The following is a 553308-nucleotide window of genomic DNA, read 5'->3' on the forward strand; positions in this document are numbered from 1 at the left end:
TGAGTGCAGCAGAGGGCTCAAAGGGCACATTGTTTTTATTGTTGTTGTTTATAATGGAATGCACATAGCTCAGCTGGAATGAAGTTGCAGCTCTAGTTTGAAAAATGTAAGTGTCTTGTCTTTCAAGGACCATCAGACCTCTTAGTTATACAGTACCACCAAAACCACCTTGTCATTAATTTTGGTTTAGACTGTACTTGCTGAGAAGGATGTGTCCACGAAATTACTGAGGCTGCAGACCTCTCCCTGGAGGTCTCTTGTTGCATCCTGTAAACAGTAGAAAATCAGAATGTCCTGCTGGGAGCATAACAATCCAGTTGTTTTGGGATGCCTCTTCTCTACAACTCAGATGCTGCTAAGACTGAAACAGAATCACCATCTCCTGTTGGGTGGCATATCTTATGATGCATGGGAGATTTTAATAAGTTTTTTCTATGAGTAATATAATCTCCCAGGACTGTGGATACAGGCTTGAGCCATGGAATAAATGTGGCTTTTTGGGCTTGCACTCGTCCTGAGCAACATTCTCCACTCCAAACCGCACCCTGCGCTTGCTGGCGGGAGAGTATAAACAGTCAGCTGGAAACTTCCTCTGGTTTCTTCCCACTTGACTTGGAAATCCCAGGTATGGAGGTACCCAATGGCACCACCAGCAGTGCCCACCATGCAGACCATTTCAGAAAGTCATCATAGTCATAGCTCCAGAGAAACCTGCAAACTGCTGGCTTCCCTGAAGCTGTGCCAGGGAGCCAGGCCCTCCAGGGCTGTGGGGCTGGGCAAACCCAGAAGAGAGACAAACCATACACCATGTCAGCAGAGATGGATCTCTGCCTGCTGGGTGGTTGAAGGACTGCCCAGGCCCCACTCAGAGTCCACATTCTGATCAGTTCCTTTATAAAGTTGTTCTCTTGTTCACCACCCTGCCTCACGTGCATACTCACTCATGTACTTCTTGGAGCGTACAAGACAAATGTATATTGCTTGGTGTTCCCCTTGCTTGTCTTTGCATCGCCCAGCCCCACAATTCCTGTCAATTCCCCTTCACCTGCTGTTTGCCAGAACATTATTAATTTTCCAGAAACAGTATCCCCTAGTGTTTGCCATCCTGTTGTGCACATGAAAAAAAAAAATGTAACCTTTTCTGAAAAAGAAATAAAGAAAGAAAAACAGAAATATGGAAAGAGGGGAGCAAGTGAGGGAGAAAGAAGAAAAGATTAAAAAAAAAATTTTCATTTCCCTCAAAGGCTTTTCTTTTAAAGGTTTTATGAGTTTGCTGACAATGTTAATTTACTGGCATCTCCTTCAACACCCTACCTACTCCACAGAAACTTTAGCCAACTTTTAAAGCCAAACTGAATTCTAGGGAAAACTCACAAGATGCACAGAGAAGTAAATTTCAGCTTGTCAAGTATTACACTGATTAGTGGTAGAGTAAAACAAAATCTCAAAGAACAACCTTCCCTCTCACTTCTTGTTAAAACCCACATCCTCCTGTTTTTCTCTCTCACCACCACCCTCACCTTAAAAATAAAAGCAATAAAAAGGAAAATAGCCCCCTTTCTAACCACTTTGGAGAAAGAAAGTTTTGAAAGCAAAACAATTCCATAAAATGATCCAACTGCAATTCAAAATAAACTGGTCTCACAGAATAAATTTGGTTATAATATTTGGAAAAACCACTGCATACGTTCCTCCCCAAGGTCTGGTAAAGGGCAGCCACAAATTGTCTGATCACAAAGAAGGAATTTCCCCCTCACTGGTTTGTGGCAAGCATACATGAGGCTGAGAAGCTTGTCAAAGAAGACAAGCTGAGCACAACTTCTGCCGAGTGACTGACCCCTTCTCAGTCTCCCCATTAAGTAATAGTAAAAAGGGAGTAAGGAGAGAGGAGGAGACACAACTCCATGCATGAGCTGTGGGGGGAGCCAGCACAGACACAAGATGCTTAAGATCAGCAGTGAGCAGGAGGGAATCCTTAAAAGATGTTTTCAATATATGGCTGATAGAAACAGAAAGCCCAGACATTAGCATGAAGAAGTTTCTCACCCCCTGCATCTCTGAAGAACTAACTCAGCAGAAGAATTCACAATATGAGGCCCCTTTTGTCTGGTCTCAGGTACAGAAGACAATGGATATCTTCAATCCCACTAACAATTCACTTTGTCAAGGGTAGCTCAGGAGCAAATAAGAGACCATCGGTTTCTTACTGAAATAGTTGGTGCTGTCAACATCTATTATCTTTCAGATTCATTCAGCACATGGAAAAATGCAAAAAAAGGAAAAAAAAAAGTTGGCCACCATCCTGCCTTACAGATCTCTGTGCAACCCCAGAAGCCTTCTCCTAGAGCTTGTATAGGATTGACTGATAAAACAGAAATGGAACGAAATGAAGTGAAACAAAAGCTGGGGAGAAGTATCATATGCATCGCATTTGGAATCCTCCACTGTTTTGACTGCTGAATGGGAGGTGCTGTGATTAATCTGTGATTATATGACTCACCATAATTATGTCTTGTTGAAATTGAATTTATTGAAGCATGAATCATTCTACCCAAAGTAGAACCTAATTGCACGATTGCTGTGGCAGCCATTTAGGGTTTAGAAGAGAGGTTGCTATGTTGGGTGAAGACTTCCGCTCAAGTCAAGCAATGAAAAATTCCGTCTTGTGACTTGCAACAAGGGTGAAACTTGTCTGTGAAATGAGAGGTGAAGAACCAATCCTGTGAAGTTCCATTTGAAATGCTGGAAAATTATCAGCCAACCTGATTGTGAAAAGCTTCCTTAGACTGAGAAGGTACATTAAAGATCAGTTTGGGTCTGTGAGCCTTTAGTTTTTGAATGTTGTATCACTCAAGCCAGAGACCTCCCACTGTTTCACTGTTATTTCTGGGCATATGCTCACCAGAACTGGTATATATTCACAATAAACCTGTAATTTCATCAGTAAGACCAGACTAGAGAGAGATGAGCCTGGCACTCCTGCTTTGGATGACACATGCAGGAGGTTGAAGTATGTGGTATGTCTGTGGGGTGTCTCCCAACCAGCAGCTCTGTATAACAGAGAGAAAACTAAGGTCAACTTGGATTTTTTCCCCCGTTTTAAGGAAGAGATCCACATTTTCTATTCAGCTGTTTGAATTTTTGGATGGGAAAGACTTTATTTAAATGGGAATTTTTATGGGTAGACTTTTTGTTCCATTTTTTTTTTACCAAAAAGCCACATTTAATGAAACAGTCTTTGTATTCAGTTTAGAAGGAAAAAAAATTACATTTTCTCCTCTGCTGTAAAATGGACCCTTTTTCCTAACAGACTTTAGTATAATTATTGCTAGCATATATGAAGGAGTATAAACAATGACTCTCCAGAGTAAGGAGTTTTGTACAGTTGTTAAATTTCCTGCTCCATTTTTAAAATTCTTACTGCTGCTGCTACTGCTGCCTATAATACAACAGTAGCAAAGGCCCACAACAGCAGTTAAGGTTGAAAGGGGGATGAAAATTGCAATTAAAAACAAAACCAAAGTTAGGAAATACTTTGCAGTGCATAATGCCCAGCCAGGCAGAAGAATCAGACAGGGTGAAAAGGGTGAAATTTACACTCTTATTTCCCACTTAATGACTAAGTTCTAGGAAAAAGGAAACAATCCTGCCTCATATCATCCAACGTCAGTGCTCTGTGTACTATTGTTTCCCCCCAGTTATATTTAGCCAATAGGAAAGGGGTGCAGGAGTCCCATCTGGTACAACAGAAGATGCCTCTTTGTTGGGATCACATCTGTTTTATGTTCACACTGAATCTTGGAAAGGAGATGTGGAGCCAGAGTATTGGCTTGTTTATTACAAATTTGTTACTTATTTCTAGCAATGCACCATTGAAAGCAAATATTCAGTGTAAAATAGCTGGGCTTTATGGTTGGGAAAAAGAAAATAAATATGACATTTTTTGAGAGATACTAGATGCGTGTGTTTTTGATAGGTGTTGCCTTAGTCATCATGAAGCTCTCCCCTTCAAGAGGAGAAACTGCATAAGGTGTCAGCTTTTCTTTCTATATCCGCCTCTCCAGAGAAGGCTTTTACTGACCCTGTCAAAAAGCTTTCCAATTTTCAGTCTGATACCAGAAACACTGGTTCTTGTGTAGGTCAACCATGATCCCTTTTATTTTTTTTTCAAAGGCTAGACTTGCTTACTTCTATGGCGGTCATTTTATTCTCAGGCTCCTGCAATCTGGTCCATAAAAGATTCCTTTTCATCATGTTTATTTGCAGAGACTTCTTTTGCTTACTCTTTGGGTTTTGTTGTTTTTTTTTTTTTTTTTGTTGTTTTTTTTTTTTTTTGGAATGGAGAGATAGAGTCACTTCTTGTTGTTACATTGCCAAATACACATTTTTCAAAATAAAAGTGAATTGCAGTAGTTGTTCTTTTTGCATGCAGAGGTGAGAAGAGGAAAACTTCTTCCTAGAACTGAAGTGGCACTCAAGCCTTAGTCAATAACTCCATACATTTTCTGAGGTCCATTCATTCATCCATTCATGGCACAAAAAATTATTGAAACTAATCCTGAGTATAGTGCTAGACCAGTCCTGTTGCCACCTTCATGTGTCTATTTCCAGCTTGACATTGCTGAATGCTTAATGTTTAAAGGAAGGCATGCAAAAAACCTTTCTCCAGGATGACTTCTATTCTGGGGTTTGGAAACCAGTCCCTGCAGCCCCCATACATGGAATGGCACACAGTCTCTTCAAAATGGACAGGTGAGACTTGTACAAGGAAGCAACAGAAATAAGTCCCCAAGGCTGGGAAGAACACATGTTCTTTGCCTCGAAGAGACCTTGTTCTTCTTTTTGGTTCTCTGCATCTGCCAAGTGGAGTTAGAGCTGCAGAGAGGGATGCATGAACATGTGTATGGACACACAGCAGTATTGCAGGCCACCGAGTCAAAGAGGCAAAGATGGTAATAAAGCAGAAATTTTAAAGTCATTCTGCTGCTTCATCCCCAAGCAGATTTGGGAATCCCTGCCTTTTCCAGAGTGAGAGGAATGGAAAAAAAACCAGTGATATTTCCAGATCAAGGTAGCTTCAACCATTTTGCCACAGTATTCAGTGATAGGTCTGACACCTTAGCTAAAAACACTAGGGTAAGGGTCTTGTTGTTTTACTAGCACTCTGTTCCTGATCTACACTAAAAGGTCTGAACAGCGCCAGAGCTGTCTTCTCATAGGGCATGAGGCCACTCTTGATTATATGGACAAATGCCATCTGAGCAAGAGCTGTCCGTTGTCTCCACCTACACAAGAGTCAATACGCTGTTCGGCCAAGCAGGTTCCAGTTATTGGCATAACTTTCATCCTTTCTCTCTCTATGATAAAATTTTATCTCTCCTGTGTCCAGAAATAAACTGCTGGGTTTATAGTTCTCAAGTTTCATGCTAGGCAAATGCCACCATTGGTCCCACAGAACAGTTGTCTGTTTGCTGGAATCAGGAAATATGAAACACTTAAATATTTCTTTCTATCTATCTATCTATCTATCTATCTTTCTATCTTTCTATCTATATATATTTGCTGAGAAATTTATAACCAGACATTTTGATGAGTGTTTTGTTGATTTTATCTGCTTTGCCTTCTTCTTTTCCGGTATAATATTTTTTAAAGGAAGAAAAACTCCCTTCAGAAGACGTTTACAAACAGAAAAAAGAAACTTTATTTTCTCCTCAAGCCCCTAGTGTTATTCATCTGAAAGTTGCTACCTTCCTCCCCACCATCTCTGCAGATGTCTTCACCAAATCAAAACTTTTACTCTAGAGTGATTTTCCTGGGAAACAGAGTTTAATGCGATCATGCTGTTTATGTGTCAGCCCGTACAATTTCCAGCTAACAGCTTTGTAACCTGACAGGCAGGAAAGAATGCCTAAAAATATTGTGACTATCATATTTCATCAAAATAAACAAGTGGAGAAAGGAGAAAGACTTTCTTACTCAAGGATCACACCTTTTATTGAACACTAGAGAATCCACATAAGTGAGGGTCTTTGGAATGAGTTTTTGTTTCTTCCTCTACTTATGGAATCACTTTGTCTGTGAGTTGTCACTGCTCCCCCTAATTACAGCCCCCTCCCCTGGGTTGTATCACTTTTTCAACAAGTGTGAAATATTGCCTTGGAACCTATCATCCCACAATTCACCTTGGGCCTGGCCTGGAGGATTGTGCAATTTCTGCAGTCTGCTCCAGTGCAAACAGGAAAGAGAACCCGAGCCCCAGCTTTTACAATGTGCAGCTTGCGTGCAGGAAACGGACCTGCTCGGCAGCATCTCTGGGATGTTTATTGCTCTGCACTCCCGCCAGAGAGGCCGGGGCGGAGGGCTCGGAGCTGTCAGCGTTCATCATGCCTCTGGTGGCCTGTCATCCTGCTGGAGGTCAGCTGGAGCAGGCCAGGAGAGGTTCTGAGGCAGTGCTTGAGGAACAGGGGAAAGGTTTCTTCTTTTTCCAGAGAGGTGATGTGAACAATTGCAATGCTCCAAAACGAATGAGCTCCAAGTTACAAGCCAAATTTACTCACTTGTTTTCAATAGCAACCCTGTGTCAAGTGCTAGTGGCACCGTCATCTGCAGTACAGCTGAGACCATAGGTGAATCCATCTCTGCTCAAGGCATCTCCTTTCTTCACCCACCTATGTTTTCTACCTAGCTGAAGTTTTCTATGTCAGTTTGGTTTTGACACCTTCTGGGAATGGAGTTTCTCTCCCCAGAATACAGATGGAGACTTGGGGAGCTGCGTTGAAATCTTCAGCCTTTTCATTAAATTCATCCCACTTATATCCACACAGGATGAAGCCTCAACCTCCATGTAGTGGTGTTTCTACAGTCATTAGTACTGCACAAATCAATCCTACAGCTCACTAGTGAGTAGCTCATGCCAGCTAAAACAGACAAGCTCTAAAAAAGCTTTTCTCCCACACTTTTTATGTTATCCAAATCCATCAATGAACGATTTTTTTAAATTAATTTTTATATCCATTGACATGTTTCTGTCACAGTTAACGTTACTCAAAGGTGGAAATGCTGTAGTCCCTGTATTTTACTGCAGACAAAGAATTTGCATTCTCTCCTCTAATCTTTCACACCATGAAAACAGATGTGTAGATGTGGCATGATATTTTGGGACTCCTTCTTCCAGCTTTCCAGACTCCGTGCCCTGTCACTACGATGCTGAACTGGGTCACTCCCTCTGCTAAGTCACTTTCTTCCTCTATAGACCTTGGTTTCTCTACCTTTTATAAACTGCTGGGTGAGAAGAAGCTTTGGAGAACATGATATTAATAGCAGCACTAAGATCAGGTGTATGTTAAAATTCAGGAGATTCTTAATCTTGTCTTGGTTAACCTTGTCTTTGTGGTTTGTGGTTTCCACCTACATGTTCTTTTGACCCTTGAGCAGTGCTGGGAGATCTACATGTGCTGGGACAGAAAACTGCCCTCTGCATGCCTTGAGCATGTAATCCAGTCCTGGAGAGCAGAGGGAGCCACCACACATGTTTGTGAAAAGCAAGTGGTCCTATGTGCAGCTGCAGATGTGCTCGTGCATGGGGGCAAGACCTGAAGTCCAGACATCACTGTCCCAGGGCTTTAGGCCACACAGCAGAACTGCATGTCAGCCAGACATGAGAGGCAATGAGCCACCAAGAGGGGTTAGGAAGTGAGGACGTTTAAGACACACAGACCCTCTCCTCAAATGGGCACTGGAGAAGCTAGAGGAGAAGATGCAATCTCTGAAGTGTTGAGCAGTATCAATCCTGGACTCCCAGGACTATGGAAGCATTAGAGCAATTGCTAGAAAAGCAGCAAGCTCTGCTGAAGGGCAATAGAGGGGCAAGGTTTAGTACATGACTGCAAGCTGCTTCATGTCACTGTTTCATTATTACTGAAATCATAGTGTTGGTTCAAGGAATGAACTCAAGAAATCTTCTTCACTTCCCCTCTCCTGCCCCCATTTTATGTAGTGGATGACCAGAAGCAACTGAACAGTAGTCCTGCTTTACTACCACAAGGTATGACATACAGCAGCAAAAGCTTACCTGTGCTGGGGTAAGATGATTTTCCTCTGGTATACAGGAATATCAAAACTTTCTGCAGAAAAATGTCATTTTAGAACAAGGGGGAAAATCCCGTTGGATTTCAGGTGCCTAAACTCCAGCCTAAATGTGTTTTTCCTTACAAGATTTCAAAGAGCTTTATTTCTAAATCTGTATCGTGGTGTGTATCTTTTTGGTACTCTGTAAAGAGCAGGTGCTCATTCTCCCTTTTAGGACTGCAGATTTCCTAGAAAACTACATATCCCCCAAGGCAAACAAAATTTGGAACTTTTTTGACACTTGATGCCACTCCTGTTTGGGTAGTTTAATGGGAGATGTAGTCAATCTCATTACTAGCTTATAGAAGACAACACAGGCTTGGACAACAATTCCCAGGAGGCAACATAATGGTTGGTGAAGGTGAAACTAAGTGCTAAAATTACCTCAGAGGAAGGGATCCTCTGCAGGCTGTCTCAGATATGAAGTGCTTCCATTATTTACATTTTAAATGTCAAAACAAGATGTTTTGACATTTGCTACTAATAAAAAACACTTTTGACATTTTCTGCAGATTAGAAATTCTGGAATTTTTTTCCTTTTTTTTCTTTAACCTCATGTTTGGAACCTAAAACAAATTTTCAAATGTCAGATTTTCCCTTGGGATGGAGATTCATTATTTCTCCTCAATTCTAGTTGTGATGCTTGGAATTACTTCTGAGAGCCAAGGGACCTACAGTCCAAACAGTGAAACAATCTGCACGCTTAGGCAGAGCAGAATTCCCTCCCTTTGTTCTATATTTTGAAATAGTAGTTTTTCTTAATTCTATGCCTCATTTATCTGATATAGTTTAGCAAAGTAGACAATTCCATCTAATAACTTTCTTCTTTACTATAGAGCAATCCCCTTTTTATTTAACCCTGACTAGATCATGTATGTAAATCGCCTAGAAAAGAGAAAAGTGCTGCAGTTGGGACCTGTGGATGATATTTCTCTTTCTACAGTTCAGGCTGAGGTTCTGTACACCCCATGGCCATTTCCTGGACAGCCAACAAAGGTCTAAATTCTTAAGATTGCCAACGTCTTGTCTGGATATCCCACATCCAACCCCAGTAAAAGACCAGGAGTTGACCCTTACTATCTGCCCTGTCAGCAGGAAGTGCATTACACCAGGGAAAAACTGAAAAGCAATGAAAATCTGCTGACTATTGTACAGTAACCAAGACATGAGAAACACACATCTTTTTCCAAAGATTCTGCTAATATAGTCAGGTGTCAAATCCCTGTTAAACAAGGTTTGGATGTGATACTGGAGGCCCAAAGGAGCTTTTATCTTGACCAAACTTTGTGCTTTTAAATAAGAGGAGGGTAGATGAGGGGAGTAGAGCTGGGACAATTTTAAAAAAATGCTGCTGGGGCAATTTAAAAAAAAAAAGTCTATGAATAAAAAGTGGGAAGTGTGTTCCCGTGTGCTAGCAACCAAGGCACTGAGTTGATTGCCTTTGAACTTGGCAATGTAAGGAAGGCATGCCTGAGCCTGTGATCAGACCCATGAGGGACTGCTCGAGTTCATTCATGTGCCTTTGCAAACAGGCCGTTCTGTCAAGTTGTGCCACATAAAGTGCTAGTGCACATAATTAAAGTGTTAGTATTGAACATGAAATAACACAGGCCACTCACCCACCACAAAAAGCTGCTGATACGGAGGACTGCTCTGTCTGATGATGCTAACCAGCGGCAGCTGCTCTAGGAGAAGTGCAAGAAACCTCATGACAAAAGTTATAGGTTATGTGAAGACTTTTTATAGTCAGAATTTCTTGTATCCTACAGTTGTAGGATGTCTTTTATTTTTTGTTTAGAATTAACTCTTGCAATCCCAGATGCTCAAGCTCCTACTGAACATGTCAAAATTTGATTTGATATCAGTGTTCATGTTCACGAATCATGTTCTCTAGAATATATATCCTAAACAGATACCCTAAATAAATCTGGCAAGGCATATATATCCTAAAGAAAAAGTGATGAAAGGTAAAGCAGGTCTGATGGCTTACCAAAGAGTGAGCAAGGAATCATCAGAAAGGATGAGTAAAGAGAAATTGTCACCATCTTCCCTTTACAGAAGAACTGTGGCTTCAAAAAGAATCTGAAGTGATCTCGATGACTACTTGAAAATTTACTAGTGCTAGTGCTGGCTCCAGAGCACATTCCTCACAGGGTGTTAGCATCAAAGGATGCTTTTTGGACTTCCATAGACTGTCAGAAGCTCCTGTCACAGCTTTGCCTACACAGGGGTCTGCAGCATTGTTCAATGCAATTAACTGTGGGGCTGAGTATAAAGCTGATGTTTAAACTAAACTGGACCCCGGTTAGATTATCTCATTTGGTATTAATGTGGTTTCAGTCTGATTTACCTTAATTCACTCTGGGAGCAAAGTTGATCACTTAAATCTTAGGAAAAGAAGTGAATTCAAGATAGAATTTCAATGATCTTAGGGACAAATGAACTTGTCCAAGTTATTTTGAGTTAAATAATCTGCTTGGAAAAAAGCTAATTCAGATCCCTTTTTTTTTTTCTTAAATGTTTCCTTGCAAATAAATCTGTGCAGATAATGGTTTTCTCATCCTGTGAAGCTCCCTGAGACTTCAGAATTTTTTCATGTCCCACCACAGGATAAACCCAAACTCTTTTGTAGTGGTTTTGGTTCATTTAGTTGGGATTTTTGGGGCTTTTGCTCGCTCTTCCCTTCCTCTCTCTGAACAAACAAACAAAAACTATCTCTCTCTGGAAAAGAATTAGCTGACTAAAATAGCAGAGATTGGCTGGGGAAGGAGCCATTGCTCTCATGAAGTCAACACAATCCCAAAACAGTCTTTCAACTTTTTATGCTTATGAATGAGACCCCAAAACATCATCCTCATAGTTGAGACCAGGTCATACCTATTCCAAGACATATATTCCCTACATTAGCAACTATTCTGAACTGAAACAATCTACATTTGATCTGAAATTTCACCATCAAGCTTGGAAACCCACCTTTATTGAATGTTTGGATTTAGTTTATTTTATAATAATGATTTCTTATAGAATATGCAGTGAGAAAGTTGAAACAGAAACATTTTATACTGAAAACCCTTGCAGCCAACAGTCCTGTCTGTCTGCAAGCTATTTTTTCTTGGTCTGTGACCTTTGTGTGCTGCTACTGTCTACCTCATGGGCTGTGCTTACATGTTTGATTTGTATGCCCTTTCTTGTTGGGCAGCCTAAACAATGCCACTCTCTGAGGGGTTTAGAAAATACCATATCCAAGGGGGCTCTACTGTCACACTCTTCAGCTGACCCAGACCTAAACGAAGAATGTAGCAAAAGTCTGAGGAAAATCAAGATAAGGAAGTAAGTCATGATGAGTGAGTCTAGACAAAGGTCATCTAAATTCTTAGGCTTGTTTAAGATTATTTGGCTTAAGACTTGAGTCTCATTCCTACATTGCCACTAATTTCTCCAGGATTGATGCCCACAAAAGCATTTGGGGAATATATTTCTGATAGCAAAGTTCCTGTCAATGTCTATGTCGCCAAAAGAATTAATGCCTAGGATTTACAAGAGTTTTATGACATGAATGAGAAGAAGTAATATGGAGTCTAGTAATCAAAGTTATTTTTTTAACTACAGTGATGAAGGAAAAGAGCTTGAGAACATTTTCATTCAAAACTGGGATCTGCAAGTAACAGTAGCAAAAAGAATATATCCAATATAATTCATGACAACTTATGACAAATTGTTGATATAGCCTGGTGAATGAGGTTGTAGAAACTCCATTTCTCTTCTAAGTATGTGCAAGAAAGCAAAGATGCAAACACACATGTCTAAGAAATGGGTTCTTAATAAGGATGTCCAAGGAGAGCAGCCTGCCAAACCAAAGCCACTTCACTTGCCATAGCCAATAGCTTGAATTCAGTCAGATGAGAACAGTCAACAGGACAGCTCCTTGGGTTTTTGATTTTGAGTTGTTTGGATTTTTATCTAGAGGAATTATTATTACTTCAGCCTCACTACTTTGAACTGGTGGGTCTTTGTCAACAGGATTGAGAAATAACTAATCATTACTCTGAAACTACATCAGTGACAGAGTTACAAATGGTCCCAGTAAAAGAAAACAGTCAGAAATTTGATCATTTAATACTTCACTGGTTTTGAAGAAGACAGCAATGCCTTATATCCAGCAAAATCTGAACACTGTTGATCAGAGCTCTTTTTATGGAGAGACTTTTTATGGAGAGGAGGAGCTTGTGGAACAATGTTATTTTAACAAGGCACCTTAATGCTGTAGTCCTGATCAGGTTCCAGCTCCAGATTTCTGATGGAGTAACACCTGTGTAGTGTATGTTTACACATTATCCCTTGGTAGTCCAGTTTAAAGTCCCTTCTCTGTCCTAAACTTCAGAAATATGGGTCAAAAAAAGACCAAGATTGTTTTGCTAGAGTGGCTTAAGCAAAAACACCAACATCCTCAGTGATAAGCTCTCTTGGCCAAGAACTTTTCAGGGATACAAACACATTTACTTTATGTCACATTGCACCATGTCCTCATTCAGTAATCCTCTAAATTAGCCTATGACTACAACCAGCTGTCTGTTTTTCTCTGGGTTTTCACTGGAAGAGACTTTGGGTCACTGAAAATTCAACCAGAATAGAGTACGAGAGCACCTATACTCAGGGGGCAAACCCAAAGGCTCCCAGCACAGGCTGGGAAAGGGGCAGCTTGTTTGGATAGCTGGGACAGTTGCTTATTTGATGTATTTCCCTCTGTCCATGGTCAGTTTGCAGTGTGCTATAAGACTCTTAGTAAACTTGATGAGGAAGCAGGAATAGCAACAAGATTGAAATTCCCAAGTAGGTCAGGGAGGGTAAAATTTCAATCTGCCTACTTTATTGGAAAACACATGAAGGGACAGGATGATATTCATGACACAGACTTGGAAATTCAGAGCCAAATTAAAAATATTAACAACATAAAGTTTGGGTGGATTTTTTTTGTCCTTTTTTTTTTCTTTTTTTCTTTTTTTTTTTTTTAGGAACATTTGGAGGAAGGACAACAGTTTCTAGGAAGGACAACGTCAAATTAGCCTTGCAATTCCTGGTAATAGGAGTCTGGCAACCCTTCCACAAATTCTAGAGGTTATCTGAATGCTGCCAACAGGAAGGCAGCTATACGTTTGTCTTGCAGCAAGGACAGAAAGAAAAATGAAGCAGGATTATTCTGCTCCTCCCCATAAAACTTGAGCATTCATACTGAAAGTAACTGCAGACAGCCCTGGGACCTGTACAAAAGACTAGCAACTGGCTGTAAGCACCATAACTTAGAGCACATTCCACAGTAAAATGAGGAGAACTTAGGAAAGAGAATAATAGAAAGTGCCTCATCAAGCAAATTCCCAGCACCCAGCTCAGAGAGAGGTGAAAAGTAAAAGAGAGAATGGATTGATGTTTCTGTGGCCAAATGAAGAGAAAACATAAAGGAAGAATAGGAGTGTATAAAAGCAGTTGATGCCTTCCATTAAATCTTGCAATGTTTGCTTGTCAGGAGCAGTTCAGTTCAGCACTGCTGATGTCTGCAATCTTCCCCTTTCTCTTGATGCTTCCTGCTAGGGATGCTCATTGAATGACCTCTTTTGTTTTCCAATGGCTTATGCTTAAGGAGGAAAGCAAACATATCTTCTTAAGTTCTTCTTAAATTCAGTTATTGTGGTGGGGAAGGAAAAAAACAATATTTTGAGCTTTAAGGCAACAGTAGCCTATTTAGTATCCTATTCCAGAAGTGATCCAGAGGAAAACTCTCCTGGGTGTAAAATATTTGCCCAGGTTTACTTACATCGTATCTCAGGTGTTTGCCTGTTCAATATCCAACTGATCTGTGGTGTGCGATCATGAATCTTAACTCTCTGCAATTTCAACTTGTGGAAATTGAAACCCATCATCTGAAAATCTGATACCTTCAGGATCAGCTGAAGCTTCTTGGAAGCCCATACAGGACACAGCTTTAGGGCATCACATCCAAACTTGTCTGGATTTCTTAAAGGAAGGTCTGGATTCAAGTCTGTGGAAGATTGACTGTACCTCATAAGGAGCATGTACTTAAAGATCTCAGAGGCAGCAGTGCCCTGTCAGTGAACATTCACTTCCCCACATGCTACTGAGTTTGAAGAATAAAGATTATTCCCAGATTCTGTGGAAATTCTGCTATGAATCTGGGAAAAGATTCTCAGATCCTGCCTAATCACATAAAAAAAATTCCAAAATTGTGATCACAGTTTTATTAACTGTTCAACAAAATCTGCTTGTCTCTTTGGTTTTTGCTCTCCTGTGAGTGTATATTAACCTGAAGAGCCTAAATTCAATCACCCCTGCTAGGGGATCTCTCTAATAATTACAGTCCTACAAAGGAGACTATCCATTCCTACTGAATGTGTTCCCAAAAGTGTTTTCCCAGCATTATTTGTAGGTCATTTTCTTTACAAAGAAAATCACTGCCGCTTGTTTAACAGGAGAAGGAATAACAGCTCCTTCTTGAAATCCCTTATTTACAAAAGAGCAATTAAGGATATGTCCATATAGCCTACTTGTGCCCTCTCCCTTTACAAGTAAAAGTCACATTTCTATAGGAAAGTTGCAGTACAGACTTTTGGACCCTGCAGTCAGACACCATACAAACAAATAAGAGTTCTCAGCTATCATCACCTCCAGCTAAAATTATAACAACTGAATTATTTCCAATTTACTCAAAGGCAATGTTAGTTGGAAAGATGAAAAGTGTTTATTTTTGTCTTTTGCTTTTTTTTATTTAAGTTTTTTCAAAGAATAAATCTTCATTTGTGGGGGTGGAAATTCCTTCTAGCACTTGGTTTAGTAGACACAACAAAAAAATGTCCACTTTGTCTATTTTTATTTTTTAATAATTAATGTGGTTTGATTGGTCACTTCTCAGAAATGCTTCAGTCTGTTTGATGCTGATGAAATTGTGGTGAAGTTAAAGAAAATAAGAGGTTCAGCACTTACACAAACTGTCCAGTTTCTAAGGCATCTGGTGTTGGTATGAAAATTAAATATGGCTATCATGCACTGCACATAATGGGACCCACTTCTACTGTTGTGAATCCAGATGCTATAAACCAGACACATCCTGGAAGCTGATTAAGCACCACTTGGTGAGCCTAAATCCAATGAAGAAAAGCATGATGTTGTCAGAGTTGGAGCCAGGCATGACTCCTATGGTCATTTTTCAGTTTCTTTTGAGAAAGAACTGATGTTGGGGGTTTTATTGGGCAAAAAAGGACACATCATTGCATAAACATGTGAAAATACATCTTTTTGTGTCATCTATAGCTGAAGAGTGAGTCAAGAAGTCATTGAATAGTGAAAACTTGGGAAAGGTGTATCTAGCATCACCAGGCTGCAAGGTGGTGGGTCTGAGAAACTGGTGTCCAGATGTGAGACGTGAGCCCTGTTCCCATGGGGGTGTGATGCAGCTGTGCACCATTAGCCTTGCCTGGGAATGAGTGCCCAAAGCAGGAACACTTCTATTCCAGAAGCAAAGTCTGGTGGTTGAACACCTCCAGATGGATCATTTGAGTAAATTTCTTCCAGTTGAGACTTGACCTGGGCCAGGTTTTAAGCACATTCTTGCGTAAGCACGGTTTGCAAGCACAAATATGTGGGTTTGGGCACAGTGTGCTCTGCACATGGGTCTTTTCAGGGTAAGGTCTTTGGATTGCTGCATTTCCTTCTAGTGGGCCTGCTGCTTCCCAAGAAGCATTTGCATCTGTGCTACAAACTCTCAGCTAGAGTCCTCTCCTGAAATACTGTGCTTGCTGCAGGGCCAGAGTGTCATCTCAGACAAGAAGCCAACAGCCTGAAGGAATGAGCATTTAGCAAGTCATTTCAGGCTGCTACTCATGATCTCAAAACCTTTTTCTTGAGTTCATAATTTTCCTTAAAAGATAGTCTATAAGAACCTCGTAGTGGCAGTATCCTTTTGTCCCGTTAAGATATCTGGAAAGTCTTCTGCAGTTAAAGTAGGTAGTAAATTGCTGTGATATTCACAGGTAATTTTTCATCAGTAATGTCTTTTTACCTCATCTGTATGTCTCATTTTTTCACCCAGCTGTAATCATATGAGACTCATTTATATTCTTCATTCCCTGGTAGATATGGCACATTTACTCTGAAAAATTTCCTGATTTTCAGACAAGTCCAGGAGTGTCCATCAGATTTCACAAAGGTGCTTTTGGCTTGTCAGGTAAAATCTGTTCTTCCACAGCTTTCTAATTCCATAGATTGATTGTTTCAGTGCAGAAGGGACAACAAAATAAAGAACCAAGCAAACAAAAATAAATGTACTCCCAAACAATCTTCCCAGTGATATTCCTGGACACGAAGAACATCCAGCCCTCTGCTCCTCTAGTGCCTGTCTAAAGCTTCTATAGGCTCAAACACAGTTGGCAGCTTTACTCTGCTGAGGTGACAGCTCAGGGATTTCATGGGCTTCATATTTCTGGTAGCAGTTTCCTGGAGAGTAGACCTGAGCTCCTGAGAGAAATGATTGCACTGTGTGCTTGCTGGGCTGCAGAGAGGGTGTCTAACTGGGGGTGATCCAGGTGTCCATCTGCACTCAGTCTCCCTGCACCATAGGCAGTTGTCTCCCTGGTTTCAGGAGTTGAAAAATCAATGTATCCATGAAGAACACACTGTATACCTACAAGCTAATCAACTTCTGCCACATTTTACAGACAGGTGTTACTGACTCATCTGCATGGCTCACACATAGAGGCCCACGTGGCTCTTGCTTCCCAGACATCCAACATGAGCCATGTGGGATGTCCAACACTGGCTTCACCCACAGCGAGCCCAGCCAGCCACCTGTGTAAAGATAAGCCTCTCTTCTCATAATTCTCAAGGAAATGCCACAAAGGCACTCAAAATATAACTTGGTGTGTGTTCATCTCTCAAGGGACAGGAAGGTAAACAACCACACTGGTTTAGCTGACAAGGAGCAGCTCTGTTACATGAATACAGCACCATTCTGCAGACCAGGAGCTTCCACACATGGATCCTTTCAGGACCACATTGGAGTTAGGCCGGTGTTATGTGTTTGGTACAAACGAAACCAGTCCATGTTCCAAAACCAGTCTGCTTTTATGCTGCCATGGTAAAAAAGGATTGTTTTCTTCCTGCAGCCTGATTCAATTTTAAACCAAATTTTTATTGCTCATATCTGTATAGGCTTCCAGTAAGACTATTCTCATCTGAGCAAAAACTGTTTTGAGGAAGTTTTACCACAAACCCTTAAATACTTTGATATGATAGTGTCCATTGCACTGACAAACTCAAGGCTAAAAATAGAGTTTACAGGCTTAAGTTTGGCATCCAAGCTGACTGCAGTATTGCAAAGCAATTTAAAGTCAGCAAAATAATGTTTAACGTGTCCTGGATCCCAGATCTCCTTGGAGAAGCAAGTTAAAAAAAAAAAATAGGAAAGAAAGCTAAACAACCACAATATCAGGTCAGATGGTAACATGCTGCTGCCAAACCTCATCCATACAAAGTCATTGCAGATGCTTCCTGGTCAGTGACAGTCTAAACAAGCAGTGAAACACAGCTGTCAGCCTGCATGCCGATCCAAAACAGCCTTCTGGAAGGGAAGGTGCATGGTTTCAGAGAAAACTCTGATGAAGTTAGGATCCTGTGGCAATATCAGTCCTATCTGCATTGCTGCTTACAGAGTTTGTAGAGGATTCACATCACCTAGATAGCGGAAAAAGGAGGATTTTATTTCCTGTGATTGAGAGGGCCACTTCTGTCCCTTTTTATTAATTTTTCTCCCAGTGCTTTGCAGCTGAGTTGTAACTAGAGACAGGGTGTGGGACAAGCATACTGGTGGTGTCAGAAGTAGTGAGAATTTCCCCTGGGGTCCAGCAGGTGTGAGGTTCTCATGCCATCCAGATAAATCCTATTGCCAGAGTTGGCTTTTTGAAGGATATTTTTTCCCATTGCTCAGATCTGGCATGGATTATTTTAGAGATATTTTGCTTTTTCCTATGACATAAGGATATAATCTATTCTTCAGGACTCTCATCATAATAAAGTTCTCCCTGAAAGGGAAGGTGCCAGGAGTATACTTTACGCTCTCACCCTGAGTGTATGATGGTCCTCTCATTCCCTCAGAATTTTACAACAAGATCTTAAACTTCAAAAGCACACATGTAGGTTGTGCTGGGAGAAAAGCACCAATTCTGAAGATGCTTTTTGACTACAGGTTTCTGTATGGTGGCTTGAAACTATCAAGATGGGGAGTCTTTTCATCCAATCTGCTTTTTTCTGTCCACAGTTTGTTGTAGTGGCATCATACTATCACTGGAAAGCCGCAGCAAAAATCAGGCTGATGATGTGCAGGAAACTCAGTGACTTTTTTAGAGATTGACTTTGCAGCACTGGCCACTTGCACAAGGCTTCTATTACAACACATGCTGTTTTCGGTTGTTTATGACTTTGCCAAAGCTGAATGTTTGGGTTCAGGTTTTCCATGCTGGATGTATCCCTTCAAGCTGAATTGCTTTTTGTTGCTCTTCTTCCACCTTCCAAACACTTTTCTCATCTAAGTTGACCTGACAAACATCTAAAAGAAGAAAAGCCACAGAGTCCATATTTCTCAGGCCTGGGTCTGAGCAATACTGAGGAGAATGTGTCAATAAGCATTGCTACACAGAAGGAATTAAACCACTTGGAAAATGCCAGGAAGGAAGTTCTCGGAGAAGCCAAGAAGCACAATCAGGTTTCCCCAGCCTACAAACTGTATCCTAAATCTCAAGCTTTTTGTTCTCCTTCTCCCTTGCTGTAGGCCTTGTAGGATTTAAAAATTAGGACGACATGGATGTCAGAGGAGTCAGAAACTCTGGGTCAATTGGGTTAGGGGATCTTTGTTCTGCAAAGAGCTTCCCCTGCAGGACTTGTGTTGGAAATGTCTTGTAATGTATTATTTCTGTACACCAACCCTGTTCTCATGTGCTGCCCCACAGTCATCTGTGGTATCCTCTCTCCCTGCTGAATTTTTCAGAGATGATCCCAGAGCCTGGCCAAACAAACAAACAAACAAACAAGCAAAAAACCAAGGAAACCAATTCTTTCACAGGGAAGACTGATTTGACAGTAGATAGCAGACAAGGACAGAAAAAGGAGGGTGACATGAGGATAACAGGGCACAGCCCAAGACAGCACCTGACCTCTCCATGCAGAGCTCCAAGGTGTCTATCAGTACTGCCTCAAGGTGTCTAACATGTCCCATGAAAACTGATAACATAGGCTCTTTGGTTGCCCTGCTTTCTCTTCTTTTGTGCTCTGAGGATGGCCAGCTGGGACCTGGCCTTACAGCTCTTACTGTGACTTCCTGGGAATGGGGCAGAAAAAACACACCCAGAACTCTTCCCTGCTGGAAGGTCTCAGGGAACTTTGTGGGACCTACAAAAACCCTTTTGTGGTAAAACTGAGGCCCCAGCCACCTGCACATCTAGATGGAGGTCTTTGAGAATGGCTAACCAACTGCTGGAATGAGGTGCCAAAATCCTGGGTGTTTCAGAAGAGAATTCTCCAACATGAGAGGAAAATGCTGCCAACTGAAAGTGTTTCAGATGGGAATGTTGAATTAAGCTGTCTGCTTTCTTTCCTAAATACATAAGATGTGATTTGGCTTAGTTTAGAAATCTGTAATGACCCACCACCCTTTGAAACCAAAGCAGAAGTTTCTTTAGAGGTTTATTCAGAGCAGAAGCCTGATTTTTTTGTGCTCTATGTCACCAATCTCCCCACTGTATCTGACAGACAAAGGTAACTAGATGTCTGTACACAGCTAGCTTTATGCTGGGACATTAATGCTCTGTATAGATTAAATAGGTCTGTTCTAACACACTTCCCACCAAACTATACTCTTCTTGAGGCTGTAGTGCCTTTCTTCTTCCTGCTCTCAAAAGTGATTGTAATTTATACATAGATAAAGGGTAGAGGCAGGAAGCCAGCTCAGTTATTTCAGTCACATTAAATCAACCCTTTTCCTTGGGTCATGTCTTCATTATTATGGTCAAGGAGCCTTGAGGATTCAAGATCCATGCACAAGAGTACCTGAGTACACTGTACAACACTGCACAAAGTGAGGAGGCTTTGTAGGGAACAAGGGATTTGCTTAAGAAACCAGTGCAGATGATGGTCTTACATGAATTGCAGTTTCTGGCTTGTTCCTTTTGCCTGGTACAGCAGGTAAGAGGGGGTGTTGGATACATCTCCCTGTGATCTAGTGCTGATGTGGCATCAGCAGCCATAGGGAAAGCTTCAGCCTGGTTCCTAGTCAGAATCACCCAGCACAAACTGAGGGAGACAGTCATGCTCCAGCCACATGATAATTGAGACTGGAAAGCTCATCCAACTGAAACGGAACTGCTTTTATACTTCCACTAGTTTTCAACCAGATCAGTTCTCTGACCACATTCATCATGAGACCACAGAGATGCCTATGGTGCTATAAGAGCAGAGAAGGGAATGGGAGAAATGTGGGGTAGGTAGATTTACCCCTGAAGATTTATGCTGGCTTTGCTTGCCCTGACTCAGGGTAGTCGTCAGAGACAGACACCTCTCTGTGACATGCTCTTGCTCCAGAACAATACAGTTCTTTGAAAACACATCAATGAGCTCTTGGTTCAAAACTAAGATGATATATAAATCACAATTTTTTTTGGCTTAAAATACAATGCCTTGGGAAAAAAAAAAAAAAAAAAAAAAGAGGTATATTCACTAATCCAGCCAAGAACTGTAATAAACTGTCAACATCAGTCTTGTTCACTTCATTTTGGGGTCTTGCTAGTCCTTACAGAAAGGTTCTTCAGCTGTGATGTCCATGCTGGTGGTCCATGGAGACTTTTCTGTTCCTGTGATTCTGTTTTTTCTATCTGAACCTGATAAACCTCATTAAAAGGAGTCAGATGGAGGATGAAATGTCAGACTTGTCTTCATGAAATATTGTGCTCTGAATTGACCCAACACAAGCCATGTGGGATCTAATGCAGTCATTTAAGAGCATTGCTGAGCCCTGCCTATAAGAGTTTTTGAGAAGTAGATTATATTAGTTGCCACTCAGCACCTTGTGATTGCATTTCCATAGCTTTTGGACCGATTTGGAGTGTGGGCAAAACATGTCCTTCCTGCCTGCTTGCAAATGACTGTGTGGATCCATGTGCATGTATATCTAATCACATAAATGAATTCTCTAGGTGACATGAAAATCCTTGCCCATAGTACAGGAAGGATTTAAGAAGCTGCATAGTCTTTGCCTTCCTGAAGTGCTGGGGCCACTTTGAATATAAATCTGAACATGAGAATATTTCCTGAGGGAAGGCAGGGCCAAGTTGGGGTATTTCGGAGCTACACAAGTAATATAAAACTTCTGGAAAGCCATAAAGATTTACGGACAGGATGTCCTCTGTTCCCAGGTAAAGGAAAACAAGTACTTCCACAAGAAAAGGGGGAGGAAGGAAAAAAAGCATAATTCTTGCTGTAAATTTCACTTTAATTAGGGCTGTGATACAGAGACAGCACATGTAGCAGTTCAGCTTGGTTTTCAGAGTCCCATACCTTGTTTGTTTGATTTTGGTGGGGCTTTTTCCTAAGATGCTGTTCTCTCCTGAGGCACCCATGCCCTAATCATCTCTGTGACATAATGCTTCTATGTTAATCTGTAGTTGCCATCCCACATATTTGTGTCTGCTTCCTGCACTCTGTGCCAAACCTACCTCGGTTTTTCTGCTACGCAGTTTCAGCCTTCACTCAGCTACACCAGTTCTTGCCAGTACAACTTGTCATCAGCTCTAAGGTCAGTTCCTCACTGACATCCCATTCACACGTCATCAGGTAGCCATGGGCTCCAAGCTAAATCCAACCCTTAAAAAGAAAGGGCTTAGCAGTGCTATAAAAATTAGAGTTGCCTTTGTTTGTCTTCATCACCTCCCAGGTGATGCTCTATTGAGAGCAGCAGTTCCTTGTCTGAGACTTGTGCCCATCAGGAGCACTACGTGGCAGGCAGATCTAGTCCAGGAGGCAATCAGCATGGAGTGGAAAGACCATAATGCAGCTGCTGTTGCAAGAGACATCATTTTTGTTCAGGTTTTTTCTTACAGCAGGCTATGTCCATGCAGTGATATTTCATTTACCACTTCTTGATTGCCTTAGGAATGTTTCAGACAGGTGCAGTTGGTTGTCAAAGAAGAAAACAAAGCTATTCCTCCTTGCCAAGGTTTGACTCCATCCCAGCAGATTTGATTGTTCCTCAAAGTGAGTGGCACATTTTGATTGCTTTCACACTAATAAGAGGTTGTGGCCACCCCAAGTTAATTTCTGTCTTGCAGGAGCAGGACAGGGTGCACCAAGAGGAGGCAGTGACACTGAAAAGATAAAGTGTGAGTTTGTGTCACAGGCATCAGACTCTCCAGGATATAGTTTAGAGGTTGAGAGAGTCTACAGTGATGCTTTCTTTCTCTTTGTTCCTTCAGGAGAATGTCTTGGTCAGAACAGACATTCAAATAACTGCAGAGCACCAAAGGGTTCTGAGTACTTTGAGACAGCAAATGGATTGTATGTCCAGAACACTTCTCCTCATGAGGTGGAGGGAGACATTAATTTCACCAAACAGAAGAGAAACCAAGGACTAGGTCATTGATACTTTGGGTACAGATTATGAGATAAAGATTTCTCAAAGTGCTAGTCTTCCATCACCCCAGGACCCACTATTCACAAGTCTCCCTCACCTGGTCAGCAGGGGTCCAACCTCAGATAGTATATGCACAACTCTGGAGAGGTGCAAATTCCTAGTCCCATCACCTCACAGGTCTGGCTGAAACAACTGCTCCAGTTGGAGTGATGGCACAGCTGCTCCTTTCTCTTCCTTCTTCCTTGAGCCCCAGGCAACAGAGACCATGACAGAGTCCCTGAGCTCAAGCCATGAAGAATCTATTTTGCTGCTTATGGATAGTTAACTCTGGCATGGAGAGGCAACTTTTACTCCTTACAGCTTAATCAAACCTCAGATGTGGCATCAGCCCTAAAAAGGAGGCATTTCTTCTCAGGGCTAAAGATTAGAGACTTTGGCTGCATCCTGGCGCAGAGGCAGTCCCTACAGGTGACCTCCTGCCTTGCACCAGCTGGTCTAAACTCACCCATCTCTGCACTCAGACGCTGCACATGGTTTTGTCATGCAGACCTACCCTGTGCAGCCCTTTCCAGATGGACTAGCAGGTCTGAACTTGTGAGTGACCCAATGGTCACATTAGCTAATGCATTGTGCCTTTGCTCATATACCATTGACCAAGTACTTTCACATCAGGTGGAGGATGGAGAGCAAAGAACCTCGTAGTTTCCAGGGTGGCTTGGGAGTGATGCATACCTGGAAAACTGACTTGACAACCACAGAAATTTGAACAAAATATAAGGCCCCAGAACCTGAAGAAGATGGAACCTGGTGAATCAGACTCCTTAGTCCTCCACAGCAGGGGATGGCGTCACTGCTGGTTTACAAGCACTGCTCTCCACCATGCAAGGGGCTGTTGCTTCTGTGTGTTGTTGCCTGTCACTGCTGAGCTCACTGTGGGAGTGTGGCTGTAAACGTGCTGAAAAGCTAGCTTGTACTCAGGAAGCACAGGAATGCCTGCAGAATAAATAACAATGTAAATTAGACAGGATTGGAGTTCACCAGCCCCAGCAGGAGTTATCTCCTTGTCCAAACACTGAGCCAGCAGCTGATGAGCTTCCTTGTGTGCTCAGCAGGGCTCCTGCCAAGCTGAAAAGATTAAGAAGGAAAACTTGCCCCAGCTGAACAAATAGCCCAAAGGTCTGCCTGAGGCTCAGTAGATGATTGGGGTGGCATGGTTAGGCATTAGTTTCTGTAGCCTGAGAGACAGATGCAAGGAGCACCCCATCCAGCAGCAGCTGCCACACTAGCCTGCAGGACCTGCAACAAGCCTGAAATTGTGCCCTCTGGAAAAGATCCTCACTCAACAGGTGAGAGCAAGGTTCAATTCTAATCACACAAATTTAGATACCATGCACTCTTAGTCATGCTCTTCTCTTAACCACAAGAACATACACCTGGGGAAACCAAATGCCTCCTACTTTCTTTGTTCCAGTCCTAGCACAGGAAAACAGCTAGTCTGTAAAAGAGACATCATGTCTTCCAGAAAGTTTGACAGTCCTCCATGTTTCACCACTATTTCTGAGCCCAAGAATCAAGTTCTTCTTGGCTTATCTCCCCTAGGATGGTTGATGGCTCAGCAGGGACTGCAAACCTCTGTCTTACAGCTAGTGAAACATGACTCAAAAACATCTTCTAATTTACAGTCAAGCATTTATGCAAACATAAATCCAGTGTTGATCCATAGGGACCAGAGTAATCATACATTAAGAAAAACAGAGCATTTTAAAACTCCAGTGACAGGTTCAACCCTACCTTCCTTAAATCACCTTCAATGATCTTGACCTCATCTTAGTTCCCAACTGAAATTAAACCTGCTGTCACACTACTTTTCTTGAGTTTCTGCTGCACCTGAACTCATCACCAGAGACTGACAGCAGGGAAGAGAGGGGTTGGAGAACCCAGTGAATATTATCATCATGGGGGGAATTTTTAATATGTTTTCCATCATAGCTACAAATTGAATGATACGGGAACTTTTATGATGCTATCCCTATGGCATCCCAAAGGATGGAAAATAAAACATATTTCTATTAAGCCTCTTGAAAGATAACCATTCATTTTTATCTGCTGGAACCCTACAGATGGGAGACTTGACAACTACTTCACTTTCTGAACACAAGAAGGTTTGTGGGGTGGTCAAACTGAATGTTACTCTAATAACTTAACACCAGGACACCCCAAAACAATGTAGACAGGGTTTGGCATCTCTAGACCTGCAAAGGTCAGTTTTGGCATATCCTGGAGGTAAGCTGTGACTTTAAGAAAAATTTGAGTGATCATTCTCATTTTCTCTGGTAAAGGAAAAAAAAAAGTGACAATCTTTGCTTGACGACATTTGATACAAGCAGATGTGACTTTGCTCTGCTTTCCTCTGTAATTCTTCTTTCACCAGAAACTACTCACCACTCTGTTCTGCTTGTGTTACTCTCTGCCTGCATTCATTCATTAGAGATTAAAATTAGACCTTCCAATGATTCTTCCAAAATCACAGGCTCTGGAGGACTGGTAGGTTTTCCACCAAACACATAGAAACCACAGAGTTTTGTTCATGGGAATGGTAGGTGACAAGAACCCAGTGGAAAATACTGTTGGGTCTCTGGGAAGTCTTTTTGTACTGTTCTCAAGGGACCCAGAGAAATACAAGCTCTAAAGGGAAAGATCTTCATGTGAGAGAAAGTACTGACACAATTGATCTTTCCAGGTGATGTTATGGGAACAAGAAACAAACAGAAGTCTAACTTCCATAAAGCATTTTATGAACCTGGATTCAGCATGTCATCTCTGAGATGCTTCAAAACAGAGGTAGCCAAGTCACGAATGTGGGGATCTCTACCTGGACTGTGGAGTGATATTAACATTTAAAATTTGGTCTTAGATCTAGATTCCTTAGCAAGCACCTCTCTTTTGCTCCTAAATATATGCACAGAATGTCTACAGTATTCTGATCCTAGTATAAGCACCCAGAGTAAGAGAAGGATACTTAGGTCTGTTTTCACATCCCCAGTCTCAAGGAGTTTCCACCAGAGAATCTATAACTCACATTAGCAGTCTTGTTGATAACACTGTCCCTGTGTAAGAAACAGTAAAAAACATGATCCACGGACACCAGGAGATTTACAGATGCAGAACACACAAGCATGATAGTGGGTATGGAGTTGAATACATAGCACCCAAGGACAGAAGGTGATTTAAAGGGACTTATAATTATCCAGGCACTTTTCACAGGGGATGGTTTAGATATATCACCTCTGAAACCTTCAGCAAATCACATAAATAAGGAAGTGACACAAACAAAGGTAAATCAAAAAGTGTTTTAATAATCAGATACTCTGAAAAGGCCTCTGATGTGGCAGAAAGTTTATTGCAAAGTTTAAAAATGTTAACCTGGCAGGGAAGAAAATTGCACTTTTCTCCCACTGCGCAGTTATTTTTCTTTGTCCTGGCATCAGACTAAAAGCTGCATGAATCTTTGGAGGCATCTCACAGTACATGCATGGTTTCTGGACTAGAAATGGTGTAAGTGCATCTTAGACAACAGAAGTGCCCCTTGCTCCACTACAAAGGGTACTAGAGAGAAGTGTGCATGACAGGGAGGCCTTTGGGAAGGAAGGTCACTGTGAGCAGCTCTCCATGTGAAGGTTGTTGAAGCGCTCATGCCTTGCCTGTAACTGTGTTCAGCCTGTATCACTGTTCACAGATAGCTGTCTAATTTGTCATTTTAATCCTTCAGCTGTGGAGATACCTCAAATTACCAGGCAGAGAGTTCAGAGCTTCACTGCCCTTGCTGTCTTCCCAGCACAAAACTGACATTTTCCATGCCTTTTCAAACCTCCAGTCTCTCTTCTTTTGCACCACAGAACCAAGAGCTCTTCAGCATCTTCCCCTACATCCATTCCTCTTTAAAGCACGAAGGTAGAGAGTGGGCTGGACACTAAAGTTTTCAGTCTTTCCTTTAAAGTTTTCTAGATATTTGGTCAGCCTCTTCTTTTTCCTCTGGATCTCACCAGTTTCTTTGTCCCTTTTTTGAAGTGTAAGGGCCCTGTACTTCAGTTCCAACTTCATTGATGCTGAATTAGAGATTACTGTTTTGGACACTTTGCAAGGCAAAGTCCTCCTTTATACACCCATTTTTCAGTGCAACCTGAAACCCTGTTTCCCATTTTTCCCTGTGTCCCATTTTCCACCCCCTCAATCTTTTCACCTCTGGTTTAAAGCAACAGATGAGTTCAGTGGCCCAGTTTTGGCCCTTGTTCTCTGCTGAGACAGACATTTTATACACAAGCTGATGTCTTCCAAAAGCTTTAAGGTTTGCAAGAGTTTCTCCATTCATCCTTCATTGTATACCCACATTTCAAGCTTCTTTTGGTTTGGTATACACCAGTTCTTGAATAGGAAGAGACAGTGGGAAATCATTCCCTATTCATCCTTTCAAAGATATTCATACAGATTTCTACCACACCTTTCCCTGATTGTCTTTTCTTCCTGGCCATCTCATTAGCTTCATAGAGATGGACAGATTGTTTCTTTTAACTTTTTCAAATATCTACTTTTCACATGAACAATTTTCATGATGGACACGTATCCTTCAAAAATGGGCTGAGAACCATCAGCTTTATTGCATATCATTAAATGGCCATTTCAGTCACTACTGAATGTGCTACATTTGAACTCACTCCTTAGACTAGTAAGTGGTTAAACACCTGTAGAATAATGTGGCAGAACTGCTAAGTACCAGTTGTTTTCCATTCCCATCAGTGTGAAAATGCCTGAACTCCTCAAGTGGCCAAAGTTGAGAGTTACCATGCCTCTCCTCAGCTTGGGCAACTCCCTACATCTCTTCTCTTTGCCTGTGGCAAACACACAGTGATTCATTTGAGCTTAGTCTGAAGTGTTAAATTACATTATTCTTCATTTGCCCAGGGATAAATTGACTCAGCATTTAGGCTAAGTATTTACTGTAAGGTTTGCATCCAGACAATTACCTCAGCTTAGCTGATGCTTGGTAACTTGTTAAGCCACAGTATCTTAATTACAAGACCTAAGGCTCTCACAAAACAGATTGGGATTTTGAGATAACTTCTGCTTCTATTTTGAAAAGTTGGAATAAATTCCAGGACAAAACCACTCTAAGACAAAGCTCTGCATTACAATCTCCCATCATGTAGTCAGAAGAGTTTTGTATATACAACAGGAGTTGCAGCCATTTCTTTTCTAATCCAAATGGTCCACCAAATACAGAAATAAGATGAAAAACTACCCTTGGCATAGCTAATTGCAATTAGAGACTTTTGAAAATTCAAGCTCTCATTCCCCACTTCAAACACAATTCAGCAAAGTGTTTAAGCTCTGACTTGAATGGGATGACTTAAGTGATTAGAATTAACCACGTGCTGAAGCATTTTGCTAAACCAGGAACCTGAGGAGAAGAATAATGCCTTAAAACTATGACAGTTCTTCAGCTGAAAGAACACAGAAGACCCTTATTCTGGGTACTAGAATTATATTTCTGACACTTTTTTTTTTTTTAAAAAAAAAAAAACGACTCTTTTAACATGGCTCATGTTGCAGCCTTTGGACAGGGATGAGTCTAGTCTTTTGCAAGCTGCAAAATAACATCTCAAGGAAAATGTCTTCCCTCGGCAGTGAAGAGGTGGGGCATGAGTCTGCAACACTGAGACAGCAACCCTCTAGCTCAGATATTTTTCAGTTTCATTTAATAAGTATTCAAAGGTATTTGCCCAACAAGGAATGCTAATTTTTGTACTTTGAGTATTAGGATAAATTCTAACAGCAGCATAATCTGAGTAATTTCAGCACATGCTCAAGACCAACACAGTACAATTTAGAGTAGTTTTTGGCACAGTATAGCTCTTAATACATCCTCTGTACCAAGATGCATTCCCATATGTTGCCACTGAATTTGTTAATATTGTGTACTTAATGGACAAATATGTTGAATAGTCCTTCAATTATTTTGAATCAGTCCTTGAAACTGGGATGTGATATTTTGGTGGGGTAACATCAGAGAATGTACTTGCTCCTCCCCAGCCATTCACCATGCGTAACATGTACATTCATGATTTTTATGACCTTAGAAATTCTTCTCTTGCTCATTTGCCATGGTAAATGCCAGTCATTTGCCATGGTAAATGTGACTGCAATGCCAAGGAAAGAAACTGTGAAGCCTGCAGTACAAATTCAGTTCTTGTAAATATTCCAGGCATTCATGTTGGGCATCAGCTGTGGTTGAAATATGGGGATTTGGGGGGTTTTCATTTTGCTAGATGATTACTCTGTTTGGGATAATCACTGAAGTATGGCCTTGAAAGAAATGCCTTTACTCTGCTTCTGAGAGAACAACTTTGCCAGTTAAGGTCCACAAGTTTAAGGGTGATATAATGAGTCCTGCTTTTCAGACAGGAAGAGGTAACAGGAGCATTTTCTTCTCAGCCCACTTTCCCGTGCTTTTTGTGCTCTGCAATAGAGGTAAATTGGTTTCCACAGTGCATCTGTTCTAATGTCTCACTGCTACAATCTCTTTTTGGTCCCATTATCAGCAAGTAATTAATTCAGGTCAATAATCCACTCAAAGATCAAAAATAAACTCCAATAGAGGAGAAGACCTTATTTATCCTGTGTCAAGCTTGTAACTGTATTGAGGACCTCATATTTGTCAGCATATTATCCTGACTTGTGCATCAGGCTACTGACAACCAAGGCCATTCTTAGATAAACTGTTCTGCTGTTAAAAAAAAAGTTCAGTTTATATTTTTCTGCAATTTGTCATTCATCTTACAGTAGATTAAGTGAGGTCTTCATTCAGTGGATCAAAGTCTTCTATCAATAAAGCACTTTAGGCAAATAGAGCTGGAAGAAACTCCTAGGTCATCTCCCTACCCTAAAGCAAGACCCACTCTGCTTGTGCCCTTCCTAAGACCTCCTGCAATCTCCCAAGGCCTTGCAAGCTAGAAATCTCATTATGCTTCAGGGAGTTTTACGTGTTTCAACTGCTTTGGTGCTGCAGTGATTCTTCATGGAAGAGCTCCTACCTCAGATGGTGCAGCTGTGCTGTGCTGGGCTTGTGTCCTGGGTGTCAAATGATTCCTGCTTGTCAGTCTTTGCTTGTCCACCTTCTCACAGACACACATCCTCCAGAGCCATTCTCCTAAATGGCACTGACAGACTCCTATGTACAAAATGCTCAAAAACCCTCAACTCATAATCCCCTCTGACAGCAGGTGGGATCCTGGCTCCTCTGGCATGTCCAATGGTTTTGCCCTGGATGTTTCACTTCTTATTCAAACACCTTCATTTCTAAAGGAGCTAAAAATGCCTGGCTCATGCAGCCCTTGCACACGATGTCTGGCAAATGCTGCAGATGAGGATTCTCAGTCTAAAGAAAATGTGGCAATTAACACTACATTAATTAACAGAAGAAAAAGCAAGCTATTTTTGGAAGCAGGGCCTGCCCACTCAAAAGCATTCAGAAGACCCATTGTACCCTTCTGCTAACAAAGCCTCATTAGCCTCCCGGAACAACCAGTCCACAAATGGGGAAAGACGATTTAAAATGGGGCTACATGCTGTGCAGATCCAGATTTTGAGAATCCATTTTCTGGCCTATGTCCCAAAATTCTGTTGGATTGGAAAAGGAAACCCTGGGATGCCAGTAGAAGCAGAAGCTAAAAAGTAGCAGGGACTGCCCGGCTTTTTATAATTCTGCTGTCATGGGATAGAAGAACCAGAGCTCCAGTATGTGCTTGGCTGAGAGATCTAAGTCTGTTTTTGGAAATCCGTACGCATCTCTTTTTGGACAGATAGTGTATCTTTGAAGCACTAAAAAAAAAAGTGCTTACAGAACCTGCTTGCCTAATTTACCAGTGTAAGAAGAGGCAGGGCCCTGCCTGATGTCATTTTTCACATCCAGATAAGAGGACCATACCAGGGCAGCTTTTTAGCTGTCTGTGGTCAGTGGCATGGTGGCCTAGTAAGGAAGCTTCCTTGAGAAAAGAGATAAATTAAGGTAAACCACAGGGAAATCAATTACAGCAGAGAGAGAATTAAACTATATGCAAAAATATGCCCCCAGAAATCCTATGTTCTTCAGTTTGGTCAGATCTGCTTATGAAGCTGATTCAGGTGGCGTTTGAATGATTTAAAGACCTCTGCATAGGCTCACCAGAGATGCAAGTCAGGAGCAACATCAGTGTAATGCTCATGTAGCAGTAACACAAAGCCAGATTGCTGCCATGCACGAGTATCAGAGTGGCTGCCGTCCTCCCAGCCACAGTCTGGGTATTGCTGACTCTGGGAGCAGCTCTGGGGACTTGGAGAAGGAATAAATTAGTGCTCATCATTGAGAACTGGGGAGGAATTTTCCAATGGAAGTGTTTGTTGTCGGAAAATGTGGGTTCATTGACAGCTGCACACGTGGCAAGGGTGGACTGACTTCAGTGACGCTTTTTTTTTAGGACAAGAACAGTTTTCACGTCCAAGCATGGAATTTTTATTCAAAAACAGAGCTGGAAACAGCAGCTCCAGAGTGCCCATTTATCCAGTGATTGCCATGTAAATTCGGAGGTGGAAAGCATGGGTTTAAGTCCCTGTTGCATATGATTTGATTTTTGTGTCCTTACATCTCTAGCAGGTCCCCTCACACTGGAGGTCATTGTCTGGGGAGAAGAACATGATCCCTCTTGCTGGGGAGGGCTGTTTTTGTCTTTGTTTTGATTTGTTTGTTTGTTAAGAATACAGCATTATTTCATGCAGTAAGAGAAAAAGAAAAACAAAGTTCTTGAAATCTCAAGTGATGCCAGAACATATTTTCTACCCAGCTACTTGCCATAAATAAAACTGACATTTTATATCTTGGCCATTACAGCTAAATGACTGCCATGATTATTTTTTTTCTTCTTAATAAAATAGAAGTCATGTTAACAAACACTCGCTACCAGAAAATTTGGTCTTGTTTCAGTTGGTGCAAAATGCAAATAGTGAAAATATCAGTTTAGAAAGACCCATGAGAGGTTTTTTTCTTTCCCTACCAACCTTAATTTTCATTTGGGTGACTCGTCTGCAATCCAGATGGTATCTATGAGGGGGGCAATGGAGACAGACACAATTACTTTTTCTCTTTTTCTTCCAAGAACCACATTGCAAATAAATTTAAAAAGGGGACCACTTAGAGAAAACCTGTTACAGGAGATACCAGTATTAATTCTGCAAAGGTGATTAGCACAGTTCTATATCCATATGGTTCTTTAAATTTTTCTAAGTCCTCGACTGGACATTAAGTGACTGACCAGCTCTTAGAATATTTTTTTTCAGCTGAAACATTTCACTGTGCCCTTTGGCAATAGATTTTTTATGCCGCAATTTTATTTAAAACTTTGCATGAGGAACTTCAAGATTAAGAAAAAAAAGGTTAAAAAGTTTATGTCTCCACCTATAACTGCCTAGTTCTGCACATCTAGAGAGTACCTGGGGATGGGATCTTTTCCTTTCCTGGCACAGATCTGAGTTTGATCCAAAGCTTCCATTGCATTACACATTTTAACGCATTTCTCTGCATTCTCAGACAGTGATTTTTATGAGTAAATAACATTAACAATGAATAGCTCAAAATGTTAAGCTCTTGAACTCAGAATTGGGTTGGGCAGTGAAGAGTGGAGCTCACTGTCTCAGGATGAAAATAACAGGCTTGTATCTGACAGAACCAAGTTAAATTTCTGCCATGGACTTTTTCAGGCTTTGTGATGCCTCTGGAGCTAAGACTGGGCTTTGTACATATATACAAACACACTCAATGGTATGCTGCTTTTAGTAAGACCCTTTTATTTCCTCTGAGTCCTGGACTCTGTTCATGCAGTGACTCATGAGCAAACAGCTTTGCAGAACTTATCCTTTGATTTGTAATGCTCCCTGCTGTGCCTCTGCAAAGTCTTTTATTTCTTTGCAAACTTTGCACAGAACACTTTCATAACTATAATGCTCCAAAAGCTGAAATCAATGAGGACTGTATCCATTACACTAAGGATGCATTTGTCTTGCTATTTTCAACATAGAAAATTGGAAGCTTTAAAGCACTTACCATTGAAGGCAAGAACACATACTACTACTTAGGAGCCCAAATCCTGTTAGCTTTCAGTGGAGTCCAGGTACTAATGTCAGAATCCTAAATACTGCTTTTAGCAGCAGTCTGAGGTGGCTGAGCCTCTTTTTTTAAATCCAAGCTTTCCAGCTATGTTTGTGCTGCCTCCAGTAGAAGTCCTGGAGCTCAGAGCAAACCAAATGCCTTGAGATGGTGACCCTTGCACCTGAGGTGGGACCCCAAGTCCCAGCCAGCTTCATGACCTCAGAAATTAATTTTCCTGAAAATTCTGAATTCAGATCATAAGGCAGACCTGGCTTAGCTTTTTAGCTCATGCTTCTGGCAAGCAAGGGAGTCTGACAAACCCATTTTGGCTTCTGCAGACACAGGCAGGGTGAAGGGGTATGTCTTAGTAACATCAGGTAAGAGTACTAGAAGAAGCTGCCCACAGAGGCTGCAGAGTTTCCTCTGGAAATGTTCAAAACCCACCTGGACATGATCCTATGTAATCTACTGTAAGTGAACCTGCTTTGGCAAGGGAGTTGGAGGAGATGGTCTCCAGACGTCCCTTCCAAACTCACCCATCCTGTGATTCCGCTTGATTATGTGAAGAGGTAGCCTGAGGTGCTTTCCATCATATTCACCCATCTTTTCTCTCCAACTCTCATTTGAGTGGCATTTTCATATCTAACTCCCCCAGCTGCTCTAGACAAACCTGGTAACTGCAAAGAGCACTGGCAACAACATATTTTCTCCCATTCTCCCTAACAATGTCTCAGCAGTTCACAAATGCTGAGAGGTGCAGGCTTTGTAATACCTCTGTGGTGAGCAGGCTTGTGCTACCTGCTTTTATTGACAGATGGAGACGTGAATGGTGTAACCATTCAGCAGAGGTTGTCACAAAAATTTTCAGCTAAGTGACAATGAACATATATTATTTTATATTCCTTTGGAAGCCTCCTTCTCCTTCTTGCCCCAGAGTTGAATGGCTACTAAAATATTAACTGGACAGTGAGAGCTACATGGCTAATTTTGTCTCATTCATCTTTCATTCTCTCTTACAGGACAGTTTATCATGTTGGGGACTTCAAAGGACTGCACCAGATAAGCAGAGGAGAAACACAGATTAGCTGAGGCATCAACAAGCATTGGATGAGGTCAATTAAAAGCCAAATTAAACAACTGGAGCTTTCAACTTCGATCCAGACAGGAAGAAGCAGTCAGTTGCAAGGGTTGGAGATGAAAAGAATTCCAAAGGGCTGATGCAGAACAGGAGCACGGGGGTGGGAAGTGTATGACTAGCCAGGGGCAACATGGCAGTGTGGGGCAGAAGTACCTTCCATCTATTGTCTTCAGACAGGACCAAAGCTCAGACTTATTTGGATCAATGACACCTGTAGGAGCTGAAAGGGAAAAGCCCTGCCCAATTTAAGAACTGTCTTGGTGGCTACAGAAAGGAAGATGAAGCAGAGCCCCTGAGTAAGGGCCGGGGTGAGTGAGGGTGAGGACAAGCTGTGCTGCAGCAGGCAGAGCAGTAGACCAGCAGTGAGAAGAGGCAGATTTTGTGCCAAGTGGATTCTGGGTCACGTAACCCGAGCCAAGCTGCTGAGTCACCCTGCAGAGCCTTCCAAAAGTCACTTTGCCCACCTCCTGCTGCCTCAGTCAAACCCATCTGAAAACAGGGGTCAGGACAGTCAGGAACTGTGCTGTGAAAACAAGGTGCTGGCTGAACATGCCAGAGGTGATCATGAAAAGATCTGAGCCCACAGCAAGACCCTCTGAAACAACAGCAGAGGAGCCCCAAAATGCTGGGATAAAAAGACTGACTTTGTCTCATAGAGGAGTTTTTCCAACACTTTGCATTATTCTTTGCCCATTCAATTCAGTCACTTGGAATACTTACTGTTCTCCAAGGCTCTATTTAAAGTCTGGACAACTAAAGCAAAAGCCATACTTGTAACCAGTGCTAGAGTTTAAGCAGATCATACCCTTCCTCTAGGCTGCCTCAATGCTATTTTTCCTAACATCTCTTGGGTTTACTCCCCTGACCATTAAAAAAAATGTACCTTTATTCAAATAACTGTTCCAAACCACTTTCCAGAGTCATTGTTTTCCCTTAGCCTTTCAGTTCCCAAGTTTGCCTAATACTTGTATCCTTGCCTTCTAAAATGATATCATCTTAATGATCTCAAAATTAGTGTCTTTTGGCTTATGCTTCCATGTGGATCATCTGACTCCATCAACAATCTTCAACCAGTGCAGTATAATCTCAAAGACATTATGTTCCCCCAATTAACAGTGGCAGATTATAGAAGCTAGAGACCAGCTAATGCTCTCTTGACAAGTGAAAAGCTAAAGTGTGTTCCCAGCAATTCTCCATTGTGCTCGGCCAGAAGGTCCTGAGTTTGAAAATAGATATGTGATCGCTTACTAAGATCTAGCAAGAAGAGAGGAGTTGATGAAGGGGCTATAAGACACAAAGATGGCAAGCAGTCATACAACAGAGAGAGGGTTGTTGCATGGTAAGGAATGACAACGGAAATACTGGGCACAAGTCCACAAGGAAAGAGTTTTCATGACTTTTTGTGTCCAGAGACATTACTCTGGCCTGGATCAGAACGTGGTTTACATGAACAGCCTTTTCCCTGCAAAGCAATCCAGTTCCCATGACACACAGCATTTCTTTTTCTCTCAACTTACAGGCATGGCAAAGATAAGACCTCAAAGGCCCCTACAACAACTCCCCTTCAGTATCTCAGTTTATCTTCCTTTTCTTCCCAAGAATCCCAGGACAAGCCTGATGTCAAACTCTTCCCTTGAGGCTGATTTCCATCACTCCCAGAGTTATGTTCAAACACTCATATAGCCTAGTAATTAATACAAACTATCATGAGCTGACATGTACCTCTGTCGGTGTATCAGTATCCTCCATGCCTCCAGAAGATGGATGGATTTAAATATCATCTTTGAAGACAGCTGAAAAAAGTTAACTAGGGATTGACTAACACAGGAAAGCTATTTTTACCAGTCAATTGGTATCTGGTTACCTTGTTACGGGAAGCTTATGCAATGCTAGTAAATTCTTAACTAAGGAGATAGATTGGACACCAAAATTATTTCACTCTGAGAGTGTCTATAGGACTTCAAGAAGAAATATATTTGACAAAAAGAGATTTATTTGCCTTCTGGTGTTGGAGCTGCAAGGGATTTATTTTTTCCTTCAAGGTTTCCTCTGGAGCTATGTGGGCTACCAATAAAAAAATGGAAATTCATTATGAAATACCTGCTTCCAGGAACAACTTACTGAAATAAACTTTCAAATCTCACCATCTTCACCAGTATTTCATATGACCTAGTAGCACCAGCATTTTGGGGCATGCATTTTTAAAAGATTGGTGTTTTAGCATACACATATGCAAAATAAACTTTTCTGGGAAACATCAGCACAGCCAAAATGATCTGAACAGTCCTGGGCTGACCATCCCAGAAAGTGAATAACTTTGCACAGATGGAAAACACCAGGCAAAGCAAGTGGCTATTAATCTTCTGCCTCTCCTCCCTGGAGAACGAGGACAGAAGAGGAGGCACAATTCTAATTTTGTTTTTACCTTTGCAACTCCACTAAGATTGTCCCTGGATCCAAGTAAGGACAGAGTTTGGCCCATTGACTACTGAGCAGGAGTAGGGGCTGATGCAACTGGACCCATGTGCAGAGGCAGCTGGCCAGTAACACAAACTGTCTTGGGAGCCAGGGCACGATTCTGTGAAATGCTTGATCCAGCACAGCAAGATGTTTTCCTTATTTGCAAGCCCTAATATGAGAACAAGGCACATCAAGTATATATAGCTCTGGGGATCTGGATGGAGAACTTTTGTGTCCTCAAAAAAATTATAAATAAATAATTTGCTGGACAAAGGGAGACAGCGCTGCCCAGCTTGGAAGGAATCACTTTTTTTGGAAGGATCAAGGGAGGGCAAATGGCACTAAGCCAGTTCTAAAAATTGATTAGGGGGGCAAAGCATGTGCAGGTTTCCAAGCAATGAGTAAGCACCATGACATCAAGGAAAGGTTTTGTCAGTGGGATGAAGAATTCCCACCAGTGATGTGTCTTGGAGATGCAGAGCCAGACAAATGCAAGAAGCTCCCTGGGGAGAAACTATTGAAACATATCACATACCCTAGACGATGCAGTTCAGACTTCTCTAGAGAGATCGGGCAGATTATTTAATAGGATCACAGATAATGACAGGACTAAAGTCTATCTATTGCCATGTCCCAGTTCAAACAGTCAGCAGCCCCAGAAAGGAGGAAAATGTTAGAATTTACCCTCACGGGATGAAACAAATCCAGATCCTAAGTTAGGTCTTTGTCTGCTCTTTAATAATCAATATTGGCCTGCACTAGGTATCAATGAGTCTAACATCTCTTTCAAAATCATGATAATTCATTCCAGTTACTGTGAAAAAACTTGTATTCAACAGAAAATTCAGAGACTTTCTGTTTTCCCTTTAACCTGGCTAAATGTTCTTGTAGCTACATCCCATGGCAAAGTTACTGAGTTTGCCTATATACTGTTAAATGCACACACACACACGCACACACACATGTATTTACTCTGTCCTGGTCTGAGTTCATGTTGCTACTTAATGTCACTGAAAGGAGTCTGTTCCAGGCTCTTATGCCCTTTGATCTGTGCAGACGTGGAGGCAATGTCAGTCCCATACCCTTCCATGGCAGCAGCTTCCTGCTGGAACAGACTCACCTCCCAGTTTCTGGCCTCCAGCTGCAGGGATCAGTTCTGTTTTCCAAGGAAAGCAGCCCTGCCTGCAGCACCTCGCTAACTGTGCTCCCGTGTGGGCGTGTGGACGTAACTTGAGTCACGCCGCCAGTCAACGCCACCAGGCAGGAGGCACAGGGCTCTTGTAGCGATTATCTTATCTGCTGGAGCTGATGGGTGCTGTTCTTACAAGTGAAGTACCTAATCCTCTTTTCTCTCTCCTAAGCACTGGGCCTCCAGGTAGCCTCAAGCAAGCTCAATCCCTGTATTAATTATTGGTTGCATTTTCTTAGAGCCGTTCTTATTTTCTTTTCTTTTCTTTTTTTTTTAACAGATTCAGTCACTCCTAAGTGAAATTCCATCCGTCACCCTTCCCTCATAACGGGTTCACATCTGTTTCTGTAGTCTTTTAGTATCATAACAAGCTCTGATTTTGCAACAGTAGGCAGATTTGAGGGTTTGAGGGCATTTTTGTCGGGGGGTGCTTGGCAGATTAAATTGAACAAACTGAATAAACCTTCATAATGACATCAGGCTAAAAGTCAAATTCACAGGGAGCAAAGCTCAGCTCCTCACCTCCAATCTTGCATCTCACCTGCATTTACAAGTGCTTTAGATACTTAAATGAACAAGAAATATCAGGTGTGCATCTGGCCCAGAAAACACTTCCCCGATTCCCCTTTGCTGTCCTACTCCCAGCAGCTTCAAAAATGAGATATGTTAAGTGCTGGGGGAGGGTTCACAAACCTGTTAAAGGAGTACCACACCACCTTCCACGGTAGCACAGCACAGGTACAAATGAGAAAGCCACAGGCATTTGCATTTCTTATTTTCCAAATGTAAATCATATCTTTGCAATAAGCCCATGCCCAAACCTATAGCAGTTCCACCAAATCAATGTCTTTTGCTGTGCTTGCCTCTCTGCCTGCACCGTCAGCATACAGGAATCCTCAGCTTTGCACCTTCTCCTGTGTGCTTTTTATCACTTTCCAACCAACCTCAGAGAGGACACACCACTGTGCTCACTATAGTAGGGCCATTTGTTCCAGATTTGGAATGGTTTCTTGCCCAGTTTTCCCTCACTTGCAGATCAGGCAAACAGGGCCACCTTGGCTGTTGCCAGCTGGAGCTGGATTTCCAAGCGTAACCTTCACCTGAAGACTTTGATCAAATCACCTTCTTTCCTCTGCTTCAACGGTAAAGTTGAATTGAAAACACCTTCAATTTGGAGAGGCAACCCCACTTCTTCTCATCTACTTCATGCCTGACACTGACCAGAGCAGAGGAAGTCCAGCTGAGAAGGATCAAGCCTTATTTCTTCCTATCATTTACCCTGAAAAAAGACTTCACTGAATTTGTACTGCCTCCTGCTTCTGCTGTTGAAATGGCCCCAACTTCATCTCCCTCCACTGGCTACCCTCACTCTGAGTCATGGCTCTGCACATCCTGGCCGCTCACACGTCTGCAGGGAGACAAAGGTTAAGTATGACATGAATCTGTCTATCCTCCATCTACAGAAAACTCCTTAGTGCTATAGTGGAGAGGACAAGGAGTGGAAATGTCAATTTTTTACAGCTTTTTACAGCACAAAGTCCAGAATATGTTCTTAGTCATCACCCAAGACTGTTAAGGAGCACAACCTTAACTGATGTCAGAAAATCTGCTGAGACAGGACTTCAAGTCCCAAACACAGATAAGAGCAACACAGGTATGCACTTCCTTAAACAAAACAGAACTCAAGTAATCTCCCTTACCAGAGCTTCATGTCCTTGAGTTTGCCAATTCCATGGCTCAAAACCTCTTCTGTTCTAGTTAACACTTCTCAGTTCCACTAGGACTGTGCTGGTTCTTGAGATGTCAGACCTCAGTATGAGCCCATGTGTGCCTGTGCTTCAGGTTCTAGAGAGCAGTGCTGACACATGTTCTCAGAATATCCTGGCATTGTGCTGAAGCAATGCTAAAGAAAAAAAATCCTCCTCCTCCTCATTTTTGCAGCAGAGATATTGGGTCCCATGCTGTCTATTCTTAATCTGTAGCACCATCTTTTGAGGGCATGCTGTACTCCCAAGCAAAAACACTGAGCTCTCCCCAGAGGATCCCCATGGGCCCTTGCTGGCCACAGTCAAAGCTGGCTGAAAAAAAATTGTGACAGAAGCTGTTTTCCATTGGAAAGGGACATTTTAAGGCAAAATGTTTCTTGAGAACATGTGACACTGAGTAAATTTGTGACTGAAAAATGTCAAGCTGCTACAGCAGCAAGAAAATCTTACTTTGTTCCAAGTTTTTCAGTTTGTTCACTCACAGATTGTTTTTGTCCAGCTTACATTTATATTTGGGCATAAGGTACCATGTGTATTGATACTTTCTATTCCATATTTACATTATTGCATTTAATATTTTAGAATAATGTTTTGGCATTGATAAAATGTGTCATTTTTAGTATTTTCCAGTGGAAATTTTAATTGAGGGGGAATAGAGAAATGTTGGGAATAGAGCATTCTCCATCCCTGTTGTTGATGGCATCATCATCCATACAAAAACAGCTTCACTGTCTGGACCTGTTGCAGTTAATAGCAAAGAATTGCTTTTTGTCACATTTAAGCTCTGAAGGAAGGGAGTGAATGTCTGCGTGCAGTGTGTGCGTCCCTTCACTTCACCCTGGATTTCAATCAAGGCTGAGGGAAGACACAGCAATATGTGCAATGATGTGTTAGTACCTGCGGTGATGACAGAGCTGTGCACTGTTCCATCCATGCAGTGCTCTGGGGTGAAATATTCACACCTGACACATAATGGGGAAACTGAAGCATGGGCGGGGACATGATCCTTCTATAGCTACTCTTCAATATCTTCACTTTTTCCCTTCAGAACTTGATGAAAGGCCATGGAATAAAAGAGGTCTGTTCCAGGGGAGTAATTTCTCATTCCCATTTAGGTAGGCACTGGGTACTGGCTCAGCAATGCTGCTCGGAGCCACCTGCAAGTTGCTAGTCAGGCATGTGGAACGGGTGGTCACCTGCTGAGCTGCAGGAGATGGGCAAGGCCACTGAAACCAGAGCCTGGCATGATGAAAGCTCATGGATGCTGTGGTGAAGATAATAATGGCAGCATCTTCCAAAGGCTAGCCATGTCTAGGAAGAAATATAAGCAAAGAAAAAAGTTTCCACTTTCCCTTTATTTTTATTTCAACCCCTTTTATCTGTCTTGTTTTACAGCTTTACATTGGAAGACAGCCCATTTCCTGGTACGTACAGCAGCTTGACTAAGCATAGCTTGGCAACAGTGCCTGTTGCTTTAGGGAAGAACAGAGCATATTCTCATTGTGCATGTTTTCCCTTGGAAACATTTCATCCTGTCTATATAATTCTATATATGGCTTCCAGCCATGCCACTACAAGCTGCAAAAACACCAGCTCTTATACACTTACAATGTCAGGCCTATTTAATGGCTGGATCAAGGGCCATCAAGAAACTACCTGTGATTCTGTAGATTTTTCTTTCTTGGGCAGATTTGGGAGTTTTTTTGCCCAACACAGAGAAGAGAGCTATTTTGCCTTTTTTGAGGAAATCCTCAAAATCCTTATTTCCCCCATGTTCATTACATGCCTTCTTTGATGCTTTTCACAATGGTAAGTAAATTAATTTCAACTAAATTTCAGTATCGGTAATTTTTGTGGTTTTTCCCTGTTCTATAGAGTTTATTTCATCCATCTCAAACTGATCATGTGGAATGCCTGGGTCCCACTCCCACAATGGGGCTACATGCTTCTCAGGTTGAACAGGGTATGCCTGCACTGAAGGACCAAAATCAGTCCCATTCTTCTGCTAACAAGCTAAATAGAAGTAAAAGGAGAGGAATATCCCTCAGGAAGAGGGATAAGATTCTTTGGAGTCCTATCTCAGTAAAATGAAAAAAAAAAATTACATGTTCAGTTCAGGCCTTGTTTCGTGTCTGCCCTAAATTCATGTCTGTTTTGCTGTTAATAACCATGTCAATGTCAAAACAGGAAACAGAAAGTTTGCAAACTTTCTTAGTGTTGAAGTCATAGCAGCTCTCTCATCCATGTAAGCATTGTTCAGAACAGCTGCACTATTCTAAGTACTATTTCTCTAGTACTATTTTGGCCCACACCATCTGAAGTCACTTACAGAGCTGAGACCTTTTATTTCTGTTCTTTACTGCGTCACACTGAGTGCCCTCAGCTCCCAGCATTAGTAATGGGAACTCCACACTGCTCCAGAGGTGATCTCTGTAGGAGCTGTCAGCATAGGGAACAATCACTGTGTTAGGAGGAAGTTTGCTCCCAAAATGGGCAGGTTCAACTCCACATCTGCCCTTCACACTGCAACCCCTGCTTGACTCATGCCATCCTCAGGCATAACTTCAAGTGTCTGAGACCTCCTCCCTCTGGCCTCTTTTCTGCTGAGTGCTTCAGTTCTGAGGTTAGTCTAATTTTTTGATGTTTCTCAGTTCCTTGACTGATCTGTCTCCCCAAACAGCTTGTGCAGCAAAAGCAAGAGGAAGGGACTCCTTAAACGTTTCCTTGATGTGTTCCCTGCTGTCTCACTGGCAGCTCTGTTGATGCCATACTGTCCTTTAGGATGTATCATTTGGCTGGAGAACACCCTGGGAAAAAGGGACAATTAAAAATAACAATAGCAGCAATGGTAGCAACAGATGGGGCTAGCAACCTTTCTCTGGGTGAATATGAGATCTGCTGCTCTTCTCAGCTGTTTGGGAGGTCATTACTCAGTTACATATCCGGTAATGTTGGTACGTGCTAGATTCCTCTGGTTCTCCTCATGGTTTTGCTTTAGAGTGACAGCAGTGTGCTCAAATGCTCACCAGAGGTTCTGCAGACTCTAAGCTGGAGCAGCCAAAAAATCTGACATCCCAATGTTTGAACCTTGTTCATTTCACACAGCTGTATTCATTTCACAGAGCTGTATGCATCTATACTGCATGATTTCTCATCATTCAGTTTCATGCTGTCTGCAGCCACCAGGAGTCTCTACTTGAAATCCTCTTCACTCCTGGGCATCACTGGTTATCTCAGGGGTGACTCATTATCTGCCTAGATTGGTTACCAGAGGGTGTGAAATCTTTCTGTAGTGGAGTCATGGACTACAAAGCCAAGAAGGAGCATTTTGATGAACCTCAAATAACCTCTGAGCTGTTCATGTATTGAGCTGCAAGTGTTAGCTGGTGACTGTAAGGGTTTTGCATACAGAAATGGATACTTGCATTTTCAGTGCAAGTTTGCACTTGTCTGCCTTCCCTTACTAACACTTTCCATGTTTTCAGAATAAGATGGATTCTAACCATCCTTCTGTGGCACAACAATTATGAAGTAGAAATCATTTTCCCAAAAGGCCATCAAAGACAGTGGTCAAAAAACATTAAAACTGTCATGTACTTTGAATGACTCTGATTCTCGAGACGGACAGGTTAAGCTGATGTTTGCATGGTACTAACTAGTGGAGGACAGGGCTACTATTATCAGCCCCCAGATGTGACATCCACATGCCATCAGGCACCACAGGAAAGCTGCCTTTTCATAAACTGCCTTGCTAGCACAAAGCCAATTCCAAAGTTGTAAGTCCAGATTTCCAGTAAAGAAGACACTTAAATTCAGGGACATCCAGAGACATCTGAGACAGGAAATCATGTGCGAGTCCAGCCTCAAGGGCAAGGTGTTTTTCCTCTGTCCAAGATGAGCCACCTGAACACCTGAGGTCACTACATCAAGCCAGCTTCCCTGAATAGCACAGTCTCTCCATGGCTTGCTGCTCCCTGTCAAACCCAGCCCTTTGAGAGAATAAATGCCTGTTAGAAGACTGAAGGTGCCCTGAACTAAAAGTGTAGTCAATTCCCACACATCTGGATGCCATACTGTGTGACTGAAAATGTTTCTTTTGACCATGATTCATCCTTCTTCATTTTTTCACTCAGTAAGCTTCTGTGAGTGACTCAAATCTGACACCCATGAAAAGCCTTTATTTCTTTATAATTCTGGTCAGACCACTAATTAATTGCTGTGTTTGTTCTTTAATACCTGACCAATTAGCATAAGTAAATAACATGGGTAGAACAAGATGCCATGCAGGGCTAATAAAACTGCTGCAGTGGTTTTAATTGCCAGCTTAAAAACCTGTGAAGTCTTCAATGCAAAAGGAGAAGAAGAAAATAGGCTGAGTGGCTAAATTATAAACTACCTCCATAGGCTTCACTTCCAACTTGTGGACTACTTGTAAAAGGTCTACAAATAATAATATATTTTAAAAACTCCTATATTTTCAGACAACATGAAATCAGGAGGGCTGATGAGTCAACAGAAGTTGAAGACCAGCCTCTAAGCAAGACCTATAGCTGGGTCCAGATCCTCAGTACTGGGATCAATGGATTTCCAGGCAGATTCCTATGTCTGCTGTTCATTTATTTTACTGGCTCACTATATAATATTACAGGGTGGAAAGAGCAGGAATGTCTAGAGAAACCTTAGATGTCACTGTAACAGCCCTGCTACATTTCTAAAGCTGTGTATATGCATTAACACAATATTGCTTTCAAATGGAACCATATCCTGCCTCCTAGCTTGGCTTCTTACCCCAAACTCTGGATCAGTAAGGCAGGTACACGATTTCTGAAATAGGATCTCATACGCCCAAACTGCTTGGCCAAGGAGTAAGGCCTGTTCAAAGGTTTTTATGTAGAAGTGCCCCCAGTGATGGGAAAAGATAGTAAAAGCCCAGAAGCTACCTGGAGAAATTAGAAAAAAGTGTGGGGCTTTCGATGTGTTTATTGAGAGACAGGAAAATGGAGGGGTACAGGTTTGGGTTAAACAAAAGCCTGGCTAAACATGAGGATGATGTTTCTCACAGCAAGAGCTAGGAAGCCACACAGCTCTCCTGAGGAAGCACCATCACTGACTCATTTCAAACTAGTCTGAACAAATTAAAAGAGAAAAGAAAAGCATGCAAGCCTGGCAACAAGATTTGAGCTACAACATTGCTTGATCCAAAAAACTGTTGGCCTTTCTCATTTTGAGTTTTCTTTGATTCTGCAGAAGCTTTTAATAATTTTATGGATTTTTGCATAAAACAGCTACAGTGTCACATAAGGTCTCTATTAGCATCTCCCCCTCTGAAGACATGTCAGCAGTTCTGGTAGGACTGCACTCGAAGGGGTTGGGGCTGCAGGCATTTCATGCACCATGGATATCCTCCATCACCACTCTTGGTGGAAGATGGGTTCAAAGATGAGCTTGGTGGATTTGCTCTTCTTTTAACAAGAGTTGCTTTTCTCTATCAAAAAGCAGGCATAGGTGTCACGGACTGATTCTTCCATAGCTGTCTTCAGCTCAGGCCTTGCAGCTGCTACAATGCCCGGTTTAGGTGTAGAGATACAGTTCTCTTGGCCATAATTTTAAAGACCTCAGAAGTCTCAAAATCTTTAATGGCTGTGCAGCTTACTTTGTGAATGAAATCCACCATTTAGCATGGAAATTCCCAGGTGTGAATCTGTGGTACTTTCCCTACGCTGGGGATTTCTGGAATTTGTAGGGTGCACTGGGGATAGTCTTGTGCTCTTCCCTCAGCGTGTTCTAGCTAGTTAGTTAGTTACCTGCCTACATGGATACTTGTCTGAATATGCATGGAGACCTGGCAACTACAGGAGCTGGCTACCCAAGCAATGCACAGCAGGATTTAGGTGTTTGCAGGGAGAATCTTACAGGCACACTGTCTCCATGCTTATGTGTATAGACCTCATGTGAAAGTTTAACACCAGCTTTGACCCCACAGTTACAGCACACAAGAAAGGCTGTTGGAAGCAGTGGGGCAGTTGCAAGGAACATTTGGTATGAATTTCCCTTGTTTTGCAGTTAATGAATCATTCCTGAGCCTGCCCTTCTACTATTCTCATTTAAGTTTAGACTGTTGGGAAAAAAGCTCTTTAGGAGACAGACCAGTCTCTTTGTATGTATTTAATTTGGTTGGACAGAGACAGAGGGAAGATGGACTGTGTATTAACTGACTACATTCTTATCCTATACAAGTTGAAGCTTGCTCTCCTTGCAGTTTATCCCTAAATTCACAGGCTACTGTGAAGCTATAATGTCACAGGGGTCCCAGAAACTTTTTTCCTTTGCTGTGACTCAAGCATGGCACCTTTGAATGCACCCTGCAAGGAGTTGCAAGAACGGCTTCTGTAACAGGGTACAGTGCACAAGGGCCTTCTCTTTACCCTTTCCTGGAAATTGTTTTCTTCAGCTCTGACCCTTAAGTGCAATGAACCTGATTCAAATAAACTCTCATGGTAAAATTTCTATCTTCTTACTGTCAGTAAAAAAAAAAAAAAAAGAAGAAATGAAAACAACAACAACCACATACATACTCATACCACACACACCCAAAAAAAAAAAAAACAAAACAAAACAAAACAAAAAAAAAAAAAAAAAAAAAAAAAAAAAAAAAAAAAAAAAACACCACACAAGACCCTCCAGAATTCCAAGCTAAGGCATCTGAAAAATAAATTAAGCATTTTAGGCACTTTGGTAGTGGGGTAAGGTGACTGGGTTTTTCCTAGATCTCTGCTGCTGTCTCCCTCTTGGATTGTTGTGATGGGGATCCAGACAACGAAGAGACCTCTGTGATCATTCTAGTAACTTCTGTGTTCTGTAGGGTTAACTCCTCTTGGGTTTAAACAACCCAAATGCAGAGCATCAACAGGACAAGTAATAGTGCCTTTCTGTTAATTGCATTTTTTTTCAGCAAGGAAAAATAGATTCACTGGTTTTTTGTGCAAAAATTGTTTTTTGTCCAAGAACTCAGCTGATGTATATAACTGTGTTTGAAAGCCAGTTGAGGGCACAATCCCACAAACCAGGAATGGGTTAACTTTAGAGAACTATTGAGCTAGGCATGACCATTTATGCTGGCCTTCTTCTAGGAAATTCCCTGCAAGAGAAAATTAGAGGCAGAGGACAGCGTGTAGCCATAATCAAACCTTATTTATTTTGGCACTTTCTCTATCTATCCCATCTCTACCAATCTGACTTGCTCTGCTGTTTTCCTTGGCTGGACCACTATAGTAGTTATTCCATAGATATATGTAATATTTCAACATATACAGCTAGTGCATTTGCTGCTTTGTCCACCCTTTGTGTATCAAAATTCAGGGAATGTTTTTGAATGTGATGAATTTCCAGGTTTGGCTGGAATTCTGTCCCAGGGCTGGGTGGATACCCAGAGAAGTGGTTCTTCTAGATTTTGCACGAGAGAGAAGGGCAGTGTCTTTTCTTTCAGGTCTTAGACATTATCAGTGCACACATCATCATCCCAGTAAGACCGAATTGTCTCCAGCTGAGGTAGCAAAGAACCTCTTTAATTTGTGAAAAAAATGACCCCTAGGCAGAAATCTCACCAAACCAGCTGAGAATAGAATCCAGGGCATGATGGTGGTTTCCTCCCATTAATGAACGAACGTTATATTTGAGTATCTTCATTTTTTTTTTCCAGAAGTGATTGCCAAACCCCATAAATAAACATAGCATTCTGCACACTAAGGAACTGGATTGACGTTCAATGCTATTTCATACCATGTACACTTTAATTAAGACATGATGACCTGGACTCAGTGGGTTGACACGAGGGAGAATTAACTCTCCTTTCTAACAGTTCTGCTGCCAAGGACAAATTCTCTGTTACATTGGTGTGACTCAGTTCAAACAACAAACAGTCTTGCAACTTAAAATCCCTGCAGGCCCTGGTCAAGTCTCCCCAGTTCTTGGATAACTTCCTTTTTTCTCCTTGATGTTTTCCTTAAAGTGAGATATTCTGTTGCTTTGTCCTTATTTTCCAAGTAATGGGTGGGTCCTTATACTCTTGACAATAAAGTTGCCTTCCAAATACTTATCACATCAAATAATGTACTTTTCCATGTTATTAATCCTGGAGAACCTCCATCTTTCCATTTGGTGAATTATGTTGTTTAATATGGACAGATATTTCCAGATTTAATATCCGATTTAATCTCAGATTTCTGAGATTTCACTTTTGTAACATGTATTGAAAATTGTATAAGGAAAAGAAAGAGGGTTAAATCCTGCTTTGTTCACTTTTTGTTGCTAACATTCATGTGGTTCTGCTCAGGTCAGTGGGTGTAACTCAGAGCAGAACTGGACACACTTGAATGAAACTGAGTGGTTTAAACTGGAGATGGATAAAACTCCAGAGGACCTATGCATATAGTCTCCTGAGAGATAGAAATGAAGTTCTTTTGGATTCTGTCTTGATTGATGGACTATCCATTGAGTTCCATCATACAGACTTGCTTAGGTTCATATTGTCATTGTGCTTCAAATGCCTTCAGCACATTATGGAATTTACTGAGCTAAATTAAAAATAAACTTAGTCAGAGCTGATCAAGTTTCTCCACTGTAACTCCATGCTACAGAGGCCTGAGATTGCCTCCACAAATCTCCCAGTTTATCCTGGAATTTGCCTTTGCCTTCCTCTGAGAGGATCAGTAAAGGACTCTGCAGTCCTCTACTGAAAACAACATAAAGTAGGATGAAGTTCAGGGAAAGCAGGGATGAACTTTCGCAGTTGTCCCAGGTTCTAGTACGGCAATAATCAATGAAACCAGAATCTTTTCCCCAGATCTGCAGGCTTTATCATAAAAGTCTTTCTTTGGTTTAAAAAGCATAAACACATGGAGAGAAGATGAAAACTAAATCAGAATGACAACAGGGTCATTGCAATGTGTCCTGTTCCCAGTATTAGGCAGAAGATCCCAAGGGAACATAATCCATTTGGGCACTTGGCTTGCAACACGTCTGCCTCCTTTGGTGAGAGCAAACATGAGCTGCTTTGCTGCAGAAGTTACTGGGGACAATCTGCTGTCTGTAATGGGAGCCTGCCTTCACTGACATGGATGTTTTAATGCTCTTTGAATCCACCTGTGTGGCAATACCACCACTAATAGTATAAGGATGGCATCCACACTTTGCAGCTGGCTCCATGTTTCCTAAGCACTGTTAGTAGTAGTGGACAATTCTGTGTGCAAACGACTTTGAAACCAGGCCTGTTCATAACCTCTGGAATGGGCTAAGAGCTGGGACTGCCCTCTCTGCTGGGATGTGTGAGGGAAGAACTCCCCCACAGCATTACAACAGGTGAATTCCTTGCTCCCAGTCTCTTCTCATCTGCCCAGATCAGAAGCTTTGAAGATACTTTTATTTTGTCCTTATGTTTTAAAGATGTCAACTTTGCAGGGCTTTTTTTTTTTTTTTTTTTTTTTTTTTTTGGCAGGTTTCTTTAAAAAGGCGTATTCCTGAAGCTCCTGTAACCCTTACCTTATCTCTCCAGGCACAGAGAGCTCTTGTACACATGCAGCTTTTCCTCTGCCAGAGAATATTTTCTACGGTTCCGAATACCATGGGAGCTGGCTGCTTCTGAAGGCAAAGGCTGGCTTGAAGTCCTTCCCAAAGGATAAAGTTTGTGCACAATATGATAGCTCCTGCGAGGAGCACCAGTAGCCCTGCACAGCCAGTCTTCTGCTTCACCCAGGTCCCAGGGGGTCGTGACAGCTGATACCATGGAGTCTGCGGAGCTCCAGAAGCTGTGGAGGGAATAAGTTCTGTGGAATGCACTTGTCTCTCTTCTCCATCAATAGCTTCAGACCACACACCGGTCTTCCATGCAGGACAGCTGTAAACACTGCCTACGATAGAGTTCTGGCAAAGGCCAGTCGTCCTCCAGTGAATCCAGATGGGTCTCAGAGGAGAACAGCTGTGTGTGAACAGGAAGGGAGAGCTTCCTCCTGCCTCTTCCAAAACCTACCACTCAACCGCTAAATAAATCAACATCAGCAGTGACTCTTCACAAGGGAGAGTGAGCCAAGCCCAGGCTGGGAGTTTACCTCAGTACATAGCCAAGGGAGAGGAGCTGTCTGCAGCAAACCAAGGCTTCCCCAATGCAAATCTTTAGGGCATCACCAACCCATTTCTGCTGTGTTTTCATAAAGCTTCTTTCCTACTGCTGTTTGTGCCGCTTGAAGCAAAGACAAGGTGCGTATCACCATACGAAACGAGGCATTCAGAGTGTAGAACAGGCATACAAGCTATACAACAACAGGTATACAAGCTACACAACAGCAAAAATATCAAGCAAATGCTTGGAATATTTTGGTTTTGGTAATGCAGGAGGTCTGACCTCTACTGTCACTGTCAAGAGTGGTGGAAGAAAAATCTCTCCTGCCTTTGCACAGAACATGAGGCAAGTGTATAGTGTATAGGTTGCAGGGTTTTGTTGGGTTTTTTGTTGTTTTTTGGTTTGGTTTGGTTTTTTGCAGGATATGTTAAACAAACAAGCAAGAAGCTATGCTATTTTGAATCTACTATTCCCCAAAAAGAAATTTACAATTTGTCATCAGACAACAACTGAAGTGACAAAAAAACCTGGTTTCTCTGGTATCTTCATAGAGCACTATACTGATCTTTCATTATTTTAAAACAGAACTTGAGGTCCTTTTAACAAGAATGTCTTGTGATCAGGACCTCAAGCCTCATATTTAATAATCTCCACCTCCTTTTTTGGGTGTATAATTATAGGTGCTTAGTTCTCACCATCATCATGATGAATATAGTTAAATTACATTAGGTTAAATGGAATTTGATGGGTTTGCTTTGTGTTCTGTATGGCATGACATGGTTAGAATGACAGAGTTCTCTGGATTGGAAGGGAACTGACACAGCTTCTGCTCCAGCTCCTATAGATTGGGGCATTCATACAATGTACCAAGGCAGAATTGTGCAGTGCACAAAGCAAGGATTAAACTAAACCAATGAATAAATCATATTCACTAAGCTGCCTGGAGGTATCCACAGGAAAGGCTGGATGGGACAGCCTGGCCTTCCTAACACTGTATGCAATGGTCACTCTTGTTTGTCTGAAAAAGAGATCAGAACACATTTTTCCAATAAGATATTTTCCTATTGAAAAGCTTCATTTAAAAGAAATGCATTTTCCTAGAAATATGTTGGTTTGGACAGACGCTTGCTTAGAAAGAAGAGTGTGAAACGTGAAACTTTAAAGCCAAGTATTCTCAAAGTAAGTCATTTCAGCATATTTGGGTTGGGGGGGATTACATCTTGAAACAACATTTTCCCCCTCTCTGTCTAGGCCGATTATTAGACATGACGAAGAGCTGAAAATAAACAAAAATAACCCAAAGAAATGTCTTACTTCCTGAAAGAGAACTAGTTTGCTTTGTTCAGAAGAAAGAATTTGTATAGAAGCTTTCAAATGGGTTGTTGTTTGTCCCCCACTCAAAATGCATCTTGGTGTGGGTTCACAAGGTTTAATCCTTGCTTGGAACTTGAGATGCAGAAGCTCAAGAGCCGAGGTTCCCCAGACTGTGTACCTCTCAGTCTTCATTCAAGTAGTGACACTGCAATTTCCAGACTCAAGAGAAGTTATGATGAGGCTTTTTAATCCTCCCTAAATTCTATCATGAGCCAAGATGGTCCACAGGAATATGCTACAGCTGGTATCACACCTGGTTTTGGTTTTCCGGTCAGAAAGTCAGGTTCTCTCATAGCTGGGTGAACTTGGACAAGATCAAAGTATGGCTGGAGCACAGGCTCTGGCTTCTAAGGAGTCCATGTCATACAGCTCTCTGGTACCCTTACTCTAGCAGCTGAATTTCACCCCTGCAGAACAGATTAAGGATTTCAGCAACATACAAACTTAAAATATTCCTTGAATATTTTTGATTTTGAAACTTCACCAAACATCACCATGTCCATCTCCCTGTAGGACCACTCAGCAAAGAGAATTTTAGCCTTTCCTCATTTGTTTAGATAAAAGGGCAATAAAGAGGGAGGAAGAGGTTTGAACTTTTTTGGTTACAGAAAAGCATATTTTTCCAGTCACTCTGAAGCTGTTCTTCTTCATGCATCCAAATAAAATTCACATTCAGGCATGGATTATGTTTGGAAAACTTCAACTGACTATGTAAAAGCTCTGAAACAGAAAAAAAAAATAGAATTAATAAAAGAGAGGTTTAAAGTGAAAACTCCTCTGCAGCCTTCATTATAAAGCACTGCCAGATGCCTCCTCTAAAAGAATTCATACAAGGTATTGCTCATTGGCCCCTCTGAGTCTACAAACATAAATTAGGGTTACTCACACAAGTAAAGCATTGTGGGACCAGACTCTGCTTTTGCCCAAGTGTGAGCATCTGTAAAAAAATCTTTTGGGATAAAAGACATAGAAGAACTATAAGACCCTTATGGTTGTCAAATATAATTTCCTTTACTTGCATTTTTCTCTTACATTTGGGCTCCGACCTCCATCTGTTTATGGAAATATTTAGATCCCTCTGGTGTATTTTTAGCAGAACATTTTGCTTTTGCTGCTGCAATATCATTGCATCATCATTCTTGGGTTGCTCAGCTCAATTCCTTTGCATTTTTTTCTTTTTTTTTTTATCTTAAGCGTCAATTATTCCAGCAGACACACGCACGCAAAGTCAATGCTATGCTGTGTTTACACTCACACAAACATACTGGCAACTTGCACACAAGGACACACACAGACGGCATGGTTTGTTGTGAGGGTTAGTGCTGGGGCTTTTTCAATGCTATTTCCATTTGTGGATCATCCTAATAGAGACATTATGGGATGGTTGCCCTGGGAGCTGAGATTTTAGGCTCTTAGATGTACTTCCCATAAACAGCTGAAGTTTAAGGTACACCAGATTATCACCGTCCTGTGAAATTTTTGCTGTCACATTGTTCAGTCAGCCCTAAATACACATGGTCCTGACACATTCTCTTTATCAGTGTTCAGCCCTGCATGCACATGTGTACAGCAATCACCTTCTCCCCTGACTGCATGCTCTCCTTCATGTGGATATGGACCTTCCTTTGTCCAGCAGTTCACAGTACTCCTTCCCCACCATGCCTGTTATTCTGCCTGCAAACATGTCACAGCTTCAGATCCTTCCAAACTCAGGAGTCACTTGGGTCTAGTTGCTTACAAAGGCAGGAGAGCACCAGCCTGATGGCAGACATTAAGGAGAATATCTGTAGTCTGGAAACTCACCTGAGACCAAACAACTCATTAAATAATCCTCTTTGTCCCTCTCCATCAGATAACACTCACTGGGTTTTACAACATCATTACATCCAGTCTGAGATGACCAGGCAGCCCCCAAACCCTGGAAGAAGTTTTTAGGTGGACCCTGATGAAAGTCTAGGTGAGATCCATAGGGATACAATTAGAGCTGATTTCTGCATGGATGTTTTAGAGACACCAAGAATTATGCCTTCTGGGTGAAAAGCTACCCTTTTTTGTGATAACCTTAGGGAAGTAAATATATGACTTGTCCCTTGGATTCAATTTCATAACCCCGTATTAGGTAACAAGGTGGAAAATAGAATATTACATCATTGGGAGGCTATGTCATTCTTTGGCCTAGCTGTGTTAGTTTTAGGAGAGACAGTGATTTGTGACTCATACATAAATAGACCTGCATTCAGGAGAGGTCAGGCTCTTTTTGCACACCTGAAGAGCCTCTGACTAGGCACTAATGAGCAAACCCATGAAAAGTCATGCCATGCTCAGCATCTGCTCTTCCTAAATGCCTCAAAATTGTGTTGCCATTTGCAAAATTACAAACCACAGTGGTCTATTTATCTTTCTTAGCCTGGACTGAGAGCGTGTGATGCTTGCTCTGGACAAATCCAACAGTTGTGCCTCTCCAAATGCTTTCATCATCATCATTATTTATTATTATTTATCATCCCTGCCATGTGTTATGTTTTTTTCTGTGCACAAAGAACAGGCAGATGTTTTTCATCTGTATGACTCCTTAATTTTAGATCTCAGGGGAAAAAAAGAGAAAGAAAAAATAAATAAAGAAAAAAGAAACCATCAAGAATGAAGAAATGCACAGCATGCCTGGGAGTGGCATTGACCCTCATGTAGAGGTATGTGTATGCATGAGGTCTCTGCAACCAGAGCCAATGGATTTTCCTTTCCTCAGGCTCTTGGCTGACTTGAAGGAAAGGCTCCTGGGACTGCAATGGATGTCTTCACCAGAGCACAGGTCAGAGGGCAAGCTTTACATCATGGGAACAAAGGACCTGTTTAGGAGGTTACTCTGACCCAAAATGTTGGGCTGAACTTGCCCAGACCCAGAGCAGGGTTCAGGTCTGCCTCCCTCCACATAAACCCCTTTTTCATCCCTTTGGCATCTTGCCTCCCTTCAATTTCTCCTCTGTCCATAAACTCCTGAGTCTCCAATGCCTTCTCAGCTTCTTTCCCTAACGAGGCTCAGCTCTTTCTTATTACCTGATGGCTCAGATGAGCAAAGCTTTTGATTTTCTTCTCCCCACCATGCAAGATCCTTGTATCAAGTCTAGTGGCCCAGGACAATCCCAAAGCAGGAGGAGGTGGAGTTGCCCAGCAGTCTCACTCAGCTTTGCAACAGCTGTAGTCAACACTGGCTTTACTGGGAAACTGAAGCTTTGACACTTCAATTAAATGTACATTTTCTTGAAAAATGTCTTCTTTCCACAGGAATTTTGACTTTTTGAAGAAGACCAAGAAAGTTTTGGCATAAACATTTTGGGGTTTTGAGTCTTTTTTAAATTTAAAATTTGCCACAACCAGATTCCAGAGAGAATGGGTTTATTCTGGTTTCCTTCACAGTTTTCTCAGAATCTCACTCTTCCCAGAATCACTCTTCTTTAGAAACTTCAGTGTTGATGTGAGCACATAGCTGTGCCATGCCACCTACCAGCAAGGGAGCAGGCAGGATACCAAACTGGGCTGACAGAAAGGTGAAAGGATTTGTTCAATACTTCAGTTTCCAGAGGAGTCTAGTTGCCCTAGAAAGAAATAAGACAAAAATAATAAAACAATGATGGGAACAGGAGCTATATTAATAATATTGCTTCATAAATACACATGGCCTTTTAGAACCATATTACTAACAGACTATATCAAAGACCTTGCAAGAACAGCTCAGTGCCTCTAGGGTATTTGGAACACAGACCAAGATTTTGCCAATAGAAACTAATGTGATTCTTGAGGTGACACTTTAAATTCAGACATCTGGTGGGTTGTGGGGAACAGGGCACTGTGACTCTGGTATTAATAGCATGTTCCCTCCATTTACTAGTTCAAACAAGTTGCTGTTTTGTTGTTAGCTTCAGAAAGCAACCAGGCTTGTGAAAAATTGAGCTGTTTTCTTTCTGCTTGACATATTGTCGAAGAACTGAACAGACAAAGTAACAAGTTCAGGCACTCTGAAGTGTTTTGGTTAGTGATTATTGCTATGAAGTCCCTGTTTCTTCACCCCCACCACCCTTCTTGCCAAAATGAGAATTTGATGACAAGGTAACTTGACTCTGCCTCGCCCTTAGAAAGATAGAAAGAGTCAAAAATAGCTGTAGGCTTCAGGCTACACAGAAAGCTTGCAAAGAAAATTTACTTGAATGAGTAAAATGAAAATTTGTTACATGGCAGTTCTCAAATACATGGTTGACCTGAAAATCATGAGAAAAAATTGGCTGAGGGTAGGTGCAGTGGGGTGTCAGCAAGAGTTGAATGCTTCCTACTCTGGGTATCTTTTTTAGTGATAAGAAGTCCACCACACTGGGGTGGAATCTCTTTATAATTTTTCTCTCCAGTAAGAATTTGATGAGTATATTTCCAGCCTCGAGAAGTGAGAAGAGAAAGAAAAGCAGATGAAACAGATTTATTAAAGTAAGAAAAAAGGGCTAGGGGGAACATCTCAGTCAAGGTGCAAGTGACAGCAGGACAAGCCAAAAGAGGTGAAGGGGGAAAAAAAAAGCAAAAATTTATTTCAAGAATATTGTCTTTAGTGGGAATTTAAATAGGCCATCAACTATTACATTGATTTACAGGTGTACAGATGTTTGGATTAATTTTCTCCCCAGAAAATTCTGGAGGGAGAGACTGCTCTATTGGCAGAGTTTTCCCTGATTTTAGGTCTATTTTGCCAGCTTTCTGGGAAAGATGAGCCCACAGTCTTCTCAAGGAATTCCTGCCTCATCTCTTACCCTGCCTTCTGGCCAGAGCCTGCTGGTACCATGGTTCCATGCCCAAAGCAGCAAGGATAGCACCAGCCATTCCAGTAACGTTTCCTCTGTGCAGATCCCACATACAACTGAATCACTGCAGCTCATCCCTAGCACCTCTTCACTGAACTGATTTTGGTCTCTATTCTGTTTTCTCTCTGCCTCACCTTCCCCAAAGAGTAGAGACACATCTTCCAGGTTGATCTGATGGAGAAAACCTGTTTGTCACCTGTTGCACCACAGCGACAGGTAAAAGAGCCTCTGATGGACACCCTGAAGACCTTGGTCGCTGGATGTTTCCATTACCTTCTCCTGAAGTGCCTGAAGGCAAGGGTGTTAGAAAATAGAAGAAGGGTTTGTACACTGAACTTGATTTGCACTTGAGCTTGATTTCTTTGCTTTGAGATGCAGTAAGACCATCAATTTACAACAGAAGACAATGTAAATAAAAACAGAATTTGGAAATAAATATACAAATTCCCAGTGTCTACCACTCTGGTCATCTGAGAGAAGCAGCCTCCCAACTCATCCATTTCATTATCCTCACATGCAGCTTGCTTTTAAGCTTCTTCCTGCACAGCACCAAGCTGGACTTTCTTGATGAGGCAGCTGGTGAGCTGTGCCTGCTGCAGATCCAGCAGGTATGAAGCATTTCAAAACCAAATTCACGTGCCCTACCATGCTGCAAACCTTCAAGCCTGCCCTGAGAGATGCTTCAGTCCAAGAGCCAGAGCTTTCTAAAGGTTCTAGGTGAGGTTAGGGATGAGTTAGGGGGAGGTCAATGGCAAATGAAGAGAGCAAAACCCTGGTCATGAATTGAGCATGTTGAAGGCCAGATCTCCACCTTGTAGCTCTGGCTTGGGCAGATGTACGGGGTCAAAAGGCACACCAGTTTTGGGATAAGCAGGGAGCTGATCCTGGAAAGTGGAAAGCTGATATTTCAACAGGTGAGAGATCCTGTCCCACTAAGAAAAAAATTCTTTGCATTCATTATCTGTGAAGCTCTATTCAGCATATAATCTGTCTGCACTCACTTCTATGATTATCCCAACCAATTTAGAGAACTTTTCTTCTCTTCCCATGCTCCCCCCCTTTATATAATCCTGTCTCTTTCTTGATTTTTAGTTCTTTTGGGGCTGCTGCTTCTGACTACCTGTGAGTGGGCTGTGTGGAAAGGGCCAAGGGAACTTCTTTACAGACACAGAAGAGGAAAATAATCACCTTGATATTTTTCTTTCTCCCTTAAAATTGGGAGTATCAGTCCCCACTCCCAGCCTTTCAACATGATGGGTTAACATTGTCCATGAGGGAGAAATTTGTTTATCAGCCTTGTGGAATTTCCCACTTCAGTTTACCTTAGAAAATGTGGGAGGCTAAGAAGGTACAATTCCATCTATTAAATTTTTCCAAGTAATTTCATGATGCTGTTAAACCTTTCCCCACAAATGTATAAACCCAGAGCTGTCAATCCAGATACAGCAAGTCTCTGCATGTATTTACTGCACAGACGGAGACCATATCTTTACAAGAAAATGTCTGCATAAGCAGCTTTGCATTCAGTTACTGCTGGGTAATTTAATTCTTTCCCTCCTGAGATGCATTTTCTCCTCTTTCTACTGCAGTATATAGCCATGTCTGTATGTGTTTATATAGATAAAATTTTATATCTCTCTATCTATCTATCTATCTATCTAGCATAATACATTGCACTGCTTAAGTCACCTAAGGATAACAGGTATTGCAGGTTATGTCTTAATTCTAAGGATGGAGTCCAGGCTTTGATGTTAAAGGTCACAGGTTCATCCCTTTGAGAAGATGATGATAATATGGAGTGGCATATGAAAAAAAATACTCATTTCCTAATGAAGCAAATACAATGAAGTTATAGAACTTAAATTACTTTTCAAGTTTGTTATGCTGCTGGGGATTTTTTTGTGTTTTGTTCTTTCGGTTTGGTTTTAATTTGAGAAAAGTTTTATTTTCTAGAACATAGTTTTATTGACCTTTTTTTTTCATTTTGATAAATACAACTGACGTGAACATGATTGATCTGGGGGAGAGTAGTGATATGGATTTGTCATCCCCCATATTCCCTGACAACAAACCAAAGTATCCCTTAATGGCACAGTTCTGGGTTGAGTTTCAGATGGACTGAAATCCAATCCTGATCTTGCTACTATTTCTGGTGTGAACATGGGTATGCCCTTTCATTTCTCTGTGCATCTTCTTCTCCTGCTGACCCCAGTCTCATCCAGTCTTAGCTGGTCTCCTGTTTTTACAGCAGCTATCAAGAGCAGAGTCCTAATATCACCACTCAAAAGATAAAGATGTTCCCAACAGATGTTGGAGTCTCAGCTGGGATGAATGACAGTAGGGGCTGTTTGAGGAAGTCTGTTTTCTTTGCTCAAACCATTTTTGCCTTTAAGGGAAAATTCAAGGTGTGTCAAAACTCTAAATATGGAGTTGCTCAGATAGACATATCCAAGGCAACTAGATGTTCTTGAGTCATTATCTGATTGGAAATCTATGTTAGGCCAGCAGTTTACTTGGGAATAAATGAAAAATCAGAACTACAAAGGATAGGAAATTCATTCCCATGGAAATCTCAGAATCTCTTTTACTTTGCAAAAATCAAATAATTTTTTCATGTTAGATGACATAAACGTGGATTCCTGAAGGCATTCTGTTTAGAGACATAAGAATAAGAGATTTGGTTTTGGAAACAGAAAACATTTCACATGGAAGTTTCCCAAACAAAATAATTTAAGCAGAGAATAAAAGTATGATGCTCAGTGCTAATAAAACACCAGGTAAGCTAAGAGCATCTCTCTGAATAACTGTTTTATTATAACTCACTGCTACACAGTTAAAGATAAGCCCTTCTTTTCTGGTATATTATCGTCCTTCCCATTCAATGCAGAGATAGTATTGACCCTCAATCCAGCTTTGCTGAAGGAGGTAGGTATGTAGGAGATTGATGTAGCAAAGCAGAAGGAGAAAAAAAGAATTTTTGTAGAGGAAACACCAAAGAAATACCATGCTTCCTGGACCACAGGCAGGGTATGCATTATTTTCCACATCTCAAACAGGGTGGGTTTTGGTTTTTTGGTTTGTTTGGGGATTTTTACCAGATTTGAGAAATAGAATAAGACTAGGAGCAAAATCAAATTTTCCAAAAAGGGAAAAAGATAGAAGTTCTTGACACAAAAAGAAGCTAGTTTGGCAGACTGACGTACCTGAAGACAGGCAGCCTAGGCCAAAGAATGAGAGAGAGAAGTAAAGCCATGCAAAAGCCAGCACATCATCAGAATGCAGCCAGGGATTAGCTCCCAGTGATGTGACTGCCCTCTCTCTGGGTGATGTCATCTCTTTTCCCATCACACATTCTAACAAACAACACTGTGCAAAGGGAGGTTGTCACTTTTTTTCTTCCTATATATATATATTCTTTTTTAATTTCAAAGTTAATTTTGTAATAACAGCAATTAGACTCTCCTGCCAGCCTGCCCCTGGTGGGTGGGGGGGTGACTCCAGTGCTAGTGCAGCAAAAATTTGCTCCTAAAGAACATCATAGCAGGCATGCAAAAATCACCCAGAAACACACAGCCTGTCGTGTCTTATTGCTTAATTATCCATCTTACCTTCTTTCAACCCTCTTCTTATTGTATTTTGTGTGATGCCTGTTTGTTTTACATAATTTTCCCCAACTGCCTTTCCTCCCTGCCTTAAGATTATGAGACTTGAAAACATTTTTCCCTTTCATTCTGCTGTCCTGAGGTGCCTCATCCTCGTTACTGCTGATGATTCCCATGAGGGATTACAAGCTCAACAATCTCTGAGAGGTTTTCCCCACCTTTGAGTTCTTGGGGAACAATTCAACCAGCTATATCATTGCCTTGGTGTTTCACCAAATGTGAATGTGGCCTTTTGGTTTTAGGCCTGTTGACTGTGACCTGGTTCCTAAGAAGACCCTCTCTGAAAGAAAGGGAGATGTATCCACAGAAACTAACACACAGCAGCTGGAAGTACTGTATGAGACTGTTGCTAGGAGTTCCTCACATGAATATTCTGGGGTTGGTTTGACAGGGCATGTGCAAAACTGTACAAAAAACTGCTTAATGTGTATTTTGGTGTGCCTCGAGATCCCTTGAATTAAAAGCTGCTCTGGTTTAAGTTAGTTGCTGAGCTTTTCCAGATCTTGAAATCACAGCCAAGCATCTGAGTGATATAAGAGTGGGGCAGCTCCTGTGCCTTCCATCCGACCACACTGAAACCAAAAAATAAATCTGTTCAGTTTGCATTGTTTTCCTCTCCCAATTTGAAGAGATGTTCTTTACTGAGCGAAATCTGGGCCTCCATATCACATCTAAGCAATACTCTCAAGATAGTTTGAGAGTAGTTTAGAAACCCAAGTCTGATGTTGAAGAGAGGAAAGAGCTGAATATCTCACTGGAAAGCAGCAGTGTTTGCATCTCCCTTGGAAACAGGAACTGGTCTATGAAGTCACAGGAGTTAAACAATCAAAATGGATCCATTTTTTATCCATGTTCCAAACTCCCTTTGGTGCCTTGACTCTCTAATTTCTTAGGCTTGTCTTCAGAACCAAACTAGGATCAGGAATGGCTGGGTGCAACTCCTGAGCAGTTCAGCTGAGGCACTTACACCCAGTAGACTGGAAGGGACTGGTCCAAGGCCGGAAGAGCAAAGGTGCCAAAGGGAGCTGGGGAAAGTCACATTGCTCAGAGATTCCAGTGGAAGCCTCCTAAACAGGCTTCATCATAGGTGAGGAGATTTAGATTGTATTTGACTTTTCCCTTTTTGCTTTATTGGGTTTTTTTTTTGGGGGGGGGGTTGTTTTTTTTTTTAAGATTGATAAAACAAAGAAAATGAAGTAGAGATTTTCTTTTCCACTTAAATGATTTTTTAAGAAGATTTTTACAAAATGAGAGTGAAAATAAATAGGCATTTTTATATTGATGTTTTAAATTCACGGTTAGCCATCTTTAAATTCAGGGTTAGATATGTAAAACTACAGAAAGGTAAATTAACTAATTTATTTTTAAATGAAGACCTATTTCCAAGGCAAATAATGGAAAACATTTATTTTCCAACCTAATGGAATGAAATGATTGGACGGAAAGGGGCTTTGGTATTATTATTGGGTGCTTTTTCCCTGTCTAAATGAACTGCTCAAGGGAAAAGGCATGAATTCATAAAACATTTTGGTACCACTAAATCAGGAGGGGATTTTTTTTTCCCTCCTGGTATAAAAAGCCTTAGATGAAAAATAACACCTAGTTCAGTTTTGGCACCGTGGCTGTCTAGTATTCACTGGGGTTTGTACCTCAGTCAGTACCCACCATGTTTGCCCACACTGAGAGCTGGGAGAGGAAGCCCATAACTCTCCTTGGCATGTCACAGCCCGGCCCCCCTGAAGAGCATGTTTGCTGTCGTGGGAGCAGAACCACGGGGCTGCAGAGACGGCCACCCGCACACAGCCTCTCGTGGCAGAGCCAGCGCGTGGCCAGGCACACGGCAGCTGGGTGGCCAGCCCTGGGTGGGACACGGAGTTCCTGGTGCTCACATCTGCACCCAAGGCAGCGCTTTATGAACAGTGCAGACACAAGCCCAGCCAAGGAACATCACTGGTAATTCCTCCCTCCAACCTACCAACTTTATTTTTTTTCATTAAGATATGCAAGATACGTCAAGGCACGGCTTAGGAAGGGCTTTGAAGAGATCTTTGCTGTTCAAGGCAGGCTGTGGTTTCATTATTTTTATTATTTTGGTAGAATGAGTAACAGGAATAATAGTAGCTGAGGGTTGTTTCTCTTCATTGACTCTGTGTTAGGCTTGGAAGCCATTCGACCAGGACAGTCAAAACACAGACAGGAAATAATCTATGATAATGTCCAACTGGGGTATCAATTACAGTTTTGGAGTTTCATGTTAAAGGGATATTGTCAGATCAAATTTAAACCAAAAGTTGTGGGTTGCGTTTTTCAAATACATAGATATACATATAGATATGTATATATATGAAAGGGAGAAAAGGAGACTGTTGGAAACGTTTCCAATTCTCTTTTCTTTTTAAGTTAAAAAAAAAAATTGTAAAGCAAACAGTCTCCTCCCTGCCACGTGTGAGCCTTGACTGCTGTCCTCAGCTGAGCCAGGCCTTATGAGTTTGCTGGGGCTTTTTTAACATCCTCTCCTAAAAGACTCTGGTAGGTGAAGAGACTCACTCCCCAGAGACTAGAGAAGACACTGGGCTAATCTACCATGTTGGCTTCATGGCCATCTCTGGAACAGGAGTGGGCACATGGCTGCACAGAGCCTTGACAAATGCATTCCTGACCAAGGAATGGTGCATCCAAGCACAGACATTGATGGAGCCTTTCCCCAGTTCTCGAGGGCTGAAAGAGATCTTCCACAATGTAAACCATGGCAGGTTTTCAACCCGGGGATTTCGACCCCACCTTGCTCACCATGGTCAGCCTTTCTTTTGTCCAGGGTGGGAGAAATAGATGGTACTGAAACTGTTCAAAAACAGCTTCTTTCTGGACATCTGCTGTTAAGTCTCTAAATATGAGATAGTAACTGCTGGTTGGTGTTACAAAAAGAATCTGGGTGGTCCCCAGAAAACCATTAAAGATTCGTCCATGTTAGGATCACATAGTTAAAAGAAATATCATACCTTATCATTTTCCTTCTCCCTCTTCCTTTTGTCATCAAGAACTGTCAGAAATAAATAGAAGGAGATATATCCACAAATGATTTTATGAAACCAAACTCCAGCAAACATGTGAGAATAAAATCCTATGTCCAGTTCTGGAGCTGGCACTTAAAAAGAAAACTTGGAGGAAGCTCAAAGAAGAGCTGCCAGAAAGATTTATAGCCTGGCAAACGTGCTTACCAGCAAGAGAGGAAAGGAGAGCCATTTGTGACATGGCATATGGACTAACAGGTTAATAAGTGATCAGGGGAGCCATGGAGTGAAAAACTCTGATATAAAATGGATCTTTGATGTAGCAGCCAGAGGCATGAGAGAATCCACGAGCTGCAACTTGGAAATCAGAAAAACCCACAGAGGAAATATGCCGTGCATTTTTGTGCAGAAGAGTAATGCAGTGCAGGGAGAGCTGCATCCCAAGGGACAGGGTGGATTTGCCATCATTTGGAGCCGTGGGATGACATCCCTGGTCCTGGCCCAAGTGAACATAAAATATTACATCCCATGTTAAGCACAGGGCCAGATAAACTGGTGACAGAGATGTCTTCCAGATCATCAGCCTGAAAAGTCTTCTGGGAAGTAACCATCACTGCCCTGGTGTCCTGGCTATGTGACCTCTGTAGTGCTGGAGCAAAGTTGTTTCCTGCATGTATGGAAGGAAAGGCATTTTCACATATGTGAACAGAAGGAAGGGACTGAGTCCCCCGGTGACGCCTCCATCCATGACAGGTCACAGCTGGATCTTGCCTGCGGTCTGAAGATTCACAAGCATTTGTCAGGCATAGAGGCCAAATGGGAGGCTCTGAGGAGAAAAATTACACGTAAAGCCTTCCTGGTGGCTGCTAAATATGGCTAGCACAAGCTCCTTGGCTCAAAAAGAAGGGGATCTGAGGCATTGTTCAAGTGAGGTCCTGTGCTGGCATGGCAGAAGTCTTTGGCCTCACACAGTGACTTTGCATGGATTTGGGACCCTGCTGAAGGCAATGAGAATCATTTTTCAGCTCCAGGGCATTGATGTACAGAAAGTGGTTAGCAGGCTCAAGGTGAAGGATAGAACAAATGAGGTTTTAAGCATACAGTCACACATATTAAACAAAGATTTCAAGTAGGAAAATGCATCAAAAAATGAGATTTTTCTGTTCTTTCAGTTCTCTGAGAAACTTTTCACTAGTATTTTCATTAGATCTCATTCTTATGAAGATTGTGCTACAAAATAACAGTAGCTAGCAGAGTCTTACCTCTCACACATGTCCATCAAGTTTTGGAAAGGGCTTACCATCTTTAGGAAGCCCTTAGTTTCAGTATGGTAGCAAAACTCGCTCAGCCTTTAAGAACGTGTGAAATTCCAGGGGCATTCCAAAAAAGCTGACTCATGTGGAGCCAGGTTTTGACCCCAGGATATGACTATGGCTGAGGATAAGGGAAAGAATTCTTTATATTGGGGAAATACAAAGGAAAGCAAATTTCGAGATTCAAAAAAGTCTGGAGTTTATTCTGAAACCTATGTATTCTCCCCCATTCCCTTATCACAGGTACTGTTAAAATCTGTGTGACTTCTGCAGGCAAGTCACCCAGCAGAGGCAAAGTGGGAGGTTTTATGTAGATGATGACTGAAACCTAGAACTGCATTCCAGGATCTCAAGATAGGTAACTGGACCAAGACTAGAGACCAGACCCAGCTAGAGTCTAAGGGCAGATGTCATCCATCCTGTATTCTCCTCAGACTTAAGGGCACAACTTCCCAAAGCCACTCACTGCAGCTTTCAAATTCCTGACCTCAAGGCAAAAGACTCCTGTTCCAATGCCTGGCTCTGGAGCTTTCCTGTTCCCAGTGAGGACGCTTTTGTCTAAGCTCTCCTCCTTTCTCTTATGCTCCCTCTCTCCTCAAGCTCTCTTAGGCAGTTCATGTTCCATGTGACTAGAAACTGGAATGATTAAAAAGGGAACCTCTGATTGTAATAAAACAAAAAAGGCAGAGTTTGTTTTGTTTTCCCTGAAAGAAGATCCGGTGGTTGGCTATTCTTTAGAGAGTTGCAATTTGGACAATTTGTCAGTGTGTTCAGGTCAGAGGAAAGCATGTGACAATGGATTCAGAGACCATGACCATGGCTTGGGACAGTGAGGGATACACAGTTGACTGATCCCCACAGCCTATTCTGCTTTTCTCCAGAGACAGTAAACAATCTCCAGTGATAATTAAGCAAGTATCAAAGACACAGTTTAAAGTATTTTACCAATTCTTTTTCCTTATTCTTGATCCTGGTAAAGCTTTATATCAGAGCCCTATGCAGAGGTGCTCATGGTGCTTCACACAGCCTTAAGGACCATCTCCAGAAAATACCCGCTGAACTGAGACATCCCAGACTGACCAACAGAAGGTCACGTTTTAACCCTTTCACCAGAGCCAGAGTGCCTTTAGGATAGTGCCTTTAGTGCCTCTCCTCCAGTTTAACAAATAAAAATCAGGCTACTAGCCTAGGTTGAGCAACCTCTGGAAGCAACTTATCCTACCTGGAGTTCTCTACAGAAAACTAAACGCTGCTTTGCACTGACTTGCTAAAAGAAAGGTGGCATCTAATTTTAGCTGGCTGAGGTGTAAATAATCCCACAATATTCTGATGTATGCAAATACATACATAGATGTGTGTATTATTTGAAGAATGCATCTTCTCTCAGTATCAGGAGAGATGGGCTAAAGTTGTCTGAAATGTAAGTTTGATGATAAATATAATTATAGTACATTTAGGAGATTTTCTGCAGAGCAGAGTTGTGGCCTAAATTTCCAAAATAAGACACCTAACCTGGGGCCCTTACTTCCATATCTAGACATCAGTTTCAAAATGCTGAGAACACCTGGATCTCACAGCAGTCACACAAAAAGAAAGTGAATAGCGCTGCCTATCACAAAAAAGTGAATTAAAGTAATACTTCTTAAACATAGGGACAAATATTAGACAATGTGTCTCCTTTACTTATGATAAGGGAAGGCTCAGACAGAAGAACAGAAGAGTGACAAATTCCATTTTAATGAAAAGAATGTTTTGTTTTCATGGGACATCGGGACTCATTGACACAGGAAGACTGGAATGCCAAGAGCTGAAAATTTAAGCCATTGCCTAGTTGGGAATTTGTCAAGTAGAGAGGGAGGAAAGGGCTAAACAGACCATCCAACAACTCTCTGTTTTGGATTGCATGACCTCCCTTCTGGTGCCAATCATGACTGGAGACAATCTCATGTTCAAATTAATCAGGAGCACCATGTCACACTGATTTCAGCAGGAGGGACCTACAAATGACCTGGCAGACAGACACAGGGCTAAAAGCTCTGAAAGAGGCTCTCCAATGCCCCTGCTTTAACTACCCCATTTTCACACTTTTTTACTTCCACCAGACCCCAAAGCTGAGATCCTGTTCCCAGAGTATGAAGGTGAGTAAAAAATGGCAGTATCTCCCACAGGAAAGCATAGGGGTGGGACACAAACCTGGCATCAATAGAAAGCTTGGCATGGATTTTCGAGGAGCTCCAGAAATGGCAGACATGCTGTCATTGAAAGTAAGAAGAGGAGGGCAGAGCAAAAATATATAGGCTTTATGGGGGATTTGGAAGATTAGAAAAATAAATAAGTAACACAATGGCTGGATATTGACTCAGAGAACACTTGAACTACATTTGACTGGCAAACAGTCCCAGTCTCTATTTGCCAACTGCTTGGAATTGTTTGAGCAATGACCTTGAAAAACATACAGCAGACTCAGACTGGGAAGCCAGAAGGCCGCACCACACTGGTCTGATCCAATCCTCTGCACAACAGAGTCCCTCTAATGTCATCTAGCCTCAACTCTGATAACTTTTTAAGCCAGCAAAAGTGGCTCAGCCACTTTAAGATATTAAACTGGTATAAAGAATTAAGTCGTCCTAAATCTTGAAAGTAGTTTAGCAGATCATGCTGCTTTTAAGACCCTAAATTCTTAAACCACCTTAACTCTGATGGAAGAGCTGAGAGCTTAGCATAACAGAGACGTGCCAACTTAAGAGTTAAACTCTTAAGACACTTTTCACATTATAAGCCAAATTCAGGATCAAGCAATGCCCACATTCTTGGTTGGTGTCAGTTCACATGTTTAGCATCCAACAACTTCACCCCACACCAGGTTGAGAGACTCAGGCCTGAGTGTTTTAACTCATCACCTGCTTTGCCAAATGACTTGACTTATCTTCCAAGAGCTTTTGTTCATATGAGTCAGTTTTAATCTATAAAGTTTATCTTTCTCTGCAGAGGGATTTTTTGCAGTAGAAGAGTACATTGGGTAAGATTCTTTAAGTTCAACTTATGCTGAAATTTTGTAATGATAAATACTAATATAAGAGCATATCCAGACCAGTTGAAAAATCCTAGAAAAGGGTCCTTACTGTAATGAATTTTAAGGAAAGGTTTCTGGTGGGCCTTTGTGACGGGAGCAGTACATATGCAATTAGGTTTAAAAAGTGGGGTAGTTTGGAAATTTTGATTCCTCAACAAACACCAGTCGATCAAATTCACCTTTCAGCAGAAAGTTTTATGTCTGGTCATAAACAACCTTTTCCCTGGATGTACAGGGTTCATATTTATAGCCTCGAAGGTGATCTTTGTTGGGCAAGTGTGGAGACACTCAAAAGAACATAGAATCCATTTTTCATATAGAATTGGGCTGTTTTGGGATGAGAGAAACGTCCTGTGGTTTAGTGGAATAGGACAAAACAGGAACAGGACTAAAACAGTAGCTAACTGTGGTAAAGAAAAAACTGCAATTAACAAAACACTTAATATACAGTGCACAAAAAGTCTTGTGTTGCATTTCTGGTGTCTCTGTGTTGTCTAAAGTGAATGATTTAAAGAATAGGGAGAGGGACTCTCTGAAAGGGTAGTTCAGAGTAGAAGTGTACTCAGACTATATTAAATTGGGGCATGTAAAAGCATGCCCAGACAAATCTGGACTATGTGGTTTGGAGAGAGATTTGTGTGTGCACCAATCCTCACTGCAACTCCACTGCCACCATTTCCACAGGAAGAAAACCAGGCATGTGGGTCAGGAGGGAGCAACAGTTCTCAGCGTGGACATCAAGAAACAAGGACCCCTGTGTGTACTCCTTACACAGAGTGCCCAGAGTATCTCACACACAAACACACACTCTGGGACTGACATCAAGAGCACCCTCTGAAAACGCTTCACTGTTAAATGGTCTTTCAGCTGAACAGCAAATGGAGGCTGATTTTCTACAGGCTGGTACCGAATCCCTCAGATGACACTTGTTGTGGTCATGTACAGAGTGGCTCAGCCCAAGACCATATTTTCAGCTTGTTCCTGCTGCACTGGGGTCAGTGGTGTAGAGGTGATAATCTGTCCATCCATTCCTTTCTGTCCATCACATACTTTGCAGAGCTATTTAAGAAGAAAGTTAAAGCAAGCCACATTTAAAAGCAACTTTGTTTTCTTGAGGTAACAGGTTTGCTCAGTACAAACACTATCTCTTATCTAATAGCCCTAGAAAGGCACGTAGCGTGAAGCTGATACTGTCTTCATGCTTGGCTTACTTTTGCATTTCAGCCCTGAGATATGCAGGCAACCTGCCATCAGCTGTAAAACCACAAACCCCAATCTGTGATGGGGACTGATAAGAGAAAATATATGAAAACAGACTCCTTAGAGCTTGACTCCTTTCCAGCAGACTCCGGACTGAGATCTGGCATTTGAAAGTGATTGTTCATGCATAAGAAGCAGCATTTTTTTAATGTTTCCTTTTTAAGGCTGCAGAAAGGTTAGAAGAAAAGAAAAGTGAGTCAGGGGGAAATCAACATAATGTTGTTAGGCTCTCATCAAGATATTAGGAAGTGCAACATCCAGTAGAACAATGGCTTTGACCTTCGAAGCCCCTGTGATCCCAGGAGCCTTCTCCCCACTTCAAAATGAGAGGAAACATCATGTCAGCAGGTTGATGTGATTCTCAGGGACAGAAAACAGAACACAAAACTGTCACTCTAACAGACTGTTTATCAATCCATCTTTGCCTTGCTTGCTCAGTCTAAGCAGCCACTTGCTGACCCTAAACTTTGGAGTCTACAAGTTTTTTCAGACCTCCTGCTATCAAATAATACTTTTCTTGTTGATTATAGGAATCAGGTAGCATCCCTAGATGATTGCCTGAGATGCTGTTTGTGTTCTAACATTTCAAGACCAAGAGAAAACACCTGGAGTACCTGTAGTGGACATGTGTGTAGTGCTGTGGTAGACATGTGTAATGGTGTGCATGCTCCCAGGCCCAGGGCACAACTGTACCTGCCAGCTTCCTTTGTACTGTTTGTCAAACTCTGCTCTTTCCCACCGGATTTGTGCCTGAAGACAGAGCTGAGGTAATAGAGGAATAGCTCCTCTGGGTCTCTCTGAATCTGAAAGTAGAAAGAGCAGGTACTGTTGCCACCGATGTGTGAAATCTGCTGCCCAGAAGGAAGTCTTTATAGCTGTTACTTATCTTGCTCCATCTCAAAACACCAGATCGCCCTGCAACTTGAGCTAAGAGGGTATTTCAACCACCTGTTTGCAGAACAGAGCCTGAGAAACACTCCCAAGCTGTTGTGCTGCTACCTCCAAGCAAAACCACTCCCACACTCCCCTCTGCCTAATAAACATTTTAAGTCCTTGCATTTTTTTTTCTGAGAGCAAGGCCCAGCTATGGGTGGGGAGTAGATCTTCCACCTCGTTGAACTCATGGCACTAACCTATCCCCATACTTTGCTTCTCCAAAGTTCTTGGGAGAAGCACCCAGATGCAAAACAATTTAAATGGATGAGGAGCCAACAAGTACACTAAATGGCTTATCTGATTCTCTGGGGTGTCCATCTGGAGACAAGAGCCTTTCCCCATCTGCATAATAACAATTAAATCACCTTCTCACCCTCATCCTTCATAAACTATCTAATCCTCCATCCTTCCATCCAGACAAGGGCAGCGATTTTCTCTGGAGCAAAATGATCTTGCCAAGGGAGGGCTGTACCTTATTAGGAACACACCAGCCCCCATGTTTGGTCAAAGGACCACCACCCAAACAAAACCTCCAAGAAGAGCTCTTTCTCCCCCTCAGCAGGTAAAGGAATAAATGAGATATGTTTTGAGAAGGCTCTGAATGCACAAAAAGAATTCTGAAGATTTTGACAATTCTCTGGCAGCTTCAACTACCTGGCACCATTCTGGAACCTCTTTTCTGCACACCCTGGAATCTTGGACTCTTTGGTGCATTTCTTGAGACCAGTGCAGAGGACTGACACATACTCCCATCATGTATTTCTTACAGGTGTTAAGGACATGTTCTTGACCTCCACTGCACTGAGGAGAAGCATTTATTGGCATCCTGGCCCATGTGGCTCTATTTGGTGTGTTCTCTGTTGAGTGTCTCCACTTGCAACAACTCTGAAGAAAGTAAAATGTAAGCAAGAGGACTCAGAGTTAAGGTAAGGAAACCAGAGTCAAGGATAGCACCAATATACAGAGACTAAGAGGGCTTTTTTGTGAGAATGGCAGAAGCTCTCCAGTGCCAGCTATGGACTACTCTCCAACAGGCCATGGGCAATGAAGAAGCCCAAGAAAGAGTCACAAGAAGAGAGCAAACATGTACTGACACTTCCTAGAACACTACCTCAGGCCCCTGATATTTCAGGCTGTGGACTTCCAGAACCACCTTTTTGGTCTTCCTACTGAACAACTCTTGATGGATTCAAGGATCAGTTGAGGAAATTACTGAAGAAAAATCTTTAGCCACATGGTTTTATGTTTTCCTTTTGATTCATATGATGCCCTCAATTGTTCTACCTTTTGAGTGACTCCTCTTTTATATATGGTCCTTGACCCAAATAAGTTGCAGAAGCTCTTTTTAATTAATTTATATGGAATTGTAATCTTTATTTGAATGTGGAAGTTGCAAATAAAGACACGATCTGGACTGATTTCCTCCTGAAAAGCCCAATGTTGCTCAAACATACCTAATCACTTACCTTCATCTAGCCCATATTTTTCTTATTATAATGATCTTCTGTCTTTGATTGTAAAAGACTTTATTTTTGTATCCTGGGGTAGCTAAATGAATTTGAAATGAATATGGATTTCCTGCTGATCTCATTTAGTTTTGGTCTTCACCCTGGAACTGAAAACATCAATGCCAGGGTGTGTTAGAGGTACACTTCTGGAAAGGCAATTATCCTATAAATGCTCAGCTGTAACTTATATAATAATTATTTCTTCAACTGAAGTGCCTTTTGAAGTACTTTCCAAAAACTTACAATAGCCCTAACCCGTAAACATTTTGGTGAGGCAGGGAGACCAAATTCTGCACTCCATCTGAAACCGTTCTGCAAAAACCATGTCTGAAGTGAGCTGGCATTGAGTACAGCTGGATCTCTCACATTAGGTGTTTGGAAATCTGTCCTCAAAGACATATGCCCGGCAATGTTTACTTTTCAAATATTACTTGGAAATTATATGATGGATGACTGATACTTTTTTTTTTCATCCCCTCTTGGCTGAGGGTTTCCCTGGAACTTGAGACATACCTCTGTTGAAAAAATCACTCAACATTTATGAAGAACAAAAGAAAGCAGAAAGTTGTTCAGTGTGCCATGTAGTTTCACCTGAACCCCAGTGGTTTCAAAGTATACAAGACATACCAACCACCTTGTTCAACTTAAAAGCAAATTGCTTGCAAAACTTACACTAATTCTTCTGATGCCAGTCATTTGCATGAACAGGTTGAATAACTTCTCTCTAATACAGTTCTTAGCTGAGGGGAAAAAGGTATGGGCTAAAAATCAGCAGACCAGGAGAAGAGTAATATTTGGTGATGCGGGTAATCTTGGGAGCCTTCCTTCATATTCCCAGACCCCTTCCTCTCTTTCCTTGTGTGAAGCTTCTTTAAGTCAGGGAATTGTTGTGCTCTTACAAAGCCCATGGCATTGGGGAGCCCTCAGCCATCACTGGGATCCTTTGCAGGCACTGACTTAGTTTACAAATGGTGTTAGGCTGCATCATTTGGGTGAGTGACACGGGGGAAGAACAGCCACTGGGGGAGGCTGGGCTGCAGCATGAAGCTGAACAGCTGGAGCAAAGTAGAGTCTGGTGTTTTGGGAAAAGGCCTTTTAAAAGCCAGCATGTGCTTAGGATTCAGAAAACAGTCACTGAGGGGCAAATTCACCCTTGGCAAAACCCCAGCCTGGGGTCACATTGGAGGTAAGCGTGCTTCCCTACTATCAGAGGGATTTGCAAGCAGAAAGAATTTTAACAAGGTCTTCAGACGTGACTAAAGACCCTGTTTGTTTTAGATCAAGCTCACTCCATCCCAGATCCCCGAGTATATCTCTTGTTCATAAAATATCACAAGCTCAGATATGTGTTTGTTTTCAGGGGAGACTCCTCCCCCACATTCAGCCTGGTTCACCTGTTAAAAGCTCATGAGAAATTGTATCCACAGCATTCCTGCTCCTGTAACACAGGCGTGTGGTGAAAGCCAGCAAGCTGTTCCTCCTCAGAGTGTGTGAATATGCTGTCTTTCAATCCTCCCTTCTTCTGAAGCACAATGACTCTTATAGGGCCAGAACTTATGTATCTTGAAAGACCAAAAGAAAAAAAAATGCTTTCAGAGGGTCTTTAAGAAACAAAATAATAACAATGATGATGATCATAATCATGATGATGATGATGATGATGATGGTAATGTAATAATAATAATAATAGCCTTTAGAGTCTGTGCTGTACCCCCCGCAGCTCCTTCTGTTAGAGGGAATCTTATTTCATGGGCTCAAATGAGGAGTCACAACCAATTCAATTACTCGAGGGTAATATCCTTCCTAAAGAAGAGCCCCGCCGCTGTTCCTTTGGAGGGTTCCCCTTTCCTGCTCTAAGCAGCTGTGTTGGTATTTAGACATAGGATACCAGCTCAGACTCTACTTCCAGCACAACCTCTACTTATATCCTGCAGGCTTTATAAGTCCCCAGATGGTCCATAATGCTTGTGTAGCAGTTAGCCAGCCAAACAGTGCTTGCTGCTTATCTGGTGTATAACTCTCTGGAATGCGTGTGTGGGGAGAATGAGAAAAAATGCCAGATCATCTTCCCACAGAACATTTCCTTTCTTGTCCTCAGCCTCCCCTCTCTAAGCCCAGACAGAAACAAAACACCAGCGAGGGAATCGGCCACATTTGCGTTGCAATGGACTTGATCCTCGCGTCTTTTCAGAAGCAGCCTGGTCCTTTGTGGCTGTGAACCTTTGATGCCAGGGCATTTATGCTGATCTCTGAGCGTGTGACAACCCGTTTAGCTCCAGCTTAAATGACAGCACCAGATGGAAGTCAGTAACAAAGCATGTCCAAAGCTAGCCATTTTCAAAATCATGGAAATTCAGACGATTCTGCGGGAAACAAAAGGAGGACAAGAGAGAAAATCTTATAGGGAAGGGTCCACCACACTGTTAACTTTCAGAAATGTTTGTGAGGGTCTTTTACGAGATTACCCTGCAGTCTCAGTTCTAGCTTGGCTCTTCCTTCACCATATGAAGAGCCACACTGGCAGCCCCGACCATCCCTGGTTCACTTCTCAACTCTGGCTAGCAGACATGTCTACAGTGAAGGAAATGTTTTGGGCAATTAATAAATCAGGGATACTTTAAGTGAGTATGAAAATTTCTGAAGGTGTCTCCAGGGCCACTTTACTCTGCTTTCCCAGCAGAAACCTGTGTTTGCTTGTCACATTGTTCTATTCTTGATTTAACATCAGCGTTTGCAAAATTTGGATGGTCCTCATCCTAACACTGTGGGCAAATGAGGCACTAATTTCTCTTGCCAGTGTTGATCTGTTCTGATATTCAGCTACCCTGGAGCAGCGTAAAGAGGCCAGGGGAACACACGGAGACACAGATGGAGGTTTTCATTTCAGATTCACAGCTTCAGAGATTCCACACTTTAATGCAGAAAGGGAAACTTCTGTTTAGTGTGAAAAACAAATTAGTAAATGTTGCTGTTGTTGCTCAGTTTTTTGTTTTCATGAATAACTGCTGAATTCAGAAAGTGTTGGTCTTGAATGTCACTTGTGGCTGGGCAAGTGGAGCAAACAGATCTCACGGGTGGTGGACACCTCAGGAGAGAGAAGAGGTTGCCATAGATCCCAAATTCTTAATGTTTTGTTACACCCCCAAAAAAAAAAAAGAAGCCCGTGTCAACACTTTTTCTCTGGGTTCTAGAAACACTGTGACATTCCCAAGTAGGAACTCTGGGCTCTAAAGAGTATGACAGCAATTAATAAAAACTATAAATGTATTAATACAATTAATAGGACAATAGTGACAAAAAAGCAGTTTCATATTCTCTTGGTGTGACAGTGACAATAAATGCTGTGACACTCCAGTGTATCCAGTCAGTATCCATCTCCAGCCTCATTATCAGGTATTGGATAAATAAATGGAAATATATTCAGCCATGTATTTCTTAATGGGAGTTCCTAAGTTTATTTCTGACTTTATCTTCTGTGATTAAGTACTTACACAAAAGGACTGCATATAAAGGTAAGGTGGAAGAGAAGATGAGTGACATAAAATTCATGGAAAAAATTTCATTCCTTTTTCCCAGAATTTTCAAAGAACTTTATGACAACATTGATATGATATAGAATCATACAGAAGTTGTGGGTCAGCAAAGATACTCAGTCACCTAACTCCCATTTCACTGAGTGCCAGAATGTCCCTGGGGTTTGCATCCCAGAGCCCAATGATGGTGTGTTGGCCACCAAACTCCCTCTGGTGTTGGTTGTTCCCCAAACAACTAGGTTGAATGAGCACACTGAAAAGATATCCCATTGTCTTCCCACTGATTATCCCTTTGATGGTGTTTCCATCTTTTCTTGTAACTTTTCCTTAGTGCCTGCTGAGCATCTGTATATGACCCCTTCCACACTACGTGACCCATAACTGATGTCAGACAACTGACCTAGCCAACGGGTGCTGTCTCCCAGCAACACAACACTCACCTGACAATACAAGTCTTGCACTACCATGCAGGAGTCCTCTTGCCATGTACTGCTGACATGCTTTGGGGGTTGTTAATTACTTCTCCCTTTCCCCTGAAATAATTGCACAGGCTCTAAGCCTCTACCAGGAAATCAGAAGGGGCTGGGAGGCAAAAAAACGTGACATTAAAATTCAGATGCCAAGTTCAGTAGCATGAATGAAAATTATCTTAACTTCTGAGGTCAGGAGGTCACCAGCTGGAAGTGGAAAATCGCCACCAGTAAATTGTTTTGGGTTGGAGTGATGAATGCTAGTTAGTACCAGTGAATTTCAGAAGAATCTCAGCTGTAGGGATACAGGGCATCTTGGAACAAGGCTGAACAATTCCCGACTGTGTTTTCTTTCTTTTTTTATTCTGTCCTGTGCTCTTTCTGCTTCCACAGATTTCTCAGTTGAGGCAGCAAAAGATTAAACCCTTGTGGGAAAGCCTTGTGGCATGTAATAGGGGTGAAAGCAGCAAGATTCCATAGGGATTGAGTGGTGTTCAAGAAAATTGCTTTCAGATCCTATGGATGTCAAGAGAGAGGGAAAGTGCTTCAGTACTTGTGATTTGTGAAGCTGTCTGCAGCACATAGATGCATCCATTGCCCTAGCAGGCTAAAATCACTGCCACTTAGGTCAAACTACAGCCCAGTCCAGCAGCAGGCACCATGTTCCATGTACACTCTGCTTGCCAGAGCCCAAGTTAGGAAGGTGCTGAGTCCATCTTTCTCTTGCAGGTGATAACATGGGCACATTTTGTCTGGGTTCCCCATTGCCTTACCATCATTCCTCCTTCCATTGCTATGAATGTCAGCTTAGAGTCTTGTGGGGTGTAGTCACGGCTTAGCCACTCTCTAGAATAATGGCTTCTTGCTCTGTTCATAAGACATAAAGCAGTGAAGTAAAACAAAATAATAAATATCTATAGGAGTGAATAGATGTGTCCACTCTGGATAGTCCAAAATTCTAGGGTGGGGAAGATTTCAGGTTAAAAGATTGGACCAACCACAAAATGCTCCAGTAATGATACAATTCTCTACAACACTTTATGGGACACTTGAATATAAGCCCCTACTATTAAATCTGGTTTGAGGTTTCCATAAGGGAAAGAGGCCAGCTTGCATTTCAGATGTCATTTCTGTAGGGAAAGCTGGACAAAAAGCAGAAAGTTGGCAGCAAAAAGTACCAGGCTTCTTTCTCCTTCCATCCAACCCTCTCCAACGTCTTTGGCTAATCCCCAAACCATGGCAGGAGCTGAACACTGCTTTTCATTGAGTGACATACCTGGCTCTAGAAGAACACGCCCTTGTGGAATTGGCACCCGGGCAACATTTCCATTCCCTCTGCACAACATTTTTCTTTAATGCCTTCCAAACTAAAACAAAACCAGGAGGATTTGCTACCATGTTCTGCTCATTATATTGGTTTTATGAGGGTGTGGAGTTTTCTTGCACCATGGCAGGATGGATTTGTCCCTGAAACCTAACATCCAGCAAGAAAATATAATATATGGGAAGCTTTTTACTTTTTATTCATCAGGCTTTTTATGGTTTTGGTTTGTTTCTTGAATAATTACCATTTCACCCCAAATCAATCCACAATCATTTCATGTGCTTTTTCAGGAACGTGTTCAGCTTTAGAGCTAGAAAAGAATTGGGGAAATCAGACATCCTGGACTCACTATGTGGAAAATACAAAGGATCATAGCAAACAAGACTGCCAAAGTCTCCAAAAGTCACTGGAAAAAATCATGCCAGTGTAGGATGGTTATACCTGTGCCATTCCAGATTTTATGCCTTATGATTTCAGAAGTTCTGATGGACACATCTGCCCATGTGATGCACACATCGTCCCAAGTCACTAAAGCTGTTTGCTTCAGTTTTAACCCAATGCCTCTCACCCCATCTGCATTGACAGGCAAAGCAGGTTGTTCCTTTTGTGCCTTTTTTTTTTTTTGCAGCTTTGTGTGTGCACAAAGACATCTATCATAGACCCCTTAATTTTCTCTTCTCTAGACTAAACAACTCTACTTCTTTCAATCTTTCTTTCTAAGTCTGATCTTCAATCATTCCTGTTACTTTCCAGCTGGTTTACATCTTTCCTGAAAAGCAGTGACCAAAACTGCACACAGTATTGGGTCCCTACTAATGGCAATAAGAGTGGAAGAATTACTTCATACTTACAGGCAGTTGTCCCACTTATCCATCACAATATGGCGCTTGTCTCTTTCCCAACACCATGATTATGTTGGATTGTGCCCAATATCCAACCTGCTTTAGGCAATGCTCCTCCATCCTCTGGCAACTCAGACAATCATTCTGCTTAAGGACAACATCCTGCATGTTTCTTTCTTGAAATCATCTTATTTTCCTTCTACAACCAGTAACCAGTCCTTACTCAATTCCCTCTAAAGGCAACAGAAAGAATACTCTGTCCTTACACTGCAATGGGTAATGAGGATGTGATCCATCTGCTCTGTAAGCATTCTCTGTAAAAGATTAATTTTACATTCCATACTCATATTGTAGCATTTGCTAATTGGATGTTAGAGGAGCACTTAGAGATGCAGGTAAGAAACCCATGTTTTTGAGCAGGATACACCACTCTGCTGTTGCATGGTATTTCATTTTGTTATCCTTTTCAAGAACTTCTGAAGCCTGGTTCAACCATAGGGAGATTAAGAGCTCATAGGGACATAAATAAATTACTTTCAGATTTTATGGATGACAAGAGGGACTGAAATAGTTCCTTGAGTTATTTGAGGGAATCTCGCTAGTAAACCCATGAAATGTGTATCTCAAAGGACATCTACTGAGACCTTGAATTTTGAAATTAAACTCACAGTTCCACATAGGGATCCTGTTGACTTTGCCACTTCCCACGCTGTGCAAAGGGCTTTGAGATCCCTGGGTAGGAAGTCGATGTGGGAAATCAATAAGTTCTCATTCCTTCAGCTGGCTGAAGGCCTGGACTTCGATTTAAAGGTTTTTATGGTACATATGTTTTTAAGGGGTGGGGCAAGTTATTCCAAGCTCCCACATGAGTAGAAGACAGGAATAAAAGCAAAGCGAGGCAGATGGTTTGTTTCCCTAAGCTGGCATTCCTAACAAACAGCTGTGTTTGCACAAAGCTTCCACAGATAAATGGATGGGGAACAATATAGCTGGGAAAATGTCATATCGGTACTGCCACCTTCCAGCTCCTCCATGGGTTAAAGAGTCCACCATGCTCCATTGCTCCTCCTCCTTCCCTCTCTTCCTAAAAATCTTGTAATGTGTTTCACAGAAAGTACCTTTTCTCTTCCTCTTAGTGTAATATTAATCTTGGGGGGAAGGGAGGAGGGGTTGGGGGAAGGGACACAGTGTTTTGAGGTTCATATTCCCCTTGCAGTTAATCTCTTTAACAAACCCCTTTAACAAACGAAAGGTCTGACAGGAGGCAGAGTCTTTAAAATGAATTAAAATGCATCCAGAAAAGATTAGTAATGAAGCCACTCACCAGACAATGTCCCTTTTCTTCTCCATGTGGACTGCTAGGAAATATCCCGATTACAGAACAAAAGGTTTTACAGTTGAAAATGCTGATCCTTGAAAGATGCACCATGTTCTCCGCTCCTCGACTCCTTGCTCTACACAAGTACATCTGCAACCAAGAGATCCAAGTATAATCTCCTCAGGGGGAGGGTCAGAGGGATTGGATTTAAGTACCATGGAGCTTGCAAACACTCACACACACACTGAGGATAGGTCAGCAGACGGTGATAGAGGGCCCAGCAGTACATGCCAGTATCTACCACCTTGGTGTGGTGAGACACCCACACACACATGCTCCCACTGGGGACCAAAGTTCCAACCAGGTCCAAGGGTTAAAGCTGGACAGTATGGCACAGCAGGAGGCCAGGATGGGGTCAGCAGTGAATGCTGCACACAAGCTGCAGATGGGAATTTTGGGGACATGGAATTATGCAAGCAGGGGAGGAACAAGAGCAGTCACCAGTGCCTTGGTGACAAGTGGGAAATAGGCAGCGGTAATGAGAAACGCAGCTGTAGGGGGAGAAACTAACTGGATTTTGAAAGCAGGTTTTCCTAACTCATACCATGGTCATTCAGTATTTCAAAGGAGGCTATATAGATCCTCTTTGCTTCAAGAAGTCTGTTGTTTAGTTATTCAGCTGCAACTATGCTGTTTTCTGGTCCATCGAGGATAGAGTCCCCAGAGACAAAGCTAAATACCATATGTGACACTGTTAACAGAGACAGGGATATCTGGATGATCTTTTCCTCCATCCGCTGTTGGAGGCAGAGCCATGTGACCAGGTGTAGGAGTGGAGCCTGTGCTCCCAAGTGTAAGTCAGGCAACCTGTGATCCACATGGGCATGTTACCAGCAGCAGCAAGAGAGACAAGTCAAAATCTAGTGGGCTAAAGCTGGTCTGCAGGGCTCAAGCCCTCACAGAAACTGCTGAGAGGTCAGCAAATGAACAGGAGGTTGAAAACAACTCCTCTAAGTGAAAGGTAAAACAATAGGTAAGTAAAACCTGGATGACTGGAGAAAGAAATTAGATTTCAAAATAGCCTAAGCTTTTAAAAACATTATTCTCACTGTTAGGAAGTCCCTCTATCACTGCTATATCTCAGGATTTTTCAAATCTCTTCTGCTTTTCTTTCCAGTGGGAAAAGGATGCAGAAATTCATTTGTCCTTTCTACCCACCAAGCAAAACCACTTTCTGCTTCATAAAGTGGCAAAATAATAATTTTGAAACTCAACAAGAAAAATATGTTTAGTCTTAAAAAGTTGAATTCAGTTGATAGATCCTCAGTTTCCCAACTAGCCTACATATTTGTCTGGAAAATGGCAGCTTCTGTATCTCAGGTCAAGGCTATTGATAAAAAAATATTCCCTCCTGCATCTGGAAACTCAACAAAACTTCCAAGGAAATAAAAAGCTCTAATAAGCTACTCCACTTACATGAATGAAACTCTTGAGTTTTGTCATCTGAGACTATATCCCAAAGTTTGCTGATGACAGAAAAACAATGAGGTAGTGAATTGATGAGGGACCCATTTCACTTGTGGTCTGCTGAGTTACTATATCAAAACATGTCCGGCAGAGTTTAATAGTGTCAGCATTTAATGTTCAGCATAATGTCATTCCTACAGACCAAGACAGACACTGCTCATAGGTAATTAATCTTTTACAAGCAATTTAGCCATCGTAAGCAAAAGTGGATGAAATGTATTAATGGGGGAAAAGGCTGGGGGCAAACTATGCATGGAGAAACATTTCTCTGCATTAGTCCCACAAAATTACAAGTGAGTTACAGCTGATAGATTTAGGACAGTTCCTGTTGAGTAATTGTATTCCATGAGGGTTTTCAATACAATGTGATATTCATTTTCACTTTATACAGTAGAGACAATAATGGCTACAGGTGCACAGGCTGTCTTGCTGGGAGAAATAAAACTGTGATTGTTTAACATCTGACTTTTCTCACACAGTTACAGCCTTCAGATTTGAGCTATATTTTGCACATATCTCAGACTTGGATTGTTCTTTTTTTTTTTTTTTTTTAAATACTCCAAAAGCCTAGCTCTAAAAAATGCAGGCTCTAAAGACCCATTGTCAAATGAAACACATTTCCCCCATTTGATTTGTTTTTTCCTCTCTTGCAATATCAGCTTTCACTACAGAAATGCAGACAACCCCATGTTTGGGTAGAGAAATGAAACCGCCAGCACGCGCAGGAGGCACAGCTGCCAGCCTGGATTCCCAAAACCCAACTCTCAAAACAGGAACTTTCGTGTGCAGTTCTGAAAACCTGGACATCCCTGTAAATGCCTCTCCATGCTGCAGGACTTTATACCATTGTTTTTTTGCTCTGGCATCTCATCACAGCTCCTCTGTGTCCTTCTGGGACTTTTCTGGTCTCTCAGACAAGAATAACAACAACAAACCCAACGAGCCAAGCAAAGAGAGAGCCTGAACTTTCTCCTGGAGAAGACAGTGTGGCTATTCCTGGATTTTGCCTGCCAGCTGCCTCTTGTCTCAGAAATTAACTCTCCTTCCTTTTGCTCCCCAGAGACACACCACGTTTGCTTATGACGTGCAGCTAACCACATCCACCTGCCAGGCTGACTCCACTTCCTTACGAAGGATGCAGCATCTGAGCCGAAGGTGGGATGGGAGGGAAGTCCAGCAGTGTTTAGCAAAAACTTACTGTAGGGTTTTCTCCCTACCAGAAAAGCTGTAGGTTCATTCTGATCAGGAAGTAATTCAGGGCTTTCTTATGTGAAAAAGGTAGATCATTTTATTATGTTTCTATCCAATATTTCATTTCAGGGAGAAAGCTGTTTGCCCCTAAAATTGTTGTGGTTTCCTGCCATGAAACATTGAATTATTTCTTCCTTCATACTTTAGAAAATTAAAACACATATTTAAACACTAACCTTTTTTTCTATTTTGCTGGGGGAAAAAATGTGTGGTAAAAATCAGGTTAAGACGAGCTTCATTTTTTTAAAACAAATAGTTGCACTGTTATGGCAAAATGTTGAGGGGTTTTTTTACTTTTTAAAGAAAAATCTCTCCCTCAAGTCCTTTGATTTAGGGAAATACTGAGTTTCAACAAATTTATCTTTTTTAAGTTAAGTGTCTCCAGGTTAACTCCTCTGGACTTTGCTCTTTTGCACCTCTCCAGGAAGAAAATAAATCCTGTCAGTTTTGCTTCTAGGCTTGTAGGGGCCAGCAATAAAACTTTCCAAACCATCTTGGTGGCCTGGGAACATAAGCCCTCCATCCACCCAGCTGAGCACCCAGAGTGCCCTTTTGACCATTTTCCTCATATTCTTGTAACTCCTGCAACATGCTGCTCACAGCAGTCCTGCAAGGACTGACACTAGTGATGACTTCACGTACAGTTCTCTTCATCACTGTGCCTTAAGGTGCAAATTCCCATCACAGCTTTCCCTGTGGATGAAACAAAGTGTCTTTGTGGTGTGTGAGAAGAGGTATCCTCACGCTCCCTCCCGCACTGCAGTGACAGCTGCCTGGTGTCCAGCTGCCAAGTTTCTTAGAGCTTTTAAGAATATACCGTTTTTGGTAGCTGTGCTTCTCTCACAGATGGGAGGCAAACCAGGACTCAGAAAGTCCTGGGAAATGGCAAGGACACACAGCCATGCACAAACCGAAAGAGCTGGGTAGCACACACTTTGCTTCTTTAGGAAGCAAGGCTTAAAACAGCCAGTAAAACACATGAACCCAGTGTAAATAATGAACAGCATCAACTCGTGATAGCATTTCTGAACCTGCTTTTAGAGCATAATGCTTGGGCCCAGCATTAGCTGAGGGTTTTTTTTGCTCACCTGAAACAATTGTGAACCTTAACACAATTGAACCCATGCACCCTGAGTACAAGGTGTCACCTTCCCCACTCTTGGGAAATGAAGTCCTCCAATGAGCACTGCAGGGATGAAATACAGACCACAGATGTTGAACCAGGAAAAGGTTCAACAAGTCTGCAGAGCTGAAATACAACTTCCAAAACCTGTATCCTTTGGCATTTCAGTCAGTTGTTCCACAAGTCTTTGGGGGGAAAGGACTACTACTTCTTCTCTTCTTCTTCCTCCTCCTTTTGAATTTTGTATTTTTGGACAGTTACTTATTCTGTTTTATCTTTAGTTATTTAGACTCTGTACTTTAACATCTACATGTTTTGGAAGTCATCTCCAAAGTTTAGTTTTGTCCTTGCTCATTGAAATCTGGGAACCTTACGTAGATCCACTGTGCTGCAGGTAAAGAAAGGTACTGGGCTCCTCCAGACCCCATGCATTTCTTTGCTTTAACTCATCTTTATGTTTTAATTCATCTTTTACAGAAAATAATTCTAGTGGACATTGAAAGATACAACCGGGTGTCTGTTGCATGCATCCAGGGCAGGAAAGGCTCCTGAGCAGGTCAGGTGTGTCCACTCACACAATCTAAAAGCACAAGCCATATTGAGAGCAGAGCAAGCTCTGGAGCCCAAGCAAGTCATTAGCAGTCTTTCAACTCACTTTGAAGCAGGTCTCTGAGACCTAGTCTGGTTTATATGATGGAATGTGGAAAAACAACCACTGCAGCTAATAAAAAGAAGGGGAACAAAGCAAAGTTCCTGTGCGCCTGCCAGTTCCTGCTTCCTTTGCCCCTTCTGTGCCTGCAACTGGCCAGACTGCACCCCTTTCCTACTTGACTCCTGTAATTTTCTGACCAATTTAAGCGTGACCTGTAACTTCCCCTTTTACATCACTCATGAATTTGAATGCCTCCTAATTTTAGTTGCACCTTATAAATCCAATGGAAGTGATTGTGTGATCGTAAAACCTTGGACTGGCTCCCAGAGGAGCTACTCCAGTTGTGAGCAATATGCCTGACACCAAAAATTAGTCCCGTTGGAATTAACCCACAGGTGCACACCCTGCACACTGTGTACATGAGGACACACTCACATGCACGCCCACATGAGCAAAAGCTGCAGCAAAAGCTGAAGCTGCAGGTATGAACCACGACTGTGTACATGCAGCTTCCATATCACACACACAGTTTTCAGCCTCTGTCCACTTCACAGCCAGTTCTCTCTAGACAACTTCACATTTTTCAAAATAAAGAGCATTTAAAAGTAGTTCTCCTGAAGGCTCCCCTGAATCAAAAAGACCAGGGCTGAGAGCTGATACAGATCAGAGGAGCAGAGGGAAAAGACGCTGCCTTTCAGCCTCACAGCCTACAACACACATGGAAGCACCAGCAGTCGATGCAGGTAGCTGGAGGCTGGCGTTTATTTTGGCACCTGCCAAGGTGACTTTGTTGTTGGGATCTGGGCTTGGCCAGAAAGCTGTGCTGGTAGGACAGCATCCAGGCCAATGCAATAAGCCATGTCTTGAGGGAAGCCAAAAGAAAAGACAAAAAAGACCACACACAGATCAGGGTTGGAGGCTGGATTTTACAGGAAAATGTGTAGGGGGTTTCTTCCTTTTTCTTTTTCCTTTTTTTTTTTTTTTTTCTTTAAACTACTTTCCTTATTTGTATCCTTCTTGTGAAAATACTTAGGGACCTGGGAAAAGATTTGAATCGTTATGAAAATGTAATTCTATCTCATGATACAGCTGTAGTGAGCCAGGGCAGTTAGGTCTGGGGGAAGTAAGCAAATCAGGCTCTCTGATTAGGAAGCAGGGAGGCCTTTGGTCAATTTAATAAAAATAGACTTGTTATATTTGGAACATATTATCTGAGAACATGTTGTCTCTTTAATGCTGTCTTATATCTGCTTGTCAGGCAGTGGAACACTTCCTGAGAGAAGGGCAGGCTCTCAAGAGGACTCAAAGATGTGGCTGGGAGGGATCTGTGGCTGCTGGGAGCAGAAGGAGCTGTTAAGATGATTTCAGGCTATCACAAAACTTTGTCCAACCTGAGGGGAAAGGGTAACTTCTACACAGTATGAGTTGTCCATACGAATCTCTCTCCCTCCAATGACACAGAGGAAAAAAAAATCCTTTTACTTGTCTCGTCTGTCAGCTAAAAGCAAAGCAAAACACAGCCCATGATATTTACAGGTTAGGTTTTAGACAACTGCCTGGTATGTCTCCTCCCTGGTGAATCACTGCTATTGATTTAATGAGCTATAATGTAGTATACAAACAGCAAAAGTCAGCCCAGATAAAACCATCAAACCACTTGGAAATCCTCAGGTCTTTGCAGTGCTGTTGTCAGCCTGTAACAATGATGAGCAGGTACTCTCTGGCAGTCCAGTTCAAGGGCAAATAAGAAAAGATTTCACAGCAATTAGCAGCTCTTTCTCCTTTCTGTGGAAAGGAGAAACAGACAAGGAGACAGTGAGGCAATGGACTTTTAAATTATTACAGAAAGTTATAATTTCCCTTATTTCTTTATTCAAGAGCCATGTGAAATACTTTGAATGTTATGGGCCCCAGTATGAGAGAAATTGAGAGCAGGTGAAGAGTCAGCAGAGAGCCCCTGAGATGGCCAGAGGGCATGAGCACAATGTACAAGGAAGGGCAGAGGCAGGAGGCTGGGCTTGAGGCCTCCATCTGCTTCAGAGCATAAAAGACAGGCTGGTGAGTATCCTTTAACAGGAGGAAGTTATCTTCCCAAACCCCAAGGTTCCCACAGGATAGATTGTGTTGGGTTCCAGTGTTTGGGGTTGGGTTGTGTTTGGAGAACTTCCAAAAGGAGATTTTTCTATCTGATTCTGGTTTTGTTGTCTCCCGTGGCAGACCCTCAGGGAGTCTGCATCTCCTGTGTCTCAATCTTCTGTTTAGGTAGGAGCCATCTCTCTAGATTTGCCAACCACTCTGATCTCACAAACTACAGCAGGCTTCCTTTCTGCAGTTCCTCACAGAAGCTCCCCTGTGAAAACTTCTTTCATTAGGATAAAACTGATGGACAACTGCAACATTTTCCTTAGAAAATAAAACTAAGATAAATGAGGAAAAACAGTGTCTTTCATCTCATGATAGATAATCTATTCACTGTAAGGAGCTGCTTTACAATCACTATATTTTACAGAGTAGGTGTCCAAAATGGAAAGACTGAGAAACATGATGAATTCTTCATACAGTCATATCTGATAACTGAGGTGTCATGATGAATCTTTCAGTATTTTACTCCTCAGGGTTCCACCACCTTCAGGCACAAACCACAGGATGACTTCTGGAGTCTGGGACTTTCTCTAACCTTCAATAGCAATTGCCTGCTGGATTCTTTATACCATATATGAACAGACAGATAATAAAAAATTTTCCTGCCCTCTCTTTCCTGACTATTTTTACCTGAGTAGTCTGAAACAGTCATTACCTGAAGATAAAAAAAAAAGTTGCTGGTAAAACTGACTGTACGTATTTCCATCTGTTGTTTCTTAAACGTAGATATTCTGTCTGTTTAGGGTTAATTGTACCTTGGCTTTACTTCCCACAGAGGATCCAAAGGAGCTTGACCTTTGGCACCTACACAGGTTTTTTAGTGTTGTTATGTACATGGATTATGCAGTATGTGTGGAAAGGAAGTAGTTGACTGAACCTGGCTTTGGAAGTCATGAACTCCAGAGCATGTACTGGGATCTGAGTAGAGTCTAGGAATTTAGCATTTCCATCTCATTTTGCAACATGAGTGTCACCATTCTGATACAAAACACCTAGAGACTTAATCTACCCTTGGGTGAAATGAATTCTCTCATAACTGTAGTTGAGCCCAAATAATTGTATGCACTGTAGACACTTGACACGGTGGGGTAGATTTAATAAGCCTGAGCTACATAGACCATTCCTGTGGTTTAGCTTTGGAAGCTCTCTATTGAAAACTTAGGAAATGAAGAGTTAAAAAGGAAATCCACATGTGTTTATAGCCAAATGGCCTGTAATGAACGTGTGAAATTAATTACCAAGGAAAGTCATTGGTAAATTATGTTTTAAGCATCAAGGCCAGTCAAAAAAAACAGAATTAATTTGAAAATGAAAGGTACAAATTTCAGGTGGTGAGAGTTACAGGCAGCTGATGGGCTTGTCAGAACCAGCATCCTTCTCCTCTTGAGTGACTCATGGTTTTCACCTCTGTTACCATTTGTATCCTCTCAGAAAGACAGCAGACCACCTATGTGATGCTGAGCTTCCTCTCCATGTGCATAGATGTGCCCATACACTTATAATCAGAAAGTTGTGTGGTCTAGGATTTCAACAGGGAAATAAAAGTTGGATTCAAGATCCTGAGTTTTAACCCCAGTGGTTCCAAAAGGCTCATTGCACCAAACCTGAGAAAGCCACTTGCTTCTAGCTGCAATTAAGGAATATGAGACCTTTGGGGAGCCATGGTTTTTATTGAGTAGATCTTTCTTGTTTCCTCGCTTCTTTCTGAGGAGGGTAATAAATACAAAATGGCCCTATTTAGATGGTCCGTCCTTATGCTTCCATTCATTCACGAGTTTGCTTGCTTTGTCAGCTGTCCCAGGCTGCAAGTAGCCCCATTAAGAAGAGCTTGTTCTTGAAGACCTGAAAATAACCTCAAAACAAAATTTTAGAAGGTTTTAAGAGATGCCCAGAAAAAACTTCTCCCCAAAGATGTGGCCACTGATTCTTGTGAGACAATCCCAAATCTTACAACTACCACAGACATGTATCTTTGCCCTGTCTGCCTGACTCTCTGGAGTCAGTCAGGGCTGCTCACCCAAAGTCCTGAGCTTCCCGTTGTTGCTGATGGCTAAAACCTTGTTCAAGTTCCAAAAGAAGCAGGGTAAGAGACATTTATTGTACTTTTGTGCTAAGGCAGTCTCGTTCCCCTTCAGTGCTTTCTTCAGGCTAATTTTGAATAGCTGAGTAATAAGGAATTTTCATCCCTGTAGATTATAAGGCTGAAGACTGATGGCATCTTCTTGCCCTGGCTAAGCAATGTACTCTTTTTATTCCAAAGTGTCCTTACTCCTGCTTTACATAATTTTCTTTAAACTGATGGTCTCCAGAAATATACAGGTGGTTTCTCTGACTGACATATATTGATGGCTCCCAGGCATGCTGAGGTTCATAGCATGTTAAAGTCATACTGGAGGCAGAGATGGTGCCAGGCTTGTATTTGTGTTGGAAAGGACAATTGTTTCTCAGGGCACTCTTCTGCATCACGCAAAATATTAATTTCTTCAAAACTTCCAGCAATGGAAGGAAGAAAGTTTTTTCCAACTGAAAACACGAAAACTTTCCATTAAATGCCAGATTGTGTGATACAAAGCACTGATGGCCCTCTGGCCACAGCTGCTTCTGTTTAGTCATAGTGTGAGTAAAGAGACACTCAAATAACACATTTGCACTGGAACAGCCCTTGCTGTAGCTTGCATTACTGCAGCTGGACTCACATCAAAACCCAATGCACCGTGTGGAAAGCAATTACCCACTGCAAAATGGTGGAATGAAAAGCACTCTTCAATATCCCCTTTCTTAATGGTGCTGAACCAGATCCGGGAACTCAACAAAATAGTTGAGACTCTCTCTCTCTCTCCCCCTCATCCTCTTTCTTTCCCTCTTTTCCTCTGTTGTTCGAGCTGAATTGCAAAGATCCACCAGGCACACTAAGCTGAGAGCTTTTATCATCCCTTCCAGGTTCTCAACTGGCCTGGCAAGACTTGTGTAACTGCTTGTAAAACTATGAGGATCCTGGTTAGGGGCCACATTGCACTAATTTACAGGACATAAACAGATATTGTGAGACCAGCCATGATATACGAGGAGGATTCAGCTAAGCTTCTTGCACAGACTTCGGAGCCCAGCTGGTGGCCAGACGTAACTTGGACACATTGTTTTGAATCTGGGAAGGGATGAGCCAGGGAGCTGTAAGAGAAAAGGACTGCAGAACCCATGGCAGAAAAAAATCACTATGTGCAGCCTATTACAAGAGTTGAGTGAATAAAATGTTAGAGGTCCCATTTTGCAAAACAGGTGCTTGTTTTAATTCAGCAAAACACATGCTTGAGAAAACAAACCACTGGAGACCAAAATGACAGCCTTCTCATGCAAAGGAAAGAGTTTGCCGAAACAACTTTGTATTTTCAAGTGTGTCCAGTGGTGTGCCTTATTTGGGAGATGCAGCCTGTCGAGTTCAAGTGAAATTAGATCATTGATTTTCTGCTGCAGAAAGCACAGCAAGATTTCCCAGCAGATGGGAGGGTGGTTTGTTTGGGATGGTGGTTTATTTTTATTAGAATTCATATTTTAACTTGCTGTTAAAATGTATGTCAGAATACAATGTCATTTGTCGTACAAGTAATTTATAGCCTCTTTTTTATTTAATCGTTCCTGTTATTTTGTTTCTCACCTATCTATGGGAAAGAACCCCATGTTTGGAATAAAACTTCTCCATTCAGTAGTTTGCAGTCTTCTTTTGCAACCTTTACTACTTCTCTGTCACCTACTAACAGGCTAGAAAGTAAGTGCCTTATGAAAAGTTTACATCTCATTCTAGATGATACATGACCTCAAATGAAATGGTAGTTTCTGCCTCAGAAAGGTTGCTACTTACCCCCACAATAAAAAATGCACTATGGATGAGTACTAACAAAGCAGAGAGGACACAGGATTATTGCCCCATATGGAAAGATATACAGGTCACCCAAATTCAGACATTGCTCCTTGCTGTCTTTCACTGCTGTCATCTCAGCATACACTGTGAAAACATTCAGATTTCCCAGCCCGTGGAAATTGCTGGTCTGCCAGGAGTGTATTGTCTCGATGTAACCCTACCTGAAAGGGCAATGCTTGTAGCACCTCAAATGGTGCGGCACACAAACCCCACAGGTGCCACACAAACCCCAGACTATGTGCCACCCACTACCAGTGATAACTACCAGTGATAACCTGGGGTGGCAATCTGCAAAACATACACATTTTTCCCCACCAGTTCAGCTGTGATAACTGACTGGTGAGTATGAAGAGGATCTGCTTGCTCTGGGCCACTGTGGAGGCAGTAGCTGGTAGACATCAGGGATATGTCCCAACTGAGAAGAGTCTATGTCATTTGTCAGGCAGGGCCATCACCAGTAAAGGCTGGCATTTTAAATGAGTGGGACACAAAGAATACATCTCTGCCCTCAGGGCATTGATACTCAGCAGTTTTGGGGACAGGACATGGAGTAAAGCAGAGAAGCTGTGTCTCGAAAGCTGCCACTGAGAAGCCCTGCTGCAGCAAGCGCACAGGACTCGAGGAGGGTTAGAAGGGCAGTGTGCTGGGAAAGCAGAAGGTGCTAGCGAGAAGAGCAGTGAACAAGCGCGCTAATTGCAAGAGCAGCAAGGAAAATATGACAGGGAAAGGAGTCGAGGCAAAGCCAGAGGGGCCCCAGCAGCCTGCTGCTTGTTCGGGTGCAAATGGTTTCAGCAGAGGCAGCTTGCAGCTGTAGGGAGCAGGTGCAAGGGCAGACGGATGCTGCCCTGAACCTGGGGAGAAAGCTGTAGGCAGGAAGGAAACCAGTTTTCCCAAGCTCCAAACAACAGCACACGAAAGAGGGAAAAGGAAGGAGAGCAGCATTCAGACAGAAGAGCAACAGTTCTGTCACTCTCCACTTCAGGAGCATGATGGGCAGATGAAAGATGAATTTACTTCAGCCAGTCCTGTCAGATGTTTCTGAGCTGTGGGACTTATCAGCTGTCAGACCAGAAAAGAATAAGCTAAACAAAAAGCTTTCACAACCCTCATTCCCAAATCTGTGCGTCATAGTGTGCCACAAAAAAAAAATGATTTCTGGCTTTTTCTTTTTCTTTGTTTTTTCTTTTTGCCCCTTCTTCTCTGCTACTACTAAATAATTTTCCCTTTCTCTCACTGGACAGCTGGATAGAATCCAGATGGCTGCTGTTCCTGTGGCTGCACACTGAATGCAATGAAGGGAGGCTTTTAGATGGCTTTCCAAGTAGCCAAACACAATGGTAGCAAGGGGCAATCTGTGTGGGGGGAGCAGAGAGCTTTCTCTGGACAGAAATGGCAGGGGCAATGACAGTATGGGAACTCAGGGCTTCCTGTCTCTTCATTCTTCCATTATCTACCTCAAAACCTTACGCTTCTCTTCCCTTGTGCCACCTCCTTTCACAGGCCAGCCTGTTCAGATTGGTGCCACCACACAAAGCCCGGATATCTCTGCACAGCAGTCTCCTTGGTGGATTCAGCTGGTGGCTCGTTCTAATTAATTACTTTTGAGCTGGGGTCTGGAGGTAATTGCCAGTCCAGATTCTCTTGACTAGCTCAGATGAATACTCAGTACTGGGCTGGAAGAGAAGGAGGTAAGAGTAGCTCTGCTGTGCCAAACCAACACCTCACTGATGCCCCCGAATTAACAAGTAGATCCACAGAACTCCTTGAGGACACTTCCAATTGAATTATCTGAAGATCCAGTGAATTGTCTTCTCATCTAGAGGCCTAGGCAGTTTGCTGGGGAACAGGACTCACATGAAGTGGTCCTTCCTTGCAAGGTTCACATCTCAGCAGATAAATCTCGCACCTCTGAACCACAGAGGTGCTCATGCTTTTAACTGTTCCTGACTTTTCTGATAGCATTTAAAAATGTGTCTAGATTATTTTCTAAATTATTTCTCTTTTAGTGTCCAAGATGGTCTGAGGAACAGGGCTGGAAAAGACGAAACAGGTTAACAGCTTGAACCAATGGTGAGAGTGGCTCGAGGAGAAAAAACATATTTCATGTTCTTTATCAACCAAGGACAAAGAGATGCTTTCAGAAGATGCTTCCTTCCACTTTGTCATGGCTACATGGATTACTAAGAATCAGCTAACCTACTGTATCAATCTACATCAGCAATCTCAGCTCTAACACAAGGGAATATGGCAGGGCACCATATGTAAAAGAAGGATCCCAGATAAGCTGTGTTACTGTGTTTGGTTTGGGACAACAGAAAATACCCAGGTGGCTCCTTTAGCTCTGCTGATGCCTGGTAAATTGCCATGCTCTTTATCATTTTATGACCACCACACTCACCCTATGGACTTGGTTGACATTTTTTCCTCCTTGTTTTCCTCTGCACTTTGGCTGTGTCTTTGCATCCTGTCCCTGGTTAATTTCTGTCAATTCTTTAAACAGCTGCTGGGTTCTGCTCCAGAGGTGGCTGCATTCCAGCAGTGGGGAATGTGACTCCTGACATATGGGAGAGCTGGTGCCGTGTGTCAGGAGCTGTGAAGCTGAGAGATGTGACACATCCAGGTCAGCTTGTCAGCGCTGTGCAGCCCCAGAAGAGGTCCCAGTTTGGACATCCATTTTATTATCTTCACGTGCTTCAGCTTGGTTTCTAGCAACAGTTTCTTGTGTTCATTTCCCGGCCTTTAACTTGAGTCACACCCTCTGAAAGTCTCAGCAGTTGCTGTACACTGAATAGGCTTCACACATGAAATCCCATGCTGGAAATGACCCTCAGTCATCAACTCCAAGCAGCACCAGAGAACAGAGCTGCTGAGTGTGATCCTGGTGTCAAGTATCCAAGCAGCTGGGATGCTCTTTGTTTTCCCCATGCTGTGTTAGGAAGGGTCATGCTGCATTTGCCATGCTGGGTTGGGTCCCCATTTTCAAAATTTTTTCTGTACTTCTCAGGAATCTCCCTCTGGCTCCCTCAGTTATTGGCAGGCACTTCGCCACATCCCTCTCACTTCTCCCTTGCACTCAGATGGTGCCAATGCTCTCCACAAAGAAGGGCACCTTGACCCCTTCACTGCTGGCCCTTGGGTTCAGCAGGTTCCAGTGTGTCTGAAGTTTCTTCTGCTTTTTTCCCAGGACAGAAAAAGGATGCTGGCTGTGCAAGAAGGTATCTATGGGTTTGCTGTATTCCTTTTTTTCTCTGCTATTTCATAGGCCATCTTCTGAATTCTCATGGATCATCAGTGCTCTGTGAGCCATCAGCTGGGAGAGTCAGAAGTAGAGAATATAATCTATGACTCTGTTGCCCACAACCCACTTCCCTTTGTGCCAGTACGGATGAGCATCAGTATCATGAACTCCAAAACTCCACACCCTGCTCCCAAGCTATGGACAGTGATGCTGCTGGCACGGAGGAACTTCCCACTACGGAGAGGAGGCCGAGAATATGGCAGCAGAGCTGAAGCCACTATATCTAGCAGTGGCTTTTCTTCTCCATACTTACAGCAGGAGAACATGAGTTTGTAGAACTGCATATTTCCAGCTGAGAAGCATCTGCCACAGTCCTTTTCCTTTAGGCAATATACTGCCTCTGCTTTGCCTTCTCTCCAAAAGTTTCCAACAGTTGCTTTCATGGACCTTCTTCTTAGCTCTTTTTCCAATCCTTTCAGGCCAGCTTCACTGATAAAGCTCATCAGTAAAGCCTCAGAGAGCCTCATCTGCTTCTCCCTAGGAGGTGAATGGCCATTTCCATGGATTAATGTCCCCACTCAACTGAAAGATCAGCCTACAATCAGGAGGCTTAGGGCACATTTTTGTAGCAGACTCTCATGAAAGTTATTGGTGGCCTCAATTCAGCTGAGGGGAGAGGAGAAAGAGGGTCGTCAGCTTGGCCTACAGAACAGATCCTACTGCCATTCCCTAGGGCTGGGAACAGACTTTGCCGAGATAATCCCAATGCCAGCACACATAGCAGAGAAACAAGCCTCTACAGTAGGATCAAAGTAGGGTCTAAGCTCTGTGCACCTGGAACATGTTCTAAGCTGCTGAAAGTTCAACAAGGAGCATTTTTCTAGCTGAGAAGGACTGTGATCCCCAAGCACTGGCATTGCAACCCACAGAAATAATGTGGGATGATAATTCAGTCATGTAGAATCAAAGTATAAAATCTTTCTTTCTTTCTTTCTTTCTTTCTTTCTTTCTTTCTTTCTTTCTTTCTTTCTTTCTTTCTTTTTCTTTCTTTCTTTCTTTCTTTCTTTCTTTCTTTCTTTCTTTCTTTCTTTCTTTCTTTCTTTCTGTTTCTCTTTCTTTCTTTCTTTCCTTCATTCTTTTTTTCCTTCATTCTTTCTTTCTTTCTTTCTTTCTTCCTTCCTTCCTTCCTTCCTTCCTTCCTTCCTTCCTTCCTTCCTTCCTCCCTTCCTCCCTCCCTTCCTTTCCTCCCTTCCTTCCTCAACTATACTATTTTCCAAATTACCTACACAAAAGAAATTTTTTGGGAAGCAATTTGGATAGGTTCTATAATGCCTCAGCTTCCCTGGGTGAGAAAAAGTCTTTTCCTGTTTCATAAAGGGATTGAGAAGTCTTGTCTCCATGCAAACAGCGACATACTCAGACAACACTGCTGAGAATCAGAGAGAAATGTTCTGTGTCCAGACACAGCCGTGTCTAAGTGCCTTGGCACAGCATTTTCTTTGGAGCTTAGGACTTTGCCACCCATCATGCAGGGGAATGAACAGAGGGGAAAGAAATTAGCAAGGAACAGAATTCGTAGAGGTATTATGTGAGAGAATAATGAGAAGGAAGAGGCTGTGCTGGTTCAATGGATGAGAGGCTCATGCAGAAATGTTCCAAGGAGTGGCTCTGGCTAGGCCTGGGTCTCCTCTCCCTGCTCTAAAAGTGTACTGGGTTTTAATGGTACTAGTAGGTGGCGGATATGTAAGTGCATATGTAACTCCTGGTTCTGTGCCTGCCTGCTGTACCCTGTCTCATGTTGCCCTATTCCAGCTAAAGAATGAAGTGAAACTTAGGCAACATTTTCATGGAACGCAGGAAGGCAGGAAGGCAGGCAGGCAGGCAGGAAGGAAGGAAGGAAGGAAGGAAGGAAGGAAGGAAGGAAATAAACTTTAAATCCTACTGTGATGTGAAAGTTCAAGAGACCAATTGGAAGTTTCTGCCATCAGGGTTTTGGGGAACTTGAATCATGTCTGGGATTGCTGGAAGGGCTGATGGTTGCATTCAAGGTCGTCATACCTTGCCGTGCTGTCTCAAACACTCTGAGCTGGGAGATTATTAACATCTCCTGAACATTTGTGTATTCATGTACACAAGGAAACACGTAAATTCAAGATGACCACAAAGCCAAACAGAAGCACCCTTGCTACAAAAAGAGATGGGGGGAAAAAATCAGCCAGAATAAGTTGGAAGCTCTTGTGGACTAAAAGGCTGAGCACATGATTTTGCATATGCCAAAAAATAGAGTAGTGGCACTTGTGTCTTATCTTAAAATTCTCTTTACACTACTAGAGTGCATGTGGACGAAACAACTCCATACCACAAACCAGCAACAGAGTTGTTTGTGATATAAACATGATTGGTATTACATTATATATACAGTAGTATTCATACAGCAAGAACAAGGGGCTAAAACTATAAAGGAAAGGTGTAAATTGAAACTACCAGCACAACTACAAGCTGCTGATTTGTGTTCCCTGTAGCAAAGATGAAAACACCACTGCTGATTCACTGCTAAATATGCACAAACCCTTGCCAGAGGTAAAGTTAGTGCTGTAGAACGATGCACCTGTAGTGGTGTCAGTGCTAAACAGCTTTTCTCTCACCCATGAAGGAATATGCTACTTCACACCAAAGGATCAGGAGATTAACTGTGTACTGCCATTGCAGAGTCCATAAGAAAACAATAATCTATAGCACAATGCTGCTCTTGTCCTGGAGCCAAATGGCAGATATTCCTTTGCTTGCCAATGAAATCAATTCTACATCTACAGGACTGCTATCTTGGGCCAGAATGCTCAAGCATGATATTAGATAGCCAGAGATGCTGGGGGGCTTCTTCTTGTACTAAGCCAACACAAGGATATATTGCAGTTTATGCATTATTTTTCCTGGCTTGTCTTTACATTGGCTTATCAAATTGTGAACTTCACCACCTGCCAGGATGGAGATGTTTTCACAGACAGATCATCTAATTTATGTTTCCTAGATTCATGGATTTTAGATCCACTGCAATAAACTATTCCAGTTTCATTAGCAGTACAGACAATAATCAAGAATACCATCAAAAGTAGGACAAGCGCACATGTCCAGAACTGCAAAAGGGCATTACAGAGGTCTAAACAAGGAAGATTAATAGGAGATGATTGTAGCTTGGCCCTCATAATGTAAAGCTGAAAGGAGACAGACTCATAACAAAGAAAAGTAAGCCCTTCATGCAATTCATCATTGAACAGTTCAAGTCTGACACCAGACACAGAGAAAACTAAAAGCTTGCAAGGACTTCATAACTGAATGGATAGATTCATGGAAAAATAATCCATCAAGGATGCCCAGTCACAGATACAGCACCTCCAAGCCACCAGATGCCAGCAGAGTTATCTGTGATGGCTCTTCCCTGCCCAGGCGCCCACTGTGGGCTTCTGTCAGAGAGAGGGTTTGGGAGAGCTGGGATTTTGCGTGGATATGGCTCAGTCTCTTGTGCAGAAACCACTGACAGGCACACTGAATTTTCAGGACCATTACAAGCCTGAGACCAGGCTTTTAATCTGTGCCTACAGGCAGTGGATCTGCCAGCATATTCCAAGGTTGAATCTGGGGCGGGGGCATCATGCATTCCATCAGACCTAATCCCTGCTTCCCACAGAAGTGGCTGAACAGATGTGAAGTGGGCTGATCTGGGATCATTCTCCCAGTCATTCCCAAAACCACACATCAGAGCAATGTGGACACAGCCCTAGGGACTCATGCTCCTCTATTTGAAGTACAAACCCTTCATATCAGTTGCCTTCTAGCCTTGGAAAAATACTTAAGGTGCTTAAGTGTGAAACCAAGCAAGTCTTCCCCTTCGTCCCTGCCCGGAAGCACTGCAGAGGGGTGAAATTTGTTTTTCCGATTAGACTTCACGCAGCACGACCTTTGCCATCTCCAAGCCGGGTCAGGCTGATTAATGGGCTGTCGTCCCAGCACAATGAGGACCAGAAGGGTGTGAGGTTGCTAGGACATTCTCCTAACAGCTTCTGCAGAAGAACCACTCTTGAATTGCTCTGCACCATTAAGCAAAGAACCTGGGGGTCTTTAATTTATCAGGTGGGAAGTGAGGATAATTACTTTTCAAGCAGCCAATATAGCCAATGTGCACTCACAGCGGAAGCAAAGCAGGGAAGTTGGGGGATTCAGACACTGTTTACATTCCGGTGAAACTGGATCTTGGAGCTCTACACCAAAATTGGGAAGGGAGTGTCGAACTGGGATGGAGAGGAGGACAGGCTGTTATATAGAGTGACTGACAGATTAATCTAATAGTCTGGACTCTGAGGCTCCACAGGTGTTCAGACCAGTGATCAGACCAGCCAAATTTGCAGACAATAAATCCCAAACCTGCATGGGGCCATTGTGACTAATTTTGCTAGGGGCAATGTCAGGTGTGTGATAGGATACAAGGACCCCCTCCCCCACAAGGACTGAAAGGATCTAGTGAATATTGAGGCCATTTTAAAAAATTAATTTCTTGCTCCTTTCCAAGCTCCCTCTGGTTTTGATATCATATTTTATTGTCAGGATCTTCAGTCACTACATAAACATAAAGGGAATCAAAGCCCAGTGGGGGACAACACTTTCCCTTCTGAGCAGAGGGCTGGAATTTTTTCCTGTCACAACAGGACGGCAGTTGCTGTTTATTTAACTTTCAGGGGAGGGATAGAAAGCATAAATGTTTTATGGTGGTCTCACCCAAGAAAAGCTTGTCTCATATCTCAGCCTGGGATCCAGGACCTCTCTCTGCTCTTTTCCAAAAGTGGAGCAATGGTTTGACCAGGGACTGGTGTGTGGAACTGAGGTGGGTTAGCTGTATCAAACCTGGGTGATCATTTGGGATGAGCACGGACAGAGTGGGATGATGGATTACTCCCAGGTAACTGTCTGAGAGTCAGTCAGTGAGGCTTGCTGTCATGCTCATGAAGACAACAGCTGGGAACAAAGCAGCTGAAAAAGAGAAAATCTAAATGTGCCTTTAATTCCCTAGGAAAACAGCTCAGGAGCTCACACTTTTAGCAAGCAGGCAGATCTTTGCAGAAAGCACAGGAGGGATGAAGCAAACACAAATCTTTTATCTGAGAGGAAAAGTCACTCAATGCTTGCCATGAATGATGCCACTAAGCCTAGCAACACAGCCTTTCCTCACATCCAGAGCAACCAGAAGACACAGAAGACTCTTGTTTTGAGTCTGTGCGACGTCCCACCCTTGGATAAGGGAAGCTATCACTGAGCATCATTTTCTCTCCTGCTCTGCACCATCCCACAGGAGACATGTAAATATCATACCTCCTTCAGCCTTTAGGTGAAACCAACTCATCAATGATATCTTCATAATATTTAACAGATGCTTGCACCTCCCCTGGGCTCAATAAATACATTCTGGGCTCATCTCCTATCCCTCTTAAAGGCACTAGTTAAAGAATAGAAGGGGGGAAAAAATAACCCCAGGTGCAGAGCAGTGCCCTGTGGAATGAGGCTTAGGTCTCAGAGCCTTCCTCACACTGAAACCCCCCACGAATGAAATATGTCTCACTTGGGGCAGGAGGTAAAGAAATCGTGATCTATCAGCTGCTAAAATGCATCAGCACCAAGCAAGGAAAAGGAGAATCAGGCCCTGGGGGGACAGGCAGGGATCACTCAGCAGCACAGGCAGCAGTGCTACGGCAAAGGCATTTATGGAGACCATCAATCCTCCTGTTTCTAGGGCTGGGCAGCCCATCAACTGGGATTCAGCAAGAGTTTCCACCCCTGCACCACACAGAGCTGGTGCCAAGGACCTGAATTATTATGCTGAGTAGTACAGGGGAAAAGGGCTTTGTCTTCTGGAACATCCAGTGTTGGCTCACCATCAAAAACAGTGTAACAGGGTGGAAGGAGCACAAAAATGGGATGTCCAAGCTTTGCAGCAGCAGGATGGCTGCAGGTGGCTGCAACATATTTGTATCTAAAAACATTACATTTCTCTTTCCAGCTCCCTGGGACAACAGACAGGATGGTCCTTACCCTGGAGTTCCAGCAGAGGTCCACAGGGATCAATCCCATGAATGCCAAGGGATCCCCTAATTCTTATATTTCCCTGGTGTGGTGAAAGGAGCTCTTGATCCATGACAAAGACTGGTCTGCAGGTGGTCCTTTCACCCACTGTCCTGTTTCCCCCATTTTCCATGACTGCCCTGTGCCCTAAGTGTTGTATTGTATTGTATGTGCAATCTTTAGGCAGATGAGGTTTTGCTGTGTGCTCTTCCAATGCCTGGCAGCTAAAGCTGTTCCCCATGCAGAGCACAGAGGCACTGGCTCCTCAGCACTAGAAATAGTAAAATACCACAAGCACTGTGTAGTTTCAGTAAAGAAATGTAACCACACATGAGCAGGGGGAATTCAGCTTTCTGGTAGAAATAAAAGGGTAAAGCAATGCTCTTAAGACTAATGAAATTTTCCTGGCTGTCATCAGGACTGGCTGGAAAAAAAGGGCTTTTCCTGGTCATTTTGCTATTTCCTCTAGCCAGTAATTATTTCCTTCATTTTCTTTAAGCTCTCACACCTTGTCCTAGTAATCTCAGTGGCTGCAAGGATCCCATTCTCTGTATTTATTGGATTAATTTTGACAAGGTCTGTTTAGAGACAGGAAACATCTCTGTACTTTTATATGGGCAAAGTCATATGGGCAAATTGTCAGTTCCTTTGGGAATTCATATGGGCAAAAAGTCAATTCATGGTACAATGGCACTAGACAGGCATCCTTAACTTCCTCAGTTTTTCTTCTTATTTAACAGTAAGCTGCCATATTTTCAGGTGATTAGAAAGACATGTCATTTGTCAGCCTGTGAATTTAACTTAATCACAAATTTACCTGCATCTGACAGAATAGGATCTGGACTTAGGACGTGGAACTTCCAGGGACTGGGCACACATCACAGATCATAATGGTACACAAAGCTTTAGAGATTCAGCTCACTAAATCACCAGTTATCTCCATATTATCTCTGGCATTTACAGATCCTAGCCAGCTGTGAAGAGTGTGGTTGGGCAAGGCTGCAGATAATCTCTCTTGTTTTCTGAATGGATTGGCCACTTGGTCAAGGTAGAAATGAAACCTCCACAAAGGCATTGAGAATGGGCATTAACAGGGCAACATGGCACTTGACAAGTCAGAGAGAAAGACTATTAAAAAAGGCATAAAATGTTTGTAGCCTAGTCAAGAGTTTTGGCTGAGCAGATGGCCTGACTGCAGCTCTACTAAGTCAGTTGAAATGGTTTCATGGCTGTGAACAACCTAAAGGAACTGTTTTCAACACCCACCATGGTACATATGCTTAAATAACACCATTTGACCTGACAACTACACAAACAGAATCCCCTTTAGAGGACTGTCTTGTAGCACCTGTCAAAGATCCTCCTGATCCTCGAACACAAGGTCTGAGTGAAGAGATGGGGAATCTAACACCACACCCACATGCTGTCTAACCCCACAGAGAAAACACAGGCGACGTGAAATCCTTCCCAATCTGTCATCCATAACCAACCTGCCAGAAAGCAGCACATATCTGTAAATACACCGTGGGAAGGAAAATGCATTGTTACTACACATAAAAACATGCTTCCTTCAGGAGAGAGGACTGAAATATGTTCAAAGCTAGTCAGCAGTAAGAGTGTCTCTAAAACATGTAAATCCTAAGAGCCCTCAGTCCTTCCCACTGTAAGTTTTCAGCACAGCTTGAATCAATATTGCCAATGCAAAATCTGTTCTTCAACCACAGCACAATGTTGAGGTGAGCCTATGTTTTGCCTTGCCTTTCTGTAGGGATGGACGTCAATCATCAGATGTTAGGATCGCAGTTTAATTCTCTGGAAGACAGCAATGAGATTCCTGGAAGCAGTCCATTCACGTGGGAGTTTTTCTGCATTTGTCACTGGACAGATATGGACTTTTGCAATAGATTGTATATTTTACAATCTTACCATTCCCTGGGCAAGTGCTGTTCCTGTCAGAGCAGCAGAATTTGATAGTCCTGCTCCGAACCTCTTTCTTTCTGGCTCCAGCAGTTTGAGCAACAAATGCTGAGACGAAGAGTTTGGTTTCTTTCCCTATCTGGGTTCAAGGTCTAGCACAGTGGGGCTTTACTGATCACTAGAGCTTTTAAGTGTTATGTAAATACTGAAATACTTTATCATGTCAGTGATTGCTCTTTGGGATGGTCTAGGTGTTTTCAGGGTGGGTTGCTACTTACAGCTGTGAAGCCTAAAAAGTGTCTACAAGAAAGACGTGAGACTAAGTTTCCAAGTAATTAATTTAAATATAAGAAGTACTGTCAATACATGACCAGAAAAGTTTCAGATGACCAGTCTTAGGTGTCTACTCCTTTTATAAAGCATACAAATACATCATTTAGAGAAAAGAAAGAGGGGATGTGATGTCTAGAATATCTCACAGATCTGTGAAACAAATATATTGGGTGGATAGAGACATGGCAGCAGAATAATTCTTTCCCAGAGAAGATAAATTACTGTCACTGTAAAAAAGGGAAAGATGTGACATCCTGAGATAAGAGAACTTTGCCCATATATTTGGCCTTACTGCAGTGTACTTCAAAAATTGGTATTGTTGATCTGAAAATGCAGGACAGGCAGAGTTCACTGGGGAGACAGCTCATTCATAGCAGAGGATGTTACATTATTTCTCTGCATTAAGCAGTAATGGGAAAAGGACACCCTTAAGGACTGTTTGAAGGCATCCCTATGAAATATGCTAAGGAAGAGATGAAAGAGATAACTCAGTCCAGATCAGAAACACCTCTATCACCAAAGATGTGAGACCAAGCCTGTGAGCTGAGCCTAAGAAGGTGATCTACCCTTCCTTTCTTGAGGCTCCCCACTGCGATAGGAGAAAGATATTTCCTTTTTTTGTCTCTTTGCCTGGTCTATGAATTAAGGCACTGCTCTCCAGGGATATCCATCTGGAATGCATCTGACATATTTCTCCGGTGTTGCATTTGGCTCACGGGAATTGCTGTCCTCCCAAATAAGATCAGGGGTCCATCTACCCCATCTGCCTGTCTTCAAGAACAGACAACACCAGATGCTGGAGGTGAAGCTGGAGGAAACCCCTGTGGTCAGGAGTTATAGGATATCCTACCTAGGGAGACATTTTCCTTCAAAAATCCTATTGCTGAATGTTAGCAAATAGGTGGGAACGTGAGGTTTCTGCCTTCTCTAAGAATATGTGCCTGTGAGCAAACATAAGAAGTTGCTATTTATGGGTTACTCTCCCTCAGCTGAGCTGCTGTAAATAACCGTATATGTCAATGACCTGCTCCTGCTGAGAGAGAAAATGTGTTACCTTAAAACTCAATGAACTCCTAGTTCAACTCCGGCTCTTCCTGAAGAAATAAACAGCAATAAAATAAAAAGAGTTTGGCTCATGTTTGATCCATCTGAACACACCCCACTGTTCCTGAATCAAGTATGCATTGAAGCAAGATCATACTGGAATTGCACAGCAAGTGAAACTGTGAGAGCTGGCTGTGTTAGGTGCAGTGCTTTCACAACAGGGCATAAATTTTCTCTGAAAGAGGACAAAGGGAAGGTAAAAAGAAGTGGAAAAACAAGGTGCTGCTCTTATTTTCTCTAAAGGACCCAGACAGAAAATGCAAGCTCAAAGTCTTGACATGATGTGCTTAGGTTCATATTTTTCTTTTATAGAGGGGGAAAAAAAAATAAAAGCCTTACATTCCACAGCAGCAAGTCAGGACAAAGAGGAGACTGAAACCATGTCTGCAGGAGAAGAAACTGCAAAGATGCAATACAGTTACCAAGAAAGAAAAGGAGCCAGCTCTGTGGGGTGTGAGCTGTACCTCCAGGGCTGACTAATGGGAGACTGAATATAAGCTTCCAATAAAGGCCTGGTCCACGGAGCAATGCAGGTACCTGAACCCAGGAGTTCCCACTTTGTTCCTCACTCTGAAAAGAGTTCCTCACTCTGAAAAGGAGTTTGCTGAAGATAATGTTTAGAAAAGAGAAAGAAAATGCATGTTCTGCAACTCCATGAACTTCTGCACTGGATGATGCAGGAAACATCCCATGATATTCATCAAACTCTGTTTGACTGTTTGCATCTACAATAAGGCATTAGATTCCTGAAATCTTGTCAGCGACAGTGAGAGCAACTGTTGAGATTTTCAGAAGGAGAGAGGTTATATACCTAATGGATGAGAAAGGCTTAGGTCTGATACAGTGCTGTTGGACTTGATCGAGATTATCTACCTTGTGCCAGTTCCTATCAGGCAAAACGAGACACAACTTTCAGCTTTTCAGGCCCCAGCAAGTGTCCTGTCCTTGGCACTGCTGGATGGAGTCAGGCTAGCTTAGCTATCAGGTAAAGAGTAGCTAAGCAGGTCATTTGGCAGACAGGATGACTGATGAATCCTGGGCTCCTATGGCTTTGCACCCTGTGAGTCATCACCCAACCCAAGCAGCCAGTGTTAGAAAAGACTGAGCTTTCCCCAGACATACAAAGTGAAAGAGATTCCCTCTTCAGTCAATTTCTCATCTTGTAATTGATTCAGTACACATGAGATGGTCAAGCATTGGAACAGGCTGTCCAGAGAAGTGGTAGAGTCATCATCCCTGAAGGTATTTAAGAGACATGTAGATGTGGTGCTTGGATATGTGGCTTAGTGGTGAGCATGGCAGTGAATGGTTAACAGTTGGACTTAATGACATTTGAGGTCTTTTCCAACCTTAATGACTATGTCATGAGGGAAGAGACACAAACCCACACAGGGCAGTCTTGCTGCTTTAGGAACCAGGGTGAACAGGATAACAGCCCTCCTTGTAATCACTGCCTCTGAGAAGTCACCCACTCCTGGTCTGCAACCAAGACAGAGACAACTTTGCAAACCCTTGCAAGACAAATTCCTTGGTCTGCCCTTAGGGACTTACAGTCTTGATGCATTTCCAGCCTCTCCCAGCAGCTTGTAAAATTTCAGTGTTATCCTGCCCACTTGAGGAAGAAAACATAAGACAACACAGCAAGGTCGTGAGCAACTCAACCTAACTTTGAAATGAGCCCCACTTTGAGCAGAAGTTTGGACTAGAGATCTTCTTAAGTTCCCTTCTACCTAAACCGTCCCAACACAGATCACGGCCCTCCAAGGGGGCAGCACCACTGGAGATGTGCCACAACGTTCCTCCTGTTGGGATGCAATCAGGCAGTGATAGGATGAACCTCCACAGCAATGCACGTTTGATTGCTGAAAGACAGCTGCCTCCAGCGAAGGTGGAAAAGGGAGTCTCCATTTGTTGGGTTTATTTAATCCTTCCAAAACTTGTGCCAATCAACACAAAAGAGCTTTTCTCAGCAGGAAAGAAAAGAAAAAGAGAAAAAAAAAAGAGAGAGATTAAGAAAGGAAAGAAAGACAGAAAGCAAACTCCTAAGCCCTCATTCAAGAGCCAACCATCCTGTCAGCCTAACACTTGAAGCTCCTGAGGACTACCTTGCACCTCATCTCTCCTCTTGCCTTTCAGATTCTTCAGATTCTGCATTTCTCTTTTTCCCCCTGTCCCATTACAACAGTCTTTGAGCCAGTCCTGGCATCTCTCTCCCTCTTGTGCAATGTTTGCCTACTACATGATCCCCTCCTCAGCAAGAAGTTTCCCCTGCTGTAATGAAAGCTGACAGCAAACAGGGACCAAGGCTCATTTTCTGCAGAAATGCACACACCTCACAGATTCCTACATGCTTCTTGCTGTTGGCCATAATAAATTCTCCTGGCAGTCATAAGTAGAATTAATGCATATTTGAGTCCCCAGCTGGGGGGGCCGATGGCACAGCAGATAAAACAAAAACAACTATTGTATTTCCAAAACAGCACTGGGGGAGATGTCTTTTCATGTGACACCACATTGCAAGAAATCACATGGATTTTCTCTGATGTGAGGCTTCAGGGGATTATTGTGTGAAACAGAGAGGCAATGGCTTTCTACAGCTCTGCATCTGAGTAATTTCCAATTGTCCATGCTCTCACATGTATCATAGGCTAAATCTGGAAAAGTCTGGGCAGGATATGAGACATTCAGGATGGAGGTATTTCCAGGAGGAAATAGGTATCTGAGACCAAATCATTGCAGGATACCACAGCACAGGGCTTTACTAGGTAAGTCCAATGGGGTCCAAGATTGCTTTATGCCTTGTGCACTCATGGCAGAGTTGACCATGAGGCAGGATCTGTGTTCCTCAGCCTTCCCCTTCTCCTTCCAGGCTGGTGAGTGAACCGAGCTCCCACAACACCTTCCTTCCCAAGAGATCCCACAAAACATTTTTGATGGCAACCCTCTCCTCCCTGCTGGATACCAACTATCTCATGCTTGTACAGCTTGGTGGGTGTTTAAACATAGTCTTGACCTTTTAGAGCAGATTAACGAGAGGGGTCAGAAGTATTTCCCCCAGCCAAAGATGCAGGAAGTCTTTGGAAAGAGCAGCATGCAGCTATCCAAGCAGGAGTTAGGTAAAGGCAACAGAAGCCTTTCCTGCAAGACTTTTCTACAGTACTTTTAGGATTGAAAGGAGACTGCGTCCCTTTGCTATGCATTGATGCTTGCCTCTAAGGCAAATATCTGTTTTTCTTTCCCATCCACTGCATGAAGATCTGAGTCTGCACTAAAAGGTCATATCAACACAAACTGTAGAGCCCTTGGAGCTGCAGTGAGATGCTGAACATCCATCTACATGAATTAGATGCAGAAAAACAATTAAGCTCAGAGTTCACAGAATTACCTGCTGTTCACTATCCAGATAAAGACTAAACTACTTTCCTTGAAATCTACCCTGAAAATATTTATGCAGCTTGGGATACTCAGGCCATTCACATTGCCATACAGTGTGATGTATGCCTGTATTGCCATACAGTGTGATGCCTTGGGAGACAGCACCTTCTCTTTTCCAAACCACTGAGCCAGTGATGCACTGACTTACAGAATAGTGCAGCCCAGCAAATCTAGCACTCATCTCCAGCAGGAGAGGTATTAACTTTAAGAGAAGTAATGGCAAAATGCCACCAAATACCCAGGGTCTAAATGAGTTGTACACTAAGCAGACCAAGCGAGAGTCTATCTTTGCACTGAAGGCATTATAACAATACAGAGAGGATAATTTAATTAAAAGATGGTGGCATTTCCCCAAGGGAAATGCCCCACTGTAGAAACAGTGGTGAGAGGAGGTTCTGGATGCACCTTTCCCTCTCCATTAGCTTGAACTCAGAGGTCTCTTTGAACCATACCCATCCTACAGTTCTATAAGGAGTCCACCCTACTGGCTTACGTTAGGCACTTGGTCTGTAGACAGCAGATCCCATGGCTAAGTGACTTTCTTAGGTGCCTGGCTGAATCATGACCTAGATCTCTGCTTTTCACCTCTTTCTAAGTCTATCCATCCCTCTCATCACCTGAGTTTGCCAGTTTGTCACAGTTTCTTGAAAATGAACAAAATTTAGCATTTAAAGCCCTGTCTCGTTAAGCACCACAGCGTCCCCAAAGGATGAAAGTCAGTCCCTCACAAATGCTAGCACCATGGTTAAATGGCTTGCTGAATTTCTGCTAGTTCTGTTTTCATGGCTGACTTCCAACTCCAAAAGCTGAGCTCACATAGGTCTATGTTTCTGCTCACAGTGCCAACACTTCGCCTTTTCCTTTTGTTCAAAACCACTGGAAAAGGAGGACTGTTTCTTCATCGGTTATTTGAAACCTTGGTGATTGTATTTTTCATTTCACAAGAGAATGGAGGGGGTGGAGTTTAGACATTGCCTATAGCAAACTAGCAGTATTTCACTACCTCTGTGATGACAGAGTTTCCAAACCTCCATAATCTGCTCATGAAAGAACACACTGACTGTGAACTTATTTCTTCCAACATCATTTGCTAGCTTTGACCCCAGACCTTCCTCCTGGTTTAGGATATTGGCTGAAATCTTGCTGTTGGGATTAATATCTCTCTCTCTAACTGAACTCTGAAAGGGAAAACAAGGTTTGACTTACAGGGAATTAAGAAAAGTTTGCAAAGCACCCAGAAGACAATCAACGAGCCTTTTCTCTAAGCACAGCAGTGTCACTGAAATAGAGATGTATCATGTGATGACTTGCACTCAAAGGATCAGGAAGCATGAAGCACTTTTTCTGTTGGAATCAGTTTTCCCATCTCTGTATTTTACCGGTTTGTCTGGGAGAGGAGAATAAGAGGCAGAAGTGATGTGTCTGTAGCCATGGAGTGATTCAGTTCCAGATCTAAGACTATGAATGCCCCTTCTTCTCTTAATCTTCTGTCTCAGTCAAGGCCAAACAATGTCCTTTAGGCTGCTGACAGTTCCTCAGCAGCTGAGTTCCAGCTTATTCCTATAGGCTTTTATGGCTACATTTATCATCCTGAGACAATTTAATCTCTAAGTATCATCAAGTTTGGTTTTTTTTTTTGATCTGACAAATCCAGACTGGGTTTTTTTTCTTTTCTTTTTAACAGTCTTTGTGGTTAATCTTTTGCCCACTGCAATGTTGTCGTTCTGCAACAGCAGCAAGTCAGGGAATTCAGCAGCTGACTCTGCAAATATTGTCCTTAATCATTATTTGATGGGTTTTCATCCATAATGACAGCCAAAAAAGCATGAGCAGGGATCCTGTTCCATCACATGCATTACCTTAGTTTGAATGGCTGGATCAAAAAAAAGCTATGCACACATACACACACAAATCCTACAGCAAGGACCTAAGTGGCTGTAAGAGAAAGTCACTTTTTCACAGCAGCCTTCAACCTCAGCAGCCTCAGTCTTATGGCCAGCTAGTCAGCTGAATTCCCTTCTTTTCAATGACCCAATTTACTCCTATCACTTGTGAATCAGAGGCATCCTCCAGGATTTGGCAAGAGAAGGGGTGCAAGATTCTTGGTCCAATCCCATCTGATGAACCCATAGTCCATTCTTCATAAGCCCCAGTCCAGCAAAGCCCTTAAGCACATGCAAAAACCCCCTTGACTTCAGTGGAATTTCTCACTGGCTTAACGCTGAGCATATGGCTGCGTTCATAGCACTGCCTCCGACGGCTCGCCAGCATGCCCAGGACCTGGTAAGCAGCTGACACATTCCACCCAGCAGCAGTGCTCCACTCCGAAAAAGGATTCCTGCATCCAGAGTCTGGGAGACCCTTCAGCACAAGAAAAGCCTAACTGTTAAGTATCTTTATTTATTTCTTGTCTTCGTGCCCAGATCTCAGCAATATATTGCTGCCAGAAAGGTAGGGAGAGGGAGAAAATTCCTGCTTAGTTTGCTTCTTATTTGTGTTTGCTACACTTATTAATCACGGAAACAGGCTTCTAAGAGGAGAGGGAGTATGAGGACCTGAGTAACACACATCCAAGTTGGTCCACTACTTGCAAGGATCATAAGGGTGTTACATGAAGGAGGGAGAAAGAGACTTAACAGCTTGAGGAAAAGATACTGAGTTTTAAAAGAGCTGAGAGCAGGAAGGAAGCTGCCCATAGGAAACTTGTCTGACAGGTGAGAAAATTCTGTCAACAGATGGCAAATCCATGGCCAACTTCATGTCTCCTTGCTCCTTTCTTTTAAGGGCGGCCATGCTTTCTCCACCTGCTTTTCTTCATGCTTTTTCTTTAAGGTCCTTTTGGACCAAAAAAATAACTCTGGGCAGAGATGTTCTCACCTGAAAGAGAGGCTTGTCCTTCTTTCATCTCCCAAGGCTGTGTTGGACATAGCAACACTTTAGAGGCCAGCTACAGAGATGCCTGAGGAAGCATTGTGTGGAAATTTCAAGTAGGACAGGATGGATGGGGTAGGATTCAGAACTTGGTACAGAGAAAAAGACTGAAAAGTTCTTCCAGGAACACTTTATTTAAAACATTGGTCTGTCTACAATTTAAGCCCATGTATGTTCTGTCACTTTTCCAGTTCCATCTCACCAATGCACTTAGAAGGATCTTTAGTAACCCAGACTAACAAGATTTGTTCAAATGTTTCCCATAGGAGAGAGCTGAACCTGGCCAACTTTTATTGATCTTTCACCTGTACCTGTGTCAGAGGACTTAGTAAAATACACTGACTTTGTGTTGCCTTTATTTGTTGACCTCAGTGGATTTCATTGCTACAGCTCTGCTGTCCAAGCCATGTGTGTGCTTTGGCAGAGGGTGAATAATTTCAGAAACGTTGACATTTGCTCCATGTTTCCTTAGCAGGGTTTGGAGTTCAAGGACAATCTTTACTTTTGGAAAGCTGTGGGGAGAAAGCTGTTGACGGAGATATAATGACTCAACAAACAAAAGGCTTGGGCTAGAAACGTGAGGTTTACTGAATTCTTCCCCTTGCTAGAAGGGCTATGGTAATTTTGAATAGGTAAGAAAGCAGGTAAACTTGTACAGCCTATCCCCACCTTCCTTCTATTTGCTTTGCAATATTCAAGCTTTAAGTATTTAAAGAACTTTGTGTAGCAAGAGCAGTCACCAGACATGAGTTTCTCTTAGCCTTTCTGACTTCCCACTGACCAGTTCATCTAGAAATAATTTTTTCTTGTGAAGAAGCATCTGTCATTAGCCAACATAGACAAAGTGGTGACATGAAAATGGGGGAAAACCCCAGTTTGACATTGTGCTTCTACAGACACAGGGAACAGACATATTGAACAAAAAGAACAAGACGAATATAGGAAGCATTCCCTTAATCACAGTTCTTCTAGACAAATAGATACAAGAGATGTCTTTATGTCACGACTTAAGCATCCTTAAGCAGTTGGCACCCTCCTAGAATTGTGGCTCTTATCCATCCATCCATCTGTCCATCCACCAGAAATGCCATACTTTTTTCTCATGCTCTGTATAAGTGGTCCAGAGATCCACTTATTATTTTAAAGGACACTGAACAGGACTGAGCTACTGCTTGGGTAGATATCCATGGGAAATTTGTATTTCAGATCCAATCTCAGAATGCTAAATTAAGACCTTCCAGCTGAAGATTCTGGTATATAAAATTTGACAATACAAAGGAGGTGTTTGCCCTGTGTAGGTTACCGGCTACAGCTCACATGATGGACTGAAAGTTGCTGAGAGAAGGTAGGTGTGACAGTTTCTGCCATAAATGTGTGTCTGACTTGGCAAGAAAATAACTTTTTTTTTCCTGCAGTAAAAGGATATAAAAGAATATTTTGTCATAATCTCTGCACCAGGATGGAAATACATAGAAATAAATCCAAATGGAAATTGCCAGCTGGTCAGAGCTGACAAGGAAAATTTTGGAGGAGAAAAATGGTTGTGTTGGTTTTTCAATTCCTTATTTCTTCAAATCAAAGCAAGTTGAGAGGGTGCAATGGACTAGCGGAAGATTCAAAACTGTAATGTTGGGCTTCGTAAGAATCCCCTTCTCTGGAAGGAATATTTTTATCTCTCCCACTTACAAAATGGATTAACCAGAAGTAGCATAGTGTGCCTCCTGGTAAAAGATCTAAGACAAACATCCTTAGACTTAACGACTTAACCTTAGATTAGTCTCCCAGGAGAGAAAAAAATACCAGTCTCATTTTCTGAAACATTCTAAACCAATCATATAGCTGTGATAATTACTGATTTATCTTTTCTGTGGACAGAGAGAACAGATGACAAGATTTATAGTTTTATTACATCTCCACTTTGATATCTGTAATTTCCTAAACATGGTACTCATGTTAAGTGTTCATCAAAGTAAATAATAATGCATTTTGAAATCATGTAGAAAAATGGAAAAATGTTCCATGACCACAGGTCTTCAGGGGATGGCAGAAAGCAGCTTGCTTTCAAGGGCTAGTTACACATATTACAAGTTCAAATGATGCACAAGAGATTTACTTGGTGACTGCGGATTTTTGTCTTAGCAACTGGTCATGACCAATACTTCAGAATACTCAGAAGTGTTCAGTATGGAGGATTTATTTAAGAATTTCCTAGGCAAGCAAATTCTGTTCCACATATTATGAGTATCTCCAACTGTTTTAGAATACTAACACTTTTTGGCTAGCCTGACATCAGTGTATGGGAAGCCTTATGAATTCTGCAAGTCTGTATTGTAAAACAAAAGAAAAATAAATGAGAAGTGACTATATTTCTCTCCCATTACCATCTAATTTAAAAATTCGCCTTAGAAGGGAGAAGATCCTCTAGGGGCACCAGTCCTTCACCTTTGATTATAGTATGAGGCTAGAGAACAAGAAAAGATTACATCTGCTTAAAGCTCAGGATGAAGTGCTGTGAAACAAATTCCACTTCTAATTTCATCCTATGCTGTACTTCAGCCTTAAATGGATTTAACTGAAGGAAAGTTTTACTTCATGGCCATCAAACATGACTGTCCCTAACCGATTTGAGATCTTTGTGGAGAACCTTTCCAAGAAAGGCTGAGCCTCCACAGCTCTCAGGGAAACCCTCAGCACCTCACCACACCAGCCCCTTCGATATTTGGTGTCCATGCTGCCAGCAGCATTGCATTTCAGTGGCATGTACTTTTCCACAGGGAGAAACACAAGTAGCAGGTGCACACAAAGCTTATTAAACCTGTCTTCAAATCAACACACAGATGCAAAACATGACACAGATTTATTATTTACTAATTATTGTGCATATTCACATAATGGAGGAAACAAAAACCTCTGTTTCTTTGGTGACTGATTAGCCATTAGGAATGAGAAATGTAATCCAGATACTGCCACCAAAGCAAGAAGAGTAAAATTCTGGAACAGATGGCCTGGAAAGTTTGTGAAATCTCCATCACTGGGGGATTTTGAGAGCAGCCCAGGCAAAGGCTACTTTCAGTTGAGCTGCCATTGTCATGGGGAAGGTCAGTGCAGTGAGCTGTCTTTCAGGATCCCTTCCATCTGTTTTCTGTGGCTCCAAAAGTTTCCTGTGCTCTGAAACCCTCGAGATGTATTTGCACACAAGACCTGCCGTGCCCTCAGGTATTCCAGAGGCAAGCAGCACATCAAGTAAATGCTTTCTCAACAGATTGCCTTGTCTGCATCTCTGTGCCAAGCAGCTAGAAACACTGAGGCACCCATGGAATGCTTTAATAAACACCCTAACCCAAATCTGGTTCAAAAGCAGCCTATTTCTCCTGTAGAGCAAGAAGACAGCACAACAGGAGGACACTCTTAGCCCAAGACTGAGCTGCCAGGTCAAGACCTCCCGGGCAGATGTGAAAGAAGAGCAGCTCTCCTGTTGCCCGCACCACTGCTGACAGCATTTCTCCCCAGCAGCCTCCTGCCCTCCCTGCCTCGCCCCATCCATGCAGCCCCTCGAAGTTTCGAGCTCGACCCCAAGCTCCCCACGCAGGCAGGGAGGGGCATGTTCTGAAATGGCTCTTCACCGCTGCCTCCTTCCTCCCGAGGCAGAACTCAGGTCGCAGCAGAGGGGCTGGTAGGGAGGAGAAGGGACGGGACTTACCCAAACTTTTTGTTTTCAGGCAGAGCAAGAGCACCCTCTGCAGCTGATTGCTCAGAGAACAGGCGGGCTGGGAACGGAGGATGATGTGATGCCTCCGGAGAAGGACTCAGACCTGTTAAACAGAGGCACGTGTAGGCTTCCAGATGTCTCCACTGCCAGGGGGCCTGGAGTTCGGGGGAGGGTGACAATCGCTTTGGTTCGTCACAATTCTGACCCGGAGAAGCATCGGTACCAACTTCAAGGGCTGAGAGCAGCCCAGGACTAGTCTGACTGTTCAGGTTCTGGAGTGTTTCCAAAGATAAGTGTTGGAGCATCCCAAGGTGGGCTCTCCTACACCCAGGGTACCAGAAATCACAGAGTTGTCTTGGATGTCATGAGACTTCACGGAAATCCAAAATACAAAATAATGTTTCGTTTGTTTCTTGGACTCGGGGTGCTTTTTTTTACTAACTTGGGCCTTTCTGCCTTGTTGCAGAAATTAGAAGTGCGTTTTCTTTCTCAGAAAATGAAAGCAAAGAATCCTGTCTTATGAAGAGCACATGATTCTCAAAGCTGCAGCTTCATGGTAACAACCAAAAGCTATTAGACTCAGGAATGAGGAACTCAGCTATTTGTCTCCACCGCCACCACTTCCCATCTTCTCTTAGGAATACAGTTTTACATCCTGCTTGCAATAAAGATTAAATTATTTTGTGTTTAGAAAAAAGTCAGAAGTCCCTCCTCCATCTTTTATCTGACCTTACAGAGAGAAATTTCTCCGCTACAGGTTCACAGATCCTCTGTTAATTGTCGATTGAAGAAAATATTGTGAATTTGATAGCCAGGGCCATACTTGATATCTGCAATAGCACAAGGATGTGAGGGAACCTATTGTGATGCAAAATCCAGATCTCTGCTATTGGCAGGTCATCAAATCATATCTTCACCATAAAATTATCCACATCCATCACACAAGAATATCCTAGCTCTGATAAGAGAACCAAGGCTTTTTATGATCCTAGTGTAACCCTTTCTACAGCTTTTCCTGACAACAAGGGAGCATAGGGCAGTTAATAAACAGATTAGGGTCTGGTCTATTAATTAATTATGGGTTAAATACAACCAGAAAAAACCTGTTTAATTGAAAGTGGGGGCCAAGGGAGAGAGTTACATCATTTAATATTTCAGTTTAATGGTGCTGTAGATATGTATAACGCACTACAATAAGTAGCAGAAGATTTCCTTATTTATGTTTAAAATACCTCATAGGATGGATCTGCAAGAAGCTGGTGTTCATTCTCTTGATTCAAATCTTGCTATTAGAGAAGGCTGAAAGTAAAATCTCCTACAGAGCTTAAATCTCCTAGAGAACTTAAATAATGTCTCCTTGGCAAGTATATTTATTGAAATGGCTTGGATTTTTCTGTTGAATTCCAAGAATTAAATTATTTGGGGTCGGTGAGGAAAGAAGACTGAACAACAAGTAGCTTTTGGCTTGGAGCAGAATTGATATGTTTCTCTATTTTTAACAATAAAAGAGGTAAAATGGCACTTTCAAAACTCCAGCTCCTCACTACAAAAGGACCAAAGCCATTTTGACATTGTTCTCAAAGACACTCATTCAAAATCCCAACATCTCCGTGATAGCCACATGTCACTAGAGCATCAAAAAAATCCATGTCCCTTGCCAGCAAACACCAGCATCTCATTGTACTTGGTGACTTGTCTGTGACATGTCTGTGGTGCAGAAGACCCACAGACATGAACAAGCTCTTCCTTGTGAAAATGTGTGTCATCTCATATCTGTTCCTAAGGAGAAAGGAGATTAATGAAATAATAACCAGAAAACCTATTCCTGTGGATTTTTAGAGCTAGAATTTGATCCCTTTTTGCTCTCTCATTGTAATGGACAATTAGAAATAGAAAGACTGTCCCATCTCCTTAGTCAAAAGAAATATAAACTGAATTTTTCTTAGAGCTGGGACCCATTTGGCTTATTTGGAGATCTGAAGCACATGATAATAACTAGAAATGACACAGCTGAACCCAGGGACTCCAACTTTCTAAATTATGGAATCAGACCTGACTCATGAGTTGGCTGGTCTCGTGTCCAAAACTATGAACAACCCTTGCTCTTTCACAGCTGAAAGGATAGGTTGACCCAAAATGGACCAGATTCATTAGGTTCCACTGATTTTCCTCCTGCATATCAGCATTCTCAAACTGCTGGCATGTGTTCTCTCCCAGCTGCAGAACCTCTGCATCTGAGCATGTACTGAAAGGCCCTTATGACTCCTTTTTCACCTCGCCTCTACACACATTTTGCCTTCATGACAGGTCTTGGAAAGAGGGACTGTGCTGCCTGCAGCACATCTGCATTTAAAAGAGACTCCTGTAGTAGTGCTGTGACACATGTGAGCATCTGCAGAATATGGCAACTTCTCTAAATTCTCCTGAGGCCCTCTTCCTGTAGGTGTTCTTGCTGCTCTCCCTCAACAGTCCCCAGAAACGCAGAAATCAATCCAGGAGGAACAGAGAAGATGATTTGGGGGCAGTCTTCTGTTGCTCAGGCAAAAGCACCAGATTTTCTGAAGGGAATGCCTGCTGCTACTGGGAGAGTCAGGAGGCCTCTACCATTTGTGTGCTACAAGAAAAGTGCACTGACTATTTTTTTTTCCAATGCTGCAGAAAGCCTGGAGCTGTTTTGCTCAAGCCAGGTTCATCAGTGCCCTGCTCATCTCTTGCACACACACAGAGCTGCTTGTCCCTAGTTAGTCTGCTACACAACTTAATCCTGAAGTGGGTGCTCTGGTCACAAGCCCAGGCAGGACAAAGCCTCTCATCCCAACAGAAGCAGCCCAGACAATCCAAGCAGAGAAAAGTGCCCCTCAAACCACAGGGATCTGACTGTTCTTTTTATTTAAATTCTGTGTTCTTTCTGCATAATACATAATTTTGCATTTCAAAAGCCAAACCCTAGCCTTTCTTCTTGCAGGTAATTAGCTGGAAAAATACCAATAGGTCCAAGTGTCTTTTTCAAGGTACAAAATGAGTTATGATACTCCTGATCCAGCTCTCTGTAACTCCTCATTAACCTTGACCACTGTACAGGGCAAGTTCTCCTCAATGTGCGCTTTAAATTCCTTATTTGGAAGTCATGCACTGGTGATGTTCTACCTACCCTTAGGTGGAGGAGCAGTTTCAAGGAAAGCCATAGAATCCCATGTCACCATCCTCTAGGCAAGGTGAAACAGCAGTCCCAAGTGCTCACCCACAAAATGTCATCTGCAGACACCAAGCATCCTCCATCTGAGTTTCAGCACTTGCATTCAAAAAGGCCTGAGATTATGGTGCTACCTATGTGGCCTCAAAGGTGGCTGCTGGGAGAACAGAAAGCAGCCTAAAATCATGGGTGGCTATGGTTAAGCAGCAGCTACGTGAGCTTCAGTTGCAGTGAGAGGGGATTATAAACTGAAAAGAAATAGAGCCCTTCCAAAGGGAAAACATTAAATTCCACCCATCTCTAGGCCGTGCCTAATTGACAAGGATAGTTAGGAATAATTACCTTCAATTTTCAAAAGGGAGAAAAACATGTAGATTAAGATTTTTGCCCAAGGGCATTTATATTACATAGTGTTTCAAAGACCAGCATTTTGAATTTGGACTCTAAAGCACTGTTTTCAAAGCTGGGATTTGAAAGGGTTTTCAGGCAAGTATCTTTAGTAAACCAAAGAACATCACAGCCCAGGAAACAAGTCCAGGCTTTCTCACTCATGACAAACAGTACAATCCTTTGGGCCAACCAGATCTTCTCCAAGATGCCTAATGTTGGTCACAATTGAGCAACTAGCATAATTTGGTCTCTACTACAAGTACAGGTGATAAAAAGTAAATAAATTCCCTGTTTTACATTTAAGTAATTCTGATAACTTTGAAGCAATAAGTAGAGCAATTAGATGTGCATTTTGCATGCACACTTCCACGACTGTACTCTTAGAGAAGGTGGTTCCAGGCTGATGCTTGCCAACACTACTGGGCCATAAGTGTTTGAGGAGGATGCAATGTGGCTCAGATTCAGATGATATGTCTAACTTCTATACAGGTGGTTTCTTTTATATGTCCACATCCAAACAGCAGCACTGCCAGCTCACTGCAGGCCCTGCTGTCCAAGAGTTAATGTCACGCAAGGCAAGAGACCTCACTCTCACTCCAAAGCCAACATACATGCTTCAATATTTTGCCCTAATTTCCTTAATCAAACTGGTGATGCATTTGGATATGATTTCTTTACTCTGAAGTCCCTCCTGTCATGGCCACATGCTCCTCATTTTGCATGACATTTTTGCTTGCACAAACAATCCTTTGTACGTGCAAAATCTCACATTTGTGCTTGCCAGTCAAGTAAGCCATTGTCCGCTCAGCCTGTCTTTGTGCCTGCAAAAATTCTAGGGCAAATGCAAAGGCAGAACAGAAGAGCCTTTGGGACTCCCAACTTTCTAACCAGCCAAAGCCAAATGCATTTCTAACTCACAATGACCTCATTGCAGTCAATGCAAACATGCATGCATGCATCCATCCATCCATCCATCCATCCATCCATCCAAGCACAAAGGCTGAAGTCCTGGCCCTCTCCAAGCTGATGGGAGCCCTGTCTCTGATCTCTGGGAGATGCCTAAACTTCCCTTGGGTGGATTTTTGTTTCAAGTCTCCCCTTTAGCAGAAATTATGCTCCTCAGTTGCATATCCTCTGCCCTTGCAGCAGTGGAAGCAGCCACGTGACCCAAGTAATTAAAGCACCGAGTGCTGTGAGCGGCTCACTCCCGCATTCTGTTTGGTCACAAAAGAGCAGTCATGGACCGCTTCGACCGAAAACAGACCTGAACACAGAGACTCCATTGTCCCCAGGCCAGAAGAGATGGCTGCTGGGAAGAGTTTGAAAGGCATAGGTTTCAATATATATGTTGCTTTTCCATGAAACTATATACACTTTTGCAAATTATAAGCCGTTTCCTGTCTATGTTCCAGCACTTTGGGCTCAAATTAAAATCTCCTTAAAATTGGACCAGCAGGAGGGGGAAGAAGGAGGAGGTGTTTGCTGGAGTTCTTGAGCAAATGGGAGGAATTTAAGGTCTTGTCCTCTGTAATTCCTCCCCTATAAAGGAATGTACTTCACCAGGTTGCCACATACTGAAATAAACTTGGCAACAGTGAGAGAAGCAATGTTTTCCTTCAGGTTTTTAATGCTTTTGGCTTGGATTGCATTCTCATTGCTTCTTCCTACTGCATTCTCCTGCCTTTCCATCCAGGTGCCACTTAACACACTGGCCATTTTGCCAAAGGGACACAGCAATAAAAGAAACCATTCCACCAGGCTGTGATGTTTTCCTTCCCCTTTGCCACTGGCGACCAGCAGACCTCCAGGCACCGGCCAAGGGATAGGTAATGTTTTATATGCCCCTTACATAGGTTTGCTTGCATGCCAATTACAGCCTGGCATGCCTCTGCCCCCCCTCCCCCAAGGACTGAGAACATCTGGAAGCATTCACAGTCCAAGCACAATCTGGCTCAAGTCCCAAACTGGAGGGAAAACAAACCAGGGAGCCCGGGAAGTCAGAGCGAGGTTCACTGAGGCACACCAAGGACCTGCTTCTGATGTTTCTTCTCTTCTCTCTGCTGTGTGATGGGAGTGCTGTGAGGTGAAGAGATGCACCTGTATGCTGACTCCACGCTGTGCCTCTTTGGCATCACCAGGGATACTATCATCCATGCAATGGATCTCCTGGACTACCTTCTTTCTGTCTTCAAGAAGGACTGTGTCCTGGTCTCAAACTCCATATTCATATATTTCAAGACTTGGTCTTTTCCAGCCTTCTGAAAATGGTCTCCTGTTTCCCAGGATCAGATATGCCAGTGCATCCTGTGTGCCTTGAGAGAGCACTCAGCCCCACTGCCACTTGGCAAGGCACTTCATCTCCCAGGGAAGGGCTGTTCTCTCTAACACCAGTACTCAGACACGGCCCATTTTCAAGCACCTCTTTCAGCCAGTGGAAATAGTTCAGTACCTGCCAGAGGAAAATTCAGGCCATGCATTTCACACACTGAGTATCCTGAGGCACTGGTCTGCCTTTGCTGACTTTGCTCTGGAGGGATGGGCACCATTTCCCAAACTGATGCAGCAGCAGGCAGAGAGGTCAGTGCCAGCTGGCTGAGACAACACACACCTCAGCATAATCCACCCTACTTCTGAGGTGAGTTTTCTAGGCTATGGTCAGTTCCATGATGGCCTGGGCTCGATTAGTACTGTGCTCCAGATATCCGGTTTAAAAGCTGAAACTCAAAAAAGTGAGGAAATCAAAGAGAATGGCTTGGTGTAGAAGAAAATATGGACTGGCCTTCACAATTTTTTCCTTATAGTTGTGTTCATAATGAAAGCTGATGCCATGGCAGAGGCATGTATGGACCAAATGTGCATGATTTATAACCTAAGTCCTCCATTCAGATTTTCATCCAATATTACAGAAAGCAGGAACAGTCTTTCTAGGTGTATCCTTGGAGGAAAACAGTAGGAAAAAAAAAAAAAAAAAAACTGTGTAGAAAGTTTTGGATTATTTTCTTTGGCTTCTGTTTTGTTCCACATACACATAAAGGCAAAGAGATAAAGACATTAAATAGGCCCTCACTATGTTGGTTTGCTACTCTAATTGAAGTAGCAGAGACCCACAAGGCATGCAGCACAACTGTGGTCTGATCCCACCTCAGCTTTCTGGATTAAGTTCATCAGCAACAGACCATTCCTTCATTTGCAGATGGCTCAGAGTAAAGTACAGATCAGAGGAATAGCAGCAGAATGTATGTCCTCATCTGAGTAGAGAAAGGAGATGGATTTTGCAGTGCCTGATGCCTACAGATCATGCTCCCACAGGGTGCTTGCCTTGCTAACTCCAAGCCTTGAGCAAGATCCTTGGCTTTTCAACATGGTAGGAGCAGCAATCTCTGTTTCTTTTAGTCATGGGTGTCGGGGTGACTCTGCCAGCTCTGTTTGATGTTTGCTAATTTACCCAATTCTCCCCTTGCACACCCTTGTTCACACCTGAATATTGTTCCCTACCCTTTTGACACACCTGAAACTTAGAAGACAGAGAAGATAGTTGCTATCATGAATCCATCCCAAGAGAGAACCAAAGAAATCTGGTGTGGAGAGCTTGTTATACCAAAAATAAATGGGGTAAAAAGTTCTCCACCAGGACACAGATATCCTGGTAGATAAGGACATATCTTCATTTCAGACAACATAAATCAGAATTCAACATTGTTTTCATGTTTAATGGGGTGTATTTCATGGCAATAGATAAGCTTGTATGCTGGGAGACCAAGACAAGTCCTTTTATGAGGTCAGGACAAGTAGGTACAGAACCAGCAAAAGTACCATTTCCCTTCCTGCTCTCTCAACTCACTTCAGCTCTGCTGCTAAGGTCAAACAACACTAAGAATAAAGAAATTCCTTCATTTTTTCCAACTTCAGCTGGAAAACTCTCAGATCTGAACTCAGCTAAGTAAGCCAATTTTTTCAAAGCTTGATTTTATAAAGGAGAAAAACTAATACAGAGAGCACAGTCATACAGAATACATGCTGTCACTCCTCTATACCTTCCGCTAGAGGTGCAGAGTGGATATGCAGAGCTCAAAGGAGGAGCTCTCCTTCCTGCTCATACACATACAATTGTCCTGGCAGGGTACATCTGTCAGCACAGGCCTGCTCTGGCCCCACCTCCATGCTGAAGGCAAAGGAGGTTGTAGCTGCAGCGGGTAATTCCAAGTTACCCAGCCCCTAGCTGCTCCTGGGGCCAAGTTGCTGCTCTGTTCCCCCTGTTAATGATCAGCTCCTTGGGATGTGTGGTGTAGGTTCCCTTGCTTTGCACCTCATTACAACTTGATGTCTTAGTCAGTCCCAAAAGAGTTAATAGATCTGCCCTGCTGCTGTGGCATTTTTCCCTTCATACAAAGCAAAACACAAAAGCCTGTGTTGAGGGGCCTGGTGTATTTGTTAGGGTGCTCAGAAAAGGTACTGACAAAGCATATTTTTGCCTAATGAGGGAAAGAAAGAGAGGGAGAAAAATAAACCCTGGGGAATCCCCATCCATTATAGTTTCATTATCTTTTCCACTCAAAGAAACAAACAAAGTAACTTTGGTATGGCATTTAGGATTTTTCTGATCAGGATGGTTAGATGCTGTCTGAAATCTACGCATCCATGGCTTTTCTTTGGTCTTTTGGCAATGCTTCATATGCCAACCTCAAAGACAACCACAGAAGCTATTAAATGTGCAGTTGAATTTGGTCATGCCCTTCTCCCACTTTCCAAGAGTTCCAGGGTAAAGCCTGGTCTGTGCAGGCCAGAGAAGGCAGAACCTCTAGATGTTCCAGAAGAGGCTGAAGGTGAGAGAGATTTAAGGACCCTGTTACAGGTCCCTGATCACACTAGAATTCCGGAGACCTAACCTTGGCCAGGGCAGGACTGATTACTGTTATATCTGGCAGTGCAAGGTCTGTTAGTGGACGGGGAAAGGAGCATCTCCAGAGATAAGTTTATCCAACCTTTCTTGCTTCATTCCTGAAAAGCAATGAACCCTTCTAGTCTAAAAAAATAAAATAAATCTATTCTCTGTTCACTGCTCCCAAGCTTTCCTATGTTAGGCATCACATGCTATATCCTCTTAATTTTATTTCATAAAACAAGCAAGCAACAAAACACCAGTGGATGCATATATTGACTTTATCTTAATCCTGATTCCCCAGAGTGGCAGGACTCCTGTAATATACCTCTGTTTCCTTATGGAACAGGAACACAACTTGGACATATCAAGTTCCAACCCACAGGGAGGGTTTATGAGCCAGCCATAAGAGCCTGAAACAGGACTCCAAGATGTGTCTTTGAGAATATTGCCACTGAAAGCTCCTCAACTGAAAATGCTTCATATTAAAACCTTAACTGGAACAGCCAAAGGAGAATGCTGGTGTCTGAGTACAGACTGAGGAATCAGCACATTCATTTAAAATTTAGATGCCAGCACTAAGACACACATGGAAACAGGCTCTATCCCTTCTAATATATATGATCATGGGGATCAGGTTCCTTGCAGGACCCAAGCCTCAGACAGACAGGAGATTTAGGCAATGGACGACCTTGAAAATGCCGCAGCATAAATCAACATGGAAATCCAGGAGGGTGGGTCTGTTTTCCCCATATGAATATTTAAAGAACACTCATTTTTTCTAAGTGATAGATGACAAGCAGGTGGCTTGAAAACTGGAAGTATTCTTGCCATTTGTTCTGGGAGATTTCTTCACAGGTTTTGCATTTACTTCTTTATCTACTTATTTATTTATTGGTGGCTTGCCATCTTATTCTCCAAGGCCAGGAGTTGGTTTTGGAAACTTTCCTGGAGAACGGCGCTCCTGCTCTGGGATTGCTTTCTAAGTCTGGTTTTGATTTTAAGCAAGCAAGATCTGATTTCCCTGCTTTGCTCCAAGCTACCTTACAGACCACGCTCTGGACCAGACCCTCGGCACTCACTACACAGTTGGGACTGCACTGATTTTGTTAGTGCATGAATACAGCCAGATCTGATCAGCCCAAAGGACCCAATACCTTTCCTTTGACATTATGCAGTAACAGGTGCCCAGAGAATATAAGGGCCAAGCAAGTGCACAGTGATGCTTCCCTGGAGTGTTCTCCCACTCCCCAGTAAGACAGTAGTTCTGTGTTTAAAAGCCCTTTATTTATCCATGTCAGATTTTTGCCCTTCCTAGCTTCCTGTGGCAAGGAGCTCCTTTGGTTAATTTTTGGGAGTTTATATTTTTCTCCTTGTTTGTTTGTGTTCTTCATGATTTTCCTGCTTTTATAGATATTTATAAAATCTTCTCCTGGCCACCTTGCTTCCCAGCTGAAGAGCTCTAGTCTGTTTATTTCTCTTACAAAAGTTCTTCCCTGCTTCTGACCACCTCTGTCAAAGGGGCGTGAGACACAGGTATGAAATCCCATCAGTCAGTCCCACTACCTGATGGGTCTGGGAGTGGGGCAAGGCTGCTCCTACCACTATTGTGGCAGAGCTTGTACACACACATCTCTATCCAGCACAAACATGTCTACAAAGGGCATCTTTTTTAAAACCTCTGTTGCTTTAAAATACAGATAGGAACTGGAAAGAAAAAACAAGTAATAAATAAGAGGGCAAGACACTTTCCTCAGATAACCTGGTGACTGCAAAGTCCATCTGCAGGATAGGTTAAAGAAACAAATGCCTAAGATATATTATCCAGGCATTAATGGAGACATCCACCCAAGCCATTTCCTGGACCCAAGCACAGACTTAGGAGCAGGCACTGGGAAAGCACTCTCCACTGGACAAAGCAATACTGGGACAGGGCCTACAGAGATACTGGCAGGGAGAAAAAGTTCCTGAGCTTCAGTCTACCCCCGTTTATTTCCTCCCGCTCCTCATTAGCATGAATAATAATGAGGTAACACGAGGAGGGGGCGTTGCTGGCAAAGCTGGTGACAGACCTAGTGAGTCTCTAAGGAGAGGGTATGCAATTATCTGAATGAAGTAAGACTGAAGCCAGAGATAACCAGTACAAATAAATGAGCATAGATGAGATCAGGCTGATGTCATTCACCCCAGGCAAATTTTGGATCTCTCTTCAGGCGGAAGTTTCACTAACCAGCACAGTGGAAATAGGAAATTGAAAACAAGCCTCCGACCCATGAATTTCACCACTGAGTGCTAACACAACTGTCTCTCCAAAGCCAAGGAAGAGGCCAAGTGGGGGAGAAAAGATCAGGTTCCCATTTATCTCAGAACTATCTTCTAGTCCCCAGCAGTGCTTTGACATGGTTGAGTGACTTGCAATGAGTCACTTCCCTTCAGCCTCCCCTTCCAACTTTCCTCCACCTTATGTTAGATGTTGGGCTGGTGGAGGTAAGACACAAACCACTCTCCAGTGGTCAAATCCAACAGTCCAGATATTTGCCAAAGTTCCAGCAATTGTGCTGGCAATTTTTTTGAAGTGTTAAGCACCAATTGACAGCAACGGGAGTCAGACAAACTCAATAACTTTTAAAGCAAAGCCAGAAAAGAAAATTGAGCTACTGCTGCCTTTTTTTTAACCCAGTGGTAGCATATGTATAGAGAGCAGAGCTGCTGACTGGTGTCCCAGTGACTGACATGCAATCGCTTGGTGAAGCCATTGGCCATGGATGCACAAGGGAGCATTCCTGTGCATCGTTTCCTTTGTTTATCTCACCAGCTGTATTTACAGATTTGCAGAATGCTCTCTACAGTTTGCAAATGACTGCCTCATACAGCTCGCTCCATCTTCAAGATTTTTATGATGTGGACCCAATCCAACGTCTAGACCAATAATGACAGCTCACATCTCAGCCAAGCCTTTTCTTAATTGTCCACAGTGCTGGCAAGGAAACATAAACATTCATAGAAACAGCGACATTACTAAAAAGACTTTGACCAGCTGGCATCTTTCCCTGCCAGTCCTGGGGCAGCTTCTTACTGTATATTTCCTAGAGCTCAATCCAGTCTGGTCTTAAAATAGCTCAAATTATGGTGGTTCCCTGAAAAACAGAAAATGTAACAGTCAGAGATTTGCCTTCTGACTCTCTCCATTGGGGTAAAACTTTGTAACTTCTTAACTCACCTGATGACCCCGCAGCTTTTTTGACACAGTGTGACTGGGACAGGGTTTTAGGTTGTCTGTTGGAAAGACTTCTCTCCCACCATCCTTCTTCCACATTGATAGAGCACATCTCACATGCTGGAGCTCCAGAGCTGTGGGGTGCTCCAGTGTAAGCTGCAAAGTGCCTCTGGTCTCATTTAGGATCTAAAGGTTCAACCATGGTGCCAAAATATTGCCCAGCAGATGGCAGCTTATACGGGAGGAAGTTTTGCTGTCCCACCTTGATATATATCTATGCAATCCTTTCCTCAAACTGTATACTGTTCTTCTGGACGCTCAGTATCTCCTGAAGAAGGTTATGTCCTTTGTTTGCAGCACAGATTTCTGTCACTTCTTCCCCCAGCCAGCTGTCTTTCAATTTGGTGATCTTCTCATACTTCCACAGTTTCTCCAGCTCACTTCCAGATTTGTCTGTTCTCCCACTTTGGTTATGTACTGTTGCCAAAAGCATGTGCAAGGCCAAGTGTTGTGGTACAGGTGAGAGTACCATCAGTCCTGACAAATCCTTCCTTACATTTCTCCAAGACTGAGATTCCTGCAAAAACTGTCATGAAACCCTGAGACCATATGGTCTTGTGCCTTTGCATTCATCTCTGTATATCCACCTATTTTTGTCTTGCAGGAGACTGTAAATTTGCTGGCTTACTCTTAATTTTGCAGTTTAAATAGCAACAGGCAAAAGGAGAGAGGAGTAGGGAAGGGAACAAGTCTGGTTCCTCAGTGTTCCCTCCGCATCAATGAATGCTAGTAAGACAAAAACACAAACTGCTCATCTCTCTTGCACTTACAGGGAGAACCCCACCTCACCAGCCCAGACTTGGGTACCCCGTCCCAGCAGGGTCTAAGCTTCACATGAAGTCTGACTCAAGCTATACTTTGTGGCATTAAATGACAGTGAAGTAATGAGCAGGCTTTATGAAAACTCCATGCTGAGAAGGAAGTTTCACCACAGCAACATTATCAGAGATCGCTGACTCAGCTGCTGCAACACCTCATTTTCAATTTCACAAAAGCTGCAGGATCCAGACTCCAATGCTGGAGGGCCTGGGGCTTCAGGATTTTGGTTGGGGCCTATGTCCCCGTGCAAATTACCCATTGAAGACACAAGCAAAGCTGTGGGCTGTCATGCGATATGAAGAATTCTACTGCAGATGGGTTGGGGTTTTTAAATAATATGATACCGTGCAATGAGCAGTTGGGAAACAGAGCTAGAGAGAGTGCCACTCCAAGCCCTGCCCACTGGGAGACAGCAGCAGAGCCAAGAATTAAACCCATGGCTCCCAAGACCCATACTAGCGGCTGAGCCACAGGATCATTCCTCTCCCCTTCCTGCAATTGCCCCAGCTGAGGGCCTGCAAGTTCCCTGCCATACCAGAACCCCACAGGCAAAGTAGACTTCCAAAACATCCCTGCCAGAAAGACTGAAGCAAGGCTGGGCCTTGTCCCTACAGCACAGAATGTGTTCTCACTGCCACCCAAGACAAACTTTCTGTGCCGCGCTTGCTGGCAGGGCCCAAGGAAGCTGCAGTTACTTCAGCCTTCCAAATATCAGATTTCTTTCTCAGATACTAGAAACCCAGGCAATCCAGTTTCCTTCATCCTGTACAAAGATTCTTCCCACACCACTATAAACACAACCATCCCATTTCACCTGAATAGTAAGAGAAGGAGCTTACCAGCCCATCAGGGTGTCAGTGTCAGAGTTCAGGAGGTGCAATGGGAAGCTGAAATGTACAGTGCCCTGGATGGGAAAGCCTCAAGCTGGGCCAGACCAAAAAGAGCTTCCAGCAGCAGTCGCATGTGTTCTCTTTGGTTCCCAACAGCCCTGTTGAAGCACTCAGGTGCAATGGCAAGTACTCATTCTGAGGCTGAACTCAAGTGGAGATGGATTTCAAATGTACCAGTGAGCAATGTCCACTGTGCCCCAATTCATTCAGGAACCCCACAGGAGGGAAAACAAAAAAAAAAAAAAACACCACCATACCACCATGTCTAAATGAATGATGCACAGGAAGACTATTTCCAGATATTTCTGATCTCCTAATCTTCAGTTTGCAAGCAGAGTACTCTATTAATTTCATTTTTATTTGGTGTAATATCAGCAGAATTCCTCCATGTCTCTATTACTCAAAGGATTGTGTCAGCTCTTCTAACCACATCATTGCACTAGGAATGTGTGTTCAGCTGGACATTCACCATAAACTCTGTCTTTTGCATAGTCACCATCTTTGGGAGAAAGCTTTTCCTTTTTTTGCCTTTCCTTTTTGTTCAGAGATAATATGGTCATAGATGCATGCAGCCCTGTTAAAACCCACTTCCATGTGCAACCAAATATCACTGTTCAGCCGGCTATTAGCAGCAAAGGGACTGAGCCAGATGGACACATCACTGCACACTTGTGGTAATGACAACATTGCCCTGGCACACAAATGATAGGGTTTCTAATGTCCTCTGCTTCATCATTCCCTAGAAGTCTAGGTCTTCCAGATTGGAATGCAGTGCTTTAGGCTACTTTGGGCATTGGTACTACAGAAGGAAAATAGATGGGTGTCTAGATGCCTGGAGACTTGCCAAGCCAACAAAAATAGCTGAGCAATACCACAGCTTAAGCAAAGAATGGATAACTCCTAAATTTTTAAGAAAATCTTATATTGCCTGCTAGGTGTTCAAGGACCAGGTAAATGCAGCTTAATGTTGCAACTTTATCAGTGTACCCTACCAAACCTAGCATGGGTCTATATTGCTCCCAAAAAAAATCACTCTCAGGATGGTAGGCCCTCTTGTGACCTGGGTATTGGGACCTGCATCCAGCTTTTGGGTTGTCTGTTAGTTAAACCTAAACAATCTAAACAGAGAAAAGTGAACATGAGATACAGCTTCCTCTCTCATTTGACAATGCTCTTCATCTTGGATAAAAAACATCAAGGCTTCCCAGCTCCATAAATCCTTTCTGTTTGTAAGGACACATTAAATAGATGGTAAACTGCTCTAGGCATTGATTCCAAACAAAAAATCACACATTTGGAGCATTACATCAATTTGGCCCATTGGTCACATGCATTTCCAGACTTTGTTTCTCCTCTCTCCTTTTTGCTTCTTGGGTCATTGCTTACAGAAAAACCCACATTTCCCCCATTCCTCAAAGACTGCAGAGGAAACAAAAGCAAGGACAGAAGTGTTTCTTTCCCAAGCTTAAGGCAGCTCCAGAGTAGTAACATAGAATGGGTAAGTTTGTTCAAGTGGAAGGAAAGAAAGAAAGAAAGATCACAATTGCTCTAGGAAAAACCTGGCATAGCTGTTCTTTGTTTGACACGAGTGTCCAGTCTACCCAGCTTAGGCAGGACTTTCCTGCAGGAATGTTTCCTCGCCTGTTTGCCCACACCATGGGCTGCATTCATAGATCATGGGTCCCCTGCTTATGGGGACACAAGACTGAGGCTTAGCAGGTCCATTCCTCAGTGGGCCACAAACCATTTTGAGGAATGTAAATAAAACCCATTTCCACTTGTAAACTGTAGATATTTCTTTTCAGACCTTCTTTGACTAGTAGATTTACTGCTCCTCAAAGACAAGAGACATATAATCCCCACCACTTCTGACCTGCCCAGTCAGAGCCACAAGGTAGCTCTTTACTCACAGTTTGGTTGGAAGCTTTTGCTGAGAGAAAATTTGAACTCAAAGCGCTGCACCTGCAGAAAAAATACTTGATTTGCTTTGGCATCTTGTTCCATCTGTAAACAGCAAATTACAAACTAGATAAAAAGAACAGTGTCAGTTCTACTCTGTGTATACTCTTGGAAAAATATAACCCATATGTCTCCAACAAGTGCACCTCCATCTAAAGCAGCAGTGACATAGACTGTGAGCAGCTCTAATTCAACCAGAGCCCTTAAAGAAATGCTATGGTAAAAGCAGCTAAGTGGGACAGTCATTCTTAGAGCTAACATCAGGAAATTAAATTTGACACCTCTGTGGATATAAAATGCAAGTTTTAAAAACTGTACACTCAGTTTTGGAATAATGTCATTGGAACTGCAGCAGATTTTCCATCCTTTGAAGTCTTTAGAGGAAGACTGAACCCATATTCAGATCACCTACTCTAGATGCTTCATTTAGTCATTGCACACACTGTGCACTAAAGAAAAAAAAAAGCAAAAAATTCTGGTTGTCTTCTCTCCAGGGCTATAAGATCATTGGATACCTATGCAGTCAGGGAAGAGAGATAGTCATGACATTAGGTCAGTTTCCTGGAACTGCTGGCCTGCATTTTGTTGTGGCAGCCTTTCTCCAAGACAGGTTTTGGCTTTACCTCAAACTGGTGAATTCAACAAATTAATCACTGGAGAAATTTCTACAGGGTTTGGTTTATCTGCCACATGTCAGGATTTATCTTCAAAATTGTCTTTTCCAACCCTCTTACTGTGCAGGGACCACTACTCAAATAGCCTTTGGGAAGAACCAAGGTTCTTGGATAAAGTAGAGATTTTCAACTAGATAAATGGCAATCAGCTAAAAGTTTGTTAGGGGACTTTTTGCTAGAGCAATAGCTTTGGGGGTTTTGTCAGCTAGGACAGAGTAAAGGAGAAAACCAGAAACCAGAACAGTCACTTCCCCCTTCTCTGGGATGAACATATCCAACAGGTCCCTAATTTGTCCCCACTGGTGACCATCCCTCCACTCCATGCATGAACACCATGATAGGAAAAACCCAATCGCCATTTGTATTCAGCAAAGAAGGGGTTAAGCAGGGCCAAGAGCACCTGAAAGTGTAACCAAGAGACTGAAAGTGTAACCTTTGCTTATAAATCATGAGTTCAGACCCAGAACACGCCTTTAATCCTGTAATTACATTCAGAACTCACTGTTTCAGTCAAGGAAATACTAGCTCCTCTCCAAATGGCACTGGGGCTGGCCTTAAATGATATGTTAGTTCCCCGAAATGGCCGCAGAGCTCCCTGCTTCCAGCATCCCATTCCTGGTCCCTGGAACAGGGAGGGGGAGCGCTCGGCCGTGTCACCTTGAGTTCTGCAAGGCTCCACTGTGGGGCTCTGCTTCCCACCAGCAGCTCCCTGAGAGAGGAAAACTGCCCGCAGACATCAGGTTGGCTTTGCCCTTGTGGCTGACAGGAGACCAGATCCTCAGCAGCTTGGGAGCAGTCAGGAGCTCAGCCATGGGCGACGGGGCGGGCATTACTGGTGGAACATGGTGTGCCTTCTTGCAGTTCTCCTCCTTTTGTGGGCACAGCCTATCCCCACCATCCCTCAGGAATAAACAGTGGCCAGGAGCAGAGTGAGGGCAAGCAGGCACCTCCCTTTCCAATTGTAGCTCTTCTTCTGCACCAGCCTCTCCCTACAAGCAGACTGAAGTCTCTCTCTGGCCACTAAATGGCTGCAAGAGGCAACACAGCTCGCCAGACCAGCCTCAGGCTGGTCCCCTGTCAGACTCCTGCCTGTGCCACTCAGGTCTTACTCAGAGATGAAAGGCTGGGAACTTCAAGAGTTTTCCACCACAGCAGAAATGTGGGATGGTCATCTGCCCTTGGGTAACTCTGTAACAGCAACTCATTCAGCCAAGGTTTTCACTTATTCCTAAAGCATTGATAGTATATTTTTTTTTGTGAGCCCCACATCCATTCCTATTCATCTCCTCTCCATATCTGTTTCACACAGAAAATGTGCACCAACAGCTTAATACACATGCTTGGGAAAGATTTTCAGGCTTAATCATAAACCTTCCTCAGATATGTTTTCCTCCAGGCATTTCAGTCTCTCCAGGTAGATCAGCAAGAAAAGAAAAATTATAAAAAAGGGGAATCCTAGTGGCAGTATAGCACCTGACTCCCAGCTGCTCTGCCCTGGGATATTTACTTGAGCAAAATCTTGCTGAATGTTTATCAGAGCTTTCAGTTTCCACTGGGAAATGGAGTTGCTTCTTTCTAGACCCATTAGTCTTAGGACATACCAATGTGCTGTTTCTGAGGCATCTCAACTGGACAAATGAAGCACAGATCTAGTATTTCCAAAGAGTGGCTGGCAAGATCCTACAATGAGCAGATGTTCTGCCAGCACCTCCTGAATTGCTGGAGTTCTTGAAGTTGTAAACAGGGTTATCACATTGCAGTGAACTCCAAGATCTCTCTGGATTGGATCCATTTTCCATCCCCTTCATGGGAGTGATCCAGGAGCTGGATGATTCATTAGCGGCGACTGGCCAGAGCACACAGCATCAGCACATGTCCTGGGTTTTTATGGGAGTAGTTGTGTCAGTAGCAAAGTATTGTCCTCACTGCACAAACGCTGCTGTGAGTTACACCTCGTAGCTGCCTCACTGCTGTCCTTACTGAATTTTCACTTGGAAGATCTTGCCTTCCCCCTAAATTTGCTCTGCTCGGCATCTCAAGGACAGGAAATACCAAAGGCAAAGCTGGACCAACAGGTCATGGTCTGTTAGTGGCACATCAAACAATAGAGTCTCAAATGTCAAATGAAAACACACACCCATGGCTCCCCTTTAAATTGTGTATCCTTCACACTAGGCAAGAAATTCAAATATTTACACCCCTCTGCTAAAAAACCTACATCTGCAGAGATGATGTGGTGACCTGACCATCTGTCTGAGGTCAGATGAAATGCAGAGACTACCACTGTCTTATCCAGGGTCTGTAGGTAAAGTATGTGTTTCATTGTTTGTACCTGTAGGGACACCACAACAGCCTGTCAGCCCAGATGGAGAAGCAAGCTCTGGCTCTTCTGCTCTGGCACTATTAAGGACTGTAAGTAAGGGCAGAGGGTAATACTGGTTGGTGTAGTTGTGTAAAACTGGCTGTTGAAGTCATACTTAGTTTTCAGTGCTGCTATTGAAAGCACTTCTTGCAGTTGAGCCAGTTCATATCAATTTCTTGAGTCCTAACCTCCTACTCAGCAACTAGGAATTCACTCACTTCCTCTTAGAAAGCTTGAGCATAGTAATTCTGCAAGGATCCTGAATTTCTAAATGTGTGATAACCTTGCACCTTTGCTCACAGTCAAGTAATTTCTTGCTCGAAAAGTTTCCTTCAGCTTTTGCAACACATATCCCCAAATACACTCTTATTTTCTCCCTTCTCCATTGCAAAATGTTAGAATCTGGACTAGATGTGTGCCATTCCAGCAACACATGGCTGATAGCTTTTTAGGCTTGGCTCCTTCTCTAGGGGAAGACTGCCCAGATCTGATCTGTCCCACAGTGCTAAGGAGGGATTGTAGCTAAGAAGCATTTTTCAGAGTTACACCCCAACTTTTACAGGCCACAAATAATCAGTCTTGCCTAAAGCACCATAGAAATCTTCAATCTTTTATGCAGGGGATACATGCCACTGAGTTTTACTATTTCTCTGTAATTTCCTCTAAGCCCATATATTCCCAGTGACAGCAAGGCAGATCCATTCAATTTAGTACGGTGAAGGACAGAAAGAACAACAACTTCTTTATTTGAGGGTCTTCCTCCTGTTACTGCTGCTACCACAGAATGCATTTGAGCAGGTTAAACTGACCTCCATTAGCACCCTGTGCTGCTGAGATAATAGCACAGCACCATAACAATTTACATTGTTTAACTTTGGCTGTTGTGGTAAGGCAGGACCATTGTAGAACTGATTTATGGGACCAAATGGATGTGGTGTGGTTGAATTCATCTTCAGAAATCACAGCTTTTCCACAGGACCTCCTCCTCTCCCCTCGAGGTCTGCAGTGAGATTTTAGATAACTCCAGGATGAGAGGAAGTGGACCTCACATTATGGGTTTTTTCTGCCATGCAATCTGGGGCAAGCTGAACCGAGGAAAAGGAGAGCTCAGACTCCATGCACTGACAGGAGTGGAAAATTGGCTGCAGAGCAAGAACTGACAGATAACTCTCAATGGAATTCTTTCTAAGCGGGAAGGAAGTTGCTTATGGAATACCACAAGGATTAGTACTGGGCCTGCACAGTTTTTAATTATTTATATTGTATAAATTAGAGCTGAGGAACAACTGGAGTGGAAAAAAACTCCTTACCTGGCAAGGCAAGTATTCTTCCTCCAAACCAAGCTTTTGCTCTTTCATGCCTACTCTCCATTCTTTCTCCCTTTCAGACCTCTACTCTCCATCATTACCCATCCTTTTTTACCTTCTTTTGCTCCAAGATTGTATGACATGATGCTATGCTCCAATATGGTCTGTAAATATTGCAACTCCACCAGCTTGTGAACTCAAAAGGAGGTACACTCAAGGCTGTGCTGGCATTTTGACTTTTAACCTGCTCATTGCTAACCATTAGTGCTATGCAATTACTTAGAGCCTTGCTGCAGTACGTCGCTGTGCCCTCCTATAACAGGAGAGTTTCTGCCCCCAACATCCAAGGAGCCATGAGCCAGATCTGGGCAGGAACCTCACATTGCTGCTGATTTCTGAGTCCCAAGCTCTGCTCTAGTCACGCATGAGACTGGTACCTGAGCATGACAAAGTCCAGACAGGAGTTTTAGTGACTTGTGGCCTGGACAGCCTAAAGGGCTGTGCCCACCCACTCCAGTGGGCCTGGAACTGGATCTGGGGTCTGCAATATTTGGTGTCCGATCTACCAATGACCAACATTTTGGATGAGTACGATGTCCAGGCTACGTGGGACCAGACCCAGCATGCAGGTTATTTTTAGACTTGCTATGCAAGGAATTTCTGGTGCAGTGACACCTGGGAGGTGACAGAACACAAGCTCACTTCATGCCACCATTATTGCCATAGTGTTGATTCCAAGCTGTGCAGAAGGACATTGCCACATTCAGGGGCCTTTTTATTTCCAGTTCCTCTGAAATGAGGGTGGGGGACCTGTTCTTTAATTAAAAGAAAGAAGTGACAGGGAAGTGGCAGCCCCTTGGCCTTGCAGAGGTGGGACCTGTCCCACTTCAATGGGTCACCTGAATAAATTGAGGCTGAACATGAACCACCTGCAGAACCTGATTTGTACCATTCACTCTCTTCTTTCTCAGATGAGGAACTATCACTATTCAGTGATGAAACCAAGTAAATCTGCAGCTTCACAGGGTAAGCATGCAGTAGGGAGGAAAAGTCAGGAGCTGTGAATTTTGCAGTGAAAAGGAATCATCTGAGCACTTATTTGAGTCATCTTGCACTTTTCCAAGAAAGCCTTTTTTTTTTTTTTTTTTAAGAGCTGAACACATGAGAAGAGGATACACAGCCTCAATTTACAGGCATATGAACTGCTTTCTTCAGATAAGACTAAAGAAATAAATGTTCAGGCTGGGAGTAACTCCATCAGCTCCTACACAGTCACACTAAGACTGAATCTGATTCACAGAGCAGAAGAAAACAAACAAAGTAACTCCAAAAAGGTCAAACAGCCAAAGAAAGGGAGAGGAGTGGAATGGGAAACCCAGTCAGTGGTTTCCTCATGTCCTGAACTTCTCATGGGCCTGAACCCTGAACCCACAACGTAAGCACAGACATTTTTCATTACAACAAAGGTATTTCAAAGCATTGGGAACTTTGGCAGTTAAGCCTAATTCTGCCCATAAAGCCCCCACCAGGAGCCAAAGGGGATCAGTTTCATTGCTAAGGTGGCTAACTAGGATCAGATGAGGACTGAGGTTTGGGGTTGCCTGTCCCTATGCTCTACAGTCACTCATCCAGCAGCAAGGCAGGTAGAAAGTTATGGGATGCAAATGGATGTTCCCTTCAGACTGACTTTTCCCAGGAAAAGCAAATTCATTGAGGCAAAAGCTTTTCTGGCCCCAGCACATTTTCATCCAATGAAATATTGGCACTTCCAGTCACAGGAATGAAGATTTCCATCCCAAACCAATGTGAGATCCTTTCTCTGACAACAGCCAAAACTTAATGCCTCAGAGGAAAGCAATAAACTGCCACAGCACACCGGGCCAATTTTGTGTGGCTAAAAGAAGCAGAAGATTGGGCTATTTCCTTCCTGGCTTCCAGGATGATCTCTTTGCTGATGCCTGAGATCTCATTACTTCCCTCCTTCTCTTGCATGACTGCAAGCACGTCTGCATCTGCACTTCACTGTGTTGCAAGCCACCACGTTTCTGAAATTTCTGGTGTCTGCTCTCCATCCTGCATGCAATGCAATCCCCTGCTGCCATGATCCATTGCACCAGCCAAACCTCTTGTGTAATCATTGAGCTGGGGAAATGCCATGTGTCTATGAGGACACAGATTAAACAAAAATCTCCATGGCTTTGCTCTTCTTGGACAACAACCACATCACCTCCAAGCCCACAGGAGGATTGTACAGTCATCTCAGAGGTTGATGCTCACTTTGTGCCATGCAGTCACAGGCCATAGCCAGGATTTACCTGGTTCTGTCACCCCCTGTTACCAGGACTTCCTAAGAAACATGACTGGTGTGATGCATGTCTGTTCTGCCATGTGTAATTTTTAACCCAGTTGGTTTCTTTCAACCAACTTCCATAATGGGAGCTCAGGGTGATAGCTAAACACTGACATTTGGGATTGTGTGTCTAAAATTGAATCCTACTCTTATAAGAGAAATGTGATTAGCCGCCAGAGCATCTACATAAGATACCAGATGCTCTTTGAAGGGCCTCAGCCATGGGGCAAGTTTCATCAGGAACTTTCTGAGAAAGTAAAATGAGCCAGATGGAAGACAGAGCTTTGCAGGCACTTTGGTACCCATTATCCTGCCCTGTCTCCTTCCAGCACAGAGCAGAGTGACCTCTTAGAAGGAAGAAGGATGAAGCAGAGCAGCGGAAGCAGCAGTAGCACCAGAGCATACTCAAACAGCATGAAAGAAGAGCCATGCATGGGAAGACACAACCTGCCCTCCAGTGGCTCAGCCCCAGGGCTATGTAGAGGAAGGACAGAAAGCCTCCTTACAGTGAAGTCAAGCTGCAGTGGAAAAGCTTTGGCTAGGAAAGGAAAAATCTTTTGTGTGGAGGCTTAATTACACGCATGATGTGTCCTTTCTGAGGAACACTGAAGAGAGCAAAGTGTTTCCATTGAAACAATAACAGAAAGGGAAAGTTTCCATGACCCTGTTCTCAGGATAAACAGAGGGATGGGTGGCAAGGGCTCATAGTCTATTGTTTGCCAACAACTTTGCTTTGTATTTCTGAAACCAACTAATCAAGAACCCAGAGGGCTGCCAGACTGCCTGCAAACCCCACCTTCTCATCCCTCCTATTATACAAAGTGCCTTTTACTTTTAACATTATTCCCTAAATGAACAGGCTTATGCAATCTCACTCATTTTTCCATCTGCTCCTTGCCTTAGCAGCTCTGAAACCCATAGGCCCTTTCCACTGAGTTTGCTCAAAGGGAAAAGATCTCAAAGATAGGAAGCTACTATCAGACATGTGAAAAGGATTTAGAGAGAGGATACAGAATGTATTAGGGATCTGGGTGTATTAGGGATGTCACAGTAGGGTGAGAGATAAACTCAGCCATGTCAATCCCCATAGAGGTGCACCATCATTTACTACACTACATTTATGCTCTCAGGCCAGGCTGCCCAAAGGTCACAGCCTTGATCAAGGATTAGCAAGAGCTAATTATGCACCAAGCCAATATCAAACCCCACTTCCCAGAGCATCTGATGCCTCTGGAATATCCATGGGAACACTAGAAAGCAAGAAAGCTTTGCTGGAGTAAAACAGCTAACAGAACCTCACCAACAGCCACAGGCAGAATGTAAACTCAGTGCCAAAGAAGTCACAGCCTGTGAGACTTCATCTTGAGCATCCTTACTGCTCTGCTAGGGCTGTCTCTGTGTTCCCCACAGGGAACAGAAAGGGACCTATGCCTCCTTACAAAGAGTCTGGCAGGAGCTGGTAAATGCTTTTGGGTGGCTTCACTCTTTGAGAGAGGGTCATGTCCAGCAGAGCAGAATCAAAGGCATTACAAAGCTTTATATGGGTGCTGTGGGGTGTGTCTCTAGTACAAGTCCCTGGAGAAGAGAAGTAAGGATTCTTCACTGAATTTCTGACCTGGCCCCTAGGAAACAGTTCATAGAAATGTTCCTCACAGCCTGGTTTAATGTTCTTGTACCTCAGGGCTGTGTCTGGTGGTCTCTGTCTCTTTGATGAGGTGACAGTTCCCCTCTCTTCCCAGAAGGAAGATATGATTATGCAATGTTTCCATCATCACAGAAGGGGAAAACAAAAAGCTTCCCCATGGATCTATGGCATGGCTGGACTCAGAGCCACTCGGCCAGAGGTTTTACACTGTTAGCAGCAACTTGCCAGCCCCTCCATGCCTCATTTTTCCAGCAGAGCCCTCTGAATCCTATTGCTCCTGCAGCTGCAATGCTCAGATCCCAGAAACACTGGGATTGACACCAGTAGATTTGTTGCAGCCTCCCTCATTTTGCAAGACTGTTTCAGACACTCTTGTTTCCCCGGGGGACATTATTGATGTGCCCAAACAGAATCACCAGCAGAGACCAAGTTTCTCAGGCTGCTACCCCTATTGCAGCAGCAAGAAACTGAATGAACAAGCCTTGGCTTCAGGGAAGGGGCTGAGCCCGTCAGCTCCCTCACACTACCATGGGAGTGCAAAGCTGAGCACCCCTGTCCTTTTCTCCACACCCACGAAGGAGTGGGTGCTGTGGGCATAAAGCATCTTCTGTGGTTCAGAGAAGCCAACTTCCTGGCAAAGGGTACCCCCAGCCAGATGGCATCCCAATGTTTTCCCCACTCCTGCCTCTCTGCCAGCCAGATTCCATCTCTCTAGTTGTCACTTTGTTATGCGTCTTCTCGTTCCCAGCTGTGCTGAGGCTCCTCCATGCACTATCAAGCAGTGGAGCTCACCACAAATTGCTGACTCCCAGTGTCTGCAGAAACATACCCCATCACTGGGGGGTGGGCAAGAAGAGGTCTTTAGCTCTGTGCCAAACACATACACCCTGCAACTCTGGTTGTTTTCCCTACAAGGCTGCCACGGCTCCAAGGAAAGCTCCCTGAACCCACAGAGCAGCTACTGGCTCAGACAACACAGCCCATCTGTGGCTCTGTGCCCCAGCCCCTGCACTCACACACATTTTCCACTTCACACAGATGCTGCTCGGCTAACCAGAGGCCAGGCTGCAAGGGTCAACAAACCTCCAAAGGCAAGGCCAGGAAGGAAGAAGACTCAGGGGCAGGCAGCCCCTCTGGCCTGAGCATCCCTCTTAGCAAGGAGCAGCACTGCCTGACAAGGTGCCTGACAAGCACAGGAGGCACCTCTCACTATCTTCCTGATGGTGCAATTTCAAGAACAAACCTCTATCTGCAGCCACTTCACCTCCCTACTCTTGTTGTAGAGCAATTTTCCATCACCAACAATATTTACATTTCCTTCCCTTCCCTGGGAGAACTTTCAACAACCTGCTGAAACCCATCAGCCCTTTCCTGGAACTTCAGGTACCTGTTGGCCTCACTAAGATGGAGAAGACCAGTTTTTTGCTCCTGTTTCACCAAAGAGCTGTGGAAAGATTCACCGCTTGGAGCTCTGCTCCTCTCTTGTCTCCTCAAAAAATGGCACTGGAATTGAGGCTCAGGACAGAAGCTTCAGCTGGGACCCTTGGAAAGACAAAATAACCATTAGCCTTCAATTAGTGTTATGGAGAAACACTGTGCCCACTATTCTTCCAGAGATTACCTGTGAAGATCTGTGGTGGTCATCCTACTTGACAGACTAAAACTGAGCAGCATCAGTGACTCCAGATCCTCTTCCCTCCTAGGATGGACCAGGTAAAATATCTTGCCTGTGAGTGTGACATGGCTAGGGGAGCTCTCAACAGATCTATGTTTTTAATAGATTAAATGCAAAATCTGGTGTCTCCCCAAAACCACTGAAACCTTTTATATACACATATTGCTGCCAAGTCCAGCCCAGCTGGTAAAGACTAGTGTTAAGCAGCCCTTTACCAGCTGGATTCACACCCCAGCTTTTCCTACCTGCATTGTTGTGTCTTTCACAGTTGTTCATGCTCCAGCATGGCCATTGCTCAGAGTTAAATCAGCAAATCCTGGGATTCTCCAGGTAAGCACCTAACAACTTGGGCTCTGTGCTGAGACTTGAGAAGTGAATATACAGTGACCACCTGAACCACACTCCTTTGTGTGACCAATGTCACATTTGAACTTAAACTCACAAGTAAATAATCCCTTACAGGGATTCTTCTGTGCTTCTTTTGATTTATGTCCTACACAGGATGGGCTTCTTGGTGCCTTCCAGTGCCTACCCACAAGGAATCTTAAGTACAGAACTGCCATGAAAACACAGTGGACTCTGGCGCAAGGGGAAGATTTATTTTGCTGGAGTTGCCTGAGTGAACTACTTCAAATACAGGAAATGCTGTGAATGCCCCCCAGATCTCAATGTCATTTACCAGCATGCCTTCCCCTCCACTCCGAGTGGAAACTGTCCAAGTTTGCAGCTGCTTGAAGGTGACTGGGTAAACATACAAAATACCACTAAAAAAAAAAAAACACTACTAAGCAAATGAAATTTTGAAACATGATGTCATTTAGCCAGCACAGTCACAGTCTCAGTGTAAGCTCCACCAAAGGGAAACCAAGAATCTGCAAAGGAAAGCAGAGCTTGATCTCATCTGCAATTTCACAGAGCCTCTGACATTAGCAGGAAAAATGAAATCCCCAGACAGGTGAGGTGAAAGTCCTGTAATGTTTTGTCCAGTTTTTGCTGAAGCCTCTAAGAGCAGGACAGAAAAAAACCACCATTTTGAGTCCTGACAGCAGACTTTTTTACAAGACAGTGTTTTTTCTTTATTGGACTGAGCACCAGCAATGGGAAACACAATTCATGTTGATCTTTACCAGGAAGGCCACAGAATGAGTGCTTGCCTGGCTGGAGAGCTGACACAGATCATAAAGGTGAACACAGGAACCCACATGCCTCACACTGAGATATGAAGCAGGAGAGTTCTGTTCACCTGGGGGTGTCATCAGGCCATGTTTCCCAATCCCCCCTTCACACATGCTCTCCCTGCTCAGATGAGTGAGGAATTGTACATGGGGTTACCATAACTCGGCTCTCAGAAATGAGATGAGCTACCTGTGTCATCCAGGATCTAGCCTGCTAAACAACAAGTAAAGAAACATGAAACCCACGTTTCTGCCCTGTCCTCACTTGGGCAGGTAACTCACCTTGGTGCCCTCACCTAGGAAGCGCAGATAATCTGCAGCTACATCCCCTTCCTGATGTGCAAACACAGCAAGGGATTTAGATATTCTTTCAGCGATTCATCATGGCTTATCACCATCAAAATGTCTGCCATGTGTCTGTGCTCTCAGACATCCTCTGCAGTATGACCACATGGTGCTGCCCAGGGGATTTAGAGGCACCATTCCAAAGCAAATGCTTGCTTGGCTTCATAACAGTATCTTTGCAAGATAAATCACACCGCTCCCTGCCTTCCCCATCCAAGAGCAGCATTTATAATCAGAGCTTTTATTTTGCAAAGCAGAGCTACACCCTGACCTCAGAGGGAAGGAGGAAGATGCTTTCTCTCTCCTGGAAGGAGGTCTGTTCCCAGTCTCAGTCTGGAATAGCAAGGATGAGTTCAGCAGGGGCAGCATCCATTGCTGAGAGGAACAATCCCTTTGACACAGCTCATTTGAGGTTTGGGGTGAGGAACAGTGGTGGGAAGGAATTAAACACCATAAAAACGTAAAAGGAGTGCTAAAGACACACACTGCCATTTAAATAGGTCGGCATGATTAAAACCTGATGTGTTGTAAGATCTTATGGGCATCTCATTAAAAACCTATTACTTAAAAAACACAGCTTAGATAGGAATGTTGTTAAAGGGCAACTTAAAATAAAACTGACCATCTGGTCCTCATTAGGCAATTGTCTATAACCACCATGTTATTATAAAATCCACTGTGTGCTCCACATCTGCTTATCTCTGCTCTCCCTGCCTGCCCCTAAAAGGGCAACACCAGCTGAGACCCAGAGTCTGGAAGGAGCACGATCTGGGGGAGATGGAGGGGGTCTGTCCTGGTGTAGGATTTCTAGGTGATAGTGATCAGCTCTTCCCACATTACAGGTCTGTCCATGCACTCTTTATTATTTTATTTATCCCCCCGCCTTCTATCCATCCCTGCATGGTATTTCTGTTACAGTATCTACATTTTTTTGTCTCCCAGTGTAAACCACCCAGGTTTCTATCTCACCCCCACCTTCAGCTTTGGCCAGTGCCCACCCATACATAAAGCATACTCATTTAGTGAGCCCCACTAAGAACTCTGGGTTCTTTCACCCCAGCCACAGTGGCATGATCCTATGACCCATGCCCTGTGCTGCAGCCCCACATCACACTGCAAAAGCATGGAGTGGGTCAGCATCAGAAGAGGAAAATGAAAGACAAGAACCCACTTCCAGCTAATGCTAGACTGAGAAGTCCAACATTTCCTGGAGGTGTTGGATTCTGACACGGTGTTTAGAGACCGAGACGAATGCCACCAGATATTACTTGTCCCAAGGCAGGTCTGGTGGCATAACATACCAAAACTTGCACGTAGAACTATCAAGAGTTTTTGTCAAAAATATTACAGGAAATCCTACAAGTATGTTAATATTTTCTATGCAGAAAACAAAAATAATCAAAGCCCCCCCCCCCAAAAAAAACCCCACAACCATATATGACTAGGCTTTGTGCTTGTTAGTGGCAGAGTTTAGGATGAAGGGGCTTTGTAGGGACAGCTGAAGGACTATCTACCCAAGGAAGGTGTCCCCAGAGAAGATTGTCCTCTGGACTATGTCCAGGAGCAGGGCCACACGCTGATCACCAAGTACAACAACCAATTAATCAGTCCTGAGTTCATACAAAGAACTCAGTCAGGAACAATTAATAGGCAAAAGACACATGAGAGGACAGATATGGGATACAAGTTACCTGGAGCACAAGTTCAGTCTGTCCAGAAGGCAGGATCAGAAGCAAAACTACAGCCAAGCACACTCACAACACAGGAAAGAGCTAAATACCCTGGGACAAGCTGGAACTGGGCTCCTGGAGCAGGGCCCGAGGTTGTGGGTGGAGGTCCCAGGAGAAGTTTGGGCAGTTAGTGCCTATTAGTGCATGGAGGGAGCTGCCAGAAGAGCTTCTGTACCAAGGGAGGTCAGAGACAGGGGTATTGTGAGTGGAGGAGGGATTTCGGCAATGGAGTAAAGCACCGAGTCTGCACTGGAACAACTCACAAAATCATTTCATTCATCTCAGCATAATCTCCAAGCCCTCCAGCTAGACCTGTGAGAGACAACCACTTGCCTGACTTGTCATTAATGTACCCTGTCTGATCCTCCCCACAGCACACAGCCAGCATGCTCCTCCATGATGAAGAGTTTCCAAGAAAGATCCAACACCACTGAAATGCTTTTGTCTTGCTTACAGAAGAGAAAAGGAGAAGGATGGAAACAGACACTTGTCAAGTAGGAAATTATTGTAGGAACAACATCCTGACTCCATGCTTTTTTAGAGGGACTGGACACACAAAACGGGTTTTGCTGGAGTTTTCATCTTGCCTCCACAGGGAAGAAGTCAGTTATTTGCAGTTTGCTTCAAGTATTCACCCCGACACAGTGCTCTGTGTTTACCACCTAGGTACACCTCCTGTCCCCAGGCTCTGGAGAGCAGGGTCAGATGCTGTTTCAGGAACACTGGGGCATGTGTGTGTGAGTGTGTTTGTTTGTTTGTTTGTTTGTCATTGGGATGTTGTGAAGGCTGCTTGGTTAGTTTGTTTGTTTCTTAAATCTCCCAGGGGAAGTTTCTGGCAGAAAGCACCTCCTGAGCGAGCTTGGATCAGGGTGTGCTTTGGCTGGGAACTGAGATCTGCATATGAAGAAACAAGAGGTGAAGAGGAGACGCATGAGGCCAGAGGGCTAAGGATTTGGCTTTGCTATATAATGTGCTCATCAGGCAGGGATAAAAACAATCAGAAAATCAGAAAGAAGCTTTGCCCACAACACAGCTCAAACCTCAGCAAAAGCCATTGGAAATATTTTCATTTCAATTTTTTGCCACTGTTGGGCCTCCTTGTGTGTTTTATGTGACAGGCGCTACTCTGGTTCCCATTGAGATCAGTGGGAAGCAGCCTACTCTGGGCTGGAACACTGTGAACCCCCTACTTTGAGAGAGATTGAGAGATGTTAATGCAGCCTAACATCTCAGAGATCTTGGACGTGGTTTTCTCTTGGAGTTGCATCCAAGGCAATTGAAGTTCCCTACAGGAACACCTGTCAGCTAGCCTTACCTCTGCCACTAGTTGGACCATTTCTGTGGGGACTTTACCCACAAAGACACCCACAGAGCTCAAAAATACGCCTGATGGGGAAATCTCCAGACAGAAGGAAGAGCCAGAGGGCTGGCTCATTGCTGTCATAACAGCCAAAGAAACATGCTCTGCGGCTGCTGAGCTATCACAGAGCCATAGGACCTGTGGTAAGCTGCAGTTTTCATGCAGGCTGGGTCTGCAAGCCACCTCAGCTGACCATGTCATTGGTTTCAGAGTAGTTGGACATGTGGAAAATAGAGCTACCTTTCCTGTTCACTGTTTCCCTTGGGATGAACAAATATTGCACTACAAAGAAATCTTTCTAACGAGATGCCAGGTCCCATCTGCTCTGGGAGAAATCACACTCCTGCATTCAAAAAATGCTGATGGAAGTAACAGATGATGTACTGATGATCCTTAGGGCTTTTAGACAGGTTTACTTAGGAAACCAGGCATGTGAGATCACATTGTCTTTTAGTCTGCCAATACATTTGTCTGGGCCCTTCCTAATAGCTTTTTAACTCACAGGTCAGTTTTAAGAAAATATAACAGAGGAGTATAAGTCTCCAAAATAGAAGCTTCCTCTGAGTTTTATGGAAATGATTGACCAAGTGGAAGAAAAAAAGAGAAAAGTATAGGTCTAATAAAAACACCTATTGCTGCATGAGCTCAACTCTTTACAGGGCTTCAGAGGATCCACAGAGATGCTCACCTTAAAGTTGCATTAGAAACAAAGCTTCCTCAGTTTTCCCATTCACACAATGGTTTAGGACAACTTTAGACTTCAAGTTTTCCATAAATGGGTGTCCTTGCCCCCTTTATCATACTATTCAGGCCAGGACAAAATGTCCTGACACAAGCACATATGTTTGTGCTCATTGGTATAGATTGTGTTCTGGATAGTGAGGAAGGACACCAGGAAGTGAATGGAAGCTGCAAACCCCAGTGCCCAAGGCATCAGCATGGTGTCAATTTCTGTAGCTGGTGCTAACACAGGAACACTAAAGCACAGCTCTCCTGGTAGCACCTGGCACCACCACATGTCTGAGGAGGTACCAGAGCACTTATGCCAAACAGAATTCTTTGCTTGTTTTTAAAATGGCCTAAGTCTTCTGCCCTTCCCAACACCCCTCTTTTCACTGGTCACATCACTGGTTTGGAGGACAGGTGTCTGCAGTTTTCACTCCAGAGGCTGATGCAAGAGGAGATCCACCAGAGTTAGCGCGCAGCCGTACTCAGTGAGGATTAATCAGTCCCACCTGCTGCATCCCATCACACACCCGATACTCTTCATGTATTAACGTCTGGAATGCCACCTCTGCTACTTTATCCTGGGCTTCCTTGCCCAGCTATGCCAGGCACAAAAAGCCTTTTCCTTCCCTGATCTCCTTCTGGACCTGGCACAAATATGTGGAAAGAGAGGGGAGGATGGTGAGATATTTGTTTTCTTTTCCCTTTTCTTTGGTTTCTCTTTTTTTTTTTTTTTTTTTTTTTTTTTTTTGTATCATTTAAAGATTTCAGTGGTGAAAGATGCTCTGTCAGCATGTGCTGTCAGTGGTGTAGTGTGGGGTTAGCTGTGAACAGACGGCAAGTTGTGGTCACTGTCCCTGGCCAGCTGGGAATTGCACATCTCCTATCATATTTATTGGTCACATGTATTCTGTCACCTCCCCCTTTCTATTTACCCATTGTCCAGCTGCTGTCTCTCGTCTTTTAGATCTCTGGGACATGGAGATCCAATTAAGATTATTATAGCCATGTATGAGCCTTCAGCTGCCTCCTAACATACATATTTGTAATAGTGTTTATAGGCTCATTTCCATTTAAAGGCATTGTCAAACTTGACTTCTTATGTTGATATACATAAGCAGAAAGTCAGAGATCTACCCAAGATTCAGCAGCCCTAGGAAAATGGATTTTAGGAACTGTAAAGTACAGATTCACACCATAGGGAGTGAGGTACCCTGAGATATTCTGGGCCAATCCAGAGTGTATGATTATGAATGGATCAGCCTGAAGATCCATTTCAGAAAACCCTCTGCACCTTTGTTAAAGTGTTCTTGCAACATTACACCTCAAAACCAGTTAAGCAAATTCCTAGAACAACTCAAAGAAAATACTCATTTAGCCTGTTTTGAAAACTATAAATAAAGTAGAAAAGCATATTGCATATTATTTCCCTTTAGACCCAAACAATTAACAAAATGAAGGATATTTTATGATTGCTTCCATTTGAAAAATTGATTACACAAGTGCAATGCATTCTTGATGATATCTTGTCAACATTTTTTGTCTGAATTATTTTTTTAAGTTCTAGTTTCCTTTAATAGCAGTAGTAACAGTGGCATCCCATTTTATTGCTGAAAATTCCCTAAGTAAGTTCCCTATGTTCTTTTGAATTTTGTTTCTAGAAAACCTTATATCTTTCTTTGCTCATGTTATATCCTCACTGCACAGGTAATTCAGAAGTTGTCTCAGTTTCAGCTTACGTTCTCTATTCCATTTCTACAGGAAAAAAATCCTGGACTTGGGTTTGAACCTGGACAGACTTAGCTGGCTGAGGTATTCATAAGAGCTTTGAAGCAATGGATCTGACAAAATCACAAGGGTGCCGATAGTCCTCTCATCCATGTTTACCCACAGTTGTTCCTGAAGGACAGACAAAATTCGTCTGAAATGAACACAAGCCATGGGCAAAAAGATCAGAGAAGCTGGTAGGGATTCCCCTGCCAATATAGTTATAAAGAAGTACCGGTGATGTGAGCTGCATCTTTCCTTGTGCACAACATACCACCTAAAGCTGGAAGACTTTTCCCCAAAGCAGCCAGTCTTCTGGTATACCCAGGTCCCCTCATGACCAAGAAATGTAGACTGAACCTCTGAGGGCTGAGGGGCAAGACACTTTTACGGGAAGTCTGCAGTCAGGAGATGGTAATAGCTGTCCAAGCAGGTATTCCACTCCATTGCTGGGAAAAAAGTGAACAGAGTGTGATGCTGGATCCAGGGCAATCCAGAGACATCTGGGTTAAAATATACAGAGGTATTTATCTCTGGCTGTCTTCACATCAAGATTTCACATCACCAGTATGACCCAAGGACAGGTGATGCTAAACCTCCAGCACTTCAAATGCCACCTCTGGTAATACATGCAAGAAACAAAGCAGGTGACCTCTAACAGCCACTGGACCACCTCAGCCTAGGTGTGTCTGAGCACTCAGGAGCCATGTGAGCATCTGGAGGAAGAATCTTGCAGCAGAAAGCTGTTTAAGAAAAGTGCAGCAATGAAAAATGCTCAGGTGCATTGCAATCTGAAGGAAGAGTACCTGGAGGAAGAGACAAGCAGTCCTCTTCCACACCACTGAAGTTTAGAAGTTCCTCAGCCTAGACCCAGCTTATTCTTGCAAGCTCACTTTGGACATCGTGTGGGTGCAAGGAGGACAGTATGCATTTGCCCATACATGAGCATACCCTGGAAATTCAGCTGTACAGGAGCAGCCAGAAGTTATCTGTGTCTGTGCTGCTTTTGCTGTGTGCAGACAACCTGCTCACTGAATCCCTGCAGCTTCCTCTCTCCGTCTTGGGAGAGTGGAGGAGGAGGGGGAAATGTTTGTTTCTCCCAGTCATGCTTTGGGAGCTGTATTGTTCCCATGCACAGCGCTCCCCTCCCCCTCTGCCAGCCCCTCCCCGGGGTTGCTCCTGGTGGCCACAATAAGAGGTTAGTCAGCCTATTTCAATTAGTGGCAAACCGTGTGGCGTGACTCCAGGGCCTCCATATGTTCATAAGTATATACAACCACACTTTCCTTGACGCATTCCTCATTCCAGGGAAAGGCCACATCTCCACAGCTTGCTGGCACGAGTCACACAGGCAACTGCAGAGGAGATGGGATAATAAACACACACTCACATATATACACACACATATACGTAGGAAAACTTGGCACCCTCCCGCCCTCTCTCGTGTTGACTGCCACATGGTCCCCATCAATTTTTGTCAGAGCCAGCAAGCCAGCCAACCCCTCACAGATGCTGACAAAGCAATTTCAACAGCTGAGGGACTTCTCTGCTTTCCTCCTCCAACACGTAGGATTTTGGTTGACTTTTTTTTTTTAAAGTCATCTGCTCCTGGGAAACATTCCCCATCCCATGGCAATGCCATCTTCCCGGGTGCTCCTTGGCTAGAGTGCCCCTCTCTGCATCTGAGGGCCAGCAGGTTCCACTTCCCCCTGTGTGGAGATGGGGTCTGAAAGCAAAGAGGTCATAAGAACATGCTACCTCCACTATCTCAAGCATCCCCAGAGGAGAATGAAGATCTCCCAATGCAGTTGCTGCCATTTCCCCCAGTATTGGCTGCAGAAGTGCAGATTCTGTGTACTCCTCCTCCCTGAACACAGCTTCTACCTTCAGGGGGGTTAGAGGGTTAAGGATACATCTCAGTCCAAGAGATCCTCTTGTAAGGAGCTCATTCTTCCATGTCATGTTTTCAGGGCTTTCTGCAGGTGACTGGGAGTTTGTGTCTAGAGTCAAAATCAGGCCTGAATTAATTAAGACCTCCAAAAAGATATTTGACCCATTTCAGCAAATGTGCTAACACTTAATGACACAACACACACTAGCAATGGCCCCTAGGCTTAGGTAAAGGGCGGGAACTGTGCGCAAGAGAAAGGAACACGCAAGTGCCTGGGGGAGGAAACAGAAAGCAGTGCTGGCAGAATGAGGCTTTCAATGTCAGTGAAATCCTGGTCCCACTGAAGCCCTGGCAAAAATCTCTCATGATTGCTTACTTAGATCCTATCCTGGGGGAAGCTCAAGAACATCAGTCTGATGTCATGTAGGCTGGCATTTTCAGTCCCAGGAGAAAAGACATTTTTGTGTCCAGGGCCTAAAGGTTCTCACTTTCACCTGTGCAAATCCCTCATATCTGAATGGTTTTGCCTAGCTCAGTCCTAGCCCGGGTCAGGAGAAGGGTCTGTCTTTGAAATGTGGTTCAGCACAGGGAGAAATCCCCTGGTCAGGCACTGTCATACACCCAGCTCTTCTCAACACAGCTGTGGGGCTGCATTTTGCAGGCAGGAACACACTGCTTGCTCAGATGCCCAGAAACATCTGTGCAGACAATGAGACTGACAGGCACGCGGTGGGATGGGAAACAGAGGGAGAGGACTAAAGGGACTGGGAAATTAAAAGTGAACTGTTTCAGAAAGCAAAGTCCATCAAATCTTTACAACTGGGATGCACATGCAGCTTTGGCAAAACTATCCAGCTTGCACAGGAGCACTCATCTTCCTCCACCCCAGCCTTGTGTCAATAAAGGACAGCACAACTGAAACCTCGCTTCAATGCTTACTGTCAGGTCATGTAAGCCCTTGCCATGCCATCAAAAAAACCACACTGCTCAAGCAGCCCCATGTTTCGGAGCTGAAGGCAGCTGAAACAAGGAGATACTTGAGAAAATAATGAAGTTCAATAGGTGGCTCAAGCCTAGATGGGGTCATGGATAGAGTCAGGGCAATTAGGAGGAAGTGCTCTGACCACAAGCACACACTTCTTGTCACATCCACCAAAAGACACATCTTCTGACATGAACAGGGATGTTATTAGCTGTTCAGACCCTGAAAACCATCCAAAGCTGACGAACGCTTTCCAAACCACTATCCTGGGCACAAGATGCATCATCAGAGGATTTCCCTATTCCCATATTACCGTGCTGCTCATTTCTATGCATTATGGTATTTCTATCCCTCTCTCAGAAACCCTGGGTGCTGACCACAAGTGATGGCAGGAGAAGGGGCAAGGATCTCATGGAGCTTGGAGCTTGACACTACAAGCTTTGGGAATTGGGCTAGGCAGCCTGGTCTCACAGAGCAAAATATCACTGTTTCCAAGGATGCACAAAGTGAAAGATGCTAAGGTGCCGGGATGAGCTGAGGAACTGTAAACCCTTGCAACACTGTGTTTTGTTCAGTGCTCTGTCTGGGACTAGGGTGGGATGTAGAATCTTGCCCATGGCAGGGAGAGGGAGTACAACTGGAAAAGGAGCTGAAGAGTGAAAGCCATGAAGATTGCCACAGGACTTAGGCAGCTTCCCCTAGCTCTATGATGGACTGCCCACCACAACTACAGCTGTCTCATCTAGTCAAAATCAGGTGTATCAACTGTGATTTGAGATGGATGAGCAGGGCAGAGAAATCTGACAAGAATCTGTCTCAGGGAGTCTTGGCAAGTGACCATGAGAAGTACTGTTTCATCTTGCAGCTGGCAATGAGATCGATGCTAGAAGAAACTTATTGCTCCTACCACAGTTCAGGATTTCCAGTCCTCTTCCTGAGCATGGATTCTGCAGTGGAAATGAAAGAGAGAGATCCCACATTAGCCCAAAGAGTCTTCCAAGGAAGATAAAATGATGCTATGACATGGAATCTGTCCCCTGTGTCTCACTTGTGAGATATTCTTTCTCATTCCTATCTGCACATCTGGGAAGACCAGAAAAATAGCACAGGAAAGTAGAGGAAGTTTTAGAGAAAACACAATTGTTCTCAGAGTCAACCTAAATGTGTAGGGAACTCTCTCTGTCCCATATTTCCAAATGACCAGTGACTTCAAGAGCCCGTTGCTGCCTCAATGCCTGGGGTGAATCCCCATTGCTGCTCTGTAGTTTAACAGCAGACACATGGTCCAAGAACACATGGATGTGGGACTTTTATTTCTATTGTTCCAAGTCTTTCTCCAGTCAGAAATACTTTCATCCTACTGGATCACAGCTGACAGCAACAAATATCCTCCCTGTAGATGCAGGGAGGGAGGCAAAACACAAGGAATAATTTGATTTCTGAATTTTCCCAAACTGATCTGAGGCAAATTGTCCCTACATCTACCTAGGTCAGAACTAAACCTCATCATCAGTTTGAAATCTTACTTACTGGCCATGCTTGGGTGGCTGGAGCCATCTGCAGAACAGGGGCATGCAGACAGTTGGAAGGACATCCAAGCAGAGTTCAGGGAGAGATCTTGAGTTTCACTGTTGGTTGAATAAAATGAGTTGATTTTGCCTGTTGTCAGGCAGCAATCACAGCACTGATGAATGACAGAAATAACCAAGTTCCTTCTGCGGCCAAATTCCATGACACCTCCACAAAGCTGACTTACACCATCCATCACGACATCTGCTGATGTCCATGGGAAGGGGAGAGGGTGTAGCTCTCCATCCCACCCTGGGTTATTTTTACAGCTGGGAAAGGAGGTGGTGAACCTGGACAAGAGGGTTGGAGACTTTTCTAAGACAGCTCACAAAAGCTGTGAAACGAGAGCCAGAGTCTAGAAGGCCCCACATCAGCAGCTTCAAATGTGTGACTGGCAATGAACCCAGAAGGGCCATAATCCCCAGAAAGGAATTTCCCTGGTTCTGCCCAAGCAGACAAATAAAATCTCCCAGCAAAGTACTTGTCACCCACTGGTGTAGAAGGTTGAAATTGATTCTTAGAACTCAGAAGCATCTCCAGCCATCCTGGAGGACACAGCTTCAGGCAGTAAAGGCAGGACACTGGGACATAGAGACAGCCTCTGATATGCAAACCTTTTGCCTTCATTGACACAAGACTTCTGGAAAAGACCCAACCAAGCAAAGACAATGGAGCTGCACTGATTTACATCAGATGAAGATGGGTCTCTTGAAAATCAGTTCCAGGTGAGCTGTGTGGAGCTGCCCAGAAGCTGTTTGCCAGTTTCTCTCTCTCTCTCCATTCCGTTGCCAAAATGCATTGAAGTGAAGATTCACAGGCAGCACAGAATGGTTCCCTCAGGAGGAGTCATTCCACACATGCCTTCCCAATAAGCAGAGTGGCAGTTGTTTAGAAACCAAATTGGTCATCGCTGGCAATTGTAGAAACAGACAAAAATAGCAGAAAAAAATTTCACAATTGCCTGCATATTTTTCCCGATTGTTCCACAAAAAAATGTTGGGTTATCCAAAAGAGAAGAATGGCTTAAACAAGCAAAACATCAGTAATCACCTGATTTGCTAAGTGTTTGTAAATAACATAAGCTGGTTTTCTTAGCCAAATGTCATTCCTTTCCACAACCATCACTCCCTTCTCCCAGTTACTCACTGTGACTAATGGGAGGGGAAAGAGATTGTTGTCCTTTTTTCTCCCCAGTGGATTTCAACCAAAAACTTTCATTTTAGTTGGAACACACTCTCCTCGCCTTCTCTTTGCCCCCCCCCCAGGATGGGTGACACCATCCTGTCTGCAGCATGAAATCCTTTGGCTTTGGTCACTTAAACATTCTACAAAAGTAGAAGATAGTATCTAAGTTCCCAGTGGCAAACTGGGAGTGGTGAGACAAGACCTCTAAGTTTGTAACACTTCTCCAAGATGGCCAAGGTTCCTCAGCACATCCTTCATCAAATTCTCAGTTCTGCTAATTAAGCTATCAAATTCGTGTTGGAGGGGACAGTTGTTTATGTTTTGGGGTTTTTTTTTTTCAGGGCTGTAGATCTTGCCAGTAGAGTCTTTAGAATAAGAAAAGAAAAACCCTCTGAATCACTGCCCAGAAACTCAATCCCAAAAGCCTCCTCCCAACCTCTGTTTACAAAATTATAAGCTTTCTTTGTCCTAACCATTTTCCTGTTACAATAATATTCTTCATTTTCTATCTGACTTTTTTTTTGGTGCATGGAAAATGTGATTTCATTGTGAAAGGATTTCTTATGAATCAATACAGCAAAGAAACACAGAGATGTTTGCAGTAAATCACTCTCAAAGTAGAGACACATAGAAAATGAGTTACAAGAAAAAGTAGATAATCCCAAGCCATTTCCAGATGGAAGGAGGTTATATTTTCCATATAGTGTATCTGTTTTTTGTGTCACAAAACATGCTGGTATTTATTTAATGTATTTTTTTCTTTGTACCGTGGAGTTATGATTATATGAAATGAGTTTCCAAAAATGACAAATATTGGCCTGGTTTAGGTAACAAATGGAAGAATTGAGATACTGAGTTCAAACCAGCTAAGGCTCAGCCCCTGTGGAAGTTAAGAGCCAAATCCAGCAGCAGAATGTTGACTTCCATCCCATGAGTTTCCCTCCACTTCTGGGACAGTCATGACAAGGGGAGAGGTCCAGTTTTCCAGTGCTTTGCAGTTTCTTTCACCCACTTCCCTGTGGCTAGCACAGATGACATTTGGAGCTAGGCTGGCTTCTCCCCTTCAGTGAAGTGAACTGTGTCATCACCATCTCTTTGGAGAAGGCTTGGCAGGACTGAATGCCCAGCAATTGGAGAAAGCCTCTGGATTGCTGACTTCTTGGAAGCACTGGACAGGGATCAGCCTGTCTGAGCCATGTATCAAACTGGGTGTTAGGTACCAAGCTATTCTCCTAAAGGACAGACATCTGAGAAGCATTTAGGGAGGGAATCATTGTGGCTGAGGGAGGCTGAGTCACATCCTCCTAGTGGTTCACTCACGCAGTGACCTAAAACTTAGACAGGTAAATAATGGAACTACATCCCCCTTCCAAAAACTCCCTGAGACCTGAAAATCTGGTGAAAAATCCTGGAACTGTAGCTCATCAACACTGCTAGAGTACAACATCCTGCAGGGCCACTGAGAAACCTATGACACTAGTAGATACAACCCCAGACATGCAACCAAACAAGCAGCATATAGAGAAACAAAAGTCAAACCAGATTCTTTAAACTGAGTCTAGCTGTGGGCAGACAGTATAGGAAAGCTCCTGTGCAGACAGTTGGGTGTAAAATGTTCTATAAAGGGGAGAGAGATCTTAAATTTTAAGAACTGGTGAGGAAGATCATTGTGGTGTTCACATAAATAAAGCAGTGTGGGTCTAGGCTGCCTGTGGCAGTAGCCCGTCTCCATCCAGGTTGGAAGGTGGCTGGGTGCTGGCCCAAGAAGTCACTTGCATTCTTGCTGGTGTTTTCTGCCTCACTGTACCTAAATTTCTGGTTCCAACAGAGCAGTGCTGGTCATGTCTCACATGTTATTTAGATAAAGTGCCAAGAAAAAGAGCTGGGGTCACATGAGCCAGCTAGACAGGAGGATGAGGAGGGTAGTATAAAAGATGGTTTCAGGGAGTCGTTGATGTAGCAAAGTCCCCCTCCTTCATTTTCCAGTTAATGCAACATCCACAACAAATCTGTTGCTGGCTGTTCACAGTTTTGTGGAACTGGGTAAGGACTACAAATATTACATATAGGTGCTCCATAGAACTGAGCAAAGGAGGAGCTGGATCTTCATTAGACCCCCTGGCTGTTCCCCTGCTCTGAATTCCTAATCCTAATCGCACTGACAGGAGGTGGGACCCAGAGCCGGTGGGTATAAGAGTTTCATGCTCAGGGAAATGTCCTGAGGGCATGACCAGGTCCTGAGCTCCTGCAGGTCACTGGGCAATGGAGGAGCACACTTTTTCATTAGGTTGGGGGCAACAGTCTGTATTTACGATGGCTGGGCTGCCTCCGAGGCTGCCAGAGCTCTGTGTGACCAGCTGCCTGCTTTTTTTTTTTTTTTTTTTTTTTTTTTTTTTTTTTTTTTTTTTTTTCCTCTCCAGGAAATCTGGCGTTCTGGCTATTCCAGCCTGCTCCTGCCCTTAAAGAGCTGACTTTTTTTTGACTTTTTTTTCTAGTGTGTCAGATAAATACACCAATATATAAGAGGAGCAGCACCAAGCCTGGAAAGCTGGTCCCGGGCCGGAAGAAATGCCTGCAGGAGAGGAAGTGTTTGTCGCATAGACACGCACACACACAAAGCTCCATTAGCCAAGCTGTTTGCAGTCATCTCTGGGTTGCGGCTCCCTTCTCCCGCTTCCAGCGATCCCATCGGTGGGGACCGGCCGACCTCTAGCGGTGTGAGCCCACAGTGCTGGCAAGGAGGAGCGGGGAAGGAGCCTGCGTTCAGAGCACACCCACCACCTTCTGCGCGCATGGGTTCCGTCTCTGAATTGCAAAAATCCTACAGAACTGGAGAAACCAAAAAGGGTGGGAGAGCATCTGGGAGACCAGAGGAAAGCAGCCACAAAAGCTCAGATTTCCAGTATCACCCTGGGACTTGTGTAACCAAACCCTTCAGCATCTCCACCACAGATGTTCCCCAAGGACTAGTGCCTCTGAGAGGACATTTGGTTAAAAAGAGGGTGAGAGAGAGAACAGAAATGGGACAACAGGATGCTGACTTCGCAGGGGCCTTGTGAGACCAGGAGGATTATATTTAGGGTCCCTAAATTCACACCCCTTGCTCTGTACAATAGTTTTTCTTTCCCTCATGCAGCAGTTTCTGACTCGTCTAAGGAGGAGGTGTCTCCCTCGCTCTCAGCAGTGTGAAGAGGAGGGGAGCCAGGAATGAGCACCAGAGCTCTGAGAAACCTCACAGACAAACATTTTCTCCTGTCTGGAAGGTATTTAGGATCTCCCTCTGAGGGGCTGAGGCTGGAGCTGTGGGTCTTTGGGAATGAAGGACAGCCCTTGCTTGGCTGAGGCAGAGAGCAGCCTGAGGGGCAAGGCTGAGGTTTCTCTCACGCGGAAGTGTGAGCTATAAAGACGTGTGAAACCCTATCTCCAGTGCTATCCATATCAAAGATTTCAAGGGGGCTGCTTTAAAATAAGACCTTGGCACAGGTCCCTGCTTCTCCTCACGTCTTACTGAGCAGCACTCTGCCAAAATATCAGCTTGGCTACTCCACATGTCCCAGATATCCCAGGCATGTCCTACAAACCTTTCCGGTGCTCCCAGGGAGATTGCTGCCTCCACAAAAAGCCTCTTCTCACAGCTGTGGAGGGTCCCAGTGGCCCCTGAGCACCGTTTCCCCAGCTGAGGAGCAAGAGGAGAGTCTTCCCTGAAGTGCCAGAAACAAGGGCTGAGAACATACATTAAAAGGTCTCTAAAAACAGCATTAAGCAAATTGTCCACAGGGACTCATTTTTTCCCTCCTACACGGAGTGAGCACAAGTGAGGCATCTCCTAGGGACCCTGAAAAGTACCACAGTAAAACTTTAGAGGGACCATAGATACTTTCCTCAGGTCCTGAGATCAATCCAAGCTGTCTCAAAGGGATAATAACCGTAACGATTTTCTCCCATTCCACCCAGGCTTTCCTCCTTGGTTTTGCCCTTTTCAACCTAGTGCACTTGCAAAATCCAAGCCCAGAGAGGGAGCCCACAAGAGCAGAAGCCTTTCAAGATTACCCCAAGGCTAGTGGCTGAGTGTTTTCCCCCTGCTCTCCCAGCTGGAGGAACAGGCAAGATTGATTCAACAAAGATACCCAGCAGCACTGGAAAAACTGAGATCTCAGCAAAGCCAAAGGCGTTTACTAAGCATCTCCTATTAGGAGAGTGCTCTCACACAGCTGCCCCACAGACAGCCAAGACAACGAGGTGCCTCAGCAATAAACCACTCTTCTCTCCCCCTCAGCCCTCTTGAGTGAGTGCAGTGCATCCCAGTAGAGCTGCGCTATAGCACGGCCGAGGTCGCTGCTGCACTCTGCTTTGATGCAACACAATGTCCCCTCCCACATGCTGTTTTCATTAGAGCCTGGATCTTCTGGCAAGGGCACTGTGCACAGTCATGAGAAGCTGCTCACTGGTGGCTTGTTTTATCCAGTTGTTGGAGGCTTAAAACAATGAGCTTGCAAATATTTCATTCCTCCCCCGCACTCTTGCTTGCTTCTTACTTCCTCTCTTTTACTTCTCTTTTTTTTTTTTTTTTTTTTTTTTTTTGAGGAGAGAGAGGAGATGTACATGGGAGATAGCACTCTATCTTGGGATTAGGAGGGATGAGGGAAAAGAGTTCAGAAGGGTGTTTTCTTTCCTGTTGTGAATACACATGCATGTGAGCACACTTGTGTGGGTGTTTCACACATGCACTCTCCCAGCTGTCCAGCACCATCACAGACTGCATGCGTTTGTTGCCCTGACACAGGCAGGAAAGCTCAGAGCAGGATCCCTTGTCACCACCACTAGAAAGATGCCCCATGCTAAAGCCACGCAGCTGTCACAGTGTCATCAGGACAGAGGCACATTCCTCTGTGCTTTCACTCTGGCAGGCCCAGACATGGAGAGGAGGGAGCCTGGAATCCAGAAGGATAACTCCCATTTTGTGACTGAATGCTCTCTTCCCTGCCTTCCACTGGGAAACTTCTGCTGGGAACAGCTGTCATTAAGACACAGTGATGCCCCAAGCCCCAGGTGATGTGATGTGTGAGAAAGGATTGGTTTTGACTGGAGACAAACTTCATGCCTGTTTCTTCCGGAGCTCTATGTAAGGATGGGAGGTTAAAGCAAAGGAACAGGGCAACTTTGGGGTGGCAGCCAAGAGGCAAGAGAGTGTGACTCACCCTGTGACCATCAAGGCATGAGGAGGCAGAGGACAGTTCCAAGAATATGTGGGTACAGCCAGCTAGAGGCAAGCAACCGTCTGTGAGGTAGCTGGAAGCAGACATGAGGCAGAGCATTAGTGAGGTGGTAAATGAAGAACCACTGAGCATGTTAGAAAAAAACTCTTGCCCTGTGCTGGGGCACAGAGATTGTGAACAAATTGCTTCACATCCCTGCATGACTCTCTATGCTTTCTTTAGCCTGGCTGTAGCATGTTGGGACTGCCTGGACTCTTCTTTGTGACTATTTCATGTCTGCCTAAAACTGCCAGCAGAAAGGGCATCCAAGAAAGGTCAATGACATAAGATCATAGAATCATTTAGGTTGGATCCTAAATGATCCTAAGATCCTAAAATCCTTAGATCACTGAGTCCAATCATTAACCCAGGACTGCCATATCCACCACGTAACCACATCCCTAACTGCCATATCTACACACCTTTTGAATATCTCACTGGATGGTGACTCAGCCACTGCCCTGGGCTGCCTTTCCAATGCCTGACCACCATTTTGGTGAGGAAATTTTCTACAACATCCAATCTAAACTTCCCCTGGGGCAACTAGAGGCCATCTCCTCTTGTCCTATCACATGTAACTGGGGAGGAGATTTCTCCCCACCTGGCTATAGCCTCCTTTCAGGTAGTTGTAGAGAGTGATAAGGTCCTCCCCCAGCCTCCTTTTCTCCAGGCTAAAGACCCCCAGCTCCCTCAGCTGCTCCTCCTAGGACTTGTGCTCCAGACCTTTCACCGGCTTCATTGCCTTTCTCTGGGCATGCCACTGGACATGGTGAGCATCAACTAACCAGGGAGAAGAGACCTGTCTAGTGCTACATTGACTCATCTAAGCTTTTGAATTAGGCTGCCTGCCTGATTTGCTTGGACTACATGGTTCTATCGGAGCCAAGGTTGCATGGTACTGCTATGGGGTGGGAAGAGTTGCTGGCACTGAAGCCCTGCACAGGGACAGTCTTTGGGCTGCACTCTTGTGAAAGGCAAGCAGGCTCAGGCAGAGGCTGTGCAAAGCACACAAGTCTGGGACCAGCAGTGCTGGGAGTGAGTGCTCTGCACCCAGCTCAAAGTGCCCTGACTGCATTTGCATCCTGCAGCCACCGGGCTGGCTCCCAGCCCTTTTATCTCAAAGATGTACAAACCCATCCGCCTCTGAGCATCTCTCCATCTCAGGACATCTCCTTATCTCACCTATACAAACCCACGTGTCCGAGGTTGGTACAGGTGAGATAAGAGCAGAGCAGCAGGAGCACAGCTCAGAGAGGTGTGCTTAGGAGAGGAGCCACAGAAGAAGCTGGCTGCAGGCGAGGAGCCATCACCTCCTGCCCGGCTTTGGGCATGCAGCAGTCCAAGGCCTCCACCACTTGGAGACACTTCCCTGTAGATGGAGCCAGAACCTCACAAAGCAAAAGCACAGCCCAGTCCTACCCATCACCCTTCTCCAATCACGCTGCTCTGAAGATAGACTAGCCCAGCCCCTCTCCTCCCTCTCTTCTTCCCTCCCTCCAACACATCCAGGGTTTTGTTTTCTCTCCCTCTCCAGATCAACCATTCCCGAGTGTCACATTGTCCCTCTTTCTTCCATATTTAACCCAAATTCCTTTCTGTTGTCTTTTCATATCCACAACAACCATGGAGAGTGGGTAATTCCTGCACCACATGTTGATGCCCTTCTCTGAGCAGTAGCATCCTCCTGGGATGATGATGATGATGCCCCCAGAGTCATTTCTGGGCTGTCTTTTCTTACCTCCTTTTCTTATGATGGACTTCTCCAGGCCCTGCTTGTTCGGATGGCAGCCCTCTTCCTGGTCTGGTGCTGCTCAGCCCCCATCTGTGTGGCCATAGGAACACCAGACAGTTGGGCAAGGGGCCCTTTGCCATTCTGTCAGTCGGTCTCAGTGTCCCCATTGCAGTGGCTGAGCCACCCAGAGAAGCAGTAACCCAGCAGCAGCATCCTGGACACCACAGCAGGGTTTGAAGCTCACAAGGAGACATTCCTGCTCCCAAGGGCATAGCATGAGCACAGGTAACACCAGCCCCAGGGTGGCTTTTGCCCACATGAGGTCTGCTCCACCCTTCCCATCCTGTGGAATTTGTCTGGTTCCTGGCCTTTGCCCAGACATGATACTCAGGGAAAGCCATATTGTATCATACTTTCTTGTTTCCCTTGAGGATGCTTCTGAAGGGTACCCAGCACTGCTGAGAAGCCTGGGATAGAATAAAAGAAGTGAAGGGAGAGGAAACCCCTCCGTCCCCACCACCATGAGCCTAGTTTTGCTCCAGATCTGAGTGTCAACCAAAAATCTTAGTCAACCAAAAATAATGGGGGAGCAAACCCACTACCACAGTTTCTCAGCCCAGGGTTTCCTGACTGCCTGGCAGCATATGCATCCTTTTCTCTTGAAATAGCAAGCAGAGAGGAGAGAGAAACTTTGCCACCTTTCACAGCCCCACAAGAAACACTCCCTGGATGGCCCCAGGTCCTCAGAGCTGGGGCTGAAATGAGAAAAACACTGATCTAAGAACCTGAAGGTGAGAACTCGATAGACAAGGAGAGCTGCAACAGGGGCAACATGAAGCCGGTGAGACCTGCCTTTCTTCCCAATGGTCACGCCAGAACCACAAGCCTGGCCTGGGTACAGCAGCAATCTGCAAAGAGAGAGACCCTGAAAAGCCTGTGCTGTCAGAGCTGGCGAGGGGAAATGGGTGGCAGATAAGAACATGTTGAGGAAAAACACAAACCAGAAGTTCCGGAGGAATTTTGGAAAGGAAATGGGGAATTAACTGCAGAAAAGGGGGCGGGGGGGGGGGGAATGAGAGGCAGTTTATGGCTTGCAGCAAATAGCCTGTGTGCGCCACCTCGCCAGGAACTCACTGCCTCTCCTCCCAGGGATACTCGGCAGTGGCCATCTCAGCCAGGCAGAAACAGCAGGAATGGGAAAGTGGCTGGTGCTGGGTCCTGGGGATTCCAGTAGGAATCAGGGAAGAAACAAAACTAAGAGAAGCTGGAAAGAAAATACCATCCCTGCAGTGTCAGAAAGGGAGAAAGGGTGAGGAGGCTGCAGGTCCTGTCTTGCCTGCAGGTAGATGAGGGACAACTGAGGCCAAGGCTGGCAGATGCCAGGTACTTCACAAGGTTCCGTGGTGTAGCCTGGCTTGGAGGGCACTTGGTTGCTTCGGTGCCCACCCACAGCCCCACAGCTATTTCAGAGAAACCATTCCATCTCCGCCCCTTTCTTTTTTTACCTCTCTTGCCTTTGCCTCCCGGCACAAGCCCCACAGCACGGGGTCCCCACTCAAGCACTCCCCGCAATCCGCCCCTCGCCCTGCAGCTATTTTAGAGAAAGGCAGGAGGTATTTTTAGTGCTGCCGGCCCCCAGGAGAAACTCTGAGCCTCTGAGCCACAGCAGTGCTGGCGCCAGAGAAACTGCCGCTGCTCTGGCTGACATTTCTTGTATAATTAAACTCAATCCATCCAGGGGGCTGGGTCTTGGCCACCAACTCAGCAAGGAGGGGAAGGAGAGAAGCCAGAGAGCCAGGGGCTGAGTGCTCTGACAGATGCTGGGAAATGCTCTGCAAATGCTGGTAAAGCCTGGCCTGAGACTTTGGGGGAAGTTTTGCCACGCACAAGGGAGCAGGATGGCTCTGAAAGGCATAGGGAGTGGGATTTAATGGGAGCAGAGCCCAAACTGCCACCTCAGCAAAGGCAAAGACCCCACACAAGCATCATCCTATCCTGTTCCCTTGCGGTAGATGGACCCAAAAGGGTTGCCCGAGGCCGGACAGACAGCACCTAAAGGCAACCTGGGAAAAAGCAACAGGACTTGAAGAGCACCCAGTGGCTGCAGGGCAAGCCAGAGAGATCCCTGCCGGTAAACAAAAGCCCAAGCTGGAGCTGGAGCTGTGTCGGAAGTTTGGAGGCTGTCTGGTTAGCCAGCATCTGGTGAACACAAGCTGCGGCTGGAGGCTGACAAGCAGCAGCACAACCCCTCCTTCTTCCCACACCCACCGCCCGGCGTCTGTCCGGGGGCCCCAGTCTGCCATCGAGGAACGGGGAACGACAGCCCGGAGAAAACAGCAACCACCAGCTTTTCATATGGGTTTGTGTTTTGGTTTTTTTTTCCCCTGTGCAAAAAACCCAGAGCATTTATTCCTGTGGTCCCTTAAATTTCAAGATACACTTCCAGCAATCCAAACACCAAGCTGGCATTCCAAGCAACAGTATATTTTATATAACTGGTTCTTTTTTTGTTGTTTTTACCACTTTATAAAGCAATACAATGAACTGCAAAGAATCCGACATCTGTACAATGGGAAGACAACAGCGGAGTGACATTCACACACGGACATGGTGCGACCGAAGCCATCCTTACACGCACGACAACATTATGGGCATAAAGATACAAAATATAATGTATTTTTTTCCATCTATATAAATACAAAGAAATGGGCGAGTCTAAAAGTTTGAAACTGTTTGTTAACACTGATTAGCAAATAAATCTGTAACATTCCCAAAGTAACAAAGACAACAACAACAACAAAAAAAAAAATCCTACGCATAACACGGCAGCACAGGATCCGCCAACAGAAACGTCATATTGCTTCCTTTTTTCTTTTTTTTTTTCCTTTTTAAGGAAAATAAAAAAAAAAAATAGTAACCCCAAACCAACCTCGCAATTTGCAAAACAAACGAACAAAATGAAACAAGCCCCTGCGGGCTCCTTTGCTGTCTGATCATCCTGCCTGCTCCAATGGGAAGGGTTACCTTTTGTTGATGCTGTTGTCTGGGGTTTTTGGGGCAACTGGTTTCTTTACCTGCCCGACCTGCTGGGTGGGGATTTACTTTGCGCTTTGGTTCAGGCGGTTGAATTCACTGAAAAATCAATGCCCAGAGGCTGGGTTGGGTTTTTCTCCCTACCTGGTTTGTTTTCCATGTGTAATTTGACCAGGAGGCAGCCAGCAAATGTTGCATTCAGAGCAACCCCAAACTCTGCTCAAAACCATGAGTCCTGCTGTCTCCAGTGGTGATGAGGGGCTGGTGAAGACCATGCAATGGTACATCCCATCAGCAGCTCATGACATGGTTCATCTCCCAAAATAGCTCCCAGGGGCAGAGCCAGAGGCAGCCCCATTGAATGGGAACCCCACATTTTGTGCATTGCAGGTGCCACTGAGCAGGACAGACAGCAAATTACCTCCCCAGGAAGCATTTCCCAATAGACAGCAATATCAACAGCAAAGTCAGGACGGGCTTCTCCAAAGAACAAACTGACACAAAAAGGGCACATACAATAAATTTACACACACACAAAAAAAATAATATATATCTATCTATATATATATGGGGGAAAGTGCGTTTTTAAGGATATCTTTGGCAAGAATATATGCAGTTCTTTGTGCAGGAAGGAGGGATGTGTGTGTTTGTGTGTGTGTGTGTGTGTGTGTGTGTGTATGTATGTGAGCAAGAGAGAGATACCATCCGGCTGCTGACAACGGCAGTGTGATTACAACGAAACATATGCTGGACTTAACTCGTGCAAGCTTGAATCTCAAATAGTATGACTGCACTTAAAAAAAAAAAAAAAAAAAGGAAAAAAACCCAAAGAGTATTTTCTGTCCCTTTTGTAAGGAAAAAATATCAACACTAGGTCCCCGCCAGCCCAGGACCTGGGCAATCCTAAATGCCGCTGACGGTCTCTCCCGGGGACAGAAAGGGTTGTTACACCTTAAAACCTTCTTGATAAAAGGAGCTAAAGGGGAAAAAAGTGCCTTTAAAGGGAGCTGATAAACACCCGGCTACATCATTGGAAGGTGATTAGCTGTGTGTTAAAAAAATAATACAATCATCAGATGATTTTGTTAGTGTTTGAGATTTGGATACAGTCTAAATTTTCAGCTAGTGGGTTAGTGGGGAAGCCAGGAGAGGCTCAGGGCCCAAAGCAAGTGTGATGCTATTGGCAGGTATCTGCTGGGGTTGGCTTCCATGCAACATCTCTGGGGTGCTTAGATCTGCTTCATTTGTACGGGGAGAAAAAGAGAAATAGGAGTTCCAAGCACCAGTTTCCAAGGCAGCAGATTAAAATAAAATTACATTATTATAATCTCTTTTCTTAGCAGTGAGAAAACCAAGTCTGAAAAATAGAGGCTTTCAAAAATATATCTTTATATATCTATAAACACAGTGTTTTCTCTGATGGGCGAATGGCAGGGTTGAGGAGATTACGGGTGAGATCGTCTCTTGTCTCGCTTGAATTTCGCAGAAGGAGGGAATCACTTTTTGGAAATATCAAAAATTAAAAGATCTCTGCATCTGTGCGACCAGGGAGCCAGGGAGGGGAAAAGCCCCCTCCCAGAACCTCCTGTCCCACCACCATCCCACAACCAACTCCTCGCTACCCCTCCTTTCACACTTCAGTACATCAGTACAGCCTGTGGCCCTGGCAGCCCTGTCCGGCCGCCCACGCCGCTCACTCCCCCACACACACACACACCCCCACACACACCCCGCACACGAACCGGTCACACGCAGCCACCCCGACACAGGGGCCCCCCGCCTCTTCCCCCATCTGTATTTTGCCTTGCTCCGGATTTTCTTTTAACATGCAGGTGTTTCCCCAGGGCAGGGGAAGGGGGGGATATAGTGGGGGAGATATGATGCGCAGAAAGCGATATGGCAAAAATAAATACTTTTGGAGCGTAAATTTAACCTTTTCCTCCTTAAAATTTCATTAGCTTACAGTATTTTGTCAGTATAGCTTTTATATATAATATAGCTATCAAGGCAAGGGTGGTCCACAGGAGACAAGCTCTCCAGGGGACTGCAGTGCTATGTGTCTTATTTTTGTCCCCTAAAGACTATCTGGGCCACTTTGCATTGAAAACTTTGCCCAAAAAACCTCTCAGGGGGAATATTTGCAGCAGAGGGCTCAGCAATGACCCCACAGCTCCAGCTGGACCATTCCCCCTGCCCTAAACCTGCACATGTGACCGAAACATCCTCTGCCCCCTCCCCAGCACCATAGGGCCAGGACCTCCACCTGCTGCACCCCCACCATGATCTCCCCTGCTGCAGTGGCACAGGGGCCTTCTGCCCCTCTCTCCACACAACCTGCCCTCCTCACCTACCTAAGGGAAAAGCCAAAGCACTGAAATCACTGCAAAACTATGGTGCATTTCAGGGGCACAAGCCTCAAACCAGATGGTTTAGGGGGTACACATGCATTAACCAGGGTGGCTCTCAGAGGACCTGTTACCTCCCCAATGAGCCAAAGCTGCCCAGCCACTGCAGGTCCCTTACTTTTTTTTTTTCCTTCCTTCTTTTTGTTTTTTTAACGTGGCCTCCAAAACAAAAGGAGAAAAAAAGCGCCTGAGTTACTTGTAGTCTTTTGCCTTTCGTGCAACTTGTATGTCCATGCAATTTAAAAACCGCTTGCGTGTCTCCGAAGAGCTAGATAGGGGTAGCCACGGGTCTGCTGCTTTGCACAGGGAACCTACCTGTGCCAGCATCCGCTATTATTATAATCATTATTATTATTACAACTATTCCTTTCCTTTCTGTTTTGCTTTTTTTGTGTTAAGAGAATGTGACAGGCCGCAGGAGAAAACTGTCAAAGAGGACTAGTGATGGGAGGGAAAAGGGGAAGATGGGAGAGGAGGCCACTTTCTGCATCCTCCAGGTTCCTGGGGAGTATCCACCTTTCCCAGGTGCTTGGTGGCAGGAACCCCCACACCTCCTCATAGGCTGTGGGTCATAAGAACCCCTGGGGAAGTGGAGAAACAGCGTGACCCCCCCGCTCCAGGTGGGCTCACAGTGGGCTCACCTGTGACTGGTGCTGGGCTCTGGGTCAGCAAAGGTCAGTCCATGGCCAAGTTCCCCAGGGATTGGAAGGTTCAGGACTAATTTCCCCATGCCCCCAGCAAGTTACCAGGTCATAAGCAGGTTTTAGGGGAAGCACAGGGACCAGTGAGGACCCTCCTCTGCAGCTGGACAAGGGAAGGTTTCTGAGAGCATCTCCTCAGGTGTCCCATAGACCCAGTGCATGCCATTATCTCCTACAGGTTAGTTCAAACGCACAGCAGATGGAGCTGCTGGGATGAAGCTTCTTCTCTTCCATGGGTTTTGCCAGTTGCCTTTTTTTTTTCCAGATGGAAAACACCAGTCCTGGTCCCACATCCAGTCCCAAATGGATGTCACCACTTGAGGCCATGATGCTGAAAGCTGGAAACACACCCCTCACTGCCGCCTTTGCTTTGGTCACCTTCCCTGCAATGGGACATGCATCCTGTCTGGCGTGACTTTGTGGCTCTCTTTCGTAGGTGCGTGGCTTTGGTTCCTCTACGTGTGTGTTTGGCTTGTGTTGAGTTTTTAGGGGTTTTGTTGGTGGTTTTTTGTTGTTTGCTGTTTTCCTCCAAAATTCCAACCCTTTCCCCCCCCCAATTCACTTCCCTCTCCCACAATGCACTTCCTCACACTCCTTCTCGGATCAGCTCCAAGTCCTTCTCCAAAATTCAAGAATCACCCGCAAGTGCCGGCTCATCTCTTCTGGCCAGAGCCAAGCATGACCCTGGAGACAAAGTTGACGATGGCTGCAGCTGGCTGGTCTGGGTCCAGCTCAGCAAAGAGGTGGCAGATGTTGTCTGTGGTGCTCCCTTGCTTCCTGGCCACAAAGCCGAAGAGCCTGTGTGGGGAGAAGGCAAGAGCCTCAAAATTGCTCCTGCACGGATTACCGCCACCCTCTTCCAACATGGTTTTGTCCTACTTCCCCTCTTTAACATCCAGCTCTCACAACACAGAGGGATACATCCCAAACCAGCCTGCATGAAGGCCCATCTCCTCTTCTCCTTGCCACAGTTTCTTTGAAGGCCAAGTTTCAATCATTTCTTGACCCAACCGCCCTTGCTCTGAACATCTCTGCCACCCTTCCCAAGTCCGTCCCAAGGAAGGGACCTTCCAGATGATCACAGCATTGACTTGGTTTAGCCTCTTGAAGCCAGGGGTGAGATGGGCTGGCCATTGGGGTAGACCCTCTAAGAGATTAAGGCCATGCAAGGACACAGTTAGCTGAATGAGACCATCTGGTTATTTCTGTCTGTCTCTCCCCTGATGAATAAAATGTCCCTTTTTTTTTTTTTTTTTTTCATTAGAAAGTGCAAACTCAAGTTATAAATACAGGGGGAACAGAATGTGAGACAGGCCCAGGCTACGGCATTTCTAATTGGGGAGGGGAAATATCCCAGCAGCTGGACATCCTAATAAAAACCCCTTCGCTCACACAATGGCTAAAATTAGTGGGAGCTGGCCCCTGCAAATGGACTCAGCCAACAGCTCTGTGCTCCCATGGGTCAGGATAGGAAGAAAGGGAAGAGATGAACAGTAGCTCACATGCCATCAGCATAACCCCAGCTCTGCTCTATAAGCTGGTTCCCAATGACTCCCCAACTCTCCCAATGCTGGGAGAGTTTCTGGTTTGGTCAGTTCAGCAAGAGTCATGCCTGCTCTGACCAGGAATTTGGGGCTAAAAGATGCATCCAGAGTCCCCAAGACTATGGTCTCATGCTTGGGTGAAACACTCCTGCAGTGAGGAGCTGAGCCCATCTCAAACACAGCCAGGATGTCCTGCACAGGGCATCTCCCAGCCAATGCCCAAACACAGGCAGAAGCCACCTCGACAGCACCTGGGAGGAATCTGCTGGGAAGCACAGAAAGTACTTACTTGGCTGGGCCACTGCCATCAGTTTTAGTCCACCTGCAAGGAGAAGAGAAGGTGTGAGAGATGGTCCCTCTGCACCCCAGAGAGAGACAGGGCCATGATGGGGAACACCACACCAGTGCTGGAAGGCCAGCCTGTCTTTGCACAGGCTTGGCTTTACGGAAAAATGATGCACCTCTCCCTCAGAATAAAGGTGCTTGGAGACACCAAAAAGTCACCAGAAGAAGCTGGCACTGCACCACAGTATCCAAGAGGACCTTGCATTTCTGCTCTCTGCAAGAGCAGAGAAGAGAGCAAGCAAACATCCTGCTCCAAGCATCCCAGGAGGCTAGAGGAGTGAAAGGGCTGGGGGGGTCATGTGCTCCCCCCAGGTCAGGGCACTCACTTTCGTTCCTGGGGGTCCAAGTCACAGAAGGTGACGGTATTGAGGGGGTAGTGTCTTCGGAAGAACAATCTGAAACACAAAGCGGGGAATATCAGGGCCAGGGAAGCTCCACCACTGTCTCACTACAACCCAGCTCCACCAGCCCAGGGGTCATTGCCACAGGTCTCCCATAGGATGTTCCAAGAGTCAAGGACAAAACCCAGCCATGTCCATGACCAGGTTGATGCCATCCCAGGGATATCCTTCACCAACACACTTCCTGAATCACAGTCCTGTTGGTTTTGGGAATGAGCCAACACTGGCTTTTGGCCAGAGAGGTGGCCATGGAGGCTCTTACTTCCTCTGGTTGTCCGTTAAGGTGATGCCTTGTGCAGAGACTTTGAAGTGAACAATGGTAGCTGTGGGTGTGGGGTCAGCCACCAGCGTCTCAGCAACAGCCTTCGAGATGGCCTGGGGGCCCGTCAGAGACTCCATCTCCACTGAGTTGATGAAGAGGACATTGCAGGCTGGAAAGGGAGACAGCAGACATGGAGTCAAGCAGTACTCCAAGCCAAATTCACCCCACAACAACCCCTCTCAACTCACCAGCACCCTGTTTGAGGAGGTCCGTGGCTGAGTTGGTGGCTGACGCAGAGTCTTTCTTTTCCTCCATGGGATCTAGAAGACATGGGATGGTTACTGGTGCTCCCTGCTTGGAAACCTACCCCCTCTCTGCAGGCTGTGAGGACAGATGCAAAGCCTTCTGGTCCTAGTTCTTACCTCTGTCAGGAATGACCAGCTTGCAGGGCAGGGCCAAGGGCGTGATGGAGTGCTGGTACACCAGTGCTGAGAGACAGCCTGGGGAGAGAAGGAAGATGGTCAGCACAGGGCCAGTGTTGCCAGATGAAGAGTTGTTTGCACCTGCTGGGTTAATACAATGATCCTCTTGCAAAATCATTGGGCTATGGAACCACACAATCCAAAGTACGATAACCATTAACCAAGGAAAAGAATAAGAAACTCCAGCTCTCCCTGATTAGGTCACCATTGCTCTGGGTGGAGGGAAGCAGGCTTTTAGGTGAGTTTCTTCACTAATGGTCCTAATGCCATGTGCGGCAATTCCTCTCACTGAAACCACTAAGTAGCCCTCCATAGATAGCTCAGGGAGGGGAGAGAGGTGCCAGGGCCACTTTAGGAACAAAAAATGCAACAAAGGTCTTCATACAGCTCCTCAGACAACATTAGTCATGGAATAAATGGAACAAGGGGAGCCCCTGCCCTCCACCCTCCCAGCAGCATCAGCTGTCCTACATGTGTGTGTAGAAAGGTATGTACCTATGCATACAGGCACGTTTGTGTGCTCTCATGAGTGTGCATGAACACAGAGGCTCCAAATGCCCATAGGATTCAGTTACACAGGGAAAGAGGCAGTAACAGGCTCTCCCAGACAGTTCTGCTTTGACAGTATGGCAAAGGCAAGGCTCTCCCAACCCAACCCCATATGTGGGAAGCACGCTGGGGGCACTTACCAAAATTAGGCTCGTTGGGACATCCTTTTAGTTTCACACCTCGTGAGCTAGTCTCGATGAGGAAGTGCCTCACCAGCTCATTGGTCAAGTCTCCTGGGAAGAGACAAGATGTTTTCACACCAGAGCCACCCTCCTCCTATTACTATGCAGTACCATTAAGGAACCAGTGCTCCAGCTCAAGGGACGGGTCCCTAAATCTACACACACCCTCCTCAAATCTGTCCCTTTGCACATGGTCAACCCCAAGCCAAGCTCCCCCACAGTGCTGGTGGGCTGGAGAGGCTGTATCCATTTTATTACACTAAAGTCCAAGATGTAGGTGATCCTGAGCCCTCCACAGCTCAGGGCAGAGGATGTCTGGTGCTTCCCTGTGCGCTGGGAGGCAGGGATCCTGCCACATCAGCACATACCCAAGGGCATGACTGGCTCAGCAGCCCCAGCTGCCCGGTCACCCTGGCTGAACGATGGAAAGCATCTCAGCGTGGGAAGGAGAAGGGCACACAATACCTTTCTTGTTCTGCTGCATGACCGTGGGAGGCGGAGAAGCAACTTTCATGGCGAGGCCATAGGCTCCCCGGAAGGAGTGGCTGTCTCGGATGATGAAAGCCCCCGGCTCCCTGTCCTTCAGCAGGGCAATGGCTGCAGGAGAGCATGGCAGAGCTCAGAGATGATGCATAGTGAGAACCAGCACACCCTCAAGACACCAGCAGGTGTGGGTTGGGACAGGGTGCCCCAGCTGCACATCTCATAGCCAGGCCTCCTGTTACCAATGTTACCAATGTTACCGCGCCTCCTGCACGTTTTGAGTGGGTTGGCAGGCTCATCTCCTCCCAAATCCACTGTCCTTGTGTGGGCATCTCCAGTTCCCACTCTGCCTATCTCTGAGCAACCAAGTACTGGAGAGCAAGCAGGAGCCAAGGCCCAAATGCTGGGACCATCCCCCTGAAGTCATCCTGCTGCCTCCTTGTTCTCCCCACTCATTTTAGCCATGTTTCCAAGATACCTTTGAGCATTATCAACTCGAGATCCAGGTGTTTTGCACCCTGAACTGCAAACATAGATCCACTGCACACTGCAGGGACTGGAACTCCTCTACCAAGAGGAAGATTTGAAGAGCCCACATCACACAAATCTGCTGCTGAATGGGGCTTCAAGCCCCATCTGCAGCAGCCTGAGCAGTCATTATTCACCTTCACTCTCAACCCAATCCATAAAGGAAATCCTTGTTAATCCCTGTGATCCCAGACACATCCGAACTCCCAACCCCGTAACATTTACTTACCCTGCTCCCTGGAGATGTCTGGTTTGTACCAGTACTTGGAAGTATCCTGCACAAACTTGACATTGGCACGAGTCTCGGGACTGATGTCTGCAGGAAAGGGAAGAAAAGACAAGAAAAAAGTTAAAAGATGCTGTATCTGAAACTCTCCATCCAGCCAAAGCATTAATACGTCCACCTCCTTTCAGATCCAGCACATTGCACTAACCTCAGCCCAGTTCCCCATACCCATACAGGCTGATCACTACCTGGAGCTTATGGGGCTGCTGGGCATCTAAAGCTAAATCCAAGCTCAAGGGCCCTCAAAGGGCTGTGTGTCAGATGAGCCCCTATGGCACACAGCCATAGATGAAATGGGAACTCTTCATTTAAAAGAAGCTGGCCAGGTGGAATAAAAACTGTTGGAGGAAAGAGGTATGTCTGGAGATGCCGGAGAGATCCTGATTTCAGAGGATTTTCACTGCTCTCCAATGTTCAAGATTTGGATCACATTTCATAAAAACAAATTTCTTCCCTTATCTTTGCTCTGTGAAGAAGAACTGGACACCCTAAGCAAAGCAGCTCCAGCCCCAGCCTGACTGTGCCTTGTTCAGTGCCCTCCAGCGGCACAGCCCCAGCGGGAGCTGGTCCTCTGGCTGTGAAGCTGTCATTTACTCAGGCAACATTTACAACCACCTGCTTTCCAAAAACAACCAGGCAAACAACCAAGAGGATTGGATAGCATCTCTGCTGGAGACATGTTATCAGCCCTCAGCAATCTGGTCACCTTCAGAGAGGCAGGGGGTTCACTCCCCTCACCAAGCTGCTTGTTAATTGTTAAGGATTTTAATTGCTCGTGCTTCCTTGCTGGGAAAGGTCCCTGGCCACATGAGTCACAGGGCCAGGACAAGTGCCAGAGTGCCCACAAAGGGCTGCCTGCTCAGCAGAGAAACTGGCCCAGCAGCCGGAGCCACTGCTGCCCCACAGCTTTATTTCCCTGGTCCTATCAGCCCTATCTTGACGTCACCAAGGTGTCTGTAACCAGAGCTGGCAAAAGCGTACCCGGCAGGATGGCACCCAGGGCACGGCACCATTTGAAATGAGGAGTCAGCGCCGCAGCGGGGTCCCAGTGGGGTAAAGCCCTCTGGGAATGGGGCCAAGAGGTCAGTGCATCCCCACAGCAGAGAAAAATTGCCTCCAGGAGCTTTGATCTCCTCATACACATCTCTGGAAGCTGTTTATGCCAGAGATGCTAGTCGGTGTTTTTCCTGTTTGGATTTGTCAGAAAGCGCAGGAAATGGCCCCGGCCCCAGCGGTGCCTTTGGTTTGCGGATGGACAGGAGGGGTAAATCAGGACATGGCTGCAATCCCTTTCCCGATGGCCAGCAAGGAGGAGGAGGGGAGAGCCCTGAGTAAGGCAGGGGGACACGGGGGCCTCCAAGAGCATCCCTTACCTGGCATGGAGAACTTGGAGAAGTCCGGCAGAGTGTGGGAGAAGGCGACGGCGCTCCCACCGCTGGGGCTGGACATGCCACTGGAGAGGGGTGAGGACACCTTGCCGTTGACAGTGGCATAGTTGGGGAGGCTGTTGGAGCGGTCCCCAGCTGACATGCGCCGCTTCTCAGGCAGAGCAGGCTGTGACGTGGGGCTGCCCTGGCGGTAGGCAGCCGAGTCTGGAGAGGAAGAATGTGGCGTGCTCGTGCCGGGGTAGTACGCTGGGGAGACAGGGAAGGACGGCGTGGAGGGAGGCTGGTAGCCAGAGGAGCTGCTCTGCCGAGACAGTGTCAGGTGCCTTTCCTCTGGGCTGGAGTAGCCATACAGGGGGCTGCCAGGGGATGTGGCTGCCGCTGCTTGGTGCCTGGACAGGCTGGGGCTCCCTGGTGGGGCCACCAGGTTGCCATGGGCCACCACAGCATGCCTGCCCAGCCCGGGGCTGCCCGGAACGCCACTCATGCTGGGGTTGATGGCTCTTCGCCCGAAGCCAGGGCTGGGCGGTGTATTCGTAGCCACTGTCCGGTGCAGGCTGCGGGGGCTCCCTGGCAGGGTGTGGACCCCCACCACATTGACCTGTGGCTGTGGCCGAGCTTGGGGTTCTGGCTGGAGGCCAGCTCGGCCATCAGGGTAGTCGGGGCTGCTGTATGCTGAGCCCGGGACCCCTCCTTGGACCATTGCAAATGAAGATGGAGACGAGTTTTGGTAGCTGCTGTGAGCAGAGGGCATCTGTGAGCCAACAGGCGACCGGTACAAGGGCTCAGCTGAGACATGGGGAGGTGTAACCGTGCCATGGGGGCTGCCTTCTGATGGGTAGCTGCGGAGGGAGGCCCTAGGGAGAGACAAAGAAAGGTAGAATTCAGCTCCACTGCTCATTCCTGCTGCTGACTGGTACTGGCACCTTCCTGCATGTGGCACACAGGGAAACTGAGGCACAGAGCCAGTCAGCTACTCGGTTGTTCGGAAGCAACTGTGGGATGGGTCCAGCCAGTTTCATGGAAGCAACTAGAGGCAGCTTTAACTCCACCATGAATCTCAGTTCCATCTCAAAATATGACTCTGGGGAACAGAGCCTTTTTCCAGTTCTGCTCCCAGCAAATACCTGATTTAGTCTGCCCTGCCAGCCCGTGTGGTTGCAGAACACCTCATGGGCAGGGTAGACAGGGGACAGGACAATGGCTCCATCTCACCCCAGAGGACTAATGCTCAGCCTTACCCAGGGCTAGGAGTTTGCACAACCCATCCCTCCTCCCACTCCAGGGGCCAGGTTCCCAGTGAGAGGTTTCTAAAGTCCAGTAACCACCAAGCAACCAGCAGTGACGTGGATTTCTGCTCTCAGGGTGCCAAAGCATACAGCTGGCTGGGATACCCAAACCCTGCACAGAGAGATGCGGGTCTTTGCAAAGGCAGTTTCCATGTGGGAAGAAGTAACATCCCTGAAGATGTTCAAGAAACAACTAAACATGGCACTTAGTGCTCTGATTTACTTGGCTTGGTGGTGTTCAGTCAAAGGTTGGACTCTGTGATGATCTTGGATGTCTTTTCCAACCCTAATGATTCTGTGACTCTGTGACTGTGATTCTAAGCCTGTGCACCTGGCAGGGTTCAGCCCCAGCCCCACCAGTCCCTGGGACCTGCACTCACTGCCTTACCCATCCATGCTGTGAATAGGGCTGCTGGTGGAGACAGGGCTGGGGGCGATGAAGGAGTTGGAGAAAGTGCCATTCCTGGTGGGCACCTCTGGGCCTCCAGGCTGGGCAGCAGGCTGGGCAGCGGGCTGGGCAGCGGGCAGTGTCCCTCCCCTGCCCGTTGTGGCTGTGCGGGCCACTGACTCAACATAGCTCCTGGGCTCTGCAGCAAGAAAGAAGTGAAAACAGATGAGCCTACAGTTTGCATAGGAAGGGGGCCACACCCTTCCCAGGATCCACATTTCACGCCAGTGAAGGTGCCTGAGCTGACCTCCTCCAGCCATGATCCCTTTGCCTGCCACAGCCCCTTTACCCTGCTCTGAGTCAGCGTCCCTCCCACCCAGGATGCCACAGAGAACACGTCCTGCTCCCTGTTCATCCCCAGCCCCTAAAAATAGAGCCAGTGACTGCCCTGCCTGCGCTGACTCACACAGGACTGATGACAATGCCTGTGGTCCCTGCCCTCTGCGGCCCACCTCTGCCAGCCATCTCCAGCAGCAGACCAGAGGGCAACTCCAGCTATTTCCACTGCAGCATCCAACACTTTCACTCCCAGCACAGCTTGAAACCGGAGCCCATGAGCACGACCAAGAAAAGCAATTTTCCTTTAGAGCCGCCAAGCTGTCCCGTGACAGCAGCAGCGGGCTGGGCTGGCCATTACTAGCCGTGGCAGACACCAGACCCTGTCCTCTCTCATACCTTGCCCCCTACCTCCTGTTCCACCCCGACTGGACCCCATCCCTATGACAGTCCCCACAGGCCCCACCAAAAGCTGCACCACAGGAAGGGGCTGCAGGTTCAGTCCCATTCCCCCAAGCCCCAAAGCCATGTCACACCTCAGCCTGCCCTACACAAGATCCAGTGGCATCAAATCCTATGGGCCAGGCAGCCTTGCTGGTCTCTGGCTCCAGGCTGGCCATGCCCAAAGCAGTTCTGCAGTAGTAATTAGCATTACAAACATTATTATTATTATTATTAGTCATAACAGCTGGGCTCTGGCTCAGCCTGCTGGCAAGCTGGCCTGCTCACAGTCAGCAACGCCAATGCACAGCTCCACGTTCAGAGCTGGAGCAGAGACATGCAAGGAAAAAGACTGTCATAGGTCCCACTCCTTCCCCCACAGCATCTCTGTGCCCCATCTGTCTGTGGAGAGGGGAGGAGGAGTCCCTCCCTTGGGCTGATGTCCCCAGCCAACAACCCTAGGAAAGATCTGAGCCAAAACCACACGATGGACCTCTACACAGGTTAGGGACCAGCATCTAAGGCAGGACATCCTGAGTGACAGGAATGAGGCACTACCCAGGGCAGCTGCAAGAAATCCATCGCAGCTTAGGTAATTAAATTAATTTCGCAGCTACTTACTTTTCCCCTTCCCAGCTCCCCAGCCCTGACTAAAATTAGCCAGACAGTACATATGAGTCAGCCTGCAAGAGGTTAAGATCATAGGGCTGTGAAAATGCCAGCCCCTTCTAAAAAGGCAGGAGCAGGAGGCTCAGGGGCTGTGCCACAGTGAGGTGTGTGACCATGGTCACAGGTTCCAGTACATTGATTCAATACAGGACAAGAGAAAAGTTAGGAAGTTTCAGGCAGGATTTTTTGAGGTTGAAAAATCTGATCTTGCCTCCTTGTGTTTTCTTGGAAGGGACTCTGGAGATGGGAAAATGGGTGGGAAAATAGAGAAGCTCTGAGTCACCAAGGAGATGGGCATTTGTTTGGGAATCCCACATCCAAGCAGGGCTGCATACTGGCCAGAAATCCCCAGTGCTGCATCTGTGTCAGGCTGTTTTAAAGCCTCCTCAGAGCTAACAGCCACATCCTGAGCTCCCACACTGCCAAAGCATCTTCCAACCCCATACACAGGGCAGCCATTCCAGCCAGGATCTGCTAAGCAGAGCACAGAGGGGCAGGGACTGCCCCTCCTGGAGTGTGGCTAAGTGCAGAGGGTCCTAAGCCAGCAGTAAGCCAAAACACCAGTCCTTTCTCAGAACTGTAGATTCAATGCCCAAAATTATCATTTTACAGAGGATGAAGCAGGGCAAGAGGCCCACGGCAGCCACTCAGCCTTGCTTGGGGGTCAACCATCATGCAAGGGGACAGAGATGCAGGACAGCTTGAGCTCCTGAGGATTTAGTGGGAAGGAGAGGAGAGGCAATGTTTGAGTCTTCGGAGGCTTAAAGCTGCACAGAAATGGTAAAGCTTGGGGGAACTTATGGGGTAAAAACCTGGTTTTATCCCAGCTTTGCTTCCTTTAATGCATCCAAAAAGTCATCATTGAAAAATCAGTTCTGAAAGTAGAACTTTTTTTTCAAGCAAACACTTTCCCCAGTATCACACAGTGTTCAAGTTTTGGTTGTGTGCATTTTGAGAAACTTCCAAGGAGAAATGCTGATGGCTGCTAGGGCTAGAGGAAGTACCGCACCCACCAAGAAGAGACACTCTTTCCCCAAAACCCATCCTGAACATACAGTTCCTCATCCCAGCTCTAAGGGGGATTTGCTTCCTTTGCTTCCTTAGAGGAGGAAGCAAAACCACCCAACAACCGTTACCTAGCAGGCAGCACTCCAAGGAATCACAGCCACTCCCAAAGCCTCTGTCCCCACACGAGATGTGCCATCCCAGAGCCCACAGTGCCTGCACCATCAGCACAGCCATACTTGAATTGATGCCCAGCTTAGCCCCATCCTTGGCATCCCCAAAGTGGCACAACCCAGAGACAGGAGAGGTGGGGGGGAATTAGGGCAGCTGCCTGACAGGCAGAAGATGTGCACCAACTGCTGGTGCTGCACCACTGCCCAGCCGGCTGTGCTGGCAACACACTGGTGGCCTCTGCGCCTGCTGACCTTTTGTGCTGCACTTTGGTTTATTTTCGCTCTGAATGGCAACAGCAAAGCCAAAAGGGGAGGGAAGGAGACTAAAACTGGGGCTGTTGCTCCCAGATCCCTGCCAGGCTCATCCAAAGCTGGCCGTAGCGTGCCAGCATCCCCAGTGTGCCACCAGTAAGGATGCGACTCACTGACAAAGAGCTCTCAGTCCCCACAGATGACTGCCACACAATGTGACAGACCTTCAGGTCCAGCTTGGACACTGAGAAATCCTACCACGACACAAGGCATGCTGTGCCCCTCCTCTAAAGGGAGCAGCACAGGCAAGACTCGGGCTCCTACATCCCTGAGGGACAGCGCAAGGGAAGGCTGCTGGAGCAGACACCTGGGTCTGCTCTGAGTGACAGTCCCAACAGTGAGGTTGCGTGAGGAAGAGAGCTACAGAGAAAGAAAAGCCTTTCTTACCTTCTTCAGAGTCACCGCCTGCTTCCCCTTCTAGCTCTGAGAGATGGAGGGGCAGGGGAGGGATGGGAGTGGGGAGAGGAGGAATGGAGGTGTGAGACAGAAAGAGAAATCAGAGTTAAGCAGCTCTGCCTTGCTCAGGCAGGAGCACAGACAGCACAAAGGAGAGCCCCACACCTCCCAACACTGGAAGTGCTCCAAACTGAAACCTGGTCTCAGACACCCTCACATCACATCAACATCCCAGAAGTGAGGTCCAGAACACAGGAGGCTGCCTTCAGATGGGAAAGAGGGAACAGTGCAGAAGAGAGTAACCGAAGGGCTGCTCCGAAAAGCCCAGCAAGCACCAAAAAAGCATCAGCTCACCCTTGAGGGCAGAGGGATAAGGGTCTTGCAGTGTGAGCTCAATCAACCTGTGGCCCCCAGGCTCAGATAGCTTTGAGGAGGTTACACTCAGCCCTGAGCTGGCTCAGGAAGGGGCCCTGGGTACTGGGGAACAGTAAGGTCTGTCTTGGCAGGCTACTCCAGGACACATCCCCAGGACAGCAGGGCCTTTGCACTTAAAAGACTGCTGTCCAGGATGGAAAGAGCTCTGGATATTGTTCTGGCTGACAGGCTCAGCTCCGAGAGAGCAAACTGTCTCCAGCTGTCCTAGGGAGGAGAAGGAATGTAGGGGGTGGGAGAGGGAAGAATATGGGGCTGGGAGGAAACAGGGCCACAGGGTTATCTACTAGCCTTCACCGCTGCAGACCCTACTGTGCAGAGCCCACCAGTGAAGCACCAACATCCCCCACGCTTACACAGTCCCAGAGGCCCCACAAAAGGCGACAAGGACCCCCAGGGCCACCTGGCCCCAAAAGGGAGGTGGAAGTGCCTTCTAAAAACTGGGGGCCCTTCCAGGGTATCCCCACAGATGCCCCCACAAAAAAATCTGCCTGCAGTCCCTGTGTCCGCACTCACCTCCCACTGGATGCAGCAGGATCTCAGCCGGGTTGTGGGGTTTCAGCCCCAGTGCTGAGAGCGGGGTCTTGGCCAGGCCAGGGGGAGAACGCACTGTTGGCACAGTGGGTACAAGAATGTTAGTGGAGGGGTGGGAGGTGATGCTTCAGAAAGGCTGGAGGTGCCCAAGGGTTCAGAACCTCGTAGCCCATACCACCCACTGGCTGCAAGGAAGGGCTGCTGAGAACACGAGATGCCCTTGTATGAAGCAACACCTTGCAGAAGGATATTGATCCCCCTCTTCATTTGGGAGAGGACACAGGGTGGGAGGTGACTGGGAACAAACACCCTGCCCCATTGCAAAGCTGGCAGGATGGAGAAAGAGGACAACTCCCATCAGGACAGGCCCAGACCCCATCTCCCAGCACCATCCCCATAAAGCCCCACCATAAAGACATGAAGCCCCTTTCATTTCCCCTATGTGAGCAGCCATCCCAACCCAGCTCTCCCACACCTGAACTCCTTTCTGCCAATCCCCACATCTGGCTGAGCTGGAATCCAGCTGTCCCAGAGCAGCTCATCACCCCCAAAAAGGGGACAGAAGGACTGCCAAAAAACCCCTGCCCTCCAGATCAGCTCAATGGGTGGATGAGGATGTTCACACAGAGGGGTGGCAATGCACATGTGAGTTCTGCACCCCTGTGCCCAGACATACACACCAGGAGGAGCTGCATATGTGTGTATGGTTATGGTATGGATGGCAGTGGAGTTTCACAGGGCAGGGCAGACCACCCCAAGCAGATTGCATCTCCTCTCCCCTCCTACCCACTGGGTTTGCCCCATCTCCTTGATGCTGTATTTTCCCATATTAGGGGAAACCTCAGGGCATCATCTTAAGCAAGAGAGACCAAAGGGCACGAGCTTCCAGCATGTCTGAATGTCTCTGACTGGTGGCACAGGCACAGGGCCTGTGGTGAGGCTGGGAGGCAGTGGGTGGTGGGAGGTCAAGAGGAAAGCCAGACCCTTGCCCTGAGGCCAGGTCCATCCAGCAGCCTGGGGCTGGAGCAGCTGAGCAGCCAAGTTCCTGGGAAACTAAGACAGCAGCACCTTCCCCAGTGGGTATCTGATTCCCTCAAGTCCAGCTGACCCCAAGCCGCAATGTCAGTGCACATCTCAGTTGGCTGATGAGCAGCAAGGTCCTCACAGAGCCAGGAATTCTCGCAGGACCACCATCTCCCAACAGAGGGAAATTGCTCCTGCATCCCTCAGGGCCACTTTGGCAAAGCCTGAAAGCTGCAACTTAAAACTTCCCAGGCTTCCCTGGCTGGTGCTGGATAAGCAGCACTGTCTCGGGGCCACAACCCCAGCCAGGCTGTTCCCGTCACCTCTGCAAGTGACTCATCTCCCAAAGCCACTGACCCGCTGCCAAAGGAGCTGCTGCTGCCCCAGGGCCGAGCTCTCAGTCCCAGGAACAACAGGGCCATTTCCGAGCTGCCAAGCACCCCTGCAATGCTCCCACACTCGTCTCCTCATCCCAAGAGACAAGGCTCAAGTATCAGAGGATTGCAGGGAAGGAAGAGCAACAGTACAGGAGAAAACAACTCCAAGCCCCGCAGGCTGAGCTGTGGGGGGCAGGTGGCTTCACTGCAACCAGAACATGGCACCAGAAGGGGCTGTGCTCAGCCCAAGCATCCCCAACCCTAGAGCATCCCTCAGCCTTCAGCCCACAGAAGTGTTTTAAAGGGGAGAGGGGTCTGTCATCTTTTCAATGGGTTTCCCAGTTGACTGGCTGCTCCACTGCACTGCTCTGGCCCGAGTCATGCTGTGCCGACGCGTGGCTGCTCCTCAGGGCTCGTCGCTCAAGCTGGTCACACAAACCCAGTCCACACAAACCCACCGCGACTGAGACAGGGTAAGTCAGAACAGAGACGCTGCGCTGGAGGAGCAGAGACAAGCTGCATGCAAAGAGCATGCACCCCAGCCTTCTGCCCCTCCTGCCTTTGAAATTGTGAGCAAGAAGTGACATGGTGTGAGTCTGGCCTCCTGATCTTAAGTCCCTCTTGCCTCCCTCCCACTCGCCTGCCACTGCAGCTTTGTTTCTCTTCATGCCATGCCAGTAGGAAAAATGGGGAGATGCAGGATGGGTTGGGGTCATAGCATGCCTCTCTCCTTCTCCTCATCCCACCTTGGGATCCCATCAAAAGAACACCCCAGTGAGTTGAGGGTGGGAAAAAGCCAAGATGAGGGTGCCAAGCATGTGATGCTGAATTAGGTGGGATGCTGATAGCAGCATGGAGTGGCAGGATGTGGAGGAGAAAGGAGGATGGAGAGGAGTGGTTAACATGGCGGTGGGTGTCTGGAACCTGGAGCTGTCTGACCCTTGGCAAATTTCTGGCTTGCCCAGAGCCACCCACCAAGCCCTTCTGCCTCCCAGAGACATGGCACTTACAGGTGTTGGAGTAAGGGGTTTGTGGTGACACAGGGAAGGCTGGGGTAGGGGGAGAAATCTCACCGCCGCTGGAGGGTGGGCTGGTGGGGGAGGCACCCTCCATCTCCTCAAAGGCTTCCTTGTAGCTGTGGAGGTGAGGCTGGGGAGAGCAGGAGAAAGAGTCAGTCCCATCCCTATGATGGGCAAAAACTCTAGGACACCCCAAGGAGAGGGCAGAGGGGGCAAAGGGAAGGGTTTCACCTCCTCCCTGCTAACTACCACCACCACCAAGCCCCTCCCTGGAGGCACGTCTCCCCAGTCAGCCAACCCCCAACCCCAGCACTCCTCTACTTCAGCACACCTCTTTGGGCCTCCCTCCAGGGTTGGCTGCGATGGTGCTGACCACCTCAGGTGAGAGGACGGTGGGGCTGCGGGGCGAGCTGGGCTCTGGTGAGCTCTTCTCATAGTGGCTGTCGCTGGGAGTCCGCTTGCGGGCAGGAACAGCGCTCTCCTCCAGAGACTTCTCCCGGGACTGCACGCCTGCAGGGCAAGTACAGGGTGGTAGAGGGGTGAGGAGCTGCCAGCTGAGATGGGCACCAGCAGGAGATGCTTCAGGCCTGACCTGAGAGGTCTCAGCATCAGCACTCACCTGCATCAAACCCCAAACCAGCATGGGTAGCTGGAGCAGACATACCCTACAACAGTGACCCCAGACCAGGTGATAGAGGAAGGCAGGGTTGTGGCTAGTGGCTGAATTGCTGCACTTGCCCTCCCAAGCACCATTAGATTTTCAGGGACAACAACCTCCAGCAGTGGGTGCAAGGGGCAATAGCATCCTGAGATTAGTCCAGACAGCCCAGTCCTGCAGAGCAGGGTAGCAACAGGGCCTCCCAACAGCATCATAGTGGGAAATGACCAAATCATCCAGCACAAGGACAGCTGTATTCAGCCTGCATCCCTGCACCCACAGCCAGATGTGGCTTCAACCACAGCAGTGGAAAAAGCCTGGTTTTTTGAATCCCCAAGGCAGAGGGAGCACTGGATGAAGAAGAAAGAATGCAACAGAGGAATGGTGCAGGCAACCCTAAAAAAACACTGCTGCTCTGTCCCCAGTGCAAAGCCTCTCTCAAAGGAGAGATCAGCATCTCCCCTCCACCTCCCCCCAAACATCTTTCCCTGATCCCAGCAGTATAAGCCACCAATGTCCACAGGCTGGGGGGAAGAACAGAGTGACCAAGTCATCACAGGAGAATGGTTTCTTGGGCTGTGGAGATCTCCTTGGCTGGGATAAAACCCAGGAACACAATAAAGTTGGCACAGGGCAGGGCAGCTCAATTCTCCCAGGACTTGACAGTGCCCAAACACACTTTCTACCCCATCTCGCCTGGTTAAGAGGTTAATCTGGGCTCATGGACGATGGTGCCGAGTGCACAGCAACCCCACAGAGTACCAGGGGCACAGCTCAGAGCCCCGTGGGACTCACACTCCTACCCGCTAGCAGAGGTGACAACACTGTTCCCTCTACTTTTCCCACAATCGTTGGACACTCATGCTCCCCTTGCTCAGCACATTAGGGAAGAAAAAAGAGAAAAAGGAGGAAAAGGAAAAAAAAAAAAAAGAGAGAAAGGCCAGCATCACGCTCCAGGAAATGCACTTTTCAAACACCAACTCCTTTCCCACGGGCTGACAGAGGAAAACCAGCCATCAGCTGCTTCCCCTCACTCCCGGGGGCTCCGCATGGGACCCACGCCTCGCCTCGCACCCGCTGACCTCCCCTCTTCACTGCTCGGCACACACACCAGAGCTTTCCCGGCCCGGGGCAAGGGCTGGGAGGGCAGGAGGGAAGGAGGTGGCCTGGGCACATTTCTAAATAATCAGCCCAGTGAATGGCAACAACAATAAAATCGCGGATTGGGGGGAGAGGCGGCCAGGCTGCGAGGCGGGGGACTCGAGCCAACGGGGCTGGCTCCAGCCACAGAGGCGGCCTGGAAAATTCCACTAAGAGCAGCTTTGAAACACAACTCCCGATCCCTTCTGCAGGTGCTCACCGGCACGGGAGATGGCCATTAAAAAGACCCGTGGAGAGAACAGGGGGACCGAGAGGGTCCCTGGGAAGCTGTCTTGGAGGTATGGGCAGCATTGCAAAGGGCCATCCCGTATCTTTTGTCCTGCTTTTCACTTTAAGGGACTGAAGCCTACAGTTGTGAGCACAGGGAAAAACAAGATATTGGGGGGGAAAAAAGCAAACTCTCATATTTTCTTTTTTTTCTTCCACTTTGTGCACTATGGGTTCTCCTGAACACTGCAGGAACATCACCAGGAGCATCCCTTGGCCCATTCCAAAGGGAACTGCAGGGCCCGAGCACTTCAGAGAGGCAGGGACTGGCTCCTCGAGCTGTGCACGCCTGCCTTGCTCTGCATTTTTCATTTGGGAAGTGCTAAACGCGGCAGATGGATGGAGCCTGGCTATCAGTGCGCATCACACATCTGCAGCATGGGACTCCCTCCCCTGCTCCATCCCCAGGGCTTCACGTCACCTAACCACAGGGTGCTGGATCTGGCCCATTGGGACACCCAGGAGCTCAGCAAGCTCTGGCTGCTCCACTCCCCAGACATGGAAAACGGCCGGGGCCACAGGGAGGGGAGGGAGGAGAAGGGAAAAAAGGGACTCATTGTTCAGGAGCGGAGAGTGGGAAACTTCACAGGCCGCCCGGAGCAAAGCCTGGAGGAAACCCAGGCTCTGAGCGTGGCTCCCCCGACCCCCTGGGTGATTTATGGGATGGAAACTATGCTTGAAAAACAAACTCTCCTTTCCCCAGCTTGCTTTGCCCCCTCAGCAGACATAAAGCCTCCCTTAGCCATGGTACTGTCACTGGACTCCCAAGGACGCCGCGGCTGGCTGCAGGATGGCAGATTCCTGTTCACAAAGAGGGAGCAGCAGCCTGCACCCCACTCCTCACCCAACACCTGTGGCACTGCCACTCCTCCTGCTGCTCATTTAAGTACCTATTCTAGTACCAACCCATTGCCCTCAACACAGCTCTAAGGCTGGGGAAAGGCAGGGAGCACAACAGCTGGGGAAGGAGGAAACAGGAGCGATGGCAAACCCAGGTAATTTTGCATCTGGGGAGCCAGGTTTTAGGCTAAATCAGGAGGCAGCTGCTTTTAGGCCATGAGATTCTAGAACTACTGCCAGGCGTGAGCCAGGTGATATCCCCACAGTGGACAGGAGAACAAAGAAGTATCCCAAGGCCCTCGGGATGTGGACGGGGACACACAGCACCCAGGGAAGAGAGATGCAAACTCACTCCCTGCCTGCATGAGGAACAGACACTGTCCTGTGCTGCTCCTCATCAGGGCCCAACTCACCACATCCTGGCACAGACTGCTCCCCACATCCCACCTGATTACCCCAAATGGATACAATAAGATACCTTACTCTGTGCTGAGGACTGGGAGGGTTCAAACTTCTTTGGTCCTCTCCTCTTTGGGGAGAAACCCAAGGTGCCAGTGGGGAGAGAAAGGTCACACAGAAAGATGGTGGCTCCCCAGCCCCACTCCATCTCCCACCTACTTGCCCTGTGACAAGTGGGTGCACAACAAGCACCAAGCAGGTCACCAGCACACATCACCCAGGGCAGACCCACCTTCAAGGAGCAAAAGTCACACTGCATAACATCCAGCCTCAGCAGCCCACACCCTCCAGCTGCAGACCAAGACATGGGGATCCCTAAAGTGACGTAGGAGACCCTCCTGGGCTCACAACTGGCTGTATCTGGGTTCTGTGGAGCTGCACCCCAGCCCTTGCTTCCTAAGAGGGTGAGCCATGGTCAGGGCAAAGCTTGGAGGGGATGCAGCAATGATCCAGAATTGGCCCAGCAAGCAGTGCCAGGCTTGGATGAGATGCAAAACCAACCATGGGCAGGGAAGTCTGCACCCAGGGCGAGGGACTCCCCCATCACTGGAGGAGCTCAATGGAAGCCCTGACCATCACTCTGCTGAGAAAATGGATCAATCCTGCATGGAAATGGTCTCCTGAGCCTCCCTCCATCCCACATCCATGCAACATACAGATCACTCAGCATGCATGGAGGAGGAAGGAAGAATGAGAGGGAAGGAGGGATGAAAGGGAAGGAGGAGAGAGAGAAGATGGGGAAAGGAAGGAAGGATGAGAGGGGGGGAGAATGCAAGAGAGGGAAGGAGAAGGATGCATGGGGAAGGTTGGAGAACAAGGAAGGAGGGAAAAGGAAGGAGGTGGAATGAACAAACCAGAGAAGGACCGCTGCTGGTTCAGAGGAGGACGGGGGACTTTGGTGCTCTTGTTGAGTTCCCTGAGCTTGGCGTTGTACTCTGCCAGCATACCAGGACAGGGAGTGCAAGGAGGGTGGGAGGTCACAGAGGACAGACACAGTCCCCCACAGAGAGAGGAAGGGGCAGACAGGACAAATGTCACAAGACACAACAAGGGGGGAGAGAGAGAAAGAAGAGAAAATATTAGCTGGGGTCCAATAGATGAGTCTGGAGTTATTTGGGGTCTGAAGGAGCTCAGTCTCTGCTTGGAGCTGCTTCTCCATCAGCCAATTTGCCGGGCTCCAGGCACCACATAAATCCATATGGGAAATCAATGTGGCTCCCAGTCATATATTGCCCCATCACCATCCTCTCAGGGATGGCACCATGCAGGTCCCCTTCATCACAGAATGCTCAGGGCTGGGACAAGATGGGGTGACCCCAGATGCCTTTGCTAGGAGATGAGAGGGTCTTAAAGGATGACAGGACCACCTCCCCTCTGTGGGGAGATGCTGGGCATGCCAGCACTACTCTGTGCCATCTCTTCCCCTCCATCATCAGTGGGAAAAAGGAATGGGAGAATTCCCCCCACCAAGAATGGAGGAGGTGCGAGATGCTCCTCATCTCTGCGCCAGGACACGCAGGCAATTTATAGCAGCAGGGAATGTAAACAAACATGTCCATACCCCAAGGTCCCACTGGCCGTCCCCTCCCAACGCTGGCTTCAGGACACCTCGTTCCCGCCAGAGGTCAGGCCACCCGCCTGCGCTGCCCCCACCTCAGCACAGAAGGCCCAGCTCCAGCAGAGACAGGTGGCCACAGGCTGGGGACCATCCCCCATATGCCTCTCTCCTCCCTGGGAAACCCAGTGGCTACAAGGGGATGATGGTGACCCCAGCCCAGCCCTGAGGACCTGACTCAAGGTTGGGGGGATGGATGTTTCTGGTAGACACTACCAAAAATCCATTTCCCACACACTGCAAATACTCTTCCTCCTCTCCTTAGAACTGTCTACTTTTCCAGCCCATTTTAATTCTTCATATGGGGCAGCAGGGAAGGGCAGGCATGTGCTGCTTATAATATTAAATCCAGACATACAGCATGGATTGGGCACCCATGTGTCCTTAGGTTTGTTTAAATTCTTTGCAAAAGCCCCATGACCCTTTGTGAATCTGATCTAGTTCACAGAGGTCAGATTCAGACGGATGCAAACTTCCTCCAACAACTCTATGACCCTCCTCAATCCCATTCCTGCCACTTGCACCCCTCCTGCTCCCCACCCTGTGACTCAGTCTCCACTCCTGGGAGGTTGATGCTGTTGGATTTTTCCAGCCAAGCCTTTTCCCCCTCCTTCTAATGCCGGGCGAGTTTCTGGACTGAGCACAGAGTTGGAAGGGACGGAGCTGCCAAGCCCCAGCATCACGAGCTGGCCCACAGCCCCAAACCCTTCCCAAATGTCACTCCACAATTGAACAACTGCAGCTGAAGCAGTGAGAAGGGAGGGCACCAAGCTGCCACAGCGCCATGGCACCTTCTTTCTGGGTGGCTGGGACGCTCTTGTGTCCCCAAAGCCAGAACTGCAGGAGGGCAGGGGATTGGTGGATGCAGCTTGCCCTCCACAGCACAAAGATAATGCCTTCATCCAGCCACAGCACCAACACTCGGCAGTGCACCCAGCCAAGCACCCCACGGCTAGGTCCAGATTCAAACCACCCTGGGCCAAGCTGGGCAGAATTACAGCTGTCAGACAAAAGCCTAGTTCCCAAAAGCCTAGTCCCCACTCCAGCAGCACCCCAGCTGCCCAAGGAGGAGGTCTGAGCACTAAACCCAGCAATCCAGAGGGGAAAGCAGAGACTGAAATCAGGGATGAGCACAGCGACACCAAACACAAGGCAAGTTAAGTTCTCAGCTGGGACTCTACACCAGATCACGCTCCAGGCAGGGAGAACACCATGTCTAAGTAGGGTCTAGGCAGGACAACCTCAGCCAGAGATGGAAACATTCTCCCAAACTCTCCACATTCTCCCCAAAAGAAAGATATTCCCCTGAGATCCAGTGACTGGCCCTGCCACCAGGGACAGACCAGCCCTGTTACCCTAACAGGATGGGGGGGGATTTGACACCCTCAGGCACCCCTTCCCACCTCTGGGCAATGCTGCTGCAGACAGCAAGCTGCAAAGGAGGATCTCAGCAAAGAAGAGCAGCACAGGCTGCTCCCCTGCCCTGGATGTCTCCATGGCAGGTGACTCAATCCCAAACCCAGATCCAGCATGGACAAGGAATCTCCACATCACTTATCCCTAGCTCTACCATGCATGCCACCCCCGTGTGCTCCAGCACCTCGGGACATGCAATCCTCCCCATCCCCACAAGGAACCAAAGGATCCTACCTGCCACCCTGTGCGCCACCAGACCCTCCAGATTCAAGGGCTCTTCTGCTGACCTCGACAGGTCTTCATAGCTCTCCGGTCCCTTCAGGGGCATCTGGTTTTGTGCTGGGACAGTGGGGGAAGGTGGGGAGGAGGTGAGTTGCTGCTGAGATCCCACAGGGCTGTAGCACGAGGTGCTGAGTGGGACAGTGCCCATCTGTGCTCCGGCCGGGGCATGGCTGTAGCTCCTGGGCTCTGGCAGCGGTGCCAGCTGGTAGCTGTATGGTGAATAGGTTTCCCGATAATCATGCACCCCATAGTCCAGCTCTCCAGGAGAATAGGCTTTGCCCCCGGGCTCAGAGACCACGGGGCTCACAGACGTGCCAAATGACCTCGGCTGGGCCACCTGTGGAGTTGGCCGGGCGTAGAGACCAGCAATGGGCTGGGTCGAAAGGGAGGAGGGCAGGGGTCCGGCTGGCTTGTCCTGACGGGAGGTGGCAGGCACACTCTGCGACTTGTGGACAGCAGGTGCGAGGTCCAGCATGAGGACATCCAGTGCTTCAATGGACTGCTCAATCTCCCGGCGAGAGGGCGCCCGGGGGAATTCAGGCATGCTGTGGCTGTGTGGGGGCACCGTCTGCAGCGGGCTGGGCTGGGGGCTGCAGCTAGAGATGCTGGGGCTGTGGCTCTCCATGCCACCCTCCTGCAGTCGGGAAGGTGGCCGGCTTCCTCCTTGCTGCTGCCAGGAATTCAAGCCCCTCTGCACAGCCTCCCGGCTGCTGGTACTGCGAGCCGGGGCCTGGGGCAGCGCCGGGTTCACGTCGTACTTGGCAGTGTCCACTGCCGGGAAGGACCGGGAGCGGTAGGTTCCGGGGTGGTCATAGGCATACAGGTAGGGCTGGGAGCTGGGCAGTGGCTGAGGCTGGAGCCACCCTGGGGCATGGGAGCCCGGTAGGCGCTGTGGGTAGCCAGCCAGGTGCTCCTGAGTGGATGCCGAGGGCCGCAAGGAAGGCAACGTGTCACGGAGGTGGTGGCCCATCAGGGTGTTCTGGTTGTTGTAGGGGTAGCCACCATTGGAGAGCGGCTCGCTATCGTACAGCCCCTCTTTCAGCAGCTTCTCAGCCCCATTGCAGCTCGAGGGGCCATTGGGCAGGGAGGACAGGCTGCCCACCCGGGGTGCCTCCTGGTAGCCGGTCTCACTGGCAGTGGTGGTGCCATCCAAGGAGGAGAGCGTGCCCAGGCTGCCCACACTGTGCCCATCTTGGTTGGGCAGCTCATCATCCAAGATATCCGTCTCCCGCTCAGCCACCAGCGCTGCAGCATTCCCATTGACGTGCACCTGAGCCGGCACCACGTGGCGGCCCGGCATGGTGGGCAGGCGTGCCGGCACAGGGCCGGGCACGTGGTTGTGCATGGGCGGCACACTCTCCAAGCCAAAGCCAACAAGGAGACGATCCAGCTCCTGCTTCTCCTCAGGACTCAGCACCGCCTGGCCACTGGGTGCCCCGGTCACCCCCGGCTCATCGGTCCGGTCGGTCTTGGTGGAGGCGGTGGAGTTGCCCGAGTCGCTGCTCACTGACAGTGTGTGCTCGACGTGGTTGGGTGCTGCCGAAAGCGGGAGTCGGGCAGCGTTGACGGCACCGGTGCTGCCGTGGAGGGAGTCTTTCTTCTTCACTTTAGCGTAGAGGCTCCCATCCAGGGGCCCTTGTGTGTGCCCAACCTCTGCAAGGGGAGAAATGAACACGAGACCCCAGATCAATTGCTGGCTCTCTGCATGGAGCTAATGGGTCCCATTAGCCGGTGATTTCGATTTCTTCCGTGTGCCAGAACACTTAACGACCACCATCGATGTCTCCTCGGCACCCTCCACACTCCCACCGGCGCCACCATGCAGAGACATCGCAGCCAGGTCCTCCCCAACCCCATGCTCCCACAGCCCCCCGATTCGCACGCAAGCACTCCCAGCTCCACTGGGATCCACCAAATATCCCATGCACTGTTTCCAGGCATCATTCCTGGCAATTCTCCTCCATGGCTGGCAAGGGCCGGGGCTACCCACACAGTCAGCGATTGCTGTTCCGCAGGGCTCGTCCAACTTCAAAGGGCCATGTGGCACCAGGGAGGCAAAAAGGGAGGGTGGAGGAGATGCACCACAGGCCGTAGGAGGACGGGTGGAGGCAGTCAGTATGCGGCCTCGTAGCTCTTTGTGTCTCCAGCTGGATGGATGTACTCAGCCCATGGGTGAAGGACAGATGAACCACAGACCCACCTTCCCTCTCCCTGCCCACTCTCCTCCCAGATGATGCATGGATCCAGCCAGAGAGACATCCTTGACTTTTTCTTCCCTGACTACAGACAGGCTCCCACCCTTTCTGTTCTTTCCCTTCCCTCCCTCAGGCCAGGTCAACCTGCCCTAGAGCTTCCACACCGATAGTGCCACTGCTCAATCCTGAGCATGCAGCATCTCCTCCACGGGAAGCTCCTGGCACCATGATTCAAGTACAGTGTGGGCAGCTGGCTCTGCTCCACAGCCCCAAAAGCATGAGGGGCAGCCAGGGCATGGCAGCATCATCACCAATAATCCTGCACTCCAGTTCTGAGCCCCCCAGTTTCCATCACACCCGTCATCACCAACACCACAACCAGCTGCACCCTTTAAACCTTTCCAAGTGGGGCAGACAGATTTTGGGGATAACAGAGGGACCGTGGCCACTGACAGCAATGGGAATAGTTCCCAAGCTACAACCCCCTCTGCCAAAGCAGCACAGACCAGGCTGCAGACTCTTGTTTTTCCAGCTCCCTGACGAGGTTTCCTGGAAGGTCCTGTGAGCAGTGTTAAACACTTTCTTTTGGAGGAAAAAATGACTCTTCCTTGGCGGGGGGCCAGGCAGCTGACTCAGGGACGGAAGACGGCCCTAACACGATAGTGTGAAATCAGAGCGGTCCTATCTGCAAGCAAAACACTTCCGAGCCGGGACAGCTTAACCAGTCCCACGCCGCCGCACCCGCACCCCGGCAGCTCCCACACCAACAACCCTCCTCACCACAAAGCAGAGGAGGGTAATAACACTGAACCCAAGTCCTACAAAGTCAGGGCCCTCTCCTTGTTGCTGATTTTCCACTCCTGAATCCCCACTGGCAGTATCCCAAGGAGGCAGTTGAGCCTCAAAGCCTCCTGTTGGCTTGAAGATGTCTCAGGACCACGCAGCAAGGTCCTCTCTGGGCACTTGGTATGGGAAAGAGTGAGAATTTCTCCCAGAGACTCAGAGTTTCTTCATCCAGCCAGTAAAGCCAGGAGCCAGTAGCATTTGTCTCCACAATACCTCCCATACTGGGGAAAAGGGGAAGAGAGGGAGGGAAGCCCTTTCCATGGAGGGAAAAAGAAAAAAGCAGCATATCCAGGGGCAGTGTCAATGCTGGACAGGCTGCTTGGAGACGGAGGAAAGGCACAGCCCTCCTCTCTGAAGGCAGTGATGGGTGCTGGCTGGTATCAAGAAATAGGGCAAAAGCCAGGATGGGGGCTGGGAGAACAACGACAGAGGAATAGAAAGGAAAAGGGAATAAATAAATACAAATGTAACCACATGCTTCCAAGGGAGAAAATAGACAGGAAAGGCTTTAATTACTCTTTGGGCTGGGTACTGCCCCATGGCTGGGAGACATGTCTCCGGATGGGGCACAATGCAGTTCATGGCAGAGACAGAAAGCCCCCACTGCTATGTCCCACCTTCCCCAGAACCTCTGGGGAGGAAGGGACATATAGGGGCTGGTGGCCACCCCCTCGAGAGCAGAAACAGGGTAGTAAGCAAGGAACAGCCTGTGACAGCTCAGCCATCAGCCAAGCCCTTGTCCTACAATTGCTCTGCCCCACACCTGATTGTTTATCGTGTCCTCAACCCCATGTACCTCCTGGGCTCTGATGCCACGAGACAAATCCTGCTATTCGCTGCCACTCCAAAGCCTCCTCCACTATCCCTGGGCCACACTATCTCCATATGACTGTCTATTGTTTGTCACCTGAGAAGTTGAATATAAAACAAAACAAAACAAAATAAAAATTTTAAAAAAATCTAAGGGATAATGGAATAGAACATCTTAGCCAAACCAGCCACCCTCAAAGCAGCAGGCTCTCAGCAACACATTTACAAAGAGTCTGCAGCTCCCAGCAAGGTCAGATTTCATTCCTGAAGGTCGGAGTAGCTCCTGCCTGGCAGACTGTGCCATCCCATCGTGGGCTGGGTTTGCCCTGGGCTCAGCCCCGGACGCAGCTCTGCCATGGCTCTATCTGCTCCAGCTGTACGGAGGCAGCTGCGGGAAGCACTGAGCCCTGCCTGGTCCCAGCCCTGCTGCCAGGCTCGCTGCCCTAAAGGAGAAATGCTCTGTCCTCTCTCTCCAGCATTCTGTGGCTACACCCAGTAAAAAAACTGGTCCAGGACAAGTGTGACAGTACCAAGGGGCTGAGCTCGCATCCCCAGAATCCCAAATCCTGTCCACAGCTCTGCACCGGCGTGGAAGATAAGGCTGAGGCATCACCGTGTCTCCCCCTGTCGTGCCTCCAGCAGCATCCCACCTGCTGCCTCCACTCCCCACTCAGAGACCTGGCCCCAGTGCATTTGTGGAGCATCAGCCCGCAGGGAAGACCCTGGGGTCCCGGGACCCTTTGCAGGATGTAGGGTGTGAGCAGACTCTCACAGCGAATAGTTTAGCCTCCTTATCTCTGGTTTTATCCTGTAACTAGATATGACGGCACAGAGCAACCCCAGTCCAAGCCGTGGGTCGACACAACCATGAATTCACCACCCAGCCCCCAGATCAAAGAGAAGCAAAGTCAGGACTTACCAAAAGGGACGGGGATTAAATGATCCGAGGCGAAGGGAAGGAGCAGGCAGCGAAATCCCTTTCCTTCACCCCTTCCAGCACCAGAGCCTTCTAGGGGCACCCGGTGTGGTGGCAGCTCCAACGGTGTCCACAGCCAGCCCCGTGTGTCCGTCCAGGACAGGAGCCGACGGCCTGGAGCTGCCTTGGGTTGGCGTTTGTCCCTTTGGCTTTGCTTTCCCTCTCGCGGAGGGAGCTATTCCCTTCCCAGCGCCGTGTCCCGCGGGGCCGCGAGAGGGGTACCCGGACGGCGGCGGGGCGCCGGAAGGGGTGGGATACGGGAACCCGGGACACGGGGAGCTGGAGGAGAGGATGGAGGAGCCGAAGGTGGGAGAGGCCGGAGATGGGATGGAGTGGGATGGAGACGAGGAGGTGCGGCTGTGCTCCCCTCCGCCCCAGACCACACAGGGACCACAGGGAGGAGCGGGAGGGGAAGGGGAGCGGCGCGGGGAGGGCGGCGGGGCCGCCCAAGCTCCAGCCCCAGCCCGAGTTAACCTCAGTGAGGTGCGGAGAGGGTGGGAGCCATGGAGAGAGGACAGCCAGACAGACAGCTTCCAGCTATGAATATTAACTACTTCCTCCACAGGCAGGGCTCCGCCGCGTTAACTGTTTCCTAGGCAGGACAGACAGCCGGACAGCTGGACAGCCTGCCCACCTTGCACCGTCCACTGAGCATCACCCCACTGGGTGACCCCCTCATTTGAGACACCCAGCCCTGCCCAGATCCTGTGTGCATGCGTCACACCTGTCCCCAAAGAGCAGAGACACATTCAGGGTGGAGATGTCCTTCCAAACCACACATGATGCTGAAACCCAGACGGGTCTGCAAATTCAAGTGTCTTGCTGGAGACTTGAGTTTCTCCATCTGAAATAACTACACAGCTAACGAGGGGTGGAAACCAGCCATGGACAAGCCACCGACTCTGCCGACCCATTTTCACACTGCCCTTGCCTGCCCTGCCAGCACCACGAGCGTAGCACGGACATTCCAGCCCTGTTTTCGGGATGTACACACTGCCCTGCTCTGTGACATGAGGTATGGCATGATCCTATCCACTCCAGACTGCTCCACCCCAAGTAAAATCCATGCTGGAATGGTGCTCACAATTTGCTCGTCCAGATGACAGCAAGCCCACCCCACATCCAGGCCCCTGCCTGAACCCATGCTCAGGACTCCACTCCTCAATTGATCCAATACTCTCAGCAAAACGTGAGGCTCCCTCCACTCTAATCCCCCAAACCGCGTGTTTCCCACACCCCCATGGATGACGGCAGGGGATGAGAGCACTGTTTCCAGCCGGCCCCCTGACTCACAACCCTGTTTGCTCCCAGATGATACCACAAGCCAAGCCAGCGTCCTTCCAAAACCTCCGAAGTTTGCTTATTTTTTGTCCCGGCTGTCTCGGCTGCAGGAGGACAGAGACAGAGCTCCCCACTCCTGCCGTGGGACAACCCCAGACCTAAGCACAGAACTGCTACGAGTTTTGACTTCAAGGACAGTTTAAAGGGGGAAGAGAAGGGGCTGAGTTTCTACCAGCTGGTCTCTCTTTCCCTGCATCCCAGCCCTGCCTGGTTCCTGGTCCCAGTGGGAACACACCCCACCCCCCACCCTATATGGCAACCCCAAATACCATGTCAGAGGACAGATTCTGCCCTGGGAATAGCCACACTCCAGCTGCAATGTCTAGCCAAGCCCGTAGATGCCCCAGCATTTCACCCATGGGGAATAATCAGAAGCAAGGGGGACACTCCCTGTGAATTCCCATCCAGCCCATGCAGATCCCCACTGTCCTCCAAAATGCTCACCTCAACATACCCTTACCTTGCAGCAGATGGAGCAGAGAGCAGCGGAGAGGGGCAGAATAAGGAAGGGGAAGTGAATTCCTTCAGCTTTAGTCAGCTGGTGAAGGCAAGAGGAGAGCCAGTGGCCCCCCTCCCCACCGAGCCTGGCCTAGGGACCGATCCAGCCACCGGGGGAGAGCAGCAGCCTGCCAGCAGCTCCAGCAATGGATTTAACAGCTCTGGCCTGGACCATTTGGCTCTACACCTCTGCACAGCCTGGCCTGCCCTCCTGGGCAGCCTCAGCCCCTCCTGATAAGTGGGACAGAATTTTCCCCCACTAGAAAAGGTGTACGCCATGAGATGGTGGCCCTCTTGGGGGACAAAGAGATGACAGCAACCCCATCAAGGGACTTTCTCCTGCATGGAAAAGCACAGGATCATTTGTGGGGCTCCAGGACCCCCTGACCTTTGCCACATGTGATTCAGGCTCTGATGTGACCTCCCCTCCCTGGAAGGGTGGGATGCTCATCCCAGTCCCCACCCCAGCCAGCCCTGCCCTGCGAGTGGGGATGTGTGGAATGACAGGGATGAGCTGCAGGGGAGCCCTATGCCAGAACTATGACTCAGGTGGGGATTTAGCAACTCTCTCAGAGATGTTGGATTTGGCCAGGCCCTGGCCACTCTCTTCCCAGCCTGGTAAAGAGACAGGGCAGGCAGTGCCAGCCCAGGGTGGGTCCAAGTACCAGTGGTTACAAGGAGCTGCTGTACCTATTTCACATTTTCTCACACCACCCCGGGATGGCAGAGCTTGGGGTCCCCCCACAACAGTCACATATCCAGACCTTGAGGACAACCTGTCCACTGACTCCATGCCAGCCACAGCACCCTGTTCTCCATCAGCACTGGTTTTCTCAGCAAAACCAAACCAGGCCATAAATTACCTCTAGACAGAGTTAAAGCATCTGCAGTACCCCAAAATTTCTCTGCAGTGATCTTCCAACCAGCTGCAAGCCCAGCAGTGCCACATCCAGCTGCCGGCCTCCTCCTGCCTCTCTGGAGCCAGCCTGGCACCCCAAGGAGAGCTACCACAGTGCTGGCAACCACAAAAACAGCCAGATGATGAAGCATGCCATCACCTTCAGCCTTCAAACACCCTCAGCCAATCAATGGCCATGGGGACTGCAGCAGGAACCCGCCAAGCAGCCACCACTGACCCCAAAGCCCCTTCAAGGAAGAGGAAGGAGGGCAGGCAGAGCACTTGCCTTCTCCAGGCTGTGCAGACATGGCTGAGGGGCAGAAGGACAGGCTGTGGGGGCATCCCTGCATACACCACTCTCCCTAAGGACCACGGGACAGCCCAAACATGATGGGCAGCAGAAACCCTGCCTGAGTAAAGCAGGAGGGCGAGTTCGCTGATGGGGCCAGCCTGTCCCATGGAAGTGGCTCTCTGAGAGCCTGTTGAATCCAGCTGTGTCCCCTCAGCCAGAGAGCAAAATATGATGGTACAGATCCCCCTCTCATGCCCCCTGCTCTGGAAGAACTTAGTCAACCGATGACCCCACTGCAAATGAGTTTCCCCTTCTCCAAGTCCCCACACATAAGCACAGCAGAGGTGAGGGGAATGCCAGGACAGGCACCATCCCCAGCCACCCACCTGCCCCTCCAGCTCTGGGGTCCCACAGGACCATCCCACCCTGGCAGGCACCCCCCAGCCCTTATGGGTGCTCCATGCTGAGACAAAGCTGCTGGAGAAAGGGCATCCACCTCCACTGAGAGCGGCTGTGGCCAGCAGAGACGCGGCATGGGGAAACCCACCGTTTGGCAGGCGATCCCGATCCCGCTGGCCCAGGCTGCAGCGACCGTCTGTGGGGAGCCTTCACCGGGTGGCAGGACGGACAGTGGCGGGGACAAGGAGCAGCGGCTGATCCCAGCTCAGCGTGGGTCCTGGTGCCAACCTCACCCCCCTCCGCCCCCAGACGCCGCTTGCTCACGCCTGGTGGTGCCAAAAATGTGGCGTGCAATTCCCTGACCAAATAAGGCAAGAACGACCATAAACAGGGACCCCCCCTGCACAACCAGACACCAGAGTCCCCATCCTGGCTTGGGACAGGCTGGAAAAGAGGAAAAGTGACAACAGAGAGGGAAAAAGATGGGAGCCCCTCGAGCCCACTCTGACTCCCACCACCACTGCTCAAAGTGTCCCACGGGACAGCTGGGAAAGACCCCTTATAGATGGGCTTCTTGCAGCTGCTTCTGCTGGCAGGGGTCAGAGGGCAGCCTTCTGCCTGCAGCTTCACCCTTTCACAGTCCCAGCTCATCTCCAAACTGGGGCAGTGTTTACAAATTCAAGGTGCCTTCATTCCCTATTGCCACCCTTCCTGGCACAGATGACAGCTCAGTCAGTGCATGGAGCCCTGACACCTGCCAAGACCCCTAAAGGGGAATGGAGAGGAACCCTGGGGTACTTCTGCAGCCCCAATATTCACCAAGACCCCCACAAAAGTACAGAGGTGAGTCCTGGGGTACCCCTGCAGTCCTGTGAGTGGCTGGGGTGCAGAAGCTTTGGCCCAGGGTCCAGAGGGGAACACATGCAATGAGGCACTCAGGTCTCTGCAGGCAAGAGGGGACTGCCAGGCAGTCTTGCCAGCTTGAGGCTGGACCCACAGCTCCCCAGCCTGCACATAGCCCACAGCTGAGCCTGCACATCACGGGTTGCCTGTTTACTGCCCTGTGCCAAGGAGAGACACTCTCGCCTGTCCCAAGCACCCAGAGCCCCCACCCTCCACTGTGAGCACTGCCATCCACTGCTCCCACTCGAAGCAGCCGGTGACCTTCAGGGACATCAGGGACTGCAGCTGTCCCTGCTCCAGGAACGTCTCTCCAGATCTGGCCAGGAAAGCCCAGGCATCTGCTTGGCCACGGGTGGCCTTGCCTCCAGGACAGGGGCCCATCACCCTTCGACATACAAGTACTGCCCATTCCTGCCAAGTGGGTGACAGCAGTCAACTTGCTGCAATAAAATGGGTGCACAAAGGGCTTATCCCAGCTCTGAGAGATGCAGCAGACCCTCGAAGGCCAGTAAGACATCTTCATCCCTAGGGGTAACTACATCTACATCCTGCCATGCTTGCAGCGTGACGCAGTAGCTGGGATACCTAATGGTCCTGCAGACATGGGGTTTGGATTTCCTAAAGCTCTGGGGCATAAACTAAGGCTGGACTCTGCTTGTGCAAACAGCACGTTGACAGCTAAGTGCTGCAAAGAACCTAAGCTCTCTGGCACTGTGGCAGAAGGCAAAGTCCACGAGATCTTGCTCATCCAACCCATGGCCACATTGCTCCCATCACCAGCCACCTGTCCCCAGCTCTGCTGCCCAGCAGTGTCCCGTGTCCTGGGGTAGTGGATATTTCCATGTGGACACTTTGGCCGACCATCTTGTGAGCCCTAACCTTTCTCCAGGTGCTTGCTGGGCAGGGGTGGCTCAGCCCAGGCCCCCTCTGCACTCTCCTCTCGCTGGATGTTGAAGTTCTCGTAGGAGTCCCACCGGATGAGTGGGTCAGACGTGTTGTAGTCCACAGAAACACTGGGCCCATTCTCCAGATGCTCCATGCCTGGAAGGAGGCAGGATGGTCAGGTAGGATGACAATGGAACCAGCAAGGATGGGACGAGGGAATAGGTAGAGAAAAGTGCATGCAAGGAAAAAAGTGCAGGAGCCATAGGGCAAGGCAGGAGACTCCTGTAGGAAAGGCAGCATCGAGAAATGGATGAGCACAAGATGTACATCAAGACTCACGAACAAGGTGTGCAAGACTGCCTGGGGCTTTTGGGATTGCCTAGAGACCAGCACACAGACTGGCAGTGTGTCCATGGGTCTGGACTTTCTGAGCAAGGGAGTCCTTCATTCCCAAACATTCCTTCCATCTCTCCTGGGCCAGCAAGGGCTTTGGAGAGCAGCCTCCTGGGGAAGAGAGCGAGAAAGATGGGGCTATCCATGGGTGCTCCTAGATCAGCCTTACTGCCTGGATGCCTCACCCTACCCTGGTGACAAAGGGACTGCAATAGGGCAGGTGGAGGTCACAAGGGAGGGAGCAAGGGATACAGCTGAGCAGAAGGAAAGGAGACAGCATCCATCTCCAAACCCCCATGGCAATGAGCCAGCCATACCTTGGATCTTCTCGGGGCCATAGGAAAACACAAACTCCACCTTCCCATACTCAGGGAAGCGGTCATCTGGCAAGGAGAGAGCAGAATAAAGAGATTATTTCCATCCATAGCTCCAGGAGTAGCCAGTCACCCCAAACACGCCTGCAGACCAGCTTAAGGCTAGGAGCTGCTAGGGAATATATATCCCTGCATGGGGCAGTGAATCTTACCCCCCAGAACAATCCGGAGGCAGCCCCTCTGCACCAGTAATGGCTTTGGCACTGAAAGGGATGATGGTGCCACCACTTCCCAAGCAGCACCACACCCTGCAGATGGAGAAGGGGTGCCCTGTTTTGGCGGGGGTGGATCTGGGATGGGTGCCCACGTGTTTCCATGATGATACCAGGGGGCAGGAGGATGAGGTAGTTTGGAGCAGGGAAGTGCCAGGGCGGTTACCTCTGAAGGCCTCATCCAGGTCCTCCTTGCCAAAGACGACATCAAGATCATGCACGGCACACGTGTGGAACTGCACACGGAAAATCACGTCACGGGTAGGGCTGCGAAACTTCTTGTGGTAGCACTTCAGCTGCAGAGGGGAACAGGGATGGGCCATCAGGATAAGCCCCCACATCTGGACAAGGGGGAATCTGGGGGTTCTGAGGCAAGGCAAGCACACAACCCCTGTCTCCTTCCTATGCCAGGAGCTGAGCTGACGATCCTTACCAAGATATCACCCTTCAGCAGCAAGCCAGGCTCAATGGTGATGCAGATGCCCGTCTGGCTGTCTCCTTGCACATTGCTGCAGAGAGGAACAGCAGGAGGATGTGAGCTGTGGTGCAGAGACCCCCCCCCCCCCCCCAAGAAAACTCCTAGCACCACCTCAACCAGCCCTTCCACCCAAATCCAAGCAGAAAAGGTGCAAAGCACAGAGCTTGCCCTCCCTGTGACTGGGGTGGGGGGAGGAGGGGTCCCATCCATCACCTCAAGGGGCACCCATTCCCAGGTGGAAGCAGGATGGGAAAGGGAAACTGAGGCAGAGCTCAGCAAGGCTGCAAAAACTGCTGGATGGGAGGGTTTGCCCAGGTTCCAAGCGCCGAGGCTAGGCTATCAGCCATCCACCCAGCTCAACTGGGGCTTAGGACACAGAGGGAGAAATCTCTGGGAAGACTCTTCTCCCTGCCTCAGTTTCCCTGTGGGAAGCCCCCCCCCTCCCTCCCAGTGCACTGCCGACAGGCTGCCGACGGGCAGTGGCGTCAGCAGCGAGGAACAAGGGAAGAAAGGAGTTGGATTTCACAGGCAAGATAAACCTGGAGTTTATTACAGGCATCCCATAAACAGTCTATTAAAAGCTGAAAGGCAAGGCTGGGATGGCAGTAAATCTCAGCTAATGGGAACCCATGGCTGTACAGAAGTGAGATCCTGGTCCTGGGGGTTGAGATGGGAATATTTTAAAGGTGAAGTGCTCTGTTCCCTCCAGGGAGACCAGGAGCCAGTAGTCCCACCCAGACTGGGATGTGGTGCTGGCAAAGTGTCTTGGAGGCCGGAGAAATCAACTCCTGCTTTCCTTCTGCCAGTGCCTGCTCCCAGGATCAGCATCAAAAAACTTGTGTGGAGATTAAAACAAGGGGAAAATCTTTTTTTTGGAGAAAGAGAGGATATTAGCTCAGCTGGTCAGAGCATGGTGCTAATTACACCAAGGTTGTGGGTTCAATCCCCATATGGGCCATTTACTTCAGAGTTTAACTCAATGATCCTTGTGGGTCCCTTCCAACTAAGAATACTCTGTGATCTGTGCGGACTAATCCAGGCAGGAAGAGCAGTTCTGTAAGCAGGGAGAGAAGAAATGCCTTCATCTCCCAGATGTCCCCATCCCATTCCCCACTCCCTCTGGGGACACCCAGCCCCAGGCTCTGCGCAGCCCCAGGCTCCCTCTGCTGATATGCGGAGTCACTACAGCCCTCTCAGCAGAAGGGTCCAGTATGGCCCAGTACAGCCAGTTACAACCTCCGAAAAAAAGGAACCCTCTTTTTTCCCCTGGTCCCTAAATGGACCAAGCACAGAGTACAAGAGCACAGGGGACTTGTCCTTGATCTCCTCCATCCTCCCCCGCTTGCCATGCCCCCCATGCTGGGCAGGAGGAAAGCCCCATGGAGAGGAGATAGTTACTAGATTCCTGAGGTGTAGACGGGCTGCATGGCCTGGTAGATTTTCAGGAAGGGCCGACAACCTGGAAGACATCAAGGCGGAGAGAAAAGGCACACTGCTGTTAGCCGGCTGGGCGGAGGGGCCAGGGGAGGGATTAGTCACGGGCGGGGGGGGGGGGGGGGGGGGGGGGGGGGAGAAATCCAAACAGGGAGAGAGCCAAAGCAAACAGCCGCTCCCTGCCCCAGGCAGCCCGCACCGACCAAGGGCAACATCTGCAATGGGCAGAAAGGATGCTGTGGATGAGCTGAGAAAGGGCAAAGCCCTCACAGTTTGGGTCCTGTAGGACCTAGGGCAAGTGCTGGGTTGGGATAGGGCTGGGATGATGATCTGGGTGAGGTACCCGCACCAGACAGAGTACTGCATCCCAAACCCCAGTCTGGTGCCATCCTTGGAAAAGCTGTCAGAAAAACACTGTCACCCTGCAGCTCAGGTTAGTGCCCAGCATAGGGAGGGCATCCTCTGAGGGTATCTCTGCCAGAAAAGGGTGGCACCCTGCTATTATGAGTGAACAGTCTCTGAAAGGAAAAGGGAAATTCAAATCGCCAAGGAAATGGTGGAAAATATCCCCCAAGGAGGACAAGCCTGGCCAGGCAGTGTGGGATGGGGGTGTGGGAAGCAGCAGTCTGGGGAAGCAGCTGGGGGCACCTACCGCCTTTCGACTCAAAGTTGGGAATGCCGTGCATGATGACGTGGTGGAGGAAGAGGGGCTTGTTGTTCATCTTGATGCTGCCAGAGAGGAGCCCACTGAAGTAATGGATGTACCTGGAGGGCAGACAGGCAGCTCAGGGGCAGAACCCACAGAGGAACATCCACCTCAGACCCCTGCATCCAACCACCCTATGGGGAAAAACCCAGCCTGCAAAGGCATGCCAGGACCCACCTCTTCTGGGATGGCTGTCCCACTGGCACCACCTTGTCCTCATAGAAGCGCTTCATGGCAAACCTGTCCAGAGCCTGGTCAGCACTGTGGGGATGAAAGGGCAGATGCAGCTGAAGGAAAGTATTGGCACCAGCACCCCAGCACCACTGGCATGGAGGTCACCAGTGAGCCCCATGGCCACTCCAGGATCTCTTGTCTCTCTCACCTGGCTGAGATGTTGCTGTAGTGCATGTAGGCAGCCACTACCACCCCCAACCGGCCACGGTTCCCCTGCAGGCACACAGCAGAAGGGGTGTCACAGGGGCAGAGGGGCCTGTGAGCACCCAGGCACAGACATCCCACAGAGGCACACACTGATCCCTATAAGCATACACCGGCCCACAGATGCCCCAACCCTTATTAGACACACACCAATCTACACATATGTGCTGAGACCTACCCACACCCCAAAGCACAAACCACCGCATTCTCTCCATCTCTCAGCCTCTGAGGCTGCTCAGCCCAATCCCTGCAGCCCCACAGAGCCCCTGTGCCCCCAGCGCTGTGCCCCAGTGACGGGTCCTGCCCACCTTGTTGTGCAGCACCACCACATTGTGTGCCGCTGCGTTCAGCCACGTGTCCATGGCTTTGCAAATGCTGCAGATCTTCTCCAGTGCAGGGGTGTGCATGTCAGGCCATCCAAAATCCAGCACCTGAACAGGGGAACAAACAGACTGGGGTCACAGGCACGCCCATGCGGAGTTCCCTGCCTGCCAGTGGGCAAAGCCCAGGGCACATAGGCACGGTAGGCATTACTGTGTTGCTCTGACATGCAACCTCCCAACCCAAACCCTGCACCCCACTGCCCAGATCCCTGGCCCAGGGAGGCCACTGTGGTCCCAGATCTCAGGCCCCTCATCCCAGGTTACTTGGCTCAGCTTCTGAGGGCTCCCCCATTATCAGAGGGATGAGGACAATGCCTTAGGGAGGTCTCCAGAAGATTCCAAACAGCCAGTTTTGGGCTGAGCAGGGGGAACTGGGAGGGTAATGGGAGTCAAGCTGAAAGACCACAAACACAGTGTGAAGTCTCAGTGTTTTTCTCAGGGTTTTTCCCAGCTAGATAGAATAGAAAAGGTGGCTGTTTTTTCCCATAGACATCTTGTAGCAGGGAACTGGTCCTGCAGACAGGCCTGCCCTGAGGCCCCTGAGACCTCCCTGCTTCTCACAGCTGTGACCCACCTTGGGGTGAAGTTTGTTGACATCACGTCTCCGCTCAGAGAGGTTGAAAAGCTTTAGAGAAGATGAAAAACAGAGTGAGAGGACATCTTCCTTGCTGGCACCTCACCTCTTCCTCACCCCAAAGCCTTCCCAAATCCTGCTATGAGAGGCTTCCCCAGCCACATTACCCTGAGTAACATTTTGCCACATGGCAATACAATGACCAAAAACTCCCAGGAGGTCTGAAAGGGATGGGTAGTCTTCCATGAAGAAAAAAATCTCTCCAGCATAGTGCAAAGACCCTCCCTCAAAAGAGCCCAGACGGAGACCAGGATGCAGTATCCAGCCCCTGCAAGTACCCATCCCCAGCAGCTGAGCACCCCAGTCCCTCCATCAGCCTGACAGGGACCTGGCTGTGCCCCTCACCACATAGTTGTTCCCATGCTTGGACTTGAGCATGTGGGCCACTTCACGGAGGTTGCTGGAGTAACTCTGCTCCTCAGCTGTGCTGGGGTAGGAGACAGCGATGATCCGCTCCGTGATGTACACCAGGTCCAGCTCACAGCTGCTCTCCATGGCTGCAGTCAGGCTCATGCTTCTGGGCAAGGAAGGGGACCACTGTCAAGACACGGCACGGGGAGGGGACACAGGGACCCTTCCCCACCCTGCAAGACAGGCTGGGACACATGGGGACACAGCTGCCTGCAGCCTGTCCCCTGCTCCCAGTCCTCTTGGGGTATCTTGGGGACCCTCGTGGGTCATAACTTCTGTGTCTTCTTCACTGGAGCATCTCCCAGGTATAGCACCTCTGGAGAAGCAGGTCTCAGTGGGAGGGAGCTTCAGGCAGAGCAGAGATAGTCATCAGAAGGGGAAACTGAGGCAAGTACCTGGATGTTTTGCAGCGTGACTGCCCACTCCTGGGGGATTTTGTGGCATCCTAAAGAGCCAGAGAGGAAAAGCAAGTTACTGTCATGACCCAGCCACAGCCAGCACAGGGATCTTGCACACCTGTGTCCAAAGCCCACCAAGCATCCCAATAGCAAAGCAGCTTGACATATCCTACATGCAAAACCCAACTCTCACAACCCCAGTGCTGCTGGGACCAGCTGCCACGGGCACTGTGGGGTTGGTGCCTTGCCAAAGGGTCCTAGAGGACCTTTTGGGAGGATGCTGAGCAGGTGGACACAGTCTAAGGCATGTCACAAGTCCCTCTTGTCTCCGTCAGGCTGGGGGCACACCTGGTGGGACAAAGCTGCTTTGGCCCTGTTTGGAGCAGGGCAGGTTTGCTGCCCAAGCGGCATCAAGGAGCCAGCCAGGCACGACAGTTTGCTTTGGCCCCAGCTCCACCGAGCCAAACGCCTGGAGGAAATGTTTGAGCTCTTGGAGCAGGAAACTTCTATTTATGCATGTTCTCCGACTTCGAAAATTTCATCTGCAGCCGGCTTGCTCTGTGACTTTGTGACCTCGACCGAAAAACAAAGCAGGGTTTCCAAAAAAAGCTGCTGAGGAAAAACACACTTGCACCTCATTAGTTTTAGTATCTCCAGCTAATAAGCAGAAGTCATTTAAAGACTCATCTCATGCAGGCAACACGCCTGGAAGATCAGAAATAAGAGATGCATCCTGCAGCTGATTCCCGGGAAGCCCCATTGGTCCCCAGAGCTGCAAGACAGCTGCTACTCTCCTCAGGGCTGCAGCATCCCACAACCAGCACACCAAAGGGCACATGACGAGGTGGGAGAGCAGTTTCCCTGACATCCTTCACCTGCCACCTTCTGCCCACCCAGCGCACTCCCAGAGCTGCTGCCACGGACAGCCAGCATTACCCTCCACCAGCCTTACATGCCTCTCTCAAGGTCAGATTGCCCTGCAGAGCAGAGCCAGGCTCACCAATTCTGGGGCCTGGGGACAATGTCAACCCTCCCAGCCAAAGCAGTTCCAGAAGGCAGCAGCTTTGCCTCAGTGCCCAGAGGTGCGTGAACAGTGGTGACAATTCCCCTCCAGTTTTTCCTTAGGGTGTCCCAAATTGGCTGCTCACCCCAGAAAACCCCCAGGAATGCTGAGGGCAAATAAGGAGTTAAAAGGCAACAAAAAGAGAGGTAAAACCTTTCCTGGGAGAGCCAAGGTGCATGGAACAAGCCTGAACCTGAATATGGGCTCATCCCTGCATCATCCACCAGTGATCAGGATGGGATCCCCACCATGGCTTGTGCAGTGCCTCAAACATCCATAATGGAGTTCTCTGGGGTCCCACACCCACACCCACCAGCCAGGGGAGCCCCATCAGCTGCAGCAGCTTCCCAAAACAACCTCCTTTCCCAACAGAGAGCTGACATGGGGAAACCAGGAATCATCCCCAGCTCCCACATGGGTAAACTGAGGCACAGGAGGGCAAGCATGATGGGGACACCAGAGCCCCTCTCCCTCCCCATACCTGGATAGCAGTGAGCCCCTTGCTAATCCATTTCCACGCCATGGCAGGTCCACTCCTGGCACCCTCCAGGCCCGGGAGAGCGGGTGCCCACAGCCAGGGCCCTCCAGTGTCCCCTGCCCTGGCGAGAGCCCTTGAGCTCTGCCCTGCTCCCCGGGCTCTGCCATGCTCCCCACCCCCCAGCCGCAGCCGCGCTGCCTCTCTGCCGCCAGCTCCTGCACGAGGAAGAGTCAGCCTGCAATCAGCTGATAGGAGCAAGCACTCCTGTTATTAAACACTCCTGCCCGCTGGGCTGGGAGACCTTGCAAACGTCCCCTATGGAGAGAGACTCCAGCCAAACCAGTATAACCCAGTCCAGCCCAGCACAGGACAGGCTGGTCCCAGTCCTGTTGGGTTGAAGATCCCTCTGCCAACCCCATCAAGAATGTGCCTTCCAGTCCCAAGCTAGCTTGGCAGCACCCAAAACCTGCAGGTCCCTTCTGCTTGGAAAGGGTGGAGAAAGGCACAAGAAAGGCTTCAGAAATATCAAGAAACTTCCCTGAAAGACAGCAAAGCCAGCAAAGGAGGCTTCTAACTGGATTTTTCTGAGGATGCTCTTTCTCAGGGCTGGAAACATGTCCTGGACAACCAAAGAGATTAGGAAAAGACAGCTCTCAGGTGAGGAAGGCTTTCAACCTCTTCCTCATGGGAACCATCATGCCTCCATCCCTTGGGTACCAGTCCCAACACACAGTGAAGCCAGCAAGCTGGCTGCAGGCGGGGGGGAAGCTGTCCACGTTGACTTTGGCAGTGCATTTGTCTACACTGTCTTAGCAATTTCATGTCCACAGATTAAATAACAGATCCCCAGCTCCAAGACAGGAAAGTCAGCTTTGCAGCAAAAGCCTCAGCCCCCAGTATGCTGGGCTCCACCACCACCTCTGCCACCAACCCCAGGCATCTCACTTGGCCTTTGGCATGGCCACCATCACCTTGGCTGGCAGGGAGAGAGGACTTCAGGGTCCCAAGTTTTCCATTGGGAAACTACAGGAGCATTCCAGACTGAGGGATTTTGGCTGCAGGGGGTGCTTGCAGCAATGGCACAGGTACGAGTGACCCCCCAACAAGAGGTCTTGAGGCAGTGATCAGCCTCCATGACTGGTTGCACTTACCAGGACTTCTACCTGCTTGGTGATGCTCTCCCCCAGGGATGGCTGCAGACAGGAGCAAGGAGAGGGTGAGAACAAGGCAAGCAAGAGAGAAGAGGTTGAGAGAGGGACACACACACACACACACACACACAGAGCGAGGCCAGGGTCAAAAGTTCCCCCTGGCTATTTCTGGTGCTTCCTAGGAAATGTACCACGGTTCTGTTCCCTTCCCTGCCTGCCAACCTGTCCTCTCTTCCTAAAGGCTGGGAATCACCCAAAATGCAAGTGCAGAGCTGGGATACTCAGGTACCAAGGATGCTGCCATCCTGCCTCTCAGCCACCACCACTGGCACGGGACCACTGTTGCCAATGGGAAGCATTTGGCTGAACCCTGATCTTGTTCCATGATGGACACCTGGTGCCCCTCACATCTCTAGGATTCCAGATGGATCCTCCATGGTCAGACCCTACAGCTGGGAAGTAAACAACAGGGCAAGCCCAGGGCAGTCCCACACCCAGCCTGGCAACTGGCCACCAGCAGGACCAGCTCCCCAAGATAAGCCTGATCCCACAGGGCCAGTGAAGGACCCCAGTGGGAGCAGAGCCAGGGTCTGAGATGCTCAAAACAGGGGGAAATTTGGTGACATGCCACTGGAGAGAGCTCTGAAAGGAGGCTGGGGACAGGAATTAACTTCCTGGGGTGGGGGAAAGTGCGGGGCAGGGGACCTCAAATATAGGAAGCAGGAGACAGATACCTCTATCTGGGAATGGTGGTTGTGGTGCCTGGGGATGGCACAGAAAAAGCTGGGTGGGTCCCCAGATGGGAGTGTTGGGACCAGGAGGTTGGAAGTCACCCCCAAAACCAGGCTGCTGTACTCTTGGCAGCAGGGCCAGAGCAGGCATTTCCATCCATGAGACAGGGCAAACCCTTTCAATTTCCTCCCAAAGCCACAGTAACGGTCCCAGCTCGAAGCCAACATATTTTTGCTGTTGATAAGTGCCCAAGGAGGTTGGCAGGGGTGGGGGGTGCAGGCAGAGATTAAACCCGGGGCAGATAACTGCCACGGGGCCCCAGGGCAGGCAGCATGTTCCACTCATACCCTATGCCCTCACTCACTTGGGCTCTCACGCTGCTCTCAGAGCTTGCAGGTGGTCATCCCCTACACTCACTTTTCAGGTGAGATCCCTGCCTAGCTATGGGCTGCCCGGCCCAGGGCCCCATGTCGGGCACGGATATTGCGGCACTGCCAGGCTGCCGAGCCTGAGCTGAAACCCTGCCAGGGCCTCCTCTCCCCGGTGCCTGCCCCAGCAAGCCTTGGCACACATCTGGAGCAAAAAGGAAGGGCTGCCGCACTGGCCCCAGGCTATGCCAGTCTCCCTGCTGCCACGTGCCTGCCCTGCCTGCTGCCACAGGCATCACCAGGATGGGGATGGGGCAGGGGAGCTGCTCTGCTGGCGAGATGCTGCCTGGTAGGCACCATTTTGTCATGCTTCCCAAACCTCTTGCTGGGCATGGCACTGCTCCAGGCGACATCCCAGTGCCCTGGTGCCCCCAGAGCCCAGCCATGGCCTGGAGCAGTGTGGCAAAGGACTGTGGCTGTCTGCCCAGTACCCCCACACCTGCCCTCCCCAGGACGGGGTGAACGGAGATGATGCATCCAGCTGTTCTCCTCGTGTCCTGAGAGGACAGGGTGGGAACAGCCTGCGTCGCCCTGGCCCCAGCAGATTATTAAAGGCCCCTAGGACAGACAATAGTACAGGGTGACAATAACAAGAGCTCAAATGCATGGCCTTGGGCGCCCTGAGCCAAAGCCACATCTGGTACAGCCATCTCCGGGTGTGCAAGAAACCGCCCCAGCTCTGGCCAGGGAGGGAAGGCCAGGGGACCCCAGAGCCCTGGATGGTCACGTCCTATCTCCCTGTCCCTCTCAGCAATCCTACAAGCCCCACTTCCTTGAAAGCTCCAGCTCCAGGAATCCCTGGAGTGATGGCTGGGCTGCTCCAACTTTTGCTGCTCAGCTGTGGGATGCCCTTCAGCCAGCAATGGTGGGAGGCACAGCATCAAAATGGGGGTGCCCTTACCCCCTGCTCAGGACCCCTGTGGTTTTGAGGGTGGAAGATTCACGTCCTGAAGCCCTGGGACAGAGAAAGCCCCATACCCAGAGCAGGATGCTCTAGCATCCCCAGAGCCCTGGCTGTCACCCATGGCTCACAGTGGATGTGTCACTTACCAGCTCATAGTTGACAGTGGGGGAGCAGGGGGTCACAGCCTGCAAGGAAGCAGAAGAGAGCCAGGATTAGTCCCTGAACACCCTGTCCAACACAGGGCACAGGAAGAGGCTGGAATGCAGCATTTACCCCCCACCCATGCCACAGGGAATACAGCACCCATCCAAGGACGTGACAGGGGCATCCATAGTGTTGCCACCCCAGGCAGGAGCATAGGCAACATCCCAAAGTCAAGGCTGCTTCCTGGGAGTGGGAGCAGGCTCAGGGCCATGGCAGCTGTGCCATTCATCCTTGGCCAGGGAGCCAGGTCAAGCCCAGCCCCAGCCCCAGCCCGGGTGGGCATGGCGAGCACAGCATGGCACAGCACAGTGCAGGGCGGGCGCCTGATGCCAAGAGCAGCTCCTGGAACAAACCCCAGCCCAGCCTCGTGAGCTCCTGCAGCCGCCAGCTGAACAGCCCGGCTATTGTTACCTTAATTACCAGCGGCAATTACTGACAATTAACCTTGGGTTTTGTGTGCACCCCAGTCGGGGAAGCAGCAGCATGCCAGGGTGGGAGAGGCAGCGCCTCGTTGGTGCTGGGGCAGCGGGCACAGGCACTCCAGCTCTGTGTTGGCCCAGAGATGCCAGCAGTAGTGGGAAGGTGTGATTCAGGGCATTTTGTCCTCTACAAATCCCACCAGGAGCGGTGACCCCCAGTAAGCCATCCCCTGCCCCATCCCAGGATGGAGCCAAGATGGCAAACACCACTCAGGGGCTGGTCCCCTACCATGGCAGCAGGGGACCCACTGCACCCCACTCTGCCTCTCCTGCCCCGGGCCATAAAAAGGATTTGCCCCAAGCAACCCACTTGGAGCACCTATATCCCATCCCATCCTGATCCCCAGAGCACGATGCCCAGCGCCTGCTCCCCTCCCCGGCTGCCAGCCTGTTCCCTTCCCGTCTGTTTTCTTCAGGGGTTCCTCCTCCTCCCGCTCCCTTCCCCTGCTCATTATTATTATGATTTTATTCTAATGCAGAAACGCTTCCATAAAAGGCCCTTTTCCCTGCCCCGCGGCGCTGGCCCCGCGCCAGCCTCCCTGGAATGTTCTCCGGCAGCGAGCCGCTGCTGCGGACCGAGCCGAGGAGGGCTGTGCCGTACCGTGTCCCGCACACTGCCGTGCTCTTCTTTCCCCGGGGATGCTCAACAAGCGCCCCTGACCCCCGCCCAGCCCCAGCCATAGGGCCAGAGATGGGGGGAAATGCGCAGCTCCCCCACAGTGGGACACACTGGTCCCACAGCCAGGTAGGGTCCATGCCCAGTCCTCCTCTGCTGTCCGCATGAGGAAGTTTGCAGGCTACAAATGCACCTCTGTCTGGAAAAGGGGAAAAACTGAGGTGCCTGTGGTTGTATTTCCTTGCCCTTAAGGATTCTCTGATGTGTAATATGGGCTTGTGCTCACCCGGCATCACTCTTCCCATCCACAGGAGACAGCAATTCAGGCGGTATGGCACACTCGCATCCCAGAAAGGCAGTTTTACAAGGACTGCAGGAATGTAAAGCTGTTTCCCTCTCTCAAGTTTGGCTCAAACATGCCCCCAGTTCAAGCAGAAGAAGGAAGACCCTGCCCCAGACAACGGACCCCTCCCTAGGAATGTCCAGCTCCTGCCCTAGAGGTGTACGAGGCCCCTCCTGCCCCACGGGACCAGTGAGAGTATCACTCCATACAGCACTGCAGCGATCCCCAGAACAGCCACCATCTCTGTCCTCAGGGATTCCTGCATCCGTCGGTGCAGGGAGGGGTGCGAAAGGCAGGGGGACCCGCACACCTCTGGTCCAGGCTTTGCTTTGCCGTGGCAGACACAGCGGCCTTTCTTCTCCCCTCACCGGTGTTTGCATTCCTGCCGGCTGGCCCCCGCCGCCGACCCCGCCGCCCAGCAGCCCTGCCCAGGAATGCGAGGAACGAGGCGCAGCAGGGCTGCCGCCCACCCCGCCAGCCCCCCATGGTCCCCCACCCGCCCACCCGGCCCCCCAGGTCGTAGCCCCATCCCTCCCAGCAGCCACATCCCACGAGCTGCTGCCTTGACACCCGCGTTTTGCCAAGCAGAAAAATCACTTTCCCAGCAAATGAGGCTCCATGGCCACGAGTGATAGGAGTCTCTGATGTCTCATAAAGGGTTGGGCACACCCTGCAGCCTTCCGCTGGAAAGCAATGATGGGCTCTCTCGCTCATCACCAGCTGTCACTCTACCTAGAGAAACTCGATACCCTCGACATGTCCAAGCCCAGAAATAAACACCTGGCTGGTAAACCCCTGACAGCCCCTGGCCACACCGCCATAGCACAGAGTAGTTCATGAGATCCCTCTTCCACCTAACCCCTCCAGCTGCAGCCCAGGGACTGACCTCTGCACCACAGATCCCGACAGGACTTCAGCACCATTTCACAAGAACTGAGCGAGGCTGGAGGAATGCAGACATCCACCTCCTATCCAGGGATGAGACACCTCAGAGCCTTCTTCATGCTGCAACCACTGCTCACACCTCCCTACCTCAGCACCTCCTTCCTCTCCCTCCTCCTCCCTCAGTAAAACAACCCTTGCACCCGTGGAAGTGCCCAGGGCCACTGCCAGGTCCTGCTCCAGCAGAGCATCGCCGTGGGTTGTAGCCCCAACCTGCAAGATGCCAGCAGGGCTGGGCAAGAACAAACCTCCATGGAGGGGCCCTGCGATTCAGGAACAGGCTGGATCAGTGCAGTACTGGGCGCACTGGGGTCTCCCCAGCTGGGCTGCTGGAGCCGGGCGAGCACTGGCCCACAGCCCACAGCATGGCCCGTCCGGCCGCCGGTGGGCGATCCAGGCCCATCTCTGACGCATATCCCTTCCTTTGGGTGGCGGTTTTTGTTTTTCCCTTCCCCAGGAGCTCCGATAAACATTCCGGAGCCGGACGATATCCGGGCTGGTGCTGACCCTTACTATGCCAGGAGCAGATGCAGCACTAGCCACCCTAGCCCTCACACAGACCCCTGCACACCAGAGATGCTTCCCATGGCCAGGCACTGAGATGCTGGCAAGCCAGCCCAGCTGGTGTGGTTGGAGCTGGAGACACACTGTCAAAAGGGACACTGACATCCCAGACCCTCCCAAAGCAAGCCAGATTCACGGTCCCACTATTTAGAAAGAATGTGGACCCCAAGAGAGGGCATCAAGGCACCCTACTCCCTCCAGCCCTGTAAGTGATTCCCCTGCCCAAGCCACCCTGTGGTCTGGAAATGCAGTTGTCAAAGAGGAATGTGACTCAGTGGCCACACTGGTGTCCCACAGGACAATGCTTGGGCAGCATAAATGCCTGCTCAGTCCATGTGATCCCACCTCATGGGGTCCCACATTACCCCATGAGGGACCACTTCCTCCAAAGCAAGTTCATCTCAGCTTTGCACCACTTACATCCCAACTGGGCTGTGAATCACTTCCCCAGGCACCCCACAAGTGTCTGCTCACCTCAAGACCCTGCCTCAAGTAAAGGGGATCCCAGGACAGCCACCGGCCACAGCAATTTCCCCAGCCATTCCCAGAGTCTTTCCCCTGCTCACCAGTCCCTCCAGCCCAGCCACAGCCACCAAGCCCTGCCGAGCCCTCTCTTAGCCACAGTGTCGGGCAAAGTGTGAGCTGCCATCAGGCATCTCACAGCAGAAGACACTTTTAGGGGACAGGTTGGCACCACTAAACTGGGGATGCTGGGGAAGGTTTTTCCCTCTCCAGCACCCCTGCTCCCCATTCTAGCTGCAGCATCCTTCTCCCTTGCCAGGCATAAGGGACCGTGGTGTTTGTGTTCTGGTCACCCCTCTGCCCTGCACAGGGGTCAGGTACCCTCTGCCCACACCACGTACTGGCTGCTCCTGCCCTCACATTTTTTGCAGCTCTGGCAAAACTCCTGTTTATGCAACATGTCCCCGGCAGGAGGACGGCATGTTTCCACGCACACCCGCTCCCCCCCCCCACTCCAGCTCCACCCTGCCCAGCACAGCCCCGGTGTGTGAGGCACAGGGCAGCCACAGAGAACCCCAGACCCCTGGCATGGGGGTCCCTGGGAGGAGGCAGCACCCCGTGCACCCCACAGTCCCTCTCTGACCCCACCAGTATCCAGGGGTGCTGCTTTTGGGACTTGTTCTATCGGGTGGGGGTAACTGGCAGATGCGCCGAAGGGCAGGGGAGCGGCTTGGCCAGTGGCTCAGGGTGAGTCACTCTGGGCTGATGCTGGGCCACAGAGGTCCCAACGCTCCCAGGCTTCCTTCCAAGCATCCCCAGCCCACCCTGCAGCTGGGTCAGGGACTGCCACTGTGCCATCCTCGCCATGCCTGGACAGCACCCATGCCAGGGCAGAGGCCATCAAGTCTACCCTGCCCCTGCATTCCCCAGGAGATGCTGGGGGCACCAGGGAGAGTACCACAGGGAAAAGAGCCACTCAGGGATACCCCCCGAACTGGGACAAATGCTATCTCCTGTCTCTCCCCTGGTATGTTGATGAGGAGCCGCCCTGTGGCCCATCCCCGCCAGGAAGGCGGCAGCAGGACCAGGACAGAGGTTACCCGGTACACACAGCCCTGTAAATCGGGGATGAAATGCCACAGGGCACACCAGCCATTCCATCCCACAGAGGCCATGGGGGCCACCACTGGCACCCCATGACACCCTGGGATACACAGCACGCTGGGAGGGTGATGGCCCCCAGCAGCCCATGGCTGGCCTGGCCGGCAGCCCTGGCACAGGGGTATGGGACAGGACAGGAAAAACAATGTACAGAGAAGCTTCAAGGGGTTGCAGTGGAGGCAGCTGCACCAAAATAGCCCTGGTTTCAACCCAAATAAGGGCAGGTCCCGGCTCTGGGGCGGTTTCAGCAGTCAGCCTCAGTGCTGCCAAGGGCAGATGAGGGGAAGGGAGAGAAGGTAGCATCCCTGACCCTGTCTGGGGGGAGAAGGGTGGTTTTGGGGGTCAGGAGGGAGACAGAGATGCCTCCACATGACCAAGACAGAGACTGTCCCTACTTTGCTTGCAGGCACTGGCTCGGCACAGGGCCGGCCACAGGCAGGGATATGCTGTGCTCCAGTGCCTAAAAAGGCAACATCTGGAGGCAGCAGATCTGGATCGAGCCCCACGGGCCAGCACGCGCCTGCCTGGCTCTGGCCCCACAGCCCCAGCCCTGTCCTGCTCTGCCACCAGCACCACAGACATGTGCTGCCACCCCAGTGCGGGGACACCCCTCAGCCCAGGCCCATGGGGACCCCACAACCAGCCTAAGGAAGAGCACGGGATCACTGCCCCGCTCTGCACCAGACTTCCTCAAGAAAAAGTACCAGGATCTCCCCACCCCCCAGAGCCAAACCAGACACCAAGATTGGCCAGGGAGCAGCTTCTGCACCAGGGATAGGCCGGGAGCAGAGGCACACTAGGACTGTCTGGGGCAGACTCTGCTGCAGGGGGTTTCACCAGGACTGGTCCATGAACAGGTTTTCACATTGGATTGGTCAATGCATGGATTCTTGCATGAGATTGGGCAGCAACTGGATTCTCATCTGGGGCTGCTCTGTGCATGGATTCTCACCTGAGATTAGTAAATGCATGGATTCTCACACAGGATTGGCCAGCACATGGATTCTTACACGGGATTAATCTTTCCCCAGACTGTCCCATAGGACTGGTCAAGCCATGGATTCTGACAGGTAATTGGTCAAAGCACCGACTCTCATGCAGGATTGGTCAGAGCAGTGAATCCCACACAGGACTGGCCAGCGCACGGATTCTCACATGGAACTGATCAACAAAGGGATTCTGACATGGAGCACGGGCACTCCTGTGGGAGTGGTCAGCACACCAGCCTGTCAGCAGTCTGTGCCCCACCCTGAGCCCAGTGTGGGATCCTTCCCACAGATCCATTCTGGTGGACCATCAGGCAAACCCCTTTCTGTGCACTCAGACCTCGCTGCACACTTTTGGCAGCCTCCCAGCATCAGGGGCATCTGCCAGTGCCCATGGGTTTGGGACCCACCTCGAGGGGTGTTAAGGTGCTAAGATAAGCCCTGGCTGCCCCAAGGGGTCTTAGCCCCCCAGTACTGAGCCCAGGGGCTCTAATTGGGAGAGTAGGAAAGGCCCAAAGCAGAGGGAGACTGGAGTCAATTTTGTGTCCTCACCCTGCAGGACAGAGCTGAAAGCACTACAGGGGACCTGAAATGCTGAGCAGCACCTCCAAAACCGGTGTCCCCCCAGTCTGTAGTTTTGAGGAGATGAGGGAATAGGAGGGAGAAGTGAAGAAAAAGATAAACTCCCCCTACCCAGAAGCTGTGCTGTGGGGCTGCTTTCTCTCTTGTGTCCCAAAACCCATCAGCAAAGCTCCAGTGCTGATCAGGGTCTGCTGGCACTGTGACCAGATACCCCGGGGACGGGCTGCACAAGGCTAGGAATCAGATAGTGGCAAAGCAAGGAGGGTCGCAGAGGGCATGGGCAAATGGACCCCCCTGCAACTCAGGACCCCAAAGGGCACGGGGGTGAGCACAGCTCCAAGGCCCAGTACCCTGCCCGGGGCCAGCAGGATCACTGGGAAGAGGCTTCGTTAGAGCGGGTGAGAGCTGGAGGCTCGTTTTCTACCGATACATTCTCCCTGTATCAGACTCCAGACAGGACACACGTAGTGTTCCCAGTGCCATCATGCTGTAGGGACAAGAGGTGCCTGCTTGGTTGTCCCACAGAACGCCCAGACTCAAGTGCCATAAGCACCCAGGGGGTGCAGCCGCTGTCACCCCACTGTCCCTGCCAGCTGTCCCCCAGCACACACACTTGGGGTCACCGGTCCCGCACCAGGGCTGACGCCAGCGCAGAGCGGGCTCAGGCGCCCGGGAACGGAGCGCTTCTCTTTTTTTCCTTGTTTTCCCCTTAAACGCAAGCGGGCTGATGCCTCCCTCGCTCGGTCGTTTCCTCTCCCAGCAGCACAGCCCAAAAACATCTGCGCTGGGACCTGCCCTGACGGAGTTAACCCTCTGCGGGCCCGGCGGCGCCGAGGGGCCGGGGATCCCTGCCCGGGGGGGGCGGCGGGGGGGGGCTGGCACCGGCCGGGGCTGCCTCGCCACTCATTAACCCGGAGTTTAACCATTGACGGTCCCGCCGGGGAGGGGGGGTTAACCCGTGGGCTGCCAGGGTGTCCCGGCCGAGGGGCAGCCCCCCACGGTGTCCTCCCCGCGGGGGTGACAGGAGCCCGGCATCGCCCCCTCGGCTGCGGAACGGGAGCGGGGTGCCGGGGGCGGACCCCGCTTTCCCGCGTAGTCCTCGCTCCACGGGGACGTGTCCCTACGCACTTCGTGGAGGCGAGGGGGGGATGCAAACCCCAGTGCCTGTGTCCCCCCCTCCGGAGCACCCTGAGAGTCACCGGCCCCGGCGAGGCGGGAGAGGGGCACGGGGTAAACGGCCCCCGGAGCCGCTCACAGGTCCCTGCCGGCAGCAAGCCGGCCCTCACCCCCTGCCCAAGTCCTCCTCCCTGCGAGCACCGCATCGCCCTCTTCAAGCCCCCCCCCCCCCCCCCCGCACGCTGAGACCCTTTCTGGTGACAGCTGCGGACCCCCCAACACGGGGGGGCAGCACCCCCCTCTCCACGCACCACCCCATCACCGCTCGGATATCACGCGTGGCCCCCGCCCCCTGGAGAGATGACACCCCCACCCCCAGCACCCCCCCTCCCGGGGGGCCTGGGGACCCCTGTGCCCTCACCTCCCGTCCGTACCTGGTTCATGACGCTCCCGAAATCCATCCGGGGTCTCGCCTGCCTACATCCGAGAGGGACGGCACCGCAGCCTCACCTGGCCCGGGGGGCGCGGGGGGCGGCCGGAGGGGCCGCGGGGGGCAGGCGGGAGCCCGGCGTCGCCCGGGCGGGCAGGAGTGAAGGCAGACTGCAGGCAGAGCCCCCCTCCCTCCCCGGGCCAAGCCTGGAGAAGGAAGGAAGGAAGGAGGGAGGGAGGAGGGAGGGGAGGGAAGGAGGGGGAGAGCCGAAGGGTTTCGCTCCCCAGAAGCGGGACCCCGGCGATGGAGGGGCGCGGGGAGGTCCCGCCGGCTCCCCGCTCCCCTCCGCACCCCCGGGGCGGCAGGGGGCTGGGGAGCCCGGGGTGCCGGCCCCGGCCCTGGGGAGGAATGGGGTCCCGGTCGACTTTTTCCACCGCTCCTCTCCCTTCTCTCGCTTCTTCTCCCTCTTTCTTCTCCTCTTCCCTCTCCCCAGCTGCACGGCGCGCTCCAAGTCCGGCCCCGCTCCGCTCCCCTCGCCTCCCCCAAAAACGCCCTTAAAGGCAACCGGGAGCCTGACTCGAGCAGCTGGCCCTGGGGTAGGGGCGCCGGCAGGTGGGCAGCCCCCCCCCCAAAAAAAAAAAAAAAATTACCCCCCCCACACCTCCGCCGCCTCCCCCTTCAAAGCCCCTCGCAGCCGGTGCCGAGGGGCCGCGGGCGGCGGGGTGCAGCGGGGTCGGGGCCTTATCGCCCCGCGTGACGCCACCGGCGTCCCTGTGCCCTTGGCGGGGGGGTGGCAGGGACCGGTGTGTGGGGCCCTGCTTGGGGCCTGCCTGGCACCCCGTGGCACAACTTGGTGCCCCCCTGCCATATGCAGGACCAAGTGCCCAACTAGTGGTCCTTGGGTGTCCCACACCCCCAGCGTTGGAGAGGATGTAAAGATTTATCAGCTTGCCTCTCAACTAAAAATCAAAGCCAAAATGCTGGAAAAGCCCCGTCTGTCCCCGAGTACCTAAAGTCATGCCAGTCCCAGCTTGCCTGTCCCAAACCTGGAGTGTGCCCAGCATCCCCCTGGCCTTCCTCCTGTCTCCCCTCCTCCTCCTTCCTTCTCCTCCTCCTCGGGGGCCTGCATGTCGATGGATGGAGCCCTGGTCTCCCTTGCTGTCCCTGGGGCAACCCAGCCCCAGCCCTGCTGAACAAGCAAGTGCTCAGTGCCAGGAGACCCCACAGCAAAGAGGGGAAGCCCACCAGCAGCAGCCCAGAAAGTGGCGAGCTGGCCAGGGAGGCAGTGAGCCAGGCACCCGGCCCAGTGCTGTTGACATTTTCTCACCCAACGCCTCCCCGTTCCTGTTTGCATTTCCGTCCTGAAGCCATGGGCTCAGCCAAAAGGCTGGAACTGGCTCTGCTGGAGCGGTGCAGGACCCCAACACTCCTCCTACCTCACCACCTCTTCTAAAGTAACCAGGGAGGGGTCTGTGGTAAGGGGTTTTCCCATTGCCCACCTCCAAGTCCCCCTAAGGGACACCACCCCTAGGCGTACACTCCAGTTCAAGGAGATCTTTCTCAGTCCCTCCATGCCTCAGCTTCCACAGCAACCCAACAGTGCCATGGGATGGGAGCACCAAAAGGCACCGTGGACCCTTCCTGCTACCAAGGACAAAGCACCAGAGCCAAACATCTCTGGAGAGCATCTCCTCATCCCCCTCCCAAGCAAACACCAGCCAGCCCTTCTGCCCTCCCCAGCATCCAACAGTCACCACTCTAGGGACAAAACCCCATGGCCAGGATCCATTGACACCCCTAAACAAGTCCCACCATCCCCAGAGCCCACAAAAACCAGGCATCCCAAAAAGATGGGAGTGCTGCAACAGGCATGGAGGGGCAAATAACATCCTGCACCAGCAGTGCACAGCATGGACCCCAGCCCAGCTCCAGCACAGACCCCTGCACAGGCCCCAGAGCTCAAACTCCTCAGGAGGAGGCCACAGGATGGCTCCCAGGCCCTGGGAAACATCAGCAGAGGAAGAGCTGGGGCCAGATGGGAAAGTATCAGCAACTGAATGGGATGGAAATGAGTGGGTGAGCGAAGGGCACTGATAGCACTGCACGTCCCTGTCCTGGTCCCAGGGCAATGACAGGAACTGTCCCCTGGGGACATGACGTGTCCCTTTCACAGGACAGAGAAGTCCTGGCAACATCCTTGAACTACAGCTGGCAAAGTATCTCCCAGAGCCATAGGGTCAAAGTGCCAGTGGGAGCAAGTCCAGCGGTCTGCAGAGTGGCTTCAGTGACTCCCAGCCCTGCCAGACAAACCACCTCTCACATGAAACAGTTCCTCTGTGACCCAAAACAAACACCCTTGACCATCCTTACCCCAGATGTCAGTGGAAGAAAGGAGACCCGGGGACCAGGCACCCAGGTGCGGTTCATCTCCAGAGATTAAAGCACACAGGAGATAAGCCCCAATGCAGGGTCTGTAGAGCCCCTTTTGAACCAGACCTTTCAGCTGTTTTGGGAGCTCTGCCACCTCTTGGAGGGTCCTAGGAGTTCCCAGGGACCCAGCATCCTACCCAGGGCACACATCTGGAGGAGTGGCCATGGGTGGGGGATGCAAATTGGTCTGCCAAGAAAGAAAATCAGTGGGAAATGAGGCAGACCTGGACCATTCTTCCCGCCATAACAGAGCTCTGGGAAGATGGATGCAGCCCTAGGAGCTGCAAGGAGGGAGACTGGTGGTCCCCGCTGCCTCATCTGACACCTCCCAGGCCAGTCCTGGCCAGTGCTCAGCAGTGCAGCGAGCATGAGCAGTCTCAGCATCACCTCTCCCCTGCCCATCCTCTCTGTGCAGCACCCCGAGGGTGCAGAGAAGGGCCCCAAGTCCTCCAAGCAGCCGAGCAGGCCCCCCACTGGAGCTGAGAGGCCGAATATTTGGGCAGTGACGTAAAGAAGGGGAAAAAGGAAAGAGGAAAAAAAAAAAAAAACCTCCAGGACCTGCTGCACAAATAAGACCTGGCACAGCACTGGAACAGGGCTGAGCCCCACAGCCTCCCATCCCTCCACCCCAGCTGGGCCCATGCCAGGGTCAAGGACATATTCCTGCTCTATTCCTTCCCTCCCCCGCCCCCTCTGTTGTGGAGACCAGGGGTGTTGCTAATTACCTGTGTCAAAGCACTGGGGGGATGGCTTTGAACAGGGCCATCAGGACAGGGACATGATGGGCAGCTCCCCTGTGACCAGTAGGTCATCCCCTCGACAGCACGAGGAGGAAGCAGAGTGTCTGGGGCAGAGAGCAGGGACCAGACAGCCACAAGTCCCATAACAAGAGTCTACCACAGCTGGGACATGGATGTCCCCTCCTTGCAGCCCTCGGGGACCTGCAATACACAGCCTGGCCATACCTCCCAACACTATCCGGGCCCCTGGCCATGGCACGGCTGGAGGGTGCCAATCACCAGGAGTCAAGCCTTCCTGGAAGTGTCCAACCACTCCCTGCCTCAGTTTCCCTTCCTAGTTCTGACTTGTTTAACAAGCAGGGTATCCCCAGCACCAGCTGAGGGGTGGCACATCCCCTCACCCCCACCACCACAGCCTGCCATGGGTCCTACAGCCATCCAAGGGCCCATCAACGCCGCACTGGGCACTGGGAGTGATTGCTCTGGCCGGGACATGCCTCGCTGCCCAGCCCTGGCCCTGCTCCAGCGCCTGGTTTAATGATGGACAAACCTGCCCCCCCCGGAGTCCCATCACAGGGGGCACTTGAAAAACAACCCAGGCCTGGCATGAGGCCAGCAGGGGTGGGTGGCAGGGAACTGGGAGCACATGCATGTGACCACCTGCCTGTGTGCGAGCAGGCTCACGCACACAGATGGATGTTCTTGCACACACGTGCATTTCCCTGCAGCTCACGCACTCATGCATGCATCTGTGAGCACACACAGTCACACACACACATGTTCACACACACACATGCCCAGCAACCTGTCATGGCTCCAGTGCACACTTTCAGCTCTCTAGGAAAAGACACTGGGGGAACAACCCCTAGACCCCTTGGCCCCATGCTATGTGATGTGCCTCAGTTTCCCCTCTTGGCACAGCCCAGCACCCCCACTCCCCCAGCACTGCTGGGCCCCTGTGTGGCAGGGGCAAGCAGGGCAGGTTGGAGCCTTGCCAAGCCCAGGGGCTGGCACAGGCGCCATTTCCCAGAACCAAGCACCAGCAATCGCCAGCCGATTCAGCAGCCAACCACCGCAGCGCTCCCTGTCCCCCAGCCAAACCATCCGTCATGGGGCCAGCTCCCACTACGGGAAGCAGCACAGTCCCCCGTCTTTTCTCAGCCTCTCCAACCAGCATCATGGCAAAATCTGGCCACAGTCAGAGCGAAGGCATCCCAGGGGATGAAGACACTCGTAGGATATCCATTGATTTGGGACATGCCTGCATGGCCCCACTGCTCGGAGCGTCCTTGGTCAGAGAGCAGTGTCACCACTGATCCTGGCTGTGCCACTGCCAGCACATGCCACCCACAACACAAGCTCATCCACGCCTGAACGCAGGCACAGAAGTACTGCGCCCCACACCATGTCCCCTGCCTCCTGCTGCCCCCACACAGGGCTTGGTGACTCAGTTTCCCCACTTCACAAAGGAAGATACACCCCCGCAGCTTTGGGCAGGCAGTTTTGGTGCAGGGAAGGAGGGAGGGGTAAGCTGTGTGTGTCACATGCATACCAGTGTCCATCCATCCAACCGCCCCTCTCACAGAGAGGGAGGGAGGTTTGCTAAGCAAGGAAAAAATCCCTGAGCAGAGGCACAGGGCACAAGACGGGCCTTACATGGGCATGGGAACAGTGCTGTGCTTCCCAGCTGATGAGTCTGCAGCTGCCCTGGCCCCTCCACAGCCACCCACGGGCACCAGGCATCCCACCAGCATCACTGCCAGCTCAGGGCAGTGGGTTCCACCACTGTTGCCCCACTTTCTTTCAGGCAGGATGGAAACTTGAGGTATGCAGGTCGCTGCCAGGGCACAGGTCCTGCCCTCCCTGCTACAGCTCTGCCTGCTCACTGCCTTCTCATGGAGGGGGCACTCACTAGCACCCCAAAAGCTGCCAGGTGTCCCCACACACACTCCAGTGCCCCCCTCCCCTTATCTCCATCACACCCACAGTAACCCCTGGCACCCCACACTGATTTCCAGGAGTACAACTCTTTACACCCACCTACACCCCCATCTCTCCCCCCTCCCCTATACCTGGTCCACTTGAGGTTTGTAAGTGGGGGCTTTCCCCCAGCTGGGCCAGGACGCAGCTGGCTGGGAGCTGGCCATGCTAGGGGGCAGAACAAAGAGGTGGAACAAGTCCCAGGGAGGTAAATATGGGGACCAAAGAGCAAACACTTGCAGTAGCATGGTGGGGCAGACTCCAGGGCCAAGAGACACCAGAGCCAGGGGACACCAGGACCTTGGCAGCGTATCCATGGCAGGAAGAGGAAGCACTGCAGGGTGCAGCTGCCAGCACTTTGGAGGTGAGTCCATCTTCCCCCACCAAAGTATCCTGGAGGTGCAGGGGTTAAACATGAGGGACTTCAGGTAAACAAGAGGCCATTTTTGCTCCATGCCAAGCCCCCTCCCCACATGCACCCTCCCCAGAGACCCTACAATAACAAGCCGGCGTGTGAGTCAGCTGGCCATTTGCCCGACCGGAGGAGCCCCTCCCTGGGCGCTGGCCCAAAGGAGCTCTGCGGAAGGCCCCTGGCCCTGGCCCCATGCACGCTCCCCCAGCAGCAAACCCCTCGGCTAGCTGGCCCCACAGAGGGGGCTCCAGCTTCCAGCGAGCGTGGGAAGGGTGATGGAGGCTAATGAAATGCAGCCGGCCACGAGAGCGAGCCACAGGCTGCCCATGCGCACAGCCTATCCAGATGCTGGGAGCCTGGTATGACTCCCCTCTTGGTGTACAACCCCCTGTCAGACATCAGAGAATCCCCACCGGGTTCACACCCAGACACACACACTTCCTGACACTCCCTCCTGCCTGGAAACCACTGGCAGATGCTCCCTGCCACCATTCCACAGGCATCCCCTCACTGCACGCCCCTCCCAGCTCTCCCCACAGCACCCCCGCAAGGACACCTTCTCTGGCCTCAGCCTTCATGGCATCTTTGGCACAGGCTGCCCAGGGTGACACGGGGTCCTGGGGTGGCCCAGAGTCGGCACAAGGTCCTGAGGCTGGCACAGCTCCACTAAGCCTCCCAGCCACCTTCGCCCAGCCCGCTCAAGGCCCAGGGTACCCCACGGCCCCCACTTCCCCCAAGAGCCCAGCCGGGGCCCAGTGCCAGGGCTGCTTCGAGCCCTGCCCTGCATCGCCACCCATACTGTGGCACCCTGCAAAGCCCAGTGTGTGCCTGGCTCCTGGCACAGCACCCCCTTTTCTCTCCCTCCCTGCCCAGCTGGGCACAGGCAATGGGCACGGGAATAGGCATGTCCCAGCCTACGCTGTCTGCCTGGGGCATGCCAGCCTCCTCCCGCCCAGGATGCCAGCCCCAGAGATAGCTGGCAAACACACCTCCCCAGGGATTAAGAACATGAAGCCTCCCCTGACCTGGCAGCACAGTAATGGGCACCATGCCCACCTCCAGATCCTCGGAGAACCTGGGTTGCTGTAGGGTTCCCCTCTGCTGGTGCAGCAGCTGGATAGACAGACACCACTGGGCATCCTCAGTTCCCCTGTCTCCTGCCAGCAAGATCCGCCCCCGGCTGGGCATCGGCAGAGCTGCTCAGCCTGTGTGCACACAGCTGGCAGTGCTTGGCCACGACACATGGCACCCACGTGCAGCAGCACTCACCCTGGCAAAGAGCACCCCACCCCAGGCACGGGGGCACAGATACCTGCTGGTCTGCTCTGAGAAGGGATGCACCCCAAAACCCAGCCTCATACACAGACAAGCACATGCTGTCAGTGACTAGGCACCAGAATGGCACTGTCACCCAATGGTGACACCAGTGCCACCATGACCAGCCCAGAGCTACCAGCCCATTTGGGTGCCCATCCAGTGGGGTCAGCTGGCATGGACCATGGCATCCTCCCTCTGAGTCCCCAGGACCTGCAGGCAGGGTTGGGGACATCTCAGGGCACTGTCCTTACCTTGGCTTGGCACTTGGTGTGGCAGGAGAGCTTGCAGCCTGTGGGAGAGAGAGGGGAGAGAGGGTTACTGGAGGTAGGAAGGGTAGCAGTGCCGGGGGGCACTCTGCAGGCACCCCACATGTAGGGCAGGAAGGGGGGGCACCCGACACTGCAGGGCACAGAGCACCTTGGCACTGGGCACTGGCTGCCAGGACATGCACACGCGTGCAGGGACGCCCACACCTCACATCGGTGCGCGCACATTCTGGCACCAGCACGGCACAGCAGCAGGCACACAAAATGTGGCTCTGGGGCACACATGGTGCCAAGGTGCCAGTGAGTGTGCGTACGTGCAAGCCCCAGTGCCCAGGGTGAACAGTGTGGAGGGACACCATGCACACACAGGTCTCATGGGGCCTCTCACGGACACTGGCACGACTGAGAGCACCACAGGGGTGCTGCCATTACCTGTGCTCCCTCCCTCCTCCCCGTGCACTGCTGTTGCCCATTTTCACCCGTGCCCCACGGAGGGCACGTGCTCATGGACAGTGCAGGCTTTTTTGCCACTGCTGGGGACACACACTTACACAGGGCACTGCTACACTGCCTGAGTAGCCCTGCAAAGACACATGTCCTATTCCCAGGGGACACAAGGGTCTCCACGCAGCACGGCCACAGCCGCACCCCAATCCCTGTTCCCCTTGGGCCTGTTTCCTGCAGCACAGGAAGCCTCATTGTTCCCGTTTCCTCTGTCCACCCCTCGCACGGGGCTCAGCGACACCGCACACGTGCGAGGGCTCGCGGCCCCACCTGTGACCCACTGGGTGCCATGGGCAGCAAGCACGGCTCAGGGGGTGAGCACCCACATGTGTGCACAGACCCCCACCCACGTGCACATACGTGGTGGCCACTGCATACTCGCTGCACATGCATGAAGCTGACACACAGCCACGTACATGTGTGACACCTCAGTGTCTCCATGGGCCACCCTGGCCTCCCAGCCACCTTCCCACCCACAAAGGCACCGCACATACTCTCTCACAGCCACAGGTCTCCCTCTAACACACAGGCACCCATGTGTGCGCAGATTGGCACGGGCACACGTTCCCACATTCAGACCCTTCTGCATGCAGGCATACACACACATCCCCAATGTCCTGACCTCCCTGGCGTGTCCCTGTGCACGTGCGTTCCCACAGCCCCAGCTCACCTCTGCAGGTGCTGCCCTGGCGCGTGATGGCCTGCCGGCAGATCCCACATGCCTTCACCTTCTTGAAGCTCGTCATCTTGAAGGAGTGTGCTGGAGGCGCCTCCAGGTCCTGGGGCTGGGGAGAACATGGGGCTTCATCAGTGGGAACGAGGTGGCACCAAGACCCAGACACTCAACTCTGACCTGCCTGTTTCCCCTGGGCGGTTCATCCTCCACCCATGTCCCCCACACCCCCTCACTTGGGAACTCTGCAGCAGCGGTACAGGCCATGGGCTACAGAATATGGGGTACAGGGCAAGGGATGAGGGGGGTCTGGAGAGGGGATAGGGGCTAGAGGGGAAGGGGGGTGGGGCACTGCCGCCACCCCTTTAAATAGTCTCTGCCGCCCCCTGGCGGTGCGCTCCCCTGTGCAGTGTGTGCGTGCGCACGCATGCACACACTTGTGTGTTCACACATTTGTGCATGTGCACACGTACGTGTGTGTGCGTGTGCGCACAGATTGTGTGCACAGATGTGTATGCGTGCACGTGTGTGCGTCCATGCGGTTTGTGCTGCGTGGGCGGTGTGTGTGCGTGCACATACACAGGCGTGCACAGGTGTGTGCATGTACGTGTGTGAGCACACACACGTGTGTATGCGTGCACAGGTGTGTGCATGTACGTGTGTGAGCACACACACGTGTGTGTGCGTGCACAGGTGTGTGCATGTACGTGTGTGAGCACATTCACGTGTGTGTGCGTGCACAGGTGTGTGCACACTCGTGCCTCCCCGCATGTCAGTACATCTCTGTGTGTCCCTGTGAATATGTGCCCGTGCACAAGCGTCTCTGTGAGCATGTGTGTGTGGGCACCGTTGTGTATGCACATACAGGCGATGCAGATGCTTGAATGCACATATGTGTGTGCAAACTCGTGTGCATGTGAGCACACGTGAATGAGCATAGATAAACGTGTAGATAATACATGCATGTATTTGCATGTGTGTGGGTACACAGATATGTGCACAAAACCCTATGTGCACACCCGAGTACGTGTGAGTGCTGCCAGGAGGGTGCCCATGCTGGGGGTGTCTCGCTGTCATGGTGTGTTTTGGGGTGCATGCCAGGCAGCGTGTGCTGAGGTGTCTCTTGGAGGGGTGTAAAGGGGGCACAGAGTCCCCTGAGCATGAGCAGCCATGCCCACCCTGTTTAGCACAACCCACAGCAAGAGGAAGCTGATGCCACGAGTGTGACCGAGTGCAGGATGGATCCAATCTGTGCAAGCATGTGTGTGTGTTCATGCATGGAGGTTGAGGACAGGGAGGGGTCTTGGCACAGCTGCAGGAAGCCAGCGATCCTCCCAAACTCCCAGCTGACTGTTTCTGGAGGGGGGCAACCCTTGGCAGCACGCCAGCCCTGCCCACCCACCCACTGCCAGATGAAGACGTGAGTCCCTGTAAATCCGCCTTTTCATGCCAAGACTAATGAGATTAAGCAGAGGCCCAGCGGCCCCCCCTTGCCTTGGCGCCCCACTCTCCTCCAGCCCACTGCACCAGAGCCAAAAGGGATGGTGCCAAAGTGTCAGGGGGCCAGGTACCTCCCCACAAAATTCTCTGCCTCAGTTTCCCCAGTGCAGACGGGAGATGGGCCATGCACGTGCACTGCACGCCCATGTCTGTGCAAACACGCCCAGGGCTCTGAGGGTGCTGCGCGTGCAACATGCAGTGCATGTGTCACGGCACTGCATGTACATGCACACCTGCAGGCTCGCATGTCCCCACCAGCCACAGCAGCAGCAGTGGCACGGGCTCATTGTTCCCATACGCAGGTCCAAGTGCCACCATGCACACACTCACACGGGTTTGTTCATGTGCGTGCAAGCCCCTCTTCCCCAGGCACCTGCTCCCACAGGGCCACTCACGGGTGGTCCCTTGGCAGCCCCCAGAGCTGCTGCCACCACACCACACCCACACACGTCTGTGTGCTCAGACGTGGCGTCACCCACCCAGCGGCCGTGGGAAAAGCTCCCCCAGGACAGGGGCTCCCACGCCGCAGTTGCTGGGTGATAGTGAGACCTAATGATGCCATGAGCTCCTTTGCATATGCAAAGCAGCATCATTGCTGTAGGGTGCCACGGGAAGAGGCCTTGCCCTCCGCTCCCAGGGACCCACTGGGATGCCCAGGGATGCTGACACATCTCCCATGCACATACCCCCCACTCTGCCCCAGCCTCCATGGTTTCATTAACAGCAATTATCCTCACCACTGAAAAAACTGGCCCTTTGATTCCCACACCCCAGAGTCTCTTCTGTTTGTCTCATTGCCAACACCATCACTGTGCCAGAGGGGGACCAACCCAGCACCCAGCTTTATGCCCCCCCAGCACCCTGCTGCTGGAGAGGCACTCTGCCCACACAGTGCCACTCTGCCAGCCAGGGAACCAGCCCATCCCACAAAACAATCCAGTCCCTTCTCCATACTGGCAGCATCCCAATTAGCCTCCCTGTTCTCAAGGCTGGAAACTGTTGGGGGAATGCAGGGGCATGGGCTGGAGGGCTTCTTGGGCATGCCACGCGGATACCCACCCATGGGTACCCACCTCCAGGGACCAGCACCCACATGGTGCAGGAGAAGGGGTGCAAAGGCATCCCTAGCCATGCCTCCCCCCCCTCAAACATGCAGACCAAAGGAGGCTGGAAGGGGATCCAGGTGTCCTGGGCTGGAAGAGGCACCAGACAGAGATGCCAAATTAATCAAGAGCTGGGAGACCTGGGTTCATTGCCCAGCACTGCAGAGAGTGCATGGCGAGGGGTGGGGGGGGAACCTGTGACACTCAGTTCCCCTGAGGCTGCAAAGCCAGGGTGGGTGGAGGGCACCGGGACACCTGGGTGCAGTCTTGTAGGCTCAGGTCCACCCAGAGTTTTGCAACTCACTGGGCCCCGGGACCCAGCTTGGTGACCGGGAAGAATGCAGAGTCCCAAACCCTCATAACTAACTGGATCCCCCCAGTTTTCCGAGTTGCCCTTCCCTTCAGTGGAGTAGCAGATCCTCTGCCCCAGGGAATGGTGGAGCCCCCGGCCAGTGACGCAGGCTGGGCGTCGTGGGGGATCAGCCTCCCACCCTCTCCGAGCCCACAACCCTTCCACACACAGATCCTTCTACAGCCCCAGTATGTCCCGCATCCCAGCCCGCTCCCCTCTTCATGTACCCCCAGCCTACTGCCCACCGCCACTTCTCTCTCGGGCCGGGTCCCGCTCCCCTCCCCACAGTCCCCGGGCGCCTCCCGGCCCCGCTCCCGGTCCGGTCCCCCCAGCCCCACGGCGATGTCCGGCCGTCCCTAGCGGTCTCCGCTCTGTCCCCGTTCTCCCAGAGCCGGTCCTGGTACCGGTCCAGCCCCGCCAGTTCCCGCTGCTCCCAGTCAGCCCGTCCCGGTGCAAACGCCCCCGCTCCGTCCCGCTCTCCTCGCATCCAGTCCCATCCACCCGCCCGCTCCCGGGACCAGCCCCGCTCCACGACCCCGGGACCCCGCGGCGCTGCTGTGCTGCTCCCCCCGGTGCGGCTCGTACCCAGAGCAGGCAGGAGAGGCACAGCCCGGTCATGCTGCCCGCGGCGCGTCCCCGGCCGGCCGAGCCCCCCGGCCCCTCGCTCCGCCCGCCCGCCCCACCCCGGCCCCTCGCCGCCCCTCCGGCCGGGGGGAGGAGGGGACCGGCAAACCCCCCCGACCCCGCAGCGCCCCAGTCGAGTTGGCCCGGAGGCGTCTGGGACAACCCCCCCCCCCACCGCCAGCAGAGGGGCTGCGGGGCTGTGGGGGCCCGGAGTGGGGCTGTGCGTGTCCCAGGCCCCCTCTTCCCCACTCACACACATTCGGGATCCATTTCCTCCGCTGACCGGGGGACACCCGCCACCCACGTCACCCTCATCCCTCCTCCGGCCTCGAGCGGGTCCTGCGGCGGGATGCACCCCCCCCATCCCCAGCCGAGTCCCCTGGGTGGTCCCGGGATGGGAGACGGGGAGGGATCAACGGACATCCATGCGCGGAGCTGGGGGGCCTCAGCGAGGGGGGACAACCTCCAGGCGGGACGGAGAGCGGCTTGGCAGCCTGCGGCCTTGACGGGAATGGATTTGGCAGGGGGTGCTCCAGCCCCTCCTGGGGGGCTTGGCCGTGCGACACACGGTTCCCCCTGTCTCCGCCAGTGCTGACTCCGGCTCCAGCCTGGAAACTTGTGCTCAGCTGGCCGTGACCATGAGGGTGTGAGTCAGGGTGCGGGACGTGCCAGGGGGAAGGACACACCGACAGGACGAGCCACGGCTGGCATGGAAACCTGGGCATGGAGAGGACGTGGGCACTGTAATGCCCTCCTCCCCATGCCTTGGTTTCCCATCTATACTCTGCATAAAATCGCCAGCCCAGAAAGGAAGGGCAGGATGGGATGGGGGTGGGGGGAGGCTGCCCTTCTCAGAGACTGAGGTTGCATCTGGCTCCTCCCAAAGTGCAGCATCCCGTCCCCAAAATATCCCTGTCCCATTGTCCTCCACCCCACCACTATGCTGTGCTCACCCGGCCCAGGGTAGTGGTACCCTTGTAGGGATGTGCCAGCTGGGATGGAGGACAACACTTCCCATTTCTCCATGTCAACCAGATCCAGGGGCAGAGGGAGGCTGGGGGGACTGATCCTGCTCACAGCACCAAACAAGCAAAGAGTCATCCCTGCCCACTCCCCTCACATACCCCTCCCCATCATTTCAGCCCTTATTAATCAACCTCGTTACTGCCCACAAATGAAAGCCCCAGTGGAGAGAAGTGTTCACACCCCCCCCCCCCCCATAAATCGCCTCCTCCCATTCACTGCCGTGACAATCCCAGGCTTCTCAGAAGGGCAGGGACAAGGGTCATACAACAGGGACAGGGTGGCCGCAGGGACACAGCCCATCACCATCATTTAAGGCTCATTTTCTCAGCAGGTGGACACGTATGGGGTCACTTAGCACAGGGACTCCCGCACGGGTTCTACTGGTGTAGGCATGTACTCTGAGTGCAGGGCCAGCCTTGGCAGGACTCCTTTGTGTCTTGGGGTCACCACACCCCCAAGGCCCCCACACCCACTTTCCAGCAGAGCTGTCCCCCACACTGCTCTTGGGTGCACAGGGCACACACACACATCACACATGTCCCCCTGTGTACATGCCAGGACACACTCATGTACACCACACACAGCCCATGTCACACATGGTGGGCGGGTCCCACGTGTGTCGGCACAGAAAGGACTGAGACACCCCTCTATAACAGCTCACACCAACATAAAGCTCTGCTGCTACTGCCCCAGCATACACACAGGTGTTAGGAGAAACACACTCCATGGCAGCTCCATAGAGACCTCCTGTGAACCCACACCCATGTGAGCTGCAGTTCACTCTCACCTCAGCCCCACCCGCATGCCCATGAACACACATGCACAAGTACACATGTGCTACAGCCCCCCACGAGTCCGTGTTCTCACACCCACATCAGAAACACACGGACAATGTGGTGGACATAGGACTGCACAACCACCAACCCACGTCTCACCAATGCCAGCCACCCACCCACAGCCCTGACCACTCCCCAGTACTCCCATCAGTTCATGATCCTGCGTCCCCGGCGTGCTCTGGGGTCCCCAAGCAGTCAGAGGCCTCTCCTTCCTCCAGGCTGTGTCCCTGTCCTGGTATATACTGGACTGTCACCAGCCTGCAGTGACTCCCTCAGGCGCTGCCCAGCAGTGGCTTTGGCACCTGCTTTTTTGGCATGGTGCAGCTTAAGTGTCCCATGCCATCCTGCCAGGCAGGGGCAGCTTCCCAAAGACTGAGGAACAAAGTGAGGGTGGCGCAGTGGGAGTCCAGCACCCTCCAACAGCTTCCCCCCTCCCTACCTCAGTTTCCGCAGCCTGGGTGGCAGAGCAGAATGAGTCCCCACACCAGGTGCTGCATGGGCACGGGGATCCCCTGTGGGGCAATCCTTTGGCACATGGATCCCACACATGCCAGGTGCTGACTGGCACAGAGGTGCCCTACACAGAGTGACCCCACAAGGGTCTCTCATGTTGGGCACAGGGAGCACACACTGACTGAGTACTTTATGGGCATGGTGCTTCCCAGTGCCAGGTGTTTACAGGTACAGGGATCCCACACACTGACCACTTTATGGGCATAGGGATTTCACTTTGGGGGTGTTTTATGGGCACTGGGGTCCCCTCATGCAGGGCACAGTGTTCCCATTGTGGGTTCTATAAGGACACAGGGACACCCCCTGCCTGTACAGTCTCTCTGTAAGGACACAGGGATCCCAGCAGATCCCTTAGAATGAAAGGCTGTACAGCAGATCCTCTCCAGTCAGGCACTGCAGGGCTCCTCGGGTGTGGGAAGAGAGGGTCACAGTGAGACGCTGTGGGGGGTGCAAAAGGAGGGACAAAGGACATGCCCTGCACCCTGGCATGCATATGCAGGGTTTAACTCCCAGCTGCCCGGAGCAGGCAGGGCCAGCGGCAGCCCGTACCCCCATTCCCCGCACCCCGGAGCCCCCCCAGCTCCGTGTCCCCCGCAGCCCCTAACCCTAACGCCGTGCCCGGCGATGCCCGCTTACCTCCCGGCGGCGGCGGGCGCGGAGGGGCAGCAGGCAGGACACCAAGGACTTCCCCCAGCCAACCAAGGTGGCAAAGCACCAGCTCAGCCGGGTCATGGTGCCCCTGCCAGGGGCTCACCCTGCGGGGGGAGGCTGCAGGGGCCGACCCCTGCCCAGGGCACGCTCGGACGAGCGGCCGAACCCAGCCGTGCGCCGGCCGCAACAAGCTCCGGTGCCCGGGCAGTGCCCCCGAAGTGCCCAGCCCTGGGCACGGGGCCGTGCGACAATGATGTGCTGGGGGGCTGCGGTCCCACCGGGCCCTGTCCCCCCCGCCGGTTCCCCAGCGTCGCCTGCGCGCTGGCAGCCAGGCAGGGAGCACCGTGCCCGCCCCTGTCCTGCAGTGCTTGGGTGGGAGCCAGCTCCGACACGCTCCCCCTCCTCCCCCTCCTCCTTCTCCTCCTCCTCCTCCTTCTCCTCCTCCCGCACGCGGGGCTCGGGGCTTGGCACCTCCGGCGCTCACCCGCCTGCCCTCCGGGCACGGCATCCACTCGGGTGAATGCCAGACCTTGACAGGGTCCCCCCCTCCAGCGCCGCCAGTTTTGGGGGTGCAGGAGGTCGCACACCGTAGGTTCGATCGCAGCTCAATCCTCGACCCTCGCCCCGACCCTGCCTCAGTTTCCTTACAGTACCGCCTGCCCACCCCTAGCCCTAAATTGCAGTGCCTACACAGGGGCAGGGGGGAGACTTCCTTCCCCCTCTGCCAGTCCTCCTTGCATCCCACCAAGCCTCTCCTCAGGACCCTGAGGACGCAATCAGGGACTCCCCACACAGTCCCCTTCCAGTGGGGTCTCTCCCCAAAGCCTGCCTGATTGATGCACCGTGCTGTGAGCACAGAATTACCATGGGGAACCTCTCCCTGCAGGACAGCTCGAGCCAGCCGTGGGCACCTCCACCTCGCCATGGGGCTTGCACAGGGCAGGGGAACAGAGTAACAGGCTGCAGCCCCCTGGGCACCACACACCCCCCATGCACACATCGAGGTAGTGCCAAGAGGAGCAGGCAGCAGCACCCCTGGATGCTGCCATGATGCCATGCTGGTGCCAGGCAAGGACCCATCCCCACGGGGCAGCTGCTGGTGCCAAGCGTGGGCAGCGGCCATGCCAGGCATGGGCACTAATTGCATTTACCTCGGGAAGCCTCCCAACAAGCAGCAGCATCAGGGTGGGGGGCAGGAAGTTTGGGTGGTCCCCCACACTTCACAGCTGTCCCCCACAGCTCTGTCTGACACCCTGGGGGTGGTAGAGGGCTGGAGGGCAGAGGGGGCCAGTGAGCCTCAGGGAGGTGACATCACTGCTGGCTTCATGGTCCCCCACTCCCATTTAATTAGCAGATGGCCCCCGGCTCCCCCGCTGCCCCCCCACCCCGGCAGGCAGCGCCAGGCCTGTGCGGGGCCATTAGCTTTATTGGCTGCGCTGAACCAGGGCCAGGCCTCATTAATTGAATTGCACCCACGCCAAGGATGGGTAAGAGTCTTCTCTGCCCCCCCCAGCCCCCGGCACCCCCGCCCTGGCCCTTGGCCGGGGCAGGGAGAGGGGACCCAGGCTGCCGCAGTGGCGCGGCGGGCAAGGGCATGTCCCCCCTGCAGGTGTTGGGGTCTTGCCCTTGCAGTGCCTGGCACGGGGCACATGGGTGGGTGCAATGAAGGGCACACACGGTGCCCTCTCAGCCTCGCACCCACACCAGCCACACGTGTACAGCTTGCACCCACACATGCAACCACATAGCTGTGCTCGCACAGCCGGCACACACGTGCAATCACACACACGCCTGCACACACATACACGCACACACGACCCCAGCACAGTGGGCTGATGCTCCACTGCCACCCAACACCCAACACCCTATCCAATATGGGGTGCTGTGCCCCATGGCCACAGTGGCACACACTGCAGGGTGGCACGGGGCAATGGGGTGCTGAGGAGTCTGGGGTCACCCCGAGTACTGCCACTGGTTCCCCTATGCTCCCCAGCTGCACCTACAGGCCAACACCCACCCGGGAGCCAGGAGGGTGCTGGGAGGCCCAGGCTCCCACTCAGCATCACTTCCTACTTTCACTTTGGTGTCGAGTGAGGCCTGGCCGGGGGGACGTGGGTGCCCCCAAAGACATCCAGGTGGCACAGGTAGGGGCAGCGCGCTCTAGAAGGAGGGGCATGGAAGAGGATAGGACATGGGCACCGCTGTGGCCATCCACCAAGATGGTTGTGGGGAACGAGATGGCAGTGGATCTCCCTGCCTGAACGGATGGAAGGGGCTGTCATCACCTTTGACATCCCCCCCACAGGGGTTTTTCAGCCCCCCGTCGAGAAGGAGCCCGCAGGACAGGGCTGACACAGTACAGGGGTCCAGGCACAGTGAATGAGGTGCACCGCTGGGTTGGGGACTCCTTAACAAGAGGGAGCCTTGTCCAGAATGCTCTGGAAAAAGCTTACACACTGGCTCTGGGTATAGTCCCCAAGTGGAGGCCAGATGATTGGGGAGGGTTGTGGTCCTTGCTAGTGGGGGCTGCAGTTCCTGCAGGGGTCTCTGTGCCCAGGGGCTGTTGTGCATGGGGGTGGCCTCTGTGCCAAGGTCTGCTGCTGGCTGCTTCTAGCGGAGGATGGGTCCTAGACTCCCTCCACAAAAACTGCGGGCAGGTTCTTCAGAACATTCCAAATGTCCATTCTTATTGGAGAGCATTAGGGTCCCCCTATGTCTGACACTATCCTTCCTCTGCCCCTGCAAAAGCTGCACAGGGGGACCAGCCTTGCTGACCCTTTTCCCAGAACTGGCACCCCCCAAAACAGAGAGCCAGGTGCTGGGCACTAAGCTGCAGTGCCTGATGTGATGTGGGCCGGGCAGGCTGTGGCTTCTGCAGCCCCACCGACCTCCCACACTTCCTCCTGCCCAAGGTACAAAAGGAGAAGCAGGCAGGCACAGTGTGGGCACAGGGACATGCCAGAGCACCCGCAGCACTCAGCAACTGCCTTGGGGCACCCCACAGCTCCTGGACACAGGTAAGGGGCTTCTCTTCCCAGGGGAAACTGAGGTACAAGTAGGGTGGGCAGATGCAAAGATAGCTCATCACAGTCTCTCAAGAGCACTGGAATGGGAACACAGGCAGCCTGCGTCCTGCTCCCTCACTGTGCCGTAGTGGAGGGCACAGGGCACTCACACGCTTGGGCACATTTGGGCACACCGGTGCACCCACTCCTGGGAGTGCACATGCACCCTGCTGGGACACACCCCCACCCCCAACACATGTGTGCTGCCCCACAACAGCCAGATACCAGCCACAGTGACAAGTCACAGACCTGCCACCTCCGTGGGCTATTTTCCTCACCCTGTTGCCAAGCTGCCACCCACCCCAAAATCACTCCACTGCACTGTGCCCTGTGGCCCCTCACCTCATGCCCGCAGCTCACCCAAACCCCATGCCAGCCATGCAGGCAACATGCTGTGCCAGAGGGTTCTGCCTAGGGAGCTGAGCTTAGGGGGGCTGCATATCAGGGGTGGTGTGCCCCCTCGTTCAACCACCCAGAAGCCCCTATACTCATGATGTGAGTGAGGGAAGCGAGAGCAGAAGCAAAAGCAGCACTTCCCCTGCGCCAAACCCACATCCTGAATCCTGGCGAACAGGGACAGGGATAAGGACAGGCACGCAATAGGGATGTGGTGGGCTCAGCCCCAGAAACTCCCCAAGGAATGGGAGCAGAGGACATACAGGGGCAGGGCACAAGGACAACTAAGAGGGTGCAGCATGGGACACCTTTGTCCACCCCATCTGCTCTGGCCTATGTAGTGGGGGAACATGGGCAGGGTAAGGGGTGCCTAAACCTACCCTCTCCCACCTTAGCAGCAGGCAGCTCTGGGGTAGAGCTGGGGAGGCAGACCCTCTCTCTGGGACAGAGAGTTTGGGGGTGCCAGGGCAGTGCCAGCCTAGAACCTCTCATCACTGCCCCTGCCTCTGCAGATCCCTGTGAACAGCCATGGCAGGGGAAGGGGAGCTCAACCGTGTCATCAAGGACCTGCAGAGTAAGTGTGCCAACCAGTTCCCTGCCAGCATGTTCCCTGGATGGCACATCTCACCCTGGCCATGCCAGAACCCTTCTTGTACCCAAGTCATGGGCAGTGGGGGGTGTCACTGCTAGGGGTGCTCCAGAGAATCCACGTGCCAACTGTGCCACTGCTGCCTGCTCTCATCCTCACTGCCAGCCCCTGGGAATCGGCAGTGCCCAGGAGGTGGCCGTGCTCCTTGCTCCCCCTGCTCCCCTCCTTCATCCCAAGTTCCTCTTTCTCTTTGAAGAAAAGGAGGGGGGGATCTTATAACTCTCTACAGCTATCTGAAATGAGGTTGTATCCAGAAGAGAGTCAGTCTTTTCTCCCCAGTTACAAGGGCTAGGACAAGGGGAAATGGCCTCAAGTTGTGTCAGGAGAGGTTTAGATTAGATATTAGGAAAAATTTCTTCATGGAAATGTTTATCAAGCATTGGAACAGGCTACCCAGGGAAGGAGTGGAGTCACTGCCCATGGAGGTATTTAAAAGACCTGTAGATGTGGCATTTGGTTACATGGTTTAATGGTGGATTTGGAAGTGTTGGGTTAATGGCTGAACTTGATCTTGGAGGTCTTTTCCAACTTAGATTCTATGATTTCATCCACCATGAGAAATCCCTGAGGCCAGGAGTTGTGAGGCAGTTGAGGGAAGAGGGGTAGGATAGGAGAGGGTGCCATGCCAGTCCAGCCCTGCCATCCCACAGAGACCGTGGCTGAGCTGAAATGCAGCTACCAGGAGCAGAACCTGCCAGTGACAGACGGGAGCCGGGAGCTGCACAGCCTCTGTGCCCAGCTAGAGTTCCTCCTCCAGGTACTACTGCTCCTCCATCTCTGCTGCTCCCTGCCTTGTTTCCCCTTAGGCACACATGAGAGCAGAAGGTACCCCGTGTTAACCATTAAGGGGATGGAATAACCCACCCAACATTGTCTGACCCTGGGCATCCCCAGCCACCTATACCAGGCTCTCCCTAGTCCACATGTGTAATTACATGTGCTGCAAAAGGGAAACTGAGGTATGGAGCCAGTGAAGAGAGGGACACCTGGACCAACTGTGCTGGGGGAGCTGGTTGGATTCCAGCCCCACAGGGAATAGGCTGGGTGGAACAGGGGATGCTCCAAAAAAAGAAAGTCCAAGCTTGTACCTCTGTCAGTTTGACCTCAAGGAGAAGAAGAGTTTCTTTGGGCAGCGCAAGGACTATTGGGACTTCTTGTGCCAAGGCCTAGCACGGTGCCGGCAGGAGCATGAAGGCATTCACTTCGTCACCTCCCTGGACAAGGTGGGCATGGGCTGGTGAGCCACCCAGGATCTTGTGCACACACACGAGCTTGCTTGTGGGTGCACATGCACCTCTGCACAGGCACACAGTCGGTTGGGCACCAAGCATTCACCCACTGGTGCTACAAACGGTTTTGTCCCCTCTGGGATCCCCACTGCACCCCAAGCCTAGCCCTGGGGACCCTCTTTCCCTGTATGGGCTGGGAGGGAGGTGTGTGGAGGGGCAGACTGAAGTGACAGGGATGGACAACCCCCTCTCCCCCACAGCTGAAGACCCCTGTGGGCAGAGGCCGAGCCTTTCTGCGATACTGCCTGGTGCACCAGCAGCTGGCAGAGTCCCTGCAGCTCTGCCTCCTCGACCCTGAGAGCCTCTGGTGAGAGCAGGGGCACAGTGAGGGGATGCTCGTGGTGGTGGGGGACATGGCCAGGGTGGGCAGCGCCCTGCAGCACCCAGTCAGCAGAGGTGCTGCAGGCATGTGTACCTGTCCAGGGTATAGAGGGATGCATGAGCTTGTTTTGTGGTTGCAGTGAGTGGTACTACGCCCGTAGCCCCTTCCTGAGCCCCAAACGGCGAGCAGAGATCCTGGGCAGCCTCTATGAGCTGGACTGTGTCACCTTCCACCTGGCTCTGCACAGGAGTGACCTGGACACCGCCTGGCCCATGTTCTCAGAGTGAGCTTGGGGACACTGGGGGCACCAGGGGCATTGGCAGCACTGGGGTGTCAAGGGCATCGGCGGCATCCGGGGCTTAGCATTGCAGAGAAGCATGTGTGCATTGCCCCACTGCCCTAGACCCCACACAGCACTCCAGATGTGCCAGCTCTCCATATATGGCCCCAGGGGGGCACAGTCACTGGCACCAGCATGCACACCATGCCTGTGCCTGCAAACATGTCATATGCATGTGTACACACACACACAAAGAGCCATCATCTGCCAAGTATATCCCTGCTGCAACACCGTGACACTGCGAAATCTGACACGCAGGGACACATGTATGTGTTTGCACACCCTTGCCCTGGGCACACTTGTGGGGGGCATCATGGATGCAGCTGTTTCAGCACACTCACACCTATTCTGCTGCTCACATGCTTGTGTGCATGGACTGTCACAAGCATACATGCTTGGGTTGATGGATGCCACATGTTTTGTGGGTGCTCAGGGTGGTGGCACCAATATTGCTGATCCCCTGCCCTGCTGCCTCTTAAATTCCTAAAGGCTGCTGTGCCCAGCGAGCCTAAATGGAGGGTGGTGATGCCCTGTTCACCTTGGGGGTGATCTAGTAGCCCTGAGCCCTGTGTCCCCTCTAGGCCACTGGTACGGCCCAGCCTGGTGATCAGGAGCAGCCCAGCAAAGACAGCCCTGCAGACAGAGAGGATTGGCACTGTGGCGCACGGATGGTCCGATGGCATTGGCCATCCCACTGTGGCACTCCATGGGGCACCAGTCCATCCATGCCCACCCACTTTGGCTGCCCTGCAGGCAAGGAGTGTGGAAGTGGAAGATATGGAGGGAGATGTAGAGGATGGGGAGGTGAAGAAGGACAAAGAAGAGGAGGATGAAGAGGACATGGAGAAGGATGACAGTAAGGATACAAAGGAGGTGAAGGTGGAGGATGTGAAGGTGGAGGATGTGGAAGTAAATGTGGAGAAGGACATAGAGGATTTGGAAGAGAAGCGTAAAGAGTTGGAGGAGGATGAGAAGGAGATGAAGGATGTGGATGTAGAGGAACTGGAGGATGCACATGGCACTGGCAAAGCAGCCCAGCCTGATGGTTCTAGAGAGCCTGGCATGTCCCCACTGTCCACTGGCACAAGGTGCATGCTGGAGTCCCTGTCACTGGTGCCCAGGCAGCCGGGTGGGACAGAGGAATCCCTGCAGGCACTGGTGTCCCAACTGAGGGTCGAGCTGGGTCAGCGTGAGGCGGCAGCACGGGCGCTGGCAGCACAGCTGGCGCGGGCAGACCTGCGGCACCGGCGGCAGGAGGAGGGCAGTGCCCGGTGGGCCCAGCTGTGGGCACGCGAGGCTGAGGCACTGCGGGAAACCAACACCTTCCTGGAGCGGGCACTGGAGGCAGCAGTGGCAGCGGGGGACCCGGGGGCACTGGCACGGGCACAGGAGGAGGCACGGGGCTGGCAAGAGGTGGCAGAGGAGAGGGGTACCCAGCTGGCCAGGGTGCTGGCAGAGGCGGCAGCGCTGACCGCGCGCCTGCAGGAATGCCAGGAAGCGCTGGTGGCAGCAGGACGGACGGACATGCTGAAGGATGCTGGTACCTCAAAGGAGGTGGCTGCCGTGGAGGAGGTGCTGCGGCAGGCACTGGAGCTCGCCAGTGGTCCCCAGGAGCCCCCACGAGCCCCTCAGGCAGAAGGGGAACCCAGCACGGTCACCAGCATGGCCATGGTATGGGCAAGTCCAAGGGGATCCCGTGGCAGGGTGGAGGTTTGGGGTCCAAGATTGAGCCCCCACTCTCCCCCAGCGCTTGGCCAGCCTGGCTGCCACAGCACAAGAGGAGACCTGGCAGAGCCGGCAACAGCTCCAGGCCCAGCGACAGGAGATGGCACGGCTGCAGGAGGAGCTCAGCAGGTTGGGCAGGGACCCCTACTTCCACCACCCATCACCCCAGAGTGGGATCTCCTATCTCCACCTGCCACATGGTGTCCCCTGGGGCTCCCAGTGATGTCCTGCTTGGACACAGGCGAACAGCAGCTGGGGATTGGCAGAGGGAGGGAGGGAAGGATTTGATGGGGGGAGAACTGGAGGGAGGGGTCAATTTGGGACTAATAGTCGGGTGAAAGGGTAGGTGGGCAGAGAGTTGGAGTGGTTTGGCGTTAGTAGATAGAGGGAGGGAAGGAGGGATCAATTTAGGATGAATGGATGGAGATGGGACGGTGGATGGAGAGACACAGGGATGAATTTGGGGTGGGTCGCCAGAACACCAGGGGTATAGATATGGAGAAGGATGGGTGAACAGTGGGAAAACGGATGGGTGGCAGATGGCAAAGTGGCTGTGAGGATTGGGAGAGAGCTTGAGGATAGATGGGCAACAGCAGAGAAAAGAAGGGAGGGAGGAAAGGAGGGATGGAACGAGAGAGGAACCAGCAGCGGGAGGTTTATCCGCATGCATGGAGGGATGGAGAGACGACCAGCTGAGATACAGGGGGACCATGTTGCCACTGCCCCGCGCCAGGGCCCGGCAGGACGGTGAGCGCTGGGCATCGGCACTGCAGCGGGCGCAGCGGGAAGCCCTGGAGCGGGAGGCCACGCGCGGCGCCGAGCAGGCACGGCAGCAGGAGCTCATCCGCGACATGAAGAAGCGGCTGCTGGAGCTGCTGCGGTGAGAGCCCCGGCGACTCCACGCAAGGGCAAGGGGACCCAAACCCCTTTGCCCAGAGGAGGGCACCAGAGCCCAGGCAAAGCCAGTGCTGACGTCTCCCCTCCCGCAGGGAGAAGGATGCCCTGTGGCAGAAGACAGAGGGCATTGACACCCCGATGCCCAGTCCGGTGCCCCGCGACCCAGGGTTGTGTGCCCGCTGCCACAAAGATTTCCGCCTCCTCTCCCGGCGGTACAACTGCAGGTGGGCTATGAGGGGAATGAGGGGTGGCACTGGCACTGTGCAGGGATGGCTCAGCTCTCACCTCCTTCTCTCTCAGCAGGTTGTGCCAGGGCAAGGTGTGCCACGCGTGCTCCGTGGACATGGGCAAGCACGGCCGCTGCTGCCTTATTTGCTACCAGCAAAGGCACCCACAGGCTACATGAGCGGGGACAGCAGCCCTGGGACCATGTGTGGGACACCTCCTGCCATGGCTGCCTCCTCTTGATCTTACTGTGTACCCAGATGTCCAGGGCCTGCATGCAGGTCCTGCTGCCCAACATTCTGGGTTTGACATGTGTCTTTCTCGCAGCTGGTCCACAAAGAGGAAAACTACTCATTTCTGTTACCCCTGTGTCTTCTGTGTCATCTATCAGTCACTGCCAGATTGACACTGGGGTTGGGTGCAGGGTGGGGAATGCTGGCATGGAGGTCTTCAAGTCCTTCTGGGGGGAAACCATCCCCAGAAAGGGTGTCTGAGCTGCAGCCAGGGTGAGCCATTGCCTGCACCATCCCACAGTAGGGAGAGTAGACAACTCTTGGCCAACAGCTCTGGCTTCCTACCACGCTGCGAGGAACCACTTGTGCAAGAGGTTTCTCAGACACTAAGGTGATGGGCTGTCCTCGCTCAGCACCCCCACTAACTCTGCTCTGCCTTAAGTTCCCAGGGTTCCCACCTGGGTGCTGGGGACCCCCTACCCTCCCATGAGCCAGCATATGGGTGACATCTGCTGATGTCTCTATAGTTATGAACCCCTCGGAACTTGGATCAAGGTCAATAGAGGAGCAATACGGGACTCCAGTGGAGAGATGTGTAGGTGTGCCGGGGCCTTGGCACACAGAGTGGCAGGAGAGTCCCCAGCAGGGTCACAGTCCCTTCTTCAGCTCCTTAACCCCAATCAAGTGTCAGCCCCAGTTGCCCAAGCCAGGGCGGAAACATCCCAGTTGTGTAAGGGACAGGTTCCCTTTGCACAACAATGTTCTGACACCATGGCAGGGGCGGGGGGGGGAGTGGGGATGCCGGTACCCTTCAGGCAGCGGTCAAAGGGCTGGCTCAGTGAGAGGGACTGCTCAGAGATCTTTCAGTGATTTGCTCTGCTGGGTTGAGATTGGGGTTGGGAAGGGAATGACTTTGTCCTCAGGTGGGATAGACTCCACCTAGAGACCATAGAAGTTCCAGGACCTGTCTGGAGAACTGTAGGAAGCAAAACTTGGGCTTGGGTCCCCTGTGGGGATGCACAGGATGCCAAACCCTGTCCTGGAAGAAGGGTTACCCACATTCTGACAGGCTCAGCAGGCAGCACTGTCCCCAGAGAGGTGCCCTGGCCCTGTCCTGCCATGTCCTTTCCGTGGCAAAGAGGAGTCAGACATAGGTGACCAACCCACCAACTCCTTTATTGCTCGATGGTCATTGGGTAAATACACCATCCTCACAGTAGCCTCACAGAATCCACAGGGTCACAGGCTTTGTCCCAAAGAGGGGGGAGGGTGGACACTTGACATCACTCCCCTGGAAATGGGGTCCTACCACTGTGTTACCCAAGCCCTCTTCCAGTTGGGGTCCAGCATCCAGTGGTGGCCCTGCCCATCCCTGTGGCATCACCACCCACATGCCAGGGGGCTGGATGAGGATGCTGAGGTGTGTGGGGTGCTGGGACCTGCTGGTACCCACAAGGGCTGGGTCCCAGAAGGGCTCAGAGGGTGGTGGATGTATTGCCAGAGGTGGAAGCATAGGAGGCGCGGCCATAGCGGGCAACAGCATCCTTGCTGATCAGCCCACGCTGCGCCAGGATCTTGAGGAAGCTGTTGCGAAACTTTTGACCGATGAAGGCGTAGATGATAGGGTTGATGCAGCTGTGAGCAAAGCCCAGGACCTGCGTGACAGAGAGGGTTGTGTCGATGCGGTTCCTCCTCTCACAGGTCTCGGCAATGGCCCGCGTCCTCATGAGGGTGTCGCTCACCAGTGTGATGTTGTAGGGCAGCCAGCAGATGAGGAAGACCAGCACCACAGCAAAGATGACCTTCATGGCCCGCTGCTTCTGAGCATTCTTGGTCTGCAGGAGGGTGTGGATGGTGACACCATAGCAGAAGAGCATCACCAGGAGGGGAAAGACAAAGCCAAATGTCTGCGGCAGGATCCGCAGCACCACCCGCCACTTGGCCGTGTCCTCGCCACTGATGCGCTCATAGCACACGGTGCCATTGTTGGGAGAGCGAAAAGCCTCACGGAAGAGCAGCATGGGCAGGGAGAGCAGTATGGAGAAGACCCAAATGCCCAAGCAGACAAACTTCACCCAGTGCCTCTTCTCAGTAGCAGCCCGTGTGGCATAGACAATGGCCAGGTAGCGGTCCACACTAATGCAGGCCAGCAGAAGGATGCCGCTGTAGAAGTTGGCTTCCTGCAGCACAGAGATGGCTTTGCACATCACAGTGCCAAAGACCCACTCATGGGCTCGGTAGGCTGCCCAAAGCGGCAGGGTCAAAGCGAAGAGCAGGTCTGCCACAGCCAGGTTGAGCAGGTAGACATCGGTGACAGAGCGGCTGGTGTGGCTAGAGGTCACCACCAGCACCACCAGCCCATTCCCCACCACACTGAGGATGAAGACAAGGCAGTAGATCACCACCACCAGGTACTTGTTGAGGGCAGAGCTTTCAGGCCGGCACGGAGAGGATGAGATAGCAGTGTCAGCAGTGTCAGGCATGGCTGTGCTGTAGTCATAGGTGTAGTTGTAAAGGAACAAGATGTTGGAGAAATCTCCACTGTAGGACAAGGACACCATTTTGCCTGTGGAGCACAAAATGGCATGAGCTTGGGGTGGCAGTGTTGTGGACCAGGGTTGACAGCATCTCTGGGTCCTCTGTGATTTCTGTCGGCCCCCAGGTCCTCTCCCAGCCAGTGGGCAGCTGTCCTTCATCACTCCACTGTGATGGAGGAAACAGCATTCACACTGTGCCAGGTAATGGTCAGTACTGCAGGTAGACACTGTTCCTCATATACCCCCTTGTAAAACACCCCCTGCATGCCTCAGTCTCCTGCATTTCACCCCAACCCTGTCCATTTCCTGACTCCTGTGGAAGAAAAGGTTCCCCCATAGACTGATCACCTCTTCGCAGTTTGGGGGACTTCCCCATCAATGTAGTATCACATCCCTCCAGGAGACATCTGGCTCCTCCAGAAACCCTGGGCTACCCTGCTAACTTCAAAAGCCTCTCAGCTCTTTGGGCATGTCAGAGCCCCTCAGGCACCTCCAAAGTTCTTCAAGTACCCCTGCATCCCTCCAGCCTCTCCACCCCCTCAAGTATTGCTGCTGTGATGCCTGGAGTGGAGCTGCCCCTCCTGCCACGTCAGCCAGCAGCAAGGCTGTGGTCATGGTGCCTGGGGCAGGCAGCACTCAAGAAGGTCTGAAAGTGTTTTTGTGCCCTTCTTTCACCTCCTGGTCTTGCTCCTGCGGGAGTGGTTTCAAGCCCCAGGCGGAAAGACATGTCACACTTTGCAGGCAGCTTTGGAAATACTACATCTCTGGTTTTCCTGTTGCTCAGCTGGGCACTGCTGGGTCCCCCGGTCCTTGGCCTCAATGGGGAAATCACAGGTGGCAGTCACTTTTCCTGTCTCCTCACACATAGAAGATGGTGAGCTTGCTCTGTTCCTGCCTCCCCAAACACCACTGGCTTTCAGTCTTCTCCCAGAATGGATCTGGACTCTTGTTTCACTCCAGTTTCACCCCTTGGTCCTATTTCTGAGCCCCCAACTCCTCCAGGGCTTGGAGATGCCAGGACTGCTTTAGTGCTGAGTCCCGCCAGTGCTGGGGCCCCCCAGTTCTGAGCTGGCCCTGTTTGAACCCAAACCATTCCTGGAACCAACTTTTCCCTTTTGCCTGATTTGAATTCCCTGCTGCAGCTGGGCTGGTGTCTCTGCCCAGAAAAATCTCTCCCTGGCTCTACTGTATCCTCTCTTGCAGTGATCCAGGGATGGAAATCCTGGGATGGTGACCCCAGGGTGGTGATGGTGGGATATGGAGACATCAGCATCCCAAAGGAACACAACCAGGCATGCTGCCAGTGCTGATGGGGGAATGTCCTCCCAAGTGGGGCTCCCAGAGGCACGGGGCAGAGCCTGATGCCAGTGCTTCCCCTCCATCTATTTCTGGCTGCTGCCTTCTGCCTCCCCGCTCCAAAATTCTGGTGGTTCCTCTGGAAACGGGTATTCCCCGGGTATAGCACACACAGATAGATACCCCACAGCTGGCCCAGATGAGGGGAACAAGCAGCACTCCATTTCCCCTCCTGACCCTGGCAGGGCTGGGGGGACAGTGGGGTGGCCCTGGGGCTCCCAGTGGGGTGGAAAGAGGGACATGCCATGGGAAGATCCCCCTAGCTCATCACTGTGCAAGGAAATGACAGCAGGTACTTTTTCCCCACGGCACCCAAGGCTGATGTCCCTGGGGATTGCACCCCAGATGAGCCCTCAGTGCAGCCTTGGGTGCTCTCACCCACACCCTCCCTCTACCAAGCGGCCTCTTGGGCAGCTGGAGCAACCCACCCCAGACCCCAGGCTGCTCAACATGTGAAGGGGCTCAGATGAGTGATGTGGGGCTGTCAAAGCCCAAGGAAAGCCACAATCTCCAGTGGTGCACCCCAAGGACTCACTGCTTGCTGCTGTCGCCGTCCCCTCAAATGTGGAGTCTTCTCCTGATCCCCAGTTGTTTCTCAGTGGGAAGCACGCAGGTATGGGTTTGAATGCAGATGTCACCCCCAAAGGGCTCCAGTACAAAGTGTGGTGGATGCAGGGCAGCACCAGACCCAGGGCTCTCACCAGCCAGAGGATCCCTCACCTGCGCCTGCTGCCGTGCCGCCTCCCAGTACCCCTTTCCTCCACCGCCCACTTTATACTGCCCGGGGAGGAAATGTTGCAAAATCTTCTCCAGAATGAAGCGGAAGTGGCAGCCAAAGGGACCCTTCCGTGGTCCCCCCAGATGCCTTTCCCAGTCCAAGGGGAGCCCGCAGACCTCCATCACCCTCTTGTCCCAGGCCACGCTGCACTGGGGGTGCACCCAGGGGTTCATTGTCATCCCTGCGATGATGGACCCCGGGGGTCACCAGCTGGGGGTCTCCAATTTGTCCCCAGGCCCTCAGTGGATGAGGGGATCCCCTTCAAGGCACCCCTGCGTGCTGCAGTCCCTCCAGGAGAGCAGAGGTCTCTGAGGCAATGGTCAGTGGGTGATGGCAATGCAGGGCTGTGCCTCAGTTTCCCCATTGATAGAGCAGTGGGTGGTGTCAGCATTTAGGGGATGCACAGGGGGACTGCAAGGCTGGCTTGCCCTCTGTTGGGGGTTGCTGTGGGGGACCCCCAGAGTAGAGTCCTATGTCCCTCCTGCCCTGACTGTGCCTTGCCAAGCTAAGCCAAGTCAAGCCATGCCATCAATGCCGTCAGACAGAGCCGTGCTCCTGTGCCAGCCCCGCAGACTCAGCGAATGCTGTGGCTCCGAGTACCCCTTTTGCTTTTAGAGGAGAACTGCACACAAGGGCATTCCCCAGGCACCCCCATTACTCTGGGGCACTCACAAACCCTTTGAGCACCCCCATCCTCACAGCTTTCCATGCTTGTCAGTCATAGGGGTACCCCACGTTTTTGGGGCACCTGGTATGTGCCACCATCATATCCCTTGAGTATAGCCACAGACCCGAGGACACTCCTATTCTCTGTGGGACCACCTACCCAGTTTTGGGTAACCCCCAGCTCCAGGGCACCATTACAGCCCCCCTAGGATACTCCCACTCCCTGTGTCACCTCACATTTTTGGGGCCCTGTAGGTCTGAAATTATCCATTCTGCAAGATAACATTTTCGCCTGTAAGCCCCCCCCATATCGCTGGGGCACCAATCCTTACACAGACCCCCATACAATGGGGCACACCTGCTACTTCCCAGAGCGCCCCTATGATCCTAAGGGCACCCCACTGTTTCGGGGTCCTGCAACACTGTGAGTATTCAATTAACGGGGCGGGGGGGGAACCGCACACTCCTGGGGACTTCCAAACGCCAGGCACACCACACAGCCCTGCCTCACCCCGGCCGGCGGTGATGCCCATACCACGAGCACCCTCCGCAGCGCAGCCCTCCGCCCGTGTCCCAGCACACGTGCGCGCCCCCGCTCCCGCCGCACTCGGGGGACACCGCCACACTTCCCGCCCGCCGCGGGGCGGGGCTGCGCCTGACGTCATCGGGGTGGGCGGGGCGAAGGCGGAGCGGGGCGGTGGCGCCGAGCCGGAAGTGACGCGCGGGCGCGAGAGCGGAAGCGGCGGCGCAGGCTCGGGCGGGTCCCCGGTGCGCGCAGCGGGCTCGGCTCCCTCAGAGCCGCTCCCGGCACCGACATGATCCTGCTCGAGGTCAACAACCGCATCATCGAGGAGACCCTCACGCTCAAGTTCGAGGGCGCGGCCGCCGGGTAGGAACGGTGGAGCTGGGGCGGGGCGGGGACGGGTCCGTGGACCGAGGGAGGGGCGAGGGGGCGGTGGCTGGCGGGGCCCGGGCCGTGCCAGGCGCCCGGGCACAGAGTAGAGCCTGGCGGGTGGTGCCGGGGGAGGATGGGGCTGAGAGGGGCGGAAGGTGGGGGCCGGGGAATGGTGACAAGGAAGGATGCGGGGCTGGAGAGCGGCGGGGAGCGGCACTGAGCCGGCGGGTAGTGTGCTGCCGGGCGGCGGCCCGGGAACGAGGAGGGCAGAGCGGGCACGGGGTGGGGGCCTGCAGGATGCAGGGGCTGGGAGGGGGGTGGTCAGGGTGCGGGAACTGAGCTGCGGGCGGCGGGATGGACAGAGCTTGGGCAGAGGGAAAGCCTGGGGAATGAGGGAGCAGAGTGGGACAGGGCAGTGTCGGAGGGGAGAGGGGCTGCATGGGGTCGTTAGTGCCAGAGCAATGGAGAGCCCCGGGGGAGCAGGACGGTTCTGGGAAGGGTACCGGAGATTGCCGTGCTGAGGTGGACGGGAGGTCGGGGTCTGGACGAGGAGGAAGTTGGGAAGGGAGGAAGGTGGACTTGCAGCTTTGGGTAAAGTGGGCTTCATCAGCGTGCTGCCAGCGCTGGTCCAGAATGTGTAGGGGGAGGCGGGGAACAGGAAGCCTGTGTGTGGAGTCATGGCCTCAGCCTTTTGCTTTGGGGTGAAGAGCAAATTCCAGCTTGCTCCCTCTTTGCTTTCTCGAGCAGGAGGGATCCAGGCGCACAGGTCAGCCACGATTGCTGGTGCCAGCCTGGTGGGTGTCCTGGCCTCGGGGGGCGGCCTGGGGTCTAGTTCACGCCCACATCTCTGGCTGGGACATTTCAGTCCATGGGGAGCCAGTGTTTTTTTTTTTACTGCGAGTGTTGCACCAGGGCTGTAAAGATGCTTGTGAGGACACAGCTTAGCTTTGAAGGAAGTCCCTTAAGAATGAATGTCCTTATCTGCAACCGAGTGGCCTGTGGACTCGATGCACTGCCTGCTGACTGAGACACCTTTGTACACAGACGAAGCCTTGAGAGGCAGAGCGCAGTGGTGTTACCTCTGGGGTGGAGCCTGCCCTGGCGCCTCACAAGACAGGCCTCGGGCTGCTTCAGGAAAGGACCCCCCAGACAGGTGCCTTTTTCTGTGTTACTTTTTCTCCAGCGATTTTTGAAGCTCTCGGTCTTTTACGTGCAGAACGTTGTCAGAGGCCACTTACTTTGCTTTCCCCCCACTCTCAGTTGACTTGTTGCTCAGATTCGTGTTTTGTTATGGTGGGGTTTTTTTCCATAAAATAATTACACAGGCTGCTCTGCCTTGGAGGACAGATGAGCTTCTCCCAGATTTTTATTTGTCTTGAGCCCTGATCATTTAATGCAACAAGTTTCCCCAGAGTACAGGCACAGTACTGGGCAGAGAGAGCTCCCAGGTGACCTCTGTGGTATTGCAGCCACATCCATTAGAAAATATGGCATGTACAGAGGTTCACAGTGAGTGTCAGAACTGCTTGTCAGTCACTAGTCTGTGCCAAGGCACTCTTCCTGATGGAGAGAGAAGAACATGCAAGTGTCCCTGTGTTGATCTGATGTGGAGGGGCAGTTTGCAGTTTTAGATGCACCCCAAAACTTTGACTCTGTGAGCAGAGCTGCACTTGCTTGTCCTGCAGCAGCCTGCAGGCCCCTGACATTTCCATTTTGCTGTATGGCAAAGCCACCTTACTTGTGTGTGGGCATGTGTGCCTGACATACTGATTGTTCCTGGATCAATTTGTAGGGTGGCCGATGGTGCTCTGCTTCTGCCTTTTAGTCATCTCTAGCATGTTCTGTTCTTTAGATGGCGTTTCTAGATAAGTTTTGTGCCTTAAATGTGTTGCTGAAGATGAGGAAGACATTTACTTCTGAATTTTCTTCTGTGCTTGTTCTGGGGTCCCCCATCCAGGCGAGTGCAGGGACGTTTCTCCTGGTTTCAGGTCTTCTAAGGAATGAATGTTATGAAACATTTATTGAAGTGATATTTCTTTTTCCTATAGCCACAGCTCTTGGGTTATTCCTGTGGTGCTCAGCCTGGAGACAGGAAGGGATTTCCTGTATTTTGCTATTTTGGTGATGATTTTCCAAGGTGTATCTTGGGGCTGAACACAGGACAGTCAGGGCAAGGTCAAGCCTTGAAGAATTGGGGGACTGGGAGGAGTGAATCTGGACACTGGGGCAGAGTTGGGTTTACATTATTTGCTCTAACCCAGAAGTGCAGCAGATGCGATGCAGGATTTGTCAATAGTGGTTGTTCCAGAGCCAGGTGTGCCTGGTGGCTTCAGTACCAGCCTGGAAATGGGGCAGGGCAGGGTTCATTTCCAAATCCTTTCCCAGATACTTGTCCTGTGACATGGGCTGTATCGCTCCCCTCTACTGCAGTGCAGCCATAGTTTGGCAGGTTCCTGCAGAGCTTTCCTGGGCTATCAGGTGGAGACACTCCACATTTCACCTTGTCATATAGAACGAGGTCACATTTAGAAGATGGAATTCATTAACTGCCATTATTGTCATATATGTCAAAATCTGCTCTGCATGGAGGTCCAGCTGTCCCTGGAGTTCCCAGTGTGAAAGGTACCTCAGCAGGACTGCAGACAGAGATCAGCACTTGAGACAGGGCCTAACCCACCTCTAAGAGTGCTCCCTGAACAAGGTCCTTGGGGCTTGGCAGCATCCACCTGTAAATAGGGTAATTTCAAATTTAATTTGGTTTTGTGGACAGTCCCCATGAAATCTCACCTCCTTGGACAGCCACTGTTGAAACATGATGTTTAGATCAAGGTGGTAACAGATGATGGACTTCAGTGCATCTGATTTTTTTTTTCCTTACTTAGTTCTAGTAATTTCTGTGTTTAAATCTATTCTCTTAAACCAACCACATTTTAAAATAAAAGCCTAAAGTTACCAGAATCTGTTGAAATAACTTGAGTTAGGAATATACTGCTGCAATGTGGGAATATCTGGTCAGTACCTGGAAATAAGTTTATTGAAATGAGGTTGGCTCATGAGCTTTTTTACATGTCAAGAAAAAGCTTCCATAAGCTTTTGACCGATTCATTTGTACATGAGATGTTTCCTGGAAGCTGGTGTCACAGGTGGGTTTTCCCATTTATGATAGAAATATGTGTGAGGAGATGAGCTCTACCAGTTGGAAAATCCTGTTTCTCATCATTGCTTTCCTTTGCTAATCGCACAGGCATAAAAAAAACTCCACAAACACTTTAAGTGTAAAACATTTTAATGATTGTCGTCTGTGTCTGATGAATACTCATTCTGTTTGACACTAACAGATTTGACATCCAGTTTTGTCCTACTCTAATTTAACTGACCCCAGGGTAAGTGTGGCACAGGGCTTTGGTCTTAGGGTTTGGTTTTCCAGTCATACATAGCTTACTCAAAATCTTTAGTAAATTAATCATCTGTCTCAAACTGTTACTTATTATTTACCCACTGTGTAAAAGAACACAAATTTGCATAGCTGGGGTACAGCATGCCTTTTCCTAGGTTGGGGGTGGAGGGAAGAGAATCTCAAATTAAATTGTTGGTTTCTTTACAGCCATTAGTAGGTACAGCTCTGCAGGGCTCCCTGACCATAGGCTGCATAGGAAATCAACTGAAGCTTGGACTTCCCTGATGCTGAGTGGTTCATGTGAGCCAGTAGGAGCTGGGCTGAAGCTGCACCCACCAGTTTTATGGTATTTCCCACCTGCAGTCACTTGATGATTGTGTGCTGCAGAGCTGAGCCGTTCAGACACAGAGGCTGAACCCTGGCTGAAACCAGGCAGTGAGAACTTTGTGTTCATGGTGTGACTTGAAGTGAGCTCATCATGGGGAGACAGGAGTGTCTGGAGGCTGTTGATGTGCTGGGAGGGTAGAGGAGCTTTGAATCCTGCCAGGCACTACTGAGGAACTCTCTTCAGGAGTGGTTGTGGTTATATGTGGCTCCAGTGCTTCAGGGTTGCTCAGAGACCCCACCAAAACCAGATCATTCCTCTGCCACCCCCTTGTTCTTGCTGACACAGACATTTTTGTGGCTTCAAGGGAAACAGGATTGGGGAAGTGACCTAGGTTAAAATTAAACAGGCAAAACTGGGTATTTTTAGCTTAGATGAGTTTCCTCATCCCGTTCATTGTGTCGTGGCTGCTCACCATGGTGCAGCCATGGACAGGGATCAGATCTCCCTCCTTTAGCAGCAGTGGCAGGTGCTGGCTTAGTGTCCTCACAAGCCCAGCCTGGAGCTGCACATCTCTCCAGGCACAACCTCACCTACCTCACCTCTGCCTGACTGCAGAGTGCTCGGGAAATGCTGCTGGCAGAAAGAGCAGGTTTGGGTTTTGCTGGCATGGGCAGTGCTCATGGTAAACCCTGGCTGTCCACATTGACTTGAGAGTGCTGTAGGTGTTGGAGCATAGCTCCTGGGTTGTCACAGCACATCCTGCTTCAGACACCAGGGAAGGTGACTTAGCATTAACAGTGGATTGTGAACCACCTTTATCTGGAAGTAGATAGTGCTCCACTTTTGTGCAACTGCACAGGGAGCAGGAGGGAAGAAAAGCCAGATCTGAAAGGTGTTAGGCTTTCACAAGTGGTTCTGTCATCACTCCAGCCTCAGTTTTCATCTTGGGTTCCTAGGAGGAGCCTGCTCTGTTTTATCTTCAGAGAGTGGTTCTCACTGCAGCCACCAATGCTTGACAGCAGAGAATAGTAGGTGTCCATCACTGTACTAAAGAAACACAGTAAAAGTGTGTGCAAAATTAGGTTCTTACCCAGAGACTTGGCACAACTCTGGATCTCTCTGGTGGGGAACCACAGGCTAGCTGCCTATAGCTGAGGATGCATCAGACAGAGGTCTGGCTGGAAGGTGCCAGCATCCTGCAGGACCATCTGTGCTTTGTCCACTGTGACTCCCACTGCTTTCCTACCCACCCGCTCCTCCAGGCTATTGGGCACACAGCATGAGAAGAGCTTGGGCATGGAGGGGTCGCCTAATCAGGAGGGGAGAATTGGCACGTGTAGGGTGCTGTACACAGCTTGGCACCACCCCCCTGACAGAGCACTCCTGCTTGTGCTCATGGTGGGTGTGCTGCCAGAACTATGGGAGCTCTTTGATTGCATATGCTCCTGCAGCTTATGCAGAGGGGCTTTTGTTAGCTGAGTGGAGCCCGGAAGTGGAGGAACTGTTCAGAGAATTTTAAACATTGCTCATAATTTTTTTTATTGAGGTGACCTTTCTGTAGCGAGAGCCTGCAGTCTGTCACTGAATCTGGCTCACTTTATCCAAATCGTGTGTTGACTCTGGTGATCTGAAAGCTCTGCTCAGAGCTTTAAGCTTTGAAATATCCCTTTTTCCCCCTCTCCTATGGGGCAAGAGATTAGAGTATCTGCATGCTTGCAGCTTTTGAAATAATTGCCATTCTCCATTATTTGGTAGAGGCTTTAACTGTGGTGTGGGGGATGCTTCAGTATGGTTGTCAGCCAAGATCTTAAATTTGTTGTAACATATGGCTAAGAGCCTTTGTGGCCTGAGAATGAAACAGGGAAGTTCTCAGAGTCAAGTGAGGGAGTGCTGTCAGAAAAAAAGATTTGCTATTGCTCTTAAGTGCTTGCTGGTATCTCTCCATGGGCACCTGTGGCTCTTCACGGATGTTCTGCTGGGGTGAAAAATCTGATTTGGAGCTGGCTCTCTATTAGATAGGGCGTAGGAGCCATTTGGAGATGAATAGAAGGAACATAGGCAAGAAGACATAAAAGCTGTCAGGGTCTCTTATTGTTACAAGCAGAGGGCAGATGGGATTTGGTGTGGGTTTGACTTCAGACCTGATAACTGTTATCACAAAACAGACTGCTGCTTGGAACAGCTGCCATTTTAGCGTCGGAGTTCAGGCAGGGGTTTGCAGAAAGGTCTGGTCTGGATTCAGTGTTCAGTGCAGAGAGAAGCCACCTCAGTTATTCCTGGTGTGAGCTGGTTTTATTGTCCATGCAGGGCAGAGGGTAGCAAGCAGGGAAGGTCACTGAGGGATGCTGTGGTTCAGGTAGCATTGGAGGTGAGGAGCTTGCAGGGGTCACAGCAGCTCTCTGCCCCAGGAGTGGACGAGGTGTCCTGTCTGAAATCCTCTGAGTATAGCTAGGCTTAGTCTGTTTCTCAGAGATTTGGATCAGGGGTAGAAGTGAACCCCAAAAGATCTCCTGGCTTCCCAGTTGGAATTTACAGTCCGGTTGGGATTTAGAGTCATTCATCACCAAGCTGCTAAACTGCCAATTCTTGCTATGGGTGTGGAGAGTCTCCTCACGGAGGCGAGGGACGCCAAAGCATGCTAGACCAGACAGAACTCTTTGGGATCGTGCCAGTAACCTGACATTACCTGGTACCCACCCTCAGTGGTGCAGGCCCCATCCCAGGCCTGCTGTGAATTCTCTGCACTGAGCCATCACTGGCACGAGAGCAGGAAGGACAGAACACAGAGAGGACACGTTGTGCCTCCATAGAGCTATTTCCAGTGGTAGAAGACGGGGTTGCTGGAAGGTCAAGGGGAAGTGAACATGTGTGTGTGACCTGCAGCATTGTTGCTCATCCAGAAACTATTGAAGGCTGGAGGTGAGAGCTCCTCTCTATTCTGCCTGAGGACTTCTTGAGGCAGGAACAACAAGCTGGGTAGCAAAAGGAGTGGTTTTTCTGTTGGAGAAAAATTTTGAGTAGCCAGGGTAGTTTTGATGAGGTGAGCCAGAGAAATAAATAGAAGCACTTTAAACACTGTGATTGTAAAGCTCCTGAACTGTGAAAGGCTAAGGGGGCTCACTTTGCTCCCAGCCACACTTCCAATGCTCTTCCCTGTCCTCCCCTGGGCCGGGCCAGGCCAGGCCTGGGTTACTTAAGTGTGTGCCTGGTGAGGCAGAAAACCCACTGTGCTGTAGGTGACAGGGCCAGCGTGGCTGCCAGGAGCTCTGTATGCAGCTCACGTGAGCTCTTGCTTCACTGAGGCTGTGCTGGGAAGTGGTTGAATATTCAGCACCCAAAGTTCTGCCCAGTTACCTTTTTTCCCCTTAAATACTCCCCCTCCTCACCATCCCCGAGTACCGGAACTGAGCCACTTGGGAAATCAGCGTTAAAATAACTTCTCTAAGAAATGACGTTTGCACAATAACAGGCTCAAACCCAGCTGTGTTAGCAGTGAGCTTTTGTGTGCAGAACAAAGGCTCTCGTGCAGAGCCATCAACTGGCTCCTGTACATGGTCTTGGCTCAGCTTCTTCAATTATGTGATGAGTGATCTTCCTGCCATCTCCTGGGTACAGGGCAACCAAATGGGGAATCATCCTTCCTCCAGTGCACTGTCAGCCACTTCCTTGCATTTCTCAGAGGGAGGTGCTGTATTTGGAAGGCTCTGCTGGGAACGGGGGCTCTGGGAGGTGTCAGCTCTGTGTGTGTGGGGAATGGGGTTTGAAAGTGCAATTTTGAGAAGATGGAACAGTGGTTTAAGGATGCATCCTGTTTAATATTCCTAGCTCTCATGTGCCTGGCTGTGCTATCTTTAAAGCTTCCTACATAGGTTTCTTTTTTTATAAAAATTTATACTGTCATCCAAGCTGATTCCCACGTCTGAGTGTGGTGCTCTAAAAGAGGAACACGTCTGCATCAACTGACCGAGTGGGATCTCGGGGATTTTCTTTCATCTCAGCTCTGAGCCATCCTCAGTGAGCAGAAGTGGCTGGACATGACTTGTGGAATTGCTCCTCTTTGCAAGAGCCCAAGCTAAATATGCAGCCAGGGATGTCTGCTGAGCCTGTCTCAGGCCCAGCTGGGGAGGGGAGATGAAAGCAAGAGAGGTCACAGGTAGCTGGCACAGCTTTTAAACGAAAGGACCTGCTTTGGGTGCAATTGCACTGCTTCTTTCAAGTGTGTACTTTTTATCCTCAGCAAGGTGGCACTAAAGACAGAGGCTCCCCAGCCTTCAGACAAAAAAAGGGCCGTTGCCTTTCACAGCTGATCACTTTCAAGAAGCAGGAACACCTCCTCATTTTCACTTGGGTTCTCCATCCTAATTCCTCCCTTTCTGCTGGAGTAAAATGTTGTTGGCCTGGTGAGTGTCTGGTATCAGTACAGTGCAGTGTCTTGGTCTCCCTGTATTGCCCAGCTTGAGTTTTATCACATTTTGGTCATTTCTGCCTTCCAGGAATGAGGCTGGCTGCAGAAAAGCTGATGGAAAAACAATGCTTGCTGCTGAGATAAAATCATTTAAATCGTTACAGAATATTGTCAGGGAAAATAGATATTGAGTCATCACTTCCCCCCACCTTCCTCGGTGTATGTACCACAGTGTAGCCAGTACTCAGCAGCACACAAATGTGTGGAAGAGCAAGTTTTGGCAAAACGGTTGAAGCTGGTCTCTGGGCAGCAGCAGCATAGTTAAGACCACTGACTTTACTCTGGGGAACATATTTCAGTATGTTGGTTCAGACAGGTGGGAATGAACTGTTAGAGACTAGATTTCTGTTAGCAGCAGCATTATTAGCCTGTATTTGAACATCATCTACTTTTGAAAAATAAATGGAGATACGGTGTGAAACAGCAGCAACAGACTGGCTTTTTATCCTGTTCTCATTTTCCATGCCTGCTCTCAGCAGTGGAGATACCTTTGCATCAATTCCCTGTTGGAGAATGACCTATTAATACCAGTCCCCTTGGAGCTGTGAAAGCAGTTATATAGTGCCAATCCCAATGAAATGACCTTCCAGAAGCAGTTACATCTTTCATGGAGTCCTACTCTTTCACAGATCATGAACAAATGTCAAAATAGGGTTTGTCAAGAAGCAGTTTAATCTTCATAGTCACAGTGTAAGATGTGATGTGCCTTTGGCTTGCAAAGGGTTTTGTTGCTGATTGGTGTCCCAGAGACCACTCACGACAGTGTTAGAGCACATCCAGAGCTACAGTTTTTCTGCAGAGGCTGTTGGCAAAATGTTGGGGTGTTTTGGAAGGGGGACAGGATGAAATTAACATGTGGAAAGTTTCCTTCTTTGACCTGCTCCTGATACTGCTAACACTTTCCTAACTTGGAAAAGGGATCTTCTCTGCAAGCAACTTATATCAACGCATTTGTAGAGCTGGTGTTGATGGCGAAGGGGGCACTGTGTCAGGAAGGATTACTCAGCTCCTTCCATGAACTGGTATTGCAGGACCTTACAAAAGATCCTCTGTCCCAAAACCTGTGTCATGGCTGTTCTGTACAGAGTGTGCGCTTGTGAAAACAAAACTTCTTAGTAAGGGGTAACTTTCTTAGGAATTTCTAACTGGAAATCTGTGATGTCAAAATCTATTAATAAACTAGAAATAATAGAAATCTGTGCCAGCTTCAAAGTCTATTTTATGTCATCTGGGGTAAAACTGGTGCTTATAGGAAGGGGGAGAAGTATAAGATCTCTTGTCAGAGGTTACCAGTCGGACAGCAGGAGGTAAAAAGGTTTTGAGGAAGAGCTGCCTGTGAAAAATGAGGTGTTGGAAATTAATCCTCTTTCCTTCACAGCTTGGAAGCTGCTGTTAGAGTTCTCATTTACCTCCTTTGTTTTCTTTGCTTTTTAGAAATAAACCAGAGGCAGTAGAAGTAACATTTGCAGGTAAGCTCTGCAGCTTTCTTGACTTCTCTGAACCAAGGGCTGCCTTGACCAGTCTGCCCACACCACTGGGCAGGGGTGGTGTGGTGACCCTGCAGTATCCCCCAGAGCTGGGGCTTCTTTGGCTGCCCCACTATTTCTCTGTCTGTCTGTCTTCCCTGAGACTTCCCTAGAGCATTGAGCTCATTGGTGGTAGTGCTTTGGTGTGTGCTTGCTACACAGCTCTTCTCTTTTACCTCATCCGTTCTCCAGTCCTGCCCTTGGTGCTACTTGTTATGAGGTCTTTAGCACCATCTGGTTTGGGTTGTTATGAAACTGACTTAGGGTGACAGGCAAAATGGATTCATCACCTGAAGTTTGCTCTTCAGGAGGAGAAATGCCAACAAAGTTCAAGTACTCATTCAGCAACTGAATTTTTGCTTCTGTTATCAGGAATCCATGCAAGCTGCAAAGCTCAGTGGGAAAGTGGAGCTTGCTAGGTAGCTGGAGGGTTGCCTTTCCCTTCCTCCTGCCCTCCCTGCCTGTTCTGCAGTGAAGTGGAAGCTCTCACAGCAGCAGCTGGCAGAGAGGTTTTCTCCTCCAGGCTGCAGCTCTGGCCTGGTGGGCATGTCAGTCACTTTCTGCGCTGGCCATCCATAAGGCTCCTGTCTCTGCATGTTTGTATCCTTGTGCATTGAGCACAAGTGGATTTGCCAGGAATGCTAAATGACACTAGACTAAAGCTTTCTGTGATGGACAGGTGTCAAAATTGTTTCAGCCCTGTGAATGATAGCATGTGTCCTTACATGACATTACCATTTTCCTTAATTGCAGGTTTCCTTCTTGCTGTGCGTGTGAGGGCTGGAGCAAGAGGAGCAGTGTCGCTTTATGCAGTTACTAGAACTTGTAGGGAAAACATTCCTCAGAAATAGGAGATGGTTTCTGTTCCCTCACATTTCTCTTGCTTGCTTCTTAGACTTTGATGGAGTCCTTTACCATATTTCAAACCCCAATGGAGATAAGACAAAAGTGATGGTCAGTATTTCTCTGAAATTCTACAAGGAACTCCAGGAACATGGTGCTGATGAGGTGAGTAAGCATCTCCAGGCCTCCTGCCTACAAATACTGTGTTGGTGGCAATGCCCTCGTGATGTTGATGGATCTAACAACTGACCCTTAGAGAAGCATCTGTGCTCCCATCTCACTAGTCAAAGGAGCAGCTCTGTGCCAACCAGGAGTCCCACTTTGCTGAAAGACAAGGGCAAGTGTGTTCACGCTCTCTCGTGAAAAAGTAATCTTGTATGACCCTGCAGCCTGAAAGGCAGAAGGCACCACTAATTTTGCAAGTTCAAACCGAAGCCTGACCTTGTAGAAATAAGTTTCCCTGACTGATGTGTTGAGCCCACAGGTGAAGGAAGGCATCAAGACAGATCTGTGATGCTTCTCTTCTGACTCCTAACCACACTTGAGAGCAAGTGCTGGGCTCCTGCTGCGCATGCAGACCTTGGTTTACAGATTGGTTCCCTTTCCACTGCTGCTGCGTGAAGTTGCAAGCTCGGTTCCTGTTGACTGGGCCCTGTGGCTGTGGAGGGCCATTTATGGTAGAAAAAAGGAGCCTCTCTGAGCTGTGGTTGGATGGCGAGGCAGGAAGTGTGACTCAGTTCTTGAGTCCGTTTTCAAATCTCCACATGGTAGCGAATGGGGTTCACTCAGGGCTTTTCAGCAGGCTTTTGCCTCTGGGTGTCTGTCCTTGGAAGAAAACAAGGAAACTGCACCATCAGTTTATTATGAGTCTGGTGATAAATGGGTGATTTGAACCCAAAATGAATTCCTGCGAATTGCCATAAGACCCACCTAAATCAGAAAAGATATGAGTGAGGGTCCTGCTTTCCTGGTTCCTGAATGCAGAGCTTTCTAGGTGCAACATTGCCTGCTACTGAAGGTACCACTGCTGGCATGAGGAGTATGTGAAGGAGTCCAAATGGTGGAACCTTCCCAGCATGTGTAGTGAGGTTCAGTGCAGTGTGTGATCCCAAGAGAACTGTGGAGGACAAGTGGCTGACAGCACTGGGCACCAGCAGCCACTGTGGTGGTGAAAGGCAACTTTCTATAAACTTTTAGAGGAAAATAGGATCTATGCAGGACTGGCTTGGAAGTACTGACTAAATAGAAATTACATTTTTCAATCTCCAGTTGTCATAATGTTGCTTTCTGTACTTCCCTGCAGACAATGTTGCTTGTTTCTGCTCTGTCTTTGGTGAAAACCCACTGTGAGGAATGCAGAGTGGGCTTCCTGCTAAGACAGGGCATCTTCCTGCACGGCTGCAGGCAGGCTCTCTGCTGAGAGGAGGTTTTGTCATGCAGAGAGTCTGTGTATCCTTTCCATGTGGTAGTGGGTGTCATCCCAGGAGGGCCAGTTCTGCCCCAGCACTGTTGTGTTCTTCTCTGTGAAATACTGCCTGTTCCCAGCCCCCTCATTGACACAGAGCTATGGCTCAGTTGGAAATTGCCATTGATGTAAAATTCAGCAGTAATTACGTTTGAAGAAAGGTTTTTTCTGTGCTGTAGGCGGTTCTGCTTCTGGGAGGCATCCAAGCCTGCGTGGCAGTCTCCTCTCGATCCCCATCTGTTCGTGCAATAGGCTGAGACAGTGTGTGATCACCAGGCCATGGTGTGCTCTGAACTTGCCGTCCTGTGAGGAGAGGGACCTGGCACGCTTTGCATCTGCCTTTGAATGGAAGGAAAAGTGGTAGCCCTCAGGTCTGTTGTGTCAGGCTCTGCTGATTGCTCTCCTTTGAAGGTATGAGCTATACGGCTTCTTCCCCACACAACTCCGACTAGCAAGAACTTGAAAAAGTTCCAGTTTTGAGTCCTCTCCTGCAGTATGTCCCCTGTCAGTGGAGTTCAGGGAGCCCTCCCTAGAGCAGGAACAGCCAATAGTACTAGAAGCTGATGACTTAATATTTGTCTAAGTTCTCTTAGACTAGGGGAGGCAGGTGTTGTAATTTGATACTTCTAAAAGAAGACCAAATATGGCCTAGACTGTGCAGGAGGAAACAAGTCTTGATAGCTTGTGTGCTCAATGTTTAATTTCTTTTCTAGGTATTGAAGAAAGTCTATGGAAGCTACTTGGTAAATCCTGAATCAGGTAACCCTGCAGTAACATTCACTCTCTGTGTGTTTGTGTGCATGTGTGTATGTGTGTGTGAATGCAATTCCAAAGTTACTTAAGTCACCTGAGAAATGCTCATATGAAAGCTGCACTTGAAGAGCTTGATATCTAAGGCTCTCTATAGAATGAATTGCAATTTGAAATTGCCAATTTAAAAAGTGGCTCAGACACGTCAGGGATGAAGTAGCTTGCAGCACAAGCTGTAATTCTTTATGCAGTCCTCCTCCAGGAAGCCTCTGTTCCTTACGGTTGGGGTCTTTGTTCTTCTCAAAGATGCTTTGTAAGACACAGGAAAACCATGGTTACCTGTGACAACATCTCTTCCTACTCACTGCAAAAACTTGGGAGCAGTTCAGCCAGCACGTGTGTCTGGGAGCTTGGGAAGCAGCCCCAGGAACGTTGCCATGGCCACGCGCCGAGTTCAGGCATGGCTTTTGGCAAGTGCGTGGAGTGGGAAGAACTCACCCCTGGGACTTTTGGGAGGATTTAAGGCAGAAGTGGGACTGTAGATATCTCTTTAAAAAAAAGGTCTCTGCTTTCATTAAGGCCCTATGTAGATTATTAAGCTTAGTGGCTGTCCCTTCCCAGGTTACAATGTCTCTTTGCTGTACGACCTGGAGAACCTTCCTGCAGACAAGGATGCCATTGTGCACCAAGCCGGCATGTTGAAGCGCAACTGCTTTGCTTCAGTCTTTGAGAAGTATTTCAAATTCCAGGAAGAGGGCAAAGAAGGAGAAAAAAGAGCAGTCATCCACTACAGGGATGATGAGACAATGTAAGTGTTCAAACAGCATGGGGGTCATACCGTACTCGGTAGTCTGCTCCTGTGCACAGCTGTAGGTTTTGGTGGAAAGTCAGGAAATCCTCCTGCTCCGTGCTTTGGCCAGGGTAATAAGGGCCTGTTCTAGGCTGCCACAAGTATCCCATGAGGGTAATGCTTATGCCTCGGGCTGCTGGGATGTTACACAAGAGTCTCTGTTAGTGGCATCACTTGTGGCTGCATGCAGAAGAGGAACTGGCCACTCCCAACAGAAATGTGGTGCTCCCTGTAAATATTGTCTCAAGGGAGGGGAAATTTACAGCAGCCAGGCCTGTGAATGGCTGTTGTATCTACTTGACTGTGTCACGCAGTTGCTTCCTCGTCCAGTTGAACTTCTTAGCTCTGGCTCACAGGTGGGTTCTCTCTCTCCCACCTGCAGGTATGTTGAGGCAAAGAAGGACCGTGTCACAGTTGTGTTCAGCACGGTATTTAAGGACGACGATGATGTGGTAATCGGAAAGGTGTTTATGCAGGTATGGAAACTGAATTACAGGGAAGGGGTCTGGTCCTCAATTCAGATGCCTGCTTGCTTGAAGCAGCATTGCCAAATATGCTGCTGAAGTGAGCACAAAGGCAGTTTAACACATGGAAGTGCTTTGCTCTATGCTGCACTGGGATGGAAGAACATGCTAATGGGCACAGACAGTGTATTTTCCTGGCTCTTGCATTGGCATCTGTATCATCAATAGTCTTGCTCGTTTGGACAATCAAGCGTATTATGTGTTACAGATGAGAAACACCACAGTGAATGCTTCAGTCCCCACATTGAGGCCCTGTAATGTGGATAGCTATGGTGTAGGGATCTCCAGCCAGCTGAGGACTTGAGCATGTTGAGGATTAAAGGGAGTAGGAAGGGTGAGACAGGGTCATGCCATGCATGAGGAGGAGCTGAAACTGGTCTTCACCTTGAAGTTTCATCCTGCTAATGCTCAAATGCTGCAGAAACACTCAGCAGCTCAGTGTGACAGCTCTCTGATTTCAACTTTTTAGAGCTATGAATATACTAATTTGTGGGCTTGAACCAATCATAATGCCAGGTTATGGACTGGACTCAGCTGAGTCTGGACTCAGCTACCTTTTCCAATTGCTGTTTAGCTGGGAAGCATTCAGAGACTTGTAGTAAGCACTTTGCATGTCTGTGAACAACTGTGTGCAGCCTGGGGAAAGTGACACATCTGTCTGTGTGCAGCTGGGAAGGCTCAATGCATGCTCATACCTGTGTTCATCTGTGCCACTGGCCCACCTCACTCATCTGCTTAAGCTCCTGGGGAGCCAGCCTCCTGTTTGGGCATGGCCATGGAGCAGGGCCTGCAGGGTGTTCCAGGCAGCTTTAACCTACCTGTTCAAGGGTGCCAGGCCATGCTGCTGACAGGCTCATGGACAGCAAGTTACTGGCCCAGTTTGCTGGAGACCAGTGTACCTGTGTTGGGTGTCATCAGAAGGGGGTGTGTTGCAATGGAAGTATTCACAGCTCTGTTTGCTGTGTTCATTAGCTACAGACATGGCATCTGCTCTGGCTTTGTGGTTTTCTCCCACCAAGCATATCCCTCAGCCTGGAATTTAGCTTTTAAAATGGGAAGGGAAGTATGATGAACAAAATGGGGTTAGTGAGGCTCCTGGGAAGATGGCAGTGCTTCAAGGCAGCAGCTGTCCTGGAGTCTCCATGTCCCGAATTCTTGGTTTTTACAATAGCAAACCCTGCCTCTGCCCAGCCACAGGAATTTCCACTCTGAGTCACACTGGCTCTTTCCCTCCAGCTATTGCTCTTGCATAACACAGCTGGGCATGGTGTCTGCTCATCTAGGCTCTCATGGAGAAAATGTGACCATTAACTAACCAGTGAAGCCATTTGAACCATTTCACCCTCTGGCATAAGCAGACAGAAGTGCAAGCTAAGCATTTCATTAAGGAAAGCCCAGTGATCTACTCTAAAAGGGACATAGATGCCCCTGCCTTTCCCGGGGAAACTGTGCTCAGAGGAGAGGCCAAGGGTAGCTGATAATGTGTAGGTTGGGATGGAGGTCAGTGAGGCAGAGGGAAGACTGCCCTGCCTTGGGGCAGGAGAATGGTCTCTGGACATTCCCAGCCCACACAGAGATGGTCTTTAGAGTTCCTGAAATGCAGAGCCAGTAAATTTCCTGTGAGGTGGGGGTTGTGCTGCTGTCAGAAGTGGGGGAAGGGATCTCCCTGCCTGAAGGTATTGTTTCAAGGTGTAGGGGGAAGCATTAAGAGGAGCAGAGTTCACATACAAGCTTCAAGCCCCTAGATGCATCTTGATGCCTAGGCAGACTCCTGGTGGGAGATGTTTTCTCAAATGGCAGAACCTTTACACTAGGTGTGATGGAGACCTTGCAGCCCTTCCTGAGAATTTCTGTTCCTCAGGGCTGGTGGGCACTGTGCACTTTCACTGGAAGCATTGAAGTTCCAGCAGGAACTGTGCTGTCTCATGTACTTGCTCAGACTGAGGTGTCCCACAAAACACCCATGGCAGGGGTGTGACACACCAAAAGCCACCCCAGCTGAGGGGCTGCACTACGGTCATGTATAAACCCAGGACAGCCATGCATTTTGGGCTGGTTTTGCTGGGAAAAAGGGTTACTTTCAGGGTGTTTGGCCTGATGAACCCAATCCATTCAGGAAAAGCTGGGGCACCTTCTGCTTATTGCCCTTTGGGAGTGAGGAAACCCCATTTGATTTCCCAGCATGTTGCTGAAGGGTCACAGTGGGAATCACCTTCACTTTGTCTTGTTCAGGAGTTCAAGGAGGGTCGCCGGGCCAGTCACACAGCCCCACAGGTGCTCTTCAGCCACAGGGAGCCACCCTTGGAGCTGAAAGACACGGACGCAGCTGTTGGCGATAATATTGGCTACATCACTTTTGGTAAGCAGGCAGCTCTGAGGCTTGGGGATGCTTGGGGAGGAGAGAGGTTCTTGTTGCTGCATGAGAAACAGGAAGGAATTCACCTTCCCTGAGTGTTGGTTCAGGGCTGCAAGGACTCTGGGGTTGCAGTCTGTCTCGTGTGCCCCCTTTGGAGCGTCCCTTTTCTGTATCAGGTCACCTCAGCTCTACTATGGGCAAGAAAACGTGGAAGTGGACAGTGAGTTGTTTAGTGTCCGCCTACAAAATAAGTTCAGTATTTGGAAGCAAAGGGAAGAGTGGTTTTGCTGTGATATTTTGGAAACTGGAGGTTTCTTGTGAAAGTTTTCATGCAACTGTACTTGTAGGTAGTCCAGCTGCAGGGAGCTCTGCAGTGCCTGATCAGCAGAGGCAGTCAGAGAGCAGCAGCAGAGCAGTGCATTCTGCTTCTCCAGCTCTGCCTCTTTGCTCTGGGCCAAACACTGATGAGCCACTTTACCGTGACAGAGGTGCTGGCCAGCAGAACCATGACTTCCCCCTGAGCAGCAGTGTCAAGAAGTCTAAACTTCTTGACACTGCCCTGCTGAAAGGGATAGGTCTCTCTTGAAGATGCTTGGGTGTGTTGTTAGGGTGTCTCAGGCCAGCATTCCTGTAGTTTGGAGCTCAGAGATTGAGCACAGACACGGCAAGGAAAGGTGAAGATAGCATTGCCCTCCTCCTGTGCTGGAAATGGTGCCTTGAGGCCTGGGCATCTGTCAGCTATGGAAAGAAGAGGTCCAGGATTCCACATACTTTTGTTCTTGTTGAGACTAAATTTCCCAGTTATCTGATCTCAGGTGAGATCATCACCCAGACAAAATGTTCTTTCAGCCCTTGGATCTGGGACACCTAACAGAGCACCAGCTTATGGAAAGAGCAAGCTACCTGCTTGTATCCAAGTCGGTCTATGTTACAGGGCTGGCAAGCTGCCAGGGGAAGATCCAGAACCAATTTCAAGACCCCAGGACAGACTGGATCTTGCAATTGGTTGAGCAGCCTGGCCGCTCTAGTCTGCCTCCCAGCTTGCTCCTCCAATTGCATCTCCCAAGCACTGATACAGCAACATGTGGTTTCCTGCAGTGCCATTGTTTCTGGACACCTGGCCTTGCCTGTGTCCCGCAGAGTGCACAGGCTGCTGTGGGAAATGTGGAAAAGTGCTCTTAAACTTTGTATTTAAAATCACAAGTGCTGCTTAATCCTGGTACATGTCAAGAGTAAAGGGCTCTTTATAGAGAGCGAGGCAGGGATTCAATGCAGCACACCCTGAAGGCCTCAGGAGGTACTAATGGTCTGTGTTGGCCTCTTTCAGTGCTGTTCCCCCGTCACACCAATGCTGCAGCCAGAGACAACACCATAAACTTGATCCACACATTCCGGGACTACCTGCACTATCACATCAAGTGCTCGAAGGTATGAGGGCCGGGGCACACAGGGGGCTTCAGCCCATCTAACCTGGGTGCTGAAGGGGAGAAGCAGGGGACAGGGGTGCCCCTTCAGAACTCATTAGGGTCTGCCACTGCCCTCCGCAGTCATGCAGGGGTGGCAAGTGATGCATCATTGCCTTCTCCCTGCTTTTGGACACAAGACTGTTTTCTTTCCATTCTAGCAGTAAAGTAGGATTTTTCCCTTTTGGATCTGGTTTGTTTCCTTTCTGAGAACAGAAATGAGGGTAATTGTTCAGCGTGACCTGGCTTTGATGTGTCCTGAAATCTGAGCTATGAAGAAAGGCTCCTGACATGTCCCCATTTTGTCCTAATGAAACACAGGCCTATATTCACACGCGTATGAGGGCGAAAACGTCAGATTTCCTCAAGGTGCTCAACCGTGCCCGTCCAGACGCAGAGAAGAAAGAAATGAAAACAATCACGTGAGTAGCAAAGCAGGGCATGGCTCTCTGGGCTTCGCTGCCAGCCACGAGCTCAGTCTTGCTCAGTTTGGCATTCTGCAGTCCAGGGCAGGCTGGGGTGCCATGGGGGTGACCCACAGCTTACTGCCTCAGATGTCCTGTGAGGAACTGGCAGGTCCTTCACAAAATGTTCGTACGTGGCCCTGCAAGCCCTGGTGTCTCCATTTCCCCCCTCCAAGTCCTTGGTGGCATTCCTGGAGCTTTTTCCCTGTTATATTAGAGCTGCCTCATCCATCTCTGGAAGCAGCTCCAGCTCACAGGAGAAGAGCCAGGTCCTTCCTTGGGGTTTGTGGGCACTGGACCAAGTCTTGCTGCCCAGTGTCTGCAGCTCCTCAGAGTCACTGGCTGCCCTTGGCCAGCTGATGGCTGGGGCCAGGCTACCATGCTGGCTGGCTCCCTCTTGTGAACAAGCAGTGAAGTGGATGGAGGAGAGCAGTTGCATGAACATGTTTCAATCAGCTCCCTTACCTTCTGCTTATCCCAGAGCCCCTTGGTGTCATTTTTTCTCTGACCTGTCATGTCCCCTTTGCATGCTGCTTTGGGGCAGGAGGGTTGTCCCCTCTGCAAAAGTTAGCCCCTTCCCACAGCCCTGTGACTTGGTTCTGCAGCCACAGACCCTGTGAGCTCCAACCCAGCAGTGCCTGCCTGGCTTTGAGAGCTCTGCTACACATGCCCCACCACAAGCCCCACAGGCCCCTGGGGCTGTGCTGACCCCTCTCTCCGTCTTTTTAGGGGGAAGACGTTCACAACCCGTTAACGCTGAGTCACCGAGGCTGCAGTGGAGGACAAAGGTTGGGGCACTTGCTACCTGATAATCGTAGCTTTTAATGTTGCACCTCTGTGGGCTCATAAGGAATTCAAGCAATCGGGGGTCTGTTTGTACGACAGTTGGGGGAGTAATCTGCAGAAACGAGCTGTGCTTGCGAGGACTCGATCGTTCCAAAAAACAAAACTTTAATTCCAGTTTGATTGACTTAATTTCTTTTCTTTTTTAATTTTTTTTTCTTTTCAAGCTGTTTCGCTTTGCAATATGTTACCAGAAATAAGTTGCAGTATTTCTTATGAGAATAATGCAATATTAACTTGTTTTCTTCTGAGTATTTGAGTTCAAAACTCCTGTATCTGAAGAAATACTGTTGGGGTTCATTAATAAAGAAGATCTTTCTATCTTAAAGGGCTTTGAAGCTTTGGCTTGTCAATGCACGTGACCTTGCCCTGGAAGGGGTGTTTGGTCACAGCCCCAAGGGAGATAATTCCTGTATTGTGGAACATATGCCTTCTAATGAACTTTGGGGTGCAGTACCCAGATCTGGGAATAGCCTGTTCTGTTAAGAAGCTCCTAGACTGTACAGAGCAGGATTCTCCTACCTTCAGCTAGCGACCTGCACCCTTCCCTCCTATCCTGACCCCTGATTCCCCCTAGCAGGGAGAGCTAGGATGGGAGTCTCTGCCACTGATCCTCAGGCCATGGTTGGATGCCAGGGAGATCCCTGAGGAGGGAGCATAGCTCCCCAGATCCTCTTCCCCCCAACAAGCAGAGTAGATGGCATCCAGTTAAGTGAAATAATTTATATAATTAAAGACGTCTTCATACAAAACCCCTGGCTTGGCCCCTAGACGGTGAGGGCAAAGCAGGGCAGGCTGGAAAAATTACAAAGCACGCACTGGAGAAGGGTGGTGAAACCATGTCCCTCATCCCTCTGTACACAAGGCGCAGGGCAGCGCCGGGACGCCGTCCCTTGACGCAGTTCTAGCGATCGGGCCGCTGGACGCAGAACACTTTGGCTTGGTGGTCGCCAGAGGTGGTCACCACAATGGAGGCATCCCTGCAGGGAGACAGGGCTCAGAGGTGGGGCTGGGGGCTTCCAGTATCCCTGACCATCACCCCCAGCCCAGCTCTGAAGTGCTGCACTCCCCCTTGAGACCCTCGAGTCCCAACATGGACCTAGGTTTGTCCCCCACCTTGGGACCAGACCACAAGGGCACTCAAAGAGGCAGCTTGCGATTTGAGCTCCTAGGCTGGAGGCCCCTGCTATCACTGCTCCCTCCACCCAGCAGGGAAGGGGTCTAGGGGTTGCCTGCTCACTTGTTGACAGCAAAGTCGAGGATTTCGGCAGAGTGCCCTCGGTACTCGCTGATCATCTTCCCCGAGCGGGCGTCCCAGAGCCGCACAGCCCCGTCCAGGCTGCAGGTGTACACCACGGCCGAGCTCTCCTCCCACAGCAGCTGCACAATCCCTGACTGGGGCAGGGGAAAACCACAGTGGGGACCTCTTAGCTCCCCCCCTGTACCCCCACCCCCTCATGGTGTCTGCTGTCCTCCCAGGAGAGCCAGACGCCAGGACCAAGCACATCCGCTTTGCAGAGACTGCGGCTGCCCTTTGGGGAAGCCCAAGGCTAAGGGAGAAGTACAAATTGGGAACTGGCCCTTGGGCTTCAAGGGAGATCTCCAAAAGGCCCAAAGCCCACCTCCCAAGCCTGGGCGGGGCAGGGGGGGAGGGCAGTACCTCGTGTTGGCACTTATGCCTCAGGCTCTGTGTGGAGAGGTCGTAAATAGCCAGTGTGCCGTCAAGATAGCCCACAGCAGCCAGTGGCATCCTACAGACAAGGGAATAGGCATTACATGGCACATCGGGAAGCAGGGATGGAAACATAAAGGCTGCAGGTAAAAGGCAAACCCTACGCTGAAGGCTACAATGTAGTGAGGATGAGGGAAAACCTGATGGCTGGAGCCATCAAACAACCCGCTTGGGAAATCCAGCAGTACAACAAGTCAGCAATCATGGTTTGTGAAGATGACAGTGTCCTAGCAGGAAATCAGCTGTCTGGAGAGTAGAGTATCCCAGCCAAGCAGTGGTCAATCAGACTAGCCCAGAATCCCAACAGTTGCAGGGAGGACTGAGCAGCTGGTGACCCTTGGCCTCATACCAAAGGGATCTGGCATCTCCACACCCAGCTGGGGAGTACAGAGGCAAGAGAAATGCAACAGATTGAGTGCAAGGGATGCAAATGAATCTGTATGACAAGCCCTGTAAGATGTAGCACTGAAGAGCGGCTGTCCCAACACTCACACATTACAGAAGCCCAGCGACTCCACTGAGTTGGACTCTGCCTCCTCACCCTCGCTGATGGGTGCCTTGGGGGTCACGCTCTCCATCTTGAACACGCACACCACCTGGGTAGAGGGAGGGTGACTATACCCCGAGGGAAGGAGACCCAGACGCACAAAGGTCCCGTTCGCACTCGATACCGAGTCTGCGCCCTCATTAGAACAAGGCGCGGCCCCAAAGCCTCAATTCCTGGGAGCAAACAAGAAGGAACTTCCTTCCAGGAGCCGGGCGGGACCACCCAGCCCGCGCTCCACCCGCAGCGCGAGGGCGCCGCCTGCCGGCGGCCGGTGGCCGCACACGGCCCCGGATTTGAGGGGCCCCAGCGCTCCTGGCTCTGCCCCCAGCCCAGGACAGGGGACTTGGGGGATCCCCAGCGCTCCTGGCTCTGCCCCCAGCCCAGGACAGGGGACTTGGGGGATCCCCAGCGCTCCTGGCTCTGCCCCCAGCCCAGGACAGGGGACTTGGGGGATCCCCAGCGCTCCTGGCTCTGCCCCCAGCCCAGGACAGGGGACTTGGGGGATCCGCAGCGCTCCTGGCTGTGCCCGGCCCATACAGACGCACCTTGCCCGTGGCAGAGTTGATCAGCTTGGCGTGACAGTCCACAGAGCCCGTCATGATCAAACTGCCATCCTGGTTGCTGGCTACACACGTCAAGGGGTCCTGATGGCCATCCTGGCCTGGGGAGTGAGCAGCAGGTATGAGCTTTATGTGCCCTCCCCACAGAGACCCGGTGAGCCTTGAAACACACCATCCTGCAGCCTCCACCCTGCCTGGCTCTGCCAGCACCCTGGCAAGCAACAGCCACCGCTGGGGAGAGAAACCCTGTGCCAGGCTCCCTCCTGCCCTCACAGGATGCCTCCTGTCCACCCAGGCAGAGGTCAGAGCCCACTGGAAGGGTCTGTCTGCCAGCTAGGGAATAGTCTAGGTGATAAACCTCTTCCTTCTTCCCTACCTTTCAGGACATGCAGCGAGGTTCCCTGCTTTAGGTCCCAGATGCGCATGGTCCCGTCCTCATACCCCACCACTGCTCGCTTCCCTGGGTGAGAGAGAGATAGCAGATAGAGACAGGGCTCCCTATCCCCCTACCTCCCATTCAGCACAGACTGGGAGAAGCAGGAGGGCAGATGGCCCACACAGAGCTGGTGACATTCCACACTCCAGAGAGGCTCCACGCCTCACCATCAGGCAAGATCCTGCCACACGTGGCTGGGCATGCCGGACCCTGAAAAGTCTTGCAGTCCCCACTGGGGATCTTCCACATCCAGGTGTTGCCATCAGCTGTACCAGCCAAAAGTACGTGGGCTTGAGGGTGCCACTCCATCCACTGGGCAGAGAGAGAGAGAACAAAGGCAGTGTCACCAAAGTGCTGCCACCCCACTTGCTGGCTGGGGAGCCCCCACAGCATCACTCACCTCCAAGTCCCCCACCTCAAAGGACCACACTTCCTCCTTGGCATCCACCCGCCACACTTTGATAAGCCCAGACATGTCACCTGTGGCCACGAACACAGAGTCGTGACTGAAGCCAGCACAGGTGACCGAGTCCTTGTGTCCTATAAACATCAGGGGACAGAGACTGCTCAAGGCAAGCTATGGAAGATGGTCAGGAGCACAGCAACAGCTGGAGAAAGATGTGTGCAGATAGACACTGCTGAGAGGGGACACAGCTGTTCACTGCACCTCACCTGAGCACTCAAACAGGAGTTCTCCATCACTCACACGCCACACGAAGGCCTTGTCATCCTCTCCGCCTGTCACTGCCAGCGTGTTGGTCTTGGGGTCAAGGCTCACACAGAAGACAGAATCTTGACAAAAGAGCAAAGAGAGGCTACATGGCTACGGTGCCAATCCCGCCTCACCTGACGTTCCCAGGGGATCCAAACCCCACGCAGCACTGGGTCTGGGTGGGACGTCAGCAAGCTGAACTCTCAACCTAGCCCAGTGGGAATCAATTCTTCACGTGGGAGAGGAGCGGCAGAGGCTTTCTGCTGAGCTTAGAGCCAGCTGCCATGATAGGAGGCCCAAAGGGCTCTTCTACCAGAGCATAAGGCAGAAACAAGCCCAGGGCAGCTCTGAGTCCTGACGGCTGTCCCAAGAAGGCTGGGAGACAGCAGCCTAGCAAGGCACTCTGCACCCCTGGACTCTGGGGCAAGCCAAGATGAGACCAGGTCCCGAGGGGGGTCCCAGCTGCTTCTGCCCGTGCCCAGCACTCACCCGAGTGGAGAGAGAACGTGACCTCACTGTCGTCCTGTGCCTCCATGCCGTCCTCCACCCCCTCGTCATCCTCCGACTCCCAAGCCTCGGCATCGGGCTCTTCTGCCCCCTCGTCCTCAAAGTCCACGTCCTCCATCTCCTCGGCCAGGTCATCTGCAGAGGGCGAAGGTCAGGGCGCGGCTCGCGGCCTGCCGGGTTCGGAGGGACAGCGGGGACCGGGCAGCGGGAGGATGCGCGATGCCGCCGCGGCCACGAGTCCCAGAGCAGGGAAACCGCAGAGGAACGGGACGCGACACGGGGAGAGGCCGCGGGCCGGAGGGATGCACCGGCCGGGCCTGGCACTGGGTGGGGCCGCAGCGCTCCCGGTGCCCCGGCGGGAGGCCGGAGCCCCCGCAGGCCCTGCCCGGTGCGTGGCGCAGGGCGCCCCGTCTCACCCGGCCCGGGCGGGCCCAGCTCCACCACCTCGATGATCTCCTCGTCGCCGTGCAGGTCCAGCGCTCCCGGGCCCTCCCCGGGCTCCATGCCGACCCACCCCGCCGCCGCTTCGGCCGCTTCGGCCGCTTCCGCCGCGCGCCCCGCCCCGCTCAATCGCCGCCCGCCCCAGCCAACCACGGCCCGCGTCCGCGCGCGGAACCCGCCCTTTCCGCCGGCAGGGCGGGCCGGGCCCGCCCTGCGCGGCGCTCTCTGGGAGATGTAGTTTCCTGCGCACAGACCGCGCGGCGCCGCCCGCCGACGGTCCCCGGGTGGCGAGACTGCAGCTCCCGGCATGCAGCGGAGCCGCTGGCGCACACCGGCACCATGGCGGCGGCGCGAGGCGGATTCCGGGGTAACGGCGGGCGGGCGAGCGGGTGGGTGGGTGGGCAGGAGCAGGGGGCAGCCCCGGGGCGGGGGGACCGGGACCGTTCCGCCACCTCTCTCACGGCACTGCTCCGCGGCCTTCGGCACAAGCGCCCCGGGACGCACCCCCGCCCCGCCCCGCCGAGGAGAGGGCTTAGGGCCACGCCCCCGCTGTGTTGGTCACGCCCTCGGCTCAGGCCCCGCCTTCGAGCGCCCCCTGGCGGAAGGGCAGGGCCTATGGCAGGGGAATGGGCATGGACGGGGTGAGGGCAGGGAAGAGAGCCGGGAAGAGGGCAGGAAAAAGAGCCAGGGCCAGGGCAGGAGAAAGGGCGGGGAAGAGGGCAGGAAAAAGAGCCAGGGCAAGGGCAGGAAAAAAGGGCAGGGAAGAGGGCCGGGATAAGGGCAGGGACAGGAGGTTCAGGCAGCCCGGGCTGGGCCCCCCACACTCCACCCCATAGCCGCCCCTCCCTAATGCTTCTCTCCCCGCAGCACTGCTGGTGGCAGTAAGAGCTTCAGCGTGTCCTGCCAAGGCCTGCGGGCAGCCGGATGCCCGGGGCACACGGCTCTTTGGGCAGAGCTGCCCCCGGCCAGCGGGACAACCGGCCAGCCAGGAGCCTGGCAGCGGGGGGCTCCCCGAGGGGGTGGAGTACATCCCCACACGCAAGAAGGGCAAGAACCCCATGAAGCCGGTGGGGGTGGCCTGGTGAGTGGCTCAGCTGGTGGGAGAGGGTCGGCACTGGGAGGCTGCGCTGCTCTGTGGGGCCCGGGGTGGAACAGGGGTCTTGGGGGTCTGTAGGCACTGTCCATGCAGCCCCAGCATGGCACAGCACCCTTGTTTCCCCACCCACTCTCTCCATCTCCTTGACTGCTGGCTGTCCTGCAGGGCCATTGGATTGCCTTCCGGCATCATCCTCTTCCTCCTGGCCAAACGGCAAGTGGACAAAAACCGCCTTGAGCAGCTCAAAATCCGCCGAGCAATGATGGAAGCCAACCAGGGCGAGTATGAGACGGAGCGATACAACAGGATGGTCAGGGGGGCATAGCCACGCTGCCCCCCATGCCCAGGCTGTCACTGCAGCACCTTGGAGGGACTGGCCAAGGTCACACCAGCGCCATGGAATGCATGACAGTGGCATCTGCCCTGCCTGTCCAGACCATGAAGTGGTTGTGGAGCTGAATAGGGACAAATAAAGTGAAACAGCTCAGTGCCACTGTGGTTGCTCCCTCAATGCTCAGCCCCAGGCTCTGCCTGCCTCAGCAGTGGGGGCCCGAGCTGTTCTGCAGCTGGGCTTCTGCCCACAACAGCAGGGGCTACAGGCAGGGGAGGGAGGCCAGGCTTGGAGCAGTTTGACCTTGGTTTTCCCATCCCAAAGCAGTGTTTGTGCTGCACCGGGCCACAGCCTCCACTGAGTCTGCCCACAGGTTTTTTGAGGGAGTTGCCACACAGGTAAGACTGAGACTCTCTGGAAAACTGAAGTGTTTTATTTAGCAAGTGCAACTTTGCCCACATCTGTGGCTGCAGGGCCTCTACAATGTGAGCTCTGCCATGGAGGTCCCAGCTGCCCCCTGCCCACCCCGGGCACAGCCACAAGCTTGGGGAGGGGGCATGGCCAGAGCCACATCTAAGGCACAGAGTGAATGACACCAAATGTTCTCTGGCAAAAAATCTCAACATGATCCCAGTGGCTGCTGCCAGCTCCCTGTGCCCAGGCAGGGCTGTGACATTCCGCTGCCAGCCCAATGCCATTGGCACAGCCTCGGTAAGCGGTGCCAAAGCTGGGCTAAACTGCCTTAATGCTGGCAGCCAGTCCCCCCCACTGCCCTCAGAGGCTTGTTGGGGGATGATCAAGGGAAGCCCTTTCCTTAGCAGCCTACAGGTAGGAATGCCAAAGCATTAAGAGTCACAGTAAGCAGACTATCCTGTACAGAGACCAGAGGAGGGGTGAGGAGCAGCTGGAGAGGGACAGGAAGGGCTAATCCCGGCCCACTATCTGCAGGATGAAGGTGAAGATGTAGATTATGTCAGTGTAGATGGTGAGGGCACCATAGACATACTCCTCGGGGCTCAGTGTGTTCTTCCTGTTTCCCAGCACAAGTTGGGTGTCATAGGCAAGGAACTGCAGGAACAGAGAGTGTCAGGCAAGGACCAAGGGGGAATTCCTCCCTCCCCAGTCCCTGCCCCACGCCCTCTGCCCGCTCCAGCTGTCAACTCACCAGTGTGAATGCGATGGCCCCGATGGCTGCGTACAGCATGTGGAGCCAGGGGACCTGCGCAGGAAGGGAGCACGAGCAGGGTGAGCCGGGGTGCTGGCAGGCAGCAGGCGAGGCAGGGCAGGCTCTGCCCGCACCCGGCTCTTGAGGAGCAGCTGCCGATGCTGACGCACCCTCTCCCTGCAGGCAAGCTGCCTTCCACACCCTGCTTCCCAGCAAAGGGACCACCCAAACGCCCTGCCTGCACCAGCCCTGGGGATAGCCAACCCGGAATACCCGTGGCACCCCACAGCCCCTCCCTCCTTCCCACTCACATATTTGAAGGAGAGGACGATGGCAGTGATGATCCCAGTCACCATGACCACGATGCCCAACACGCAGAACAGCCCCGGACACGATGTAAAATCAACCTGATGGGGACACACACACATATGTCACAGGAGAGCCCAGGGTGTCCCCAGTGACCAGCTCCCCGCACCTGGCCCATAGAGGGCAGGGAAGGGTGCGTCCCTCTCCTTGCCTTGGTCTGGAAGCAGAAGATGGTCACAACGATGGCCACAATGGCGGTGATGAGCATGGCAATCAGGACAGCTTTCGTCTGGTACATGCTGCAGACAAAGAAAGTCACCTCATACTTCAGTATCCTCCTGCCAGAGGGGTGTTGGAGACCCTCCCCCACAGTCCTGATCCTGAACAGGAACTCCGTGGTCCCTGAGCCCAAGGGACCGGAGCATCCCCTGGCTCCTGGCAGCCTCTCAGCCGAGCTGGCTGCATAGTGGAGGACAGGGGGGACCCCAGATTCTATAACCACAGGGTCCCCAGGGCGTACCTGGCAATCGTGCCTGTCATCAGCCCCATGGCCAGTGTCTGTGGGAGAGAAGGGTGAGCTCAGTAGGCTGCCCACCTGCCCATATGTCCTCCTATCCCCCCCAGCACACCCAGGGAGACCCAGGGTGCCATAGGGACACCTCCAGGGCCCCTTGCCAGTCCCAGCCCACTCACAAAGATGCTCAGCAGGATAATATTCCAGGGGAAGCGTCTCCTGAGGACAAAAGAGGAGAGAGGTAAGCTAGTGACAACAACCATGTTGTGTCCCCCTGGCCCCCACCACCCAGGGGCAGCCCCAGGCAGGAACCTATCTTCATGCTCTGGAGACACCCCCCATACCCACACATCCCACCCTGGTGGTCCTAGGGACTCACCGGGGACCCTGGCAGCAGGCCAGCACCAGGTAGGTCACCAGGAACACAGCACTGCAAGGAGAGATAGCAGGTGTGAGCCCCGCAACCCCCCACCAGGATCAGCCCCTGGGCTGGGAGGCTGTGGATGTGGGGCACGAGCTGGGGGGGCGTGAGCCAGCAGAGCCCCTACTCACTATGAGGCGTAGTAGATGGCAACATTCCTCTGGACAAAGGAGCGGACAGGGTGGCTGTGGGACAGGAGGGACAAGGACAAGTGTGAGGGAGAGGAGACAGCAGCTACTATCCCCTCTGGACAGCCCCCGAGGAACTCAAACTCCTCTCTTTTTCAGGACAAAGGTAAGGAGGAACCCTCTACTCACACAAAGGTGAACACAGAGATGATTCCCACCGTCACCAGGAGCTGCAGGGAGATGATGGCATAGACCTGCAAGAGACAGGGGGGTCAGCACTTGGCCCCCCACCTTGACAGGTGCCCCGGCCCCTTGGGACTCACCTTGCGGATGAAGGCGTGCCGGACTTTCCTATCGTCCCAGTCAACTGATTGGAAGGGAGAGCCATCCCCAAGGCCGTTGTCACCTGCGGGGGACACCCCTCAGCACCAGGGTCAGCCATGCAGCCCCTCACAGCACCCCTGTTTCTAGTACCTTCCCCCAAATAAACCAAGGTGCCCCACTTACCAAACCGCATAGGCATGGTGGGCACGGCCATGCCCGGATGAGGGTACCCCCCTGATGCTGGATACCCCCCTGGCTGCGCGTACCCCGCCCCCGCAGGGTACCCCCCAGGCTGCGGGTACCCCCCCGCATAGTGGGGGGGCTGGGGGTACCCCCCAGGGGGCGGGGGGTACAGGGGGTTCTTGTCGTCGTAGAGCGGGGGTGCGCTGGGATGTGACATGCCGGTTCCCTGCGTCTCCCACGGGCACCTGCAGGGGACAGAACACGCGGGGCTTCAGCACAGGTCACCCTCCCCGGGCAGCACCTGTTCTTGGTGAGTGGAGCCACAGGTGCGGGGACAGAGGGCATCGTGCAGCCACAAAGCCTCCCCCTCCCACTTTAATAGTGGCTCCTAATTAGTAAGGACAAGCTGGCCTCAATGCCAGCAGGTCAATAATAGACGAGGGATGTCCCCGCTGTCCCTTGGCTGGGGCCACCCTCATTCCTGCGCCCTGAGTCCCCGGCACCTGCGTCAGCGGTCAGCCGCGGGCAGGGCACAGCCACGCGCTGACTCAAGCTGCGTCGAGGACATGACCTTTTCAGAAGGGATCTGACCTCTCCAGTCTTTGAAGCCCACCCTGAGATTGCCAGGGAGGAAGGAGCAGCACCCCTGGCTGGTCTGTGGCTCCTGGTAGCACCACACTGAGGACAAATGGGATCACTCTGCCAACTGCCTGGGATGGAAACACAGGGTCTGATCCTCATCACAGCCATGCAGATCCCACTGCCCCTCCCATTTCGGGGGTGTCCCCACCCAACAGCTGCATGCGTCACACAGGGGCTCCAGAACTCCTGAGTCCCCTTTCAAGGGGATGTGACACCCACATCACTTCCATAGGAGGTGGACTCTTCCTCGGGGAGTGGAGTTGGGACCCCCCTGGGGCTGAGCTCCTCTCCTCGGCCACACCAGGCCCCCTCACAGAGCCCCTGGCAGCTGTGAGCAGGCAGCCCGGGCTCAGGGCCAGCTGGGCTTGGTCCCAGCAGGAGGAGGAGAAGGAAAGCAGGATCTCCAAGGCCAGGAAAACAACAGCGCTGCCAGTAGAGAGTGCCAGGCCTTTACTCACCTCCCACCCCCTCAGCACTGGCATCCCAGACCCCAGGAAGGTGCCAGGACCCCCCACAACCCTCCTGCCCTCAGCCGTGATGTGATCTTGGGACCATCCCAGGAAAGGAACCAGGATCTGATCCTAACCAGGACCAGGCTAGGAGGGGATTGGGAACTTCCTCCTGAGTGACATCAGTGCTTTCCTCAGCCGGGCTGGACTAGCAGTGATGCCGAGGGCACACCCATGCCAGCCATGCGGGGCTGGAGGGAGCAGTTCCGTGTCTGTCCCTCCACCCCTCCTGCCATCCAACCGTGCCAGCCATGGCAGAGCTGCCACGGTCACACTGCCCTTCGTCATCACGATGACAACAGCACCAAAAATAAACAACCAGTGTGGCAGTGACCATACGGACAGGAAGTTCACTTTCTCCATTGTGGTTTCCCAGAAAGCACAGGGGACCCCCTGGTACCGCCTCATCTGTGGGGCCAGGGGAGGGCCCAAAATAGGACCTTGACCCTAGGGAAGCCTCTGTGACTGACACTCAAGTTACAGGGGGACCAGAGTCCCCAGGAGGGAACCCAAGTGTCTGGGGAAAGCGGGGTGTATTTGGCCAGCACCAGATCAGCAGGGTCCTACCCTGTGCCCATGACCAGCAGCTTGTGACTGCTCCAGCCCCTCCTGTTTCCACCGCATTGGGGTAGCCTTGGGCACAGGGAAGGAACCAGCCTGACGGGTCCCAACAGCTGCCACACCCAGGGAAGCAGGCAGCCGAACCCTCCTAGGTCCATGGCACTGCACGGTCCCAAAACTGAGGTCACCAGTTAGATGGCAGGTGGCAACCCAGGGCCGGCTCAGTGGCATGACACGGTCCCTGGGGACAAGGTGCTACTCTGCACTGGCACCGTGACTCAGCACAGATAAGGCATGTATAGCAGGCACATGGGGCACAGCCAACCACGATCCCTTCCACAATCTCACGGGTAGCACAGGGTTGTGTCCCCACCATCCACCGTGGCACTCCTGCCAGGCTCAGGCCCCTGCTACAAGCTCCACAGGTTCCTGGGGGAAACACAACCACCTTAGGAGGGGATCATGGTTTGGGGCGGGGGACAGAGCTCCCCACACTCAGGCTGCCTGAGAAAGCACCTCACTCTTGAAGAAGTGGGAAGCTCCCACCAGTACAGCACGGGTTAGTACAACACAGCCTAGTATGGCACAGCACAGAGTGGCACAGCCTGGCATGGCATGGCACAGCCTGGTACAGTTCAACAGGGCACAGCTGCCTCCTGCAGCACAGCACGGCTCAGTACAGCACAATCCAACACAGCACAGACACTTGTCCCGGCCCGGCCCGGCCCAGCCCAGGCCAGTCCTGCTCAGCTGACACGAGAGGGTCAGTACAGCCCACCCAGGCCGGATCTCCCTGCTGGCCCACACCGCTCACACGACACAAGTTTGCTGGGGTTCAGCATCACCTTTCCCACATCCTTGCCCCTCTGCAAGCTTTCTCCCGGGGGCACAGACATGGGACAGCGGCGTCCTCCTGTGCCCCGGCACCCCCACACTGCCCAGTGGTGGTTCCCACGTATCCCCATGCTGTCACCCCACACCTTGCCGAGCACAAACCCGTGCCCACCCCTCCTGAGACACCCCAGAGGGTCCGTGACACCCTCCACCGCAGAAGTATCGCTGCCCTCCCACGAACCACCCCGCACCACGCCCCGATTCCCTGCCACGCCATCGCGTGGGGTCCGGAAAACAGCACCAGCGCTAGAGAGGGAACCCGCGCGTAGGGGTCCCGTCCCCCCGCGTCCCTCCGCGCGGGACCGCGCTCCGTCCCCGCTCCTCCCGCCGCCCGACCTCAACCCGACGTGCCCCTACCCACTCCAGTGACGGGGGAGCGGGGTGTCGCAGCGCGTCCCCGCTGTTTAGCGACCGGCCGCCCACCCTCGCCCAGTGCCCGTCGGCCTCCGGGACGCTCGGGAGAGCGCTGGGACAGCCTCTCGCCGCCTGTGGCACCGAAGGGCGCAGGGTCAGGGGGATGGGGGGACGAAGCGGGCGGAGGGGAGTCGAGAGAACGAGGGGGACCGCCGGGGGTCGCAGGCGGGACTCGGGAACGGCGGGGGGCGCGGAGCGGGTTGGGCCACCCTACCTGCTGCGCGCTGCTCCGCCGGGCTGCGGCCGCCACCGGACGGGACGGGTCTGACGGGGCGGGGGCAGCCACCGCCCACCGCGCCCCCCCGCGGCGGCTCCGCGCCCTGCACGCGGGACGGCCGGGACCGGCGGCGGGGTGCGCTCTCCCGCCTGTTGCTCCCCGGGAGGGACCCCGCCGGCCCTTGCCCGTCCCCCCGGGACTTCCTTCCCGCCGGCTCTGACGTCACTCAGGGACCCCCTTCTTCACGCAGTGACGTCAACGGGGGGACACCCCTCGCAGCGGCGGGGGGGAATCCCCTCCTCTCGGCGGGTGACGCGAGCGCTGTGTGTCCCCCGGGCGTGTGTCCCCCCCCGCTCCCGGTGCCGCGGCGGCGGGGCCGGCAGGGGGCGCGACGCGGCGGGCGCGTGACGCCGGTTGGCGGCATGGCCGCGGGGCCCGGCGGGGCGGCGGCGGCGGCAGCGGCCAGGGCGCGCGGGCTCGGGGCCGCTTGCCTGCGCCTCCTCCGCCGCGCCCGCCGCGCCGCCGCCGCGCTCATGGCCTTCGCCGCCCCGCTGCTGTTCCGCCTGGGGTGAGTGAGCGAGCGACAGAGTGAGCGGTCGCCGCTGCGGGACCCCCGCAGGGAGGCAGCCACCGCCGCCCGCCTTTGTGCTGCCGCCGGGAGGGAGGGCCCACCACCCTCCCCTGCTTGTGCGGAGCCGCCCGGGGCGGAACCTGCGGCCGCGCCGGCACGGAGAGACCGGGCTGGGGCCCAGCCCGCTCCGGCCGGGGGAGTGGGGGCGGGCGGCGTCGGCCCGGCCGCCGGGGCCGGGGATCGGACGCCGCCTCCCCCCGCGCGGTGCCGGTCACCCTCCCATGCGGGGCGCCTTCTCTCGGGTGTCACCGCTGACCTGCCCCGGTGCCCCGGCCGTGGTCAGGCTACTCGGCGCTGGCAGGAGCCCTTGCTCGCCGGCTTCGGGCTCCCACCGCCACAGACACAGGGGACCCCCGGCTACTGCAGGGATCGCTCCCGGTGTGCCATCCAGGGTTGCACTCGGCCGGGAATGGGCTTTGCAACCCGGGTCTTTACATGTCCGTCATTGCACCAATCCCCGTCCTGTCCCAAAGCGCTGCTGTACAAACGGGGAGGTCCCTCCGAGCCCCGCAGCCTGATGTCTTTTGCACACCCACATGCACAGGGGCATTTCTTGCCTCCCTTTTCCTCGGCCCATTCTCTTTCCTGATTCCCCGGAGCATGGCAAGCTTGGGCAGCATGTCCGTCCCCATACCCTCCACCCCCACCCCGAGCATGGGGAGGAACAGCCAGCTCCAGCCCCTCCTGGTGAGCATCCCACAGCAATGCCCCCCCAGTCCTTCCTGCTCGAAATTGCAGGAGGGTGCCTGCTCAGGGAACCAGTCCTGCCCTCACTATGCATCTGGGGTGTGGGGTACACACACACACCACCTGTAGCCCTCCCAAATGAGAAAGTGGCCCTGTATGTGTTCCCTGTGGTAGTCACAGCCCCGGCAATAGCCCCCTTCCCAAGTGGGCTCCTTAGAGGAACTGGGGTTTAATTCCTAGGGGTGTCTGCCTTCCCTAGGTACAGCCTGTACGCCCGCACACGCCTGGGCTACCTCTTCTACCAGCGGCAGGTGAAGAAGGCCCGGGAGCGGTATCCACACGGCCACTCCGTGCCCCAGCCCTACTGCTTCGCCGGTGAGTCCTGGCGAGCCCTTCCCACACCACGCTCTGCGGTGTCCCCCAGCACTGGCACTTTGGGCTGGGGAGGGGTTGCCATCACCGAATTGCCCGAAGCATGTTTAACTAAGAATTTGATGTAAGACGTGGGGAGTTTCACCTGGAATCCCCCTTTTCCAGCTGGGGGGATCATGCCTTGATTCTGTCTCTTCCTCCCCAGGAGTGAAAATCCTGCCCATTCCTGTACTCTCCAACAACTACAGCTACCTGGTCATCGACACTGGCTCCAGCCAAGCGGCTGTCATCGACCCCTCTGACCCGCTGGCTGTACAGGTGAGACCCTCACAACCACTCTGACCTGGTGTTTGGCTGTCTCCAGGTGAGGGGGTGGCCTCACTATAATATAGAGATATAAATATCTCTATATTTTGGGGTTAGAGGGGAGCAAATCTGCCCCTAATCTGCAGCCCTTGGTGCCCAAGGCAAGACTGGAGCATGACAGGGGAGCTGGGGGAGACAGGGTTTAGGGGGAAACTGGTACTCGGGTTCTCTGTCCCTCCTAATCTCTCTGTCCATATTTCCTCCCCAGGCTGCCATTGAAGATGAGGGGGTGATGCTGGAGGCCATATTCTGCACACACAAACACTGGTAAGGGGCAAGAGGTGGCCCTGGAAGGGTTGGTAGGTGCTGTGAAGGGAGCCCCACCTGAGGCAGCCCCCAGCCCTGCCCCATTTAGTGGGGGGGGTACATTTAGGGTCTCTGACCTCCCTGTCTTGCAGGGACCACAGCGGAGGGAATGAGGCGCTCTGCCAGAAGCACAACTCCTGCAGGGTGTATGGCAGCGCTCTCGATGCCATCCCACAGCTCACCAAGTAAGTCCTGCACGCCCCTAGCACCCCTGTAAATCTGGGGGGAGCTTAATTCCCAGCCACCACTGTCTGCAGCACTCACCCACCAGTCCATCCCCCCAGTACCATGTTGGGCAGAGACCTGGCATGCTCCTGACACCAGCGTGCGAGAAGGGTTGCCATGGGAGGCGCGCATTTTGAGGTGCTGGGGTTGGGGGGAGCACCCTGACGGTGCCCCCTGCTCCCGGCACAGCCCACTAGCAGACAGGGAGAAGGTGACCGTGGGCTGCCTGACCTTTGAGGCGCTCGCCACACCTGGCCACACTGTGGGCCACATGGTGTATGTGCTGGACGGGGGCCCCTTCGGCAGCCCCCCCTGCCTCTTCTCCGGGGACCTGCTCTTCCTTGCTGGCTGTGGTGAGTGCACCCAACCCCAGGGAGGGGGTTGGGGGATTACCCCATCCTGACATGGGCTTAGGGGTACCCCCCAGACCCCCCTATGACAGGCAGTTGTGTGGGGGTCCAGGCAGGCCATTTGAAGGCTCCCCTGAGACCATGCTCGCCTCCCTGGATGTGGCCATGGGCTTGGGCGAGGACACGCTGCTTTGGCCAGGTGAGTGTCCCCAACAGCAGGGCAGAGCTGCTGGCGTCCCCCTAGTCCCCACTGCCAAGGGGGAGAGCTGGCTGGGGGTGATGCTAAGGGCTGTATATGGGGGTCCACAGGCCACGAATATGCACTGGAGTGCCTGACCTTTGCCAGCCTCCTGGAGCTGGACAATTCCGCACTGGAGCAGAAGCTGCAGTGGGCAGTGCAGCAACGCCAGGAGAAGAGGAGCACGGTGAGGCATGGGGGTCCCTGCATGCAGCACCCCCCATCCCGACCCCTCACGGGGTTCCCTTTGCAGGGATGCTGCACCCCAACACCCTCTTGCATGGTGGGTGCATAGGGGCAGGGGGATCTGGGGGCATTCCCAGCTCCCTGCCAGGGGCACTGCCTCCAGCAGGGGAGCTGAGCAGCTGCCCCCACAGTGCCCCTCCACACTGGGGGAAGAGCAGACCTACAACCCCTTCCTGCGGACCCACCAGCCGGAGCTGCAGGATGCACTGGGACTGTGGCAGGGCAGGGGGGAGGACCTCGATGCCTTTCGTGCCCGTGTCCTCAAGGAGGTGCGGAGGCGCAAGGACCTCTACCAAGCCACCTAGATCTCCCCCCCACTCCCCGGATCCCCCCTTTCCACGGGGCCGGGTGATGGTTGGGCACAGGGAGCCCAAGATTGAGTGGTTTGTTTTGCTGTGAATCTCCCTGCTGGGGTGCAGGGTTGGAGGAGGGGGAAGAGCGGACACCCCCTTAAGTGGGCACCCCGTAAGTGATCCTTGCCTTTGCTCCCTCGAACTTGGGGGTCACCAGCTGTCATATAGAAGCACCTCAATCCTCTCTCGGGGGTTCTGTAGGCCCCCACCTCACTGCTGGGGCTATAGGAATGGCACCAAGGGCTTCTCCTACAATCCCCCCCCACTCCCCCGTTTTTCTGGGAGTCTCCAATTTCCCCTCCACCACCACCACCACCACCACCACCACCACCACCACCACCACCACTCAGCCCCTTCCCCTTAAGCCCCCAGTGTGCATCTCCTTTGTGGGGGCTGGGATGGAGCCAGCAAGGGGAGGCGGGCCGGCAGTACTACCTCCGGGCAAGGGGCTCCTCTCCAGCACCCCATCCTTGACGCCGGAGCCCCCCTGTACGTACACACGCGCACACACACACTGGGACGGGGCCATAGGGTAGCACCGCTGGGGTATGGAGGGTGCTGCTTCGCTGGGGATCGGAGCCACAATCACCCCCAGGTCCCAAATAAAAGACTGGATCGATTTTACACCCGTTCGTCCCTTTCTCTCCTCGCCGCTGGGGACGCCCCGGCGCTAAACCCCGCGGCGGGGCGGGGCGCGGCCCCTTTAAGAGGTGGGGCCAGGGCGTTGCCTGGGAGACGGGAGGCGTCGGGGGACACCGGGGTCGGTCCGGCGGGCGGCGCCCGGGGAGTGGCGGGGCCCGGGGCGAGGACTGGGTGCGAAGTGGCTGGGGGCTGCAGGGCGGGGCGGCTGTCACTGCCGCGCCAGGGTCACGCGTGGGGCGGGTACCGCGGCTCGGGGGAGCCCCGCCGCCCCTCACCTGAGGGTCCGGCAGCAGGAGCCCCCAGGCGAGGCATGGAGCCCCCTCCCGAGAGCCCACAGGACACCCCGAGCATGGCGGACACTGCTGCCGAGTTCCTGAGCCTCATCGGTGCGTGCCTCCTCCAGCCTCCCCCTTGTCCTGCCACACCGTGACCGGTGCAAGGTGGGGGGCACCGGGCCCGGCAGGAGCGGGACGAGGAGTGAGGGATTGAGCGGGATAAATGGCGAGGGACTCGGCCCAGCCGCCGGGGGGGAACGGAGACAGGGAGGGGCACTGGGCAGGGGCGACAGTCACTTCGGGAGGGAGTGACCAGAGTGGCCATCTCCTCGCGGTCCCTCTGTGTTGGGGTCACCATCCCTCTGTGCAGGGCTGAAGGAGCTGGAGTGGTGCCTCTTTGCGGAGACGCTGGCAGTGGTGGCCGTGGGGGCCCCACCGAGGGACAAGGCAGAGGGCCAGTGGTGGATGGCAGCCCAGTGGGCACCCTACCAGCGGGAAGGTGAGCCGGTGCAGAGCTGCATCCTGGTGCAAACCAGGTTCCGAGGCAAGCAGGATGGTGCGCCTGCCTCCAGCACCCTCAAAGGTGAGCCAGGGGTGGCTTCTGGGGGGTTCCTTCCTCCCCAGGGCTGGGACACCCCTGTCCACCAGACCCCAGGGCTGGGAATGGGGACAGTGCCAACGGGATTGGTTGAGCATGGCTTTTCTCTGCCAGCCTATGTGACCTGGCAGCTGGAGACCCTGGAGCAGGAGGAGCAGGAGTGCCTGGAGGTGACTGATATGGTGGTGGCTTGTACCCATCCCTGTGTCCTACCCTCTGCCCTGGGGTGTGCCCTGCAGTGGTGCCCTCCTGAGGGCTGTGCCCCCTGCAAGGCTGCTGTGGGTAGTCTGGTGTCCCTTATCGTGCTTAGACTCCAGCTGTGCCCCACCAGCCTGGTCCCCATCCCCTCCTCTGGGCGGCAGCTGGGGTGGGGAGTTTCCCACAATGCATCTGGTATGGTACTCCGACTGACAGCAGTGCTGGGGTCGCCACCTCAGAGGAGGGGTGCCGTGGCTCTACCCTCCACCCCGTGCCTCCCACCCCTCCCGCAGCTCAGACCACACCCCACAGAGAAGACAACCCGCATCGTGAGCCACGAGCACGGGATGACGGTCACAAAGACGCTGCAGGAGGGAGAGGTGAGGTTGAGGGCAGGGTCACATCCTGGGAGGGGGCAGCACAGCTGGCCTGTCTCACCAGGGGTGCCCAGGCTCTGGGGGTTGCTGTTTCTGGGATGCTGGAGCTGTGCCTGTCCCATGAGGTAGCCAGGTCTCTCTGCAGGCAGAGCCACAGTGCCAGAGCTTCTCATACAGCCGGGCCAAGCTGCGGGCGCGGCTGCTGGAGGGTGCCAGCCTCCTGCTGCTGCGGGTGCTGGCACGCCGGCAGACAATGCCCCCCGACCTTGTCTTCCCAGCCATCAACACCGAGGGCGACCTCTGCACCGCCAGCTATGTGAGCCGCCAGCCAGGAGGGCCTGTGGGATGGGCGTGGTCTGGGTCAGGTTGGGGATACCATGGTGGGATGTGGGAAGTGGGAGTGGGCAGAATGTGGTTGACAGCATGGAGGGACACATGGGGATGGCAGCTGGGGGCAGAGGCGACTCTGAGACAAGGCTGACCCCTGACGTACCGCCCCCAGTCTGCCCTGGGCATCCAGCGGCAGGCAGTGGGCTCAGCAGAGACTGAGGTGTTTGTGATCGAGCGAGCCGTGCACGCCAGCACAGGCGCCCCCGCTGTGTGGCACGGCAGCTTCCTCCCCAACGGGTAAGGGCAGGGCTCTGGTCAGAGGCACCCCAGCCCTGCCAATCTGGTGGGACCCAGCATGGGGAGGTCAAGGGCTCTTCTTCCCCTCTCAGGCGTTTGGCTCAGCTGATGCAGATTGGCTCTCCAGTGCTGATGCTTCTACAGGATGAGTCCATCCTCAGCAAGTCAGGTACTGAGCAGGGGAGGCTTGTGCCTCCCTAGCACAGGCAGCCCTTCCCCGCTGTCTGAAAATCAAGGGGGAACACCCTGCCCTGCCTTTCTGCTGCCAGGTAGGTTTAAACCCCAGCTCCCCTTCCCCAAAGAACCCCTGTACTGGGAGGAGGACATGGAGCTCTACTCCTGTTTCCTGGACAGGAAGGTAAGATGGGTGGACATGGGGACAAGGGGACATGGGGCTGTGCCAGTCTCCAGCAGGGTCTCCCCTGGTGTGCCCAGGAGGCACATTGAGGGGGCAGGCTGACCAACATCCTTCCTCACACTTTCTTAAGTGTGGGAGAGGGCCCAGGCTCCTGTCGCCCTCACCCTGGCACAGTGCCCAGGGGGGAAATGTGTGTTCATGCCCACCCCACCCATCCTGTCACCCCACTGCAGGACGAGCTGCAGCTATCCCACGCTGCCTACCTCCAGCAGCACCCCGAGGTCCGGGCACTGCTGTCCGACTTCCTCCAGGCATTGCTCCTCCAGCAGCCACATGACACCATCTCCTTTGCTGCGGAATTCTTCGCCCACCAGCGGCCCATTGGGAGACCCTTTGGCTCCACTGGAGCTGCCAGCCCCCTCCCCAACTCCCCAGTTGGCCACCCTCCAGCTAACAGCAAATAAAGCAGCCAGCACTGCCTGTCCAGTCTTGTTTCCTTTGGGAAAACTGAGGCTCAGGGAGGGCAGGTGGAGCTGAGCTGTGTGCTGAAGCCCCACCATGCCTTCTGGGTGGGACCCTGTCACTCTCCCAGCTGTTCTAGCCCTTGCTTAGGGGATGGGGGGTGGCTGGGGCATACTGTGGAGTAGGGCCAGGCTCACATCCCTGTGCCTGCCACCACCCCACGTGTTCCTGGGGGACACACCCCTTGCCCATCTCCCTGTGGGACACAGCCTGGCTGGCAGAAGGGTACCCACTTTTGTTGGCACAGCTTGACACTGCAACACTGGCACTCCATCTTTGGCGTGAAGGTCCCTGCACCCAAGGGTGATGTGAGCACCCTGTGCACAGAGCCTGCCTGGCTGGGTGCTTCCCCCAGCAGCTAAGGCTGCATTTTGATCTCCTTATGCAACACGTGCCTGCTTCCTCCTCACTCCCACTTCTATGGCATTTCCCCTACTCCCGTGAGGCCAGCCCTCCCTTCTCGCTCTGTGGGACACTGTCCCCTGTCCCCCCAGTCACCCAAGCAGAACCTTCGGCATGTGATGGACAGTGACAGGCTGGTACTGGTCGTGCTCCCCCCCATGCTCCCACGCCCCAGTGAGGGTGCCTCGTGTTTGCACGTGTGTGAGGCAAAGGGGAGGGAAGGGGCCTCCTGGCACTGGTGGTGGGGGGGGAACCGAGACTGTGTGTGCTCTCAAGGGTAGGGAAGGAGCACTTCCTTCTCCTATCCTCCTCTCCTCCTGAGGAGGGGGAGGGATGACACAACTGCGGGGGAGGCGGGGGGAGGGACTCCTTTAAAAGCTGGGCAGCAGGCGCTGCACTCAGAGCTGAATTCAGAAAGCCTCAGCACTGTGGCTGGATCGGGTCCACACATGGCATTACTGGAGCCAGGTGAGCCTCACAACACTTCTTGGGTCCCCTTGTGTCTCCTTTCATCCCCTAGACCCCCTCCCCTCCACCCTGAGACCCCTGGCTGTGCTCCATCTTTCAGTGGTCATCATCCCCACCAACCTATCCTGGATTCCCCACCTGTCCCATCCTCTGTTCCTTCAAGCCTGGGAATGTGATTCAACCAATTCCCAGGATGTAGGTGGACTGCAAAGAGGGGATCAGGACCAGTACCAGGTTCTTGTCCTCACTCTATGCCCATCCAGCAGCAGGAGCTGGACTAGGGTCCCCTCCTTTCCCTGCTGCCCAGAAATGCACTTGGGTCTTGGACTGGTGAAGACGGAGCTCAGACCAGGGATTTTAGGGACACCTGAGCTGGAGGTGGCATCTGATCCCTTTGGGCAGCCTTTGATAGATACCATATAGCCATCCTCATGCCCCACCCCCGGAAAACTGGTGCTTTTTCCTCATGGGGTTCATTAGGTAGGGTCAGGTGGGACTGAAGGAAGCTGGTACCAGGGCTGCCAGCCCACCAGTGTCCTTGTCCCCCTGGCAGGCTGCCTCCTCCCCTCCTCTTCCTTGTCCCCTCAGGCCTCACCAGGTCCCTGAATGGAGGCCCCATGCCCCCACAGCGCCCTGGCACTCGGGACCAGACCTACCTGGATGAGCTCATCAGCATCCCCAAGGGCAGTGGGGTAGGTGCTGCAAGGCTGTCTCAGGGAGGGCAGGGCAGCGGGACAGTGCTGCAAGGAGCTGGAGGTGGGAAGGCAAAGGGCCACTGTAGTGGGGAATATGTGTCTTGGACATTCCCTGGGGACATGCCTCCAGCACCCCAGACCCATCTCAGGCAAGTCACAGCCCTAGGTTGAGTGTTTCCATACTTAAAATTTTCCAAATGGAGAAACTGAGACAATGGAGCAAGGTGCTACCCAGCCATAAGGATCACGCCCTGCTCACACACCACCTCCTGGGCCACCCGTGGATGAGCCCAGTGGGGCTCCCCAAGGCTGCTTGCACCCCACCAGCCCCCCACCCCTCATCCTTGTTTGGTCTCAGAGCAGTGGAACAGAGAAGGAGAAGGAATGGTATTCCCTAGTCCGGAGGAGTAGCAAAAGCAGGGGGCAGCAGTGGAATCCCATGGAATGCAATTAATAGTGCCTGACAGCCCTGGGACCCCCCTGCACATCACTGTCCATTGGGTCAGACGGGGCTCACTGCCCCTCCAGCACTGCTGCTAACAGGGAGAGGCTGGGGGCAGCAGTTCCCTCTCCAAAACTGTCAGGAAAATGACCTCCACGTGCTGAACACACCCATGCGGGCAGCACTGGGCTAAAGGGGACTGGATGTGCAATTAGGAGACGCTGGTTTTGAACGGGAGCTCCTGGCTCTGACCTGCTGCTTTGTCCCAGCCTGGGTTCAGCTTTAGGAAACTCTGGGCTTTCACCGGTCCCGGCTTCCTCATGAGCATCGCCTACTTGGATCCTGGCAACGTGGAGTCAGACCTGCAGAGCGGGGCGCTGGCGGGATTCAAGGTGAGCCCGGCTCCGGGCTCAGGGAGCAGGCGGGGGTTTCGTAACCTCTCCAGCGCCAACGGCTGCCCATGGCAGCTGGCTTCCCCAGCCCGGGAGCAGGAAGGGCAAGGGGGGCCCTCGGCACAGGGTGAGGACACCCAGGGGTGCCAGGGGGGCACCCCTCTGACTGGGCTGGCAGAGCACCTGCACCCCCTCTCTTCCCTGCAACCCTAGTTGAACTGGGGACCCCCGGGCGGCTGGATCTTGCCCAGTCCCCAGTCCCTGCTGCCTCCCTCCCTCCTGCTCCCCAGCTCCTGTGGGTGCTGCTGTGGGCCACCGTCCTGGGGCTGCTGTGCCAGCGCCTCGCCATCCGTCTAGGCGTGGTGACCGGGAAGGACCTGGGCGAGATTTGCTATCTCTATTACCCCAAGGTGAGCAACCACGGGGAGGCCCCTGGGGGCGACATTCTGGGGCGGATCCTGTGCTTGGGCTGGTGACAGTCCTAGCAGGGACTTGCAGGGCTGGAGAGGAGGAGGAAGATGCTGTGAGAGACCTGCCTCTCTCAGGGGCTCCCCAAAGCCCCCCCCTCCCAAGCCCCGGTGTCCCCCACCTCGTGCCCACGCCCCTGCAGTACAGGGGCCCAGGGTGAGAGGTGGTAAGCAGCTGCTTCAGTGTCCCGGTCTGACCTGGGGACACATGAGAGCGTCTGCGGGAGTGAGCCCAGGCGTCGGGGCGGCAATGCGAAGCGGAGACGCGGGGAAGCCTGTGCGTGTTGGGGCAGAAAGTGGAAGGCTGGAGAGGAGGGATCACATGACAGGGGTTAGGGGTCCCGTCCGAGTGTCAAGATCCTGATGGGGGGAACGAGCAAGGAGATGCTGGCTGAATGACAGGTCCCCAGGTCCCCAAAAGGAGGGTTGGACACATCCCTCTGTCCCGCCTCCCTCAAACCCCCCTATCTAGACAGATGGGCCTATCCTCAGCTCTGGGGCAGGGATGAGGAGGGGTGGAACAGGCTCGGATTTAGCACCCATCTTTCATCCTGAGTTTGTGTTGTGAAAGAAGCTGAGAGGGGGTCTTCCGGGGTTCCCATGCTGCTATAGGTGGCCTGCTTCAGCCTGGAGACAGGGATTTGCTCCCAGGATGCTGTGCTAGTTTGCCCAGAGCTACGCACCACCGTGGGCTCAGGCACCTCATGGTGCCCTGTCCCCTCCAGGTGCCCCGTGTGCTGCTCTGGCTCATGATTGAGATCGCCATCATTGGCTCCGACATGCAGGAGGTGATCGGGACAGCCATTGCTTTCAGCCTACTCTCAGCTGGCCGGTGAGCCTCCCCCCAGGGACCTCCAGCCTCCCCCATGGCCCTACTCCACCGAGGGCCATGTATCTAATCCTGCCCTGGCCATCCTGCAGCATCCCCCTCTGGGGTGGGGTCCTTATCACCATCGTGGACACCCTCTTCTTCCTCTTCCTCGATAAGTACGGTGAGTGCCAGGATGAGGGCTGGGGGTACTGTCACCCAGGCAGCCCTGGTGCCCATGTGGCACCAGTGTCCCCTGCTCTGTTCCACCCCATCTCTTGACCTCTCTAGGACTTCGCAAACTGGAGGCTTTCTTCGGCCTCCTCATCACCATCATGGCCCTGACCTTTGGCTATGAGGTAAGGGGGGAGCTGGGGACAACCCTTTTCCTGCGAGGCTGGCAAGGGACCCCGCCATATAGTGTCCCCACTGCTACCAGCCTGTAGTAGGGGGGTGGCAGCTCACAGTGCCCCTTCTCACTGTTTCCTAGTACGTGGTGGTGAGGCCAAGGCAGGTGGAGGTGCTGAAGGGCATTTTCCTGCCCAGCTGCCCGGGCTGCGGGCGAAAGGAGCTGCTGCAGGCCATGGGCATCATCGGCGCCATCATTATGCCCCATAACATCTTCCTCCACTCCTCCTTGGTCAAGGTGAGACCAAGGCACTGCCATGGGCACTGTTCTGCCAGGGTGCCTCAGGGTACACTTGGTGGGGACCAGATGGTCCTGGCTGTGGGACAGGGGTGCTCACCTGACCCCATGACACCCATGTCACTGGCCATGCCCAGACACGGCTGATCGACCGGTCCAAGAAGGAGGCAGTGCAGGAGGCCAATATGTATTTCCTGACCGAGTCCTGCCTGGCCCTCTTTGTCTCCTTCCTCATCAACCTCTTTGTCATGGCTGTCTTCGGCGAGGCTTTCTACCACCAGCGAAATGAGGACGTGGTGAGCATCACCTCATGGCCACAGGGAGATGACGGCTGTGCCCAGCTGTGGGTGGGACGAGCATCCCCTGGCATATTCTCATTCCCTGAGAGGTGATGTGTGGGAATCCCCTGTGTCTGTGGGAGCTGCTGGGTGGCTGTCACACTCTGCCTTACAGCACAACAAGTGCGTCAACAGCAGCATCAGTCACTATGCCGACATCTTCCCCACCAACAACAAGACGGTGTCTGTGGATATCTACCAGGGGGTGAGTGCCACCAGGCTGTGTCCAGTGAGCATCCCTTCCCATGTGGGGGATATATCACTCTCCCCATCGATCCCTGGGGCTGGGAGCAGTTATAACTCCACTAGAAGGCTGGGAGCTGATGGGAATGCCTGGGGTAGGGGAGACTTTAGGGTGCCCACTGGAGTGTCCTTACACAGGGTGTCATCCTGGGCTGCTATTTCGGGGCAGTGGCACTGTACATCTGGGGCATCGGGATCCTGGCAGCAGGACAGAGCTCCACAATGACTGGGACTTACGCAGGGCAGTTCGTCATGGAGGTGAGAGATAGGGATGCTGGCCCTTGCCCCCACAGGGAGGGGCTGAGAGCAGCAAAATCACAGGTGGGCCTTGGGTAGAGGGGTTCTACAGGCAGCACACTCCCCACAGGAGTATTTGGAAGAGTTAATTGCCCACTATTCCTGCGGGGAGCTGGTGGGTGGCAGCTTGCTAGCACCAGTGTCCCTATTCCCCCGGAGGTGGGATGGAGACAGTGTCCACCCACTGCACCCTGTGGGTGCCCCACGCAATGTTTCCCTAATTAATGAGATCCTCTCTTAACGAGTCGGAGCTGACACCTAGTGGGGCCCGGCAGCCCTGCAAGAGCTCGCTCAGTGCCCTGGCACAAAGGAGGGGGAGATGCCCAGCCAGGGTTTCAGGGCTCGCCCTGACACGGCGCCGCAGGCACAGCGAGGGTGCAGGTTCTGCCGTGTTCCAGGGCTTCCTGCAGCTCCGCTGGTCCCGCTTCACCCGGGTGCTCTTCACCCGCTCCTTTGCCATCCTGCCCACCGTTTTCGTGGCTGCTTTCAAGGATGTCAGCCACCTCACAGGCATGAACGACCTGCTCAACGTCCTGCAGAGCATCCTGGTAAGGGGGTGGGAGGGCGTCACCTGCCCCCCAAACACCCCAGCCTGGCAGCCAAGATGTCCTCATCCCACTCTCCTTTCAGCTGCCTTTTGCCGTCCTGCCTGTCCTCACCTTCACCAGCCTGCACCCGCTCATGCAGGATTTCAGCAACAGCCTGTGAGTGCTAGGGCATGGGGAGCCACACAGGAGGCAGAGTAGGGAGCTCTGGCTGCAGGCACCTTCCCTTTGGCCCATCCTGCCCCCACAAACCCTGCCATGGGGCAATTAGTGTATGGACATTGGAGGGGTATGTTCGTCCCCACCTGCCCAGGGCAGCCAGAGTGGAACAGACCCCATCGCTACCCTCGTCATCCTCCTCCCAATGACACATCTGGTTCCTTGGGGAACCCCTGGATCCTCAGCAACCTCCTGGCACTGCCAGCCCTGGATTCGGAAGGTGGCCAAAATCCACACCTAGAGTCCCACCACGGGGTGAAATATAGCTGTGGGGTGCAGAGATGTCCCAGTTCGGGTCTGATTCACCTACAAACTCAGTTCCCCCAGCCCTCTGTGCCCAGTGGCCCAAAGGATGGGGGCCCTGCCCTGGCACTAATGCCCTCTGCCCTGTTCACAGCCCGGGGAAGGTGCTGATGACCCTCATAACGGGGCTGGTCTGCGCCATCAATGTTTACTTCGTGGTGGACTTTTTGCCAACACTGCATGGCCTGGAGTACCACATTCCCCTGAGCCTGCTACTGGCTGCCTATGTGGCTTTCGTCACCTACCTGGTAGGGCTGGCACCGCGGGATAGGGGCGGGACTGTGTCCCTGGTGGGTGCTCATCGACTTGTCCTCTTTGCCCCTGCAGATCTGGACATGCACTATCGCACACGGAGCTCGGTTCCTGGCCCGGGGCCACCACAGCCGGTTCAATTTTGGTCTCGCCCTCGACCCGACAGAGACACGGTAACAGATCCCATCCCTGCTTGTAATCCCCACGTCCCTGCCCAGCGCGGCCTCCTGGACACGGATTTGCTGCCACTCCGAGTCCGGGCGTGTTTTAGCCAGAGATGCACCCAGCAAGGAAAGGGTTAAACAGACAGGCAGACCTCCCCCCAAGATCTTAGAGCTCAGCGCTTCTTCCCACCCCCAACCCCCGCCAATTCCGGGGTGCTGCCCCAGGCGTGATGTGACGGGAGTGGGATGGCAGCGGGAGACTCCCCCATCCACTGGCACAGACGCTTCGGTGAATGAGCCGCCTCGGAGACTTCCCCTGCTCATTATCGCCAGGAACCGCCGGCTCCCGGGACCGCTAATCACCGCCGGGGACCGCTAATTACCGCCGGGGACCGCTAATTACCGCCGGGGACCGCTAACCACCCCGCACCGCCCGCCGCCAGTGGGGCCAGCCCCGGGACCGGCCCCATCCCCACGGGGGGCTCCGAAACTTGGGGGGAGGAGGATGGCTGATAAACGGCGTGTTTGTAAACCTGGCCTCGGCCTCGCTGCTGCTGCTGCGTGGCCCCGGTGTGGGGCGGGGACCCCCCGAGCCCACCCGTACCCCGGGGACGGCCCCTTTGCCCCGCGCGGGGGAGTGGCCGGGGCTGTCGACGCGTGGCCGTGTCGGCGCGGGGGGCTCAGCGCCAGCTTTTTGCATTCCCCCGGGGGGAGCGGGGCCGTGGGGGGCCCCTCGTGCCCCCTCCGGCCCGGATGCCCCGTTTCCCGCCTGCCGGTACCGCCGGATGCGGATGCGAAGCCGCTCGGGCCCTCCCGGGCCCCGCACCGCGGGTGGGGGGGTCCCAGCGCGCTTCGGCCCCCGCCGCGGTCCGCACTTGCGAGACGCTCCCTGGCTGTTTCAAGGCTCCCCCCTCTCCCCAGGACCCCCCCCCCCCCCAAAATGCCACTTCCCGACCCCCGCCGGCCGGCGGCTGGAGCTGGGATTTTGGGGGCCGCACACCCCTCCCAGCCCGTGCCCCCCGCTCCGGGAAGGGACACCCACCCCCCCCCGCTCCCGGGGGCCGCGCTTGTTTATGTGAAGAATGTCCCCTTCCTTAAAAGGGCGATGGCGGACGGGGTGGGGCGGTGCCTCCCCCCCGCCTCCGCGTTGGCCCGGCCTCTGGCTGCTTGAAGGAGGGGCCAGCGCTGTGGGGCCCACTGGAAGGCGGGGGCTCCCCCTCCGCCGGGGCGCAGCCGGCCCGAGCCACTGGAAGAGCAGCAGGAGACGCCCCTAGCTCGGGGTGCACCTGCCCGGGGGGGAGGTCACCAAGGGACGGGGGGGGCACCGGGATGGTCGTCAGCAGGCAGAAGGCTGGAGGGACTGGGGTTTGCGGGGTTATGCCTGTGGGATTTGCTGTGGTCTAGCTGGAGCCTGCAACCCAGAGCACCCTCAGCGCAGGGACACCTGCCTCCAGCCAACCTTTAGGAGGAAGTGTCCCACTCCAAGACCTCTCTCCCTGTGCTCCCTCGGCCATGGGGCTGCTCTTGGTGGGGCAGAGCTCCCAGGGCCAGCGCTGGGTTAAAGAACAGGGGGAATCATCCAGGACCCCAGTATAAGTGCAGTGGGGTGGGACAGAAGGGTCCCTGAGTGCCCGATGGAGTGTAGCCTGATGCTTTTTTGCCTTGTGCCCGTACCCTGCAGCCCAAACAACCCAGCTGGGCTCTGCCTACTCCTGGCCTGGGCTTGTCCCACAGCCCCAGGTCAGGGCCAGCGTCTCCCTGAGCTCCCCAGCTCAATCTGCCCCCAGGCAGGCAGTGGAACTGGAAGTGGTGCTCCAGCTAGTGCTGCAGGCTTTGGCCTGGAGACTTTTCTAATTGCATTAATTGGAGAACTAACAGGGCCTGTCTGGACTTATCAGGGAGGGAGGAGGAGGAGGAGGGGGATGATGTAGCCAAAGGGACAGGGGTCCTGCAGGGGACAAGTGTGTGGCCTCTGCCGCTGTCCCCACAGAAAGCAGCATCCCCCAGCAGCCCAGCCCAGCCCAGCCAGATGTTGGGGATGAGGCAGACATCCTACCCAGATCCACCTGGGCTAAAGGAGCACAGAGGTCAGCCCAAAATAGAGAGCAGAGGAAGCACAGCCTCTTTCTTCCTTTTCCTCCTGCTGCGCCAGGAGTCGGTGGTGGCTGCCCGATGTGGGAGGCGGCTGCCGTACTGAGGAGGGGCAGCGAAACTGAGGCACGACCGCTGCCTGCCATCAGAACCGGCGGAGGGGGTGGCAGGCTGTAGTCTCCCTGTTCCCAACAGTCCCTGCCACGGCTCCGCGGGGGCACGTGGTGCCAGGATGTTCCGCGTGGAGCAGTGCGGGAACTGCAGGTGGAAATCGGCTTTTGTAGCGCCAGAGCTCCGGCAGCCCCGCAGCATCGCAGTTCCCTGTGGGGGCGCCTCCCAGTCCCGGACCCCATTCCCTAGCGTGCTCCCCTGTGTGCACGTGTCACGTCCCTACTGGGCCAGAAAAGGCGATCTCACCTCCCGAAGTTCCCAAACCGCAGGTGGGAGAGGTGGAAAGATTTCAAATGAGCTCAGATGGGAAATTTCCAACCTGCTGCACCCTCGAGGTAGCGCTGACAGAGCGCACAGCATCTCCTGCCGCCGAGGTGGCGAGGGTGGTGACCGGGACAGGGCACCTCCAGGGCCGGACGCTGCCTGGGCGGGGTTGGGGGGCACGGCGGTGAGAGGCCGCCCCGGCAGAGCCCTGCAGGGGTGGCGAGGGGAGGGGGCTGGAGGAGGCTGCACTCGAGGGGCTTGGGGGGCGGATTTCCGCTGAGGGACTTGTGCCATCCACAAGCTCCCGTCAAGAGTCGCTTTTCAGAAAGTGCCTGGAAACAGCCCCGTTTCCCTGCCGAAGGCAGGAGGGAAGGAATTGTAGGGGGAAATATATGTATTGATAATATAAGACTTACTAATTGCCCAAATAATTGGGAGATTGGAGGAGAAAGAGAGCTAGAAAAAAGCGGCGGGTGTTGGTGCAGCCCCCCAGCACCTGTTGTCCCGCACGGCTGGCCAGGGCAGGCGATGCGGGATGTGCCCTCGGGGGGTAATGGGGACCCCCCACCCTTGAACCGCTCGTTCAGGGTCCCGCTCCAGGGGACACCCAGCATGGCGGGACGTGTACATATGACGGGGGCAGCTGCAGAGGGATCCCCGGGCTGCCAGCTGGATGTGGGGCGACAGCGGGACTGATCCCCCTCTCCATGGTCTCTCACTCGGGGCGGGGGAGTGTGGGACAGACCGGCGGCGTGTCGGGGACCCCTGCACGGCCACCATGAAGCAAGGGGGGTGTCCCTCCCAGGGACCCCCACTCCTCCCGGGCGGCGCGGGTGCCGGGAGGGGGAGGAGGAGGAGGGAGAAGGAGGAGGGCCCCCCCCGCCGTCGTTGCCCTTTTAAGGGGTTCCTTGAAACCGCGCCCGGGATCCATGTTTGCAGCCCCAGCCCGGGCGGAGGAAACTCCATGTTGTAACAAAGTTTCCTCCGCGGCGCCGCTCCCGCGCCCGCCGCCCCGCGCCGCCGCCGGCCCCCGCCCCGCCTCCCCCCCTGGGGGCCGCGCCGGGGGGGGCCGCCCTCTCCCACCCCCCCTCCCCGGCGCCCATGGAGCACCAGTCCATCATCGCCCAGGTTAGCAGGGAGGAGGGGAGCGCCCCGCTTCAGGAGAAAGGTAACGCGGAGGGGGATTTCACTCCCCCTCACCCCCTCCTGTGCGGGAGAGGGGGAGGTCCCCGGGGGGTTGGGGGCCTGCGGGGGCTGCTCCCGGAGGGTGTGATGAGCTGCGCGCCGCCTCAGCCCGCCCCCCTGCATCCCGCCGCCGAGGGCTGGGGAGATGCGCTGGGGCTGCAGCTCGGAGCGAGCGGGGCTGTCTGCACCCGCCCGGGCGCGGGGGGCCGTGGTCCGGGCCCTCGGAGCCCGGCGGTGCCCTGGAAGGCTCGGGGCGTTGCTCGGATTATCTGCGCTGTCTCCTCCGGAGCCGGGCGAGAGGTGCGCGCAGCGCCGGCGGGGAAACTGAGGCAGGAAGGGAGCCGAGCACCCTGCTGCATGCCGGCGTCCCGTTCCCCGCGTCCCCTCCACCCGGCGAAGGGGGTTTCTCGGGGGCCGATGCTCGTCTCCCTGGCCTGGGAAGCTGCCAGGACCAGGAGGAGCAAACGTGGGAACGGGCCCCGTCCTCAGTGGGGGGAGCTCATGCCCTACGGGCTCCCCACTACAGGGCTCGGGGCCCTGGCCCGTCTGAAGGGGGGCACAGCCAGGGCGGGGTGCACCCCGGCCCGGGCTGCGGCAGGACCCGGCCCCGGGAGCGGTGGGGCCGCTGGAGCCGTCGCGCTGCCCCTGGGGCACGGGGTGGGCAGGGGCAACCCCTCTGCCTCAGTTTCCCTTCGCTCCGCCAATGGGGACGGCGGGAACGGCGCCCAAGGGCGGGCGCTTCGTCCTGATTGGCCTCTCGCCTCCGGTGCACTGGAGTCAGCCAATGAGACGAGGGAGTTGTCGGAGGCGGGGAAAAGAACGGGCGTAAGCCCCGCCTCCCTCGGAGAGACCCCGCCCCCATGCCCACCCCCGCCCCCCCGAGTGGGGCTGTGCCCCCCCGGGAGGGACAGCGGGGACCGGCCCCGAACCCACGGCTGCCCCCGCGCTCAGCCCAGCGCCCTGCTGTAGGGTCTCCGGCCACGCAGGGGGGCCCACGGGGGTCACTGGTGGAGTGGGATGTGCCGGGTGAGGGACTGTGGGTGGTCACCAAGCGCTGTCAGCGACGCTGCCCTGGCACCGTTGCTTGGCAGGGCAGGAAGGCCGACCGGATGGGTGTCGAGGTCTGATAAGGGCACGGGGGCTCTGGGACAACAGCCAAACATGGCTCACCTGGCCCCCAGTGCTGTGCTGGGAGTACCCCGGGGTACCCCTCACCCCCCTTCTGCCCTCCCGCAGGTACCCAGACCCCTGCCAAGAAGCCTCGAAGCCGCAGCATTCTCCAGTCCCTCTTCTGCTGCCTGTGCCGCGATGAAGGGGAGCCCTGCACTGGCACCACCGGCGCACCGCTGCTGGTGGAGGAGAACGGGGCACTGCCCAAGGTAACCCCACACCCCCAGCCTGGAACGATGGGCTACCATCCCCTGCGCCTCCCCTGTGTGGCCAGGACCGGGGGGTGAACAGTCACTTCTCCCAGTGCCCCCTCTGGCCACCCTGTGGATACCCTGCTGACCCGTGTCCCCCTGCTGCAGGCTGCTGTCAAGCACCTGCTGCCTGAGATCAAGCCACAGGATGCCAGCAAGCTCTGCGTGGTCATCGACCTGGATGAGACCCTGGTACACAGCTCCTTCAAGGTGGGGGACACCCTGGCCCACCCCACACCTCTCCCCCACATGCTCCCCCACCTGCTCTGCCGCCCTTTTCCCACAAAGTGATGCCCAGCACCCAGCACAGCCTGGCTGGGTCAGTTGGGGTGTCCCTGTGAGGGGGCTGCGGGGCTGGCAGGGGTGCATGGTGAGCATAGAGCAGGCAGCATTTGGGCAGGGGGTGCCTGGAGTGCCCAGTGCTCATCCTGGTGTGCCCTTCCCCAGCCAGTGAACAACGCCGACTTCATCATTCCTGTGGAAATCGATGGCATCATGCACCAGGTAACGACGGGGTGGGTGCCTGGTGGGAGGGGGGCATTGTTCCACTTCCCCGAGGACTGGGAGTCATCCCAGTGCTCTGCACCAAGGGGTAATGGGAGTATCAGGTGCCAGCTTTGGCACATTGCAGGGCAGAGGTGGGTGCCCTTCTCTTTGCAGGGCAGGGAGGTGAGGGGTGCCCTTGCATGCTGCCCTCCTGCAGAGGCCAGCCCCAGTTTCAAGTAATCCAGGATAGGCTGTGGTCTGGGCAGTCAGCCTGTTCTCGGTTACTTGGCTCTGGAGCCGGCCAGACACTTCACCCTGGACATTCCTGTGGGGCTATGGCATCCCCCAGCCCACACAGGCAGCTCCCGAGAGGTGTGGCCAGGGAGCTGCTCGCTGGCTGGGTGTGGGCTCACAGGTGTCCCCTGGGGAGGACATGGGGGTGCTGGGTGAGCCGTGGCCAGCGCCAGCAGCGCGCTGCCCTCTGTCCGTGCCCGCAGGTGTACGTGCTCAAGCGGCCGCACGTGGACGAGTTCCTACAGCGCATGGGCGAGCTCTTCGAGTGTGTGCTCTTCACTGCCAGCCTGGCCAAGGTGGGTGCCCCTGACCTGCCCTGGCATCGCCCAGCCCTTGCCAGACACCCCTAGAGTGGCACAGCTCCCTTGCATGCCCACCTGCAGGCATCACTGGCCTCTTGTCCCCTGTGTGCCCACAGGCAGCACCAGCACTGGGCAGTCTCCCTACCTGCCCCTCCAAGGCACTGCCCAGGGAAACTGAGGCACAGTGAGACCTGGCACCAGTGGAGAGCTGGATGCCATTGTCACTGCATTGGGCAGGGTGGCGTGGTGTGTCATAGTGGTCCCCCTCCTGTTCCCATAGTATGCGGACCCTGTGGCTGATCTGCTGGATAAATGGGGGGCTTTCCGGGCACGGCTTTTCCGGGAATCCTGTGTTTTCCATCGCGGCAACTACGTGAAGGACCTGAGCCGCCTGGGCCGTGACCTGCGCCGAATCATCATCGTGGACAACTCGCCCGCATCCTACATCTTCCACCCTGATAATGCCGTACGTACGCGCAGGGCGAGGCTGTGCGGCGCGTGGAGGTGATGCGGTGGGGGACCCTCTCTCAGCGTTGTCCCCTGTGCCACTCTGTCCCCTGTGCCGCCTGCAGGTGCCGGTGGCCTCCTGGTTTGATAACATGGCGGACACGGAACTGCTGGACCTGCTGCCCTTCTTCGAGAGGCTCAGCAAGGTGGAGGACGTGTATGCAGTGCTCAAGAAGCAGCGGACTAACAGCTAATGGCCCCCCCACCCTCCGGGTGCTGCGAAGGGGCACCACCGGGGGAGCCAGGTGCCTTATTATGGGGGAGGGAGGGTCCCGGTGTGCCCCGCATCATCCTCCCCAGCCCCAGTGGGTGCGGGTGCCCTCCGTGCCTGCTGGTGGTGGGAGATGTGGGTGCCCCTGCCAGGAAGCTGGGTGCCCGCCTTCTCAGAGAAGAGGGGCCATGGGTGACCCACTGCCTTGCTGTGCTGAGGACCTATTGAGGGGGTCCCATCCTCCCCCACTGTCCAACTCCTGCCTCCTTCCCCCCCAACCTGTGTCCCCCCTCCACAAAACGGTTCTCAGGTCCTTTTTCCCCTCTGTCCCCCGACTGGGGGTGGGTGGGGTCAGCAGCTGCTGCTTTCCACTGCCTTTGGGAGGACTGGATCCCTCCATCCTGACTCTGCCTGCTGGGAGGCTGGCAGCCCTTGGCCTCTATCTGCCGAGGCTACAGGACAGGTAACACCTTGTCACCCTCCAAAAACGCAGGGAGTCTTACTGGCCTTGGTGTATAGGGCTGCCACCATACCCTTAACTCTGCCCTGGGTGCAGCTGACCACCTCGTGGGGTGCATGTCCTTGCCTCTCTTCATGCCTGCTGCCCCCACCTAGGGGTTGTGTTTTGCAGGGGCAGCCCAGCCTCAGGGCTGAGCCCCTGGGCACAAATGCCTCCCACGTGCCTTGGGACACGGAGTCTCTGTTCTGCCTTAGCCCTGCAAGGGGTGTGCCTGGGGGGGGCTCTTTACTCGCCCCCTCCAACTTCGGTTTTTTCTCATTTTGGGGGGGAGGTGGCCTCCCCCCCTCTCCAGTTATACTGTGTCACTGGGAGCCACTCTAGTCACCAACAGAAGGGTCCCCTCCCGTGGTGCGGGGGGCACACCCTCCACTCTATCCATCTGCAGCTTCACCAAAGGCTGCTAGTCCTCGGAGAGAGGGACCCCCATACCAGCCTTAATGTGCCCCTCCCAGCCTTGCCCCAGCCCCAGTCCCCCAGCTGGGAGGGGGTGGGGGACACTGCAGCCTCCCCTATAGCCTGGGGTTACCCTGACCCCCGTGAGGTTGGACTTGTGCCAGGGTGTCCCCCAGCTTTGAGGGTCTGGGGGCTCTCAGGGAGGGTTTTTCTGGGGTGCCTGAGCTCAGCCAGGCCTTTTTTAATGTCACAATATGGACAATGCCTCATATCTTTTTAGAGGGAAAAGCAATGGTTTCCCAAAAAATCATGGGTGCCTTTTTACCGCTGTGCCAGCAAAGGGAGTGAGGGAGTGGGGCAGTATTTGGGGGGTGGGTGTGAAGGGTTTTAGCTTTCCGGTGCTGTTCAGCCGGCTCCTGCCGGCACTGCCCTGCTCCCGGGGGTAAGCAGGGGTCCCCCCGCCCCACCCACACCCGCTGCCCTGTGCTGGGGGTTGGTGCAGCACAGCTCCCTGGATCCCTGCCAGCCCCGGGCCTCATCCTGCCCTGCCAGGAGGCTTGAACTCAGCACTTTATATTAGACAAGTCAAAGGGCGCCAGCACAGCCGCTGCCCAGCGAGTGCCTGTGGGTGCTTCGGCATCCGAGGAGTATGGCCCTGCCCTGGGCACCTTTGGGAGGTCTGGGGGATGCAGAGGCAGCATGGGGGGCTGGGGAGGGCTGGGGTACCAGATCCAAGTGCCTTCATGTGATTAAAGCTGTCAAACCATCTTGGAAAGCGTAGTCCTGAGTGTGTGCATGTGTGGGCACGGGTACACATCACATGTGTGTCGCTAGGGCTGCGCACAGTGAGGGGGACACGGAGCCCTGGGATCCCCCGAGTCCCCTGGGAGTGGGGCATGCTGCAGGTCAGTGCCAGAGAAGCACCCTTGGACTGCAGGGTTGAGGTGCCACCCCTTGCCTGGTGCCAAGGGGACACCCTCACACTGGAGGACAGCCCCCCAGGCTGCCCTGGCACCTCCATCCAAACTCCCTCCCCCTCCTCCTGGGAAAAGGCCCCTGGTGCCACAGGGATGAGTATCCTGCCTCTCAAGGAGGGGGTAAATTTACGACATGGGCTCTGCTCCCTTCCCAGCTTTGAGACTTCAGATGTGTTTGCTCCAAATAAGGTGTCAGGCCTTCCCCATATAGACTGGGGGGAACCTGGGGGACAACTTGTGACCCCCTCCCTGCCATCCCGGGCAGTCTGCTGCCAACATGCAGGCACTGGGTTCCTGGGGAGAATGTCTCTTAGCTGCCCCCCTCCCCCATACCCTCATTGGCCCTGTGCCTCCCCTCATTAATGAAATCTCTGTCCTCCCTGATGGCTGCACTAATTACTGAGTTCATTAGTGGCCTGGCTGGGGGGCCCAGAGAGGGGGTGAGCCCGCTGGGGCCTGCGAGGGGTCCCCTACCCCTGTGCCACACTGCCAGGCTCTGCCCTGGGACGCGGCCACTGAGCGGAGGGTGACAGCGGCCACCCGGGTGTTCCACCCCACCCCAAACTCAGCCCCACTGGGGGTTCTGCAGCAGGTAAGGGCTCCACGGGGACACTCGTGTGGGGTGCAGGAGGCAGGAGCTCGATGGCAGGGTTTGGAGGGTTTGGGAGCCAAGGGAGTGGAGGGCAGAGCAGAGCCCACCCCTGTGGCATCAGGACACCCCCTTGTTTGTGGCTGACAGGGCCCCTGCTCTGGTTCAGCCCGTCTCATCACTGTGGGATCCTTGCGGGGGGACCGTCAGGCAGGATTTGGGGCTCGCTGCAGCCCAGCGCAGCCCAGGGTTGCAGGATGCTCGCAGCGCTGCTGGCCAGGACTGCTGGCTCAGCAGGGCAGCCAAGATAAAGCTGCAGCAATCCCGCAGGGCTGGGGAAGACTTCGGAGCAGGACAGGAAGCCCGGGGTCTGCCGGCTGCTGACTCCTGCCCCTCCCACCTTTGTGGATGCCGTGGTCCTTCCCTAAGACCACCTTCAGGACTGGGAGCCACTTCAGTCCCTTCTCTCTGCCAGCATCAAGGGCATCATCAGATAGCAACCCTTGGGACTGGGTTCTGGGGGCATAGGACAGGGCAAAGGGCTTAGCCGTGCCACCACTTCATGTCCTGTCCTGTCTCCCCAGGCCCCAGCCCCATGTCCCATCTCTGTTCCCCCTTTCCATCCCCAAGAGGACCTCGGGGCTGTGGAGACTCCTAAGGCAGGGAGGTAAAGCCAGGAGTGACCAGGGATCTTGGCTTCCAGCTGGGGTGTGAAACAGCCTGGGAACAGTCTCGTGGTCAGGGTGGTGATGTGCCAGTTAGGGGGTGGGATGGGGATGCCCCAGGAAGATGATGCTGCATTGCTGTCACTTCATGGAACCTTTTTCAGGGGAGGAGGCACCAAAAAAACCCCATTTCCGTGGTCTTAGTGCTCCATGTCTGTGAGGGTTTGGGGATTTTAGGGTCTGGGGAATTAAGAACAGTGGCCATCCTCATGGCATCAAGGCACCTCTGTTTGTGGCTGATGCCCACGTGTCCTGGTCCAGCCCACTTTATAGAACTTCTTGGTGGAGTGCAAAAGAAAAAAAATTCAGCATGGACTCAGTTCCAGGGGCCAAGAGGGGAAGAGGCCTGGGGAGGGCAGAGGAACCACCCTGGGCACAGCCAGCCTGTGGGCAGGGTGCAATAGCATCTGGGGGGAAACACCCCATGAGTAACGGGGCTCTTAGGTGCCACAAAGTCTTGGAGGGCTGTGGGGACCTTGACTCTGGGCTGTCCCTGCCCTTATATGGTGAGCAAAGGCTGGGACATGAGGGAACAAAGGTCTCCTGGGTGCTGGCACCTGAGCACTCTGCCTAGGTGCGCTCACCTGTGCACCCAGCTCTGCAGGGAAGGTGAGGGGTTGGGGTGGGGTGAGGGGAGGGTGGGCATGGGGTGGACAGCATGTCTCATGGCCACCACCACTCCTGGCATCAGGTTAGCCTGGGGATGGGCTTGGGGACCCACCTGAGCTCCATCTTGGGGCTGTGCTACGGGATATGCTTCCCCTGGGACTGAGGTATGGGATGTGGGTGCTTGTGGGGCAGCACAGTGGGGCCAGGTGGGGTCTCACAGGGCTGGGAAGCAGAAACCTCCCATTTGGGCAATGCCAGCACTCCCTGCCAGCCTCCAGCCAGGGAGCACAGGGTGGCTTTGCCTGACTCAGCCCCTCTGCCTGCTTGAGGGGAGCACTATCAGCCTGGCAGAGATGGCTGTGGACAATCTTGGCAGCACTGGCGTTCAGCACCCCTGTGGAGCCAGGATGTGCCCTCTCTGGCGGGGCATGGATCTGCTGGGGGGTTTAGAAGCAGAGAGTCTGAAGCAGGCAGTGAGTGTGTGTGGATCTGTGTGTGTTGTGTGTGTGAGCAGTGGCCATGTCATGCTGTTCCATTTCATGCCAAGCCGTGCCAGGACAAGGCTGAGCAGGGCCAGTTCCTGCTGGTCCTGGGGAGGAACAGGCCACCGTGCAGCAGTGTCACCCAGCTGCAGCTGCTGTGCTGTGGGTGCCCTGCACTGCCCTGTCTTGTGCTTGGAGGCAGGGCAGGGCACTGGGGCACTTACGGGACCCTGCACCTTCCCAGCCTGGACCCTGGTGCGGACTCATTAGCCACGGTGCCAAGCAAGCTGAGGGGATGGCAGCCCCACCTGTGTGCCCACAGACCTGATACCGCGGTGCTGGGGTCCCCTCGCCCCGTGCAGCTCTGTACAGGGGGGTTTACAGCTGGGCTTTCTGCAGAACAAGCAGGGAAGCAGATGGCACAGCAGGTTGGCTGTGTCCCAGCTCTTAATGACACTGCCTGCCATTAACGAGGGTGTTGCCAACGATGGCAGGTCCCCTTGCCGGTGGTACCTGTCACCATGGTGGAGCTCAGCGCCAAAGTCTCCAGGACCCTGAACAAGACCACGCCGGGCATCCAGATATGGCGAATTGAGGTGAGAACAGGGACACATCACTGGGGCTGCCTTGGGGGTGTCTCTGTGAGGGAAGATCCTCCCTTTGTGTCCTCAGTACCTGGGTTTGGGGGTCTCAGTGCAGCATCCAGGGCTAAACCCAGCAGGTCCCGGTGCTGGGGGCAGTGGGGTGCATGGGGCTGGGCTGGGGGCTTCCCCACCAGGGCTGATGTCTCCCTTCCTTCTGCAGAACATGGAGATGGTGCCTGTACCCACCAAAAGCTACGGCAACTTCTACGAGGGGGATTGCTACGTCCTGCTGTCGGTAGGGCAGTCAGGGGTCACATAGGGAACTGGGAATGGGCTCTGCCCTCAGGGGGCTGGGTGCAGGGAGGGATGTCTGTGGCCAGCGTGACCTGGGGACACAGGGGCTCTTCTAGCGGGGACCGGTATCCTGCAGACACGCAAGTCGGGGAGCAACTTCAGCTACGACATCCACTACTGGCTGGGCAAGGAGTCAAGCCAGGATGAGCAGGGGGCGGCTGCGATCTACACCACCCAGATGGATGATCACCTGGGCTCCGTGGCCGTGCAGCACCGCGAGGCCCAGGGACACGAGAGCGAGACCTTCCGCGCCTACTTCAAGCAGGGACTAGTGTATGTTGGTCACCCCTGGGGACCTGTTCCCGTGGTGGGTGACAGTGGGGAGGGGTCCTGTGGAGACATCCCCAGTGGGGATGGGGACAGCTCTGTCTCAGTGAGGTGGGGGAGGAAGAAGGAGGATCTGGAGCTGGGCTCCATCTGTCTGTTACCACGTGTGTGTACCCCAAACACCTCCCTGTGCACAGAGGTGGGAGGGAGACCCCAGTGGTGTGAGGAGGGGGACCCAGGGCTGACACCATGTCTGTCCCCTCCCAGCTATAAGAAGGGTGGGGTGGCCTCAGGCATGAAGCATGTGGAGACAAACACCTACAACGTCCAGCGACTGCTGCATGTGAAGGGCAAGAAGAATGTGGTGGCAGGAGAGGTGAGTCATGGGATGTGTGGAGTCTGGATTGGGATCAAGCCAGAGCTCCCCCCAGACACAGTTGCCTTCAAGCATGGCATGCAGTGGGTGTGGGATGATGCTGCCTTGCCTTGCAACTGCTCCCCAGAAAGCCCCTGTCAGGGTAGGGAGGAGGAATATAGGCTGGAGGCCTATATTTCTGAGTGAGAGAGGCTGCAGAGCCATGGGGATCCAGGCATTCTGCTGCTTGACACCCACCCTTCTCAATCCCATCCTGCTGCAGGTGGAGATGGGCTGGAAAAGCTTCAACAGAGGAGACGTATTCCTGCTTGACCTTGGCCAGCTCATCATCCAGTGGAACGGCCCTGAGAGCAACCGAAACGAGAGGCTGAGGGTATGGCCAGTGGGTCCCAAGATCCCCTCCTGGAGGAAGGGGGGTCACCAGCCACCCCCTCCCTCACATGGACTTATACCTTCTCCCCTGGCTGCAGGCAATGACCCTGGCCAAGGATATCCGGGACCGGGAACGTGGGGGCCGTGCCAAGGTGGGCGTAGTGGATGGTGAGGATGAGGATGCCTCACCAGGACTCATGAAGGTCCTTAAGCATGTGCTGGGTGAGAAGAGGGACATCCAGCCTGCCATCCCTGATGCCAAAGTGGACCAGACACTCAAATCCTCCCTCAAGCTCTACCAGTGAGTTGTAGGGGGTGGGTTATGCACGGGGCATTTTCCATGGTGTCAGAGGGAGCCAGCAGCCATCTCTGCTATGTCCCACAACTCCCAGCCCCATGGACAGACACCAAGAAGGGTCAAAGCTATAGCAGGGGTGGGGATAAGTCCTTTGGGTGCCATTGGAGCAAGAGGAAACCCAGTTGCCAAGAGGGTTGGTACCCGATAGAGATGCTCGTGCAAGCATCACCTTTGGTTGCTGTGGCAATGCGCCTCAGTGGCCCCATAATATCTGACACCCCTCTGTCCCTCCTTGTGGCCATGAGTGAGCTGCCTGGCAGGGCAAGCTGCAAACCAGTTTGCCACCATGGCACAGCCAGAGGGCCCCTGGGTACTATCTGTGTCATGATCTGGCTGGGGAAGGGGATGGGGAGGGGACAGCCCCACTAAACCCTACCAGCCTGTAATGGGGATGGGGTTTTCCAACCCAGTTTCTAAGCCTTTTTTCATCTCTTTTTCTCCTGTCAGTGTCTCCAACGCCAGTGGAAACCTGGTCATACAGGAGGTGGCAGTTCGACCCCTAACTCAAGACATGCTCCTGCACGAGGTCTGTCACCCACATGATGCTTGGGGGTGCCCAGTTTCCTTGGCAGCTTTAATCCTTCAGAAGCTGAATTTGGTGGAGTTGCCTAAAGTCCTAATTTCTGCTGTTGCCCCTTCTTCAAGGACTGCTACATTCTTGATCAAGGAGGTATCAAGATCTTCGTCTGGAAGGGCAAGAATGCCAACAAGGAGGAGAAGCAGCAGGCGATGAGCAGGGCACTGGTGGGTGCTGGGTTAGGGGCTTGTTATGCGATAGCCTGACTGCTCCCTGGAGTGCCAGGCACTTCATGCCCACAGTCTGTGTTTGGATCCCACCAGGGCTTCATCAAAGCCAAGAACTACCCAGACAGCACCAGCGTGGAAACAGAGAATGATGGGTCCGAGTCAGCCATCTTCAGGCAGCTCTTCCAAAAATGGACTGTCCCCAACCAGAGCAGTGGGTTGGGCAAGACCCACACTGTGGGCAAAGTGGGTGAGTGTCTCCTTCCAACGTGGAAGGACTTCTTGGATTGGGATGGGCAGGCTATGGGGAGCTCCTGTGACCCAAAGGGATTTGGCTCACGCCTCTGCCCTTCCCCACAGCCAAGGTGGAGCAGGTGAAGTTTGACGCTACCACACTACACGCCAAGCCCCAGATGGCTGCCCAGCAGAAGATGGTGGATGATGGATCTGGAGAAGTAGAGGTAGGGTGGCCATGGAAGAATGTATGACCCTCTCAGGTACCCCCTTTGCTATACCAGGGGATGCTGTGGGGTCCAGGGTCTGCAGGGCAGGAGGGTGCACCAGCTCTGACAGCAGTATATCCCTGTCCCACCAGGTCTGGCGTGTGGAGAACAATGAGCTGGTGCCTGTAGAGAAGAAGTGGCTGGGCCATTTCTATGGCGGGGATTGCTACTTGGTGCTCTACACCTATTTTGTGGGGCCCAAGGTGAACCGCATCATCTACATCTGGCAGGTGAGACCTCCAGGTCACTGCCCCAAGGGTGGGGGACAGGGCTGTACCTTCCTGGACTGGGGGTGCTCTGCCCCTTGGGAACATAACTTCTCAAGAGGGCAAGGGGGGCTGTGATGGGTGCTGAGCCCCCTCTGCCCTGCCCAGGGCCGCCAAGCCAGCACAGATGAGCTGGCCGCCTCTGCCTACCAAGCCGTCGCCCTGGACCAGAAGTACAACAACGAGCCCGTGCAGATCCGCGTCACCATGGGCAAGGAGCCGGCCCATCTGATGGCCATCTTCAAGGGCAAGATGGTGGTGTATGCGGTGAGCACAGGGATGTTGGGGCATGGGCAGGTGAGCGAGCTTGTGGCACCGGTGGTGACCTCCTGCCCCTGTCCCCCAGGGTGGCACGTCACGGGCGGGCAGCACAGAGCCCACACCCTCCACCCGCCTCTTCCAAGTGCATGGCACCAACGAGTACAACACCAAGGCCTTCGAGGTGCCTGTCCGTGCCTCCTCCCTCAACTCCAATGATGTCTTTGTGCTCAAAACCCCCAGCTGCTGCTACCTCTGGTATGGGAAGGTGGGTACTGCTGGGCACTGGCATGGGTGCCATCACCTCCAACACAACTGTCCCCACCTCCTCCTCCTCCTCCTCTTTGGCCTGGGCCAGTGATGGAGCAGCTGTGCTTGCCTGGCAGGGCTGCAGCGGGGATGAACGTGAGATGGCCAAGACTGTGGCTGACATAATCTCCAAGATGGAGAAGCCAGTGATTGCAGAAGGACAGGAACCACCTGAGTTCTGGCTGGCCTTGGGGGGCAAGTCCCAATATGCCAGTAGCAAGAGGTACCAGTCTTGTCCCTACCCATGGCCAGGGGTAAGATGGGCCACCAGTCCCCAAGCGGGGTGAGCCTCATTCCCATCACGTTGACCCCTCTCAGGCTGCAGGAGGAGAACCCCTCTGTGCCCCCCCGACTCTTTGAGTGCTCCAACAAGACAGGCACCTTCTTGGCCACAGAGATCATAGACTTCACCCAGGATGACCTGGAGGAGAGTGATGTTTACCTACTAGACACCTGGGAGCAGGTGAGCTAGGGGAGCATGGAGCATGGGACAGACCTTTGATCCCACAAGTTGATGTTCCTGTGGTTGGAGGACCTGCATCAGCCACAGTTGGTGGGATGGGGGGCTGGAAACCTGCCTGTGTGGTCCCATGGTGCTTTTTTCTGGCCTTCTTGTTCCAGGGAATGCTGAGGATGGACTCCCAGTGTCCTTCCCCATGGACAGAGGCTATGTGCCTCCAACCACGGCCCCAGAGGGCTCCATCTCACCCCAGTGGTGGACACAGTAACTTTATTGCAGGTTTTCCTCTGGCTTGGGAAAGGCGCCAATGAGTCAGAGAAGGAGGCGGCAGCAGTGATGGCACAGGAGTACCTGCGGAGCCACCCCAGTGGGCGTGACCTTGACACCCCCATCATTGTGGTGAAGCAGGGTTATGAGCCCCCCACCTTCACCGGCTGGTTCCTGGCCTGGGACCCTCTCAACTGGGACGTGAGTCATGGCGGGGGGGGGGGGGGGGGGGTTTGAAAGACCAGGGAGTCCCTTTGCAGAAGGGACCAGATGTCGGTCTGGCCCCAGAAGCATCTCCAGGGTGTGGGCAGCAGCTGGCCTGACCCCTGTGCATGCTCAGGGGTTGAGCACTTTTGTCTCCTTCCCAGGACAAGAAATCCTATGAGACGCTGAGAGCTGAGCTGGGCGATGAGAGCAGCCTTGGGCAGCTCACCTCAGTAAGTGGCACAAGGAGAAAGGCAGCTGGGCTGGGTGGGGGCTCAGAAAGCCCTCCCATCCCCTTGGCAGGTGACAGGAGGAGCTACAAGGACAGATCCTCAGTGAGCAGACACCTGGAGCCAGCCTGGTGCCTCCATCCCTGGGCCAGGCTCTGATGTGACTCTGCACCCCCCATTCAGGTGCTCACATCCAAGCAAGAGGTCTTCACTGCCTCCACCACTCTTGTCCCCACCAAACTGGAGACCTTTCCCTTGGATGTGCTGGTGAACACCGCAGCCGAGGACCTGCCCCGGGGTGTGGATCCCAGCAGGAAGGAGGTAAGATGAGGCCAGGCGGATGCTGGAGGGGGAGACAGGGAAAGCCCCTCTCCCAGTTCTTCAGCTCAGCCTCCTTTCTCTGGCCCCAGGACCACCTCTCCGATGCAGACTTCCAGGCTGTTTTTGGCATGAGCCGCTCTGCCTTCAGCAGCCTACCCTTGTGGAAACAACAGAAGCTCAAGAAGGACAAAGGACTCTTCTAGGGCAGAGCCCTGGGCACAGGGACAATCCCATCTCTTTAGTAAATAAAATAAGTTTGAAAAATAGGGCTGTGGTCTCTCTCCTCCAACCCCAAGGCCCAGCCCCAGGTGTGGGGGTTATTTGGTTAAGAGCTGGCACACAGGGAGACACAGGTCTTGACTGGGCACCAGCAGCACAAGGGAGGACCCTCAACTCCTTTTCTCCGAGGCCTTCCTTTGACCTCACTGTGCTCAGAGGTGATGCACAGGCTGGGCATGCTCGGGGAGCCAGGACTCTCCCATCCGGGCACCTGCAGCTCCGGGCTAAAGGTCCAGTATACAGCTGGAGCCACTCCCTGCCTTATCACTTGAACTGCAGTAAATACGTGTGGTACTAAAGGTAAATGAGGGGACACTGCCTGTGGGGACAGACACCACCGATCACTTGTCCTTGGACCCAGGAGCGGAGGAGGGCGTCTCCCTTCTACTTGGGCTCTACAGGGATGCTGAGGGGCACTGAGATGTCCCCCATGGAGATCTATCTCTCTCAGGGGGGCCAGGATGGACATGTGCTGAGGGGCACTGAGCACACACAGGATGTTCCCAGGCAACCGAGCAAAGTCCCAATGCAAAAGGGGAGGCAGAGGTGCAGTGCCCATCAAGAGCCAGCAGAAATAAGATCCCAAATCAATAGAGGGTTAATAAAGAGGTTTTAATTTCACAAAAATCTATCTACACATCATTTAAAAACGGGCAGGGGGAACCCAAGAGCAAAAACTGTAAAGAATAGAGAGGAACAGGTCTGCTAAAACACAGAGAAAAGCACTGCTCCACATCAACAGTGTAAAGAACCAGAAAGTCAGGGTGCAGGCAGAAGCCAGCAGGAAGCAAGGCCAAAGTCTGGCAGCAAACCACATGGACAGCAGCTACCAGGGGTCCTGCACCCTTTTTTCTCTCTTTGGCGGGCAATTCCAGGGATAATTAGCTCCATTAAAACAAAGCAGATGAGTTCTTCCCAGCCCCACGATGTTCCCCACCTGCCTCGTGCCAGGGTGAACTGAAGCAGGAAGTGCTGAGCTGGCAGTCAGCCCTTCCTCAGATGCAGGACGGGAAGGAAGATGCACGGGCGATCTTATCTGTGCTGCACCGAGCAGGGGCGAGGCGAGGCCGAGGCCGCAGGTGTTGCAGAGCTCCGCGCTCTCCTCCCGTCAGTCCCACTTTGCTGCTCCAGTTGGGAAAAGTCCTTGCTTTGCAAAGGCTCTTTGTGCAGCCCTGCTGGCCAGGGCTCCCCAGGGACCCACACACAAGCTCCAGTTCAGTGACACGAAAGCTCTGCCCCTCTCAGATTAGGGGTGTAAATTAAGACCAAATTATCAGTCAGACAATGAAGCAACAAAAGGAACAGAGGGATGGGAGTTCCTTGAGTTTCTCTGCTGAATCACATTTGTACTAAACTAGGTTGATTCAGAAGTGGGTAAATGTTTAACTGAGGAAGAGCTAGTACACCTTCAGGGCCCACAACTAAGCTTCACCCACCTATACCCAAGGACAGGTATCCCACATGGAAGGGCTTACTGAACTTGCTGCTGCAACAGCGTGAGCAGTGGGAATGACACAACTGGTGGGCAGCACGTCTCTTGAGAATTACACACCTGTCATCCTCCCCCCTGCTCTTGGGCAAGGAAAAAGCTGGCTTCTGCAAGGAAGGGGCTCTGTGGACACTCCTGCCCAGGTGAAGGTGCAACTGAGCTGCATTATGCCAAACAAAAAAGCTTAAATTATAGTATATGTCTGCAAATTCTTAAAGACTAGAATACCAAGCAAGAACTTTTCAGAAAACAAGGAACACTGTTTTCAAGCATCAGCTTTTGCACCTTGATCCAAACAAAATTGGTTTTAAACAAAAATTACTGCACTGAAAAATCAGGCTATGTTTGCTTTTATTATAAATTAACTGGAGTGCAGCGCCTTTTAAAAACAACCTTGCCACCCAAAAAAGCAGAGCTGACTTCTGATACTACAGGAATACCAGTTATTTACAGCACAAGCATAGGATGTGCTTGGGGAAAACAGGTTTGCCCTCTGGACGGAGCAGTCCATCACATTCGCAGGGCGATCAGTTCAAAGGACAACTCCCACTTCACCACCTCTTCCTGTCACCCAGAGTTCGACCAAAATTAGTATTGACAATAGCAAAGCATAATGTTTTGTAATAAATTAACACCCCCCACCCCTCGGGCTGCATCTCACCAGATAAACACTCTGGCATGTCTACAACCCAGCCTTTGCTGCTGGCTCAGAGACCAGGAAGATGCCACCATGACCAGGGCCCCTGGGCTCGTCCCACCTGGGGACTGGGAGGGAGGTCAGTCTTCACCACACCAGGGTCCCCCAAGTGCTCGGGGTGGAGAGGACACCGACGCTGTCACTTGCTGCTGCTGCACACAAGTGGGAAGAGGCCCCTGAGGGCAGTAACACACCCTGCCGAGATAAACTCCAGTGTGGAAGTGCCCGTGAAAGGTGCCTGCTGTCTCCTAAATCGATGATTTTGTCTGCTTTGCTGCAGCCAATTTATTCCTGAGAAACTCCTAATGATAGTTTTAAAAACTCAGAAAATATCTCAACGGCAAAAAAGGTGATTTTCTTGCTTTTTTTCCTTAAAGAAATCTTTAATCTCTAAAACTCAGGCTGCAAAAATCAGAACTAGAGGCCAAAACAAGAGCAACTACTCTGCTTACAGCAACAGCTTCTCTGAAATGAGTACATATCAGTGAAAGGAAACATCTGCCCCTGCTTAATTAGTGCAAAGGTGCTGAAAAAAAATGAACTTAATAGGCTTCTCCCCCCACTGCTGAAACAAGCTATAAAAGGAGCATCATGCTCCTAAACCCAGCAGATAGCATCACTTCTTCCTAACCATGTTCTGTTAACGCTGAGCAAGGGCCTTCTGAAAGCTTTCCACCTGGTTGAGTTTCACAGTTTGAGCACTCTTGCACTCCTCAAAGAGGAGAATGGAGACATGGCTGCAGTACAAAGCCTCTTACCCTGGGGTAACACAAGACCACGGCAAGACCACGGTTCAACCACAGAGCAGTTCAAGTGCCAGGTGCTTCACAGGAAGGGTAATGCCAGAACATTCTTTGCCCCCCAGAATTGTCGCTCACCTCCTGCCACTGCTCTGCTTGCTCCAGGTACTCAGCTCTCCCAGAGTCACATCGGAGCAGCCCTAAGCAACACAACTCCAGTGTGAAACACAGCACACCCAACGAGAGACCTCGCCTCTCCAAACGGCACTGGTGCAACAACCTCATGGAGAAAATGCAATCAAAGAACAGAACTTGTAAAACAAAAGAAATCACATATATAATCTCACGTCTAAATGAGGACGACAGTGAATGGTGTAAAAAAACAACAGAGCTGCCACCAGGTATCAATACATTCCACAGCACCGACAGTTTGTTTCCTGGAACCGCACGTAAATCGCAGAGTGCTTACAAACCCATGAATGTCACAACGCATCAGCTTGAGTGATTCCAAAATGCCTGTTAGCCAGATGACTGGCAAGAGCCTGCTCAGTGATCTGGCTTTCCAGTGAATATTACTAACACAACACACGCCAGGTTACAGTCTATTGCTTAAATTGCTCTTGGAGAAAAAAAACAAAAGCGCCAAGTGATATGTAAAACTTTGCCACTCACGTCTCACAGGTGAATGGGCTTTTAAAGTCGAGTCTCTTTTTGCACTATTTTTTAAACCAGTTTATGAGCAGCTGTAGTCTTGTGGCTTGTTGCAACTCTTTAAGGCTCCATGCTGACAAAATCATTTGAGAAACATTGAAAATTTCACCACAGGAGGGTTGCTCTGGATGTCACAGTTTGAACACAAAGTTCAGGCCCAGGACTTGCACAGATGGTTCAACAAACCGAGCATCCCATACTTCTACCTTTTGTCTCATGTTTTGGCCCTGAGCTCTTTTGTTACTCCTGCGAGGCTGGCACAAGTTCAGAATCTTCCTTGCTCCTCAGGAGGAACAAGGTGTTTTGCTCTTCACAGAGGCTGACGAACCGATCTTCCTACTTCCATGCTAAGTGGCTGTGCATTTTTTTCTGTTTCTAGTAACTCATCGAAGATATCTCTAGAACAGAAGGAAAGACCAACAGTGAAAATTTTGTACAACAACAAATCATTACATAAGATAGCCCTGAGGGAATCAGCAACTGGATTTACTCCACAAACTCAAGCATTACAAATTCTGGCAAAGAAAGATGTCTAATCTCACATCTCCAAGCAGCAGCATACAAGATGGGACACAAACCTTCTTCAGGTCTGTGTGCCTGAAAACATTTCTGCCTACAAATCTCATTTTGGCTGTGTCATGAGGTGACCATGGCTGCAACAACACAACTTAGGAGCAGGGGTAAGAGCATTTACAAATACCACAGCACTTAAAGGAAAAACCCAAGCTCCATTATGATTCCTGGTGTAACACATGCACTGAGACATTGAATCCCGTTCTTAAAATACAATTTAATGCATTTGTTAAAACACTATGTATTACTGACATACAATCCCACACCTCTGAACTCCGAGCACTTAAATTTTGTCATTCTGGAGACATTTTCATCCCAGCAGAGGACCAGAGGAAGAAGAGAAGCCCCCTTCCTCACAAGCAGCAGGTAATTTCTAGGACCAACATTCCCCAAGACACCTACTTGTGCATGTAGAAGAAGATGTATCCGCTTCGGTCTCTGTCACACTGAACGGTGGTCTCTAGAGTTCTAGAGACTTCCAGGTCATTGTAGGTGAACCAGGACTGCTTCTTGATATCATAGACATCACTGATATAATGACCTTAACAACAGAATCACAGAATGGTTTGGGTTGGAAGGGACCTCAAAGGTTATCCTCTTCCAAACTGCCTGCCATGGGCAGGGACACCTTCCACTACAGCAGGCTGCTCAGAGCTTTATCCAACCTGGCTTTGCACACTTCTGGGAATGGGGCAGACATAACTTCTCTGCACATCTTTCCATGCTACACTTCAGCCAGTGAGCTGGTTAGCTAGGTACCCTGGTCCAGCCACCTATGTCAGATTTAAGTGCTAAAAGACCCTTAAGATCCTGGTCCCTCAATCAGCTGGTAACAAGCACAAGCAATTCTACAGAGCCCATAAGCTGTAAGTTTCCTGCGTGCCATTGTCAGGCACCATGATATCCCCAACCTGCTCCCCCATCAGCAAGTCACGACAGAAGATTTGCTTTGCTGGCTGAATTCTTCCCTATAAATAATTATGCTATGGCAATTCTGTATTACAAATTTTTCAAGCTAGGTAAGAGATGAAGAATAAAATGTGGCATCTTTTACCTGAAGATGATGTGCTTCCAATATGGCTGACGATGCTGATGAGACGATAGGAGTGAGGGAGCTCTCCCGTCTGGGGAAAAAAAAAAGTACAATTAAAGCTTTCAGGCATTCTTTTTCCCTCCCCTCCACATAGCTTATGGACAAGATGAATTATACCTGAGATATCAACTTTGGCTACTGTATTCAAAGCTGCAAAACAGTGAAGGATTACAGAAATGGACACCTTGGTTCAAACCAAACTAGGAGTGCTTCCAGAAGTGGGAAATGTGTATTTAATCTATCAGCAAGCCTCTCTGACCTCAGAACAGATGCTGACATGAGCTCTACACTGCAAAGTTTTCTAAACAACCATTTCCTGAGCAACTTCCACTGATGTCAGAATTAATCCAGCAAATAAACAGAAAAGCCAAAAAGGAACACCAAGCTTACTTCTGAAATATCAAAGACATGCCATTAATAATGGTACACAGATTCAACAGCCAATACCAGATATGTAGCCCAAATTCTCATCCTGCACTTGTAATGTCAGTGGACAACACCCTCTTTACATACAGGAAACATGCTCTTTCTAATCAATGGCCTTTGACAACTTATTTTTTAATACTCTCTTGACCAGGAAATGTTACTTCTAGAATTCACTGACAATACTGTTAAAGAGAGTATCTTAGAGAAACTCAGAAGGCCTCTGCAGCTGATTTTTAATTTTTTTTTTTTATAATCAAAATAACACAGTAAGACTTACATATAGAATTTTTCTATGTTTTCACTTTAGAATATAAAATACCTTTCTAGCCTCTACACCTGCTCTGTAAAACTACCTTCAAGACTACAAAGAATAGCTATATTTCTCAGCTGGCTTTTGAAATCATGGATCACACCTCAGCATTTCTTTTCAGCTCTTCTGCTTCAGCTTCTGAATACTCCATGTCCAGAACATCCTCATTCCCAGAATCTTCATCAGAGCCAATGCTGTCCAGGAGAGAGCTGTTAAACTCTAGATAGCAAGGAAACAATGATAACTGCATGAGAAGCTGTAGACCACACAGGAATTTACAACAGGTTGAGATATATCTACCCACACAAACAGGCGTAATAAAATTTCAAGCTTCATTTTTAAGGAAAACAAGAGGATACTGGAATTTCCAAATAAAAGCTCTTGCCCTTTTCCAACTTGTCAGAGCAACAGTTAAGCATCTTGGAATTAGTTTTAGCACCATGTCCCTCATACTTTCCCAAAAGGGCACTATGGCAATGACAGCTGGGTGATAAAAGAGCAGTTAACACCCAACTGGCTCTGGAGCACCAGTGGGCTGCAGACAGGACAGACAGCAAAAGAAGGACAGCCAGTCTGGTCAGCGAGCTGCAAGTTCCTGCAACAAGAAGCTATGAATTACAGTTTTAAACTATAACTTGCATTAACAAAGTGTATTTTTGAATTAAAACTGGCATCAAAATGCTACTGCTGGCAGCAGGCATCTTTTCATTGTTTTCAATGGTAAGAAGGCTGCTCACCACAGGAACTTCCAGTTTGCTTGGCTGAGCAAAATGCACACAGCTTTCTGTAAAAAGCCGGAAGGCACCACTGCTCCCTGTACATGTTGTTCCAAACTTCCCGGGGTTCTGCAGCTACCCAACTAATTTAAGATTTTGTACAGTTCTCATTAGGAGAAGTAGCTATGCTTTCACCAGTTAAATTAAAGCTATGGAGTCCCAGGTGGATGAGAAGTTGAGATTAACAGGACACTGCTCAGGATTTTTTTCTCATCTGTTTTCAAGAGACTATCACGCCAGCTGTGATGGACTTGTTGTGCCAAAGAGATTCTCACACTGTTTGTCCTGTTAAATCATCAGTCACTGGATTAGTATAATCTTCTTGGGAAGTTTACAGATGACTCCTTACTTAACTGGGAATCCTTTGCTGCTGCTTTCCACACTCATTTGGGCTGTAGGGTAGACTAGAGCCTGGAAACAGCCACTTTGGTAGGTCTGTGCATGAAGCACCTCCCACAGGAATTGCTCAAGGCCACTTCACCAATGGTGCCAGGATGACTACTGGTTCTCTGCTCATGGCATCACTGGGATCCCTCATAAGACAAATATGACCAGCTCTGCATTCAAGATGATGTACCTCTCCTTGAACAGCTGCTTCCTGATGCCTTACAAACGAGACAGTAGCAAGGAAATGCTCGTGTTTAAGCCAAGCAACTGCAAATCAAGGGGATGAAAGCCTTGAATTCTTCCTGGATATGAATCAAGGAAAACCCAAGAAGGACTGGTCACTTAGTCTGCCAGAGCTTAGGGTGAGGGATGCCTAAGCAGCATTCAACATACTTCTCTTCAGGGGCTGACACAGGATCATCCAGTAACAACTGAGGGCCTTTAAAAGGCCCTGAGCAACTCCAAGTATCTTAACACAATACTTTATTATCCCTCCCTCTCCCTCTTTGGAGCAGGATTTTTCTCTCAGTTATGCTTTGCTCTGCCAGATTGTATGAAATCACTTGCATGCCAGCCTCACACAAATGTTAAACAGTGCCTGAGGAGGCCTACAGCACTGTCTGGACTTGGAGGAGACAGATAGCACATTTTGGGTTTCTTTCTTCACCCCCAACAGCTATACCTTGCAGTGAGGTCTGTCCCCCTCCCATTCTATATCTGATAGAAACAGCACTGATTCATTTTTCCAGGCAAGGCTAGGGCATTCATTAATCAGCCCTAAAATAGCAAAGCAAGTAACAAATAATCCCTATGACTCCGGCCATTAGCATGCTGGCTTTGCTGTGCTTTCTCTAAATTATTATTATTAATTAATGTATATTATATGTGTTGCTTATAATATATTACACATATCTCTCTATATATCTTATATCTAACTGAAAGCTCAAGAGACTGAAGTAAGTAATTTTTCAGCTTAAGTTTTTCCTGGCATTTGCTTCCACAACCAAGAACAAGAAAAACTGACCTTGAGCGCCAAACACAACAAAGCTCACACCAAAAGAACATGAATCCCAGCTGTCTTACTGACAGGCAGGAGCTGCACTCATACACACATATCAGTTTTCTCTTAAAAGCAACATACTGGAAGAACTTATTTAAGTTTCACCTTGTAGACTTAATTCCGTGGCCCGTTTGAGGTCATCATCCTCTTTCTGTTCTCGTGCCTCCTAATGGGGATAGAACAAAACTTAGCTCATTGAGACATTTCACTGTTTAAAATTCTTGTGGTGCTCTTTTTCCATTGAAACTGTGCTGCTCTGGTTTCTACAACAAACTTGACATTGTAAATTAAAGGTTCTGTGAAGGAATGTTTGCAACCACCGAGAGTCCAATGTTCCCGTGCGACAGAACCTGGGACAAACCTTCATTAAGGCTTGTCAAAGCTCCTGAAGTTTGGTATGCAGCAGAGCAAGTCTCCAGTAACACCAAATGCTTTCCCTGGATCATTAATTTGAAAAGCATCTGAATGAATTTGTAACCCTGTGCTCAGGAAAGCTGACACTTACACACAAAGCTCCTCACACTTCAGCAAAATTTAGTCTACTTCTGACCAAAGCAAGCTGAGGACGCAGTCATTAAATCCTGAGAGATTTTGTTATTTTTAAGCCATTTGAAAGTGGAGCCAGTGGTTTTATCTAACAGGTGCAATCCACAAAGGCAGGATGCAAAAAGACATCACTAAACAACCAGGTATTAAAAATATTACCATGACCAAGCAGCAAAGAAACCTCAAGTCAACAAACACTTCAAATGTTTGGATAATATCATGCCCCTATTCCTCCCACTACTCTTGAAAGCCCAGAGCTACGGCAAGCCAGTCAATAATATTTAATGAGCTGGCTTCTTAATTTAGGGTTGGAGTGCTTTCAGCACACCTGAATGCAGCACCCCAACTATGTATTTCAAATCAAGATAACCACAGCTACTGCATTTCCATGCCCAAATCATTAGAATAGCAGATTTTTGCTTTAGAACTGTCGCAGAAACACACTAAAAGGACAGTTTTACATTACTAGTATGAGGCCTTTTATCTCACTACTTCTCAAGGATTTGGGAATCTTTGTTAAACTACTCAGCATTGATGAATCAAAGCTACATCTGGCATGGAACATATCAACCAGCACCTCATAATGAGTAATGGGAGAGGAAAAAATCCAAGAGCCATGGAAACATCAGATCTCATAAGGAAAACCATGACAGCTTTGGTATTAATAGAGAGCAGACAAGGGCACCTATTTAAAGGAAGACCTGGCTAAGTTCTTGGTTTATACTCTGCTGCTTGGTTAAAATTGTAGAAATCAGTTACAGGTCTTGCAATTCAAGTGGAATACAGACAGTTAGCACACAACTCAAGAACCCCATTCTTTCCAAGCCTAATTTAAAGGACTTGTTTTCAACTAAATTATTTGGGATCCCTTTTCCACTTTACTAATAGGGAAGGATCACATAAGTGTTGAGTTCCTACATTCTTCAATAAGCATCCCCTACTCACTAACACCAGAAACACACCCAGGATAGACACAACTTCAGCCTGACCTGACATGGCCATTCTTAGCCTTGGCTTTGAAACCTGCCTCTTTCGCACAGTCTTGACAGGACACACTGCAAGAAACTGCCAGAGAAGCTAAAGGTGGGCTGGGATCTGATGTCAGAGAGGAAGAGTTGAGTTGAAATTATCTTAGTTTTTAATAGAATGTGACAAACCAGTGCACAAAAGTGCACTGGGAGCTCTGAGAAATCTGTGGGTCTGTGATGCGATGCGCAGTTTTCAAAGCACTTTCAAAATGCGCCCAGATGTATCCAGTGTCATCGCTCTACTGACACTGGAGCTAGAAGAAACTCAAACATTTTTCCATCTAGTTATCTCAAGAAAAGCAGAATAATTCCTTTGCAGTTACTGCCTGAATGCAAGTTTTTCCTTTAGCTTTCAGGTAACCAGTGTTGGGGAAGACAACTTAAGGAAGCAAATTATTTCTTACTTGCTCTTGAAGGCTTTGAGCCAGTGCCTGCTGAAGTTCTTGTTCTTCCCTCTCTCTCTCCATATCGTACTGCTGCAGCCAGTCAACCTCCCCTTGGGAGCCTTCTGGAGTTTTGTTTTCCTTATTCTCATCAAAATCTTTAGTTATCTCAGTGAAATTGGCAGGACCTGAGGAATCACAAAGTACAGTTTATACTTTTATGGGTCTTCTGTTTGTTACCAGCTAAGTCCTCTTTAAATCACCACAATCCTTGCACCATAGTGACATCTATTGACAGGGAGCTCACCTGCCATAAAACACCCACACAAGAGTCAAATGGAAAAAGCTCCCAAGTACAGTCTAATACTCATTTTAACTGGTGCACAATGAACCATTTGATTAATCCTTGAACTTGTTCTCTTCTTAGCCTTTTATGTTCACTCAGAAACAGCAAGTTTAACTACAGAAGCCACACACCACTAGGCTTCTCCAGCCATGAACCTGAATTTCTCTGGAAGAAAGCATGGATTTTAAAAATTTGCATTGCATATTATACCTCAGAGTACTACAGATGAAGCCACAAAAAAAGCCAAACCAAATGCAACATGAAAAAAACCACAAATCTCAAGCACTGTTTAAATGTGCTACCTTTTGCTTCAGCTAAGATCTTCCATCTTATGAGCACCATGTACAGCTTTAAAGGTGCATGAAGATGATAACTTTTTAGTTCACCTCTGAAGTAAACATAATGGCAGAAGTGCTTTATGGAACATCTGAAATGAACATTCATTCAACTGCTGCATACACTCCTGCAGTTGCAGGACACTTTGATTCTTGCTTGCAACTAAGAAAGTGTCAGGACCTGCTCCAACAGCTATCAGGCAGCAGCATGTGAAACTTCATGGTTTTGTCCTGTGCAGACTTCAACTTCTGCTGATTAGTTATTAACAAGGATAATACAAGGCAGTCTCAGCATCTGTGAACCCTTAAACACAAGACCAACAGCACTAGAACCATAATCCATCAGTCTAATCCTTCCAAGATGAAAAGAAAAACCCAGAATGTATTACATGAGCTTTGAAAACTTCCATTATAAGAAGAAATACAGAACTTATATTAAACACATACTTTTTGCTTAAGAGTCACGAAAAAGCCTTCAAATAATTACACTGTACTTTCCAAAGAAAACCTGGACAGAAATACATTTATGTGGCCACATTCTATCACAACTCTATTTCACAACACCATAAGCAACATTACTGCATAAAAAGGAGGGCACAAAGCAGGCTGATCACATACACAATATTATTCTTATAGCCTTCCACCATCAAGGCTGTCAAAAGCTGTCCAATAAAACAAGTGTCATTTTTGGTAACAGTGGGGTATTCTGTTGTTAGATAGCCTCCTGTTATCTAACAGAGTGTACTGATGGTCTTTTTCCATGCTAGTGCAATTAAAAACCTGAAGGAAAGCATGTAGCACACAATAAATGATAAACCACTTATATTTCTTTCAGCTGGCTAAAGGAAGACTCAACTTCCCCACACTGAGATCACACAGGCTCCTCCTTGTACTTAACCATGTCTCTCTGTCAGAGGCCACAATTCACTTGAGTCTCTTAAGCTTACAAGTCTACTCTCACATAAAAAGCTTTAGAAAAAAATACAGTTAGAATATAAAATATCGTTAAAATATAGCTAATAAATAAAAAAATATATAGTTAAATTCATTAGTAACTAGTGACAAAATAGCTGCATTTATGAAAGCATTCTAGTCTTATGCCATGAGAACACTGCTACTGTGCTGCCTAGGCTACAACAGCTACAGAAATGAAAATACTTTCTGCTCATGGAAGAGTCAGTTCTAGACATGGCCACATATTAGGAAATTGAATTGTCTGGCACAGGAACCTGTGGAAGCATGTGTTAATCAAGAGCAGAAAAAAGTGGAAATTAACTTTGAATCATGGAGGTGACAGACTTACAAGAAAATGCATTTTCACAGTTTGATTAATTAAATGCTTTATACATAGGGAAATTATGAAGTTTAAGGTCCTAAAACTCTGAGCAAGTCAGACAGTTTCAGCATTGCACTTGCATCCAGTTCCTACCACCAGCCATTACCAACCTGATGTTATCAGTAACCTGCTTTAGCCCACTAGAGTCCAGTTAAGATGGTTGCTTTGCCTTACCTGAGTCTAATACTGTTTTGGGTTTCTCCATCTCCATAGATTCCAGGTTTTCTGGCAATTCCTGAATTTCATCATCTCCAAAACCAGTGTCTGGGCTGCTTGTGGGCTTATCTTCATCATGGCTCAGAGACAGAGAAGCTTCCCTTTTGCTAATCTCTAAGACAGCTGCTAGGAGCTCATCTTCGCTCATCCCATCAAAAGCAGCATTACCCAGCTCAGGTTTATCACCCTCCATTTTACTTCTTTTTGAACCCTAGAGATGAATGGAATCATAATTAAGTGCTTGAATAAACAGATATATAACATCAGTTTTACATTTCCATGGAGATTTATTTTTATTAACCCCAGGGAGTGGGAGCTTGGCACTGTCAACATTCAACATAGTTACATGAGACTCAATGGAGAGATAGCCTTTTTAGCTACACTTACTCCACAAAAATTAAATATACACTACAACCAGTTTTTACAGGCCTTGTGGGTTAACATACACAAGATAACTCTTCCCTTCTCCTTCCTTTCCTTCAAAACATGTTTCCCCTTTAGGTTCTGATGAATTCTCAAGCCCCTGGTAAGTCAATGCTGAGATATAAGCAGGGAAACTGCAAGTTTGTTAACAAAGGATGAAGCAGCAACATGAGAGTAAGTGAACTCAAATATAGGGATGGATGAACAGAAACTAAAATTGAGCTGGTATGAAGAGCAATTAAAATTAGGTTTTGTGCTGCAGATTTGCCATATGAAACCTTGCTGTGAGTAGAGGGAGGAGGGGAGGAGTTGCAAACCAAGTAAGAAAACAGTTAAACAGGGAAAGGGGGAATTATTCTTTCCCAAGGAAAACAGAATGATTTTCATTTGGAAGAAAGAAAAGACACCTTAGTCTTAATCTCAATTTTCCTTTTTATAGTTCATTTTCCTAAAGGTGATGCTCATCAACTCCTACACCATCGTAATTTGCAAATAATATAGTAATTTCAATCATTTTGATATTAACTGCTAATCAGGAGGTTAACCTGCATGGATGCATGTTTACACAACTACACTATTTATCATATGCTTAGAATTTCTTTTCCTATATTATGTTAAAAATGGGGTAAGATAGTTTCTGTTGAAATGTACTTATCCAGATCTTACTGCAAACTGCATTAGGATGAATCCCAGAACTTTGTTAAAATGAAGAAAATAATATTTTACTGCTGCTTTTTACTCAAACACAGCAAGCATTTTGTATTAAAACTGCATTATCAAACAAGATTAGTAAATGAATTAGCTAACTAAACTGCTTGTTCTAGACATGTTGCCCTCCAAGAATTACAAGTGCCAAATTTAAACCTCCTCACAGGTATTTATGCACTGGATAAAAAAGCAGAATACCTTTTTAAGCTTTCTGATTTCTCTCTCTGCACCTGTAGGCTACCAACATCAAAACTGGTTTAGCTCTTCAGCAAACCCTAGTTCCAGGCTCTCTGCCAACAACTACCACTAATTCAGTGGATGGACTTGGCAGCATCTGTGCATTATTTGAATATAACTTTTCTACTAGACAGTATTTGCATAGATTTTAAATAGCTTAGGCTCTAAGACAGGCTGCTTTTAAAGTAAGCATTTTTAAGAAGTCCTTCAAATACTACTTCATCTGCAGAAGCAGAGATCACAGGAATTGTAGCTGTGCCCTGTTTAGCTGGGTGACTGCTATTTGTCCCTACCACCCAGTGCCATATACAGATGCTATTCCAGTTGTTCTCCCACACGGCAGGGACATTTTGCAAGGAGTGCCTGGTAAGGGATGCACTTGCCAGACCAAGCACTTAATGAGATGCCATCCACAGCTCTTTTGAGAATCATATCAAGAGAAATGGTGCGGCAACAGTACTGCCACTTCCAAAAACTACAACCAGGACAACACTGAGAAGGTCAGAGAACCTGGTTAATGGTAACACACAGTTGGTCAGCCTGTTGCTGAGAAGTGGCCAATATGCATGGCCACAGAATAAAATAATTTATGTGAATCATCACCACCAGTGTCTCTTTCCCACAACAGGCTGTAAAGCCTGTAATTAATTTGTTATTCAAATTTGCATGCTTTATTCCCACAATTTCTGCACTTACAGGGCTCGAGCAGTAGAAACTACCTACTCTTCCTCACAAACAAAACTCCAGGAAGAATCAGGTAGGGCAGTTTGAAATACCTCTTCTGTACATAAGAGGGACTTCAAAGACAAGCTTGTTTCCTTCCCCCAGCTGCAGCCAGGCACAGATGTGCCATGCAGGACAGCACTCACAAGACCTTCAGCAAAGGGTTTTCGGTGTTTTCCCAAAGTAATCCATTTCATCCCTACATATCCTGACCATCAGGAAGTGTTCCCTAATATTTAATCTAAAAATTACTATCTGCAATTTAGACTATTACTTTTTGTTCTGTCCACTACACGCACAGGAAACAGCTCAAGTGTTTCTACTAACTTCTTCCCCTTCCTTGAAGACACAAGCCTTGCTTACATTTTTCTTTACACTAAAGACCAAACTGAAGACCACTTGCCTGGCTCTTTCTCTTAAAATCTTCCTTTCTAGACCTCTGACCATTCATGTTCCTCTCCTCTGGCCCCTCTCCAGTTAATCTATAACTCTTTTCAGTCCAGAGGCCAAAGATGGATACAGAACTCCAGCTAAAGCTCAATTCTGAGGAAAATAAGGAGGGTTACTTCACACAATGTGTAGGTAGGCTATGGTTCTGTCTAGATACTTCTGCTTTCAACCTGCCTGACCTTGTGATTGTCACCTTTCATGACCTTTCTGAAGGCCTACTGCTTTCCCAGCTGTTCCTATCCCACATTTATAGTCAATTAATCCTGATAAGTTAGCACCTTTAGCCTGTTCCTACTGAACAACCTCTCCTATTTTTATGCAGTTTCTCAGATTTATCAAGATGATTCTTATCTGTAGTTCTGAGTTTCATCAGCCTGGCAGCTCTTCCTAGCTCTGGATCTTCTAAAAATTTTATACTCAGTATCTGCCATTTATTAAATACCGGGTCAAGATCCTCCCTTGGTTTGCTTTTCCCATCAGATCAGAAACTGTAGATATCTTCCTCTTGTTACTACTGCTATTCATCCACATTTACACCTGTCCCTTAATATCATAATCAAGGCCACAAGCCTCTGCTTGATTAAAATAACCGTATGAGCATTGTCAAAAACTTTAGCGAAGCAAAAACTTTATAGAAGCGGAGATGCAGGAAACTTGTCCTATGCACTAGGCCTGCAGCACTCATAACAGAAGAAAGTGGTACTGCAAGAGAATCCTCTAAGCTGCTTCTATTCCCTTCTGGGTCATCATTTCTTCCCCCACAACTCATCTACCTGCTAATACACTGGCCTGACAGAGGCAAAAAAAGCATCTTGGCAGCATTAACACTAGTCACAAGGAAAAGCTCAAAGGCAATTTGAAATTAACTGTGCCATTACACCAATGAACTTGGTCTCTTCACACTTCTATGTGTCCGCCTACAAAGGCTGTTAGCTTCAGATTCTAAAAGCATTTAAAAGCTACACTTGAATGAGGACATGGATTAGATGTGCATGAAATTCTCTCAAATGAATATTTTGCTTAGTCCAACTTGTACAGGATCTAATTTAATCAAGGGCTTTACTGCATACTTTATTATTGACAGCACATTATACTTCAGCCCAGGAACATTATCAGTGGAAGTTACCCAAAGGACTGCCCAAACTGCTAAGCAGCTGGTATCCATAACCTGAAAACTCAAGTTCAACTGCAATGCAATTACTTCTGTTCCCAGTGGGAACCCAAGACAACTGTAGAGAGAGGTCAATTAGCAAAGCACTCCCTTCCAGCATTGCAGTGCTAATTAGGAGGGAAAAAACCTCATCTGACATCAATGTCACTCAGTATATGCTAAAAAAAGCACACAGCAGACATGAGCACATGGATCTAGTACATGAAAGTTTGTGGGTTTTTCCCTTACCTTTTCTGGCTCTTCTTGCAGTTGCTGCTGATCTCTACTCTGTATGTTACACAACCTTTGGCTATGGGCAACAGAGCGTTTCAATGGCTCATCATCGCTGTCAGAATCTACACAGAGTGCTGCAGAGCTCTTTGACTTGAAAGTGTATTTTCTGTAAATTAAAAGCATGGCTATAAAACTTCACAGCATTGTAGCATCGTACAAACCCAACTCAAAGTAACTGCTGAAGCATTGCTTTCACACTGTTCAACTGGGAAACAAACTGCAACAACTGACAATGACAATTTATTAATATGGCAGACAAGGTTTTCAGAAAAGCTTTATTTTAATGGGTTAACTGACATGTCTACTTGAAGCCTGCAATAATAGCTTACAACATTAAAAAGTAAGTAAGTGTGTGGCTCTTGCTTTTGAGGCAAAGAATTCTGCACTTTATTACCTTGCAATCCCAGACTGAACTCATTTGAGACAAGGCCACATTAACACATAGAATTTGGCATAAATCATTTGACTTGAGTTTTTTAAGCTGGACATAGGACTTCTCACAACATCATCCAGATCAAGTACAAAAATGCACCTATTTTTCATTTTTTCCTGTTTGCTTTTCCATTAAGATAAATTTTTGCTTCTTTACAACAGAAGACAAAGGAGTCTGGGGAAGTCACGATTTCTGTTTTATTAGTAAACCTGGTCTTTAAGCATCCCTCAATGCAAAACCATCCAGTGTGATATCGTATTTTTCACAGTATCAAACACTGGCTGTCTCATCTTTGCAAATAAACTTAAGGAATCAACCACCTGCTCCCAAAACACCCACTTTGGCTCTCTAGAGTCAGAACAAAGTGCTAGATTGCAGAAGTAGAAATCATTTTGCTTCTTAAACTAGGCAAATTGCACCACTGATGTTAATTTCAGCTACCATGTAATACCAATAAAACTCATATGAAAAAAGACAGTAGCTGAAATAATTTACAACATAAAAACCAGAAAAGAACTAGAAAATCTAAAAATGCCTTCGAAACTACACCACAAAACCCCAGGCTAATGGACATGGATATTTCAGAGCTATAACTCACCTACAAGGTGTGGAAGTGCTTACAGTACAGGAATTCACCATTTGGGAGGCTTTCAATGGACGGGAACTATTAAAAGAGCAAAATAATTTATTGCAGTAGTTACAGTCTTTAAAAAAGAAGTGTTTACTTGTCTGCTATGCATGCAAATCTATGACCAAAAGAACGAGCAGAATACCATTATGTACTTGCTAATTGCTTAGATTTACAGTAATAACTTCATCACACTATAAATAAACAACAGTTGTTCAAAACCATGTATAATCCTTTAAACTTGATTCACTTCTTGGTGATGCACCCTTAGGGACCAGCTCATAAATTAAAGGCTCTCAGCTCCCATATCAAGACAACTCATTCCTTTATATTTTATTCCCACCAGCACTTGAGTTCCTACTCCCAAACCACAGTCTCCTGCTGTTGTCTGGATCAGCCGGTTTTCTGGCATATCCCACATCTTAATTTCTCCTGCCTTACTTAGATTCCTCTGAACCAACTTCCTGCTCCATTTAATCCTTTCATGGGCTCCTCAAAGTCCATCACTATCACTACACATCTATCAAGCAGATGGTAGCCACTGCAGATATCTTTTCTAATCTTCCCCCTAAACCAGGGCTGCTTTTCTCCAGCCTAGTTCCCTTCCACTCCCTGGTCAATCACAATGGTTTACATAACTGAAAACAACTCCAAACATTGGAAAGCTATTTCCAACCTATTTTCAAGTATTGCTGGTCTGGTTAGCATAAGCTTTGTTGTGTTTGAGATTTCTACTATTAAAACAAACTCATGGGAAACATACACTTACATCTCAAAACACCACTAAACATTTGGCAAAACACCTGCCACACTGCTGAACATATGCACCAGATGTGTCCTAGCTCACTAGGGATACCCTGGCTATGTCACTCAGCAGAGGCTACAAGAAACCTAAGGGTTTCTTGTTCCTCATTCTGCCACATGCTTCCTATGTGACAACTGGCACATTTAATCTCTGTGTCTCACATCAGGCAGCTGTACAGAAATAGCAGTCACAGGGAAAAGGAGAGAGTATTTTCAGCATGCAAAGTGCTCAGACACTACAGTGGCACAGGAAAGACAATGAAAAATGAATGACAGCACAGGAGGTGCAACTGGAAATTAGCAGAAAAAGGTAGGATGTTTTGTCTTCTAAGCAGAGTTAGAGTGCTCTGAAGGGAAAAGTAATCTAGATTACTTTGGACTGAGAGGTCTACATTTTAAAAATTACTAGCAGAAGTCTTCTTAAAAATAATATAGTTATTTTCAAGGACAGTGAAGAATATTATCTTACCAAATATTCCCTAGATAATGCCCAACTATCTCTTCCTACTACTTCTATCACACTTCCTTTCCAAACATGTTCTCATGACAGCAGCATTACAAACCAGCAGCACACATCTGAGGCTGCATAACTGTAATGTTTTCTTCCCCAGACATCCTCTGGAGCAGATCTGACAGGTGCCTACCTTGCGGCATACATGATTAACAGATCAGGGACCAAAGTTGCACACTTACATGGCAGAATGGACGCTCCACCCCAGCGTCAGTGGCAGCCTGGTGCTTTCTGTACAGTGGGAAAGCAGGGTTAAGTATCTTGGAATAACCACCTGCTGCCCGACTTTGTGATTGAGAGACAATGCTACATTGAAGCTGTATCGTTTCAGATGAAGAATCAGGACCCTGAGAGAGATGAGAGAAGGAAACATGTTCATCTCAAGACAGAAGTCAAAGAAAACCTATTAAATAACCAAGCAAGCCTTTTTTCCGAAGGCATTGACCTGACCAAACCAGATGATTACTTTGGGATGGTAGGCAAATGCTGACCATCTCTTATCTGCCAGACACAGGTCATTATGCACCTGTTCCTCACTCGACTTGTACAATATGAAAATTCCAGAATATATTTTCTGGATCTGCTTTGTTCACATCCCAGAAACCACAAGGGGAAGGGGAAAACTTAGTCCTCCTTGTGTAGGGATAGGGAGGAAGAAACAAGTACTGCTGAGGGTTTCCAAGGGCTTCTTTAGAGTGAAACTGAAGAACAGCACAAAGACCTACTGTAGGTGCACCTCTTTCACACACTGACCACTGTACATGCTGTCCTGCTCATTTTCCTAACTTTACTCTTAGAGGGATTTTTGCCTTCGAGGGATTTTTGTAACATATGCTTCCAGGAAGGAGAGGAACAGGTGTCAACATTTACCTGGGAAGCCTGTTGAACTTGTGTGTGACAACAGCAGACTTCCCATTGCACTTCTCACAGGAATATTCAATCTCCTCTGCCTGTTTAAGGGAGCAGAGAAATGACTTGAGGAACAAAAGAGAAATCAAATAGATCTCAACCAAAAATACATCACATCTGTCACACAAACTCTTCAAAACAGCAGTGCTCTCAAGTTGATCTACTAAGAGGAATTTAATAAGAGGACAGGCAGCAGACCTTAAAATTTCACATCATATCCACTAATACAGGTGGAATTCTTCTTGCAAGTCTACTGGAGACCAGTGAATTAGCCACCATTATGACACAAAATAGCTTCTAAAGAGAGGGGAAAATATTGTGAGGTTAACAGTTTTCTCTCCTATACACAGGACTTGTTTGTTTGGTTTTTTTCCCCCTAATAATCTTCAGTGGATGTGGTACCATGAAATTTTCTCCCTCTTGTTCAAAACCTCTGCTTTGTTCCTCAAAAGGTATCCTCATCTAAACTTACCAAGGGTATTCTACATGAGAGTAGAGTTGTGAACAGACATCAAAAGGGAAGGCATTCCTTTCCTGATACTACATAACTTGCCCATCAAACATTCCTACAGGCCTTTACCTTAAGTGAAGTCAAATTAAAACATTACCATTTGGGATTTTTTTTTTTAAATCATAAGACCTCCATCAGCTTTTAGAAGAAAAAGCATGTCAGCTATTCTCTCTGTTGAAAGTAGTATCTATACAGAGAGAATTTCTCTCAAGGTATGACAAAATATAACACCAATTCACAGACATATGGCTCATTTTTAGCTTTTAGAAGCTTCACCTTGAAGCTCTACTTATAAAGCAAGCATCCGCATATTACAGCTATTTATTTTTTTTAATTATTGTACCTGCGTGACCTTTTTCCTCCATGCTAATTAAGGCTTGTACATAAGCTGTTGAAACATCCTAGCCCAGGAGAGGTAGCACTTCCTGAGTGATTATCCCAATCTGACAGCCTCCCTCCTCTCCTCTGTATTTGTTTACACCTCAACTCTTTCATCACAAAATTGGGAAGTTTACCTATTTTACATCAGTTAAGTTCTGCACAGCATTTTACAATATAAACTTCCATATGCTGTTAATGGACAAACTTCAAAAAAGTGCAATGTTATCTCACATGCCAGCACACCACTGTCATAGAAACTAATAATCAGCTGTACAGTCAGAATTTCCATATGGTGCATAACCTACAAACACTCCACAATGCATAAAACCCCCCCTCAAAGTACATACCCGAAAAAAGAGGTCAAGAGAATCCTGGATTGATCGGGAGGGAAGGAATTTCTTCCTTCGAGGAAGGTCAATGGAGAGGTCATTAAACTGTTCTCGTTTAGTGACTGTTTCACCACACCTAAAAAAGAAACATGCTCTTGCAAGTCTGATGAAAAATAAACTTGAAATTAATGAACACTTGCACGGTTTAGTGTAAAGTGACTTCCCAGTAAACATATACTTCTTGATCATCCTGTTTTTACTCATCAAAATGGAACTGTTTGATGCTCAGGACAAAGTTGGAACTTGCAATTTCTTTTTGATGCTTTACAAATGAGACATTTGTGTAAGGGTAAGAACAAAAATGCACAGATTGCTTTGGAGAGGCAAATGATCAGGTATAGAGGAAATCAAAGTGACTGCTATAGCTGAACACGTCTGCTGCAAGGGTCACACACAATGAATGCCCAAACATATTGGTTGACATCTTTTTCTGCAAGAATGCAGAGAGACAGAAGGAAATGCCATTTCCTGGAAGCCCTTAGAAAGATCAAATTAAAAATGTGCCATCCTCTCTTTTCCTTTAAGAGGAAATATTACTTGGCTGAAACTCCCTTTTCCCTCTATTCCCATACAATTGGTACACAAAGAGCAAAGCACAAAGGCTTTTCATTGGACATGCAATGAAGAAATAGGTGGTATGAAACTAAAGAAGGCCTGCAGCAGCAGACAGCATGCTTTGAGGTTTACAGCATTTCTAGACAAGACACTATTTTTCTAAATATCTAGCCTTGGACAAAACATAGTTCTTTGTTCTGGTTACAACCTGCAGATGAAGTCATATGAGATGGGAACACTTCCTAGTTTTTTAAGGTAAGTGTGAAAATAGCTGTCAAGCACACTTACATTTTGCAAATGATAGAATGCTGAACCTCAAACTCTAAGTTACTGATAACGGGACATGTATAAACTTTGGTGGCTGAGAGGTCGTCAGAAGCGCGTCCTGATGAGTTATCCTCATTAGGGACTGGTTCACTCTTCCAAGTTTTGTTTAACTTTTCCATGTCTTCCTTCAGCTGATCCAGACACTGGCTCAAGAACTCATGTGCATCCTAGAAACAGGGCAAATGCAATGAAATGGCTTTGTACAACTTCATTCAGTATTTTTCTCAAACACACACGGACTGGGGAATTGCGTTCAGTTCATTGCATTCAGTAATACTGAGGCAGTTCTGCTCTAACAATCACTGCCATTCAACCAAAAGTCACTGTCAAACACAGCTGAAGCTTGACAGGTCTTCAACACAGTCCCAGCACTGGACAAATTGCACATAACTGTTTCCAGACAATGATACTTACATTCTGCATGTACCCAGAAAATCTCTCTGCAGTAGCTGAAATGGCACTTTTCACCTTCTTGAGCAGCTCTTTCTTAACCTCAGGGCTGCAGACATCCTTTTTAGCAAGCAGATGGGCAAAACGTCTGCAGAAGTCAAGGCAATGAAACACTGGTTGGTCTTCCAGGACTTTAGAGAAACATAATAGAGCTCATGATACCTTATTTTAAGAGTTCCTAAAAGCTTCTCTCCTGTGATAAGTGGTTCAGGGGTTCTGTATGAAAATATCCCACATATAATTAACCTTCTCCATTTCAAGTATTTTAAGATCTCATTTGAAGCCATCATCAAACGGCACTCAAATGAACAAAAAAACCCAATCCACAATCTTTTGAGGTAAAAAGCCTTATAAAGCTCTAAAAACTTATTTCTCCTCTTTTAGAATGAGGAAAAAACCTCATTATGCTTTTTGAAAACATTTGTACTGATAGGAGATATGAAAACACACAGTACCAAAATAAGCAACACAAAATCACTAAAATTCAACTTGAATGGCCAGAATGGTTTCTATTTATGTTTTATTTTTAAACTTCCACTAATTTTCAAGCCTTACATCTTTCAGCAGTAAAAACATTTTAACAGAGAAAAAAGCTGTAGCAAAAAGAGCCATGAAGAGTTCCTTGGTTCAAGTTAGTGTTTCTGTTAGCTTTGCTACAAAGCTTTTGAAATTAACTTTACTTGTGCCTCTCAGCTACTGTGATTTAGTTATCTTTTACAACTGCTTTATAATTTCACAGGACATACACACCAAATATATTCCAAGCACGAATTTCAGTCAAGCTACATACACAGGAAGGTGACAGGAAGATGTCACATTCCATGACACAAAAAACCCCCTACCCAAAGACAGGGAAAACCTATATAATCCCCTTGCATCCCAAACCCAACAACTAATACTCAGTTAATCCCAAGAATCTGATCAGTTTACTGCAGCTTGACAAGTTTCTGCTACTCTGCCCAACTCCAAGAACGGTGTGTGCTGTTCTAGCCCTCTACAGCTGCTCAGTGAAGCATGTTAGGAAACCACAGCACAGTTGATAAGCAATCACTGATCAACCAGAAAAACAGTCACCAGGTTAGATGATATAGCCAAACCAAGAGAAGACAAAGTAGATGCTTTGAGTATCAACTCTGACTTGTACAGGATCACACACTGCCCATTAGGTATATGGAGCACATACTTCAGAGGTCTTTCTATAAAAATTAGAGAAAGGACATTTCAAGAGGCACATGGAACAACCTCTGATCCCAAGTAGTGTAGAAAGAGTTCAAGATGACACACCAAAAATAGAAAATTACCCCAAAAGATATAAAAAACGAAGGAACAGAAACACAAATGGTTCTGATAATCCTGCCTCTTATTTAGTGACAGAAAAGAAATGAGGTGCATAAGAGAAAATATAATTAAAAAATCCCAAATGGCTGAATTTAGAGAAAGATTAAGTATGCAAAACTTGAACACTTTCCACAGCTACCAAACAAAAGGCATAAGCCCCCACATATCAAGTGAAGTTAGTGATCAGCTTAAACTCTACCTGGCAAAGTTTTTAAAAGAAACTTTTCTGCATCTAACTTATTTTGCAATTTCTTACATTTTCTTCTGAAGTATTTCACTCCACCACTAGAAATACAGTAAAAGAATGCCTGTAACTCAATATTATACGCTTTAAGAGCTGATTTCCTATTTCAAAAGCAAAGCTCCAAAATACAAACAGCTCTAGGATTTCTTTTATTATCTATACAGGCAAATGACCCTCTACAAGGATGCTTCAGTATTACCAAACCAATTTCTCAGTAAAGGAGAAAAACAGCTTTCACAGAATGTGAATTTTACCTGATAAGTGCATTGAGTGGAATTTTTTTCCATGGGATACCCTGTTTGAGCAAATCATTAGCAAAAGACTGAATTGAAAACAAGGACTGTAGAATGGCATTCATATAGCAGGTGTTTCCCAAGTTTGAAAACCTGAAAAAAAAAAATTGAATACTTTGTATCTAACGGTCAATGTGCAAACCTGCTGCCAGAGTTAAACACAGCACTACTAACACACAGGATATTCACCCCAGCCACTCCCCAAAGAGCAGCTTACTGGAGCTGCTCCCCAGCCCTTCAGCCTAAACTGAAAACTCAAGGGAGGCAGCATTTATCAGGAAAGCACCCGTGAGTTTCTACAATCAAACTTTAAAAACATGTGTGCATATATATATACATATATATATATGTATGTATATACATATATACATACACACATAAAGACAGAGAAATGAATCATCATTAAAGAAACATGAATTACCCGAAATTATTATGTCTCTGAAACTCCCAGGATGTAAATTCAAGAATACATATCCTCCAAACTAAGAAAAGTGTTCCCTCCCTCAGTGTTCATTAATTTCAGGATTATTTTTTCATTAAATAATTACAACAAGAACGTGCATGTTCTGATGATCAAAGTATGCACACTAGATAAAGAAAATTAAATGTACCCTTGCAACTGTTGTTGAGGATGTGTGGAAAGGGGCACTCGGGGTTTGTTCCATCCTGTGTAATCCTGATTAGATCTCATTTTTTTAACAGAAAGAGGGGCAGGCTGAGAAAGGAATCCCAGGCTTCTTTTTGCTGAAGAGGTCTGGCTGGACACACTAGACCTAGAAACATAAATGAGTAAGAAGATTTGTAATGCTCTGCCTTAAAGAGCTATAGTCCATGACACTGGAATCGCAGCACTATAGAAGACAAGGACTGGTAAAGCCATACATGATAACTGGAATGCATCACAGTGAAAAAGAGGTGTGACAGAGAACACTTTTTTCCAGAAGTGTTAAATTCCTAGCGTGGATAAATTTTCTTATATCCACTGGTGTACATGCAGTACAACCAAGTCTTTGGTCTTATAAACATTTAATAATTCTCCACACTGTACGATGAGAGGAAGAATGATTACACAGCATGAGATCACTGCTCCCAAGATATGCTTAAAATTCACATCTGGGCCAGAGGCTTCATTTTCAGTCTCTTGTTCTTGTAACCTAATCACCAACTATGGACCTTGATTCCTAACATTTAAACATGGACAATGCTTCTTTTCTCCCTTGACCTTGTATCTCATCTGTCTAGGGCAGAGACCATGAGTCTGACTGCACAGCACCTGACAAAGAAGAATCCCAAGCTCAGCAGATTTAGTATTTGCTAAAATGCTGTTATTGAAATATAGAATTGCATGCCATTTATCTGCGTGGGAAAAATGAAGCAAGGGTTCAGACTTAACTTCCAGAGTTCATACAGAATTTGAACCATCTAGAGTTATTCACAACTATAACAGACTTGAGTGATTTTACAAAGTCTTTCTATTGCAAGCAGTAACTAGTTTGTAGATGTAAGCAGAGCAGTTGAAGACACACTGAAAAACTGGACTGTGCTCCGAAGGAAAAAAAACCCAACAAAATCCACCATGTTATGCATCTAAGCACCATGTCATCAACACACAGGAAACTGAAGAGCTTAATTCCTGTGAAACAACTGCTATTTACAGTTCATTCTAGTGAATCAGCCCTACCTGTCCAGGGAGGAACTGCCAGTGGAGTACTCTTTTGAAGAGGATCGACTACCATAAAAAGATGATGACTGCAGTGGTAAAACACCTTTAAAAGAAAAGATAGGACATTTTGTTCCAGGTTACATGGCTATTTTTACAATAAACAACTTGTTTGAAAGCATTTAGTCAAAAGGTTTAAAAATCCTCAAATACTGGTTTCTAGAATTGGTTGGGAGACGACTAATACATATGCTTAGAAGTACTAATGTGAATATTAATGATATGTAAGTAAAAGCATGATGGAGTTTCAGGTATTCAATTCAGTCTCCATCAAACTCAAAGTGCAATATGAAATATTAAAAAGTCATTATCTTCACTACATGAAAGTTAATAAATATCCACCTCTTGTTAAGGGAGACAAGACACGTGTACAGAAAACTCCTGATTTCCAATGCACTGCTCTCAAAATTCAAGGTAAATAGGCAGAATTGAAAACAGCTTCTCTTCCCACTCCCAATTCCCACAGTAAATTACTATATTCTTGAGGCAAAATAGGATTGTTTCACTGCTATGATATCATTATGACATATCCTGAGATTCAGATGGTGCCACATTAAAAAAATTCTTTTAAGAGTCAAAACCCCACCTATTACAGTGAATATCAATGTAATTTAGTTTGAATAATGAATAAATGTTTGATTCTTTTCCAGCTTGAGTTTATTTGAGCCATGAGATTTTCAGAAAAGCAGATATATGAAAGAAGTTTGCAAGAACTTCCAGGGATACACTAATCTTGACTCTGAAGATAAAACCAGATTTCCATTCACAGGTAAACATTCACCTTACCAGCTGTTCCAGCAACACATTTGTGCCATCAGAGATGCACTAAAAAAAGAATGCATCCACCAACATTCCCCCATAAAACCAAGATCTTGAATGCATTCCTCTTAAAGAGGAGAGAGGCTAAGTATTTATTCATAAAACCGAAGAACAGCGCTGCTTGCTAGCTTATCTACATATTGTCAGTATTTCTGTATTGTCTGTAAAGCCTTGTCCCACAGCAGTATCCAACAGAACTTTGGTAGAAACAGGACACAAGTCCTGGCCCCTGTAAGTTCTGGGGAACAGATAAGGACATAAAAGCAAACAGTAGACATCTTAATCACAAAAACCAGCCTACAGTTCACACGGGCATTAAGAGCAAAGGGAAGTTTTAAAAATATGTAAGAAAGCAAGAAAAAAGGAGTTTACAGAAATCCCCTCCCAAGTGAAAGGGCAGCTTGGAACAGTTTGAAGCTGCTTGTTGGAATTTTTAAGCAAGCTGGCACATGGGCTGGCATCAGCACTGAAGAATAAAGGTCAAGGCCACACTAGAGCAGGACAGGCTTTGACAATGAAGGCAGGTTATTTGCATCTCATGTATGGCTCTGAAGGAAGCAACAAAGTTAATGGCATAGCAGATTAGGAAAAAACAACTCTGTAGCAACTTGCTGAAGCTGTACCAAAGGGGCAGAATCGTACTGGTCAAGGCTAGGTATCATTTGGCTTTACGTTCATTCTTTACCTGATGTCCTATTCTCCTCAGCCTGCTTCAGGTTTAACTGTTTCTCTCTGCTACTATTCAAGTACTTCCATGCTGGATCACTCAAGGCTTTATTATTCCTACAGAGAGAAGAGTGGAAGGCAGTGCAGTTATGGAAGATCTGGGATATTCCTGTTCAATATTTATGATTTGTTTTAAAGCATTTCTCTCCTATCACCTTTAATACTTGACCACAAACAGTAGAATTTCACTCACACATAAGTTTAACCAATTCATTTAAAAAAGCCCTCTTACAATTAAATCTGACTTCAAACACATGGAGCTTCTTCTTCAAATGGCAATTCCCTTTTATCAGCTTTGTTTTGAAAAGGGTCAAAGCACATATAGTCCATATGCAGCTCTGACTGACATAATCAACAAAATATTGATGACACAAAATTTGCATATGCCAGTTCATGCAAATCAGCTGCTGGAGTAGTTTGTATTTCCCTCATTAACCCTGAACACATACATAATTTCAAGCACCCAATGTATTCAAAAGCTGGCTGGCCTGGTCCATGTGGCTGAGAGCATTCTTTTCAGAAAAATATACCTTTACAAATGGAAATTGTAAAGGAATTTAAAATCAGAAACAACTGTTACTTACGTTGAAGAATCATTCTCTTTGGGATAATCTTCACTCATTTCTGAACCAGGGGGTTGTGTTCTTTTCCTCTTTTCACTGATGACAGAAAAATTTGTGGTCATTCTTTCTGAAAGGTTAGTAAATGACCCTCTTCCAACTGAACATAATTTCTCAATGCTTTCCATGCATTTTGGACCTATCCTCTACAATCTCCACTTTTATAGCATACAGAAGCATTTGGTCTGCCCAACTCTTAAGCTGTACTAAAAGCTCTAGTGCCAGTACCAGATAGAGGCTATAAAAGCATGTATTAACATCCTGTTAAAAGTAACAGCAAAACTAGAGGAAGATTTATATCCCCCTTCTAATGTCTCAGTGTACTGAGTTCCACCTGTAGCTCTATAAAGACTTAATTTTTACAGTATCATAGTAAGAAGAAAACCCTCCTACCGATTCTCCAACAAGCCTGTCCTGTGAGGGACTGATGATGCAGGAGATGCTGAAATGTTCACCCTGTTGCTTGGTGTTCCAGCTCCAGCAGAATTCTTAATAGAGCCTCTCGCTGGGGTACCCAGCACCTTGCGGAATGTATTTTCCTCCTTACTCTCCACAGTCACTCTTTTGGGAGGAGTCTGCAAAGCCCAAGCGGAGCGGCCCAGGGAGAAAACCCATGAGTGAAAAAACAGGACCATCTTTAGTCTAAACTATGATTTCCACCACTTTTTATTTGCTACAGTGTAGCATCCAGAAGTGGAGAGATACTACTTGTAAGACATTCAGAGAGTTTAAACACTAATTAGACATAGGTAAAATTTTGACTGAGTCATACAACATTAAACTCTACTGCAGTAACCACTTTCCCTTCTCATTTTCCAATGCTAAGTCAGTTGAACTTAAGTTTTTAAAATCTCCTTTACAAGCTTTGACATTAAAAGAACCCAAGGCGTGATTCCTAACTATCCCCAGATCAATCCTGGGTGGTATTACAATTAAAAATATTAAAAAGTTGTACTAAAACCCACATAATTAAAACAGTGACTGCCTTGGGTCAAACAAGCCCTATATGTGATGCAATGGAAAGAGGTAATAATTGTTCAGCTAAGGAATGTTGTCAATTTTAGACTTGAAAACTGAACATGTCTAATCTCACCACTGCATATACAGCCTCAAGTTTTTAGAGTGAGATTGCCTTAAGGTAACATGTAGAATTTGTTTTGGGAAAATGTCAGAAATAGTCTCCCTCAGGGCAGTAATGTAAGTATATTCACAGAGATAACTAAGTAAAAAAGCTAGTAGATACACCATGAAATCTGGGGAGAAAAAGAAGAACAAAAAATAGTTTGAAGGAAAACAACTTCTGGGGGAAAGTCCGCGAAATTTACACAAAAAATGTGAGCAGAATGCCACAAATTCAGTAACTTTATTCTGACATAAACCTGGATCACCTGCTTTTCAATGTACACATTTGGCTGAAGTCTGCTAAACCCATTAAGACCTATGCTGACTAACACATGGTCACACACATGTAAGGTGTTCAGCATAAAACAAAGGGAGATTCAGAACTATGTGAGAAGCAAGTCTCAGTCAAGTACTTTCCTTCTATTTCTACTTCTTCTATGCCTAAAAGCTCATATATGAAGAGCACAGTCTGACTTCCATAGCCAGACACTGACCTTTCTTACTCATACAGATGTCTCCTCACAAACAAGATACAGCATTGCCAACCACCCCATACTCATCTACTCCAAGCTCTCTAGATTACAAACACTTTGGATGTAAAGTCTTTACAGTGCCATTACAACATACAGTAAAGAGAATGAGAGGAAGAGAGGAACAGAATAAAATTAGAGAGGAAAAATTTGTACAGATTAACAAACCTGGTTCTCTGTGTAAGAGAACTGCCTGTTAGCTTCCTTCTGTGTGGTCCTGCTGCCCAGCACACCTCCAAAACTGCCAGAACCTTGTGAGGGTTTCCCAGCTGACAGAAAAAGTAGACAATAATCAAGCTGATTGTCATTTAACTGACTGGGATTTTTATTTGCAAAACGTTTAGCTGGAGTTGATTTTGGAAAGGGCATGCCAGATTTCTTGCCAACAGACTGCAATATTCTGAATGCACAGACATAAGCACGTGTTTATGGATATCCCTCATACTGGTAATTTAGCCACTTGGCAGCAAGCTTCCTATCTTTAAGAAAAGCAAAATAAAGTAAGTAAAATAAAAAAAGAAGAGACTGTGCATGGGCGATTAACAACCTTTCAAATACCAACACACAACTTAAACAAATCCTGTATGTTAATCTCAGATTATTGTTCAGCATGAGAAAGGTATAAAACAAAATTGGGGTTGGAGGCCAGAAAGAAGCATTTACAGAAGTGCAAAGAAAGCCAGGAACACAAGGACAAAATGTGCTGAAGATGTGTGCTGATTTTGGCAGGAGCAGAGTTAATTTTCTTCACAGTAGAGATGATAAGGCTGTTTAGGATTTGTCCTGGAATTAGTGCTGATAACAGAGATGTTATAGTTATTGCTGAGCTCTGCTCTCAAAGAGGCAAGGCCTTTTCTGCTGCTCACATCATCCCTCAGGAAGCAGGGAGCCAGAAAGCCAGGAGGGGACACAGACAGGACAGCTGACCCCAAATGACCACAGGGATATCCCACACTATGTGGCATTGTGCTCAGTGCATAAAGCTGGGGAAGAAGTAAGGGAGGCACAGTGACGGTGTTTGTCTTCTCAAGTCACCATTACACAGGCAGAGTACTGCTTTCTTGGAGATGGCTGAACACTTGCCTGGCCACAGGGAGTGGTGAGTGAATTCCTCATTTGTTTTGCTTGCGTGCACAGCTCTTGCTTTACTTACTAAACTATCTTTGTCTCTACCCACAAGTTTCCTCATTTTCACTTTCTCATTTTATTCTCAACCCCACTGGGAAGACTGGCTGAGCAGATGCTTGGGGCTTAGCTGTTGTTTGATATGGTTAAACCATGATAAGATGGGAAAAAGAGAACACAACACCTCTCCATAATGTTATAACATGATTTACAACAATTGCACTTACCAGTATGAACCCTGTCTTGATGGACTGCATCCAAATACATCCGCATTTCATTTGCATCTTTAAAAGGTACCTTATCAATTGTCAGAAAGCTGGTGTCCTTTAGTGTTAGCATCAGGCAGCACAGTTTTCTGCCATTTGGTCGTAAGGTCACAGTTTTAATGTTATGGCTTAACTGAAAACAAGAAAGTGACTATAAGCATAAATCCAACTTTAAAAGCCCAAAATACTTACAAAATCAAACAAAATATTTCAAACAGACGGGATAAGAGAGACTCCCACCAAAATACTTCTCCTTGCTCCACTTCAAGGAAACATTATTCTGTGATTAAACCTCATAGAATTAATACAATCTGTGACCTTGGCATCTGACAGAACTGTAAGGACAGTATCACTATTGCTCAACAGTCTTTAGAGTCATGGATAAGCTTTCTGAAACTTATTTTTCTACTCAGTGTGACATCTATAAATGTAAAGGAAAAACAACTTTATGAAGTCCCATTTAGTAAAAACCTCCACATCAAGTGCAAAACACAATTTAGGATGGGGAAAGTTTCAAGTATTAAACACAAATGTCTCACTTCACAATTAGCTCCCAGAGAAGAGAGATTTGAAATGGCTTTAAAAAAATCTGCTGAGGGAGTAAATCAGTAAGAAACATGCTTACCCTGTATGCAACATTGTAACAATTAAGTGGTGCCAAAACTTTCAGGGTTATGGTTGAGCACAAGAACAATTTTAGTAAGACTTTGTGCTCCCTAATGATGCCACTGCTATTTTATAATAACCTTACTTGTGCTTCATGCTAAGTCACCTACAAAAACTGGCTGTTGGGTAAAGGTTCTACTACTCATGCAGGTTGAGGGTAGCTCGAAAAGACTGAGATAGTAAAAGACACTTCATGTCCACCACCGAGATTTCTTTTTTTTCCATTAAGATCTTTAGCTTCTTGGAAAACCAATCTAGACACAACAGCAGCTTGTAAGAGGGGCTGGAAAACCACCTTGATCAGTAACTGTTTTAATGGGAACATTGCGCTTTTGAAACACTTTGTGCTCAATCCTTGTATTTTGTGTTTGGCTTTTTTGGGGGCTGTTGGGATTTTTTTTAAATATAAGCTAAAAATATCTTCAAAGACCTAAGAATTGAATAATAGGCTCCAAGTTTTTCATGCTCTCTTAAAACACTTGAGTCCAGTGCAAAGGAATTACAATTACTTCACTATCTCAGAGCAAAACAACCCATTTCAACTCAAAATGCTTTCAGAAGACTCCACCCATACTCATCATGCACCTGTTATGATCCAGTCAGTGTCACAAAGTTTTGGCAGGTGTGGGGAAACAAAGTATTTCTCCTAATACTATCTAGGACAACTTAGTTAAAGCTCAGAAGAAATGTGATGACACACCAGTCACTATAGAAGGAAATATAATGCTGGATCCATCCAAACCTTCCATTACAGAAAACTAAAAACAAGGGAACTCACAGTCCTCTCAAAGCAGCTTGTCAAAAAAACAGGGAATGCTACTTCTACTGCAAGATCATCAGGAATTTGTCACACCTGAAGCAGCATGCCAACAGCCTGGGGATGTCTCACACAAACTACCCTCCAGCACAAGCCTCCTTCTCTTCCTTTGCTGCAGTCCCAGGTGCATGGTGGCTTATCACCCCCTCTGCTAGATCCTGCATTCAGTCCTTTCCCCAAATTTCTGTGAAAACCCTCCACTGAGCTCACGAAGAGATCTGACAAGTGCCAGAGACAGCAGACATGAGAGGCTGGGAAGAAAACCTGCCCCTTTAGGCCATGGTTAGCTGTTCTGTAGGCTCATCCTCCCTGTGGAACCTCCCTGTGAGTTGCTGTCACACCACATCACTCATCCAGGCAGAAAGGAGTGTGTGAGAACAGGCACCCAGGGAATGCACAAGGGGAAGACAAGTCTGCTCTCCTCAGGAGCAACATGGTCCAACAGTGGATTCAACCAAACCTGCAGCCACAGCAGCACACCTGAGAAGGCAGAGACTCTTTCCAAGTCTACAGTAACACAGGTGGGAACAATCTATAGCTAATGATTCCCTGACAGCCTTGATTTCCAGGCAACACCAGCTGCCAGACTCTTTGCTGAGACTTTTAAGGACACTATGACAGCGAAAACCTAACCTTTCAAAAACAAATTCACTTTTTTTCATAGCATCTGCACACAGAAATAAATGTCTCAGAGAACAGCCTGGTGAACATTATTGACAAAAAATAACAGTGGTGTGAAAAAGCAGAAGTCAACATATAGATCAGTTTAGGCTGTTGCAAAGTTGCTAAATAAGCTGGGATTTTTTCCCTCCAACTGCTCTTGTGTCATTTACATATTTTTAAAACAGGTATATATCTCTTATGGAAAAAGCACTCTGCTTTTGATTTGGGGCATTTTGCACAAAATCTAAGAAGACTGACCTGAAAACAACTATAGAATGAGAAAAAATTTGGCTGAATATTTCAATAGAATCTTGAACAGTGATCTGCATCTGCATTAAAAACCTACAACTGTAATGAGTAATGTTCAGCAAAGTCTGAACATTAGGTGTATTAACATCATTACACCTCAGCTGGAGAAACAGCTAGTATAAAATGGTCAGGATCTTCTCCTCTAGAGAATGCAAATGTGTCATTAAGAGAAAGGTTACAGGTTCCAAAAATCTAAAACGTGAACCACGATGCTCTATACTTCTGTAACTTTTTTCTGCTTTTTTGGTACTTCCCATTCAGTGGTATCTCAATGCCAGCCTTGGTAGATCCTTTAACAATACGTGTCAATAATTTACTGGAGAGTTATACAAAGGGATTAGTGTTCAGGAAACGAGGAACAAGAAACAGTGACAGAGGGAAGTCTGCAGGACACTTAATAGCCTTGAAGAGGACAGCTGTTCACAAGAGAGCACAATCCATGTACTGTTAAAACAAAAGCCTTAATGTCTGGCATACCTGAAACGTCGTTGGAATTCCTCCAACATTGTAGTGAACTACTAGATTCACTTTGTTGTCCTTCTCCACAATTTCAAAGCTCCCTTCTTTCCATTTCGTAATCCCAGTCTGCATGCTGCGCATCCGGACAGGTCCGTGCACCTTTAACAGAGCCATGCTTTCTCACAGAAAAGAGCTAACAACAGTAAGTGTGCTCCACCTTAAAAACCTGTTAAAAAGGAGAAACGTACAACTTGGTGGGCCAAATAATGGCTAAAGGAAGATGGAAGCGTGACTTGAAGTTTCGGTAGAAGTTTAGTAGAACCGTTTCACTGTTTTTAAACACAGTGAGGAAGAGCTGGACAGCAGTGAAGGAAACTTAAGATTAATAAAATCTCTCCCAGTATGAACAGCAATGCACCGACTCCTTACTGCTGAGAGGTGAGGAGACACAATTTCAGACACAGAAGTCCTTAAAATCCCTTAACTTCAACGGATTTAAGGTAGGGGGAGAAAAAAAAAGCGCCCAAGGAAAGCCAGTATGAGATGGGAAACAAAGTTTTGGAGGAAGCCTCCAAATTAAGAAAACGAGCTCGTTTCTGACGGCGCGGGACGCGCAACCACCTGGCAGGGCCGGGCCGGAGGTGTCCGGCTTCCCCCGCTGCCCTCCGCCCGAGAAAGCCACGAGCCCGGGGGCGAGAGACCCAGCCCTAAGCGCTCCGGAAAGCACGGCGAAGCTTTGTATTCCCGACAAAACTCAGGAGGAATGAATGGAGCGGCCCCTGCGCGCAGCCCGGGAGGCGCTGCCGGAGAGGCTCCCCCAGGCATCCCGCGCTCAGGCGCCGCCGCTCCCGGCCCGGCCCGGCGGTGGTCCCGGCTCTTCCCGGGCCCGGCCCCGCTCCGCTTCCGCCGCTCGCCCGTACAGGGACATGGTGAGCACGGGAGCGCCGCCCGCCCCGGGCCGGGCCGCTCTGAAGGCAGGCGGTCGCCGCGCGGCGGGAGGGGCACACGGCCGGCGGGAGCGGGTAGGAGTCGGCGGCGGCGATCCCCGGTACCTGCGTTCCGGCGCGTTCCGGCGCGTTCCGGCGCGTCCCGCGGGGCCCGGGGCGAGGCCCGGGGGGGGGGGCGGGGGAAGGGGGCGGCGGCGGCGGCGGATGGCGGGAACCGGCCGCAGCAGCGCGAGACAGCGCGCAACGCGCGCCCGCTCACGTCAGCGCGGCAGCGCCTTCCCGGCGCGCCCCGCGCGCGCCCGCTCCGCGCGCAGGCGCCGGCGCCGCCCGGCCCCGTGCCGGCCCCGTCCCGGCGTGCCCCGCGCGGCGGGTCAGAGGTCGCGGCGGCGCGAGTCCATGGCGGAGACGGCGGCGTGAGGCGGCGGCGGCGGCTCCGCTCCCACCCTCCGACCATGCACAGCCTGGCCACGGCCGCGGTGAGCGCGTGGCTCCGCGCCCCGCCGGGCGCCGACGGGACGGCGCTGGGGATGGGGCCCCGTTGCGCGGGCCGTGCGGGGAGCGGGGGCGCGGCCGCTTGTGGCCGCGGGGGGAACTTGAGGCCGCGGGGTGGCGGAGCCCCGGTGAGCTCCGAACTCTCGGCATCACCGGCGCGGTCCGTCTGGCAGCCGCCGAACTCCGGCTGCTCCGTGCCCGCCGTGCGGGCTCTGCTGTGGCGTGGCTCGTCCCGGGCCTGCGGGTTTCGCTGCTGGGTGACCCGGCTCTGCCTCGTGTGCCTCACGTAGGGCTTCCCCTCCTTCCCCCTTGCCTGCCGTGCTCCCTCCCTGCGCCTGGATGCCTCCTGTAGCGGGTCAGTGGTTTAAGGTTCCTTAAAGAACCACATGCAAAGGTGTGACGGCAAAAGCAGAAGCGTGACAAATTTTGTTGAATCGGTTTGCTCTACTTTTTAAAAAGCACATAGAGGAAAAGCAAACAAAAGTCTAAAATGCATTAATCTACAACCAAAATAAATCCAAAAAATCACCCACTGATGTGTGGAGCGGGAAGCACAGGGAAGAAAAGGGTAAGGACATGAGAAGATAGGATAAGAAGGGATAAAGAAGACCTTCCCGCTGAGGCAAAGGGTTCGGAGTAGATCTTCTTTAGGTGACCTTAAAACACTTATCTGCGACACCTCCTCTGCCCTCTGGGGAGCTGTTTTACTGCTGGCCTTGACTGCAGAGGGAAAGAGAAGACAGCGAAAAGCCCCTCAGGGCAGCAGGTACTGCCTGCTCCTGCTTCCCTTTTGCCTCGTTGCAGTGCAGTACTGGCCATAGCTGGTGCTTGCCCTCTTCCTCCTCAGGAAGCTGCCAAGATTGGATATGGTGCCTGATGTTCAGGCTGGCAGGAGTGGAGCAGCACCTTGGGCTGGGTGGGTTCAAAAATGGAAGCCAAGTTTGAAGGATGTGGTTATTGCTTTGTATCTCCCACGTGATTTGGTTTGTGTTTGGTTTTCTCTCCTCCAAATGCTCGTTCATGGCATGTGTAAGACTTCCTAGAGCTGACTGAGTCTTGTGTGTACTGAGTGTGGGAGGTGTATTGCAAAACCAGCAGATACAGCTGTTTCAGATGAACTTAGATCAAGGGTCTGGTTGGACTGCACAGCTAATGTGTAAGTAAAGTTTTGATGAACAGGAGTTAAAGAACTTTTAAAGTTTCTCCTCTTTGTTTAAATGCTTGTGTCTTTAACTGGTTCTTGGAGTGCTGTCAAGTACTTCTGATTTGAAGTACTGTTCTCCAGAACATGGAAAGGTGTGCCAGATCAGGTAAACTTTCTTAAACAGCATTTACATTTTTGTAGCACTCTAATTCTTTAGTGTTTGTGGAAATGCATGAAGGACTCTTACTATGTGTCTCTCCCATTAAGCCTCTGTCTGTGTTCTAGTTACCTCTCCTTTTTAAAGACAATTTTAACAAAAAAAAAAAAATTCAGAATACAGAGCAACTTTATTTTCGGACTCACTTGAATGTATATTTAATTTATGCACAGTTTATGCTAGCTGGTAGTTCTGTATTGAAATGTTTCCTACCACAGTCAGTGAGCTTAGACTTTGGCTGACCAGGACTTTTACCAGTGTGCCTAGCAGCAGCTGCTCCATTAGGAGGAGAAAGCCTTTTGCCTAAATCAATTTGTTATGTGAGTGTTAGAGATGTCTTTTCTCCAAGAAGGAGAAAAGGCGTTACAAGATTTTTCCTGATCTAATACTGTTGATAAGTTTTGCTTTCCCTGTGTGCAAAAGAAAGTCTGCCTGGTGGGGTTCTGTCCTAGAGCTTGGAGGATTTGTGTGGCCCTCAGGGTTCCCCAGAATTTTGGGTCTTAGAGGGAGAAGAAGAAACAATAATGAAATAGGGAATTAGGAAAAAAAATGTCTTTCCATATAAACTAAAACAAAAAGAGCAACTATAGAGCCTATGAAAAGCAGTTTGTTCTGGCTAAGGCAGATATTGGACATCAGAAACTTAATTGTGTGGAAAATCTACTTAGTGTTCTCTAGGGATCACAAGCACATGATTGTGCTTTTAAGGGGTCGATGTATTTAAGCTTACAGGAACTGAAACTTCCAGTGAGTCTAGAAAAATAGATAGAAGCTTTAGATAACACCATTATAACAACATTATTGCTACACTGCTTGTCAATCCACCATCTCACATAAAAACAAATGAGCTCTGTTCATTCTCCCTCTCTTTTTGAACTTCAGTGCAGAAGTTAGCATTGCAATTGCACTCACAGTTGCAGGGGCACAAGAAACTTGGCAGGATCACTAATTTTGTTTGAGATTTTGGGGAAAAAATTGTAAATTGAGTAGGTGAGTGTCCTGGTTCTGGCCAGAGCAGAGTTAATTCTTGCATTAAATGGGAAGGAGCATAGCTGGGCTCCAGAGATTATTCTGAACCACCTCACATAATTTTTCAGAGAGGGAGGAAGGACTTGATTTGAGTTTGGGCCAGCATGGCCCAGGAAGCAGTTGGTATTGTAGGGGGGATTCTGTGGGGTGAGCAATAACTTTTCTTTTCTTGTACCCTCTGTCACTAATATTAGTTAGTTTTCTTATCTCATTGCTGTTCTCAGTAAATTGTTGCTATCTCAACCTGTGATCTTTACCTTTTGTGCCCCTAATTCCCCTTTCCATCTTGGAGCAGGGGGACTGGGAGGGGAAGGAGAGAGAGAGAGTGGCAAGTGGTTTGGAGTGGTTTCAGTGGGAATACTAAATTGGAGAATACCATCCCTAAACCATGACAGTGAGAAGAAAGAGGACAGGAGGAAACATGACCAGCTAAAAAAGTATTTGAGCCCTAGAGTACAGGGACTGATAACACCACATTGGCTTATGTATGAACATTTAAGTTAAATAATACAACAGAGGTGGATGGAGCAGAGAGAAATCCCACAGCTGGGGAAGAATCTCTTTGAACATGACTGTGGAAATAAGATGGGGATAAACAGAGGAGGGAAACCTTTGCAGGCATAGAGAAAGAAAGCTGTTAGTGTCTGGCAAAGGCTGAGAAGTCTCTCTCCATCCTTCCTGCATCCTTTCTGGGACTGCAGGTTTCACTGCAGCCACTCTTCAGTTCCTGGGCTCCTCTGTATTCTCCTGTGTGTCTCGGTGGTAAGCTGCTTGGTGACAGCGTTGCTGTCAGTGTAGTATGGGCTCTGCTTGCATCTGTTGTGGGGAGCACATGAAGAGTTTCAGCTGGGGTTACAAAATAAAGAAATACAGTCCTGTTCCCAGCTGGGATCACTGTGCACAGCAGGATGGTTGCATGCTGGTTGGGCTGGCTCAGGAGCAGCAAGTACCAACAGGACTGTGCTTAGCTTCAATAACAACCACTGCAGCAGTGTTTGAAAAGGTTCTGACCTGGTTTTGGAAGTGTTCACACAGGTTTTGGTGATGGTTTTTGTCTTCTTCAAAAATTTGTATCTGAATCACCAAACTGTCTCCTTAGGAAACCTGCAGAGCATTTATTTGCACCAAGTGCTGCTTGTGCCAGCAGAGGCAGGAGACAAAGTTTCAGTAAAAGGCTTGTGCCTTGCTTTCTCTACAGAAATTATGATACGGTCCCTCTTTTCCCTCTTCTTCCTCATTTTTTTTGTGTTGACAACTTGTTGCTCTTGATACTGTTCTTTCACTGATGTTTCAAGACAGGCAGAAGCAAAATTTTAATTTCCCTTGAGTAGTAGAAAATGTGTCTTGGCCAGGAATACAGATCTGCCCTTCTCTGGGCTTATTTTGAACAGGAATCATATCATCCTGAGATCTTGCACAAATTCGTTCTTGAAAAATTCCCTTTTAGCTCCATGCATGTGAACAATGTACCTGGTATCAATACAAGCCATTGGTAACAGCAGCTGTTACTGCCTGTGGCCAGTGTCATGCTGATGGTGAAGTAGTGAATTTTTTTCTAGTGTTTGTATAAATATTTTTCTCACATGTATTGGGTGAATCTCATTGGCAGTTTCCAATATCATGGGTGTTTGTGGAGAGAAAAAGGTAACCTCTGCCTTACTCTGAATCTGTGGAATCTTGCACTTGAAGCATGAAATAAATGCTTGCTAAATGCAGGTGGAGCAAATGATAGCTGGCTGAAATGTATGTTGCTTCCCAGGAGCTCTGCTGGCACAGATGGGCAGCAGCTTGGCTCTCAGTGCTGAATGAAGTTACAAAGGTACTGCTTGACAAGAGGATTAAGAGAGATTGTCTTAACAATTCAGGCCAGGAAATAAAGCCTTAGAATTTCAAATACATGAAATACTAAGACTAATCTAAGGAAGGGATGGATCCATGTCCAGGACATCTTATTAGAGCTTTAGGTCCTGCCTTCTCAGGAGTTTCTTTTTCTGTCAGATTGTGGGAATGGTTTGGCTGAGAACTAGATAAAATGTTTGGACTGAAGCTTTCCTGTCTCCCTCCCAGCCTGTGCCAACAGCACTGGCTCAGGTTGACCGTGAAAAGATCTACCAATGGATCAATGAGCTGTCCAGCCCCGAGACACGGGAGAATGCTCTGCTGGAGCTGAGCAAGAAGCGCGAGTCCGTGCCTGACCTCGCCCCAATGCTGTGGCACTCGTTCGGCACGATCGCAGCACTCCTTCAGGTGGGTTGGGCTGTCTGTGTCTTTATTCCATGCTGCAGAGCTTGTGCATCCATGAGGTGGATCTGGGGAGGAACTGGTGGGATCCCTTATTGCCATTGCTTGGGAGTATGATCTTTGTTTTGGTGGGGGAAGCAGATTAAGGTTTGAATGCACTCTGTGACTCCGTGTCAAATTGACTCTGACCCAGCTCTGCCCTTGCCTGGGCAGCATGGTGGCTGCCATGTAAATTGAAAGTAACTTGGTGAAAGCAGAGCTATCTGCTTTCACTGTTATCTGCTGTCACTGCACTTCCTTGCCAGGCAAGTGTTTTGGTGTATCTTTCTGATATTTTTCTCCTTTAACTTTCCACTCTCTGTTAATTTTTAGGAAATTGTAAATATTTATCCATCAATCAACCCTCCGACTTTGACAGCCCATCAGTCCAACAGAGTCTGCAATGCTTTAGCTCTGCTACAGTGTGTTGCATCACACCCTGAAACGAGGTAAGTGTTTCCAAGTTGTGTGAGTTTTCTGAGGTGTTGATATTGACACCTCAGCCCATGTGTTTGACTTTAGAAGAACTTTAGCTCCTTTTTTTTTTACTTGAGAGAAGTAAAACAGACAGCAGAGCTGATAGATAAGCAGCTGCCTGCTGCTTTTATTTGTTTGCATGGATTATTAGGGTGACACCTGCATGGTCCTAAATGCATTGCATTCCCTGGATCATCCTGAGATCTTGCAAATTCTCAGAACATTGGGTTGTGGCAGCTTCTGGGAGGTCAGCCAGAGCAAAGGGTACCTTTGTGTTGAGTGCTGTGTGCAAGGATCCCTGAGCTTGCAATTATTTAGGCAAGGAGCTTGGTTAGAGCACAATACCAGTAATGCCAAGGTTGTGGTTTCTATCCCCATAGGTTGTGGGTTCTGTCCCCATATGGGCCATTCACTTAAGAGCTGGACTCCATGATCTTTGTGGGTTTCTTTCAACTCAGAATATTCTGTGGAGTCAAAAAAGAACTTAAATTTCAGCTTACTTCTTTTTTGACCAGCTGTTGAAAGGGTAGAATGAACAGAACTGTCTTTCCCAGGCAAGTGTGAGGCAAGGGAGCAATAACAGAGCCATTTTTGGAGTCCTCAGCCAGTGTCTGACTTCATGTTTTCTCAAGCTGTGCCCAATGCATGTCAGTAGAGAAAAATATGATGTTGGTTCAGCCATAATCAGTAGCTAGAACTCAGAAGGAAACTACCCAGAGATCCTCAATCTCATGCTTCTGTTACTGCTGAGCAGCAGCATAGCTGAAGTTGGTTTTGAGCTGCTGCAAAGCAGTGTTAAACAGCAACCCCCCCATGAGATGATATCCAAAGAAATAGGGTAGTTTTACATGACTCACCTTTACATGTAAAGTTTTAAAACTAAAAATGGAAGAAGTATTTTGTATGATTGTGCAAGAGAGCTTCCCTCTGTTAGCAGAGCAATCTCCAGCATTCTACCTGCAATTTTTATTTTTCACTACTGGCAGAAGGCAGTGTGAGGACTCTTGGGGAAAGGTGTTAGTGCACATTTAAATTCTGGTGATGCCTAAAGCTCAGCCAGTCTCTGTTTCTGAGAGGTGCTTTTCACAGGCATTGCAGCTGACAGCCCTTGCCATTGGGAACCTGCAAGGTGAATTGCAGCAGTGACTGTACAAAACAGAGGGTCTGAGTGGGAGGAGAATGTAATAAAAACAACAGGATGTGCTCAGTTCCTGGTCAGCTGAGGCAGGAATGCAGGTAATTGACAGATCAGGTGTTAGGTTTTGTGCTGTGCCCAGTGCAGGATTTGCTTTGTGCCTTCCCATCAGAAAATTAAATGTTACCCACTTTCAAGGAGCAGTAGCAATGGGGTCCAGTAGGAATAGTCTGAAGCTCTGTGTGGTAATGCCAGATTGTGTGCTCACTTTGTTTCCCTTGTTAACATTGTGTGTTCTCTCTTTCCTACAGATCAGCTTTTCTGGCAGCTCATATTCCTCTCTTCCTGTACCCCTTCCTGCACACAGTCAGCAAGACCCGTCCCTTTGAGTACCTGCGGCTCACAAGCCTCGGAGTCATTGGTGAGCAGCCAGACTAACGCTGGATCTCTTACTGAGTTAGAGCAGCTCATGCTGTGGGCATAGAGACCTGCATGGCCAAAGTCAGAGGTCTCCTGTTATTGGGATTTTCCAAGTCCTGTAGTAGTAAAGGAAGGAGCTCCTTTTTTGTGAAGGCAGACTCCTCTTCCTTTTCACTTACAAAAACCCACCGAAGTGTAAATACATTGCCAAAAATATGTTTGAGTACAAGTACCTGGAGACTTGTTGTACCTTCACCTTCAGCCCTCCCAGCTAGGCACTGGGATGGGTGGGTGAAGGCTGGGCTTTTTCTGGATTTATGTCATCGATTGACTCGGGTGTATTTTCCCTGTCTTCCCCTTATCCTGTTATTTTTAACTTCCTTCTTTCTGCTCAAATAATTTTTCTCTCAATGCATAAAGAGTCTTAAAATGTCTTAAAATTGATTTCTTCCTCCCGGAGGTTTCTGTGAGTGCCATGATCCTTTTGTGTTTGAGTTACTACTGAGGGACAGCCGAGAGTCTATCACCTTTCTGAAAAATAAACAACCCCCAAACACATTACTTTTACACTGATTACTTTTACCCTCCAGAATGATTTCTTCTCCAGCTATGTGCTGCAACATGTCTAGGATGACAGTTCTGTGCCTGGCATTCAGACTGAATGGTTTCTGGGGAGGGCAGAGCACAGGCCCTCTTTGAAAGGTGTGATTTTTTTGAAACAGTTCATCATTTACTGATTTTGGATTTTGTTTTTACTTCAAGGGGCCTTGGTGAAAACTGACGAGCAAGAAGTGATAAATTTCTTATTGACTACAGAAATTATCCCCCTGTGCTTACGTATTATGGAGTCTGGCAGTGAGCTCTCCAAAACGGTACCTTTTTGTTTTTTGTTTGTTTTAATAAAGACACATCATTGCTCATCTCTGACTGACCAGGCAGCCAGTGCCCTGCAGAGCTGGCTTCTCTGCTGTTACAAATTCTGGGACAAGTCTGGGTGGAGTTTTTACCTCCTCAAAAACCAAACATACCAAGACCTGAGGCTGCCTGAGTGGCCTGGCAGTTGTTGGCATCTTATGCAACCCGAATCCAGTCATCTTGTACACTCTGCTTTGTGTCCATCTCTTTTCTTTAGTCAGAGATGCCAGGCATTGAGTACTGTCCCGCATTTCATTTTGGCTTCTAACTTTCACTGAGTAAAGCATTTGCTGCCTCCTAGAAGAGCACCACAAAAGGCTGTCCCTTTTCAGGGTAGATAAGTTGTTTATATGTTTTGTTTTTTGATTTCTCCCCATTCTAGGTTGCTACGTTTATTCTTCAGAAAATCCTCCTGGATGACACAGGGCTGGCATATATCTGTCAGACTTACGAGCGGTTTTCCCATGTTGCCATGATACTGGTAAGATTATTTGTTTTTAAAGTATTTATATCTAAAAAAGAAAAAAATATGCTATAGCAGTCAGCATCTTCAGCAGCTACTTTACTGCTGGCTGGCTGGAGCACAGGATGAGGGAGGCAAATAATTGTTGGGCTAATTGTTTGTGGCACTGTAGCTCTGCTTCCATGTTTCCTTTGTATACTTCTGGTTTGCATGTCAAGAGAACACATATTAGTTGTGATATACTAAGTTCCCAAGGTAAAACAGGTAAACCTCTTCAGAGAAGAAAAAGATATTCCAGAGTTGTGTGTGTTTCCATTTGTTGATGGGATGTGAATTGATTTAATTTTATGTAAGAATGATCACACACTTCAGATCATGGATCTATGTCCCATCCCTGTCTCTCACAACACATTGGAAGAGCAGGGCAAGTATATATCATACTTGTCTTCATAACAGTCCCACGGCTGCCAGCTACTTTCAGCTTCGGACCTTGTGGTTTTTATTTTGAAGAAATAATTGGTAATCCTGGGGAGTTGCTAAGAACAGGAACCTTGCAAAAGGGCAGATGAGGGGGACCTGCTAATTGCTAACATCCAGGATATCCAAATATAGGTGAATTTGGCTAATGGGGAAAATGGTTAGTGCTAGCCAATGTAGTTTACAGGAAAAAAAAAACAACTTGTTGGGCGGATGTGATTGACTCCTAAATACAAGCCTACAGTCTGTTAAATTCTTCAGAGCAGGTGTGCGAATTTGCTCAGCTGGGCACGTTCAAAGGTGCAGCCATGTGCAAAGTCCTACTTAGTGTGAGAAACAGAGACTGGGCTGGGAAAATCTGTCTGTGCCTTGCTTCCCTGGAACAGCTTCACAAGGGATGTAGCAGAAAGAAAAACTACACTGCTTGGATGCATGCTAAGACCAGATAAGGACCTTACTACAAGTGTGGGTGAGCCCAGTCCTATGGCCTGGCTTTCCAGGGTATTGCTATTGTCCTAAAAGGATGTTGAAATGAAGGGAATGCATATGAGAATAGGGGGTGTTGCAGAGCTTGGGACCACACCTTATGGTGTCACTCAGCCTGAGCTTATAGTGTTTGGAATGTGTTTGTCTTCCTGGGGGAAACCCCAGGTTCTCTTTAATCTCACAAAGGGTTGCTAAGTAGTCCTAGAAGGTAAAAAATAAACAGAAATGAGATGAGCGTTCCTCGAGCTGCTGGGAGAACCCTTTCCAAGTCATGGCAAGCTGCTATTGTCAAAGGCATCTTGGCAAGCAGCACCAGGCTCCCTGCAGGGGTATCTAGATAAAAGGTAATGGGCTGTGCTGCACAGGAAGCCAGAGTAAGTGATTTAATGATCTTTCCCAGTCTCTGTTGCTTGTGAAGCTGTTCTTTTAAAGACTTTAACTGGTGGCACTGGCCTTTGTCAAACAGGGTAAAATGGTCCTGCAGCTCTCCAAGGAGCCGTCGGCACGGCTGCTGAAACATGTCGTCCGCTGCTACCTTCGCCTTTCCGATAACCCCAGGTAAACATTTTAGGAGTTTGGGCAAGGGCTTCTCCTGTGCCCTTGGAAGCACAGTTCTTCAGTTCTTCTCCACAGTGCTCACCTGGGGGGGATCAAGGTTCCTGGTCTGTCATCTTTAGCTCAGTGTGGAAGATGGGTGGGGTTTTTGCTTTGAGTTTTTTCTTGCTAGTAACAGGAGCTTTTTATGGTGCATGGGAGAAACAGTGACTGTTGGGGGATTGTGTAAATTCCAGCTATGCAGGTTACTCCTGCCTGAGCTCATATGTAGCTTGAACATGATACAAAGGAGGGCCTAAGGTGGAAGGTACACTATATTCTGCCTCTTCTGCATCAAGACAGGCTGTTAGCAGTAGATGAAATTGAGTTGAGAGAATACAAATTGATCTCCTGCTGACCAGTAGCTCTGCCCAAAGCTGCTGGGTGTGTATTTGTTGCCTCAGTCTCTCCTAGCATCGCATCACTTTGCTGCTGGGTATCAGGGTGCAGAGGCTGCTTGGCGGGGTTTAGTGTGAGGGGTGGGAGTTGTGCTGGCTGGCTGAGTGCCACCTGCTACAGTGCTGCTGCTCAGTGCTTTCCTTGGCTGGCTCTGGCAGGGAGACCTCCAGGCAAAGGAGCACTGTGTCCCCAGTGGGGTTTGCTCCCCTCTTGCCCCTGTGAGTTTATTTGTTGGGCCCCGTTTCTTGTCTCTTGATGTAGGGCACGTGAAGCTCTCAGGCAGTGCCTTCCTGACCAGCTGAAGGACACCACCTTCGCCCAGGTCCTGAAGGATGACACCACCACAAAACGCTGGCTGGCTCAGCTCGTCAAGAACCTGCAAGAGGGTCAAGTCACTGACCCACGGGGCATCCCTCTTCCTCCGCAATGACTGCTGGGGGAGGTGGGGCACTGGGGAAGAAACAGCTCAGGTTTACAAAGAACCAGGAACAGGTGACCTCTTCTGCAACAAACTGGGCACGCCAGCTGACTGCTGGCGTGTCCGACCATCCCACCCAGCCAAAGGGCTGCTCTGTAGCAGTGCAGCAAGCCTCTGAGGATCCCAACACCAGCAAATGCTGATACTACAGCTTCAAAAAAAAAAAATCAATAAAAACAATCTGTGTAGATCCAAGTCTCTTCGGGAGGCTTGGGTGGCATCTCTTCCCCTACCTCCAGGCAGGGGGTAGTGCAGATGTCCACTCTTCCAACAAAATCAGCCTCTGCCCAAGTGGTGCACAACAGCGGGTATGTGCACCACGTCCCTCCAGTTCCCTGTCAGTTCTTGTTTACATGTCTGTTTAGATGGGTGAACTGAATAAAAGCTGATCCAGTTGTTTTATCCCCTCCTAATACTGCTACTCAGCTGCAGGTAGTCCAGGGACAGCTTTTTTCCCTGCCAGCACATTCTTGCTCCTGGCTCTGCATCCGTCTGGCACAGGGAGCTTCTCTCTTCCTTTCCTTTGGCATGGCGGAAGTGTCTGCAGCCAGGCCACTGCAGTGCTTGCCCCAAGATGGGGGTGGATTACTTGCAATGAACCCATGTGTCACAAGGTTGCTTCCCAGGGCTCTGGGGAAGGAGAAGACAGCAGGATTGTGCCTCCTGTGCTGTAAATAGTTCACTCCCACAGCTGAACAGCGGCCAGAGGCTGGCCTCTCATCTAGACCTGGAAAGGCTGCTGGCTGGCTTATCACATGGAGCTCAGTGTGAGGGCATCTGCCTTGAGGTGGTGGTCAGGCCACCAATTGATCTGCTGCCTGCCAGCTCCAGGTATGCTGCCTTCTGCACCTGCTGCTGCCTGCCAGCCGCCTCTCAGTCCTGTCCCCTCCCTTCCCCCCTCCTCCCGCTCGTCTCTGCCAGCCAGGTGCATCCATTTCAGCTTTGAAACCTGCCTTGGCATCTCCACGGCCCCACTGCAATTAAACTGGACCAGCAGCCACTTACCTGCCGCCCCTGTGCCTAGGGGCTAATGCAGCTGCAGCGGGCTCTCGGAAGCAGTGGAGGAGCTCCCAGGCTCTGCGGCAGCAAAGCCTGCTCTTGGCTGCAGGCAAGCCTGGGCAGCTACTTAATTTCTCCCCCCTCTTCGAGTAGCCCATTTTGCTGATCATCTGCAGTGTCGTGCCAACAGTGTCTTAAATCCCATCATTTCCCTTCCCTCCTCCTCTCACAGCCTTGCATAACAAGGGCACAGCCTCTTCCTTGCCCTCGGGTTCCTGTTTTATAACCATTGCCTTTTCCCTCCTTTTCACCCTGACCTTGCCAGGGTATGAAAATGCTTGTTTGGTTTATTTTTTTTATTTTATTTTTTTTTTAATTCTGATTAATAAATAATAAAACCCCAGCCAACACAGATTGGCCTTGGTCTGGTCTCTCGCGGGGAGTAGGGGCAAGCGGCGCGGTGGGTGTTTATTGCAGATGGGAGGAAGGGCGGGATGTGCCGTCTTCAGGGTATGAGCGTGAAAGAGTGGCCTTTTCCCAGTGGGAGCTGGCTGCGTCCCTGTGGCGCCGCATCTCTTCTGGGACAGGTACTGTGGAGGGATGCTGCTCTGCTTTGCTTTGCAGGAAGGCAGTGAGCCTGCGAGGGAGAGAGCACTTGGCTCTCTGAAGCGTCTTTGCAAGCGCTGCCGCACTCCCCCGGCGTCCAGGTCTGTTAAGAGCATCACTCACCCGAAAGTTTAGTCCCTGCCCCTCACGCTTTGCCCCCAGCTCGGTCTGCCCTAAAGCTGCCCCATCTTGGATCCCTACGGGTGCAAGCGATTTGGGGACAGACAGGCTCAACCGGAGGATAAGAATGGGGGCTCGACCCCAAAGGAGGGGCGCCGCAGGGTGCTCCCAACCCTGCCGGCCCCTCCGCCGCCTTCTTTATCTGCCCCCCCCCGCCTCCCGCTCCGCCTCGGGAGCGGCGTGACCTTAATCCGAAACGACCTTGAGAGGCAGCGGCTGCGGGGCGTGCGGGGCCGGGGGCGCCCCGCGGGGCCGGGGGCCGGGGGAGGGCTCGCTGCCCAGGCGCTGCCGAGGGGCGGGCAGCCCCGGCTCCGTGCGGCTGCTGGCGGTAGAGCACCGGCGGAGCGGAGCGGAGCGGCAACGGAGAGCGGGTACGGACCGGGCGTCCTGCGGAGGGGAGGGGGCGACGGCGGGTACGGGGCTGCGACCTCCAGGTTCTGGGACCCCCTCTGTCGGGCTGCGGTGCCCCGGAGCGGCTGCACGGTTGGGGTGGCGCGGGACCGAAGTGCCGGCGATTTTGTCTCCTTTGCCGTAAGGTGTGATTTGTCCCCGGAGCCCCAAATTCTTTGGGGTTTGCCGCCCCATCCCGGAGCCCCTTATCTCATCTCAAGCCCTTCTGCCCCCCGTCAGCTGCCGGCTGAGCAAAGTCTAGGACAAGGGCGGTTTGTGAGCACACCGGGGCAGCGAGGTGTGGGGGGTGCCTGAAGGGGGGTGAGGGCGTCATCCGACCCTGTTCTGGCGCGCTCACCCCTAAGGTGGCATTTTATTCTGCCGGGCGACTCTGCACTGGAAGGGCTGGGGACCGCTCACACTCACTGGCCCTCCAGCTCTGCTGGGGCCTGTCGCCACCGGGAGAGACGCTGCGATGGCTCAGAGTGAGCCGGGGTAGCTGGGGCTGTTCTGGCAGCAGGAAGCTGCCCTGCGGGAAACTCTCGGCTTGGGTTTCTCCACGCCCTGGCTCTCCTCCCGCTTGGCTCAGCAATGTAATTCAGACTGGGGCAAGGGGGCCTGCATGGGGCCAGGCTGTGAGGGGCTCAGGGCATCTCTCACACAACAGGAGAGAGTAGAACAGATGTGTCCTTGCACCCACATGCTCTTCCTTGTGCTTCCTTGAGTTGGAAGGGGTCATCCCTTCTTTGCTGAATTTGTGGGGAAGGCACTGCTCCGTGGTTGGGACTTGGGAGCCTTGAAGGGCTGGCACTGGGGGAAAAATTTAGCTCCAAACTCTCAGTGTGGTTAATGGGCCCAAGGGCTACAAGCTGCCCCTTTGCATGCTGCCACCTTGTACACATGCATGGCAGGGTGCCAAGAGGACAGAAATGTTGGTGGCACTGAGCCTATCTTTGTCCCCATCCAGCATGTCTCCCTGCTTCTCCAGTTCTGGTGCCACCCCAGCATCCCTAAGATATGCCCATCTCCATCATCTGCTGCAGCACAGGGGCTGCAGAGCTGCTGAGCGCCTGGAGCCATGGCTCTGTGAAGTGGCTGTGCCAGGCTGGGTGTTGCTGGAAAGCAGGAGGGTGCAGGCAGATGGGTGACTGGGGTTGTCCCCCCCTGGTTCCCTGAGGGCCATGGGGTGTAGGGGCTGAGAGTACACTGTGAGGGGTGGATGTGGGGCACTCCTGGAGCTGTGCTAGCCAGCATCAGGGCACCGACTCTGAGGGGCACAAGAGAAGCACAGGGCTTCCCCCCATTTTTGGGTGCAGGCACTCCTGGGCCAAGTGGGTCAGTGCCCTGTGGGTTGAATGTGGGGGGATACAGGCACTGCAGCAAGTCCTTGCAGTCTGAGCCTTGCAAGAAGGACCAGTGTTGGGAAAGCACAGATCCAGCACTGGGCACACTAGTGGAAAGCATTTGGGATGGCACCCCAGCTATTCCCTGTCTCCAGCAACATGTGAGGTTCCCAGGAGTGGACAGATGATCCCTATGTGCCCTGGAGACAGCCAAATAGCCACAGCTTGCTCCATGACTAGGGTGTCTTGCAAGAGCATGGCCACAGCCCTGGCCAGTGCTGTTCTGCCCTGCTGAGCCACACGGAACAGGAGATGGCTGCTGTCTGGCCTGAGAGCCCACAAGGGTCTGGCAGTTGGGCTTGGCAGCTGCCTGCACGCTGACGGCACCGGCTATTCCCAGCCCTGCACGACCGTTGCCTGTGCTGAGTCAGGGACCTAGGGCACAGCTGCCACCCCTGCACCCTGCCACAGAGCCCTTTGCTACCAGGGACCCTCGGTCCCCTCCTGCACCCAAATCCCAGCCCACCAGCTGTGGCATCCGCTCCTCCAGGGCCCAGCTCCAGCACCTGGGTGATAGGCACATCCAGTGATTTGTCAGCGTAATTAAAGTCTCAACAGCCTAATCAAAGCCTCATTGTCCAGTAGTATTTATAGTCCCACTCACTGCCATGTGTTCCCTGTACAGCTGCAGGTGCAATCACTGCCTGAGGTGCTGGTATTCCCTGGGGAGAAAATGCTGTAGGAGCTGAGGGTCATTGCTCTTCCTTGCTGTCACAGCTGTGCCTCTCCCTTACTTTCACATTTGCTAGTTGGGGTTGTTTCCTAGGTGGTGGAAGTGCTCTTGGGCACTGCCAGAGCAGTTTTTCCTGGTTTCAGGGGCTGCTTCTTACCTGGGAGCAGCAACCTGGGAGCAGCAGGGCTCTAGTACCTGCTAGGCTGTGGGGTGTCAGCGCTGGCAAGTTTTTCTGTTTTCCACCAACACCTTTTGAGCTCCGGCTTCACAGTAACACAGATTAATATTTCATGAGTATGGCGGTGTGAACTCGACACTTAAGGAATGCAATGACCCAGCAGGAGACAGACACAGGTGCACTCAGATGCAGGCAGGGGCACACACACCTCGCACACACGTTGGTATGGTTGGAGCCCATTTGGCGGGACCTTGGCGCAGCATGAGGGTCTGACCTTGCTTCCCTCAGCCACCTTCTCTCTTCCCTCCCCAGCAGCTGCCAGCGTGGAGAAGGCAGAGCTATGGCATCGCTGCTGTGCAACGCCCGTGAGTGCCCCAGCGGAGGATGGGTGCAGGGCAGGGCATTGGGCCATCTGGATTTATGCCGAGGCAAATCTGGCTTCTGGGTTGAGCTCACCTTGCTGCACTCAGAAGCATACCCACCCCACCATGGCCATTGGGATCTGGGCTTGGAAGCACCAAGGGTGGATGGGAAAGGTTGATGGGGAATTACCCTGTGCACCTCTTGTAGTGAAGGGAGTTTGTTTCTGGTTCATCCCTCCTCCCTCATGGATTGAGGGACCATGTGTGACCCCAGAGGTGAGAGGAAGCAAAGTACCAGGGTGTAGTGCCTGGATACCCCCACCCTCAGTGATGCAGCCCATGCTGCCCCCAGGCATCCAGCTCACAGACACGCTGGAGCAGATGCAGCAGGGGACTCTGATGCGCAAAGTCAAGTCCAAGAGCTGGAAGAAGCAGCGTTACTTCAAGCTGCAGGAAGACTGCATGACCATCTGGTACCAGTCCAAGAGGACAGGCAAAACTGAGTCTGCCTGTGAGTACCAGCTGCTGTGTGTTGGCCATGGGGCCATCAGAAGGTTTTAGAGTGAACAGGGATATGAAGGTATGGAGATTCTTTGGCCATGCTTTCTAAGGGTGCTGGGGAATTGAGGAAAGGCCCTGCATGCATGTGTAAGCTCTCCTTGAAACATCCTGCCCCCAGCACAATCCATGGGTCAAAAGGGCTGAGTAGAAATTGCAGCTGATACAAATGGAAGCTCTGGAATGCCAGTGCAGAAGTAAGCAGACAGAGGGGCAGATGGATGACAGTCTAATTTGACAGTTCAGTGGTTAATGGATAGATAACTAGCTCAGTGGATGGATGGTTGGATGGATGGATGGATGGATGGATGGATGGATGGAGTGAGTGGAAGAAGGAATGACTGGAAGATGTCTGTGGGCTGTGCCCCTTGCCCTGTGGTCCTTGTCTCCTACAGACAGGCCTCCCCTCCCTCTGCTCCAGTCTCCATCAGCGATGTGGAGACGGTGCGGGAAGGGCACCAGTCAGAGGTGCTGCAGAGTGTGGCTGAGGAGTTCCCCCCTGAGCGCTGCTTCACCATTGTCTTCTACGGCCGTCGTGGCAACCTGGACCTCGTTGCTGGCTCGGCAGAGGAGGCACAGTGCTGGGTACAGGGCCTACGTCAGCTCATCGAGGTGGCCACCACCATGGACCAAAGGGAGAAGATAGACCAATATCCTTCCTGAGAGCACCACTCTGTCCCCCACACCCATTGCTGACCATCCCCCAGGCCCTGTATCTTCAGCCTTACCCCAGCATGTGTGTAGCTGTTCTGGGTCTCACCATCTGCATCAGTGCAGGGCACAGGAAAAGGAAAAGATGCCCTCTGATACTACCCAGCCCCTTTTCTCATAGCCAAGGTCCTTTCCCTTAACATTTGCCCTGGTTTCCTGCACATGGATTCGTGACTGGTTCCAGAAAGCTGACAAGAATAAGGATGGGCGCATGAACTTCAAGGAGGTGCAGCGTCTCCTGAAGATGATGAATGTGGACATGAACGAGGATCATGCCCTGCGGCTCTTCCAGGTAAGCACTGCACCTGAGAGCCTGGCAGGATTGGAGAGGGGATGGAGGGGCTGGAACAAGCTCTACAACACCTCCTTGCAAAAGGAGGTCACTTTCATCCATCCATCCATCCATCCATCCACCCATCCATCCATCCATCCATCCATCCATCCATCCATCCACCCAACCAGCCTTCCATCTGCCGATTCATCTGTTCCCCCACTGATCAATGCCTGCCGTGGGCACTGGTGTGGAGCCTCTGTGCCCTCTCTTTGAGGTGGGAGAATCCTCCCACAGCCACTTCAGTGGCCAAGACACCCTGTTTTGCCCCATCTGGATGCTGAGGGAGCTCCCTTGCAAACAGGATGCTGACAAGTCAGAGTCGGGGACGCTGGAAGGGGAGGAATTTGTACTCTTCTACAAGGCTCTCACGCAGCGTGAGGAGGTGCTGAGCCTCTTCCAGGAATACTCTGAGGATGGAAAGAAGCTGACACTGCTGGAACTGGTGGATTTCCTGCGGGAGGAGCAGCTGGAGAATGAGGGCACAGAGGAGCTGGCCATGGAGCTCATTGACAAGTATGAACCATCGGAGACAGGTGAGAGCTGGCTCAGACATCAGCTGTGCTCTGCTTGGGGGCAAGGAGGGGTCACAGACTCACAGTCCCATGGTGGAAGCATTCCCAGCCCCAGCCTGGTGTGAATGGAAGACTCACCAAGGTGTGATCTGGGTGCAGTCCTCCTTTATTTGGTCTGTTCTAGGACCAGTGTGGTGTAGAAGGGTTGACCACCCATGGTGTGCAAGCACCATCTTTGGGATCCACTGCCCACCTTTCCAAAGTTACTGCCCTGCTGCATCTTTCTGTTCCCCAGACTCTGGCAGCAGCTGTGGTCATCAGTTTAGAGATTCTGGGAGCCTCCAGCAGCCCTGTTTGCCCCCATTCTGTCTCTTCCATGTCCCTGGCTGTTGCTGAACCTCCCCCTGTGCCTGCAGCCCGGGCCCGCCATGTGCTGAGTGCTGATGGGTTCCTCATGTACCTCTGCTCCCTGGAGGGCTCCATCTTCAACCCCCAGCACCGGGGGCTGTGGCAGGACATGAGCCAGCCACTCTGCCATTACTTCATCTCCTCCTCCCACAACACCTACCTGATAGAGGATCAGCTCCGGGGCCACAGCAGCATTGAAGGCTATATCAGGTAAAGGGACTGCTCCCTTCCACCTGCCCTCCAACACCCTCCCACTCCAGTGCCATGTCCTGAGCAGCTCCACAGGGTAAACCCTAGAAACTCCTTTGTTCCTCTGTGGTCCAGCTCTCCTCTGGCCATGCCCTGCATGCAGCAGCATCCCCACCCTTGGTGGGTGTCCCCTGGTCCCTCAGGGGTGACACTCACGGGCAGAGGGGAGGGCAGGGAGCTGGTGCCCTGGATGAGTGCAGGGTTCCAGGGGTGACAACCCACCCCCAGGGCTCTGAAACGAGGCTGCCGATGCCTGGAGGTGGATTGCTGGGACGGGCCAAACGGGGAGCCCATGGTGTACCATGGCCACACCTTCACCTCCAAGATCCCCTTCCGGGAGGTGGTGAGCACCCTGGGGAAGTACGCCTTCAAGGTAAAGCACCCTTCCCCAGGTGCTGGTGGTCGTGGGTGGTCCTCGGTGGGTGAGGATACATGGCAGTGGTGGGTCCCTGGAGGGGGAGTGGTACTGAGGCTTACACACCTGGTGATGCAGCAGGACTGGTCACACTGCGGGGAGGAGGGTGGCTGTGTCACTTTCTGGGGTATAGCACTGGAGGGTCTGACCTACAGCCTGCACTGTGCTGTGCCAGGAGTTGGGGGTTCATGCAGACATGGACTGTTGAGGGTGCAGAGGTGAGAAGGGATGTGGGGGATACTGGGGGATTGGAGGGGTATGAAGGTCTCAGAGGAGACAGACACAAGGGGCTCCATCCTGGCACTGATCACGCCTGGGTGAAGCCCTTGTGAGAGCTCACCAGCCCCACCAAGGCTTATTTCCAGGTGTGCATGTTGCTCCTCAGACCTCGGACTACCCGGTGATCCTGTCCCTAGAGAACCACTGCAGCATGGAGCAGCAGGAGGTCCTGGCCCAGCAGCTCAAGGACATCCTGGGGGAACAGCTCCTCACCACTACCATTGATGGGCATGTCCCCACCCAGCTCCCATCCCCAGAGGTATGGACAGAGAACAGCTGTGCAGGGCATCTTTGTCCTGCGTGAGAGTGGATCTGCTGTTCAGAGAATGGGCCAACCTGTTCCAGCATTGTCCTGCTCCACTGGAGCATTTGAGGACACTGGGGGTGGGTACTGTGTCCTCATGTTCACAGAAGTGCCAAGGCTGTCCCCAGGGTTGTCTCCCCATGTCCTGCAGAATCAGACAAAACCTTCCTACCCCATCCCCTTCTGAGCGCTGAGGGGAGCTGGTTGTGCTGGCCTCCAGCAGTGCAGGATCCCAGGGCACAAGGCCCATGGAGGCACTGGATAGCTCAAGGTGCTTCTCTATCCTCAACCCCACAGGAGCTGAAGCACAAGATCTTGCTGAAGGGCAAGAAGATTGGGCGGCTGGAGGACACCCTGGATGGGCCAGGGGATGAGGTGCCTGATGTGTCTGACGATGACAATGGGGCAGAGGCAGAGGAGGAGAGGCGGAGGGCAAAGGTAAGTGGGACCAGGCTGGGCAGCAGCTGGGAGAGCTGAGCCCCTGGACACAGCTATGAGCTGTGGTGACATCTTACTGCATAGAGGAGAGACAGAGACTGCAGAGACGTCACCAGGCAGGGAGGACAGCCTTTTCTGCCCCTGGCCATGCCAGTCCTCTCTTTGTTGTGGTGGCAACATATTGGAGGATTGGAGGTCCCCTGCTTACTTTATTCCTGCCAGGAAGACTGCTCATAGTAGGGATGCTGCCACCCACCAGCACACCCCTGGCTGCTCTTACCTGCCCTGGCTCTACAGCCCCTGGCCTGGGTGAGTGCTGGTGGATGGTGCTCCCATCAGGAGGGACCCAACATGGCTCTGCCTTGCAGAAGGACAAGGAGACTTTGGCACAAGCATTGTCCGACTGTGTCATCTACTGCAAGAATGTGCCCTTCCGGGGCTTCCAGGAGGCCCGCAGCCATTCCCGGCCCTCTGAGATCTCCTCCCTCTCTGAAGCCAAGGCCAGGAAGCTCATCCGGGATGAAGGTGAGATGAGGAGGGCAGTGGTACTGAGTGACTGGGACAGAGTAGAGGGGGCTGATGGCTTCCTCATGGGGAGCCAAAGCCTCCAAACACTGGGGTTCCCTCCCTGTCTGGGAGAAACAGGGTCCAGTGGGGCTGTACTGTGGGGTTTGGCTCTGGTAGGTGATGAGGCCATTGGCTTAGAAAACAAGGCAGGACATCTGGATGCCTGAGCAGGGAGAGGGATGAGAATTGGTGGTTGGACAGATAGATAGATAGATAGATAGATAGATAGATAGATAGGCAGTACATGTGGGTGACTGTACAGGCCAGAGAATGACCCCATACGTGGGCCTCCTGCTCTATCCCTAGGAAATGAGTTTGTTCGCCACAATGCCTGGCAGCTGACACGCATCTACCCCAGTGGGATGAGGACTGACTCCTCCAACTACAGTCCCCAGGAGATGTGGAACGTGGGGTGCCAGATCGGTACGGCCGGGGCGCAGCAGGGCTGTGGGCTGGGGAGATGCCCCAAGTCCTGTACTAAATGCCACCCTCAACACCTGTGTTAGTGCCAGCTACAACCCCATCTGGAGCCAGGTCAGGTTGCTGGCTCTTGCGCTGCCCTGGGGGTGTTCAAGCATTAACATCTTATTCTCCTGTGCAACTCCACATCTCTCTGGTTATGGGGACAGGCTGGTTTTCAGCTCAAAGCAGTGTGGTATCTCCAAGCTGTTCTGAACCCTTTTCCCTGCCACTTCCCTCCAGTGGCCTTGAACTTCCAGACAGCCGGCATGGAGATGGACTTGTGTGACGGGCTCTTCAGCCAGAATGGCTGCTGTGGCTATGTGCTCAAACCACCCTTCATGAGGGACAAGGAAACTCTCTTTAACCCCAGCAACCCCAGCAGCCGGGAAGGCCCCGGCCCCATCACCCTGACAATCCAGGTAGAGGGTTGTGGAGAGACCCTGGGGAAGCTGTGACACTGTCCTGGGGCTCTGCTCGTCCCAGACAGATAGGGACACTGTTGGGCAGTGTGCTGGAGCCAAGTAGCCTCACAAAAGACACCTTTGGCCCTGCAGGTAATCAGCGGGCAGCAGCTGCCCAAAGTGGCCAACAGCAAGGAGGGAGCCATCATTGACCCACTGGTGCGTGTGGAGATCTATGGGGTCCCTGCGGACCAGGCGCACCAGGAGACCAAGTACATCGAGAACAATGGTGAGACCCACAGCGGTACCATGGCCCCTGCTGTGCCCAGGCACAGTCCCTGCTGTCCTTCAGTCTCTCAGCACGTGCTCTCTCTTCCCAGGGTTTAACCCCCGCTGGGATGAGACACTGCAGTTTCAGCTCCACGTGCCCGAGCTGGCCCTCGTTCGCTTTGTGGTGGAGGATTATGACAAGACTTCCAGGAATGACTTTGTGGGTCAGTTCACCCTAGCATTTGCCAACATCAAACCTGGTGAGTGACTGCTGCCCAGTGGTTTTGGGCACCCAGAGCAGCCCTGCAAGCATGTCTGGGGCTCAGCTGGGTACTAGAGAGGAGAGTCGGATTCCAATTAGCCAGCACCTTGCTGTCCTTCCTGCAGGATATCGGCACATCCATCTCCTCTCAAAGGATGGCACCAGCATCCCACCCTCTTCGCTCTTTGTCCACATCCGCATCACTGAGCCAGCTGGCCCTGAGCAGGACTGAGCTCGTGGGGTGAGCAGGACCCAGATGGAAGCCATAGAGCCAGCTCCAAGTAGCTGGGGCCACAGAGCCAACCACCTTGCCCTCTTGTTGAGCTGTTTCTGTCATCCCTGTGTCATTGTTGCTGCTGTGATTCCCTTTGCAGTAGCCTCCGAGGGCTGGGAAAAAGCACTGACCTCCCCTTTCCAGGTTCAGGATGCTGCTGCCTATGCATGAATGTGGGGTCTATGCCAGTGCAGCTCCCTGCACCCTCCACAGGCACCCTGCCCTGGCCAGAGCTTGACTGTGGGGAGGAGGAGAGATAGTGTGTGGCCCAGCTCTGCTGCAGGGGCTGGTCCCCTCCCAGTCAGGGGAGCAAGGCTGGAGCTGAGCAAACCCCAGGGCTGGGCACAGCTGGGAGTGGAGTTGGTCCTCACTGCCCCCTAACCCTGCAGAACCCCATCACATCCCTTGGCCCCTACAGCCCCAAATTAACCCTTATCCCATCCTTTCTCTGTAAGCAACTTAATAAATTGTTCAGTGACAAACAGGTTTGGGTCTGGGTGCAGTGGTGCTGGGGAGAAATGAGGAGCTGAGCTTGGGTTTGTGCTCCTTCCCTATGGGCACCTGGCCCACTGTTCACACAGGGGTTCCAAGCAGCACAAAGAAACGGTATTAAAAGGAACTGAGCAATTTTTTTTATACAGTTGTGTATTTTACAACCCATATACATATATGCCTGTATATACACACACATACATTTCTGCAGCAGATCGGTGCCACCAGTGCCTTAAAGCAGTTGGGATTCAGCCTCACTGTGGTGTGCCATCCTTCTCTGCAGGGCACTCTCCTTCCTCCTCCATCCTGGGGGCCTCCTTGGCCTGGCTCTCCCTCTGCACACTGTGAAGGTGGACGGTGTGTGTGCTGGGGTCCTTTCCCACCCCCTGGCTAGGGTCAACAGCCCTGTGCTCAGGGTGATGCCGCTGGATGTGTTTGATGACCTGGAACTTCTGCTTGGCCTTGTAGGGGCAGTAGCGGCAGAAGAAGGGGTGCTCGTTGGTGTGGGTCAGGTAGTGGTGGCGCAGGCCAGCTGCCCAGCGGAAAGCCCGCCCGCAGGCGTTGCACACATAGGGCTTCTCCTCGCTGTGCTTCTTCAGGTGAGTCTTGAGGAGAAAGCGCGTCTTGAAGGCCTTGCCACACTGCTCACAGATGAAGGAACGGGCCTCCTGGTGCCGTGTTTCCTTGTGCACCCGCAGGGCATCCGCGCGGTTGGTGCAGTACTCGCACTCATCACAGCGGTATGGCTTCAGGCCTGTGGCAACAGGGAAGGGGATGGCACCGGGATGGGGGCACCGTGCTCTCCAGTCCACGGGTCTCACCATCCCTGTAACAGAGCATAAGTCCCCAGGGACTTCTCCCTACATCCCATTTTGTTAGCAGGCACACCAAAATCCCCATTTCCAAGGCACCAAATGGTGCCTGGGGTCTGTGCCACCCACACTTCCCTCCCACCTGGGAGCACTGCCCCCACCCCATTAGCACAGGATAATGTATTGCCCCCTAAATGTCCTCCTCTGTCTCTAGCTGGGCCACTGGCAGAAAAAGAAGCATGGAGCAGCCCAAATACCCTCCCCAGTGCTCAACAGCTTGTTCTCAGTGGGCAGCACTCACCCGTGTGCTTTGTCATGTGGTACTTGAGCTGGTTCACCCATTTGCATTTGTAGCCGCAGTCAGGGCAGAGGTATTTCCTCTCCTCCTTGTGGATCCGCATGTGATACTGGGCAGGAGGATAGGGTCAGGATGAGATCATGTCCCCAGCCCTAGGGATGTGCAGGGCTTTGGGGTGGCAGTGAGAGGCTCAAAGACAGTTCTGACATCTCCAGCTGCATGGGACAAGGAGGGCTGTGTGCTTCCTTGGCAGGCTAAGAGCAAGGGGGATCCACACCGGGGTCAGGATGAGATTCCTCTACTGCTGAGGTGCTCTGTCCCAGCCTGTGGATGGCATAGGCTTTGCTCCCCAGTTTGATACGCAAGGCAGAGTCAAATTAAAAACCCAGCCCAACAGAGCTGAGCACATTGCACAGCCTGTCCTAGCGGGCCCCAGGAGGCTCCAGCTCAGCCTGGCCATTAAAAAAGTCAATACTTTTAGCAAAACCAGACTATTTCTCCCTCCATTATCCTATGCCTCTATCACCCACACATTTCCTGTTCTAGGAAAAGCCCTTTACCATGCATCAGGATGCTAATCACCTACAGCAACGAGGGCAGGGTCACACTCTGCTTCCAAGAAAGCTAGAGGTTTCCCTGCACCCTGTCTAACTGGCACCACAGAGTATGCTGAAGCCAGCAAGCAACCAAACTTGGCTTTGAATGGTGCAAGGCTGCACCCAGAGAAGTCAGCAGGTAAAGAAGTGAACTTAAGACGGCTGCCACCTTCTTGCTTTGTTAAAAGTCTCCCTTGCCCTTAAACTGCAACAGCAGAGAAGAAATGTATTGTACTGACATGACTTTTATCTGCTTGACTCCTATTTCTGTTCAGTATGAGCCACTGAACACTGAGGATGAAACCTCCCCTTAGGAACTTCTTCTCCAAATCCCTGTGGCTGGATGCCCCTCAAGCAATGTAGATGGAGTAGGATACATTGCCAAGCAGAGCTCTTACCTTGAGACGTGAGGGGTCAGCGCAGGCATATTTACAGAGGTGGCACTTGTAGGGCTTCTCACCAGTGTGGATGCGGATGTGCCACGTGATCTTTTGCCTGTTCTTGGTGGTGTACTCACAGTCCGAGCACTTGTACACGCGGGTGCCCCCATGGCCCTTCATGTGCTGGTCAAACACAAGCTGGTGCTGGCAGGCAAAGTCACAGAAAGGGCAGTGCAGGGGTTTGTCCTGGGGGGCATCCGGCTCATGGCTCTCCATGTAATGCCGCACCAGCTGCTGCCGCTCCTTGGCTGCAAAGCTGCACAGCTCACAGCGGTGGCTGAAATGCTGCGTCTTGTGCTCCTCCAGTGCCTCCCGGGTGGCAAAGGTCTCCTTGCAGGTGCTGCACTCCAGGTGTGGGTGCTGCTTCTGCACGTGGCACTTGAGCGTGGCCTCACTGTGACACACGAAGTCACAGCGTGGGCAGCTGTAGGAAACCTTCTCCTCGTGCCGTCGCAGGACATGCTGCTTGAGGGCCGTCTCAGAACTGAAGCGAGCTTCACAGCGGGAGCAGCCAAAGTTGAGCTCGCCGTGGTGGCAGCTGTTGACGTGGCGGGTGATGTCGTTCTGCAGGTAGCTGCTGTAGTCGCAGAGCGGGCAGAAATGGGTGGGTGTCTTCTCATGCACGCGCAGGCGGTGGATGCGCAGCTTGGAGTTGGTGCCGAAGGTCTGGCTGCAGATGCCGCAGGCGATGCGCCCCACGCCGGTGTGCAGGGACTGGTGGGCCTCCAGGCGGTAGCGTCGCGTGGTGCTGAACTCGCAGTAGCGGCATTTATGTGGCTTCACCCCCTCGTGCTTGATGCGGATGTGCTGCCGCAGGCACCGGGCCTGCTTGCAGGTGAACTCGCACTGGCGGCATTGCAGCTGTGGCCGCTTGCTGTAATGCTTGCGGTGCAGCCTGCGGTGCAGCCGCAGGGCTTTGGCCACCTTGGAGGTGAAGGGGCAGGAGGTGCAGCGAAACTCACCCAGGGTAACGCAGCCCCTCTTCTTGTGAGTCTTCATGGCCCGTTCCTGGTGGCAGGTGAAGGGGCAGGTGGGGCAGGAGAAACGCCTCCTCTTGGGCAGAGTGGCTTTTGGTGGGGCTGCATCCAGAGGGAGCTCACTGGTCTGGTCTTTCTCAACACTGAGTGGGTCCCCCTCAGGGAGTTCGGTCCTTTGAGGTTCGTCCTCGGGATGCACGATGTGCTTTTCAGCACAATGGCTCTTGAGGGCCCGCCGGGAGCGGAAGATTTCAGGGCACTGGGAGCACCAGAACTGCTCCAGGTTCCGGCAGCCCTCCTCCACGTGGGAGGTGATGGTAGTGACACGGGAGCACACAAAGGAGCAGGCATTGCAGTGCAGCTTCCCTCCCTCCAGTCGGTATTTCTCTGAGGGTTTCCCAGGCTGGGAGGCACCAGCAGCTCCACCTGGCTCAGTCCCACCCCCTTGCTGGGGAGGCTCTTCTGCCGCCTCTGTGCTATCACCCAGCAGGGATTTCTCAGAGGCATGAGAGCCTGATGTCTGTGCCCCAGCCAAAGGAATGCCTGCTGCTTGCGTTTCATCAGGTAGCAGCTCAGCTTCCCAAGGGTTCTCAGCATGCCCAGACTCCTCTGAGCCTCCCTTCTTGCTCTCTGCTGTTTCTGTACCATTATCACCAGGCTGGTCAGCAGGTTGGCAGAGTCCAGGTGCCTCCTGATTGGTTGGTTTGAGGATCTTGTTGTTCTTCAGGAGAACAGGGCACTTCTTTAGGAGGTGGGTGTTGAGTCCCCTCTGCTGCTTAAAGCTGGCGCCACATTCATGGCACACGAGCGGGGCCCTGCGGCTCTGGCAGCTGGCTTTGGAGTGCAGGGACATGGATTTCTCCTTCCGCGTGATGTACGAACACTTCTCACACTTAAAGACCTGGCTCTCCGACTGCACCACCAGCATCTGCACTCTGCCTTCCAGCACCAGTGTCTCTGCCTGCTCTTTGTCCTGCTTCCGCAGAGCCTTCAGCACTGACTCTGAGCCGCCCCTGGCATTGTCACCAGAAGTGGGCACATCCTCTGGAACAGGCAGGTGGCCCTGTTCAGGTGTCTTCAGCATGCTGAGCCAGGCCTCTGGCAGCTTGGCTTGGCTGGTCTCTCTCTCCTCAGTGTCTGCCATGACCTTGTGGTGGTCTGAGCATGACCCCTCAAGGTGGCCCATATCCTCCTTTAGGGTGTCTTTTCCCCAGTTGTCTCCTGCCGCTACGCTGTCCTTCACCACCTTGTCTTCCTGTACATCTACCTCTTCCTCAAAGTCTGGGATGACTTCAAGTGTATTGCCACTGTCCTCCAAGCCAAGGCCATCCTGCGAGCCCAGCATCTCATAGGCTGCAGGAGGCTCCTTGCAGGACAGCATTTCCACACTCTCTGGCTGGGTCACACAGGCTTGTCCAGTCAAATTCTCCAGGAGAGGGTCAGACGAGACATTCAGTGCCTCTAAGTGCAAGGTGCAGCTCTCTGCCACATCTTCAGAGACAGCGAGCTCAGTAGAGCCTGTGGCATTTCCTTGCATGCAGTCATCTTCCAGGGCATTGCCAGCAATAGGACAGCTCTGCTCTCCCTCACCTCTCTCTGCCTCACTGCTGCTCTCTGGTGGAGCGGCATCCTGCTCAAGGAGGGGCACCATGAACACCTGCTGGTAGCTTTCTTCTCCCTGGGACTCCACCTGGGATGGCTTCTCCTTCATCCACTGCTCCTTGCCAGTGAGGGGGGAGCTGGCATCCACATGCAGGGCTGCACCGACCTCATAGCCAAAGAGCGCCTCAGATGAGCTGATCTCCAGCTCCTTGCTGGCGTAATTTTCCAGCCAGTCCTTGTCACCAGGAACGTAGCCATGAATCTTGCGCTTATGGAAGAAGAGGCTGGTGTTACTGAAGGTGCAGTATGAACAGAGGGCACAGCGAAACTCCTTCTGCTTGGTGTGCTTGCAGTTCTCATGGTTCAGCAGCGCCTGCTTGTACTTGGTCTGGTAGGTGCAATACTGGCACTGGAAGATAGGTACCTGGTAGTTCTGTGAATGCTTCGCCTGCATGTGCTTCTGCAGCTCGTACTTGCGCTTGCAGGCGAAGCCGCACACCTCGCAGATCAGACTTTTGCCCTGGTGCCGCAGCTTGTGGCTGCTCAGCTGGTCAGCACGGTGACACCGGTATGAGCACTGGTTACACTGGTACCTGCAGGGACAAGTAGAATCGGTCAGGCAGCATGAGGAACTGGGGCAGGCTGAGCTTCATCAGGCACACTGAGCTCTCCTTCCCCATCCCAGACAAACAGGGAAGGGGTACTGTTCAGTTTGCCAGATCTGACCTTTGCCATCCAGACAGCTCTTACCACAGGCAATTCCTCCCTGCTGCAGCCCTTGGCACTGCTGATGCTTTACACCCCCTGCCTGAGGACTGGAGATAGATTCCCTGAGTATTCCATACAGTGACTGTGTCAGACACACACACTCTCACATGTGCACGCCAACAGCACTTCCAGCATCCCTAGAGGCAGGCTAGACCCAAAGGAGATGATAATTTGGCAGTCCTGAACAGGCCTTGACCCATAAACATTGACCCATTCAGCAGAGCAATGAACCCAAGCTCAGAGTTGCACCTCGGAGGTAATACACCTCCTTGGTGGCATAGCGACACCAAAAATAGCTTTGCCTCCACAGCACCATGCTGTAAGTTCAAAAACCAGATTTCTTATGTACCAGAAAGGGCAGGGCAGGCATGAGAAAGTCTGGCACACAGTGCAGCCAGAAGCAGACCCCTGGAACAGGATTTGGGGAGCCCTGATTATGCTGCCAAGCCAGCGGAGCAGGGGGTCTTACCGGAGATCTCCGGTGTGCTTGCGCATGTGGACGTTCAGGTAATGCTTCCACTTGGTGATGTACCCGCACTCGGTGCACATGAAGTTCTTGTCGTTGGAGTGGGTCAGCATGTGCTTGGACAGGTAGCTCACATCCCGGCACGTGAAGTCGCAGAGCTCACACTTGTGAGGTTTCTCTCCTACATGCAACACACAAATGCCTTCAGCATGACAGCCAGATAAAGCAACATGGCAGGGAAACCAGCTCAGCAGGGAGAATGCAACAACTTCAGCCAAGTGATCCTGGGCTGGCAAAGCTGGTGGTGGGACCCAGGAACCCTGGTCCAGCCCTCCCTGCCCACCCAGAGGCAGGACAAGACACCTTCCCCATCCCCAGGGGCTTTTGAGACCCGTACACGGGACACCCACCAGTATGCAACAGCATGTGCCGGATGAGCACCCGCTTGTGCGCTGTGGCGAAGGCACACTCAGTGCATTTGTGGATCTTCTCATTGGCGTGCATCTTGCCCACATGGTCATGAAACTCCACAGGGTTGAAAGTGGCATAGGGACAGAAACTGCACTGGAGCTGCTCACTGCCTGGGTGGCCCTGCTTCTTGTGCTTGCGGAAAACATGCTTGTTGGAGCAGATGAAGTCACACTGCTGGCAGTGGAAGGCGTAGTGGGTTTTCCGGTGAGCCTCCATGGCCTCAGCCGTGCCAAAGAGCAGTGAGCAGGCATGGTACTTGCACTCCACCGCCTTGATGCCATGAGCATCCTTGAGGTGACGGACAAACTCCTTACGGTCCTCTGCACAGTAGTTGCAGTCCCCGTGGAAGCAGCTCAGCCTCTTGGGCTCAGCTTTGTGAGTCTTCAAGTGCTCCTTGAGGGCCTGGCTGAGCCGAAACTTCTCCTCACAGACAGGGCAGGAGTAAACATCAGAGTAGAAGTTGGAGATGTCCTCGTGCATGCTGGCCATGTGGCGGTTGAGAGCATTCTTCTCCACTGAGCTGTAGTGGCAGAGTGGGCAGCGATGAGCCTTCTCGCCTGTCTCCCGCATCATGTGGATTTTCAGCTTGCTTTTGCTGGTGAAGTACTTGTGGCAGTTGGGGCACTGCAGGCTGGGGTCAGGGAAGTGCAGGTGGAGGTGCTCTACCAGGTGGGTCCGCTTTTTGAAGCACCGCTTGCATTCAGGGCACATGTGGGTTTTGTAAAGGTACTCGGAGCCTTCTGCAACATCCCCTGGGGGAAAAGGAGGGGGAGCAGTTAATAGGGAAAACATGGAGAGCACAGGCAGGTGTTCTGTCCCTGATCCAGTTGAGCCAGGATGAGGATTTATACACATGGGCAGTCACACAGCTACCACCTACTCAGAGAGACTGTCCCCACCCCAAGCCACCAGCACATTTCAGGTGAGTTCTCTCCAACTCAACACTGGCAAAGCACAGCCTACATCAGGCCTGCCCACGTGCCCCTGGTCCCCAAAGCCAGACAGACCTTTGCCTAAACCTGGCAGCATGCATAACAGGAAAAGAAGAGACATTATTTGCTTGGGCAGAGGCTGGGGGAACAAGTGCACTGGTACATGCAGGAGATGTGAGGTCACCCACCAACCTGGGCCACATTTCCCTACCAGCCCTGAGGACGTAGTGCTCGTTCACAAAGCCCGAGCAGCTCCTGGTAAGGCCCTGCATCCTACCTTTGAAGTGCTGTGCCTGTGGCACTCCAACTTTTTTGGGAGCTGCCTTCCCATCCTCTTTGGCCTCGGCTTCGCAGAGGCTCTCGCCATCCTCCTCCGGTGACTCATCCCCACTGCTGTCCGAGTCCTCTTCTCCAGCTGATGCTTTCTGTCCCTTCAAGGAGCTGTCCCCAGCACCTGCAGGCTTTGCTGGTCTGGCTTCTGATGTGCTGGCTTTCCAGCCAGGGTGGCAGTCACCTGGCTCCTCCTGCCCTTCTGATGCTGCTTCAGTGGGGAAAGACAAGAGATCATCATGTTCCATGCAAGAGGAAATCACCCTCACACACCCACACATATGCAGAAAAAACATCTGGCTGAGATGGAGGGCACAAACTGAGCTGCAAGGAGGCACAAACGCAGGGTTCACTGCCCTCCAGCTTCACCCCCCACTCCTCCAGTTGTAACTGAGATGCACAGACACAGCCAGCCTCTGCAGCACCCACAGGCCCCAGCCCCTCACCCAGCCATACCTGATGGCAGGATGCAGCACTGGTCAAGGCTGTGGGGGTCGTCTGTTGTGGGCATCTCAGAAGGGGACTCTGTGGCGTGACCCTTCCTGTGCTGCCAGAAGAGCTTGGCGTTGGCTGTGATGAAGTCGCAGTGGCTGCAGTGGAAGGGGAGGTGTGTCCGGTGGTGCTGTTCCATGGCCTGGCGGCTGGGGAAGAGCAGCGGGCAGGCCCGGCAGGCGCAGGACACGGGGGAGGCCCCATGCAGGTGGCGCAAGTGACTGCGCAGTTGCTTGCGGTCCTCTGTGGTGAAGTGGCAGCCCCTCTCGGGACAGGGCAGGGCTGCCGGTGGGGCACGGTGGGTCTTGAAGTGCTCCTTGAGTTGGCCAGGCTGCAAAAACGCCTCCTGGCAGACGGGGCACAGCAGGCACTCGGGAGCAGAGCCCTCCTGTGTGCTGGCTCCGGGCAGCTCTGAGCCCCTGGGATCACTCTGGCCCTCACTGGCAGAAGCCAACAGTGCCCCTGGGAGGTCCAGGTGCTCTTGTGGGGGCAGCAGCAGGCACTGGTGCTGGGACAGCAGGGAGGCCTCTGAGAAGCTCTGGCCACATCTCTCACAGAAGTACAGCTCCACCACTTTGACCAGAACCTCTGCAGAGAGCAAGGGATGTGTGTTAGAAGGAGCTTTTTCCAGGCCCAGAGCTTGGGACTGGTGGTTCAGTTCCAGCTCTGGACAAGGAGAATAAATCCCTCTTGCCACAAATTACATTTTGGTAACCACATCCCCTATAAGAGGGGAAATACCACCATCCAGGTGGCCATGATAACCACTTCTGTCCCTCTGCACTTTGAGGCATGCAGAGATGAGAGGCTGGCCTGGCCCCATTCCTGTTAGGATGTCCAGTGCCCACACTGGACCCACATGGGAAGCATGCTGGAGGGTAGTAGTTCAGATGGAGATCTCTGCCTGGTCCCTGCTGACAGCCTGGAGCAACCCCCTCACGCAGCATGCAACTCCCACAGTCACTCTCCCCATCCACACAGCCAGCTGGTGCCAGGTCTGTGCTCAATGGTAGCACCAGACACATGATGCAGGGTCGGAGATTTGAGGGCACCTGGGACAGGGACCCTGGCTAACCTCTTTAGCTCTGCTGACTGCAGTGGGGCCCATTCTGCACTCCCTGCTCCCCATACCTGTGGCACTGGCCGCGTTGCTCAGTGTCACATTGCCAGCCACTGCCTCGATGAATATTTCCACATTGCTTCCTTCAGCGTGTGCCCCTTCCCCAGGCATCGATGCCTCTGCCAGCAGCAAGTCCTGGCTGGCAGCCAGCGGGGGTGTCCCAGCCAGACCAGTGCTGGCCATACCAGGGCTTCCCACGGCTCCCACCTCTCCCGGTGTGGGCAGGAGCAGCTCCGAGCACAGGGTCTCCATCTCCCTGCTGGCACCCTCTGATACAGTCACTGCTGCGCTCATTGCCTCTGGGCACTGCCTTGGTGCTGGGCTGGATGACCTCTCAATCTGAAACAGAAGAAAGCACTTTAAAGGAGGGACATCCCAGAGCCCAAGAGGATTTTGGGGAGCAGCCAGTCTCGAGGCAGGGTATTTCGACGCTGGCTCCTTTCTGCTGTGCCCCAAGCAGGCTGCTGGCAAGCCCTCTGTCACGGGGTAGACAAGAGTGCAAGGACACCTATCCGTTCTCCCCGAGCCCAACACCCAGGGCTTGCTCCCTAGGTCCAGCTGGGCCGGCCCCCGAGCCCACCCTCAGAGTCACGCCCAGCCTCCAGCCAGCAGGTGCCCCCACGAGTCCCGCCGGGCCAGGCTCCCCCAGCCCATCGCCTTTCACCCCGGGCTGTCCCCGGCACCCCCAGCCCCTCACCCCAGGCTGTTCCCGGCCCTCCCAGCCCCTCGCTCCTCACCTCGAGCTGTCCCCGAGTGCCCCCAGCCTCTCGGCCCTTACCCAGGGCTGTCACCGAAATCCCCTCAGCCCGGGCTGTCCCCGCGGGCCCGGGTCCCCCTGCCCCGGCACATCTCGGTGGTGGTGACGGGCGGCGAGAGCGCCGCCCTTTGTGCCTGTCGCGCAGCCGCTCTGCCCGGCCCGGCCGGCCCCGCTCTATGGTGCGGCCGGAAGCGGCGCGGGCGGGAGCGGAAGCGGCGCGGTGCAGGTGAGCGGCGGCGGCGGCGGCACCGGCTGGAGCGGGGGCGAGAGCGGCGCGGGATCCTCCGCCGAGTGGCCGGGGCTGGGCCTCTGCTGCGGGGAAGGCCGGTGTGGATACGGGTCTTTTGCAGGGGAGGGTGGGGCTCCTGCAGGGGGAGGCTGCGGGACCCTGCCCACGGGACGCTGTGCCCTGGTAAGAAGGAAGGTCACGCCTTATTCTGGTGAAGGTGGGATTCTGTACCTGAGAGAGCGGAACGTGTCTGTGTGTCTGGCGGGGAAGGCTCCCCCTCGATCCCAGTACATGGCAGACCTGCGGAGGGAGGTGGAGAAGCTTCAGGCCCCCGGAGCATGCGGCTGTAATGTAGACATGGAGGCGTGCCTTCTACCACCGTCGTGTGCCCGTTCTCAGCAGCAAAGACCCGGCTCTTGGCTCAGCCTGGGGACGTGTTTCAGCTTTTTCAAACGATAAACCTTAAATAATTGCAGTGCTCATGATTTCTAGCTGTTCAAATAATAAAACCCTGTAAAACTCTGGCCTTGTTGTTTTTACTGAAGAAGCTCCAGATGCTCCTGTGCTTCTTCAAGAGCCTCCTGGCCCCCTCCTGCTTGGCTCACCCAGTGGTCTGCAGAGAGGGAGAAGGTTCCTGCAGCCAGCAGGAACATTTGGTAATAAGCACAGATGTGGGAAATCCAAACGTGCCAGGCAGCCCTTCACCTTGAGGCCTGGCCATGATAAAGGGCAGGGAACTGTGGGTGATCTGTTTTGCTCCTTGCTACCATTCAGTCTTTCCTCACAGGTTTGTTGCCGGAGTGCAGATACAATGCTGCGGAAAGGAGCTGCCTAACCTCCCACAATGCCCTTTTCTGACTTTGTCTTAGCACTGAAGGACAACCCATATTTCGGGGCTGGGTTTGGCCTCGTCGGGGTGGGCACAGTCCTGGCAGCAGCCCGTAAGGGGGCCCAGTTTGGGCTGGTGGCTTTCAGGCGCCACTATATGATCACCTTGGAGGTGCCCAGCAAGGATAAGAGCTACCAATGGCTGCTGAACTGGGTCTCCCACCATGCCAAGCATACACAGCACCTCAGTGTTGAGACATCATACCTGCAGCACGAAAGTGGGCGTGTCAGCACCAAGTTCGACTTCGTCCCCAGCCTCGGGAATCATTTCATCTGGTAAGGGAGGATAGGGGAAAGCAGTCTGGGGATTGAGCCTCACTTTTGCAAACTGGACAGCCTGTCGAGGCAGTGGAGAGGGCCCTGCTTCCTCTCTGGGTCTGGGATAGGGCAGAAGATGATGAGTAGCAAGAGCAGCCTGTACTCAGCAGTGTGAAATGATTTCCTTACATGAGATGAGTGTTCTTGATGCATGAACCAGGTGAGGCACAACTGAGTGGTGCTGGATCACTGTGTACACCCACCTGTCTTCCTGCCCCAGGTACCGCAGGAAGTGGATTCGCATCGAGCGCAGCCGGGAGACGCAGATGCTTGACCTGAACACAGGGACCCCCTGGGAGTCTGTCACCTTCACTGCACTGGGCACTGACCGGGAGATCTTCTTCAATATCCTTCAGGAAGGTCTGTAGGGCAATTGTGTGGGGTCCTGCTGGGAACAGCCTTCTCCCTGGAGATGCCCAAGGCTCCATGGGAGATCCTCTTCCCTGGCAGCTGTCCCCTCTGCCTCTCTCTGCAGCCCGGGAGCTGGCGCTGCAGCAGCAGGAGGGGAGGACGATCATGTACACGGCCGTGGGAGCAGAGTGGCGTCAGTTCGGCTTCCCCCGCCGCCGGCGGCCCCTCAGCTCCGTGGTGCTGGAGGAAGGTGTGTCAGAGAGGCTGGTTCAGGACGTGAAGGAGTTCATCAACAACCCCAAGTGGTACAGTGAAAGAGGCAAGGCTCTGGTGTGGTGGGCTCTGTACGGGGTGGGGTGGGGTGGGGTGAGGTGAGGCAGGATGCTCATGGTCCTCTCTGGAATCGGCTGTGAAGAGATTTTTCCCTGCTGCTTACCTTCCCCAGGTGTATCCTCTTTGTGTGCTCAGCACAGCACCACAGGAGGGAGGGAGCACAGAGCAATCCAGGTGGTTATCCTAAAATAACACTGTCTTCTTAGGGATCCCCTACCGAAGAGGCTACCTGCTTTATGGTCCTCCTGGATGTGGGAAAAGCAGCTTCATGTGAGTACTGTCAGTTCCCTGCTCTGGGCCACAGCAGTCTTGGATGAGAGGGTGTGGATGAGTTTGGGTTTGGAATACAGGAGTGGGCTGTGCCTTACGTGTGGTGCCTATTGTAAGCATTTGCACTGCTGGCACTATGACAGGTCAGGGTGACAAGCCCTTTGTGGCCTTGCTTTGCACAGTGCTGCTTGGTATGGGTGGGCTGAACAGGGGCTTCCACCTGCCCCTCAGATCTGATCCTTGCTGGGAAAGAAGCCCTCTGCCCTCTCCCTTAGTGCTAAGGGGAGAAATGTGATTTTTCCTTGACTGCAGGCTTTCCCACTGTGATTCATCCTTGTGGTTTGTGTCCTTTTCAGCACAGCCCTGGCCGGGGAACTGGAGTACAGTATCTGCCTGCTGAGCCTCAGTGACCACAGCCTCTCTGACGACCGGCTCAATCACCTCCTGAGTGTAGCACCGCAGCAGAGCATCATCCTGCTGGAGGATGTGGATGCTGCCTTCGTCAGCCGGGACCTTGCTGCTGAGAGTAAGCACTGCCCCTGTTCCTGGGCCAGCAGCAGGAGGGAGGTTCCGTGGCTGTACCTGGAAAATGTTTGGACTCTGGGCTGCTCAACTGCACCAGCAGAGACCAGGAGTGGGGGAATCTCTCAGGCCTCAGGGCCCAAACTGGAACTTATCCAGTTTTGGCTAGGCTGCAAAAGGGAATTTGGATCCTTTATCCTCAGGCAAAGGTCCTTCTCCTGCTCAGCCTCTTTCAGGATGACGGAGAAGGTGGCTTTCCTTCTCATTCTCTGTGTTCCCATGGTTGTGTGTGGGCAGGGGAGATGAATGTGCTGCCAGCCAGGCAGAGGGTCAGCCTCCAAGCAAGGAGTGAGTGGGGAGCTTGGCGTAAGCCTCAGGTGATAGGAAGATGGCCCACAAGCCTGTGCAGGGTTAGTGGCCAGCAGTTACAATCCCAGACACCTCTGTTCCCAGACCCGGCTGTGTACCAAGGCATGGGGCGCCTGACCTTCAGTGGTCTCCTCAATGCGCTGGACGGTGTGGCCTCCACAGAAGCCAGGATTGTCTTCATGACCACCAACTACGTGGACAGGTCAGAGCTGCTGCTGGGAGGGAGCGGGGTGGGTAGCACAGGAAAACCTTGCTCCCTTTTGCTGGGCTTTATTTATTGAATCCTCCAGCATGAAGGCTGGGGGCTCAGATTTCCTACATCCTCCCTTGGGATGCAAATCCTTTGATTGCTGATCAGGATCACTTTTGCTGGAGCCTCGGATGCCTACTTGCTGTTCAGAACATGGTTGTGTCCTTCAAAAGTGGTACCACCTTCCTGCCCGTGGGGAGCTGCAAGTTTTGGGGTTGTGTCCATGCTGTGAGTGAAGCGCTAGCCCCATGTGCAGCCCACTAGGTTGGTGGGATGCAGCCTGGGCTCACAGTGCCTGGACAGCTGCTGTGCTGTGGCAGGCTTGATTCACTCCAGACTGAGCTGGCCTAGGGGTTTGTTCAGAGGTTGCTTATGGGACAGAGATGGGCAGAGCTGTTTCCCAGGACATTCTTGTCCTCCTTTGGAGTCAGTCCTTCCCCAGCTCTTTCCTTTCTTTTTGGGCTCATTTCTCCTCTCAGTCTCCCCAGGGATGAACCTGTTTGCCCTCTTACCATCTCACAGTACATGGCACTTTGCAGAAAGGACAGGGGCTGTGCTAGTGTGGCTAGGGGCTTCCTGCAGGACACACCCTGAACAGATGCTTTGATCAGGTTTTCCAGCCCCACCCTTTCTCTCCTGACAGGCTGGACCCAGCCCTGGTGCGTCCTGGCCGTGTGGATCTGAAGCAGTACGTGGGCCATTGCTCCCGCTGGCAGCTCGCCTGCATGTTCCAGCGCTTCTACCCCGAGCAGCCCCCGGCTGCAGCCCAGCGCTTCGCGGAGCAGGCGCTGGCAGTCTCCAAACAGATCAGCGCTGCCCAGGTGCAAGGCCACTTCATGCTTTACAAGACAGACCCTGAAGGAGCCACTTCAAACATAAGCTCCAGCCTACTGTGACAGGGGCCAGCTTTCCCTTGTGACACTGAGAGGACTGGGACAAAGTTTTGACCATCCTGGGGATGCCATGAAGCTGCCCACCTGCACAGGCCAGGTCTCTGTTCACCTCTAACTCTCCTATGCCTTGGTTTTGGAGAGTCAGAGCTGCCAGCCTCACAGCAAGGGAGGGAATCTGGCTCTTGCTGCTCCCCAGACTTGAGTGCTACTGCACCAGCCCTGCTCACCAGTGTGTGCCTCATGTTGGGATTGCTGTAAACTACCAAGGCTTCTGGTGGGAATCCCCTTCCTTATGGGTCAGCCTGGAGGTGCCCAGAAGGGAATTTCCTTTGGGCAGGACATTGGGGTTCTACACTGCTAAAAGCATCTGGTCTTTTTAAAGGACAGTGGTCTCACTGGTTTGTGAATATCCTCTGTGAAGTGCACAATACAACTCTTGTCTCTCTGGTTAATTTTCCTGTTAGTTGCCCCTCTAGCTGCTCGTCTACAGCCCTCCTGACTAGGGCCTAGAAAGGCCAGTACTGCAAATCCAGAGTGTTTCTGAAAAAAAGCAGCTCCTAGGAGACAACTCATTGTCCCTCAGGCTCCAGGCTGGTGCTACTGGTCCTGCTGAGTTAAGATGCCAAGCCACAGACCTGCTTGGATATTGTTCCTAGATGGGCATGACTGTCCTTCCCACCAAAGGAGATGTGGGGGCCCTGGAGCTGTATGAGGGCAGATGGGAGGCCTTGGCCAGTTACAGCAGATCTTCCCAAGAGCTCTCCCCTTCCAGTCCCTCTTTCAGAATCCTGAAAATCAGATTCCCCAGAGTCAGTCCTATGTTAATGTGGTCAGTTTTGGGGGTTGTATCACCTTGCTTGGGCTGAGGGAGTGGATTCCAAGCCAAACCCAAATTGTAGGTCACTGCTTAGCCCTCCTCTTGCCTCTGCCCTGTGGGGCCAAGGGCACATGGCAATACACAGGGGCACAGTCAATGGCATCTGGATGGATTTTGGTGCAAACAGGCACTGCCCCAGACCTGCACAAATGTTTCTGCAAGTGAAGGAGCAGGATGCTGCTGGTTGGCATCTCAAACTCTGTGTTTGGCCATCCTGCAGAGGCTGGCTGCTCAGATCCAGCCTCTTCCCTCAAAGCTGGGGGTCAAAACTAGCCACTGAGTGACTGGCTAATGTCCCACAGCAGTCTGGGAGGATGGGGAATGTTTGGGGGGGAGCCAGAGGGACCCGATGCCACCACACACAACATCTCTTGCTGCTTGCTTTTAATAGTGTTAATGCTACAGATGCTGCCAGTGCCTTTCTGCCTGGCCTGAGGGCTTTTGCCACTTAAGTCTCACAACAGCCTTGTAAGGTAGGTGAGTGACACAGGTGGACACCAAGCAAGGGAACCCAGGTCAGCGTGCAAGCTCTCTTCCTCCCTTCTGACCTGGAGATTTGGTTTGTTTATCCCACTTTCATTTCCACATACTGTTGCAAAATGCTCTCTGCTCCAGGCTGACAGCACTGAGTCAGAGAGGGCCCTTACTAAAGCACTATTCCCAGGGAAAAATCCCTTCCTATTAACACATCAAGCATTTGTTTGAAGTTATCCAAGTCCTCGCTCTGATTTCCACGGCTGAATTCCCATGCTCCAAACATGACACAACATTTCTGCTGAAAGTAATCCTGTCTCACCAGAGGAAGCCAAGGAGCTTCAGCTGCTGTGAGGGGCAGAGATCTTCCACGTTTCTTCTTTCAGGACACAATCAAATGCCTTTCTTGGAGCACAGCAGTTTCACCAGTGAAGGCAGCAGGCAGCAGAACAAGCACCAATGTCAGGTAAATCTGTGCCTTTTCACCCAAGTGTGGGCAGGCCATTCCCCAAGAAACCAGCTGAACAAGGACAGAGGGAGCACTGAAGGAAAATTAAGGCTCTCTTCAGGGCATGAGCGCTCAGCCCTCATCCACAGGAAGGCACAACATCTGCCTCTCAGATCACCCAGCCCAGGACAGGTACTGTAGGCTCAGGCCAAGGAGGGAGAAAAAAAAGAATGATTTTAAAATATTAGGCTTGAAAATAGACCAGTGTTGGAAATGTAAGCATAGAAGGTTCTTGAGCAGCAGGTTTAACCAAATCCTTCAGGTCAAGACCAGGCATGGAGTAAGCAGGGCAGCAGATGAAGAGTTCTCAGTCAAGAAAGGGGGTAGTGCAACTTTCATGTGCCAGAGCTCAGCCAGACAGATGTGTATTACTGGGAAATGCCGTCCTGGCACACACTGCTTTTGGCTTCCTGGGGATCTCACATGAAGTTCTGGCAAGTCCATTGTAGTACTGCTATTTTTGCACTTAGCAGAAGGAGGAAGACAATAACAACCCATGTGTGGGCACAAGAGATGGGGGACAAGGCACAAACAAGTGTGAAGGAATCAGTATTGTCCAGGTGAGGCAGAGAGCTTACACTAAGCCAGGCAAAGCAGGGAGCCCTCCTGCCACCCAGGAGTGCCAGGGGAAGGTCTCTGCCTCAGCCCTGGTTGTAGGGAACAGGGAAGGAATTGAGAAATATCAGGGATCAACACCTTTGCTCCAAAAAGGAGCAAGAGGGCAAAGGAAACAAAGGGAGCAGGCTCTGGAGAAGACCCAATGAATTAATTTAATAGCATTGCCCCACTTCAGAGGCTTGGGATCACTCTTCATGGCTTCTAAATGGGACACCATTTACATCTGTGGAGCAGCAGCAGATGTAACTGCACCAAGTTAGTTTAAACAGCAAATCCTCATTTAAGCAATATCAGCTTGAATATTACAGGAGGGTAAGCTGTATCCAAAATACTGGGGCATGTCTTCACTTCTGGGTTGTCAGAAGTGCTGAGACAGCCTGGCCTTGGAAGAGGATTCTGACACATACAGGTTACAAAGCAGAGTACTCTTTTCTGAGGTTCCCCCCATCAGTTCAGCCTGCACAAAAGCAGCTGAAAGACAGGACAGGAGCTCCAGCTAAATACGGGCTTCCTGGAGAAGCAGGAGCCAAGGTGAAGCCTTAGCCACCAGAGAGCTGTGACCTGCCAATGTGTTGACTTAAGCTTAATTTGGATGTCCTGGCTGGGACTGAGCAATGTCCTGTGTAATAAGGATTTGCCTGGCCAATCCCAGCAGTTGAAGAGATGCTCTGGGAAGGAATGGGGGACAGAGCAAGTGGAGCTGAGCTCCAAGATACTGCCCTGGCACTTGGTATCACCACAGCTCCACTGGCTTCCAGGGAAGGTCTTGCCACACTTTGGCTTTGCCGTGGCACCATGCTGAGCTCAGACCCTTTGCTCTGTAGGTGTGCATGTTTCTTGGCATTTCACCTACAGGGACAATAGCTACAGGTCCCCAAAGCTACCTCTGTCTTCTGGGTCCTCTGTGACCAAGGCTGATATGATGTGTCAAGGTTCCACTTCTCCAATGCTGGTAACAACCAGCTGCTCATGCCATGATGCTTTACACTGCACATACCCTGGTGACACTGCCTGTCCCAAGCTGTCCCATGTGCCATCTGCCTCCCCACTTCCAGGGGGTACAGTATCTGCTTGCTACTGCTTCATCAGAGCCTTCATTGTTCTCTCCAGAAACAGCCCTTTTTTTCCCCCAGCCCAGCCCCTCATCATTCCTGCTAGGAACCACTCTCCTTCTCAAGATGGGCTTCTCGATGTCCACTGGGCCTGAACACCCCTCGCCCTCTTGGTGCTCTGGGGTAGGAACCACGTTCCTGAACTCTGGACCTCTCCCACCTTCCACAATCCCAGGGCCTGTGGTGGCCCTGCCAGTTGGGAGCAGCTTTGTGGTCACTGCGGTTGAACATCAGGTTTTCCTTTTTCCTGCCCCGGGCCTCAGTCCCCTCCTCCGTGCTCCATTTCTCCACGTCATGGTGCTCCTCTTTCAAGTCCACAGTTTCTGTTGCTGGTGAAGGGTCTTCATGGCACAGCTCCCTTCTTTCAGCCAAGGGAGCAGCCCTGCTTCTACTGGGAGGCTTTGAAAACTCCTGGCTGTGCCGTCCAGCAGGTCTACGCTCTGCTCTCTGGCTGAAAACCCTGGGCCCCCTGGAGCTGTGGAGTGGATAACAGGCTTCCTCTCCTGGTTCCTGTGAGCCACTGCACAGCTGCCTGCCCCGGCCTCTGGAGCCTGGCCTCTCCCCTCTGTGCCTCTCCCTCTTGCTCGGTTGCTCTCTGGGCATAGCACACCTCTCAGGCTGCCCGGGTTCCACCCTGGCCTCTGACGCCCCAGCTGGCTCGGGAGCCGAGGCTTGGCTGGGCGGCTGGGGCACATCCGCAGCACGGGCACTCACCGACAGCTCAGAGGCAGTGGCTGCTTGGCCTGTGTCCACAGCAGCTGGAGGCTGAAAGAAAAAAGCCACTGGTTAAGAAAAGGACAGGGGTGTCCCACAGCAGATGACAGTGCTTGGTCCTGCAGCCCCGAGCCCCCTCAGAAGCTCTCTGCCCCCAGTGCCGTACCGCCTGGAGGCTGATGAAATATCGGTTCCTCTCTGCCTCGGGGTCGATGATTCCTCCTTTCTCTTGTTGTCTCTTGAAAATCAGGCGCAGTTCTTCCTGGTGCTGCAGCATCTTGGCATCTGGTGTGTATGGCTCCTGAGCAGAAGAAAGCAAGGCAGGGTAAGGGCTCTCTCAACACCTAGCATGGATAGGCAGTGGCAGGGCTGGGAGCTACTCCCCAAACCCATCTTTGCACAATGCCAGGCAACCTGCTTCCTTCTGCCACACTGACCAGGCCTACAGATGCATGGGAAATCCCTGAACAGAAGCCGAGCATCCCACTGCAGACCCACTGTTTCTGCAGTGATTGCCTTGGGCCATCCTGCTGTGGGGCAGGATGCAGAGCAGCTGCCATCAGGTCACTCTCCTGACCTGATTGTTTTCCATTGAGTGCAGGGATGTTCCCCATGGCAGAATCACCTCTCCCTCAGCACATCTGCTCAGCTCAGGGCTATCAAACTGAACCTGCTCTGTGAGCTGCCCTTTGAATGAGAAATCTAGGAGGACCTGAGATAGAGTGTGCATGCATTACAGCGTCCCAGTTGAAGCCACCCAGTCAGGACGCACAGCTGGCCAGGTGAGCCCCCATCTCTTACCAGAGGGTGCTGCGGGGGCGGCGCTGCCTTCAGAGCACAGAGATCGTAGACCAGGGTCTCCCGGCAGACAGGGCACTGCACACCAACTTCCTGTGGGGAGGCAAGAGATGATAGCAAACCCTGTCTGTGATCCAGCTCACGCACTGCCCCATAACCCCACCCTGGAAGTGGAACAGGGTCGTCTTCTTCACTCTTCTGCCAAGGTAAGGAAGCCCAGAGGGGTCCCAGCAGCATGAAAGCAGCCTGGTGTCTCAACAACTGCTATGGAAGGTGTCTCCACATAAGGCATGCAAGGATTTGTGCTCCAGCAGCTGACTGCTTTACAAAGCACCCCTGTCAACACATATAGCTTCAGCCCTCAGCCTAGGATGTATTGTTTTCTGCTCCAAAGTGGAGCGTGTCATCAAGGCAGCACCTCTTTGAAAGGGTTTGTAGAAAGGAGCCTTTGATTTGTTCCATACTCAGCTGTGCTGTTTGCGCTGCAGCTGACAACTGTTCCAACATGTGCTAGGCAGGTATTATCACCCCAAAACACAGGTCATTTGTGTTTACCCTGCTGCAACCCCCCACAGTTCAAGGACTAAGACTAGGGAAGGAGCAAGCCCTTTTTTCTAACTTCTGTGGTTGCAGAAGTCTAAAAATGCTACTCCCTTACCCCCTCACACAGCAGGCACTGACCCAGAGATCCAATAAACCAACTTCTTTGGTCAGAAAGGGCCCTTGGAGATAATTTAGTCTAATCCCGGTTGATTCTCAGCACAGGCTCCATGTGTCAAAGAGGGTGATACAGATGTTACAAGGGTCTGTGCAGGGGGCCAAGGAAGGAGGCCCAGTACCTGTTTAGGGGATGGTGCAAGGTGCTGCTCTCTCTCCTCCTGCTGCATGAGGATCTCCTCCTCCATGTGCTGGGCATAGCGGGCCAGACAGTGGGAGTGGAAGTAGTGGTAGCACTGGGTCTTTGTGAAAGCTTCTTTCTCCTGTCAAGAGAAAAGGGCATCTTTGAAGGATTTCTATGCAAAGAGTTGTGTAACCACCCAGCTGAGCTGGGTTTTCACTTCCATGTCAGTGGTATCCATGGGGAACTAGTGCTACCAGAGCCACCCAACATCATCTGTTGGGCTGCACCTCCACTCCCTCAGCAATTACTGGGATGCTGCTTCTCGTTTCAAATGTTAGAAACACTCCTAATGTCAAGATGCAAAGATTTTATGACTGATTTCTCTGTATGTGTTCCTGTGTAACCAGCTATCTTCCCACCTGATGTGTTCTCCTTCCTAGGCAGGTGTTGACTTTCCTTGCAGTCCAATAAGGCCTGCTCCCCTGTCCCCACAGACCTCAGCACCTGCATGGATACGGTCTAGTCCCTCCTGACCACCTGTGTGCTGAACTCAAGGTGAGGTGTAGCCAACACAGGGAAGCTGAAATACAGCATCAACTAGCCCCAGAGCCTACGCTTCTTTGGAGATGCTCCAGCATCTCTCGCTGCCCTACGTCCATTTTCTGTTGAAGATTATCTAGAAGTTGATGGGAAGAGCAGCAGGTATTGCACTAAGAAGGGCCCTATGCAGAATGGGAGGCAGTGGCTGCTGGTGTACATCTTGGTCCCAGGCTGATATCCCAGTGTCAGACTTCCTGTTCTCTTGCCTCACTTCCCAGTCAGTTTGTGGGGTCAGGAGACACATGCCTACCTGGAATCCATAGAGGCAGATTACACACTGTCCTTGAGGAATATTGTTGTCAGTGAGGATCTCCTTTCCCTTCTGTGAAAGCATTAAAGCAGACGTTTTACTCACTGGCCTGCCCGTGGGCTCAGGGATGTCCCACCCCTTGGGAAGTCAGAGATCAGTGTCTGTGGCTGGTCACACCCAATCTCCTCACTCTCACCTCGATCAGTTCATAGAGCACCTCTGTCCCCAGCCTGGCTTCAGCAACACTTCTGAGGGTCTGGGAAATCCTACAGCAAAGCAGCAGAAATCCTTAACACAAATTTAGCCACACCTTTTCACTGTCCCACATACCTGCCATCCTACCATGATGACAGGAGGAAAAAAGAGAGCACTGGCCTTCAGGCTTTGCTTGGAGCACAGGATGGGAACACAGACACACACACATACATATTCACGTGCTATCCTGGCTCCCCACAAGCCAGTGCACAGGAAGCCTTTGTTATGACAGAACTTGCAGGTGCAGGTTTGCTGATGGCCTCAGCTTGAGTCCACCCAGCACCCTTTGGTTTTGGTGAATCCCAGGCTTTATCTGACAGCAGCCCCTGAGCAGGTCTGTTGGGAGCCATGTCCTCTCGTACTGCTGGCAGGCACCAAGGTCTCTGCACACATTCCACCGTGCCAAGGGCCAAAGCACAAATGCAACAACGGGCTGCCCAAGGACTCAGATCAATCCCACCTCTGTCAGGGCAGGACCAGCAACTTTCAAGGCCCCAGGGATTCAAATAACATTTCAGGGGAACCACAGGGGAATAACCACAAGGTGGACCCCTCTGTGTCATATTCAGCACCAGTGGCTCCTGAGAGATTTAGGACAAAGTGATTTAGGAACCTGTATCCATCTGTTAACCAGACACAGAAAGTCATGTGAATTACAGAAGGCTTGTCCATCAGTTCTGCCTCCTGAGTCTCTGGAGGAAAGGAGTGCCACTCTCCACCCTCCTGGCACTCACTTTTGAATTTGCTCATCTGACAGCCCCCGCGGATTCCTGATGGAGATCTCCGGAGCTTTATCAGGATACTAGGATAAAAGAGAAACACCCAAAGCACAACAAGGAAGGTGAAGAGGCCCGAGGCTCGGAGGTGCAGGGGAGCGGGGGGCGCGGGCAGCCTACCTGAGGGGGCACGGAGAGCACCAGGGTGAAGCGGACGTACTGGGAGTCCTGGTCCTGGGCCGTGGCAGGGTGTAGGGTGATGCTGATCTCCCAGGGCTCCCACCTGGAGAAGGGGCAGGTAGGGATGAGGAGGGCGGCGCGGGGCCGGGCCGGGGATGGGGAACGCGGGACGTACCTGCCCAGGCCCCGCGCCACCTGCAGCTCCTCCAGGTAGATGGACTCCAGCACCTCCACCTCCGGCGGCAGCGCCCTGCGGGAACCGAGCAGGCGGGGGTCAGGCGGCTCCGGCGGGCTGGGATTGCGGGACAGCAGGGGTGCGGGGACCGGGAAGGTGCGGGAACGTGGGAGGGTGCAGAGACCGGGGAAGGTACGGGGGCTGTTACCAGTCCGTCGCCTCCGCTTCCTCACCGGCCGCCGCCATCTCCCGCTCGCCCCGGAAGCGGAAGCGGCGAGCCCGTTGCCAGGAGACGCCTCGGCGGCGGGTCCGGGGCAGGAGCGGAGCGGGGCGAGGTTCATCCCGCAGCGGGATCGCTGCCACCGGGGCTCGGGGCTCGTCCTGCCTTGGAGCCGGTGGGCAGGAACAAAGCCTGGGGCGGGGGGAGGACGACACTCACCCAGGGGAACGGGCGCCGGGTGCAGCCCCGCGGGAGGGGAGGTGCCCGCGGAAGGGGACACGCTGCCCCTCACTGGCCTCTTTGCTTCGGCAGCTCAGCGGCCCCGTCCCGAGCGATGGAGAACTACCACGTCCTGGAAATGATCGGCGAAGGGTCCTTTGGGCGCGTGTACAAGGGGCGCCGGAAGCACAGCGCCCAGGTGAGGGGAGAGGGTTGGGGCTCTGCTGTGTGTGGTCAGGGCTGATTTCTGGTGCCTCTCGGGTTCTAAGGCTCTGCCAGGATTTTGGGACTCGGCATTCATTCGGCTTTCTGCTGTCGTTCCTGACCAGCTCCAGCTGGCACTAAGTCATCTGGATTCAAGGGACATCAGGAGCAACCTCAAGACCTCGAAGCAGAGCCAGCACTAAATTTAGATCTTCTGAAACCCCCAAGAGAAACACCCCGTAGCTGGTGCCTGACTATTACTAGGATGAATGTGTTTTCCTCTTATAAAGTTGAACCTCGCTCTGTTTCAATTTGTAATCCCCGTGTTGTCCTCCCACATGCTTCAGTCCCCTCACCATCATGGGCCTCTCTGCTATACCCATTGCAGCCTATTGATGTATTTCTGGGCCAAAAACCTGGCCACAATATTCCCAACATGGTGCACAAGATTAGAAATAAAGGTCAGTAATCACTTTGCTGCATTTCCAGCCCGTTGATACAGCCCAGGGTGCTGCTAGTGTTCCTCATTTCCAGGGCACACCGCTGGCTCATGTTAGGCCTGCTGTTCATCAGTATCTCGAGGTCCTGTCCCATGTTTCTGAAGTTTATCTGTGTTCACTGATTACAAGTCTTTGCTTTAAATGCCAGTGTGAAAAGAAGTGTGAGCACCTCGTGTGTAAGGGCCTAGGGAGAGCCCTAGGTCCAAGGTCCCAGTGAACAAATGTCTCACTGTTCTGTTGTTTGTGTTCAGCTGGAACCCTGTTTGGGTAAAAAGCAGCCTTTGCCAGGGTGGGTTTGACCAGGAGTCTGGTCTGATCCCAGCTTTTCCTGCTTTGAAAGGTGGTGGCCTTGAAGTTCATCCCCAAGGTGGGGCGGTCTGAGAAGGAGCTGAAGAACCTGCAGCGGGAAATTGAGATTGTGCGAGACCTCCATCACCCTAACATCATCCAGATGCTTGACAGCTTTGAGACTGCTAAGGAGGTGAAGGGGATTACTCCAGGAAAGGCTTTTGCTTGACTGGGGCAGGGCAACAAGGACTGTCCCCTGCTGTTGTAGGGACATCTTTCTCAGGAGATGCTGGTGACTTCATCCCAGGGTCTGGTTAGTGTTTTTCGGAGCCCTTTAGTATGTGCTGTGTGGGGAGCCAACACCTGTGTGGGCTGCACTAGGTCATATGCAGAGGTGAAGGAGCTGACCAGGGGCTGTGTGGTGCAGGAGGAGTGGTTTGAGATCACAGGATGAGGGTCACTCTTCACTCATCAGTCTCTTCAGAGACTGGCTTTTCACTGATTTAAACTCACATGGATATAATATGATAAGAGAGGACTGAAGACTGTCCTGTGGCACATGGGAACATGAAATAAAGTCATTGGACAGCAGATTCAAAACAAGCTCAAGGAGTGCTTCTACCCACTGGGCTTGGCAGTGCCATTCTGGGCTTGTCCTGTCCTTCCCTCTTCCCTTGTTTTTGCTGGCTGTCTGAGAAATGGACAGCTACAAGACCTCTGCCAAGTGCCGGGTCCTTGCTGCAGTGCAGCTATGGGAACTCTCTTCCATTCCAAGTCCCAGCTTAAGCTGATGGACTTTGCATGATGGCACCCCAACACCTCCCTTAAATTTCTTACCCTGCTTTGTTCTGGTCCCCAGGGCCTGATCTCACCATGTTGCTCTTCTCTCCAGGTGGTGGTAGTGACTGACTATGCAGAGGGAGAGCTCTTCCAGATCCTGGAGGATGACGGGAGTTTGCCTGAGAACCAGGTGTCTGTCATTGCCGCGGCCATGCAGTGTTTGCTGCAGGCTAGAGAAAACAGGACTTGTGTGCCTGCAGGCAGAGGGTCTCTGCTGTGAGCCAGGAATGTCAGGAGGGTGAGGGTGCCTCTGGCACTTCACCTGGCAGAGCTTCTGAAAAGGATGGGGAGGGGGCCAGGTTGGCATTGTGGAACAGTGGGGTCCTGCAGAGACCTCAGTTTCTTTACAAGGGCCACAGCACTGGACTGCCTTGGCTATTGGCCCGCTTCAAGAAACTACTGGCCCACAGCTGGGGCTGGTCCCTGCCCCACACAGGACAAAAGTAGAAGTAGTGTGGGAGCCAGGCTGTAAGGGACCTAGCCCCTGTGGTTGTGCCAGCGGGTGGCACCATGGGACACAGGGTGAGGCTTCTGTGTCTCCGGCAGGTCCAAACCATAGCTGCCCAGCTCATCTCTGCTCTCTACTACCTGCACTCCCACCGCATCCTGCACCGTGACATGAAACCCCAGAACATCCTGCTGGGCAAAGATGGTGTTGTCAAGCTCTGTGACTTTGGGTGAGTGCCGGGGCCAGCCTGAGAGGAATGCTTGGCCTTGGAGCAGACAAAGGGTTTCCTGGATGCTATAGAGGAGGAGTGGAGGAGTGCGGAAGGGGGCCTGGATTCTGTGCATATTTAGAGGTTAAGCAGAGAGGGGAGATTTTGTCCTGCAGAGGAGGATAAACTCATAAGGAACTCCCTTAGAGCTGCAACAGATGTTTCAGGCTGAACTTGAGATCTGTACTTTGCTCTGAGCAGGTTTGCCCGTGCCATGAGCATCCACACCATGGTGCTGACATCCATCAAGGGCACCCCGCTGTACATGTCCCCTGAGCTGGTGGAAGAACGGCCGTATGACCACACAGCAGACCTGTGGTCTGTGGGCTGCATCCTGTACGAGCTGTTTGTGGGCACTCCTCCCTTCTACACCAACAGCATCTTCCAGCTTGTCAGCCTCATCATCAAGGACCCTGTCAAATGGCCCGTGACCATGAGCCCAGTGTTCAAGGTAAGGACCGAGGCCCTGTCTTCAGGGTGAGATCTGTTAATGCAGTTTTGGCCTCACCTGCTGCCCTGGCAGGTCACTCTTAGCTTTTATGTCCCCTAACAGGGACTTCAGAACACAGAAAAGCTGTGTGAATGAGAGCTGGACCTCCTGGAATGGGAATCCTTATCACTGTTATCAAATGTCTGCTGTCCATAAGCTGGCAAACTGGGTCCAGCAGCAGAGGATTTATTGGGTTGCGAAGGGAAATGTCTTGCCATCTGCCCTAAGCACTAGAGCTACTCCTTTCCCAGAGCTAGGCAGGAAAGGCAGGCCTCCTGGGTGCCCTCAGTGAGGGAGGCTGGTGGGTACACTATGCTCACTGGTGGGTGCTGAACATGTGTCAGTGATCCTGCTGCTCCACTGCTCTTCAGAGCTTCCTTCAGGGATTACTAATGAAGGACCCCCACAAGCGCCTGTCATGGCCAGAGCTGCTTTGTCACCCCTTCATTGCTGGACGGGTTACTGGTGAGTACTTACTCCTTTTCCAAAACTGTCCAGGTCTGTTTCTTTCTACTGCTGTCTGGAGACTGGGAGGACCTCCCTGCCCTGCTATTTTCACTATCCTGGTCTATGCCTCTTTCCTCTCAGCTTTTTCCAAGCACTGACTCCTAGCTCCTGCTCCTGGTCATGCTCTGGGTTCCTTATGATTCCCCTTGGATCTCAAGAGAGATCATGCTCTCAAGAGAGAGCTGCTGCTGAAGTTCTCCTCTTGCCTCCCCAGTGATTGATGACACAGAAGAGCATGGGATTTCAAACCCCTTTACCATCAAGCTATCTCCAGAGCTGCAGGCCCTGAAGGAGCAGCAAGTCCATTTCATGGCCCCCAGGAGCACCCAGTCCAGGATCTTGAGAAAGGCCCAGCAGAAGATGGTTGGAGAGACACAGAAAAAGGTGGAGAAAAGTGTGAGGTTCCCCATGCTGTATCTCACAGTCAAGGCAAAGGAAGGACACGGAAGTGGGCCCTGGGGGAAAACACATGAGTATGTGGGTCAGGCTGGGGTGTCAGCAACACACAAGGCAGGATGTGGGGTGCTCATGGTAGTGGAGTCTAGGGGACTGATCTGACTGAGTAACCCTGCCCTGACCAAATTGCTCTGCCATCACCAGGGGCAACCGAAGGCACGTGATGCATCTATGAAGGATTCTGCCAATGGACATCCCACACATAGTCCCAGAGCAGCATCACAGAAGGCAGCCCCTGAGGAGAGGGAGCCATTGGCTGCCTCCAATGAGAAGAATCCATGTCTCCTGCAAGGAAAGAGCAGCACAGCAGAGTGGGAGTTTGAGGAGTCTCCTCCCATCCCAGCGAGAGAGAGGCAGAGGCTGGGGCAGGAGGAAGAGGGAAAGAAAAGGTCTTTCACTGAGTGTGCTGTTTCCTTGGCCAGGCAGCACAGCCTCTCTCAAGACTATGAGTGGGAGTTTCTTGGAGCAGGTTCCCCTCCACAGCCTGGTGCTGGCAGGGCAGAGCCCTGCAGCAGGCACAGCACTGAGGCTGTGGACCTGGAGAGTGAGGTAAGATGGTTTCTTGAGTGAGGACAGCAGGGCCCAGTTTCCAGGGGCTAGTACAGAGACCCTGGGACTGGTAGGGTCTGTGGCACCAGTCCTCTCTCTTCTGTGGCTAGGAGCTGGAGAGTGATGAGGAGTGGCGGCACCTGATTGAGGACACTGAGCCCTCAGCCATGGAGCTGAGCGTGCCTCTGAGCCTCCTGCGGGATTCGGCTTTCCAGCACCGTGTCCAGGACCGCCTGGCAGACTCTGCTCAGCAGGTAAGTGATGGCTGGCCCAGGCAACTAAGACTGGAGACTTGGATGCTGCCTTCTTCATCATGATTAGGTTGGAAACATATGGAGAATCCTCAGCCCAGCCAGCAAAAAGATCCTCTGCTTTTCCGGGAGTTGGACCTGTCTTGTGCACTTGGCTTGCCATCTGCTCCTCTGCTGTCCCCTCTGCCTGAATGAGTTGAAGGGCTGCTGCACGGCTGGTGGAGACACCAAAATTGCTGCTCATTATAAGCTCTTCTGTCTTCTCTGTGTCCAGGTGCTGGAAGGGATGCTGGAGGGAGCCTCCCATCTTCGTTCTGTGCTTCATGTTATTGGCAACCTCCTGTCTACCCGATGTGATGCTGAGCTGCTGGACCACTTCTGCCGAGAGCTGAATGTGCCTCTGTCCCTGCTGTGTCTAGCCAAGCAGATCCTGGAAAGTGGTGTCACCAAGCAGGTGAGCATAGAACCCCAGGGATATACGGGCGCCTTCCAGCCCTGCAGAGTGCTGGTGCTGAGGAAGCCCTGGTGTCCTGCTGGACCTGGCTCACAAGGTTCCTCTTCTAGGCACCCTTGAGAAGGGGGAGGTTCTGGTAGGGAAGGATCCTGTCGTAGTGGTGTGGGGATGGTCAGCGGACAATCCCCATTTGTGGTTTCTTTCTGGATTCTGCAGCAGCCCTGGTGTATCGCTGTGCTGACAGACCTCCTCAAGGTGACCAAAGTTTGTTTCAGTAGCCTGGAGGAGAGTGGGCAAAAGGACAGGTAGGGAAAACCTTCTGTTCCCTGAGGTCTTGTGTGGTCACTTTGGGGATCTGGCAGTAGGTGAAAGTGTGGTGTTCATACTCTGCAGCTGGAGTTGTCTCTGTGGGGAAGCATCATGGTCTAAGTGCTTCATGCCATATTGCTGTGCTCACAGAGGAGCACTTTTCTTGAATGGGATTAATTGAAGGAAAGGCACAATTGACAAGTCGAATTGTGCTGCTTGCTGCCAGCAGCTCACAGTGTGAGTGTGTGCTGCCTGCTCCATTAGCCAGGGCCATGTGGGCCTGTCCTCAAAACAAGGGGCTATGTTTCTCTGCACTCATCTGCCCTTCCTGCCCCCCTCAGCCTGCAGGCCATCCAGGAGAGTGCTGACTGCTTCCTGGCCCTGCTGCCGGAGCTGCTGGCTGTGCCAGTCGACAGTGAGATGAGACTCTGCCAGCAAAGCCTCCTGGTAAGGGTGCCCCCATCTCCCTTCTCCACACCCTCTGCCCCCAGGGACAGAAGCTATGGGGTTGTCTGTGTATGTTGGGGGAATGCAGCCTGGGGACCTGCTCCTAACTGTGGGGTCTGATGCGTTCTTGTCAGGGCGAGCTGTCTCACCCACTGGGGTTTTTGCAGGGAATTGCACACAAAAAGAAGGTCTCTGAGGGAGCACCTTCACTGGCCTTACCATTCTAGTGTGGCTTTACTGGCTGAGCTGATGGCAGGTGCAGCTCCTTGTACACACTCTGGCACAAAATGTGTCACTTTGCCAGACATGCCCCTGCCTCTGCTGCCAAGAGTTCTGCTGCTGGGATTGTGTTGGGTGGGCACAGCAGGTTCTCAGCATTGGAGTATGATTCACATGTGGCTTGGGCAGGAGATGCATACAGGCTTGCTTTTGATATCTTTTAGACTTTGTTTTCAAGCTGCATGTTTTAGTGCCAGAGTCAGCAAGAGCAAAAATAGCTGTTGGGCATGCTCTACCAGGCTGTGATAGAGGTGAGGAGGGACATGTGCCTCCATGTGTACCCCTCACTTTGGCAGCATGCAGCCAGATGTGGGTCCCATGCAGAAACCTGGCTGGAGTGGATATTTGGAGGTCCCTGAAGTTCCAGCATGAGTCCTCCTCCCATCTCTGCTGTCCTCCCACAGCTTCCTCTTATGCTGTCCTTTTCTTTCCTCTCAAACTCAGTCTGCAGTGATGGCAACCCCTGTGTCTTCCCCAGTGCTTCACCCAGCTCTGTGAGAGCCTGGACACGACAGACCCCTCTATCTCTGCACGCTTGTACACCAGGCTGCAAGAGGAGCATCAGCCCCTGCTGAACAGACTCCTTCAAGGATCCATCTCAGAGCAGCCTGCTCTTCGAGGTAGCAGTGGTAGCAGCTCACCACCTCTTCCTGTGGTTTCTTCTCCTTCCTGCCCTTGGGCTCCATCAGAGCTCTGATGGCCATTGTAATGCTGTTGGCCAGGAGAGGGCTGAAACTTACCTGTCCAGACCCCTGCTAACTTAGGCTCTCCTCCCTCAGTCCTAGATTGCACCCTCCTTATGTCACAAGCCTGACTTTTTCTCTCCTGCCATCCAACCCTATCCTGATGCCCCTCAGCACCTTTAGCACAATGACTCCCCAGCTCTGTCCCTGTGCAGGTGCAGCAGTGGAAGCCAAGTCAGCCTATGACCAGAGCCCAGGTGTGGCAGACCTCTTCCTGGCTGCATTGGCTGCTGCATGCAGCATGCCCCTGGAGAGAAACAGCTGTCGGGAAGCCAAGCAGCAGGTCAGACCAGCTGTCTGTACAGGGTGAAGAGGTGTGGTCTTCACAGGGGAAGCAGCCCTTTCTAGGAGGAGCTCTTTCTCAACAGTAGAGTGAAGGGCTGGGATCCTCTGGCTTTATTGGCTGCAGGGCTCATATTTGTGGGCTGCACCTCCCCAGCCAACAGCTGACCTTAGGAATCCTTCAGAATGTAAGGATTCTTGAATCAATTAAGAAACTCAAACTTAAGAACTGTGAGATGGGCTAAGAAAAGAACTAGGCAATGCAGGGAAAACATGAAGAATTCTTTTATTACAGTGATATGAACTGTAAGAAATCTGTAATTGAAGGGGCAGTGAGAGGGAAAACAATTACAGGTTTACATTTGATTCTTTAACTCTGAGTCAACAAGGAGGGAAGCAGAGGAGGAATCTTACTTTGCTCATCTCAACTCCGGGACTGTGCATCAAAGCCATGCTAGGTCATGGCAGATAGGCATCCCTTAGTAGACACAGGCAAGATGGAGAAAACAGATGCTTTCTTTCATTAAATTGTTGCTAGCATTAAACTCTTCTAGTCTGGGCAGTGCTTCAGGTGCCAGAGTGCAAAACAGGCTGATTCCTACAGGTTGCTCACACATTAGCTGAAAAGCTTATAGAAGGAGAGAGCCAGCAGCTTGCAAGACTGTTGGGGAGACTGGAGGACCCAGGCTGCTCCTTGAACGTCCTGAAGGTAATGGCCCCATCCTTTTATCTGGCTCTGCCCAGAGGTGCCCAGGCCTTTGCTTTGGGATTAGGAGCATGGCAAAGAGGGAACTGTGAGCTTAGCCTTCTATGGCTCCCATCTGCCTGGTGTCAATTGTTGAATAAATGAATCTATGGTAGCCATGGGGTGGAACCTGTCTACAGGGGCTGGTGGCATCTCTTCCCTCTGCCTTGCAGATCCTCTATGCTGGCTGCCATGCCTACCCAAACCTGTGCCAGCACCTGGGAAGGAGCCAACCACTGTGGGGTTCCCTCATGCAGCTCTTGAAGGGTGAGGTAGGACTGACCACAGCCCTGGTGCTGGGGTAGGAGTGTGGGCAAGCAGGACGCATTCCTCTGAGCACTGGTCAGATGAATCTATAGTGGGGGGAGGAGTTTAGGGGAGTTCAATCTGAAGAGTGCAGTTCTCCTCCAGGGCCCAGAAACACTTCCTTCTCCTCTGCTATGACTTTTGTTCCTTTGGTAGGTCCCTGTGGTGGAGGTGACTCAGGAGGCAGCCTGTGAAGCCTCTCTGTACCTACTGGCCCTGCTCACCCTGCAGCTTCAGTCATCCCCTCCCAGGTAAGCAGACACTTTCACTCATGGGTGGGAAAGGAACATGCCCTGCCCCGAACAGCACTCTGTCCTGCACACTGCCCAGAGCTGGGAACCTGGTCCCACTGATCCCTCTGATCTAGACATACCAGCAGAATGCTGGGCAGTGTGCGTGGGAGCTGGGGATGTGGTGAGGATGACCCAGTGCAGACAAGGAGGTGCTGTGAACCAGGGCTCCTCCTGAAACATGGCTGCTTCCCAGCCATGTGGGTGTTTGGATGCTGCTGTTCTGCATGATGTGAAGCTGTGGGAACATAGTGCTTCTCTCCTGGTCCCTGCATTTCAGGTGTGAGGAGATGGTTGCCCTGGCTGTGGATCTCATCACACAGTCTCCTGTTGTGTCCCTTGTGGTAAGCCACCCCCACCCCACCAGAGCCACTACTGAAAGCCTAGCAGACCCCTGCATCCTATTTGGGCCTTAGCGTTCCTCACTCAGAGTAGGATGAGGCCAAGGGATGAAGGGTCAATAGTTACGGAGCAGATGGGAAAGTCCCAAAGCTGCTGAATTCTCCTTGTCCCACAGGGTGCTGCAGCATTTCTCCTGGCACACCTCAGTCAGCATGGGGTGGCTTTGGAGCTCAAGAAAGAAAAGATCCTACCAGTGGTAACAAATATGCTGACTGCACCTGCTGAGGTATGGGATGGGGACAGAGAAGCTGGGGACCCATGCATACCCCACTTAGAGGTGTGCAAAGATGGTCTCAGAAGGGTGCAAGTGTGATGCTGCTGCCCTCAAGCCCAGCACCCAGCTTCAGACTGTCTCCCACTGTCTTACAGCTGCAGCTCCCCCTGCCAATGGGTGCTGGTCTCTATGATGGGTTATTTTTCCTCTTGCTGAAACTTCTTGAACAGGTACCAGTGTAGCCATCTCCTTTGCCTGGTCCCTGCCAAAAGGTATGGTGGCAAAAAGGCCTGAATGCACATTGGTAACGAGGCTGAGGGAAACCAGGATCTGTGCAGTTTTGGCTGCACAACCCCATGAAAGTCACCTTGTGTCCCTGCAGGGCTGATGGGAGAGTGGTGGGTGGGGAGGGGTGATCCATGAGCACACTGGAGTGAAGGAGAGCAGAGATGCCCTGGGACTGACACTACTGAAAGGTGCAGCAGGACTGTCTACATGTCTGTAGACCATGTCTGTCTAGCCCTGACCTTCAGAGGACCATGGGACTAGCAGAGCCATGTATCAGAACCCTGGGGAGCCATGGAACACCATGAAGGCCTCTGACATCTGCCTCTCTGCCTCTAGGAGGATGTGGTCTTGGAGCAGGGCTTTGCTTCCTCCGAGCTATGGAGCCTGGTCTGGCATTGTGTTGCTGTGGTGCTTCATGTGGACACCAACAGGGCAGCGCTGGAGGGAGACCCACCCCCAGGTGCTGGTCACCCCATTGCAGAGCCAGACTGGAACCTCCTCTCCCCTCAAGGTAGGAGCTGTGGGACAGCAGGGCATCTGACTTGGACCCTGTTTGACATCCTGCCCTCAGATTTGCCCATGTCTGTCCCTCTCCACATCTGTTCCCTGTGGCCAGAGAACTCAGGTGGTTTTTCTTGAGGACTGCAATGTCTTGTGGGGAGAGAGGGCTGGCTCATACTGTGCCCAGTTGGCAGCAGCTCAGCTGAGCTGCCTGTGGAAGAAGAAAAAAGGATGTCTGTGCTGCAGGGAATGTCCACTCTGGCAGGTGTGACCACCTGGGTGGAGATTTTCTGGTTTTGGGCAGGGAATCACAGAATCTACCCTGGAGCAGCTTTGACATAGCACAGACAGAAGTGAAGGAACTTTACAGCCTTCTCTAGCTTTACCCTTCTGCCTGCTGTTTCCCCTGCAGGAACCCTGTTATTCCTCAGCCTGGCCCTCAGCATCTTCACTCGTGAGTCCCACCAGTGTCTGCCTCAGCTCACCCAGTCCCATGGTATCCTCATGGTGACACTGAAGAGACTGCTGTCCCCTGGCTTCTTGGCATGTATGGCACAGATGTGAGTTGAGGCAAGAGCTGAAGTGGGCAGAGCTCAGCTGCTGAATGGGGGCATGGACATAAGCACACCAAGGGCTGAGAAGTTCCTGACCTGGCACTTAAAGAGCCTCTCCTTAGTGCCTGGTACGGGGAATGCCCTTTGCCCTGAGGTTTTTCTGATCATCTCTGTATTAAGCCCCCTCTCTTTCACAAATTCAGGCAAGCAGGAAAGGATGGGGACCCCGAGGTTGTCCCAGATGTGGTCATCCAGGTCTGCCAGCTCCTCTCTTTCCCTTTCGCCCTGGATGTGGATAAAGACACCTTAGCACTGATCATGGAGGCTGTGAGAGATACCCACATCCCTGCCCAGCTGCTGCAGGTACTCTCTTGGCCCTGTGTTCCTCCTTTCCCCCATACTGTGGTGATCCCCCCCTTACACTGCAGTCCCCAGTCCCCCCACATTGCATGGCACCACTTCACATCATGTTGGCAGTCCACACATGTCATTTGGGTGCTATGCAGCCCTTGGGGAAGCTTGACTGTTTGCTAAGCTTGTGCTGACCTGCTGGCTGCCTTCAGCTGCTGCTTGGCTTGGCTCAGCTCATACGTGAGCGCAGTGCACTCAGCAGTGCTGTCTGTCCTTTTGCCTTAGGTCTGCGCTCACCATCTGCCCTTCTCGTTCACCGAGCTCCCCATGGGCCTCTTGTGCCAACTTGTGGTGTCCGATACACAGGTCATAGACCAGGTGGTGAGGGAAGCTACTGCCTCGGAGCGCACTGTTGCCTTCTTGAAGTCTGTCTTGTTCTCAGACAATGTCATACTCACAAGTGACCTCCTGTCTCTCTTGACCCACGTGGCCCGGGCCTGTTCAGAGCACCTGCCCTTTCTCCAGAGGATCCTGAGGGACTCAGATGTGGCTGACCAGCCACTGACCTACCTGCTCAGCCACAAGCAACATCTGATACGGGCCAGAACCTGCAACTTGCTGGGCAACCTGCTCCGCCACAGCTTTCCCCCGGTGCTGCAGAGCCAGCCGGGTTGGCCGGAGAGGCTGCTGGAGTGCCTGTCGGACCCGGAGAGCTCCGTGCGCAGGGCAGCCACCTTTGCAGTGGGCAATGCTGCGTGCCACGCGTCTTGCCCGGCAGGGACCCTGGGCAGAGCCGTGCCCGCGCTGACCCGGCTGCTGAGCGACTCGCGGGCCCAGACGTGCTGCAACGCGGCCCTGGCCCTGAGCAACCTGGGCCAGCGCGGGGAGGAGCTGCGGGACCTGCTGATCCAGAACAGGGCCCCCGACCTCCTGCTGCAGGTGACCTGCCAGGACCCGCGCAAGACCGTGCGGGAGGGAGCCCTCGAGGCACTGCGAGCCCTCAGCCAGCACCCTGGCATCCAGCAGGTACTGCACGGAGACCTCGGCTCCTCTGGGGGACCTGATGGAGTGGTGGGGACAAGGGTCGTGCTGGTGGGTGACTCCTGTCCCTCTCTTGGCTGTGCAGGTCCTGCTGTCCCTCAAAGCCACCGAGAGGCTGGCCGCTGTCAGTCCCCGGTCGCCTTCTGCCCGGCACTGCGAGCTACTCCTCCGCCGCCTCGCAGCTCTGCCCGGCCGCGCGGGGCCCAGCCAGCTGTCGCCGCGTACCGGCGCTGAGCGCTGACGCCCGGGCATCCCGGGACGCCACCGACGCTTCCTTCACCCTCCTCAGGCTCCAGCCGGACCTTCCTTGCAACCCGCGTTGTCCGCCTGAGCGGGACTCTACCCGGCTGTCTTTACCCGTTCCTTCTGTAACCGCGTCTTTCCCGACGGCTCCCGGAGCCGTGCCCGCGCCGCCGCCAGGCTCCGCCGCGCCGCCAGGGGGCAGTACAGCCCCCGCCGCGGTGGCTGCCGGGAGCTGTAGTCACGTGGGCCCGCCGGCTCCCCATGGTAACGGCGGCGGCGGGCCCGGGCGGGCGGTGAGTATGGCGGCGTTGCCGCCCTGTGGAGCGGGGCATTGCTTCCCGTGTGTCTCCCTGGGTTGCACCCTCAGAGTTCCCCCACTGGGGCGTAGGGCCCTTGTCTCGCCCCGCTGCCTCCCCGGCCCCTCCGCCCCATAGCCGTGCCCGGGTCCCGAGGAGGCACCTCGCTCCAGCCCGGGCCTCCTCGCAGGGCTCGCCATGGTCGTGCCCTGTGACCCCGTGGGGCTGGGGGGGCGGTTCGGGAGCGCTCTGTGGCAAGACATGCTGGGGTTGGCGGCCTGGCCGGCGCTCCGGCGCCAGGATAGAGCATCCTGGTAGCCCCTTCGGCGTCAAAGTCTTTCACTTGGAGAAATGAGACACGTAGCATTTTCCCCGGGCGAGCGGCAGGGAGGAAGGGCTGGCTCCCCAGCTACCCACGGCCCCAGGGAGCCTCTCCAACGGTACTTGGAGTATTAGGATGGAGCTGGGATCGACCAGGCCCAGGTGGGGTGCTGGGACATCTTGGCTGTCCATCCTTTCATTGGGGTCTTGGCTTGGCTGCTCTTGTGTTGTAAAAAGGAGCCGATGAGTCTAAAAGATGAAAGACAGAGCTGAGTTGAGACAAGCCCGGAGTTATTTCCTGAATGCCTCCAGGGTTTGGTCAAGGAGTGAGGAGTGAAGGTGTGGGGAAGCCCTGTGGCATTGTGCCAGCCTCCTGTGTAGCTGGGCTGTGGATGTCTCATGGGAGGCAGAGTTCTGCCCCACAGCTACACAGCAAAACCCTGCCTACATAACCCCCTGAGGCTTGTCTTATTGTGATCTTCTCCTCATGGAATGGGCAGATGACATCTAGTGACTCCCGGATAGTTTGGGGGAATTTACAGTGGATTGTTGGCCTTATTATAGTTTTATAGAATAATAGTTCCACAATTCTTACTATTTGTACTCAGCAGATAGTAGTATTTGTCTATTCTTTTGTTGCTCTCTTGCTGCAGTTGTTTTGTGTTAGGCAAAGTTCACTGATGACAATTGCCCCCTCCCACACCTCAGTGGAGGGGTCCTTCTCAGGACAGCAGGGATTGCATTTCAAGGAGGAGCTGAGGGGACAAATGTCACCATCCCCACATAACAGCGCCTGTGTGGAGATGTCAGATCACTGACAGGTTGGGGGCATTGGCTGCTGTACCAGCCTGGCTGGGTGCCACTCCTTGACATTTCCCAGGTTCCTGCCGTGCATCAAGTCTGGGAGTATTTGGCGGCTTCTCACCTTGAGTCTGTTTCTTCTCCACTCCTGAGCCCTAAGAGACTGCTGTATGGAGTGAGGGTTTTGCAGTGGCTTCAGAAGAATTTTTCCCAGCCTTGTCAGGACATGGAAGAGTCCTCAGCACATACTGAAGGACAAATCTGGGAACCTTTTCTTCTGATTGCAGCTATCTTTCAGTAAAAAGTATCAAGAACAGAAGGTGGACTAAGAAGTTATGTGTTTTGAACTAATTGGGTAGTTCTTGTCTCCTTGCTATGTTTTGATATTTTATACTTGTTTCACTCACTCCAAATCCTCCACTTTTATTTTTCTACTAAATGCCAGTCTGCCTAAGATCAGATGGAGCTGTGCTGACTGCCCTCAGATCCTACACTGGTGGCCAAACTCTTCCCAGGTCTTGCCATGTAATTATCTTTTCTCCCATCGTGAAGCTCAGTTGAAAATGCTGTCCCTTCAGTTTGGATCTTCAGGAATGGGCTGTAGGCCTTCTTGATTAAAGGATGTTAAACACCTCATGGTTTAGCTTGTTGCTTTTAACCCAGACTTGTTTCTCTACTCTTGTTTATGCTGCAGTACAACTGCTTCTATTGCCCATGTGATGAAAAAGTACAAATCAGGTGGGAGCAAGGGCAGGCACTTACCAGCTTCATTGCTGGGGAAACAGAGCTGCATGATCTGCTGTCACTGTGCACTGCATCTACTTCAGGGTCTGGGGAGTCTGCCAGGGAGAAAAGTTGATATCCTTTGATAGCAATAGGAACTCCAGGCTCTGCCCTTTGCTGTGGGCCCTGCACTGTCTGCTCACAGCCAGGTCAGCCCTCCCGGGGTGAGCACTGAGCCAGCCCTTTATTTTAAGTGTCCTTGGTGCACTCAAGCTATAGCCCTGGATTTTCTGCCGACTGTGCCAGAGTTCCTCACCTCATCTGGCAGCTGTGCTTCAATGCCCTTAGAGTGGTGGGAAAGTCCCTTGTGAAGTCAAACACATGAGCCTTCAGTCCCCAGCTCACTCTGTGTGTGCGTGGACGGAGGCATTTGCTGCAGCGGAGGGTGAGATGGTGGCTGGATTGCAACTCTCCCATGGCTTGCTCCAGCATCCTGCTGTCCCTGAGGTCTGCCTCCACCTTGGGAAGAGGAGCACACACCTGAGCTATTTCTCTTGCAGGGCAGTGCTCTGCTTAAGTAAGGGGTCATTTCAGGCAGCCATACACCCCTCATACTTCCTCTATTAAGTGTGAAGTGGAGCTCAGCACCACAGCTGATGAATGGAAATAACCAACCCCTGGCACAAATGTAGTCTTGGGATGCAGGTAGAATTTGCTGATGCATCCTCACAGAGGTTAATTTCTCACTGTTTGTTTGGTGGTTTTTTTTTTTTTGTTTTTTGTTTTTTTTTTTTTTTTTCCTGAGTGGCCAAGCAAAAACTTGACGTCTTGATTGGGACAGAAATTGGTTGTCATCCTCTGGATTTGCACACAAAATGTAGATCTGCAAGGATGATAGGATGATAATAAAGCTGAGAGGGAACAGTGATGCTTAACGGTGTGGCAAAGCAGCACACCAGGCTGATGCACCCAACAGCATTTCTGTGGTGGCCCAGCTGCCTCTGAGCTGTGTCCTCATGGACAAATTGTGGCCAGCAACACCCTCTGCTCTTCAGCTTGAACTTGCTGGTGGCCTCAGGTGCTTTGGCTTGGTGTGTGACTGCCCTTGAGGCCACTAGTTTCTTGGAGCTGATGTAGGGGAGGGAGGGTTGTTTCCATGCTGTTGAAAGACAATAAGCTATGAGCTGTTGGAGCACTTTTAGGCACTTGGTTGGTTTCAGATCAATGTTGCTGCTCTTGTTCAAAGTTTTAAATTTTTTGAAGGGATACAAACCCTTATTTTTAAATGCATATTTGTTTTAAAACCTGTTTGTTTTGCATTGTTGTTAACTTGCTTGTTCAAGCTTTAATCAAAAATCCCAGAGCTGCAAGTGAGGAACTTGGTGTAAACTCAGGTCTTGTTTAGAAAAAGATGTTATCCTTTTTAAAAATAAAGAACGGAACAGAATATGCACCCTGGAATGGCATAGAAAACAATAGCAATTGCAGTTGTCTAATCTCTCCTCGTGATTTTAGGCTGTGTGTGACTGACAACACATTATCAGGTCAGCTTGCAGTGCATACATTTACAAGCTCTTGTTATTTTAAGTGTGTCACCAAGCTGCGAACTTGGTGACACACTTAAAATGTGTCCAATTTTTTGTCCAAATGTTTGTCCACAGCCAAACTCTTCTAACAGTGGGATGATGTGCATACCTGGGCTCTTGAGGTCTTGTCCTTTCCTGTTTGGAACAGGACTGTGAGGAGCTGCCACGCTGCCATTAGAGGAACACATGCTGCAGCGGGGCTCAGGCTGGAAGAAAGGATTTTGACTGATGCATACTGGGGTGCACAGAGGCTGGGGCACACGTTGGCCCTGTGCTTTTGCGATGTCACGTTTGTACAGGCTGTGGCAGTGCTCCAGCTGACGTCCCAACACTTGCGAGCGAGCTGTGTGGCAATAAAAGGTGCTGGCAGAATAATTGCAAGCAAGTGCAGCTGTACAGTCACTCCAACAGTGACAGCTTTGGCCTCTGTATTGTGTGTCAATAAGTCCAAGCCAAAATCCATTAATTACTTCTTTGGGTTTGAACTCCAGCCTGGCCAGTTCACCCAGGGCTTTTCCTAGCTCATGTTTCTACAATAAAATTTCAAGAGTGTTATTTTATTGCCATTGTGAGATGAAGAACAGACTCCAGCTCCTTTCTCATAAAGTTGGGTTGGCAGAACTAGGGATTGCATCAAGCTGTGACCTTCGTCCATCCCAAAACTCCAGCTGAATTAAACATAAAGGGAAAACCTCCCTGCTGGTAACCAGCAGGGATTTACCTGGGGCAGGTGACGTCGTTCCTACCCAGAGCTACAGAGATGTGGCAGCTGCTGTCCTTTTGTGACCACAGCCTGGCATGTGAAGGTGCCTTCCTCCATCTCCATCAGGTTTCCTGGATACTCAGCAGCTGCCTTGTCAAGCTGTCCTTGCAGTAAGGATGGGGGACAGTGTTCAGGTGGACATTAGAGTTGGCTGTGCTGGCATGCAGGAGGTGTGAACAGGGGGAAAGACAGGCAGCATGGACTGGTGCTATCAGTCTGGATGCATCCTGACCTGCCTCCTGTGAGGGCATCTTCCTTTTATCCTTCTTGCCTCTCCTGCCCCTATCTCTGAGCTCCTGTGTCTCCACAGGGTGACTAGCTGTTGGCCAGCCTAGGCCTTAGCTGAAAGCTGTCCTAAAGTCCCTGTGGCTTTCTTATGCAGCCACTACTTCCTGCACACCCCTCCCCTGTGCTGGCCCAGACGCTTCTGCAACTCCATGACAAAACTCCAGAGAGGGGCAAGATCAGCACATCTTTGTCTGCTACTATGGGGCTGGGTTCCAGGCAGTGTTAGCTAAGGCTGTGCCATGGCCAGACCTCCACCCTGACAGCCACAGCCGTCAGCAGCACCCCCATGTCTGTGTCAGTCACATCTGTGCTACCATTGTCACTTACTCCAGATCAGGGTCACACAGGACTTCTGCTGGCATTTTCACACCTGTGTATAAGCTGACTGTAAGATTCACGGCCCTTGTTACAGCTTCATTAGGCCTCATCACTTTTATTTTTACAGCAAGATGATCCATTGATAGCTGTAAAGCCGGGTGGAGATGAGGTACAGATGGCTTTCACTTCAGGCTGGTTTTACAAGGTCATTCACAGCCGGGTGAGAGTGCAGGCGATGGCCAAACTGGCAGCGCAGGTGGTGATGCCACAGTGACAGACTCTAACCAGGAACCCTCATTCTCCTCGAATTTTAATTTGCTCTTTAACACCTATATTCACTGGTGTGCTAGGGTCACTTTGTGGTCTGAGTATGCTTGTGAGCTGAGGGGAACAGTGTGTGCAAGGCAAGCTCCACTCCCTTGTTTACTGGTGGAAATTTGAGCTGGGCAGGTGGCGGCATCTGAGCCACTGCTTCTTCGCTCTGTGCTAATCGCTGTGAATGTCACAACACAGCCTGGTTTGCTGCTGGGGGCAGATTGAGTAGCAATGGAATAGTGTTGTACATCTCAGTTATGGGATTCTCTTCTCTAGGGCTTGGAGCCCCTCTTGGCTGCAGCTCCCACTGGGATGTAGGTGCCCTGTCCTCATCAGGAGTTCTCAGCTTGACTGTACCAGTGCTAATAAGCAATGCAGCTCTATGGGCGTTGAATGGACTTGGCACTTTCCATATTTCCTTGCAGAGCTTGCCAGGGTAGCAGCTCTCCTTGAGGATGTGGAGCTCCTATGGGATACTGCATGGGATATTCCATCTCCTACATCCTATGGCTGAGATGCTGCTGACCTGGTATCTGCTGGAGACTGGAGCTGATTCACAGGCTGAGAAGGTCTGGCAGGTGTAGGTCTGTCTGACCCAGCCCTGTGGTGGCGTGAGCTGCTGTGATGGTGCTACAGAGCAACCTCAGGGTCTCCAAGCTACACTTTAACTGCTGCACCCGAGGCTTGTCTTTCAGGTGAGAAAGGAGTGTGTATGTGTATGGTAAGAAGTGTGTGATGATTGATTCACTGTTTATCCTTCTTTCCTTCTTTTTATACCTTTATTTTTTTTTTTTAACATGCGAGTGTGTGAGAGCTGGAAGGTGGAAGAACCAGCCAGCCTGCTTGGAATACAAATTCCTATCGCAGCTGTATCCAGGGGCCCTCCAGGCATGTGTTAAAGCAATAACTAGCTAGTGGTTTGTTTTCTCTTTTCCCTTCTCCTCAGGCAAGAGGATGTTGCAGGTATGGTGCAATAATTCATTCTGGGAAGATTCAGGACACTTATGTCTGCAGCTCTGTGGTTTGCCAGTTTGGTCCTTGCAGGAGACTTTTCTGAAGGACTGCAGTGGGGAGAAATGTATGTGCACAGTACTACCAGTCTCTGCTGGAAACAGAGGTGTTAATGTTAAAACAGCCCTGCATTTGATTCTTGCTGCCTTCTCAGTCCTGAGCTCTATAGGAAGCCTGTAGCCCTCATTAAGCTTTTCTACAAGAGTGAGATACATGTTCTTTTTAAAAGCAAGGGCTGAGGTTCTCATCTAGTTGTGTAATGTACTGAGCTGAAGCTTTAGGGAGCAGGGAGAAAAAATAAGCAGATGTTTTGGCATTCCTGGCAGAGTCAGAAGGCTGATGTTGGAGACACAGAGCTGTAGGAATGGGCTCCAGCTGCCATGTGGGTCCCAGGCAGGCAGCCTATTGTTGCAGACAAGGTGACTGTGAGGGAGCTGCTACCCCATGGCCCTGGCTGGTAGTCAGGCACCTCTGTGTGTTTGCAGGGTACAAGCTTTTCCTGCAGATGGCTCTCTTTACATTGTTCTTTGCATCCACTGTTTTCATGTGAGATGCCAGCCATTCTTTGACTTGGTCTCAAGAAACTCTTGGTGAGCTCAGTAAATGGGAGATGTGGTTTTTCATCCTGCAACTCGCCCTGCTTTCCTCGTGTGGCGTTAGTCTGGGTGCTGTGCCCTGACAGGACAACGGTGTCTTTCATGCTGTACTTTTGTTTCAGGCCAGCAAAGATGCTGCTGTAGATGACTGACTGTGCCTCAAGTGCTATGGCTCTACATGGCGTCTGCAGGACCAGACCATGCTAATCTGGGCCCCAAACAGCAGAAGAGCATTGGGCTGGAGTCAGGCAGCCTTCCGGCAGAAAGACCTCAGCCGTGCTGGCCCTGGCGCCTCGCTCAGCAGCAGGCAAAACCCGTCTGGAATTTAGAGAAGAGATATGCGAGTGCTTTCCAGGATCGTGCTTTCCAGGATCGCATCCTGCTGCCCTCAGGGATCCCTCTGCAGCAATCCTGCTTCTTCTGCTCACCATCACTATGCCATGCACAGCCCACTGAAGACAGCCTCCAAAGCCCTCCAGACACTGTCTCTGCCACAGGAAGGGTGATGTCTTCCCTGCTGATGGAGCCCTGTCTGGTGGCAGAAGAGCGCTCTGGAGCTGGGGTCAAAGGCTCTGCCCTCAGCTCAGATCAGCAGGCTGCCAGCTCCCATAGGCCAGTGCTCAATAACAACTCCTTCCTACAGCCAAGCAGTGCTAAAGTGCCTTTTCTGCAGCCGCTGAAGATGAAAAAGGTGGAAAACACCCAGAATTTTCCTGCTGCTTCATGGTCCCACTCTGGGGACAGTAGACACAGCTTCCCTAGCAGCCTGATCAACAGGGCAGTGACAAACAGCAATGTTGTGTCAGAGGAAAACAAAATCCCCTCCTGTACCCCTGTGACAAGCAGTACAATCCTCAGGAAGGATCAGTGCTCGTTGGAGGATGTTAAGGGGAGACTTCACAGCTCAAAAGAGAAGGAACAGGAGAGGACCCTCTTGAAGGCTGCGCAGGAGCTACCTACTCAGTCTGCCCTGCACAGAGGCTTTGGGTGCCAAGTTGAAAGTTCTGGCCTTATGAATGTGGGCAGCCTGTCCAACCAGAACAGCAGGAGGAGGCAGCATGCCGGAGTACAGATCACCCAGAAAGAAACCATTGCTCCCCTGAACTTGGAGCTGGGGAGGCATTGCCTTAACAGTAACTCGAGCCTAACAGGCACCTGTGATGCTGTTGCCCGCACTGAGCGGATCAGTGTCTGTCCCTTGGCCTCGCGTGCTGGCACTCCTGACTGCAGCACTGGCTGCCATCCTGTGGCTATGCTGGGCCCTCTGTGTGCCGGGGACCACCTGGCAAGAACAGAGTCTCTGCACTTTGCTGCCATCTCTGAAATGGCAGCACAGGTGTCCACCATCCAACTGGAAGAAGAAGAGAAATGGGCCCAGGCTGTGGTCTCAGGAAAGCTTAAGTAAGTAGAGGCAGGAGGAGGAGGGAGTCTGCAGCAGGATGTGCCAGGCTAGCTTGTTGTGTCTGCATGTGTTGGGAGAGGATGCAATGTGGGTAGCACGAGGTGGCCATAAGGATAACCATGGGCTATGTCCATGAGCAAAACCCAACTGCAGCATCCTAATGGATGGGGCACCTTCCTGCAGCCCCCAGCCTGACACAGACACTCGGGATGGCTCCAAGCTGTTCCACCTTCTCTTTCAACCACAGCATGGAATTACTGTGTGGCATTTCTAGTCTGTTCTCAGCTGGGGGTCCCTGCCTGCAGTGGAAAGCTCTACACATATGTTGAATGAAGCCTGCTTTTGAACCAGGCCTTCCTAGTCAGAGACATAGTTTCATAAAAGAACACAGAGCTAATACAGGATAGAGAGGGTGTGAGGACATGGAGTTCCTGCTCTCCTGCTGGGAGAGGGTGTCCTTTTCCCTCTTCTTTCTAGCTGCTCTCGAACATGTTCCTTCTCAGTGTGGTCTGGGGCCTCTCCATCTTGCTAGCTTGGGATGAGTGCTTTGTACATCAGCACTGGAGAGGGCAGTGCCCTCATTCTCCTGCCCACATTATCTCATGCTGCCTCATGGGCTTCTGGGTTTTTGGCCCCAGAAAGCATGTGCCATTCTTTTTGATGTGATGTCCTTTGTCCCAGTGCTACTGCTGAGAAGCCACTGCTGGAGCCGAGCCATCCCCAGGATGAAGCAGAGGAAGAACTTCCTGATGGCCTGGATGAGAGCTGCAGTCAAGAGGAGTATGAGGACAGTGAGTGCTGGTACCCCAGGGAGGGCTGTGCTCCATGCCTCAATGTGGGGAGTGCAAGAGCTGTCTGGGAGCTGGGGGTCAGCACAGCTGCCCTCCTGTCTTACATTTATGCTGTCATTTCAGGATGTACTGAACCCAAAAGTGATGTAATAGCAAGGAGGAACTGCATGGGTTCCTTCCAGGAGCAAGCTAGGGCTCACCACTGTCCTTCTCCAGGACTTACCCATCTCCTCTCTGTGCAGGCCTGTCAGCTCTGCTCCCTTCCCTGTTTTTACGACCCCAATTCATGGGCAAAAGCCAGAATCCAAGGATTTGGGGTAGCTGGAAAGTTCTGTCAGCATTTGTTTCCTCTCTTCTCTCCCTAAGTCTGTGTGCATTCACTCCTCTTGGAGACACAACCTAAGTTTGTTTCCTCCTGCAGGTGACTCGGATGCTTCCTCTGATACTGATGTGTTGTCCAGCAGCTCCGTGATTCCTGTATCCAGGTTAGTAACTGTAAACAGTGCACTGAACTTGGTGTATTTTTCCCAGACTTGTCCCAGGACCTGAGGGAATGGCTTGAAGTTCTGTCAGGGGAGGTTCAGGTTGGATATTAGAAAAGGGTTCTTCACCCAGAGCGTGGATGGGCACTGGAACAGGCTCCCTAGGAAGTGGCCGCAGCACCAAGCCTGACAGAGTTCAGGAAGCGTTGGACAATGCTCTCAGGCACATGGTGTCAGTGTTGGGAATGGTGCTGTGCAGGGTGGAGAGCTGGACTCTATGATCCATGTGGGTCCCTTCAAATCAGCATATTCTGTGATTCTGTCATCTTTGCCCTCCATGGGGAGGAGATGGTAGCATGTGGGGCAAAGGAGTGAAGGTAGGAGCAAGAAGCCAAAGCAAGTTTCCTTGCTACCCTGCAGACTAGAACTACCTCTTTTGCTACAGGCAGCAACCTGTAAAGTGCTAAGGGTGCATCCACTGCAGCAAAACGGATCTTAATTTCACTGGCACTGACAGTTGCTGCGTTAGGTTTACTGGATTAAATTGTGCTCTTGCAGTGTCATTGCCCGGCAGATGAAGCAGAGTGGAGGTGTCTTGGGCCAGAGACTGCAAAAGCTCCTTGGAGTTTCATGTCTCAGCACAGCATCCTAGAAACAAGTTCTGGAGCCTGGGTTTTTCTTTAACTTTTGGGAGAATCTTTGTCTAGGGAGCACTGGTCAGGCTGTGGTCATCTGAACCCTGCCTTCATGACTCCTGGCTTACCTTTGTTGGACCTGTTTTTGCCCATCCAGCAGTGGTAGCTGGTCTTGCACCAGGGCTGCCTCAGGCTTTGCTGTCTGCCTGACAACTGGCTGCTTCCCATCATGTCATCACTAATCTGGGAGACAAGCAAGGTTTTCTGTGAGCAAGTGTTGAGCCTTAGGGTGCTGCAGGGTTCTGGGTACGCACATGTGGTTGTGAAAGTCCTGCAGAGGTGATGTAAACTGGCCCAGCAGCTGTTTCTGGCAGGATGTGTCTGGTTGGCCTCTGGGGCAGATGGGGGAAACAGTGCTTGGGTTAAATGCCTCTTGCAGCAAGGAGGGAGGGGTGTTGACCACTTCTTTGTGCAGGCTGTGTGCTGGCCTGGCCTTGAAACCTTTGCAGCTGTCTCCTGCCTTCAGTTTGTGTGGGCAAAACTAGTTTTGTGCCAGAGAATGTTATCCAATATAATCCTCTGCCAATGAATAAACTTTTAATTATTGATTTCAGTACTGAAAAAAAAACCCAAAAACAACCAAGGACTTTGATAAAACACCTCTTCTTCCCTCAGGCTGGTCTCCAATTCTTTTGCGACAAGCTACACTCAGTCCCTTCAGTGAGGCAAGGGGTGGCCTGAGAGATTGGCAATAGTGTGTTGTAGTTCCTTTCCTTTTGCTGCTCTTTGTTCTTTATTGGATTGCTCTGGTGTGGCTTCTTCCACTGGTTACAGTGGCATATATTTGAATATATGTTCATTGCAAACCCTACTTTTCACTTCTTCACAACCTTAATAGAAACATTACAAATTCTCTCCCTCCTTCCAGGTATTGGGGCTTGCTGTGGTAAGGTGTACATATAGTGGGTAAAACTCTATTGCTCTTCCTGCAACACAGCAAAACTATGAGGGTTGCAACAGTTAAATAGTATGTATTACAATCTCCACCCCTTGTTCCCTTGTACTAGGTTATAGGGTTTGTCATGTAAAAGACTCCACTCCTCGTCCCAGAAAATCACAAACCCCACAGTGGGTATTTGACATGTGAATTCATTGCAGACTCATCCCCTCATTGCTGCAGACTGAGTTACTGACCTTAGTGCCCATTGCTTGCACCACATTGCAATGATGGTGCAAATTCCTGATACCCAGATTAAGGCTCCTTCTGGCTTTCCTCTTCCTTTGTTACTTTTCACTTTTAGCCAGCTGCCTACTGCTTCATCTTTCTTAGGAATTACATCGAGTGCCTGGCCCAGTCTGCTGAGGCTCAAGACAAAGTGCTCAAACCAGCTCTTGTCTGCAGTTTATTCCCTAATGTGCCTCCAACAATCTACTTCAGTACTCGGGATGAGACAGGTGAGCCAGGGTCTGTTGTTGCACAAGGTAAGAGTGGCCAGCCCATTATTAGGGAGCAAGTAGTCCCAGCACACAGCCTGGAGCTGGCTGGCAGTGGCTGCCCTTAACCCTTCCCATGATGAGACCCAACACTGCTGTGAGATCCAAATGACTGCAGTAAACTGTGTTACTTCCATTGTCTGGAGCATGACTCAGGCTGCCACTAAATGTTCCAGTGCCCTAGGTTTCCCCCAGCTGTGGAGTCTTCTGCTCCATGACAATTCTGCAATGAGGGCTATGCACCCTTGTCTACAGGCCTGGTGCCTGTGCAGCAAACCATAAGAATTTTGCAGCTGTAGTAAATCCAAGCATTGTGTTTGTTTTTCTTCAGTCTTTAACTTTTTGCCTTCCTAGTGGAAAAGCTGCCTTGGGAGCAGAGGAAACTGCTGCGATGGAAAATGTGCAGTGTCACGCCTAACATAGTGAAGCAAACCATTGGCAGGTCCCACTTCAGAGTTAGCAAAAGTAAGTTGGGAGGCAACATTGTGTCCTTCCTTGCCTCCAGGGCATGGGCACAAGAAGCAGAATGCCTGCAAAGATCAGAGCAGAAGCAATCCAGGCTTGGCACTGCAAGATGCTGGGTTCACGCTTTTGCCTGTCTGACCTGCAGTATCCAAGATTTGTGGGTCCCAGCAGGGCCTGATCTCCCTCTTGGCTTGTTCGTGGCATAGACCACAAGGACTTGCTCCTGGGCTGTCAGGAACTGAGGCAGATGTGAGGCAGGTTTGCTGTGGCTTGCTGCTTGTGAGTAGGTTGGCCCTCATGTAGTGCCAGGCCTGGCACTGCTGCTCCTTGTCCCCATGTACTGAAGAGGAAGGCATTTTCTCTGACCATAGCCAGAGTTCTCAAGGTTGGGAATCTTGTCATTGAAGAGATGTGTAGGAGAAGCACTGAGCATTTGCAGCTATGATCCATACTCCAGAATGCGATCTCCTGGAAGTATTTATTGGACTCCTGCATGTATCAGGAGACCTCTGCACATTCTATTTTGGGACTATAATGAGACATGGAAGGCAGAGGAAGTCCTAAGAAGTTATGGCACATCTACCTGTTCCTCAGCAGCACAGCATTCATTAGCCAACTGCTTCATTTGCCAGCTGTAATGCAGAGAAGTCAGGATGCTGGGGAATTAAAGGCATTCCTTTGACCCTGTACCTGTTCAGGTCCTTACAACCAGTCACATCTGCAACAATATGACCCACTTGGTTAACTGGATGCCACTCAGCCCTTTGGCAGCTTTGCAATAGCGAGTATGAGTGCTTTGTGCTATAGCTGTGCAGCATCCTGCTAGCCCAAGGAGGTGGGGTGCCGTGGGTTGAGAGGGTGTTATGGGTGGCAGGGCACTCAGTCATGGGCTTTTCTGTTTTTCCTGCAGAAAGCAGTGACTGGCTGGGTTGCTGGGGCCACCACATGAAATCCCCTGGCTTCAAAGCTATCAGGGAGCACCAAAAGGTAGGGGCTGTTTTTCGCTGACCTGCTTCATTGTCACCGTAGAGCAGGACGGTAACGAGAAGACTTCAAGTCAAAGGCAAAGAGAATGAACTGATTTATTTCAAATGTACCGCTCTATTTATAGGGAACATCGTGCAAACTAATTTCATTGGTCTTAGAGTAAAAACATCTCACACCATTGGTGTGCCGTGAATGATGCACAGTGGCAGAACATATCTACAAACAATGTGAACAACAAGATAGATTAGAGGATTATTTACATTCCTTCCCAACTGTCTCTCAGGCTCTTCGCCTGGTTAGAAAACCTCTTTTTCTCTCTGACTGAACTGAGAATATTCACACTTCATGTGCATGGAGAGTGTGTTGGAAGCAATTTGGGTGCCCCTCTCCTCAGGGCTAAGTGTTTGCTGTGCAAACTGTCCTTGCAGTGTCCCTTCCAGAACTGGGGGAGGAGTCCAAGAGACAGGCGTAGCTGGATGAGCATCTCTGCTGTGAGGCTGGCTCTTGTACATACTGAAGCTGTAGCCAAATTGTGTTCATTTGTGAGCTTCTATAAATTCAGTCATTGCTGCTTAAAGCAATGCAGTTGTCCTTCTTGTAGAACTGAGGGGTAGGTACAGTGCCCTCACTGCCAGTGCAGAGAAGGGCATGTACCTTACTCTGATCACAGAAGGGTCAGGTGTGGCTCATGGCTTGAGAACCTGCGAGGGACCAAAGGTTTGGTGTCTGTCACAAGTACTTGCCTGTTCTGAAGAGCTGTGATGCTCTAAACGAGGTGGTTTGTCCATGTGAAGCTTCAGGAATAGGTGGAATAAGTCTGGGTGCAATCTTGGGAGGGGAGCAAAGACCGTTACCCTGCACTGTATTCAGAAAGGATATATCCTCTGCCAAGGGAGCAGGAAGGGGTGGGCAAGGAGTTGGGGAAGCAGAGAGATCTCATAGCATCTGTGTTCCTTTCCAGCTAAACCACTTCCCTGGTTCATTTCAAATTGGAAGGAAGGACCGTCTATGGCGCAACCTGTTAAAGATGCAGGCTCGCTGTGGGAAAAAGGAGTTTAATTTCTTCCCTCAATCCTTCATCCTGCCCCAGGATATCAAATTACTCAGGAAAGCATGGGAGGAAGGAGCTAGCCGACAGAAATGGATTGTGAAACCAGTAGGTATAAAGCAGAACTCAATCCTCTGTCATTTTGTCGGTGCAGGGAGAAGATCTGATCCTTTCTTGTTTGTGTTTTGCAGCCAGCATCAGCAAGAGGCATTGGTATCCAGGTCATCCACAAATGGAGCCAGCTCCCCAAAAGGAGACCACTGCTAGTACAGAGGTGAGTGAATATAAAACCAAGGTTGACCCACAGCCTGGGACCTCTTAGTGTCTTGTATCTCTGGCCAATTCTGGGCCCCTGTCAATGTGTGGCAAAGCCGAAGTACCTGATTTGCACCTGAAGACTTCTCTGGAGACTGCCTGGTTGTCCTGCTGCTGGAAGTTTGGCTCTGGGCTTACTGGACTGCTGTTGTCTCTGTGTAGATATTTGACGTCTAAGACACAACTTGGTTTCATGAGCTTTCTGGAGCTTCTGTCTGGCAGGTGGAGAGTTTCAGCTCTGCTGTGATCTGGCTCCTACTGCTCTGTACTCTGGGGTTTGGCATGTTTGGAGACAAACAAACCTTATCCAGTTCACACAAGCACAGTGGGAAGAGAAGTCCTAGGGAAGAGGTGGCAGTTGTCAAAGATTTGTTCTTATCCAAGTTAGAATGGTTCAGTAAGAGCCTCGGTGCATGTAGATGTTAGTCAAAGGATTTTCTTGAAATAACAGAGTTCTCAATCTCCTTCCCCTTCTGCAGAAAAGTGGAATACTTCATCTTGATTTGAGGTTGCTTTCTGGGAAGATTCTTGAGAGGACAGGAAAATTGCAGTGTTTGGCAGACAGGGAACTGTTGTATTTGCTTATTAGTTCTCCCTGTCCACTTTCCATGCAAAGAGATAAACTTCCCCTGTGGAAAATCATGAACTTCACAGATGAATAATCAAATGATTTGGATTAAAATACCCAACTGTTTCTGCTTACTGTACAAAACCATCTGTGGTGTACTGCATGTCTTAGATGTTCCTGAAAATTGTGATCAGCGTTGTGGGTGTGGAAAAGCTACTGTGCCTTAAAACTGAGGAAAATCTCTTCAAAATGGAACTGAGCAGAAGGAAACACTGCTTTGTGCTGCAGGAGCTCCTTGTAAATGGGAGAGCTGCTCTTTCTCTCATTTTGTCTGTGATGTGATTGACTTGGAAATGCTGTGCAAAAAGGCTTCTGCATTGATCCCTTGTTTTGCCAGGGCTTCTGAACTGGGGGTTAGAGACACTCCTGCATATGAAAATCCTAACCCTTATGTGCTTACTTCCCTCTGCAGATATCTGCACAAACCCTACCTCATTGGTGGGAAGAAGTTTGACCTGAGGATCTATGTTTACGTCACCTGCTATGATCCCCTCAGGGTCTACCTCTTCAAGGATGGATTGGTTCGCTTTGCCAGCTGCAAGTAGGTTGTGCAGGAGTGGTGCTAGGGGCTGCCTTGGTGCCCAGGCATGTGTGGCTGTAGTACCCATCTTGGCTGAGGCAGGAGGGAGTCAACCCCTATAAGGGTGATGCTTAAAGCTCTATCTTGCTTGCTTAAGAGGCAGTGTGGAAACACACGAGGTCGCTGCAGGTGACTATTGCAAGGGAATGTGAGAGGATGCTGCCTACATCCAACCTTCCCAATGAAAGATCAACTCACTGTAAAGCAGTTCTTGAAATACGTCTGTGCTTCATTCTGCATAAAAGCTGGCACACCAGAAACTGAGACATTTCTTCCAGTTTTCATTGTATTGCCTCAGGCTGTTGCAGTTCCATCAGTGCTTCTGCTCACTGATACTCTGGCTTTTATTTCTTGAGGATATGCTGTGAGAGTGGGATTGCATGCCACTGTCCCAAGTCAGCTTGTTCTGTCTTATGTTTTGTTCCATTAGCTCTGGGCCTGTGGGGACAGAGAGCTGCAGGCAGCAGGTCTGGTGGATGGCTGAGAGTGGTCTGAGATGAGAACAAAGTCCGTGCCTGTCTCGTGGACCTGGGGACAGCCACTTCAGTCTCGGACAGCTTGTGTTCTTCTTGCCTTCTCCAGGTACTCCTCCTCAATGGAGAGCCTCAGCAACAAGTTCATGCACTTGACCAACTACAGTGTGAACAAGAAGAACACGGAGTACAAATCCAACTCGGATGAGACTGCTTGTCAGGGACACAAATGGTAGGTGCTGATTTTAGGATACAAGGCAGCTCTTTCTATTTCCCATTAAGTCAGATTTTTTTCAGTATTCTTACCCAAAACTTGAACTTGCTTTCTGTGTCATCTGCTCCCACTTGGGAAACTGAAAGAACAGAGTGATTTTAGCATGAGTTAGTGTCAATGGAATCTGGATGGTCTCCCTGGCTTGTGACTCATCCTGTCCACTGCTGTTTGAGGTATAAGAGCTGTTCATCCTGCCTGTGTTTGTGCCATTCCCTGCTTCCAATGCTGCACTCATCTCTGCTCATTCATCCCCTTCTCCTATTGTGGGGGTGATGGGATGTAGTTAAAGCAGAATCTGATTGGTTTTTGTTAGATATTGAATGGGTGATGCTTAAATTGACTAGATGGGAGCTTCTGCCCATCTCACTCTTGACTTTGCTGTGGAGGCAGAGAAGGGGACAGTGCTGGTTCAGAAATGTTAATTTGTGCTACTCAGTGGGAGTAGGAGCAGTGGTGCCATTTCTAGGCCTTTGGGAGGAGGGCTATTTTGCAGGAGTTCCCATTCCTTGCTGTCCCATGGGTGAATGGATGCAAGCCCCAGGAACTTGTCTCTGGTTCCATGGTGGTGTTGGAACCCTTTTAAAAATAGTGCAGGGTAGAGTTCTCAATTCTCAGTCTGGGCAGAGCTACTGTACTTCAAGGGGAGTTGCAGAAGGTGTTTTGCTGTGGCCAGATTGCTTAGACCTGGACCTGCTCCACAGTGGTCTCTTCTCCACTGGGACTTTTAGCAGGGTCTGATGCCTCTCAGCAGTTGCAATTGCGTGGAGGTGGGATTGTGTGGGCTTCCCATACTTGCATGCAAGTCAACGCTGGCTGTTCCTGTGTTAAAGATAAGTGTAGCTGTAATCCATTCCATCTTCTATGCAGGAAGCGTGACCTTTGGATTCCTGGCCATTAGCCACATGGTCTCACTTGAGAAATTGCTCAGCATCCTTGGCTCGGTGTCAGAGTAGCTTGCAGCACTCAGTGTGGTGTGGGAAACTCCTGTAAAAAGCATAGATGCTCCCCCATACCATCTTGTTACCACATTTTTCAGAAATTCTTTTAATCCCTGAAGCCTCAGTGAAGTGGCTTTAGCTGAAGCATTTTTGGGGTCTTGTTGGATTCCTGCTGAGCTGCTTTGCAGTGCTGCGGGGGAAGGCCTGCAGGAAGGGGAGGTTTGCTGAGGACATGGAGGGGGAGGGAAGAGAAGGTCTGGGCCTGACTTACCTTGCTCATATGCTAATTTGGGACTGTGCTGAGAGAAGTCTATGACAGATTCATGTTCCTAGTAGCTTGGGCCTTCAAAACCAGGGGCCAGGCTGGGGAGAGCAGTAACTAGGAACTGAGAGGTTTGAGGATGTCAGGAGTATTGCCATGCCAGGGAAGAGTGCTGTCAGGCTTCCCCTCTGTTGCTTTCACCACCAGCACCAAGGGGCTACATGTTGGAATCTGAAATGGAAGGAATTCTGAGAACTTTGGGCCTGTAAGCCAAAGCTTAAAATTAAGCACAGGATTTGATCTGAGACCTTGGGAAAAGCTTCCAAACTTAAGGGCTAGAAGCGAGAATGTAGATTTATAATTTGAAACAAAGACATGTTAAACTAAGTGGAAGAAAATTTAGAGTTTTAGAGTCTAGTATAAGTTTGTGTCTTAACATGATTGGCTAAGAAAGCTTATACTGTAATGAGTCCATAAGACGACATATTTAAAAATTAGGTCAAAAACATAAATACCCTTGTTAGCAGTGGTATTAGTCAATAAATCTTTAAAAGGTCTTGTAACTTGGGGTCTTGTGACCTTCTAAACCATGCAGTAAAAATGTGAACCAAACTCACCCTTCCTACCTATGTAGAAGATAAAAAAAAAAAAAACACATTATCTAAAACAACTGAAAATCCCGTCTCTAACTCATTCAAAATTCCTTCAAAATCCCCATAGTTACAGAGCTACCTCCTTTGCTTTCTCTCTTACAGGGCACTCAAAGCTCTCTGGAGTTACCTGACCCAGAAGGGAGTTAATAGTGAGGCCATCTGGGAGAAGATTAAGGACATTGTTATCAAAACCATCATTGCGTGAGTCTTGTCACCCCTTGCTCTGTGTGTCTGTGACGTGCACCTTGGCCCTTTTGACTGTCCAGTCCCTTCTCAGCCTGGTCCTTTTGCTCTTAACTGAAATGGTATCACTGCTGTTGGCTTCAGCATTTCTCTGCAGATCCCTCCTTTCATCCTGTTACTTATGCTCCTGCTACAGTAGCTGCAGTGGGTAAATAGATCTTACATTTCCCTGACCTGCCTGAAGGCCAGGAAGGTGCAGTGTACCCAAAATTTCCAAGCTTGCCACCTGCTCTCCTGCTTTGCCTGGGAGCCTGAGAGAATGGTCCCTGGTGCAGGTTAAATCTTGTATTCAGAGGTGGATGCTACCTGACACAGCCGGGATGCTCAAGATGCAGTGCTGGATCCATAGGTTGTGAGGCAGCAGCAACACACAGGCCTGTGTTGGTCCCTCAGCCCACCTGCTCCCGCAGCACGTGGCTGCATTACACTTCCAGAACTGTCAACACGTGCTGTGAACAGCCAGAGCTCTGCTGTCTGTCTGACTGTTAGAAACAAGCATTTTTTTCTTGGCTTGCAGTTCTGAGCCCTACGTGAACAGCCTGGTGAAGATGTACGTGCGCCGGCCGTATTGTTGCCATGAGCTGTTTGGGTTTGATATCATGCTGGATGAAAACCTCAAGCCCTGGATCTTAGAAGTCAACATTTCCCCAAGGTAAAGCATATTCTGAGCCACAGCCGAGTGGATAATGGCCTTTCTTTTACTACAAAGTGAGTTTGGCTTGCAATGTCCCCTGTAGCCTGTGCTGAAAGATCATGGGCTTTGAAGCCTCCCTCTCCAGATTGCAGGAATCAAAGCCCTCCCTATCTGTGAAAGCAACATTCATCTGCAGTTCAGAAAGCTTTTCTGGGCATGCTCCAGCTAGAGCCAGAGAAGAGTATGTTAAAAAAGGAAGGCAAGGAGGGATGTGTCTTGTACAGAACGGGTGATGGCAGAGATTTCTTTGCGTGGGCAGAAGCAGTCAGCAGTTCCACTGCCTCATGCACCATTCTTTACTTCCTGACCGCATCCGGCCTTGTGGTGTTGGCTGTGCAGGCAGGGCTGGGAGCTGCAGTGTAACCGAGCATGGCCCCTCCTGTCTGCGAGAGTGGGTGGGCATGAGCTGCACACAGGGATCTGGGGATGGATTTGTCTATTTCTAGCAAACTTGTGAAGAGATGGAAAAATTAACTATTTCTGATAGGAAGCCCCCCCTTCAAAGAGCTATTATCAGGATTTTTCTCTCGGTGTCTTACGGCTGGTTTCACAAGGCAAGGGACAGGCCTGTGTTTGTGTCCTGGTCATTGATAACCCAGGGATTGATCTTGGGGCCATGGGGCTCGACACCTCCATTCTAGCGCTCAGGCTGCTGTGATGCTTCCTCTCTGCAGCCTCCACTCCAACTCCCCACTGGATGTGAGCATCAAGGGCCAGATGATTCGGGACCTCCTCAACCTCGCTGGTTTTGTTCTGCCTAGCATGGACAGTGTGGCTTCAAGGACACAGACAAGAAGTGGCTCTACCTACAGGTTATCCCCCTTCTCTGTTAGAGAAGCAGGCTTTTTTCTTGAGGGATTTCATCTGGGGGGGCTGCTTGGAGCCCAGCAAATGCTGGTTTCTAGCTATTCAGTGTCTGTGCTTGCTGGTGCTTTAGCTATGGGTCCAAAGAACTTGCCTCCTTGTGTGAGTATCTGGTTCCTGTGGTCTCTTCAAGGCAGAAGGATTTACGCTGTCTCTGCAGGTCCATAGTTGGAAGTGAGGCCAATGTAATTTGTGCTTGCTCTGCAGTTAGTCAAGTTGTGCTCTCTTGTCCTTCCCCTGCCAGAACTAATATGATGCTAGGTTTCACTGCCTCTCTGTTTGCTTGGAGGACTGGCTGGCTCTGTTGGGGCTGGATCCACTTATCCTCTGACTTACCAGAACTGACATGCTGCTGCCTGGAGCAAGAGGAGCACCTGTTATTTTGCAAATGCTGGAGTGATCAGTTCTTTAGGCAGGACTGCAGGTGTCACATACTGCCAACCTATGGGTGAAGGTGTGCACAGTCTTACTTTGCAGCTAACATGGCTGGTTTTTTGCAGAATGCTAATTCCTGGGTGTGTGTCCAGCCAGGCCCCTAATACTTCTGTGTTTCACCACAGCTAGGGCTTATCATGGTTTCAGACCTGATGGCTGGAAGGAAAGCAGTCTGTTCCCTGCGGCAGAGTGGCTGCTGGCCATATGTCACTGAAGGATCAGCTTGCTGGGTTAAGCACCAGCATGCAGTGATGTGTGGGCATGCCAAAACATGGGACTCTTGCCCTCTGAGTGCCCTGTGCCTTCAGTGGAGAAGCTTGGAACATGGGTCTGTTCCAGATGGGGAGCTCTCACCAGCTTGTCTGCGGTGCTTTGATCACATACTGGTTTGCCACTTCCAGTGGAAGTGCTGAAGGGCAGGTGTCCTCAGAAAGACCTGCAGGGGATTAAGTGCATCCTTAACATGGTTCGGATGATGCATTACCAAGTTTCTTGCATCCAGAGGCATGCTTGTTTAACTGTATTTCCTGCCCTGGGAAGCATATGAAGGGTTGTTTTTTTGCATATAGGCAGAATTCCAGTAGATCTGCATGTTCCCCAAGCACCGAGGTTCTGCTCTCCCTGTTTGGATTTGCACACAACAAATAAGTTTTGCAGCAGCAGAAAAAAAAAAAAAAAGCTGTGTTAATAGATAGGTTAAAAGGTTTTCAACAAGTATCTCCCAGATTCTGGCATTCAGTCGGCGCTTAGAATAGATCGTTGCTGGTCAGATAGTACAAAAGGCCAGGACTTCCCGTGGCATGTGGCTGAATTTGAGTCCTGAAGTACTTTGATATTGCCAGAGGAAGTTTTTGATTTAAGAATTCTCTTCTTCTTTGTACGGTACCAGTACTGGGTACTTGTACCCCCATCCCTGTGCTTGCAGTTAGGAAGCTGTGTTCCAAGTGGGATGTAAACATGAGATCCCACCAGGCTTCATGTGCTGTGAATCACATCATGGTGTGTCTTTGACCCTCTTGCATCCTGTGCGAGTGTGAGGTGATGGCTCACCTTTTGGGTGAAGGAACACTGAAATGCCTTAGTGAGGGGCTGGCAGAGTCCTCCTAGTTTCCTTGCCCACGTTCTTCCCAGGTTCTGTGCTGGTGCACAAGGCTGTGGATCCATCGCTGATCTCGGAACTAGTGAAATCCTTGGAGAAGGTGTTCTCTCCTCCATGTCATGTTCATGTGGTTGTCATTACTCTCTCAGAAGTTGCTGGGAGCAGCTCTGCCGTGAGAGGACTTTGTATTCTCCGCCTAAATGCTCTATTGTCTCTCTTGTGTCCTCAGTCTGGGCAATGCTTTGAAGGAGAAGTCCAAGCCAATATCTGAGCATTTGAGAGCAGAGAAGATGAAGAAGGCCTATTACTTAATGCAGAAGATACCTGACCAGGTAGAAAACAACCTCCTCTGTTATTTGCATCATCATGCCAAGCCCATGTCCCAGCAAGTCCCACATGTCTATCCCTCTTCCCTCTTCAGATTGTGCTCTTCTCTGGAGTCAGCCAGATGATGGGGTGCACTTGGGCTCCAGTGGGTTATAAGACAACTGGTCAGAAATAAACTGCTTAAGCCACAGTCTCACTGACTCATCTGTACATTAAAATAGATGTGTGCTGGGGGGCACATTACCCACCAGTCCCCAAACAGTGTCTGAGCACCGCCTGTTCCTCCTTATGTGTCTGTGTAGGTCTTTCAGCCTTTGCCAGCTGAGCCCCATGCTGGGTTAGTAGGGCCACTGGCCTTGTGTGCCTCCTGCCAGTGTATTTAAGAGAGGCTGGGCTGCAGAATTGGTGTTCTCTTCAGTTCTGTGCAGTGTTGGTGTCACCACTGAGCCTAGCTTCCTTCCACAGTTTCCATGTGGCCTTTGTCCCAAAGATCTCAGACACATGGAGACCTCTGCTTGAGAGATGCTTCTCCCTGACCGTGGGTTGCTCTTGTCTGCAGGATTTTTATTCTTCTGTCTTGGACATCCTGACTCCAGATGACGTTCGCATCCTGGTGGAGACGGAGGATGAGTATTCCCGGCGCGGGCAGTTCGAGCGGGTATTCCCCAGCCACATCTCCATGCGGTACCTGCGCTTCTTTGAGCAGCCTCGTTACTTTAACATCCTGGTGACCCAGTGGGAGCTCAAATACTACTTGAATAGACACAAAGGTAACTGCCCTCCAAAGCCTGGCACAGCCACCTGACTCAGGCAGGCTGCCTGCCAGCAGTCGTGGGAGATTTCTGAACTATGCATGTTGAGGGGGAGCTGCCTGCCTGCATACTAACCCCTAGGAAATGTGTTACTTTCCCAGACTGCTTCAAATATCACAAAAAGCTTATTCTGACTTGATGAGAGGTGATGACTGTTCTGGTACGCACAGCACCAGCACTTCTAGGTGCCCTAGGCATCAAGCAGACTGGGATTTTGCCTTCAGCCTGTAGCTTTGGCCTCTTACTGTGTTTCTCTGCTCTCTTTTGACGGAGAAACAGCTGGATTTGCTGGGCTTTGCTTCTGACAAGTGATTTGTGAAGGAAAAATTGGGCCTATTCCCTGGTCTCCTGCGGCTTTCTAATTGATGAAAAACAGTCAGTGTACAAATGGAAATTTTTCCTAAACACTAGAAATCTAGCTAACATTTCCATCCTTTCAGGACACAATTCTGTATTTTAATAAAAAACATTATCCTTTAATGAAACATAGCTGGGCTGGACCAATTCCTTCTCACCCAGGGTTGCCTCTATCAAGGCAGCAGTATAAACTGTTTGGGGGAGAGAGTCAGTGAGGTCTAGCATGAAGGGTTAGAGAAAATAAAAAGAGACTGTGGCTCAGGGCTTTCCATCCAATATCTGATCTAGATGGAGAGGCTTCTGGAGGAGCTGTCTCTCCACTGCAGTGACTGTATGTAAGCTCCTCACCTGGCTATCAAGGAGAGAAAGAAGAAAAATGCTTTTGTCACTTTTCACTGGTGTTAAAGCAAGTATCAAAGGGGTCAGTAACAGTCTTTCACAGAGAGATGTTAAGATCATAGCCTTCTCTGGCTGTGTTGTCAGCTTGTGTAATCCTTTGCCTTGCTAATATCTTTGGTGGATGATCTTCCATCAACTGGAAGAAAGATTCTGTCATCGTCCTCACTGAAGTGCTGCCCTGAACTTTGCCTCTCAGGCAAGGGTCCTGGTTCAGTGCTCCAGCTTCCCCAAAAAAGCTAGGCGAGCAGATTTCCTCTATCCCATCACTACTCTTTACCTCTGATCAGAACTCACCCTCCCCCATCCCCTTCCTATTCCTCTGTGTTCCATGCGGCACTCCTCTTTCCCTAGCCTGCAAAGCTCAGGCTGCTGCACATACCCAGGACAAGACATCTGAGCCACCCTGCTCCTCTTGGCCCCCAACATGTGGGAGTTTTTTAACGAGGTTCTGGGGCTTGCTGAAAGGTCACCAAGGAACAGGCTTTGGAGAGCAAGGACTTTTCCTGGTATCTTACAGAAAACCACAGTAATGCCAGCTGGACAGCATCAATGGACTAGCCATTGCTCTGCTGGTTCTTAATTCTCAAGTCACCCTAGCCTTCTTATATGACCCTAAGGCTCTTAAATAAGAAAACAGAATGGAAGTAGTCCTGGATTTCTCAATATTTTTGGGTTGGTCAAGAGCAGGGTGCTTGGCTGTAGTGGGGACAGCTAGCAGGAAGCCCTGGAGGAAGTGGAGCCTGTTCAGTGCAGGTGAACACATGGCTCCACTTCAAAATGACCTTGCTATGCTCTGGAGCACCATGACTTGTGTGTGGTGAGAGGATTGGTCTCTTCCAGTCATACCAATGATGATCTCAGCTTGTGCCAGTCTTACCCTCTGACAGGGATGAAGTCTCAGCCTGTCTTGAGCTCTGGATGGATCCCCGTAGGGTGGAGATGATACACTGGGATGCTGCAGCTGATCAGTGCTGTGCAAGGAGGAGGTTGCCTGAGCTGCCCTCCTCTGGGAAAGGGGTTAATGACAGCAAAGCTGCTCTACATTTGCACAGTGGGAACTTTCACCGGTGCAGCCCAAATCAGGTACTGCTGTTGGCAGACCCTGGGCTCAGGGGGACAGCCAATCTGGTCTAATTCGGCAAATCCTGTGTTGCCCCAGTTTTCCTGTTTCACTGAGCCTGCTGCAAGGAATGTCTTGGCTCCCTGAGAGGCAGGCAAGCACTGCAGCAGCCCACGCACTGATGTTTGCTCGTACAAAGGGTGAACGCCCTTGGTTTACCCCGTGTTTGCTGGCGCTCAAGCACGTGTTCAAGTAGTTATTGCATAGCACGTTCTTTGTGGTCAGTGCAGCATATTTGCATGCCCTGAGCTGGGAAGGCTTAACTCTCTGTAAACCTGGCTGTTCATTCTCACTTACTGTCTTCTGTCACTTCCCAGGTCTGGAGCTACTGAAGAACTGGTGTGTCAAAGGGTACCACACTGGGGCAGGGATGGATTTGGCCCAAATGGTGTGTATAACTGTGGGTAAGGTAGGCAGAGAATGGTTGTTTACCTGCACAGAGTTGGGAAGAGATCCTGCTTGTTCTGCTTCCTCTGGCTCCTGTCTTACCTGTTTGCCTTCTTCCCTCTTTGCCAAGGCCTCCAGGATTCTGGAAAAACCCATGCTGCTCTATTTCCCACAAACATGAAGTCATGAGCAGTGTATCAGATCTACAAGTATTTTGCATCTGAATATCCTTGGGTGCACTGGGCACAGCCCTACATATTTGGCACCTGTCCTAACCACTCTTCCTCTCTGTGAGGGAGTCGTCTCTGTCTGTCACTCCTGTGCCTTACAGCAGAATGTTACTCTGAAAGAAACCCACTCTTGACCTCGAGATGCTCTACTCCTACTTTCAGCAGAGGGATTCATTAGGCAAAGAGCAAAGATTGCTCCGTTTGCTATTCTGGGAACAGTCTGGTGGCAGTGACAATGTGCAGCAGTGAGGCAGCTCTAGCTGAAGCTCTCTAGGGCAGCCTATGGCAAAGCACAGCAGGCTTGAGGGATTTTTGCCACTACTTAAATAGCCATTCTGTTGTCTTCCTCTCCTTCCACAGTGGTCATTGCCAAAGTCATTCTTCCTCCAGAAGAGTAGCATTCAATCAAATGGCTTCAGCAAACTGGAACTGGGCAGACTGGGGTGAGTTTGCACTGGCTGTGACATTCACGGTGTTCATCGTGTGGCTTTTGGATTGGTGTCCTGGTAGAAAACTGGCAGCCCAAAAAGCAGCTTTATTAAGAGGAGAGGAGCAGATTGGTGTGCAGGCTCTGAAGCCTCTGCTCTCTGAGGAGCCAACAGATGGAGCTGGCATGATGTCTGTGCAACTGGGCATGTCTCCTTGGCACTGTACACCCAGCTTAGATGGGAGTGAAGCTCAGAACAGCCAGATTAGGTGATGCTTGGAGCTGTCATGGTCAGAACATGCTGACAAGATGTTCCCCGCACTGGAACTTGTATCGCTTCTGCGGACACTGATGTGGTTAACAGCAGAGCAGAGGCTCTCAGCTGCAGCACTGGCTGGGGGAACAGTGAGGTCTCCAGGTATTTTGCACTCTCCCAGCTACTCTGAGCAAAGCTGGGCTGCTGACAGCTTCCTGCAGAGGTGGAGGACTGGAGTTTGTCTGGGTGAGACAAAGTGAAGGAGAGGCACACCCCTGGTCTCTGGCTCTAAGAGAAAGGTCATCACTGTTCCTGTGCTGAGGCCAGGATGGAGCTGGGTTTATACACAGACAGGGAGACTAAGCTGTGACCTTGCAGTCCCACTGATATTAGGATACCTGTTGGGGTCAGTGGTACTGCCTGGAATGGGAGATGGAACAGGTGAGCCTGGCAGCCCTATCTCAGTCCATGTGCCATGATACAGCAGATGATTATTACACCATGGTTCTTTTGGTCCTTTCTCACTGTCCCTAAGAAGTTCAGGGTCTCCTTTTTGTTGCAGCACATGCCTCCCTTCAGCTGGTGAGGATCTCACAAGATGCCTGGAGCCCAGCCCTACTCAGAGCTTACCTCTCAACAAGTGCACTGATGGAGCCAACCAGAGACCTGCTGGCTGCCTCTCTGACACTGCCCTGGTGATGTGACCAAGCAGCCACCGTCCCTCCCTGGGGACACATCAACCTACCTCAAAGAAAGAGACAGGAACTGGCTCTGTAGAGCGAGGACTGTGGGAGCCCTTTGCACTGCACACTTGTTTTGGGGCTGGTTGTAGAGAGAGATATTTTTCTGGGCAAAGAGGAAACCCGTGTGACTTCATTTTCTAAAGCAAGTGGCAAAGCTTGAGGAAGTGGGGGGTTATCTGGCCTTTGCTCTAGACTGTTCTAAAAGCCTGACATGGTGGTTTCTTTGCTGTGTGGGAGCTGGCTGAGCCTGCCCTTTTTGTCCCCATTTAGCACAGGCTGAGCCCTTGCTCACCTGTGTCTGTGTCCTGAGTTGCTGGCAGCTGAGCCTGCTCTTGCCCTGCTGCAGCCTGGCCCCTGGAGATAAGTCCCCAGTCCTCATGCCTGGGAGGGAGTAAAACTGCCCAGTTTTATCCTTCCTGAATGTCCGTGCCAACATCCTGGCCTCCCACAGCAACAGGCCCTGCAGGATACCTCAGGCTTGCACATTGCAGCTCCAGAGAGACCATGGGTACCAGTGTGGCTCCAGTTTGTTGTGGGGGCAGTGGGGCTGCTGGGGAGGGAGTATCCTTCTCAAGGCCATTGGCCCTCTGGTGTGATCTGCAGCATGTGTGCATGGACTGCAGGCTAGTGCTCTTCTCTTGGGTTTGCTCTCTATTTTCCCTTTGTTTCTCAAGGATTTCTATTAAATTTTAACACTTAACTGCTCTCCTGGTTCTCATCTGCCTTCCTTTCCCTGACCTCTTTGTGTCTGGTGGGAAGCTCACCCCTTCCCATGCTTCACTAGGATCTGATACAGGGAGGGTTTGTGCTACCACCCCACTTCCCTGTCCTTCCCAGAGCTTGGGGTAATTCTTGCTGCCCTATGGCAGGTAAACATACCCCCCTGCATGGAAAAGCAGCTCTCAGCATAACTGCTTTGGTCTGGAGTCTTCCTTATGTCTCAGGGACTATCCTATGCATCATTAATCAAGGGGAACAGTGCAGTCCAGCCTTACAAGAAGGGTAGGAAGGGTTGGGTGCCCAGAGCTGGCCTTTGCTGGTTCAGGGTTCTGTCCCCCCAGTATGACAGGTGAATGCTGGATGCATGGGCAGGTTCTTGGGGCCCAGAGGAGGTGCTGGTGTGTGGGCCCTGGGCCTGTTAGAGAGGCCTTCACTTCCCTCTCCTCACAGCCCACCATTTCCCAGTGCTGGGCCCTGTTTCTCTGGTCTCCTTGGTGACAATCTCATCTCTCCTCGGCTTCTCTCCAGCACCTGAAAATAGCCTCCGAAAGTGGAGATGCCTGCTCCCTTCCCTGCTGCCAGCACCCGTGATGGCCAGGCTGGAGCCAGGCTGCTCTGCACAGCACAGCTGTAAGGGTCTGGCCCCATGGGCCCCTGCACCACTGCGGGATTTGGGCCACCCTGTGAGCCAGCACCGAGGCCACGGCCTCGTCCCTCCTCTCCCTGCCTGCTGTGAGGCAGCACCAGGGAACTCCTTGAACCCCGCCATGGGCCTGTATCCAGCTGTCCCCTGCAGCCAGAGACCTGCCCCTTTGGCCCTGTAGCCACCAACCCTGCAGCCAGCCCGACAGCCTCCCAGAAATAGAAAACGGAGCCGGGAGCGAGCAGAGGGCGAGCAGGAGGAGGTGGCCCCGCGGCAAGGAAGGAGGTTACCCCGCAGGTCGGGCTGCCCCCGCCGTGGGACCAGGGTCGCCGCGGACAGTGAGCTGCAGCAGGATCCCGGACAGGATCGGCAGGGCTGGGCAGCGTCGAGGACAAAGGGTCCGCATCCACCCAGGCCATGCTGGACCCGGTGGTTCTCCAGCATCCCCGTGGAGAGGGGAACGCTGTGGCCCCCACCGCGACGGGGCGGGGCAGCACCGGGCAGGCTGGACCGCGTCCCGGCGGCGCAGAGCACCGCTCCTAGGGGACGGGGGTCCGCGGAGCGGGGTGTCCTTCCGCTCTCTGCCCCCAGCCATCCCTCCATAGCCCCCTCCCTCGGGTCCCCAGGGCCAGCGCTGCCCCCGGGGCCGCGACCACTTAGTTCAGCCCGAGGCTGCGAGGTGGCTGCGGGCGCTGCTCGGTGGTGTCGGCCGTGTCCCCCCCCCCGCGGCGGTGGCAGTGGGGGCATGGCTGGCATTGCTTGCTGACACTCTATCTGCCAGGGCCACGCCAGCCGCGGGCCCAGAATAGCAGCGCTGCCCCGCAGATAGCATGGAGCAGCTCCGTGGCTCTGCCGCGTCCCAGGTACCGTAAGGCTGGGTGGGGGGCGCGGCCCGACAGACCCCCGATTGGGGACAGGCCACCCCGGGGGTGGGAGAATGTGGGCGGCTGACGAGCCCCTTCCCACGGATATGCAGCCCTGGGAGCAAGGACGTCCTTGTCCCAGCTGTGCCAAGCCCCTTGGGAACGGTTGGGCCAGGTGGTGCAGGGTCTCTTCCTTCTCGGTGTTGGCTCTAGGCTCCTTAGGGAGTTGTCCCTGTCTCTGCGCCTTCATTATTTTAGGGTGGCCTGTAAACTTCGGCTCTGTCAGGAAGGTTTGTGGCCGGGGTAGCTCTTCCCTCTGCACGTGCTGCTCTGCTATGTAGGGTCTCCTGGGGACTGGGGAAACGGGGTCAGCCATCCGGCCCTGTGGACTCCCTTCTTCCTTGGGCTGCCGCTTTGTTAATGTAGGTTTCCTGGGATGACCCGGGAGGGGCCAGTGGGGTTGGCGAGGCTCTCTGCACGGGAAGAAGCAAGAACGGAATTTTCACTTTGGGACTGGGAGAGGATGGGCACAGAGCCGCTGTGGGACATGCTCGGCTCCAACAGCAGAGAGAGAAGGCAGGAGGTCCTGTCACCCATGTCCTGCCACCCTTGTCCTGCTCTGGAGACCCCTGCTGTCTCCCCAGAGCAGGAGGACAAGCTGGGTGTCCTGGACTGGAGCCGCCACGGCGACTGCAGGCTCTGGGGGTCCTGGGCTGGTGGAAGGTGCCCACATCCCCACCCTGAAAAGACAGTTCTCTCTGCCTGGCTTGGGTGGGCCAGAGCAGCTGGGTGGGTGCAGGCAGAATCCATGGATGGGGAAAAGACTGCCTTGACTCCTGCTGACCCCTCCTCACTGTGTGCCCTCTCAGGTGGCGCTGCTGGATGCTGTTGTGTGCCCTGAGGAGGAAGGTGGGTAGCAGGAAAAGTCTAGATGTGTAGGAGTGGGGACTGCCTTACCATGTGACAAGTGCATTGGTCCTCTGCCCACCCTGCCCATACCCCTCTCCTCAACTGGAGTCTGCCCCAGGCTGGAGAACCGCTATGTGCTGCCCCTGTGGAATAGGGAACAGGGGGACTCTGTCGGGAGCATCCCCTGCTCCCCCCAGGCAGGAGGGTGCTGAGACCCAGCAGCTCAGCTAACTGGCTAGGGCTGGGGTGACTTTGCCTGCAGGGTTTCCAAAGGCTGTATGCCCTGGGGAGGAGGAAGAGGAGGAGGAAGAATACAGGAGACCTGTAACCTTCACACTGGGAAATGAGATACTGGGGCTAGGCCCAGAGACCGAGTTTCAGAACCCTGATGCCGAGGTCTACATGCACTTCTTGAGGAGCCACTGCTGTTATGATGCTATCCCCACCAGCTGCAAGCTTGTTGTCTTTGACATCTCCCTGGAGGTGATAACCTGGGGAATGAGTGGGGATGGGCAGCGAAGAAGCAGGCTTGGGGTCCTCTGAACCCCTCTGCACTCTGCCAGCAGATCAAGAAAGCCTTTTTGGCACTGGTGGCCAACGGGGTTCGTGCTGCCCCTCTCTGGGACAGCAAGACTCAGAGCTTTGTGGGTGAGTGCAGAAGCAATGCATGGCCCCATCCCCTGCCTGGCAGAGAGGGTACAGGCAGCACTGCCAGCCCCACATATCTCCACAGGGATGCTCACCATCACTGACTTCATCAACATCCTCCACCGCTACTACCGCTCACCTTTGGTGAGTGCCGTGAGGCGGGCTTGGGGGATCAGGGAATGCATGGGGCAGGGAGCGGCTGTCCCCACCACTCCTGGTCCTTTCTTAATCGCTAGACAATGACTAGGGGATGATTCTGGGCCAGACCAGCATCCACTTGTTGCTCCCCTGCTTGGCCCCCAAAATGTGTTTGGGTGATGGAGTGTGATGCCCAAGGAAGGGGGCAGTGTCTCAGAGTGCCCTCAGTTCCCCATGGAACCACCATGACCTGGGCATTTCCCTGCCTCCAGGTTCAGATCTACGAGGTGGAGGAGCACAAGATTGAGACCTGGAGAGGTAAAAATCATGTGGGTGGCTGGGCTGATGTTGTCATATGGGGCATGGAGGTGGGCTCTGAAGTAGTGGGGCTGCAAAAGAGAGCTGGAGGACCTCCTCTCATAGCTCTCTCCCTTGGCAGAGGTGTACCTGCAGGGCTCCCTCCAGCCACTGGTCTACATCTCTCCGAGCAATAGGTGAGAGCCTGTCCACTGGGGTAGAGCACACCCCTTGGAGTGGGGGTGTGTGTGCACCTGAAAGCAGCCCTATCCCACCACGATGTCCGCATCACCCACAGCCTCTTCGATGCTGTCTACTCCCTGATCAAGCACAAAATCCACCGCCTACCTGTCATTGAGCCTGTCTCGGGCAATGTCCTGCACATCCTGACGCACAAGCGCATCCTCAAGTTTCTCCACATCTTTGTGAGTGCTGGGGCTGTTTGTGCACACTCATGGCTGGTGTCACAGGCAAGGCTGTCAAGGTACATGCAGGTGCCAGCCCAGCCCTGCCCTGTCCCATTGAAGGCTTCTACCATCCCCAAGCCACGCTTCCTGAAGAAAACAGTGCAGGAACTATGCATTGGCACCTTCCGTGATCTGGCCGTCGTGGCTGAGACTGCCCCAATCCACACTGCCTTGGAGATTTTTGTGGATCGCCGGGTCTCCGCCTTGCCTGTCATCAATGATGCTGGTACCTGGGGAGGGAAAAAGTGACGTCCTCATGTCCCTCTGCTAGCACCTACAGCACCATCCCTACCCAAAACCCCTCTTCTGGCCCTTGGGCTGCCCCTTGGGGTGTGAGAGGAGCATGGCAGGTGGTGCCTAGAGCTCCTTTAGCAGCCCCTGCACTGCTTCTCTTTGCAGGGCAAGTGGTTGGCCTGTACTCGCGGTTTGACGTCATTGTGAGTACCCTGCGTGTGTGCATGCCCAGGCTCAAGTTTGGCCCCTTGCATATACTGGTGGGGTGCTTATACCTGTCTGTGCCATTGCAAACCCACCCCATATGCATTGTCATGCGTGTGGCAGTGCACATCTGCTCTGTGCATCTCCTGGGCTCAGTGTCCCTTCTGTGTTGGCACAACGGGGTGCAGGGACACCTTGGGGCACTGAATGGGGACACATCTATCACAGCACCTGGCAGCCCAGAAGACCTACAACAACCTGGACATCAGTGTGAGGGAGGCACTGCGGCAACGCACTGTCTGCCTGGAGGGGGTCCTCACCTGCTACCCCCATGAACCTATGGAGGACATAATTGACCGCATTGCCAAGGAGCAGGTGAGTGGCCGGGGTGCCTTGTGCCAGCCACGGCTGCCAGCTGCCCAGCCTGCCTGTGATGCTCTGCCTGCACCCACAGGTCCATCGCCTGGTTCTGGTGGATGAGAACCAATACCCGCGGGGCATCGTCTCCCTCTCTGACATCCTGCAGGCCCTTGTGCTCACTCCTGCAGGTATTGATGCTCTTAACTCTTAGCCCACGGTGCTCCATCTTTCTCCACTTGCACCCTCAATTTCTCTCCACTTCAGGTAGGCCCCACCCCCTCATTGCTGTGTGCCTGTCCCCTCCCTCTTGCTGGGTCACCTGCCTCTGCCCCATCCAAAGTGGTCCTGGGGGATGGAGGAATCTGGGACTGGGGTCTGGCAGCGCTGGGTGCCCAGGCGGGGACAGCAGGACCCAGATGCTGCTTGTCCCAGGGGTACACAAGGATCACAGGGGATCCCTGGTGACTGTGAGGAAGGATGGGGGCACCTTCCATGGAGACACTCTGCCAGAGCCCCATTCAGGCGACGTGTGGAATGCAGGTTTTGCAGGTCTCTGGGCTTTAGGCTGGTTGAAGGTTTTGGGGTGTGATGCACCCCAAGACAAAAGCCTATTTTTGATCTTGCTTCATTCCCACCCCCCTGCCCCCCCCCAAGACCTGAGCACCTCCAGTGCCATTCCCAAGGGACACAGAGCGGACAGACCCTCACTCACACACCCCAGACATGCTGCCCACCACTAGCCATAAGCAAAATGTGGCCAGCCCATGGGTCCCAGCTGGCAGAGCCCCCCGCCCCCTCCACTTGCAGCAGCCCCAAAACTGTCTGTTCCAGAGACAGGGCTCACTCCCAGGTGGCACTGGAACCACACTGCCTGGCCACCTGCAGCTGGCTCTGCTCACCCACTGCCTGGTGAATCCTCACTGGCTATGGATGGGCACGGTCCTGGCACCCACTGTGGCACCTCTTTAGGGGTGAAATGAGGAGCGGGGAGCTGGCTCCAGTTCCCAACTGCTTCCCAAAGGTAATTATGCTGTATGGGGTGGTGGTGGGCAATGGGTTGGGACAGGCCTGTGCCTACCAGCAGTGCCCAGCTGCTCTGCACAGAAGGGGACTGGGAATGGTATGTGTTACCCATACATGGGATATCCCCCTTGCCCCCATTCCCCCCATTCCAGTGTGATTGCTCACCCTATCCCTGATGCTCACAGGGGTGGCTGTGTCAGGAGCTGCAGGGGGCCACTGAGATGGCCCACTCCAGCCAAGCTGCCCTCCCTCCTACCCCAGGGCTTGCATACAAGCAAGGAACGGAGGAAAGACCTCAGTGTCCACTGGGATGGTTGGAGGGGCCATGTCACAGGGTGCATGGTCCAGCACTGATTTGGGGTTATGGTCTCACACGCTCTCTTGCCCCACAGGCATCGATCGATCCTCACTCTGAAGACACCAGGGAAATGCCACTGTCTTGTCTGACTCGGGGATCTCTTGCGTGACCTGTGAGAAGGAGGCTTGGGCCCGAAGGCTCTCTGTGGGGAGGACATGCCTGTTCACCCCACTCCTCGGGCTCGTCTTGAGTCCTGGGCTAGATCCTGCCAGTCTCGGAGAGGCAGAAACACTGAAAATGGGACCCAGGGGTGCCTCCTGCCAGTGAGCACACAGTGATGCTCAGTGGGCACTATGCTGGAGGGGCTGCAACATGCAGAGACCCACATAGCCCCAGAGGACCTGGCCACCCCTCTGCCATCCTGCCGATGGATCTGAGTGTTTCTATTGTGGCTCCCTCCTAGTGAACACAGTCCCACTGTCTGTGCTCGGTGCCTGGTAGCATAGGCTCAGCTGCACACACAGCTTTTTTATTTTAGGGTCATACAGGGCTGGAGCTCTCTGGCCACGGCACAGTCTGTGCCAGAGCTGGCAGCTGGATGGGCACTTGCATGGAAACCCTGTGCACATTTTGGGGTGGGCAGGGGATTATTTATTTGTTAGTCTGTTCAGCCTTGCTGTAACAAAACATCCTGATCCAAGAACTGCCTCTTGCCTTTCTGGGGTAAAGCTGGGAATGACTCCTCTGGAGAGAACCAGGCTGGGGAGGGGTACTGGTTGCTTGCCAGCAAGTTTGGCACTGGCAGAGTAGTGCCTTGTGGCACATGTGGGTAGAACCGAGGGCATGGGGACACAGGGCATGGAGTCTTAATCATCTTGGTGATGTGTAGGTCCCTTCGGGGACACACTGAGGGACAGAACTTTGGTACCAGCAAGGTTTCTGCCTGCTGCTTCTCTCAGTCCAAGAAGAAGGAAAGTATGAGGGGTTCACTGTTAAAAATATCCCCTGCTCCATCCCTTGAGGACTCTGGGCAAATGGCAATGCATCCCCTGCCTGTGGCTGCTACCAGCTGTGAGCCTTGCAGTGGTCCTGGGTTGGGGGTAGGGGATGCTGAGCTGATCTTTCTCCTCCTGCTTTGCCTGCAGCGAGCCCTGCCATTCCTGCGACCCCGTATCAGCATCTCAGTGCAATAATGGCTGACAGTGGAAAGTCCCAGGAACTAAACACCCCTCCTGTGCTGGCTGGCTCTGCCAGGGGACACAATACCAGTGCTGGGTGGTGACAGGCCTCCTCCCATCATGAGGAATGTGCTGTGTTGTTGCTGTGCTTTCCCAGGACCGGGGCTGGCTCTGTCCCTTGGGAAAGGCGCAAACCCCAAATACCACCAGCACTCAACCCTCCCCTGGGGGCAAGGGGAAAAGTGAGGCACAGAGAAGTTTCTGAGGCCAAGGTCAGCTGTTCAGAGAGGACCCAGGTGTCCTGGCTCCAGGCACAGATCCACGCGCAGCTACACAAGGACAGGACGAAGGAGACACCGAATGGCTGCAAGCCCCCTCCCTGCTTTCCCCCAGCCCCAAAAGAGCTCCCAGGTTCCTGATGCAGCCCAGCTGGGCACGGGATGGGGGGGGACACAACCCCCCTGCAGTGTGTCAAAGGCACAGCAGTTCCCCAAGCCTCCTGCTGATTTTGGGCAGGGGGCTACTAGTGGCCCAGGGGTGATTTGGGGGCAATCTCTCATCCCCCCCACCTTTCCCACTGTGGGGCTGTGAGCCCCCTGGCCCAAGCTGGCCAGGGAAGGGGTTTGCCTTCCTGTCCTCCTTGTGGGGCAGTAAGGGGGATCTCCATTTGGTGGAGGGTGGACGTGCAGTCAGGGGGCTCCTGGGCGAGCGATGAATTCCAGGTTGATGGGCTTGTCAGCCACCAGGACAATGCGGGACACAGATGTCACTTCTACGCCACGGGGGTCCGGCCTCACCTCAAATGCCTGGATCATCTGTGGGGAGAAGCGGGGTTGGCAGTGCCTCGGGGATTCCCTGGGACCCCCATCCCAGCTCATGGCAAGATACCTGAAGTGGAGGAATCCCTACTTACCCTGGCAAGGGCCAGGTGCATTTCCAGCTCAGCGATGCGGCGTCCGACACACGCACGAACCCCGTAGCCGAAGGGGATGGAGCTGAAGGGGTGGTGAGGGGAGCCGTGTCCCCGGAGCCAGCGCTGGGGCAGGAACCGCTCAGGCTCGGGGAAGTAGGTCTCATCATGGGACATGGCGTAGTGCGCCAGGACAAACAGGGTCTGCAGGGCGGGAACTGGGGTTTAATGACCCCACCTGGCCCCACTGAGTTCAGTGGGGCTCCCCACGGCAAGGCCCCCACTCACATTCTTGGGGAAGAGGTAGTCTCCGATGACAATGTCCTTCTCATAGAAGACCCTGGCGTTGGTGGGCACCACAGGGTAGACTCTGGGATATGGAGAGCATTAGTGGGGGAGCAGAACTCATCTGGAGATCCCAAAAAGAGTGAGATGCAGGCAGGACAAGGCTCAGCAGCTCCCTGGCGGGGAGGTGGATATTTGCAGTCCAGAGGGACTGAAATCCAGCCTTGCATTTTGCCTGGTTGGTGCATTCCCCCTGGAGAAGGGGCTGGTGACCAGGACCTCAGGGCAGGGACAAGGCTGGGATGTACCTCAGAGTCTCCTTGATAATGGCCCGAAGCATCGGCAACTTGGGGATATCCTCAGCAGCAGGAAACCGGTCGGCAGGCACAACAGCTTTCAGCTCCTGGTACAGGGTCTCCTGGATGTCTGGGTCCCGGGAGAGGTGGTACAAAGCCCAGGACAGCGTGTTGGAGGTCTGGGGGAGTAGAGCACCAGGGGAAGTGAAGGAACTGGGGCCAGTACCTGAGCAGTTTTGTGCTAAGTACAGCATCAGTACGGCACCAGAGAGCCCCTGCTCTGGTGTGCAGAAAAGTCAGGGGTGAGGGGCAGCAAGCACAGGGGAGAGGGAGGCAGGGAGCAGGATACGCAGCAGAGCAGAGGACAGGGTCTGTACTGACCAATCCCTGAGGGTTTGCCCCTGTGGGGTGTCAGCCCCAACAGGGCTAGAGCTCGCAAGGGCTGGGTGGAGCATGTCCCCATGGGTTCCCCTGGCCATGGAGCTCAGCAGGGATCCCCTGGCAGCAGCTGCCTGGCTCTCACCGTGTCCACACCGGCCAGCAGCAACTCGGCCACGCTGCCATAGACTTCATCTAGGCTGAGTCTGCCACTGGCCAGCAGGTAACTCAGGTAGCCGGACACCTCCTTGCCACGCTCCACCTGCCCCTCCAGCTCCTCCATCTTTCGGTCAATCAGTGTCTTGCCTGCAGGGACAGAGAGTGGGAACCAGAGCTGACAGAGCGAGGGCTGCCAAAAAGACATTTGGCCAGGGACTGCCCCGCTTTAGAAGGTCTTTAGGGAGTCCAGTGCCACCACACTGGACCCCCATCGTCACCGCTCACCAAAGGCAAAGATGGTGTCCCAGCTGTCCAGGTAACGGTCCCAGAAGGGCAGCACCTTGCGGCTCCATCGGGGCAGGACAGTGGCAAAGATGGAGTTCTTGAACATGAGGTTGATGGAGTCAATGAAGTGCTGGGTCTCAGCAGGGACCTGCTGCTTGAGGCACCCGATGCGGGTCTCGAAGAGGATATAAGAGATGCCTGTGGGGGACAAACAGCATCCAGACCTCCAGGGGAATAGGAAGAGTGGGACAGGGCAGGGGTGAGGGAGAGGACACCCCTACCTTCCAGGGCAAAGCGGTAGAGCAGGTTGGCCACGTCCCCCACCAGCACCCCCGAGGGGCTGCGGCTTCGCTCCTCCCGCAGCCGCACCATCAGGTCTGACACCACCTCCCCGATGGCATCCGCGTACAGCAGCGCCTCCGAGGGCTTCAGCAGCCGCTTGTTGAGGACCTGGCGCAGGCGGTACCAGCGCTCCCCTTCCCTGGATGGGGATGAGGTTCAGTGCTGGGGGCATGGATGGGCAGGGGGCAGTGGCTGGCAGCAGTTCCCCAGTCCCTGTGTGCACACTCCCCACCCCAGGCTGGAACCATCCCAGGGGTCATTCCGCCCGCCGTGGCCATGCCCTTCTACTTGGTGGGGACAGGCAGCTTGCAGGAGTGGGAGTAATGCAAACTGCCACCTGGGCCCTACACCTAAGGAAGGGGCAGGAGATGTATGCTGCCCCAGAGAGCACAGCCAGGGCAGGACTCACTCGGTGAAGGGTCCGTAGGGCAGGCGCCGGGTGTCCCGGTGCTCCTTCCACAGGGCCATGTCGCTCCGCATGGGGTACTTGCCCTCTTGCCGGAGCAGCTGCTCCAGCACCACTGGGCTCCCAATGTTGATGTTCCTATAATGTCCGAAGGTTGACTTCCAGATAGGTCCATAAAGGCGTCGGGATATCACCTGTGATGCACAAAGCATGGCAAGGTCAATGGGACAAGCTGGGTCAGATCGTCCCTGCCCCAACGCTGCCCTGAATGTGCCTGTCTGCACCCATCCCATGGACCCCTCAGCATCACCTCTGCTCAAGCACCTGCCTCTGACACCCCCAAGCTGGCAGCATCCTTGAAGTGCTCTGCAGATGGCCTGGGCTGGTGTCTCCGGGCTCATTTCCTCTCCCAGCACTAAGTACACGAGGCACTGACCCCTCAGCAGACTGGTACATCCTTCACCCACCCCAGAGATGCAGAGAGAGGCTGGTGGGTCTTTTGGGGAAGGAAGACCAAGAAAGGACAGCAGGGACAGAGACAACTGCCAAGCACAGGACTGTGCTGAGATGCAGGACCATTGCAGCAACCACCAGCAGGACTAAGTCCTGCTGCTTCCAGCATGGCCCCAGCTCTGCTTAATCTGGGGACAACAGTCACTGAGTGGGTCCTTGAACTCATCATCCAGTAAGGGTGGTTAATGATCAGCACTGGGAGGGCAGCACCAGGCTAGGGCATGACTGGGCTGCTCCCAGAACAGGCTGTCACGTCCAGACATAGCCCTGGGGCCACAGGCTCACGAGCCAGCTAGGGGATGTTCACCAACCTCAGCCCTGCTCTGAGCCCTGTTGGTTGCAGCTCCCCTCTCCTTGTCTGCAGGCACAGGTCCCATGCCTTTTCCCTGGCCGTGAGCACCGTGACCTCCAAGTGCATCCCTTGGGGGCAGCTGGGCAGCCCTTTGCAAGTGGATCTGCACAGGGCCACTCCAAAGGCCACTTTCCATCCCACCCAGGCACTGCCAGTGCGCCTGCAGAGCATGGCCAAGCATGGGGGGGATGCAGGGGACTTAGCAGGCAAGCCCTGGTCCCCATTCCCCGTGGCTGCGGGGATGCACGTGGTACAATCTCCCTTGGTGACTGTCTGCATCGCAGCCTGCGCCTGGATTCAGCTGGATTCGTCACCACGGGGAGACGTTCCTCGTGCATGGTGGCAGGAGGAGGGGGAGGGATGGCCGCCCCGGTACTGCAGGCAGCTCGTGGGCATGGGGCAGCTGTACCCCAGCTTGAAGCCTGCCCACCAGCATCTGCTGGTGGCCAGGACCTGACACAGGGCAGGCCTTGGAGAGCTGGGCTGTGAGGAGCTCTAGAGCTGCCTGGATCTGGGGAAAGCCACCTCCAGAGCATGTGGATATCTTTCTGCAAAGCCAGACTGTGATCGGAGTCCCAAGGGCAGGAGGGAGCAGGAGGGAGCTCCAGTGTCTACACCCTGAAATCCCACTGTCCTGTGACAACCCCTTCTCCAACCAGCAGTGCCTGGTGCTCTGAGATGCCAGGGAGGCCGGATCCCGCACGCTTCTCGGGCTGGTCAGAGCTCCAGGGCGCTGGAAGATGCCGCCTGGCTTGCAGCCAGCCAAGCCGATTGCTTGCTTCATCCAACGTATGAGGAAGTGTTGACAGAAGAAAACAAATACCTCTGTCCACCCCTCCCCTGCCTTGGTATCATCTGCCCAAAAACCTGCCCAGTCACCTGCACCCAAAACCGCTGCTCCCTCCAGCTGTCACAGCCGGGAGCCCAGGGATGCTAAGACCCTGTGAGATGCCCCCGAACCTTTGCCCTCAGCTGCCTGGCCGGCTCGGGGATGCTGGAGCGGCCCTGGGCTGGCTGGACCCTCTCGAGGTCACTCGGTTTTGATGGCCCCTCTCTGCCTGCTGGCCCCAGCATCACTCTACGGTGCCGGTTGCCCCCCACCGCCCAGCCCCTCTGCTCTCCTGCTCTGCCACCCCCGCTCAACTCCCTGCCGTCACTTGTCGGCAGCTAATCCCCTCACTGGAGCCCATCTCCCCTTGTCCCCAGCCCGCAGCCCACCCATTGCAAAGCCCCTCCGGGTACAGCACCCTCCCTGCAGCCCCCCCGGAAGCCCCTCCATCCCACGCACCCCTCGTTACCCTCCTCCCCCACCTACATCCCCGTGCAGGGTCGCCAGGCCCCCACGCAGCCCGACCCCCGCACGCCCGCAGCCCCCGGGCCGGGCTGCCCCGGCGCACCTGCAGCCGGTGCGTGTGCAGCAGGTAGCCCCGCAGGAACAGCCAGACGAAAGTACGGAACAGCCCCGGCCCCGGTAGCTCCTCCGGTCCCTTCAGCCGCGCCGGCCCCGCCGCCGCTGCCGCCGAGCCGCCGGTCCTGCGCGGCGGTCCCGGGCTGCTGCGCGGCGGCGGCGGGCGGGGGCGCAGGAGCAGCGGCAGCAGCGGCCACCGGGCCCCGCTGCTCGGGCCCGCCATGCTCCGTCGGCAGCGCACGGGACGGGGCGGGGCGGGGAGGCACCGAGGGTGGTGGGGGGCGGCACCGGGGGCGGTGCGGAGGGCGGCGCGGGGGCGGCGACCGGGCACCGGCGCCGGGGACTGAGCATCGCGCGCTGGGTACCGCGCACCGGGGATAGAGAATCGCGCACCCGGTGCGTTGCGCAACGGCTACTGGCCCCGGCTGCTGCGCTCTGGGTGCGGGGTACCGGCTGCTGCTCAGCGGGGACCGGGCACGGGGCAGTCGATACCGTGTGCCTTGTGCCGGCTGCGGCACACCTTCTACCGGGCCGTGGAGACCGGCTGCAGCGTGCTACGTACTGGGTACAGCACACTGGGTACCATGAGCCGTACACCAAATACTGGACATTGGTGACTGCTCAGCAGCATCACAAACCAGGCACCGGGTGCTGGGTACTGGGATTGGCATCAACGGTGCCCAGTGCCGTGTAGCAGGTACTGGGTGCCAGGTGTTGTGCGTGGTGGAACTATGCACAAGGCAGCTGGCAGCCAGCATGGCATGGCACGGCAGGTACAACGGAGCCTGTGGCACCAAGTGCTGTATCCTGGGCATTGCACATAGGCAGTGGGTGCTAGGCATTGCACACCAGGCACGGGCACGAGGACTGGGCACAGCACCGTCCAGGTCACAACATGTGCCAGCACTGGCATTGCACTGTGGCACTGGGTACCACATCCCAGACCCTGCACACCTTGCATCAGTTCCAGGTTCACCACTGGGCCTGCTCTTTAGGTCTGCTTGCCCTCCTGGACTGAGCCCTCCTGCCCTCCTTCTGTTCCCTGCCTGTCACCCCCCTGTGTCTGCCTTGTCCCACAGCAGTGCAGGATCGTGCCGTGGGGAGCTGGGTCCAAACTGTCTCAGGCCCTCTCTCAACACTTCCTCCAGGCACTGCCAGCCATGGATGGCAACAAACTGGAGGGAGGTTTGGTATGTTTTCATGCCAGGGAGAGAACAGTGCCAGCTCCTGCCTCAAGCTGGTGCAGGCCAAGCCGTCCAGCCCATGAGCAGGACCCTACTGGGGTGGCTGGGACCATGCATGAAGGACGTGTCTGCTCTGGCCAGCCTGGGACAGTGGGGCACGCAGTACTCTGTCCAGGTGTCACTCCAAGGGTGTCCAGCACCGTATCTCTGGGACACCAGTGCTGATCATTAACCCCTCTTATCGGGCATTGGGTACAAGGTCCTGGACAGAGAGGCTATGTGAGGCTGGGCAGGTATCTGAGAGCCCCATGAGTGGCTGCTCTGGCCCTCAGTCCTGTCTCACCAGGGCAGTGAGAGTGTCCCACGCTGGGCTCCAGGCTGATGCTTTATGTGCTCCCTGCCAGCGGGGCTGGGACTGGGGTGCAGGACACAGGCACCCCCGTGCCTGTAGACACCCCTGAGGCACCCCAGGCTGGGACAACCAAGAACGAGTGCCTGCTGCCATCTCATGGTTGCTCACAGCCAGCTCTGTCACTTGCCCTGCCTCGGCTGGGTTCAGAGCCGGTGCAGCAGGAAAGCCCCTGCCTGAGGACTTCTGTGAGCTTCCCAGCCTGGGAAACTGAGGCCTTGTAGCTCTCACTCCCCCTGGCAGAGGATGTCTTGGCTTCTCCCAGCCTGCTGTAACTGTGCTTCCCCTTGCCGGGCAGTGGAACCCCGTGACCTCTTTCAGTTTGAAACAACTGCTTCTTGCAAAAAGAATGAAAATGACAGTTCCTGGTAAAAGGTCTCTCTTCATCTTTCTCATAAGCCCGTTTATATATTGAAAGGTTGCAATAAGATGTTCCTGAGCTTTCTCCAGTTTGGACAACAAAAATGTCTCAGCCTATCTTCACGGGAGAGGTGCTCCTGATCATTTTGTAGCCTTGTCTGGCTTGTCTGAACTTGCTCCAACAGGTTCATGCCTCTCGTACTGAGGACCCCAGAGCTGCTCTACTCCAAGTGGGTTCTTACAAGTATGGAGTGGAGCAGGAGCAACCACCTTCCTTGTCCTGCTGGGCAGGCTTCCTATTTTCCAGTCTCGGACATGATCTGCAAGTGCACGTTGTCGGCTCATTTACTGTTTTTGATCCCCCAGTGCCCCTGCCTGACTCCTTCTCTGCAGGGCAGCTCTCCGTCCGTCCATCCATCCATCCATCCATCCATTCATCCCTCAGACAAAACTGGTGCTAGGGTCGCCCCGACCTGTGTTCAGGACCTCTCACTCGGCCTTGTGGAAGGGCAGATTGTACCACCGCAGCGACTCCCCAGGCCGGTTCCCGATGCCCCGCAACCTGCTCGGGACACGGAGCCGGGCGCCGTTATCCCGGCTACTTCCCGCTCCTGCCGCTAGGCTGTGCTCCCCGTCCTCGGACGGCGGGAGCGGCGACGGGACCGGCCGGGGGCTCCGCCGGGGCCACTGCCAGGGTTATGGGGGAGGCCGTGCTGAAGGGGGCCGGGAGGGTTGGGTGAATCAGCCCCTCTCAGAGTCGCCCGGCGGGGACTTCTGAAGGGAACAGGCTGAGCCATGACCCATCCGCGGCCGGAGGATGCCGCGTGGAGCCGGGGATACCGCCAGCTCCTGGGAGGTCCCCCAGTGCGGAGCCAGTCCAGCTTGGCGACAAGCGCAGCAGAGGCGGGAGAGCAAATGATGTCTTCAGCCGTGGGGATGTGGAGCCGGGGGTGGCAGGTCACATCCTGTTGTCACTTTGCCCCAGGGATGCTGTGACTGTACTCATCCCACAGACCCATTGTCAGGTCCGACCTCATCTCACTGGTGGGACCTGTGGGTGCACATACAGGTACTGTGGGACCCCTTGCCTCTCTGTCCCTCAACTATCCACCACATGCTGCTTATGGAGGGTCCTGGCTGCTGGTCCTCCTCAGAGGGAGGGACAGCTCCTTTATGTGACTTGTGCAGTGTCACCCAGGAGCTGGAAATCTTTCCCAGAGTTGCATCCACTGACCCCGATTTGCTCTCCCACAGATGGGGGGGAGGAAGTGGGGTGTCCCAGGGGAGGGCATCCCTTTAATCATCCCCAGGAAAGCCCAGGCTGTGAGAAGGCTGATCCTGGGTCCTGAGGACTGTAAACAGCCCAGAGCACTGGACTGGAGATAGCTTGTTACAACAACTGTGTGTCACCACACTGTCACTGCCTGAGTCATGAGCCATGCTGGGGCCAGTGGGGCTGCAAAAGGGGACATGGGGAGATCAAGAGGAACATGGACAGATACCAGGTCTGGAGACAGCTGCTCTTCTCCAACACAAAAAGTTCAAGTGGGACCCTCTTGGCCCTCTCCCAAAGGTTTCCTTCCCCTCCTTTCCCTCTGTCTGACCCCTCAGACCTGGGCAGAGGCCTGGGGGCAGCACAAAGCCTTTGCAACAAGAGGCAGATCAACCAGCATGATGGTGTGTCCCCCATGACCACCATGGAGGGCTCAGCACCTGGCAGAATGCTCTGATTCAGGCTCCCCCTGCTTTGTGCCCCAAGGGACCCTGGTGGGCCAGGACCTTTCCGCGAGGACGTGAGAGTGGGATGCCGGAGAGAACCCGGGGCTGGCATGCTGTTATCACAGGAGGTGGGAGGCAGCCCCAGGCTGCTCTCAAGTGGTCCTGGCTGATTAGTGACTTCAAGTGCCTACGGAGTTATTCTAAGTCAAGTAGGAGCAAAGGGAGCCGACCCGAGACCAGTGCCGGGCTTTCCTAGAGTTTCCCGCATCACCTCTGCTCCCTGCCAAACTCTCCAAGACAGGGAGGTGTCTCCTCTTTTCCATCTGCTCTCCCTGTCCCTTACTCCTCCTGCAAAAGGCTATTTGCTCCAGCCTAAAGCAAACCTGATTTTATCTCCTGACTCCAGTTCCCTTGGCTGTGGGCCATGGTCGATGCCTCCCACGCAGAAGTTGTGAAGCCCATTCGGGGACCCGTGCACAGAGCAGGCTGTGTATGCTGCCACATGACATCATGTTTACAGCCCGCAGGGGCCCAAGGACAGCGGCATCGCTTGCAGCCCAGATATGCGTGTCCTTCCCATGGATGGACAGATGGATGTGTGGGGAGCTGGAATGAGTGGGATTGGCCACAGACCCATGCCTCCGTGAAGAGGGGTGGTTTCAGCTTTGTTGCTCTGCAAGCCAGTTTCCTTGGCCTCAGTTTCCTCTTTGGCCAGTGGAGAGTGGATTCTGTGCTAGCAGTGAGGGTGCACTGCTGCAGCAGCACAAGGTCGGGCCCTCAAATTGTTGTGCAGCGAGAACAGCAAATTTTCTCCCCATGGGACGTGGATGTTCCCTTCTCTCCCAGGACAGATGCTGTGTGAAACTTAGGTTGTTTGGAAAGAGCAACAACATCCAGAATTACATGAGCTCACTAAAGGGTGCTGCTAGGACCATCCTTTCTTCTGTCCATCCATCCATCCATCCATCCATCCATCCATCCACACTCGTAAGTAGCTTTCTCACAGCCATCCCATCTCTCTATCCATCTGCTGAGCTGTCTGTACACAAATCCATCCATCCATCAACAAAAGCATACATTACTCTTCCCATCCAGCCCCACACCTACCTGTCTATCCAGAGATCTACCCACCCATCTGTCCATCCATCCATCCATCCATCCATCCATCCATCCATCCATCCATCCATCCCTCTCCCAGCTGTCAGTGCCCAAGGGATGACCAGCCCTCCCTGAGGGAATGGTGTGTGCTGACAGGTGTGTGCACATGTATGTGTGGGTCATGCTGGCCATGCAAAGTGCTGTGGGTTGTGATGTCCCAAGCTATGTCCAGCCATGGGGCAGGGCCAGGAGTGCTGGCCAGGGGGAGGGGGACTTGTCTAATTTAAGAATGGGCCCTACAGCTGCTGTCAGCACCAGGCGGCTGTCATCTGGGGACAGGTCCTCATCAGCTCTGCTTGCTGTCCGCCAGCCTGACATGAAAGGGCTCTGCACCCCGATAAGGCCGCAGACGCTTGGTCCCAAAGGTGGACAGCACTGTGGCCAGTCCTGGGGGACCCTGAGGAGTAAGTTCTAGCATGGCTGTCCCCAAATTCACTGTCACTTCAGCACCACGTGGCTTGTGTGTTTGCATCAGCTGGGAGCTCAGCCATAGGGGCTACCCTCCACTTTGAGCACTGGATCATGCCCTGTATCATCACCATTTCCCACTGGTGACATAACCCTGGAGAGGGCACCATCCTCATCATCCCCCTGGCTGCCACAGGCCTGTCTGCTGGCTGCTACCCCGCACTGGAGTCCCCCGACTGTGAGCAGCCATGGATGGGGACCGTGTTGTTTTAATAAGATCATTCTCCTCCTGCCGTGAGGTCGCAACCTGGGCTTATGACATCACAGTGCGCTGCCATGGAAATGCCGGGATGTCACAAACACAGCTCGATGACCTCACTGCAGGAGCAGGAGATGAGGCCAATGTGGGTTTGATTGCCAATGTCCTCAGGAATAAAGGAGGGGAGGGATGCTGGGAAAATATGCGGCCGCTGAGCGCCAGGGTGTTTGGGTTGGAAATAGCCACGCTTTCCCCACAGCGGGAAAGGGCCATTACTTCCTCCCCTGTCCGCTCCCTCCCAGCAGCCAGACCCGCCCCCCCAGCCTTGTGGCTGTCGGGTAAGAGGGCTGTTGGAGCAGGGCACCCCCATCCATGCCCTTGGGGCTGCATGGCTGGGAATGAGAGACAGAGCTCAGCACAGTATCAGGGCACCAGCCTAGAGGCAGAGGGAGTTCAGTGGGGGGTGCAGGATGGGCCACTCAGGGGATGCTTTGTCTCACAAGCAGGCTGGGGATTGCTGGGGATGCTGTCACAAGAGGTAGAGTGGGTTGGAGTCCTGGGGAGGTCTCCTCTTCCCCAAGAGGACTTCAAATCCACACTGCTATATGGGGATGATTCTCCAACACAGCACCCTCAAAGCTGGACCTCAAAGCACCTCTTGGCCTCGCCCAGCCACCCAATAACTCTTCCCTCCCCTGCCCATAACCAACAACTTCTCCTGGGGAGCAACCCCTCTGTCCCATCATCCCTACCACAGCTGAGTTCTCTGTCCTCTGCAGACCTTGCCCCTAGGAAAAACATGGCTGGTTGTGGGGGCACCCGTCCCCCCACCTCTCTGCTGCAGGCGTGCAGGGGTGTCTGCTCTCCCCCTGCATCCTCCATCATTAATTTCCATCAGTGGCCAAGTGGGGCCGGGGCTGCCTGGGGGTGGCCGAGGAACACGGCGCTTTCCCCTGATAGCAAAAATAAATACATTAAAATTCTTGCAGGAGGCAGAAGAATGCGGGACGGCAGGAAAAAATTGTTTTATAATTTGTAATAACACAAAAGCCGGGGGGGGGGAGTGAGCTGCAAGAGGCGAGGAAAGGCAAAGACAAAGGATCAGCTGCGATGGTGGAGGCTGCTTCAGAGTGGCAGTGGCATCCCTGTCACCCTGGATTAGTATGACCACTGTCACCTTGTCCCCTGAAGTACGTGTGCCTTTGGGTCTTATTGCAGAAGGGGAGGCAGCAAGAAAATTACTGGAGCTGAGCGAACAGGCAACCACACCCCACCTGCTTAAGCAGGTCTCAGCATCTCTGTGCCTCAGTTTCCTCTTACTAAAGGAGAATTCTTATGCAGCTGTGAGAAAAGCTGTGAAATAGGGCAAACTCCTGGCATACACCCCATTCCAGCTCTTCTGATCCAGACACAAGGCAAGGAGCCCACCTTTGTCCACACTGCCCCACCAGCCCCTCTAAGGGGGCTTTGCCATAGGACCCAGGCAATGGGGCCAGTTCCCATAAGTGTGCTGAGGGCATCGCAGCCCCCCCGGCCCCCTCCAGCCTCACGCAGAGCTGACATGATAAGGCGAGTTGCTGAGCACCAGCGCCGCACCTGCTCGCCGAGACGGCACCCCCACCCCCCCCCCCCCCTCTTCGGGGCAAAATCAAAGGGATTTTTCTGCCCTTAGGAAATCAGATAAAGGCTTCTCACCTGCCCCGCGCTGCCTTTGCGAGGAGGCCAGGCGCTAGGGGCGGAGGGACAACAGGCACTTTCAACACACCAGCAGATGAGCCGTGCGTCGCAGTGAGCTCTGCCGGCAGGGGCTGGGCCCCTGGTACAGTGTCAGCCTCGCCCGGCCTCAGCAGGGATGTCCCCTCTCCCCGAGCTACTCGTTGCAGACTATCCCCCTGGATATCCCCCTAGATTAGAGGTGATGGGCTCCCTGTAGGACAGCTAGCATGGAGACTGGCGGGTGAAGGCAAAAGGCAACATGGTGCAGCAGCCCAGATGAAGTGCCCAGCTCAGGGACTGAGCCCGTGTCCCTATGTCCCCATGTTCCCATGCTGTGGCCAGGGCAGCTTAGTCCATGTCACCATGCCAAGGGTGCAGACCAGGAGCCCATTTCCTGTGTGGGAGGGCAGAGAAAGAGCAGGTGTGAATCCTCCAGAGGTGGTGGGAGTCTCTTACCTCCTGTGCCGAGGAGGGAGAGAATTGTGCCAAGCTGCAGATAAAGCCTGAGTCATTCACCACCGAATGCTGTTAGCAGGGAGCAGACATGCCCAGGTGAAGGGATGAAACCGCTGGCGATCAAGGCAAGGGGAACGGTTATGGGCAAACCAGGGGCTTGAGATGGGCAGGGTGATGGGAGGCCATGAAGGGGGACAGAGCACAAATAGCTGCTGGAGGGAGGGGTGATCTCACCAGCAGTGAGAGTGTTCTGCTTTGCCCATCATGGGTGGAAGACATTTCCTTTTCCCTTGGGCTAACCCAATGGCCCGGCTGTTTGCTCAGTGGAGCTGGGTACAGAGATCAGGTGAGACACCCCCAGGGTAGATCCTTTCCGAGGATCCATGACCCAGATGCTGCAGGGCTGGGAGCTGCATCGCCAACCTTTGCTGGGAGTCATAAATGACACAAGAGGAATCAGAGATGCAGAGAACTGGACTGAGCACTGGAAAACCGTTCCTGAGGCTCCTCTGTGGGGAGAACTGGAGTGGCAGGCTATGGGCTCCTCCTGTCCCCAGCTGCACAGCCCTTGTGTGGCCCCCTGCTACTTTCTGGGCACGTCAGCTTCCTCCTGCCCCAGGCAGCTCCTGCTGCTCCTCCTGTTATGATCTGGTGCTGGGGACTGTGTCCGTTCTGGGTCCCGGCTGCACCTGAAATGAAATCACCGTAAACAAGATGTCCCTCACCACACTCTTCTCGCGGTTCTCCTTGCTCCTAGGGCTGGCTCGATCATTCTCCTGCGTGTCCCTCTGCCTCAGGTGTGTCTCTCCAGAGTGCTGGAGCTAAGTGTTGGGAGATGCTTGTGAGGGGTCACTCCTCCAGCTTTCCCAGGCGGGACAGACTGGACTGAGGACAGGCAGGGTTATGGAGCCAGGCTTGTGCCAGGCGAGCGCAGTCACGGACAGGGGCCAGGCAGGGCTGTGCTGGGGGCAACACAGGGACGCCAGGTTTGGGCAAGGCCATGACAGGGGTGTCAGGGTCGGGCAAGAGTGTGACAGGAAGGTGTCGGGGCCACCTCGAGGCCAGGTCGGGTTTGACAGGGCTGCGGCAGGACCCCGAGTGGAGCCGGGCAGGGCTGTGCCAAGCAGAGCTCTGACAGGCAGGTCCGTGCCAAGCAGGTCCCGGGGATTCGGGGGCAGGGCTGTGCCGGCCAGATCCGCAAAAAGGGCTGAACATCCAAACGCGGCGGCGGGACGCGGGGCCAGACAGGCTGCGGCCACGGTCCTCTACCGGTGGGTGCCTGTGCCCACATCGTGTCCGTGGCTCTGCGCTGGGAACGGAGCCTGGCACCCGGGAGTCCCCCCGCCCGACCCGCCCTGTCCGTCCCCCGGGCTCCGGTTTCCCTGTCGGAGCAGATGCTTTCGCAGCCCCGTCCCTCCTCCTTCTCCGGAGCAGCCTCCGCGCCGCGCTCCAGCCGCCCGGAGGTGCCTGCCCAGCCCAGCCCAACCCAGCCCGGCCCGGACGGCCCCGCCGGCCGCGTTGCCTGCCCGGCCCGGCCCGGCGGAGGGAGACAGCGGGCACCCACCCTCCGGGGCCCCGGCCGGACCTCGGGGGGGCCCGGCTCCCGGCCAGTGGCGTGGAGCGTGTTCGACGCTTTCCTCAGTCCTGGCAGGATGCTGCCTTCCTCCCGGACCCAGCTGGGGCTCTTCTTCATCCTTCTCTGCCCGGCTAACATCATCGGGCTCTGGTGGTGAGTAGGACATCCCGGGGATGGGGGGGGTGGGGAAGCAGGAGGGCGCACAAGGTATCTCAATCTCCGGGGGTGGTCCCCCCCCGACTTGGGGACAAAAGAGTCCCCTACACGCAGGCACCACTTGGGTTGGAATTGCTCTTCACTGGCTGTTCTGATCCAGACCGGGGCACCCACATATTGTCAGTGTTTGGGCACACAAGTGTGTTGGAGGCAGCAAGCTGGGGGATCCTCAGGAGTATAGGGTGCACAGGTCCTGTGGTGAGAGTTGCACTTTGCCTCCCCGCACCCCCAGCCCACTGCCTGGGAGACTTGTATGCCTGAGGGGTGGGCAAGGGGGCTTAGTGGCTTCCAGACCCCTTCAATAAGTCAAATTTAATTAAAAGCCTTAGGGTCCCTACAGTGTCCCCCCTGAATGGTGGCCTGGACACAGCAGGGACAAAACCCCTATTTGTAATGGTGCCCTCATCAAAGGCAGAGACGGTGCCTTGCAGGATACCAGAGGGGGTGGGGGATTCATTACAGGCACAGAACTGGGACCCAGCCTTGGAAAGCCCAGGTATCTGTCGAAACATGAACTATTTAAATCTATTAAGAATTTCACCCAGCCTGTCTTTATCCGGTTTTAAGTGCTTAGATTCCAGCTCCCCAGCGTGCCGTCCAGGCTATCATTCATTATCTGAGGCTATTCGTCTCCACGTTGTCACACTCTTTTGACCCCTAAAATAAAGCTCTTCATAAGCCTTTCCCCTCACGGTCCCCTGCCTGCCCACCTTTATGTGATTTATTCCACATCTCCATTCCCTTTGCTAGCCCTGGCTCCAGGGCTGCACTGGGGGCCTTTGTCAGTTGTACATCAGCTGAGAGTTCGTCCCCGGAGCCCAAGCACCGTGTTTATTGCCAGGCAAGGGTTTAACATGGGGCTGAGAGAGACTTGCCTTGGGTTTTTTTGCTAGAAAGGGGGAGACTGAGGTAGGGCAAGCCCTGGCCAAGGCAGGGTGCTTGTGGAGGGTCTCCATGCTCCGTACCACCCACCTCAGGGTAGCTGTGCCACGGCAGGGCATATGCCCTCCTGATGCCTGAGACCTGCTGTTTTTCCCTGGCTGATTCTCAGACATACACACAGCTGTCCCTTCAGCTGTCCATGCTTTCTCTGCCGCATCCTCATCAATATCTCCAAGTTCATGCCCTGTGCTCTAGCTTTGAGGACATCTGCCCATGACTGGAGCAGGTAAAGGTGAAGCAGAAGCTCATTTTGCTTTCATTTCAGGGGCAGGCAGACAGCACCAGCAAGGGCAGGGTGTGGGGTACTGGTGCTCCTTGCCCCAGGTGCTCAGAACTGCGTCTCACTGTGGAGTCTGGGTCCTGCTGGTGCCATGTGTGCACAGGCAGCAGTGACTTCAGGAGATTAGCAGGATTTGGCAGGGGAGGGCAAAGGGTCAAATTTGTTTTTTCTTCTTTTAAAAAAAGAAGAAGAAAAGGAACCTTTATTTTAAGAATAATAACTCAGCTGCCTGATGCATGGCGAATGCACTGGGCAGTGGAGTGGCTTCAGGGGGATCACCAGCTCACACTCTGCTTCACTCTGGAGCCAGCGAGCTGGGAAGAGGTGGTGGGTGGATGAGGCCACCAGCACCACCAAACGGACGTGCCAGGCTTCCTGGGACAGGGCATAGGAGCAGCTGGGTAATTAATGAACTGCTTCTCTCAGAGTTTGGTGTTTTGGCCCCTGGCTGAGGTCATCTCAGGGAGCCCTTCCTGTGTGGGGCAGAGGAGTCTGGGCACTCATGACAGGCATCTTCCCATGTGCCTGCTCCTGGTACTGGTCCCCTCTCCCAGGTCTGGGTAGCACTGATGTCTGTGGGTTTTGCTGTTGGTGGGGAGGGGTTCAGGGGAGCAGCTGTGTGTTGTGCCAGAGCTCCTGGAAGCCCCAGGACTGGTGGCATTGATAGAACTGTTCCTTGCTGTCACTGTCATGAATGCATAGGGACTTTGGTGGCACACCTTTGTGTGTGCATCACTGGGCACTTGCAGATGCTTAACCAAGGGGGCATTTTCCACTGGCCAAGAAAGAAATGTCTGTACAACTTCCCCATCCCACCCCTGAGTACATCATCTGTGTGCCCATTTAAGCCAGCTTTTTCCCCCACTGATGACCCAATTTGTGAGAGAGGTGTGGTGGGTTGTAGCTGGGCTGGATCTCAAGAGGCACAGTCCCAGCCCAGGCAAGCAGCCAGGCCTGGCCACACACAGGTGGTGCCCATTGGGATCCTAGCACATGGTTGCATCTATGGAAAAAGATTTAGGTATGATGTACAAGCACTGACTTCCTGCTAGTGACATTGTAGCCTGAGAAAGAGCATCCTCATTGTGTTAGGATGTCCCCAGAGAATCACTGAAGTCACAGACCTTTCCATGGCAAAAGGGAGCAGGCTGTGGTCAGTGCCAATGGAAGATATGTCACTCACGTGCTGCTGGCACCTTGATTAGTGCCAAGCTGCAGGAAGTAGGCTCTCCTTGCTCCCATCGGCTCTGTAAATCCTCTTTCTTCCTCCTCCCCTATTCTTTACAGATTTCTTGCTCAGCTCCTTGTGCAACAGTGATTTCTCCCTGAGCAGTACAGGTAGGGACTGCCTGGGGCTCCTGGGCTGGCCCAGAGGCTGCAGAGATACAGAGAAGGCAAACTTAGTGTCTGAGGAGCCCCAGGCGGGTTCAGGGCAGGATTTCAGCCAAGCCGGTTTCCAGTCGGGCTGTGCCTGCAGGAGTGCAGAGGCACTCTGGGGATGGGGGCAAGCAAAACCAGCTTCCCTGGTGCCTGTTGGCTGTCCATGGGCATGGCTGAGAGCAGCTGGGAGATGGCAGAGAAAGCAAGGGAGAAAATCATCCCAGCTGAAATGTGCTCTGCTCCAGCTGTGGGTCTGAGGGGGCCCAGAGGGATGGACACCTGCCCTCCATCCCCTTCCCATCCATGCACAAGGGCAGTGCACCTCCACCTTTTCTTCAGAGGTGCTCAGAGAGGACCTCTCCCACCAGCCCCCGTGGCTGTACCCTTGCTTGAGGGGGTCCCAGTCCCATGTCCCTCAAGCCACACGCCCTGTGTGACCACCCAACAGTGGTCTCTTCTCTTTCCCTGCCCTGACCAGCACCCACCCTGCAAGGCTAGAGCCTGTAAGGGCAGGCTGCTGGGCTGGAGGGCTCTGCCTGCTTGCCTTGGGGTGAGCCTTGTGAGTCACCCCCTGGGCTTGCTGACCCACAGTTGCTACCCCACAGCACCCAACAGACTGGGCTGCCCAGCCTTCCCCGGCATGCCTTCTCCCCTGGAGCAGCACCACATGGGCAGAAATTAATCTCCCAGTGATAGAGCCCCTGCCTGATGCCGTCTCCCTGTGCCCTTGCTGGGGCAGCTGCTGACTTGCTGGGTTTTCTGAAGGGACAATGTTTCTCTTGCACCCTTTGAGATGATTACTGGCTCCAGCATTGGGCTACTTGTTTTCTTCCACAAAGGCAGATGAATTTCCCCCAATGCCATCCCTTGTCCCTGCTCCTGGTCACATCTACTCTCCCGTGGTGACACCCAGGCTCCTTGGCCATGCCCTACACATGCCCCCAACTGGAGGATTTGTCTGGCCTTTGCATCAGAAACTTGACCACTTCAAATACCCCTCATGCAGGAGGGTCCTGGGCACACCCTGACATCTGCTCAGGCTTTGCATGGTCCTCCCACAACAAGTAGGCCAACTAGCCAAGCCCTCACGCTACCCCAGCTCCAGCCTCTGTCAGCACCCAGAAGAAGGACTCAGTGACCACGAGTGGGTGGACTTCTTTCTTCTTATCCCAGCCCTTCCAGGGTTTGGACATGGCTTCAGGACCACCACCTCTGCAGGTGAATGCTCCCTCCATCCCCCCAGTACCTGCAGCACAAGTTTGGGCAGCTCCTGTTCACGGCAGCCTGGCCTCAGCATGACCCTGCAGCTAGCAGGTCCATGGACTGATTCAATGCCATGCCAAAGCCTCTATCCTTTAGGCAGCTTCACAGCTGTTTGCATGCCGTCCTTGCCAAGGAGATGTTAGGGGGAGGGCAGGAAATGGGGGTCCCCCTTCTCTTCCCAACCCATGGCATTTCCTGCTCCCTCAGTGCCCCGGGTGCTGTTCTGCAGCCAAGCCCTGGCTGTGCCCCCCAGGGCAGTGACTTGCTGCTTACTCACCACACCTTCCTGGGCCTCCTGCTCTGTTTCCACACCCAGCTGCCTGGTTAGTGGCAGCACCCACGCATGGCCCCGGGTGAGGGGCTGAGTGCCCGTCACATGCCTGCATGGGCTGTAGGAAAGCTGGGTGGGTGAAAATTCATCTGTGGGTCTCCCTTGCACTGTTTGCACAGCTTGGAAAGAGTCGGGCTCCCTTTGGGTTTGACTTGTCGGCTGTCATGCAGTGTGACATCATTGTGTGTGGCGTGAGGTGGCCTATGTCCCCACGGATGGATGTTTGTTCTCCAGGGCTGTCATCCTGCAGTTCTTACCTCTCCAGGTGGGTGCAGAATTACCTGTGGGCTCAGAGTGGTGACCTGGGTACCCTAGTACTGTGCTTCGCCCTGCTGAAGGCTTTCTGTCCACATACAGGACAGAGACCTGTATGTGAAGCAAGCCACAGCCTTACTACCCTAGAGTCTCCTTGCCCCACAGAAGTGTCCAGGCAGCAGTACACAGTGGGTGCAGGCCTGTCAGATCCCACATGGATCTGGCATGGCCCAAGCACTGCTCTCCCGCAGGTGTGACTTTTGAAAGCTGACTATCCTCCTTCTCACTCACTCAACCTCACTCCCTTGGCTGGCAGGGGCCAGAAGTCCTGCTCCACATCACCCCCATGCCCAAGGAGAAGATGGTGACTTGGTCCAGGCTCCTTGGTCCATGATTTTGGCTGGGAATGAGACTGGGACGTACTGGAAGCTCCATGACCATGAGCTGATCTGGGAAAAAACGGTGATTATGGCTCTCAGGAGCCCCCGTCTCTGGTTGCAACAGGCACAGCATCCAGAGCACAGGGGTTGCTTCAGAAGCCCTGGTGACTCCAGTTTGACATGTGTCACTGGGACTGGGCAGCCTAAGGGGTGACAGCAGCAGGTGGGCAGTGGTTTGCAGCCCCTTTTCTGTGCCTCAGTCTCCCCTTTCAGCAATGGGTTGTTTCCCTTACTCAGGGATGCTGGGAGGTTGGATAGTGGGGCTCATCATCCCACTGGCTTTCAGGGCAAGCCAGAGCCCTCCAGCAGCAGCTCTGGAAGCCAGCAAAGGGCACCAGGGGCAGGTGGCAGGGATGCTGCTGTGCTGCAGAGCCTGGTTGGGGGCTCCCAGGCAGGAGGCGGCAGGGGGCCGAGGTGCCCCAGGCAAGTTGCGGGGAGCCGGGCTGGCGACCCTGTTCCCTCACCAGGGCAGGGGGAGGAGTGCCCGGCAGCAGAGGTGGGGCACCTTAATTGTAGATGCGGGAGGCCTTGGAGCGGGACAAGCTCAGGCAGATCTGGGCCCTGCGCCGGAGCCCTTGCCAAAGTGGTAGCAGTTTGGCAGCATTTTTCTTGCCCTTGTCTCCCCCCCCCCATTCTCCCCCCCCTCTAAACCCTCCAAAGCAAAACAGCTCTTGGGCTCCCGGCAGCCTCCCTGTGCCAGAAAGTGTAGCCCAGCGGAAATTAATATTGCTTTGGACTTAGGCAGCCCATCCCACGCTTCGTCGGCATGGATGGAAAGCTCCTGCGCTCTCCGCCAGCCTTGCTGCCGCCTGGACCATGGGTGGGGACCCCCGCAGTGCCGGTGAGCCGCCCATCACCCCCCAGACCCGCGGGGCTGAGCTCTTCTTCCTGGCCTGATCCAGCGGGCTGGGGTGAGCCACAGTTCAGTATTTGATCTGACGGCCCCGGGGGGCTGGTGCGTTTTTATATGAGTACAAAGAGTCGTCTCTTAATGAAAGTCCCATCTTGGCTCCCCCTCTTCCCCAGTCCACCGGCGGAGGCAGCCAAACCTCCGCCATCCTGCTGTAGATGTTGGGAGCCCGTGGTCACAAAGGATAGCGAGCTTGGAGACCAACATGGAGGCTTGAATCCCTGTATGGTCATCATGGGATGGGTCTAGACATATTTTCTAGTCACTTTCCACCTGGGCTTCAGTTTCCCCATCTATGGAGGACTGGTGGCAGGCAAGCTCTGCGATGCTTCCCTAGCTGCGCCATCCCTTTGCAGAGGTTCATGTGAATGATGCAGCAAAGGGAAACTGAGCTGCTGGGAGCAAAGGGAGATGGGTTCTCCCCAGCAGAAGTGTGGGCTTGCCTCAGTTTCCCTGCTGGAAGTTCCCTTTCCAGGCTATGTCTCTCTGTTGAGCTGTTTAACCTTTAAACCTCCAGCCAAAGCATAAGGGCTCCTTTTCCAGGCTATGTGAGAGGGCACGTCCTCTCCAAGCCCAGCTGGGGTCTGGTAGGCAGGAGATCCAGGCAGCTGGGGAGCTGACATGAATCAGGGTGATCCTGGCAGGGCTTTGAGCTTCAAACAGGAGGCTTGGAGGGGGTTTGCACTGGGGACAGGATTGCAAGCAGAATACTGCAGCCTGGTGTCCCAAACACAGCCCCCCAGCTGCACAAGAGTGAAAAGGAAACCCAGAACACAGCTAAACACTGAGATTCAGCTTGTGATTTTCGAGCCCCTGGGGCTTGGCCAGACTATAAAGCTCTGGGTTTGGAAGCCGTGCAGCTGATGCTCTCCAGTGAGTGGGGCTGAAGGCAGCACGGCCGCCCAAGCACTGCTCCCCAGGGAATCCCAGGGAACGTAAGCTCCCAATCATCAGGCATGTCCTGATTCTGGGGTATGCTGGGTCCAGCCCTGAGGTTCTGTGGGCATCCATGACCATGAAATCATGTTATTGAGCAGGATGAGCTCTGAGCCCACAGGAGCAGTGCTGGAGGCAAAGGTGGGCTGAGTTTAGGGTGTGCTGAATTCGTGTGGCCCATGGCTCCGGAGCTGCCCGTGGCAGAGCTGGAGCATTGCCCGTGCCAGCACGAGGCAGGGTGCTGGCAGGCTGCGCAGCTGCGCGAGCTGTACCGTGGAGGGCACTCCGGGCGAAATGTGTGGGGAAAGTACAGGAGTTTCTGTAGCTGATGGCACACCAGGGAGCACAGCGTTGTGCTCAGACTTTGCCCTCAGGGCCAGAGAGTCAGGCACCTCACTCCAGCTGTGCTGGCAAGGAGGAGCTGCCTCTGACGTGGGCCCAGCCAAGACTTGCCCTCCCTCACTGGCATTGGCAAAGCTGGCAATGCCACCTGCATCCCTCCCTTGCACTCCCGCACCCGCCTGCGGCTCCGTTCCCTGGAGTCAGTGCCTGGATTTGGGGAGGTGAGTACAGGATCCTGGCCAGCAGCCGAGGGGCTTTATCAGAGACAAGGTCACTCAACTAGTCTCCCACAGGGTAGAGCAGCGAGAACCCGTGGAGAGGGGGAGACACACCAAGAATGCTGGCTGGGCTCCTTGTTGTGTCCACAGCTCTGGGAGACGCAGCTGCATCGGGCATCAGTCACATGGCAATGCCAGGGCTGGATTAGGTCAGTGCCAGCAGATGCTGAGTAGCACAGTATTTCTGCCACCTCCGTTGGGGACACCACTATCACCCCCACAGATGTCCCCAAGGATGTAGAGTGGTACGTGCCAGCATCATCCTATAGCCTGTCCCACGGTAGGAGATCCCCCCCCATTCCCCAGTGGATGGACAGGGCAAGGTATTGCCTGGGTGAGTCACGCATACCTACTGTCCTACCCCCACTGCATATGTCTCTCTGTCCCCTTGTCACCTGGGCTCAGCATGGAGCTGGCACTGCCCTGCAGCCTCGCTCCATGCCTGGGGGTAGGTCTGGTCATGTCCCATCCACACCCTGGCCTCTTCTGGGCTTGGGTGCTGGTTTTGCTCTGCTCGCTGTCCCCTCCTGCAGGGCAGTGGGGAGCCCCCTGGTCATGGACCCCAACAGCATCTGCCGCAAGACGAAGCGGCTGGCGGGGAAGCAGGCAGAGCTGTGCCAGCTGGAGCCAGAGATTGTGCAGGAGGTGGCCAAGGGCACCAAGCTGGGCGTCCGGGAGTGCCAGTACCAATTCCGCTTCCGCCGCTGGAACTGCACCAGCCACAGCAAGTACTTCGGCAAGATCCTGCAGCAGGGTAAGGCCAGTGCTTCCTCAGCTTCCCATTTCCCAAAAAGACCCCAGCCTGGTGAAGCACCTCCCCGGGACTCCTGGAGCAGAGTCTTGGCTTGTAAAGTTGTGTGTGTGTGTGTGTGTGCATGTAGGGGGTTGCTCAGTGCTCCCCAGTGCAGTCACGCTGAGGTTTTGCTGCTGGGACATGTCTTCCTGTGTTGTAATGAAGCAATTACCAATGCTCCCAGACAGTGCGGGGCTTCATGAAGCCCAAGAATGCACCCTCGTCTGGCAGTGATTTACTGCTCCCCCAGGACCCCAGGGTGTGCTGTGGGAAGGGGCCCGTCTGGGAGGCAGCGTGCAGCCGTTGGGAGCTGCCCCTCACCCCATGGGTGCCCTTCACATCCCTCCTCCTGGCCTTGCAGGGAGTGGAGGAGTGTTTGTCTCCTGTCCCTGTCCCTCGATGGACACCCTGATGTCACCCTGAGGAACAGGGCTGGGTGGCAGGAAGGTATGTGCAGGTCTCAGACAGTGGATACAGCGATCCAAGCCAGGCCCAGCTGCATCAAAATCAGAGCAGGGGCAGAGCAAGAGGGCACCCATGAGTGTGTAAGGGATGGGAAAGCCCTGCCACATTCCTCAGGGAGAGTTGCTGAGAGTGGATGGTGCTCCAAGAAAGAGGGGTTGATTGAAACACCTTGGGCTGGTAGGATCACTTAGTGTGAGGTGAGTTCAGTCCTGTCCCTCTTCCCATGTTGGTCCCTGTGCTATGGCAAATGAAGATGCTGGAGCAAGCCCCAGACTCCTCAGCCATCACATCTGTTGGTGCATGGCCAGCCCAAGGCAAAGAGGATAAGTCCATGGGACATGCTGGGGGGTGTCAAGGTGGCATCCCTGGGGGGATTGGAGAGGGCAGGGTGCCCTGGGCACCCAATTGGCTGCAGATACTAGTGGGGGTCAGAGCTAGTCTGGAGGGAAACACTGGCCCATGGGAGGGGGATTGGCTGAGATTTGCAGATAAGGGTTCCCCCCAACACAGGGAGGTGTATTCAGTCAAGAGGCAGTGAGTCAGGGCACATGGGGGACTTTCCTGCCTCTGGAGTCACCTATTTTCACCATAAACTGGCAGTGAGGCAGGTAGGATCTGTGCCAGGCAGGGATCTGCTCTGGAAGAGGGGTGGTGCCAGAATGCAGGGCCAGACCAGGTGGTGAGTGAAAGGTACTGGCAGATGAGCTGCTGGGTACCCAGGAACAGCTTGTGTTGGAGGAGGCACAGGCACATCAAGCATGGGGATGCTGAAGGAGCCACCACATTGGTCCAGCCTCACTGCTGGGGTGGTAGAGATAAGCAATGTCATAGGGACAGTGGTGAGTTTGAGTCCCTGGCACTCTGAGGACATGGGGCATCCCAGCTAGAGGTGTGGAGTTCCCCAGGGTAACAAGGTGGGTGTCAGAAGCCCTCAGAGGTGCCAGCAGGCACCAGCCTCCCTGTAAGCCTGCAGGGACTGCACAAAGTATCTCAGTATTTTTGGGGTTCCTAGCTCCATCACATGAACACTTTCCCTCCAATATCCTTTTCTATCCAAGGATGCTGCAAACCTCTCATTCCTGGCCATAGCCACCCTGGCACAGTCATGGCTGTCCCCCTCTTCCCTTGCTGCCACCTGTGCCAGGTGTGGCATGCCAGGGCAGGTTGCTTGGGGGCAGCCACGTGTCTGGAGGAACTGTCAGAGGAGCAGCATCCCCCCAGGGCCCAGCTGGCAGGGTGGTATGGGGACCTCTGCCAGCTTTGGGCAGTCTGCTGAGGTTTCTGCCAGCCCCAGGTGGGAGCAGGCGGGTGGTAGAGTGGCTTGCAGGGGCAGGAGGGCCTGGGGAGGGGGTGCTACTGCCTTGGTGGCACTGCCAGAAAGGCACCGGTGTGCCCAGTTCCTGCTAACACCAGAGGGATGCAGGTGCTGCGTGGGCTTTTGGAGGAGCTGCTCATGGAAGTGGTGCCCTGGTATCCCTCTTCCTGCAGCCTCCCCAAGTCAGAATACTGAAGATGGAGGGATGGGACACCCCCCAAAACCCACCTTCCCCTCCCTCCCCAGGAATCCCCTGCAGGCCACCACCCTGGGCCCCACCACCCTGGGCCAGGCCTGCCCTGGCATTTGGGTGGGCAGGAGCTGGGCTGGCATGGAGCAGGGGGAGCAGGAGCCCCCCGAGCAGGGCGCCGCACCCCTGCTGCCAGAATCCCCCGCTGGCTGCGGCTGCGAGCGGCAGGTCCGGGCAGGGGAAAGATGCTTGGAATTCGTGTCCCGGAGCAGAGAGAGACAGGAGCAAATACTAATAATAAATAATCCTGCAGGGTGGAGGCTGTGCCGGTGGAGAGAGGGGGGCGGGCAGCTCCCCATGGCAAAGAGGGTAGTGGGGGGAGAGCAGACAGCACGGCTTCATCTCTGCTGCCCTGCAGAGGGTGTGTGGCACCCTTGGTATCCCTCGCAGTGTTTGTTTCCAGGTGCCAGTTTGGAGCTGGGCTTGGGATTTTTACTGCTTGGGGGGATATTGCAGGGTAGTGTGAGGAAGCTGTGGGTACCACCTGGTCGTGTGGGACCACTCTCTGCTCTCTGAGCTTCCCTCTTTCCCATGGGCCAGCACCCAGACTTGCAAGAAGAGGTGGGAGATTTGTTGCCTCTTCACAGCTGAGTGCAGGAACACTGGGAGGGCCTGACCATCCCCCAGAGTTTTCAAATCTGCTTGCAAGAGGCATCTCCTGCTCCAGTCAGCCCGTTCCAGGGTGGGTGCATCACCCAGGGAACAGCACCGAACACATATGAAGAGGGAGAACGGGGAGTCGGAGCCCCTGGGATGTCAGCCAGGGGGTGGTGCTTTGCTTGCTGGAGCTGACCCCACATCCCGGCCCTGTTCATTCTCCTGCAGATATCCGTGAAACAGCCTTCGTGTACGCCATCACGGCGGCTGGAGTGAGCCACGCCATCACGCAGGCCTGCAGCATGGGCGAGCTGCTGCAGTGTGGCTGTGAGCTGACACGGAGCCGGGCCCCCCCCTCGCCCACAGCGGGGCCAGGCGCAGAGGGCACCGCCTGGGAGTGGGGGGGCTGTGGGGATGATGTGCAGTTCGGCTACGAGAAATCCCAGCAGTTCATGGATGCCAAGAACAAGAAAGGCAAAAATGACATCCGAGCTCTTATCGACCTGCACAACAACGAAGCCGGGCGCTTGGTAAGGCCACTGCACTCCCTGTCCCCTGGACCCTTTGTGCCCCTGCCCAGCCACCACCTTCAGTGTCCCCAAGCCAGGTACCTGCACCAGCTTTGGCTGAAATATCACCCAATATCTTTTGGGCATCCTTTGCAGGATAACCAGAAACCTCCGGGCCACTCTCCACCCCCAGCCCTTCCCCCGGGCCAGGGCAGCACCAAGAGGCGGGGTTTTGCCTGGGGGTGCTGGGCAGCGAGAGAGGGACCCGAGGGCAGAGCATCGCTGTCTCTTCCTCAGGCGGTGCGCAGCTACATGAGGACAGAGTGCAAATGCCACGGGCTGTCGGGCTCCTGCACCCTGCGGACCTGTTGGAGGAAGATGCCCCATTTCCGCGAGGTGGGGGATCGCCTGCTCGAGCGCTTCAATGGGGCTTTCAAGGTGATGGGAGGCAACGACGGGAAAACCCTCATCCCTGTGGGTGACAACATCAAGCCTCCCGATAAACAGGACCTTATCTACTCGGCCGACTCACCTGATTTCTGCTCGGCTAATCGTAAGACAGGCTCACTGGGTACCAGGGGCCGTGTCTGCAACAGCACAGCCATGGACACGAGTGGCTGCGACCTGCTGTGCTGCGGGAGAGGGCACCGGGACGAGACGGTGGTGCTGGAGGAGAACTGCCTTTGCCGCTTCCACTGGTGCTGCGTGGTGCAGTGCCGCAAGTGCTCCGTCCGTCAGGAGCTCAGCCTCTGCATCTGACAGCCTGGGGTCAGGCGAGGACAATTTGGGAGGCCACCTCCAGGCTCACAAGGCTCCCCTGGGACAGAGACAGGTGAAGCCAGTGGCAGGGTCAGCATGGGTGAGCTCAGCTCTGCGCTCTTGGGAGTCCTGGCTTCCCCAGAAGGCAGCATGGGGCTGCCTGGCATCCCCAAGGTCCCCGTGGCACAGAGCTTCCACTAATAAAGCTATTTAAAGCCATATGCCACAGCGCTTCCTGGGGAGGGCTGAGAAGCGCTGACCGCCGTACTGGAATGGGATTAGCCAGAGAGCTGCCTTGCCCCAGCTGTGAGTCCCAGTCAGTCACACTCCTGCCAGCCCCTAGCCCTGCTGGGACCTGTGGGTGAAGTCCAGTTCATTTTTTGTCTGCTCTCTGTTTTTCTCTGTGGTTGTTAGGCCTGGAGATGTGTGTGGATGAGGGCAAGTACTCTCCTGCCCTGCTCTGCTGATTCCAGTGTGTGAGTGCTCTCCTCCCATCACCCACAGCTGTCATTGCTTGGGGTGCCAGTTTGTGTCCCACCACTATCTGACCTGGGATGTTTGCAGTCCGTGATGCTTCCACGCATGCCTCATGCCAGAGGTACATCTAGCTGCCCTAGCACTATGCTCTTGTGCTCTGACTTCCTTGAAGGGACCTTGTATTCTTTTCACTCCAGCCATGGTCACTGCAGTCCCCACTGCAGAGTCTGGCACACAGAAGCCCTGGACAGCACTGGCACTGTTGGCTTGGTGGCATGCAAGGCATTCACTTGGCATGCCATGGGCCACGTGCAACCCCACCTGGATGGCAGGGTGCCAGGCATGTATGTCTTTATAACCTGATCAGCCTGTGCCCCTCATGGACAAACACAGACTGAGGAGCAGCCTGCCTGGCTGCCCAGCAAGGCAAGCTGCCAAGCCTCTGTTCCAGGGGCTCCAGGAATCTCTGAGGGGGTCCCTCCCATGCTGCAAGGAGCCCTCAGGAACTGGTTTCTCCAGGATTACCCAGCATAGGGGTTTAGGTGATTGCAGAGTGGAATGTGTGTGTGCAGTGCCTGCTCAGCTGGCAATGCCCCACTGGGCTGAGGACCCCCAGAGGGATGTCAGCAGGGTGAGAGCCTGGGCAGAGAGGTCCACACTCCTGTGCCCACCCTCCACATTGCAGCGGTGGTGGACACTGGGGGCTTTCCTGTATGCCTCTCTTCAAGAGAGCTCTAAGCTGAGGTAGCTGAGTCGGGCAATGCCCCACGTGCTGGGTACTGCCAGGCAGGGTAAAAGCTGCGCACACAGTGCTGGGCAGACTGCAAGGCAAGGGAAGCAGCATGGCGTGCTGGAGATGCCCACCAGTGTGTTCTTCCTCGCCTGCCCCACCCCAGGCAGCCAGCAGGGAAGGGCAGGAGAAGCAGAGTGCTGGTGAACCATTAACTTGGCCCAGCAATCACTGGGGAGGAAGTCTCTAGATCTGTTAGCTGCAGCTTTGCAGCTGGAAATTCCCTTCTGACTTGGCCACAGTGGTGCTGGGAGAAGGGAGGCACACAGGGCTCCTGGGAGCTCCTGTCCTCACGCTCACCCACAGGAACACATGGGTGGGTGTGAGCAGGGTAGGGTGGGTGCCAGTGAAGGTACCTGTGCATGCAAGCAGCTTGGTGTGTGTGCATGCACAGGTAGCATGTTTATGCTTGTTCATGACCATACGTGTGCATGTGAGCTTGTATAACCCATCACTGTGTGTGAGCCCCTCGTGGGTGTGTAAATAAGTTGGCCTGTGTATTTTCCTGCATCTCTATGAATGCACAGCAAATTGCCAGTGCGTGTGTGTGTCAGTGACACTGTCCCCACGTGTGCCTGTGTGAGAGTACGTCCGTCTGTCATATTATGTCTCCTCAGTTGTGTCTGGGACAGGGAGGATGTGCGTGGGTGCAAAATGGTCCTCCAGGAAAGGAGCTGGAGAGTTGCAGGAGCTGTGTGCTGGAAGATGTGTGGAGCTGTTCTGCAGGCTCTGCAGGTCCCTCTGAATTGGATGCACTTGAGCACATCCCATGGCCTGGACTGCCTGTCAGGAGAGGTCAGTTCAGGCAGGTCCTGTGAAACTTTAGGTAACCCCTGCTGTCCTCTGGAACCTTCAGCAAATTCCTTCTTTGGATTCTGTCTCAGCTCCCCCACAATGGGCTGCTTTCGTGCCCTGGGCTCTGGAGATGTGGCAATGGATAAACCCTTGGGAAGACATTTAGTACTTTTGAGTCAGGTATCTGACCTGTGTCCTCTTTGCCATTGCCCCAAATCATAGCTCCTGAAAGATGGAGGTCACAGAAGCCAAAAATGTGGAGAGGAAGCACACAGTCTGTACTTGTGGGGTAATTCCTCTGCACATCCATGAGTTACCTCTGCACTGTGTCTGTGAGCCTCTCATGGGTGTGCAAACCAGTTGGGCTCTGTGTCTTGTTCTCTGTCCAACTGGGGAAAAGGGACAGCTCCTGTGGAGGCTGACAGCTCCTTACCACAGCTCCTTACTGCTCCTGATCTGGCAAAGCCAAATCCATTCCTTTGATAGCCAGGAGAAGCCCTGACACAGGCAAATGCTGCCAGTAGCCTGTCAGGGTCCAGACTGGCTCAGTGGTCTGGAGAGGGCTGAACAACCAGCAGAGTCCCCCGGAAATCTCCCAGTTCTCCAGACCTCCACAGCTCCCCAAGAGCTCCCCATCCAATAGGACCTCACCCCAGATTCCTAACACACCCCAGCAGTCCCTCAGGGCAGTTACTCCCCACCTCTCCAGAAGTGCCCCAGGAGTCCCCGAGATTCCTAGAAGTCCTGCAGCCATCCAGGCCCCCAGGAACCTGCTGAACCCCTCAAGACCCAGCGTGCGGAACCCCTCAAGCCCTCCCGGCCTGGGGGCGCAGCATCTCCGCCGTCGCCGTGGCAACCCGGGATGCGGGGCGGAGCGGGCGGCGGCAGGAGACCGCCAGGGGGAGCTGCGGCACGGCACGGGGAACACGGGAGTGGGAATGGGGCGGGACGGGATGGGCTGGGACGGGATGGGCTGGGCTGGGCTGGGCTGGGCTGGGATGGGATGGGCTGGGCTGGGATGGGATGGGATGGGCTGGGCTGGGCTGGGATGGGATGGGATGGGCTGGGCTGGGATGGGATGGGATGGGATGGGATGGGATGGGATGGGATGGGATGGGCTGGGATGGGATGGGATGGGATGGGATGGGATGGGATGGGATGGGCTGCGATGGGATGGGGAATGTGGGAGTGGGAGTGGGATGGGATGGGATGGGATGGGATGGGATGGGATGGGATGGGATGGAAGGATGCATGGGGAATGTGGGAGTGGGAGTGGGAGTGGGAGTGGGAGTGGGATGGGATGGGATGGGATGGGATGGGATGGGATGGGATGGGATGGGATGGGGTGGGATGGGGTGGGATGGGGTGGGATGGGATGGGGTGGGGTGGGGTGGGGTGGGGTGGGGTGGGGTGGGATGGGATGCATGGGGAATGTGGGAGTGGGAGTGGGGTGGGATGGGATGGAAGGATGCATGGGGAATGTGGGAGTGGGGTGGGATGGAGAGCTGCATGGGGAACAGGGGAGTGGGAACATGGTTTAGTGGTGAACATGGCAGTTTGATGTTTACAGTTGGACTCGATGATCCCAGAGGTCTTTTCCAACCTAGATGATTCTGTGGCGCTATGAATGGCTGTGCACGGGGGCTCGTGGAGGTTCATTGGCTTGTGCAAGTGGCTGTGCTTGGGGTGGACGTGTGTGCGTGGGGGTGTGTGTGTGGGCGTGCATGGGACTGTATTTGGGAGAATGGCACAGGAGTGTGTGTGTGTGTGTACAACCCCCTGATTCCCATCCCTGCGCTCTTGTGGGCAGGGGTCAAGCAGGACTCTGTTCTGGGGGGCGCTGGTGAAAGCCAGGAGTGCCCAAGGATGGCTGTGTGGGTGCAATAAGCAGCTGGAGAGCCTGGGGGGTGTAGTTGTAGATGTGCGTGTGTAGCCCAGATCCCTGCTACTGGACAGTTTACATTACAAAACTTGCAGGATCTTCCCAAGGGAAAAAGAGGAAGTTTATAATAATTGGATTTTAAAAATAAGAGAGAGAGAGAGAGAGAGAGAGAGAGAGAATCCCAGACCCCTGTCATGTTAATTACTTTTTTTTTTTTAACATTTCTTTCCAAATAGGAAGAATGCAGTTTTCCCTTCAATTTCCCAAGCTGAAAAATAATTCAATCAAATTTGAAAAAGAAAATCTCTCTGGACTGAGACCAAAAATAGAATATTTTTGCCCCCTCAAAAAGAAGCACTTTAGGAAAGTTTACAGTAATGCAGATAAGCCCTAAGAGGGGGAGGCCAAGAAACCTGGATACCGGCTCAGCCAAGCTGAGTGGTCAGGCTTGGACAGTGGCACCCAAAAACTGTGTCAAACCCTTTTCCTGTGGTTGTGCTGCCGGCTCACTGCTTGTGGCTGAGCAGGGGCTGCCTGGCCAGCGGCAGAGCTGGGTCCTGGCCAGGGCTCCTGCCTGCCCAGCCTTGCTCTCCTGAGAGGCCTCTAACTCTCCTGCTCCAGGCTCTGCTGCTCCCTCCAGGGAGCTGCCTGTAACTGTCCTGCTCTGTCCTCACTCCATTTCTCAGTGACAGATGTCACACAGCAACCCCAACTTGCTCAGGAGGGCCTGGCTCATCCCTGCCCATCATGGGGGTTCTGCTGACCCAACCCAGCTCCTCCTGGCTCTGCCCTGTTTCTGGGACTCCGGTGTGTGCAGTGGCTGCCTCTGGAGTGGGGCACATGGGTACTGGGGGGTGTCCAGGCCAGCTCTGCTGCAGCATCTCTGAGCACTCAAGCAAGGGAATATGCTGGGACCTAAAGCAGAGTGCAGAGTGGTGTGATCTCTTGAGGGGCAGGAGATGGGCTGCACAAGGACACCAGACAATACTCTTTGGAGACACTGCCTATGAACGTGAGGGGTCTGTATACTTCCTTTTCCTGTCGGACCCTCTCCAACACTGGTGTCTGGGCCTTGCTCTGTCCACATAACTCCAGCATCGTGGGACTGGCTGTGCTGACCTGGCACACACTAAGCAGTGTTTGTGAGGGCAGTGGGGTCTGGAGGCTGTCAGGGAGCTGCCTGACACCAGGGCACCCCTTAGCTCCCCCATCCCAGAAGAAGGGCAGAAGCTCCCTCACTCCTGGGTCCTGTTTCTGACTACCAGCATCTCACCTTATCCAAGCATCTTCCACTTCATGGCCTTATTACTTACCCTGTAACAAAGGCAGCAGCCATCCTCCATCCTTAGGGAGGGAGATCTGCCTATGCATACCCCTGGAAGACAGAGCTGCAGGAAAAGTGATTGCTGAGGTGGCTTCATGCCCTGATCACTCCACATGGGGACCAGCACCTCCCACCTATCCTTGTGGCTGTGCACCCCTCCCCACAAGAGGCAGCTGGAGCAGCCCTGCACAGATGTGCTTGGGCAGTCCTATCCAGCCATCTCCCTACTGCCTCAGCCAGCAGCCTGGCCCTTTTGGGGATATGCTCTCCTTGCGAAAAGCAATGCAAGGGTTGGGAACCCCCATCGTGGTCATACCAGCTCTGCCATGGGGTGTCCCCCCACACGGCCAGTCCCCGTGGTGTGTGGGAGGCAATGGGCATGGGGGCTTGCTCCAGCCCCACGGGATGGTATCCACAGCAGGGCTTCAACCCCTTCCTTGCACCCTGCAGTGATTGAGGCACCCTCTGCCAGGTGCTGGGAGGAAGATGAAGAGGGAAGATCTGCCTCACTGCAAGGATGCTCCAGGGATGGCCAGAGGCAGCCAGGTCCTGCCTTCCCACCCTGACGTGAGGGCAGCGTGGCTGAGTGCTGGTGCTGGCACTCAGCCACTGCCCCGGGCTCTGCCAGCGCCCCAGCCCTGGGCAGCTGGGAGGACTGGCCGGGCCAGACCAGTGGCCATGTGGTTGGTCCTGAGTCACATCAAGCAAACTCGGGCAGGCTGTGGGGTATGAGCCAGCAAGAAGGCAGTGATGCTGGGGGCTCCAGCGCTGCTGGGCTGGGGAAGTTTGGCATGGTGACTAATGCTGCCACAAAAGGCAGGGTCACCCTGACCCCACACCCAGCCCTGACTCATGTAGCTGTCGCTCCAGTCCCATGGGTGCTGCCGGGTAGGGGAGTGAGGAGAGCTGTGCTTCAGGATGTCAAAAGCTGGGTAAGTGGATGGCTGCATGGGCTCTTGGCAAACCTTCCCTTCCTCCTCCTTCTCCTCGTCCAAGCTTCCTCTCACTTTAAAATTCCCCAAAGCTCCGCCTGCACCCCTTCAGCCCCACTCTGTGTCATCAGAGCTGCCTCATCTTCCCACACCTGCACACACATACTGGCTGGCTCTGGTGGTCCCAGAGCCATCAGCCCCTCCAAGGCTGCAGCATGGCCAGGATTGTGCTTGTCCAGAGCAGGCTGTCCTCTCCCTGTGCTGTTTTCTGGTCACATCTGTGGGCCCACAGACAGTTTGTAAGAACAAGCAGGAGCAGCATGATACACACAGAGGTCTCAACCCCTGTCTTTTCCTGCCATAGATTTCTAGTGGGTCATCCTTGGACATTGCAGAACCTCAGAGAAGCTGCATGACTGTCCAGGACATAGGCCTTGGAAGTTGCTAATCACAAGGAAGAAGGGGCTGGAGGAGGCCATATGCAAGGAGGAAAGGGGGGAACAGAGCCAGCAAGTTATGGGCTGAGTGCTGAGGTGCTGGAAAGGAGTTCTGATGGAGATGACAACAGGAGAGCCAGCCCCATTCTCCCAGGGGTGTGGAGCCTGTGGCGTGGGTGCTGGCAGGACCTGCTCCTGCACAAGGGAGGGGAAACAAAGCAGGCAAAGTGCAGGCAGCCTGAGGGCTGGGCAGGAGGATGTGCAGTGTAAGAGATGGAAGGATGGCAAGAGGGATGGAGAGACAGAGAGATAGAAGGATGGAGGGAAGGGATGACGGAGAGGAAGAGGTATGGATGCTTCTCCAGTCCCTTGCACAAAGCACATCCTGGGGTATCATGTAATCTGCTGAAGGAAGGGACCTGCCTGAGTGCTTTGGTCTGGGCAGAGGAGCTCCAAGGATATTCCCAAAGTGCACTGCACCAGCTACTTCCCCATCACCTTTTGTGTGCTGGCTCTAGGGAGCAACCACCTTCATTCCAGCTCTGACAACATCCTGCACCCCTTCCTAGTCTCTGCAGAGTGTGGGGCTGCTGAACAGTGCTGGAGATGGGACAGAAATTTGGAGGTGACAGGTCCCATGACCCACTGATGCTGCATTCCCAACTGGGGGCCTATAGTAATGACAAGAACAGATGCAGTGCTCTCAGAAAGCTCAGCTTTTTGCCCTGAGCTTTGATGGTCCCATCAGGACCAAAGCACCCTCCACCAGCCTCACATGCCTGCCTACACCTATCCCTGCTCAGAAGGGCCAGGTCCTGTCCTTAGCCCCCCAGTTCCCCGGACCACAACAGGTGTCTAATGTTGTGCTTAAGGGCTTTGCTGGTGTGATGCAGGAGAAAGGGCAAAGCAAAAGGCTCACCTGGCTCCTCTTCAGCCCTAGGACATTGCTGGGACATGAGGAAACAGGTCCCCCCCCTGCCTGCCCCCGCTGTAAGCACTGAGACTGGGACGCAGTGGCTGCTCTCCTCCCCAAGTCAGCAGGAGTGTGAGACAGCTGCTCTTGGAAGTGATTATGAAAGGATGAAAGCACTTCTTCTCTGATTTTCCTTGGCATTTATTTTGTGCACAGGATCCTAACGAACATACAAACACCTGTGCTCCTGAAGCCTGGAAGGAAGGGTCCCTTCCCACAGGGAGGGCACTTCTGGTGGGAAGGTGTCCTGCTTTCACCAGGGGATCTCTGGTGGGTCCAGGCTGAGGACTGCACATGCCTGGGTGTAATCCCTGGGGTGGCCCAAGAAAGAAAGGGGTGCTGAGGGCCTGCTGAGGACACCTGAGCCAGAAAGCTGCCTGAAACTGGAGGCTGTTCCTCTGCCCTATCTCTGCCTGCACAGTCTGTTCCAGGATGTAAAGGGGAAACTCAAGACAGGAGCCAGGTCTTGTGTGAGAGGAAGTGGAGAGGGTGGGAGCAATGGCTTCTGTATTAGGGACCATTTTTTGTCATGTCCACAAGTCTGGTGGTGTGTTCTGCCCAACCTTTACACCACACCTCTCATCACCAGTCTGTACCTCTGCCTCCTTTGGTGGCAGGTGACTAAAGGGTGTCCTGACATCATTCCCAAACTCCTGTGGTGTGGAACACTGAACATCACTTGCTGGGTGCTAGGGGATCCAGGAGGGCAGCAGCTATGGAGGAAGTGATGAATGCCAGGTGATGCTGTGCCAGGAACCTCTCTGTATTCTCAGGTCCTTGCCAGAGGGATAGAAGGTTCTGCACCCTTGCCTCTTGATAAACTGTGTGGGCAAGGAAGTTGAAGGGTAGTTGAAGGATACCTGCACACAGGTTAAGCCCACTCAGGAGCAGAGCTGGGGACAGAAGAATAGCCAGCAACCTCAGGACTACAAAAGAAACCTCAGTGGTGATGCCACACCGCTGGACCCAGGGGGAACCAGCATAATCTCAGGGCTCACCCCCACATTGCAGCTCATTTCCCAAAGGAAGCGCATTTTCCTCTCTGGTGCAAACAGGAACCATCACACAAGCAGAGAAGGTAGCCCCTGTCAGTGCTGCTGTGCTGATGGGGAGATACACAGTGCCCACCTGGTGGAGAGTGGCTTGCCACCTGCTGGGCAGCGGTTTATGGCCCAAACACCAGCCTGGGGCGGGCTGTGGTGGCTGGGGATAGTGGGGGCCTGAAAGGGTACTGCCTGCCGTCCCCATCCCCAGCACCCAAGTAGAGGTCCCTAGCCCCACAGTGGGCACCCAAACTAAGGGGACATCAAATATCCCCATGACTGGGAAGAGGCTGGGTTGGGGCAAATTGCATTTGCTGCAAGCCCAGTGAGCCTGCGCTTTTCTAGGGTGACCCTCCTGTCCCCAGGGAAGCAGCAGGGAGACACAGGGATAACCTGCAAGGCTACTGCACAGTTTCCAGATGAAAGATACCCTGCCCACTGGAACTCCATGAAGGTAAGGGGTGACAAAAGATGCCCAAGAACTAAACTGGTGGGCAAAAATTGGGTGTTCAACATGGGAGAGCTCCTGGGCTGAGGCTGGGAGTACTTGGTGGCCCTGTTGACGGAAGGCAGAACTACATCCATAACTTCTCCACAAGCACTGGCCCTGCAGCACTGCTCTCCTGGCATTGGGCTGGGGGAACCCAAAAGGGGGCTGGCATATGGGATGTACATGGCCATTCTCCATGCCCACACACACAGTCACACCCCCAGCATGTGCCACTCACACTCATACTCCTGTGCACACTGACAGGCACCCACACGCCTCGCACCATTGGGAATGCCTTCCTGCACAACCATAGCTCGTGCCAGCACCCCCAGTCCCCCTGTGCACACCCTGATACCTCTGTGAACCTCCAGCATCCCCTGCACACCCCAAGCCACAGGGACACTCGCCCCCACTCTTCCTCCATGCTATGCACAGCTTTCTCCCCGTGTTCACTCACTCCATGCCCCATGTATTTCCTGTCTGCTCACTCCCCACACACCCCACACCCTGCACTCTCTCCATCCCCATTAACACTTACCCATGCCCTCATACCCTGCCTATTCACCCTATGCCTCAATCACATTCAATCCACACAGTCCACACTTGACCACATTGCACACACTTGCTTTATACCCCATGCACAGGATCCTAACCCCACACCCAGTGCACACAGGCATTAGGATTGAGAACAGACATACCCTCAACACTCCACACATGCTAACGCTCACCACTCACACTTTCTCTGTACTCCATGCACACTCACCCCATGACATGCACCCTTATGCCATACCCAGTGCCTGCTCACACCCCCCATGCCCTGCCCCACACTGTACACACATCACACCCCCTGCACCCTCACCCCTGCCATGCACATTTACCTGTACACTGCCAGCTCACCGTGCTCAGGTACAAGAGTCCCCCCTACTCATGCAGGCTGTGCACACTTACCCTTGTCCCAGACACACTCAACCAAGCCATGCACAATCACCCCACACCCTGTGCCCTCACCCACACTTGGTGCACTCTCACGCTGAGCACATTCACTCCACACCTAGTGTATGCTTATCCCACGCCACGCACATTCACCATACTCCGCGCACTCTGCTTCCTTGTGCACACCACTAAACCCCACGCCCACAGCACCTTTCCCCCATGCCCTGAGCACATTCCTCACAGCAGCGTTCAGTTCCCCAAGTCCCCACGAATATGGTCCCATTCCATGCACGCTCACCTCCCACCCCACGCACAGTCCCCCACACCGTGCACACATGCCCACGGGCCACGTACACTCAGTTCTCCCCGCGCTCCAGATCCACGCCGCACATGCTCACCCTACACCACGAATACTTACCCTGCACCCTCCGCACACTCCTCCGCGCTGAGCATTCCCACCACACACACTTCTCCGCGCTGTGCACGCTTACCTCACACACCGTGCCCATTCACCCACGCTGCGCCCACCCCACGCTGTTTTCCCCCCCAGCCCCGCGCCCACTCTTCTGCCGCCCGTGCCCGGTCGCCCCCCCCGCCGCCCGCTCCCTCTCCGGTAGGCTGCGTGCGACACGCCGGCTCCCCGCCCCGCTGCCACCCTCTGCCCCGTCCTTCCCCCGCGGGCTCCTGTCTGGACGTGTCGGGACTCGGGCTCCGGGCGCTGAGTAATGCTCGGCGCAGCGCGATCCCAGGCAGAGCCGCTGCCGCCGCCGCTCCGCGCCCAGCGCTCCTGGGGCGCTCCGGCCGCGACCCTGCTCGCTCCGCCGGAGGCCCGGCGACACCGGCGGCGGGGGTCGGCGGGGGGGCCGCGGCTCCCCATGTGCCTGCGGGCCCCGCGGGAGCCGCGGAGCCGCGAGCCCGGCGAGCCCTGCCCACGCCCGCCGCGGCTCCGGAGCCCCGGGGCGCCCTGGGGAGCGGCGGGGGAGCGCACCCCGCGGGCCGAGGCTCCCCCCGGCCCCCCGGCACGTCCCGCCATGGGGGGCTGAGCCGGGGGGCTGTGCGCGGCGGGGCGGCGGCGGGCAGGGCGGGGGGCGCGCAGCCCTCGCCGGGCTCGGAGGGCGCCGGGGCGGCGGGAGGCGGGGGGCGCATCCCGGGAGGATGGCAGAGCCGCCCCGGCGAGCCGAGCCCCGGCGCGCAGGGAGCCAGTGAGAGGGAGGAGAGGGGAAAACACAAACAAGCAAACAACCCACAACAAACAAAGCGGGCAGAGAGCAGCGCCGAGCCCCGCCGCCCCTGCCCCAAAGGCGCCCGCCCGCCCGCAGCCCGCACAGCCGCTGCCCCAGCGAAGATGCGCCCGGCCCTGGCCCACGGACTCTGCTCGCTGCTGCTCAGCCTCTGGGTACCCAGGTAGGAGCTGCACCCCTTCATCCCCAACCCCGCCGCTGAGAGCCCCGGCCCCACGGGGAGGGCGCCGGGAAGCCGCCGCGCCCAGCCCCGCACCGGGGGCGGTCTGCCCAGGGGGCTCCTGGGGGGGTCCCGCCGCCCCAGCCCGGCCCCGCACGGTTGCGGCCCCCCGTTCAAGGGGCTGTCAGGGCTGCAGCCCCCCTCCGCCTTCCCTCGTCCCGACGGAACGCCGGTGGGATGCGCAGCTTCTCCCGCTCCAGGAGGCTGTCCCCCTTCCTCCCCGGCCACAGACGCTCCAGCGCCCGCCCGGACTGCCTCAGTTTCCCCGCTCGCCCGCGGAGGACGGGGGAATGCCGGCTGGGATGGCGCTGTCGTTGGGGTCGGTGCCTACTGGATCCCCCTGCGTCCTCTCCCTGGCTCCGCCAGTCCTAAATGCTACAGGGGTAAGAGGGGCCACCTGCTTTACAGAAAGCGAACCCCCGAATTCCCCATCCCTGTCCGTCTTCGCCTTCCCTCTGCCCGCTCCCAAACTTGTGCGCTGCAGGCAGCCGGGGGTTAATCCTGGTGCTGGTACGAGTCGGGGGGGGTGTCCCCCGCCCTTCCCCCTCCCTCCAGCCCCTTTAAATATAATTTGTTAACGTTGGGACTTGTATTAATTAAAGCAGCAGCCGCTGCAGCCTGTGACCTGGGGGCCTGTCACCGTGAAATCAAGTTTAAATCCAGATTTAAAGGGGGAAGAGAGCTGGGGGGAGCGCTGTATCCTCCTAAGAAGTGTGACAGTGACAGCTTCTTGCCGGTCCCTGGCCCTCCTGAGCCCAGGGTGGAGCGAGAGGCAGAAGGACCTTCCCTCTACTCTCCGCAGCCCCTGCCTCAGTTTCCCTGCAGTGCAATCGGGAGAAAGACCGTATCATCGCCCCCATCCCGGGATGCCCTGGGAAAAGATGGCAGACGCTCTGTCAGGCTCAGGACACGAAAGGAACAAAGTCGTTGCGGTGTTCGGGGCAGGAGCACCTGGGGTTGGAGATGGTGGTAGCTACGTCCTGCTATGCATCTTTTGTCAGCCAGGGCTTGCTTGACAGTGAGAATGAGTGCAGGAAGCTGGGAAGAAGATTTTCCCTCCTGTGTAGGGGTTTTGGAAGGATGCACTCCCTTTGTCTCTCTTCTCTGCTCCACCTCGACTCTCCCTATTGGAGTCACTGTGGATTTGTACTGGGGCATATTCATATACTACCCCTGGAAGTGCTGGGATGGGTATAATATATATATATATTCATATACTACCCATGGAAGTGCTGGGATGGGTATAATATATATATATATATTCATATACTACCCCTGGAAGTGCTGGGATGGGTATAATATATATATATATATATATATATATATATTCATATACTACCCATGGAAGTGCTTGGGAAGCTGGAGAAAGCAGCAACCTGATCCTGACAGTTCTCCCTCTGCCCTGAGCAAGCTGTAATTCAGCAGAGACGCTGGGGCTGGACCCTCCCTCCAGAGCTGGGTGAGCGCTGAGCTGGGAACCTCATCCCCTGACAGCTGCTTCTGTCCACGTACCTGCACCAGGCTTACAGGGTTTGAGGGAACAAAGGGGGAGTAACCCTTCTCCCCAAGACCTGGCAGCTGCAGTCCTTCTTCCAGTATCCTCCTCCAAGTCTTGTTTCTGTAATCAAAGTTCAAAGGGCTTTGGGCTCCTTGCTTCTCCCAGGGACCCAGCTCTTGCCTGTCCCAGAAAACAGGGAGAGACTTCCCTGGGGAGAGCTCCCAGCAGGGACCAAGCTCTCCTGAAGAAGCAGTGGGGTGGTGCTGAGCTCCTAGTGGACCATACTGCAAGATGCTGGATGCTGCTGGGCGTCCCACTGTCTGCTGCTTGCTTTGTGGGTCATCCACTTGGACACTGTTTATCCCAAGAGTCCTTCAAGCCATTCCCTGGAGTTGGGCAAACCCTTCCTACTGTCTCCTTCTCCAGATTTGTCTGTCATGTGTACGACCATATTAGCTCCAGGCATGTCTTTCTGGACATGCTTTGTCTCCCACATCCCACATCTCACATCCCATCTCCACACACTCCATCTACTTCCCCATTTCCCCAGGTCACATCTCTATTTGTGTAAGTACCTGTACCCCTGCCATGGACCACGTGCCTCTCCTTGTACCCATCCATTTGCTGCTTCTGTGGCCACAGGTATCTGGTTCAGTGGGGCTAGGATGTGACAGTGGACTTGGGATTGTTGCTGGGAGCTTTAGGATAGTTTGCACACTGCTTGGCTCCATATTTCACAGCTGAGCTGAAAAGAAAAGGCTGATCACTCCCTTTACCTCCCTTATAAGGACCAGCAGTGCTGGGGGGATACAGGAGATGCAGGGAGGGGATCAACCAGCAACACAGATGTGGAGGCAGACCTGGAATGGTCCTTCTGCCCCAGGGTCTCTCAGTTATCCCAGGGGGAAGCCCATGCTTTCTGTGGAAGACGAGTTGGGGCATTGTGTGCTAAGAGTCTGTACTGCATAGCCAATGTGGGAGATCCCTGGTGGAGCACACAGAGAGAGTGCAAGCCTGGGAGATGCTGGGCTCCAGGGGCAGGATGGGCAGATTTGGCTGCTGCTGGGCAAAGGCTGCCAGGGTGTCTGTACTGTACTTATGTTGTTGGAGGCGATTGCAGCCCTGGTGCTGCGGGTTTTCTCTGCCTGGATGAGTACAGGGTTTTTCCAGCCTTCCCTATAAGCAACGGGCACCGTGTGGATTTGGGATCATCTCCCTTCCCTATATGTGTCCCCCACAGACTTTTCCCCTTCCTTGAATGGAAAACCAAGTAGTTGACACATTGCTTGCTCTGAGCTCAAGGGTGTTCTTTTCCATCCCAGCTCCTGCTCCAATGAGATCCTGGGCCTGAAGCTGCCATCAGAGCCAGTGTTGAATGCCAACACGGTGTGCCTGACCCTGCCGGGGCTGACACGGCGGCAGCTGGAGGTGTGTGTGCGCCACCCTGACGTCACTGCCTCAGCCATCCAGGGTATCCAGATTGCCATCCATGAGTGCCAGCACCAGTTCCGGGACCAGCGCTGGAATTGCTCCAGCCTTGAGACCAAGAACAAGATTCCATATGAGAGCATCATCTTCAGCAGAGGTAAGGGTTGGACGCTTCCCCTCCTGTCCCACTATCCAGCAGTTTCTCTCTGGAGCCCTCATGGGTTCCCCCTGGGCCCCTGAACAGCTCTTCCCTGGCCCAGGGGATGATGAGGCAAGCTCTTCAGCATCCCCATGGATGAAGGCAGACAAATGTTTCAGTCTGCCAGACGAAGGAGCAGTGCAGTATGGGAAAGCTGCTCCATGCACCTTTGTGCCTGCACTGGCCCTTGTCCTGAGCTGCTTCTCCCTGACCAGCTCCAGCTGCACCTGAGACTCTTTCCAGGCCCTCCTGCTTTCTGGCATCTTCTCCCCATGTGGTGTAGGCTGGTGTTTGGAGCAGTACCATGGGTGTGCAGCATAGTTGGTGGGTGTGAAGGTGGATGCCATGCTCTGGGATTTGGTTTGGTGGATATAGTTGAATATCTTGACTCAGTTCTGCTCTGGGGATGGTGTTTTAGTGTGTTGTGATGAGCTGAAATGCCCCTAACTAGTGGGACGTAGCTCTGTGAGCCTGTCACCCTGGTGTTCTGCCCTTGTGTTGGTTTTCCAGTGCAGAGAGCTAAGGGGTCACAGTTTTGTGGGACCCTAAAGCATGATGGCAGAGGGGACAGGAATACAGGCTGTCCTGGGAGCTCACCTGCCCACAGAGCCCCCAGGTGCACTGCTGAGACAACTCTCATAGCTCTCCACATTCTGCCAAGGATCCTGGTGCCAGGATCTCATCTCCCTCGCAGTCATGTCTGGCTCTGCCTGTATCAGAGCGGCTGGCCTGCGTGGTGCAAATTAGGATTGTGACCTGATGGGATTTTCTAGAGGACTTGAATGTATCTTTTCAACCAAGTACCCTTTCTTGGAACCCGTGCCTCAGCATGTTTCTAAGTGCCCGTTGCCACAGACCATGGTCAGGAAGGACAAAGTGGTGCCAGTGGCCGGCAGTCAGGGTGCTGAGGGCAGGCCGGGTGCCCAGCACAAATACCACTCCTCCAGCTCCCAAGAAAGGTGAAAAATACCTAAGAAACTGCTCACATACATGCTTCATGAGCCACTCAGCCTGATGCCCAATGGAGAGTTCAACCTTCCAACCATCCAACTCTTCTTCAAACATCCTTCCACATCCTACATCTTCTTTCCCTGGCACTATGAGGAGAGTCTCAAAGAGGAGAGGTTGGCAGCTTGAGGCTTACATGTCATTGAGGGGATGTGGTGGCAGGAGCCCACAGGCAGCTGTAGCAAGTGGGGAGAAGGCTGGAGAGGGGATCACAGAAGGTTTTTGGTGTCCAAAGGTGTCCAGGGCAGCTTCGACAGCCTCACTGGATGGAATGCTAGCTTGGAGCATGTGTGGCATCAGGGCTGTGGTCCTGCCATGGAGCAGCTCTGGTCCCTCTCAGGACCTTAGTTCCTGGAGAAGGGCAGCATCTCTTCCCTCTGTGAGCAGTGCCCAGGTTAGGGCCTGGCAGGAAGGGTGGGGAGTGTCAGCCCTGATAAGCATCAAGGTATTTCCAGGTCCTCTGAGGAATGTGGTTCACTTCTAGTCTCCTCGGGCAGCAGGAGACACTGACTTGCTGGCTCAAGTTGCTCACACACCCAGGCAAGCTTCCTTGCTCGGGGTACCACCAGGCTGGGAGAGAAGCACCAGCAGCAGAGAGCATTGACCTGCATCCCTCCCTCAGCCCACCTTGTCTGCTGGTGGCCCCAGTGCCTTGCACCTCACTTGTGTCTCAGATGTTCCTGCAGCCTTTCCTGCTGTCAGGGCTGTGACCGATGGATGTGGCGACTCTCACAGACCCTGGACTCCTGCCCTCCATCTTGAGCTATTGGAAATGGTTCAGCCCAGGCTCTCAGCATTGGTGGGATCCCATTCTCTGGAATGGAGACACAACATCCAGCAGCAGGGCAGGATGGAGGTAGGGCTGGAGCATCAGAGCAGGCAGGCATCTCATGGCACTCCTGTTTTGGCAGCAGAGGTTGCAGCATGAGCCCCAAGCACCCAAGCTATCGCATGTAGTTGCTTGGAGCCATTCTGGCATGGAGCAGGCCTTCATACTGGAGCCCTATCCCACTTTGAACCCACTCATGTCCCTCAGTAGCAGTGCTGGAGCTGTGAGCTTTGCCTTCCATCTGTTACAGGCACAGCCATCAGAGAGGGGTTGCATCTCAGGAGCCCAGTGCTGGAGGAGAGGCGAGTGCTAGAAGTGAGGGGTGCAGGCTCCATGCTGCAGACTTTAATGCGTCTGACCACCAGGGACCAGGTCTCTACTCTGCGCCCTGCCCCATCCTTGCCGTGCCTGGGAACGCAGCGTGCTTGTAGGATCATTGTTTGTAACCCGAAGTGACAGACCCCTTTAATCTTTCATTCCTTTTCCCACTTCTTCTGCCATCAGTTCAGCCGTGCGTGAATCCCACTTTAAATTATTTGTAGCTGGCTTCTCCCTCCCGCTCTCCCCGCTTGGCTTCGCTCCCCAACTCTGTCCTGTCCTCCTGCATCTCTCACATCTTCTCCAGTATGGGCATGAGCCGGACAGGATGCAACACTGTTCCAAGCTGTCCCATGGTGCCCGTCCCACACTGCCCAGTATCCAGGCACTCAGTGGTGCCAGGGACCTCCTCCCCTGGCGTCAGAGAAGAAGACAATGGGAGATGAGTGCTCATCTCCTCATCCTGCTGAGCTGATCCCAGAAGTTTGACTACAAGCTCTGGGGAGACAGGAAGGAGAGGCTTCAAATTGGACAGGGCTGGGAGTCTGGGGTGGCTTCAGAGCAGCATAGCTGGAGACAGGGATGCTGCTAGCATCCTGGGCAGAGCACAGACCTGGAAGATGCTGCCATCCCTGGGGCACGGGAAACAGTGGCTGTGAGGCAAAACAGCAGGTTAGTGGAGGGCAAGGAGGATGCCTATGAGTTTACCATCCCTACTCTCACAGAGACACCGCCATGGTATGTGGGTTTTTCAAGTCTGGTCTTTTGATGCTGCATCCCTGGGGTATGAGATGTCCTTTGTAACCTCTGTTGAGTCTCCAGTGCCATCTGCAACCCCATTCTCCTTGGCCCATGTCCCCTCCATGTTAAGCCAGGCTCAACAGTGCTATTGGGAATCCTTTGCCAGTCTTCCCTGGCTCCCCAGCTGGCTGCCTATGTGCTCACCACCTTCCTGCCCATTCTCTGGCACTGTCACTTCTGCCAGGAATCTCCAGTGCTGTCCCTGGTCTCATCCTTCTCTGCTGTACCTCCCTCTCCCTCCATGTGCTTGCCTGGCTGAGAGAGACATTATCTTCTGGCCTCAGGAGAGGTAGGGAGATGGAGCAGGGAGGTCGAGGCAGGTGGCTGCATCTACACCAGCAGTGGAAATAGGTCCCCTGCTCCTGCTCCAAGGGTGAGCAGCACGATTGTGTCCACCCCACTGGAGAGGATGGCCTGTATATTGTGGTATATTATACCACAGCATTTGTGGGCTGCCAGGCACTGTGTGGCTCGGGTGGGCTGACCCATGCCTGGTTGCCTGACAAAAACCAAGTTGCAGATGGTGGTGTGTCACTGAGCCTTGGTCCTTGTCCAGTATGTGTGCACCCATGGCTGGGTACAATGCCATCAGGGCTGGGACTGTCTGGCTTCTGGGCAGGGGCTGTCTGAGGTGTGCTATGGGACTGACTATTCCTCTTTGCTCATCCCAACCTCAGCCCCATCTACATGGAGCTCTGAAAAAATTAGGACCCCCCACGGAGGAGGTGGATGTCCTTGAAGGCCTTCAAAGGCTCGTGGTTGGAGGGGACATGACTCTTGGTTCCTGCAGCCTTTGGAGAGATGGGTGATGGTTCCATGTCCTATGCCCACCTTAGAAGGGCTCACTGGTGACAAGGGGTTGGCATGGCCATGGCCAGAACTTGATTTCTTCTAGCAGGGAGTGGGGAACTCCCTGCAAGGATGGAAACACCAGGTGCTGGGGCCCAGCCAGCTGTGAAATGGAGCCTGGGGAAGCTTTGCTGAGTGCTGAGGGAGGCAGGTGCTGTTACAGCTATCCAGGGAGATGCTGCCAAGCTCAGGACCCCGGCACCCAGCTCTGCAGAGCCCCAGCCAAGCTCTGGTGCCCGCAGACCGCAGCGCCTGGCCTGGCGCACCTGCAGCTGGGCTGCTGGCAGGGTTTTATGTACCCCCAGGCAAACCAAGGGCTTTGCCCACCTGGCCCTGAAGCACATGCGGGTACTGTGGATGCTTGGCTTCATCCCTGTGGGTTCCCTCATTCCCTGGACCATCTCCCCACTGAAGGTGCAAGTGAGACCCTGGGGCCAGGCAGGATTCCTGGCGATGTGGGGCTGAGCTCGGCTCCCTGCAGCCTGCACAGCAGCAAGGGCTGCTCTCTGAGTGCCGTGGGCGGACAAGAGCGAAGGCTGCGGGCTGTCCCTGGCACGCTCAAGAAGGTGCAGGGAGGCAAGTTGGGATCTGTAGGGAGGCATTTAATGCCTGGTGCTGGGCCAGACCCTGGCAGGTTCACCTGCAGTTTAATTAGGGAGAGGGGAGGGGAGGGAGCGGGGCTGGGGGAGAGGCAGCATGTTGGGACTGGCCGTCTCAGCAGGCCTCGCAGGAGGTGGAGGGAGAAGTTCTCCTCTGCCTTATATCAGGGCTGGGGCAATGTGCCCACACCTCCTGGAGCTACACCCCACTCCTGGGGGGTATTGCCATGAAGGGGACAGCTGAGCATCCCTGGGGTACCCTAGGCTGGGCCTATATGAGGCTGTCCTGCTGGCTCCCTCAGTGCCACCCAGACATCGCAGTGATGAGTGCTGGGAGGGAGTTGCTGCCTGGATGTGATGGTGAGCTGTGGGAGGAAGGCCATGCCTCCAGCTCGCCCTGGTCTACAGACTGCAGAGCCTGGAGCTGTGCCTGAGCCAGCCCTGTAGCCTTCATCGCACATCTGCATGAAAGATGGAGTAACTGCAGCATCCATGGTGGAACCAGTCCTGCTGGGACTTAGGGTCTTGCTAAATGACCTCCCATCTCTTAGGCACAGCTTGACAGGGAAAACTTTCCCTCCTAAGAAAGCTGCTTTGGGATTTGACCCGAGGAAGAGATTTCAGACCTGTCCTCCTTGCCTAGCATGGTCTTAAAGTACACAGCAGGCTCGATGCCGGTGGTGGGGGTCAGGACTGTGTCCTCCTTTCTCTCTTCCATGCAGGATGCATTACTTCTTATCCCTCCCACAGCTACACCTCTTCTGTGGTCTCTGGAGGGATATGGTGACTCAAAAAACACTGCTGAAGTCTTAGGTGGCTGGGGTAGCTGGTGAGCCTTCCACCAAAGGGCTCAGGGCTGGCCACCACATGCCACTCTCAGCTGGGTTCCTGGAAGCTTCCACCCTTGCTGAGCCCAGGAGGCAGGTGGTGGTTGCAGCCATGCGGCTCGTTGCATTGCTTCAATCCTCTGTCTCTGGTGTAGCTGGGTAGAGCAAGGAATGTAAACTGAACCTCCTAGCAAAACTGTACCAGCATGGCTGCTGTGATCCCAGTGATGCCCTGACCCCTCCTCCCCTTTGCTCACAGCTCCCCATGACAGCAGGTGAGGGAAGAAGGGGAGAAGGCAGGGAAGAATGGTGGGGCCAGGCAGAGTGATCTGAGCAGGGAAAGGACCATGATGAGATGGGAACAAGACTTCCTGAATGCTGTGATGTCATGTCTTGGGGACCAGTCTGTCCCCTGCCCACAGCCTGGGGAATGGCAGCTCCAGACACAAGGACCCATACATCATCAGCTCACATGTACTTGGAGAGCACTAGAGGAAGAAGGAGGACTGGGGCTTTAACCCATGGGTTTCCCAGCCATGGAGGGTGCCCAACTAAGCTGACCTCCTTACCTCTAAGGACACGGGCTTGCTAGACGGACTGGGTGGGGTAGAGCTTGTGTCTGGGCTCCAGAAGAGATTTTAAGGACATGCCACACCAGAAATTATTTTTTAGACTGGAGAAATGTGTGAGAAAGAGGCAGGGCTGAGAGGAGAGTGTTGTGCTGGGTGAAGGGTTTTCTTCCCTTGTCCCCAGGCGCTGGCTGTGCAAGGACCTAGGGATGCCCAACAGGGTGACAGTGACAAACTGGGCTGTGCCTAGGTTTGGCATATGAAGGGCTGAAGCTGGCCCAGATGGCGGGATCAGAGAACTGACACAGGGAGGGAATCCAGGAGACCTTTCTGTGCTGGTTCTCTGTCCTCCACTGCTCACCTGGGGACTGAAGTTCCCCAGATGTGGGCCTTCATGCTCCAGCAGCGCTGTGGGTGTGTTGCAGGCACTGCCTGCCAGCACTCTCCCTGGGGAGGCTGCACGGCACAGTGTACGCACCAGCAGCCCCATTACCTGCCCACTGAAAAATGTTGTTCAACTTGTGCATGGAAAGAGGCAGGCTGAGAGCAAGCTTGTCCCACACCAAGGGGAAGCTGGGAGAGGCTCCTGCTGGCTTTTAAGCAGTGCCTCGTTAATTTTTTAAATGCACCAGTGTCAAATTAACACACAAAAGAGCAGCACGACTTTAAATGCAGGTTTCCGGGCTGCATTTCATTTTCCTTTAATAAGATCATAGCGTTTGCTCAGCGGGCGGCAGCGAACCGCGGAGGAGACATGCGTGATGGGGAGATCTGCCAAGGACAGGCGACAGCAGCGCTTGCACTCTTACTTCTCCTGACTCTGTGGCACAGGCAGGGAGCTGGCAGAGCTTTGGGGTGCTCACCCAAGGCTCGTGTTTGATGGCATGGATTTGGTAAAGAAAACACCCCAAAACCTGTTGTCTGTTCAGCTGTGTCAAAGCCAAACTGCTCATGTCCAACAGAGGGAGAGAAGCTGGGAACTCCAGCTATTTATTTATTCACATGTGACGCCACGGTACAAAATCTGGCATTCGCTCCATCCTTGCCTCATGCTGGGGCCAGTCAGTGTGCACCAAAGCAAAGGGCACTGCAGGCTCCCCGCCTGACCTGGGAACCACAAACAAAAATATTACTTTGCACTTCAAATAGAATAGAAACTCCCAGGGAGGAGAGGGTCCTTACCTGGCTTCAGTGAAGCCAAGAGATTCTCAGGTATCCCCTGCTCACAGCCACATGGAGCCCGATGAAGCCCCTTCTATGAGACCTGTCCCTGTCCCCATCTGCCCTGTCCCCAGCTAATGACACTTGTGGATGTCCTCACTCCCTAGTGTTTAATGACAACCAGCTGCCAGCTCTGGCAGTGCATGGTGTGGTCACTGCATGCTCTGACTAGGGATCATCATTTTTTTCCAGCCTGGTGTCACATTTAGAGCTTCTTGTGAGACCTGGCAGGGTTCAGGGTGGGAAGGCATATGAGCAGATGAATGGGGCTGGACAGGCAGTGCAGCCTGCTCTTTTTACTGCCTAATCTGCACCCTGTGAGTAAGCAGAAGTGGCCCAATCTTCAGCAGAAATATCTCTCAGCCAGTGTTATATTTAGTATAGTAGGAAACTCTGAGTGGAGAGGGGAGGAGGGATTGCCTTTCCCACCAGAGCCACGATGCTGATGCCTGAGCAGTGCTGTGGTGGCATCTTCTGGAGTGATGTGAGAGCAGGGTGATGGTGGAAGCTGGGGTCCCAGCTAGGGCAGGGCTGGCCTAAGGGCAGCAGTGTGTCCTGGTGGGGATGGGGCTGGAAAGCAGAGAGTGGCGATTCACTCATGGCCTATGTGGGAGCTGGTGCATCAGGAAAAAGCAAGTCACAAGCTGAACCTCCAAATCCCTACACCCCAGTGTGATGATGAACTCATCCAGCCCCTCACGGGGGTCACACCACCCAGCCTGAGCCCCAGTCTCTCCTTCCTTGCAGGCTTTCGGGAGAGCGCCTTTGCGTACGCAATAGCGGCCGCCGGCGTGGTGCACGCCGTGTCCAACGCCTGTGCTCTTGGCAAGCTGCAGGCCTGCGGCTGCGACCAGAAGCGCCGTGGCGATGAGGAGGCTTTCCGGCGCAAGCTGCATCGTCTCCAGCTGGAAGCCATGAACCGCGGCAAAGGCATGGTGCACGGGGTGCACATGGAGCACATGCCGGCGGAGACCCCTGGCCTCCAGGACTCCTGGGAATGGGGAGGGTGCAGCCCTGATGTGGACTATGGAGAGAAGTTTTCCAAGGATTTCCTCGATTCCCGGGAAACCTACAGGGATATCCACTCCCGTATGCGGCTGCACAACAACCGCGTGGGCCGGCAGGTGAGTGGGGCGCTGGTGACAGTTGTGGGGTCCCCAGGGCGGGAACAGGGTCTCCAGGACATGTGTAGGAAGGCTGTGAGGGACTCGTGCTGGCTGCTGTGGAACCATTTGTGAGTCTGGGATTGCCCCCACGGCACCCCCTCTCCCCAGTCTTGCCCAGAACAAAGGCAGTGATGCCCTTAGCAGGACAGGGCTGTGAGGATATGCCGGTCAAACACTTGCTGGGAGCAATTGCTGCTGTGGCCTTGCCAAGGGATGCTGTCCCAGGCCACTGTCACCTGCCTGTGCTGCAGTGGTGCTACTGGGGTGGCACAACAATGATTCTGGCTCCTGCCTCTCAGGAACTGGGTGAACTGGTGTTGGTCAGCTGCAGTGGCGGTAAGCTAAAGACAGGGAGGAGAAAGTCACCAGCATCATGGGGACACAGCACAGATTCTGCAGCACCCAGACATGTCTCTGCCTCCAGAAAGGGAGCCAGTGCCCCAAGGAGGCAGATGTGAATGAGATTGAGTTAGGCAGTGGGCTCCTATACCAGCTGGGAAACACAGCATGCCCTTGGGAGCAGAGGTGACAGCCCACAGCCTTGTCCCCCATCTCGAGCAGTGTGCTGGAGCCTGTTCAGGCAAGCAGGACAGCCTCCCCACCGTTCTTATGATGTCAGGTCTCGTTAAAGGTACTAATTAGTAGCTCATTCTGTCTGGAAGCTGACAGAAAGCAGCCTGACACTGGAGACAAGAAGCATGCAGGCAGGAGGGGCTGGGAGGATGGCTGCATTTCCCTGCCTGCTTTTGCTCACAGCAGGTGCCTGAGAGATCACATCCATTGAATCCAACAGGACACATGTCCCCAAGACCCCAGCCACATGCTTCCAGGGCAGTGCCAAGGGATGTGTAGTGGCTGCAGGAATAAATAATTAAAGGTCAGATTTCCACAAGGAATGTTTCCTTGGGATGGCTCAGACATTTGGATGTGCCTCTTGCTTTGAGCATGTTTGAAGCCGGCTGTGAGGTGAGGATGCTGCAGAGCAGGGCCTTAATGTGTGGGTTACAGTGATGCTGGAACTGAGCTTTACCACTCTGGAGAAGCCACCCCAGTCTGGCCAAGCTGTAAATGCCTGGGGAATACCAAAGCTTTTTATTTGTTTAGCTTTGTTTGCTTGTGTGTGGTGAAAGCTCACTCAGTGTTAGGCAGCTAAATCCTCTACAGACTGCTCTGGCCCAATCTGGGCAAGACCCCTGTTCCAGTTCTGACTCCAGAGCTCATCCTGATTCCCCTACACCTCTCCATGCCCTGGATCTCTAGGACTCTTGGCAGTGTTCAGAAACCTGTGGTCTGTGTTCCCTATTTCCCAAGGGGAACCTCACAGCCTGCAGAAGGAAGGGGAGATGAGAGAGGAATATTTGCTCTGGCAGGATGTCACGAAACATTTCCTGTGGGATCTAGTAACAGTGAAAATGCCTGGGGTCTGCTTGTCCCTGAGGGCAGGCAGGCACAAGACTGGCAATGTCAGCTCTTGGTGGCTTCAGAGACAAGAACTGGACAGATGAAAGAAGCCTGGGAGCTAGAAGAAGAGGCAGAAGAAGACTAAAGGAATAAAGCAGGGAATAGTACCTGTGCAGGTGGGGAAGCAATGCCTGGACAGGGTGCCCAGCTCAGGGACTTTGTTGAGATGAGGGTGTGAGCCCATGTGTGGGAGCTGTGGGTGCCAGGCATTGGAACAAGGAGATGATGCTGTGCCTGGTCTGTGTCTGTTGGTGCCATGCTTACTGCCAGGGCTGGTCCTGGAGATGGGCTCTCACTGGGGATAGGTTCTCCAACTTCCCACCTGCTCTTATAGCAATGCTGTGGGTCCCACACCCACCCAAGCACCACTTAATATTAGGAGCAATTTTTCTGCTGTAGTAAGGAGCAATCTCCTGAGATTTCCCAGGAAAGGAATAGCTGTGCTCGTTGCAGCAGCTCTGTGGTCCTCCCCTCCAAGTCCTGAGGCTTGAACCTCATTAGCAGAGCGGTGATGTGGACGTGCATGGCTCATGCCATGCCCTGCCATGCACCATCCCTCTCCATGCACCAAGAAGCTGCAGCACCCAGAGCTCTCCAGCATCTCACTGATTCTGAGCATCCTCTCTGTGGTTCCTGTGTATCCCACGGGTGCTGTGTGTGTGGGTAAGCCTGTCTCCCGGCTCAGACCCTACAATGCTGGAGGGAGGTGACAATTCCGTGAATGGTGGCATCCAGGTGCCATCAGATGTGGTTTCTCTAGTATAGTGGGTATCATGTTCACCTGACACGTGGAAGGTCCCTAGTTTGAAACCAGGCAGAAACACACTGATTTTTTCCTTTTTACATCCAGCTATGAAGCTGGGCAGGGGATTGCAGCTGCAAGGCATGTGCAGCATCCTCTGATAGTGGCAGTGGTGACCTTGCTCCTGAGGAATAGGAAGCCCTGTGATAATCATTGCTTGGTCCAACTCAAGACTGAGGTGGGTGTTCTGCATCCCTGGCAGGCAGCAAGCTCCCCAGCAAGGAGCAGCAGAAGTGTGAAAGAGACTTTACAGGTCCTCCTAACTCACCAGATCAGAGAGCAAGAGAGGATGAAAGGAAGCCAGGAACTACCCATTACCCTCACAACAAAGACCTACGATAAAGTTCTTATGAGCGTGCCTGGGAGGAGCTGGGAATGTGTGAAAGAAAGCACCAGCGAGTCCAGGCATGTGTAGAACTTGGGTGTCTATGAAACAGGGAAAGGATGGGTAAGGGTGCATGGAGAAAATTCAATGACAAAAGCATGGGGCCAGGACTCAGATGGGCCCTTCTTGCATCTCCCAGCTCTGTCAGGGTCCTGTCCCCTCTGTGCTGCCTGTGCAGCAGGGAAAGACCATCAGCCATTGCTGGTCAGGGGTGGATGGGTGTTGTGGTGCTGGGGCTCGGGATGTTCAGCAGTGATGGCTTGGGTGATGGAGATGGCCACGCTTGACACCTTCTCCAGCCCCTGCTGTGACCAGTTGTAGGCCCAAATGAACCCCTGTCCAGCTGTCACTCCACTGTCCCCTCCATCCTAGTAGCGAGCCTGCCAGCCACAGCCCTGTATGCAGATTTTCCCTGGTCCAGCCAAGCCAGCAGACAGGGAATGTGGGAAAGGATCGGGTCCCAGTGCCAGTGTGTTCCCAAGGATAGTGACAAGTACAGTGGCAAGCAGCTAGTGTCACACCCAGGACATGGTGGAGAGGCCAGGTAGCTCATTACTGTGAGGTGGAGGCTCTTCCCAGCAGGAGCAGGACTCTCAGCAGGATGAAAGCCAAACTCCAGCTCAGCCCAGACCTCTCCGCCATGTGCCCTAAGCTCCAGGCATGTTTCCCTGGCCTGCCTTCATTACCATAACTGCTTAGCAACTTGGAGATTTACTCAAAAACAAGAAAACAAGGAATAAAACCTACCCACCCCTACCTAAACAAGGCACTCCTGTCACATGTGTCCCTCCCAGGGAGGGGGCAGAAATAGGCAATATGTGGCAGGCATGAAGCTAGGTAGATGTGCAGGACTGGCATTGTAGGACAGCACCTTTCACAGGGACAGGTGTTCTCTGGAATCCCCCCACAAGCCCTGGAGCAGGGCCCTGGGCATGGGGATCAGCCTGTGATAGTCTGCAAGCCCCATCTGAACTCCTGATGAGGTTTGGGTGTCTGCATGGGAAGGGAACTTGTTGAAGCCTGTGTGAGCACATGGATATGGGGGCACACAACTCAGCAGGGAATCCCTGTTGGGACAGAGCAATGGACATTATAAACTGTCTTTCCAGGCTGTGTGGGGAAGTGTGGCCATGTTGTACCCCTGGAGATTGATGGGCATGAGCTGTTTCTCTTGGCTTGGCCACTGCAGTATCCCTTACAGGGATGGGGGATGTAAGGGATCCCAGCATGCAGCCTGGGGACTCAGCAGCCTTGCCCAGGGAGTCCAAGGAACCCCACACTGGTCTCTGACCCCTGCACGAGCTGTGCTTTCAGCGCGGCCCAAACTACAGCCAGAGCCCAGCCCATGCACCCCGGCCCTTGACGGGGGTGGATGTATAGCACTGGCCGCACTGCAGCCTCTACAAACCGTAAGTCAGGGATGTGATCCCTGCTTGGAATTTGGGTGGTGTTGGGAGGCAGCACCTCAGCCCCCTGGTACTGTGGCCAGGTTGGCTGAAGGAGAGCAGGCCAGAGTTAAAAGCAGAGCTGCTCCTAGGACTCCCAGAACTGGGGCTTTATGGGATTAAGGTTTTGGGGACGGGAAAGGAAGGGAAAGCATCCCTCCCACCTGCCCCACTTGCAGTGCTACTGCCTGGTGAGGTGCGTGGGAGACCCTTGCACTGGGGAGGTCCCAGTATGGCTGCACAGATGCAGCCATGCACGATGTTGGCTTTTAACTGGGGTTAGGATCCGGTTGATGCTGCTGGAGCCAAGCAACAGTGGGAGGTGAGATCCAGGCTCCTTCTCCTCCCTGTGCTCAAAGAGCTCACCCTCTCCTTTAGGTGCCAATCCCTTGATGAAACATAAAAGCCAGTTGGTATTACCAGGATGGGAAGGGACAGGGTGTGGGACATGAGTTGCACCGGGCACAGCAACAGGGTGCAGCCTTGCTGGCTTTGCAGTTCCAGAGCTTTGATGGCTACTCGTGCCAGCCCTTGATGTTCCCGTAGTGCCAGCCCACACAGAGCTCCATTGTGGCTCCTCCAGTCCCCAAAATGTGTCTCCTTCATGCTAACTCCTCTGTCCTTCCTTCCCCGCCCAGGTGGTGATGGACAACATGAGGAGAAAGTGCAAATGCCACGGTACCTCAGGGAGCTGCCAGCTGAAGACATGCTGGCAGGTGACGCCTGAGTTTCGCCTGGTGGGGTCACTGCTCAAGGACCGCTTCTATGGGGCCACCCTAATCCGGCCGCACAACCGGAATGCCGGGCAGCTGGAGCCGGGCCACGCTCGGCATCGCCGCCGGGCTGGCATCAGCGAGCTGGTTTACTTTGAGAAGTCACCCGACTTCTGCGAGAAAGAACCGGCCCTGGACTCCTTGGGCACTCAAGGGCGCCTGTGCAACAAGACCAGCCCGGGCATGGACAACTGTGAAAGCCTGTGCTGCGGCCGCGGGCACAACATCCTGCGGCAGACACGCAGCGAGCGCTGCAACTGCAAGTTCCACTGGTGCTGCTTCGTGGCCTGCGAGGAGTGCCGCATCACCGAGTGGGTCAGCGTCTGCAAGTAGCCAGGCAGGGATGGGTGCCCACGCCAGGGTGCCAGGGACAAGCACGCCTGCCTGCGGCAGGGGAGGGAGACGGGGATTGGCGCTGGGGGGGAGGTGGAGCCGCGATACCCGCTTCCCTCCGCTCCGAGGGAGCAGGAGAGGACATGCTCAGCACCCTCCGAAATCAGCACTTTGTCGTCACCCGGGAAGGGCAGGGCTGCCCGCTGCCCCCCAGCCCCACATGAGAGCACCAAGGCTCCCAGCTCCGGGGAGCCCACGGCCATGCTGTACAGACCGCCGACACCAGCACCACTCGGGGGGGCGGAGGGTGGGCGTGGGGGTGGGGGACTGCCCGCTGGCACCCAGCGGTATGGACCAGGATGGGGTCGTGGACACAGCAGGGCATGGGGAGCCCAGGGTGGGAGGGAAGTGGGGGGGGACACACACACTAGCACTGTGCACAAGTTCCTCCAACCACATGCGAGGTTGTGCTCGGAGCAGGATGGGGTTGGAGCACCCCATGGGATGGAGAAGGGGCACAGCTCCCCACTGCTGGGGCTCACCTCTCACCTCTGGGCTGGTTTGGGCTTCGTGGCCGGAGGGGCGGGTGCCCGGGGCTGTGCTGTGTGTGTCTGTGTTATTATATGGTAAGTTATTTTCTGATTGTGAATAAAAGTGGATTTGAGACAGCATAGGGTATTTCAGGATGCAGCACCCTGCTCTTGCTGCTGCCAAGGGCTCTCCATTCCTCTAGGGGGACAGAAGGATGGAGGTGGACCCTCGGTGCTGCTGACCTACTTGTGTGAGACTTTCTCTCAGGTGCTCTCCGGCTATCCCATAATAACTGTCCTATGAGCTGTTTGCAGACTGGTAGGAGGTGGGGACCCACCGCAGGCATCCCAGACACTTGCAAGGTGGCTGCTGGGAAGCTTCTGCCCAGTTGGATGCATGCTAGACCCCATCCATCCCATGGGAATCCTGGCTGTTGCCCCCATGCTGGGGCTGGAAGCTGCCCCACTGTCTCCCACACTCCTGGGGAGGGACGATGGGGCTGGAGAGTAGGGAGAGGGGAAGGCAGCATGGGTGGGCCAGGCACTGGGGGTCCACAAGTGGCAGGTTGCTGTGGTGGTGGGGAGGGCACCTATCTGGCTGCAGCAGCCTGCAGGGGCCAGGCAGGGAATCATGCTGCTGCTGTCTCCTGGCTGATAACTTCCCTGCTCCTCCCACGGCTGTGCACCCCTTGGGGCTACACAAAAAAAAATAGAAGTGAATTAAAAAAAAAAAAAACCAACTAAAGGAGGAAAATACCAGGCTGGAAGGAAGCGAGCACCCTGGGTCCAGCAGGGAGTGGTCCGTGTCCTCATTTCATAACACTCACGCACGCAGCTGGAGCTGGATCAGCTGGGACAGATGCTCTGCCCTTCACCACCCCTGGATGGGAGGGCTGGCTTTTCCCCTCCAGAAGGGACCATGTAGATGGGGTCCTTGCTTCTGGAAGCAGGTGAGGAGAGGAGGAGAACGCTGCAGGTGCTGGAAGGAAGTATAGGAGCTTCAGTGACCTTGCGGCACCTTCACGGCTCTGTCTGCCAGCACAGAAGGGACAGCAAGACACAAGGTCACCACAGTGGCTCCCAGCAGCAGAGATATTGGGCTGGTGTTCTTGCAGGGAATAGGATCTCAGCTTGGGCTTTGGGGCACCCAGGCTTGCCCTGTGAGGCATGAAAGCAATGTTGTTCCCATGGGGCAAGTTTATTCTGGGCATGCTCCAGCAATTCATTTTTCCTCCTGAGATCCTACTTTTCTATCTCCAATATCCATCTCCAGTATCAAGGCCCTTTTCCCAAATACCCAAGACTTTTGCCTTTTGGCCATTACCCTAAGAATTAATTAGACCCCACGAGGTTCCCCTCCCTCCCAGGCTGGCCAAAACCCTATGTCCCTAAGGTTATGCTACTCAGGGCAGTGGAGCTCTGCACATCTATCATCCTCCAGCACTTGGTAAGTGACAATGGCTTCCCACCTCCCAGGGGCTGCTTTGAAGATGCCTGTGATCTCAGGGCTGCCTGGGGTGATGACTGACTCACCACGGAAGCTCTCACCACACTGCACTGGCCCTTTCACCCCCTGCTTGCCAATCCCAGACCACCTGCTCTGCAACAGCAGGATCCTAGGATACGACTCCCCCATAAGGGGACCACAGTGGGGACAGGGTGTGTTTGATGATGCAGAGAAGCGATGCAGGGCAGGGTCATTCCCCCCAAGGACATATCACATCCTCCAGCGAGGCACCAGGCTCTGGGCATCCTGGATCTGCAAAGACTGCAGCTTGCTCTTGCCTTGCCAGCCATTTACAGGAATAGCATTGTGAAAGAGCATACCAGTAATGCCAGCACACTTAGGCTGAGACTCCCAGCACAATGCCCAGTGCTCTTTGGTTCTGTAGAGACCCCGTGTGAGCTGGTGACCCTGGGACTTACAGAGGAAAAGATAAGATTCCTTGATCTTTGTCAGTCTGCAGGTGGCACAGTTGGGGTACAAGTGCTGTGCTGGAGGGGTGCTTTGGGCTGCAGGCAGCACACTCTGGGTGCAGGCAGCTCCTGGGCACAGGCATCCTGCTTGCAGCATCTCATTTTCCTCTTGGGGCCAGCTGGCTCCCAGTTCAATACCAGTGTTCAAGATCTGCTCTGTGGCTTCTCTGCTGAATGTCTGGGAGCCACAGGCAAGGCACCAGTGTGCCTGTGGTTATGAAAAACAGTGTCCCCATGCTTCCCTCACTAGGAAGCAGCCACTGGGCAGCTGTCCTAACAACCACATTGCTGCACAGAGCGCATGCAGGACACCTCCTTTCCCCATGGCCACTGCTGAGCTTCCAGAGCCAGCTGCCAGTGAGGGCTTGGCTCCCCGAGGTCTGGGTATTCCAAACTTCTCTTCCATGAGCCATCCTCTCTGATCCACCAATGGGATATGTCCCAGTCCCACCAAAGACTCATGTTTCCTCAGTGTTTGAGCCTGCTGAGCTCCAGCCTTGCATATTCTAGTGCATGGCCCCCTACTGCCCCATGAGGGACATCTTCACCCTGCAGACCACTGCACACAGTTCTGGGCTGAAGTGGGAAGGTTCAAGGTGCTTCACCCAAGAGAGAAGAATGACCATCAGTATAGAACAGCCCAGGCAGGTGATGAAGGCGGTTTCCAATAGAGGGGACCAGATTTTTCCAGTGTTTTCCAGTCATCTTCCTACAGAAGCAAATCACTAAGGGAGTTCCAAAACTGAAAAAGGAAATGGTCATTCCTTTTACTTGCATGCCTTAAAAGGGCACTGAAGGCTGTAAAGAGGACAACAAGTCCATGCTGGCAAAAACAGGTAAAACTTATTCCGGTTCCATTAAGTATTTTGGCCCAAGCTCTAAAAATTCCTCAGTCCTTGAGGGTCCCTGCTGCCGAGGGAACCACCAGCCCAGTGGCTCTGCTACAGCCATGTGAAGTCCAGTGGTTTTCTCAAACTGAACTTCCTGGTCCCAGGGGCAGGAAAGCTTCTCAGATCCTTCTAGTAAACCAAAAGTAAATTTCACTTCTTGCCCCTTTGGTTGTGGAGAGTGATGGGAAAACCTGACCTGAGTGTGACTGCTGAGAAGGCAATAGAGACACCTGAGCTGGCCTGATCGATTTGTACTTCTGCCAGCTCTGAAGCCAGATCTGTGTCTGTCCAAATGTGGATACCCCAGGCTGGTGCTCTCTCAGACCCTGACCTTGTGCCCACCAACAGACGCAGTGGAAGAGCCAAAGAGACAGTGGATTCCCTCCAGCACAGCAGGTTGCTGGGTCCTTTTTCCTCTCACCCAAAGCCCCAGCTCATCTCTTGCTTCTGGAAAGCTCCAGCAAGGGTGGGGAAGGTCTCTGGGGGTGGCAGGGGAGTAGTGGGGGGGCTGGGACTTTCCCCAAGAGATCACAGGAGGAACTTTGGCTGGAGGGTGGGGGGAACCGATGAGGAGTTGCTACATCATGCCCCAGTGAGCCGTGAGTAACTCCTCTGGTATTTCTTCCCCTCACAGAACAGTCATCAGAGCCAGATCCTGCCTGGGGGAATCACTACACGGGAACGCCCAGCCCCATCCAAATTCCATTCCTGCTCCCATCAGAGTTCTCAATATGAAGCAGAGTTATGAGTGGACAGTTCTGTCTCAGTCGTACTCTCTGTCCCATGCCACCCACTGGGGTGGCATGAGCATGGACATGGGCAGGGCTGGCAGTGCTGGCTGGCTGAGCCTGGTCGGCTGCTGACCCACAAAAGCAGCCAGATGCATCTGGGCTACTGGAAGTCACGAGAGAGCAAAGCCTCATTGTGTCTGCTTATCCAAGGGGAGCAGAGGGCAGCCCCACTCCTGCTTTAGTCTGGGCAACTGGCTTCCATGCTTCCTCTGCTTGAGAAGCAAGTAGCCATGGCTTGAGACCCATCCTGAGAGCCTGGCTGGCACTGTGCTGTGAGCTGAGATGCAGAGAGGTGCTCCGAGCCTTTCCTGACGTTCAGCCCAAACATGTCATGCTTGGCACCAGCACCTGTGCAAGCCCCCAAAGAAGAAAAAGAGTTTGGCCCTGACTGACCTGCTTGGCAAGGTGAAGTACCTACAGCGAGGCAGCACCTGGCTTGGGATAGGAGCCCAGGAGTCGTGTGCTCCCCCCACCAGGCCCAGCTCCTGCCTACCACCCCCCTGGCACAGCATTCCAATGGCATTGCCATTGCCCTCCATTGTGAGGGGTGGGTCACCTACCCAGTGAGGAGGCTGTAGCCCCCACTGTGTTGAGCTCATTGAGGTACCAGACATGCTGGCAGCAGCAAGACTCCGGGAGTGTCACCACTGGCTGGGCAGACTGCAGCCTCCCTGCTCAGCCACAGCTGCACCAGCCCTGGCCATAGGGCTGCCACATGCCTGCAGAAGGGCCAGCAGAGTTTGGACGGGTGGGATGTGGAGATAGAGAGCAGAGGGAGGGTTTGGGCTGAAGGCTGTGATGGAGCCAGGGCAGCTCCAAAGGCTGGGGTAGGACAACCTCTAGGGGGAAGCTGGGCAAGGGATGGAAAAGATAGGGGCTGAGGAGAGTTTGGGGTGCACTGAGCCCCCTAGAAAAAAGGTCTCAGCAGAGGCAGTGGGCACACTGGAGTGAAAGCAGGTGGCGAAATGATGAGAAAGGAGGCTGATATTGTTTGGGAAGGGGGTGATGTGGAGGTCCTCCACAGCCCAGATCCTAATGGCTGAGATCCTCACCAAGCAGATGGGCACCAATTCTCCCTAGAGAGCCTCTGGACTAGAGGGAGAGCTCTAACCATTAGACCACTTAGCTTGTGTTGTGTCCCTGCTGTAATGGCTGCAGTTACAGTTGGACCCAAATGCTCTTTACTCTCTTAGTCCTAAATGTGGTCCTCTGGCCAAGAAAACGCCAGGAACCCCCTAGGCCTGTTGGAGAATGTGTGAGGAACACTGGCCCCTGGCACAAGTCTGTGACATGCAAGAACAGGGTACCCAACACTTTTCTTTATCCCTTGATCTGTCACAAGGAGTGCTCAACCCTGGCCACTCTGTGAATAAGGGTCCACCAGCATTCCCAGCTCATTGCTTCCATGAGGCTGATGAAGGAGGCAATAGGATGCTTTGCTGTGACAGCACAGGACATCCCATGGAAGCATGTGAGTCTGGAAGCAGCCTGGTGGGGACACCAGGACAGGTGGGGAAAGGGGAAAAGCTTTTTGGGCACAGATGGAGAACACCTGGGGAAGACCTTGTGCTACTCCTCTCCTTCCCCCATTGCAAAGGGAGGTTTTGGGCTCAGGAGGGAGATGATGGAGGGGCACATCTGGCATGGGGGCAGGACACCGGTGCAGGAGGGTGGGAGCAGGCAGATGGGGGTCGGGGGATGAAAGCACAGGGTCCTGGAGGAGGGAATGACAGGAGCAGTGCAGAGGCAGCCAGCACAGCCAGGTGCAGTGGGAAGGGCTGGGGGGAAGGCAGGGAAAAGAGGCCAAGTGCAAAGAGAGCAAAGGCAGCGGAGGAAAAGAGAGCGTGGCCAGAGAGGCAGAGATGAAAGGGGGAGTGAGGCAGGGGAGAGATGAAAGGGCCACGGCGCGGGTGCTCCTGCCTCCTCCCCAGGCTCCCGGGGCTCTGTAATCCCCGAGGAACTGGCTCCTCTCATGTGGTGGCCCGCAGCTGTGTGCGGTCGGCTCAGCCCCACCGCTCCGCATTGGGACTTTCCAGGAGGGGGAGAAACCCAACACAAAACACATGACTTAAACAGTGCCTGCCAGGCCCCTGCGCACGCGGGGTCCGGGGGCACCCTGGTACGCGGCACACCCCGACATGCCACAACCCACTGGGGCCAGGGCCAGATGGCAGACGTGGTCCCCTCTGCTCTGCGGAAAGGTGGCCAAGGGCAGGGTGAAAGTGATGGGAACCTGGCTGGTCAAGGGGCAAAGCCATGAGGTGCAGGCAAGAGCTTGGTTGAGTCAGGGAGAACACAGCCCAAACAGAACCTGCATCAGCATGGGGTGACCTCCAAGGGACACACCTCTGAGGTCACAAAGGTGGGGGAGGTGCAGGGGCCATATGGGCTTGGTCCTTCTCTCCAGATTTCTCTGTTAAGTGCCATACTGCCTGCTGGGCTTGGCTCTGGGTACCAGGGATGCGGCATACCAGGACTTGGCATATGGAGCTGGAACCCATCCTGGTGGGTCACTGGGTCGTTTGTTTGACTGCTCCAAGGCATACTGAAAATCAGGCTGCTGCAGATACTGAAGCAGCACTTTCAAGGCATTTGTTACCTAGGATATCTCTGTTCTCCATGCCCAACTCGGGCCACTACAGAGGGGTTCTTTCCCATAGCAGATGACTTTGCTGCCTGGCAGTCTCCTTTTCACCACTGCTGACTGCAAGGATGCTGGGCTTAATAGGGATGCAGACTCTCTTCTCATCTTTGGGGCAGGTGGGGCAGCAGACTTGGTGCCCATGGAGGGTGTCCCAAGTCTCCATTCCTTCTTGTCTCAGTTTTGCCCACCCTGACCTTCTTTCTTGTGCCTACGTGAATCTGGTGAGCTCAGCTAGAAATCACTCTGACTGAGCTTGGGCAGCACCAGAAGCTGCCTTTGCCTTCTTGTCTCAGGGATTTTCCTCTCCTCATCTCCTGTTTCAAGATAAAGAGGCAGCTTGGCCAGTGAGTTCCTCTGAGCCCCTAGTGAGTGTCACTCTGTAGGACATTCCTGTTCCAAAGGCTCTCACAGAGCAGGGTTGTCAGCTCCACAGGTATTGCCCCTCTGGGAAGATCCCATCTAACTCCATTTTTTTTTTTGCTACATCTGGAAGCATTCTGACTTCCTCTGGACTACCCCATCTACACTCAGCAAGGAGACCCTCCATGGGACAGGGAGGTCTCAGCCTTGATACGTTGTCGCTGCCCATGCCACTTCTGACTCCTGCTCTGCACCAGCTGGGGAGGGTCACACCACCCAAGCCACAGGCACAAGAAAGAAGGGGCACAGCTATCCTAGGGTGCTCCCCACAACTTCACAGCAGTCCTGAAATTGCTCCCAGGAGCACATCTCCGTGCTGGCTGGGAGTGGTGACTCCACGGCTGCAGTGGGGTCTCTCTTCAGGGACCAAGCTGAAGAGGTGATGAGGGTGCTGCGGCGCAGAAGAGCCCAGAACATTTGGAGAGCAGGAGGTGGCTCTCCGCAGGTCCCCATCCCTCCAGGTACGAGCCAGCCCTCCCCAGAGGAATGCTCTAGCACAGCCGCAGCTGCAGGGAGGGGAGGCGCTTGCCAGGCGCCGTGGCACGAAGGCATGATAGGGCACGCTCCGCAGGACCGTGAATACCTGTCCCAGACACTTAGAGGCACACAAGGCGTGTACGGGTGGCGCAGGAGCTCACACCTCGTCAAGCCTGGGCGGTGGTGCTCCACCGGGAGAGGAGGCTCTTTCCACTTCTCCCTCCCACTCCCGCTGGTGAACGGCAAGCTCCCTCTCTGCAGGAACCTGCTTCCCCATCACACTCTGCACGTAGCGCACGGGTCTTGCGGAGGGAAGGAGGGAGGAATAATGCCCTTTTCTCCCTGGCACAGGGGGTGCAAGGGGTCTGGCCTGAGGCGTGGAGTGGGCTGGGTGGTCTTACTGCGTCCCTCCAGCCTTAGCATCGCTGTTTGAATTATCTGCCAAGGGAGTTGCTGAGCGAGGATTGTGAATGAGGAGATGTGCAACACAGCGAAAGAATAAAGACAAGCACAAGTCGTGATGCTTGGTGACTTGCTGTCATTTGCTGCTTGCATGGACATGGACTGCATGCCTGTCACATGCACGGAGATACATCCATGTGAGCCTCACACGTACTGCTCACTCACAGCTGCTCCTCTGCTGCTGCAGGATCCTACTGCTTGGAACAGGCTGCACCCCTCTGCCACACCACTGATCACACTCCCTGCACCAGACCAGAAGCATGTGTCATCCCCAAGAGGTCCCCAGATTCTGTGCTTGATTGTGCTCTCGGCCCAAGTACTGATGCACATGTCCCTGGAGGCATCCTGAAGGGCTGGCTCCAAGTAAAGAATGAGGAAAAAACTGATGCCAAAATCTCCAGCTGTTTGCAACAGCTGCCTAAAAGTAAGGATTTACCACACCATGACATTGCCAGTGCAAGTCCTCTGCCATGAGCAGCTGGGGTAAATACCTGCCAAAGGAAGCGGCTTTTGCTGAGCAAAGCTGGGCTGGTATCGATAGCTCTGTGCTGGCTAAAAGTGTGCTCCAAACTTCCTGAGAGACAAGGGCTGGGAGTTCAATTTCTCTATTTTTGGGCTAGCAAGAAGGCATCAGAATGCTGAAACGCTTTTAGCCAGGACCAAGGAGTCTGCAGTGCTGGAGGAGTTTGAGCCAGACGAGCTGATGACCTTTGAGGACACCTTTCCTCAGAAGGTGGAGGCTGTGACAGGAGAGATGCAAAATCAGGAGAAGACTTCTGCCATGTACCTCCAGATGTAGAACCACAGTAAAGCTGAAGTGGCTGTGAAGTGGAGGTCAGCAGCACTGCCATTGCCCCCCACATCCCCCTACCTGCACACACTGCCTGCTCAGCCTTACAAGGAGAAGTGATCTGTGCTGTCATGATGTGTCATGCTCACTGTTCATGGATGCTGAAGCCTGTCATGGAGTGGATTGTCTTTGATGTTGCTGCCTGATGAAACCACTCCTGCAAGGTCCCTTGGCAGCAGCCCTGGCTGCAGGGCAGATATCCCAGACCTGCAGGGGCTCCCCTTCAAGTGGTGTTGGTTGGGCTGAAAGAGGAGCCTGACAACAATGGGATGTGCTGGATGATAAGCGGTTTTTCCCTGGAAACCCTTAGCAGACAGTAGGTTAGCCCTGCAACCTGCCTGCAAGATGCGTGCTGTCAGCTGTGGTGCCAGCACACAAGAGCTCCTATGGATAATGCAACAAGAAGCAGCCAGGCTGGGAATAGGATGCAGAAATACTGTTCCTGGTGCCACTTTCATGCCACATGTCACCCAGACTGAGAGGGAGCCTAGTCCTTGCGTAGTCTGTAGCCCGGTGCTGCTGCTGTAGGCGATGCCTTGAAGAGATATCCCCGGAGGCATTTTGCGGGGTGAATGCCCCTGCAGGTATGCCCTGCAGTGAAGCACAGCTCTAAATCAAGGCTGAACTGGGCAGGGGTGTGAGGCACTTGTATTTCTTGACTTGGGGACCAGTCCATGCACAATTCAGGGGGTGCTCAAGCTGTGAGCAGAGCTGCAGATGCAATTGGTCCATGTGCTTCCTGGAGCCTCCTGACTCCCCATTCCTGTCACAGGTTGCTGCAGTCCCAGCACTCTAGGATTTGGGGATGCAGCTCCATCCCTGCTCTTCTGGGGAGATGTCTTTTTCCATTAGGCACCTTTCTCCCCTGTGCCTCTGCAAAGCCTAGGGCTGTCCTGGCTCCATGCTCACCAGGGACCACAGCATCCCTCAGCCAGGCAGCCAGGCTCGGTGGGAGCCTGGTGCTCCAGCTGCCAGCAGAGTGGCTCTCCCTTGCCACCTGCCCTGCACTGGGGCTGCAAATAAACAAACACCCCAGAACCAAGCCCCAGAAACTCATCCCCTCCTAATGATGTAATTACAGTGAAGCAGCTGGTGAGCAGCACTTGAAACCTGGCATGTAAACATGGCTTTCTCCTCCACCACTCAGGCAAATTGCTCTCCTCCTTCAAGGGGTGCAGTAATTTCAGGAGAGGGGTCCACGTTTTTGTGGTGAGGGTTGTGGCCAGAGACTTTCATCTCAGCCTTTTGATGCAGAGCGGGAATAATAGATGGCAGACGTCAACACTCCACCTTGCTGTGCTTCCTGCTCTGGGCCATTTTCCACCTCCCGGTGGGTATTTGAGTCTCCTTGCCTTTTCCAGCCCCTGGGCCAGCTGCTGGCTCTCTCACCTTTGCCAGGATGGGTAAGGGCACAGGGAATCTCAAAAAGCCAGGCCAGAGCTAGCACCAGCCATCCAGGAGATAAGAGAGCCATCTCGTGCCCGGAAGAGCTGGCAGAGAGAGGCACAAGGGGATGGCAGGGCCACATCACCACCCGGGGCCACATCACCACCCATTTCACTCTCTCACACCACCACTTCAGGGCTGTGTCTGCTCCAGAGCCAAGGGACTAAGCATGTGCACTTAGATACCTTAATGATGGACACCCTTCGAGACCAGTCAGGGAGGTGAGGCTGCCCAAAATAAGAGATCACCAGAAGATCCCCAGTGATGTCATCTCTTGCAGAGTGAGCCCAGACTATCACATGAGGGATGTCCCACTCTCTGCACAGGGATGTTACGTCATTGCAGTGTCCCCCAGTCCTGTCCCCTGCTCCAGTCTCTCAGCCCTACCCAGAGGTCCCTTGGGTACCACTGAAGAGAAGAGGAGGTGTGTGGGAAGCAGAAGGCAGGGGCTGAGGAGGCTGCATGGGTGGAAGAGGATTGGGAGAAAAGATGGAGTGAAGGAGGATTGTCCCAGTTGGGAGAAATGGGTGCAGAAGGCCTTTGCTCCCTGCCTTACCTCCCAGTCCCTCCAGTACTCCCCAGTAAGCAGCCCCGAGCACGATGCTCCTGAGCTTTGGGTGCTGGCTCACCATCACCGTGCTCCTCGCTGCTCGCCCAGCCTGGTGTCACCAGAAGCCTCCCATGCTGAGCCTGGCAGAGCTGGGTCACCCTGGGGAAAGGAGGTGGCTTGTGTCCTGCCAGCATGGGGAGGAGTGCCACTGTCTCCCATGGTGACAGTACAGCATCCATACAGGGAGAGGGAGGGACGGGGACAGCCCATACTGCCACACCCAATGGCAATGAGAGGCTGAGCACTGCTGAGTCCAGTACTGTGGCATGCCAGCTGGGCATGGCTGTCGCAGGACAGGCAGTGGCAATGTTTTGAGAGACACCTGGTTTTTTGTGGGAGTGATTCCTGCTGGCCATAACACCCAGATATCATGCGCTGAACTGTGCATGCTGGCAGCAAGGGGACAGAGCTGGACATGTGGGTAGTGGCTCCAGATACCTCAGGCTAACTCTCTGCACAGTGTCTCTGCACTGTTAGCGAAGGGCAGGGACACTGTGGATGGGTCAGACTATCTCAGCACACTCTGCAAGAGTGCTGAGTTTTGTTGGGATTGATACTCCAAGTATCAGCCACAACATGCTGCCTTATGCTCTGCTGTCTTGATGCTCCCCTACAACCAGAGCCAGGGTGTTAAATCCACTCCCCTGGACCACTTCCAGCTCAAGTAAATGTACCTGCCAGAACCCCCTTCCCTGCAATTTGGGGGCAGGGCACCATCTTTCACTTGCTGGGGCATAGAAGGGATGCTGTTGCCTCCTGGGAATGCTCAGCTGATGCCCAGGATCACCCCTGGCAGGCCCAGGGCTGGTGCTGGCTCCCATATAGCCAGGTGCTGCACAGAAGATGTGCATGGTCCAACTCCCCACTGACGTAACTCCTGGGAGGCAGACAGGAGTTGCCAGCAGGGAATTGGCCCGCATTTCTTACAGCACTTGGGGAGCTGTGTGGAGAGGAGGTAATTGTTAAATGTGGGCTGAGATAGGCTGAGCAGGGAGGGAAGGAGGCCAGGGAGGTGGCAGACACCTCACCAGGGCTGGCTTGGTTTATACAAGTTGAGCTTTGTTCAGCATCTCCCCAGGGTTTTGTGGCTGGGAGGTACCATCCCGTGCTGCTTGGATGACAGGGAGCCAGGTGGCTACTTTGTGGAGCTTTGCAAAACCTTCCCCATCAGCCATTCCTCAATAGGACAAAGCATTGACAGGAAGGGGCTGGGGCAGGACTGCCTCAATTCTATCCCAAATGCTGGTGCTAAATCCCTGAGGATCAGTGGCCTCAAAAACCCTTGGGAGAGCAGCACGAGGTGCAGGTGGTGAAGCCTCCTTATCTGAACCAAGAGATGGTGACCACTGCCTGACCAGGTCTTGGCAGCCTTTATCTGGAAGCCAGGTTGAGGGCAGAAGCAGTGGGGTGGAGGCTGTAGCCTTCCCCATTTTGATCATGGTCCTGAATACCAGAGAAAGCATCATCTGGGACAGATGTTTTGGTCCACATTGGCCAAAGACACAAAGCACAGGGTTTCCAAGATTTAAGAGCATCTGCTGGGACAGTCTTCATGGACCCCTGCAGACCCCACAGACTCCTGTGGGCAGGTAAGAGATGCCCATAGTGTGGCAGGAGACAGGCCCTGGCTGCTGGGACAAGCTCCTTTAGCCTTTAAGCATCCAAAGGCTTGTCCATGCCCACTAATGTTGATGTCCAGATGGCTAATGGTGCTGGGATATGGCCCCTCCTTGCCAGGGGAAGGTTTTGCTCCTGCAGTGCTCTCAACTAAGGGAAGATCCATCAGTGCCTTGGACAAAGAGATCAGGTCTCTCTTGTGCCAGATCTCCTTGACACTGGGATCTAGCAGAAAAAAGGATTATGCACTAATTCCCAGCTGACCCTCATGGGCAGTCTCAGCTCCCATGTGTGTGCCCCAGCTGAGCCTGTGGGGTGCCCACGGTGCAGAGCTGGCTCCCAGGCTCCCCTAGCCCTTTCCACTGCCACATGTCATGGAAGCGGAGCCTCCTGTCCTGCAGGAGCCTCCTGTCCTGCAGGTATAACCTGCCCTTGTCCTCGTCCTGGCACTGCCTCGCACACGCTGGGCTCAGCCAAGTAGCCAGGCTCTGTGCTGCTCCCTGCCAGCACCCTCCAGCTTGTGCATCACCAGCAAATCTGGCTGCTGGTGGTGCCACCTCTCTGTTTGCTGGTACCTCAATCCAATTGGCAAGTGTCTCCAGGACTCTCCTTGTCCTTGCAAGCACGTCCTTGTCCACACTGCCCGGTCTTGCTTGACATCCCTCCCAAGCTGCACATCCCCAGCATCACCCTGGCCCATCCCCAGAACCAACCAGACACATTGTGTGTCTCTGCACTAAAACCTCACAAAAAAAGGCAAGGACCTAGCTGGCTCACAGGCTTACCCTCACCAAGCTGGGCTGGGGCCCATGTTCACAGTGGCACATCTCTTTAACCTGGGGTCTGTGCCCACCAGAACACATCTGCTCCTCACCTGCACCCTCACAGGGTAGGTCTAGTGCAGGAGAGTTGCCTCTGTGTGATGCCTCTTTGTTGAGCAGAGTCCTGTGCTCAAAGCCAGCCTGAGAGAGTCTCCTTGCTTGGCTGCAGGGGTGTATAGAAGCCCCTCTGAGCCTGCCTGCCCCAAGGCTCTGCTGGCTCACAGGAAGTGGAGGAAAAGCACGAGGGTCTGGCTTACAGTGTGCTACAGTCTCATGGGTTATATGTAGAGGCTGCACAGCATCTCATGGCATCCAGACACCTCCTCATGCAGCTGTCATGGACCCCAACCATCCCCAGTTCTACAGGCATGGTTCCTTGGCCCTTTCACTGTCTGATACTCATCTCTGCCTGGCTGCCAGATCTGATTATTGAACAAGAGGGTCTTTTCTGCAGGTCTCTTACCTGCTGGTCCTTCCCAACACAGCCAGCCCCTGGTCTTCTTGCTGGCTGCAGGGATGAGCAAGTTTTTCCCAGCCCCACAATCTTATGTTCCCCCATACAGAACACTCCCAATTAGGTACAACCTCCCCATCAACACCACTGCAAAGACCTCTGCGAAAGTCATGGGGAGGGGGCAGAAAATACATCTGAATCTGTCTCACACATTCCAAGCCACATTCCACCTGGCAGAGCGGGAGCAAGGATCCTGGGAGAGGCAGCTCCCTACCTGCTCACTCCCTCGGCCACAGCTTGGCGGACAGGCTGGCTCCTCAGCACCTGCCTCCCCCCAGCCTGCAAGCCCCAGGGCAACGTGCAAGGAGTGACAGGTGAGTTGGCAGCAACTCAGCTCTGGCACCCCTCGGCGCTCCTTCTAAACCAAGCCCTTTGCACGCCGTGTTTCTGCCATGACGAACCAGCAGACATCAAGGAGAAGTAATTTGCTGGGATTCTTCTGGACAGGTGTGTCCCAACGCCCACACGCTGCTCTCAGCCGTGTGGACAGGAGACACGTGCTCTGATGTTTCCCGACACCTGGGCCTGGCTGCTGGCTTGTGGTTGCTAGAAACACTGGCACAGAGGCTGGGTCTGTTTCTCTCCAAGGCCTTATATTCAATGGATGGGTATCGGCTCAGGGTTTACCCTTCCCAGTACACAGGTCATGAGACAAACAAACGTGCAGGGTTTGTTCCCGACAGGACAAAACCAGCTCCAAAGGCTGCAGTATTGCTCTGCCCTTCCCTCTATCCCATCACTCTGAAGCATCCTTTGGCTTTAGGCAAGTAAGATCCTATACCCAAGCTGCTGCTCTGAATCACCAGGTCTGCCTCCTGCTGCCACTCTGATAACTGATGACCTTCCTTGGCAGAGCCAGGAATGAGCTGTCTGGTCTGCTTTCCAGGATTCCCTGGTCACTGAAAATCCTTCTGAATTTATAATTCCTGGCTCTGAAGTCAAGCTGTTCTGTTCCATCTCTTGACCTTCAATGCCCCATCTCATGGCAGGGCTTTGTGTAAGCTTAGAGCAGGGCTCAGGGAACAGGATCTCGAGCAGGGCTAGTGTGGCAGCTTAGTCTTTCCTTGGCAGGGAAATCATTCTTGGAAGCTCAGTGTTGACTCTGTCCATTGTGAAGCTGGGCTGGTGGGACAGGCCTTGGGGTCTGAGACATGCTCAGTTCCCACTGTCTTAGCAGAGCTCTTTTGGACTGCAAACAGGAGCAGAGGGCATGTCCCATCCCCAGCATGGAGCGGTCAGTGCTTTGGCCCAGCTGAGGACTCTTCTATCCAAATAGGGTTTCAGGACCTTGGGCCAGTGCAGGCATCTCCCCTGGGAGGGTTTTCCAAGTAAGAGACACTGAGCCAAACTCCTCAAACCTTGCCTCTCCTGGCAAGGCAGACAACAGCCTCTGTCAGGATGGGCTGGGAATTTCATTTGGCCAGTGGTGCTGCAGGCTTCCCCATGACCCAGGAAAGCCACAAGTGGATGGCCACCAAAGGCATACATACTCCAGCATCTGGTGAGTCTCTGGCATGCTCAGCCATAGCCTGGGCTCAGTGACAGCTGGGCTCAACCCGATGTGCTGATTTGGCTGAATCCAGGCCAGGATAGCTCCTACACTTCCAGCAAACCAAGAGGCTGAGAGTGATACAGACTTGGGGATCTGATGGCAAAGGCAGCATCCCACAAGACCCCTGCTCCCTCCACCACACTTCATGGGGCCACCCTGGCCTGAAGAGGAGTGGTGGGGTTGGGGTCTGGGAACACCCTCTCTGTGGCTTCCCTCCTAATAACGAGGGGATGACGCTATGTGTGCAAACTGTTCCTAAGGGAGGAACGTCCTTTCTTCCCTTGCCATGTTGCAGCTGGCTAAGTACAGGCCTTCAGCTCAACAGCCTTCTCATGGCTTACTGCTGTAAAGTGTACCTTCCACATCTGGCCTGAATGTTCCACAGCTGCCAGGCCTGCCCTCTCTCTCTTCCAGCCCAATTGGGCCAGGCATCACCAAGACAGTGAGACTAGAAATACTGGGAGAGGCTGGGATGCACTGGGAGGGAACAGTGCTTTGTCTCCCACAGGGATGGGCTGGCACAGGGGACTCTCCCACAGGTGGAGGAGGAATCTCGAGGGTGTGTGTCATATCCCTCAGACCACTATAGTGATCTTGCTTATATGGTTATAGGGCTCCTCCTGGTATAACTGTAAGGCCCTCTGCTCATACAGCTATAGGGGGTACCCCCTTATACTCTGACAGGGATCACTGATCCAGGAGGCTGCCCACACTCATGCAGACGCTTCTTCACCTCGCCCTGTGCAGCAACAGAGGAAGGGTTCCAGTTTAACAGTCCATAGTTTCATGTGGACACTTCTGCTGCCCCTCCCACCCTCGGGACTGCCTTTATGGCCACATCCTTGCTGCCCAGGACTTTGATTTGCTGCTGTGAAAATGGCACGGGCTCATGCAAGCAGAGACCCTCGCTGGCTGCCCCACAGAAGTGTTGCCAGTCCCTGCAGACCTCGCCTGCCAGTCCTTGCAGACCCGTTCGTCCCTCAAGGGGTGCCAGGCCGTTCCTTCAGCCCGCCAGCAGCATGGGGAGCACCGAGAACTGGTCCGCGCTGCCGTGTGCTTCCGTGTCCCGGGCGCATGGCGGGTGCGCGGCGCCTACGGGCGTGCAGCACAGGTGTGCAGGCAGGTGCGTGTGCATCCACTGCCCTCTGCTGAGGAGTGCGGGCAGCTCAGCGGGGCTGAGCCCTGCGGGGCTGCTGGGACCGGGCAGCCACCGGCCACGGGCACCGGCAGCTTCGTCAGGGGCTGATTTTGCTCTTTCTGCCCCTCTCATCTCTCACCGGGTGTTATTTTCTGGCCCCAGTCCCCCGATGCCTCGCTCTCAGCTCTTGTCCCCATGCCACTCCCAGCCTTCCTTGCCATATCTTTCTTAGTTTCTCACTGAGCTTGGTCACTCTCTACCCCTTTTCCATTATTCACTTGAAGTGTATATGCAGTTATCCATCCAGCTTTTACTTCCCCCAGCCCCAGCCAAGTAGATCCATCTGAATTAATAACCAGGAGCTGAGAGGTACAAAGGAGCTGCTGGCAGCAGCTGGAGCTGTGGGATAGTGGGGTACCTGCCCAAGCCAGCCCTAGTGAGTGGTGATGCAGCTGCCAGCAGCACCCATGCTCCCCTCTGCCCTGCCCCAGACTTGTGAGGCACTTCTTCCCAGCTTTCATGTCCAGCTCATACAGCAGTTGATTGCAACAAACCAGTGGGGTCTGGCCAGCCATGACCCCCTGCATGATGCTAAGAAGTGTGTCAACAGGGCCAGATTCAGACTCTCTGCAGCACCTCTACTTGTCTGAGGACCTAAAATCACATGCTTTGATGCCTAGAGGGTCTCTGGTAGGTCTAGGGTACGTTTAGCTGCCAGATATATTGAGGAGGAGCTGCTCCCCCCTCCACATACCTTTTGTTCCCTCGCTGCCTTGCTGTAAACAGGCCACTTAATTCCAGGCCTGCAGAGGAAAGGAGTGGGAATCTCTGGTTATGTCTGCACTGGTAAAACAAACAGTCCCAGGCCATTGCCAGGCACAGCACTGTGATTGTCCCTATGGGAATTTTTAGCACTGTCCTTTTATGATTTTGTCTTGGGCCAGCTTGCAGTGATCCAGACAATTTTTGCTCACAGTTTAGGAGTTAGCCTGGGTCAGGGACAATTCCAGCAGGATCTGGCACACAGGCTGTCCATTTGCAGGATGCATTTCACAGCCTGAAGGAGGGCTGGTCCATGACAGAGGTCCCCAGGGGCAGAGAGAATTCCCAAGTTTGTTTAACTTAGCATAGGGCTGTAGAGAATCCTTCCCAGAGAGACTGGGAATGGATACTTTGGAAATGCAGCCCCATTTCCCCTGACATGTCTGCTCCAGGCATTTGGAGGGGTCTCTGGGTAGAGGATCTCCTAGGCCAAGGACAAGAAGTGTGATCCTTTTCTGTAGGTATTGTGCAGTCAGGGTTAGGATGAGGATTAGGGAGAGTTTCAATGGCTGGACAGGGAAGGGCTTGGGACAGAATCTGTTGGTGGGATGGGGTAGAAATTCATCCATCCATGACACAGGAGAGCCTCAACCCATTTCTCCCTAAACCTGCCTCCCATATACATCAATAGCAACAAGATTTATTCACATGTTCCATGAAACACTAGAGTGACTCCAAAGGACTTCTACTCCCTGGGTCTTTTCAGGCATCACTTGCCCTCTCCCATCATGGCCACAATGGCCACACAATACCAGCTGCATTTGCACACCTGCTGGGCCTGAGGGGGGGTGAGGAAGCAGGCACATGTGTGTGTGTGTGTGTGTGTGTGTATGCTCATGTGTGTGTGTGTGTGTGTGTACATGCATGTGTGTGTGCTCACATGTGTGTGTGTACATGCATGTGTGTGTGCTCACATGTGTGTGTGTGTGTACATGCATGTGTGTGTGCTCACGTGTGTGTGTGTGTACATGCATGTGTGTGTGCTCACGTGTGTGTGTGTGTGTGCTGGGCAGACGCCCCTGGCGTGCCGTGCACCTGTGTTTGCACTGCACTTGCCATCTGCATTTTAGGGCACGTGTGGGATCTGGCAGCCTGATGCGGGTGCTTGGCGTGGGCAGGGGGTGTTTTGCTCAACACCTGCCTTCACCTACGGCTGCGGTTTTGATGCAGAGAAAGACGGGCTTTTGATGTCTGCGTGCGTGTGCTCTGCGGGCATTTCACACGCCCTGCGTGAGGGCTGTTTGCACATGCATGTGTGTGTGCACGTGTGTGAAGTGTGAGATCAGTGTCTCAGCTGGCCGCCGCTCCTGCTGGAATCCCTGCCTCCCAGGCCGAGTTATAGATGAATACACTTGAAAGCATTTTTTCCCCCTTAGCCATCAGATTTCACTGGGAGAAGAAAAAGAACTGGGCACTTTATCTTCATTAGCAGCTGGGAGGCTCTTGGGGCAGCTTTAGTCTGGGTGATGCTCCCTCCGCCCCAGCTCTTATCCCCTGTCCTCACTCATTAGCCCTTTCCAGAGGACAAAGGGGCTGGCTGCAGCTCTGCTGCGTCGCTGTTCCTGCTGACCACCATGTCCCCCAGCCCTATGGCCTTCTCCAGCTGTCTCTGGGTAGCAGGTCTGGGAGGAAAGGGGAGACATCCTTTTCCTTCCCATCCTGGAAGACCCCAGAATAATTTCAGACTCCAAGAAGCTCCTGCAGTTGCAAGCTGCTGCCACCTCTGGGTTTGGAGTTGGCTTAGGCCACCACTGGCTCAGGGTCTGGAGCAGTTGGGGATTGGTATGGTGGGGCTCCATGGCCAAGCCCCCATGGGAATGGCTGCAGCTGGGCAGGTTAAGGGCAGCCCTTTCCTTCTGGAGCTGCTCATCCCTGGGAAGCAGTCATGCCCACATCCATTAATATCCAGTAACCATGACAACTGCTGTGGAGCTGTCATCCTATCCCCAGGCCAGCCACCACAGGGTTCCTCTCAGAGGGGTCTCAGGACAGCAGCTTTCCTTGAATCGCTGCTGTGTGTGAGGTGGCCTGTGGGCTTCTCATTGCCCCACTGCCGAGGGCTGGGGTATTTGGAGGGGATACAGCACCGTTCCCTGCAGCGTGCCAGGGCATCCCTAGGCAGGGCTAGGGGTGTTGCTGACAGGAACGGGGCAGGATGCTGGGGGAGGACTTTGGGAGAGGACAGGAGCAGAGAGAGTGGCGGCTCCCCTCTTGCAAGCCCAGATGCTAGGGTTTCAGTGAGACAGAGAGGCAGGGGTGTTGGGGGCAGACTGCCTTAGGTAACATTCCTTCCCACTTAAAAGAAGCCATAAATCACTCATTCTTTATTAAAAGCTCTGCCTGACCGGGAGAGAAATGTCAGGAGCATAAATCAACTCTACTGCTGTCTTGTAAGGGTCCTGGCTTGCCAAGGACTGCTCCCTCCACTGTTCCCAGGTAGAGCACAGCACAGCCACACTATTAATGCCCACCCCCGGGGACAAGGGATGGGGTGCAGATCAGGGGTCAGTGATGTGAGCTATTGAAAACCTAGGCTTTCTGGGCCAATCCTTACCTGGGGAGCTGTAAGGAATAAAAGCAGGGTCTATCCAGGGAGTATGGAGCCAACTCCTTTGCTTCCCCCTCCTTCTCAGGGCCACAGGGAGAACTGGGCAGTGCCCTGGCCCTCTGGGTGCAGGGATGCTACAGAGGTGCTCATGCAGCTGTGGGCAGAGAGCAGTGCCTCCTGGAGCCACCAGGAAAGAGATCCCCTCCTCCTTCCACCTGCCTGGCAGTGAGAAGGGTTGGCCTTCCCCGAACAGACAGCCTTTGCTTAGGAACTGAAAGGTGCCAGCTGAAGCCTCTGATAGCCTGCAGTTTTGCCCCAGAAGATGGGGACTGTCCCTGTTTTGCTGTTCCTGCCTGCCTCTGGAGCAGAACTGGGGCATGGGCAGTTCAGCAGGTAGGAAAACACCCCATCTGAAGCCCAAGGGCAAGCTGTATGGGGCAAGGTGCCCATGCCTGCTTCTTGCCTGCATAAGGCCAGGCAGGGGGATAGAGGTAGGCAAGAACCCAAGCAGGAGGAGGATTCACACACTGTTAAAGCATCTGCAGGCACTGAGGTAGCTGCTCTTGCTTCTCCATCTCCCGTTTTTCCAGTTAGATGCGTGGCTTAATATAGCAGCACTTATGTTGTAAAACATCACTCATAAAGCAGAGAGGATGTGCTGTGTGGGAGCGTGTGTGAGCCAATCCCCAGCTGCTTTTTGATGTCGGCCTGGAAATTGCAGCATCTTGGCAACGGCTGCTCGCTGGGGTTTGTGTGCAGCAGGGCCAAACCTGCCCTGGGTGCAAACCTGCAGTGATCTCTGGATGAGCTTGCAGGGTTTCCATCCACTGCAGGTTCTCTGTCCAGAGTACAAGGGATGGGAGCAACGGGGGAGGGCTGGGGGACATATGTGCACACCCCTGCAGATCTCAGCCCATGCCTGGTACCATGGAGCTGGTGCCAAGGGAGCCTTCCCTCAGCAGGTATGGCTAAATCTGGAGCCCAAGAGATGGGCAGCATCCAGCAGCAAGTGCCCACTGGCACTGCCAGCACTGACTGTGGGTGCTCAGGAGGCAGCTGTGCACACTGATTGTTTCTGCTGTGTTGGTGGGGGGAATAGCTGCCTTGGCTGCTACCAACAGCACTGGCCTTTCTCAAATGACTTCCCCCAGAGGGGGAGCAGGCTAATAAAGGAAGCTGGTGAGGCAAAATCAGACCAGGCTCAAGTAGTTTGCACACAGCCAGGCTTCCACATGTGGGAAGGCTGAACACTGCGGGCTTCAACCTGCATGGAAGCAAGGGCTTGACTCTGTGGGGTAGCACCAGGTTGCACCAGGCAGCCAAGGATAGCTCATCTTCTAATCTCAGCCCAGGCCTCAGCTGGAGAGGGAATGGGCTGTGAAAGGAAAGAAAAGACAAGGGGGAAGGGGCTGGGACCTTCTTGCTTGGGAACTTGCCAGGACTCTTCCTTCAAAGGGAAGGAAGTTCTAAGCACAGGGCCACAAGATTTCATCAACCACTTGCTGCAAACCCCAAAACCCATGGGGCTGTTTATCCTGGCACAGGAAAGCCTATAAGTTGCAGCCCTGATCTGTCCCAGAGAATGTGGCTTCCCTCCCTGCAGCAACACCAGCAGCAGGGCTGTGACAGCTCTCCAGGACCGTGCTCAGTCCCCACACAGCCCTGGAGCAGCTCAGGCTCACCAGGACACAGGGGTCTTGGGGTCCCACCTCAGCTACTCACAAACCCGAAAGCAGGTCCCAGCCCAAGTGCGAGGGGACATGAGCAGGGCTGGGAGCTTGTCACCACGGCTCGCTGGCACCCCCAAAGGGTCTGACCTGTTAAGTGTGCCTCCCAGCTGGCCAAGGTGCCCGGTAGTTTCCCACGTTTCCTCCCACCTGCCACCCATCATATTTTGCATTTCTCCCTCTATCTTATCTCTCCGCCAGCTCACCCCTTTGCAGCTGGTCTCTTGTTTTCCCTCTGCCCTGTCCCTTGCTCCTTGGCCTCACCTGCTCCAGCTCCAGCCCAGCTCCCATGCCGAAGGGCCTCGAGGCAGGTCCCTGATAAGGGCCAGACCAAACAAGAACCTTTTGTGCCGTGCTGAGCTCATCCACAGGAACTGGGAGAAGACCTGGCCTGGACAGGGCAAACAGCAATGTACAGAGGGACAGGGTGGTTCAGTGTCTCCATGTGGTGTCTGACATACAGCATGATCCTGCCTCAGTGTCCCAACTTCTCTGAAAATCTTTCTTCCGCCCCTGCTCAAAGAAGCTTACGTTCCTGGAGCAGGGGGGGAAAGGGGCCCATGACGTGGGCTGAACTGGGGAGGGAGGGCACACGTCGTGCTGAGAGATGCTGTCAGTGCTGAGCCCTGTGTGCACAGCGGGCCTGGCAGCCAGCAAGTGGAAGGAATAAAATTCTCCCCCCTCCCGACCCGCTGCCGGGTTAATATTCCCTCTAACGACAGACGGCTCCTTTTATCCTCTCTCGCACTCCCGCCAGTGATTTAATCTTGGAACAAGCCATGATTATTTCCTGTACAGCTGCCTCCCTCGCTTCCACCACAGACCAGGCTTGACAGCATCCCACCAGGCAAGGAGCAGACTCTCCTCCAGGCCCCCAGTCTGGCCATGACCGAGGGCAGACAGACCCTCTCCAGCACCCTGCCTTCCCAGTCCTACACTGGGGATGCCATGGAAAGACAAGGGGCAATCAGTGATGGGAACCCTTCGTGGGACTGGCAAGCATTAGGGGAGAAAGGAAGGTATGGTGGATTGCATATGGAAGATGCTGGATTGCTTGACCAGGGGATCTTTCAGGTCCCAGCTTCATGAGGCAGGTCTGGGGCTGTGACAGGAGTCTGGTGGGTGTCAAACTGTCTTTGGGAGTTATCATGGTATCATCACAGAAACAATTACCCCTGAACCCCTCAAAGCTAAGGCAGCTGGATCTCAGGCTGCCAATCCTTGGTGCAGGGCTGCTGAGGACTGGCAAATGCAGGCTCTTCTCCCAGAGGTCCTCGCGGTCCTTTTGATGTCACAGGACTGCAGTGCTTGAGCAGATGCACCTCGAGCACAGGGCCACAGGGCACACAGCCTGGAATTCTCCATCACTGGTCACAGCAGAGCTGATGGCATGGCCAGCAGCAGCTCCAGAGGGTCAGGGGATCCTTGGGGACCCACACACAACTAGAATGGGCAAGAACCTCTTTACATGAAGAGTTTGGCAGGAGCTGGGACTCACCCCATCCTCCATGTAGTGAATGCAGTTAGCCCCAAGCCCTGGAAAAACGTGAAGCCGGAACACCACTGAGGACAATCTCCCAAGTCCCCTTGTGTTGCTGTTGGAGAGAAGGCTTCCAAAAGACTGTGTCAATATCCACTGTCTATCCATTGCAAGCAGGCAATTACTGCTGGGCAAGTGGGCTAATGAGAGTCACCACTTGTCACCAGAGCATATGTACATGACATGCATGCTTGTCCTTCACATGTACATTACCTGGAGGGCTGGGGAAAGCCAGGGTCTCTCCTTGTCAGGATACGGAAAAGAAGCAAGAGACCAAGTCTGGCCCAGGGCCACCCCAGGAGCATCAAAACGTGGGGTGCAGCTCCACCTGGTGGACAGCCAGCCCCCCCAAGTGTCACCAGGGCCTTCAGCCACCACAGGGAGACAAGGCAACCCAAGTGCTGGAGCTTATGGCTCTGCCTTCCCAGTCACCATTGGGAAACAGAGCCAGGGGATGCAGCCTCGTCCCAGCGCTTGGGATGCTCCAGCACTTCGGAATGTTGAGGCAGCACTGACCTGTGGATGCACATGCTGCTGCAAGGATGCACACAGCCGGGGCAGGGAGCACCAGGATAGCTGGTGCAGAGCCAGCTGTGCCCCCACAACCTGCCCTTGGCATACTGAGTGTCCCATGTGCCTGCAGGAGAGCTTAAAGAAAGGCAGTTGCCTGCCTTTCAGATGAAGCAATCCAAAGGGACTGGATTGTTCAGCTCCTGACAGCCAGGGAGATGTGGGAACAGCTCTCACCTGGAAACCAGGGGTCCTGGGATCAACACCCGGCATCTACATGATCCTGGATAAATCTTTGCTGACTGCCAAGGAGGATACTTGCACAGATGCTTGCCTCGTGCTTCCCTTTGGCCTCTTCCCCCAGGATTCTCCACCCACACAGCGTCCTATGGCATCCCTTCCATCCCAGCACAGTCCTCAGCCCCTTCACTCCCAGCCGTTTCACTGCCAGGAGACTCCAGAGATGCTCCGAGCTTCTGGCGGACTGGGAAGTGCTGGGTCTGTGCAGGTGACAGACGGCAGGAAGGAATCACAGTCACCAAATGGGCAACCAGACGCTTTCCCTCAGAGCCGTGCAACGTTCCCACAGCTATGCCAGTGCCCCTGACAGCCAGTATCCCCAAAGCGGAGAGGGCGGAGAGAGGCAAGGAATGACGGTGATGGGCTGGGCACACAGCCGCTGGAGACACATCCTGGAGGTGAGGGGGAGCCGAGCAGCGCTGGAGCAGCTGCGGGGGCGGCTGCCGCGAGAGGGCAGCGCAGCCCCGGCCCGGCCACCCCCGAGCCCCCCGGCGCCGCCACCGCGCCCGGGCTCGCCCGCCTCCGCCTCACCCTTTCGGGGGCTCCAGCGCAGAGACCACCGTCACCTCCCCGTGCTGGGCTGGCAGGGGGTCTCCTGATGGAGCCTGAAGTGGTTGCAGGGAGGATAATTAGCCCTTCATCAACCTCTATCACCCTGCGGCTGAGTGGATTTTCTCCTGCCACCAGACCTTGCAGGTGTCCTGGCAGGCATTTAAGCAGCCCATGGCGATTCTTGGTACTTCCCAGTTATTCCTTCCTGTTCCGCTCAGCGCTTAGAGGTTCTTTCCTAAGGGCTTTAGTGGCAGCAATGCTGTGAGGGATGTGGGCTGGAAGCGTCGCCTTGGTGGCAGTCAATCCACATCTTCACCCCTATGTCAGCAAGGACCGCCTTGCTCTCCCACCAGCAGCCCAGTGCTAGGACCCGTCTCTCTGCCCATCGATTAGGAAGCAGAGATGTGTTTTCATGTGGATTCAAGCCCGCCTCTGCCTTGCATGTTTTCCATCCGGAGAAGCTGCATTTCTCCAGCTCTCTGAGCCATTCCCATCACCACCGTTCAGCAAATGGCAGGACAAAAATAGCTTCTCTCCAAGGGCTGCAACAGGGCTGCTCGACTTGACTGTGCTCTGCTTCACTCTACTGTGTGAATCCAGGGCCGACTGCGGAGCAGGGGCTGCACAAGCTCCTCCAGCCACCGTAGGTATGCGCTGCTCCCTGCCCTGAGCCACACTAAGCAGGTTTTGCAGGGTAAGCTTTGGTGGACCCACAGCTGTAGCCCCCTGCCCTTGCGGGCTGGGACAGGGACAGGAGACAAGTGGAAGGTAAACAGGAATGGAAAAGGGAGAGATGCCTGGGCTGAGGCGCCCACAAGCACAAGCCAGTTCTCCTCCATGGGCACTGCAGACATCCTGCCAGCCAGCTCCTCTGAGGCTTCCCAGCCCCAGGGCTACCAACACAGGCAGGACTTCTGCTGGAAGCTGTCTGCTGTGCAGCCTGGGGAGGGGGAGCATCAGGGCTGTCAGACCCACTCACTGAGAGAGGTACCGAGGCTGAGCTCATGTGTAAGGCAGGGCAGGAGCTGGCTGGTCAGCTGCTGACAGGGAGACAGGCCTTTCCCTGCCTGCCTTTGCCAGTACAGACAGACCACGGCACAGCAAGTGAGCTATTAAAGAACAGCTCTAGCCAGCCAGCAAACACGTGCTCATTCATCATTCTGGAGCGTGCCAACTGCTTTAAGCCAGGATCCATCACAAGCCTGTGTCCAATAGCTCAATAGCGTAGAAGCTGACTGGGGGGCCCTGGACCCTCCAAAATGCATTTTATGTCATGGACATGCTGGGAGAGCTGCCCTGCCCCAGGCTGAGAGCTTATGCATTTCTGAGCCAGAACCCCAGCATGGGAACATCATGCCAGAGACAGTTTGGAGAGGATGTGACAGTTGGCATGAGCCTAGCCAAGGCCTGAGCTGCCCCCCCATTCCCACCTGAGCCAGGCAGACAGAGCTGCACAGCTCTGTGTGCTGGGAGGCTCAGGTCAGGTGAAGCAGAGCGAGAGACTGCCATGCACCCGCAGGGAACTGTGTGGATCCTGCAGCTCAGCGCTAGCTCTCTCAAAGACTTTTTACAGTACTACCTACAGGACTGGTTTTACACCAGCATCTCTCCCCTGGTGCTGCTGTCTTCCCATCTGTCTCCATCCCTAGAGCCCAGTCAGCTGTGTTGGGAACCAGAGTGCTTCAACTTCCTATCTGTAACACCCCTGATTCAGGACAGGGATACCCCTTTACATGGCCCAGATTAGGGTCTTGGACAAGAAAGCATCCTTTTGTTGGTGCTAGCAGGTCACTGAAGTATGTGTTGCCCTGCTAGAGTGACCCTTAGTCACACAGAATCTGTGTATGCCAACAGTGTCCCTGCAAATCCACCCCACCAATAGCTGAAGATTTAGCCAAGGGCAGAAGTCTGAGAGCTTTGAGACTGACCCTACCTGAAGATCTACCTCATTCCTCCCTTTCATCTGAGGGCATGTCATTCCTGCTGCCTGGAGTGGGACCCCACATTCCTTGGGGAAGGGAAATGCTGCCCTTCCCTCCTGCTTTGTTCCTTTCCCCACCAGCTGACCAAGAAAGAGGCCAAAAAGAGATGGTCTCAGGGATGTAGCTTGTGTAGCTTGTGCTATAACATTGCCTGCCAGTCTCAGGACTTGAGCCTGAAGAATAAAACCAGAGAGTGGGGAAAAGATCCTCCTCTTTCACATGGAAGTGCAGCTGCCTCCCATGTAAGCTGCAAAGCTGCTTCTTTACCCACATAAGGAACATCCTGCTGTTCTTGTGGGGCTTGGGAAATTCCATAGTGCTTGCAGGAAGCTCTTGCCACTGTCAGCAATGCTGTCTTGGAGAAGGACTAGGGGCCCGCTGACCTCCTCTACCCCAGAGCTGCTGCCGCAGCAGGACTCAAGCTGCAAGCAAGAAGGGAATAAAGCCCTGGAGCTTTCTGTTGCTCATAGCTGAGGCCTCGAGCTGCATCACTAAACAGCCCTGAGCTGGATTTTTAAAGAGGCTTCAGCCAAGTGTCTCCTCCTGAGAGTGGTGGGAGGTGCACGCACACCGAGCAGAGTGGTGCAGCAGCCACAAGCCCAGCCAGGGCTGGGGAATTCTCTGGCCTCTGCTGTGCAGTACAGCTCATCACTGCCAAATAGGAATAACCTTTATGAATGAGTTCTGGGAAGCTAGTTTGGGAGAACTCACACAAGGTGGGGGAGGCTTCATGTGAAGCAATCTGAGAGCAATTTTACTTCAACAGGAGCAAGTAGGATGCAGAAAGGTCCCTGCTTCCTCACCTGAAAAATTCAGCTGTGGGTTTCTGATGAGACCACATGTGCACACCAGAAAATCCTTAAACATGCAAAGAGAGCAAAGACAACAAGCTCCCTCCTATCCGCCCCCCCCCCCCCCCCCCAGGGCTCTTCCATCTTCTTGGTTTGGTTGAACCTAGCTATGTATATCTAAAGGTGCTGACTTAATTGTCATCAGGAACCTTGTCTTGATTTTCTTCCTCTGTATTTATACCCCTTTACTAAATCCTCATGGTTACTTCAGCCCAGCCTAAGCTAGCCTTGAGTAAGTAATGCTGGCCCAGATCCACTTTGGTTCTGGCCACTCCCAAAGCAAACCTCTGCATGTGAGGGTCTGTGTGTGCATGTGCCTGTTCTTTGCAGATGCCACTGCAGGGATGGCGGGTGGCCACAGTGCAGGATATGTGGGAATGAAACTTTGCTCTACTTCCCTGCCATGGCCCAGAGGGCATAGCCTCTCCCCTGCCCCAAGAGGGGCAAGTCAGCCCCAAGCATCGGGAGGCCAGTCTAGAAGCCTGAAACATGGCTCCGAGTCTGCGTTTTCTTTTCAAACACCTCCAGCATCAGCAGTGCAGGAGGAAGTGGGGAGGGGAGAGGGTGGGCTGGTTTAGCTCCTCCCAGCTGATAATTCATTACCGTCTGTTAGCCTGGATCCATCCTGCAGCAGCTACATCCTGGCAACGACATGTGTTCATTTCACACATAAAATGCTGTATCAAAATGCATCCTTGAGACATTCCCCCTGAAACCTTTTCCAGCTGCCTCTCCCAGTGCTTCACTTGTGGGAGCAGTCCCTGCAATTGGGATGTTTTTTTTTTAACGGATGCCTGGCACCTGTCATAGAAATCAGGGCTGCAGCTAATGAGAAATACAAGTGGGATCTTCCTGCACAGAGCTGAGAGGCAGCAGCATCGATGGCGTGCTCTGATCCATAGAGGGAGAAGGAGCAGCTATGCTCATGCACGTGGCTGGTTTATCACACACCATTTGCAAAGATGTAGAGATGCAGCATCTCTTCCCTCCCCTCCTTCCCTATGGGTTTGGGAGCTTTGGGCAGCAGAGCTGGCTGGTCTTGCCTTGGGAATATGGAGGTGGTCTCATCCCGTTTCTCCGAGGTCGCTGACTGCTGCCTGATGCTGGTGACTGTCAGCCTGGTGGTAAATCTCCCTTCCATAGCTGAGCGGGAAGAGACTGGGTGGGTGAAGGACCCCATGCTTGCACAGTAGGTCATGGGAGCGCTCCCCCGTGGCACCTTCTGACTCCCTGTGGAGCCATGCCCAGGGCTGGGTTGGTTCTCAGGAGAGATGAGGCTCAGCCACCAAGCCTAAACCTTTCATATTGGCTGCCAAGTCACAGCCAGCCTTGCAACCACCCCAAGCCTTCTCCAGCTTCCCTCTGAGCACCCGTTCTTCTTGATCCTCATGCCTCCTCAGCCTTTCCTCTAGCATTTTCAAAAGCATTTTCAAAGGATTCTTCCCCACCGTGTACCCCTAGCACCACTGGGCCAGGGGGCTCTGCTGCTCTGGGAAGGCTCATCCCTCCCCTTGTAGGTAAGAAAACAGAGCAGGACTTGGCAGGAACAGCCGAGTTCAGAAGCCCTCCCTCGACCCTTCCCGTGTCCCCTGTCCTCTGGGCTCACCCCCACGTCCTCCAGACAAAGGGCTCGGGGTCTGTGACAGCATCGCAGGTCCCAGCCCGTCCGCCCTGGCGGGCGCACCGAACGAGCCCCCCATCGGTGAAGGTCACGCCGGGGCGGCGGCCGCCGGGCACAGCCGCGCCGCGCTCTCCCCCCTCGCCACCCACCGGCGAGGGGCGGGCGCACCGGGGGCCCTTGCGGCGGCGATTGGCTGGCGGCGGGGAGGCGGGGAGCGGCGGGGCCGCGGCCGGCTGCAGCGGCGGGCGCGGAGCCCAGAGCGGGCGCGGCGGAGCATCTTCGGGCACCGCGGCCCCGGTGCGGGCCGCCTCCCCCGCAGCTCCCGGCCTCATATGGGCGGTGCCGGCGCCCCGGCCCCCGCACGCCCGTCCCGCTCGGCGTTAGCATGGGCACGGTGCTCTCCCTCTCCCCCGCCGCCTCCTCGGGCAAGGGCGGCGGCGGCGGGGGGCTGCTGGCCGAGAAGGCGCCGGGAAGGGTGCCGGGCAAGGGCGAGAGCCGGCTGAAGCGCCCCGGCGTGCTCATCTCGGCGCTAACCTGGAAGCGGCTGGTGGCCGCCTCGGCCAAGAAGAAGAAAAGCACCAAGAAGGTGACGCCGAAGCCCGGCGGCGGGGCCCCGGGGGGGGCCCCGGGCCAGCCCGACCCGCTGGTGGTGCAGCGCAACCGCGAGAACTTGCGCAAGTCGGTGGTGGGGCCGGCCGACGGTGCCAAGCAGGGCCCGCTGGCCGTGCCGGTGCCCACAGTGCCCTCGGCGCCGCAGGATCTGCACCCGGGCTCCGGCGGGGGAAAGCCGCCGCCGCCACCGCCGCCGGCCGGCAGCCGCCCCCCGGGATCTCCGCGCCGCGTGGTGGTGCAGGCGTCCACCGGCGAGCTGCTGCGCTGCTTGGGGGACTTCGTGTGCCGCCGCTGCTACCGCCTGAAGGAGCTGAGCCCCGGCGAACTCATCTCATGGTTTCGCAGCGTGGACCGCTCGCTGCTGCTGCAGGGCTGGCAGGACCAGGGCTTCATCACCCCGGCCAACCTGGTGTTTGTCTACCTGCTGTGCCGGGAAGCGCTGCGGGGCGAAGACATCGGGAGCCAGGCGGAGCTGCAGGCCGCCTTCCTCACCTGCCTCTATCTCGCCTATTCCTACATGGGCAACGAGATCTCCTACCCGCTGAAGCCCTTCCTGGTGGAGGGAGACAAGGGGCGCTTCTGGGAGCGCTGCCTGGGCATCATCCAGCGCCTCAGCGCCAAGATGCTGCGAATCAACGCGGACCCGCACTACTTCACGCAACTCTTCCAGGACCTCAAGAGCGAGGGCGAGGGCGGAGACGGGTCCAAGCACTGGACGATCAGCCTGGACCGTTAGGGAGGTACCAGGCCCCCGGCGCCGGGGGCGGAAGGGGCCGCGCACCGAGGGGCGGGGGAGGCGAAGGACTGTCGGATTCCCCCCCCTGCCCCCGCATCCTCCTCGCCTTCCCCCTTCCCCAGCCTTCAGTTCCACGGAGACGCTGCTTGGACCCTCCCTGCTCCGGATCCGGCTGCCCTCCTCCCCCGCCTCCGACCCCAGCTGGGGGCTGCGCTCCGGAACACCGAGGCGGCGGCGAAGACCGGGGAGGGGGAGTGGTGCCCCTCCCACCTTCGCGAGGGGGGGAGGGGGAGGCTGCGGAGGAGCGGAGGCTCCTGGATGCGTTTTCTCTAGAAAAAAGGGGTGAAAAAATGGATGTTGGGGCCGGGGGCCGGAGGGCTCTGGGGGGGATTTTGGGGTGTGGCGGGTGCCCCAGGTAGAGGGTGCATGTGAACGAGTCCCTCGGCGCGGGCAGGGCCGCCCCGCGCCTCCGCAGCGCTCCCGGTGCTGTCCGTGGTGCTGGAGCTGCCGCGCCTGACAGACAAAGGCGGGGATTGCGGGCAAGGCTGGGGGGGTTTCTGTGGGCGATGCCTTCCCCCCCCTCCGCCCACGTGTGGTATATGGGCCCCCTCCCCCAGCATGGGCGACTCTGCCCCTCACCCCGCGGGAGCCGCCCGCATACCCCTTTGTTCGAGCCGCTGGGGGGGGCGCCCACGCCCCTCCCCTCGGGTAAATCCCCCCCGTGTGCCCCCCGAAACAGGGAGTGATGCTTCCCCCACCTTGGCTTGCTGCGGGAAGAGGGGTCTGTGCCAGAGGAGGCCTGGGGTGTCCAAGCGGAGGGGGCCTGCTATGGGAGGGGGGTCTCCTCTCCTCTTGCTTTGCTTCACTGGAGAATAAAGAGGTGGCCTGGATGGGCCTGGCGGTGGCTGCTGGACTTGCTGGGCTGTGGGGTGCAAGGGAAATTGGGGTAACACCCCAAGCTCCTGGTCATGACCCACTCCTCCCCAAGAGGGATGGGGGGCCCTGCTTCCCAAAGGGGGTTTTACTCCCTGCTGTGAGTTTGGGCTCAAATATTCACACCTCTTTGTGCCTAAGGCCAGTCCTGGTCCACCTGAGTGTCTCCTGGACCCTTGTGAGCTCTCCTGGCCTCCTCCATTCCAAATGGAAATTCCTGATGCCTGTCTGCCACACGGAATTTAAACAGGATGCCACAGTTTATGTCACCTCCATGTTTTCAAAATTGAATTTTCTTTTTCCTGAAGCTATGCCCTCCCTCCCCTCACTCCTCCCTACCTCTGCTCTGCAGGGCTGGGCTCCCTTTTTCTGGTGGCAGCAGGAGGCTGTGGGAGCTGTGCTGCTATCCCTGTTACCAGCCCTTTGCTTCTGCAGACCTCCATGGAGAGGGGTGGAGCATGAGAAAGCTTTGCCTTTTTAAAAACTGGTTGCTATGCTTCAGAGTGCTGAATTTTCCAGGACTTCTTTAGCAGAAGCTGCTGCACATGCTCTCTGGCTGGGGTCTGCATTCAGTGCTTCACAGCCCCTCTGAGCCAGGCATTTGGGCTCCCCTCTGCTGGGAAGAGCTATGCTGGCTCTGCAGGTCATGGAGGGTAAGCTGGATTCTCTCTACCTTTGTGTGCATCAGCAGAGCTGCTAATTAGGCCCAATCTGGCTCATTCAGGCAAAGCTGTGCTGCCAGGAAGACAGCACAGATGTCCCTGTGACGGGGCTGACCTGGCAGGGCGCTGTGCGAGGCTTTTCCGTGGCTGTGTAAACGCAACATGACCGATGCTGCTCCTGTCCTCCCTCTCCTAATGGATGCTCTTGTCTGTGCCTTTAGATTGACATTCATGTGACCTTGTGGTGAGCTGTCTGGGCCACAAGGCATTCCTAACCCACCCCAGCTTTGGCCATATCCATATCTTGTCATGAGAAAGGTAACTTTGGCTTAAACTGGTGGAATTGGAGCCTTATAGCTCCTATGGGGTTGCTGGGAGAGCCCTCACTCTCCCTTACCAGTGTTTTACAGCAGGGGAAACTGAGGCACAGTGAGATGAATACAACAAGGTGGTCTGCAGCACAGGGTGACACCTGAAGCCATTGGTACCAGCTATTTCCACCCTGAGCTGTGGTGTTTGTCCAGTGATTTCTATTCCCAGCTGTAGGGCTTTATGGAGTCTCCTCCCAGAGCTGAACAACCTCCCAGCACTGGAGGATTTTCCCACCCTACAGATCTCCTTAGAGACACAAGGTTATTCCAGCTTCCAGCCCCAGCCTTTTAAGTTGCTTCCAGCTGCAGTGAGGCCATGTCCTTCCCCTCCTCCCTTGTATTTCATTGATTAAGAGTCCTAGGCCTCACTGGGGGATTTAGGAAGAGCTAATTGCAGACTGGTAATTGAAGACAGCTTGGAGTCTCTGGAAATGTCAAGGAATGAGAGAGGAGCTTAGATGCTTCCATGCATTTAAATATGCATCATTGGCTCAGCCAGAGTCTTACTGGAGGGAGGGAGGCATGTCTGGTTTTCCCTACCCCAGAGGACCTTGTAGAGCTGCTGGGGGAGCAAGGCAGGGGTAGCAGTAATCTTACCTTGTCTGTGAGCTTTCTGCTCCCCCCAAGGCAAAGGAGACATGTGAGAGAACTCAAGCAGGGCTGGGTACTGAGGGGGAGAATCTCAGGCTAGGGAGCTTAGTTTTCCCCTTTTTAAAACCATGATTTGACATGCCAGACTCCTGTGCTGCTGCATGATTGATGGTCTGGACTCAGAAGCCAGCAGCAAGGGGAATGGGTAGAGCTTGTGCCCAAGCTGGTGATTCCTGCAGCGCTCCCCGAGGAGCAGTGAGGAACTGAGACCCTCTCAGGAGGGGCTGAGCAGCCCCCTGTGCTGCCAGCCACAAGGCCCAGCAGTGTCTGGAGTTGCAGGGATGAGCAGATTCATATCGGGTTTGGGACTTGGAGGTAGAGCAACAGAGCCAAATCAGCCATCAATCACCACAGGGATCCAGGTGAGAGATCCCAGTTCTTTCCTAGTTTGAAATTCCTCCAGCAGCAACACATCTCCTTTCCATGCCTCACAGTGGGTGCCCCATCTGCTCCACATTGCAGCAGCAGAGGTGGACACTGCAGCCCGCAGTGGGTTCGACCCCATCTGCCCCAGGGAGGTCTTTTCTCAGGCCAAAGCACCCTTATCTTCCTTCCCAAAGGCGCACAGGGCTCTTAGATGCACCCTGAGTGGCAGTGGATCCCAAGGATGAATAGTCACATGTCAATAAGGGAGTTTTTACTGGAGTCATGGAAAAAGCTCAGTGGGACTTTCCTTGCCTGACTGCTCTGTCTGTGGAGCAGACTCGATGGGCTGGATGAGCTGGCCATAGCACTGGGGCAGGGAGAGGTGATGGGCAGCTGGAGCAGCCAGCCTGGCAAGCCATGCCTCTTCCATGTCAGACAAGCAGCAGGGAAGCCATGGTTTTGCTTTTAAGAGTTGTCATCATCCCCCAGAATGACTTGGAGATGCTCCATGGGAGGAAAATATTCTGGATGATGCAGACCCAACACCTGCTTGGCTGCTGAAGGACCTGCCTTGGCCCTGCTTTCTGCACAAGCCTTTCCTCATTTGCCTGCAAGGATGATGGATGCTGTTCCTCGAGGCAGATGGGAGTGGGAGGTCTCTTCTGCCTCTGTGGGAGCCCCTCAAACACTGGCTCCATTGCAGCTTTGGGCTGCTGCTACTCTGTTGAAATGGGGATGGCTTGTGGGTGCCGGTTTCTGCTCCATGGCACTTCAGTCACAGCTGCTAACGGGGTGCCTGTGGGGGAGCACATGGGCAAAATGACCCAGGGAGATGGCAGCAAATGGCAGAGAGAGTCAGAGGGTCCCAGACTAAATTGGCTGATGAGATGTTTGTACTCAGGGAAGGGCAGGATGCTGCCACAGGGTCTCAACTGATGAAAGACATATCCAGGTTGGGTGGGAGGCTGCAAGAGCTCTGCCTGTGCCTAGGGTGGCCCAGTGGCAGGCATGGGACTGCGGGAGGTGGGATGGCAAACATCCACTGTAGCCAAAGCATGGCCTGTGGCCTTGCCTGGCTGATGTGTTTGGGAGTGAGGAGCACAGACTGGGAACAGCTCAGTGCCAGGAAGCTGGGGCAGGTGAGGAAGGGGAACTGGCTACCTTATAGCCCTGCTTGGTTAATCCGTCTGCCACAGAGCTGGCAAGGCAGAGGCCAGGGCTGCAGAGTCTGGGTCATTATCTCCAGCTCCTCACTGAGAGCTGAGTGTGGAGCTTTCCCTGTGCTGTGTCCCCTGCCTGTCTCACAGTCCTTCGTCACTTCTGAAAATTTAGCTCCTTAGGGGACAGCCAGGCAGAAGCAAGCTGTGACCCAGGGCAGATGTGGGGAGTCTGGCCCAGGAAGTGAGTGTCCCCTGGGCTGGAACAGGGACTGCTCCCTCATCAGAAGGCCTGCATTAGAGCATAATCTGGCATTAGCACATTAATCCAGCCCTCCTGCTACTCAGCTCCAGCCCTCAGCAAAGTCCACACCAAGGTCTCAGTGTACAGCTGGGCAGCAGCAGCACCAGGACACTCTCCCTGACCAGCCCTGATGGGCACCAGAGAGGTGGTGGCAGCAGGGACAAGGTTTGGGTTTATGGTGGCAGTACAGCCCCAGCCCTCAGCACGTTGCCAAGGGAGAAAGCATCTTTTGGAAGCATCACCGTTGCTTTCTTGGAGGGACTTCACACGGGGTTTTGGAGCCTGACTGCCTGCAGGTGCAGGCTTAGCCACACTAAGTCACGAAGCACTTTGCAGGGAGCCAGGCCAAAAGAAGGTGGTGTCTGGAGAGAGGATGTGAGTCAGCAGCTTGGGTGTAGGGGGCTGAGGAGCCAGTGCAGCTGGGATGAGGTGAGAAGGAAGTCGGTGGGAATTAGGAGAGCTGGAGAGGGTGCAGGAGTGGGCAGGGAGGCAGACTGTGTCCCCCAGGGCAGACAGCAGACATGGCCTGGCTGTATTGCAAAGGCTCTTCCCAGCATGAGAAATGAAGAAAGCGGCAACATGACTTCACTAAAATAGGAGAGGGACTAATCCATTCCCCCTCTGATATATTACAGGGGGGCTGGAAGATTTTGGAGGAGTTGGAGAGGTCCCCCTGTCATGATGGCAAGAGGCTGAGGTCAGGGCAGCCCTCTTGCCAGCTGTGCAAAGCCAGATACAAAGATTTTTTTGTTTTATTTTTTTTTTTTTAGTAGGGAAAAAAAAGTCCTTCTTCCTTTAAGCACTGGGCAGCAGAAGAAGCTGCTAGGCCATGTGCTCTGCTCCCTCAGTCTTTCCAGCACAGGCTGAAGCCCTTTGGAACTGTGTTCCCCATCTCACCCTACACAGGGCACCCAAGGACTCCCTACAGGTAGGTTGGAAGCCCACGGGGGCACTGAGTGCAGCTGTCAGCCACACAAAATAGGCTCCCAAGAGCTGGTGCACCCCACAGCCAGACACGGTGCTCCCCCATCTGCCCCCCGGGCTGGGCACCCCTGCTCAGGGCCAGGGATGATGTTCCACGGGCAGCTGTGCTGGGCTGGGCCCTGCTTGCCCATTGGCAGGATTTTGCTGCAGTCTGCTCCGAGCCGGTGGTTTTGGTGACTGAAGAATCCTGCAGAAAGCAGCACTGCTGGTGGATTGGGTCAGAAAGGGCTCTGGGGAGGGCGGAGGCTGACTTGGGTAAGGTAGCGCTCTGTTCAGCCCTCCGATGAGCTCAACATGTGAGGGGAGGTGGCTCCCAGCGGGGCCTGGGCATGGGAGCATCCCGAGTTGCCATGGTGACACCGGCTGCATCCTCAGGCAGGCAAGAGCATGGCTGGTGCAGCCCCGCATGGGTGTCCCCCCCCCGCTTCCTTCCTGGCTGCCGTCCCCGGGGAGTGCAGGGCTGGTGCCCGGCTTTCGGCGTTGCACCCTGGGGACAGAGCGGTGGGACTGTGCCAGCTGGGCTCCGAGCAGAGCGAAGCAAGGCGCAGCTGCAGCCTGTTGCACTGGGTGTGTGCGGCGGCCCTCCCTCTCCCGAAAAGGTAAGTCCCCCTTTTCCCTACAGTGTCCCGCCTCCAATCCATCAGGGATCCGGGTTGCAAGGTCGGGCGTGAGGCGGGGGCCGGACTCACCTGGGCTTCCCTGGTGCAGACCCTGGCAGAGGGACGGGAAGGGGGAAGGGAGGAGCCACCAGTGACCCACATCCCTTAATCCGTGTCCTGCCCTGCGTCACGCAGTTACCTAAGCCCCGAAGCAGGCTCCCCCGGCGAGGGCACAGCCCTCTGCCCCGTCTCTGAGGGAGCCAGTTGTGGCCATTTCCCCCATTTTGTCCTTGCAAAGTGAAACCTGGGGGCAGGGGATGTCTCCAGCCTATCTCGGTGCTGGTTGCGTGGGGGTAACTACTCCTTTTCCCCCTCACTTCACCTCCTGCCGTCCCTGGGAACCAGTCTGTGCACCACTCGGAAACCCGGGAGGTAGGGACAGCCCCCCGCCCAGCCCCTTTCGTTCTCATGGGTTCTCTGCCAGCAGCATCAGGCCCCCCCACTTCACAGCCTGAGCCCTCCCCAGAGGACCAGAGGACACAGTGACATCAGATCCCACTCCCTTAAGCTGATTAGGGCAGTAAGGATGCATTGGAGCAGATGCCCACCAAGGCTATGAGAGTGACCAGACCCTGGGGGGATGCAGAAGGGGCAGCATGGAGAGCCCCCAGATCTGGGAACTGCTGTGGTCTGAGGCATGAAGGGAGAGGAGGTGGGGGCTGACCACTCCTTCCATGGGCTGGGGAGTTGCATGACTCCCCCTGCACAGCCAACGTGATCCCTGTTGCAGGCCTGGGAGCCTGAGAACAGCATATGTGGCTTTCCTGAAGGGGAGTCTCAAGTAACCCAGAGGTTTCCAGCTCTGTCCTGTCTCTTGGGGATTGTAAGAACCAGAGGTGATGCCTGGAGAAAAGATGATGCAGACAATGGCCACATCCTTCCCAGCCCAGCCCTGAAGGTATTCTGGCTCAGATGGGAGAGGATTTGCTGAGTGGTTCCCCCTCTCACCAACTCCCTTCAGACAGGAGAGGACACAGGTCACAGCACCTCTCTGGTTTATTGAATACCAATCCCACCCCCCAGCCAGTGCGGAGCTCAGCGTGCCCAGCTCTTGTGCATCCACTGGGCCAAAGTCCTGCTCCAGAGGATGGGGGCAGCTCCTTGAACCCAGGGGGAGAGACCCAGGGCTGCCCCTTGATGCCTGGGGCTCTCAGGCCTGCTGTCATCCCTTCTTCTGCTCCACCACCCACGCTGCCTTGTCCCTGGGGATGTTCCCATTTATGGAGAGTGTCCCACCAAGTCCTGCATGTGAGGAGCTAAAGCTGTAGTAAAACTGGAACATTAATCTAGGAAGGGATGAGTAGGACATGGGCTCATGTCTAGGGTGTCAGGGACGGTCTGTGGTGTGATCCTTGGGCACTGGGGAGAGGGCAGAGCTGCAGAGACCATGCTATGCTGCCTCCAGGCTCTGATCTTGCCTTCAGGACTGGCAGTTAGCCCCACACTTGTCCCTGGCATCTCCAACCCCAGAGCCCTGCCCTGGGTCTGAGTGAACCCATAGAAAGCATCTTGCTCTCCAGACCAAGGCTTCTCCTGAGTCTGAAAGAAGCTGCCTTCAGGCAGCAGGTATAGGAGAGATGGAGGAAGCAAAGCCTTTGGAGACAAAGGTGAGGGGACCAAGTGGTCAAGGAAGATCCCCTTTCCTTGTCCCTGCTCAGTGGGACTCTCATTCATGGACACAGCTGCCCTGGGGCCCCAGCTCCTGACTCCTCTCTGCAGGAAATGGGGAGGGCAGGCACAGGCTGGAGGCAGAGCTAAGGACATTCATGGCATGGGCAGCATGTTGTAAGGGAAAGGTGGGGCAATGTCCCTGCCAGGAGAGGAGCCCGTGGTTTTTCCTTCCATTCACACCCTGCTTTAGGTATCCACATCCGTTCCCGGGATCGTGGGTACTTCTTCATCTTAAATTTAGATGGCTTCCCTCCTCCAGCCACCTACATCAGAGAATCAATCCAGCTATCCTGCAAGCACCCCCCACTCCCCACACCACATCAAACATAAAAGGGGGCAAGTGAGAGCAGGGCACAATCCCATCCCCCATCCCTCCCCACTGAGCTTCCCAAATCCGCAGCCCCATGCTGCCAGGGACATGGAGCATCCACTTGGCACAGCTGAGCCTCTAATGGTAATGGTTGTTCATGTTGTTGAGGTGGGAGGCTGCCATGGCGCTGAACGAGGCTGAGGGCTGGAGCCCATGCCCAGGGTAGAGGGACGGGCTGGAGCCAGGCCAGTAGGAGAAGCCAGCTGGTGTCACTCCCGAGGTCATGAGATTGAGTTTGGAGATGCCCGAGAAGGGCAGCGGTGCCAGGTTGCCCTGGAATTTGTAGAGAGTGTGATCGGGGGTGGTTGGCTGGCACACCTGTGCCAGCCCGTGGAAGTCAAACTTGTAGGCGTAGCGCTTGCCATGGACCTTGGTCATGATGTTCTTGTCGTAGTAGTAGCGCAGCGCACGGCTCAGCTTGTCGTAATTCATGTTGGGTTTGCTCTTCCGCTCACCCCAGCGCCGCGCCACCTCGTCAGGGTCGATCAGCTTGAACTCCCCGTTTGTGCCTTCCCAGGCGATGCAGTTCAGGTTGGACCGGTCCGAAAGCAGCTCCAGCAAGAACTGCCACAGCTGGATCTGCCCGCTGCCTGCAAGGCCGGGCCCCAGAGAGGTTAAAGCTCCCTCCCAGGGCACAAGGTGAGGGACAGGATGTGCCCCAATCCCCTTGACCCACTGTTATGTTGCCTTCTCCCACACCCAGGTTTTGGCTGCACCTCATTGCATCTTCCCTGCTTTAGAGACACATATGATGGTAACAAGGTTATAACTCCTTTGTGACATCCCAACCCTATCCTACACCCCGAGATACGAGGAGAAGATACCCCTGCACCTTGAGATGGAGTAGGAGTGCTCAGAGGTCAACACAGTGGGTCTGGATCCAGAGTCTCCCCATCCCTCCCACCCACATTCACACACCACTGAAGATGAATACCTGCTTGTTAGTTTTTGTGGGAGGACATAGCCTTGTTCTTTTATAGGCACCCCCAAGAAGGACATATCTTGGCAGAACCCAGATCTATCCCAACATAAACATTCCCCACTGCCACGTCTGCTTGAAACTGGGCTGGTCTCACAGCCCCTGCTCTAGGGACAGTGTCCTGCACAGATGTCTCCATGGTCAGCTCAAGTCAGCGTGCAACACTGACTGAACTAAACCACAGAGAGACACAGACAGGTGTAGGGATGGGAGAGACGAGGACATAGCATGGCGTACTGTGGTTTTGAATCAGGCATCAATGATATTCCTTATTTCCGGAGGAAAAATGTCCTCCCTGAGCCATGGTCATTGCATCTGCAGCTTGCACCAAGGAGTATCCTCGGTGGGTGCCCGTGGTGCCCCTGTGCCAGGCTGTGCACACAATGGAGCCTGGCACACCTCGACACACCCATGGTGAGGCACAAGGACATGCTCCACGGAGTCTGGCCAGAGGTCACGAGAGGAGAGGGAATCTGGACCTTTGGGCAAGGAGGAGCCCTACTGCTGGGACCTGTCCATCCTGCAGAGCAGCCCTGCACTTACCTAGACACCCCACTCTGCCTCCTCTGAGCAGCATCCCCTGCACATCCCTGTTCCTAGTGCCAGTCCTTGCAGCACAGTCTCCTTCCAGAGCAGAGGATGTGCCTTTGCAGTTATCCCTGTGCTCTTCTAACATTATTTTGTCTAAAGGTGCTTGGATCCTATAGAGAGGTTGAGCACCCATGACCTCAGCAACAAGAAGTCCTACAGCTCTGCTACATTTCCCACCAAAAAACCGTCGTGTTCTGCTTGTTTTAGACCCACCTATTTTATCTAGTGCTCCCTGTGTCTTGCTCTAGAAGAAGCAGGGAACAGCCATTCCCCCTCCATTTCCATTCCACCAAAACCCACTCAGATCCTGATGCAGGCAGTTGAGCCTAGGTATTTCCTAATTCCCCATCCTGGGACCAAGGCTCCTCCCTAGGGTGCATCTGCAGCCCCTGCCTCTTCTCATTCACCACAGCCCCAGCCCTGGCCTCCAGCTATCTCCCACCCGTGGATGTTCCACCCCATGCAAGGAGGTCAGGGAGGTGTTGAGGGGTGCATGTGGGTGGGGTGGTGAGGCTCAATCCTGCCTGCTGCAGGGTGCCATGATAATGCACCTGAGTGCTCCCTAAGGAAATATCCAGCGAGATCCTTCTCGCTGCAGCACAGTGTTTAGAGTATGGCTGGGCAGAGTCTGCAGTGCAGAGGAAAAAGGATTCCCCCAGTTCCATCTTCCTCCCCCTCCCACCACTACACTAGGGCTCCATTTTTCCTGCTCAGAGGAGTCCCTGGTCCCTGCGTCCTAGCAAACATGAAAGCTAAACGGCCCAAACACTACAGTGCTGTCTCCACGACGCCCAGTGCTGCCGCGCTCCCAAGCAGGCTCCGGGCTGCTCCCTGGCCGGCACTGGGAGCTCCAGGCTGCTCCCTGGCCAGCACTCGGAGCTCCAGGCTGCTCCCTGGCCAGCACTAGCCGATGCCCGTGGCCCCTGCGCGGGTTGTTCCAGATAGATGACTCCAGTTCCCGGGGACACATCACTTCCGAGCCCTGTCCGAACCCCAGCACTTCACTGGCATCTCCCTTACGAATGATGTCTCAACTCTCCACTCGCAGGAACAGATCTCCCGAGCCCGGATTAGCCCGCCCCACTCCCGGGATGGCTGGCAGCTCCCTCCCGTCGGATGTCCCGGAGCTCCTGGGAGACTGGAGTTAGGACCCTGCACTCTCCCCGCTGCGGGGCTCGGGGGAATGCGTTCCCCGCTCCTCTCTGATCCCCACGGACGGGAGCTCCCGACCGTCGGGGTTGGCCGCCGTCCCCGTGGGAATAGGCGGCGGGACGCTCCCAGCCGGAGGCACTCGCAGCAGCAGGGAACGGGGGCTCCGCGGTGGCCGTGTCCTGCATGGGCAGTGCCCGGCAAAGGACGGGAAAGGGTCTCCGGTGGCTGCTGGGCGGGAGAGAATGCGAGTGCCCCGGGGTCCCCGCTCCGTGCCGGCCGAGGGGAGCGGGGCCTGTCCAGGGGAAGGGGCAGCGGTGCTCTTACCTTTCTGCACGCCGGGGCTGAGAGACCCCCACGCCTGGCTCTTCCCGTCTTTGAACAAAGTTTCCCCGACTGGATCTGGGGGGAAAAGGGGACGCGGCTGGTGTGGAGGGAGGGCTGGAACCAGGCGGGACCGCGACACCCCAGCGCCCACCCGCGGGCAGCGTCCCCGCAGCCCCCGGCCGCTCCCCCTTGCCTGCCCCGCCGCTGCGGCGAAGCCAGGAAACGCGTCCAGGAAAAAGGAAATCCGATTTCCGACCCAGCCGGGGAAGCTTTTAAATAGGAATAGACGATCCCGTGGGCTGGGGTAGGGAGGAGAATGGGAGCGAGGGAGAGAGCTGTGGGGCAGGGGGAGAGGGAGAGGAGGCGGGTGGGTGGCAGAATGGGTGACAGGAGCGGCAGGTGGAAGCAAGGATGTCTGTCGGCATTTGGGGAGTGGACTGCTGTGGAAAGGAGATAAATGGATAGATGGATAGAAGGAAGGAAATGGGAAAATGGATGGAAGGACAGAAGAGACGGTGAGTGGGTAGGTGGAGGAAAGAAAGTGCAAGAGATCGATGGATGGAAGGGCAGGTAATGGATAAGATGGTGGGAAAACAGCCTGATGGAAGGGACATTGGATGGATGGAGGGGTTGGCTGGTACCAGGGATGGAAAGGGGGATGCAGGGACAAGTGGGTGGGATGGAAGGATGCATGGAAGCACAGGGGAAGGGTGGGTGGGTGGGTGGAAAGATGGGTTGGAAGAAAAGGAGGGTAGATGAAGAGATGGAAGGACAGGGTGACGGTGGGTTGATGAAGGATGGGAAGATGAGTGTGCTGGTGTGGAAAGCTGTGAGGGCAGCTGAAAGGAAGAAGGAAGGGATGGTTGTGGTGCTGGAAGGCAGGAAGAAAGAATGGACAGAGGGAGAGGGGATAACAGGGTGGGCGCTGGAAGGAGATGGGGCAGAGGAGAGCCCCAGGGCCTCAGCGGGACAGGGTGGGCAGGGGCTGGGTGCTGTGCGGTGCACGGCGCTGCGGTGGGGCAGCGGCCGAGGGATCCGCCCGTACCTGGCAGGTACATGTTGAGCAGCAGTGGCACCGCTCCGGTGCCGTGTCTCATGGCAGCTGTGGGGGCGGCCCGCGGGCTGCATGTTTTAATATTCCTGCCCCTATTATTATTATTATTATTCCACTTTATCAGGGAGCAGCTGATGGCGAATAAATGGCAGCGGGACGGGCAGGGGACGGGCAGGGGCCGGGGGAGGCGGGGGAAGGGGGAGTTTCCAGGCAACTCGCAGGGGCTGGGGCCCCGGCTCCAGCAATTTCCTCCGCTGTAATTAAAGCGGGCGCTGCCCCCCCCTCCCTCCCCCCGCTATCGGGCCCGCATCAGACTTTAATCACGGCCGCGGGTTTCTATGGAGAGCGGTTCGGGCCGCTTCCTGCCTCTTCCGCCTCCTTAACTCTTCGCAAACACGGCGCTGACATCCCAGCTGGGAGCGGGCCCGGCCACTGCCTGGAGACTGCCCGGGCCCGGCCTCCCACCAGCATCTCGCTCCCTCACCCGCCGATCGGCCAGCAGCGCCTCGGAGCCCTGCACCTCGCTGCACGGCATCGGCAGCAGCATCGGCTCTGTCCCCCTGGCGTCTGGCTCCCCGAGCCACAGTGCTGCTGGCCGTGGGGTCCGTGCCTGCCCCTTCCCCAGCTCCAGCATCATCAGCACAGCTCTGGGGTCTCCTTGCACTTCACAGAGCCCTGGGGTGGGCCAGGTGAGTCCCCACGAGGTCCCTCCACCTCCAGGACAATGGTCATGGGGTTCCTTTGCAGTGCCCAGAGTTTTGGGGTGGTAAGTGCATCTCCAGCGGTTGGTGGCACCAGGTCATCCCACAGCTCTGCCCCCTTCCTGGCTCCTCTGTGCTCTTCTGAATAGTCCCTGCCCCAGGGACAGTTAAGCCTGTGACCATCCCACAACACCCAGCCCTATCCCAACCTGCTGCACATCTTTATTAGGATCCATAGAAGCTGGGAAAACCTCAACACCCAGACAAACCAGGATGGCCCCATCTTTCTTCATCTGCTTGTCCTGGGCAGCGCTGGGTACATTCTGAAGACAGGAGGACATTTCATGGAGAAACTTATGATGGAAAAAGGTGATACCAGCTCCAAAAAGACACATCTGGCCAGGGTTTTCCCTGTCACCCATGGCTCCAGCTGTTATATGCACTTGTGGGTTGCTGTCAAAGTCTCTGTCCCCCAGGTCAGAAGTGGACCCTCCACAGGATCCCACAGCTTGAAGCAGCCAGGCAGTGTGCCAACAGCTGTCACCAGTTCCACTCCATAAGTCCAACACTGTACAGCCAAGCTTACAACTTCTTCTGTAGTGTTTCATTGATGTCTGGCAAAAGGATGAGCTCTTGTGCTGGATTTAGCTGCCTTTCTGGAAAGTGATCATTGCAAGATATGAACCTAATGGAAATCAGGATACAGCCATGCCAGACTCAGAGTTATTATTTATACTGCAGCCAAAATGTGCCTGCCCTGCATAAGAAGCTACAGCCCAAGGGGAGCGATGCTCAATTGGGGTGGCACGGCCCAACAGAGCTGGTGTCTCCTCTTGGCAGGGGGTGTCCAAAGTGTTTAGGAAATAGGGGGTCCCTTGGTTACTGAGCTCCACCTCTGCTCCAGGTGCTCCACCTCTGCTGCCCATCTCCATCATGGACAAAGAGCAGATGCTGACAAGGGGAGACATGAGCAGAGACCATGGTATTCCTCTAGAAATTCCCCAGGAATCCTGTTTGGAGGTAACAGCCCTTAAAAAGCTTCTCTTCCCCCAACTTGTCTCCTGAGCTCCCCTGAACCTCTCAGTGGGGTGTCCAGCTCTGTAGAGCCCAGCAGCCCTGGCTGCTCCCTGCATCCCTCTCCTCCCCCGCCCCTCAAAGTGCTGCTCTCCCAGCAGTGGCTCCGCAGCCTCCCAGACTTGCTTTCGCTGCCTGAGTGACTGAAACAAACCGCAGGCAACGGAAAACAAGCCCCGGAGACAGCGGGGTGAGGTGGGGAGAGTGCCAGACCCACCAACCCCTTCTCTTCTGGTGGCCCGGGTGACCATGATACTCCTGCAGCAAACCTGCATAGTGCAGGGCATGGAGGGGGGGTCTGGGCTGAGGGACATTGCATCAGCCCAGAGTGGGGAGGGGGTGGGGGTGAAGTAGGGATCAGGCTGAGAAATAGGTTTAGGGCTACGGGAGATGGAGAAGGGAGTGCTTTGGAGGGCATTGGGGATGGAGACGCTTGGGTCCCTGGGAAATCCAGTGGGCAGGGGGCTTAAAGTGGGATGTGAGGGGACTGGGGTCTTTGAGTGATCTGGGGTCAGAGGTGTGCAGAAGGACAGGGAGTGTCAGATCCTAAGAGCTGGCAAGCCCTGTGTCCATGTGGAGCTTTGGGGACCTGAGTGATGTGACCCCAGGTTCATGAGGGAGCTGGGGCAGACCCAGAGGATGAGGAAAGCAGGGTATATGAGAAATCCAGGAAACAGGGGCCCATGTCCATGGGGGAACAAAGGACTGGGCTGTGGGTCTGAGGGGGATCTAGGAGATGAGGTTTCAGGTCTGTGGGGCTACTGGGGATGGAGCCCAGACATGTGGAACACCCAGCTGGAAGCAGCTGCAGGTCCCTCCGGCTGCAGGAGGCAGTCTGCCGCCCACCCCCCACTCCAGTGCTCTCCTCCCACCCTAGGTGGAACAATAAGGACCCTAGACTTTACAACGACCCCCACAGCCCACCCCTACCCCCCCATCACAGCCCTATGTGCAGGTGCCCGGGAAAGCTTCACCTGTGAGCTGGCGTTGTGGAGCGGAGCCGAGCTGACGTGGCCCTGGGCTGGCTGCACCTGGCCAGGTGTGCCGGAATGTGTTTGTGCTGGGGGAGAGGCCGTGCGGCCGCGCTGGGGTGGGGCCACTGGGGACGCGGAGGAGACAGGGGCGGGCTGGGGGGCACTCCGCAGCCGCCATGCCGTGTGGGACGGGGATACACAGGTGCTGGGTCTTCTGCACAGCAGCACTGGGGCTGGAGGGGAGAGGGGGCATGCGAGGGAACACTTGTGTGCTCAGTTGTGTGCAGCTCACACACACACACACATGCTGACACACACACCAGGGCTGGGGTCTCTGCACACTGCTGGGTGAGGAGTGTGCACAGACTGACCCCCAACCCAGTCTCCCAACAGCCTTCTGGGACACTCCTTTTCTCAGGGCCAAGCATGCTTTTAGCAGGGTGGGCATCAGGGAACCCAGGTATCTGAGGCACTCAGAGCTGTTCCACCATGCATCCACAGCCTGTGTGCGGGGAGCGCCTCGGGGCCAAAAGCCTGTGCCCCAGGAGGGCTTTGGGGTGCCAGAGCAGGATAGAAGACAAGGATGAGGAGAGGAGGAGGAAGCAATGTGCTGGGTGCAGGGAGCACCTCGGGATGGGTAGCCTGCACCCCGGGAGGGTTCCGAGCCAGATGAAAGAGGAGGAGGCTGGGAAAGGGTGCTGGAGGAGGAGGAGGCTGGGTGTGGCTCCCGGTGTCCCGGAGCCGGATACTCGCACGGATATGCTGGCGTGGCAAGGCTGGGGGAGGACACACACACACCTGAGAGCATCAAGCCAAGCCCCCTACCACCTGTGGAACACTACCCTCAGACCTCCTTCCCCTGACCCCTGCACAACTCGCCTCCCCACCAGCCCCTCTGTGCCAGCAGCAAACCTGACACAACTGTGCCCCCAAACCTGACACAACTGTGCCCCCAAACCTGACACAACTGTGGCTGCCCCATGTGTTGTCAGAGTCCCGTCCTGCCCCAGATGACCCCTGTGTTCTTCCTCCTTCCCAGGCCCACAGCAGGCAGGGACCCCCTTCTCTCTTCCAGAGGGGTGCAGAGGAAGGAGACCTTGAGTTCGCAGACTTTGTAGCAATCAATTTCCCTGGCATTGATCCTGGGAGGAGAACGCAGGGTACAACCCTGCTGGATGCCTCTTCCCAGGGCACAACCCTGGGTGCCCTCTCCCACCTCCAGCACTCTCTTTGCCCAGAAAGTTCCTATTTTCCCAGCCAGAGCATCACAGCAGTGGAACTCTGCATGGAGAGGTGGGTGCAGACAGCTCAGCCCAGGGTGGAGCTGGCCATGAGCCCAAAACTGCCTGGGGAAGGGGAAACCTTCCAGGTTGCCAGGTTGTCCTCCAAGCATGACAGCCCCTGAGGAGCAGAGCAGAGGCAGGAGCACTCTTTTTTTTTTTGACAAATGCCTTTATTTGCTACCGGATAGAGGTCTATTGCACAGCAGCCTGGAGGCTGCAGGGCACACAGCCCTGCCCCTGTTCAGTGCTGGACGCGGCGGATGGATTGAATCTGGTTGGTGTGGGCCTGGCTGCTGTATTCATTGTACTTCTTGAACTCGCCATTCTGTCTGTCCCGCTCCAGCACGTACTGGTAGCCCCTGTATCCTGGGTACTGGTATGCCACCCACCTGCAGGCAGACCCTTGGCTCAGAGCCACAAGCCAAATCATCCCATCCCATCCCATCCCATCCCATCCCATCCCATCCCATCCCATCCCATCCCATCCCATCCCTCTGCTTGACTTGGGAAGAGAGGGACAGAAAATACCCAATGGCTTGTATTTTCAAGGAAAAGGTAGCAGGAAGGCATCCCTTTTTTGAGGGGGTCCCCCTTCCACATCCTGGGGTTTATGTAGGTGTTTTATGCTAGGAGGTTCTTGCTGAGCCTCTGCTCTTGGCAGCCCCAGTCCCTTCCCCACTGGCCGCACTCACGCTCCAGCGTTCACTTTGATGGATGCCACCTCCTTGTTGCCCCAGCCCATGGCCTGCAGCGAGGGATAGTCGTCACTCAGCTCAAACTTGTGACCCTGGAAGTTCTCAGCCTCGTAGAGGATGACTTTGCTGTCATTGTGGTTCTGCAGAGAGAAGGAGCTGGAGGTCAGCAGGAATGGGTTGGCTTGCCCAGGGATAGGGGATGTGGCATCAGTGTGACACACACCAAGGCAGTTTGAGAGGCCAGGGATTGTGAACAGCTTTGATGCAATGCATGGGGATGTCCTTCAACCTGGCACCCCATCACTGGGACACCCCAGAACTGCCCCGAGGATGCTGCTCTCATGTCCCCGTGGTCCCAATGCACAGCTGTCAGTGAGAGTTAGTGGCTACAACCTCTGGACCCACACCGACTGCTGCCCTCAGCCTCACACACTCCCCAAGGTTGCAGGAGGGTTCAGGGCAAAGCAGGATGCCGAGAGAGGTCCCCTCAGCTCTGTGGGGTCTTTCTGGGTGCTGGACAGGGTGGGGTTAATGGCTGGGACACTGAGTGATGCAGCACTGTCCCCCGCGCCCAGCCCCCACATGCATCTATCTGCACCGAGGAGCAGTCCTGCCAGCAAGGAGTGATCTTATCGCATCCCCTTTATTAAAGCCTGAACATATCTGCCTGGTGATTATTAAAAGTTGGGGGGGCCCCCCGCTCGGAGGCGCAGACGTGCCGCTGCTGCGAGCACCAGTGTCTCTGCAGATGGAGCGATAGAGCCGCGTCTGCCTGGGCACGCCTCAGGTACCCTGGGTGGGAGGGGGACGGGTCCTGACTCCGAGCATCCCTGCAGTCCCGCCAGCTCCTCTCTGTTCATCCCATCTCCGGGAATCAAGGCTGGGGGACAAGGCCTTGGAACCCCAGCCTGGGAGGTGGCTCTCCAAAGCACAAAGCAGGAGGAGCTGGAATTATGGTTCAGGCTAAATTTTAGACCTAAAAAGCATCCCATGCTCTTTGCAGGGAGGTGGGACTTGGTGGGCGCAGCTACTCCTCCACTTCACACGTACCTCTGTGAGCACCTCACCCCTCCATCCCATGCCCCATGTAAGTCATCCTCATGGCCTCCATGCTGGGCTACCTGGAGGAGGCTCTGCCCGCCCTGAGCCCTCCCGCTGTGGTGTCCCAGTAACTCACTGCGCATTTGACAGGCCGGAAGGAGAGGAGGTGCTCGGTCCGGTAGCCACTGTTCCCGCTCCAGGCCTCCCACCGGGGATAGTCACCCTTCTCCAGGATAAACTGCTGTCCCTGGTACTCAGGGTACTCAAAACCTACCCAGCTGGAAGGAAGAGGAGGAAAACCCTCAGGGATGTGTGACACAGTCCCCAGGATCATTCAGGGGTCAGCTTCTCCTTCCTGGGCAAGGGACAGAGACATCCTGGCAGGTTATGGGTCTCTCACAAATGTTGGGGTCCTTGCTAGCAGCAAATGTCCCTTTTGAAAGTGGGACCCCTCTCCCCGGAGCCACATCATTGCCTCCAACCTACACCTTGCCTTGGTAAGGTCTCCCTGATTAGCAGATGGGAAAACCCAAGGAGCACAAGCAGGGAGGTCGCATGATTAAGCTGTGTCATAGCTGAGGAAGAACTTGGGTGTTCGGCTCCCTAGCAGCTCCCAACAGTCCCCCGGGAGCAGTGGGTTTGCTGGAGCGGGGTGTGCCAAGGGGCCGCGGGGCTGGCAGGGCACTTACGGGCCAGACTCCACCTTGATGGAGCGGATCTTGCGGAAGCCACGCTCCATGATGCTGGGGCACTCCATGAGGAATTCGCAGCGCTTGCCCTGGAAGTTCTCCTCCTCCCACACAGTGATCTTGTACTGCCCCAGGGTGTCCATGGCTTCACTGCTGGTCATACGGGTCGCTCGGCTGCTGGCAGAGCCCCACGTATCACCCAGGGCAGGTGCCCACCATCAGCCCCCAGCCACCCTACTGCCTGCTGCTGAGCCTGGGATGCCCGTGGTGCTGCCCGCACACATGCCATGCCACTGGCCCCTTGCCCTCCCAGGCTGGCATGGGGACATTTCCCATTCCCTTTCCTTCGGTGCTGGGGGATCTCTGTCCAGTGAACCCCAAATTGCGGGGGGAATTTGCAGTGCCCCATCTCTCCATGTGATGTACCCAGGACTGCCTCAGTTTTTCCTCTCCCAAGCTCCCTGCGATGGCTCCAGGAGTTGTCTGGGTGCGGTGGCACTGTACCCACTGCTGGGAAGCGGCGGTGACCGCAGCTCAGATGCAGATGCAAGCGTAGCCCTGGGCACAGCAGCCCGGCTCCTCCATCCCTCCTGCCAGCGTCCCTCCTGCCTGCACAGGGCACCCCCGCTGTGCCACAAAGCGCCCCGCCACATGCCCTTCCCCAGGGTGAGCGTTGGGTGGAGGGCTTGGTGAAGGGAGCGGGGCAGCGCCTGTGCACTGGGTCTTGGGGGCTCACAGCCTGGTACTTACTTGGTCGGAGGGCAGGGCACAGAAGCGAAGGTGGCGGTGCCGGCACCGGCTTTTCCCTTCGCCCTTTATAGGCGGGCGCTGAAGTGCCGATGGTGCAGGCGGTCAGGGCGCTGTGTCAGCAGGCAGGGGTTGGGGGGGACGGGCTGCTCACCCACCCCAGACTCCGGCTGTCCATTCCACTTAGGCAGTGTGGCGAGAGCGGCCCCCCCGCGCCCAGCGAGGCTGACAATGAAAATGCTGGGCTGTGTTTGCGCAGGGGCTCAGGGCACAATGGGCAAAGGGCCTGACGCGCCGCTTTCCTTTCTGCCCCCGGACAATGCCCCCGCTTGGCCCAGGGATTAGGGACCCAGCCTTTCCCAGGGCATCCGTAGCCTTTGCCAGGGTTGAGGCTTGTGGGAAGGAGGTGCCAGGCTGAAGTGGGGATTTACCATCTGGGAGCTGAGGGGCACTAATGTCCTCACGCTGGAACACAGGGCTTATCTGGGGCCGCTTCTGCCCCTCCACGTGGGACTCTGCCACCACGGGTTCCTTTTCCAGCCAGGCCCTGCAGGGGTTCCTGTGTTGGCTGCAGACTGGGCGCTAATGGACCCCAGTTACGTACTTGTAATGCCCTGAGCTTAAAAAAGAACTCCCTGTGCTCCCACTCACCTCCCACTTAGGCAAGGGACACTGCACAGCAGGAGGGGACCAGCTTTGGGCAGAGCTGTGTCCTTCACCTGCACAGGAGGACCAGCCCTGCCTGGAACTGCACCATGCCATGCAGCTATCCCCAGTGTCTCCTACCAGGACCTGGGATCAACGAGGCCAACACAGGCTGGAAAGGAGGAAGAGTGCCCTGTTGAGCTGTGAAATCCTGGGTGTCTAGGCAGCTGTGTTTCTTGAAGCATCCCTGTGTAGTCTGTGGTGAGGCCGGGCACTCCCCACCTTCAACTGGGCAGGTGCCATGCTGGCCACTGGGCAAGGGCCAGACCACAGCACCTCAAACCTTCCCAGGAGAACTCCAGCCCTTCTGGTGGTCCGGGGCATGGGGTCAACATCACAAGAGACCCGGACATTGTTGGTTATGGAGAATGCAGTGTGAGCAGCTAGGGGTGGCGTTAGTACGCCTGGCATCAACAAGAATCGGGGACTGAGGGATGACAGCAAGGACGGACTGGGGGTAGGACTCGGGGCCCCCTTCGTGATTTTCCCACTGCTCGGCGGCCCGAGGCTCGGTGCGAATCCGCGCCGATGCCTGCGGGTCCCAGCAGAGGGTGCAGCCTGGCAGCGGTTGGAGCAGGCTCCAGCTCAGGGACATTAGCGGCGCTTGGCAGGGGACAGGCGCTGGGGAGGCGACCCTCAGCTTGCGTTGCCTGAAGTGCTCCTAGCAGGGAGGGGGAGATCCTCTTGGAGCTGTCTGGGGAAGCAGAAGGTGGAGGGAAGTATAGGGATGCTCCCTGGAGAAGGAAGAGCACCCTGGAGCAGCCTAGTGGCTTGGGGACATCTCTCAAAATGCTGGGAGACAGGTCTGGGCAGCATTTAGGGAAGCCATCACTTTGATGAAGATGCAAGAGGCAAGATGCAGAGCTAGTGCACTGCATGGTCTCCCCACGGTGCTGCCACCCCTTGCCTGGGCTGTGTGAACAGAGGCATAGGGCACTGGTTAGTTTGGAGTGCTTGAGGCATCAGGGCAGTTGGGGACTCTAAGGTGCAGGGCACTGTGGGGTGTACTACAGTGCCCCAGTACGTGAGGCATTACAGAATACACAGGATGCTGCAAGCTGTTATAGGATGTGCATGTGGAGTGCGTGGCGCACTGTATGGTGTGCTACAGCACCTGTGGGGCACTGGAGTGTGCCATGAGGAGCATGCAAGCCATTCAGCCATCCCCATGCAACATTTTGGATAAAAGCACTGGAAGGTGAATGGTGCAGAGGAGAAACCCAGATGCAGGCTGTACCCCTCCCTTGTTCCTCAGCATGTCGAACTCACTGGGATGTGCATCACCTCCTGCTTGGTACATCCAGGGCAGCCACATGGGAGCCACAGCCACATCAGGGCACAGTGGATCAGTGGGGTTGCTCACAATGAGCCTTCCCTGACTGCATCCCAGAATGCTGATTCAGCCTGTCCTCCTTGGGACATCTCCAGGTGGTCTCTGTCACCGGCCAGCATTTCCCTGGCTAGGTCACCTGCAAACCCCCAGCCACACCTGCCCAGCTGGGGACAGGGGCAGAGGGAGGCTGGTGTGGGGGCAGGCAGTGACTGCTCAAGGGCAGCTGCTAATACTGGCTCTGGGAGCTGGTTAGCACTCGCCCAGGGCCTCTTGCATAGGCTAATTTAATAAGGGCCCCTCGTAGCTCCCAGCTCGGCTTGTTCCCTGCACTAGCAAAACAGATCATGTTTCTCAGTGCCACTGGGCACAGCACGGCAGCCGGCAGCCCGGGGGCACGGTGGGAGCACAAGGTCACCCAAGAGCTCCATGCCAAGCCCAGACCATGCCAACCATGGGGCTGGACCCCGTGCCTTGTGCAGGCACTGGTCCCAGGACAGTGCACAGCTGGGGGAGCCGAGCAGGCTGAAGGGCAGCCACAAGAGGTGAGGCAGGTGCTGCCCAGGAATCCTGAGGCTGATGCCGTGTCTGTGGCAACACACAACGGTACCCATTGATGTTAGGAATATCTGGGCTGGCTGACCAAGGCAGCACAGCTGTGTGTGGTCCACCTGGCTGACACCATGGGCTGAGCCCTGGTCACACCCTGCAAGGACCTCTAGCTGCTCTCTCATTCTCCCCAGCCCTGCTGGGGGCTGGACCGGCACTCCAGGGGGCTGGAGGTCTGGGGGCTGGGCCGAACAGGAGCAGATGGAGCTGGTGCCAGCCCCTGTTTGTCTTTCTTCCAGTTGCCTGGTGCTCTGTTTGTTCTAGGGATGGCTTCCTGCTGTCAGGGCCAAAACAGGTGGCTTTTATTTGCAAGGTCTGGCTGATTAGATCAGGGGTGGTGTATCACTGCCCCCACACAGCCCCACTGCTCCCTTTTTCCTCTGCTTTCTCCCCCAGCCTCATTTCTGTGGGAAATCATCCTCCTCGACAAGGATGCAAACACCCTCCTTCTCTCTCCAGTCATCTGTGCTTCAGGACTGCTCTGAATATGGCCACTCTGAATATGGGATTGGTTAATCCCAGCCAAAACCCCTACTTGCACCTGCTGAATCCTGGATCCCATAGCTGAGAGGGTTGCTGGGATCCCCAGTGCCACTTGTCCCCTCCAAAAGCTTTGCTGGCCACATGAGCCATACATGTACAGGCACACATCTGCCACAGAAGCCTCCTCACACTGGCACTGCCTTGCATAGGGAGCCCTGGCACTTGTCACCTGCCCCACACGCACGTGTCCCCTGTGCACGCAGCCATCCCATCCCTGCTGCCAGAAACTCCTGGGATGGCAGAGAGCCTGGCAGATGCTGCTGGGATTAGCTCCCAGGCAGGTGCACACGCACACCGTGGGCTGCCAGCTGTTCCATGCCACTGGGCCCGTGGCCACCCCAGGCACACTGCTCAGTCCCTCCTTGTGGGACTGTGCCTGCCCACTCTGCCCTGTGGCACCCACAGCTCTGGAGGTGCACCTGCAACAACCCACCAAGACAAGGATGCTCCCAGGGACACAGGTTCACCCTGTGCCACTCATTTACCACCTGACTCTGGCTGTCCCCAGCACGGGGGTGTGCTCAGTCCCCACAAACTGCCAGGGGAGCTGTGGCCTCACCTGCCTGCTCCCCACTGTTCCCATGGGGACTAATCCCACCTGAAGGTCAGGGAGGCTCCGCCAGCTGCTTACCTCCTGCCTGTGGATTACAGCCTGGGTGTGAGCAGGTGGCAAAGGCTGTCTCCCCAGGTTAGTCCAGCCCTGGTATGGAACTGACAGCAGCACAAAACCAAGCCAGACTGCTCCAAAAGGGAACCCAGGGTGGCATGTACCTTTCAGCCTGAGGCGTCCCTTCTGTCACACCCTACCCAGCTGGGGATGCCAGGCACTGGGGCAGAGGAGCCAGTATCTGAACCAGAGGTCCAGATCCTGACCTGGAAGGGAGCCTGCTGGTGCCAGCCACTGTGACCTCCTGCTTGTTATCACAGGTGACCTCAGCCTGGCACCTCCAGGGCACCCCATATCTTCAGTGTCCTGGGGAAGCTTGCTGGTCCTTACAGAGTCCCCAATGCAGACCAGGCTGTGGTGATGGAGACAGGAGAGCACGTCCTAACCCACACCCAGCCTGGCCTGGACGCAGCTGCTGATGCATCTCCTTCAGCACATTGTGTCATTTTGGAGGGATACCACGGGGTGAGCACAGCTTCCCAGACGCCAGCTTTACCTGTAGCAACTAGGGTGTTGTCATGGAGGTGCAGAGTGCAAGATTAAGGCTGGCACCCCCTGGCATCCTCAGAGCTAGGGGATACCAGCTCAGCTGGCACCTGGCCAAGGTCCCACTCCACCCCAGTGCTCCTCCACTGCCCTGTTGGCCACATCTGTAGTGGCAGGCACCCCAAGCCTGGGTGATGCTCACGCAGGAGGCAGATGAAAAGGTTGGCAGGGGTGGGTCCCTCCTCCAGCAGCTCTGAGGATCAGCATAGGCCGGGGCTTAGCCAGGTGCTGCCACAAGAACAGAACATCCTGCCTCAGGGCTCCTGAAGCCAGCAATAGCTGGGCCAGAAGCAGCAGCCCTGGCAGCCTGCTCAGTGTCCATCCCCTGGGCAGGCTGCCCACGCACTTCCCAGAGCCACCGGCTGGGAACAGAGGAGCCCCATCACTCACCCCTTCCCTGGAGGCCCCGTGGGAGGATGGGGCTGATATGCTCCAAGATGCAGAACTAGAATAAGCTCTGGGTTTTTCCCCCCCCCCAGCATCTTGAGTCCTACATCAGGGCTCTGCCTTATCCCTTTCTCTAATGGGGGTTCAAAGACATTTTTTGGAGGCAATTGTAAAACATGTCCCTTCACCCCAGTGGTCTGCAGGTGCAGGGAGGAGGATGCCAGGCTGTACCTATGCTGTCCCTGATACTCCCCATGGCCAGGAATGCGTTGGAGTGTGCAGAATTCTTGTAGTTTCACCACAGCAGAATGCAGATCCATGCCTAGGGCCCACCTCTCTCCTCCACCCTGTATGACAGAGGGGGATAAGCTTGTTCCAGAGCCCAGACAGACTGAAGACTGCCTCTTCTTACTGTCTTCAGCTGGGGGTGGTGTGTGGGATGGATTAATTTCCTGGTGACAGTATCTGAAGCCTGGCAAGGGGAGTGCAGGACCCCAACAGAGAGAGAGGACAGTCCCTATGCTCCCTGCCCCAGGTCTGGCCATGCCAGGAGCAGGCTGGAGCAGCACACTGGCCTCCAACATTAGCTCATCCCCAGCATCACAAGCAGCTTGTCTCCTTGTGTCTGGGTACCCACAGTGGTAGTGGGACAGACTGACTCTGAGGGGCAGGGAGCTCCTGCTCTGCCTGGGCACCTCCTTCAGGCACAGCAGAGATGTGCCAAACAGACTGAGTGGGGTCAGTTGAGGTCTAGGGATGCTCACACCACCCTGGTTCTCAGCCCCTGAGGTGACCACACAGCCCTGTGGGCTGGTCCCCTCCGGGGCATGGCATGCTGAGGACAACCAGCTGCCTCTCCCACATCCTGAAGTAAAGCAGTGCCTGCCGCAGGATGGCACACCCCATCCGGGCTGGGCCGGACATGAGCAGCCCAGAGGCTGCCAGCAGCAGTGCACACCTCTGCTCCCACCCACACCTTCAGCTGCACACACCAGGAAACAGAACGGCAAGCACAGCAGGGCCATGGCCAGCACCACCCATTCAGCTCAGCAGGAGAACACACACACGTGCACACACAGGACAGGGATGCCCCAGCTCTGCTTTGCCTGCCAGGGAGGGCACACACATTGGAACACCTATGAAAATACACAGGCATGCATGCACATACACACCTGTGTGAAACTGCACCTATGTGCAAATCCAAACCTGGGCACTTGTGTCTCCCCAGTGCTCCTCCTGCACCCTGCCCCCTCCATGCAAATCCTTCTGGTGCAGAACTGTGCCACGGAAATCCCCAGCCCAGGTCCCATGGTCCCCAAAGGCGTGTCACTGGCCATGCAGAGCCTGGGGTTTGGGGAACAGCACCACGCAGCACAGACAGCAACACCCCACTGTGCCCCATCCCATGCCAGCCTTGGTACCCTCGGTACCAGCACTGGCTCTGACATGTACAAGTGGGTGTTTAAAGCCTCTGGCTCTGTCTATAGCGAGGAGAAGCTCACCCTTGGGTGCTAATCCTGCCAGAGAGTCATTCCCCAGGTAACTCAGTCCTCAGGACAATGTGGCTTCTGGGGGCCATCCCACCTTTGAACAGTTTCACAGCTTCCCAGTGCCACTGGGCTGGCAGAGCTGGGGCAGTGAGAGCAGGCTGGGAAGGTAACAGATAGGGCATAAGACAGCCCAGAGGTGCTGCAGCAACCAGGCAAAAGAGGAGGCGGCATGGCCGCGTTTCCACAGCCTTGCTCTGCCAGATACCATCTCCACCAGGCTCTGCCCCCACAAGGACACACGTGCAGCAACTGGAGCACATGGACAGCAGGGTCTGGCTTTGCTCAGAGTTATTAATCATGTTCTGTTTGATCCCAGCCTAGGCAGGGCAGCTGCAGAAGTTGTGCATATCAGGGGATGTGTTGTGCTTTCTCAGCTTTTCAACTTTGCCAGGATTGGTAGCAGGGGACACAGAGCCTGGAGACACAGCCCCAAGGGCCCATGACCACAATGATGGCCAATCACTGAATCGTCTGGGGGCTATTCCCAGGCTAGGATGGACCCTTAGCTCTGGAGGGATGCAGGGAGTGTGGCAACCCTGGAGATGCTCTTTGATTTTGGCCCCTACCTACAGCATCTGATGGAAACTTCCCAAATCATCTGCTCAAATGGGAAGCCTAGGTGCCTCATCTCTGTCCCTTGCAGGAGCACCCCAAGGAGGGAACAGGATTCTCCTGCTCCAGGAGCAGGGCTGCTGACCTTTGTCCTGTGCATAGCTGCTTGGGGGTGAGGGAAAGCAGCAGGAATCACCCTGTCCCTTAGCACACTCCTGAGCTCCTTCACCTCCAACCTCTCCTCCATCCACACTGGGTGGATGGGCTGAGCCTTTTTGGTGGTTGCAGAGAGGCTGCAGATGGGCTCAGGATCCACCTGTAAACTCAGAGCATCCCTGAGCATGGCAGGACCAGAACTGGATCCTGTGCTACGGAAGTGCCTGTGCCTGAGGGCAGGGCAGAAGCAGCTCAGGGCTGACAGAGAAATCACAGGCAGAGCCAGGCATAGACAGTAGGGGGGTGAGGGATCTTTCCATTCCCAAAAAATATCCTGAGGTGGCAGGAAAGCAGGTTTACTGCTGTCCCATCTCCTAGCTCTCCATGACTCCCTGCAGCTTCCACGGTGCTGGGAGCAGCCCCAGGCTCTGAATGTCTTCTCTCGCTGCTGGGGGAGAGGGATGGGACGGGATGGGGAATGGGACAGGAGTCCAGGTAATGCACTTGTGCTTGGAGAGCAGGGCAGGCAGTGCGCAGGGCTGTCCTGGATGAGACCCACCGGCTTGCCAGCACCACCCCCCCTCCCCTTCCCCACCAAGCATAGGCAGAGGGATTGCCACCAGCCGGTTCTGGCACCTGGCCTGCAGACCTAGGGTGCACAACATGAAACACCTGCCCTGGACAGTCAGACAGTCCTGGATGGGCTGGGAAGTGCAGCCTGGGAGTGAATCAAGGCAGAGTGAGGAGAGAAAGGATGTGACACCCCTCATCCTCTGCCCTGCTCCTTGCTCCCTGCTCCTGTCCTCCCTCCCTGCTGCTTCACTGTCAGCAGCTAAAGCTCCCTTGGTGCCAGCAGACCATTGAGACCTACCTGGGTGCTTGGCAGAGCCTGCCAAACTCCACCCTGGGCCAGCACCGTGCCAGGGCTCTCTGTGCCTGCCATGGCTCTGCAGTGCTGCCGGGGCCAGGCTGCCCTTCCCCAGCAGGCTGCTACAAGCAGCAATCAGCCACACAGGCTGGATGAGTGTACCTAGTGTGTTACATGTGCCTGCCATGCCATGGGCACACGGACACGGGTCCCGCACGTCACAGCCTACAAAGCTGAGTGCCAGAAATGCCATGTGTACCACTGTCACCTGGGTCCCACGTCCCACAGCGCCATGTGGAAGTGCCATGGCGTTCATGCACGCTATGTGTGGATTGCTTCATCTGTGTGCACTGGCTGCTCACTGCTGCATGTGTTTGGGTGAGATTGCGTGTTGTGCACGTCCCCTGTGCACTTTGCTCCGTACACAGGCTGACGTTCATCTGGCACGCAGGAGTTGCAAGCAGGCGTGTGCTCCCTCCGCAGCGGCAGGGAGTGCGGTGGTGCCGGGGGTGAGCGCCAGCCGTGCGCTTGCAGATGGGCTGGACCTGCCTAACGCGAGCCGAACGAACAAAACGTTCAGGTCAGGTATTGCACGTGGGGCTCGACGCCAGGCAAGTGCAGAGATGCTCCGACTTTGGATAGTGTGGGCTGGAAGGGTGCTCTGCCTTGAGCTCTCAGCAACCCCTTCCTCCCGAGCTGGGTCCTTCCAGGCTGGGAGACGGTGTCCTTTGCTGCACATGCTGCTCCAAACCAGCTCCTCCCGGGGTAAAGTCTGGAAAGTGGATGCTTGACACCTGCTGCCTGGGAAAGCCAAACAGAGCAGGGACAGGTTAACTGGCAAGGCGGGGTGGAGAACAGGGAAGAAAGGAAGGAAGGGAGAAAGAAAGAAAGTAAATGGAGGAAGGGAGGGGAACAGAAAGGATTGGAAAATACGGGTGAGAGAGAAGAGTTAAGGAAAGGGGACAGGCTGGACGGTGTCCCCTGAGCCCGTCCCCGTCTTTCCCGGGAGTTCGGGTGTGTGACCGGACTCCCAGTACTTGTTTCGGGAAAGCCCCCACGATGTTCTCCATGCCCAGTACCCTGTTCCCAGCCAGGCAGGCAGGATCCTGGCCAAGGTGTGCTGGGCTATAGCAGCTCACCTGGCTCCGGTGACACGCTGGCAGCTGTCAGGTGAGTGGCTTCGCCTTTCCCCGCTGGCTCACAAGCAGAAAATGAGGGTGATGCTGGCTGGATGGGGCTTTTATAGTCCTGATAAAAATAGCGCTGGCTGGCCGATGATCGGGGGGCCGGAGAGATGTGACTGAGCAGAGACAGGCAAGAGGGCTGGGCTGGCGGCAGCGAGCCTTCTCCCCAGCACACCTGTCACAGCTCTGTGTTTGCTCAGAGCAAATATTGACCCAGGGAAGGCAGGCTGGGCAAGGGAGGCGATTAGCCCACCTAGATTAGAGGCAGAGCAGGTCTCTATGCAAACTCTCCAGGGCTGCCTTTGTTAATGGGAGCCTGATGGGCTGATAGGAGCCAGGAGCCTGGGTGCTGGGGTGGTGGGGAGGAGGAGGTGAGGGGGAGAGGAGGAGACATTCATTAACCTGCACTGGAACAACACCAGCTGTCACTTTTCCACCCACCTGCCTGGCTCACTTTGCAGCAGAGATGAGAGGAGAGCAGGGGGCCAAGGGAAGCAGGTGTGAGGATACCCTACCTGGGCAACTCTAGGATGGCAGTGGTTTTCTTGCAGTGTTTTGGGCTGCTGAAAGGTCAGGGAGTTGTGAAGTCTCAGGGCAGAAAAGCAAATCTAGTGCCTACCCCAAACAGTCTGAGTGCCAGTGATAGAAAAGTCTTCCTTGTTCTTACCCCAATCCCCCCACTCATGCTGAAAATCTCCATGGCACACCAGCACAATGCTCACCTGTCATTTAGAGCAATCCACAGACTTCTGAGCTAGGCAGCAAAGCACAACTCAAGAAAACTTCGGGAGCAGTCTCTTTGGGGGTGTTCCCTACATGGCCACACAGGCCAGGAGCCAGCTGTCCTAACACAGCAGCAAGAACACGATGTGTTTCATTCCATGTGCACATGTTTCCCCGTGGGTCACTGCATCCCAGAGTCACAGCACCCTTGTGTCCCAGCTGTGTCACTGCCCAGCAGGTTAACCAGTGCAGACGTCCCTGTGCTGGCTCTGGGAGCAGAGCTCATGGAAGCCAGAAGTTTAGACACACTCCTACAGTGCCCAGCCACGCTGCTCAGCCCTGACAGCCCTCTGCTGATCTCAGCCAGAGTCAGCAGGAGCTGAGCTCTCTCTCTCAGTTACTCTGGCACCCACAACTCCTCGGATAACAGAGCATGAAGTGCAGCAGCAGTGGCAGGAGAAGCTCCTTTGTGCAAGTGCAGTGGCCTGTTTGTTTGTGTAGATGGGTGTGTTTGTGGGTGGGGAAGGGGGTAACGCTCCTTTAACCCCCACGGTGCACACCTGCAGGAATCCTGGTCCTAGATGTGCTTTAGAAACCATCACCATTGCTCCCTCCAGAGCTGGAGTGTACTTGCAGGTTGCAGTAAATGGATTCCCAAATGTAAGGGGATAGTAGCAGATCTGTAGGAGCCACTGCCACTCAATTCTTCTTCCTTGGAGACTCGACCCTCTCACATTCAGGATTTTGAAAGGCAGGCTCCATCCCTCCTGCCTGCTGCTGGCTGTGCAGGCTGGGGGCCCCAGGCCTGGCACTAGGAAGAGTTGGAGTGATGCCAACCTGCTGCCCCTGCTCATCCTGGTCCTTTTTCAGTAGTTTTGGCAGCAAAGGAAATGCAATACCACCAATACTCTGGGTTGTAGTGCAGTGAAGAAGTGCGATATTCCCCCTCCTTTTGATGCTGTACAGGCTGTGATGCTTGGACTCACATAGTTCTCCTTTCCTAGTATGGGAGGTGTGCTGGACAGGACTCCCACCCCTCCCTGCCCCAGCATGCACCAGCATAGCAGAGCTACAGCTCCTGGCATAGGTTGATTGGCTGCCCCCTCTTTCTGGAGAAGCAAAAACCCCAAATACCACAGGTGCTGCTGCAGTGCCAGCCGACATCTCCAAGCCTATATGCTGTGTCAGAAATGCTCTTTCACCCCAGCCTCTCTCCTGCAAGGGCAGGGCCCCACCATTTGGTAATAGCAGCAAATACTGTCCTTGCAGGGCTGCTTTACAGAAAACACGAGAAAAGCAGGTCCCTTGAGCTTGCAGAGTGCCCTGCACCGCACTGCTACCCTGGGAAACATCTTGCACCTCTTCTGGCATCTCTGGGGCAGCATCTGCCAATTTGTGCCCTTCCCTATCGGGCAGGTGGGCAGCACCAGGACTGAGCTCTTAGTAGGGCTGGCCTTGGAAAGGCAGTCTCAGCCTCCTCTTGCAACAGCCAAGGACTTGTGCTGCCTCACTGTCCCATGAAGACTGACTAGGTCACATCAGAGCACATCTTGTGTCCATCAGGAGACAGCATGGTGCCCTGGCCTGGCCTCAGCATGGCTCCCAATCCCAAACACCAGTGACAGAGCTGAGCCAGCAAAGCTCAGTAGCTCAGAGACGGGAGACCAGGGGTGTAGGATCTGTCCAGCTTTGACAAGAGTTTTGGAAGGATCACCCTCACACTTTTGCTCTTCAGATACTGCAAGCTGGTCAGGGCAGGACTTTTCCAGGTTCCTACCTCATACACTGTACAGAGGGAGAAGGGGCTGATTCCAACCAGGGAATGGTTGATTTTTTGTTCCCTAACACTGCTGCCTTCCTTACACTGACAAAGAGACCCGCCAAGGGGGGCTTTGCAGGAGATTTAGGCTCCCCAGCTGCAATGGCACAGCAAAGCCTAGCAGACACCCTGTCAGGGAAGCCCAAGAGCAGCTTTGTTCCCTTCCCTTTATCTACCACACAATGGCACGATTCAGCAGGTGTTAAATGTTTTAATGGGATTCAGGATAGCTTCTGTTGCCCACCTGCCCCAAGGCCATTTCACCCCTCCCTGGGAGCCAGGAGTAACAGCCAAGAAGAAAGCGCCTGTTGTGTGGTGCATTAACTGCCTGATGACTGAGTGCTCCCGATAATTCGCACGAGGGGGAGTCCCATCAGTTTGCCAAGCTCATGCTCAGCCATAGGCGTACTGGCTGTATACCTGCCGGGAGCCTGGCCTGGCTACCAACCCCAGTCCCGTGGGAACATCACCCATTTCACTGCCCAAACACCAGTGGGAAGAAGCAGGATCTGTACCTACAGTATTTCTGTTGGAGAGATGTGCATTAGAAACGTAGCTCTGTTGGGCAGGGGCCAAATCCAGCCCTGGGAGACAGTACAACAAGCTCAAACTTCCTTCTGCCTGAGACCCAAATGTCACTAGCAGAAACAGGACTTCTCCCCTCTTCTGGGTCCTGAGCTGGGCTGTGAGTCTATAGTCCCACAAGTTCATCGCCCTTAGCAGTGGCCACCAACAAAACCTCTTGCTAAGAGAAAGTCCCTCCCTGCCAGCTCTGCACATCTCTGCCCTCCCCTCACCTCCCCATTGCCCCAAAGATCCAAGAGAGAGAGAAGCCCCTGGGTGAGAACATCCACACCATAGGCTCCACACTACGTAGAGCTCACCCCCAGCACCATCTGGGAGTGCTGCTGTGTGGGAGTGCTGTTAGTGTTTGCTAACAGGACAGTGATGTGGCTGGGTCACATATTGAAGTGTTTTCCAAAACCAGGGTCAGGGTCAAGTTCCCAGCCTGAGAAGAGGAATTGGGAATTTCCCCGACCTGGAAAAGAGGCTGCCCCTGGTGTATTTATATTTTAGGATGAGGATAAAAGAAGAAAAGTGTGTGACAGCTGCTACTCTCTTTGCTTAGTGCACTCAGAGTGGTTCTGGTTGATAGGCACCAGAGAAGACCTACAACAGAGGTGACACACCACCATCTCACAGCCCCTAAGAAGAGCTGAGAGAAGAAAAATTTCTCTCTCACAGGTGTAAATAGCTCTCAAATCTGTTTCCCTGACTCACCTGTTGTTTAAGGCATCATCTTCGAGATCTCTTCTATTAGAGTGATGCTTATCAAACAAGTGAATTTCCCTCTAATAGTGCTCCAACAGGCAAGTACAGTGTGACTTCTGTTTTCTCCAGGTCCAGGCTGGGAGCACAGGAAAGTGGGGAGAACAGGAGCTTTAATGGCATAAAAAATTCCCTGCACATTTAATGGCACTCGGGCTGTCACCATTTGTTTTTGGGTGTTACACCAGACTAACACACAGCATTTCCCATGTCAACCCCTCCAGGTAGTGGATACGATGGTGCAGCTGCAGTGATGCAGCCTAACGAGCATTAGATCACACAGCAGGTCTGAGGATGGACAAACTGACTGACCCTGTCTTCACTGCTCCATGATGTCCTTGGGTAGCTGGATTCAACCTGCTTTAGGGCAACAGTGAGGTTTTTGCCCCTGCCTTTGCTATTCATTTGGGAACTTTGTTGCAGGACAACAGAGCATCTGCAGTGAGCAAATCCTAGCAAGGAGCCTGGACCAAGAAGAATCAGTCCAAGTGGACTGAACAGCCAGGCCCTGCTGCTGCCCTGAGGTGTGAAGGAAGGAAGTGGTTCTGCATTACCTGTTCAGCACTAGCCAAAGCCCAGAGGAAGACTGCTGTGGTGTTAGGAGACCTGGCACGCAGAGTATTGGGAAGGGAGGAGAGGGTTTGCACTTCTCATGACAAGGATCCAGGACCCATGTGAAGGCCCAAGGCACTCAGACTGAGTTCAGGAGCTGGCAGTGCCTCTGTTGTATCTCTGACAACAGGAACAGCTCAGCCCTGGGGCTTAGTAACGGTTACGCATGCAGGGCTCCTGCACAGAGAGGAGTGCTGGGGTGAAGCTGGGTGAGCGTAGTACCCCAGGCACAGCAGGCAACTGCCCTCTGCTGAGCGGGGCAAAAGCCTTTTGCACAGTCTTCTCTTAAGATGCAAGGGAAGAAGCGGCTCTGGTCTTGGCTGGGTCCTGGCACTGGGAAACAAGGCATGAGGGTTTTGAGGGAGACACCAAAACTGCATCCTCACCAGAGCTGGGTGGCTGCATGAGCCCCATGTTGCAGAGTCCACAGTGCTACGGCAGAACAGGGGATATGCACAGCCCACTGCTTGGCACAGCCATCCTGCAGCTCCTGCTGGGGAGCAGCAGCTGGAACCCAGCAC

General features: G+C 52.0%; 26 protein-coding genes across 63 annotated transcripts; 16 read left to right on the top strand and 10 right to left on the bottom strand.

Annotated features, from left to right (window-relative positions):
- Window positions 1–162188: 162188 nt before the first annotated feature.
- On the bottom strand, window positions 162189–224784 carry TNS1 (tensin 1). 21 transcript variants are annotated; one of them, XM_068195522.1, is made up of 34 exons: window positions 224722–224784; window positions 221179–221293; window positions 219990–220027; window positions 205121–205159; window positions 202911–202952; window positions 200216–200265; window positions 199755–199926; window positions 199350–199400; window positions 198701–198823; window positions 198337–198401; window positions 198132–198215; window positions 197901–198013; window positions 197213–197273; window positions 195770–195845; window positions 195503–195632; window positions 195068–195133; window positions 194352–194513; window positions 184267–185967; window positions 181856–181936; window positions 177948–178126; window positions 177608–177746; window positions 175180–175272; window positions 174223–174258; window positions 170900–171098; window positions 169211–170079; window positions 167781–167867; window positions 167006–167137; window positions 166499–166591; window positions 165750–165827; window positions 165576–165647; window positions 165328–165496; window positions 164991–165059; window positions 164609–164641; window positions 162189–163573 (listed from the first exon to the last, which is right to left on the bottom strand). In XM_068195522.1, the coding sequence occupies exons 1-34, from the start codon at window positions 224752–224754 to the stop codon at window positions 163429–163431; spliced, it is 5595 nt and encodes a 1864-aa protein (XP_068051623.1). In that variant the 5' UTR covers window positions 224755–224784; the 3' UTR covers window positions 162189–163428. The 21 variants fall into 21 exon arrangements, with proteins under 21 accessions (XP_068051623.1, XP_068051617.1, XP_068051616.1 ...); XM_068195516.1 differs by lacking the exon at window positions 224722–224784 and having other exon boundaries at window positions 166499–166588; window positions 221179–221280; XM_068195515.1 differs by lacking the exon at window positions 224722–224784 and having other exon boundaries at window positions 199755–199923; window positions 221179–221279.
- A 5854-nt stretch (window positions 224785–230638) lies between these two features.
- On the top strand, window positions 230639–237057 carry RUFY4 (RUN and FYVE domain containing 4). 4 transcript variants are annotated; one of them, XM_068195512.1, is made up of 11 exons: window positions 230639–230803; window positions 231760–231821; window positions 232547–232653; window positions 233006–233119; window positions 233386–233492; window positions 233647–233790; window positions 234429–235518; window positions 235595–235701; window positions 236306–236452; window positions 236562–236693; window positions 236773–237057. In XM_068195512.1, exons 2-11 carry the CDS (start codon window positions 231776–231778, stop codon window positions 236873–236875), a joined length of 2097 nt encoding a protein of 698 aa, XP_068051613.1. In that variant the 5' UTR covers window positions 230639–230803; window positions 231760–231775; the 3' UTR covers window positions 236876–237057. The 4 variants fall into 4 exon arrangements, with proteins under 4 accessions (XP_068051613.1, XP_068051612.1, XP_068051614.1 ...); XM_068195511.1 differs by having other exon boundaries at window positions 230645–230803; window positions 232994–233119; XM_068195513.1 differs by lacking the exons at window positions 230639–230803; window positions 231760–231821; window positions 233386–233492 and having other exon boundaries at window positions 232994–233119.
- Window positions 237058–238082: 1025 nt separating this feature from the next.
- LOC137477600 (C-X-C chemokine receptor type 2-like) lies at window positions 238083–241855 on the bottom strand. The gene is made up of 2 exons (XM_068196799.1): window positions 241356–241855; window positions 238083–239493 (listed from the first exon to the last, which is right to left on the bottom strand). Exon 2 carries the CDS (start codon window positions 239486–239488, stop codon window positions 238403–238405), a length of 1086 nt encoding a protein of 361 aa, XP_068052900.1. The 5' UTR covers window positions 239489–239493; window positions 241356–241855; the 3' UTR covers window positions 238083–238402.
- Window positions 241856–242971: 1116 nt separating this feature from the next.
- ARPC2 (actin related protein 2/3 complex subunit 2) lies at window positions 242972–262761 on the top strand. Its single transcript, XM_068195545.1, has 10 exons — window positions 242972–243153; window positions 252784–252818; window positions 253771–253883; window positions 255897–255942; window positions 256555–256741; window positions 257166–257259; window positions 259540–259666; window positions 260991–261091; window positions 261448–261548; window positions 262320–262761. The coding sequence occupies exons 1-10, from the start codon at window positions 243080–243082 to the stop codon at window positions 262342–262344; spliced, it is 903 nt and encodes a 300-aa protein (XP_068051646.1). The 5' UTR covers window positions 242972–243079; the 3' UTR covers window positions 262345–262761.
- AAMP (angio associated migratory cell protein) lies at window positions 262525–267511 on the bottom strand. The gene is made up of 11 exons (XM_068195539.1): window positions 267344–267511; window positions 266910–267062; window positions 266381–266500; window positions 266109–266248; window positions 265876–266020; window positions 265649–265732; window positions 265258–265373; window positions 264658–264761; window positions 264094–264184; window positions 263674–263828; window positions 262525–263413 (listed from the first exon to the last, which is right to left on the bottom strand). Exons 1-11 carry the CDS (start codon window positions 267429–267431, stop codon window positions 263338–263340), a joined length of 1272 nt encoding a protein of 423 aa, XP_068051640.1. The 5' UTR covers window positions 267432–267511; the 3' UTR covers window positions 262525–263337.
- A 58-nt stretch (window positions 267512–267569) lies between these two features.
- PNKD (PNKD metallo-beta-lactamase domain containing) lies at window positions 267570–279145 on the top strand. Of its 2 annotated transcripts, XM_068195543.1 has the most exons (10): window positions 267570–267735; window positions 268236–268449; window positions 276651–276766; window positions 276969–277081; window positions 277338–277396; window positions 277528–277620; window positions 277850–278013; window positions 278123–278209; window positions 278320–278435; window positions 278626–279145. In XM_068195543.1, exons 1-10 carry the CDS (start codon window positions 267708–267710, stop codon window positions 278797–278799), a joined length of 1164 nt encoding a protein of 387 aa, XP_068051644.1. In that variant the 5' UTR covers window positions 267570–267707; the 3' UTR covers window positions 278800–279145. The 2 variants fall into 2 exon arrangements, with proteins under 2 accessions (XP_068051644.1, XP_068051643.1); XM_068195542.1 differs by lacking the exons at window positions 267570–267735; window positions 268236–268449 and adding an exon at window positions 275481–275641 and having other exon boundaries at window positions 278626–278822.
- TMBIM1 (transmembrane BAX inhibitor motif containing 1) lies at window positions 269209–275197 on the bottom strand. The gene is made up of 12 exons (XM_068195544.1): window positions 275071–275197; window positions 271837–272081; window positions 271653–271735; window positions 271519–271583; window positions 271333–271386; window positions 271160–271210; window positions 270960–270999; window positions 270787–270824; window positions 270478–270565; window positions 270272–270367; window positions 269961–270014; window positions 269209–269863 (listed from the first exon to the last, which is right to left on the bottom strand). The coding sequence occupies exons 2-12, from the start codon at window positions 272051–272053 to the stop codon at window positions 269720–269722; spliced, it is 930 nt and encodes a 309-aa protein (XP_068051645.1). The 5' UTR covers window positions 272054–272081; window positions 275071–275197; the 3' UTR covers window positions 269209–269719.
- Window positions 279146–279682: 537 nt separating the features above from the next.
- Window positions 279683–282402, top strand: CATIP (ciliogenesis associated TTC17 interacting protein). The gene is made up of 9 exons (XM_068195541.1): window positions 279683–279875; window positions 280135–280347; window positions 280477–280532; window positions 280854–280940; window positions 281083–281253; window positions 281440–281564; window positions 281657–281733; window positions 281834–281922; window positions 282156–282402. Exons 1-9 carry the CDS (start codon window positions 279800–279802, stop codon window positions 282384–282386), a joined length of 1125 nt encoding a protein of 374 aa, XP_068051642.1. The 5' UTR covers window positions 279683–279799; the 3' UTR covers window positions 282387–282402.
- Window positions 282403–283214: 812 nt separating this feature from the next.
- On the top strand, window positions 283215–289527 carry SLC11A1 (solute carrier family 11 member 1). The gene is made up of 15 exons (XM_068195538.1): window positions 283215–283314; window positions 283903–284006; window positions 284721–284843; window positions 285134–285253; window positions 286036–286142; window positions 286232–286302; window positions 286410–286477; window positions 286609–286764; window positions 286902–287060; window positions 287218–287307; window positions 287484–287603; window positions 288041–288190; window positions 288273–288346; window positions 288804–288957; window positions 289037–289527. Exons 1-15 carry the CDS (start codon window positions 283296–283298, stop codon window positions 289136–289138), a joined length of 1617 nt encoding a protein of 538 aa, XP_068051639.1. The 5' UTR covers window positions 283215–283295; the 3' UTR covers window positions 289139–289527.
- A 3089-nt stretch (window positions 289528–292616) lies between these two features.
- Window positions 292617–296180, top strand: CTDSP1 (CTD small phosphatase 1). Its single transcript, XM_068195546.1, has 7 exons — window positions 292617–292819; window positions 294073–294215; window positions 294366–294467; window positions 294705–294761; window positions 295241–295333; window positions 295620–295805; window positions 295912–296180. The coding sequence occupies exons 1-7, from the start codon at window positions 292753–292755 to the stop codon at window positions 296038–296040; spliced, it is 777 nt and encodes a 258-aa protein (XP_068051647.1). The 5' UTR covers window positions 292617–292752; the 3' UTR covers window positions 296041–296180.
- Window positions 296181–299787: 3607 nt separating this feature from the next.
- Window positions 299788–306491, top strand: VIL1 (villin 1). The gene is made up of 20 exons (XM_068195549.1): window positions 299788–299870; window positions 300847–300948; window positions 301157–301231; window positions 301367–301563; window positions 301825–301933; window positions 302196–302306; window positions 302404–302606; window positions 303111–303189; window positions 303309–303407; window positions 303504–303657; window positions 303768–303868; window positions 304003–304140; window positions 304285–304443; window positions 304523–304702; window positions 304821–304966; window positions 305062–305206; window positions 305483–305671; window positions 305839–305907; window positions 306088–306225; window positions 306315–306491. The coding sequence occupies exons 2-20, from the start codon at window positions 300874–300876 to the stop codon at window positions 306426–306428; spliced, it is 2481 nt and encodes an 826-aa protein (XP_068051650.1). The 5' UTR covers window positions 299788–299870; window positions 300847–300873; the 3' UTR covers window positions 306429–306491.
- Window positions 306492–307097: 606 nt separating this feature from the next.
- Window positions 307098–340782, bottom strand: USP37 (ubiquitin specific peptidase 37). Its single transcript, XM_068195547.1, has 23 exons — window positions 340575–340782; window positions 337604–337775; window positions 336420–336520; window positions 334993–335174; window positions 334564–334638; window positions 333939–334036; window positions 332396–332480; window positions 331326–331487; window positions 330676–330807; window positions 328804–328927; window positions 328351–328556; window positions 327466–327583; window positions 326188–326267; window positions 325500–325664; window positions 323973–324038; window positions 322897–323047; window positions 318915–319167; window positions 316745–316911; window positions 314872–314932; window positions 312647–312762; window positions 311769–311838; window positions 311117–311255; window positions 307098–310539 (listed from the first exon to the last, which is right to left on the bottom strand). Exons 1-23 carry the CDS (start codon window positions 340728–340730, stop codon window positions 310452–310454), a joined length of 2967 nt encoding a protein of 988 aa, XP_068051648.1. The 5' UTR covers window positions 340731–340782; the 3' UTR covers window positions 307098–310451.
- Window positions 340783–341823: 1041 nt separating this feature from the next.
- Window positions 341824–352911, top strand: CNOT9 (CCR4-NOT transcription complex subunit 9). 2 transcript variants are annotated; one of them, XM_068195551.1, is made up of 8 exons: window positions 341824–341979; window positions 346453–346632; window positions 346999–347114; window positions 348589–348698; window positions 349460–349569; window positions 349995–350093; window positions 351505–351595; window positions 352286–352911. In XM_068195551.1, exons 1-8 carry the CDS (start codon window positions 341956–341958, stop codon window positions 352459–352461), a joined length of 906 nt encoding a protein of 301 aa, XP_068051652.1. In that variant the 5' UTR covers window positions 341824–341955; the 3' UTR covers window positions 352462–352911. The 2 variants fall into 2 exon arrangements, with proteins under 2 accessions (XP_068051652.1, XP_068051651.1); XM_068195550.1 differs by having other exon boundaries at window positions 341837–341979; window positions 351505–351596; window positions 352293–352911.
- A 1378-nt stretch (window positions 352912–354289) lies between these two features.
- On the top strand, window positions 354290–364228 carry PLCD4 (phospholipase C delta 4). Of its 5 annotated transcripts, XM_068195561.1 has the most exons (17): window positions 354290–354354; window positions 357250–357303; window positions 357653–357811; window positions 358280–358508; window positions 358732–358861; window positions 359205–359436; window positions 359832–360033; window positions 360301–360445; window positions 360873–361025; window positions 361368–361508; window positions 361877–362033; window positions 362382–362498; window positions 362778–362956; window positions 363092–363227; window positions 363319–363468; window positions 363596–363711; window positions 363889–364228. In XM_068195561.1, exons 2-16 carry the CDS (start codon window positions 357279–357281, stop codon window positions 363700–363702), a joined length of 2262 nt encoding a protein of 753 aa, XP_068051662.1. In that variant the 5' UTR covers window positions 354290–354354; window positions 357250–357278; the 3' UTR covers window positions 363703–363711; window positions 363889–364228. The 5 variants fall into 5 exon arrangements, with proteins under 5 accessions (XP_068051662.1, XP_068051658.1, XP_068051659.1 ...); XM_068195557.1 differs by lacking the exon at window positions 363889–364228 and having other exon boundaries at window positions 363596–363791; XM_068195558.1 differs by lacking the exon at window positions 363889–364228 and having other exon boundaries at window positions 354336–354354; window positions 357253–357303; window positions 363596–363791.
- Window positions 364229–364353: 125 nt separating this feature from the next.
- On the bottom strand, window positions 364354–374333 carry ZNF142 (zinc finger protein 142). Of its 3 annotated transcripts, none has more exons than XM_068195554.1 (9): window positions 374319–374333; window positions 373552–373879; window positions 372385–373008; window positions 371876–372136; window positions 370606–371418; window positions 370199–370376; window positions 366341–369554; window positions 365350–365455; window positions 364354–364990 (listed from the first exon to the last, which is right to left on the bottom strand). In XM_068195554.1, exons 2-9 carry the CDS (start codon window positions 373832–373834, stop codon window positions 364491–364493), a joined length of 5979 nt encoding a protein of 1992 aa, XP_068051655.1. In that variant the 5' UTR covers window positions 373835–373879; window positions 374319–374333; the 3' UTR covers window positions 364354–364490. The 3 variants fall into 3 exon arrangements, with proteins under 3 accessions (XP_068051655.1, XP_068051653.1, XP_068051654.1); XM_068195552.1 differs by having other exon boundaries at window positions 371876–372139; XM_068195553.1 differs by lacking the exon at window positions 374319–374333 and having other exon boundaries at window positions 371876–372139; window positions 373552–374055.
- An 85-nt stretch (window positions 374334–374418) lies between these two features.
- Window positions 374419–381274, top strand: BCS1L (BCS1 homolog, ubiquinol-cytochrome c reductase complex chaperone). Its single transcript, XM_068195567.1, has 8 exons — window positions 374419–374523; window positions 375314–375690; window positions 375953–376092; window positions 376208–376402; window positions 376623–376686; window positions 377043–377212; window positions 377662–377779; window positions 378471–381274. The coding sequence occupies exons 2-8, from the start codon at window positions 375371–375373 to the stop codon at window positions 378721–378723; spliced, it is 1260 nt and encodes a 419-aa protein (XP_068051668.1). The 5' UTR covers window positions 374419–374523; window positions 375314–375370; the 3' UTR covers window positions 378724–381274.
- Window positions 381275–381324: 50 nt separating this feature from the next.
- RNF25 (ring finger protein 25) lies at window positions 381325–387189 on the bottom strand. 2 transcript variants are annotated; one of them, XM_068195564.1, is made up of 10 exons: window positions 387047–387116; window positions 386839–386913; window positions 386664–386766; window positions 386502–386569; window positions 385709–385778; window positions 385513–385584; window positions 384661–384801; window positions 383825–383914; window positions 383190–383324; window positions 381325–383074 (listed from the first exon to the last, which is right to left on the bottom strand). In XM_068195564.1, exons 1-10 carry the CDS (start codon window positions 387082–387084, stop codon window positions 382352–382354), a joined length of 1515 nt encoding a protein of 504 aa, XP_068051665.1. In that variant the 5' UTR covers window positions 387085–387116; the 3' UTR covers window positions 381325–382351. The 2 variants fall into 2 exon arrangements, with proteins under 2 accessions (XP_068051665.1, XP_068051664.1); XM_068195563.1 differs by lacking the exon at window positions 386502–386569 and having other exon boundaries at window positions 387047–387189.
- Window positions 387124–406803, top strand: STK36 (serine/threonine kinase 36). Of its 2 annotated transcripts, XM_068195555.1 has the most exons (28): window positions 387124–387233; window positions 387371–387476; window positions 388322–388462; window positions 389162–389239; window positions 389656–389786; window positions 390027–390276; window positions 390687–390780; window positions 391037–391206; window positions 391423–391827; window positions 391938–392081; window positions 392353–392532; window positions 392749–392837; window positions 393183–393288; window positions 394046–394187; window positions 394466–394593; window positions 395197–395301; window positions 395511–395609; window positions 395800–395894; window positions 396214–396277; window positions 396451–396561; window positions 396705–396779; window positions 397174–397348; window positions 397751–397898; window positions 398096–398255; window positions 398529–399269; window positions 399370–399820; window positions 405364–405467; window positions 406668–406803. In XM_068195555.1, exons 2-26 carry the CDS (start codon window positions 387393–387395, stop codon window positions 399523–399525), a joined length of 4071 nt encoding a protein of 1356 aa, XP_068051656.1. In that variant the 5' UTR covers window positions 387124–387233; window positions 387371–387392; the 3' UTR covers window positions 399526–399820; window positions 405364–405467; window positions 406668–406803. The 2 variants fall into 2 exon arrangements, with proteins under 2 accessions (XP_068051656.1, XP_068051657.1); XM_068195556.1 differs by lacking the exon at window positions 387124–387233 and having other exon boundaries at window positions 387297–387476; window positions 395511–395601; window positions 395798–395894.
- Window positions 406804–418416: 11613 nt separating this feature from the next.
- On the top strand, window positions 418417–427070 carry TTLL4 (tubulin tyrosine ligase like 4). The gene is made up of 8 exons (XM_068195566.1): window positions 418417–418567; window positions 418733–418867; window positions 419584–419721; window positions 421537–421639; window positions 422194–422404; window positions 424640–424731; window positions 425300–425382; window positions 426185–427070. The coding sequence occupies exons 1-8, from the start codon at window positions 418515–418517 to the stop codon at window positions 426324–426326; spliced, it is 957 nt and encodes a 318-aa protein (XP_068051667.1). The 5' UTR covers window positions 418417–418514; the 3' UTR covers window positions 426327–427070.
- Window positions 427071–428269: 1199 nt separating this feature from the next.
- Window positions 428270–433872, top strand: PRKAG3 (protein kinase AMP-activated non-catalytic subunit gamma 3). Of its 4 annotated transcripts, none has more exons than XR_011000773.1 (13): window positions 428270–428591; window positions 429461–429500; window positions 429763–429983; window positions 430064–430148; window positions 430234–430292; window positions 430559–430604; window positions 430726–430780; window positions 430882–431008; window positions 431111–431276; window positions 431450–431487; window positions 431717–431863; window positions 431943–432112; window positions 433264–433872. XR_011000773.1 is itself a non-coding variant. In XM_068195565.1 (13 exons), exons 1-13 carry the CDS (start codon window positions 428559–428561, stop codon window positions 433284–433286), a joined length of 1131 nt encoding a protein of 376 aa, XP_068051666.1. In that variant the 5' UTR covers window positions 428270–428558; the 3' UTR covers window positions 433287–433872. The 4 variants fall into 4 exon arrangements, 1 of the variants encoding a protein (XP_068051666.1); XR_011000775.1 differs by having other exon boundaries at window positions 431129–431276; XR_011000774.1 differs by having other exon boundaries at window positions 430067–430148.
- A 733-nt stretch (window positions 433873–434605) lies between these two features.
- CYP27A1 (cytochrome P450 family 27 subfamily A member 1) lies at window positions 434606–439928 on the bottom strand. The gene is made up of 9 exons (XM_068195562.1): window positions 439671–439928; window positions 437412–437602; window positions 436942–437141; window positions 436661–436858; window positions 436362–436522; window positions 435851–436017; window positions 435546–435627; window positions 435261–435461; window positions 434606–435162 (listed from the first exon to the last, which is right to left on the bottom strand). Exons 1-9 carry the CDS (start codon window positions 439902–439904, stop codon window positions 435037–435039), a joined length of 1560 nt encoding a protein of 519 aa, XP_068051663.1. The 5' UTR covers window positions 439905–439928; the 3' UTR covers window positions 434606–435036.
- An 8932-nt stretch (window positions 439929–448860) lies between these two features.
- Window positions 448861–461330, top strand: WNT6 (Wnt family member 6). Its single transcript, XM_068195569.1, has 4 exons — window positions 448861–449079; window positions 457033–457253; window positions 460148–460449; window positions 460726–461330. The coding sequence occupies exons 1-4, from the start codon at window positions 449003–449005 to the stop codon at window positions 461185–461187; spliced, it is 1062 nt and encodes a 353-aa protein (XP_068051670.1). The 5' UTR covers window positions 448861–449002; the 3' UTR covers window positions 461188–461330.
- Window positions 461331–471863: 10533 nt separating this feature from the next.
- On the top strand, window positions 471864–490510 carry WNT10A (Wnt family member 10A). Its single transcript, XM_068195570.1, has 4 exons — window positions 471864–472667; window positions 475545–475807; window positions 483618–483994; window positions 488768–490510. Exons 1-4 carry the CDS (start codon window positions 472609–472611, stop codon window positions 489233–489235), a joined length of 1167 nt encoding a protein of 388 aa, XP_068051671.1. The 5' UTR covers window positions 471864–472608; the 3' UTR covers window positions 489236–490510.
- Window positions 490511–518634: 28124 nt separating this feature from the next.
- On the top strand, window positions 518635–520665 carry CDK5R2 (cyclin dependent kinase 5 regulatory subunit 2). Its single transcript, XM_068195571.1, has one exon. It carries the CDS (start codon window positions 518813–518815, stop codon window positions 519773–519775), a length of 963 nt encoding a protein of 320 aa, XP_068051672.1. The 5' UTR covers window positions 518635–518812; the 3' UTR covers window positions 519776–520665.
- Window positions 520666–526840: 6175 nt separating this feature from the next.
- FEV (FEV transcription factor, ETS family member) lies at window positions 526841–532157 on the bottom strand. The gene is made up of 3 exons (XM_068195572.1): window positions 531995–532157; window positions 530950–531024; window positions 526841–528493 (listed from the first exon to the last, which is right to left on the bottom strand). The coding sequence occupies exons 1-3, from the start codon at window positions 532044–532046 to the stop codon at window positions 527982–527984; spliced, it is 639 nt and encodes a 212-aa protein (XP_068051673.1). The 5' UTR covers window positions 532047–532157; the 3' UTR covers window positions 526841–527981.
- Window positions 532158–536183: 4026 nt separating this feature from the next.
- On the bottom strand, window positions 536184–539791 carry CRYBA2 (crystallin beta A2). Of its 2 annotated transcripts, none has more exons than XM_068195591.1 (5): window positions 539211–539791; window positions 538461–538634; window positions 537908–538049; window positions 536728–536870; window positions 536184–536424 (listed from the first exon to the last, which is right to left on the bottom strand). In XM_068195591.1, exons 2-5 carry the CDS (start codon window positions 538619–538621, stop codon window positions 536277–536279), a joined length of 594 nt encoding a protein of 197 aa, XP_068051692.1. In that variant the 5' UTR covers window positions 538622–538634; window positions 539211–539791; the 3' UTR covers window positions 536184–536276. The 2 variants fall into 2 exon arrangements, with proteins under 2 accessions (XP_068051692.1, XP_068051691.1); XM_068195590.1 differs by having other exon boundaries at window positions 538461–538637.
- Window positions 539792–553308: the final 13517 nt, after the last annotated feature.

The sequence above is a fragment of the Anomalospiza imberbis genome, chromosome 7 (assembly GCF_031753505.1).
Source record: "Anomalospiza imberbis isolate Cuckoo-Finch-1a 21T00152 chromosome 7, ASM3175350v1, whole genome shotgun sequence".
NCBI lineage: Eukaryota > Metazoa > Chordata > Aves > Passeriformes > Viduidae > Anomalospiza > Anomalospiza imberbis.

Excerpts from the sequence above, each read along its gene's own strand:
- RUFY4 (XM_068195511.1), top strand. The coding sequence starts at position 231,776 with ATGGCAGGGGAAGGGGAGCTCAACCGTGTCATCAAGGACCTGCAGA. Across the intron at positions 233,120-233,385 it reads TCGTCACCTCCCTGGACAAG|CTGAAGACCCCTGTGGGCAG; the intron begins GTGGGCATGGGC and ends TCTCCCCCACAG. Across the intron at positions 235,519-235,594 it reads CGGTCACCAGCATGGCCATG|CGCTTGGCCAGCCTGGCTGC; the intron begins GTATGGGCAAGT and ends ACTCTCCCCCAG.
- WNT10A (XM_068195570.1), top strand. The coding sequence starts at position 472,609 with ATGCGCCCGGCCCTGGCCCACGGACTCTGCTCGCTGCTGCTCAGCCTC. Across the intron at positions 472,668-475,544 it reads CTCAGCCTCTGGGTACCCAG|CTCCTGCTCCAATGAGATCC; the intron begins GTAGGAGCTGCA and ends TTTCCATCCCAG. Across the intron at positions 475,808-483,617 it reads GAGCATCATCTTCAGCAGAG|GCTTTCGGGAGAGCGCCTTT; the intron begins GTAAGGGTTGGA and ends CCTTCCTTGCAG.
- ZNF142 (XM_068195552.1), bottom strand. The coding sequence starts at position 373,834 with ATGAGCGCAGCAGTGACTGTATCAGAGGGTGCCAGCAGGGAGATGGAG. Across the intron at positions 370,377-370,605 it reads GCACATGCTGTTGCATACTG|GAGAGAAACCTCACAAGTGT; the intron begins GTGGGTGTCCCG and ends TGTTGCATGTAG. Across the intron at positions 369,555-370,198 it reads AAGCACACCGGAGATCTCCG|GTACCAGTGTAACCAGTGCT; the intron begins GTAAGACCCCCT and ends TTGTCCCTGCAG.
- SLC11A1 (XM_068195538.1), top strand. Across the intron at positions 285,254-286,035 it reads GCTATCTCTATTACCCCAAG|GTGCCCCGTGTGCTGCTCTG; the intron begins GTGAGCAACCAC and ends TGTCCCCTCCAG. Across the intron at positions 288,347-288,803 it reads CAGGATTTCAGCAACAGCCT|CCCGGGGAAGGTGCTGATGA; the intron begins GTGAGTGCTAGG and ends CCCTGTTCACAG.
- WNT6 (XM_068195569.1), top strand. The coding sequence starts at position 449,003 with ATGCTGCCTTCCTCCCGGACCCAGCTGGGGCTCTTCTTCATCCTTCTC. Across the intron at positions 449,080-457,032 it reads AACATCATCGGGCTCTGGTG|GGCAGTGGGGAGCCCCCTGG; the intron begins GTGAGTAGGACA and ends CCCCTCCTGCAG. Across the intron at positions 460,450-460,725 it reads ACAACGAAGCCGGGCGCTTG|GCGGTGCGCAGCTACATGAG; the intron begins GTAAGGCCACTG and ends TCTCTTCCTCAG.
- CDK5R2 (XM_068195571.1), top strand. The coding sequence starts at position 518,813 with ATGGGCACGGTGCTCTCCCTCTCCCCCGCCGCCTCCTCGGGCAAGGGC.
- BCS1L (XM_068195567.1), top strand. The coding sequence starts at position 375,371 with ATGCCCTTTTCTGACTTTGTCTTAGCACTGAAGGACAACCCATATTTC. Across the intron at positions 376,687-377,042 it reads TGTGGGAAAAGCAGCTTCAT|CACAGCCCTGGCCGGGGAAC; the intron begins GTGAGTACTGTC and ends TGTCCTTTTCAG. Across the intron at positions 377,780-378,470 it reads ACCACCAACTACGTGGACAG|GCTGGACCCAGCCCTGGTGC; the intron begins GTCAGAGCTGCT and ends CTCTCCTGACAG.
- PRKAG3 (XM_068195565.1), top strand. The coding sequence starts at position 428,559 with ATGGAGCAGCTCCGTGGCTCTGCCGCGTCCCAG. Across the intron at positions 430,149-430,233 it reads CAAGACTCAGAGCTTTGTGG|GGATGCTCACCATCACTGAC; the intron begins GTGAGTGCAGAA and ends ATATCTCCACAG. Across the intron at positions 431,277-431,449 it reads GCCTGTCATCAATGATGCTG|GGCAAGTGGTTGGCCTGTAC; the intron begins GTACCTGGGGAG and ends TTCTCTTTGCAG.
- STK36 (XM_068195555.1), top strand. The coding sequence starts at position 387,393 with ATGGAGAACTACCACGTCCTGGAAATGATCGGCGAAGGGTCCTTTGGG. Across the intron at positions 396,278-396,450 it reads CTCCTGTTGTGTCCCTTGTG|GGTGCTGCAGCATTTCTCCT; the intron begins GTAAGCCACCCC and ends CTTGTCCCACAG. Across the intron at positions 397,349-397,750 it reads GAACCTCCTCTCCCCTCAAG|GAACCCTGTTATTCCTCAGC; the intron begins GTAGGAGCTGTG and ends TTTCCCCTGCAG.
- PNKD (XM_068195543.1), top strand. The coding sequence starts at position 267,708 with ATGGCGGCGGCGCGAGGCGGATTCCGGG. Across the intron at positions 277,397-277,527 it reads TTCTGCACACACAAACACTG|GGACCACAGCGGAGGGAATG; the intron begins GTAAGGGGCAAG and ends CCTGTCTTGCAG. Across the intron at positions 278,210-278,319 it reads GGACACGCTGCTTTGGCCAG|GCCACGAATATGCACTGGAG; the intron begins GTGAGTGTCCCC and ends GGGGGTCCACAG.
- PLCD4 (XM_068195561.1), top strand. The coding sequence starts at position 357,279 with ATGGCATCGCTGCTGTGCAACGCCC. Across the intron at positions 359,437-359,831 it reads GTATGAACCATCGGAGACAG|CCCGGGCCCGCCATGTGCTG; the intron begins GTGAGAGCTGGC and ends CTGTGCCTGCAG. Across the intron at positions 363,469-363,595 it reads ATTTGCCAACATCAAACCTG|GATATCGGCACATCCATCTC; the intron begins GTGAGTGACTGC and ends TCCTTCCTGCAG.
- USP37 (XM_068195547.1), bottom strand. The coding sequence starts at position 340,730 with ATGGCTCTGTTAAAGGTGCACGGACCTGTCCGGATGCGCAGCATGCAG. Across the intron at positions 337,776-340,574 it reads GAATTCCAACGACGTTTCAG|TTAAGCCATAACATTAAAAC; the intron begins GTATGCCAGACA and ends TCTTGTTTTCAG. Across the intron at positions 310,540-311,116 it reads ATCTTCTTCTACATGCACAA|AGATATCTTCGATGAGTTAC; the intron begins GTAGGTGTCTTG and ends CTTCTGTTCTAG.
- CATIP (XM_068195541.1), top strand. The coding sequence starts at position 279,800 with ATGGAGCCCCCTCCCGAGAGCCCACAGGACACCCCGAGCATGGCGGAC. Across the intron at positions 280,941-281,082 it reads AGACGCTGCAGGAGGGAGAG|GCAGAGCCACAGTGCCAGAG; the intron begins GTGAGGTTGAGG and ends GTCTCTCTGCAG. Across the intron at positions 281,254-281,439 it reads ACCTCTGCACCGCCAGCTAT|TCTGCCCTGGGCATCCAGCG; the intron begins GTGAGCCGCCAG and ends TACCGCCCCCAG.
- AAMP (XM_068195539.1), bottom strand. The coding sequence starts at position 267,431 with ATGGAGCCCGGGGAGGGCCCGGGAGCGCTGGACCTGCACGGCGACGAG. Across the intron at positions 264,185-264,657 it reads TCGCTGGGCTTCTGTAATGT|GATGCCACTGGCTGCTGTGG; the intron begins GTGAGTGTTGGG and ends CCTTGTCTGTAG. Across the intron at positions 263,414-263,673 it reads CTCGACTTTGCTGTCAACAA|GGATGCCTCCATTGTGGTGA; the intron begins GTGAGCAGGCAA and ends GTCTCCCTGCAG.
- CNOT9 (XM_068195551.1), top strand. The coding sequence starts at position 341,956 with ATGCACAGCCTGGCCACGGCCGCG. Across the intron at positions 341,980-346,452 it reads ACAGCCTGGCCACGGCCGCG|CCTGTGCCAACAGCACTGGC; the intron begins GTGAGCGCGTGG and ends TCTCCCTCCCAG. Across the intron at positions 347,115-348,588 it reads GCATCACACCCTGAAACGAG|ATCAGCTTTTCTGGCAGCTC; the intron begins GTAAGTGTTTCC and ends TCTTTCCTACAG.
- TTLL4 (XM_068195566.1), top strand. The coding sequence starts at position 418,515 with ATGCTACCTGACACAGCCGGGATGCTCAAGATGCAGTGCTGGATCCAT. Across the intron at positions 418,568-418,732 it reads CAGTGCTGGATCCATAGGTT|TTCTGAGCCCTACGTGAACA; the intron begins GTGAGGCAGCAG and ends CTTGGCTTGCAG. Across the intron at positions 419,722-421,536 it reads AGAAGTGGCTCTACCTACAG|TCTGGGCAATGCTTTGAAGG; the intron begins GTTATCCCCCTT and ends TTGTGTCCTCAG.
- RNF25 (XM_068195563.1), bottom strand. The coding sequence starts at position 387,179 with ATGAACCTCGCCCCGCTCCGCTCCTGCCCCGGACCCGCCGCCGAGGCG. Across the intron at positions 385,779-386,663 it reads TGCTCTCCGTGCCCCCTCAG|GATTTCCCAGACCCTCAGAA; the intron begins GTAGGCTGCCCG and ends GCTTTGCTGTAG. Across the intron at positions 383,325-383,824 it reads CGCCCCCGCAGCACCCTCTG|GAGCCATACACACCAGATGC; the intron begins GTAAGAGATGGG and ends TCTTCTGCTCAG.
- TMBIM1 (XM_068195544.1), bottom strand. The coding sequence starts at position 272,053 with ATGTCACATCCCAGCGCACCCCCGCTCTACGACGACAAGAACCCCCTG. Across the intron at positions 271,736-271,836 it reads CACCATGCCTATGCGGTTTG|GTGACAACGGCCTTGGGGAT; the intron begins GTAAGTGGGGCA and ends TGTCCCCCGCAG. Across the intron at positions 270,015-270,271 it reads TCGTCCTCTCCTTCAAATAT|GTCCCCTGGCTCCACATGCT; the intron begins GTGAGTGGGAAG and ends CTTCCTGCGCAG.
- CYP27A1 (XM_068195562.1), bottom strand. The coding sequence starts at position 439,904 with ATGGCGGGCCCGAGCAGCGGGGCCCGGTGGCCGCTGCTGCCGCTGCTC. Across the intron at positions 436,018-436,361 it reads TGCTGGCCGGTGTGGACACG|ACCTCCAACACGCTGTCCTG; the intron begins GTGAGAGCCAGG and ends CTACTCCCCCAG. Across the intron at positions 435,628-435,850 it reads ATTATCAAGGAGACTCTGAG|AGTCTACCCTGTGGTGCCCA; the intron begins GTACATCCCAGC and ends TCCATATCCCAG.
- VIL1 (XM_068195549.1), top strand. The coding sequence starts at position 300,874 with ATGGTGGAGCTCAGCGCCAAAGTCTCCAGGACCCTGAACAAGACCACG. Across the intron at positions 300,949-301,156 it reads TCCAGATATGGCGAATTGAG|AACATGGAGATGGTGCCTGT; the intron begins GTGAGAACAGGG and ends TTCCTTCTGCAG. Across the intron at positions 301,232-301,366 it reads ATTGCTACGTCCTGCTGTCG|ACACGCAAGTCGGGGAGCAA; the intron begins GTAGGGCAGTCA and ends GGTATCCTGCAG.
- FEV (XM_068195572.1), bottom strand. The coding sequence starts at position 532,046 with ATGAGACACGGCACCGGAGCGGTGCCACTGCTGCTCAACATGTACCTG. Across the intron at positions 531,025-531,994 it reads GCTCAACATGTACCTGCCAG|ATCCAGTCGGGGAAACTTTG; the intron begins GTACGGGCGGAT and ends TTTTCCCCCCAG. Across the intron at positions 528,494-530,949 it reads CAGCCCCGGCGTGCAGAAAG|GCAGCGGGCAGATCCAGCTG; the intron begins GTAAGAGCACCG and ends CCGGCCTTGCAG.
- CRYBA2 (XM_068195591.1), bottom strand. The coding sequence starts at position 538,621 with ATGACCAGCAGTGAAGCCATGGACACCCTGGGGCAGTACAAGATCACT. Across the intron at positions 536,871-537,907 it reads TCCGGCCTGTCAAATGCGCA|AACCACAATGACAGCAAAGT; the intron begins GTGAGTTACTGG and ends TTCTCTCTGCAG. Across the intron at positions 536,425-536,727 it reads ATCAAAGTGAACGCTGGAGC|GTGGGTGGCATACCAGTACC; the intron begins GTGAGTGCGGCC and ends GTCTGCCTGCAG.
- TNS1 (XM_068195522.1), bottom strand. The coding sequence starts at position 224,754 with ATGACCGGGCTGTGCCTCTCCTGCCTGCTCTGG. Across the intron at positions 221,294-224,721 it reads GCCTCTCCTGCCTGCTCTGG|CCCCAGGACCTGGAGGCGCC; the intron begins GTACGAGCCGCA and ends TGTTCTCCCCAG. Across the intron at positions 166,592-167,005 it reads CATGCAGCAGAACAAGAAAG|GAGACTTGACCAATGAGCTG; the intron begins GTATTGTGTGCC and ends GTCTCTTCCCAG.
- CTDSP1 (XM_068195546.1), top strand. The coding sequence starts at position 292,753 with ATGGAGCACCAGTCCATCATCGCCCAGGTTAGCAGGGAGGAGGGGAGC. Across the intron at positions 295,334-295,619 it reads TCACTGCCAGCCTGGCCAAG|TATGCGGACCCTGTGGCTGA; the intron begins GTGGGTGCCCCT and ends CTGTTCCCATAG. Across the intron at positions 295,806-295,911 it reads TCTTCCACCCTGATAATGCC|GTGCCGGTGGCCTCCTGGTT; the intron begins GTACGTACGCGC and ends TGCCGCCTGCAG.
- LOC137477600 (XM_068196799.1), bottom strand. The coding sequence starts at position 239,488 with ATGGTGTCCTTGTCCTACAGTGGAGATTTCTCCAACATCTTGTTCCTT.
- ARPC2 (XM_068195545.1), top strand. The coding sequence starts at position 243,080 with ATGATCCTGCTCGAGGTCAACAACCGCATCATCGAGGAGACCCTCACG. Across the intron at positions 257,260-259,539 it reads TCGGAAAGGTGTTTATGCAG|GAGTTCAAGGAGGGTCGCCG; the intron begins GTATGGAAACTG and ends TGTCTTGTTCAG. Across the intron at positions 261,549-262,319 it reads AAAGAAATGAAAACAATCAC|GGGGAAGACGTTCACAACCC; the intron begins GTGAGTAGCAAA and ends CCGTCTTTTTAG.